Source organism: Bombina bombina, chromosome 5 (assembly GCF_027579735.1).
Source record: "Bombina bombina isolate aBomBom1 chromosome 5, aBomBom1.pri, whole genome shotgun sequence".
Taxonomy (NCBI): Eukaryota; Metazoa; Chordata; class Amphibia; order Anura; family Bombinatoridae; genus Bombina; species Bombina bombina.
In genome coordinates, this window is record NC_069503.1 from 746,558,862 (window position 1) to 747,135,577 (window position 576,716).

The 576,716-nt window shown below is 39.1% G+C and overlaps 2 protein-coding genes across 6 annotated transcripts; one reads left to right on the top strand and one right to left on the bottom strand.

The window, feature by feature from the left end:
• The first annotated feature begins 238 nt into the window (after positions 1 to 238).
• On the top strand, positions 239 to 23,467 carry ALDH5A1 (aldehyde dehydrogenase 5 family member A1). 5 transcript variants are annotated; one of them, XM_053714799.1, is made up of 11 exons: positions 239 to 522; positions 611 to 902; positions 10,056 to 10,139; positions 11,000 to 11,170; positions 13,686 to 13,802; positions 15,028 to 15,171; positions 15,435 to 15,578; positions 16,603 to 16,761; positions 17,665 to 17,834; positions 18,957 to 19,015; positions 19,533 to 23,467. In XM_053714799.1, the coding sequence occupies exons 2-11, from the start codon at positions 633 to 635 to the stop codon at positions 19,736 to 19,738; spliced, it is 1,524 nt and encodes a 507-aa protein (XP_053570774.1). In that variant the 5' UTR covers positions 239 to 522; positions 611 to 632; the 3' UTR covers positions 19,739 to 23,467. The 5 variants fall into 5 exon arrangements, with proteins under 5 accessions (XP_053570774.1, XP_053570775.1, XP_053570773.1 ...); XM_053714800.1 differs by having other exon boundaries at positions 680 to 902; XM_053714801.1 differs by having other exon boundaries at positions 261 to 283; positions 680 to 902.
• Positions 23,468 to 58,241: 34,774 nt separating this feature from the next.
• On the bottom strand, positions 58,242 to 422,767 carry KIAA0319 (KIAA0319 ortholog). Its single transcript, XM_053714803.1, has 19 exons — positions 422,713 to 422,767; positions 405,115 to 405,213; positions 389,982 to 390,079; positions 388,233 to 388,320; positions 370,900 to 370,902; positions 339,362 to 339,451; positions 336,709 to 336,841; positions 333,971 to 334,199; positions 327,955 to 328,078; positions 326,585 to 326,717; positions 317,738 to 317,886; positions 280,097 to 280,248; positions 267,883 to 268,021; positions 266,548 to 266,707; positions 251,556 to 251,698; positions 217,156 to 217,278; positions 134,498 to 134,588; positions 75,193 to 75,284; positions 58,242 to 58,420 (listed from the first exon to the last, which is right to left on the bottom strand). Exons 1-19 carry the CDS (start codon positions 422,717 to 422,719, stop codon positions 58,242 to 58,244), a joined length of 2,232 nt encoding a protein of 743 aa, XP_053570778.1. The 5' UTR covers positions 422,720 to 422,767.
• Between the last annotated feature and the right edge of the window lie 153,949 nt (positions 422,768 to 576,716).

Sequence of the window (576,716 nt, forward strand, 5' to 3'; positions counted from 1 at the left end):
TGGCAAAATAAATAATGAAAATATATTGCAAAGATGTTTCGTTATGCATAACTAAACATTTTCTATAAACATTTCAATTTGTTACTGTCCCTTTTAACACAGGGCTACACTCGCCCACCAGCAGAGGGGGGCAGCAGATTCCCTTTGCCTTGTATGTCAGTGTGCCTATGCCTTTAAACTAGGTAACGCCCAGCTAGCGGGGATTGGATAAGGGCGTACACACCCCCAGCTAGTGGCGGTGCTGCTGTCAGCCACAGGACTTTGAGCTGTCATTACCATTGTTGTACTTTCACCAGGCATTATTATTTTATAAGATTACTAACACATTTCATTGACTTTTGCCTTTATGTACATTCTACATACAGCGCCGTTGTGCATAATCATTATAGTGAATGTCTAAGGCGCTACCACATTTTGTGAGCGTCTCTCTTTCCCCCTTCACTAACGCGCCAGCTCTTTAAAGCATTTATCGCCCTGTATCCCTTGTAGATTCCAGTGGTGATATATTCTTGCGCTCTGCAGGTGAATTCCGTGCTGTATTGCGTTAGTTATTGCTGTTACTGTATAACCATTTTTATTACTGCAATTACATTTCCCCTGGTTCTAGCAGATACACCCCGCATAAAGTAGTTATGATTGCCCGGCTCCATCTGGTCACCATCCTCCGTCTCCCCTGCAGAATGTCCTCATCCGCCAGTGCAGCGGCACTTTCGCAATCGCTTCTGCGTTCTGCAGCCTATGTGGGGGGCTCTTGGCTGCGCCCCTCGACGTCTTTCCCAGTCTTAGACCCGGCCACCGGTGCAGAGCTGACTAAAGTTGCCGACTGCGGGCCCCAGGAGTGTGGGGAGGCACTGAGAGCAGCGTCCGTGGCCTTCCAGACATGGAGAGATGTATCTGCCAAGGTGAGCTGCAGCTGGCGTTTGGCATGGATGGATAGTTTATACATGAGAAGCCGCATATGTCAATGTAATCAGCAAACACCGAGCGATTGTAATATGTCCAGAGTTCACTATTGGTAATATTCATAGGACAAACAGTTATACTACATATGCAGCAAAGGTTAGGGTTATGGCATTCCTCAAGGAACATACTGTAACAGTAACAAAGCAAGCTATACTGTAGGGTAGGAGCTGTAATTTGTTAAACATACATTTTTTTTAATGAAATAATGTTAAAGGGTCAGTAAACATATGGCTTTTGTAATCTACATTTAAATGAACACTAAAGTCAAAATTAAAGGGATACTAAACCCAGCATTTTTCTTTCATTATCCAGCATGCAATTTTAAGTAACTTTCTAATTTACTCCTATTATGAATTTTCTTCATTCTCTTGCTATCTTTATTTGAAAAGCAAGAATGTAAGTTTAGAAGCCGGGCCATTTCAGGTTCAGCACCTGGGTACCGCTTGCTGATTGGTGCTTAAATGTATCCATCAATCATCAAGCGCTATCCAGGACACTAAACCAAAAATGGGCTGGCTTCTAAACTTTCATTCCTGCTTTTTCAAATAAAGATACCAAGAGAACCAAGAAAAATTGATAACCAGAGTAAATTAAAAAGTTGGTTAAAATTGCATGTTCTATCCGAATCATAAAAGAAAAAAATGTGGGTTTAGTATCCCTTTAAGCTTTCATGATTTATATAGCGCATGTAGTTTTAAGAGTCTTTCCAATTTACTTCTGTTATCAAATTTTGCACAGTCTTTTTATATTTACACTTTCTGAGGCACCAGCTCCTACTGAGCATGTGTAAAAGTTCTCAATGTATACGTATACTAGTCTGTGATTGGCTGATTGCTGTAACATGATACAAGGGGCACTTGTTAATTGTGCAGTTCTACTTAAATTCATTAGCAATTTTTATTGTTTGTTTTGTTTTTACTTTTATTTATTTTTTAACTTATATTTTATTCTGGGAACCTTTATGGATCCTTTAGCCAATCACCCCCAAAGCTGCTCCTTTTGTGAAAGTTTTTTTTTTTCTTATACAGCAGAATAAGACTATAAACTGGCCGTCCCCTTTTTTTCCATTGTAAGCTCGTTCATGAGCTTCGCTTGCTTGCTTGCTCGGCTTCTCTAAGTGGGGAATAGCTGAATACATTCTCAAAACTTTCTGGCAACTTGTGTGAGCAGTGAGTTAATGCATATGCACTGCATTTCTACTCAGTGAAGTTGGGCAGACAGGCAAATTTTTGGTCATTGGGCACCAGCATTGAGAAAAATCATGCAAAATACCTTATATTGTAATGTATTAATCTCTGCTTAATGGGACACCAAACCCACATTTTTTCTTTCGTGATTCAGATAGAGCATGCAATTTTAAGCAACTTTCTAATTTACTCCTATTATCAATTTTTCTTCGTTCTCTTGCTATCTTTATTTAAAAGAGAAAGCATCTAAGCTAAGGAGCCAGGTAAGTTTTGGTTCAGTACACTGGACAGCACTTGTTTATTGGTGGGTGCATTTAGCCACCAATCAGCAAGCACAACCCAGGTTGTGAACCAAAAATGGGCAGACTTCTAAACTTACAATCTTGCTTTTCAAATAAAGATAGCAAGAGAATGAAGAAAATATGATAATAGGAGTAAATTAGAAAGTTGCTTAAAATTGCATGCTCTCTCTGAATCATGAAAGAGAAAAAAGGGGTTCACAGTTGTCAGGGTATCTGTGAATAACATTAAGTGGACTACAGATGTACCACATGAATTGATGTTTCATTTTGGTTAATATAAAATTTGACATGAATTGTGTGGGCTATAGCCATAACAGACCAACCCCCCTTTTTCCTGATTAACAGAACATCTGAGAACAAAGGATTGCTTTAAAAGATTTCCTGCCTAAGGTGTGAAGCTAAAGTTCCTATCAGATTGCCATTGACCCCTTCTTCTTGCTCTGAAACATTTGGTCATTAGTTCAGGCAATTTATTCCAAGAGATGGTCATTTATATGGCTGTGTATTGCAAATCTTAGATCAGACACAATGTATTTTTCTCCTGATTAATATGCCAACAGACATGATGTCTGACAATTTCTTTTCAAGCTTAAACAGAATCAGAAAACCAGTGTTTAGTTGAAGAAATGACTTATATCACCTAGGTGTGAATTGTCCCCTGTGGAGTTTCCCATATGCAGCTCCCAGACAAATTGGCATTTCAAGTTTCTGTATGACATGGGAAAAATAAATCTTACAAAGGAATTAAAAAGGTATTTTTGTCTGCTAACTTTTGACTGAAAACTGGACTGCCATTTTTGGGGACACAGTCATTATAAGCAAAACCTGGGACTAATTTCTTGATCTGATTGCAATACCTTTCTTCATATGAGGTGACCTGAATCTACTTGGAAAAGCTGGAACACATTTAATTTGGTTCATGTTGGTGATGTATGACTGTTCTATATTTTTAATATTTTAGACAAAGGTATTCTAAGACTATAGTCAGATTGCAGCTATATAGATATATTTTAGGATTTACCTTATTGTAGATAAATAAAAATTTATTTCATCTCAGTTAAATTGGCATATAAACGGGCTGTTTGCATTAATAATATATATAATTTCTGATGTTTTAAATTAGTTACATAGGATCAATTGTACGCTAATTAGTTTAATTGTGCTGGTATGAAAGTTAGTGGCCCATTCTTTGGTATTTAATTGTGGTGATGTAATGCAATTCAATTGTGAATAAGGTTAATTCTAAAGATACATTTTGTTTGATTTGTAAATAATATTGTAACAACATAAGTGTGTATCATTTGATTCATAATCTGATTTCTATAAATATAATTCACATGTGCTTATAACTTTAACTAATATAAAGAATTTAGGAATTTATATTAATTTTAATTGTTTTGTATATGCATTTTATTGGGGGTTTGTTTTAAAGAATAATTATTAAATATATTGTATTATAACCCAGCCATATACTGACACAGTGTCCCTTTAACACCCAGAACCATGCATAGCGAGATAAAGATATCTCATTCTCAAGTTAAAATTTTCCTTTATAAAATTATATGAGGGACTTTACCGTACTGATGATACTTGGATCCAGGGGTCAAGTCCACCCGGAATGCATGGGAGTTCCTGCACTATTTTTGCAGGTGGAACTAAGTTCCCTCAGGAAAGAGAAAATAAATACTTCAGTAAACAGTGCTGCTGCTGGTGGGAGGAGCTGGAGCACAGTCTGGTTAGAGGTATAGTGAGATCCTCTAGTAATGAGCAGTGACACTTCCTACAATACACTAAATGCAAGCCTGTCAGCAGTCCTGCTGTGTGATCACCCCACACTGTGTGGAACACATGGTGCTTACTCTGGGGTTATTTAGCTCCCCTCAGCAGAAATAGGACTATTGGACCTTAAATGTGTGACACCTTGTGACAGAGGAGGAGTCTCAGGCCCAAAGGCAACTATTCATCCCTTCACTGGTTTTAATTTGCTTTTATTAACCAAAGTGTATAGATTATATACATATAAAATTTAATACAGTGTGTGTGTGTGTATATATATATATATATAAAACAATATTATTTGTGAGGGGGGTAGAAGTCTTGGTGAGTTCCCACAATTTTTTTTTGTAGGACTTGACCGCTACTTAGATCATCTGGCTTGAACTGAGAGCTTTAGATCATCGGACCCTCAGTGATTTATTATTAACAAAATAAATATGTTTACTAACAGGTAGATTACGAGTTGTGTGTTCGTCTTTTAACGCTGAAAAAAATGGTAATTTCAGCGTTAAAACAGTAACGCAGCCATTGCGAGTCTTGTTGGTATAACTGTACTGCAAGCCTTTTAGTCTGTAACGCAACGTCTATCCCGCACTCGTAAAAATTAAGTTTTTTCATAGGACTTCCATAGCACAGCCATTACAAGTTTTGCAGTAAGGCTAAAAAGCTTGCGTTACACCCTATAACAACAAGATCCATAACACCATCTGAGAGCAGTAGTTATGAGTTTTATGCAACAAAACTATTACATAAAACTCATAACTAAAGTGTTACAAAGTACACTAACACCCATAAACTACCTATTAACCCCTAAACCGAGGCCCTCCCACATTGCAAATACTATATTAAAGTTATTAACCCCTATTCCGCTGCTCCCCAACATCGTCACCACTATAATAAAGTTATTAACCCATAAACCATCGCCCTCCCGCATCGCAAACACTATTTAAATATTATTAATCCCTAATCTGCCGTCCACCCACATCGCCCCACTATACTTAAGTTATTAACCCCTATTCTTCCTGTCCCCGACACCGCTGCCACTATAATAAACATATTAACCCCTAAACTGCAAGCCCCCCACAACAAAATATACTAAATTAAACTATTAACCCCTAAACCGAAAGCCCCCCACATTGCAATAAACTAAATTAAACTAACGTCCCCTAATTTAATATATTAATATTACAATTTCCCTATCTTAAATTAAATTAAAACTTACCTGTCAAATTAAAAAAACTAAGTTTAAACTAACAATTAAACAGCCACTGGTTGGCTGAGAAACGCGTTGCTAATATCTTTATAATATTTTAATAAAGTGATTTTTTTATATATACTTACCACTTGCTGCTGGACTACTATTACTACCTATCCTTTGACCTACACCTCCATCTCTGGATTATTGGGAGCTCCAGATAGCCGGACATAAGTCTACTGGGTGACTGTATTGATCCCAGTTTGCTCTGACTGCACCAATGGAGGTGCTCTCCTAAATGTGAGTGCATAAATACCAGTTTTTCTATCTCCTGCCTATACAAACAATACTAGGCCATATAGGCACTTTTGTGTTTCGTATCATCCTTTGCAGACTACTGAATACTTACTGGAGGTCAGTCTTCTGGGTGACTGTTATTGACCCCAGACCGCTCCTTCTGCACCATTAGGGGTGTCATATTACATTTGAGTGTATATACCACACCGAACACCTTCACTTGCATCAAACAATATTGGGCCATGTGGCGCTTCTGTGTTTCTATGTTGTTTGCAGATTGCTGATCCTGGATTGTGGCCTTGATCCTCTACAGATAGCAGCCTTGACCGGCTTCACCATTCACCCAGTGTGGACATTACTACCTCTAAATAAGATTGGATCTTTTTAGACACTGACGATTACTAACTAACCAAAATGTATCCACAGGCAATATTCCTATACCATATAGATCTCCAGATAGGGGCAGACCATCCACCTTATCTGGCCACTATTTTGCATATTCACCATCTAATAGTACAATATAGATATCTAACTGTTATTACGTTATATGTACATACTCTCACTGCCAATTGTAGTTGGTACAACCTCATGAGTTTGATTCAGCTTAATTATTTGTATTCTGCATATAACAATCTACACTTATAGCACAATATACACAGTTTTACAAGGGCGCCCCCTATTTTTATTTTTTCTTGTACTTTAACAATTAAACTAATATAAATATTAAACTAAAATTAAACTACCAATTAAAGAAAACTAAAATACACACTAAAAAATTCCTAACACTACTATAAAAATGACAAAGTATCTAATTGCAAAAAATAAAAAAATACTAAATTACAAAAAATAACAAACACTAAATTATGAAAAATAACAAAACGAAAATATCAAAAATAAAAAAGTATTACACATAGTCTAACAGCCCTATAAAATAAAAAAACTAGCCTACAATAAACTACCAATAGCCCTTAAAAGGGCCTTTTGTAGGGCATTGCCCTAAGTTAAACAGCTCTTTTACCTGTAAAAAAAATACAAAGACCCCACCAACAGTAAAACCCACCACCCAACCAACCCCCCATAGTAAAAAACATGTAGCTCTAACAAAAACCTAAGCTACCCATTGCCCTGAAAAGGGCATTCGTATGGGCATTGCCCTTAAAAGGGCATTTAGCTCTTTTTCCTGCCCTTAAAAGGGCATTTAACACTTTTAAGAAATGCCCAACCCCTAATCTAAAAAATTAAACCACCTAAAAAAACCTTAAAAAAAACATAACACTAACCCCTCTTTAGGTACTCACAGTTGCTGAAGTCCCGCTTGAAGGATCTTCATCCCAGCGGCTCCATCTTCATCCAGGCGGCTCCATCTTCATCCATCGTGGGACCGGCATCTTCTTCATCCCTGCGGAGGCGGAGCGGATGATACGCGGAAGTGGAGGTCCATTGATCAGACATGTAGGTCCTCTTCATGCGACTGAGGATTGAAATGCAAGGTACCCCTTTTATACTGGGGGTACCATTGCATTCCTATTGGCTGAAAAAATTGAATCAGCCAATAGGAATTAGGGCTGCTAAAATCCCTTGGCTGTTTAAATCAGCCAATAGTATGAGAGCTACTGAAATTCAATTGTAGCTAGCTTAGGTTTTATTTCACAGGTAAGTATGTATTTAGTTTTAAATAGGTATTATTTAGTTAATAATTGTAACTTTAATTTAGCTCTATTTTAATTATGTTAAAGTTAGGGGGTGTTAGGTTTAGGGTTACAGTTAGGGTTACGGTTAGGTTTAGGGGTTAATAGGTTTATTTAGTGGTAGTGATGTGGGAGGCCAGAGGTTTAGGGGTTAATAAATTTATTTAGTGGCGATGTCGGAGAGCGGCCGAATAGGGATTAATAGATTTATTATAGTGTGGGCGATGTTTAGTGCAGGGGAATAGGGGTTAATAACTTTAGTATAGTGGCAGCGATATCGGGAGCGACATATTAGGGGGCTTGTATTTTGTGCGGTATGGAGCTCAACGCAACCAAATTGCATGCACACCATCGCCCCCGAGCTCTGCAGCACCATCAACTGCTCGAAACCGGCACCTTCCCGGATGATTGGAAGGATGCAGATTTAAATCCCCTACTGAAAAAACCCACGGCTGACCCCAATGATACGAAGAACTACCGCCCAATCTCTCTGCTCCCCTTTGCGGCCAAAGTCATTGATAAGTCCATCAACGCGCAACTCGTTGACTACATCAAAGCCAACCACACCCTGGACCCCTCCCAATCCGGTTTCAGGAGCAACCACAGCACCGAGACCGCCCTCCTCACCACCACAGACAACATCCTCGCCCTACTCGACCGAGGAAAGACCGCCGCCCTCATTCTCTTAGAGCTCTCAGCAGCATTTGACACTGTCTCCCACCTCACCCTCTGCAACCGACTACACAATGCCAGCCTACGCGACAAAGCCCTGGAATGGATCACCTCCTTCCTCACCGGCAGAACCCAGAAAGTTAGACTCCCACCCTTCACCTCCAAGCCAACAGAAATCAGCTGCGGTGTACCCCAAGGCTCTTCGCTGAGCCCCACCCTATTCAACATCTACATGACCCCTCTCGCCACCATCGCCCGACGACACAACCTCAATATCGTCTCCTATGCCGACGACACCCAGCTAATCATCTCACTCACCAGTGACCCCACCACCGCCAAGAGAAACGTCCACGAAGGGCTGACAGCAGTCGCCACCTGGATGAGCTACAACTGTCTAAAGCTGAACGCAGACAAGACTGAAGTCCTCCTCCTTTGTCCCACCACATCCGTTCGTCAGCAGCCGACTGGACTATGGTAACGCACTCTACGCCGGCACCACCATCATGCTCCAAAAGAGACTACAGCGCATCCAGAACGCCTCGGCCAGACTAATCCTCGACATCCCTCGTCAATGCCACATCACCAAACACCTGCGGGACCTGACTGGCTCCCCATCAACAAAAGAATAACCTTCAAGCTTCTCACCCATGCATTCAAGGCCCTCCACAACATCGGTCCCGAATACGTGAACCACCGCGTTACTTTCTACACCCCTGCCAGACAACTTTGATCGGCCGACCAAGCCCTCGCAGTCATCCCCCGCATCAGGAAAACCACAGCGGGAGGCAGATCCTTCTCTCACCTGGCAGCCAAGACTTGGAACACCCTCCCGCTGTACTTCAGACAAGCTACCGCTCTAACTAAGTTCAGAAAGGACCTCAAGACCTGGCTCTTCGACTAAACTGCAACCCTCAGCTCCTTGAGACTCTTACGGGTGAATAGCCGTGTTTACAAGAACCCAATAGATAGACAAGCCGGCTGTTTCAAAACTTGTAATGGCAGCGCTATAGAGGGTGAAATAACACCAACTTTTGTTGCATTCGTTAAATACCCTCTAGCGCGCATAACTTGTAATCTACCAGTAAGTAAATAATTCTAAAGGGCATCAATATGTTGTATGTTTCTAATCTATAGATTTCAAAGCAATCATTAATAATGAGTATATGTACTAAAACATTTCAGATTAAACTGAGATACATCTTCTTTTCAAAATGCCTTCATTACTTTCTACTGCCCACCAGGTACTCTCTGGAGACAATGGTGTATTGTACACTTGAAAGAAAAAGCATTTTACATAAATACGTATCATTTTATTTTTAAACTTAAAGTGAGAGTAATGTCAGAATTAAACATTAATGATACACATAGAGCATGGAATTTTAAACTTTCAAATTTACTTCTAGTATCAGTTTTGCTTACATTCCTTGGTGTATTTTTTTAAGGTAATCCTTGGTGAGCTCAGGAGCGTGCACATGTCTTTAGCATTCTATGGCAGCAGTGCTTGCAACTATGTATAACATTGCTATAGACATTATTGCAAAAACAGCTTCCAGATGGCTAAAGACATACACGCTCCTGAGATCACTTGGGATTACTCTTTATCAGAGGAGACCAAGAGAACTAAGCAAAATTGATAATAGAAGAAAATTGGAAAGATGTTTAGAATTTCATGATCTATCCAATCCATGTAACGTTTAATTTTGCTTTACTGTCACTTTAAAATGTATAACCTTTACACTTCTGTAAAACTTGATTTTGAAATTCTATGTCCCTTTAAGCTTTCAGTATGTTCTTCGGTACCGCTCTAGGAAGTGAAAAAAGTACAATGTACAGAGGTAGATTACAGAAAACACAAAACAAATAATCAGTGAGTGTGCTTTTTAAGTTAAATATTGTATAAGAAATTTACATCCCTGTGAAAATATTTTTTACGTTAAACAATTATGTAGCATTTAAATAATATTTGTTATTACAGGAACGAAGTGTGTTGTTGCGCAAGTGGTACGACCTGATGATGGAGAACAAAGAGGACCTTGCCAGGATTATTACAGCAGAGAATGTAAGAGTATTTGTTAGTGAAAAATAAACCGTACATAAATCCCCTTATCACGTGATATTTACTATTTTTTACTTTTATCATCTTTATAAAGAGGTGCCTATATAGGTTGATAATTTTTCCCAAGGGAACTTGAGCAAATAAAGAGGAGTAATCTTCTATTTCTAAATATGATGAGTGAAATATTTACATCAAACCTCTCTATATCTGACGTCCTTTCATATATAGTTAATATGGCTCATTTCACAGTGACTTATTCTTTGGCACATTGTACATTTCACTTTGTTACTGTTTATATGGCACTATTTATCATGGCACGCTATATGCAATATTGTACTATGAAACTTGCTCCTCCTATGGCACAATTTGAGTGACATATTTCACTATCTGTGATATACTGATTAGGTAACTTATCTCTGGCCTTGACAAATAAAGGGACCCAGGAAGTCACAGCTCATAAGTTTGCTTCTGGTACCTAATATTTGTTTGTTTCATTTGTTTATAGTAATTCATTTACTGGATACTAAAACAATGTACGCCTGACTCCTACATTTTCTATAAATGTATTCATCTCTGGCGTAACTGATTTCAGGATGTCGGAACATTTTTCATTACAGTTAGTGGGCACTCGTATACACGTAAATTTGCCTATGGCTAAGTACCACCTGCTGAGAAAATAAATTACAAAGCACTGTTTGTAATAATATTGTGACCAATATATGAGAAAGTTTGAGGATGTTAAATGCTATCGATCTTTATAATATAATGCAGCTTTTATTTTAATATGTTGTTTTAAATAGTAATAAAATAGCAGAGAGGTTTATCTTTTTCAGTAGGCATAAATACTTTGTTCACCGATTTAGGGCAAACCTATGAAAGAAGCCCTGGGTGAGATTGTTTATGCAGCTGGTTTTCTGGAGTGGTTTTCTGAAGAGGCCCGTCGCATATATGGGGATGTGATCTCTGTGCCAATGAAAGACAGAAGAGCCTTAGTACTCAAGCAGCCTGTGGGAGTCGCAACAATAATCACCCCAGTAAGTTTTACAAGCATGATACAAAGGTACAGTGATTTAACTAGTAAACTGAGAATTGGGGACAAATCAGTTACCAATATGAAATGCAGGTAAGCCAGTCTGAAGAGGCAGAAGGATGACCTGCCATTCATAGACATAGTCAATTAGAGTATGCCATTTTTGTATTAGACTGCCCCTTTAACTGCTGAATTACACAAGTCTACTTCAAGTACTTTTGGGGGTTTTCTATCTATGTGTGGATTTGTTTGCTAACTTTTCAACCAGATGTGTCCAGTTCCAGTATCAAGGACCAAAGAAATGTTTAAGGGTTTTAATGGTTTGTCATAAGTGGCCAAACAGAGATCTGTGAGCTACTGAGTTACTTGTTCTAGTGAGGAGTATCCTGATACTAGCCTGTGAGAATTAAAGCTGGACAAACATGCTGAAACGTTGGTACTACATTGCCCCATGGTAAAAAATGTATGAATATTAAAAAAATTACTACAATGTCAACCATATATGCTCTTTCACTAAAGATATTCAGCATTAAAGCATATGTAAAAACTGGTCGCAAAACTAGTAAACTTCAGTAACAGTATTTTACATGCTTAAAGGGATACTAAACCCAAATTCATTCTTTCATGATTCAGATAGAGCATGCAATTTTAAGCAACTTTCTAATTTACTCCTATTATCATTTTTTCTTTGTTCTCTTGCTATCTTTATTTATAAAGCAGGAATGTTAAGCTTATTTGCTGGCCCATTTTAGGTTCAGCACCACGGATAGTGCTTGCTTATTGGTGGCTACATTTAGCAAACCAATAAGCAAGCTTAACCCAGGTTCTCAACTAAAAATGGGCCGGCTATTAAGCTTTACATTCCTGGTTTTTAAATAAAGATAGCAAGAGAACAAAGAAAAATTGATAATAGGAGTAAATAAGAATTTTGCGTAAAAGGGCATGCTCTATCTGAATCATGAAAGGAAAAAAAATGGGTTTAGTCAGTGTCCCTTTAATGCAGGCAAACCTGTAGTATATCAATCTGATCCCGCCTATTACGGTCAGTCCAGTGCCAAAATACCAGGCAATTCCTCTCTGAACAAGGAAGACAGCAACCCAAGACGATCATTTCAGCCTTCATTGGGCCTCGTTAGTGACGTGTAGCCATATTCCTCTAAGCACACTGAGCAAGGAGTCCACGTCTTACACCCAGGTGGTAAATCGCCATAAAACAGGATAACAAAGGTATTGAGCTGTTTGTTCATTCCTGTGAGTGTGCTTCTCTCTGTATGTGTTTAGTCTCCCTGTGGGAAAAAGTAGCAACCAGACGTGGACTCCTTGCTCAGTGTGCTTAGAGGAATATGTCTAAACCTCACTGACGAGGCCCAATGAAGGCTGAAATGATCGTCTGGGGTTGCTGTGTTCCTTGTTCAGAGAGAAATTGCCTGGTATTTCGGCGCTGGACTGACCGTAATAGGCGGGATCAGACTGATTTACTACAGGAAAGTTCTACTTTGTGAAAAGCAATATTGGGCTAAAAAGCTGCACCCAGGTGGTAAATTACCATAGAACAGGCTAACAATGGTATTGAGACAGTTGTTTGTCCCTGTGAGTGCACTTCTCTCTGTATGTATTTAGTCTCTCTATGGGAAAAAGGGACAACCAGACGTGGACTCCTTGCTCAGTGTGCTTAGAGGAATATGGCTACACCTCACTGACGAGTCCCAACGACCACCGAAACGATCATCTGGGGTTGCTGTGTTCCTTGTTTAGAGAGGAATTGCCTGGTATTTTGGCGCTGGACTGACCGTAATAGGCAGGATCAGACTGATATACTACAGGAAAGTTCTACTTTGTGAAAAGCATTACTGGGCTAAAAATCTGCACCAAGGTGGTAAATCAGCATAGAACAAGCTAACAATGGTATTGAGCCAGTTGTTCGTTCCTGTGAGTGCACTTCTCTGTCTGTCTGTATGTATATATTAAAAAATAAATAACTATATATATATATATATATATATATATATATATATATATATATATATATATAAATAATAATTATTATTATTATTATTATATGCTATACAATCTATTAATGGGACAACATACTCAGGCAGCAGATAAAAGTTCATTGTATTTAAAGCTGATCCAGGAACACCCTTTTAAATCGATTGGCCTCTCTCTCTGCTCTCTCTGTCTCTTCCACCTCCCTCTGGGAGGCTTATTGCTACTGATGCCTCTTGTTTACATAGCTTTTCTGTAACCAGTACTGACATTTTTAGCATAAGTGGATATAAAAGGAAAAAAGTCATTTCACGTTACTAAAAAAGGTAATAGAGCTATTTCTAAAATAGTAAAAATGCACTCTAGTTGGGAACATATTCAAGGGGAGAACATTTTTTCGGCACACTATCTCTTTAAGCTATTTAATGAATTGCAGGCATAACATTAACTTATAACTGATTTCATCATGATGTTTTCCTAATTCATTCACATGAGCAAACATTTTTTGTTCTTTTTTTTTTTTTCTATCCCAGTGGAATTTCCCCAGTGCCATGATAACAAGGAAAGTCGGAGCTGCATTGGCTGCTGGATGCACAGTAATTGTAAAGCCTGCTGAAGACACTCCGTTATCTGCACTAGCACTTGCTGAGGTATGTTTATTTGGTGACTAAGGGCCCGCTCAGGCAAGAATACCTAAAATGATATGTCAGCACTGCTATATGTGTCTAATGGGTGTTTTCTACATTGCAGGATATGAAGGAGAGACAAGCTTGGTACAATATAGTGCTGCGTGACATGAGTTTTATTTAATTTACACTTTGCACTGTGTGCTTTCTTTTACTTTAGAATTCAGATTTTGCCATTTATACTTTTTTAACTATGAATGATGACGTGTGCTTGCGTGCAGTGTGGATGACAACAAGGTGTCGTCATCCTGGTTAGGGGAGTGGAGAATAATGTTTAAGCAAAATTTATAAAAATAAAATAAAAAATCACCACACTTCCCCGCATTGTTTGCAGGCTGGGGCTCTCTAGTCACTTATAACCGGTCATTAAAAAGGCCTAGAGCCCCCTTTGCTCCTTGTTTTTATAGTCAGATGATCACATGGTGTGTACATTTGAGTAGAAGCTCATGGGAGGACCAATGTGCACATCAGTTATATACATATACCCAAAAGCGTTAAGTTCTATTTCATTTATGAGTTGGACTTGCTATTTTGTTTGTTTAGGATTGTGATGTGAACAAACTTTAATTGTACTTTGAATGTCTCTGTTTACATTTTAAACAAATTGTGATCATACTTTTTATATTCTGTGTATCTTTTACATTTTTCCTATGTGAAATTAATTTGACATTTCAGAGTTTCCAGAATAGAAGAGTTCTCGAGGTGTGGCTAAAGTTCACTCACAGCCCTTATTTTATTCTCTAAGCATTTTACACCTGCAGGTCTGATTTTTCTTGTCAGATGAATGACAGTGAAGTTTGGTAAAAGTTCACAAAACACTTATTTAATTGACAGAAAGCAATGTATACTAAACTAGAACCAAATACAAGTTAAACTGTAATGAAAACATTCCAGTTTCATTTAAATTAGCTTGAGCTGATACAATTTTATCAGTGCTAGATTCTTTCCTGTTCTCTATATCATAGAGCTTTATTACTTTATATGGGAGGCATATCACATAATTCTAAAACTTCCATCCCTTTCTTAAAAAAAAATAAGTGAGTTCTGCCCCAGTGAAGTTTGGACAGTAAATTCACTCCAGGCTGGAACTGTGTTTTTTTCAGGCCTTGTGTGTGCTTACATTTACATTCACAACTCTGTCACATTGAAGGTACAATCTGTATTAAGGCAATACTACTCTTTGTTACAGTTGGCTCACCAGGCTGGGATTCCTGCAGGAGTGTTTAATGTGGTTCCATGTTCCCGACAGAATGCTCCCACTGTAGGCGAACTCTTGTGTACACATCCGTCCGTAGGAAAAATTTCATTTACAGGTTCTACTGCAACAGGAAAGGTAAAAATATATATATATATAAAATAATGAATGTTATTTATACAAATTAATACTAATAGTAAACATTTCCTACTGCTTAGTAATTTACCACAAGGATAATAAAGGTGTCAAATGAAATAATTACATTTAGGAGAATGAGAAACAAAGAGTGTATACAAATATAATGTTTCATCTGTTCAAATTCCTAATTACATGGAAAGAGTGAAAAATACAATTTTGTTAAAGTATAGTTACATCTGTTAGTAAATGTTTCTTCCTTCAAGATCCTGCTACGCTATGCTGCAGACTCTGTAAAGAGGGTGTCCATGGAGCTTGGGGGACATGCCCCATTCATAGTATTTGACAGTGCAAATGTGGATCAAGCAGCAGCTGGGGCCCTTGCTTCAAAATTCCGTAATTCTGGCCAGGTGAGTTTGAGAAAAAAAATTCAACAAGGAAATACTAATTGCATGTTTTTAACTACAATTAGTTTATTTGTAAGGTTGGTCATATAACATTATGTGTGTCATTTTATGTAAATTTTAATCTAAAATGATCTTTCAGATATAGCAGTTTAATTGACTCAAATGTTTCAAAATCATTAGAAATTTGTATATCTCAATATAAATTGTAAAACTTTAAAGGAGCAAAAAAATAATTTTTTCCATAAATTGATTTGTTTTATGTAATGAGAGATTTTATATCTAAAGGTTTTATAAAGGGTTAACCCAAAGCTTGACAAATCATGGTGCCAAGTTGCAACTAAAAATTGGTATATAGTCCCTTGAAACGGTTTCCTGTAGCCTACTTCCTGCTGCCTTTGTTTTATAGCATGTTAAAGAACCTATGTTGTGTGCAAAAGCTGGGGGCTCTTTGCGCATATGGTGTGATCCCCTACATGTGACATCATTGCTAGTACCTTGATTTGGAAGTACAGCAATGGGGGGGGGATTGGCGAGTGGTATCATTAATCTGTCTATCTCCAAAATAATTATACAGAGCAGCCTTTATGTTATTACTATCTCTTGCTACTGAGCTACTTTGGGGGCCCCCCAAAAAATGTTGCACCAGTGCCCTCTATGGAGTAGGTCTGCTACTGACTACCTGCCCACCAAAAGTATAGAACAATAAGGATAAGGGTGCTCCAATGGCATATTATAAAACTAAAGAGTATAAGTGCAAACATTGAAATACATTCACAAATATAGAGTGCTATTACTGAGCTGGGCATATAAGGGACTCCCCAGCTAGCTGTCTCTCAGTTCTCATGCCACTGTAAATCCTGTGGGAAACAGTTTTGCAGTTGATGTTTAAAAACATAGTACAATAACTTGAAATGTCCTGTTGTGGTTTACAACCAGAAGGAAACCAGTACTGAAGACTAAATCCTACATGAATATACTTATTTGTTGTTAAACACTCACCATTGTATTGCTTTGTTTTTGCCCACAGACGTGTGTATGTTCAAACAGATTCCTGGTGCAGAAAGGAATACATGATGCATTTGTGAGGAAGTTATCAGAGCTGATGTCGAGGGAGCTGCGTGTGGGAAATGGATTTGCAGAAGGAGTTACTCAGGGACCACTCATTAATGGAAAGGCAGTACAGAAGGTGATGTTCACAGGCAATGAACTCGCTGAAGCTGGTGCATTTTATACTCTTTATAATATATAAAACAGAATAATCCATAATTGATTGATTGGGGAGACATCTTTTGTGAGGCTCTTTGTATGATAGTCTATGCTGAGCAGATCTTTTTATAAAGGAACATTAAAAAATATTGCTTTTGTGTTTTGTGCCACAATCCCTAGAGGTTCTCAAAACTAAATCTGTCACCTACGTTTTAAAATGCTGCAGATTGTCTAAATCAGCTATTTGATTTGCAGCGTTTGCAGGTTACAGACACAATTTTACACAACCGCAAAAGATGTTTAATGTACTCAAATTAAATTAAATAACTTTTCATTCAAAAATATATCTGAAATGCCTTTCTTGCATCATTTGCAGAAGCATATTTACTGGGTTTACAGTGAGTTTGCTACACAGGCATCAAAGCAAATTCACTGCTTCCAATTGTTTCATGCAAAAATACTGCTACTAGTGCAGCACTGCTCTGTCCTGCGCTAGTTACTGCTGGGTCAGAGGATGCTATGCAGACCTGAAGGAGTTTAAGTAGGGCCACCTTTTTTAAGGCTTGTGATACATTTACAAGGAATCAATTATGTATAATTCATGAAAGGGTCGTTATGATACAAATAAATACTCTTAATTGTTAGAGTTTGTCATTTTATCACTAGCAATGCTGCAAAGCTATGTGTTTAACTCCCACAAAAGGGGTAAAGTACGACTTGGGACCCACAGGGCAATACAGATACTGCCACTGATCCTCTCAGCAGCACTCATACAATAGGGTGGAATGTTGCAATTGTTTGTCAGGGTCACAGCGGTATTATCAGATGATGTTATTTGCTTATCTTTTTATCTATAGCTATTTTTACTTATTTGTCCCTACAGGTGGAGCAACATGTAAGTGAAGCTGTATCTCAGGGAGCTCACATTGAAACTGGAGGCAAACGATCGAGTGTTGGGAAGAATTTCTTTGAGCCAACTTTGCTCAGCAATGTCACCACTAAAATGCTGTGTGCACGTGAGGAAACATTTGGCCCTCTAGCACCTGTCATCAAGTAAGTTTGGTTCACAGCTTCTTTTGCAAGGGTTAAAAACATGGTAAAGCAGTATATGCTCCATGAATTAGGGAATATAAATTTTGTATTAGAATGTCCCTTTAAGTTTCTGGAATTAATTTGTCATCACACTAAACTTTATTCTGTGTAATATAAAATGTGTCTTCAATAACTGCTGACATTACTTGCAGACATTTCTTTTCATTTTCTCCTGTCAGACTATTTATTCATTGTGTGCATTCAGGCTGTATTTGTTTCTTTAATAAAGGATGGTGATAGCCTATTGTAACCCCACTAGAGAATGGTAGACACTTTATTTTAACACATTAATTTAATTGTTCCAGGATGTCATGTAGTATCCTTTTTTTTTTTTTTTTTTTTTTTATGTAGAGGTACTGTCTGTTGGGTCAGTAGACATATTTATGGCCTGATTTGTTGTTTAGTGTTAAAATAAGTTGTCTGATGGCTCTTTAGGTGTAGCCAATATCTGATATACTATGTTTGCAAGTAGTAAAAAAGTGGCAACAGCTGTATTCTATATGCATGAATTTGCACTGCCCTTTTTAAATAAAAAATAAAATACAGCATTTTCTTTGTTTAGAAATATAACTGACGCTTCTCATTGTTACAGTTAATACTGGCATACATTACATTTTTGCTTCTATATTTATTTATTTCAGTGCTGTGTTCTAATAAAGAATACAATATAGTTTCACCTTTTTTTTTTTTTTTAATTTAGAGATCATTAAGCTAATGGTTTGATTATATCACCACTTAACAATATACCAAAAAAAAACCTCTATCACAGTATATAATTTCAGCTTGTTGTACAAAACATACAGAATTCCAGAAAGTGTAAAGTTAGCATTCGACATACCATGAAAACATGATTAGCTTTATTTGTTTACCATTTCCAAATTCATTGTGCTTATACATGCGGTTAAATTGTAATTTAATAATCCTAATGCATTTTGCATCTAAAGCCAGAGGGTAATATTTTTGTAGGTGAGGTTGCTCCAGATGTTTTTTCCCCACAGAACGTATATGTGTACAAACTGCTGCATTCATTAGTTCTAGTGTTATCAAGCTGTTTAATTGTATCTTTTCTTGTTTTCTCACTAGGTTTGACACAGAAGAAGAAGCAATGGCTATTGCAAATTCAGTTAGTGTGGGCCTAGCAGGTAAAACTTTTTACTTCATAGTGTATAATAAGGAGCGTGCACATAGAGATGTAAATATGATGTTGAAATCATCCCTTCATTTGCAATAAGCAAAATGCATCTGTAGAACAAATAAAAGCATTTTACCTTTAATGTTATATATTTTTTGCATAAGAATGCAGATTAACCTGCATTTTAGCTCCTCATTGCTAAATACTGCATTTCGCCATTTTATACAGTTTTGATTTCCACATCCAATCACAGCTTGCGTAGCCCAGGTCTAAGGCTTTGCTACTCTGCAGATGACACTTCTGATTTGCTGCACAAAGCAGAGTTTTGTAGAAATCAAAACACCAAGCGAGGGACAGGATTAGGGGGGAAATGTGTTTTTAAGAAATAATAAAATATTCAGAATGTATTTGTTTTTTGAATGTACTTTTTTAGCATTACATTATGAATGTGACCCTCTGAATATGTGTGTGTAAATTCTAGACTATTTTTTGATTTCCTATTCTGTGTCTCTTGTTATTGGATGCAGGATATTTTTACTCCCAAGACCCATCGCAGATTTGGAGAGTGGCTGAGCGCCTGGAGGTTGGGATGGTCGGAGTTAATGAAGGCTTGCTGTCATCAGTTGAGTGCCCCTTTGGCGGAGTAAAGCAATCTGGAATTGGACGAGAAGGGTCAAAATACGGAATTGATGAATATTTAGAAATTAAATATGTTTGCATTGGGGGCCTTTAACATATGGTAGATAAAAAAGATACATTTCTCTGTCTGCAGTCATCTCATGAGAAGACTTTCATGGTTGTCTCTTCACCATAAAAGTATATGGTACAAACTTTAGAGGTACTCTGAGCTGAAAAAAAGGATTAATTTGATAGTGTTATAAACAGTCTAGCCATTTTTTTTCCTAAACAAATTTCTTATTGGCAGAGTGTTTTAATGTGTAATTATGTGTCATGGAACAGTGTTCTTGATTAGTGTTGGATGCAGCTTTTTGATAACACAAGAAGATATTTATATGTTGCCACTTCAGAAGCAAATCAACTGTGCGACAAATTATACTTTTTCATAGTCTGCTGTTTACTTATATTTGAAGAAAAACAAACTAATATTAAGCACAATTATCTAATAGTTTAGAATACCTAGCATTCATATACTGTATACACTATTTAGTAGTCTAATGTTTCTCATAATTACCACCATTTATAGTGGAAATTGCAATAATACAGCTATGCCGATTAAACATGCTGTGAAAATGTTCAGATGCTGAAGAATGGTCTATAGTCGCTAAAAATAAAGTTTGTAGATGATAGAGAAGTCTAGGTTTCCCACAAGATGTAATAGGGCATGTTCATGTATGTTGATCACTAGTGAATAAGTTCCATATGAACTAGAGAGTTTTTCTTTCTAATGGTAGAGATCTCTTCCTTCTCAGTAAGTATATGATGATTATTCACTGATCTAGCATTGGATTCATCTAGATGAATAGGTGTTATGTAGTGTATATTTTATAGCGACATATTTGTCAATTGCTGTAATACTTTGACTGCACAATATCACATGAACATCTCTGAAAACAGTTAGATAACTTACCTCAAAATTCCCTAATAACTATATCCTATTACAAAGGGACTCAAAGCATCCAGTCTGGATATTTATATATATATATATATATTTTTTTTATTTTTATTTCAACAAGCTTTATTAAAGAGCCAATAATTGTACAATGCAATGAAAATAAGTAATATAAACATTAACATATTGAACAAAGACTTAAACAACCAGTTATACAAAGAGAGTCTCTATGGAAAAATTTAAACAAGCTGGGTGTCCGCACCCAGCAAAACAGGAAACTAGAAACAATCACAGCCTGTGCACAAGTACAGCCTCCAAAGTGCCCAAAATTCCACAGGGGTGAGATCCCATATTGCACTTGCAAATAAATAAATAAATAATATATATATATATATATATATATATATATATATCTGTATATATATATTTTTTTATTTCTGCAATCTCAGTTTAAAAGGTATAAAACCAAATGTTTTCTTTCATGATTCAGAGAGAACACACAATTTTAAATTACTTTCCAGTTTATTTGTATGGTCAAACTTGCTAAATTCTCTTTGGTATTCTTTGTTGAACGAGCATGTACTACTGGGAGATACCTGAGCACATCTGGTAAGCCAATAACAAGAGGCATATATGTGCAGCCACCAATCATCAGGTAACTCCAGTTGCTGCTCCTGAGCCTACATAGTTATGCTTTTCCACAAAGGATACTAAGAAAACAAAGCATATTGTATAATAGAAATAAATTGGTAAATTGTATTTCTGTACCATGAAAGTTTAATTTTTACTCTACTGTCCCTTTAAGATCTATATTTCTAAGCATCTGATTGTCAAAGTATCTGTATCAAATATACAGCTAACGTGTATAGAGGGGGAATTATAAGAGCACAGCGTAAAGTTTTGATACTTGTAGCTACAGCTGTTAGGGCTTTGGAAAGTTTAGATGGTTTTTACGTTATAGTCTGTCTATTAATGGGTTTTATATGTTTAGAATAGATGGTTGCACATATAGAAACCTGGAAATTTATCTATGGAGCATTCCAAAATTCCATATGTCTAGATGTTAGTACTGCATGGCTTTCTTTTCATAAAAAAGCCTGGATAGTAGATACTTTTAGACTTTAACTTCAGAGATTCTTTAATTAGACTAATTGTAAATAAAATAAACTCACAGTAGGGAGAGAAAAAAACCCTTATTTAAAGGGACAGTATACACTCATTTTCATATAACTGCATGTAATAGACACTACTATAAAGAATAAGATGCACAGATACTGATATAAAAATCCAGTATAAAACTGTTTGTTTAAAAACTTAGTTAGAAGCTCTCAGTTTAGCTGGAAAGCCCACTGCAAGTGGGAAATAAGACACTCCCCCCTTCCCCCTTCTTTTGCATATGAAAAGACCCTTTACACAAACAGGAGCAAGCTGGAGAAGGTAGCTGACGGCATTCAAATAAAGATTTGGGGCTTGGTTAGGAGTCTGAAAATCAGAGCAATGTTCTTTAAAAATAAGCAAAATTATACATTTTTTAAAAAAAAGCAAACTTTATGGGATTTATAAATAGATCATCTACAAAACATTTATGCAAAGAAAAAATGAGTGTATAATGTCCCTTTAATAGAAAACTCAGTGTAATGGAATCTGCAAAGAAATTTAAAGGGAGACATAAACAACTATACTGGGCTACTCACAGGCATATTGTATCCAGTGTTCACTCACATAATACAAGTTGTGAATCAAACCAAAGGTGCAAGGATAGCTCATCTATTGTCTGAGCAAAACAAGAAGAGAAAATATTTACCTAGAAGTCCTCTTCATTGCATTAAATATACATTGTTATTAAGAACATTAAAAAAAACAAAAAAAATCCTTCATTAGTGAACAAGAACAGTAAGCTGTGGGGAAGAAAATAACGGACACAAGATGGAAAATGTCTTGGTGGCATGGCACTGAACTGCTAAAAAAAAAGACTGTAGATAGAATGGAAGCAAGAAATCTGCATAGTGTTACTGGTCTCAAACATGGGAAAATGAGGCAGTAACAATGAGAAGCAAAATCAGTTATTATTCTGGCTCTGAATTTCCGATTCTGACCAGAATGTCACTTATCCCCTCATTACAGCATCATGCGCCACCTACAGGCAGCTTACCGAACACCTTTTACAGGACTCAGAAACTTCAAACAAAGAAACAAATTGTGTGGTGTATATTTTTCTAATAATTTCCACAGTCTAATTTCCAGTCAACTTCAAATTGACACCCTCAAAAACTCTGACATAACCAAACATGGATTTAATCTGCCTGTGTCAGAGTACACCCATAGCCCTCACAGATTTCATTATCATCTAGCAATTTGAGGAAGTAGTGGAAAATTAGGATGCTAGTTGTTTGCCATGAATTACATTGCATTACATGTATAGTATTCTCTGGCTAATCTGTGAATACATCACTATCTAACATATATTTAGTGTTTCATGTAGCTTTGAAAGCATAACACTCACTAAGCACATTTTTGTGGAAGCCAGTGATCATATAATGTAGAGTATATCTGCTCCAGAAGATAGTTATTTTGAAAGAATAAATACTCTTTATAATAATCTGCAAAGCAAATACTTTTCTACACATTGTGGAACAAATATGTGCTATTGTTCTGTCAAACTGAATTTTCTATTAATTTATATATAATATATTAGTAAAAGATTGATCATAATTTTGAAGATAAAAAGTAACTTCATATGAATATTGAAATGTATATTAGAAATGACATTGTCTACTAAAATATAAATTGTGAAGTTGTATGAAATAGTTTTGTATGTATATGCGGGTCAGATATTCTGTCCAAAGCTGTTGTTTCTTATAGTGCCAAATAAAGTGACAAATGTTGTCTCAATTAGTGGATTTTATTTGTGTTTTCTATTATGATACCTCATAGGCCTGGTTTGCTTTAATGAGCAAGGCCTTCATTATGTGTATCATCTGTAGGAATAGTTTTAACCTGTATGTATTTTTTTAATCTTACTCTGACATGACAGAACTCAATAAAAAATATGACATATAGTGACGCTGAAGATTTTTGAGGCATGTCCTTATGCAATAATTTTCAGGCACAATGATTTTACAAAAATCTCACTGAGTTGTGTACCATTAACAGACTCGTCCTTAACATACACAAGTTCTGAACCAAGGAAAGAACAAATGCATAATAGCTTGTTATGTCTTGTCACCACCCTGGGAGTAGCCTCATTTTGCCCACAATGTGCCTTTCAAAGTGAACTTTCTTGCAGTATGTCCAACCCAGAACGACCAGGCAATCCATCTCTGACTGAGAAACATAACCCCAGCTGTTCATTTTTTGCTTTGTGTGGGCCTTCGCAGTGAAGTGCAGACATAAACCTCTAGCAGGGCCGGCCTTAGGTGTTCAGGCACCCTGTGGGGGCTACTCCCGTGCCCCCCCCTCACCATTTTTTGAGGGGTTAAAAAAATGCTTGTTAGTCTAGGGGTTGTCTTCCTTTTCCTAAAATGAACTTGCTTGTTAGTCTAGAGGTACTTAACTTTATTAATATACAAGGGCTTTTTCTGTGACATCTCCTTCTACTATGTGTGCTCTCTGTTAATCTTCAGCCCTGTGTTGCACCACTAAGGTCTTCAGAGTAAAGAGAGAAGGAGAGGAAGGAGGGAGGGGAAAGGCTACAGCCTAGGGAGGATCTATCTGAGGAAGTTACTGTCTCCTCTGTGTTCTCTGATGCTACTGAGTGTTTGTGATCCATATCCTATGGGTCCCCCCAAACTCTGACCCTGTTCACACTGTATAAGTTGCTCTGGCTGCATTTCCATCCCTTTTGGAATGCGCCCTATGTCCTTTGCACCCCAGGTGACAGCTTAGATTTGCCTAATGGATGGACTGGCTCTGGGGGCATGAGATTGCAAAAGCACTCCCGATCTTTTAGGTTCCATCCCCATTGTAGTTCCAAGCAACGCCCTACAGCACCTAGTTATGCCCCGAACAGCCAAACCAAACCCAGCCACACCCAGTCCTAACAATAAACTTCAATGACTATGCCCACACCCATGCAATAAGTTTTGTTTGTTCCTGGGCTAAAATACTTTACAAACTCTTGGGTCTGTTTTGTCCATGGTGGCTCAGCCACTAATTGTCAGGCCAGTCCTGTTTCCTGGCTCATAGAATCATGTTATAATGCACCCAACCAAGGACACTCAAAGGTTGTTATCTGTCCCTTTACAGTACAGGGACACAGCCTTAAGATTGTAGCCTCCCGTGGTATGAAGCAGGTCAAGTGCTTGTTACAGGACCTCACTACCCATGGACTCTATAACTAAGAAGCTCAGATTTTACTCTGTAATAGCACAGTTTCCCCACACCCTCTAGTGCATTAGATGATCCCGTCTCAGTCAAGCTATGCCAACTTGAAAATTAAATATCCAGGTGTGTGTGCAGATGTGCTTACAGGGAGAAGTGCTCGAAGTCACATGTATAAGGGAAAGAAACATTGAATTTGTAAATTTAAATCCCCCCCTCAGATCAGGAAGTGTAGTATATGTTTATAGTACATTACTGCTGATATGAAGCAAAAGGAAGAACAAATCTGGTTAGTTATGCATACTGAGGAGTTGAACTTGTATTATCACCAAAGTGACATGGGATTTTATTACAAGACAACAAAAAGTGGACTTAAGTGGTTGGATGTGCACCGATACTTTTTGTTGTCTTGTAATTGTTTTGGTCACTTCGGTAGCACTCCCACAATATGTGTGCTAAGATAAAACAGTCCTTTTTTTGTGGTGTGCTTAACCAAAAAACCCCTTTGTTGTATCATGGGATTTTATTACTCATCAAATTCAAAGTTGCCCCAGGAATGCAGTGTATTAGCAAGTACTAGTAAGTAGACATCAGAACACAAGACTTTTTTAAATCAACCCTGGCTGCCAGTAACAAAACTAGTGTGTTAATCTCTTATTAAATTCAATAATCCCTTGTGTGTCGGTATAAGAACAATACTGTTTACTCTGTTTATTGAAAGTAATGCATACAGTCCTTTAAAAACCCATGTGCTCCAGTAGGAGCAGTTATTTAACCTTTCTGTGCCAGGACTTCACATAGTGTCTCAGTTAATATAGCACTTTACACATATAGGGCACAGTATAGGATTGCCATTCCCAACACTAGATCAATAGAACATACCAGTCTCCAAACGTCTTGAATAAAATATGACTTTTATTATATTGCCAAAGGGTGCAAAGAACACACCGCTCTTAACCCAGCCTCAGCCTCAATACGAGCACTACTGCCTCACCTCTGAGTCTGAACACGGGCTGCGTGGCATCACGTGATATGGACGCTCCAACCCCAGGAAAAAAAAGTGCTGATGCGTGCTACCAAGGAGACCACTCTGAGCTCATCACACCCCAAGCTCTCTGGCACCACTGTACTTGAGTGTCACTCGTGCACCTGCCGCAGCCCCCCCCCCCCCCCCGCCGCCCTCGTAATAAAAAAAGTTTTTTGTTTTTTTTTAAAAACTGCCGTCTGTCTGCAGATTAGGCGCCCTCTGGGGTGTTGCGCCCTGTGCGACCGCACAGGTTGCACACCCCAAAGGCCGGCCCTGACCTCTAGGCACATTGGCAATGGGTCAATGTCTGGTTTCCTTCAATTGCCATTGAGTAGACTCTTATTTAACCCTAAAACATTTGTATTTCTTTCATTAGATGGTGAGAGTCTACGAGTCATCACATATGGGAATATTCCCTTTCTGACCACTAGGAGGAGGCAAAAGACACCCCAACACACCAAAGCTTTAAATCCCTTCCACTTCCATGGTCCTTAGTCATTTTCATTTGTCTCCATGAGGAGGAGCAAGGTGAAAGTGAAGTGCAAGATCTGCTCATTGTTTGAAAAGGGCTCCTATAACCAATCTGAGGCCGAATCCTCCTCACAGTAACCTGTCGTTCAGAGGCTGCACTTTTATAGTACATTACTGCTGATATGAAGCAAAAGGAAGAACAAATCTGGTTAGTTATGCATACTGAGGAGTTGAACTTGTATTATCACCAAAGTGACATGGGATTTTATTACAAGACAACAAAAAGTGGACTTAAGTGGTTGGATGTGCACCGATACTTTTTGTTGTCTTGTAATTGTTTTGGTCACTTCGGTAGCACTCCCACAATATGTGTGCTAAGATAAAACAGTCCTTTTTTTGTGGTGTGCTTAACCAAAAAACCCCTTTGTTGTATCATGGGATTTTATTACTCATCAAATTCAAAGTTGCCCCAGGAATGCAGTGTATTAGCAAGTACTAGTAAGTAGACATCAGAACACAAGACTTTTTTAAATCAACCCTGGCTGCCAGTAACAAAACTAGTGTGTTAATCTCTTATTAAATTCAATAATCCCTTGTGTGTCGGTATAAGAACAATACTGTTTACTCTGTTTATTGAAAGTAATGCATACAGTCCTTTAAAAACCCATGTGCTCCAGTAGGAGCAGTTATTTAACCTTTCTGTGCCAGGACTTCACATAGTGTCTCAGTTAATATAGCACTTTACACATATAGGGCACAGTATAGGATTGCCATTCCCAACACTAGATCAATAGAACATACCAGTCTCCAAACGTCTTGAATAAAATATGACTTTTATTATATTGCCAAAGGGTGCAAAGAACACACCGCTCTTAACCCAGCCTCAGCCTCAATACGAGCACTACTGCCTCACCTCTGAGTCTGAACACGGGCTGCGTGGCATCACGTGATATGGACGCTCCAACCCCAGGAAAAAAAAGTGCTGATGCGTGCTACCAAGGAGACCACTCTGAGCTCATCACACCCCAAGCTCTCTGGCACCACTGTACTTGAGTGTCACTCGTGCACCTGCCGCAGCCCCCCCCCCCCCCCCGCCGCCCTCGTAATAAAAAAAGTTTTTTGTTTTTTTTTAAAAACTGCCGTCTGTCTGCAGATTAGGCGCCCTCTGGGGTGTTGCGCCCTGTGCGACCGCACAGGTTGCACACCCCAAAGGCCGGCCCTGACCTCTAGGCACATTGGCAATGGGTCAATGTCTGGTTTCCTTCAATTGCCATTGAGTAGACTCTTATTTAACCCTAAAACATTTGTATTTCTTTCATTAGATGGTGAGAGTCTACGAGTCATCACATATGGGAATATTCCCTTTCTGACCACTAGGAGGAGGCAAAAGACACCCCAACACACCAAAGCTTTAAATCCCTTCCACTTCCATGGTCCTTAGTCATTTTCATTTGTCTCCATGAGGAGGAGCAAGGTGAAAGTGAAGTGCAAGATCTGCTCATTGTTTGAAAAGGGCTCCTATAACCAATCTGAGGCCGAATCCTCCTCACAGTAACCTGTCGTTCAGAGGCTGCACTTCACTGAAGTCACAAAATCTGGGATTGCTGTGTTCCTTGTTCAGAGTGGAAGTGTCTGGTATTTTGGTGCTGGACTGATTGTAATAGGCAGGATAAGACTGATATACTACAGGAAAGTTCTACTCTGTGTAAAGCATTACCGGGCTAAAAAGAATCTGCATAGAACAGGCTAGCATGTTATTGAGCTGGTTGTTTGTTCCTGAGAGTGCGCTTCTTTCTATGTCTACTTGTCCATCAAGTGCCTGGTCTACAGTGAGCTACTCATTGAGGATCCACAGCCCTTCCCAGATGGAGTGTGTACTTGTCCTGCAATCCCCTGGGTTGAAATGAATTATGCACAGTATGTCTTAGTTTACCTGCACTAAAATTTTGCTTGTTACCTCCAGGTTTTTAGCTATAACACTTTCTGTTAGTGCAGGTACCCAAAGGGTTAACTGTTTAAGCATGCTTTTTATTGCACATTTTCTGTGTTTTAACCTTTAACTCTTCCTTTGTTTCTGTAGCATTCTCAGTGATTAGGAAGGTTATCAGGATGGGTGGAGGTAGTAAGGCATTCTGATCATCAGAGTTGGCTTCAAATTTGGGATACAAATGTTATTTAACCCTTTATGTTCTGTTGTTAGATATGTACGCCTTTATATTTTTTTCATATTTTTTTCTGCACTTATTTGAACAGTATATTTATGTTTATTGTTACCGTTTAATGTTGTTTTCAGAGGGGGACCGTGTCAGTCAGGACTTGGCCTCGGGCACACCGTACCAACTTGGAAATGAATATATTAACTCATCCTATGTCATTTAAAACAAATAAGGCATACTTTTCTGCAGACAAAACTATATGACTTCTTATAACTAATATGATCAACAAAAAATAACACAAATACAAGAGCATACAAAACAAGAAATATAAGTAAACAAGTTAAAAAAATACTCCCCTAATTTAATTGGTTGACCCTGTAACAGCGTAACAGGTCCTCAATATCAACCGGCAATGCACAGTCCAGAGAAGGATAGTCTTTATGTTCTGAAGACACACATCATATGAAATAGTTTATATATTATCAGGGATATTTGTGATACTAATGTAATACCACAAATCCCCTATAGGAGGCGCTAATGACTAGGGGCAGGGTGAAGTACTGGAATGGTAATACAATCAATATGCCCCTGGTAATACCATATATGTGAATAGAATTATAAATCTAAAAATTATAAAAAGCAATAATAATTAAAAAATAATAATAAAAAATATATATTAAAAAATGGTTAAAATATATATATACAGACGTATCAAATGGTCAAATGGAAAAGTTCAAATGAAATCCAAATAAGTCCAGAAATAGATAGATAAGGCAGCTCTCGGTCTTCACCCAAACGATGGTGTATCTTCAAAGAATGGTTAACTGCAAGGAAAACAGAAACAGAGGCGCCACATGTGTAGATCAATCAAAACTGACAAAATCCAAGCAAGATGAGATACAGGATACTCACAGACGTGAAGGCACTCTCTTGTGCCTGTAGGGGCAGGCTGGTATTTAACAGCGAACCAGCTGGCTGTACCAAAGGATCCCCGTCAGGATATCCGATAGTTGTGGTGGATCTCACAACAGCAACCCTTAACTAGGTTTCTTCCAGCAAAAAGGAAAATATGTCCAGAGGGGAGGAAGGCTAAACAGCCTTATGGTTACTGGCAAGGGAAATGCCACACAAACACCAGATTTGTTAAAAAAGTTTCAAGTATTTTATTTTTCAAAAGATAAAAAATACCATCAGTAACAAATTACAGCTGGGTGTGTTATATGGCAAGTCTCCTTGTATATACAGAGATAATAGCGACTCGTTTCTCAGGGAAGACCCTGTTTCATCAGGCTTGTATACTCTAAAGCAGTTTAAATCCCCTTTATATAGGGATCAGTAACCATATGTTTGTGATAAACCCTCCCCTTCCTTAACATCAACCAATAAAACCTTTCCTTTCCAAAAACTCCCACTTGTTGCTTTAATTAGAAGTTTATTATAATTTTTTCTTATGTACTATGTTCACTTGATAAGGAATACATGAGCAATAACCCTAGTGTGGTTGTCTGTGAAATTAGATCTAAATAATGATGTGTTGATTATGAGATCGTTATAAGTGTATAAATGTAAACAAACTCCGTAGGTAATCATTCCTTGACCAATTACAAGCCATCTTAAGGGGGCTTGTATAATTTGAGGCATCTAATTGGTTTATGTGCTCCTAGTCTGATGACTGCAAGTACCATCATGCCTCTGTGCCGGAACTACAAGGAAAATGTGTCTGCATGATTGCATGTTATTCTCTAACCGGCTAATCTAAATGACTACAAGTACCATCATGCTTCTATATTCTAAACCGGAAGTAACCGGGATAATGTGTTAGCGTGACTGTTACTTTGTAGTCTTTTTGTTCCTGGAGGGGGCTTGTACTTATTGATCCATTTAATTGGTTAGTGTCACATTACAATGAACTGTAGTTGCCATCTTGCTCTGATTAACTACAATTACCATCATGCTTCTGTGTGTCATATCAAAAACGCTCTCTGATTGTCTATTGGACATTCACTTAAAGTTTCCCCACGAAAGCGCATTGGGTCAACTTATAATACTTTTGCAGATGAACATATTGCTAGTGGGGGCACCAAAAAAAGATAATAAATTGTATATATAAAAACTAGTTACTGTAAAACTCAATACTCTACTCACCCTATATAATTGTAACTGTAAACTCTCATAGATTTTTGACATGAATATATGATGTCAGTGCGCATTATAAGTGATTGGTAATAGAAGTGACTTTCCTTTTTCACCTTATGGGATATATTAGTCCCCACCATTATATTAGTAGTAGTAATAATGGTGAGAGTGAAGGATGTACTGTGTAAGGTGTTATATATTATACTAAATATGTTATAAAGAATAAAAGTGAATGGTCATGTTTAGGACCCTTGTGGCTAATGCAATATAAGTGTGTGTAAGGACCGTTACAAATAATGTGAAAGTGATTGTGAATTCATAATAATGTTTTAGATTGCCACATCGTCTAAGCTATACCCTACTGTTGTGATGAAGTGTTGATGTGATTATCTCTGTTAGGTGAATGCCTATTGCAATATATAATGATGATAAAGTGGTTGTGTCACCACGTCAAGTGATCTCAATGTATACGGCTATGTGAATGCCATTTTGTATAATAGGTGTAATGATGTGATATGTTATTATCCTAATTGGATGTAACTAAGCAACAAGTGAGCTAGGAAAGTCCAGTATACAAAAACTCCCACTATTTACAACAATAGAAAAAAGGGAATGCATAGAGCATCTCAATAACGATGTATCAAACAATCTGCAAATAAGACCATGTTATACATACTCATCTCCAGAAATGTTAGAAGAGCCCATAATGAATCTAACACTATAACCTTGGCTTACTATACTATAAGCCCATAATAAATCTAACACTATAACCTTGGCATACTATAAGAATAACTTAAGAAAATGCAGCAGAATCTATAACTTCATTGAGGCCAGTGGGAAATAAACTATTGAATTTGAAGATCCAATAGGTTTCTCTTTGTCTAAGCTTACTAAACCTATTGTACAGATTGCTTTTGGGAATACATTCTATTGGAGTGATTTTAAATGGACATTTTCCAGATATATATTTTTCACAGATATGGCGGGATACACTATGTTTAGATGACTTTACTTTGATGTTCCTTAAATGTTCACTCCACCGAGTCCTTTTTTAACAAATCTGGTGTTCGTGTGGCATTTCCCTTGCCAGTAACCATAAGGCTGTTTAGCCTTCCTCCCCTCTGGACATATTTTCCTTTTTGCTGGAAGAAACCTAGTTAAGGGTTGCTGTTGTGAGATCCACCACAACTATCGGATATCCTGACGGGGATCCTTTGGTACAGCCAGCTGGTTCGCTGTTAAATACCAGCCTGCCCCTACAGGCACAAGAGAGTGCCTTAGTATCCTGTATCTCATCTTGCTTGGATTTTGTCAGTTTTGATTGATCTACACATGTGGCGCCTCTGTTTCTGTTTTCCTTGCAGTTAACCATCATATGAAATAGTCATAGATTACCCAGAGTCCAGTTCTGGGGCTTGTACCAGCATGCATGCAAAGCAATGAATGGATCCAAAGATAGTTCAGCAACTTTTACTGCAGTATGGTGGTTAAAACAAGCTTGACAAAAGGTCTTTTATCTTCATTTTTTCTTTCTTTAAAAGGTTTACTTGCATTCAATCTTCAATTTTTTTGGGAGTGCACTATGGAAGTTTATCTGTACAGATTTGACCTAAAAAAACTCAAAAATAATTCAGTTAGTGTCTTTAATCTCTGGATACAGCTTCATGATCTCATCCTGCAAATACAAATATTGTGTTAAGAACAAAATAGAAAAATAAAAACATTTTAGGTTCACTTTCTTACTTAAAATAATAATCACCCAAATCACATAAAGATACTCATCAATACTCATCAATACTTCCCCCTTGTTTGCGTGAAACATCCCATGTGGCACGCAAACACAATATAACACGAAACTAAAAGACAAATCATGCACTCCACTCATGCATGCAGTATACTCTTCTTAATAGCAGGCAAAATCAACTACACCTCAAAATTTAATTCATACAGCACCCTTCCACATGCAATTGCGAAACATAAAAACATAACAATCTCTTAGAAAACAGTTAAAACCAATTGTCCATTCTACAAAACAAAACATTAACAGCCGACCCAAACTTTAACAATCAGAATTAACCTGAAATTCAACAAATCTACTTACATTCACTGAAACACAGCACTCGCAAAACACTACAAATAAATAAAATCCTATAACAACCATCTATACCCTGGTTCTGCAAATTCTACCATGCACAATACTATGAGATCATACTAATGACACAATCAGTGCAGATGATCAATAAACTCCAGTTGCATATTTACAAATAAAATCCCAAACCATAAATTTACAAAGGAACACACAAACATCTAAGTACCCTATTTTTGGAAAGATCAGATAATAATGGTACTGCCACTGTTCTATATAGCCCCTGTCCGCTTGCACAGTGCAAATCCACTGTTAAATAAATCAGGTGTGGCACACATAATTTGTGATAAGCTCTGGAATCCAATCGATACTTTTACATAACCAAGATTTTAATAAATACAATTATTTGATTCAACTTTTTTTTTTATAATTTGATATTCACCATTTTGCAATTCCCTAGCTAAATATAACCATTGTATATAACAAAAAATGAGCTTTCTACAAAAGAATAATAATACTAATAATAATAATAAAAATTTACACAAATAGATTAAAAGGACAGTTTGTCTAAAAAAATTCCCCTTTAACTTTTTCTCAATGATCCACTGTCCTCACTTATAATAAAAATGTAGACTGACATCTATTAAATAGCCTAAGCAAACACAGCCAGCATAAAAAAAGAGCACACTCACAGTGGGGTGCGGGATTATTAAAGGGACATTTTACCCAAATTTAAAAAAAAATATCTTTAACTGAAACTGCTGACATAGTTAAATATACTAGTGTTAAGCTTACAGTAAACCTCATTTCCTCTCTCTGTAAATATTTCTTTAAAATCTCAGATTTTATATCAGTTTGCCTGTATCCCTTTAAATATTTTCTCTTCTTCTTTTCCCTTCTTTTTTTCGCTAGTCTCACAGATCGCAACACCAAGATCGCAGGCAATTTATCAGTTCAGTTTACATTACAGAGATAATTAAGTTACACTGTGTAAATGTCTGCTATCTAAACGGCAGATTTAAAAAGAATATATACAAGGCAAGGTCTCAAAAAATATATTTTGTAAACTGCTAATACAGTGTTATTGCTGCTCATGAACTCCTTTCACATGAGTGAACTGCTCCTTTAAGTAATAAAATGACAATTTTCCATTGCTCTGTCTAAGCCCTAAGCTCCGGTTTTACAGACAAATATAAGATAAGGAACACAATAAAATATACTTATCTGAAATTCAACCCACTGCAATCAACTGTGTTTTGAAAGCACAAAACTAGCTACTTACTATACATAAATAAACTCGCAAATGCAACTTCTCCTACATTTTATACTATTCAGCTTGTATAACAAGCCATTGAAAATACATTAATATCAAAACGATGTTACAGTGTACTGTCCCTTTAAGGACTAACCATTTATCATGTAAATTACATATGTATACCCTAGCCATGATTAGGAGACTTGTATTATTTACCACAAAAATTCTACTGCTTTACTGTATCATGACCTGCATATTTAAATGAGAGCCATCACAGCATAAATAACACCCATTTATATTAAAACTTCTACTGAATTAATTTACTTGCAACAGAAACGGACCCACATACTTTTAGATACATTTAATGATATACAGCCTATAACCTTATTTTATCTTTTCCACTAATTCCTTGCAAAAATCTTGCAAATACAACATACTTGAATCAACCTGTTAATCTTTTTAATTTACCAGAACGTGACCGAAAGTCACTCAATCATCCACACATTCACAAATCTCTTAATTAGTTCACTTGCAAAAACAATATATTGATATGCCGCAACAGGTGGACAGTTTTTTTATTTGCAAACAACAAATATTACTTAAAACTAAAAACTGCTATTAATAACACACATAGTTAAGAACATGCTTATGAGTTAATAAAACTATAACAATCAAACCTCAAAATACCTCCTTACAACGTCTGATTTCTTAGCTAAGAAACTGGCTTAAATAATTACCATACAGAAAGAAAAAAATGCACCAAAGTCATTTTTACAGCGATACACACACACACACAAGCTCATATCATCTCGCATACCAGAAATTCACTCCCTACATTTATTATTACGCCATTGCAATATACATTAAACTTTTAGTGACACAGAAAACACATTAACAGTCCCTTTCCTTCTCAGGAAAACATATATTTCATAACATACCCAAAGACATGTAAAAATACAATAAGATTAACTTTCCACCAAATTTAAAATGTATTTGAAAGTGTACAAATCTGCAAAGAATGGCCATTTTCCCAGCCGATTGAGACAAATCTCAAACAGGATAATACATCCTCTTTTTTTTTTTTTTTACAGTAAATCTTTTACACGTCATACCAGACACAGTGAGAACCGACAGACCAACACACACTACACATCAAATATACAAAATCTCCTTTTCATTACTGCAAACAGGCATACAACGGAGCTTCTGTAACAGTTTTTTGTTTTTTTTTCGCTGACTCTACACAACTGTGCTCACTGAAAGATTTTTATCATCCCCCTCCCTTTCTGGAGTGGATATCTCTCTGCTTCTGTTAACCCCTTTGTAGACATTAAAAATGCAATAACCTACATATTTTCTAAGCACATCACAGCACAGCAATTATATAGCAATAAAAGCAAGCAAGCAAACAAATAACAATTAATTTCCAGTGATAGGTAACAAAAAGTCTACTTATAGGAATATTATAAGGACAACTTCAACCCAGGTGAGACTCAAAATTCACCACAACACAGCGATGCCAACTTGCCTGGGGGACTTAAACCTCCCGTCAAATGCATGCCAACTTTTTTCTCTTTGCACGCTTCACCAGACAGGTCTGCAACACCTGTCTAACTAGCACAGGACTTTAACCTGTCTAGAGGGATTTATCACCAGTGCCGGCAGGTCAAAAACCTCCGCACAACCCTGCACTTAATTGCAGGAACCCCTTTAACCCTTTATCATATATAACCAACACCTATTACAAAAATAAAACCAACTAAATTTAGGTTCAGATTCACAGAGGGAAAATAGAGTAAAAAACACTCATCTACTTACCCAGTGCAAATCCCATGAACTGACACCAGAATTGTTAGATGTTGATTTCAGAGGGGGACCGTGTCAGTCAGGGCTTGGCCTCGGACACACCGTACCAACTTGGAAAGGAATATATTATTTGATAAGGATATCCTTAGAACAGCATTTCAGACCACGCAGCAATGAGTCTAAAACTATTCTCCTTTATTGAAAGACACACAACATGTCTTATAGGCAACAATTACAGCATACAGGGTTAACTTGATGACACATTATGACAGCATCATATCATACCATATTTCATGAACAAAAGAAGCTTATTGAAATAATTGAGTGAAAGAGGAGTATGAAGGAGTATTTCTTATAACAGTAGTGAAGATACATCTGTGCGCATAGCTCAGTCCAAAGCAAGGCCGTTTGGCCATTTTACCTAGATACCGGACTTCCAGGTGAGTTGTCAGGAACATTTGCAAGGTCACCTAGCTCTGACAAACTAATAACAACATGTCTTTCCCACTACAGAATAAACCACTATAATAAATGTTAGGCAGGACAAGATGGATGCCAAAGACAAAATGGCAGCCAAGAACAAGATGGCGCTAGTCATGCTAACAATAATTCCTAACAATCAGTTTTACATTGTGAATTTTCTTCCCTTCAGGCTTAACTGTTTGTGTGCTTTATACTGCTTATTTGCTTCTGAAGACAGGAAAAAGAAGAAAAGAAGGCGCTCCAATGGCGTAGTAACTCAGTATATAAGCCCCTAAGGTATTAAATCCCCCCTCTGTGTGCAGGATCCTCACAAGATGTGGGCACTTATCACAAAGTGCAAAATAGTGCAGTCTGGGTCCTCAAGAGCTCCCCAGCTAGCTCACTACCGGTCACACTTATCAGCCAAATATATACGAAATACCACAGCAACCAATAATCACCATACAGGATTAAAAAGGCTGAAAAGACTTCCCAAGTAGAAGCTTTGAAGTCAATTTATTAAAATATTATTAAAATAATAGCTGGACGCGTTTCACAAGGACACCTTGCTTCCTCAAGCAGCAATAAAAGTGACCAGATACAAAGATATATATATATACACAGTATATATATATATATATACACACACACACACACGCACACACATACTGGAGGCAGAAAGAGCCCCATTTAGAAATGTTCCTGATAAGAAGAGAAAATCCCTCTACTCCGGTAAAAAGATCTTATGCAAACGTGGCTGCAGCGGAAGGGCCAAAGCCAGCATAGAGAGCAAACTGGATAAACTAGGAGAAGGCCTTTTTAATCTATCAGATTGTAAATTAAGCATCAATAAAATGAAGGTCCTTAACAGAGGTTTCAATTTTTGTCCATCAAATTCCCACAATATTTTTTATCTCTTTGTCGACACTAATAAATGTATTAGAAAATGATCTATGCAAAGGTATTTTGCAATCAAAAAGATCAAAAGTATGAATTCTGGGGCGGAGCCTATAGCTGTTGTGGCTGGATGTGTGTGAAGAGCTCCTGGACTTGATCAGCTCATTAAGAATTATTTTCTAACTTTTACTTCTTTTTTTTTGGCAAACTCAAGCTAAACTACCTTATGTTACTCAAGAGGAGTCTAGGAATACCTAACATAATACGGACCTTCCTATGTTCCTCAGTTCACTTCACTGCGACTAGCCACATGTTTAAAAGGCCTTTATTGTCTGAATGTCAGTATTGTTGAAGTTACCGCATATATACCCCCCCAGGACCCTGGGTTACCAAACCAGTTAAGCTATAACTGGACAGCTCTTCGTTCTATCGTGCAATCATTGAAATAAGATAATCTAATGGGACAAGCTTTTTATACTGCGAGATCAAGCAAGTCTCAAAATATGGAGGCCACCACAGTTCTTTTAGCCAAACTTACAAGTATTTTGGAGGCTCACCACAATGCTCTCATGATTACAAAAAGAGAGGCTTTCAACCCTTCCCATGCTGCCTCACAAACCAACACCGCTAAACCAGGTGGAGGTGGCGGAGCTATGGGGCCCGGGCTCTTGTCATCCCAACCGCAGCTCCACAATATACCCCCTGAGGTCGTTGGGGGACCTGCAAGAGACTAGACTCGGAAGGAAAACCTAAAAAAGTATATATGCAAAAAATGGATACAGCAAATATGGGCAAATCACATTCCAGCTTAGACATAACAGACGTAGGTCAGAAGACCCTAACTAATAACTTTGCTCCACGTTCCAGGGTTTTACCACTACATCCAGCTCCCCTATTGAGTCTGGATAAAAACGCAGGCGGCATGGCTTGGTCATGCAGTTAAAGAGATCCGGAACCATTACAGCTCATCAGGGATATTGGCAAGTCTCCTAATCACTTTGGGACATTTAGTCTGCTTAAATTTGAGGCGCCTCATGCTCGGCACATCGTGAACACTGACTTCTTACCTACTTCACATCCATTCGTCACCCCTATATTCCCAGAGTTGGCTGACATGTGTTGGGACTGTGCAGGCCTGCTGCTCTATCTGATGGCGACTTATGGGGGCCGGAGAACCCCATGTGATGCCTCTCCATTTACCTTCAAACTAAAAGCCATTGAACTGGCTTCTGAGGACTCACTGCTTCTATTTGAACAGTCTCTTTCCAAGGTCCGGTATGAGCGCAGTGTAGTGGGTTAAATAATCTAAATATGCTCATTATATTGATATACCTGCATCAGCTTTTTATAGATAGCAGTTGGTTCGTACATGTATTAATGCATGTAGTTAAACTTCTCCTGCCTATCCTTAGAATATGACATAAGCTTGTACATATTTTAATATTGGGCTACCTTTGGTTTTTTGTTGCATTTTTGTTTTAAATTTATTTGCCCATATTTTTCTTTGTGCGAATATATAATACTTTAAGAAGCAGCTGTAAATTGCCATTATCTATATTGATGTTAACCTAAGGCTGGAAGACTTTGATATGTTTTAGACTTAATTAAGTTAAGTTTATACAAATTGCTTTGGTCTCCACTAGACTTGTGCAGCTTTGAAAAATTCGGTTCGGTTTGGATTGATTCGGACCGATTCGAATTTCGGTTCGGATCGATTCCAATTCAGAAGAAATCGAATGAATTTGTTTCGGATTCATTCGGATTCTTTCGGATTCGTGGAAAATTCAGTTCGATTTGGTTCGATTCGGTTCGAATCGATTCGGAATTTTGTTCAGTGTTAAGTGGGATGTGCTGTGTATTACACTAGTATACTGTACAATACTAGTGTAATACACGGCCATCCGAATCTATCGAATAAATTCGAATCAATTCTGATTTATTCGGTAGATTTGGCACTACCGCTATTCGGAAATTCGAATCGATCCGAATCTCCGAATTCTACAAATTCGTCCGAATTTCGATTCGGACCAAATCAAATTGCACATGTCTAGTCTCCACTGAGCACATTCACTACTTTGAATTACAGCTATGCCAACACAACTCGCTTAAGCAGCTGGATATGTACTCATTCATAGTCCTTATAGTAACCTTTAAATACATATGAAGATCCTGTTGAAGCTCCATAGTCATATTTTAATCAAATGTCTAGTTATTGTGTAGACAGTTTGAGGCATATTACACTGGTTATTAGTTTTAATTAACTTATAACATAACATTTTAAGGATTGTATGCCATGCTTATAAGGGCATGACACTAATCGAATTCCACCCAGTTTATTACTACTAGATTTAATATGCAATATATGGTTGGTATGTCCCATATGAACTATAATGTATAAGGCAGAGTTAATAATTACCTCACTGGTTTCCCCTATAGTAGCATTGTATACCTTACTATCCAAATAATAGGTGGTGGCTTGGTTGTTGGCGGTCAAGACAATTAAGCTCATCTAATTTATTTTTTCTCTAATGAAAATAGTAACATGGGGATAACATGACCGCAGGCAGATTCTCACTTAATACTTAGAACTTAATGCCCACAAAATCTTTCCTCTGCCCTTTATTTCTCAGGCTATTTAGCCCTAGGTGTAAATATGATAGGGAAACATAACCTCTTATACTGTCTGTATTCAATATCTACATATCAAGCATATATCTTTTTCATGTTTAATGAACTGGTTTTGTTATACTTCCAATAAGGTTCAGCCAGACTTAACAGCAGGTGCTTCCCTTTTGTATAAGTTTACTATCCACTATTCCATTTTCCTTATTATTTTAAGTTACTTATATAAAAATGAGGTTCATTAGATGAGGTCCAAGAGCGGCCTCCTTTATATCAGAGAACCATCTTTTATTATCATTATTACCTAAGTTTAGAGGGTCCAAGAGAGCCCCTATGTGTATTATAAAAGGTCTACTTCTCAATAGGCATGTTACTCAAATGTTGCTTATTGTACTGAAATTTTTTGTATCTAGTCTTTGACTTTGTATTGTATTCAAAGTTTATTCAAATGCATTGTATGCTATGACTTAAACCTCAAGAATAAACAACAACCAACAAACAAGAAAAAAAAAGAAGTATAAATTCTGTACCCATACTCAGATGATATGCCTGAGAGAGGTAGCGTTGTGAACATTTATTTTGAGTCCACCAAACAAAAAGAAACTAGAGTGCTAGTAGAAATATATAAAACATAACCTTTATTGATTATTTAAAAATAGGACATGCAGTCAATGTTAGAACAAACAGAGATGGGATACCTCTGGCTGGCAGGGAGGGAAGCTAACCGTGGTCTACAGATTCTATAATATTACTTCACTTCTAAGTTATATAAATGTACGAATAATGGTGAACAGATGTGTGTGTATATATATCAAATTGATTGCATTATTTATTGCACTGTATAAAGAGATCACCTTGAATGTTTATCATGTTAGAAGTATTCCGTTTCTCACCCCCAGGATATGGAGGGTTAAATTCACTCTGGGCGTGTTGTTTTTTAACAATGTGTTATTTTTATCCAATGGTGTTGTTCTAATTATGTATATAAAGCACACCTGTGGCTGGCATCAGTATGCTATGACTACGGCTTTGCCGAAACGCGTAAGCCTGCCAGCCAGAGGTATCCCATCTCTGTTTGTTCTAACATTGACTGCATGTTCTATTTTTAAATAACCAATAAAGATTATGTTTTATATATTTCTACTAGCGATCAAGTTTCTTTTTGTTTGGTGGACTCTTCATGCCTAGGAGCACTAGTACCCCTGCTTTTTGCTCCTTGTGTATCCCCGGAGTATCTGGTGAACTAAAACGCCGGGACAGAAAAGACCCCACGGAGCTGCGGTGCTGTTGTTGAGAAGGTGCGGCTTTGGGAAGCAGCTCGTGGATTGGGGGAGACCCGGTGTGACGATGGCCGCAACTGCTTTCTAACCATCCGGTTGGAGGACTGTCTGGTGAAACCTTGGACACGCCCCCTGGTGGGCGTGCATGCACAGTGCCTCTGGAAAAGCTCCGGTTGGATTACGGTAGCAGTGGGTGAAAGTACAACTGTTGCGGATACAGTTTGCTGACGGAATAAAGTAAACGGATGGCTCTCCATTGAGGATATCCTCTGGGCTCCCGAGTAGAGGTGAGACTGTATCGTAGTACACATTATATTCACACTAAGCCGACAATCTCTAAAAGACTGTGCTAATTGCTCTGGGTACACCGTAGCAACTTATCCGTGGTGTCTGATACAGGACTTAAAAGCATTACTGTTTAGGTGATTGGTGCCCTCAATTTCTCTCTTGGTTTTTAACATTTATTTTGAGCCAGACCATTTGGCAGATCATCTATATGATGAGGTTCTCTATACTGATTTCAAGCCTATTTCTTCTTTTACACCGCAAGTTCCTAACAATAGCCAATTGGATATATTTAGAAAATTGGTACTTGCAGACATAGAAAAGATTGATCATTTTAATCTTGAAATGGGAACCTTAATAGATTTGAACGTAAAGCCTTGTCTAATTTAATGTTGATACTAATATTGTCATCAGACAGGCAGGCAAGGGTGGTTGGGTGGTGATCCAGAATAAGATAGATTACATCAAAGAAGCAGATCGTATTCTGAATGATACATCTTATTATAAAATGTTACAGAGTAACCCCACTACACAATATATGAAGGGATTGGTGGATGTTGGGCTCCTACATAGAGTTCTCAATAAGAGTGAAAGGAATTTCCTTCTCCCTGAGAAACCTGGGGTAGCCTACTACTACCACTTACAGAAGATACACAAGAATTTAGTCTCTCCAACAGGGAGACCAAATATCTCTGGGGTGGACAGCCTTACTAGCAATCTATCTCTTTATATAGATTGGTTTCTCAAAAAATATGTGATTAATCTTGACTCTTATTTAAGAGATACTACTAATTTGTTGAATAAACTTGGTAGAGTTCCAGTTGGAAAACATAATATGTGGTGGATCAGTTGTGATGTTACTGCATTATATTCGAATATACAACATGAGCTTGGTATGTTGGCAGTTAATTATTTCCTTGAAACTTATATCTATCTACCTTATAAACAACAAGAATGTATTTTGAACTCTATCAGGTTCATCCTTACACATAATAATTTCATCTATCAAGATAATTTCTTTTTACAATGGCCATGGTAACACGTTTTGCCCCAAGCTTTGCTAACCTGTTCATGTGTTATTTTGAAAAGATCTTTATCTATCAATCCTCATATTGGGCAAACGTTGTTTTTTATGGCAGTTTCATAGACAATCTGTTATTTGTTTGGGAAAGATCTAGTTCCTTAGCCCAATAATTTTTATCAATACTTAAATACTAATACCTGAGGTATTCCTTTTTCTCACCAGATTGAGAAAACGTGTATCGATTTTCTTGATGTATTCTTACAGTGAGGTGAGGATGGTGAAGTGATATCTAAAACATATTTTAAAAAGGTAGATTCTAACAGCTATATTAATAGAAGTAGTAACCACCATCCAAAATGGCTTGATAATGTACCATTCAGCCAATTTTGTAGAATTAAACGTAATTGTTCTAACCTTGAAGATTTCTTAGATGAATTAAATATTTTAGAAAAAAAGATTCCTAGATAAGAAATATAATAAAAATTATATTATAAATATTAAAATAAGAGCCCTCACTATGGATAGAACTCTGCTAAAAAAGAAATCTAAAGTTGATAATAAGGGAATACTACGAAATTCATAACCAAGTTTAAAAGTAATTATAGAAATATAATTGGGATTTGGTTTGTTTTATCCAGTGATCTGGTATTAAAGGATTTGATAGGCAGAGACCTATCTGTATATTTAAGAGAGCTACCACATAAAAAAAATGCTCTAGCTCCCAGGAAGGTTGTTTCTGCCAAAACCAATATATGTAATAGGAAAACTAAAAGTATAAATGGTTTACAGAGTTTCCCAGGGTTAGCCAATGGTGTTTATAGATGTGGTAAATCTAGGTGCGGAATGTGTACCATTGTTGATGATACATGTTTAGAATTTAGATCTAATATAACTGGTGAGTCATTTCCAATCAAATCTAGAATGAGTTGCGGCAGCAGTTATGTAATATATCTTATTAACTGCTTTTGTGGATTGAAGTACTGTGGTCGTACAAGTAGATTAATTAAAACATGATGGGGGAACATTTAAGAAACATCAAAAATAAATTTACTAAACATAGTGTATCTTTACATAGTATGTGTAAACATAAAGGTAAAAAGGGCATCTACAGAATTAAACCGATTTAATTTATCCCGCCCCCATGTAATCTCTATAACTGTTTTACACGTCTAAAACAAAGAGAAACATTCTGGATTTGGAAATTAAGATCACTCTTTCCAGAGGGTTTGGATGAAAACCTTGATTTAGCTGGATTCAATTAAGGATACATCAGTTAATAAAGCATTTGGGAGTATAGATTTTCATTTGTTCACTTATTTACACTGTAACACTTTATATATAATTTATTCATCTTCTTTTATCCATCTATGTCATAAATGGATAGCATTTTTAGGGGATTGTACTTTATATTTAATTTATGTATAATTATTTTTGTATTTTGATTGTAAATGTCATATTTTTTATTAGTTATTATTTATATGTTGTGTAATAATTTATACAATATCTGTTCACAAGACAAAAGTTTCATATCCATTATTATTCTACACATCACTCCACTATAGAATAGAGGTTGTTGTATTGATGATAATAATAATCTTATTGTAAGTATATCATTCATTTTATTTCATCTGATGCAAGTGAGGTATTTTTCACACTTTCTATAGTTCACATTTACCTAGATTAAAAGTTGCGTTATTTCACCCTCCATATCGCTGCCATTACAAGGTTTTGAAAAGCCGTCTTGTGCGTGCAATATGGTGGCGATGAGCTCCATACAGCACAAAATCTAAGGGCTGCTTTGACGTGCTTGTGCACCTGAAGCGCGGAATGGCGATCGCCTTAACGCATCCCCATTGATGTCTATGGGGGAAATAAAGTTACGTTTAAACCTAACACCCTGACATAAACCCCAAGTCTAAACACCCCTAATCTGCTGCCCCCGAAATCGCCGACACCAAAATAAAGTTATTAACCCCTAATCTGCCGCTCCTGACATCACTGCCACTAATAAAAGCTATTAACCCCTATTTTGCCGCTCCCCAACATCGCCGTCACTATAATAAAGTTATTAACCCCTAAACCTCTAGCCTCCCACATCACCGCCACTAAATAAACCTATTAACCCCTAAACAACCAGCCCCCCACATTGCAAAAAATAAATGAAACTATTAACCCCTAAACGTATCACCCCCTAACTTTATATTAAAATTACAATATCCCTATCTTAAAATAAATAAAAACTTACCTGTGAAATAAACAAAAGACTAAGTTTAAACTAACAATTAACCTAACATAACTATTATACTAAAATTAAAATACTAAATTACTAAAAATAAAAATTACTAAATTACAAACACTAAATTACAAAAAAGTAACAAACGCCTAGATTTAGAGTTCTGCGTTAGCCGTCCAAACCAGCGTTAGGGGTCCTAACGCTGGTTTTGGACGCCCGCTGGTATTTAGAGTCAGTCAGGAAAGGGTCTAACGCTCACTTTCCAGCCGCAAATTTTCCATACCGCAGATCCCCTTACGTCAATTGCGTATCCTATCTTTTCAATGGGATCTTTCTAATGCCGGTATTTAGAGTCTTGGCTGAAGTGAGCGTTAGAACTCTAACGACAAGACTCCAGCCGCAGAAAAAAGCCAGGAGTTAAGAGCTTTCTGGGCTAACGCCGGTTCATAAAGCTCTTAACTACTGTGCTCTAAAGTTAAGCTCTAAAGTTAAGCTCTTAACTACTGTGCTCTTAACTACTGTGCTCTAAAGCTCTAAAGTACACTAACACCCATAAACTACCTATGCTGCCCCTAACATCGCCGACCCCTATATTATATTTATTACCCCCTAATCTGCCCCCCCCAATGTCGCCGCTATCTACCTACACTTATTAACCCCTAATCTGCCGACCGAACCTCGCACACCACAATAATAAATGTATTAACCCCTAAACTGCCTCACTCTCGCCTCAAAAACCCTATCATAAATAGTATTAACCCCTAATCTGCCCTCCCTAACATCGCCGACACCTAACTTCAAGTATTAACCCCTAATCTGCCGACCGGACCTCACCGCTACTATAATAAATGTATTAACCCCTAAAGCTAAGTCTAACCCTAACCCTAACACCCCCCTAAGTTAAATATAATTTAAATCTAACGAAATAAAATAAATCTTATTAAATAAATTATTCCTATTTAAAGCTAAATACTTACCTGTAAAATAAACCCTAATATAGCTACAATATAAATAATAATTACATTGTAGCTATTTTAGGATTTATATTTATTTGACAGGCATCTTTGTATTTATTTTAACTAGGTACAATAACTATTAAATAGTTAATAACTATTAATAGCTACCTAGTTAAAATAATTACAAAATTACCTGTAAAATAAATCCTAATCTAAGTTACAATTAAACCTAACACTACACTATCAATAAATAAATTAAATAAACTACCTACAATTACCTACAATTATCTACAAATAAATCAACTAAACTAAATTACCAAAAAAAACAAACACTAAATTACAAAAAAACAAACACTAAATAACAAAAAATAAAAAAAGATTACAAGAATTTTAAACTAATTACACCTACTCTAAGCCCCCTAAAAAATAACAAAGCCCCCCAAAATAAAAAAAATGCCCTACCCTATTCTAAAATAAAAAGTTTACAGCTCTTTTACCTTTTTTCAGCTCAAACGGCCCCATTGTTTCCTATGGGGGAATCGTGCACAAGCACGTTTTTGAAGCTGGCCGTGTCCGTAAGCAACGCTGGTATTGAGGGTTGAAGTGGTGGTAAATATGCCTGTACGCTCCGTTTTTGGAGCCTAACGCAGCCCTTCAGAGAACTCTCAATACCAGCGTTGTTTAAAAGGTGCGGGGGGAAAAACCATGCGTAGCTAACGCACCCCTTCTAACGCAAAACTCTAAATCTAGGTGAAAATTATCCAAAATAAAAACAATTACACCTAATCTAATAGCACCCCCAAAATAAAAAACCTAACTCTAACAAAAATTTAAGCTACCCATTGCCCTGAAAAGGGCATTTGTTTGGGCATTGCACTTAAAAGGGCTTTTAGCTCTTTTGCATTGTCCTTAAATGGAGATTTAGCTCTTTTAATAAAGCCCAAACCCTAATCTAAAAAAAAAAAACCCAACACTAACCCTCGACGATCCGCTTACAGTTTCTGAAGTCCGGACATCCAGAAGGCTAGAAGTCTTCATCCAGGCGGCGAGGTCTTCATCCATCCAGGCGGCGTCTTCTGTCTTCATCCAGACGGCAACTTCTATATTCATCCCGGCGGTGTCTTCTATCTTCATCCCGGTGGCGTGGAGTGTGTCCATCCTTTAAGACATCCGGCGCGGAGAGTCCTCTTCATACGGTCGCCGCCGTACACTGAATCTTCAATGCAAGGGAGCCTTTTCAAAATGGCGTCCCTTGCATTCCTATTGGCTGATTTGATTTTTAATGCTACTAATAGCCCTTAAAAGGGAGTGGCGGAATAGGGGTTAATAACTTTTAATAGTGGCGGCGATGTTGGGAGCGGCAGATTAGGGGCTAGTAAGTTTTAAATAGTGTTTGCGGTGTGGAAGGGCAGCGGAATAGGGGTTAATAGGTAGTTTCTGGGTGTTAGTGTACTTTGTAACATTTTAGTTATGAGTTTTGTGTAACAGTTTTGTTGCGCAAAACTCATAACTACTGTTCTCAGATAGCAGAACGGATCGTGTCAGTATAGGCTGGAATGCAAGCATTTTAGCCTCACCGCACAACCTGTAATACCGACGCTATGGAAATCCCACTCAAAAACATAATTTTTTTGAGTGTGGGATTGACGTTGCGTTACAGGCTAATTTGCTTGCAGTATAGCTATACAAACACGACTCGTAATGGCTGTGTTATGTTTTTTATGCTGAAATGGCAGTTTTTTCATCATTAAAACTTGTAATCTAGGTGATTATGTATTCATTGTTTTTTCAACCTATTGTATTGGGATATATGCTTTCAGTGTAATTTTCACAATAACCACTAGGTGTCACCGCCGTATAACAATTTCAGTATTTTAACTGAACACATTTTGTTATTGGATTCCTTCCCCTTCGTATAGGTTCACGCTAAAGCAGTAGGTTATACATAGGAGCATAAACGCTTGGGAATGCTTAGTGCCTTTACAATTGGCGTATATTTAAAACAAAATAAGAGTGTGAACATGACGTCACCAGTAAGGCACCACAGCGGTAATGGACATTAAGAAGAGGAATGCCAAAACTCTAATGTATGTTATGAGTACCCCCTGTATTTGCAATGACTATATATGTGAAATGGTTAAGCTAATTCTATGTGGTTCGTTTATATTATACAGGTGTGGTTAATTTTGTATTATGCTGTTATATGTGTGTGTGTATGTGTATATATATATATATACACACACACACACACACATATATTTGTATCTGGTCACTTTTATTGCTGCTTGAGGAAGCAGGGTGTCCTTGAGAAATGCGTCCAGCTATTATTTTAATAATATTTTAATAAATTGACTTCCAAGCTTTTACTTGGGAAGTCTTTTCAGCCTTTTTAATCGTGTATGGTGATTATTGGATGCTGTGGGATTTTGTTTGTTTGGCTGATAAGTGTGACCGGTAATGAGCTAGCTTGGGAGCTCTTGAGGACCCAGACTGCACTATTTTGCACTTTGTGATAAGTGCCCACATCTTGTGAGTATCCTGCACACAGAGGGGGGATTTAACACCTTAGGGGCTTACTACGCCATTGGAGCACCTCCTTTTCTTCTTTTTTCCGGTCTTCATATATTATCTATTGTTGAAGAGCTGACCGTAACATCATATCCCTACCTTTTAGAATTATCACCGGCCTAAGGAGTGCCTCTGTAATACTGTGAATCATTGTTGCCAGTGGAACTGAGTATTTTTATTATTTGCTGCTGTTTATGTTTGATACTTAAGCTATTTCCTTACTATTACTATGAAGCTAACTTGTACAGCTCAGGCCTCTGGTCCATCAGCAAATCATCTATATGGGAGATCCTCTGATGCTTTAACCCCTTCTAGTTTGTGTTTGCTTTGTAAGGATTCTCAGATGTGCATTCCTGCTCAGCTTTGTACCTCATGTGCTTAGTTTATTGCCAATCTTAAACAGGGTGCTTCAGAGAATTGCTCCCAGTAAAGTTCATCTGAACTTTCTCCAAAATGTAAGGATTATATTCACTCTATTAGTGAGGTTAGAGCTGTTAAGCACAGACATTTGCAAGGATTTAAGGGTTTGGATTCTTTGGCCTTTAGCTCATTAGGGACTTCCCTTGAGATCTGAAACTCTAAGATACACATTAATGATAGCAGTGTTTCTGATTCTTATTCCGAGGATAGTCTCTGAGTCTCAGGACCCTGCTGCTGTGGCAGAGGATGTGTCCTTTAATGTCAGGCTTGAGCATATTGATGCCTTATTGTGGGAAGTTTTATTTTCTTTAGAAGTAGAGGATTGTCCTGCTACAGTCAAGCAACCTATTAAGACGATCGATGCATTGATACATGAGCAGCCTTCCTCTTTTCCTGTGCCTGACTTATATGAGAAAGACAGTTCAGAAACTCTCATCTTGGATGTCCTCTCACTACATTAAAGGGCCACTAAACCCAAAATCTTTCTTTCATGATTCAGATAGAGAATACAAATTTAAACAACATTACAATTTACTTCTATTATTTATTTTGCTTCATTTTTTAGATATCCTTAGTTGAAGAAAAAGCAATGCACATGGGTGAGCCAATCACGCGAGGCTTCTATGTGCAGCAACCAATCAGCAGCATATCTAGATATGTTTTTCAGCAAAGCATATCAAGAGAATAAAACAAATTAGATAATAGAAGTAAATTAGAAAGATGTTTAAAATTGCATTATCTTTCTAAATCATGAAAGAAAAAATGTGGGTTTCATGTCCCTTTAAGCTAAATCTCTCCAAAACTGAACTCATTATTTTCCCCCCTTCTTCAAAAATCTCCACCCCCCAATTTTCTATAACTGTTGATAATTCCATCATTACCCCTACCCTGCATGACCGATGTCTTAAGGTCACACTTGACTTAGACCTTTCCTTCACTCCTCACATTCAGTCCTTGGCTAAAGCCTGCCTCTTCCACCTTAAAAACATCTCTAAAATTAGACATTTCCTTACACAAGACACAACTAAGATTTTAATCCATTCTCTCATCATTTCCCGTCTCGACTACTGTAACTCCATCCTCTCTGGTCTACCTAGCTGCCGCCTAGCCCCTTTACAATCCATAATGAATGCCTCTGCCAGACTCATCTTTCTTAGATGTCGCTCTTCATCTGCTGCACCTCTCTGCCAATCCCTTCACTGGCTTCCTCTTGCCTCCAGGATTAAACACAAAATCCTTACTCAACCGCTTACTCAAGCCCTCAACTGCACTGCTCCCCCCTGCATTTCAGACCTTATCTCCAGATACTCTCCCTCCCATCCCCTTCGCTCTGCTCACAATCTCCTACTCTCCTCCTCTCTTGTTACTTCCTCACATTCCCGTTTACAGGACTTCTCCAGAATGGCCCCCATCTTGTGGTACTCCCTATCTCCCTCCACAAGACTCTCCCCTAGTTTTAACAGCTTCAAGCGCTCCCTAAAGACTCTACTATTCAGGGATGTACAGTATATAACCAACACTAACCTTTCCAAACTCCATTGCTTTCCCCTTGAACCCCTTAGAATGTAAGCCAATGAGCCCAGCTGTTTGCAGATCGCCTTCATAAGAGCGATTATAACAGTGCAACTTTCAGCAGGGCCCTCTACCCATTTGATCCCTATAAATGTTATCCTGTGTACCGACTATGTTTATAGCGCTGCAGAATCTGTTGGTGCTCTACAAATACCTGTTAATAATAATAATTATAATTAGGAATGGCATAAGTCAGGAAACTGTTTGGGAAACTGTTCCTTAGGTAGGTGTAGTCATTTCCACTTTGGTCTGGCATACCACTATTCCTTTGGAGGATAGTTCCTCTTTCAAGGATCCTTTAGATTGAAAATTGTAAGGTTTTCATTGGCGATCCTTCCATCTTGCAGGTTTTATGTTTAGGCCTCCAGTCAGTGTAGCCTGTGACACCACTGCTACTTCTGTTTGGTGTGATAATCTTTCAGTTCTTTTTTCTAGGGTAACTACTTTAATATGATACTGAATCTCATCCAATCCCCTGAAAACACTAAATGCCTTTATTTGTGATGTAGCAATGGAAATGATTTACATTAATACTAAGGATGCTGTATTAGCTTTATTTGGTTTTGGGGGTTTTTTCTCCAAGTTTTTATTAAGAGATGCACATAACAGATTTCATGAGACGCATTTGTAAACAGACGGAGTCTCCCAGAACTGCAAAAAATAATAAAAATACATGTAATACTTATCTATCAATAAAGTGGTCCTTTAGAGCAAATACAAGTGCGGTAAGTAGTCTTAAATTCAGAAAAAGTGAAATAAAGGCACAAGCACATGCTAGCTTTGGTAGGAGACAGCTAAATAACATAAACCCAGAGACAAAATGTATTTAAAACCAGCAATGTACTTTGTTCAAAACTGTTTTTAACTTAGAACATTACAAAATCAGGAAAAGTCAGTATTCAAGAGTAAGGGACAGAGTAAAGATTAGAGAGTTAGAAGGAAGAAAAGATTAGAAGCAGAGAGTATTTCAGGTTTCTCACCCGTCGACAAATGGTACTAATATATACGTATAATGCTCTAGGTGTAAGAACTTGGTCATTTGGAAGCCCAACCCTCCCATAATAATTCAAATATGTCTGAGTTGTCTAATGTATACAATAAGTGCTTTTCCATATTATATATGTATTCCATAGTGTTTACAACTAAGGCCCAAGAAGGAGGGGAATCCTTTTTCCAGGATTTAACTTTTGTAAGATTAACTGCAATAAAAAGGTAAATACACAAATAAATCATTTTAAATAATCTGAGAGGAACAAAGTACCAATGTGTTAAAAGTTTATAGTTTGTTTCAAAGAGGGTTATTCAGTGTATGGCTTTTTTAGTGAGTTTGATTTTTTTTTTTGGCCAAATATTTTGAGGGATAGATGAAGATAAAAATGTTCTCCCATGCAAACAAGTGGGAGGCTTTATTTGTTGAAATAGTACCTTCCATAAAACTATAATAGATAGTTAGTCTTATACAAGCTAAACCTTGATTACATTTAATTTCCCTAAAAGTTAATGGTTTAGATGGTGTTGGTTTAAATCCCCAGTTATGTAAAAAAAATTTAAGACGTCTGAATTCAAATGGCAAGAATTAAGTTATAGTTAAACGTATATGTGTATCTCTGTTTAAGCCCTCTGCAGTATATATATGTCAGGACAAATGTCTGGGAAAATTCACCATTTTCATAATGCATATTAATCACAAATGTCTGTGCTATATTATATAGGTGTAAAATTGATCAGCTGTATTTACTTACATATTCAGGTACACATAAACATATATATTATTAATCAGTATTAATATGTAGCTATCAGCTAGTGTTGCTTGTCAGTATATAATTGCTTACAGTCAAGTTTTTGTACTTTATCAAAATAATTTATGTTTAGTTACTATGATATTCAAGGTCCCCAACATAACTACATGATTCCTATCATCATATTATTGGTATAAATATCCACAAATATCCCCATGTTTGTCATACATGGTTCCAGTAAGTCTCTTTTTCTACAAACATTAGTGAGGTTCAACCTTGGTTAATGGTCAAATAGATTTACTGACTTGTTTTTCAGAATATATTTACAACATACATATTTGTCTATTATAGCTTAGTGACGAGTGCCATCTTCCGAGGGAAAAAATATTCTGACTGCTAAATCTTGGCTCATTAACAAAAATGTTAATTAATCTGTAATTAGTGTTAGCCAATCATTTACGTGAACCTAACCTTATCAGTTGGGACAAAGTTAAGCGTTTTCCATAAAATACCCACAAAAGGGGGCTGAAGGGGACACAAGCAGATGTCACAAAGGGCCACACTGAGCATGCATGATGACCACACCCAGTCCAGAGGAGATGGGAGGCTAAGCTAACCAGATAGACAAGTCAGGATAATGGCAAGAGAGGGTACAGGGGTAACCTAAGAGGGTCTTTTTACACTGAACCCCAGTGGAGGATCCCACAGTGTGGATAAGTATGAAACAAACCTATATGAAACAGTTTTGTTAATATGATTTATGCGCTTTACATTTATATTCAACATTTTATTATTGAATCAGGTGAGTTAATTCATTCTGGTTTGCCCTTTAAAGTCACACGTTTTATTAGGTAATTCCTGTTAACCTGGTATTATCTGTCGACAATAACACTGGGTCAATAAGGAATCTGGTAATAATATCATTTTCTTATGGTTTGCCGGGATTTTTAGCTTACCTGATTCTTGCCAGTTATGCTGAGAATTTAAATAACAAACGTTTCTGTTTCTCTATTATACACGCAAGCTACAGCAAGTAAAATCATTTAGTCATAATTTTCACTAGTTCTAACCTGATACTCATTAAATCATTGTAATGATGTATGTTTATTAAATTTGCTTTATTCAAATATTGCTTGTTATGTCTAATAATTCTTTTAATAAACTATGTTTGTTTATTGATCTGGTCTCAGTTTAATTAATAGACAAATATGAACTTAAAGGATTCAGGTTTTATATGTATTATCCTTTGCAAATTATATAATTCGGAGTGTTATTTAATTGCACACATTGCCCCTAAAAAGTTGGTAACCACTATTATATATTATATATATATATATATATATATATACAGTATATATATATATATATATATATATATATATATATTGAGTTACAGTAACAGAATGATATAGAGGTTTGATATTATTTATTGTGTCTAAACACATAATACACTTTGCGGGTACAGTACTGAAATGATAATAATAATATTTATAATAATAATAATTAGGATAATATTCACAACATATATATATATATGTATATATATATATATTTATATAGGAGACACACTTTGTCATCCCGCAACTCCAGAGGAAAAGACTGTAGAAATATTTTCTTAAAAACAAATCCAATTTTATTTATCAAAACAGTTTAAAAATCATGTAAAAACATGTATGCTGCATAAGCTAGTAGCAGGCCTGCAACAAGGTGTTTAGAACCAAACGCCAAACATGTTTCGGGCCAAGTCTCAGCCCTTGTTCACTGGCATAGTTTGTGTTCACACCTGCTAGTGCTATTTAACAATGAAATATTAAAGTAATTGCAGGTACCTGTACCTCATTAACTCTTTGAAAAAAGAGCAAATACTTAAACATTGAAATATAACTGTAATAAAGTTAGTAAGAAGAATACTACTGCTTTTATTAATACAATACCTATAACTCTAATGGTCTTTAAGGATGTTATTTACAATAAACAATTAAATTCTAAATGTCATGATTAGTATCTAAGAAAATAATTTCTTAAAATGTATAATTTCAATAGAATAAATCTACATCCATGATTGAATTTAGACCAGAGGGGTGCTTTGTTTGAAGATTGAAAATCCAAAACACTTCCCTCTGGTGTAAACGTCTCTCCCTGTCACCCCCCCCCCTCCCTTATTATATATATATATTATATTATATATATATTATATATATATATACACACAGTATTTGTGTCTGTAAAAAAGGAAACCACAAAATAAAAAAAAAAGCTGATGTAAGACCTAGGTATTTTTGACATATCTTACAGTCACCATGTATATACACATATTAATAACAGAAGCACACCAGGGGTTCTTAAAATTATTTATTGGGTTACCAAAAGAAAGAACTTACGTTGTTCAGTAAACATAAAACAGATGTCCACAGTGAAGTATTTACTACATTAACAGCGCCTTTCGCTCTTCCTTTTTCCATAGCCCATGGAAGTCATAGCCTTAATAGAAAAGGCCACCTTTACTTTATAGTGGCATATGCACAAAAAACACACATAACCATGCACTTCCTGCTGTGTGGCTTGGAGATCACATGAATAGTTTAACATATTTGCTGCTGTCGTGTGTACCTCTTTGAGTGACTTAAATGCTTTTTGTGGACTCACACCACCTTACAAAAGAAAATGTACCTGATAAATTAATTTCTTTCATGGTGGTGAGAGTCCACAAGCCATTACTCTGCGGATTCAACTACTGACCACTAGGAGGAGGTAAAGATTCCCAAAGCTCCAAGAGCACTTAAAGGGACACTGAAAACTAAATACATTTCAAGCACCTCCCTTTAATTAGGGGTGCTGCCATTACTTCAGAAGAAACAAACACATCAAAGTATATTAACACAAATACATTAAGTGAATAAAAAACACTCCTTTAACTGCTAGATTATAACAGTGTATAACGTCTGTACAATACAAAGGTACCTGCTAATAGCCTGTGCGCTATGTGAGTGCAAGTGTGACTTCACTTACCTGAAATGCACCCACTCTACCGTGCTTGCCAGCTGCAGAAATGACTGCTTCCAGAGAAAAGCCTATTCAGTGCTGTAAACGTAACAGCAGAGGATCTGTGTATAACAACAAACCAACAGGAGGAGGCTATGGTACCGGTCTCCGTGACACCTGTGGCTGGCTTGTGACTAACTCATCACTGGGTGTACTTGTGTCACTGCCCAATACCAAAATCTCCTCTCTGTCCAAAGTAGCGGCTCTCTGAGGGAGGAAATGGGCCTCAAATCGATCTGAGAATGTTATCCATTTATAAGAGCACTAGATGGCAGCATTATTTACTGCCATGTAGTGTTCCACCTACCTAGGTATCTCTTCAACAAAGAATATCATGAGAATGAAGCAAATTTGACAACAGAAATTGGAAACTTTTTTTTTCAAACTATGCTCTGTCTGAAACAGAAAAGAAAATGTTTGGGTTTCATATCCCTTTATTGTTGTTAGAAAGTGTTCACACTTGTCTGGTATCTTAATAGCAACACTACACAAAAGTATTGCAGTTACAGGGTATTTCCCTTTAAAACTGAGACACAATTTAAAAAGAACTGTGTTGTCCATTTCCAGTTCTATGATCACAAGCAAACCAGGAATAAGAGATCTCTCTGCATAAGCACAGGTGAGTCAAACCATCATTCTTATTTATCTTTAAAGCTTCTGCATAAGATATTGTGCAACTGGACTGGAAATTGGGCCATCATTTAAAACAATATGGATAGGAATGAACACCTAGTTGTCATAGCAGACCTGCCATTTCTAACTGAAGATCAAACATACAGTATATTTTATTTTGTTTTATAAAACAAACATTTAAATACCTCTGTCTGAGATATCCAAAAGTATCCATTCATACATAAATATATATAAATCTATAGCAATTGTATGTAACAGCTTCTCTATATTTATTTACATTTCAAAAAGAGCACATTTGATTGGTACAATAGCAAATATTACAGGGAAAAGCAATATCTTTTATTTAGTACAAATGGGCAACAAGTAACGTTGCTCTGAATTACTTCTAAAGTGTTTTTCAATTCCCTTTAAAAACTTCAAATGATTTATGAGTATCTTTAAGGACTCAATATAAGGCTATCTGTTTGACATGTTGTCTTCAACATCTTGCTCAACAGACCAAACAGGCAATAAAGATTATGATAGATACTTAGCAAATACATATATTACACTAACATTCAGTCATTGGCTGCTTTAGATGGGGACGGGGTAATATGATAACAAAAGTATGATGGACACATTTAAAGGGGCAGTTAACCCTACATTTCTCCCCTTTAATTTGTTTCCAATAATCCATTTTACCTGCTGAAGTGTATTAAATTGTTTACAAATAGCTCCTTTACCCTTATTTCGGCATTTGAAATAGCTGATTTTGACGATTGTATCCCTACCTATACTGAATAGTATAGGCTATTGACAAGTTATGTAAAAACAGCAAGCATAAATAAACCTAAATAGGAAATTTCCAATTTTATACTCCTCAGCTGATATAACAAGTCATTGGAAATACATTAATACATTTTTTTTTACAGTGCACTGTCCCTTTAATCTCCCATTGTTTTGCCTTTATTATGTCAAAACTATACTTGATGTTCTATATTAAACAATTGTTTTCATCTTTAGAATTTGCATGACAGTTTTATGAAACGAATGATGGTTGGCCCGGAGTTATTTATAGAAATTTGGCAAAGGGATGAATAAAGACTTAAGTCCTGTTTATTGACCATGTATTTTATACAAAGGTTTATTAACCATCTGAGTTTTCTACTTAATGCCCGGGCCTAGATAATTTAGTCATAGTATCTAATGTTTGTGCCCAAATAGCATCAACCAGTACATAAAATCCACTCCAAAATTTAGAATTTTTAAAAAGATAGATAACGCCTTTACTACACATTCCACAGCTTTGCAAAACCAACATTGTAATAATAAAGGGATACTGAACCCAAAACAATTTCTTTCATGATTCAAAGAGAGCATGCAATTTTAAGCAACTAATCATTTTCTAATGTCCTCCTATTATCAAATTTTCATCGTTCTCTTGGTATCTTTATTGGAAAAAACAGGAATGTAAGCATAGGAGCCAGCTCATTTTTGGTTCAGCACCCTGGATAGTGCTTGCTGATTGGTGGCTAGCAAGCGGAAGCCAGGTTCTGAACCAAAGATGGGACGGCTCTTAAAGCTTACATTCCTGCTTTTTCCAATGAAGATACCAAGAAAACGAAGAAAATTTGATAATAGGAGTTAGCTAGAAAATTGATTAAAATTGCATGCTCTCTCTGAATCTATCTTTAATATACTTATAACTTTTAAGTATCTAAATTTTTGCTTGTTCTTAAGCCACTACAGACTGCCTCTTATCTTTGCATTTTTATAGCTTTTCAAAGTAAGACACTGCTAGTTCATGTGTGCCATATAGATAACATTGTGCTTACTTCTGTTGAGTTATTCATGAGTCAACACTAATTCGCTAAAATGTAAGTCTGTAAAAAGCATTGACATAAGGGAGCAGTCTGCAGAAGCTTAGATACAAGGTAATCACAGAGGTAAAAATTATATTAATATAACCGTGTTGGTTGTGCAAAACTGACGATTGGGTAATAAAGGGATTATCTATGTTTTTAAACAATAACAATTTTGGAGTAGACTGTCCCTTTAATATGTAAAAACATGAACATATGTTCATCAACAAGAATAGATAAATGTAGTTGCAGTTAACAATATATACATCCAAATTTTAATAAATACAGACATGGATGATGAGCCAAAACTTTGCTAAATTATGTTGCGCCAAGTTACAATTTATTTCTGCTTTTGATGTAACAGAAACCAAAATGCTCTATTAGATCTTCTTCCATTTATCAGTTTGTTAATAAAGTGCAGCAGCCTTATTTTTTTTAAAACACATGTGAAATTATTTAGCTATGTTGTACGCTCAAAAATATTTCCATGTATTTTAAGATGTGTCTATTACAGAATTATAGTAGCTCTCGTTTAATTGTCAGTGTTGGCCCTAACTTATATTATTATTATTACTGATACCTTATACCTAGCTATATTGTCACTATCATATCTCTTCTGGTATGCTAGAAGTAATTCCATCACAAAGCTCAGTTTATTCCATGTAAAGCAGTTGTTTCACTTTTGCTTCTGAGTAAACCAGTTTTACACAGTAAGAGACCATTTCATGGCTGCTCATACATCTTGGCAATTTTTACATGCCGGGTCCTAATAAAACTCTGCCCAAAATATTGTCACACAAATCATTTCCTATACAGTGATTTTCTGTAAGATAAACTATCTGCATTTTGAGCTGAAATTAAATGGTGCACCATTTTTAAGATCCCCACTGGCAATATTTTTTGGATTCTCTCTATCCATCTTCTCACGGCTGAAAATAGTGTCTTGGTCACTCTCAAACTCAGATTCAGACACCATCAGGCTGGAGTTATGCTCCGTGCTTCTATGTTTTATACCTGAAAAAAAGAAGGGAAAATATGTAAAGCATGTATTAAACTGCTTGACTAGCTTTTGGATTTATTCTGTGCATGTGACTATAAGATATTTTCAGCGAAAATAACTCACTATGACAAGTGTCATCTTCTAACTTGAGCTTGGGTAGGATTGTTAAAGTACACTGTATTAAAATAAGATAAAAAAATACCAATAGACCACACTGCTACCATAAAATATTTTTTGTATTCCACCAAATCCACCATTCCATCAAATCCAAAAGTGAATATGAATAAAAAATGGCAAAAACACAATTTAAGACAATATACTAAAACCATAACATGCAGGTTTTACCACCTGTCATCCTCGATGATGTAGTGGCAATTAATTAGCACACTAGAATTACATATATTCATTTACAGCCTAAAGGTACCATATATCTGTACAATTCCTACCCAACCATAAAATAAAATCTGTTTAAATATATTACTTTTAACACATGCTTATTGGCTGACTTCCTTCTAATGCGCATTGGATGATATGTACAAACGATCACACAACTATATTAGTTTCAACTTAATAAGATTTTACATAGCACTTGCTTTTTTCAAGCAAAATAAAAATTGTTTAAATTCTGCTAATTCCTATAGATGACATAATTTCTTTAAATGTCCCTTTAAAGTTGGAACTATAACTTGGTGACTACAAGTGAAATCTAATGGTATAAAAAGTGTATTTTGAACAATTATTATGGCCTAAATTAGTGGAGCGCTACTAATAGAGCAGGGTGCACTATATATATATATGCACATACAAATATATATATATATATATATATATATATATATATATATATATAGTGTAACAAAAAAATGCACTCACAGGACTTTCTTAGTAAAGTGCAACTAGTTATACATTTTGTAATTTTGTTTAGTAGAAAGCATAGGATGTAGTTATGTATTGAATAGGCTACAGATTTTTGTGTATACGTTGACACGCAAGCATTTCCAGTTGCTATGGTAACCACAACTCACCACGTAGTATACATTGGCCACCCTAGAAAGAAATAGAAATGTCCTTTTTATGTTTTGCCACACAGAGCACATATGGCTAATATTTTTGATGAATAATTGTATATATTTGTGTCACATAGTGAATTTTTCTTTTTTAGTTTAATATCGTAATATGATTGAAGACCGGAAGTGACGAAAATACACTTCCGGCTACACGAGACAGTGGAACGCAAGCATGCGTTTCAGTATTGCAGTTGGCGCCACAACACTGGGCAGGTTTGGAAAATGATTGATTTGTGTATCACTATAAATTGTATGTTTGTTTTCACTATTGTTATGCTGATGAAGGGTAGTTTATACCCGAAAACGTTCTATTAAAATAACCTTGTTATTTCACACAGAAAGCCCTGTGAGTGCATTTTTTTGTTACACTATTGGCTTTTGCACCCAGGCACTTGACAATGGGTGGGTTGACCTGCAGAGTGGATAAATATAAATATATATATATATATATATATATATATATATATATATATACAGTGGATATAAAAAGTCTACACACCCCTGTTAAAATGTCAGGTTTCTGTGATGTAAAAAAATGAGATAAAGATAAATCATTTCAGAACTTTTTCCACCTTTAATGTGAGCTATAAACTGTACAACTCAATTGAAAAACAAACTGAAATATTTTAGGTAAAGGGAAATAAAAATAAAAAGCTAAAATAATATGGTTGCATAAGTGTGAACACCCTTAAACTAATACTTTATTGAAGCACCTTTTGATTTTATTACAGCACTCAGTTTTTTGGGGTATGAGTTTTTCAGCATGGCACATCTTGACTTGGCAAGATTTGCCCACTCTTCTTTGCAAAAACACTCTAAATCTGTCAGAATGCGAGGGCATCTCCTGTGCACAGCCCTCTTCAGATCACCCCACAGATTTTTAATTGGATTCAGGTCTGGGCTCTGGCTGGGCCATCCCAAAACTTTAATCTCCTTCTGGTGAAGCTATTCCTTTGTTGATTTGGATGTATGCTTTGGGTCGTTGTCATGCTGAAAGATGAAGTTACTCTTCACGTTCAGCTTTCTAGCAGAAGCCTGAAGGTTTTGTGCCAATATTGACTGGTATTCGGAACTGTTCATTATTCCCTCTACCTTGACTAAGGCCCCAGTTCTAGCTGAAGAAAAACAGCCCCAAAGCATGATGCTGCCACCACCATGCTTCACTGTGGGTATGGTGTTCTTTTGGTGATATGCAGTGTTGTATTTGCGCCAAACATATCTTTTGGAATTATGGCCAAAAAGTTCAACTTTGGTTTCATCAGACCAGAACACCTTTTGAAACATGCTTTTGGGAAACTTCAGATGTGTTTTTGCAAAATTTAGCCGGGCTTGGATTTTTTTTTTTGTAAGAAAAGGCTTCCGTCTTCCCACTCTACCCCATAGCCCAGACATATGAAGAATACGGGCGATTGTTGTCACATGTACCACACAGCCAGTACTTGCCAGATATTCCTGCAGCTCCTTTAATGTTGCTGTAGGCCTCTTGACAGTCTCCCAGACCAGTTTTCTTCTCGTCTTTTCATCAATTTTGGAGGGACATCCAGTTCTTCGTAATGTCACTGTTGCACCATATTTTCTTCACTTGATGATGACTGTCTTCACTTTGTTCCATGATATATCTAATGCCTTGGAAATTCTTTTGTACCCTTCTCCTGACTGATACCTTTTAACAATGACATCCCTCTGATGCTTTAGAAGCTCTCTGCGGACCATGGCTTTTGCTGTAGGATGCAACTAACAAAATGTCAGGAAAGACCTACTAGAACAGCTGAACTTTATTTGGGGTTAATCAGAGGCACTTTAAATGATGACAGGTGTGTACCGACTCCTATTTAACATGATTTTGAATGTGATCGCTTAATTCTGAACACAGCTACATCCCCAGTTATAAAAGGGTGCTCACACTTATGCAACCATATTATTTTAGTTTTTTATTTCCCTTTACCTAAAAGATTTCAGTTTGTTTTTCAATTGAGTTGTACAGTTTATAGGTCACAATAAATGTGGAAAAAGTTCTGAAATGATTAATTTTTGTCTCCTTTTTTTTACATCACAGAAACCTGACATTTTAACAGGGGTGTGTAGACTTTTTATATCCACTGTATATCTATCTATCTATCTATCTATCTATCTATATATATATATATATATATATATACCCCTATACTCACACACATTTTCAACCTCTCCCTCAGCACCGATATATTTCCCTCATCTTTGAAATATGCACTGGTAACACCAATCCTCAAAAAACCTTCTCTTAATCCAACCTCCCCATCCATCTATCGCCCTATTTCCCTACTCCCTCTTGCCTATTATATGCATGTCTATCCCATTTCCTTACATTAAACTCCCTCCTCGACCCACTGCAATCTGGATTTCATCCCCATCACTTTACAGAGACAGCAATCATTAAGGTTACCAATGACCTACTTACAGCAAAATCAAAAGGCCACTTCTATCTGTTTATCCTCCTTAATCTGTCTGCAGCCTTTGATACTGTTGACCACCCCCTTTTGCTCCAAATCCTCCAATCCTTTGGCATTTGTGACACAGCCCTCTTGCCTTCTCTGGGGCCTCCTCTGCCCCATCACCACTTTCTGTTGGGGTACCGCAAGGCTCTGTCCTCGGTCCCCTTCTCTTCTTAATCTACACATCATCATTAGGTTCCCTAATAAAGTCCCACGGGTTCCAATATCATTTGTATGCAGACGGCACCCAAATCTACTTCTCTGCACCAGACCTATCTCCCTTATTGCTAACCCATGTCACTAACTATTTCTCACATCTCTTCCTGGGTGTCCTCTCACTACCTCAAGCTAAATCTCTCCAAAACTGAGATCCTCATTTCCCCCCTTCTTCCAAAATCTCCACTCCCAATCTCTCTATAACTGTCGATAACGCCATCATTACCCCTACCCCGCATGCCCGATGTCTTGGGGTCACACTTGACTCAGATCTTTCTTTCACTCCTAACATTAAGTCATTGGCTAAATCCTGCCACTTCCACCTTAAAAACATCTCTAAAATTAGACATTTCCTTACACAAGACACAACTAAGATTTGAATTCACTCTCTCATCCTTTCCCACCTCAATTACTGCAACTCTGTCCTCTCTGGTCTCCCCAGCTTCTGCCTAGCTCCTTTACAATCCATAATGAATGCCTGTGCCAGACTCATCTTCCTTACACGTAACTCTTCATCTGCTGCACCTCTCTGCCAATCCCTTCACTGGCTTCCTCTTGCCTTCAGGATTAAACACAAAATTCTCACTCTGACATACAAAGTCCTCTACTACACTGCTCCCCCCTATATCTCAGACCTTGTCTCCAGATACTCTCTCTCCCGTCCCCTTCGCTCTGTCATGACCTCCTACTCTCCTCCTCTCTTGTTACCTCCTCACATTCCCGTTTACAGGACTTCTCCAGACTGGCTCCCATCTTGTGGAACTCTCTGCCTCGCTCCACAAGACTCTCCCCTAGTTTTAAAAACTTCAAGTGCTCCCTAAAGACTCTACTGTTCAGGGATGCATACAACTTACACTAACCTTTCTTTATACAGTTTCCTCTTCTCCATTGCTATCCCCTTGAACCCCCTTAGCATGTAAGCCTAAGAGCTATGCTGTTTGTAGATCACCTTCTTTAGAGCTGACTACAACAGTGCGACTCTTGGCAGGGCCCTCTACCCGTCTTATCCCTATAAATGTTTCCTTGTATTCCGCCTATGTTTATAGCGCTGCTGAATCTCTTGGCGCTCTACAAATAACCAATAATAACAATAATAATAATATATGCATACATACACACACACCTTTGAGACTTTCCCAGTCAAACACCTTGACATATGACATATCCCTTTTAAACAAAGTGAATTTTTTTTTTTAAATAGAAATACCTTTGCGCTTCACTTGGGAGAAAATATAATTTTTACACACACACACACACACACACACACATATATATATATATATATATATATATATACATACACTCACCGGCCACTTTATTAGGTACACCTTGCTAGTACCGGGTTGGACCCCCTTTTGCCTTCAGAACTGCCTTAATTCTTCATGGCATAGATTTAACAAGGTGTTGGCAACATTTCTCAGAGATTTTGGTCCATATTGACATGATAGCATCACTCAGATGCTGCAGATTTGTCCGCTGCACATCCCTGTTGTGAATCTCCCATTCAACTACATCCCAAATGTGCTCTATTGCATTGAGATCTGGTGACTGTTGAGGCCATTGGGGTGCAGTTGTTGACATCTTCAATAAACCAGTTTGAGATGATTTGAGCTTTGTGACATGGTGCATTATACTGCTGGAAGTAGCCATCAGAAGATGGGTACACTGTAGTCATAAAGGGATGGACATGGTCAACAACAATACTCAGGTAGGGTGTGGGGTTTAAAGAATGCTCAATTGGTACTAAGGGGCCCAAAGTGTGCCAAGAAAATATTTCCCACACCATTACACCACCAACCTGAACCATTGGTACAAGGCAGAATGGATCCATGCTTTCATGTTATTTACGCCAAATTCTGACCCTACCATCTGAATGTCGCAGCTGAAATCGAAACTCATCAGATCAGGCAATGCTTTTCCAATCTTCTATTGTTCAATTTTGGTGAGCCTGTGCGAGTTGTAGCCTTAGTTTCCTGTTCTTAGCTGACAGTAGTGGCACCTGGTGTGGTCTTCTGCTGCTGTAGCCCATCTGCTTCAAGGTTCGACGTGTTGTGCGTTCAGAGATGATATTCTGCATACCTTGGCTGTAAATAGTGGTTACTGCCGCTCACTGGATATTTTCTCTTTTTTGGACTATTGTCTGTAAACCATAGAAATGGTTGTGCGTGAAAATCCCAGTAGATCAGCGGTTTTTGAAATACTCAGACCAGCCCGTCTGGCACCAACAACCATGCCACGTTCAAAGTCACTTAAATCCCCTTTCTTCCCCTTTCTGATGCTCGGTTTGAACTTCAGCAAGTCGTCTTCACCACGTCTAGATGCCTAAATGCATTGAGTTGCTGCCATGTGATTGGCTGATTAGCAATTTGCGTTACCAAGCAATTGAACAGGTCTACCTAATAAAGTGGCTGGTGAGTGTGTGTATTAAAAGAGTGGACTGCCTGGTTAAATACTGGATAATCCTCCCAAGTCTAGAATAGATTTGGAGCTACTGCTAAAGCAGCACATCACAGGTCCCTGTCCCAACAAAAGTTTTATTATAATAAGGTAAGGGGCAATACGGCAATTTTATTATACTAATTCTAAATAATCGCAGGTGTTTGTGATAGATGTGAAAGAGGGAAACACCCACATAAACAGTTTATATAGTTGGTGGATTGGATTATATTTTATACTGCCTGAAGCTGAGAAACATGTTGCAGTGTGTTTTACTGTTTTTTATTTTATTATTATTTTAATAAATACTCCCCAATACCAATGGGGTTTCTTTCACCAACCATTTTGTTTACATTTGTGGGCTACTCTGTGTATGAAAGTCCTCCAGTTTGGAGGTTGCATTTGAAAGGAATTGATCCTGTGTTGAATGGGTATATCAGCTAACTGGGTGGCTGGTTGGTTCTAGGGCTGGCTCCCTTTAGACGGGCTGTCTTTGTTAGGGGCATTCCACTTTTAGTTTTTGCCTTAATTTTTAGTCTTTGGTAGTGCCATAACAAAGGACTAGATCTATACAAATCCCTGAAGACAACTGTGGTTTGTGAGAAAAGCTAGTTAAATAAATGTATAGCTAGAAAAGTGAAAAAGATAGTTAAATAAAAGTATTTTTAATCATTTTTCAAACTTTGCACAATGTACTCACTTTTCTTTTGTCAGATGGTGAGTCTACGAGTTATCAAGTGGGACTTTTCCCCTCTTGACCACTAGGAGGAGGCAAGAGACACCCAAACACACCGGAGCTTTAATTTTCTACCACTTCGCATGATTTTCAGTCATTTCGTTTGCCTCCTTGGTGAAAAGTGAAGTGCAAAGCCATATTTACCTTTTGAAAGGAAATCCTCTAACCGATCTGAAGCCCAATTCCTTCTTACAGTAAACTTTCGCTCAGAGGGGCAGACAAGGAGTGGTTTCAGCCAGGCAGTGAAAGGTCTTTTCTCAGTGAAGAAATGTTGCAGGCAGAAATGTGGGCTTGTCCACCAATACCCTGACCTACTGTGAGCTACTTCTTGTAGACCCACAGCCCTCCCCAGGTGAAATGTGGACTTGTCCAACAATTTCCTGGGTTGAGATGCTGTTACTAATTTAGATCCTTGGCATTGTGCTCTCACTGCTTAGAATAGACTTGTCTACTCTAAGCAAGTTGCTATAGCTTAGGAAAGCTTAATGAACAGAGGTGCTGACAGGTAGGTATCTGCATCTTCATAGCCCACCGGTATTAGTATGGACATGTTCACGTTTCACATAGTCGGGTGACATATATTTATACAACAAACACCTTCTACTAGCAATTTAAAGCACTTTTGGGCACTTTTAAAAAACTTTTTTTTAGGTTATTGTTGCTTTAAATTTAGGGGGGGGGGGGGTCAGGTTAGCAAGCTCAGAAGTGGCATCTCAGCTATGCACAGAATGTTTTACTTCATCTGCGCTAAATTTCTGCTTGTTACTTTTTCTGTGTTATTATCCTGTTCCTGTGTCACTGTAACATTCTCAGCATGTAAGAAGGTTCTAAGGACCAGTGGAGGTGATCATTAGAGCTTGACTTCAAATTTGTGGCACAAATTTATATTTTTCTATTAGTGAGGTTTTAGCTTGCTTGCCTCCAGCTGTTAAGTGCAGACATTTGCAAGGATTAGAAGGTGTTTTTTTCTTTGGCCTTTAGCTCATCAGCAACTTCCCTTAGGAACAGCCACTCTAAGTTACTCATTAATGATAGGGGTGTCTGACTCTGGGGAATCTTATTCTGAGGATAGTCTCAAGATCCTGCTGCTGTGGCAGAGGATGTGTCTTTTCATATCAGGCTTGAGCATATTCATGCCTTATTGCGGGAAGTTTTAATTGTTTTAGCGGTAGAAAACTCTCCTACTAAAGCCAAGCAACCTGTTGACATTTTTTTCAAGGAAACTCCTAAGCAGCCTTCCTCTTTTCCTATTCTGAAATTATTTCTAAGGAATTGCAGAATTCATTTTGTACCACATTGAAATCTGTTTCTTATCCTTTCTGTTAAATACAGAGATTTGGGAAATTGTTCCTACGGTAGATGCAGCTATTTCCACTTTGGCCAGGCATACAACTTTTCCTTTGGAGGATAGTTCCTCTTTTAAGGATCCCTTTAGATAGAAAACTTGAATGTTTTCATAGGTGTTTCTTTCATCTTGCAGGTTTTTTGTTTAGGCCAGCAGTGAGTGTAAGGATGCTGCCACAGCTGTTTGGATAAAAATCTCTCAGTACTTATTTCTGGGGAAACCACTCTAGATGAGATACAAGATTTTATTAATCTTCTGAGAACAGCAAATTCCATTATTTGTGGTGCAGCCATGGAAATGATTTGTATTAATGCAATGGAATGGATCAATAGAATGGGGACCACAAAAATCTGTCTCAAAGGATTCTGTTAGATCACAAGACAAGACAATCCTTGACTTGGTGGTAGACTCACCAGTCCTTGGTTCAAGGAGCCACCTTTCTTCAACCAGCGTGGATAGTAATCTCCACATATGTCAGCCTGTGTTGGATGTGGTGCAGTCTGGGGGTCTTGGAAAATGCAGGCAGTATGGTCTTCCCAGGAAGCGAGGTTACCAATAAATATTCTGGAACTCTGTGAAATCTTCAGGGCTCAACAGAGCTGGCCCAACCTCAGGCATAAATATTTTCTGAGATTCCAGTCAGACAATGTCACAGCAGTGGCTTATGTCAATCATCATGCAGTTCCTTAGTTATGAGGGAAGTGTCTTGCATAATCAGTTGGGTACAGTGCCATTATTGCAGGGTTTCTGCCATCCACAATCTGGATGTGAACAATTGGAAGGCAGAATTTCTCAGTTGCCAGTTTCTTCACTCAAGGGAATGGTCTCTGAATCAAGAAGTTTTAGATAAAATTGTGAGACGTTGGGGTCTGCCAGAGCTAGATTTTATGACTTCTTATTTGAATCACAAGCTGCTCAGTATTATGCAGGGCTCTTGACCCTCAGGCGAGTCTGATAGGTGTCCTAGAGGTCCTTTGGTCGTTAAACCCAATTTTCATTTTCCCTCTGTTTGTGTTGCTATCAAAAGTGATAGCCTGAATCAAGTAGGAACAAGCATTATCAATTATGATTGTGCCGGAATTGCCTCACAGGATTTGGTTTGTGGAATAACCTTGTGCCCATCTTGGAGGCTTCCTTTAAGAAGAGCTCTTCTTTCTCAAGGCCCTTTCTTTTATCAAGATCTCAAAACACTGAATTTGATGGCATAGTGATTGAAGGCTTAATTATGTTTCAAGGTAGTTTTTTCTGACAAGATTATTGATATCCTTATTCAGGCTTGGAAACCTGTTACCAGACATATTTATCATAAGGTCCTCGCAAAGGACCTATAATTCCTATAATTCCTAGCGAACTTAAGTTACTGCAGGAAGGCTAAGATATCAGATCAGTTTTTAAGATAGGGTCAGATTCAGCTCTATTTTGTTTCATAAGAAAATTACCGAAATTCTTGACTTTCAGTCCTTTATTCAGACTCATATCAGAATAAAACCAGTTTTTCCTCCTTGGAATCTTAATCTGGTTTTGAAGGTTCTTCAAATTCCTCCTTTTGAGCCAAGGCATGGTTTAGACCTTCAATTTTTATCATGAAAGGTTCTTTTTCTTCTAGGTATTTCTTCAGCTAGAAGGGTCTCTGATCTTTCAGCTTTCTCGTGCAAACCTTTTCAGATTTTTCATCAAGATAATGCTGTTTTTCACACCAGCTATTCTTTTCTTCTTACTAAGGTTGTATCTTCAGATACTAGCAATAAGGAAATTGTTGTTCCTTCTTCTTGTCCAGCTCCTAAGAATTCTAAGGAGCATCTTCTACCCAGCCTGGATGTTATAATAGCTCTCAAATATTATGTAGAAGCTGTCACGCTGCTCTCTGCTCTGCTGTGGCCGTTGCCACGGACAGACACTCCTCCTGTTGCTAGGGATACGGCAGTGTAACTGCAGCACGGTGATTACATCATCACTGCCCGCCCTGTCTTTCCTATGTAAAGGCCTCAGTCTCTCTCACCTTTGCCCAAGTATAGGTGTTACTTATCCTGGGCGCTGTATATCTTTATGCTGAATTGCTGTATTCGATTCTCTGTTGCTTAACTCTGCCTGTTTTGACTACTCTGGTTGCCTTAACCCCTGAATTGCTGGACTGCTTAACTATTTATGAACTCTGTCTGTTTGACTACACTGCTTGACTTAACCCCTGAATTGCAGGATTGCTTTACCGTTGATGAACTTTGTCTGTTTTGACTACTCTGCTTTCCTTAACCCTAAAATATTGGATTGCCATTCTGTTGCCGAACTCTGCCAGACTGACCATTCTATTGATTTACCCTTGAACTGCCTTACCGCTGGATACTCTACCTGTTGCCGCCAGATACTATCCTGTCTGTTTTCCAGTCCTTCAAGTGGTTTACCCTTGAACTGCCTAATCACTGATTCCCTGCCTGTTGCCCATCAAAGACTATATTGTCTGTTTCCAGTCCTTCAAGTGGTTTACCCTTGAACTGCCTAACCACTGATTCCTACCTGCTGCCGCCAAAGACTACCCTGCATATTGTAAATACTGCTTACCTTATTTTGTGAACTTTCTCAGCATTGGGATATTCCCTATCATTCCAGCTCAACGCCGGGATAAGGAGACTACTGGCTGAGTTTGGTCCGATAGTGGAATATCCCACAAGCATTACAGAAGCCATAAAAGATTTTAGACATTTTTCTGCACCTCGCAAAGGTGAGAAAGCTAAGGCTGTTACTTTAGCAGCTTAGCTTAAAGCTTTAATACGCAAAGCTTATTTGGTCACAGGGAAAACTCACCCTGATCACATTACTGCTCATTCCACTAGAGCAGTCTCTACTTCTTGGACCTTTTGCAATGAGGCTTATATTGATCTCATCTGTAAGGCAGCTACAAATTCTTTCTTTTTTTTTAAATTCTGTTTATTAGAAGAGATTAGGAACATGTACAAATTTTCATGCAGTTACAAAATTCAGGTTATAGGTATTACAGTTACATTGTCACCTGTTATGTTGGTTAGAGTCCTTATATGAAGCTTCGAATAGATTGCTAAATCATTACCAGTATGGGTATGCTCAGATAAATTACTTTTTTAAGTTTTTACTGAGGCTTCCATTGGCAGGAAAGTTCTGCAGGCCATAGTGCCTGAATAGTAACATCCTGCCTTCACTGTATGCCCCCCCCCCCGTGTTCACGGTGGTCTTGTGGACTCAACGGCTTGGGTATTGATTCCCACATGTGATGACTTGTAGACTCTCACTGTGATGCTCGTGGGATACCCCTCTATCAAACCGAACTCGGCCAGTAGTCTTGTTATCCTGGCGTCGAGCTGGAATGATAGGGAATATCCCAGAGCAGAGAAAGTCAGCAAGATGAGAAGGCGGCACTCACCACAGGCGGGACAGTCCCCAGCGGCAGCAGCAGAGCAGTCCAAGGAAAAACCCCTAGAATGGTCCGGCAGGCAGGGTTTGACAACAGCAAAGAAGTCCAAGGGTACACAACTAGAATGGTCAGGCAGGCAGGATTTGGCAACAGTAAAGCTGTCCAAGGGCACACCACTAGAATGGTCAGGAAGGCAGGGTTCGGCAACAAAGAGGCAATCCAGAACAACAGGGGTTAATAAGCAGAGTAGTCATACAGGCAGGGTTCAGCAGCAGTATATCAATCCAGCTGTTAAGGGGTATAGCAGGCAGAGTAGTCAGACAGGTAGGGATCATACACAAAATAGGCAGTAAAATACAATGATCTGTCACACCCAGGAGCACACAAAGTAACACCTACACTTGGGCAGTGACAGATTGTTGTAGAAGAACTTACATAGGCGCAGGATTCGCACCACAGAAGTCCGACCATCATCAGGAGAGTGCAGCGATGACGTCAGTGCTGCATGCATCCGGACCCGAAACAACCCCTGGCAACGAGCAGGGAAGGAGACGCTGCGCCCCTAGCTAGAGCAATGCGGCGTGACATAGCACCCTTCTCAAGGGTTCCCTCCGGGAACCAGAGTCGGCCTCAAAGGATGAGCAGCATGGAATCTGGAGACCAGAGATGGAGCATGCACATCACGGGCAGGAACCCATGAACGATCTGCCACAGAGTAACCCTTCCAATGTATCAGGTACTGCAGTTGTCTGTGCCTGTATCTGGAGTCCAGGATCTTAGATACCTCATATTTGGGGTCACCCCGGACCAGGAGTGGAGGAGGAGGAGCTTGGAGCCGGGTATATCTATTGTTTATGTAAGGTTTGAGTAGTGAGATTTGGAAGACTGGGTGTATGCGTAGGGTTTTGGGCAAGGCCACTTTGTAGGCAACAGGAGACAGTCTGTCCAGGACTTTGTAAGGGCCGATAAACCTAGGCAGGGTAGAAGTAGACAAATCTGTTGAGTAGAGATCCAAACACGTTCACCCACTGGGTAGGTTGAGGCCATTCTAGAACTGCGGTGAGTTTAGCAGGATCCATGGCAAAACCCTCCTTCGAGATGACATAACCAAGGAATTGGATCTGAACTTGATCAAACCCACACTTTTCTAGCTTGGCTACTAAAGAATTGTCTCTGAGACGTAGAAGCACCTGTCTCACGTGTCTATGATGCTCCTCTAAAATGGAAGAGAAAACAAGGATATCATCCATAAAGACGATGACAGTGTGGTTGAGGAGGTCATGGAAGACATCATTGGCGAATGCCTGGAAGACTGCAGGGGCATTACACAGCCCAAAGGGCATTACAAGGTATTCGTAATGCCCAGATATTCTTGTGTTGAAGTCCAATTTGGTGAAAAAGCGAGCATCCTGGAGTGAGTCATACAGTTCGGTGATCAATGGTATGGGATAGCGGTTCTTGATGGTTATGTTCTTCAAGGCCCTGTAGTCGATGCAGGGTCTGAGCCCACCATCCTTTTTACTGACAAAAAAAAGCCTGCCCCAGCAGGAGAGGAGAAAGGGCGAATGAAACCTTTAGCTAAGTTATCTTGGATGTACTCCTCCATGGATTTGGTTTCAGCCTTGGAGAGTGGATAAGTCCTCCCTTTAGGAAGTGGGGCTCCGGGAAAGAGGTCAATCTTGCAGTCATAAGGACGGTGGGGTGGCAGCACATCGGCTGCTTTTTTTCTCAAACACATCCGCATAGTCCATGTATACTGAAGGAAGGTTTGAAGGAGTCTGTATACTGGCTATGGGAATGCGGAGCAGAGGTGTAACTTTAGCAATGCAGGAGTGGAAACAGGAGGTACCCCAGGAGGCCAGTTGTCCCTCAGCCCAGTCGAACTGTGGATTGTGTACCTGAAGCGAAGGAAGACCAAGGATGACAGCCTGTGCTGGGGAATGAATGACCTCAAACTGCAGCTGTTTAGTATGAAGGACTCCCACAGTCAGGGTCAGGGGTGCTGACTCAAAATGGATCAACCCTGAACCAAGGGGGGTGCCATCCAGAGTAGATATCTTGAGACAATATCTTTTCTGCAAAAGAGGCAAGCCAGCTTGAATCATGAAACGGTGATCCAGTAAGTTTCCAGCTGCCCCTGAATCAATGAAGGCTTGAGTGTGGGCAGTATTCTGAAGGAAGGTAAGGGTAACAGGTACCAGGATCCGAGAGGAGTGAGGGGATGTAGTTGAGATCATGCTTAGAGGTACCCCTGTGCTATCCCCTAAGCATTGGCTTTTCCCGGCCAAATGTCACAGTCCTTTAGTTGGTGGGTGTTAGATCCACAATAAAAGCATAGTCTCAGTCTCCTCCTTCTCTGTCTTTTAGACTCTGAAGGTTTGAAGGAGGAGAGATCCATGGGTTCCTCCACTTAGGTAACTGGAGCTGCTGAAGGGGTAGAGGATACTGCCAAAACTGGACGAACAGGAAGACGGGAGGTAAGGACCCTCCTTGTTCTGTCTCTCTCGGCTTGTCTCTCCTGAAAGCGAGAGTCCAGACTGATATAAAGCGTTATAAAGTCATCCAAAGAAGAAAGAATATCACAATAATTGAGTTCATCTTTGATGCGTTCATGCAAACCCCTCCTAAAGGCTACCTTGAGAGCACTGCCAAGTGGTTTCAAGTGCCAAGGTGCGAAACTCAATAGCGAATTGTGCCACAGTTCTATTGCCCTGGCGGAGATCCAGGAAAGAATATTCTGCAGCACAGATACGGCCAGATGTCCCAAAGACAGAAGATAAAGAGGAAATGAAATCATCAGCATCATGTGGGAGTGGAGCGTTCTGTTCCAAAAGGGAAGAGACCCAGGCTAGGGCCTTGTCTTTCAGTAAGGAAATGATAAAGGTGACCCTTGACTGGTGAGACTGAAAAGTGTGAGGATCATTGTGGAAGTGCTGCCTGCATTGGTTAAGAAAACCCCTGAAATCAGTAGTACCTTCATACTTGTCAGGCAAAGGTATCTCGGGTATTCTTCCAGAAGCAGAGGAAGATGTAGTAGGGATTGGTGGTGAAACAACAGGAGCGGTATTCCTCGCTGTAACTAGTAAGGAGAGTTGAGCCCTGAAGATAAACCAACATCTGTCCCTGAAGATAAACAGCTCGTGCCACCTCATCTGGCTCCATGGCCCAAGTATAATGTGATGCTCGTGGGATACCCCTCTATCAGACCGAACTCGGCCAGTAGTCTTGTTATCCCGGCGTTGAGCCGGAATGATAGGGAATATCCCAGAGCAGAGAAAGTCAGCAAGATGAGAAGGCGGCACTCACCACAGGCAGGACAGTCCCCTGCAGCAACAGCAGAGCAGTCCAAGGGCCCACCACTAGAATGGTCAGGAAGGATTTGGCAACAGTATAGCAGTCCAAGGTTAATAAGCAGAGTAGTCAGACAGACAGGGTTCAGCAGCAGCATATCAATCCAGTAATTAAGGTGTATAGCAGGTAGAATAGTCAGACAGGCAGGGTTCAGCAGCAGTATATCAATCCCGTAATTAAGGGGTATAGCAGGTAGAATAGTCAGACAGGCAGGGTTCAGCAGCAGTATATCAATCCAACAGTTAAGGGGTATAGCAGGCAGAGTAGTCAGACAGGCAGGGATCATACAAAAAATAGGCAGTAAAATACAATGATCTGTCACACCCAGGAGCACACAAAGTAACACCTATACTTGGGCAGTGACAGATCATTGTAGAAGAACTTACATAGGCGCAGAATTCGCACCACAGAAGTCCGACCAGCATCAGGAGCGTGCAGTGATGACATCAGCGCCGAACGCATATGGACCCAACACAAATCCTGGCAATGAGCAGGGAAGGAGATGCTGCGCCCCTAGCAACGGCTAGAGCGGCGCAGCATGACACTCACCATATGATGAAAGAAAACAAAATGTATGCTTACCTGATAAATTAATTTCTTTCATGATGGTGAGTCCATGACCCCCACCCTTTCTTTTTGTTCAGGTGGTGGCAGTACTTGTTCTTGCACTTCTTTGTCCCGCTTTGTCTTTTCTGCTTTCCTTTTTTTCTCATCTAGTTGGCTATATGTATGACTGAGGATCATGGGAAGCAGGAGGGATTTAAAGCTATGGTGTGTTGGGGTGTCTTTTGCCCCTCCTATTGGTCAGGAGTGGAATATTCCCACCTGTGATGACTTTCACCATCATGAAAGAAATTAATTTATCACGAAAGCATAAAAAAAATTATGCTTTCTTGATATTTTAATTTCTTGCCCAGCAATCCAGCCTCTGCTATCAATAGTACCCTGCCTTTATTACAGTATCAGATTCCTTCACAAGAGTGCATACATTGCGGCCGAAGAAAGCCTGCGCAAATGGCACATTATTGTCTGCCATGGTAAAATGCACGGCAGACAGCCATGCACACTACATATAAAGATACTGTACTCTGCCTCCCCTAGACAAACCTAAACTTTACACTGTGTATATATATATATATATATATATATATATATATATATTAGCCATTGGCGAGTGAAATTTTAACAGTGGCGAGTGAAAGTAAGTGAGCGAATGCCTGCTACCTGCTACAAATATTATATAAATGGATATTATATATACATAAAAGGGCAAGGATATGATATTCCTGTAGGTTTATATGGACCCCATTAGTGCTTAGACTGTTACATCTGAGAGGGTAAACAGGGGCAGAGAAATATTGAAGAGGAAAAGTGAGAGTGGAGAAAAAAGAAAGAAAGAGTGAAGAGATATGAGAGAGAAAAAGTGAAAATAAAAGATTTGGCCTGAGAGAGAAGGGAAGGGGGTAAAAAGAGAGATTGGAGAGAGGAGGCAGTGGAGAAAGATAGATGAGAGATGATAATTATAAAACAAATTTTCCGGGGTCTGCTATGACCTCACATTAATGTCAACACTCTCTGCATTCTCTCAGTTTAACAACATTTTTTTCTGTCCAGCTGTTGTCTTCCCCAGACAGCACAGTTTTTGTTCAATTCAGGACACAAACTAAAACTTCTCTTTATTAAAATGTGTTTTAATTAAAACACAGATGTAAAAAAAATCACAAACAAAAGAATAATAAAGCTTTACTGTAAATAAGCATCAAATGTCTTATTTTTACTCACCATATTTTGGTCTTAACTCCATTCTCTCTTGTTCATCAATATTATCCAGAATTGTATATTTTGTTTTCTTTCTAATTTTTGTCCGTTTCCGACTAAAATGAGAAAGCTTAGTATTATGTTTTGGGTTTTTTTTTGTTTGTTTTTTAAATATTTTTATTGAGGTTTTAAAAAACATACAATTTCTAAAACATGTTCTTTTAACAGTGTAAAATATATAAAGTACATTGACTCCTATATAACAAGTAATGAGCCATCAGGCACTAGTAACTTTGTAAGAAATTGCGTCTAGATCATACTTAAACCAATTACAAACCTTGGTAGTATAAGAGTAATATTCAAGTATATAGATTGTGTAGAGAAACATAAGCTACTCACACCTACTGTTCAAATTGCCATTAAACAATGTAAGTGAAGGAACTGGTATTATTGGAACCTCATTTTAGATATTAGATTAGAAGGGGATTATCGATAGCCACTTTGGTGAAATACATAAATGAAAAATTAGGGAAAAGTCTAAAGGATATATTTTCCTCAGTTTAACAAGTAAACTATGGGAGGGAGGGCAAATGGAGTCAACAGTATTGTAAAAAGTTAGTCTCTCTCTTTTTACAGCTCTCAGATATTTTAAATAAAGGTAAATCATTGCTACATACAGTTTAATAATGAACGTGGGGCATATGAGATAAGAAAATTTTAGGGATAAAATTATAAGTGTTCTATGAATAGGTTGTACTTGTTAGGGTAATATTTTAACTTGCATGGGTATAGTCTGGGCTGGGTGAGGTTTTAATATGTAAAGTAAATTCCCCTTTGTTGTTCATTATGGAGTCAAGGCTGCGCCATCTTGGCTGCTGACAGCCCAGCCCTCATATATCCAACTATCTTAGGTACCCCAAGGCATTTAACAGCCCTTTCAGAGACCACCTAGGAACATATAAGAACGTTGTCTAATACTATGTTTACTAATATTCCAGGAGGTATGCTAAATTGAATGCATATATAGAGAGTTTTCAACAGTCCCGTAGGTCCTATAGCTTAAGCAGAGAGCTATCCCCTTACATATTTAACACTCAAAATTGCATATGCATCAATGACACTATTAACATCATGAGAAGCAAAAAGAGAGATACTATCAATGTGCACAGTATACCATGTGACCATTCACGCTTAAAAGTGGAACCTGAACATACACTTCGAGAAATATATTTATGTAAAAAATATAACGAGGTACCTCGCACATAAAAAGAACAAGTATGATACTTAAATAAAAAACAGGTAGGACTGCCAAGTAAGGTGGGTCAAGAGCACACACATCTATGGACCATGTGATACCAAAAATGGAAAATAATTCATTGAGTGTCCTAAGCAACCTATGTAAAATGTTGAGGGTCTGAACTAAAAAGGATGCTAGGAATAAGGAGTTTTAGGTCTACATAATTTTTGGGCTTGAAGTAAAATTAAACCTGGAGGAAAGTGGAAGACACTATAGGTCTAGTGTTAACTGAAATAGAACTTATAGTACGCCCCAACATCTAGGTTATAGCAGCCCTCCTATTATGACCAAAGATAAGGTTACTGATGGCTTTGGACAATATGAATACTATAACGCTAAGTAATGAAGGTTGTGTAAGTGTATAACGCATAATTTAAACATGTGCAGAGTATAGGTGGTGATCATATACCTCCTGAATAAATTGAATATAAAGAGATAGTGTATAACAGGCTCAGGGAGTACTATATACCTTTTCACAGCAGTCCAGCAAAAGGATAGGGGATTAAAAAACATATACAGAATAAACCTGTCACAGTTAGTACACTTCCTGAACAGCAAATATATGAGCATGTTGTTAAATTTGAAGGAAGGAAACTCTGTAAGTGAGGGCATACTTAAATAAGTACATCGTTATGCACAATAAACAAACTGGGGTGTCAAACTATATAATAATTAGCAGATAACTGAGAAACCTTAAACAAACGTAAGTATCCACTTATCATATACTTAACCATCCAGGAATAGCCAACCAAGCTTCCACAGCAGCCAATATCACTACTAAGTCAGCAGAGAGCATAATGGTCTTGGTGAGATGCAGGATAATCCCTTTAGCCGATGCCTCTAAGAATCATTAACTCTGTCCCTGGTAGTGGCAGCCGCTCTTAATGACCAGGGGTATTTGCGTATGGTTCCACCTGCACCTGTAGGTTAAATCTCTCAACCCCATGGGAGTGTGTCTTTCTGAGATGATCCGCCTTTTTCGCAGAATGTTCCCAAATGGGGAGAAATATTATCATACTGGGTAATTGAGCCTGAACTACCACTGTGGAGACTGTATCGCTCCTTTCTTGAATATGTTAACAGTGATGGACATTCCCATATTGAGGCCCTTGAGATTTATGGGATGATGTTAGTTGTTGTCCCTGGAGAGATGACTCTGTCACTAGCTGAGGGTATCTCTTGGCCATCGGTCATTGAATACTTAGGAATTCTATTTTAGTAGCAATGTTTGTTTGATCCATTACTCTATGCACGGTGAGCTGAGTAGTGGAGCTCTCCTCCTCGTGCTTCTCGGCTTCCTTGTCTGGGCTATCGATGTAATATACCTCGTCAACAGGTTGGGACGCCATTTTGGGCGAATGTTCAAATGCAGCGTGGCACTCATCTAGGAGGTTGCTGATCTCTGCAATGATATATATTGCCACATCGATGCTAAGGTTCTTCTGCGGTTACCATCCCTGAAGTCAACAAAGCAGCAGATAGCTGGTTTCTCTCCTTACTCTGGTCTCCGCATAGAGAAAAACATCTCCCGAGATCACTGACCAGCAGGATAGATATCAGAGCGGTAAAATTTCTATCACGGAGCGTCCCTCCCCTGTAAATGTTAAACGCTTAGATCAACTTAGCTTACAGGTTCACAATAGTAGTGTGTTATAAAGGTCTGAAAGGTTGCTAAGTTTGACTTTTATGTAAAAAATAGCTGAAGCAATGTGCGACTGTTCAGCCTCAGAGTTAGCTTCTCCCCCCTCGCTTAGTATTATGTTTAATTACAAAACTACAAAAATAGTGGATCTAGTATTTTAGGTTCCCCCCACCCAACAAATAAATATTATTATCATTATGTAAAAGCTTTTAGCCTGTTTTTTTTTTTTATTGACAGTACAGAAAAGCACAATTACATTCAGAACAGTTAATAAACAATCGGCTAGATTACGAGTCTTGCGTTAGGTTTAAAAAGCAGCGTTGAGAGGTCTCAACGCTGCTTTTTAACGCCCGCTGGTATTATGAGTCTTGCAGGTACAGGTGTACCGCTCACTTTTTTGGCGCGACTCAAAAATACCGCAAATCCACTTACGTCAATTGCGTATCCTATTTTTTCAATGGGATTTTCCTAACGCTGGTATTACGAGTCTTCCTAAAAGTGAGCAGTACACCCTCTACCTCCAAGATCCCTAACGCATTTGAAAGTCAGTAGTTAAGAGTTTTATGGGCTAACGCGTAGTATAAAACTCTTAACTAAAGTGCTAAAAAGTACACTAACACCCATAAACTACCTATTAACCCCTAAACCGAGGCCCCCCCACATCGCAAACGCTAAAATAAAGATTTTAACCCCTAATCTGCCGAACCGGACATCGCCGCCACTATAATAAATATATTAACCCCTAAACCGCTGCACTCCTGCCTCGCAAACACTAGTTACATTTTATTAACCCCTAATCTGCCGTCCCTAACATCGCTGCCACCTACCTACATTTATTAACCCCTAATCTGCCGCCCCGTCGCCGCCACTATATTAAATGTATTAACCCCTAAACCTAAGTCTAACCCTAACACCCCCTAACTTAAATATAATTTAAATAAATCTAAATAAAATTACTATTATTAACTAAATTAATAGGGTTTATTTTTACTTTACAGGCAACTTTGTATTTATTTTAACTAGGTACAATAGTCATTAAATATTTATTAACTATTTAATAGCTACCTAGTTAAAATAAAGACAAATTTACCTGTAAAATAAAACCTAACCTAAGTTACAATTACACCGAACACTACACTATAATTAAATTAATTCCCTAAATTAACTACAATTAAATACAATTATCTAAAGTACGGAAAAAAACAAACACTAAATTACAGAAAATAATAAAATAATTACAAGTTTTTTAAACTAATTGCACCTAATCTAATCCCCCTAATAAAATAAAAAAGCCCCCTAAAATAAAGTTTTTTTTTTAGATAATTGAATTTAATTTTAATTAATTTTAGTTAATTTAGGGAATTAATTTAATTATAGTGTAGTGTTAGGTGTAATTGTAACTTAGGTTAGGTTTTATTTTACAGGTAAATTTGTCTTTATTTTAACTAGGTAGCTATTAAATAGTTAATAACTATTTAATAACTATTGTACCTAGTTAAAATAAATACAAACTTGCCTGTAAAATAAAAATAAACCCTGAGATAGCTACAATGTAACTGTTAGTTATATTGTAGCTATCTTAGGGTTTATTTTACAGGTAAGTATTTAGTTTTAAATAGGAATAATTTAGTTAATTATAGTAATTTTATTTAGAAGATGCCGTCTGGATGAAGACTTCTGCCCGTCTGATATTCTTCTGCCCGTCCGTTAATTATAGTAATTTTATTTAGATTTATTTAAATTATATTTAAGTTAGGGGGGTGTCAGGGTTAGACTTAGATTTAGGGGTTAATAACTTTAATATAGTGGTGGCGATGTTGGGGGCGGCAGATTAGGAGTTAATAAATGTAGGTAGGTTGCGGCGACATTGGGGGCAGCAGATTAGGGGTTAATAAATATAATGTAGGTGTCGGCGATGTTGGGGGCAGCAGATTAGGGGTTCATAAGTATAATGTAGGTGGTGGCGGTGCCCGGAGCGGCAGATTAGGGGTTAATAATATAATGCAGGTGTCGGCGATGTTGGGGCAGCAGATTAGGGGTTAATAAGTGTAATATTAGGCATTTTTAGACTCGGGGGTCATGTTAGGGTGTTAGGTGTAAAAATAAATTTTCTTTCCCCATAGGAATCAATGGGGCTGCGTTAGGAGCTGAACGCTGCTTTTTTGCAGGTGTTAGTTTTTTTTCAGCCGGCTCTCCCCCATTAATTCCTATAGGGAAATCATGCAAGAGCAAGTTTAGCCAGCTCACCGCTACCGTAAGCAGCACTGATATTACAGTGAGAGAGAGAGTGAGATGTGGAGCTAAATTTTGCTCTCCGCTCACTTTTCTGCGGCTCACGCCGGGTTTGTAAAAACCCGTAATACCAGCGTTGTCTGTAGGTGAGCGGTGAGCATAAACTGCACGTTAGCCCCGCACAGCTTTACCGACAAAACTCGTAATCTACCCAAAAATGTTTACAGATGTATCAGATGATACATACTATTCTGACTTCATATCTCCTTCTCCGTCCCTAATTATGAGGACTATCAATCCTAAAGTCTTGCTCCAGCTTTTTGAGAGGAAGTGTCTTTTAATTAAAGAATAATAATTCCTGTACTACACAAATTTTCCTTTAACACTTAACTAAAACAATACATATTCTAATTAAAATAAAATTCAAACCATAACCTGTCACAGAATTAAGTTGTTCTCATCTTGTTACTTATCCTTTCTCATCTTGTTACTTATCCTTTTAGTTTTTTTCCCCCTTTTTTTTTCTTTAGTTAATCCAAATCCCATTGTTCCTGCAATTGTGCGTTGAGCATATATTCTGTGTTTAAAAGGGTGCAATAATTATATTACGGGTACTTCTGGGTAACGTGTGAATAAAAGGTTCCCATTTAGTCATGAAAGATTTAACTCTTTTTAATACATCTCCCATGCCTTGTGATTGCTCAATAAATAACAGTTTGAGCATAGTTTGTTTTAACTGCGAAACAGTAGGTGGGTTCCGTTTCAGCCAGTTCTGAAATATCAGGTTTCTAGCTATTAATAATATATTGTATGTGCAGAGCTTTATGTGTTTTGGTATTTTTTTTATTTATAGTAGTACAACGTTTTGTAGTGTCAGTTTTATGCTGGTAGTCATCACCTTTGTGCTTATCCAATATTCCAACATTTTCCAAAATTTAACTAAGAAAGGGCAGTTCCATATCATATGTAGGGTGTCTGCATCTACAGTCCCACATTTAGAACAGTTATTTTCCCTGTCTACTCTCCTGTGTTAAAATTTTTTAGGGGTTACATAAATGTCTTGTAACAGTTTGAATGGGATTCCCTGATTTCTGAAGATAGAGTGGCTATTTTGACCTTTTGGATGCTTTTTGTGAAAGCCTTTTCCGGTACCTCTTCTCCTAGCAAAAGTACCCATATATCTACGCTCTTATCTATGCATTTTGTGTGTATATATATATATATATATATATATATATATACAAAGGGACCAATACCTAAATATGTTGTTTCTTTAATCTGTATGTGAACAGTTTGTCTGTTACTGCATGAATGCGTGCACATTAACCATTAGTGTCTTAAATATAAGCAAATAAATAGTGGTGACAACCAACCTTTTATATTGAGGACACCTTGGAGACCGGTATTCATGTTGGGCCAGTGAGCTGGGACACTGCAAGTTACCAGACTGTTTGACACAGCACAATTGGGTGCTGCTCCACTTGTGAGTATTCATTTGTTATCTACATAGTCCATCTTATATCAACTTTACTACACTAGGAGGCGCCTTTGTCTTGTGATTGAATAGGTGATCCCATTAAACCTTATCAAAGGCCTTTTCAGTGTCTATCAATAATAGTGCCGCCTCCTTATATTCTTTCCTTTTTTATTATCTTGGGATATTATCCAATAATGTTGTATGACTGTTTGTACTCTTCTAATGTTAAGAACGAAAAATCTCCCCTTGACAAAAACCCCATTTGATCGCTATGTATTATGCTTGGTAGAATTACCGCTAATCTGTTAGCTAAATTTTTTTTAGAATTTTATAATCCTGATTGTGCAATGATATGGGGCGATATGAGTGGGCCAGGAGAGGGTCTATTCACGCTTTATGAATGATTCTTATGTTAGCTTCTGAAAATCTAGGGAAGGGGTCTACAGTATTTTCTAATATACCATTATACATTTATGTCAGAGGCAAGCATATAACCCATCCGGGCCCGGTGTTTTCTCTAATGTTAGCATTTTAATAGTCTCAAGTATCTCCTCAGGAGCTATTGAGTGAGTAAGACTATCTAGTTGGGATTGTTCTATTTTGGGTAACGTTACCTGATGCCAGAAATTTCGCCTTTTCATTAGGATTTATGAGTTGTAATGATTAGAGGTCTTTATAGAAGTCTATAAATGTTCCTGAATGTCTGCTTCCTTTTTGTCAGGATCTAATTGCTCTGTTTAACTGCTAAAATTGTGCTCTTCTTTTTAGTAAGCTTAGTGATGCTAGCTAAAAGTTTGCCAGTTTTATTCCCAAATCTATAGAATTTGGCTAGTGTTTTGGAGTGTGAGTTATTTGTCTGTTGTAATATATAATTGTCTCTTGCTGTTTTAATGTCTTTATATTTAAGTCTATTTTGTAGAGTGGAGTTTCTAAGATACCTATTCCTGGCATTTAAAATTTGTTTTAGGAGAACGTCTGTTTTTGCTTTACATTTTTTCTTGATGCATGCAGCGTAGGTGGTTATGACTCCCCTTAAGACAGCTTTTGCTGTTTCCCAAAATAAGAGAGGTTTATCGATATGTGTCTCATTGAGTGATTTATATGCCTGCCACTCTCCTAACAGATGCCTGTAGAAATTAGGGTCTCTATACAAATAGGTTGAAAATACCCACTTGTTGCTTTTCCCCCTGCGTTTGACCAATTTGGAGTTTTAAAGCTATAGGGGCATGGTCTGAGATAGTTATAGGGTTGATCATGGTCTCTGTTATTCTAGGGCATAGATTGGTAGATGTAAGGAAATAGTCTAGTCTCGATAGTGTGTCTTATGCTATTGACATGCATGTATAGTCTCTATGTTCTGGATATCTGGCTCTCCAGATATCTTGTAGGTTTAAGGATTTCATGATTGTATGGACTATTAATGATTCTTTTTTAGAATTTTGGAGTGTCTGGGATTTAATGCAAGTTTTTTCGGGATGGTGGAACCTGTCTGCTAGCGTTTGTGGCGCAATGTTATACTCTCCACCAGCTATGAGATGTTGAGAGGTTAACTGTATTATTTTAGATAGTATACTCCACCAGATCATTTGCTTTTGTTTTTGTGGGGCATAAACTATCGGTTTGATCGGTTTTCCAAGTTGTCTATCTTATCCATTAACAACTTGTTTTGAGTCTCAAGCGCATTCACCTTTGTTGAGGTTTCTCTTTGTCTGTCCTTGCCGTCACCCACACTCTGTTCGATATGTTGGAGTCAGATGACAATGAGTCCATCCCCATCTGCAGTTGCTCTATTTTGAGTAAAAATAGAGCTGATATCTGTGAAACAATTGGATGTGTCTCCTGGAGCATAGTGTCTGCAGGCTCTGATGTAATAGTTTATAAAGCATGCACTTCCGCCGTATGCTTTGTCTTTCTTTCCTGGTTCTTCAGTCTGTTAGCCATGTTGCCAGTGGTTTTAACAAAACTGGAATAATATTTCTTCATGCACTTGTCAGGTGAAGTTTTCTGTCGCGCTCAAGGTGACAGTGATGAAGTTGTCTAAAATAACAGTATGGACATCAGAGTTTAGGGATTGTCTTCACTTAGAGAGGAACACAAAGTTCAATAGATCTGAGCTTGGTGAGACATCTGGTAATACTGTGGTCGTCTGGATGTCTGGTACACAACACCTCCGCTATCTCATATTGCTTTCTCACTACATACCCAGGACAGCACGAGTCCCATTGCTATTATTTTCATGTTTGTGTGAGGCCTCCGCCTAGTTTGAACAACAATGTTGTAGTATATGTGCTAGGATATCGCCTTTTCCCTCTGCTCTTCTCTCCTAGATAGAGAATACAATTTTAAAAAGGTTTCCAATTTACTTCTATTATAAAATTTGCTTCATTCTCCTGTTATTCTTTGTTGAAGAGATACCTAGGTGAAGCACTACATGACAGGAAATAGTGCTGCCATCTAGTGCTCCTGCTAATATATAACATTGTTGCTAAACTGCTGCCATTTAGTGTTGCAGACACGTGCACACTGCTAAGCTTACATCCATGCTATTCAACAAAGGATAACAAGAAAACAAAGAAAATGTGATAACAGAAGTAAATAGGAAAGTTGTTTCAAAGTGTATGTTCTATTTGCATCATGAAAGAAAAAAAATTAGTTTAATGTCCCTTTAAACAAAACATTCAATAAAATACACATGCTCTATTTTTCATGATCAACATTGGTGAATTTGTAATTCATTTCCCATCATTTTCCCTGGCTAAACATATTCTTGCTGTTCTTATCTTTATTAAGAAAATAGGGGAGTGCATTGAGTTAGCACTGCTCAAGTTTAATCAAATCTATGAGGAAGTAAGTAAACATATAGATAAAGGGGAATCAGTTGATGTGATATACTTAGATTTTACATAGACATTTTATACAGTGCCACATGAGAGATTAATGTACAAAATTAAGTGACTGGTAATAGCTGAAAATGTTAGCTCATGGCTAAATAACTGGATAAAAGATAGGGAGCAACGAGTAGTAGTAAATGGATCATACTCAGATTAGACAAAGGTAATCAGTGGAGTCCCCCCGGGATCAGTACTGGGCCCTATTCTTTATATTAATACTATTAATATTTTTATAATATTAATAATATTTTTATTAATGACTTGGAGCAAGGATTAAATAGCAACATCTCTATTTTTGCAGATGATACTAAGTTAAAGGGACACTGAATCCAATTTTTCTTTTGTGATTCAGATAGAGCAGGAAATTTTAAGCAACTTTCTAATTAACTCCTATTATCAAATTTTCTTTATTCTCTTGGTATGTTTATTTGAAAAGCAAGAATGTAAGTTTAGATGCCAGCCCATTTTTGGTGAACAACCTGGGTTGTCCTTGCTGATTGGATAGCACCAATAAACAAGTTCTGTCCATGGTTCTGAACCAACAATTTGCTGGCTCCTTAGCTTAGATGCCTTCTTTTTCAAATAAAGATAGCAAGAGAACAAAGAAAAATTGATAATAGAAGTAAATTAGAAAGTTGCTTAAAATTGCAGGCTGTATCTGAATCATGAAAGAAAAAATTGGGTTCAGTGTCCCTTTAAGTAAGATCATTAGGTCAGAGCAGGATGAACTTTCGTTACAAAGGGATCTGCAAAAATTAGAAGTATGGGCAGGTAAATGGAAAATGAGATTTAATACGGGAAAATGCAAGGTTCTACATTTTGGAAGTAAAAATAAGCAGGCAACGTATTATTTAAATGGGAAAAGACTTAGCCAAACAGAGGAGGAAGGGGATTTGGGAGTAGTAATAGAAAACAAGCTGCTTCAAAGGCTAATAAGATACTAGCATGCATTAAAAGAGGCATTGATTCAAGGGAGGAAAGCATCATTCTGTCACTATATAAAGTCCTGGTAAGACCTCACCTTGAGTATGGAGTGCAGATATTGTAGAAATAGAAAAAATTCTGAGAAGGGCCACAAAGCTAATAAGGGGATTGGATAATTTAAGCTATGAGGAGAGGCTAGTCAAACTGGGTCTGTTTTCTTTAGAAAAAAGGTGCTTGAGAGGTGACATGATTACTTTATATAAATATATTCAAGGCCCAGATACAGAGATGGCAGAAGCTCTGTTTATTCCAATAAAATTGTTTGTGACAAGTGGTCACAATTTAAGGTTGGAGGAAAGGAGATTTAATCTCCTGCAACGGAAACGTTTTTTCACTGTAAGAGCAATAAAATGTTGGAACTCATTACCAAAGAAGGTAGTGAATGCTAATACCCTAGATACATTTAAAAATTGTTTGGATTCATTTCTGTCTATAAACAAAATTCATAGATATGATTTCTAGTATTAAATGGGTCACCTTTTAGTGTGATTATTTAAGCTTAACTGGAGCTTTTTGTAAGTATTTTAGATTTGTATAGGTTTCAACCTTATCTACTATGTTACTATGTTAATAATAGCACTAGTATTATATGTCCAGAGTTACTGTATATTATATTGATTGAGCGAAAATATCTGCATATTGAATAGCACTTTGATTTCTATAGGTTTGAGAAGTAAACTGCATGTTAGATATTGCTTGAGTGCTAAACCGATGGTGCGCAAGTAGTGAAGATCTTCATGTAGTTCTGTGCGTTATTATTAATAATGGTTTTCATCAGATCGCTAACTTTCAGCCACATTAAAATGCTCTGGTTAAAATTTTTAACAATCCACTTGTAATACCAAATACTGTGGTATCCTTAGCTTCACACCGAACACAAGATGACACATAACCTTATGCTATGGTTTGCACTCCACTTGTAACACTGCTCTAAATAGTATTGTAGTAAAGAATTGTACTTAACATAGATTATGCTGACAGATTTGTCTAATGGATCCATTATTTTGCCTAATAATGCTGTTTTATTTAAATATAGTTATGCATATACCAGGAATTATTTTACTGTATTTATCCCTGTCACTATTCTGTAAGGTTCTGCTGTTATAAATTTCCCTCTCACTCATATCATCTCTTTTCCTGGCATTTATTCGCATCAATACCGTTTATTTTGCTTAATTATTTTTTAAGTCTTTCTTTGCTATGTTTGTTTTTTAAGACCATGCATAACATCAGTAGCTGTTCTTTTCAATAGTATATGATTTAGAAATATTCAAGACAGTTCCTAGGTCTGTATTGCATGTATAATTTGACTACTGATCTATAAATTATCATTAGTACTTTGTTCTCTGCTGCTCGACATCATTTTATACAACCAAATGTTGTATTGGTATTTCCTATTGCTGAGTTACCTTGCCTAATGGAAAACATAGAATGTATATATACTGTATAGATTACACAAATGCACCCTATACTGTATGTGTAAAGACATATGTATTGCAACCTTAAAATTAATTAAAAAATTTTTTTGAGACGTTATGCCTATCTCACAGTAAGTTTTAAGGAAGACAGAACTCAACTATACCCCACTTTCAACTTAGTTTCAGGACCTCAGAAAACATAAACCTAGAAGAGAAAATACAAACCTAGAGATCCTCTGTAGAATGGATGGATGGTCAGAGAAAAATGATTGCATTCTCATATAGCACAGATCTCAAGGAAAATAATATTAAAGTGGTGCATACATGATACCTAAGACTAACCAGATTACAGTTTTCTAGAGGTACAACTCAGCTAGCCTATTAAAGAGGCTGTGAGGAACAAGGCTCCTATTATAAAATGTTGTGGTCTTGCCCACATCTTAGACATTTGTGGGATCAGACATCAGGCCCGATTAGTGAATTAGTGGGTTGAGAGCTAGTCCTTTCCCTCCAACAGGTGTTATTACATTGCCCTATAATAGGGTTAAAGTTGATATCGATAAGTGCTGCAGTAAGAACATTGGAAGTCAACCATTTACCTCTTCAATAATATTTTACAAAAAAACATAATTTATGTAAGAACTTACCTGATAAATTAATTTCTTTTATATTGGCAAGAGTCCATGAGCTAGTGACGTATGGGATATACATTCCTACCAGGAGGGGGCAAAGTTCCCAAACATCAAATGCCTATAAATACACCCCTCACCACACCCACAACTTTGTTTAACAAATAACTAAGTAGTGGGGTGATAACACAAAGGAGTAAAAAAGCATATAAAAAGAGGAACTGGAAATATAATTGTGCTTTTATACAAAAAAAACCATAACCACCATAAAAAAGGGTGGGCCTCATGGACTCTTGCCAATATGAAAGAAATGAATTTATCAGGTAAGTTCTTACATAAATTATGTTTCCTTTTATGTAATTGGCAAGAGTCCATGAGCTAGTGACGTATGGGATAGAAATACCCAAGATGTGTAAGTCCACAGAAGAGTCACTAGAGAGGGAGGGATAAAAATAACAACAGCTATTTCCACTGAGAAATTAAATCCACACCATAAGTAAGTTTTCCTAAAAAAAACTTAAATCAAAAGCAGTAGAATCAACAGCTGCCTGAATAACTTTTTTTTTTTTTTACCAAAGACTGCTTTAGAAAAACAGAATGTATTCGTACCTGATAAATTGATTTATTTCTTAATACAGTGAGTCCACGGATCATCGTAATTACTGTTGGGAATATCACTCCTGACCAGCAGGAGGAGGCAAAGAGCAAAACAGAAAAAGCTGTTAAATACCACTCCCCCTACCCACAATCCCCAGTCATTCGACTAAAGGGAAAGGAGAAAGGAAGTAATCTAAGGTGCAGAGGTGCCTGAACTTTATAGAAAAGCAAACTGTCTGAAAAACAGGGCAGGCCGTGGACTCACCGTGTCAAGAAATAAATACATTTATCAGGTAAGAATAAATTATGTTTTCTTTCTAATGACACGCTGAGTCCACGGATCATCTTAATTATTGTTGGGAACCAATACCCAAGCTAGAGGACACGGATGATATGGGAGGGACAAGACAGTTAGCCTAAACAGAAGGCACCACTGCTTGAAGAATCTTTCTCCCAAAAGAAGCCTCTGCTGAAGCAAAAGTATCAAATTTGTAAAATTTAGAAAAAGTATGCAAAGATGACCAAGTCGCAGCCTTGCAAAGCTGATCTACAGAAGCTCAATTTTTGAAAGCCCAAGAAGATGAAATAGCCCTCGTGGAATGAGCCTTGATTCTCTCAGGAGGCTGCTGAACAGCAGTCTCATATGCCAAGCGAATAACACTCCTCAACCAACAAGAAAGAGAAATAGCCGTAGCTTTCTTACCCTTACGCTTCCCAGAAAAGACAACAAATAAAGAAGAAGACTGGCGAAAATCATCTGCAAATAATATTTCAATGCACGAACCACATCCAGGTTGTGCAACAAACGCTCCTTATGAGAAGAAGGATTAGGACACAAAGAAGGAACAACAATCTCTTGATTAATATGCTTATCAGAAACAACCTTGGGAAGAAAACCCAAGGCAGTACGCAGAACTACCATATCAGAGTGAAAAATAAGAAAAGGCGATTCATACTGTAAGGCTGAAAATGCCAAAACTCTTTGAGCCGAAGAAATAGCCACCAGAAACAAAACCTTCCAAGATAACATCTTAATATCCAAAGAATGCATAGGTTCAAATGGAGCCTGTTGAAGGACTCTAAGAACCAAATTAAGACTCCAAGGTGGAGTATAGACTTAAACACAAGCCAAAGTCTAACCAAGGCCTGACAAAAAGAATGAACATCTGGCACATCCGCCAGCCGCTTGTGCAATAAAATAGATAAAGCAGAAATTTGACCCTTCAGGGTACTAGCAGATAAACCTTTCTCCAAACCCTCCTGGAGAAAAGACAAAATCCTAGGAATCCTAACTCTACTCCACGAGTAGCCTTTGGATTCACACCACTACAAATATTTACACCAAACATAATAAATCTTCCTAGTCACAGGCTAACGAGCCTGAATCATAGTATCAATGACTGACTCATAAAAACCATGCTTATAAAGAATCAAGCATTCAATCTCCAAGCAGTCAGCTTCCGAGAAATGAGATTTGGATGAAGGAAGGGACCCTACAGAAGCAGGTCCTTCCTTAATGGAAGACGCAAAGGTGGAAGGGAAGACATCTCCATCAGATCTGCCAACCAGATTCTGCAAGGCCATGCCTGAGCAATGAGAATCACTGATGTCCTCTCTTGTTTGACCCAAGCAATGACCCGAAGAGGAGCAAACAGAGGGAACACATATGCCAGACTGAAAGTCCAAGGAACTGCCAGAGCATCTATCAGAACAGTCTGAGGATCCTTTGACCTCAACCCATACCTTGGGAGCTTGGCATTCTGATGAGATGCCATGAGATCCAAATCTGGCTGCCCCAACAGAGAATCAAGCTGGAAAATAACTCTGGATGAAGTTCCCACTCCCCCGGATGAAAAGTCTGTCTGCTTCCCACCCCTGGAATATGGATAGCAGACAGACAACAGTTGTGAATCTCCGCCCACTGAATAATCTTGGCTACCTCTGTCATGGCGAAGGAACTCTGAGTTCCTCCCTAATGATTGATGTAAGCCACTGACGTTATATTGTCCAACTGAAACCTGATAAACTGGGTTGAAGCTAGCTGAGGCCAGGCTAGAACAGCATTGAAAATTGCTCCCAGTTCCAAAACCAACTCCTACCGTGTCCATAGACCATGAGCCCTTAATGAACCCCAGACAGCACCCTAGCCCAGCAAACTGGCATCCGTGGTTACAATCACCCAGGCAGGTCTGCGAAAGCAAGTTCCCTGAGAGAGAAGATCCTGAGACAACCACCATGGAAAAGAATCTCTGGACATCTGATCTAGAACAATCTTTGGAGACTGATCCGCATAATCCCCGTTCCACTGCCTGGGCAAGCATAACTGCATAGGTCTGAGATGGAACCAAGCAAACAGAATGATGTCCATAACTGAAACCATCAGACCAATAACCTCCATGACAATATGTAATAAGTGGCACCGGAGACTGTATGCACTTAAAAACAGCAGCTTTATTTTGGCAAATGGATCCTTATCAAAGCATATACTGGGTGACAATATGTGCCATAGAATTACACTCCATGAACTATTGCTGACGCGTTTCAGCCCTTGTGGCCGTAGTCGTAGCTACAGTTCACAATCACCAATACCTTAATATACACCTGTGGTTGCTCGTGATTGGATAAAAACATTACCCTGGGCGTAATACTATAATTGGCAACAAAACAACTGTGTTTAACTTAACTGTTTAAAATTTGTAATTTACAAATAACATTTTACATTTTACATTTTGGGTGAACATTCGAAAGGTGCTATAACATTTGCAGTTCGCACTATATGGGAGCCTTTTATCTCAAATACGAAAATAGAAATATAGAGAACATAAATATATAATGGTTATTACTAATATGTTACATTTCATTAATATGTTTCACTTTTATATATTTCATAAACCATGGGCTCACTTAGTTTATTTGAACTCCTTTCTATTAGTGATGTCCAGAACTGTTCGCCCGCGAACGGTTCACAGCGAACATAGCTTGTTCATGGCTGCGGGCGAACACATGGCGATGTTCGATCCGCCCCCTATGTGTCATCATTGAGGAAACTTTGACCCTGTATGTAACAGCCGTCTGACACATTAGAGCCAATCAACATCAAAGACTCCCTCACAGACCCTCCCAGCTACTCGGAAGCCGCCATTTTAGACTCATAACGACTTTGCTTTCTTAGTGAGAGGACGTGTTGTGTTTGTGCTCCTGACATTATAGGGAAATACATAGCTAGGCTAGTGTATTTAGTGTCCACTACAGTCCAGAAGGACTCCACTCATCTCTGCTGCAAGGACAGCACCCCAAAAAGCCCTTTTTATGGCTATATTTCGTGCCGTTTTTTTTCTTCTTTTTTTTTTTTAAGGCTCACAGGATATGCTGTGATTACTGCCACCACTGATATCTCCCTAACAACATTAGTTTAAATTTAACTAACCAAAAATTTTAATTATTTTGCTAGTGTAATTTTTTTTCATTTTCTATCAGGCCTGTGTCACACAGCATATACTCTGGTTCATTGCTCTGTGCAAGCCACCAGTGTTAATATCCGTTTATAACATTATTTTAAATTTAAAAAAAAAAAAAATTAAATAATTTTGCTAGTGTAATCTAATTACATTTTCTATCAGGCCTGTGTCTGTCAGGCTCACACAGCATTAATATACCTCATTTTTTTTTCAGTCATTTGGTTAATTGGTCTGTGCCAGGCAGCCACCACTCATATCTTCTTCACCTTAATTTAAATATAAAAAATTGATAGTGTAATCTAATATCATTTTCTATCAGGCCTGTGTGTTTTGCTGACATACAGAGCCTACTGTGTTTACTTGCTGCCCTCCCTAGTCTATGAGCCACGACTCATATGTGTTTAACCTTTTTTTAATCCCCCCCCCCTAAAAAATAATTTAAATCATTTTTCTAGTGTAATCTAATAGTATTTTCTATCAGGCGTGTGTGTATCTGACTTACAGAGCCTACTGTTTTTATTAGCTGCCCTTCCAAGGCTATCAGCCACGACTCATATGTATGTGCTTAACCTTTTTCTTTAAATTCCCCCAAAAAGTATTTAAATCATTATGCTAGTGTAATCTAATTTTATTTTCTATCAGGCCTGTGCCTAACTGTCTATCTGACTTACACAGCATACTGTTGTTAATTGCTGCCCTATGTAGCAGCCAGCCAGTGCGACCACTCATATGTGCATTGCACTTCTTAACATAATTTTAATATTAAAATCTAAAATTTTAAAATATTTTGCTAGTGTAATCTAACTTAATTTTCTATCAGGCCTGTGTTTTTCTCACTTACACAGCATACTGTGTTAAATTGCTGCCCTACCTACCATCCACGACTCATATCTGCCAGCCTGTGTGCCAGGCCCAACTAGCCAATTAGTGGCACCAATCATAATTCTTGTAACAGTATCAAAAAAATTAAAAATCATAATTTTTTGGACTGCAAATATTCAGTCTACTAGTGCCATTGAATTGCAGTTTCCTCCTGCCTGGCAGCCTGTGTGCCAGGCACAAACTAGCCAATTAGTGCCACCAATCCTAGTTGTTGTAAAAGTATTGTTAATCTCTAAAATTCCAAATTGATCGCTTGTGATTCATCAGTTTGCTCGTGCCATTGAATTGCACTTTCCTCCTGCCTGCCAGCGTGTTTTCCAGGCCCAACTAGCCAATTAGTGGCACCAATCATAATTCTTGTAACAGTATATAAAAAAATAAAAATCATAATTTTTTGGACTGCAAATATTCAGTCTCCTAGTGCCATTGAATTGCATTTTTCTCCTGCCTGCCAGCCTGTGTGCCAGGACAACTTTCAAAATATTTACACCAATCATATTTGTTGTCACAGTATTCTTAATAATTAAAAATTAAAATTTTTGGTAATTGTTGTTCTGAATCCTCAGTTTGCTCGTGCCATTGAATTGCACTTTCCTCCTGCCTTGCAGCCTGTGTGCGAGGCCCACCTAGCCAATTATTCCCAGCAATCATATTTCTTTTAACAGTATTGCAAAAATTGTCAATCATCACTGTTTTGACTGTCAGTATTCAGTCTCCTAGTGTCCTTGAATTGCATTTACCTCCTGCCTGCCAGCCTGTGTGCCAGGCCGTCTTGCCAACTATTTACACCAATCATAATTGTTGTCACAGTATTGTTACTAATTAAAATTAAAAAAATTTTGATTGTTGTTCTTAATCCTCAGTTTGCTCGTGCCATTGAATTGCACTTTTCTCCTGCCTGCCAGCCTGTGTGCCAGGCCGACTTTCAAAATATTTACACCAATCATATTTGTTGTCACAGTATTCTTAATAATTAAAAATTAAAATTTTTGGTAATTGTTGTTCTGAATCCTCAGTTTGCTCGTGCCATTGAATTGCACTTTCCTCCTGCCTTGCAGCCTGTGTGCCAGGCCCACCTAGCCAATTATTCCCAGCAATCATATTTCTTTTAACAGTATTGCAAAAATTGTCAATCATCACTGTTTGGACTGTAAGTATTCAGTCTCCTATTGTCCTTGAATTGCATTTACCTCCTGCCTGCCAGCCTACGTGCCAGGCCGTCTTGCCAACTATTTACACCAATCATAATTGTTGTCATAGTATTGTTACTAATTAAAATTAAAACATTTTTGATTGTTGTTCTTAATCCTGTTTGCTTGTGCTATTGAATTGCACTTTTCTCCTGCCTGCCAGCCTGTCTGCCAGGCCGACTTTCAAAATATTTACACCAATCATATATGTTGTCACAGTATTCTTAATAATTAAAAATTAAAATTTTTGGTAATTGTTGTTCTGAATCCTCAGTTTGCTCGTGCCATTGAATTGCACTTTCCTCCTGCCTTGCAGCCTGTGTGCGAGGCCCACCTAGCCAATTATTCCCAGCAATCATATTTCTTTTAGCAGTATTGCAAAAATTGTCAATCATCACTGTTTTGACTGTCAGTATTCAGTCTCCTAGTGTCCTTGAATTGCATTTACCTCCTGCCTGCCAGCCTGTGTGCCAGGCCATCTTGCCAACTATTTACACCAATCATAATTGTTGTCACAGTATTGTTACTAATTAAAATTAAAAACATTTTGATTGTTGTTCTTAATCCTCAGTTTGCTCGTGCCATTGAATTGCACTTTTCTCCTGCCTGCCAGCCTGTGTGCCAGGCCGACTTTCAAAATATTTACACCAATCATATTTGTTGTCACAGTATTCTTAATAATTAAAAATTAAAATTTTTGGTAATTGTTGTTCTGAATCCTCAGTTTGCTCGTGCCATTGAATTGCACTTTCCTCCTGCCTTGCAGCCTGTGTGCCAGGCCCACCTAGCCAATTATTCCCAGCAATCATATTTCTTTTAACAGTATTGCAAACATTGTCAATCATCACTGTTTTGACTGTCAGTATTCAGTCTCCTATTGTCCTTGAATTGCATTTACCTCCTGCCTGCCAGCCTGTGTGCCAGGCCGTCTTGCCAACTATTTACACCAATCATAATTGTTGTCACAGTATTGTTACTAATTAAAATTAAAACATTTTTGATTGTTATTCTTAATCCTCAGTTTGCTCGTGCCATTGAATTGCACTTTTCTCCTGCCTGCCAGCCTGTGTGCCAGGCCTACTTTCAAAATATTTACACCAATCCTATTTGTTGTCACAGTATTCTTAATAATTAACAATTAAAATTTTTGGTAATTGTTGTTCTGAATCCTCAGTTTGCTCGTGCCATTGAATTGCACTTTCCTCCTGCCTTGCAGCCTGTGTGCCAGGACCACCTAGCCAATTATTCCCAGCAATCATATTTCTTTTAACAGTATTGCAAAAATTGTCAATCATCACTGTTTGGACTGTCAGTATTCAGTCTCCTATTGTCCTTGAATTGCATTTACCTCTTGCCTGCCAGCCTGTGTGCCAGGCCGTCTTGCCAACTATTTACACCAATCATAATTGTTGTCACAGTATTGTTACTAATTAAAATTAAAAAAAATTTGATTGTTGTTCTTAATCCTCAGTTTGCTCGTGCCATTGAATTGCACTTTTCTCCTGCCTGCCAGCCTGTGTGCCAGGCCGACATTCAAAATATTTACACCAATCATATTTGTTGTCACAGTATTCTTAATAATTAAAAATTAAAATTCTTGGTAATTGTTGTTCTGAATCCTCAGTTTGCTCATGCCATTGAATTGCACTTTCCTCCTGCCTTGCAGCCTGTGTGCCAGGCCCACCTAGCCAATTATTCCCAGCAATCATATTTCTTTTAACAGTACTGCAAAAATTGTCAATCATCACTGTTTTGACTGTCAGTATTCAGTCTCCTAGTGTCCTTGAATTGCATTTACCTCCTGCCTGCCAGCCTGTGTGCCATGCCGTCTTGCCAACTATTTACACCAATCATAATTGTTGTCACAGTATTGTTACTAATTAAAATTAAAAAAAAATTGATTGTTGTTCTTAATCCTCAGTTTGCTCATGCCATTGAATTGCACTTTTCTCCTGCCTGCCAGCCTGTGTGCCAGGCCGACTTTCAAAATATTTACACCAATCATATATGTTGTCACAGTATTCTTAATAATTAAAAATTAAAATTTTTGGTAATTGTTTTTCTGAATCCTCAGTTTGCTCGGGCCATTGAATTGCACTTTCCTCCTGCCTTGCAGCCTGTGTGCCAGGCCCACCTAGCCAATTATTCCCAGCAATCATATTTCTTTTAATAGTATTGCAAAAATTGTCAATCATCACTGTTTTGACTGTCAGTATTCAGTCTCCTAGTGTCCTTGAATTGCATTTACCTCCTGCCTGCCAGCCTGTGTGCCAGGCCGTCTTGCCAACTATTTACACCAATCATAATTGTTGTCACAGTATTTTTACTAATTAAAATTAAAAAATGTTTTGATTGTTGTTCTTAATCCTCAGTTTGCTTGTGCCATTGAATTGCACTTTTCTCCTGCCTGCCAGCCTGTGTGCCAGGCCGACTTTCAAAATATTTACACCAATCATATTTGTTGTCACAGTATTCTTAATAATTAAAAATTTAAATTTTTGGTAATTGTTGTTCTGAATCCTCAGTTTGCTCATGCCATTGAATTGCACTTTCCTCCTGCCTGCCAGCCTGTGTACCAGGCCCAACTAGCCAATTAGTGCCAGCAATCATATTTGTTGTCACAGTATTGTTATTAATTAAAAATAATTTTTTTTTTATTATTCTGAATCCTCAGTTTGCTCTTGCCATTGAATTGCACTTTCCTCCTGCCTGCCAGCCTGTGTTCCAGGCCGTCTTGCCAACTATTTACACCAATCATAATTGTTGTCACAGTATTGTTACTAATTAAAATTAAAAAAAATTTGATTGTTGTTCTGAATCCTCAGTTTGCTCGTGCCATTGAATTGCACTTTCCTCCTGCCTGCCAGCCTGTGTGCCAGGTCCAACTATCCAATTAGTGCCAGCAATCATATTTCTTTTAACAGTATTGCAAAAATTGTCAATCATCACTGTTTTGACTGTCAATCTGCAGTCTACTAGTACCCTTGAATTGCATTTTTCTCCTGCCTGCCTGTGTGCCAGTCCCAACTAGCCAATTAGTGCCACCAATTATATTTATTGTAACAGGATTGGAATTTTTGTTAATCATAACTGTTTTGACTGTGATTCTTCAGTCTCCTAGTGCCATTGAATTGCAGTTTCCTTTCTCCCAGCGTGTGTGCCAGACAGGCCCATTTGCCAACTAGGGCCAACAATCATATTTGTTGTTACAGTACTTTTAATATTTTAAAAAATTAACAATTTGTGATTTTTAAAACATCTGTCTTTTTTGTTGTTGTCAGTCTCGCAGCGTATACTGTGCCCACTTGCACAGTGCCACCACTCATATAATTGGTGTAATAGTATTGTTAGTGTCCATTTAAAAAAAATGACAGGCAGAGGCAGGCCACCCCACAGGTTCTGTGGTCGTGGTCGTGGTGCTGTGATTCCTTTAGACCCTACAAATATGCACATTGTTCAGACGACGGGTGCCAGGGGGGACACGAAAAGTTCTGAGGAGGACCTAGTTGAATGGCTAACACAGGACACCCAATCTTCTTCAGCTTCCGCTGCTAGTCCTCCTAACCTTGACGCACCATCTACGTCCAGCTGTGCTTTGGGCAGGTCTCAAGTGACCAGTGCCACTCGCCCGCCTGTCGCCACCACCAACACTAGCACCACAGCCGCTTCACTTGATCTGTCACAGGAGTTATTGACACATCAGTTGGAAGAAATGAGTGATGCGCAACCATCATTGACAGAGGATGTAGATAATAGTGATCTGTCTCAGTCAGGCAGCATTACCGACATGGAGGTACGGTGTGATGATGATGATGTTGTACCCACTGCTGCTTCCTTTCTTGATGTGTCAGATACAAGTGAAGCGGTTGATGATGATGTGTCGGTGGATGTCACGTGGGTGCCTGCTAGAAGAGAAGAAGAAGAAGGGGAAAGTTCAGATGGGGAGACAGAGAGGAGGAGGAGGAGGAGGAGACGATTTGGAAGCATGTGGAGGTCGTCTCAAGGAGCTAGTGGCACAGTCAGACAGCTGCCACCACCAGAATGCCGTCATCGCAGAGCTCAGCAGTGTGGCATTTTTTTGTGTGTGTCTGCCTCTGACAACAGCGATGCCATTTGCAACCTGTGCCAAAAGAAACTGAGTCGTGGGAAGTCCAACACCCACCTAGGTACAACTGCTTTGCGAAGGCACATGGTCTCCCATCACAAAGGCCGATGGGAAGAACACATGAGTAGAAGCAGCACACAAAGTGAAAGCCGCCCTCCTCCTCCTGCTCCAGCATCTTCAGCCACGTCAACCAGTGCTGTCCTCCTTGCCCCCTCTCAACCATCCTCCACTCAGTCTCTCTTACGTAGCAATTCCTGGTCATCTGCCCACAGTCAGCTGTCTGTCAAGGACATGTTTGAGCGTAAGAAGCCAATTTCTCAAAGTCACCCCCTTGCCTGGCGTCTGACAGCTGGCTTGTCTGAACTCTTAGCCCGCCAGCTTTTACCATACAAGCTGGTGGAGTCTGATGCTTTCAAAAAATTTGTATCTATAGGGACACCGCAGTGGAAGGTACCTGGCAGAAATTTCTTTTCACAAAAGGCAATCCCAAACCTGTACTCTGTTGTGAGAAAGGAAGTTATGGCATGTCTGGCACACAGCGTTTGGTAAACCTGCTGACTTCTGACAAGCATGGAATGCGTGGCTCTGCAGAAGAGTTGGTGACACTGCCCCGACTTGCAGGCAGGCCTGCTGCTACCTCCTCTACTCCTCCTACTCCATCCACTTCCATAACCTCTTCCTCGGCTGAGTCCTATTCAACTTCTGCGTCTTGCTCCACATCTATGGCACCCCAGGTACTATGCTACATCCCGGGTACGGTAGTGTCACGCCGTCTTGGGGTTGACTTGCCTGAAAGCGGAGAGTCACACCGCACCAGCACTCCTGACTGCCCTGAACGCACAGGTGGATCAGTGGCTGACTCCGCACCAACTGGAGATTGGCAAGGTTGTTTCTGACAATGGAAGTAATTTGGTGGCGGCATTGAAATTGGGCAAGTTGACACATGTGCCGTGCATGGCACATGTGTGTAATCTAATTGTACAATGATTTGTCCATAAGTACCCAGGCTTACAGGACGTCCTGAAGCAGGCCAGGAAGGTGTGTGGCCATTTCAGGCGTTCCTACACGGCCATGGCGCACTTGTCCGATATCCAGCGTCGAAACAACCTGCCAGGGAGGCGCTTGATTTGCGACAGCCCGACACGGTGGAATTCAACACTCCTAATGTTTGACCGCCTGCTCCAACAAGAAAAAGCTGTTAATGAGTATTTGTATGACCGGGGTGCTAGGACAGCCTCTGGGGAGCTGGGGATATTTTTGCCAAATTACTGGACGCTCATGCGCAATGCCTGTAGGCTCATGCATCCTTTTGAGGAGGTGACAAACCTTGTCAGTCGCACCGAAGGCACCATCAGCGACATCATACCATTTGTTTTCTTCCTGGAGCGTGCCCTGCGAAGAGTGCTGGATCAGGCAGTAGATGAGCGTGAAGAGGAAGAGGAAGAGTTGTGCTGTCCATCACCCCCACAAACAGCCTTATCAGCATCACTTGCTGGACCTGCGGCAACGCAGGAAGAGGATTGTGAGGAAGAGGAGTCAGAGGAGGAATGTGGCTTTGAGGAGGAGGAGGAGGAGGAAGACAGAGCACAACAGGCATCCCAGGGTGCTCGTTGTTGTCACCTCTCTGGTACCCGTGGTGTTGTACGTGGCTGGGGGGAAGAAGATACCCTCAGTGAGATCAGTGAGGACGAGGAACGGGACATGATTAGCTCAGCATCCAACCTTGTTCAAATGGGTTCTTTCATGCTGTCGTGCCTGTTGAGGGACCCTCGTATAAAAAAGCTGAAGGAGAACGACCTGTACTGGGTGTCCACGCTCCTCGACCCCCGGTATAAGCATAAAGTGCCTGAAATGTTACAAAATTCCCGCAAGTCGGAAAGGATGGAGCATTTTAAGAATAAATTAAAAACTATGCTTTACACAGCGTATAAGGGTGATGTCATAGCACCACGGGAATGTAACAGGGGAAGAGATGAAATGAATCCTCCTCCCACGAACATGGCGGCAAGGACAGGACGCTTTCCTAACGTCTTGTTGATGGAGGACATGCGTACCTTTTTAACTCCCATGCATCATCAGAGCCTTTCGGGATCCAGCCTTAGAGAAAGACTCAACCGACAGGTAGCAGACTACCTAGCTTTAACTGCGGATCTCGACACTCTCAGGAGCGATGGACCCCTTGACTACTGGGTGTGCAGGCTTGACTTGTGGCCTGAGCTATCCCATTTTGCAATGGAACTTCTGGCCTGCCCCGCTTCAAGTGTCCTGTCCGAAAGGACTTTCAGTGCAGCAGGAGGTTTTGTCACTGAGAAGAGAAGTCGCCTAGGTCAAAAAAGCCTTGACTATCTCACTTTTATAAAAATGAATTAGGGATGGATCCCGAAGGGACTGACATTGGGCGATACATTTGATTAAAAAAGGCCTGATGATGAGATGAGTAGGCTTGGGCTACAACTGGTACACATGCTGGCCTTTTTTTTGTTATAAAGCCAGAGGACTTGCTTGACTTATCCGCCAACAGCTAGTGTTCAAGCCACAAGCTTTTAGGGCACTTTATAAATGTTTTACAAACATCAATTTTTCTGGCCGCTGCTACAGCAGTTGCTACAACAATACCCAAATTGTTCAGTCATTTGTACATTCCTAATTTTTCTGGCCTCTGCTTCTGCTCTGTGGGTACAAAACTCAAATAAAAAAAATAAGGCACATAACATTGATTAAACTGTTACGAATAGTACAACTTAGAACACCACTCATATCTGGTGGACCATTAAATTGAACGCGCAGTGCCACAAATTTGAAGGAGGAGGACCGACCAAGCATCTTTATCCATCTCTTGGTTGCTCTAAATTATCTCCGTGTTCCATCTATGCCATACCTGTACTCTATTGTGCAAAAGGGTGGCATATGTGGTGTTTCATGCTGTTGTGCCTGTTGCGGGTCGTGGCCCATGGTCTAAAAAGGCTGAAGGAGAACGACCTGTAATGGGTGCCCCAGCAAATTTTTAGAAAAATTTTCCCGGTTCCTCTCAATTATCTCAGGGTTTCTAAAATGGATGCCATACCTGTACTCGCTGTGCAAAAGGATGGCATATGTGGTGGTGTTTCCTGCAGTTGTTTCTGTTGAGGGTGCTGGACCCTCTTATAAAAAGGCTGAAGGGGAACGACCTGGAGTGGGTGTACAAGCATGTTTTTTTGGGCAATTTCATGTTTCCAAACAATTATCTCTGGGTTTCTAAAATCAATGCTGTACCAGTACTCTATTGTTCAAAAGGATGCCATATGTTCTCTTTCCTGCTGGTGTTTTGTTTGAGGGTCCTGGAACCTCTTATAAAAAGGCCTAAGGAGAAGAAGTGTACTGGGTGTCCACTCAATGTTTTTTTCTATTTCCCATTTGCCCAAAATTATCTCTGGGTTTGTAAAATCAATGCTGTACCTGTACTCTGTTGTTCAAAAGGATGCCATATGTCCTCTTTCCTGCTGGTGTTTTGTTTGAGGGTCCTGGACCCTCTTATAAAAAGGCCTAAGGAGAAAGAAGTGTACTGAGTGTCCACTCAATGTATTTTTCTATTTCCCTTTTGCCCAAAATTATCTCTGGGTTTGTAAAATCAATGCTGTACCTGTACTCTATTGTTCAAAAGGATGCCATATGTCCTCTTTCCTGCTGGTGTTTTGTTTGAGGGTCCTGGACCCTCTTATGAAAAGGCCTAAGGAGAAAGAAGTGTACTGGGTGTCCACTCAATGTTTTTTTCTATTTCCCATTTGCCCAAAATTATCTCTGGGTTTGTAAAATCAATGCTGTACCTGTACTCTATTGTTCAAAAGGATGCCATATGTCCTCTTTCCTGCTGGTGTTTTGTTTGAGGGTCCTGGACCCTCTTATAAAAAGGCCTAAGGAGAAAGAAGTGTACTGAATGTCCACTCAATGTTTTTTTCTATTTCTCATTTGCCCAAAATTATCTCTGGGTTTGTAAAATCAATGCTGTACCTGTACTCTATTGTTCAAAAGGATGCCATATGTTCTCTTTCCTGCTGGTGTTTTTTTTTGAGGGTCCTGGACCCTCTTATAAAAAGGCCTAAGGAGAAAGAAGTGTACTGGGTGTCCACTCAATGTATTTTTCTATTTCCCATTTGCCCAAAATTATCTCTGGGTTTGTAAAATCAATGCTGTACCTGTACTCTATTGTTCAAAAGGATGCCATATGTCCTCTTTCCTGCTGCTGGTTTTGTTAAGGGTCCTGGAGCCTCTGCTAAAAAGGCCTAAGGATAAATAAGTGTACTGGGTGTCTAATCAATGTTTTTTTAGATTTCCCGGTTGCAACAAATTATCTCTGGGTTTCTAAAATCAATGCCTTTCCTGTAATCTATTATTCAAAAGGATGCCATATGTCCTCTTTCCTGCTGCTGTTTTTGTTGAGGCTCTGGGACCCTCTAATAAAAAGGCCTAAGGATAAATATGTGTACTGGGTGTCTAATCAATGTTTTTTTAGCTTTCCCGGTTGCAACAAATTATCTTTGGGTTTCTAAAATCAATGCCTTTCCTGTAATCTAATTTTCAAAAGGTTGCCATATGTCCTCTTTCCTGCTGCTGGTTTTGTTGAGGGTCCTGGAGCCTCTGCTAAAAAAGCCTAAGGATAAATAAGTGTACTGGGTGTCTAATCAATGTTTTTTTAGATTTCCCGGTTGCAACAAATTATCTCTGGGTTTCTAAAAACATAATTTATGCTTACCTGATAAATTTATTTCTCTTGTAGTGTATCCAGTCCACGGATCATCCATTACTTATGGGATATATTCTCCTTCCCAACAGGAAGTTGCAAGAGTCCACCCACAGCAAAGCTGCTATATAGCTCCTCCCCTAACTGCCATTACCAGTCATTCGACCGAAAACATGCAGAGAAAGGAAAAACATAGGGTGCAGTGGTGACTGTAGTTTAATGGAAAAATACCTGCCTTAAAGTGACAGGGCGGGCCGTGGACTGGATACACTACAAGAGAAATAAATTTATCAGGTAAGCATAAATTATGTTTTCTCTTGTTAAGTGTATCCAGTCCACGGATCATCCATTACTTATGGGATACCAATACCAAAGCTAAAGTACACGGATGATGGGAGGGACAAGGCAGGTACTTAAACGGAAGTTACCACTGCCTGTAAAAAACCCTTTCTCCCAAAAATAGCCTCCGAAGAAGCAAGGTATCAAATTTGTTAAATTTGAAAAAGTATGAAACGCAGACCAAGACTCCGTCTTGTAATCTGTTCAACAGAAGCCACATTTAAAAAAGGCCCAAGTGAAAACCACAGCTCTAGTAGAATGAGCTGTAATCCCTTCAGGAGGCTGCTGTCCAGCAGTCTCATAAGCTAAATGAATTATGCTTTTTAACCAAAAAGACAGAGAGGTTGCTGAAGTCCTTTGACCTCTCCTCTGTCCAGAATAGACAACAAACAAGGTGAATGTTTGATGAAAATCTGTAGTAGCTTGTAAGTAAAACTTTAAAACACGAACCACGTCCAAATTGTGTAATAGACGTTGCTTCTTTGAAGAAGGATTAGGATACAAGAATGGAACAACAATCTCTTGAGTGATATTCTTGTTAGATACCACCTTAGGTAAAAACCCAGGTTGGTACACAGGACTACCTTATCCGTACGGAGAACCAGATAAGGAGAATCACATTGCAACGCAGATAACTCGGAGACTCTATGAGCCGAGGAAATAGCTACCAAAAAGGAACTTTCCAAGATAGAAGTTTGATATCTATGGAATGAAAAGGTTCAAATGGAACTCCTTGAAGAACCTTAAGAACCAGCTTTAAGCTCCATGGCAGAGCAACATTTTTAACCACAGGCTTGGTTCTAACCAAAGCCTGACCAAATGCCTGAACGTCTAGAATACCTGCCAGACGCTTGTGCAAAAGAATAGACAGAGTAGAAATCTGTCCTTTTAAAGAACTAGCTGACAACCCTTTTCTCAAAATCATCTTGGAGAAAAGATAATATCCTGGGAATCCAGACTTTACTCCATGAGTAACCCTTGGATTCATAACAATAAGATATTTACACCATATCTTATGTTAAATTTTCCTAGAGACAGGCTTTTATGCCTGTATTAAGGTATCAATTACTGACTCGGAGAAGCCATGCTTTGATAACATCAAGCGTTCTGTCTCCAGGCAGTCCATCTCAGATTAGTTATATTTAGATGGTTGAAAAGACCCTGAGGTAGAGGGTCCTGTCTCAGAAGCAGAGACCGTGGTGGAAAGGATGACATGTCCACCAGATCTGCATACCAGGTCCTGCGTGGCCACGCAGGCGCTGTCAAAAGCACCAAAGCACTCTCCTGCTTGATCTTGTGCAAACCCCTCCGGAGGGAATTCCCACTCCCCCGGATGAAAAGTCTGACGACTTAGAAAATCTGCCTCCCAGTTCTCAACACCTGGGATAGGGATAGCTTTTAGACAAGAGTGAGTCTCTGTCCAGTGAATTATTTTAAGACTTCTAACATTGCTAGGGAACTTCTGTTCCCCCTTGATGGTTGATGTAAGCCACAGTCGTGATATTGTCCGACTGAAATATGATGTACCTCAGAGTTGCTAACTGAGGCCAAGTCTGAAGAGCATGGAATATCGCTCCCAGTTCCAGAATATTTATTAGAAGGAGGGTCTCCTCCTGAGTCCACTATCCCTGAGCCTTCAGGGAGTTCCAGACTGTATCCCAACCTAAAAGGCTGGCATCTGTTGTAACAATTGTCCCATCTGACCTGCGGAAGGTCATACCCTTGGACAGATGGACCCGAGATAGTCACCAGAGAAGAGAATCTCTGGTTTCTTGGTCCGGATTTAACAGGAGAGCAAATCTGTGTAATCCCCGTTCCTCTGGCTGAGCATGCATAGTTGCAGTGGTCTGAAATGTAGGCGTGCAAACGGTACTATGTCCCTTGCCGCTACCATTAAGCCGATTACATTCATGTACTGAGCCACCAAAGGGCGCGGATGGAATGAAGAACACGGCAGAAATTTAGAAACTTTGACAACCTGGACTCCGTCAGGTAAATTTTAATTTCTACAAAATCTATCAGAATCCCTAGGAGGGAAACCCTTGATATTGGGGATAGAGAACTCTTTCCTTGTTCACTTTCCACCCATGCGATCTCAGAAATGCCAGTACTACGTCCGTATGAGACTTGGCAACTTGGATGTTTGACGCCTGTATCAGGATGTCGTCTAAATAAGGGGCCACTTCTATGCCCCGCGGCCTAAGGACCGCCAAAGTGACCCCAGAACCTCCATAAAGATTCTAGGGGCTGTAGTTAACCCAAAGGAAAGAGCTACAAACTGGTAATGCCTGTCTAGAAAGGCAAACCTGAAAAACCGATGGTGATCTTTATGCATCGTAATGTGAGGATAAGCATCCTTCAAATCCATTGTAGTCCTCTATTGACTCTCCTGGATCATAGTTAAGATGGTACGAATAGTTTCCATCTTAAATGATAGAATTCTAAAGAATTTGTTTAAGATCTTTTAGATCCAAAATAGGTCTGAAGGTTTCCTTTCCTTGGGAACCACAAACCAATTTGAGGAAAACTGTGTCCCTGTTCCTCTATTGGAACTGAATGGGTCACGTACACAATGCAAGAATGTCTCTTTCTTTATCTGGTTTGCAGATAAATGTGAAAGGCAAAAACTCCCCTTTTTTGGGGGGGGAAAGCTTTGAAATCCAGAAGATATCTCTGGGGTATAATTTCCAATGCCCAGGGATCCTGGGCATCTCTTGCCCACGCCTGGGCGAAGAATGAAGTCTGCCCCCTATAGGATCCGTTACCAGATAGGGGTCCGTTCCTCATGCTGTTTTAGAGGCAGCAGCAGGCTCCTTGACCTGCTTATCTTTGTTCCAGGTCCGGTTGTCTCCAGACCGCCTTGGACTGAGAAAAAGTTCCCTCTTATTTTGCCTTAGAGGAAGTTGATGCCACACCTGCCTTGAATTTTCGAAAGGCACGAAAATTAGGCCTTTTTTGTCCCTTGATTTGGACCTGTCCTGAGGAAGGGCATGATCTTTTCCTCCAGTGATATAAGTAATAATCTCCTTCAAACTAGGCCTGAATAGGGTCTGCCCCTTGAAGGGAAGTTAAGTAGCTTATTTATTAAAGTCACAACAGCTGACCATGATATAAGCCATAGCGCTCTGCGCGCCAGTATAGTAAAAAAACAGAATTCTTAGCCGTTAGTCTAGTCAAAGGAACAAAGGCATCAGAAAACAAAGGAATTGGCTAGCTTAAGTGCTCTAAGCTTGTCAAATATATTCATCCAATGGAGCCTGTAAAGCCTCATCAAGAGACTCAAACCAGAACGCCGCAGCAGCAGTGACAGGAGCAATGCGTGCAAGGGGCTGCAGGATAAAACCTTGTTGAATAAACATTTTTTATCCATTGGATCTAAAAAAGCACAACAGTCCTCGCCAAAGGTAGTGGTACGCTTAGCTAGAGTAGAAACTCTTCTCTCCACCTTAGGAACTGTCTGCCATAAGTCCCGTGTGGTGGCAACTATTAGAAAACATTCTTCTAAAAAATAGGAGGGGAAGAGAACGGCACACCTGGTCTATCCCATTCCTTATGAAAAATTTTAGTAAACCTCTTTAGGTATTGGAAAAACATAAGTACACACCGGCACTGCATATTATTTATCCAGTCTACACAATTTCTCTGGCACTGCGATTGTACACATTCATTCAGAGCAGCTAAAGCCTCCCTGAGCAACAAGTGGAGGTTCTCAAGCATAAAATTTAAATGTAGAAATATCCGAATCAGGTTAAATCATCTTCCCTGAGTCACAAATATCACCCACAGACTAAGCATATTGTGAGGTAGTATCAGACATGGTTCTTAAAGCGTCTGTATGCTCTGTATCTACCCCCAGAGCTGTTTTGCTTTCCTTTAATTTCAGGTAGTCTGACTAATACTGCTGCCAGTGTATTATACACAACCTTTGCCATGTCTTGTAAAATAAACGCTATGGGCGCCATTGATATACTTGGCGCCATTTGAGCGTGAGTCCCTGGAGCGGGAGTCAAAGGGTCTGACACGTGGGGAGAGTTAGTCGGCATAACTTCCCCCTCGACAGAATCCTCTGGTAAAATAAACGCTATGGGTGCCCTTGATGTACTTGGCGCCATTTGAGCGTGAGTCCCTAAAGCGGGAGTCAAAGGGTCTGACACGTGGGGAGAGTTAGTCGGCATAACTTCCCCCTCGACAGAATCCTCTGGTGATAATGTTTTTAAATACAAAAAATGATCTTTATTGTTTAACATGAAATCAGTACATCTGGTACACATTCTAAAATGGGGTTCCACCATGGCTTTAAACATAATAAACACAGAGCCTCCTCTATGTTAGACATGTTAGAACTAATAAAGAGACTAGTAAGCTTGGAAAACACTTTAAATCAAGTTAACAAGCAAATATAACAAACGTTACTGTGCCTTTAAGAGAAACAAATTTTGTCAAAATTTGAAAAACAGTGAAAAAAGGCAGTAAATCAAACGAAATTTTTACAGTACATGTAATAAGTTAACAGAGCATTGCACCCACTTGCAAATGGATGATTAACCCCTTAATGCAAAAAACAGATAAAAAAAAAAAAAAACGACATTTTTTTAAACAGACACAACAAAACTGCCACAGCTGAGCTGTGGATTACCTTCCCTATAACTGTTTCTATGCAAAATTTAAGCCAGCCATGTGGAAAAATTAGGCCCCAATAAGTTTTATCACCAAACATATGTTAAAAAACGATTAAACATGCCAGCAAACGTTTTAAAACACATACCTTAGCATATATCTCTATCAATCAGCCTGGTACCAGTCGCTTTCACTGCATTTAAAGGCTGTACTTACATTACTTCGGTATCAGCAGTATTTTCTTAGTCAATTCCATTCCTTAGAAAAATATTTTACTGCACATACCTTATTTGCAGGAAAACCTGCACGCCATTCCCCCTCTGAAGTACCTTACTCCTCAGAATGTGTGAGAACAGCAACTGGATCTTAGTTACGTCTGCTAAGATCATAGAAAAAACGCAGGCAGATTCTTCTTCCAAATACTGCATGAGATAAACAGCACACTCCGGTGCCATTTAAAAATAACAAACTTTTGATTGAAGAAATAAACTAAGTATAAAAAACCACAGACTCTCACGACCTCCTATCTATGTTGAGACTTGCAAGAGAATGACTGGTAATGGCAGTTAGGGGAGGAGCTATATAGCAGCTTTGCTGTGGGTGGACTCTTGCAACTTCCTGTTGGGAAGGAGAATATATCCCATAAGTAATGGATGATCCGTGGACTGGATACACTTAACAAGAGAAATCAATGCCTTTCCTGTAATCTATTTTTCAAAAGGATGCCATATGTCTTCTTTCCTGCTGCTGGTTTTGTTGAGGGTCCTGGAGCCTCTGCTAAAAAGGCCTAAGGATAAAGAAGTGTACTGGGTGTCCAATCAATGTTTTTTTTTATTTCACAATTGCAAAAAAATGATCTATGGGTTTCTAAAATCAATGCCTTACCTTTCATCTATTGTTCAAAAGGATGCCATATGTCCTCTTTACTGCTGTCGTTTCTGTTGAGGGTCCGGGACCCTCTTATAAAAAGGCATAAGGATAAAGAAGTGTACTGGGTGTCCAATGAATGTTTTTTTTATTTCCCATTTGCCAAAAATTATCTCTGGGTTTCTAAAATCAATGATGTACCTGTACTCTATTGTTCAAAAGGATGCCATATGTCCTCTTTCCTGCTGTTGTTTTTGTTGAGGGTCCGGAACACTCTTCTAAAAAGGCCGAAGGAGAGCGACCTGTACTGTACTGGGTGTCCAATCCTGTTTTTGTTTTCAATTTCACGGTTCATAATAAATATCGCCGTGTAACTAAAATCAATGCCATACCTGTACTCTATTGTTCAAAAGGATGGCATATGTGATGTTTCATTCTATTGTGGCTGTTGAGGGTCGTGGCCATGGGACAGCGTATAAAACGGCTGAAGGAGAACGACCTGTACTGCCTTGCTGCTCCTTTTAGGCAGGCCAGCTCTTTGCATACATGCCCACAGACTCTGTAACGCATGCCTCTTTTAGGGAGAGGTGCAGCCATAATGCAGGGTCATAACCTCTGCCTGCAACTGTTATACTCGATTTTGCGAAAGGAAGTAACCTTACCATGGTTCCCTGCACGCACGTATTGTTGTTATATTTTGGTGAGGGTAACCATGATGGACATGTAGACCACCCCCGAGAGGCATGGAAGTAAGGGATGAGATGAAAGTGCTAAGAATAGTACAACTTGAAAACAAAGAGTTAGCCATGGGTGTTAGTGCAAGACCGCTTGGCTTTTTTTGGACTTTGGGTGCGGCTAATCATGCAGGCCATATAGAGCTGTCACCATTCGGTGTTGTATCATCTATTAAACTAAGAAGAACAGAACTACCAAAATACAGCCAATGAAGGGCCTTATGAAGACTGAGCCAAGGTTGTATTGTAGTATTTGGTTTGGCTAATCATGATGGCCATGTAGACCACCACCGAGAGTCCTGGAAGTAACAGGGATGACATGAAAGTGCTAAGAATAGTACTACTTGAAACAACCGAGTTAGCCATGGGTGTTAATCCAAGACCGCTTGGCTTTATTTTTGTTTTGGGTGCGGCTAATCATGCAGGCCATATAGAGCTGCCACCATTCGGTATTGTATCAGCTATTAAACTAATAAGAACAGTACTACCAAAATACAGCCAATGAAGGGCCTTACGAAGACTGAGCCAAGGTTGGATTGTAGTATTTGGTTAGGCTAATCATGATGGCCATGTAGACCACCACCGAGAGTCCTGGAAGTAACAGGGATGATGAGATGAAAGTGCTAAGAATAGTACTACTTGAAACAACCGAGTTAGCCATGGGTGTTAATCCAAGACCGCTTGGCTTTATTTTTGTTTTGGGTGCGGCTAATCATGCAGGCCATATAGACCTGCCACCATTCGGTGTTGTATCAGGTATTAAAATAATAAGAACAGTACTACCAAAATACAGCCAATGAAGGGCCTATGAAGACTGAGCAAAGGTTGGATTGTAGTATTTTTTTAGGCTAATCATGATGGCCATGTAGACCACCCCCAAGAGGCCTGAAAGTAACAGGGATGAAAGTGCTAAGAATAGTACTAATTGAAACAACCGAGTTAGCCATGGGTGTTAGTCTAAGACCGCTTGGCTTTTTTTTGGGTTTGGGTGCGGCTAATCATGAAGGCCAGATAGACCTGCCACCATTCGGTGTTGTAACAGGTATTAAACTGCTAAGAACAGTACTACTTAATACAACATAGTTAGTTACCATGGGTCCCAGAGCATATGTTTTGTTATTATATTTTGTAAGGGTAATCATGCAGGCCATATAGAACTCCACCAATAGGGTGAGTAACAGGTATTGAAATGCTAAGAACAGTACTACTTAACACAAAGTTACCATGGGTCCCAGAGCATATGTCTTATTATTATACTTTGTTAGGGTAATCATGCAGGCCATATAGACCTCCCCCGATAGGGTGAGTAACAGGTATTAAAATGCTAAGAAGAGTACTACTTTACACAACCTAGTTACCATGGGTGCCAGACTGCATGTCTTGTTATTCTATTTTGTAAGGGTAATCATGCAGGCCATATAGACCTCCCCAGATAGGGTGAGTAACAGGTATTAAAATGCAAAGAACAGTACTAATTAACACAAGCTAGTTACCATGGGTCCCACACCGCGTGTCTTGTTGTTATACTTTGTCAGGGTAATCATGCAGGCCATATAGACCTTCCCCAAAAGGGTGTAACAGGTATTAAAATGCTAAGAACAGTACTAATTAACACAACCTAGTTACCATGGGTCACAGACCCAGAGCAGATGTCTTATTATATTTTGTATGGGTAATCATGCAGGCCGTATAGACCTCCCACGATAGGGTGAGTAACAGGTATTAAAATGCTAAGAAGAGTAATACTTAACACAACCTAGTTACCATGGGTCCCAGACCGCATATTTTGTTATTATATTTTGTAAGGGTAATCATGCAGGCCATATAGACCTCCCCTAACAGGTATTAAAATGCAATGGAAATTACTACTTAACACAAACTAGTTACCATGGGTCCCAGACCGCATGTTTTGTTATTATATTTTGTAAGGGTAATCATGCAGGCCATATAGACCGCCACCAATAGGGTGAGTAACAGCTATTAAAATTCTAAGGACATTACTACTTAACACAACATAGTTACCATGGGTCCAAGACCCAGAGCAGATGTCTTATTATTATATTTTGAATGGGTAATTATCCAGGCCGTATAGACCTCCCCAAACAGGGGGAGTTACAGAGATTAAAGTGCTAAGAATGGTACTACTTAAAACACAACCTAGTTAACATGGGTCCCAAACCGCATGTCTTATTATTATATTTTTTCAGGGTAATCAGGCAGGCCATATAGACCTCCCCCGATAGGGGGGGTAACAGGGATTAAAGTGCTAAGAAAAGTACTAATTAACACAAGCTAGTTACCAGGGGTCCAACATCATGTGTCTTGTTGTTATACTTTGTCAGGGTAATCATGCAGGCCATATAGACCGCCCTTGATAGGGGGAGTAACAGGGATTACAGTTCTAAGAATAGTACTACTTAAACACAACCTAGTTACCATGGGTCCCAGACCAGATGTTTTCTTATTATACTTTGTCAGGCTAATCATGCAGGCCATATAGAACTCCAACAAAAGGGTGGGTAAGAGGGATTCAAGTGATAAGAAAAGTTTTACTTAACACAACAAAATTACCATGGGTCCCAGACCGCGTGTCTTGTTGTTATACTTTGTCAGGGTAATCATAACCGCCATATAGACCTCCACCAATAGGGGGAGTTACAGGGCTGAAAGTGCGAAGAATAGTACTACTTAACACAACCTAGTTGGGTCCAAGACCGCATGTTTAATTATTAGACTTTATCAGGGTAATTATATATCTAAAAAATCTATCTATTTTTCTTCTATCGATTCTATCTAACTATCAATCTATGTATATCTATCTATCCTATCAATCGATCTATCTTCTGTCAGGACTGTTTTGAGACAGCCACTTGTGTTTCTGACAAATTTGAAGTAGGAGGACAGAACAATCATCTTCTTCCATCTCCCGGTTCCAAAAATGAAGGCCATATAGACCTCAACCGATAGGGGGAGTAACAGGTTGTAGTAAAATGTTAAGAATAGTACTACTTTACACACAACGGGTCACAGACCACATGTCTTATTGTTATACTCTGTCAGGGAAATTATATATATTTCAAATCGATTTATTTATATATCAAATCGATCGAACTATCAAACGTATCGATCAAATGTAGATTGCATCTATTGATCGATGTAATTCATATCTATAAAATGTATATTACATATTTTGGTTGATGTCATTCGTATCTATAAAATGTATATTGCATCTTTGATTCGATAACATTCATATCTATCAAATGTATATTGCATCTATTGATCAATGTAATTCGTATCTATCAAATGTATATTGCATCTATTGAGCTATGTACAGTGTATCGATCATATGTATATTGCATTGATTGAGCTATGTAATCTATGTATCTATCTATCAAATCTACCTATCTCGTGGTTCTGCAAGTGGACTGTTTGCGGTTGATTGCAGTGCGTTACACTTGGAGTTTACTTTGTCACTGTGATGCGGCCGTAACCCTTACACTACCTGATAGATACGACATCATTACTGATGTTTTAAAGCACGTTATTGCAAATAATTTGGGAATGTTAGGTGATTTAGGCCTTTTATGGGTTAAAAGCAGACTCTGCATAAACTATGTAATTTTACATGGGAGTTTTGCCAGGGATCCCCCTCCAGCATGCCACAGTCCAGGTGTTAGTAACCTTGAAACAACTTTTCCATCACTATTGTGGCCAGAAAGAGTCCTTGTAGGTTTTAAAGTTCGCCTGCTTATTGAATTCAATGGAGGGTTCGCAAACAATACCGGAAGTTCGAGTCCGCCATTCGCGAACCGAAAATTTTAAGTTTGCAACATCACTACTTTATATATGTTCTCTCGCTATGGATAAATATATGCATATACATACATGAATTAATGCATATATATATATACATAAATGTAAAAACCTTTTCACCAGATCCTTGGGGACTGTAAAGAGTATATACCAAAAGCTACAAAAAAGCTACAAAAGCTTCAAAAGCTACTAAAGTAGTGGAGAGAGGGATTCTCTGGACACATCGACTATTCCCAAAAATTAATTATGTCATATTCAGAATTTAACCCTGTGGGAATTCTAGTTTTTAATCGATGTATCCAGAAAACCTCCCTCTTAGCTAAAAGGCTATCCCTATCACCTCCTCTCTTCTTGCTCTTTACTTGCTCAATAATAGTCCATTCCAAAGAGGTTACACTTTTATTGTGAAGATTTTTAAAATGTTGTACTAAAGGAGTCGTGATTTTGCCTGCTTTTATGTTTGTAATGTGTTCCCTAATCCTGTCACGAGCCTCCCTGGTGGTAAGACCAGTGTATTGCACCCCACATAGTTTACATGTCAAAAGATAGACAACGTACGTACTTCTGCAATTCAAGCATGAATAATGCCTAAAATTTTCCCCTGTTACTGTGCTTGAGAAACCCTCATTGTTGAGTTGTATATGACCACAAGCTATGCATGATATATAACTGCATCTATATACTCCATTAAATCTAAGCCATGATGAGCTAGATGCTTGTTTTAAAGGTAACTGAGTTGGAGCTACCATGTTGCCTATTGTCAAACCCTTTTTAAAAGCGTCTCTACAACCTTTCGTTACTATGTTCATTAAATCATCATCCGCTTTCAACATATGAAAGTGTTTGCGTATAATATTGCAAACCTCATGATACTGTGAACTGTAGCAGGTAACAAAGGTAACGCCTTCAAAAACTTTATTTTTGTGGTTATCTCTAGTAACAGTCAGAAATTTCCTTCTATCTGTTAAAGAAACTAGATTTTTAATTTTCACTACTTCTTTCCTATTGTAGCCCCTTTTGCACAGTCGTTCCTCCAAATCCTGGGCCTGTTTATCATACTCTGTCCGAGTAGAACAATTTCTTTTAAGTCGTACAAATTGACCCTTTATTACTGAATAGAATACTCGTTTGGGGTGACTGCTCTTCGCATGTAATAGCGTATTTCCGGAAATAGGTTTCCTATACACTTTTGTTTGTACTTTGTCCTGTGTCCCCATCAATGTTACATCCAGAAAATTGATTTGTGCATGACCAAATTCATAAGTGAACTTTATACCTGCTGTATTGTTATTCAAGTCAGTCACAAACCCCTGAGCCTCCGATTCTTCTCCTTCCCAGATGATCAGAAGATCATCTATGTATCTTCGATAGTATTTAATCTTCGTCCTCCAAGGGCCATCACATCCATAGATGTGGGACAGCTCAAACCAACCCATAAATAGGTTGGCATATGAGGGCGCATATTTCGCCCCCATAGCTGTCCCACATCTCTGGAGGTAATGAATCCCCTTGAAGACTAAGAAATTATGAGTTAGTAAAAACTTGGTGACTCTGAGGATGTACTGACAGAATAACAGGGTATAATTAGTTAATCTCCTTAAGAAAAAGGAAATTGCTTCCAAACCTTTATCGTGGGGTATACTGGAGTAGAGCAAGGTGACATCAATAGTCAGCCAGCTGTACCCCTCTTGCCAATTAAGGGCTTCCATTTCTAGCAGAAGTTGCTTTGTATCCCTTAGATTGCTCTGTAAATTTTGAACTAATGGCTGCAAAATCACATCCAACCACTGTGGCATTGGCTCCAAAATTGAGCCAATGCCACTAATGATTGAACGACCCTTCACATCAGAAAGGGATTTGTGAACTTTCGGAAGAAAATTGAATATAGGCATGACTGGAGATTCCACAGATAGAAAACTGCAGGTCTTTTCATCTAAAATACCTGCTTCTTTTCCGTCATCTATCAAATGTGAAAGTTCATGCTTAAATCTGATTGTGGGATCACTAGTAAGACTGGTATATTGGGAAGGGTCTGATAGCTGCCGTGTTGCTTCTCTTAAAAAGAAGGCCCGATCCATGACAACCACAGACCCTCCCTTGTCTGATGCTCTTATGACAAGATTATGGTTCTCTTTCAATCCTCTAAGGGCTAGAGATTCTTGTTTGCTGAGGTTGTGATACTTGTTCAAGTTTGCTGAATAAGCCAATCTAGTGAGATCATTTTCTACCCTTTGTTGAAATTGTTCCAAAACCACACCTCTGCTGTGAATTGGATAAAACTTTGAGCCACTTGAGAGAGAAGGACCCTCCTGTATGTTTGATGTGTCAAGAGTATAAACATTTTCACTGTCCAATCTCTCTAGTGCCTCCAAGTCACAAACCTCCTGAAATGTCAACGGTGTGGTCGTGTGTGATATGGCCCTATCTGAAAAAACTTGTGCAAGATCCCTATCAGCTTCTTTGTTCTTAGCAAAGTGTTTCTTAATGGTAAGGTTTCTAATCAACCTGTTTACGTCCACTATGGTTTGGAATAGATTAAAGAAAACCTTAACTTCCAAATCATTCAAAGTGTGCGCCGACAGGTTGATTACAGAATTTACACGTATTTCGTGCCTGATCTGCCCCTCCTCGGGGGCCGTGGAGGTTCTTCCTTCAAAATCCCCCTTCCTTTTGTATCTCCCCCCCCCCCCCCCCTTCTGGTGCGCCTGGAACCCTGGAAAAAACCTGTGCTAACTCCAAATGGTCCTGTTCTTTTACAGGCTCCGGTCTAATTTGATTTTCTATTATGCTCGTAGTGGATGCTAAATCCCCCCTATCTGTGACTGTCTCTTCCTCCCCCGAGGTGGAACAATCCCCTGAGGACTCAGCCTCACTTTCATTAAATGAGACTCTCTTGGTTTTATTTTTATTTCCTTTTTTGCCTGTTCTCTTCCCTTTGGGAAACTGTTGCTGATCATTGTCCCTTCTATAATTTGTTCTTTGTTTCCTATTCCAAATATATATTTTATTACACTCATAATCAGATAAGTCCCTTAAATATTTGTCATGTTTTACCTCCATGATTAACTTTTTGGACTCAGCTAAGGAAATCTTAAGGATGGAATCAAATTTAGCAAAAGAAATATCCTTACTTCTTACGTTCAATTCAATTTGTAACACATCAATCTCTTTTGAGACAGTAGCTAACATTTTGGTCTTATATTCTATAAGCATGCCCATAAGTTTCAAGGAACAGTCTGATAACACTCCATTCCAAACTCTTACAAAATCCTCATCTTCCACTATAAAGGTTGGAAACTTATTGACCCTTAGGCCCCTAGGAATCATGCCATTAGTGATATACTTTTGTAATGTCCAAATGTCCCACTTAAGTCTGATTTCTTTATCCAGAAAGGTTTCCATTTGTTCAAACAATTTGCTAAGTGTAAACGTAGAGTATTCTGAAGAAAATACATTTTCAATCTCCCTGGTGTGTTGTGTGCGTTCAACAGCTGTTTGCAATGAATAAAACGTTTCAATATTGCTGGTATTGTCACTTGCTATGTTATCCATATTGAATTAGCCGTTTAACTGATAGTGCCTAATATACCTTGTATCCGCTAGACAAAAGTTCATGTGCTCAACACAAATCTGCAGGAAACCAACTGCGAAAACTTAAAGAGTCACTTGCTGTGTGAGCACCAAACAAACTAAAGTCCACGTTGTAGGGTATAGATATATTAATATCTTGATGTAATTACTGTTCAATGTTAAATACGTGAACAAGAATATTCCTACTCACTCACCCAGCTGTCCGTTAGCTCCCGGTATTGCTGCCAAGGTGATCCAGCGTCGGAGTCGGCCCGTCCACAGGGGGTACTCTTTAGTGGAAGCAATCACTTCGCCGGTCAAACCGGAACCTTTTGCGTGCCTCCTACCCGGTACCTTTTCCCCTCCTGGGTCTTCTCCTCGTTCCGCTGTTTGGCGTCTGACGTACCCGGTGAGCGCCTGACAGCTGGCCACACCTCTCCTTTCGGCTCTTCTTGCTTTCACAGGTGGGTGATGGTGAGTGCGTTCACAAGGTATAGGCTGTGCTGTATGGTCCTCCGTGCCTGCTCAATCTCCTTGCAATCAATGAAAATATGTAATAAGCGGCACCGGAGACTGTATGCACTTAAAAATAGCAGCTTTATTTTGGCAAATGGATCCTTAACAAAGCATATACTGGGTGACAATATGTGCCATAGAATTACACTCGATGAACTATTGCTGACGTGTTTCAGCCCTTGTGGCCGTAGTCGTAGCTACAGTTCACAATCACCAATACCTTAATATACACCTGTGCTTGCTTGTGATTGGATAAAAACATTACCCTGGGCGTAATACTATAATTGGCAACAAAACAACTGTGTTTAACTTAGCAATTATTCTTAGTTTATACACAAAGCATTTAGCTGTGAAAACACTGTTTAAAATTTGTAATTTACAAATAACATTTTACATTTTACATTTTGGGTGAACATTCGAAAGGTGCTATAACATTTGCAGTTCGCACTATATGGGAGCCTTTTATCTCAAATACGAAAATAGAAATATAGAGAACATAAATATATAATGGTTATTACCAATATGTTACATTTCCTTAATATGTTTCACTTTTATATATTTCATAAACCATGGGCTCACTTAGTTTATTTGAACTCCTTTCTATATGTTCTCTCGCTATGGATAAATATATGCATATACATACATGAATTAATGCATATATATACATAAATGTAAAAACCTTTTCACCATATCCTTGGGGACTGTAAAGAGTATATACCAAAAGCTACAAAAAAGCTACAAAAGCTTCAAAAGCTACTAAAGTAGTGGAGAGAGGGATTCTCTGGACACATCGACTATTCCCAAAAAATAATTATGTCATATTCATAATTTAACCCTGTGGGAATTCTAGTTTTTAATCGATGTATCCAGAAAACCTCCCTCTTAGCTAAAAGGCTATTCCTATCACCTCCTCTCTTCTTGCTCTTTACTTGCTCAATAATAGTCCATTCCAAAGAGGCTACACTTTTATTGTGAAGATTTTTAAAATGTTGTACTAAAGGAGTCGTGATTTTGCCTGCTTTTATGTTTGTAATGTGTTCCCTAATCCTGTCACGAGCCTCCCTAGTGGTAAGACCAGTGTATTGCACCCCACATAGTTTACATGTCAAAAGATAGACAACGTACGCACTTCTGCAATTCAAGCATGAATAATGCCTAAAATTTTCCCCTGTTACTGTGCTTGAGAAACCCTCATTGTTGAGTTGTAGATGACCACAAGCTATGCATGATATATAACTGCATCTATATACTCCATTACATCTAAGCCATAATGAGCTAGATGCTTGTTTTAAAGGTAACTGAGTTGGAGCTACCATGTTGCCTATTGTCAAACCCTTTTTAAAAGCGTCTCTACAACCTTTTGTAACTATGTTCATTAAATCAGCATCCGCTTTCAACATATGAAAGTGTTTGCGTATAATATTGCAAACCTCATGATACTGTGAACTGTAGCGGGTAACAAAGGTAACGCCTTCAAAAACTTTATTTTTGTGGTTATCTCTAGTAACAGTCAGAAATTCCTTTCTATCTGTTAAAGAAACTAGATTTTTAATTCTCACTACTTCTTTCCTATTGTAGCCCCTTTTGCACAGTCGTTCCTCCAAATCCTGGGCCTGTTTATCATACTCTGTCTGAGTAGAACAATTTCTTTTAAGTCGTACAAATTGACCCTTCATTACTGAATAGAATACTCTTTTGGGGTGACTGCTCTTCGCATGTTTACAGTCCCCAAGGATCTGGTGAAAAGGTTTTTACATTTATGTATATATATGCATTAATTCATGTATGTATATGCATATATTTATCCATAGCGAGAGAACATATAGAAAGGAGTTCAAATAAACTAAGTGAGCCCATGGTTTATGAAATATATAAAAGTGAAACATATTAAGGAAATTTAACATATTGGTAATAACCATTATATATTTATGTTCTCTATATTTCTATTTTCGTATTTGAGATAAAAGGCTCCCATATAGTGCGAACTGCAAATGTTATAGCACCTTTCAAATGTTCACCTAAAATGTAAAATGTTATTTGTAAATTACAAATTTTAAACACAGCTAAATGCTTTGTGTATAAACTAAGAATAATTGCTAAGTTAAACACAGTTGTTTTGTTGCCAATTATAGTATTATGCCCAGGGTAATGTTTTTATCCAATCACGAGCAAGCACAGGTGTATATTAAGGTATTGGTGATTGTGAACTGTAGCTACGACTACGGCCACAAGGGCTGAAACGCGTCAGCAATAGTTCATGGAGTGTAATTCTATGGCACATATTGTCACCCAGTATATGCTTTGTTAAGGATCCATTTGCCAAAATAAAGCTGCTGTTTTTAAGTGCATACAGTCTCCGGTGCCGCTTATTACATATTGTCATTGATTACAAGGAGATCGAGCAGGCATGGAGGACCATACAGCACAGCCTATACCTTGTGAACGCACTCACCATCACCGACCTGTGAAAGCAAGAAGAGCCGAAAGGAGAGATGTGGCCAGCTGTCAGGCGCTCACCGGGTACATCAGACACCGAACAGCGGAACAAGGAGAGGACCCAGGAGGGGAAAAATTACCGGGTAGGAGGCACGCAAAAGGTTCCGGTTTGACCGGCGAAGTGATTGCTTCCACTAAAGAGTACCCCCTGTGGACGGGCCGACTCTAACGCTGGATCACCTTGGCAGCAATACCGGGAGCTAACGGACAGCTGGGTGAGTGAGTAGGAATATTCTTGTTCACGTATTTAACATTGAACAGTGATTACATCAAGATATTAATATATCTATACCCTACAACGTGGACTTTAGTTTGTTTGGTGCTCACACAGCAAGTGACTCTTTCAATAACCTCCATGCACTGAGCCACTGATGGCCGAGGAAGGGATTGAAGAGCAAGACATGTATTGAAAATCTTTGACTTTCTTGCTTCTGTCAGAAAAAAAAATAATCTCTAGAGAATCTATAATGGTCCCCAAAAATACCACTCTTGTAGCCGGAATTAAGGAACTTTTCCCTAAATTCAGCTTCCAACCATGGGAGCACAGAAAAGACAACAACTCTGTGTGGGAGTTTTCTAGTTGAAAAGATGGAGCCTGAATTAGAATGTCGTCCAGATAAGGAGCCACTGCAACACCCCTCAATCGAAGCACCGCCAACAATGCTCCCAGAACCTTTGAAAAAATTCTGGGAGCTGTTGCAAGACCAAAAGGAAGAGCTACAAAACTGAAAATGTTTGTGTAGAAATGCAAATCTTGGGAACCTGTGATGATCCCTGTGAATGGGAATATGCAGATACGCATCCTTTAGATCCACTGTGGTCATGAACTGACCTTCCTGAACCAAAGGAAGAATGGAACAAATAGTTTCCATCTTGAAAGACGGAACCCAGAGAAACTTGTTTACACTCTTGAGATCTAAAATAGGTCTGAAACATCCCTCCTTCTTGGGAACGACGAAGAGATTGGAATAAAAACCCAGACCCTGTTCCTGAACCGGAACAGGAACTATCACTCCCATGTCAGAAAGTTTCTGAACACAACGTAAGAACACCTTTCCTTTTATCTGGTTTACAGATAACCTATAGAGAAGAAACCTGCCTCTGGGAGGAAAATTCTTGAACTCCAGTTTGTAACCCTGGGACACGATATCTACCACTTAGGGATCCTAAACATCTCGAACCCAAGCTTGAGTGAAGAAAGAGCCTGCAGAAAGAGTCTGCACCCCACAAGATCCATTCCCATATTGGGACAGACCCTTCATGCTGATTTTGAGTCAGCAACAGGCTTTCTGGTCTGCTTCCCATTATTCCAAGACTGATTTGACTTCCAAGATGGCTTGCACTGTTCCTGCTTGGAGAAAGAAGAGGAAGATTTACCAGAGAAGTTACGAAAGGAACGAAAATTACTTTGCTGACCCTTTTGTTTATTTCTTTTATCCTGAGGAAGAGAATGCTCCTTCCCTCCCGTAATATCAGAAATAATCTCAGCTAAACCTGGCCCAAACAAGATCTTACCCTTGTAATGAATAGACAAAAGCTTAGATTTAGAGGACATTAACCATAAAGCTCTGCGAGCTAAAATGGCAAAAAAGTAAATTTATGCTTACCTGATAAATTAATTTCTTTTACGATATGACGAGTCCACGGATTTCATCCTTACTTGTGGGATATTAACCTCCTGCTAACAGGAAGTGGCAAAGAGCACCACAGCAGAGCTGTATATATATATCCTCCCTTCCCCTCCACCCTCAGTCATTCGGTCGAAGGTATAGAAAGAGAAAAGGAAAGGCTAAAAGGTGCAGAGGTGACTGAAGTTTACAAAAAATATAAAGAAAAACTGTCTTAAAAAGAACAGAGTGGGCCGTGGACTCGTCATATCATAAAATAAATTAATCAGGTAAGCATAAATTTACTTTTCTTTTACAAAGATATGACGAGTCCACGGATTTCATTCTTACTTGTGGGAAACCAATACCAAAGCAATAGGACACGGATGAAAGGGAGGGACAAGACAGGAACCTAAACAGAAGGCACCACTGCTTGAAGAACCTTTCTCCCAAAAATAGCCTCAGAAGAAGCAAAAGTATCCAATTTGTAAAATTTGGAAAAAGTGTTAAGGGATGACCAAGTCGCAGCCTTACAAATCTGTTCAACAGATGCATCGTTTTTAAAGGCCCATGTGGAAGCCACAGCCCTAGTAGAATGAGCCATAATTCTTTCAGGACGCTGCTGTCCAGCAGTCTCATATGCCAGACGGATGATATTTCTCAGCCAAAAAGAAAGAGAGGTAGCCGTAGCTTTCTGACTCCTAAACTTTCCAGAATAAACAATGAATAATGAAGACGATTGACGGAAATCCTTAGTTGCCTGTAAGTAAAACTTTAAGGCACGGACCACATCCAAATTATGCAACATACGCATAGGACACAAGGAAGGAACAACAATTTCCTGATTAATATTCTTATTTGAAACAACCTTAGGAAGGAATCCAGGTTTCGTACGTAACCTGAATGAAAAATAAGATAAGGGGAATCACACTGTAGTGCTGAAAGCTCAGAAACTCTTCGAGCAGAAGAAATAGCAACTAAAAACAGAACTTTCTAAGATAACAATTTGATATCCATGGAATGCATAGGTTCAAACGGAAACCCTTGAAGAACTCGAAGAACTAAATTCAAACTCCAGGGAGGAGTAATGGGTCTATATACAGGCTTAATTCTAGATAGAGCCTGACAAAAAGACTGAACATCTGGCACGTTTGCCAAACGTTTGTGAAACAGAATTGACAAAGCTGAAATTTGTCCCTTTAAGGAACTCGCTGATAACCCTTTCTCCAATCCTTCTTGGAGAAAAGACAGAATCCTAGGAATCCTAACTTTACTCCATGAGTAACCCTTGGATTCACACCAATAAAGATATTTACGCCATATCTTATGATAGATTATTCTAGTGACAGGCTTTCTGGCCTGTATCAAAGTATTGATGACAGAATCAGAGAATCCTTGCTTCGATAAAATCAAGCGTTTAATCTTCACGCAGTCAGCTGCAGAGAAATTAGATTTGGATGTTGGAAAGGACCTTGAATGAGAAGGTCCTGTCTCAATGGAAGTTTCCACGGTGGCAGAGAGGACATGTCCACTAGATCTGCATACCAAATCCTGCTTGGCCACGCAGGCGCTATCAGGATCACTGATGCTCTTTCCTGTTTGATTCGAGCAATCGGTGGAAACACATAAGCTAGGCTGAACAACCAAGGCACTGCCAAGGCATCTATCAGTTCGGCCTGAGGATCCCTTGACCGGGATCCATATCTTGGAAGCTTGGCATTTTGTCGAGATGCCATCAAATCCAATTCTGGTCTGCCCCATCTGAGAATCAATGAGGCAAATAGCTCCGGGTGAAGTTCCCAATCCCCCGGATGAAAAGTCTGTTGACTTAGAAAATCCTCTTCCCAGTTCTCTACTCCTGGGATGTAGATCGCTGACAGATGACAAGAGTGGGCCTCCGCCCAACGAATTATCTTGGATACTTCTATCATCGCTAAGGAACTCCTTGTTCCCCCCTGATGATTGATATATGCCACATTTGTGATGTTGTCCGACTGGAATCTGATTAATTTGGCCGAAACCAATTGAGGCCACGCCTGAAGCGCATTGAATATTACTCTCAGTTCCAGAATATTGATTAGAAGAAGAGACTCCACTTGAGTCCAAACACCCTGAGCCTTCAGGGAGTTCCAAACTGCACCCCAGTCCAGAAGGCTGGCATCCGTTGTCACTATCACCCACGAGGGTCTGCGGAAACAAGTCCCTTGGGACAGATGATCCGGCGACAACCACCAAAGAAGAGAGATTCTGGTCTCTTGATCCAGATTTATAAATCCGCATAATCCCCATTCCACTGTTCGAGCATGCACAGCTGCAGTGGTCTGAGATTAAAGCGAGCAAACGGAACTATGTCCATTGCCGCTACCATTAATCCAATTACCTCCATACACTGAGCCACTGATGGCCGAGGAATGGACTGAAGTGCTCGGCAAGTATTTAGAATCTTTGATTTTCTGACCTCCGTCAAAAATATTTTCATGGCTACTGAGTCTATCAGAGTTCCCAAAAAAGGAACCCTTGTCTGAGGGACAAGTGAACTCTTCTCTATGTTCCCCTTCCAGCCGTGACTTCTCAGAAAATACAACACAGTGTCCAAAAGAGACCCTAGAACCTTTGTGAAGATTCTGGGTGCTGTGGCCAACCCGAAAGGAAGAGCCACGAACTGATAATGTTTGTCCAAGAAGGCAAACCTTAGAAACCAATGATGATCCTTGTGGATTGGAATATGAAGGTAAGCATCCTTCAAGTCCACGGTAGTCATATATTGACCCTGCTGGATCATTGATAAAATTGTTCGTATTGTCTCCATCTTGAATGATGGAACTCTTAGAAATTTGTTTAGACACTTGAGGTCTAAGATGGGTCTGAACGTTCCCTCTTTTTTGGGAAACACAAATAGATTTGAGTAAAACCCCTGTCCCTGTTCCAATTTTGGAACTGGACAAATTACTTCCATTGTAGAAAGGTCTTTTACACAGCGTAAGAACGCCTCTCTTTTTATCTGGTTTGCAGATAACTTTGAAAGATGAAATCTCCCTCTTGGGAGAAAGTCCTTGGATTCCAATTGATAACCTTGGGTCACTATTTCTAGTGTCCAGGGATCCTGAACATCTCTTGCCCAAACCTGAGCAAAGAAAGAGAGTCTGCACCCTACTAGATCCAGTCCCGGATCGGGGGCCGCCCCTTCATGCTGTCTTAGGAGCAGCAGCGGGCTTTTTGGATTGTTTACCCTTATTCCAGTTCTGATTAGGTCTCCAGACTGACTTAGATTGGGTAAAATTCCCTTCCTGCTTTGAGGAAGAAGAAGAAGCATTGGGTCCTCCTTTAAAGTTCCAAAAGGAACGAAAATTATTCTGTTTACCCCTCATTTTAACCGACTCCTGAGGTAGGGCATGTCCTTTACCTCCTGTAATATCAGAAATGATTTCCATCAATTCGGGCCCGAAAAGGGTCTTACCTTTAAAGGGAATAGCTAAAAGCTTATGTTTTGATGACACATCAGCAGACCAAGATTTGAGCCACAATGCTCTACGTGCTAAAATAGCAAATCCTGCATTTTTTGCCGCTAATTTAGCAATTTTAAAAGCGGCATCAGTAATAAAAGAATTAGCTAGCTTGAGAGCCTTAATTCTATCTAAGATGTCATCTAATAAAGTCTCAACCTTAAGAGACTCTTCTAGAGCCTCAAACCAAAAAGCTGCTGCAGTAGTTACTGGAACAATGCAAGCCGTAGGTTGTAAAAGAAACCCCTGATTAACAAATAATTTCTTTAGTAGTCCCTCTAATTTCTTATCCATAGGGTCTTTGAAAGCACAACTATCCTCAATGGGTATAGTAGTACGCTTAGCTAGGGTAGATATAGCTCCCTCTACCTTAGGGACCGTGAGTCCCGAATGGTATCTGATATGGGAAACATTTTCTTAAAATTGATGAAAAACATCAGTGTAAGAAGGTACTTCCAAATATTTATCCATTTTACACAATTTCTCTGGAGGAATCAAAATAGGGTCACAATCATCCAGAGTCGCTAAAACCTCCCTAAGTAACAGGCGGAGGTGATCAAGCTTAAATTTAAATGACATAGCATCTGAATCTGTCTGAGGTAAAACATTCCCTGAATCAGAAATTTCACCCTCATACAGTAATTCCCTGATCCCCAACTCAGAGCACTGTGAGGGAACATCGGAAATAGCTAATAAAGCATCAGAGGATTCAGCATTTACATTAATACCTGACCTACTGTGTTTACCCTGCAACACTGGTAATTTAGACAATACCTCTGTAAGGGTAGTTGACATAACTGCAGCTATCTCCTGCAGAGTAAAAGAATTAGACGCACTAGAAGTACTTGGCGTCGCTTGTGTGGGCGTTAAAGGTTGTGACACTTGGGGAGAATTGGATGGCATATCCTGATTCTCTTCAGACTGAGAATCATCCTTAGGCACACTTTCTTGACCTAATATATGGTCTTTACAATGTAAGGCTCTTTCAGTACAAGAGTTACACAATGTTAGAGGGGGTTGCACAATAGCTTCTAAAGACATAGAACAATGAGAATCCTCAATGTCAGACATGTTGAACAGACTAGTAATACCACAAAAGTCGTTTAAACACTTATTGCATAAAATAAACTTCAGAAAAAACGTGTACTGCGCCTTTAAGAAAAGAAAAAGTGAACAATTTTTCCAAAAATGATCAAATAACGTTAAATTATCTCAAAATTTAACCTAAGATCGTTGGATTATCCAAAAATTACTGCACCCTGAAGCAAGGGCAGAAATAAGGCTCTAAAGTACTAATATCAACATTTAGTCATTTTATAGACAAAAATACCCTCTGCACCTCGCCACAGCTCTGCTGTGGCGCCTACCTGCCCCCAGGGTACTTTGCACAGTCCAGGAGCCACCGGAGTTACTGCTTGCTGCTGCCTAGCCTGAAGGAAGTGCGCATCTGAGCGCACAAAAATAGGCCACGCCCCTTAAGGTCGATGCCGAAGTAGGCCCAAACACAACCTCATGGAAAGCGGTTTCACACCTAAGTTTAAACAGCTAATGCCCTACAACCCCTCAAATGCACCAGTAAGCAAACATATGAATGTCAGAAATAAAAACGTTATGTATCGTTTTTCTTTGAATGCCCATAGTGTCACACAATGCCCATAAGTCAACTATTAAATAAAATCAGGGACTCCAGTAATATCCTTTATATAACACAGGAATACTGCTTACCCCATCCCATACAGGGAAATAAATGCCAGCCAGTTCTGATATAACAAGTCTCCTCAGAATAAAAAAGGCTGCACATACCTTAATGCTGCTTGTAGCATGAAACCGTTCTCCACATTGAAGATGTCTCATGGTTACCTTCAGAAGTCTTGTGGGAACCAGCGTGGATCTTAGTTACAACTGCTAAGATCATCAACTTCAGGGCAGAAATCTTCTTTCATATCCCCCTGAGGAAAATAATACTCACCGGTACCATTTAAAATAAAAAACTTCTTGATTGAAGAAACTAAAACTAACACCTCACTTTACCATGTCTTCCTAGTATAACACAGGCAAAGAGAATGGCTGAGGGTGGAGGGGAAGGGAGGGGCTATATATACAGCTCTGCTGTGGTGCTCTTTGCCACTTCCTGTTAGCAGGAGGTTAATATCCCACAAGTAAGGATGAAATCCATGTACTCGTCATATCTTTGTAAAAAAAAACAGACATTTTAGCTCCCAACTTGATAAACTGTAGAGAAGCATCTGCAATAAAGGAATTAGTCAACTTTAAAGCCTTGATTCTATCTTGAGTTTCTTCAAGAGGAGTATCTTGCTGAATAGAATCAGACAATGCATCAAACCAATATGCCGCCGCACTAGTAACCGGAGCAATACATGCAGCCGGTTGCCATTGATACCCCTGGTGAACATAAATCTTTTTAAGCAAAGCTTCCAACTTCTTATCCATAGGATCTTTAAAGGAATAGCTGTCCTCAAAAGGAATAGTGGTCCTCTTGGTTAGAGTGGAAACTGCTCCCTCCACCTTAGGAATCTGCCAAGATTCCTTAATAGATTTAGCAATAGGAAACATCTTCCTAAAAATTGGAAAAGGGGAAAAAGGAATCCCAGGCTTCTCCCATTCTCGTGCAATAATATCTGAAACACGATCTTGTATAGGAAAAACTTCCACCGAGGAAGGGACATCAAAAAACTTATTAAGTTTACTAGATTTCTTAGGAATAATCATGACTGACACCTCAGAGTCATCCAAGATAGCCAATACCTCCTTGAGTAACAAACGGAGCTGCTCCAGCTTAAACCTAAAGGAAACAACCTCAGGTTCAGAAGAAGGATTTACACTACCAGAATCCGAGATCTCAGCCTCGGATGCTACTGAAGTATCTTCCTCCTCAGACTCATGAGAAGAAACAAAATTGCAACCGAATCAGAAACCTTATACTTCCTTCTTACACTTCCCCTGTAACATAGGAAAAGCAGATAAAGCATCAGATACTGCTGAGGATATATGGGTAGCCATATCCTGCAAGGAAAAAACAACCTCAGACGAAACACAGGGCACTGCAGAAGATTGGGATGCATGAGGAGAAAGCTGCGGATTAGCCAGAACAGGAGACTCCTGAACAACATCCGCCCTAGACAATGAAGACTCAGAATCAAAAAGTCTATCCTTGTAATGTAATGTTCTCTCAATACAAGAGGAACAAAAAGGGATAGGAGGCTCAATATTAGTATTTAAACATTGAGAACAAGCAACAGCTTGCAGGGTCTCTTGGTCCATCTTATTCCAAAGGAAAAAACCTTAATCAATAAAAAAGTTCAAATCAGAATTTTAATGAAACAAAAAAGTTACTGTCCCTTTAAATTTTAAACAGACTTTTTTTTTTTTTTAAAACTAGAAAATCCTTAAATAAACTGCACAATAAATCTTGCAGCAACAATTTTTCACAAAATGAATGCAAAAAAAGACACAAACGTTATAGTCCCTGAAATTCAGACAGAAACTTAAATATAAACAGAGCAACAGTCCCACACAAAAAAACAACAGGCAACCTCCACACCTCAGCAAGCTCTGCTGAGATGCCTACTTGACCTCCTTGCTGCCGGAAACAAAGTCAGAAAATGATCCGGACCCTCATAAAGCCGCACCGGAGAGAAGAGCTGAACCACCTCTAAGGAGCTATGCAACAGAGCTGCAACATCCTGGAACAACAGGAAACAGCTAAAAGGGCACCAAAAACACCCTTGCTATCTCAGATAAGCCCGCCTATTGTGGGTGTGACCTAACAAACCTCCCGGTAGCCATTAATACACAAACAAAAAACATGTACACCAAAGTCAAAACATAATAAACTGAGCCAAACATTCCCAGTGCCTGCAAAACTGCCATACAATAAACTGGAAACCTAGAAGGCTGATTGTATATTTAGACAGAATTAACTGTCAAAGTGCCAAATTCTCCTATATCAAAACAGGGAAAGAAATAGGCATTAACCTCCAAAATCTGTTTGACAGCAGGACAGCTCACTTGGTATGAGAGGGGCTTCCTTGCTCCCATGGACCTGTGGAAAAAAGAAAAGGCTGAGTAAACTTACTCATACTTTCAACCAAGGGCAGCATGAAATTACTTGGGAGGCTCAGTGGGGATTATACCCCACAAGTTCCCAAATGCTTAAAAGCCACCACTTTCTCTACTTAAGAGACTGACATGGACTACGGCTAAACCCCAAAGAAAACCTGCTTAAAAAATAACAAATTCTTGATTGAGACACCTAAGTTTACCCCTCCTTGCAACTGATACAAGCAAAGACAATGACTGGGGATTGTGGGTAGGGGGAGTGGTATTTAACAGCTTTTGCTGTGGTGCTCTTTGCCTCCTCCTGCTGGTCAGGAGTGATATTCCCAACAGTAATTAAGATGATCCGTGGACTCACTGTGTCATTAGAAAGAAAAGCAAAATACATTAAAATGGTAAAAACAACAAAAGTATGCAAAGAAGAACAAAATACTGCTTTGCAAATTGATCATCTTAAGCTTCACTCTGAAAAAGCCCAAAAAATGGCGACTGAATTTAGCAGAAAGAGCTGTAAATCTCTGAGGCGGAACCTACCCAGCCTCCAAATAAGCCTTGAAAAACAAAAGCTTTAACGAGGATGCCAAAGAAATGGCAGAGGCTTTCTAACCTTTTCTGAAACCGGAAAACAACAAATAGACTAGAAGTCTTCTGAAATCCTAATAACCTTGATAAAGAATTACAAGCTCTTACCACATCCAACGGATGTAAAGAACACTCAAAGAATTCTTTAGGATTAGAAAACAAGGAAGGAACAACAAATTCACCACAAATATTGTTCATATGCACAACCTTAGGAAAAAAAGAAGTTGACAAAACAACTTATCTAGATGAAAAAATCAGATAAGGAGACAAAGAATAGAGAGCTGATAAATCAGAAACTCTTCTAGCAGAAGAGATAGCCAAAAGAAACAATACTTTCCAAGAAAGTTGATAATCTTAAAAGAAAATATAAGCTCTAAAGAAAGAGCCTACAAAATCCTTGAACCAAATTAAGACTCCAAAAAGAAGAATTAATAAATGAACAGGCTTGATACAAATCAAAAAAGCCTGAACAAAACAGTGAATATCAGGAAGTTTAAACAATCTATCTAGGAAATAAAACAAAAAGATCAGATTTTTGTCCCTTCAAAAATTTTTGAAGGCAAACATACCTAAAGAAACTGAAAAATCCTAGGAATTCTAAAAGAATGCCAAGATAATTTAAGAGAAGAACACTATAAAATATAGCTTTTCCAAACCTGATAATACATGTTTCTTGGAACAGACTTATCAGCCTGCAACATAGCGATAAAAACTGAGTCAGAGAAACTTCTATGACTAAACACTAATCAATTTCCATACCCCCAAATTAGAAATTTGAGATCCTGATGGAAAAATAGCCCCTAAAATAAGAGGTCTGGCCAAAGAGAAAGCAGCCAAGGATGGCAACTGGACATCCAAACAAGATCCATATACCAAACCTGTGAGGCCATGCTGATGCTATCAGAAACACATGGCACTGTTCCAATATGATCTTGGAAATCACCTTTGGAAGAAAAAAACAGAGGTGGAAAGATGTAGTCAGGTTGCAAAACCAAGACACTGCTAATGCATCCACCATCTCCACCTGAGGAACCCTGGACCAGAAAAGGTACCTGAGAAATTGAGAAGACACATCTGTATAGAGACACCACTCTCCCGGATGTAAAGACTGACGGCTGAGATAATCCACCTCCCAAATAAATGTCTAAAATCGTAGAAAATAAAAAGGAGATGAAAACCATCTAAGAACGTATTCAAAATACTTCTTAATTGCTAAGTAACTATGAGTACCTATTGTTGATTGACATATGCCACAGTTGTGATATTGTCTGTCTGAAAGCAAAAAATGAAAAAGTTCTCTCCTCAAAGAGGCCAAGCCTGAAAGAGCTCTGAAAAATAGTAAGGAGTTCTAAAATATTGATTGGAAACCTCGCCTCTTCCAAACCCCTTGTGCTGTCAAAAGACCCTTAGACAGCTCCACAACCTGTAAGATTTGCATCTATTAAGAATACAGTCCAGGAAGGATGAACAAAAGTAGGATCCCTGAATAAAAAGATGATAGACTAATCACCAAAACAGAGAGAGTAGAGTGTTAGGATTTAAAAATATCAACTGTGATATCTAAAAACAAACCCTGTATTATTGATTCAGTATGCAAAGCAAAAAGAGATCTCAGAGAAAAACTAGCAAAGGGAACCACGCCCGATGCTTCTGTTATGAGACCTAAAACTTTCATGCACATAGCCACTGAAAAAAATGTGCTAGACTGTAAGTTAGACAGGCTAACGTCACTTACAATTGACTTATGTCCGATCAAGACAAAGACATGAACACAGAATCCATCTAGAAACCCAAAAGTAAGTGACCCTTGTCTGAGGAATCACAAAACTCTTAGGTAAATTAAATCATCTAACCATGTCTTGAAGAAACAAAACTTAGATTATTCATGAAGGATTCCACAAAAAGAAAAGCCCATATATTTGAATACTGCTCTTTCATATGTATGTATTGGGTACTTGTAAAGCGTAACTAATCACCCGTAAGGGACTGAAGATGCTGCTCATTTAATCAACCTCGTAAGGATGAAAGGCTGAATGAACCTCGCCAGAAATCTAACCTGCAACCCTAAGGTTGCTACAGAGCTTAGCCACAGTGCATTAGCATGCTGAGCTATTTGTCCAGCTTTAATAAAAGAAAAGATTTAAGCTAAAAAGACAGAAAGAAGGGCACCAAGAACCTTTGAAAAGATTCATAACCTGTCACTAAACCAAATGGAAAATATTAAATTTCCAAAATGTAACAGTTTTAGTAGAGAAAAACAAAAGCAGGCATAATAGCTTTCAAAGATTATGAAAACAGCAAGCAATAGAGGAGAGGGGTAAAATAACTAAAATGTTGGCGCCAAGAATGACACATTACGCAAAAAGAAGTTAAAAATTTTTTGAGCAAAACTAACACCAGGAAATGACACAATTTGCGTCATAACAAACGCAATTTCGTGCCAAAACAACTAGCGTCAACTAGCGTCAACAAAGACGCAGGAAATGCCGAAATTTGCACCATCAAAGGCGCAACTTCAGGCCAGAAAATTTAGCGTCAAGAATGACGCAATAAAAAACAGCATTTTGCGCCCTCGCGAGCCTAGATCTGCCCGCGAAATTAGAAAAAGGATCCCAACATGATTCCTATACTGAAACTGTTTACACTGCAAAAGGGAAATATACATAGACCTGACTCATGGCAAATATAAGTAAAATACATATATTTAAAACTTTATATTTATACATAAAGCACCAAACCATAGCTGAGAGTGTCTTAAATAAAGATACATACTTACCGAAAGACACCCATCCACGCAAAGCAGATAGCCAAACCAGTACTGAAAACTATCAGCAGAGGTAATGGTATATAAGAGTATATCATCGATCTGAAAAGGGAGGTAGGAGATGAATCCTTACGACCGATAACAGAGAACCCTTGAAAAGATTTCCTGTGAGGGAAACCATAAAATCAATAGACGATTTCTCTTTACATCCCTCTGACAAACACTGTACTCTAAGAGGAATTGGGCTTCAGAATGCTTAGAAGCGCTTCTCATAGAAGAAATCATAAAAATCAAGCATAAACTTACTTCACCACTTCCATAGGAGGCAAAGTTTGTAAAACTGAATTGTGGGTGTGGTAAGGGGTGTATTTATAGGCATTTGAGGTTTGGGAAACTTTGCCCACTCCTGGTAGGAATGTATATCCCATACGTCACTAGCACATGGACTCTTGCCAATTACATGAAAGAAATTAGGTTGTATTACCAAATGTCAGATCTTACTTTGAACTTTCTTGATAACACAGAGGATTGATTGGATTATATGGGAGGATAAACGGCACTAGAAAATAGGAGCCATAGAAGGTGTTGAGAGTAAGCAATAATAGACATAATATAGAGAGACACAAAGAAAAAATGAATATTGGACTGAGGACCTCACCACTGACTAAGAATTTAAAGATAATTGGCCTCAGAATGCACACCCACTGGTAATTGACAATTCTCTACTTTTTGATTGTGGTTCCTTATAACTATTTTTAATATTCCTGTTCTTTCTTCTTTTTCCATTTCATATTTTTCCAAATTTATATCTTATTTCACTGGTTATTCAATATTTATTTCCCTTCAGCTGATGATACAGAGATGTTGTCTTAAGGGTGTACCACCTCCTGAAGTGTCTATATATGACCCTTTTGCCTTACCCTTTATTGCATATGGTAATAGTTTTGTATGTTAACATAGATTTATATTTTCAGGGACTCTAATTTCAGGAACTACCCTATGTTAAAGTTACTCTTAGATCGGATTTAAGGTTCTGGACACTTCCTCTACTGAATCTGCACAAGATCTTTAAGTTGTATAATGTATGTAAAGAAGAGGAGGTTTGAGAAGCCTGCTAGTTAATGATGGAATTAGAACATATTACACTTTTATATATAAACAGTTTGATTGTTCATTGTTCTTTATATCTATTTTGAATTTTATATCTATGTGTAAAACCAATAACTATTTTTTAACAAACAAAAAAATATTTTTTAAGTTATGGATAGTAATAATAATAAACACAAGTAATTTGTAATTTTAGGTGTTTTCAACTGAGTTGATATATATTTGTTTACATTTTACTGGATTCAATGTTAAAGGGATTTTCTTTATCACACTCAAAATAGTGTCTTACATTTTTGAATGATAATATGTGCTTTAATGTTTATAAATATTTTATTCATTTTGCAGCAAGGGTAATTCACAATATTTTATTCATTTTGCAGCAAGGGTAATTCACTTTTAGGTTATAATAGTTTCATGTTGTACAAGAAGTGGGATACACTAGATGATTTTCAGTAAAAGCCCATTTCTGACTCTCTAGCTTAAACAGGTCTGTGCAGTTGATTCATCCAAAAACAGAGATATGAGTGAACGATAGACAATCAGACATATAGGAAATAAATATTGTTAATGCTGGAGACTGGAGGGGGCTCTGAAAGCTGTTTAGCTACCAAGCCAACACTCTGATATATGGATAGAGCAAAACTTTTAAGGAAACATTACATTTTTATTGCAACATCACATGAGAAAAGTGCACCATAAATGTTTGTAATGTTTAAAAACTACCATTTTTAAATGCAAGACAGAAAACAGTGAACACAATTACTAGTCCTCTCCATCAGTATTGGAATTACTCAACACAAGGTCCTGGAGCAAATGTTTTTTGGGTCCCCCGAAGGTAACTAAGTAATAAGCAATAGTAATAATATACATGCTGATCTGTATAATAATTTAAGGATAGGTCGATAGATTTACCTGCATTCTGCACTTATAAAAGTCTCCCCTGCATTAGTATTGTACACATTCTGCACAAGACTATGGATAGACCAGCTGCCATGGGTCCCCAACACTTGGGACCTGGTGCAACTGCACCTGCTACACCAATGGTGGTTCCCCCCTTGTGATTGATGTTAAATACAGTAATAGAGGGAAACATTCATATCCATACTTAACTACTTAAATTTCTTAATTGTTCCCAACCAGAAGGTCAGTGGTAATCTCTGAACCCTGCCAAAATTAACTGAGTTTCATTTAAAAGTTGTTTTATTTTAGTAGTTTTACCTTTTGCAGCAACAGATGCAGACCCAAGTGATTCCCATTATGAAGGCCACCAAAGTAAAAGTTAATACAGTGACATAAAGCATACTCCATTCTGCAAAACAAACAAACAAAACAGTTTGTGCAGGAAATGCAACAGACATTAATAATGGCATCAATACTATTCAGATGTGCAAGTGGTTTGAATGGTTTTACTTGTCCAGCTTCTAGACTATTTGTTATCACTAGCATAACTTACAACCAGCATCCACCCAACACTACCACATAAACTATATTGATTTGATGGCTATTTATCAGAATATCTTGTCTACCAGCTCTGCTTACCTAGTGAGTCTCATTCCACTTAGTGACGTGTGGTGACGTCAGAGGCTGGTGAGGCAGTGGCTAGGATACACCTTCATTCTTTAGATATCCTTTGTTGAAGAAATAGCAATGCACATGGGTGAGCCAATCGCATGAGGTATCTATGTGCAGCCACCAATAAGCAGCTACTGAGCATATTTAGATATGATTTTCAACAAAGGATATCAAAAGAATGAAGAAAATTAGATATTAGATGTAAATTGGAAAGTTATTTCAAATTGCATGCTCTTTCTAAATCATGAAAGAAAACATGGGTTTCATGTCCCTTTAAATGGTGTCTTGGAAAACTGGTCAACTTAGTAAACATCTGATTTTAGTCTAAAAGATTGTAACAGAAACTCTTGCCAGATAACAAAATGCTTGCTCTGATTATGAGATCTAGAAATCCAGGCCCATTAAAATATGTTTAAAACATACTTTTTACTTGAATGCTGCAAATTATGCTTAACCCCTTAATGACCACAATATACCCTGTATGTCACTGGTCATTAAGGGTTTTTTCAGGACATAATAGCACAAGTCTAGCAAGAAGACGCTATTAATACTCTCCCTCCAGCAGGCTTTGTGGAATAGAGCAGTCTCAACGCTGATGGCAAGACCGCGCTATAAAACAATCAAGTCCCAAAAAAAGGCCAGTGACATACAGGGTACGTCGCTGGTCCTTAAGGGGTTAAAGATTCCTTCATTATTCTGTAAATATAAAAATGTCTTGATCCAGTGGCAGCTGGTGAAATTTAAAGATGGTGGGGCGCTTGACCCCACCCCTTTAAATAAAGCCACCTCCTCAGATGGCACCACCAATTCATTAATTAAATAAATAAAAGGTAGACCAAAACACAGAAAAGCACTCGGGGGGGGGGGGGAGAGGGAGAGAGGGATGAGGGAGAGGGGGGGGGGGGAGAGGGAGAGGGGGGGAGAGAGACACACAGAGGGTTAGAGAGAAAGACACAATCACACAGACGGTTAGAGAGACACATAAGTGATGAGAGAGTCAGAGGGGGAGGAAGAGAGACAGAGAGAGAAAGAGACCATGGGGGAGAACAACACATAAGGAGAGACAGAGGGAGTGGGAGAGAGAGAGAGAGACAGACGGATAGAGAAAGAGAGATGGATAGAGAGAGACACACACTGAGGGGAGAGACAGAGAGAAAGAGGGGAGAGACAAAGACACAGAGGGGAGAGACAGAGGGGAGACAGAGGGGAGAGAGAGAGACACAGAGGGGAGAGAGAGACACACAGAGAGGAGAGAGAGAGAGACACAGAGGGGAGAGAGAGAGACACAAAGGGGGGAGAGAGAAACAGAGGGGAGAGAGAGAGAGAGACAGAGGGGAGAGAGAGAGAGATATAGAGGGGAGAGAGAGACAGAGGGGAGAGAGAGAGAGACAGATTGGAGAGAGAGAGAGACAGAGGGGGAGAGAGAGAGACAGAGGGGAGAGAGAGAGAGACAGAGACAGAGGGGAGAGAGAGAGAGACAGAGGGGAGAGAGAGAGAGACAGAGGGGAGAGAGAGAGAAAGAGGGGAGAGAGAGAGAGAGAGACAGAGGGGGAGAGAGAGAGACAGAGGGGAGAGAGAGACAGAGGGGAGAGAGAGACAGAGGGGAGAGAGAGAGACAGAGGGGAGAGAGAGACAGAGGGGAGAGAGAGACAGAGGGGGCGAGAGAGACAGAGGGGAGAGAGAGACAGAGGGGAGAGAGAGAGATAGATAGAGGGGGGCAAAAGAGAGATAGAGGGGGGCAAGAGAGAGAGACAGAGGGGAGAGAGAGACATAGGGGAGAGAGACAGAGGGGAGAGCGAGACACAGAGGGGAGAGAGAGAGACACAGAGGGGAGAGAGAGAGAGAGAGAGACAGAGGGGAGAGAGAGAGACAGAGGGGGATAGGGAACACTGAAATGGGAGAGGGAACACTGAAATGGGGGAGGCACCACTGAATGCTTAAGTAATATTTTAAGTAACTATCAAATGCTAATAGTCTACAATCTATTTTAAATATATGAAACAGAACAGCACATATAAATGGGAGCATTAATAAATTATTATTTGTTGTCTACATCAGGGTTGTCCAACATACACATAAGGAATCCCTGGTTTAAATGAAATACTATAGCTACAGGAGCCATGGAGAATATTTGCTATAACTCATTCTAAACTGCTTGGTTTCATTTTACATTACCATGCTTTTGGTCTAGCTTACTCTTGTGAAATAACAACTCATCCATACAAACAGCATAATAGTAAGATAATGGAGTGAGAATACACAGTTGCAGAGCTACAGAGAGTTCTGAAAGAGAATGAGGTTATAAACTAGTGTGCAGTACAGAGGCAAGCTGCTTAGGTAGTGGGTGTAAAGTTTGAGTAAACATAATACAAAAACGATCCTTAAACTGCTGTAAAAGAGTAAAAAAACAAAAAAACACTAAACCACATTCATTAAATTATCATTTTCACTAACAGCATCCCTTTCAGCAAAATCTAAGGTTGCAGAACTTAAATCAATAAAATGTGGCTAAAACACTGCTCTCTGCAAGTCTGCATCTCTTTCTGCTCTGTAAGGAAGTGACAGTGGAACATTCCACTGCACTTGGAGGGGGGAGTACAGAACTCTCTTTTTTATCGAATCAAAGCTTACAGCTGAACAAGGCAGCAACAACATAAACTAAAGTAGTTTTTTTCCGTTTTTGTTTTGTTTTATATGATTTAACATCCAGCCCCAACCCTAAGTTCCCCTGACTGATGCCTCTCACTGGATTGGTTCAGTCCCAAAGAGGCCTGCCTCAAATAAGCACTTATGGGCCATGCAATGATCTTAACCACTTTCATCCAGTAGGTGGCGCAGCATGTTGTGTAATGGAGGGCAGACCTGCTTGTGCCTCTCCATTGCACAACATGTAGCTGTGGAAAAAAAATGCTGTAAAGAAAAATTGCAATTTTTTTTTAAAAGCCAATAAAAAAATATATATTTTTGCCCATATGAGAGGTGAAGCCCTGTCTCACCTGCCTCTAGTGACTGCACATCACTATGTCAATATTAAAGGGACATTAAACACTAAGAACCAGATTACAAGTGGAGCGCGTGCGAGCGGCAAGGGGTTTATCACGGGTGTTTGCACTGGTTGGGGTTTATCGTTCTTATTACAAGTTGAAAGTAAAACGCAATTGCTTGAGCGTAATTCAAGTTACACTCCTCGAGTTAACGCTTCCTAAGAGTTCTGGTTAACTGTTTTTTGAAACAAAAAAGGGTCTCATAACACATCTAAAATACATTACAAAGTACAGTTACAGTTAAACCATCTACAAAAAATGATTAAAAAAATATTGTACAAAAAATTTATAAGTGCTTTGGACATATACATCTGAAGATGTATATGTATATGTATATATATATATATATATATATATATATATATATATATACAGTATATATATATGTGTGTGTATATATATATATATATATATAAATAAATTGAAAAATTGGCAGCACTCACCATTCAAAGAAGGGCTTATGCTATAGATACAAAAAGCCAAAGAGTGACACAGGCTGCACAAAAACTATTTAAAGGGACATGAAATCCAAAAAATTTCCTTTATGATTCAGATAGAGAATATAATTTTAAACAACTTTCCAATTTACTTCTATTATCTAATTTGCTTCCTTCTCTTGTTATCCTTTGCTGGAAGGTTTATCTAGACACGCTCATGAGCAGCAGAGAACCTAGGTTCTAATGGTTGATTGGTGGCTGCATATATAATTTTAAACAACTTTCCAATTTACTTCTATTATCTAATTTGCTTCCTTCTCTTGTTATCCTTTGCTGGAAGGTTTATCTAGAATATAATTTTAAACAACTTTCCAATTTACTTCTATTATCTAATTTGCTTCCTTCTCTTGTTATCCTTTGCTGGAAGGTTTATCTAGACACGCTCATGAGCAGCAGAGAACCTAGGTTCTAATGGTTGATTGGTGGCTGCATATATATTTTGATTGTGATTGGCTCACCCATGTGTTCAGTTAGAAACCAGTAGTGCATTGCTGCTCCTTCAACAAATGATACCAAGAGAATGAAACAAATTAGATAATAGAAGTAAAATAGAAAGTTGTTTAAAATTGTATTCCCTATCTGAATCATGAATTAAAAAATGTGGGTTTCATGTCCCTTTAAGGTTTAAAACAGTGGAAGACAAGTACAGTGGAGACATCCACCAAGAGATTACTCACAGTGTATAGTGTTTAAATAAAGCAGGGTATACCACAATCAAACTTATCAACATTATCAGGTTCAATATCAAAGACCAGAACTAGTATTGCCTAGGTGTACACCTCATAGGATATTCAGAAATATACAACACAAAGTCTCTGCAGATAAGAGGGAACTTAGTGATTTTGCACGCCCTGTTGATTATTATTTATTATTTTATTATTATCGGTTATTTGTAGAGGGCCAACAGATTCCGCAGCGCTATAAACAAAGGCGGAGTACAACAAAACAATTATAGGGATCAAATGGGTAGAGGGCCCTGCCAAGAGTTGCACTGTTGTAGTCAGCTCTTAAGAAGGTGATCTACAAACAGCTGGACCCTTAGGCGTACATGCTAAGGGGGTTCAGGGGATAGCAATGGAGGAGAGGAACTGGTATAAAGAAAGGTTAGCGTAGGTTGTATGCATCCCTGAACAGTAGAGTCTTTAGGGAGCACTTGAAGCTTTTAAAACTAGAAGAGAGTCTTGTGGAGCAAGGCAGAGAGTTCCACAAGATGGAAGCCAATCTGGAGAAGTCCTGTAAACGGGAGTGTGATGAGGTGACAAGAGAGGAGGAGAGTAGGAGGTCGTGAGCAGAGCGAGGGGGACGGGAGGGAGAGTATCTGGAGACAAGGTCTGAGATATAGGGAGGAGCAGTGCAGTTGAGGACTTTGTATGTCAGAATGAGAATTTTGTGTTTGATCCTAGAGGCAAGAGGAAGCCAGTGAAGAGATTGGCAGAGAGGTGCAGCAGATGAAGAGTGACGTGTAAGGAAGATGAGTCTAGCAGAGGCATTCATTATGGATTGTAAAGGAGCTAGGCGGCAGGTGGGGAGACCAGAGAGGACAGAGTTGCAGTAATTGAGGCGGGAAAGAATGAGAGAGTGGATTAAAATCTTAGTTGTGTCTTGTGTAAGGAAGTGTCTAATTTTAGAGATGTTTTTAAGGTGGAAGCAGCAAGCTTTAGCCAATGACTGAATGTGAGGAGTGAAAGAAAGATCTGAGTCAAATGTGACCCACGAGACATCGGGCATGCGGGGTAGGGGTAATGATGGAGTTGTCGACAGTTATAGAGAGATTGGGGGTGGAGAGTTTAGAAGAAGGGGGGAAAATAAGGAGCTCAGTTTTGGAGAGATTTAGCTTGAGGTAGTGAGAGGACATCCAGTTAGAAATGTGAGAAAGACAGTAAGTGACACGGGTTAGCAAGGAAGGAGATAGGTCTGGTGCAGAGAAGTAGATTTGGGTGTCGTCGGCATACAAATGATATTGTAAACCGTGGGACTTTATTAGGGAACCTGATGATAATCCTTTCCAAAGATTCACGTTAATGCAATAAAAGGTTCTTACAGCTGTTTGAGCTCAAAGTGCAAACGCACACTCAAACCTAAAAGCCGAAGAGAGGTGGAGCCTGACAGTCCCACACTAGTAATTACAGAAATGATTCATTTACGGATCCAGAGAAATGCTATGAGCATGAAGCCAGTCCACAAATGTGTAAAGCCTTAATTACCAGATGTTACTGCCAAACGCCAGCTTCTGATCCAAACTGTGATCCAAATGTGCTAGATAATACTGGCCGTACTATGCTGATAGGTCCCAAAGATAGCGGCAATCCCTGAGCTGTGTTTGAGCTCACTTCCAACCTCACATGTAGGCAGATCCAGGCTGTCGACAACTTTCCAAAGGTAATGGGGAGCACGGTACACAGGAAACCAGGTAACACTCAAACAGGAGAACTCTCCACTGCGGACTGATGACACATTTCACCCTTCCCCTTGTGGGCTGGCACGGGGCTTCGTCAGATACCTCTTGCGTTGACACACAGTGCTTAAATAGAACATCACAGGGTCTATTGCAACAAAATTACTTAAAAGCAAAGTTACATTGTTACAACTTGGGTATAGTATAACAAGTTAAACGTTACAGTTGCCTATTCTGAACATGGCATTTAAAACCTGTTATTTTCATCATAGGTATACCTCAACTATGAGAGACAAAATGTGGAAACAAATCCAGACAATCACATTGTCTGATTTGCAAAGAATTTATTTGCATAATATGGTGGAAAATAAGTATTTGGTCACCTACAAACAAGCAAGATTTCTGGCTCTCACAGACCTGTATCTTCTTCTTTAAGAGGCTCCTCTGTCCTCCACTCATTACCTGTATTAATGGCACCTGTTTGAACTTGTTATCAGTATAAAAGACACCTGTCCACAAGCTCAAACAGTCACACTCCAAACTCCACTATGGTGAAGACCAAAGAGCTGTCGAAGGACACCAGAAACAAAATTGTAGACATGCACCAGGCTGGGAAGACTGTATCTGCAATAGGCAAGCAGCTTGGTGTGAAGAAATCAACTGTGGGAGCAATAATTAGAAAATGGAAGACATACAAGACCACTGATAATCTCCCTCAATCTGGGACTCCACACAAGATCTCACCCCGTGGGGTCAAAAAGATCACAAGAATGGTGAGCAAACATCCCAGAACCACACAGGGGGACCTAGTGAATGACCTGCAGAGAGCTGGGACCAATGCAACAAAGGCTACCATCAGTAACACATTACGCTGCCAGGGACTCAGATCCTGCAGTGCCAGACGTGTCCCACTGCTTAAGCCAGTACATGTCCGGGCCCGTCTGAAGTATGCTAGAGAGCATTTGGATGATCCAGAAGCGGATTGGGAGAATGTCATATGGTCAGATGAAACCAAAGTAGAACTGTTTGGAAGAAACACAACTAGTCGTGTTTGGAGGAGAGAGAATGCTGAGTTGCAACCAAAGAACACCATACCTACTGTGAAGCATGGGGGTGGCAACATCATGCTTGAGGCTGTTTCTCTGCAAAGGGAACAGGTCGACTGATCCATGTACATGAAAGAATGAATGGGGCCATGTATCGTGAGATTTTGAGTGCAAACCTCCTTCCATCAGCAAGGGCATTGAAGATGAAATGTGGCTGGGTCTTTCAGCATGACAATGATCCCAAACACACCGCCCGGGCAACGAAGGAATGGCTTCGTAAGAAGCATTTCAAGGTCCTGGAGTGGCCTAGCCAGTCTCCAGATCTCAACCCCATAGAAAACCTTTGGAGAGAGTTGAAAGTCTGTGTTGCCCAGCGACAGTTCCAAAACATCACTGCTCTAGAGGAGATCTGCATGCAGGAATGGACCAACATACCAGCAACAGTGTGTGACAACCTTGTGAAGACTTACAGAAAACGTTTGACCTTTTAAATTGCCAACAAAGGATATATAACAAAGTATTGAGATGAACTTTTGATATTGACCAAATACTTATTTTCCACCATAATTTGCAAATACATTCTTTCCAAATCAGACAATGTGATTGTCTGGATTTGTTTCCACATTTTGTCTCTCATAGTTGAGGTATACCTATGATGAAAATTATAGGCCTCTCTCATCTTCTTAAGTGGGAGAACTTGCACAATTGGTGGCTGACTAAATACTTTTTTGCCCCACTGTATATCCACTTTGCTTCTTTCTGAAACAGCAACCTGTCAGCATTGCCTCCTCTCCTCCTATTTTTAACATTTTTTTTTTATCCAGAAAATGTCTCCCAATGGGGCTATCAATGTTTGTATTTTTAATGCTGTTTTTGTGTTCCGAAATTCTTTCTTTCTTTTTACAAACGGGGACACGAGCAGTAAAGAAGGTAAATCACCCCTGTGTTATTGCAGGTAATCCATTGTTTGATTTTAAACAAGTGATTCACATCCATGAAAAATGTTTTAGTTTTCACCAGGCTACTGCAATACACACATTTACCACAGGGTTACAACCTACTCTAGGCTGGGCAGCTGTTAACCAGTTTTTTTGCAGGAGTTCCTTTCTCATACTCACTGTGAACCAGGCTATCTCTGAGGGTTAGTGCCCTTTTTGCTGTAATTCGTGGGTAGTCTGTGATAATCTCATCTTGGGAGCTATCCACCTGTAAAATATGTCAGTTTTTTTTGGAGGATTGATCTAATCTTACCCCAATGGCTGTTAAATGTTGTGATAATCCTGACTGGGTTCTCTTCTGCCTTTTGTTTTTCTTTAAACAATAGGTCCTGCCTAGAGCTTTTCCTAGCTCTAATCCAAGCTCACTTAATCTGCCTGGTCGAGTATCCCCTCGCCTTGAATCTGGATGCCATCTCCTCAGCTTGCCTTTCAAAGGATGCCTCTGTGGAGCAGTTTCTTTTGAGCCTCAGAAACTGCCCCGTAGGAATACCATCCTTTAAAGCTTGTGGATGATGGCTTTTAGTGTGCAACTATTTGTTGCTGTGGCTTTTCTATACACCTCCGTGGTTAAGCCATTGTTGTGCTTCCTAATCAAAAGATCCAAGAAAGAGGTTTCCACCTTGTTAACCTCAAAAGTTAGAAAAATGATCAGAGAATTTTGGTTAAGAAAGTCAACAAACAAGTTAACCTCTTCAACACTGCCTTTACATAGTATGAAGGCATTGTCCACATATCTTAGTGCCACATGTGCCTTCACCCATTCACTCAGCCTGCAGAATACCTCTTGTTTTTACCAAAGGCCTAAGTGTAGGCAAGCATAGGTGGGGGCACATGTGACACCTGTGGCTGTACCTCTCTGCTGGCAAAACGATTTCCCATCAAAAATAAAAATATTATTTTTTAATACAAATTCCAGTAGCCTGATAACAAATTCAGTGTGTTTCTTATAGCTCTCTCCTCTAGTATCCAAAAAATACCTAGCGGCTTTATATCCAGCCCAGTGGGGAATAGAAGAATATAAGGACTCATAGGCTAAACGGATTATACTCCGAAGCCAAAAAGAAAGAGAGGTTACCGAGGCCTTCTGACCTCTCCTCTGTCCAGAGTAAACAACAAACAGGTTAGATGTTTGGCAAAAATCTTTAGTAGCCTGTAAGTAAAACTTCTTTGAAGAAGGATTATGACATAATGATGGAACAACAAACTCTTGATTGATATTCTTGTTAGAAACCACCTTAGGTAAAAACCCAGGTTTTGTACGCAGAACAACTTTATCTGAATGAAAGATCAGATAAGGAGAATCACAATGTAAGGCAGATAACTCCGAGACTCTTCGAGCCGAGGAAATAGCCATCAGAAAAAGAACTTTCCATGAAAGAAGTTTGATATCAATAGAATGAAGGGGTTCAAACGGAACCCCTTGAAGAACTTTAAGAACCAAGTTTAAGCTCCATGGAGGAGCAACAGGTTTAAACACAGGCTTAATTCTAACTAAAGCCTGACAAAATGCCTGAACGTCTGGAACTTCTGCCAGACGCTTGTGTAAAAGAATAGACAGAGCAGAAATCTGTCCCTTTAAAGAACTAGCTGATAATCCTTTGTCCAAACCCTCTTGGAGGAAGGACAATATCCTAGGAATCCTAACCATACTCCATGAGTAATTCTTGGATTCACACCAATGAAGATATTTACGCCATATCTTGTGGTAAATTTTCCTGGTGACAAGCTTTCATGCCTGTATTAAGGTATCAATTACTGACTCGGAGAAGCCACGCTTTGATAGGATCAAGTGTTCAATCTCCATGCAGTCAGTCTCAGAGAAAGTAGATTCGGATGATTGAAAGTACCTTGTATTAGAAAGTCTTGTCTCAGAGGCAGAGACCATGGTGGAAATGATGACATGTCCACTAGGTCTGCATACCAGGTCCTGCATGGCCACGCAGGCGCTATCAATATCACAGATGCTCTTTCCTGTTTGATTTTGGCAATCAGACGAGGGAGCAGAGGAAATGGCGGAAACACATAAGCCAGGTTGAAGAACCAAGGCGCTGCTAGAGCATCTATCAGTGCCGCTTCTGGGTCCCTGGACCTGGATCCGTAACAAGGAAGCTTGGCGTTCTGGCGAGACGCCATGAGATCCAATTCTGGTTTGCCCCAACGGAGAACCAATTGAGCAAACACCTCCGGATGGAGTTCCCATTCCCCCGGATGAAAAGTCTGACGACTTAGAAAATCCGCCTCCCAGTTCTCTACACCTGGGATATGGATTGCTGACAGGTGGCAAGAGTGAGTCTCTGCCCAGCGAATTATCTTGGAGACTTCTGACATTGCTAGGGAACTCCTGGTTCCCCCTTGATGGTTGATGTAAGCCACAGTCGTGATGTTGTCCGACTGAAATCTGATGAACCTCAGTGTTGCTAGCTGAGGCCAAGCCAGAAGAGCATTGAATATTGCTCTTAACTCCAGAATATTTATTGGGAAGAGTTTCTCCTCCTGAGTCCATGAACCCTGAGCCTTCAGGGAGTTCCAGACTGCACCCCAACCTAGAAGGCTGGCATCTGTTGTTACAATTGTGCAATCTGGTCTGTGAAAGGTCATACCCTTGGACAGATGGGCCCGAGATAACCACCAAAGAAGAGAATCTCTGGTTTCCTGATCCAGATTTAGTAGAGGGGACAAATCTGTGTAATGCCCATTCCACTGACTGAGCATGCATAATTGCAGCGGTCTGAGATGCAGGCGCGCGAATGGCACTATGTCCATCGCCGCTACCATTAAGCCGATTACTTCCATGCACTGAGCCACCCTGGGGCGCGGAATGGAGTGAAGAACACGGCAAGCATTTAGAAGTTTTGATAACCTGGACTCCGTCAGGTAAATTTTCATTTCTACAGAATCTATTAGAGTCCCTAGGAAGGAAACCCTCGTGAGAGGAGATAGAGAACTCTTTTCTTCGTTCACTTTCCACCCATGCGACCTCAGGAATTCCAGAACTATCTCTGTATGAGATTTTGCAATTTGAAAGCTTGACGCCTGTATCAGGATATTGTCCAGGTAAGGAGCCACCGCTATGCCTCGCGGTCTTAGGACCGCCAGAAGTGAGCCCAGAACCTCTGTAAAAATTCTTGGGGCTGTAGCCAACCCGAATGGAAGAGCTACAAATTGGTAATGCCTGTCTAGAAAGGCAAACCTCAGGAACTGATGATGATTCTTGTGAATCGGAATGTGAAGGTAGGCATCCTTTAAGTCCACTGTGGTAATATACTGACCCTCTTGGATCATGGGTAAAATGGTTCGAATAGTTTCCATTTTGAATGACGGAACTCTGAAGAATTTGTTTAGGATCTTTAAATCCAAAATTCGTCTGAAGGTTCCCTCTTTTTTGGGAACCACAAACAGATTTGAATAAAACCCCTGTCCTTGTTCCGTCCGCGGAACTGGATGGATCACTCCCATTACAAGGAGATCTTGTACGCAGCTTAGGAATGCCTCTTTCTTTATCTGGTTTGCAGATAATCTTGAAAGGTGAAATCTCCCTTGTGGAGGAGAAGCTTTGAAGTCCAGAAGATATCCCTGAGATATGATCTCCAACGCCCAGGGATCCTGAACATCTCTTGCCCACGCCTGGGCGAAGAAAGAGAGTCTGCCCCCTACTAGATCCGTTGTCGGATAGGGGGCCGCTCCTTCATGCTGTCTTAGAGGCAGCAGCAGGCTTTCTGGCCTGCTTGCCCTTGTTCCAGGACTGGTTAGGTTTCCAGGCCTGCTTGGATTGAGCAAAAGTTCCCTCTTGTTTTGAAGCAGAGGAAGTTGATGCTGCACCTGCCTTGAAATTTCGAAAGGCACGAAAATTAGACTGTTTGGCCTTTGATTTGGCCCTGTCCTGAGGAAGGGTATGACCCTTACCACCAGTAATGTCAGCAATAATGTCTTTCAAACCAGGCCCGAATAAGGTCTGCCCCTTGAAAGGAATGTTGAGTAATTTAGACTTTGAAGTCACATCAGCTGACCAGGATTTGAGCCATAGCGCCCTACGCGTCTGGATGGCGAATCCGGAATTCTTAGCCGTTAGTTTAGTCAAATGAACAATGGCATCAGAAACAAATGAGTTAGCTAGCTTAAGAGTTCTAAGCTTGTCAACAATTTCAGTCAATGGAGCTGTATGGATGGCCTCTTCCAGGGCCTCAAACCAGAATGCCGCCACAGCAGTGACAGGCGCAATGCATGCAAGGGGCTGTAAAATAAAACCTTGTTGAATAAACATTTTCTTAAGGTAACCCTCTAATTTGTTATCCATTGGATCTGAAAAAGCACAACTGTCCTCAACCGGGATAGTGGTACGCTTTGCTAAAGTAGAAACTGCTCCCTCCACCTTAGGGACAGGTCCGGCTATAAGTCAGGTGTAGTGGCATCTATTGGAAACATTTTTCTAAATATAGGAGGTGGGGAAAAGGGCACACCGGGCCTATCCCACTCCTTACTAATAATTTCTGTAAGCCTTTTAGGTATTGGAAAAACATCAGTACTCACCGGCACTGCATAGTATTTATCCAGCCTACACAATTTCTCTGGCACTGCAATTGTGTCACAGTCATTCAGAGCAGCTAATACCTCACCAAGCAATACACGGAGGTTCTTAAGCTTAAATTTAAAATTAGAAATCTCTGAATCAGTTCTCCCCGATTCAGAGACTTCACCCACAGACTGAAGCTCTCCGTCCTCAGGTTCTGCATATTGTGACGCAGTATCAGACATGGCTCTTACAGCATCTACGCGCTCTGTATCTCGTCTAACCCCAGAGCTATCGCGCTTGCCTCTCAATTCAAGCAATCTGGATAATACCTCTGACAGGGTATTATTCATGATTGCAGCCATGTCCTGCAAAGTAATCGCTATGGGCGTCCCTGATGTACTTGGCGCCATATTAGCGTGCGTCCCTTGAGTGGGAGGCGAAGGGTCCGACACGTGGGGAGAGTTAGTCGGCATAACTTCCCCCTCGACAGACCCCTCTGGTGACAATTCTTTTATAGATAAAGACTGATCTTTACTGTTTAAGGTGAAATCAATACATTTAGTACAGATTCTCCTATGGGGCTCCACCATGGCTTTTAAACATAATGAACAAGTATCCTCTGTTTCAGACATGTTTGTACAGACTAGCAATGAGACTAGCAAGCTTGGAAAACACTTTAAAGCAAGTTAACAAGCAATATAAAAAACGTTACTGTGCCTTTAAGAGAAACAAATTTTGACAAAATTTGAAATAACAGTGAAAAAAGGCAGTTACACTAACAACATTTTTACAGTGTATGTAACAAGTCAGCAGAGCATTGCACCCACTTGAATGGATGATTAACCCCTTAATAACAAAAACAGAATAATAAATGACAAAAACGTTTTTTAAACACAGTCACAACAACTGCCACAGTCTACTGTGATTGCTACCCTCCTCAAACATGACTTTGAAGCCTTTTGAGCCCTTCAGAGATGTCCTGTATCATGCAGAGGGAAGCTGAATGTCTCTGTCAGTATTTTTAGCTGCACAGAAAAGCACTAAAATAGGCCCTTCCCACTCATATTGCAACAGTGGAAAGCTTCAGGAAACTGTTTCTAGGCAAAAATCAAGCCAGTCATGTGGAAAAAAACTAGGCCCCAATAAGTTTTGTCACCAAACATATATAAAAACAATTAACATGCCAGCAAACGTTTTATATTACACTTTTATAAGAGTATGTATCTCTGTTAATAAGCCTGATACCAGTCGCTATCACTGCATTTAAGGCTTAACTTACATTAATCCGTTATCAGCAGCATTTTTCTAGCAAATTCCATCCCTACAAATATATTAACTGCACATACCTTATTGCAGGAAAACCTGCACGCCATTCCCCCTCTGAAGTTACCTCACTCCTCAGAATATGTGAGAACGGCAGTGGATCTTAGTTACTTCTGCTAAGATCATAGAAATCACAGGCAGATTCTTCTTCTAATGCTGCCTGAGATGAAACAGTACACTCCGGTACCATTTAAAAATAACAAACTTTTGATTGAAGTTAAAAAACTAACTATAATACACCACTCTCCTCTTACTACGTCCATCTTTGTTGAGAGTTGCAAGAGAATGACTGGATATGGCAGTGAGGGGAGGAGCTATATAGCAGCTCTGCTGTGGGTGATCCTCTTGCAACTTCCTGTTGGGAAGGAGAATATCCCACAAGTAATGGAAGATCCGTGGACTGGATACACTTAAGAGAAAATAAAAAAGAAATTATCAAAGATTTAAACTAATTACACCTAATCTAATGGCCCTATGAAAATAAAAAAAGCCCCCCCCAAAATAAAAAAACCCCTAACCTACAATAAACTACAAATAGCCCTTAAAAGGGCTTTTGCGGGGCATTGCCCCAAAGAAATCAGCTCTTTTACCTGTAAATAAAAAATACAAATACACCCCCAACAGTAAAACCCACCACCCACACAACTAACCCCCCAAATAAAAAACCTAAGTTCCTGAAAAGGGCATTTGGATGGGCATTGCCCTTAAAAGGGCATTTAGCTATATTGCTGCCCAAACCCTAATCTAAGACTAAAACCCACCCAATATACCCTTAAAAGATCCGACATCCATCCTCTAAGAAGCCGTCAGAAGTCTTCATCCAAGCGGCCGAAGTCCTCATCCAAGCCCGCAGAAGTCTTACCCAGACGGCATCTTCTATCTTCATCCATCCGACGCGGAGCAGCTCCATCTTCCAGACATCCGACGCGGAGCATCCTCTTCGTACAACGTCTTCTTCGGAATAAAGGTTCCTTTAAATGACGTCATCCAAGATGGCGTCCCTTAGATTCCAATTGGCTGATAGAATTCAGCCAATCGGAATTAAGGTTGAAAAAATCCTATTGGCTGTTGCAATCAGCCAATAGGATTGAGCTTTCATCCTATTGGCTGATCCAATCAGCCAATAGGATTGAGCTTGCATTCTATTGGCGGATTGGATTAGCCAATAGGATGAAAGCTCAATCCTATTGGCTGATTGCAACAGCCAATAGGATTGTTTCAACCTTAATTTCGATTGGCTGATAGACTTCTATCAGCCAATCGAAATCTCAGGGACGCCATCTTGGATGACGTCATTTAAAGGAACCTTCATTCGGGAAGAAGACATTGTAAGAAGAGGATGCTCCGCGTCGGATGTCTTGAAGATGGAGCCGCTCCGTGCCGGATGGATGAAGATAGAAGATGCCGTCTGGGTGAAGAATTCTGCGGGCTTCGATGAGGACTTCGGTCGCTTGGATGAAGTGTTTGGATGTAGGAGTCTTGTCGGTAGAGGGTCTACCGCTCACTTCTCCCAAGACTCCAAATACCAGCATTAGGCAGATCCCATTGAAAAGATAGGATACGCAATTGGCGTAAGGGGATCTGCGGTAGCCTGGAATTGCGGTAGGGAAGTGAGCGTTAGACCCTTTCCTGTCTGACTCTAAATACCAGCGGGTGGTAAAAAGCAGCATTAGGACCCCTTAACGCTGCTTTTGACGGCTAACGCCAAACTCTAAATCTAGTCGTTAGTGTTTATTTTTTTTTTGTAACTTAGTGTTTGTTATTTTTTGTAACTTAGTAATTTTTTAGTGTAGATTTAAATTATTTGAGTAGGGTTAGGTGTTTAAATATATAATATATTTAATTTGTAGTTTAATGTAATTTTAGTATAAAAGTTAGTAGAAATTAGTTATTAGTTTAATATAGTTTAATGTAATTTTAGTATAATAATTAGGGTAGATTAATTTTTATTTTAATATAGTTTAATGTAATTTTATTATAATAGTTAGGTTAGATTAATTAGTAATTTAATATAGTTTAATGTAATTTTATTATAATAGTTAGGGTAGGTTAATTAATAGTTTAATTTAATTTTAAAGGTAAGTTTAAATTTATTATAAGATAGGGATGAGTTAATATTTAATATAAAGTTAGCGGGTTGTTAGGTTTAGGGGTTAATAGTTTAATTTAGTTTATGGTGATGTGGGGGGCTGGCAGTTTAGGGGTTAATAACTTTATTTAGTTGCGGTGGGCTCCGGGAGCAGCGGGATAGGGGTTAATAACTTTATTAGAGTGGCAGTGTTTAGTGACAGGGTACAAATAAAGCTGGAAAAAAGCCGAAGAGCAGCGAGATTGATGACTGTTAGTTAACAACAGTCCGCTGTTCATCCCCCCGTACTTGGTGCACGGCTTTCTGACAGATTTTTTGTTAAATATGGAGAACGTATTCAGGTCCACGGCAGCGATGTTAGGCAATGTCAGATGAATGTATTGGTGCCGGCAAATGCAGCAGAGTTGACGGATTGAAAAATAGGCCCCATAGCCTCTTCTAAGTATAGAGTCTTATTCATGATAGCATTTCCTCCTTTATCAGAAAGTTTAATGATTATATCATCACAACTTTTTAGCTCATTAAGGGCTATTTTCTCTGATTTACTTAAATTATCTGAGACTATATTGGTGTTACCAATCCTGCGTATATCTTTTTCCACACATTTTACAAAGCTTTGGATGCTGGCATTTGACTGGATTTGTTATACAAATTAGATTTCACTGGAAATTTGTCACCTCCCTCTTCCAATGTTTCTTCTTGTTCAGACAGATGGGAAACTAGTGTTGCAAGAGTTTCCTGGTCTGCTTTACTTTCTAATGCAGATCCTTTATTCTTCTGTTTATCGTCAATAGTTTTTTATGGACTAATTTTCGGGCGAATAAATTTATGTCCAACCCTGAAGCAGGGCAAATGATTAGTCCCTTTGATAGTACTTTATTATGGGCATCATTGAGAGAGAAGGATGACAAATTTACCACAGTGAATTGATTTCCTACTTGGTTTTCACCTAGAATTGATCTAACCTCTCCTTGTTCCTCGTCATCATGCATGTATAATTCCTATTGCCTCTGAACCTCCTGTTTCTCCCTCTTCTCCCCCTTTCATAACAAGTATCGTCTCTTGTACCTCCTCCGTCCTCCTCTCCTTGTCTTACACATAAAGGGGCCCCTGATCTCATAATAGCCCTTATATTCTGTGTATTTCAATCCAGTTCACAATCTGACTTGTCTGTTCCGGAATCGTATGTACCCCTAACTGATGGTGGGTTATGATATATATAAATGTTTCCCTTTTTGAAATCATCTTGATCTCTCATCAGTTTCCACCTCTTTCTGAACTTAATTTTGCTATGTAACATCAATACTTTTTTGAATTTCTTTAATACGTTTTTCAAAATCTGGATCACCTGCAAAAAGATTTACCTGCTCATAGGCCTAAGTGGTTTCTGCCTTACTTAAGTCTAATCTTTTTTTATCCTCTTCGATAAATGTATATATTTTATATATTATATTTATTTAAACACTATACACTGTGAGTTAACTCTTGGTGGATGTCTCCACTGTACTTGTCTTCCGCTGTTTTAAACCTTAAACAGTTTTTGTGCAGCCTGTGTCACTCTTTGGCTTTTTTGTATCTATAGCATAAGCCCTTCTTTGTATGGTATATTTATATAAACTGTATAGGTATATATATATATATATATATATATGTCAAAAATTCACAGGAGGAGAACTCGTGGGGGCGCACTTGATTAGTAGTAAAACAACAAGAGAAATGTTACCAGAGTTCACTCCTTATGGAAAACAAAGGCAATTATCCAACAGTGTGGATCTGTGATGTAAATGATAGATTGAACAAAGGCCGCTCCACTTGAACCCGGGGTAAAAGTGATCTACAGGAATAATAGAAAAAGAGGGCGCCTCATTGTCTAATATATCCCCAATGGGGTTGTAAGCATAAATGGCAGAAGGCTTACCAGAAAAAGTTGCACCGTGCTATGACTGGTGCCAGCGAACAGGCTAGCACTCAGCAGTGGCTAGTACACTGTTCTCGAAATACCCAAACAATGCTGTCAGACAAAATCTAATGTAGGATGTGTTTCAGATGGGAGTGCAATGTCCCTCTGTGTTCCCCAATGAAGTTGGTGTTAGAACAAACAATGAAGACAACTTCCGATATTTCATATGATAAAAACAACGCTTTAATCTTTACAGCAACGCATTTCTCGGCCAAGAATACAGGTTGTTTCCTCAGGCAATAAAACGGATACAAAGCATCTCAATTAGCAACATTAAATACTTTTTTAGTGATAAAAATGGAAGTTGTCACATTTCAAAAGAACCAATGGTAACGATAATTAAATCTGTGAGTTTAAACAAGCAACATTCATGTATCAACTGTGCTCAGGTGTTAGATGTTAGTTGCAAGTTTTAAAGGTGGTATATACCATATAAAATTCCTCATAAAAAGATATTTATATGATAAAGAGGAAATCTATGCTTAATAAAATCTTACTAGTAATTAATACACATGAGAGACCACCAATCTCACAATATCAGAAACAAAAATCTGCACATTAATAAAACATTATTAGTAATCAGTCCACACAGAGACGTAAGTATAAACCACAGGGCTTCCGGATCCATGTTCATCCCGCCGACGCAGAACATCCATCTTCACCGACGACTTCCCGACGAATGACGGTTCCTTTAAGGGACGTCATCCAAGATGGCGTCCCTCGAATTCCGATTGGCTGATAGGATTCTATCAGCCAATCGGAATTAAGGGAGGAAAATTCTGATTGGCTGATGGAATCAGCCAATCATATTCAAGTTCGGTTCCGATTGGCTGATCCGATCAGCCAATCAGATTGAGCTCGCATTCTATTGGCTGATCGGAACAGCCAATAGAATGCAAGCTCAATCTGATTGGCTGATTGGATCAGCCAATCGGATTGAACTTGAATCTGATTGGCTGATTCCATCAGCCAATCAGAATTTTCCTACCTTAATTCCGATTGGCTGATAGAATCCTATCAGCCAATCGGAATTCGAGGGACGCCATCTTGGATGACGTCCCTTAAAGGAACCGTCATTCGTTGGGAAGTCGTCGGTGAAGATGGATTTTCCGCGTCGGCGGGATGAACATGGATCCGGAAGAAAGAAGATTGAAGATGCCGCTTGATAGAAGACTTCAGTCGGATCATGGACCTCTTCAGCTCCCGCTTGGATGAAGACTTCAGGCGGATCATGGACATCTTCAGCCCCCCGCTTGGGCTTGAATCAAGACATCGGAGGCTCTTCTGGATCGATCGGTGAACCTGGCGTGGTGAAGACAAGGTAGGAAGATCTTCAGGGGCTTAGTGTTAGGTTTATTTAAGGGGGGGGGTTTGGGTTAGATTAGGGGTATGTGGGTGGTGGGTTGTAATGTTGTGTGGGGGGGTATTGTATGTTTTTTTTTTACAGGCAAAAGAGCTGAATTCTTTGGGGCATGCCCCGCAAAGGGCCCTGTTCAGGGCTGGTAAGGTAAAAGAGCTTTTCTATTTTAATTTTAGAATAGGGTAGCGCATTTTTTGATTTTGGGGGTCTTTGTTATTTTATTAGGGGGCTTAGAGTAGGTGTAATTAGTTTAAAATTGTTGTAATATTTTTCTAATGTTTGTAAATATTTTTTTATTTTTTGTAACTTAGTTCTTTTTTATTTTTTGTACTTTAGTTAGTTTATTTAATTGTATTTATTTGTAGGTATTGTATTTAATTAATTTATTGATAGTGTAGTGTTAGGTTTAATTGCAGATAATTGTAGGTATTTTATTTAATTAATTTATTGATAGTGTAGTGTTAGGTTTAATTGTAACTTAGGTTAGGATGTATTTTACAGGTAATTTTGTACTTATTTTAACTAGGTAGCTATTAAATAGTTATTAACTATTTAATAGCTATTGTACCTGGTTAAAATAAATACAAAGTTGCCTGTAAAATAAATATTAATCCTAAAATAGCTACAATATAATTTTAATTTATATTGTAGCTATATTAGGGTTTATTTTACAGGTAAGTATTTAGCTTTAAATAGGAATAATTTATTTAATAAGAGTTAATTTATTTCGTTAGATTTAAATTATATTTAATTTAGGGGGGGTGTTAGGGTTAGAGTTAGAATTAACTTTAGGGGTTAAAAAATTTATTAGAGTAGCGGTGAGGTCCGGTCGGCAGATTAGGGGTTAATGCTTGAAGTTAGGTGGCGGCGATGTTAGGGAGGGAAGATTAGGGGTTAATACTATTTATTATAGGGTTATTGAGGCGGGAGTGAGGCGGATTAGGGGTTAATACATTTATTATAGTAGCGGTGAGGTCCGGTCGGCAGATTAGGGGTTAATAAGTGTAGGCAGGTGGAGGCGACATTGGGTGCGGCAGATTATGGGTTAATAAATATTATGTAGGTGTCGGCGGTATTAGGGGCAGCAGATTAGGGGTACATAGGGATAACGTAGGTGGCGGCGGTGTACGGTCGGCAGATTAGGGGTTAAAAAGTTTTAATAGAGTGGCGGAGATGTGGGGGGACCACGGTTTAGGGGTACATAGGTAGTTTATGGGTGTTAGTGTACTTTAGAGCACAGTAGTTAAGAGCTTTATGAACCGGCGTTAGCCCAGAAAGCTCTTAACTACTGACTTTTTGCTGCGGCTGGAGTTTTGTCGTTAGATTTCTAACGCTCACTTCAGCCACGACCAGGGCCGGACTGGAAAATCAGACCAGCCCTGGAAATTTATATGGCCCAGCCCAGCCCCTCCCCCTCTGACTCAGTCCCGCCCCTTTTTGGTCAGCCCCGCCCCCTCCGGCTCCGCCTCACCCCCTCTGATTCAGTCCTGCCCCCTCAGCCTTGCACCACACACAGCACAACAAAAAATGGTTGTAGAGTATATACATATTAACACATATACACAAACTCACACATAGGCACTTACGCACACGCTCACACAGTCTCATGCTACAGTCTCTCAAACATGCTCACACACACACACACATAGGCTCACTCACAGTCTCTCTCACACTCACACACACACAGGCCCACTCACACAGTCTGTCTCTCTCTCTCTCTCTCTCTCTCTCTCTCTCTCTCTCACACACATAGGCCCACACTCACACAGTCTCTCTCACACACACACACATAGGCTCACACAGATGATAACATTTACTGTTACAGATCTGAAAATCCATTTTTTTTCTTTTAGTTTTTAAAAAAAAATCAAATCACACGTGACATGACTCAGGCCTTAGCTCAGCTCTGACTCTGACAGACAGTAATGTGTCAAAACCCATAATAAATAATAATTGTTTGAGGTTGGCGACTCAAGCTGGCAGTGGCTGGTGGTGGTAGAGGTGTGGTCAGGTCAGTAGTTCAGTACAGTAAGTACTCTAACTGGACTTGTTGCTCATCATCATATACAGTTCACATAATCATTCATTCAAATCACATATTCACATTGACATTAATAATTATTAAAACTGTGTTGACTCACTGTTCATGTTCACATCATTCATTCTTCAATGCATTCACTTTCACATTTAATTATTAAAAAAATATACTACATCAATTTGTGGCTTCTGTGTTGTATGTTGCACTTTTAAGTTGGGTCTGTGTAAATGTGAATAATGCAATGTCATTTTTTTTTTATTCACTCAGATGTATAGTTGAATAGAGTGGTTGTCAGAAAAGTAAGAGTTTGCTCATTTAAATATCAACAAATGCAGCAGTATTATTTACAGTAATGCAACTCTGTGCTTGATAGTCACAGAAAAAGACGTTTTATTCTTCCTTGCTTTCTGCACAATCTGTTTCCAACAGAAAGTTGGTTTCTACGTTTTGAAAATCTATATGTATTTGATAAACATATATTTAATTACTTTGCTTCTGCATAGTAAGAGTTAAATAGAACAGTTGATTGTTATGGCGGCAAATACAACCTATCCCTACTAACTATATAACTTTAAACCTACTTTGAATGTGCCTATTACATTGATTCACTTTGCTATTTGCTCCTTAGTAGTACTAGTACATACCGGTGATGATGATGATCGATTCAATTGTCTTGAATCCAGTGACTGCAGTGCCAACTGGCTGCCCCCAAGTTGCCAACTTCACATGCCGCCGTTCTTTTTTGTGCAGACAGTCCACTCAGTCACACACTCACTCAGTCTCCACTGTCTGTGTCTGGCACTGTCCCGCCCGCGGCCGCCGTCAAAGTCAACGTCGTCCCTGCTCCCACACGTGACCACGTGGCCTGCTGCCGCCTGCCTGCTGCAACTTTCCTTTCTTGGCTTTCTCCTCTCAAACGGCTCTATCGCTGACGCATGCGCAGTTGCGCACTTGCGCTCAGGCGCGTCACCTCACCTGTGAGAACTTAAGAGTCAGACATAGATTCTTCAGTAATCTCTCACTACTCGCTCAGTCAGTGTGCCCGTTGTTACGTCACTCACTGACTCACATAAGCCGTAGCCACCGCCGCCGGCCCGCCCCACCTGACCCCCGGCCCGCCGCTGCGCCCCAGCCCCACATAACTAAGACAGAGACTAATACTATTAATAATAAATATGTATGTATATGATATGAGTGCTGGAGTCACTGGAGTGTGTGTGGGACTTAGACTACTCATTACCGCAATAACGCAAGCAAAAATTAGCAGCAGCACTGCAGCAGCCAGCCAACAGCTGGCTCTGAGCCCAGGCAGCCCAGCTGAGCTGCAGGCAGGCGGCCCACCGGGATTTTTCCCGGTATCCCGGCTGCCCAATCCGGCCCTGGCCACGACTCTAAATACCAGCGTTAGAAAGATCCCATTGAAAAGATAGGATATGCAATTGACGTAAGGGGATCTGCGGTATGGAAAAGTCGCGGCTGGAAAGTGAGCGTTAGACCCTTACCTACACAACTCTAAATACCAGCGGTAGCCCAAAACCAGCGTTAGGAGCCTCTAACGCTGGTTTTGACGGCTAACGCCAAACTCTAAATCTAGGCCTATGTTTCTGTAAAATGCACAAGAAATTTATGTTTTGATCAATGGATGCTTTTTATTTTATTTTGTTGTATGTTTATGTCTGTGTTATGGAAATTCAATAAAAAAAAATAATGAAATAAAAAAAAAAAAAAAAAAAATCTGCCCCTCAAATGCAGAAAATATGTGACCTTTGTAGATTATAGTGTGTAGTTGGCGCTCCTAAAAGACAAAATGTCCCTTTGGAGCTGGGACACAGGATCAAATATAATTTATATATGTGTATATGTTAGTTGATTTTGTAATCAGCTAACATATACACATATATAAATTATATTTGATCCTGTGTCCCAGCTCCAAAGGGACATTTTGTCTTTTAGGAGCGCCAACTACACACTTTAATCTGCATAATAATTCAGATCTTGTCAAACATTTTGTATAAATGTTAACAGCTAGTAACAACAAAAAAAAAAATATGCATACCTGATAAATGTATTTATTTCATGATGGTGAGAGTCCACAAGATCATCACATGTAGGATTACACTCCTTGTCCACTAGGAGGAGGCAAAATGCTCTTACATAACAGAACTTTGAACCTTCCCAACCATGCATAATCTCTCATTCATACATCTGGCCAAGTAAATAGAAGGAAACTAGAAAGCAGGAAAGTCAAGCAGAAAAAATAAAATGCAAAACAAGTTTTGCCGTCAACTGTATATAAAGAACGGCAGACTCACCATCATGAAACATTTTTTTTTATCATCAGGTAAACATAAATTTTGTTTTATTTCATAAACTGGTGAATGTCCTCAAGATCATCAGATGTGGGATCTTATAGTCAAGCAGTGAAGTCCACGAGACCACCATGTTTAGGGGGGGAGAATTCAGTTAAGGTAGGAATGTTACTCATCAGGTACTGGGGCTGCAGTACATTTCTGCCAAAAGCCTCCTCAAAATGGTAACATTTGGTAAAAGTGTGAAGAGAGAGCCAAGTAAAAGCCTTGCAAATTTGGACTATAGTAGCTTCATGACAAAAACACAAAGAAGTAGCTACTACCAAATGGAACAACCAAATAATGCTTTCAGTGGGGAGTCTTCCCTGTGACCAAATATGCCTTGCGAATAAAAGCTTTGAGCCAAGAGACTAAAGTAACAGCTGTAGCTTTATGTCCCTTGTGAAGTTCAGATAAATGGGCAAAGAAGAAGGTCTAAACGTTTGTGTATCCTAAACACACTTTTAGTGCCCTCACAACATCCAGTTTGTGAAGACGCTCCTTAGAATTTTTAAGAGCTGGAAATAACAAGGGAACCACAATTTCTTAGTTGACAGTATCTGTAGATACTATCTTGGGAAGAAAGGAATAGTGGGCTAGTAGGATGATCTTGTCCTAATAAAAAAACATAATTTATGTAAGAACTTACCTGATAAATTCATTTCTTTCATATTAGCAAGAGTCCATGAGCTAGTGACGTATGGGATATACATTCCTACCAGGAGGGGCAAAGTTTCCCAAACCTCAAAATGCCTATAAATACACCCCTCACCACACCCACAATTCAGTTTAACGAATAGCCAAGAAGTGGGGTGATAAAAAAGTGCGAAAGCATATAAAATAAGGAATTGGAATAATTGTGCTTTATACAAAATCATAACCACCACAAAAAAAGGGCGGGCCTCATGGACTCTTGCTAATATGAAAGAAATGAATTTATCAGGTAAGTTCTTACATAAATTATGTTTTCTTTCATGTAATTAGCAAGAGTCCATGAGCTAGTGACGTATGGGATAATGACTACCCAAGATGTGGATCTTTCCACACAAGAGTCACTAGAGAGGGAGGGACAAAATAAAGACAGCCAATTCCTGCTGAAAATAATCCACACCCAAAATAAAGTTTAATGAAAAACATAAGCAGAAGATTGAAACTGAAACCGCTGCCTGAAGTACTTTTCTACCAAAAACTGCTTCAGAAGAAGAAAATACATCAAAATGGTAGAATTTAGTAAAAGTATGCAAAGAGGACCAAGTTGCTGCTTTGCAAATCTGATCAACCGAAGCATCATTCCTAAACGCCCAGGAAGTAGAAACTGACCTAGTAGAATGAGCTGTAATTTTCTGAGGCGGAGTTTTACCCGACTCAACATAGGCAAGATGAATTAAAGATTTCAACCAAGATGCCAAAGAAATGGCAGAAGCTTTCTGGCCTTTTCTAGAACCGGAAAAGATAACAAATAGACTAGAAGTCTTTCGGAAAGATTTAGTAGCTTCAACATAATATTTCAAAGCTCTAACAACATCCAAAGAATGCAACGATTTCTCCTTAGAATTCTTAGGATTAGGACATAATGAAGGAACCACAATTTCTCTACTAATGTTGTTGGAATTCACAACTTTAGGTAAAAATTCAAAAGAAGTTCGCAACACCGCCTTATCCTGATGAAAAATCAGAAAAGGAGACTCACAAGAAAGAGCAGATAATTCAGAAAATCTTCTGGCAGAAGAGATGGCCAAAAGGAACAAAACTTTCCAAGAAAGTAATTTAATGTCCAATGAATGCATAGGTTCAAATGGAGGAGCTTGAAGCGCCCCCAGAACCAAATTCAAACTCCAAGGAGGAGAAATTGACTTAATGACAGGCTTTATACAAACCAAAGCTTGTACAAAACAATGAATATCAGGAAGAATAGCAATCTTTCTGTGAAAAAGAACAGAAAGAGCAGAGATTTGTCCTTTCAAGGAACTTGCAGACAAACCCTTATCTAAACCATCCTGAAGAAACTGTAATACTCTCGGTATTCTAAAAGAATGCCAAGAAAAATGATGAGAAAGACACCAAGAAATATAAGTCTTCCAGACTCTATAATATATCTCTCTAGATACAGATTTACGAGCCTGTAACATAGTATTAATCACAGAGTCAGAGAAACCTCTTTGACCAAGAATCAAGCGTTCAATCTCCATACCTTTAAATTTAAGGATTTCAGATCCTGATGGAAAAAAGGACCTTGTGACAGAAGGTCTGGTCTTAACGGAAGAGTCCACGGTTGGCAAGAGGCCATCCGGACAAGATCCGCATACCAAAACCTGTGAGGCCATGCCGGAGCTACCAGCAGAACAAACGAGCATTCCTTCAGAATCTTGGAGATTACTCTTGGAAGAAGAACTAGAGGCGGAAAGATATAGGCAGGATGATACTTCCAAGGAAGTGATAATGCATCCACTGCCTCCGCCTGAGGATCCCGGGATCTGGACAGATACCTGGGAAGTTTCTTGTTTAGATGGGACGCCATCAGATCTATTTCTGGAAGTTCCCACATTTGAACAATCTGAAGAAATACCTCTGGGTGAAGAGACCATTCGCCCGGATGCAACGTTTGGCGACTGAGATAATCCGCTTCCCAATTGTCTATACCTGGGATATGAACCGCAGAGATTAGACAGGAGCTGGATTCCGCCCAAATCAAAATTCGAGATACTTCTTTCATAGCCAGAGGACTGTGAGTCCCTCCTTGATGATTGATGTATGCCACAGTTGTGACATTGTCTGTCTGAAAACAAATGAACGATTCTCTCTTCAGAAGAGGCCAAAACTGAAGAGCTCTGAAAATTGCACGGAGTTCCAAAATATTGATCGGTAATCTCACCTCCTGAGATTCCCAAACTCCTTGTGCCGTCAGAGATCCCCACACAGCTCCCCAACCTGTGAGACTTGCATCTGTTGAAATTACAGTCCAGGTCGGAAGCACAAAAGAAGCCCCCTGAATTAAACGATGGTGATCTGTCCACCATGTTAGAGAGTGTCGAACAATCGGTTTTAAAGATATTAATTGAGATATCTTTGTGTAATCCTTGCACCATTGATTCAGCATACAGAGCTGAAGAGGTCGCATGTGAAAACGAGCAAAGGGGATCGCGTCCGATGCAGCAGTCATAAGACCTAGAATTTCCATGCATAAGGCTACCGAAGGGAATGATTGTGACTGAAGGTTTCGACAAGCTGCAATCAATTTTAGACGTCTCTTGTCTGTTAAAGACAGAGTCATGGGGCGGAGCCAACTACGAGACTGACTGGTCGCACAGGACCGGAGCTCCCGCTTCAATACCACTATTTTGCTTAGAAAACCCCTTAAAAACCTTAGCTCACATCTTCCCTCCAAACCTCCGTGTTTGCCTCATTATTTTTCTCCCTGTAATCGCCACATAGGGATCGCCTGAGGACCGCAACTTCCCTACCTTGCTCCCTTGCTGAACACTAACAAGCAGGCGATACTGCGCTACACAGCGATATACAAATAGACTGCCTCTCACCCGCTTGCTTCTCTCACCCCCCCGATATCTCCGCTAGCAAGCCAGATTCCGGGAACCACCCGGCATAACTATACCTGGGACTCTGAAGATCTGCGGTGCCTTAGCAATAAAGCCCGCGAACGGCGGCCATTTTGGGATCAGCAGCCGCACTCTCCTGAGAGCTCAGAGTGAGAACTAACAGCACTTCTGCACCCGGAGCTCTCTTCACAAACAATCGGACAGCAGGGAAGCTTCTAACACGCTGCAGGGACCTGGGAGCTCTCACCCTTCTCAGGTAATCTCGTCTCACACACATACTTCTACATCTTTCTAACCGCTGCTCTCATTGTGCTCTCATTGTGTGTGCCTGACCGGGTCCCATATCAGGAGCCAGCCTTCTCTCATGAACGCTTGAGGTAACACATAGGCTCCTTAGCTCATAACACAGTCATATAATCTCCTGCATATTTTGCATCAACCTGCCCAAATTTTCAACAGACGTGACATAGAGACTCTGTACCCAGAATAGCATTTTGGCTCATAGGCTGACCTTGCAACATTCCTGCTCTCAGCTCACATAAGCACAAGTGCTACTAAAAAAAAAAAAGTGAGGAGACTTTCCTACAATCTAACGCAGAATAAGCTTGTTTACAGCGGTCCTAGTATTCTAATTCTCAAGCCCTTCTTAGCTTAACATTAAGCTCCAATTTGCAGCCACCACAAATTTTACTTCTTTGCTGAATACAAGACTGAAATCTTCTTGCTAATATTTAACTTCAGGAGGGGCATTTAGAAAGGCAAGACTTTATTTCCCACCTCAATCTATCATATCCATCATACCCTCCTGTGCAGAGAGGCTTTTCAGAAAATAGACCACCCCTGCTGGTTTTGCCTGACAGTTGGCCCCCTCTCCCCCCTTTCCCGCAGGTTTCTTGCTCTGCGGGTCATACCCACTTTCCCTTTCCCGATCTCGCCCAGAGGTGGCATTGCCCCTGGAGAGGGGCCACTTCCAGTACATTACTAAAAGGCTACACGAAAACTCACCCTCATCACTGCAGCCTATCATCTAGGCCCATTCTTTCATCAAGGAGTTAGAACCGTGATGGAGGGCTGAGGCGCCATGAACTAGGAGTGTTTGCCTACCACGCCCCCAGCTATCAACAATATCAGGAACAGATCCACTAAGGAACCGGATGATTTCTCTCTTTCACAATGGCACACTCAGCTAAAAGGAAGCCTAAGCATCAAGATAACCCTAAGAGAACTCTTACGGACCATTTCCACAGTAAACAACTATCGGATCCGGATCTCTCAGATGAAGATTCTAGAGACTCTATAGCTCTAACCTCTGAAAGTGCCAAACTAGATTCCTCCCGCAGAGATAAAACAGCTCTTTCACAAGCTACATTTCTTGAAACTATCAAAATCCTAACAGATAAAATGGACACTCACTACTCATCTCTCAGACAGGAACTCCGCCAATCTGTAAGCGAATTGAAACGTGAGGTTTCCTCATTAGGGGAGAGGACAGAAATCTTAGAAAAAAGGCATGAAGATCTAGCAACGGACCACTCCAATCTCCTGGCTTATTCACAGAGCCTTGCGGAGCAAATCTCTGATTTGGAGACCAAAATGGCAGACATTGAGGATAGGTCTCGCCGCAATAATCTAAGGATTAGAGGTATCCACGAAGATATCTCCTCAACTGAATTACAGAACTATCTAATTACATTCTTCAAGGTCATCTTGAACACAACCTCTGAACAGGATCTACTGATTGATAGAGCACACAGAGCCACACGTCCCCGCAATTCCACCGCTGACACCCCCAGGGATGTAATCCTGCGCCTACACTACTATACTACCAAAGAAAGAATCATGCGGGCCTCCTTTACTAACAAACCCCTTAAGGAGCCCTATCAAAAGATACAAATTTTCCCAGACCTTTCTCTGCACACACTTGCCAAAAGGAGAACCTTCCATCAGTTCACTTTAGCCTTGAGGCAACGTAAAATCAAGTACAGATGGGGTTTCCCTGTTAAGCTGTTTGTTCAACATCAAGACCGCACACACATCATCTTGTCCATAGAACAGGGCATGAAACTGCTTAATACCTTAGAACTATCGGGAACTCCAGATCCTCCTCCCAATACTAAGGGAAACACAAACGACCTTGATGCTTCGGCCCCAGCCTGGCGCCCCCAGAACTCAACTTCTTCAAGCACGGAACCAGAAAGGGCCTAATAATACCGCAGACTTTTTCTGACTTTTTCTGGTTACATCACAGCATAGGAGTCCTTGTTTATGGAACTGTTGCTTCTCTTGCACCTTATGAGGTGTCTTCCTGAAAACTTGAGGAGGTTCGGAGTGTACTCACGGGTACATATCTTACTCTTTTTTCACTCCTGAACTCTCCCTCTTCCTTTGCAAAACTGCCTCCTTTGATGTCCTTCAATCAGGTAAGCCGGGAGCTCACGTACGGGTACATATCTTACTCTTTTTTTTTAGCTCCCGGCCTAGTCTCTTTATGTTTCAAAGTTAGATTTTTATTTTACGTATATAATGTTCTATATCGTTGTGGTTTGTTTGTTCTTGTGTCTCTCTATCTTTTTTTTTTTTTTTTTTTTTCCATAATCTATTGTTTCCTCCACAGGTCTTATTCAGTTGAAAATATGTAGCACTTCTCATACATATGAATAAGTAACCAACAGGATGGACTCTAACTAGAATGAGTTGATGCTTAGTTATTAGAATTTTACGATATGTTCTATTTTATAAGCTCATACTAAATTAATTTTATAAGAAATGTCTGTACTATTGTTCACATTGACTCTTCCTTCCTTACCTGTATAGGAACAGCCTATTATATTTTTCTTTTTTCTCTCCCCTTTGTCACACGTTACTTCATACACAAACTTATTTCACATTACTCTACCAACTAGCCTCCTTAGCTGATACACCTCTCATTAGCAGCTATCTCATTATTCATCCTTCCTATATACTCCAACCAGGATCTCTCTCTTATTATCACACTCATTAGACTTGTATAATTGTCCCACCTTCTGTTCCTGTTCTATTACCTATCACTCATGACTGGGGGTATGTGACGCATTTCACTCCTCTGCTCCTTGACACCTATTACCTTGCTATTTTTCATGCTCACACATCCCTCCCCATCACACGCTCCTACCGGAAACCTCCACCTATATTTTTCCTTCCCCCTGACTAATCTCTCCACTCATTATTTGGGTGGTATATTCTTGGCTCCGCCCCCCCCCCCTCCCCCCTACTCATACCATACGCATACATATACTTATTATTGTTCCAAATACCCTCTCACGAACCGACATTCTCTCTTACTGTATCAATCTCCCCTCCCTCTCCGTTCTCTTTTTTTAACCAAAGCGGCTCTGGACCGCTGCCTCCCCCCCTTCCCCTAATATCTTTATAATCACCTGTCTGCGCAAGTAACCCAAATCTTTGCATATTCTTCTTTATCTCAATACTCCTCAGTTATTGATAACGGAAACGGATCTAGTACCCCTCCTACTCCTCCTCTCTACCCAGCTATCCCTCCTCTCCCTCTGTTGTGTTTTTTTTTTTTTTTTTCCCCCCATGGAGGGACTACACTTCCTCACCCTGAACGTTCAGGGATTGAACTCCCCAACGAAGCGCAGCCTGCTCTTCACCCTCCTACATAAAAAGCATGTAGGCATAGCATTTATACAGGAGACCCACTGGACTCATGCTCCGGAGATCTCCCGTACGTCCAGACAGTTTCCTACACTCCTAGAAGCCACATACCCCTCCAAGTCACGGGGCGTCGCCATATACATGGGTAAAAATGTTACTTATGTCCCAATCTACACTGAATCTGACCCCCAAGCGAGGTTTATCATTGCCATTTGTAAACTGAATTCCCACTTAGTCACCTTGCTTAATATCTACGCTCCAAATACCAAGCAAATTAAATTTCTTAGGAAACTCCTCCAGGAAGTAACAGTGATTAGACAGGGAGACCTTATCATAGGAGGAGATTATAATCTGCTATGGGACATTAAAATAGATAGAACAGGACCCCCACTCTCTAGTAACGATAGAGCCATCCACTCCCTGTCTTCTGCATTCCGACTCCTTATGGCACAATATGATCTATATGACGCATGGCGTACAATACACCCTCGAGGAAGAGAGTACACATTCTACTCCCATCCGCACAAATCACACACACGTATTGACTACTTCTTCACTCATGCACACCTCATTGAAAATATCCACTCCATATTCATCACCACGGTCTCTTGGTCTGATCATGACTCTTTGCAACTGCATATAGGTCCGCCCGTAAGCCCCCCCCCCCGGACTATGGCGCATGCGAGACTGGACTGTCACAGACCCACTACTCAAGACCGCCCTTCAATCTCATATAACAGACTTCCTTACCCTTAATGATGATAACCAGACCTCTGCACAGATCCTTTGGGCCACACTGAAGGCAGTAATGAGAGGTCATCTCATTCGATTTGAAACTGAGGCCCGTTTACATTCCACAGCCACTCTATCTACCCTAACCATTCAACTCCGTAAGCTTAAAACTGCGCTTTCCCAAGCCTATTCCCCTGATATCAATGATGAAATTACAAAAATATCGAAACAAATCCAAACTCTGGAACTTAAAAAGACACAAAATTTGATGGAAAAATTTAAAAAAATATATTATTATCAGGGCAATAAGGCCTCTTCCCTCCTGGCCTCCAAACTTAGGAACCAAACTGCTCAAGCAAGAATAATGTCTATTCGGTCCCCTTTGGGAGTGCAGGTGTCGGCGCCGTCAGACATAGGGGACGCATTCAACCATTACTATTCATCTCTATATAATATAGAGACTAATCTAGAGACTTCAGCACGCACCCCTTCGGAAATCTCTGAATTTCTTATCGCCCTCTCTCTTCCTTCTCTCTCTGATGATGCTATTTCCTCTCTCACCAACCCGATAACGACAGAAGAAATCACAAACATAATTAGAGGTTTGAAGTTGGGGAAGGCCCCGGGTCCTGATGGCTTTACTGCCAGATTTTACAAAACATTCCTCCCCCTCCTAGCCCCCATTCTCAACAGATTCTTTCAGGAAATATTCACTGGAGCCCCTTTTAAAGCGGAGTTCCTGGAAGCGGTTATCGTTACAATCTTGAAACCAGGTAAACCACCAGATCTCTGCAGCAGTTACCGCCCCATCTCGCTGATTAACATCGATACTAAGATATATGCTAAGCTTTTGGCCACTAGAATTACGAAAATAATTATCCCTCTCATAGCCAATGACCAAGTTGGATTCGTTCCAAATAGGGAGGGCTCAGATGCAACTAGACGAATTCAAGATGTCCTGTATGTAGCAGGGAGAGAACCCGTCCCCTTCCTGGCCCTGTCTCTAGACGCTGAGAAAGCCTTTGACAGGGTCAGGTGGGATTATCTGTGGGAAGTTTTGAGTGCCTTTCGATTTCCTTCGACATTTATCTCTGCAATTAAAGCCCTCTACAACAATCCCTCGGCTGTTGTCCGGGGGGTTGGATTTCAATCCCCCGGACTCACGATTTCGAACGGTACTAGACAGGGTTGCCCCCTGTCCCCCCTCTTATTCGCTTTGGCCATAGAACCCCTAGCCCAATCCATTCGACTAAACCCCACAGTTAAAGGCCTTCCCATTGGTATTTACACTCACAAAATTTCCCTCTACGCGGATGATATTACCCTATTTCTGACTTCTCCTAAAGATTCCCTCCCAGCGGTTTTCACCATCCTACAACAATTTGGAGACTTGAGCTTCTACAAGCTAAATGTTACCAAAACGGAGGCCTTACCCATAAATCTCTCCTCAGAGGACCTAAATTCCCTTCAGTCAGCGTATAATTTTCAATGGAAAACTACTTCCCTTAAGATTTTAGGGATTCATCTCGGTCCAGATCCCTCTGTGGTCATAACCCTAAACTATTCCGACAGGCTTTCTGAATTTAGAAGACTCCTTGAGTCATGGGAGTATAGGGAGATTTCTTGGACGGGGCGTATCGCTGCAGTAAAGATGTCCTTCCTCCCCAAGATCACTTATCTTTTTAGATCTATCCCATATAATATACCTAGATCACTCCTTAATAGGTTTCAAAGTCTGATCACTGCTTATGTATGGAGAGACAAAAGACCTAGAACTTCTGGGCGCACATTAGAAAAACCAATCTCACAGGGTGGCCTAGCTCTACCAAACATGATCTCCTACTATAATGCTGCCAGATTATCCCACATTTTACTCTGGAATGACCCTGACAGACAACCTGGCTGGTTCACTCTTGAGACCGCCCTATTGCCCTTAGGCTTATCCCTCTCTGATCTTCCTTGGATCCCTCCCCACCATAGACATGACATAATCATCATACACACCGTCTTCAAACATGCATTGCAGTTCTGGGACCAGATGAGACTTAACCCTGCTATCGCCCCATATCCCTCCCCCATACTAACAATCTCGGCTGCACTCTATTGCTTACCTGACTCTCACCATGACCTCTGGCCACAACTACACTCACTCTTAGTAACAGACTTCTATGACAATGACAACTGGCTCCCTCACTCTGAAGTCTGTATAAAATTTCACCTCCCCTCTAAGCTTAGATTCGAGGGATTTCGCCTGAGCACGCGCTTACGTACCTGGGGTTACCCAAAACAGTCATTACGGCCCAAAACGGTCTGGGAAAAAGCCTGGCAGGGGGCCCATAGTCTTAAACATCTCCTTTCTTTCCACTATAACCTCCTTACTAATTCACTCCCCCCTCACAAAATTCCACAACAATTAGCTTGGGAGAAGGAAATTGGGTTCTCTGTATCTATAGATATTTGGCATAACAGAATTGAGATGACTAGGAAACTCCTTCACTGTGCAACGCTTTGGGAGCTTCATTATAAAATACTAGTCCGATGGCATTTAGTCCCAGTTACCCTACATAGAATATACCAGTCACAATCTCCTAGCTGCTGGAGAAACTGTAGAGGTAATGGAACAGCATTACACATATGGTGGACTTGTCCAGTCATCCAAACCTTTTGGAGAGACATCTATTCACTCTTCCAGTCGCTCTGTCTCACCCCCCCGTACCCCAGAAGTAGCCTTACTTCACATGCAGATGCCGAACCTCTCCCCCTCCGGAGAGGCCCTCTCGATTTACATATTGATGGCTTCGAAACTTGCACTGGCCAGAGCCTGGAGGGAGGAGAGACCTCCCTCTTTCTCCCAGGTGATATCCACGATACATTACATTGGACAAATGGAACAGTATTCGTACAGAGCTCAAGATAAATTAGACTCCTTTCATGCCATTTGGCTTCCTTGGAGTATTAAGTTTCCGAATTGGAACATAAGCCCCCAGCCGCTACATTGAGTTACCTCCCTCCCCCTCCTGAAATAGATTGTGTTTTTTTTTTTTTTTTTTCCCCTCCCTACTCTTCTCTTAACCCGTACTAAACACCATATCCGCTCCGTCCAACCTACCCTCTTAAAACCAAAGATATCATTAACGTCACCTCACTTATTGCAGACATGGCCACCTATCTTATTATTCCTAAAAAACCCCTATTGAAAAGAGACAAGATGTAATGTAAATTTTGCCTATTCTTGTTTGTTGTTTGACCGATATATTGTATCTCTGTTGTATGTTCACTAGCCTAGGTCACTGTAGACCTCACTATACTGTTGCCAAAGGCATTATTATGTTAATTGAAAATATGTCTCAATAAAAAATTTTTGAAACAAAAAAAAAGACAGAGTCATGGACACTGAATCCATCTGGAAACCCAGAAAGGTTACCCTTGTCTGAGGAATCAATGAACTTTTTGGTAAATTGATCCTCCAACCATGATCTTGAAGAAACAACACAAGTCGATTCGTATGAGATTCTGCTAAATGTAAAGACTGAGCAAGTACCAAGATATTGTCCAAATAAGGAAATACCACAATACCCTGTTCTCTGATTACAGACAGAAGGGCACCGAGAACCTTTGTAAAAATTCTTGGAGCTGTAGCTAGGCCAAACGGCAGAGCCACAAACTGGTAATGCTTGTCCAGAAAAGAGAATCTCAGAAACTGATAATTATCTGGATGAATCGGAATATGCAGATATGCATCCTGTAAATCTATTGTGGACATATAATTCCCTTGCTGAACAAAAGGCAAGATAGTCCTTACAGTTACCATCTTGAACGTTGGTATCCTTACATAACGATTCAATATTTTTAGATCCAGAACTGGTCTGAAGGAATTCTCCTTCTTTGGTACAATGAAGAGATTTGAATAAAACCCCATCCCCTGTTCCGGAACTGGAACTGGCATAATTACTCCAGCCAACTCTAGATCTGAAACACAATTCAGAAATGCTTGAGCTTTTACTGGATTTACTGGGACACGGGAAAGAAAAAATCTCTTTGCAGGAGGTCTCATCTTGAAACCAATTCTGTACCCTTCTGAAACAATGTTCTGAATCCAAAGATTGTGAACAGAATTGATCCAAATTTCCTTGAAAAAACGTAACCTGCCCCCTACCAGCTGAGCTGGAATGAGGGCCGCACCTTCATGTGGACTTAGAAGCAGGTTTTGCCTTTCTAGCTGGCTTGGATTTATTCCAGACTGGAGATGGTTTCCAAACTGAAACTGCTCCTCAGGATGAAGGATCAGGCTTTTGTTCTTTGTTGAAACGAAAGGAACGAAAACGATTATTAGCCCTGTTTTTACCTTTAGATTTTTTATCCTGTGGTAAAAAAGTTCCTTTCCCACCAGTAACAGTTGAAATAATAGAATCCAACTGAGAACCAAATAATTTGTTACCCTGGAAAGAAATAGAAAGTAGAGTTGATTTAGAAGCCATATCAGCATTCCAAGTTTTAAGCCATAAAGCTCTTCTAGCTAAAATAGCTAGAGCCATAAACCTGACATCAACTCTGATAATATCAAAAATGGCATCACAGATAAAATTATTAGCATGCTGAAGAAGAATAATAATATCATGAGAATCATGATGTGATACTTGTTGCGCTAAAGTTTCCAACCAAAAAGTTGAAGCTGCAGCAACATCAGCCAAAGATATAGCAGGTCTAAGAAGATTACCTGAACACAGATAAGCTTTTCTTAGAAAGGATTCAATTTTCCTATCTAAAGGATCCTTAAACGAAGTACCATCTGACGTAGGAATAGTAGTACGTTTAGCAAGGGTAGAAATAGCCCCATCAACTTTAGGGATTTTGTCCCAAAATTCTAATCTGTCAGACGGCACAGGATATAATTGCTTAAAACATTTAGAAGGAGTAAATGAATTACCCAATTTATCCCATTCTTTGGAAATTACTGCAGAAATAGCATTAGGAACAGGAAAAACTTCTGGAATAACCACAGGAGCTTTAAATACCTTATCCAAACGTTTAGAATTAGTATCAAGAGGACCAGAATCCTCTATTTCTAAAGCAATTAGTACTTCTTTAAGTAAAGAACGAATAAATTCCATTTTAAATAAATATGAAGATTTATCAGCATCAACCTCTGAGACAGAATCCTCTGAACCAGAAGAGTCATCAGAATCAGAATGATGATGTTCATTTAAAAATTCATCTGTAGGGAGAGAAGTTTTATAAGATTTTTTACGTTTACTAGAAGGAGAAATAACAGACATAGCCTTCTTTATGGATTCAGAAACAAAATCTCTTATGTTATCAGGAACATTCTGCACCTTAGATGTTGAAGGAACTGCAACAGGCAATGGTACTTTACTAAAGGAAATATTATCTGCATTAACAAGTTTGTCATGACAATCAATACAAACAACAGCCGGAGGAATAGCTACCAAAAATTTACAGCAGATACACTTAGCTTTGGTAGATCCAGCACTAGACAGCGATTTTCCTGTAGTATCTTCTGACTCAGATGCAACGTGAGACATCTTGCAATATGTAAGAGAAAAAACAACATATAAAGCAAAATTGAACAAATTCCTTAAATGACAGTTTCAGGAATGGGAAAAAATGCCAAGAACAAGCTTCTAGCAACCAGAAGCAATAAAAAATGAGACTTAAATAATGTGGAGATAAAAGCGACGCCCATATTTTTTAGCGCCAAATCAGACGCCCACATCATTTGGCGCCTAAATGCTTTTGGCGCCAAAATGACGCCACATCCGGAACGCCGACATCTTTGGCGCAAAATAACATCAAAAAAATGACGCAACTTCCGGCGACACGTATGACGCCGGAAACGGAAAATAATTTTTTGCGCCAAAAAGTCCGCGCCAAGAATGACGCAATAAAATGAAGCATTTTCAGCCCCCGCGAGCCTAACAGCCCACAGGGAAAAAGTGTCAAATTTTTGAAGGTAAGAAAAAAATGATTAATTCAAATGCATTATAACAAATATGAAACTGACTGTCTGAAAAATAAGGAAAGTTGAACATTCTGAGTCAAGGCAAATAAATGTTTGAATACATATATTTAGAACTTTATAAACAAAGTGCCCAACCATAGCTTAGAGTGTCACAGAAAATAAGATTTACTTACCCCAGGACACTCATCTACATGTTTGTAGAAAGCCAAACCAGTACTGAAACGAGAATCAGCAGAGGTAATGGTATATATAAGAGTATATCGTCGATCTGAAAAGGGAGGTAAGAGATGAATCTCTACGACCGATAACAGAGAACCTATGAAATAGACCCCGTAGAAGGAGATCACTGCATTCAAATAGGCAATACTCTCTTCACATCCCTCTGACATTCACTGCACGCTGAGAGGAAAACCGGGCTCCAACTTGCTGCGGAGCACATATCAACGTAGAATCTAGCACAAACTTACTTCACCACCTCCATCGGAGGCAAAGTTTGTAAAACTGAATTGTGGGTGTGGTGAGGGGTGTATTTATAGGCATTTTGAGGTTTGGGAAACTTTGCCCCTCCTGGTAGGAATGTATATCCCATACGTCACTAGCTCATGGACTCTTGCTAATTACATGAAAGAAATCAGAAAAGGGGGCGGAGCCTGGCCACACTGGAATATGGCTGCTTAAGTGTAGAGCTCTGAAGCCCTAAGTCACAAAAACCGCTTATAATGTGCTAATAATTGACCAAATCAACCACCTAACAACCGATGGCAGTTAGAATGACAATCCTGCACACTCCAATTTAAAAAAAAAAATTTTTTTTGATACCCAGGGAGGCGATCTCGCCAACGCATAATACTTTTCACTACTGAGGACACCGGGGCCTACCTAACCATCGGCCGCTCCCAGGTATCCTGTGCAGCCACCGGAGCTTCCAAGCCACAGATCAGGCACCAAGAATCGGCGACTCAATCAGCGTTATCCGCCACCGGCTCTGTGCTGTCCCGGACAGATCCGTCCATCATCCACAGAGGAGCCCCTGTAAGTACTGGCGCACCTCGCGTACCCCATGCGCGACACAGAGATAAACAGACACAGGGCAAACAATCACCCGCACACTTACCGCGGCCAGTCTGGAGCTGCAAGGGCTAAAGCATAGAGAGATACCCTAGCTGTGGTCACCTCACATAATCGACTAGCGCCCATCACAGGATACCAATACCCAGCGCCCACGTGGCCTGAAAACTTCACTATACCTACACGGACATTAGAAAAAAAAAAGCTGACAACCCTCACTGACTTAACCTAATACCCAGTGAGGAGTTACTGATAAACTGCATAATTCTGATAACATAAGCAGATCAGGATACTGGGGGAAAGTTCAAAGAAAGAGAAATAATTCCAAAACAAAAAAATATATAATATACAAGAAGAACAATAACCATTACAACAAAAAAGAATAAGACAAAACCAGGGAAAAACAGCAAAGCCCTGAGAATATATAGCTGAGAACCCTCAGACCTTTCACTAGAAACTTACAAACTGACAGCTAGTACTGGATTGCACGTCAGAGCTGCAAACTAATAAAATTGGGGATGCCAAACAAGAGACCCCCCAAACCCACTAATGATTGCAAATTGTCAACCATGAATAACTATCTGAGACCAGTTGACCCCTTCACTCCTTCCACAAAAGACACTCACGTAAAAGATCAACAAACCACAGAATCACAGAATCTACCTACTGCCTCAAATCCGTCTAATTATGTTACTAAAGAGGACCAGAACTCCAACTCCAGGGGGAAAACACTCAGTTACATGCGGACATGATACAAAACTTAATGGACCGCATGGAAGACTTAGAAAATAGGAGCCGGCGTAATAACGTCAGAATACGCAGGATTCCTGAGTAAGTTTCCCCAACCGCCCTCATGGGATATCTTCAAAGCCTCTTTCTCACCATAAAGAATACACCATCAGCTCCTGAAATACCAATTGAAAGGGCTCATCGGGCACTTCGCCCCAGACCCCCCAACAAAGCCCCCCCGAGGGACGTGATTGTAAAATTACTCTCGTTCAGGGACAAAGAGGAAATCCTGAAAGGTTCTAGGACCAACGCTCCACTCACTCATGCAGGCACGGACATACAGATATACTCGGATCTCTGCCCTACTACCCTTCAAAAACGCAGGGACTTAAAGTTCATCACATCAGTGCTTAGGGAGAATGAAATCCAATACCGTTGGGGGTTCCCTACCTGTATCATCGCCACCAAGGACAATACTACTTCCATCTTCCGTACTATACCGGACCTAGCTTCATTCAACAACAACCTCGGCCTGAATATTCAACTACCCCCATCAATTGCACACCTACAAGAGAACAACTCCTCGGACCCATCAGCTACAAGAGAGGGCCCACCCTGAGCCCCCTCCCAACACAAATCTGCTTAGAACAGGACTCCGCTCTCTGACTAAAGCTGACAGCTTCACTAAGTTGTGAGCTGAACTATCTATGTACAAGAACTGCCTCCACGTCAGAAGGGTAACTTAGGATGTAGAATGTTTGCTGGTTATTTATTGTTTGTTCACTTAAGGCTAATTTGTTATCTAATTTCTTGACATATGTCACACGACACCCTCACACCCCACTAGACCCCGTACACCTTATATCCGTTTTGGGGTTGTTACCATAAATACTACAAATATACATCTGTGCATACACATGACAATACATCACTCACACATCCTCTTTATCGCATTTGCCTCCCTGGGCGTAAAAACAAAACAAAACAAAAAAAAAACACGACTAAGAATCACTACTGCCATTGATTATACTTTACCTCTCAGCACTCATAGATACCGCACTTCACAAACAACCACGCTAGTCACAGGTTTTAGACTAGGGCTACTACCCCTAGTGTTTTCCTTCTTTTGTTGAATTACTGAATTGTTTACTAGTAATTATTCACCACAAGTGTTATTGTATATTATTGTTTTGTTATTGACATTCTATCCGCATTGCTGTGCATATTAAGGTTACAACTTTATCATTTGATACCCTTTTACCATCCCCTACCCTACCCCAATACCCCCATTCCCTGTGACTTCCCAACTCCCCCCTCACCACCCCCCTGACATAACAAAAAATGCATTCACACTTAAACAAGAATGTCCCACGAGGGATCAAATTATTCACTATAAACGTGAAAGGGTTAAATAACTCAGGAAAAAGATCCATAGTCTTAAGAGACCTCCAAAAACTGAAAGGTGACATCATACTCCTCCAGGAGACTCATTTTAAGAGGGGCCATGAACCCAAGTGGTTTCAGAAACACTACACACAGGCATTCTTTGCATCAAATTCAAATAAACACAACGGTGTGGGTATTTTACTCCACTCCAGGATCTCGTTTCAACACACTCAGACAATAAAAGATTCAGAAGGCCGCTATATCATTGTCACGGGCCTGTTATACAATAATCCGGTGACAATAGTGAACCTCTATTCCCCTAACACACTTCAAGCTCCCTTCTTTAAAAAATTAAAACAAACGATTCTAGAAGTACAGACAGGCATTCTCATCATGGGGGGGGACTTCAACGTAGCCCTAAACCCAACACTAGACACCTCAGACAGCTCCTCCAGCACCACCTCTAAAACCCTCAAAACAATTGGCTCCCTCTTGAGAGACCTAAAGATCCATGACATTTGGCGTATAACCCATCCCAATTCAAAAGACTACACCTTCTTTTCCCACCCCCACAACAAATATTCAAGAATTGATTATGTTTTTACAGATACCCTAGGTCTAACACTCATATCAGACAGTAAAATCCACCCAATAACTTGGTCAGATCATGCCCCCGTCTCATGCACAATCCAATGGCCAGACCTGCCAGTCTCCTCCTTTGTGTGGAGATTAGATGACACTCTATTAGACAACATAACTACGCAAAATGAAATTAATAAAACGCTTCAGGAATACTTCCAACTGAATCTAACCGACAACCTGCCCCTCACAACCATATGGGAAGCACACAAATGTGTCCTAAGAGGGGAACTCATTAAGTTAAAGGCCAAACAACAGAGACTGAAAAGGGAGAGACTTAATGCTCTTCTAACCCAACTCTCACACCACGAAACCTCCCATAAGCGAGACCCCCTTAACACATCCCTCTTGGCTAGACTAAAACAGACCAAAACAGACCTCTTAAACCACTTACAAGAGGAGCAACAAAGAAAAGCCCTCTTTCTGAAACAAATGTTTTATAACCAGAACAATAAAGCCGGGAAGTCACTAGCACGCGCCATAGCTCAGCGTAAACGTAACACCCATATCCATGAGATCACCGACAAGCTGAACAGAACACAACATGACGCCAAAAACATTGCCAAAACCTTCCGTGAATACTACAGTATTTTGTACAACCTACACCCCAATACATCAGACCCCACTGAATCCCCAAACAGCACTCCCAGCGACCAAGCCACGCAACAATACCTAGCTAGAGCAGAAACTCCATCCCTTTCAGAGGAGGAAAAATCCTCCTTGGAAACACCATTTACCCTAACAGAAATTTTAAACACCATCAAAGAACTGCCCACAGGGAAAAGCCCTGGCCCCGATGGACTGGGATCTAAATACTATAAAATCTTTGCCCAAACCCTGGCCCCTCACCTCCTGGCCATATTTAACAATACAGCCGAGATAGCTTCCCTTCCCGAGTCCATGCTAGAAGCACATGTAATTGTACTCCCAAAACCCGGTAAACCCCCTAATAAACCCGAAAACTTCCGCCCAATTTCCCTACTTAATTCGGACATAAAGCTACTAGCCAAATTGCTTGCGAACAGACTTAATAGATTTCTACTCATTGCCACAGATCAAGTTGGCTTTATCCCGAACAGAGAAGCGAGGGACAACACACTTAAAGTAATACAACTTCTTACCCATGCCCGTAACACCAACACTCCCAAGTCCCTTCTCTCTACTGATGCCGAAAAGGCGTTCGACCGCGTCAACTGGTCCTTCATGCTCGCTACTCTAACCAAAATGAATATTGGCCCAAAATTTCTAAATATGATGTGGCAAACCTAGCCACTTCTGGACTATAACGTGAGAAAGGTTGTCTATAGGCTGTATATTGTGCTATGTAGATGTGACAGACCCTTCTGTCAGCACTGAAAGAGTTAACTGTGTTCAGCTTTAGCCTCAGCTATGGTGCACTGTCATTAATGTTATTGATACACAGTCCATTGTTTAATCAACCTCAGAGAGCAGACCCTAGATGATAAGGAAAGCCAAGTGTGTGTCTGTGTTTAAATTGTTATCAGCTTGAGCAAGGTATTCTATTGTATCATGTAAAAGGGCGTGTTCCCTCCATCTAATGTACAACATTCTTTCAACCCCCCTTCTGGGGGGGGTCAGACCTGCATAAATACTGGGCATATGAGCCTTAATAAAAGTCATTCTGTTTAAACCTGACAACTGGCTGGGTTGTGAACTGCTGATTCCCTATGTAGGACATTGTTCCCTGGTGTTAACCCTTGGTATCCGGTTGGTACCGTTACAATTGGTGGCAAGCGACGGAATGAACCTTATCGCCCAGAAGAGCAACTACACAAGCCAGTAACCTCAGGAAGAGGGGGATTACTACAATACTGACTAAGATGGAAGGAGTACCAGGGACCGAAGTGAATGGAGATGGATTATTCTAAGCTAAAGAGACAAACGTAAAAGGAACTGCTAGAAGCCAGGGGAAAGATAGGCAGCAGCAAACCCAAGGCTATATTAATTGCTGAGCTGATGGAGGGAGACAGAGCTCGCAGCGCTACGCCTCCAGCAGCCATGGAGGAGACCCTATACCAGAGGGAAATGAGGACCAGGCTGGAATTTTTACCCCAACCTGTACCACGGGATATGCTATCCGTGGTAATGGCAGATGTGCAGGAGTACGTGATGGCACACAGTCCGCGGAATGCATCCTCCCGAGCAGAATCCATTTTGGACGCACTCAGCAACCCAGTAAGACCCAAAATCCCATACCATGCATTTAAAATGTTTTGTGAGGAGAAGGATGAGATTGATGGGTATTTACAGGATTTTGAGAGACTGTGCGAGTTACATGATTTGGAGCAGTCCGTATGGGTGCCGGTGCTAGCAGGCAAGCTAGCCGGTAGGGCAGCGGAAGCGTATCGCGCTGTACCCAGGGAGGACAGCAAGGATTACGCTAAAGTGAAGAGAGCGATCTTGGAAAGATATGCCATTACCTCAGAGGCATACCGGCGCAAGTTTAGAGGCCTGCGCAAGCCAGAAAGAGATTCCCATGCAGAGTGGGCCCACAAGCTGGATCAAGCATCTCAGGGGTGGATACAGGCCAGCCAAGCTACCACCATGGAAGAATTGCGACAACTGATGCTGTTGGAGCAATTCTTTAACGGCTTGTCCCCAGAAGCCCAAGAATGGGTGAGAGATCGAAAACCCCTCACCTTAACCGAAGCAGCCAGATTAGCAGACCAGCATTTTGATGCCAGGAGGCGCCATGGACTACAGCCTAACAACGGACGGGCTAATATACAATGCCACACCTGCAAGCAGTGGGGACATATGGCACGTGAGTGCACCCAAAATCGGAGCAGACAAGCTTGGAACCAGGTCAGACAGAACCTGGCCCCAAGGGCGGCTGCTCACCATTACCAAACGGAGCCAGCCGCTCATGAGGTGTTGAGCACCCAAGCCGAGGAACCCCTGGGAATTCTGCATGAGGTGATGTCGGTCCAGGGACTTCGGGATTCGGGAGCTACTTTAACCCTGATAGCTCCCCATTTGGTGCCGGATACAGCACCCACTGGCGGATCCGTGGCAGTACGAGGGGCAGGGGGAGCAGTATACCGATTGCCCACTGCTAGAGTGGAGTACAGACCCCCAGTCACCCCAGCAGCTGCCAGTTACCAACCCCCGGCGCACCGCTATACCACACGGCCTCCGGCCACGAACTACCCTCAGAGAGCCCGGTTCAATTCGCGGGGCTACTCACAACCTATTCGGTGCTTTGGATGTAAGCAACTAGGGCACAAAAGACCAGAGTGTCCCCTAAACGCAGCGAATCAAGCACAGTCCTGGAGAAGACCCGCTGGCGGAATCCCACATAATCCTCAGCCTGTGGCCCGCTACGTAGAGGCGCCAGAATGCTGGGGCAGCCTACATGAAGCAGACCCCGTGCAAGCTGCCCACCGGAATAACCGGCAACGGGTTAAAGTGAATGGGAAGGAGGTCAGTTGTCTACGGGATACTGGTGCTACCATGACCTTGCTTCAAGAGAACTTGGTGCCTGAGAAACAGCACACTGGAGACACTGTGGCTGTGAGGGTAGCAGGGGGCACTGTGTTCCGCCTACCTGTTGCCAGGGTACATCTGGATTGGGGAGTGGGCGCTAGACTTGTGAATGTGGGGGTCAAGAAGGACTTACCTGCTGATGTTCTCCTTGGAAATGACTTGGCCCCCCTTGTTTCTGCCTATGCTCCCATGGATCCCGCTGATGTTAACCCTGTGACTACCCAAGCCCAGTCCCTCCGGGAAGAGACGCTTCCATGTTTGGGGTGGGGGCAGTACTGAGCCAAGTTGGAGCAGATGGCGGAGAACACCCCGTAGCTTACTTGAGCCGAAAGTTGTTGCCCCGGACATCCCCAAGCCGATCCGTTGGGATCAGACTGTGTATGCCGGCTTGGTTCTGGGGGAGCATTGTGGCAAACCTAGCCACTTCTGGACTATAACGTGAGAAAGGTTGTCTATAGGCTGTATATTGTGCTATGTAGATGTGACAGACCCTTCTGTCAGCACTGAAAGAGTTAACTGTGTTCAGCTTTAGCCTCAGCTATGGTGCACTGTCATTAATGTTATTGATACACAGTCCATTGTTTAATCAACCTCAGAGAGCAGACCCTAGATGATAAGGAAAGCCAAGTGTGTGTCTGTGTTTAAATTGTTATCAGCTTGAGCAAGGTATTCTATTGTATCATGTAAAAGGGCGTGTTCCCTCCATCTAATGTACAACATTCTTTCAACCCCCCTTCTGGGGGGGGTCAGACCTGCATAAATACTGGGCATATGAGCCTTAATAAAAGTCATTCTGTTTAAACCTGACAACTGGCTGGGTTGTGAACTGCTGATTCCCTATGTAGGACATTGTTCCCTGGTGTTAACCCTTGGTATCCGGTTGGTACCGTTACATATGATAATGTCCCTGTACTCGTCGCCTAATGCCAGAGTGCACGTTAACGGTGTCCTATCGGACCCATTCAAAATAACTAACGGTACCAGACAGGGCTGTCCGTTATCACCGATCCTATTTGCAATCACGATGGAACCCTTAGCTTGTAGAATAAGAGATAACCCCAAAATTAAAGGCCTTCAAATTCAATCCACAATCTACAAATTGGCCATGTATGCGGACGATGTCTTAATTATCCTAACTGACACGGCCCATTCGTTACCCGAGGTCTTAAAAGAATTTGAACAATTTGGCCTAGTATCCAACTTCCATCTAAATCTCAACAAATCGGAACTCCTTAACATTAGTGAGCCCCATGAGACTTTTTCCACTATCAGGAGCCATTGCCCCATAAAAATTGTAAGGAGCAAGATCCGTTACCTTGGCATCACTATCACTCCCTCACCGACGGAGCTAGTAGAAGTCAATTATAAAAAATTGAAAGAAAAAATCATAACGAATCTATCCAGCTGGAAAAAAAAACACATCTCCTGGCTAGGTCGTATTAACATAATCAAAATGAATGTGCTACCTAGAGTGCTATACTTGCTGCAAACTATCCCAATCCCCCCATCCACCCCATACATCCAGCACATACAACAAGCCATTGAAAAATACACTTGGCAGGATATCAAACCAAGAATCAATAGGAACACGATATACAAGTCAAGGTCAATGGGTGGGGTGAACCTACCTAACTTACACCTCTACAGACAAGCTATCACATTACAACGTGCCGCTGAATGGTGCCAAAATTTGGCACACAAGGCATGGATAAAATTGGACTCTGACATACTCAAATGTCACAACATGGGTTCCTTGTTATGGTCTCCACATAGACTTCGCCCACCCCAAATATCACAATACCCACTACTGAAAGAGACACTTGCCACATGGGACGGTATTGCTGCTACACAGAGTACCATCACCACCCCTACCTCACCCTTGGTGTCGGTCCATGACAACCCATCCATGGGTTTCCAAGCCACAGTGGGGAGCATGGGTGATAACCCCCCCTCAGCAAACTAGCAATATCTAACGCCATGAGCCAACACAACCTCAAAACCCAAAAAGAGCTTGCAGACTGGATCCCAGACACCTTTTCATCTTGGTTTCGTTGTGCTCAACTGTACCATTACATCACTACACACAGACATAGACCTTCACTCCTCAGACCACTTACACCATTTGAAACCCTATGTACACAAAGCAACCTACCAAAACACCTAATTTCTATACTCTATAACATGCTGCAAAAAAGTGACACTAGAAATCTCCCTCCGTATGTAAGGAGCTGGCATAATGAACTCGGGTTCGAACTAGATCCCGAAGACTGGGCCAAAATATTTGAGGCTACCAAAAAATGCTTGGTTTCTGCCAGATCCCAAGAAACACAGTACAAATTCTTGAGTAGATGGTACTTAACCCCCCAAAGAATCAAAAGAATATACCCCAACTCAACTGACAGGTGCTGGAGGGGCTGTGGCCAAATAGGCTCGATGTTGCACATCTGGTGGGATTGCCCCAAGCTAGGAGATTTCTGGAAAGAGATCTTTCACGAGATCAACCGAAAACTAGACATAACGATTCACTTAACCCCTATGACGCTACTCTACCATGACTTACCAAAACTCTCCAATGCACATGACAAAGCTCTCCTCACGGTCATGTTGAATGGAGCTAAAACACTTATTCCTCAAAAATGGAAGACCAATTCTATCCCCACTCTCTCAGAGTGGAAATCAATAGTTTCATCTCACCTCCAACTGGAAAGGTTCCACTACCTTAAAGTGGGCCAACCTGACGTGCACGAACTAATGCTTATGACATGGGAAGGTAATCCACTCAAGTGAATGGATCTAGCGAAAATTAAAACATAAGCCTGTGATGCCCACCAGAATACCCTTCCCCCCCTCTGACTAACACACACATACACTACTGACCCTACTCCCTCTCCCCCCCCCTCCTTCCCCTACCCCCATCTTTTTCCCCTACCCCTCTTTCCCTAACTTTTATTTATTTGATTTTGTTCTTATTGTTATTGTTTTTACTACCATCATCATTATTATTTATTTCTTTTATTGTTTTGAGAAAGAAAGTCCATTAATAGATTGTTCAACATTTATTGTTCAGTTTTAAAACTTGTAAAAAAGAAAAAAAAATAAGGCAAAACTCACACACAGATCTGGCAATGGCTAGAACTGGCCCTTTGGACATACCACCTACCAACTCTGAAAGACTCTGGACTGAGCTTTAATCATATGCTTCTTACGAACTTATTAAGCCCATCCGGCCAAACCCCTATAATATATCTTTCACATTGCCGTTTGTGATTTCTATATGTATGTTTGAATCTAAATAAAGTTTTGCTTTTTTAATAAAAAAAAAATAAAAAAAATCAGAAAAGGAGATTCACAGGATAAAGACAAAAATTTGGAAGCTCTTCCAGCTGAAGAAATGAACAAGAGAAAAAGAACTTTCCAAGATAAAAGGTGGAGGTCCAAACTTTGCATAGGTTCAAATGGATGAGATTGAAGGACCCTCAGGATCAGATTAATATTCAAATGAAGAGTAAATGGATGAATAACTGATTTGATTCTGATTAAGGCCTGTGCAATGGTCTGTATATCAGGAATCTTGGTTATTTTCTTTTGGCATAAAACAGATAAGGACAAAATCGAACCTTTAAGCGAAATGGATTATAAACATATCTAGGCTGTTCTAAAGAAATTCAAGAATCCTGAGAATTCTAAAACAATTCCACTGGTATCTCCTGGTTGTACACCAGGAAGAAAAGGTTTTCCAACCCTTATGATAGAAATGCCTGATGACAGGTTTTCTAGCCTATATTAGGTAATCTTTCACCCTATAAGAAAGGCCTCTTTGTGACTGGACTAGGTGTTCAATTGCCAGGCCATCAAAATCAGAGTTTTGAGATCTTGATGAAAGAAAGGTTCTTAGGATAGAAGATCATTCCTGAGAGAAAGACGCCAGGTGGGCAAGGTAAAATTTGAATCAGGTGTGCATACCAATCCTTTAGTGTACAAAGAGATAACACACCAGCGCCAAAGAATGGCTATAATACCCTAAAGAACACAGAGTCAATGTAGAGATGAATAAAGGTATAAATTTATTACTAAACTTTAAACATAACAATACTGAATAATAAATAAATAAAATAGTCTCAAATATTTTTTTAAAAAACAATAATACATTTTTCTCACTGTGTGTGACGAATAAATGAATTTATAGGTTGGCCAACCTTAAAATCAATAATAAAATATATATTTGCTTGTGAGAGAGTAGTAAATAAACTATCTAAGCATCTAATTTAAAACAGATACAGCCCTAGATAGAGACACACAGCGCTAAATAGTAGCATCACATTGCAAAAGGACAGTTTTAGTTAAAACTGAAATTGATATAAAGACAAAAAACAATATAAAATGCAATATCAAAATATAGCAGCAAATTGGAGAGTATAAGAACAGTGCACAAGACACTGGAGGTGTAATACACTGATATTCGTGGTTTTACACAGTCTTTAAGATGTATAAGAGGCCTCTTAGAATATAGAATAAGAGTTCCTGTAGCAGATTGTATCAATATATGACAAGCGGTTAAATAGTACTAAAACTTCTTGTTTTAGCCGTATGCAGCTGAGAGGTACCTTTATGAATGATCCAGTATTGTCCCTTCTATGCAAGAAACACTGTGATGCTTCTAGTAGAAGCTAGGCATAGGGATCCTTAAGTTCCGAAAATAGCCGATCGTGAAGCCGGTTCAGCGTTCTCCCGCTGTGCACCTTCAGAGTGCGCGCCTTCTCCAGAAGGGTCTCTGATTGGCCCTCAAGTCTTTGGTGGGAGTGGCCGCTTGCGATGTGGGTACCGGCTCTACGACTTCAGTTGAAAATCTCTCCTAAGGCGTTCTTAACGTCCTCTATGGTCTCCTTGGGTGATAGAAATGTAGCAGCAACGCGTTTCAACTGAGAGTACTCAGTCTTTGTCAAGCTGCGTGTCAAATGTCTCTATGGGGTTTAAATAGCCCCTTGCAATTAGCTAATTTGTGTAAAAAAATTGTTCAATAGAAATATTCATTTAAAGTTTGCAACTTAGTGTAGATTCTTAATCGAAAAAGCTTACGGTTTTATGCACAAATAATAAACATAGTGACCTGCTTAAAAAAAAAAATATTTAGAGGACAACATCTTAACTAAGGATCAAAAGGTCAATTTAGATATATGAAAGAATAAACAATATATTCCTGGAATATGTAGCTATCGCTATTAAGAATAAAATAGTGATAGAAAATATAGAACAAATTAGAGCAGTGAGCGTATCGAAAAAAACCCTATTCTAAAGATATATATGTACGGAACTATTATATGTTTATAAAGGCAACATAAATAGATATACTATATTTAAATATTCGAGGTCCTATGATATGGGTTGGGAATGTAAACTGAGGTATGTTTAATTAGTTAATTAAACACGTATAGCACTCAAGAGTTTAAAAAACAATTGAGATTAAAATCTAAATTTAACCCCTCAGGTTTAAGTGTACGGAGTTCGAATATCCATTTTGACTCATTTTGCAATAATAAGTGAGATAGGTTCCCTCCTCTTTTCTTTTCATTTATTTTGACTCATTTTGCAATAATAAGTGAGATAAGTTCCCTCCTCTTTTCTTTTCATTTATTTTGACTATTGCTGTGAAATTAAAAAAATTTAAATTATTATTACAGCATGTCCTAAAATGTTTGGCCACCGGAAGATCTTTATTTCTGTCTTTTTCGGAGTTTTCAATAGAATTTATGTGCTCCCTAATTCTTTCTCTTATTGTTCTCTCCGTTTCACCTACATACTGTATTCCACATTTTTTACAAGTTATAAGATAGATGGCATTAATATCAATACATCTTATTGTTTCTTTTATTGTGTATTTTTTATTTGTATTTGTGGAAATGAAACTTTTTGTTTTATTCGCATACTTACATGCCTTACATGTTAGGCAAGGGTAAAAGCCTTGTAATTTTTCTCCAAATAGGTCTCTGGTGGTTTTGCAAGGATTTAGTTTATAGGTAGGGGCTAGTTTACTTTTTAAGTTTTTGTTTTTTTTGTATACAAATTTGGGATTGAGTGGAAGCTTGGTCCCTAAGTGAGGGTCAGACTTCAGAATTTTTCAATGAGCTCTAAATATTTTTTCTAATTTATGCCTATCTTCACTAAACTCAGTGATAAAAGGTAGAAAAATGTCAGCATTTGTAGAGATGTCAGATGTGGTTTCTTTTGTTTTGTATTGTAGAATATCTTGTCTTTCTATTTCTTTTATCTTAATTCTTTCTGTTTCTACTTTGTCTTCCGGATATCCTCTTTCGATAAATTTATTCTTTAATGTTAGGGACTGTCTCTCAAAATCACTCTCTTCTTTACAATTTCTTTTTAATCTCAAGAACTGTCCTTTTGGAATGTTGTTTTTCCATTTGGCTAAGTGACAGCTCGTTTCATGGATGAAATTATTAGCATCCACTTCCTTAAAATAGGTTTTAGTTGTCACAGCATTGTCTTTTATGCTAATTTCCAGATCTAGATAGTGGATATTATCTTTACTGATATTAGCTGTAAATTTTAGATTTAAGTTGTTATCGTTCATACTATTTAAGCACTCCAGTAGCAGATCATTACTTCCCTTCCAGATAATAAATAAATCATCAATATATCTTTTGTATACAATTATATTATTTTTATATGGGCTATGGTTGAAGAATGTCATTTCCCAATTTCCCATGAACAGATTTGCGTAGCTAGGGGCAAACTTGGTGCCCATAGCTGTGCCGCAAATCTGCTCATAGAAGGTATTTTCATACAAAAAGAAATTGTGTGTAAGAATAAATTTGATACTTTCAAGAAGGAACTCTCTTTGTTCTTTTTTGAAGAGCGGGTCATTTTTTAGAAAAAAATCAATTGCTTTGATGCCATCTTCATGTTTTATGGATGTATATAATGCTTGTACATCACAAGTGACTAAAATATATTCAGTGGACCATAGAAAATTTTCCAAAAGTAATAGTAGGCTAGTGGAATCTTTAAGATATGATTCCAAAGTTACAACATATTTCTGTCAAAATTTATCAATATAGGCCGACAGGTTCGCAGTGAGAGAGTTTATACCTGCAATAATCGGTCTACCTGGTGGTTTGGTAACCGATTTATGGATTTTTGGTAGAGCATACATAGCTGGTATTATAGGGTGTTTAGGAAGTAGAAAGTCAAATTCTTTATCGTTTAGTATACCTATATCATGTGCTTTTTCCAGATGATGTTTGAGAAATAATTTATAAATACCAGTGGGGTTGACTTTTAATTTTTTGTAGGTGTTAGTATCTCCAATTAATTCTTCTACCATTTTATTATATGTATCTTTATCCAAAATGACAATCCCCCCACCCTTGTCCCCTGGCTTTATAGTAATCTCTTTGTTGTCTTCTAATTCTTTGATCAGTGTTTTTTGTTTCAGTGTTATATTATGTTTTAATTTCTTAGTTTGATTAATGTTTCTAATATCTTCTAGTACCATTTTTTCAAAGGTTTTGATATATATACCTTTGTCTTGTTTGGAATAGAAGTTTGATTTGTTTTTCAAATCTGAATGAATGTATTCATTAGTTTTGGAAGTGCTAGGTTCATTGGTTATCGAGGCTAGATTAAGATTTCTTTCATGTGGCGTTTTTAGAAAATATTTTTTCAGGGTCAGATTTCTTATGAACTTATTAGCATCTATGAAAGAGTTGAATTTATTTAACTTTCTCGTGGGAGCAAAAGATAGACCTTTATTAAGTATTTCAATGTGTTCTTTATCTAGCTCAATTTTACTAAGATTGAAGATGCCATTAGGTTTTATCTCATTCTCTTTATTTTTTGTATGTGTTTGTGTGTACCTTCTGTTTTTTCTCTGTAGGCCTCTCCCTCGTTTGCCTCTTCTTCAGAGTGATTTCTTTTTCTTCGATTGTTTTGGTGATAGCCCACCCCTAAAAAATGAGGTTCATCACATTTGGCCGGTTTTTCTACATTGGATAATGGAGTTTCATTGTCTACAAGGTTTTCTAGAGGTCTAAAACTATTATATGTGGGTGTTCTCCAATCATCTCTCCTACCTCTCTCTGCTCTCCACTGGTTTGTTCTATGATTATAATGTGTGTCATTATGATATGTATAGTTTTCATAGTGTTGGTCATTGGACTGCTCATAGTGTTGAGACCTTCTTCTGTAATCTTTAGTTTTGTTTCTATTATAATTAACTGTCTGCCATTCTGGTCTCAAAACTGGTCTATGTTCTCTATTTCTACTGTAAACATCTGGAGTATTTGTGTGCTGATAGTATCTGTTCTCAGAATCATAAGCATCTTGTTTATTATAATTTTGATTTTGTAGGGTTCGAACATTATTATTCCCCTTTGTGTCTTTATGATGTTGGGTTTTGGGATTCTCTATATATCTTGGTTTATAATAGTGATTATCAACTGCCCCTTCCTTCCCTATATTAATAGTATGACTATTAGTCTCTGATTTATTATAATTATTTACTCGTCTCCATTTATGACTGATATAAGACTCACTCGTAGGATTTTTTTCATGACTTTCGTAATCTTCTCTATCTCTCTCAAATTTATTTAATTTAATTTTTATTAGTTCATCCTTAGTATCTTTCATTAATTTTTTTCAGGGATTCTTCCCTTCTTTTGTATTCCTCTAAATCTTTATAGTTTTCTAGTTTTGCTTCCAGCTCATTTATTTCATTGCCAATTTTAATAAGGAGTTCTTCCCTGTATTCTTTAATCGAATTCATTAATTTAGCAGAAGCTTCTTCTAAAATCTCATTCCACTTTTTCTTTATATCTTCTGAGTCAATTTTAAAAGCGCATTCCTTTTTGATGCGTAGTCCTCGGGGTACTCTTTTGGCTCTTAAATATTCATTTAAGAATATACACTCAGTTTTATGTCTAATTTCTAAAATAAGTTTTCTTTCTAATGTATCCATGTATTCCTGTATCATTTGTTTATCATTAGTATTTACTGTTATTATATTTTTAGATACATTGTATTTTTAGATACTTGTTTACCTTTTTCAAAAATATTATGGATATTATCATAGATAGAGGATCTTAATTTGAATACATCTGTTCTATTCAATTTTTTATTAACTTTGCATGTATGTTCATCTATTGCATTAATAATAGCTTCTATATTGCTATTAGTATTAGGGCTTTCCATTCCTGCAGCAAGACTATACAAAGAGGAAAGGTAGTGTAATTAAGAGAAAAGGTGGTGATAGACTGCGCTGGAAAAAGAGGGTATGGCTAGTGAGTTAGGATAGGACTTCCTCTAAAGGTCCCAAAGGAAGAGTTTAGTGTACAAAGAGATAACACACCAGCGCCAAAGAATGGCTATAATACCCTAAAGAACACAGAGTCAATGTAGAGATGAATAAAGGTATAAATTTATTACTAAACTTTAAACATAACAATACTGAATAATAAATAAATAAAATAGTCTCAAATATTTTTTTAAAAAACAATAATACATTTTTCTCACTGTGTGTGACGAATAAATGAATGTATAGGTTGGCCAACCTTAAAATCAATAATAAAATATATATTTGCTTGTGAGAGAGTAGTAAATAAACTATCTAAGCATCTAATTTAAAACAGATACAGCCCTAGATAGAGACACACAGCGCTAAATGGTAGCAGCACATTGCAAAAGGACAGTTTTAGTTAAAACTGAAATTGATATAAAGACAAAAAACAATATAAAATGCAATATCAAAATATAGCAGCAAATTGGAGAGTATAAGAACAGTGAACAAGACACTGGAGGTGTAATCCACTGATATTCGTGGTTTTACACAGTCTTTAAGATGTATAAGAGGCCTCTTAGAATATAGAATAAGAGTTCCTGTAGCAGATTGTATCAATATATGACAAGCGGTTAAATAGTACTAAAACTTCTTGTTTTAGCCGTATGCAGCTGAGAGGTACCTTTATGAATGATCCAGTATTGTCCCTTCTATGCAAGAAACACTGTGATGCTTCTAGTAGAAGCTAGGCATAGGGATCCTTAAGTTCCGAAAATAGCCGATCGTGAAGCCGGTTCAGCGTTCTCCCGCTGTGCACCTTCAGAGTGCGCGCCTTCTCCAGAAGGGTCTCTGATTGGCCCTCAAGTCTTTGGTGGGAGTGGCCGCTTGCGATGTGGGTACCGGCTCTACGGCTTCAGTTGAAAATCTCTCCTAAGGCGTTCTTAACGTCCTCTATGGTCTCCTTGGGTGATAGAAATGTAGCAGCAACGCGTTTCAACTGAGAGTACTCAGTCTTTGTCAAGCTGCTTGTCAAATGTCTCTATGGGGTTTAAATAGCCCCTTGCAATTAGCTAATTTGTGTAACAAAATTGTTCAATAGAAATATTCATTTAAAGTTTGCAACTTAGTGTAGATTCTTAATCGAAAAAGCCTACGGTTTTATGCAGAAATAATAAACATAGTGACCTGCTTAAAAAAAAATATTTAGAGGACAACATCTTAACTAAGGATCAAAAGGTCAATTTAGATATATGAAAGAATAAACAATATATTCCTGGAATATGTAGCTATCGCTATTAAGAATAAAATAGTGATAGAAAATATAGAACAAATTAGAGCAGTGAGCGTATCGAAAAAACCCCTATTCTAAAGATATATATGTACGGAACTATTATATGTTTATAAAGGCAACATAAATAGATATACTATATTTAAATATTCGAGATCCTATGATATGGGTTGGGAATGTAAACTGAGGTATGTTTAATTAGTTAATTAAACACGTATAGCACTCAAGAGTTTAAAAAACAATTGAGGTTAAAATCTAAATTTAACCCCTCAGGTTTAAGTGTACGGAGTTCGAATATCCATTTTGCCTCATTTTGCAATAATAAGTGAGATAGGTTCCCTCCTCTTTTCTTTTAATTTATTTTGACTATTGCTGTGAAATTAAAAAATTTTAAATTATTATTGCAGCATGTCCAAAAATGTTTGGCCACTGGAAGATCTTTATTTCTGTCTTTTTCTGAGTTTTCAATAGAATTTATATGCTCCCTAATTCTTTCTCTTATTGTTCTCTCTGTTTCACCTACATACTGTATTCCGCATTTTTTACAAGTTATAAGATAGATGGCATTAATATCAATACATCTTATTGTTTCTTTTATTGTGTATTTTTTATTTGTATTTGTGGAAATGAAACTTTTTGTTTTATTCACATACTTACATGCCTTACATGTTAGACAAGGGTAAAAGCCTTGTAATTTTTCTCCAAATAGGTCTCTGGTGGTTTTGCAAGGATTTAGTTTATAGGTAGGGGCTAGTTTACTTTTTAAGTTTTTGGTTTTTTTGTATACAAATTTGGGATTGAGTGGAAGCTTGGTCCCTAAGTGAGGGTCAGACTTCAGAATTTTCCAATGAGCTCTAAATATTTTTTCTAATTTATGCCTATCTTCACTAAACTCAGTGATAAAAGGTAGAAAAATTTCAGCATTTGTAGAGATGTCAGATGTAGTTTCTTTTGTTTTGTATTGTAGAATATCTTGTCTTTCTATTTCTTTTATCTTAATTCTTTCTGTTTCTACTTTGTCTTCCGGATATCCTCTTTCGATAAATTTATTCTTTAATGTTAGGGACTGTCTCTCAAAATCACTCTCTTCTTTACAATTTCTTTTTAATCTCAAGAACTGTCCTTTTGGAATGTTGTTTTTCCATTTGGCTAAGTGACAGCTCGTTTCATGGATGAAATTATTAGCATCCACTTCCTTAAAATAGGTTTTAGTTGTCACATCATTGTCTTTTATGCTAATTTCCAGATCTAGATAGTGGATACTATCTTTACTGATATCAGCTGTAAATTTTAGATTTAAGTTGTTATCGTTCATACTATTTAAGCACTCCAGTAGCAGATCATTACTTCCCTTCCAGATAATAAATAAATCATCAATATATCTTTTGTATACAATTATATTATTTTTATAGGGGCTATGGTTGAAGAATGTCATTTCCCAATTTCCCATGAACAAATTTGCGTAGCTAGGGGCAAACTTGGTGCCCATAGCTGTGCCGCAAATCTGCTCATAGAAGGTATTTTCATACAAAAAGGAATTGTGTGTAAGAATAAATTTGATACTTTCAAGAAGGAACTCTCTTTGTTCTTTTTTGAAGAGCGGGTCATTTTTTAGAAAAAAATCAATTGCTTTGATGCCATCTTCATGTTTTATGGATGTATATAATGCTTGTACATCACAAGTGACTAAAATATATTCAGTGGACCATAGAAAATTTTCCAAAAGTAATAGTAGGCTAGTGGAATCTTTAAGATATGATTCCAAAGTTACAACATATTTCTGTCAAAATTTATCAATATAGGCCGACAGGTTCGCAGTGAGAGAGTTTATACCTGCAATAATCGGTCTACCTGGTGGTTTGGTAACCGATTTATGGATTTTTGGTAGAGCATACATAGCTGGTATTATAGGGTGTTTAGGAAGTAGAAAGTCAAATTCTTTATCGTTTAGTATACCTATATCATGTGCTTTTTCCAGACGATGTTTGAGAAATAATTTATAAATACCAGTGGGGTTGACTTTTAATTTTTTGTAGGTGTTAGTATCTCCAATTAATTCTTCTACCATTTTATTATATGTATCTTTATCCAAAATGACAATCCCCCCACCCTTGTCCGCTGGCTTTATAGTAATCTCTTTGTTGTCTTCTAATTCTTTGATCAGTGTTTTTTGTTTCAGTGTTATATTATGTTTTAATTTCTTAGTTTGATTAATGTTTCTAATATCTTCTAGTACCATTTTTTCAAAGGTTTCGATATATATACCTTTGTCTTGTTTGGGATAGAAGTTTGATTTGTTTTTCAAATCTGAATGAATGTATTCATTAGTTTTGGAAGTGCTAGGTTCATTGGTTATCGAGGCTAGATTAAGATTTCTTTCATGTGGCGTTTTTAGAAAATATTTTTTCAGGGTCAGATTTCTTATGAACTTATTAGCATCTATGAAAGAGTTGAATTTATTTAACTTTCTCGTGGGAGCAAAAGATAGACCTTTATTAAGTATTTCAATGTGTTCTTTATCTAGCTCAATTTTACTAAGATTGAAGATGCCATTAGGTTTTATCTCATTCTCTTTATTTTTTGTATGTGTTTGTGTGTACCTTCTGTTTTTTCTTTTTCTTTTTCTTTTTTGTTTTTGAAAAACAAATCAAACTTCTATCCCAAACAAGACAAAGGTATATATATCGAAACCTTTGAAAAAATGGTACTAGAAGATATTAGAAACATTAATCAAACTAAGAAATTAAAACATAATATAACACTGAAACAAAAAACACTGATCAAAGAATTAGAAGACAACAAAGAGATTACTATAAAGCCAGCGGACAAGGGTGGGGGGATTGTCATTTTGGATAAAGATACATATAATAAAATGGTAGAAGAATTAATTGGAGATACTAACACCTACAAAAAATTAAAAGTTAACCCCACTGGTATTTATAAATTATTTTTCAAACATCATCTGGAAAAAGAACATGATATAGGTATACTAAACGATAAAGAATTTGACTTTCTACTTCCTAAACACCCTATAATACCAGCTATGTATGCTCTACCAAAAATCCATAAATCGGTTACCAAACCACCAGGTAGACCGATTATTACAGGTATAAACTCTCCCACTGCGAACCTGTCGGCCTATATTGATAAATGTTTACAGAAATATGTTGTAACTTTGGAATCATCTCTTAAAGATTCCACTAGCCTACTATTACTTTTGGAAAATTTTCTATGGTCCACTGAATATATTTTAGTCACTTGTGATGTACAAGCATTATATACATCCATAAAACATGAAGATGGCATCAAAGCAATTGATTTTTTTCTAAAAAATGACCCGCTCTTCAAAAAAGAACAAAGAGAGTTCCTTCTTGAAAGTATCAAATTTATTCTTACACACAATTTCTTTTTGTATGAAAATACCTTCTATGAGCAGATTTGCGGCACAGCTATGGGCACCAAGTTTGCCCCTAGCTACGCAAATCTGTTCATGGGAAATTGGGAAATGACATTCTTCAACCATAGCCCCTATAAAAATAATATAATTGTATACAAAAGATATATTGATGATTTATTTATTATCTGGAAGGGAAGTAATGATCTGCTACTGGAGTGCTTAAATAGTATGAACGATAACAACTTAAATCTAAAATTTACAGCTGATATCAGTAAAGATAATATCCACTATCTAGATCTGGAAATTAGCATAAAAGACAATGCTGTGACAACTAAAACCTATTTTAAGGAAGTGGATGCTAATAATTTCATCCATGAAACGAGCTGTCACTTACCCAAATGGAAAAACAACATTCCAAAAGGACAGTTCTTGAGATTAAAAAGAAACTGTAAAGAAGAGAGTGATTTTGAGAGACAGTCCCTAACATTAAAGAATAAATTTATCAAAAGAGGATATCCGGAAGACAAAGTAGAAACAGAAAGAATTAAGATAAAAGAAATAGAAAGACAAGATATTCTACAATACAAAACAAAAGAAACCACATCTGACATCTCTACAAATGCTGACATTTTTCTACCTTTTATCACTGAGTTTAGTGAAGATAGGCATAAATTAGAAAAAATATTTAGAGCTCATTGGAAAATTCTGAAGTCTGACCCTCACTTAGGGACCAAGCTTCCACTCAATCCCAAATTTGTATACAAAAAAAACAAAAACTTAAAAAGTAAACTAGCCCCTACCTATAAACTAAATCCTTGCAAAACCACCAGAGACCTATTTGGAGAAAAATTACAAGGCTTTTATCCTTGCCTAACATGTAAGGCATGTAAGTATGCGAATAAAACAAAAAGTTTCATTTCCACAAATACAAATAAAAAATACACAATAAAAGAAACAATAAGATGTATTGATATTAATGCCATCTATCTTATAACTTGTAAAAAATGCGGAATACAGTATGTAGGTGAAACGGAGAGAACAATAAGAGAAAGAATTAGGGAGCATATAAATTCTATTGAAAACTCCGAAAAAGACAGAAATAAAGATATTCCGGTGGCCAAACATTTTAGGACATGCTGTAATAATAATTTAAATTTTTTTAATTTCACAGCAATAGTCAAAATAAATGAAAAGAAAAGAGGAGGGAACCTATCTCACTTATTATTGCAAAATGAGGCAAAATGGATATTCGAACTCCGTACACTTAAACCTGAGGGGTTAAATTTAGATTTTAATCTCAATTGTTTTTTAAACTCTTGAGTGCTATACGTGTTTAATTAACTAATTAAACATACCTCAGTTTACATTCCCAACCCATATCATAGGATCTCGAATATTTAAATATAGTATATCTATTTATGTTGCCTTTATAAACATATAATAGTTCCGTACATATATATCTTTTGAATAGGGTTTTTTTCGATACGCTCACTGCTCTAATTTGTTTTATATTTTCTATCACTATTTTATTCTTAATAGCGATAGCTACATATTCCAGGAATATATTGTTTATTCTTTCATATATCTAAATTGACCTTTTGATCCTTAGTTAAGATGTTGTCCTCTAAATATTTTTTTTTTAAGCAGGTCACTATGTTTATTATTTCTGCATAAAACCGTAGGCTTTTTCGATTAAGAATCTACACTAAGTTGCAAACTTTAAATGAATATTTTTATTGATCAATTTTTTTACACAAATTAGCTAATTGCAAGGGGCTATTTAAACCCCATAGAGACATTTGACAAGCAGCTTGACAAAGACTGAGTACTCTCAGTTGAAACGCGTTGCTGCTACATTTCTATCACCCAAGGAGACCATAGAGGACGTTAAGAACGCCTTAGGAGAGATTTTCAACTGAAGCCGTAGAGCCGGTACCCACATCGCAAGCGGCCACTCCCACCAAAGACTTGAGGGCCAATCAGAGACCCTTCTGGAGAAGGCGCGCACTCTGAAGGTGCACAGCGGGAGAACGCTGAACCGGCTTCACGATCAGCTATTTTCGGAACTTAAGGATCCCTATGCCTAGCTTCTACTAGAAGCATCACAGTGTTTCTTGCATAGAAGGGACAATACTGGATCATTCATAAAGGTACCTCTCAGCTGCATACGGCTAAAACAAGAAGTTTTAGTACTATTTAACCGCTTGTCATATATTGATACAATCTGCTACAGGAACTCTTATTCTATATTCTAAGAGGCCTCTTATACATCTTAAAGACTGTGTAAAACCACGAATATCAGTGGATTACACCTCCAGTGTCTTGTGCACTGTTCTTATACTCTCCAATTTGCTGCTATATTTTGATATTGCATTTTATATTGTTTTTTGTCTTTATATCAATTTCAGTTTTAACTAAAACTGTCCTTTTGCAATGTGCTGCTACTATTTAGCACTGTGTGTCTCTATCTAGGGCTGTATCTGTTTTAAATTAGATGCTTAGATAGTTTATTTACTACTCTCTCACAAGCAAATATATATTTTATTATTGATTTTAAGGTTGGCCAACCTATACATTCATTTATTCGTCACACACAGTGAGAAAAATGTATTATTGTTTTTTAAAAAAATATTTGAGACTATTTTATTTATTTATTATTCAGTATTGTTATGTTTAAAGTTTAGTAATAAATGTATACCTTTATTCATCTCTACATTGACTCTGTGTTCTTTAGGGTATTATAGCCATTCTTTGGCGCTGGTGTGTTATCTCTTTGTACACTAAACTCTTCCTTTGGGACCTTTAGAGGAAGTCCTATCCTAACTCACTAGCCATACCCTCTTTTTCCAGCGCAGTCTATCACCACCTTTTCTCTTAATTACACTACCTTTCCTCTTTGTATAGTCTTGCTGCAGGAATGGAAAGCCCTAATACTAATAGCAATATAGAAGCTATTATTAATGCAATAGATGAACATACATGCAAAGTTAATAAAAAATTGAATAGAACAGATGTATTCAAATTAAGATCCTCTATCTATGATAATATCCATAATATTTTTGAAAAAGGTAAACAAGTATCTAAAAATACAATGTATCTAAAAATATAATAACAGTAAATACTAATGATAAACAAATGATACAGGAATACATGGATAAATTAGAAAGAAAACTTATTTTAGAAATTAGACATAAAACTGAGTGTATATTCTTAAATGAATATTTAAGAGCCAAAAGAGTACCCCGAGGACTACGCATCAAAAAGGAATGCGCTTTTAAAATTGACTCAGAAGATATAAAGAAAAAGTGGAATGAGATTTTAGAAGAAGCTTCTGCTAAATTAATGAATTCGATTAAAGAATACAGGGAAGAACTCCTTATTAAAATTGGCAATGAAATAAATGAGCTGGAAGCAAAACTAGAAAACTATAAAGATTTAGAGGAATACAAAAGAAGGGAAGAATCCCTGAAAAAATTAATGAAAGATACTAAGGATGAACTAATAAAAATTAAATTAAATAAATTTGAGAGAGATAGAGAAGATTACGAAAGTCATGAAAAAAATCCTACGAGTGAGTCTTATATCAGTCATAAATGGAGACGAGTAAATAATTATAATAAATCAGAGACTAATAGTCATACTATTAATATAGGGAAGGAAGGGGCAGTTGATAATCACTATTATAAACCAAGATATATAGAGAATCCCAAAACCCAACATCATAAAGACACAAAGGGGAATAATAATGTTCGAACCCTACAAAATCAAAATTATAATAAACAAGATGCTTATGATTCTGAGAACAGATACTATCAGCACACAAATACTCCAGATGTTTACAGTAGAAATAGAGAACATAGACCAGTTCTGAGACCAGAATGGCAGACAGTTAATTTTAATAGAAACAAAACTAACGATTACAGAAGAAGGTCTGAACACTATGAGCAGTCCAATGACCAACACTATGAAAACTATACATATCATAATGACACACATTATAATCATAGAACAAACCAGTGGAGAGCAGAGAGAGGTAGGAGAGATGATTGGAGAACACCCACATATAATAGTTTTAGACCTCTAGAAAACCTTGTAGACAATGAAACTCCATTATCCAATGTAGAAAAACCGGCCAAATGCGATGAACCTCATTTTTTAGGGGTGGGCTATCACCAAAACAATCGAAGAAAAAGAAATCACTCAGAAGAAGAGGCAAACGAGGGAGAGGCCTACAGAGAAAAAACAGAAGGTACACACAAACACATACAAAAAATAAAGAGAATGAGATAAAACCTAATGGCATCTTCAATCTTAGTAAAATTGAGCTAGATAAAGAACACATTGAAATACTTAATAAAGGTCTATCTTTTGCTCCCACGAGAAAGTTAAATAAATTCAACTCTTTCATAGATGCTAATAAGTTCATAAGAAATCTGACCCTGAAAAAATATTTTCTAAAAACGCCACATGAAAGAAATCTTAATCTAGCCTCGATAACCAATGAACCTAGCACTTCCAAAATTAATGAATACATTCATTCAGATTTGAAAAACAAATCAAACGTCTATCCCAAACAAGACAAAGGTATATATATCAAAACCTTTGAAAAAATGGTACTAGAAGATATTAGAAACATTAATCAAACTAAGGCCTAGATTTGGAGTTCGGCGGTAGCCGTCAAAACCAGCGTTAGAGGCTCCTACCGCTGGTTTTGGCCGCCCGCTGGTATTTGGAGTCAGTGATTAAAGGGTCTAACGCTCACTTTTCAGCCGCGACTTTTCCATACCGCAGATCCCCCTACGCCATTTGCGTAGCCTATCTTTTCAATGGGATCTTTCTAACGCCGGTATTTAGAGTCGTTTCCGAAGTGAGCGTTAGAGCTCTAACGACAAGATTCCAGCCGCCTGAAAATAGCAGGAGTTAAGAGCTTTCTGGCTAACGCCGGTTCATAAAGCTCTTAACTACTGTACCCTAAAGTACACTAACACCCATAAACTACCTATGTACCCCTAAACCGAGGTCCCCCCACACCGCCGCCACTCAATTAAAATTTTTAACCCCTAATCTGCCGACCGCCACCTACGTTATATTTATGTACCCCTAATCTGCTGCCCCTAACCCCGCCGACCCCTGTATTACATTTATTAACCCCTAACTTGCCCCCCACAACGTCGCCGCCAGCTACTTAAAATAATTAACCCCTAATCTTCCGACCGCAAATCGCCGCCACCTACGTTATCCCTATGTACCCCTAATCTGCTGCCCCTAACATCGCCGACCCCTATATTATATTTATTAACCCCTAATCTGCCCCCCTCAACGTCGCCGACACCTGCCTACACTTATTAACCCCTAATCTGCCGAGCGGACCTGAGCGCTACTATAATAAATGTATTAACCCCTAATCCACCTCACTAACCCTATCATAAATAGTATTAACCCCTAATCTGCCCTCCCTAACATCGCAGACACCTAACTTCAATTATTAACCCCTAATCTGCCGACCGGAGCTCACCGCTATTCTAATAAATGTATTAACCCCTAAAGCTAAGTCTAACCCTAACACTAACACCCCCCTAAGTTAAATATAATTTAAATCTAACAAAATAAATTAACTCTTATTAAATAAATTATTCCTATTTAAAGCTAAATACTTACCTGTAAAATAAATCCTAATATAGCTACAATATAAATTATAATTATATTATAGCTATTTTAGGATTAATATTTATTTTACAGGCAACTTTGTAATTATTTTAACCAGGTACAATAGCTATTAAATAGTTAAGAACTATTTAATAGTTACCTAGTTAAAATAATAACAAATTTACCTGTAAAATAAATCCTAACCTAAGATATAATTAAACCTAACACTACCCTATCAATAAAATAATTAAATAAACTACCTACAATTACCTACAATTAACCTAACACTACACTATCAATAAATTAATTAAACACAATTCCTATAAATAAATACAATTAAATAAACTAGCTAAAGTACAAAAAATAAAAAAGAACTAAGTTACAGAAAATAAAAAAATATTTACAAACATAAGAAAAATATTACAACAATTTTAAACTAATTACACCTACTCTAAGCCCCCTAATAAAATAACAAAGCCCCCCAAAATAAAAAATTCCCTACCCTATTCTAAATTAAAAAAGTTACAAGCTCTTTTACCTTACCAGCCCTGAACAGGGCCCTTTGCGGGGCATGCCCCAAGAATTTCAGCTCTTTTGCCTGTAAAAAAAAACATACAATACCCCCCCCCCCCAACATTACAACCCACCACCCACATACCCCTAATCTAACCCAAACCCCCTTAAAGAAACCTAACACTAAGCCCCTGAAGATCTTCCTACCTTGTCTTCACCATCCAGGTTCACCGATCCGTCCTGGCTCCAACATCTTCATCCAACCCAAGCGGGGGTTGGCGATCCATAATCCGGTCCAGAAGAGGCTCCAAAGTCTTCCTCCTATCCGGCAAGAAGAGGACATCCGGACCGGCAAACATCTTCTCCAAGCGGCATCTTCGATCTTCTTCCATCCGGAGCGAAGCGGCAGGATCCTGAAGACATCCAGCGCGGAACATCCATCCGGACCGACGACTGAACGACGAATGACTGTTCCTTTAAGGGACGTCATCCAAGATGGCGTCCCTCGAATTCCGATTGGCTGATAGGATTCTATCAGCCAATCGGAATTAAGGTAGGAATTTTCTGATTGGCTGATGGAATCAGCCAATCAGAATCTAGTTCAATCCGATTGGCCGATCCAATCAGCCAATCAGATTGAGCTCGCATTCTATTGGCTGATCGGAACAGCCAATAGAATGCGAGCTCAATCTGATTGGCTGATTGGATTGAACTTGATTCTGATTGGCTGATCAGCCAATCGGAATTCGAGGGACGCCATCTTGGATGACGTCCCTTAAAGGAACAGTCATTCGTCGTTCAGTCGTCGGTCCGGATGGATGTTCCGCTCTGGATGTCTTCAGGATCCTGCCGCTTCGCTCCGGATGGAAGAAGATCGAAGATGCCGCTTGGAGAAGATGTTTGCCGGTCCGGATGTCCTCTTCTTGCCGGATAGGAGGAAGACTTTGGAGCCTCTTCTGGACCGGATTATGGATCGCCAACCCCCGCTTGGGTTGGATGAAGATGTTGGAGCCAGGACGGATCGGTGATACCTGGATGGTGAAGACAAGGTAGGAAGATCTTCAGGGGCTTAGTGTTAGGTTTATTTAAGGGGGGTTTGGGTTAGATTAGGGGTATGTGGGTGGTGGGTTGTAATGTTGGGGGGGGGGGTATTGTATGTTTTTTTTTACAGGCAAAAGAGCTGAACTTCTTGGGGCATGCCCCGCAAAGGGCCCTGTTCAGGGCTGGTAAGGTAAAAGAGCTTGTAACTTTTTTAATTTAGAATAGGGTAGGGAATTTTTTATTTTGGGGGGCTTTGTTATTTTATTAGGGGGCTTAGAGTAGGTGTAATTAGTTTAAAATTGTAATATTTTTCTTATGTTTGTAAATATTTTTTTATTTTCTGTAACTTAGTTCTTTTTTATTTTTTGTACTTTAGCTAGTTTATTTAATTGTATTTATTTGTAGGAATTGTGTTTAATTAATTTATTGATAATGTAGTGTTAGGTTAATTGTAGGTAATTGTAGGTAGCTTATTTAATTATTTTATTGATAGGGTAGTGTTAGGTTTAATTATAACTTAGGTTAGGATTTATTTTACAGGTAAATTTGTTATTATTTTAACTAGGTAACTATTAAATAGTTCTTAACTATTTAATAGCTATTGTACCTGGTTAAAATAATTACAAAGTTGCCTGTAAAATAAATATTAATCCTAAAATAGCTATAATATAATTATAATTTATATTGTAGCTATATTAGGGTTTATTTTACAGGTAAGTATTTAGCTTTAAATAGAAATAAGTTATTTAATAAGAGTTAATTTATTTCGTTAGATAAATATTATATTTAACTTAGGGGGGTGTTAGTGTTAGGGTTAGACTTAGCTTTAGGGGTTAATCCATTTATTAGAATAGCGGTGAGCTCCGATCGGAAGATTAGGGGTTAATAATTGAAGTTAGGTGTCGGCGATGTTAGGGAGGGCAGATTAGGGGTTAATACTATTTATGATAGGGTTAGTGAGGCGGATTAGGGGTTAATAACTTTATTATAGTAGCGCTCAGGTCCGCTCGGCAGATTAGGGGTTAATAAGTGTAGGCAGGTGTCGGCGACGTTGTGGGGGGCAGGTTAGGGGTTAATAAATATAATATAGGGGTCGGCGGTGTTAGGGGTAGCAGATTAGGGGTACATAGGGATAACGTAGGTGGCGGCGGTTTACGGAGCGGCAGATTAGGGGTTAAAAAAAATATGCAGGGGTCAGCGATAGCGGGGGCGGCAGATTAGAGGTTAATAAGTGTAAGGTTAGGGGTGTTTAGACTTGGGGTACATGTTAGAGTGTTAGGTGCAGACGTAGGAAGTGTTTCCCCATAGGAAACAATGGGGCTGCGTTAGGAGCTGAACGCTGCTTTTTTGCAGGTGTTAGGTTTTTTTTCAGCTCAAACAGCCCCATTGTTTCCTATGGGGGAATCGTGCACGAGCACGTTTTTGAGGCCGGCCGCGTCCGTAAGCAACTCTGGTATCGAGAGTTGCATTTGCGGTAAAAATGCTCTACGCTCCTTTTTTGGAGCCTAACGCAGCATTTGTTTGAACTCTCGATACCAGAGTTAATTTTATGGTGCGGCCAGAAAAAAGCCTGCGGAGCGTTAACAGCCCTTTTACCGCCGAACTCCAAATCTAGGCCTAAGAAATTAAAACATAATATAACACTGAAACAAAAAACACTGATCAAAGAATTTGAAGACAACAAAGAGATTACTATAAAGCCAGCGGACAAGGGTGGGGGGATTGTCATTTTGGATAAAGATACATATAATAAAATGGTAGAAGAATTAATTGGAGATACTAACACCTACAAAAAATTAAAAGTCAACCCCACTGGTATTTATAAATTATTTCTCAAACATCATCTGGAAAAAGCACATGATATAGGTATACTAAACGATAAAGAATTTGACTTTCTACTTCCTAAACACCCTATAATACCAGCTATGTATGCTCTACCAAAAATCCATAAATCGGTTACCAAACCACCAGGTAGACCGATTATTGCAGGTATAAACTCTCTCACTGCGAACCTATCGGCCTATATTGATAAATTTTTACAGAAATATGTTGTAACTTTGGAATCATATCTTAAAGATTCCACTAGCCTACTATTACTTTTGGAAAAATTTCTATGGTCCACTGAATATATTTTAGTCATTTGTGATGTACAAGCATTATATACATCCATAAAACATGAATATGGCATCAAAGCAATTGATTTTTTTCTAAAAAATGACCCGCTCTTCAAAAAAGAACAAAGAGAGTTCCTTCTTGAAAGTATCAAATTTATTCTTACACACAATTTCTTTTTGTATGAAAATACCTTCTATGAGCAGATTTGCGGCACAGCTATGGGCACCAAGTTTGCCCCTAGCTACGCAAATCTGTTCATGGGAAATTGGGAAAGGACATTCTTCAACCATAGCCCCTATAAAAATAATATAATTGTATACAAAAGATATATTGATGATTTATTTATTATCTGGAAGGGAAGTAATGATCTGCTACTGGAGTGCTTAAATAGTATGAACGATAACAACTTAAATCTAAAATTTACAGCTGATATCAGTAAAGATAATATCCACTATCTAGATCTGGAAATTAGCATAAAAGACAATGCTGTGACAACTAAAACCTATTTTAAGGAAGTGGATGCTAATAATTTCATCCATGAAACGAGCTGTCACTTAGCCAAATGGAAAAACAACATTCCAAAAGGACAGTTCTTGAGATTAAAAAGAAATTGTAAAGAAGAGAGTGATTTTGAGAGACAGTCCCTAACATTAAAGAATAAATTTATCGAAAGAGGATATCCGGAAGACAAAGTAGAAACAGAAAGAATTAAGATAAAAGAAATAGAAAGACAAGATATTCTACAATACAAAACAAAAGAAACCACATCTGACATCTCTACAAATGCTGACATTTTTCTACCTTTTATCACTGAGTTTAGTGAAGATAGGCATAAATTAGGGACCAAGCTTCCACTCAATCCCAAATTTGTATACAAAAAAACCAAAAACTTAAAAAGTAAACTAGCCCCTATCTATAAACTAAATCCTTGCAAAACCACCAGAGACCTATTTGGAGAAAAATTACAAGGCTTTAACCCTTGCCTAACATGTAAGGCATGTAAGTATGCGAATAAAACAAAAAGTTTCATTTCCACAAATACAAATAAAAAAAACACAATAAAAGAAACAATAAGATGTATTGATATTAATGCCATCTATCTTATAACTTGTAAAAAATGCGGAATACAGTATGTAGGTGAAACGGAGAGAACAATAAGAGAAAGAATTAGGGAGCATATAAATTCTATTGAAAACTCAGAAAAAGACAGAAATAAAGATCTTCCGGTGGCCAAACATTTTAGGACATGCTGTAATAATAATTTAAATATTTTTAATTTCACAGCAATAGTCAAAATAAATGAAAAGAAAAGAGGAGGGAACCTATCTCACTTATTATTGCAAAATGAGGCAAAATGGATATTCGAACTCCGTACACTTAAACCTGAGGGGTTAAATTTAGATTTTAACCTCAATTGTTTTTTAAACTCTTGAATGCTATACATGTTTAATTAACTAATTAAACATACCTCAGTTTACATTCCCAACCCATATCATAGGATCTCGAATATTTAAATATAGTATATCTATTTATGTTGCCTTTATAAACATATAATAGTTCCGTACATATATATCTTTAGAATAGGGTTTTTTTCGATACGCTTACTGCTCTAATTTGTTCTATATTTTCTATCACTATTTTATTCTTAATAGCGATAGCTACATATTCCAGGAATATATTGTTTATTCTTTCATATATCTAAATTGACCTTTTGATCCTTAGTTAAGATGTTGTCCTCTAAATATTTTTTTTTAAGCAGGTCACTATGTTTATTATTTCTGCATAAAACCGTAGGCTTTTTCGATTAAGAATCTACACTAAGTTGCAAACTTTAAATGAATATTTCTATTGAACAATTTTGTTACACAAATTGGCTAATTGCAAGGGGCTATTTAAACCCCATAGAGACATTTGACAAGCAGCTTGACAAAGACTGAGTACTCTCAGTTGAAACGCGTTGCTGCTACATTTATATCACCCAAGGAGACCATAGAGGACGTTAAGAACGCCTTAGGAGAGATTTTCAACTGAAGCCGTAGAGCCGGTACCCACATCGCAAGCGGCCACTCCCACCAAAGACTTGAGGGCCAATCAGAGACCCTTCTGGAGAAGGCGTGCACTCTGAAGGTGCACAGCGGGAGAACGCTGAACCGGCTTCACGATCGGCTATTTTTGGAACTTAAAGGGACAGTTCACCCAAAAACTTTCTCCCCTTTAAATTATTCCCAATGATCCTTTTTACCTGCTAGAGTGTATTAAATTGGTTGCAAGTAGCTCCTTTACTCATATTTCAGCATTTGAAATAGCTGATTTAGCTTGTGGTTTCCCAACCTATACTGAAAGTTTTGATACTGGTGTATACGCTATTGAATAGCCTAAGTAAACACAGCCAGCAGAATAGATTACACCCTCAGTGGGGGGCATGATAGTTAAGTAATAAAATTATAATTTTCCATTGTTCTCTCTATGTATTGAGCTTTGGTGTCCCAGACAAATATAAGATAAGGAAGCAAGTCAGTGTACATAAAAGTGATAACATAATGAGATCTGATATTACCTGAAGCTCAACCCATTGTAATAGGCTGTGGTTTCAAAGCACAAAACCAGCTACTTCAGATACACAAATAAACCCGAAAATGCAATTTCTCAAATATTTTATACTCTGCAGTTGGTATAACAAGTCATTTAAAATACATTTATGGAAAAACAATTTTACAGTGTACTGTCCCTTTAAGGATCCCTATGCCTAGCTTCTACTAGAAGCATCACAGTGTTTCTTGCATAGAAGGGACAATACTGGATCATTCATAAAGGTACCTCTCAGCTGCATACGGCTAAAACATGAAGTTTTAGTACTATTTAACCGCTTGTCATATATTGATACAATCTGCTACAGGAACTCTTATTCTATATTCTAAGAGGCCTCTTATACATCTTAAAGACTGTGTAAAACCACGAATATCAGTGGATTACACCTCCAGTGTCTTGTGCACTGTTCTTATACTCTCCAATTTGCTGCTATATTTTGATATTGCATTTTATATTGTTTTTTGTCTTTATATCAATTTCAGTTTTAACTAAAACTGTCCTTTTGCAATGTGCTGCTACTATTTAGCGCTGTGTGTCTCTATCTAGGGCTGTATCTGTTTTAAATTAGATACTTAGATAGTTTATTTACTACTCTCTCACAAGCAAATATATATTTTATTATTGATTTTAAGGTTGGCCAACTTATACATCCAATACATTTTTTTTTTTATTTATTTTTTTTTCTTGGATATATATTAGGCACAAATCGGCTGTGTCTTGGTGGACAGCACCTGTGTCATACATTACAAGTTTTTTCATACTTGTGCTCCTTATTTAACATGGAGGAACAGAATCAAATCTACTATTCCCTCATTCCAGTGACTGAGAGGGATTGTCTCCAGCAAGACATTGATAAGGTTTTTTCTACAGACAGGACTATCATGACATTAAATACTTTGTTTATGGATATGGAAACAAATTTAATCAAAGAACATAAACTACAATGGGATATCTGGACTTTAGAAAGATATTATTCTCAACAGATGGTACCCAGAGGCATGAGAATACAAAAGTTCCCATCCTTTGAGACTAATGATAAATCTTTCATTGATGATTGGAATCAGACTTTAACTGACTGTTCCCTGAAACTGATGATGTTATTGATTGGGTATAAGATTCATTTGCTCAAAATGCTTAGAACAGATATTGCAGAGATACAAAATGAGCTAAACAAAAGAAGTCAGGATAGTCAGTTTAAGGGATTTGATGAACAGCTTTCAAAGGTTGTAGCAGACACGAAACAGCAGATAATGGAACATAAACATTCCAAATTCATCAGGGATAATAGTGATTATCAAGCTAACACTGTTTATATTTGGAATAAACAGCAGAGATTTATTGCCAGAAAACAACAGAACAGACAGAGGAGTAGCAGTCGCAATAGACGCAATAGACGCTGGAGAAATAGTAGACAGGTTACATTCAGTGATAGTGAGGGAGATTCAGGAGGCGATGACTCTCAGACATACAATAGAGACACTGCTCAACACACTGCTCCTATAGTTCCCCAAGGTATTCTGAAACAACCAAATAATACGCAAGTATCTTCATACAGAAGTATCAATGACATACCTAATGACAATCAAACTAGACTTAGACCTTATGATGATCGTGCACACATGACAATGCCCTCAGGTACTACATCTTTTCAACAGCCAGGACCATCACAATATGATTACATACAACAAAATACAGCATCAAACACTTATCACAGTGGACAGTCATATCAAAACTACCATATTCCTCCACCTATTGTTAATACACATATGGGTATGGGCTCCATGAGTTCAGACAATAGGACAGTACAGGATTCCAGAGCTATTGAACAGGTTTTTTCAATCCCTCCACAAGTCCTAGGGAGGGGAAGAGGGGCAACAGGTACCTCAGAACCCAGGTACCCTCAGAGAGCAAACAGATCCCAACGGAGACGTTAAATTTTCAAGTTATTAATCTATCAGATGTTGCATTAACCCCTATACAAATTAAAGTCTTGAGCCACGGTTTAGGTTTTGCACCAACTAATGACTTCAACCTTTTTAATACCATCTTAGATCTCAATAAACTAATAAGGAATTTAACTCTGCGCAAGCACTTCCAGGACTCTGATAATTCTACTCCATCATTAGATGGGAGAGTGGATGATCAGAGTCAGCCCCTATCTTTCTCAGAACAATGTGATGTTATCAATCTCAATAGTCTTTTGAATGAGGGCTCTCTGTCCCCCAGTCAAATAGTGGATAAACAAGTCAGATTTAGAAACAAGTCTAAATTTTATCCAATTCATTCACGTGGCAATGTCTTAGAAACCTTTTATAAAAGGGTAGAGCAGGATCTTGTTAGCTTGAAAAATACGCATATATGTACTACTAACAATTTGACTGAACAGGAGAAAACAGCCCTAAAATCTATTCAGAACAACAAAGCGTTGGTGGTGAAAGGAGCTGACAAAGGTGGCTCTGTGGTTGTCATGAATAGGTCTGATTATATACTGGAAGCCAACAGGCAACTGTTAGACACAGAGAGTTATATAAAACTTGACCACAACCCCATATGGTTTTTCCAAAAGGAACTCAAAGATCTTTTGGATGATGGCCTGGAGAGTGGCTTCCTAGATAGAAACACCTATGACTATCTTTTGGTCGACCACCCTGTCACTCCTATCTTTCATCACCTTCCGAAGGTTCATAAATCTTTGGAGGGTGTGAAAGGTAGACCCATTGTCAGCGGGATTGGGTCATACACGGAAAATGTATCCCAATGGTTGGATGCGATATTACAGCCATTGGTGACCCAGTTACCCAGTCATTTGAAAGACACCACACATGTGTTACAATTACTTGAGTCTGAGAAATGGAGTACTGACAGCATGTGGGTCACAGTGGATGTAACATCGTTATATTCCATGATCCCACATGATAAGGGGATACAAGCTTTGAGATATTTTTTGGCAGAACAAACCAATTTTTCCATACCATATCAGGATTTTATATTGAGGGTCACTCTATTTTTGTTGACCCACAATTATTTCGAATTTGAGGGTGAGTTTTTCTTGCAGAGATGTGGGACAGCTATGGGTGCCAAATTTGCACCTTCATACGCCAACCTATACTTAGGTTGGTGGGAGCTGTCCCACGTCTATACACAAATCAACCCATACATCAATGAAATTGCTTTTTATAAGCGTTTCATTGATGACCTTCTATTTATTTGGAAGGGGGACAGGTGCAGCATCACTGAGTTTATGACTTGGATCAATGATAATGACCTCAATCTTGGGTTCACTTTTGAGATAGAACCCTATGAAATAAACTTCCTTGATATCACGATGAGGGGCATGTCTGATGGCAGGATTGTAACTAGTAGTTACAGGAAACCGATCTCGGGCAATACTTTGTTACATGGCCGGAGCTGCCATCCTAAGCATGTCCCTTATGCGATAGCAAAGGGACAGCTGATTAGACTTAAACGAAACTGTTCTGATCCACAAACATATGAAAAACAGTCGGAAGATCTAGTGAGTCGCCTCAAAGAGAGGGGCTACAAAAATTCAGACATAACCAAGGCTATAAATGAGGTTAAACACATAGATAGAAGATCTTTGCTCACCCCTAAAAGTGGTGATATCGCCTCATCCGAACATAAGGGAGTCACATTTGTTACCACATTTAGTGCTCAATACCAACAAATTTGTGGTATAGTTCGGAAACATTATGGCATGTTAAGGGCGGATGACAAATTAATTGACACTGTTGATAATGGTCTGAGATGCTCATACAGAAGGGCCTGTACACTTGGCAACATACTTTCCCCTTCCAAACTAAAACCTACTAAACAACCAACTAGTTCATGGCTACAACATAGGGGCATGTTTAGATGTGGACACACCAGGTGTAAACCATGTGATTATATGGATATAACAACTACCTTTTCCTCTACAGTCACAGGCAAAACATATGACATTGAAAGATGTCTTAACTGTTCATCTAGCAATGTCATTTATATGTTGGAGTGTACACAATGTCAGGTCCAATATATAGGACTTACGACTAGAGACGTAAGATCCCGTATGCGGGAACATTTTAGTACCATCAAAGTGGGTAAAGCAACCACTCCAATTGTGCAGCACTTTGTCACAAAACATCGCAATAGTATTGCTTCACTAAGATGGAAGGCCATTGAACAAGTGATTACCCCCCAGAGGGGGGGTGACAAAGAAAAACTGTTAGAAAAACGAGAAATGTTCTGGATTTTCCAGCTGGAAACCAGATACCCCAAAGGCTTAAATTCCCAATATGATCTAATTAATTATTGGGAATAATTCAGACAGATATCCCTTAGCTCTTTTGGATTCAAAGGAGTATATTAAAATTAAATTAAAATTTCATTCTGATTTATTTATTTGTTCCATCCTTAGGCATTAAGTTATACTCATTGACATATGTATTTTGATACACCTAACAACATTTAATCCATAGATTTATAGATTGGGTTTGCTGTACACTTATTGACATTTTTTCACTTACAGCTTTAGGATAGTCATTTATATATACATAGAGTATTACATATTTGAGACTGGTATAACTTTTATTAGTAACAGGTCAGTTTCAATTTATAAACACTGCAATATGATACATTAGGATAACTCTAAAGGTTAGGTTTTACATTAGAGAAAGCCGATATACAGTGTTTGCAGTTCTATTCTTTTATATATATTTGTCTGTGAAATGCCTTATAATCATTGCTTTATTATGCTGGTTTGACTTGTAGTTGACACTTGTTAAGTTTCACAGGAAACTAATCAAAGTTCAAACACGCCTATTGTTTTTGAACCAATCACAGCCCAGGGGGGCCTTTTTTAAACTGAATTGATTAGCAATGTGATATTGGCTATGAGTAAGGCTACGGCCGAAACGCGTAAGCCACAGTTCTAGGTGTTTTGGACTTTCTGTGTTCTGTCCCCATGTTTGGATTTTAAATCGTTACAATAAAGTTTTTGATTGTTTTAAATCTGACCCCGGACCTGTTCTATCATCTTTGGCCAACTTATACATTCATTTATTCGTCACACACAGTGAGAAAAATGTATTATTGTTTTTTAAAAAAAATATTTGAGACTATTTTATTTATTTATTATTCAGTATTGTTATGTTTAAAGTTTAGTAATAAATTTATACCTTTATTCATCTCTACATTGACTCTGTGTTCTTTAGGGTATTATAGCCATTCTTTGGCGCTGGTGTGTTATCTCTTTGTACACTAAACTCTTCCTTTGGGACCTTTAGAGGAAGTCCTATCCTAACTCACTAGCCATACCCTCTTTTTCCAGCGCAGTCTATCAACACCTTTTCTCTTAAGTGCATACCAATCCTGCAAGGCCATGACGGAGCAATCAGAATTGCTAACATTTGTTTCTGTTTGATTTTTGCTATAGCCCTGGATAGCAACACAAATGGAGGAAAAAGATAAATGAGATTGAAAGACAAAGGCACTACTAGAGCATCTTTCGGCTTCCCCTGGCAGTCTTAAAACCTCCCAAAATAGCGAGGAAGTTTGTGGTCTGTTTGCCTTTTGTACTGACCTATTGTTTTTACAAACTGTGGATTTATGGACCTTTAATACTGTTTTCACAACTGAAAAAATGTTACATTTTATTTATACTTGGATGTTGCTCTGCTCTCCTGTTTTTCATTGTTCTTTGAACAGCATAGAGCCTTCATCCATCCTTGCCCTGTTTGAGAGTCTTGAGCCCAGCAACCCTTTTTCGGAGCTGGATTTAACCCAGGATGTTTAACACCATGCTTTTGTGATGAGGGATTTTCCTCGAGGGATTCTGTTGATACACACGGGGGCTATTTGTGTCACTGATAGTCGGTCCTAACGGCCAATGTTGCCTTACCGCAATACCGGAGGAGGTTGGAGCGGATTGGCCGACGGAACACACGCCCACTACAGACGCATGGAAAGGAATCGGCCCGTTAAGTAGCTAGGTGAGAGGTTGATCCAGAGGCGCGCTGAGGGATATTTTGAGTCAGCAGTAAGTTGAATGCCAATGTTGGTAATGTGTTGACCTGTTGCATTTGTATGTGCACCATATTCTTTGTCCCCCGCCTATGGTTTCAACCTGCCTTATGATCTCTATATCTGATAAACTGTTACAAATTTAAGTCTGGACTGATAGCTTTTGTTTATTGGTTTTCTGAGCTCCTCTCATATTACTATTAGTACAGAGACTCTTTCCTTCAATTAAGTGAAGTTATATATTTTGAAGGATATCCCAGACTCTAAATTTCTCCAGTACTGCAACTCTGTATAACCCTCACTAGAATTAGCCATGGATCCTGCACAAGAAGTTCAAATGTGACAACCCCATTAGAAGGGGAAAAAGGTTGATTGTCAGTTTAAGAGAATGTTTTGCCCTCAAACTTGTTCATGCAATCAGAGAATTAGATAACTTACCCTACCTCCTCCCTAAGTCTGGCTTGATCCAAATGGATCATCATGAAGGTTATACACTCAATAGTCTTTTGTCAGTGTTAGGATTTCGGTTTCATGTGTTTTCACTTTAGTTTTATTAGACTAAGCTAGCTTGGGGTTACCCTTTCACTTTTAATAGTAAACCCTAGCTTCATATGAGAAACCATCAGATACTGTACTCCACTAATCAGTATTATTGTTAACTATATTAGCCTCCCATGGCCTACTATACTTCTCCCCTAAGCGATGGTGTATAATGCACAACTGTACCTATTTGACTTTATCCATCCGGCAGGGACCGGGACATACTCATAACAGCCCCCTGCTACCTAACTACTGCTTCCATGAAGAGACTTTCCCCCCGCCAACATGCAACCAACCCAAAGTTTATAATGCTCCGTTGCAGAGAGATGACAACCCTACTAGAAGGGGAAAAGGTTGATTGCCAGTTTAAGAGAATGTTTTCCCCTCAAACTTGTTCATGCAATCAGAGAATTAGATAACTTACCCTACCTCCTCCCTAAGTCTAGCTTGATCCAAATGGATCATCATGAAGGTTATACACTCAATAGTCTTTTGTCAGTGTTAGGATTTCTGTTTCATGTGTTTTCACTTTAGTTTTATTAGCCTAAGCTAGCTTGGGGTTACCATTTGACTGTTAATAGTAAGCCCTAGCTTCATATGAGAAACCATTAGATACTGGACTCCACTAATCAGTATTATTGTTAACTATATTAGCCTCCCATGGCCTACTATACTTCTCTCCTAAGCGATGGTGTATAATGCACAACTGTACCTATTTGACTATATTATCCATCCCCTTATGCTACATGTCTTATCAGCTCTAACTGCCACATAGCTACATGTCAATCAGCTGTTCAAACTTTTATAATATTATATTAGAAGGGTTACCCTTAGAACACTCCACTAGTTGCTTACTCCATAGTATACTATTACTAATCTCAAGCAATGCTATATTAGATTTCTAAAGTGGCCCCAAACATTATACTAACCTATATACAAAGACCCAAGAGTGGCCGGTTACTCAGCAAAAATAAGGTATAACCATAAGAAAGCTAAGTTTCTTGATCCATCTTATTAATTTGAGCATATGCATTCGAGTTACTGAGTTCTATTACTTTACTATAGCTTGTTAATGCATTTACTAGTAGACATGTGCATGGCGAAAAAATTCGGTTCGGTTCGGATCGATTCAGAATTTTTCAAAGGTCCCTTCGGATCAATTCGAATTCGGAAAATTCTGAATCGATTTGTTTCGGATTCGTTTCGGATTCATTCGGATTCGAAGAAATTCGGCTGGATTCGGTTTGATTCGGTTCGGAAATTCGGCATTTCGGTAAGTGTTAGGTGGGACTAGACTAGTATTATACTGTATATTAGGTGTTAACCTAACATACTGTACAATACTAGTGTGATCCAATGGCCATCCCGAATTTACGAATCGATTCAAACTAATTCGGTTTGATTTGGAAAATTCGGCAGAATTTTTATTCGGAAATTCGGTTCGATCCGAATCGCCGAATTTGCCGAATTTCCAAATCGAACCGAACCAAATCGCACATATCTATTTACTAGCATTCCTATGCTATATTGTGCAAATCCTATCAGAGCCCTAAGGGCTAAAACTTTGTATTTTTCTTTTTTCCTTGCTACAGCAAATGTTTGCTCTAATAATCTTCCTAGTGACACTAAGAAATATTAGTGCCCCTTTATTAGTCTTTGTGTTTATTTTCTATGTCCCTTTGTTCCTTATTTAATCAGAGATCCAAGGGAGTCTGTATATATCAGTATAGTCCCTCCCCTATGTTATATGTCTTCATAAGGGTCCAAGAGCAGCCCAATACAGTATGGGAGGTACGTTTATACAAATTAAAATGAAATTTAATTACAATTTGCTCATTGGCATCACAGATGTAAGGTACTCTAGTTTGTTACTTATTTTCCAGTTGTGTACTTAAAAAACATTTTTAAAAAATGTTTGTAATTACTACTTTGTCAGTGAAACTTAGGGTAAAGCTCCAAGAATTACCTCAGTTTCCTTACAGTTCAATAATGTACCTACCAAAACTTTTACCACAATGAGGTTCCTGACGTATTCTCACAGCTCATATTGGTACACATTTCTTCACTTGTATCTATTAGATGGTTGGTAACAACTTCCTATTGTATATCTTTACACCATTGGATTGCACATATAATGTTAATTTATTATTGTCACTGATGGACAACTGTTATATTTTGTTAATACTCAAAATCTCAATAAAAGATTATTTAATTTTAAAAAAAGTTATGTGGTGTGTAAATATATGTCCCCCAGGCTTTGGAACCATGTGTACATGTTCATATGAATAGCTGGTGGGCTATGAGGTGCATTTGAACTTACCTATCAGCACCTGCGTCTACTGTGCTTAACTCAGTTCCAGAAGAATAATTTCCAGTGCACAAGCCCATCCAAGGCAGTGCAAGCACAAAGCCAATGATCTGTTAAAGCGTGGCCACTCTAAGTCAAGAGAGAGAGAGGCAGCATACAAGGAGCAGCACACTGTAGACCAGGGGAATGGTGGATAAATCCACATTTTACCTAGGTCTGTGACAGCTTTGCACTGGAAGAAGACTCATGTGGACTCTCTCCTGTGGCACCAGAATTATACACAGGGTTCTTTAACCCCTTCAGGAGCAAGAACATACAGGATACGTCCTACAAAAAATGTCACTTAAGGACCAAGGATGCACCCTGTACGTTCTCAGGGTTTACAAGCTCTGGAAGCGATCGTGATCGCTTCCAGCTGCTTTCATGTTATTGCAGTGATGCCTCTATATTGAGGCATCCTGCAATAAAAAAATTTAAGCATCCAATGCAGAGAGAGCCACCCTGTGACCCTCTCTGCGTTGGCCAGCGATGGTGCAGATTGTTGGTGGGTGGGAGCCATAGCAGGGAGGTGGGTGGGCAGCCCATCGCTGTTTCATTATCCGGATCCGGTTCCTGAGTGTCCTGTATCACGCGGGAGGCGTGGCTCAGGAGCACAGGCACGCATGCACGCGCACGCATTTAGTGTATAAGGAGGGAGAGGGAGGGTGAATAAAACATTTGTAAAGGAATCAGGGAGGGGGGTAGTGTATTGGGGGGGGGGCGCTACACTACAGAAAATGGGGTGTTTTAGGGGAAAAAGGCACATTTTTTAGTAAACTGTGTACTAGCAGACAGCTGCCAGTACCTAAGATAGTGTCCATTAAGTCGAGGGTAGAGGCTAAGAGAGCTGTTGGGGGGATCAGGGAGGTTGGGAGGGTAATGGGGAATCCTACACTTATAATATATATTAAAAAAAGCACCTTAATTTTGTACTGGCAGACTTTCTGCCAGTACTTAAGATTGTGGTGACAATTGTGGGGTGGGGGATTGAAGGGAGCTGTTTGAGGGGTTCAGGGGGGTGGGCTCTACACTAAAGCTAAAATTAACCCTACAAGCTACCTAATTAACCCCTTAACTGCTGGGCATAATACACATGTGGTGCACAGCAAAATTTTGCAGCCTTCAAATTACCAAAAAGCAATGCCAAAGCCATATATATATGCTATTTCTGAACAAAGGGGATCCTAGAGAAGAATTTACAATCACTTGTGCCATGATTGCACTAACTTTTTTTGCAAATAATTTCAGTGAGAAACCTAAAATTGTGAAAAAGTTTGTGAAAAAGCTAATGATTTTATTTCTTTAAACGCATTTGGTGGTGAAATGGTGGCATGAAATATACGAAAATGGGCCTAGATCAATACTTTGGATTGTCTACTAAAAAAAGGTATATATACATGTCAAGGGATATTCAGGGATTCCTGACAGATATCAGTGTTCCAATGTAACTATTGATAATTTTGAAAAAATTTTTTTGAAAAAAGCAAAGTGCTACTTGTACTTATTGCCCTATAACTTGCTAAAAAAGCAAAGAACATGCAAACATTGGCTATTTCTAAACTCAAGACAAAATTTATAAACTATTTAGCATGGGTGTTTTTTGGTGGTTGTAGATGTGCAACAGATTTTGGGGGTCAAAGTTAGAAAAAGTGTGTTTTTTTTCCATTTTTTCCTCATATTTTATATTTTTTTTTATAGTTAATTATAAGATATGATGAAAATAATGGTATCTTAAGGGAAAGCCCATTTAATGGCGAGAAAAACGGTATAGAATATGTGTGGGTACAGTAAATGAGTAAGAGGAAAATTACAGCTAAACACAAACACCACAGAAAAATAGCCCTGGTCCCAAACGGTCAACAAATTAAACTAAAGGGTTAAAGGCATGCTAGTATGCTTAATACAGTAATTTGAACCAAAATGTTCATTAAGTAGAATTTTTAAAAAAAAGTATATTTTCTGAAGAAAATGTGTTGAAATGTTGCTGTTTTTAAATTAACAAAAAGTCTGGGGAATGAAAAATAGAAATGATAGAAATAATACAAACAATCTAATTCTAAGAAAGAACTGCAATTTAGTGAAGGGGAATTTCAATATATGGAAAAGAAAACTTATGTTTCTGCTTAAAGGGTAGAACTTGTTAGCAAGGTGACCAGGAAGTGACTGAATATAGCTAGAATTAAATATACATGGGGTTCTTGTATGCTGTGTTCCTTAGGTAATATACTGACATTGTCATACAAAGATATACATGAAATAAACACTATCACAAAATACATTCTCTTAAAACATTATGGCTACATGCTTTATTTCAGTGGTTTGCTTTAACACATGGCCCATTTACAAAAATACCATATTAAAACCATGATATTTTTCTATAGCCATAGATGTCTGTAATAATATTTTTACTAGTTTTATAAGCATCAAACATATATGCACTTTGCTGCTACATTATAAAAATATCCTTTATTTATAAAGCACCTGCATTCCATAATGACTGATTAATACATGATAGAGACGAAAACACACTAGCACAGAAATATTAGACTTACATAATTAATATTCTCTGATTCTGGAAAAATTTGAGAGGCACTTGTACTATTCTACACTGGCCATCTGCAACTTTTTATAGCTATGAAAATGTAAAAGAAAAAAGACACTCACCACAGTTACTCTCTCCATCACTGATATACCTCTGAATCAAGTTCTCCATCCAAAATGGATAACAAAGGCAAGATTTGGTGATAGGATCACAATGCCCATGGCCAGAACATTTCAAGAGACAAACTAAGCAGAGGAAAACAAGAAAAGCAAAGGTTAACATCAAATCTGATCTCTGGTATAATATCTGTTGTGTAGTATGCCCTCTGCTGGAAGGGCAGTGTATACCATAAGCAGGGTAGATAACATGAGTCTTGTAACAGGTGTCCCAATGCCTATTGAGACCCATTTCTTTCTGTCTTAGTTTTCTGGAAAGAGGATCACAGATTTATTATGCAGGATAGGTGATCTTTTGGTCCTGTTCTATAGGCTTTAATGAATAAGTACTCTTGATTATTCTTTTTTATTTGTGCTGACATGGTATATTCTAAGAGTAATCTTTGTGGGTTTTAAAAAGTTACCTAGCATATGGGAGCAAACTGTAAATATATTTATATTAGATGTACTGTGTGTGTTACTTAATAAATATTTTACTTAACTAAGGGCCATAGAGAGGTATTTAACGCTCCAGCCCTAACTCTACTAGAAGTAAGATTTTTGCGGGAGTTGGGTAGCGCTTGTATTACAAGTTGAAAGAAAAAAATGTTTTGCTCACGTACTAACCAGATGCAGGTGAAAAGCAGAACTTAACATATCCCCCCATATAAGTCAATGGAGCAAAAGAAAAGTGGAAAAAAACGCACGGAAACACAATTGCATATTCTCAAATGTACTAACCGGACATGAAAATATGAATAGTTCACATTCCAATATTCTTCACATAGCAGAATATGTTCTATTTATTCATAAATACATATTTCTACATATATCTGATGTTTTGCTAAATTTGATATCTATACTTTTTTTATATATAAATATGTATGCAACAAAAAAGTGTGACACTGGTGCTGAGATGTCCCAGAAGACTAGTGAGCAGGTTCCTGCCTAAATCTACCTATCGGAAGAAATAGGTTCCCTACAAACCCATATCCCAATAGGAAAACAAATACGAAAAAAACTGCTAGATACATCCAAAAAAACCCCAATATTTCTAATATTTCTGATATATATATATATATATATATATATATATATACACACAAGTGGCTGTAAGGAACAGATGTCCAGTTGTTACTAGTCGATGTCTATTCAAATAATAATGCAGATAATAAACAGTACATCAATATTAAAAAACAGTATCAGTGCAAATGAGCATGTATAGAAGAATACACATGAATACAGAGACAATAGTCATATATATATATTGTAACGGTGTAATTAAATACAAAGGTGAATCAAATTCCAGTCCCCATAGGGTATTTACTTACACTTCTTACCCCCAATCAACATGAGGTAAGAGCTGTGCAGTGTAGGGAGAGTCTCTCCGGAGCACCGGGGATTAACCGCACCAATTGATAGAAGTAAGTCCAACTTCGAGATCCATTTATGGACGTGTTTCATGAAAAAGAGAAAAGAGCTACACTAGTGCAACACTGTATGTATATATAAACAGGTGCTTTATTTAACAATCAGATGCTCACATAATTAAACCTCAATGACATATGAGGTAATCAATAAACACATAAAATAGGCTGTCAATAAAATGTCCTAATGTATCCCGCTCCAAAGGGTCTCAAAGTTCAAGAAGATGTTAACAAACGTGTTAGATCTTTACACATTTCTATTGTGGATTATCACCTTCTTCCTCAGAGGATATTACTGTTTGTGTAAAAAAGACTCACTATAAAGTGGAGCGGCGGCACGCCCCTTTCCCACTGCTTAATGCTGATTGGTCCTTGAGTAGTCAAGTGACTTAATCCAATTGGCTCGTCATGTCACAAGATAGTTCATTCAATTGATTGGATTCGATTCTACTACTATGATAATGTAATCCGGAGTGGAATATCCGAAAGTCTATAGTTATAGTCCCAATACGATCACATAAGACATAACAGTCAGTTGCTTTTTCAGAATGACTGTTACGATTTATAAGCTCATCTTATTGAAATAACATAATTTATGTAAGAATTTACCTGATAGATTCATTTCTTTCATAGTGGCAAGAAGTCTGCAAGTCCGCAAAACAGCTTTATCTTGATGTTAAATCAGATAATGAGACTCACAAGAGAGAGCAGACAATTCGGAAACTCTTCTAGCAGAAGAGATAGCCAAAAGAAATAACACTTTCCAAGAAAGTAGTTTAATTTCCAAAGAATGCATAGGCTCAAAAGGAGGAGCCCGCAAAATCTTTAAAACCAAATTGAGACTCCAAGGAGGAGAAATAGATTTAAAAACAGGTTTGATACGAATCAAAGCCTGAACAAAACAGTTAATGTCAGGAAGTTTGGCAAACTTTCTACAAAATAAGACAGAAAGAGCAGAAATGTGTCCTTTCAAAGTATTTGCAGACAAACCCATATCCAAACCATCCTGAAGAAACTGTAAAAACCTAGGAATTCTGAAAGAATGCCAGGAATAATTATGAGTGGAACACCATGAAATGTAGGTTTTCCAAACCCGATGAGTCAGAGAAACCTCTATGACTAAGCACTAAGCGTTCAATTTCCATGCCTTCAAATTTAGAGATTTGAGATCCTGATGGAAAAACGGCCCTTGAGACAAAATGTCTTGCCTTAAAGGAAGTAGCCAAGGCTGGCATCTGGACATCCGGACAAGATCCGCATACCAAAACCTGTGAGGCCATGCTGGTGCTATCAGAAACACATGAGATCATTCCATTATGATCTTGGAGATCACCCTTGGAAGAAGAACGAGAGGAGGAACAATATAAACAGATTGGTAAAACCAAGGAACTGCTAAGGCATCCACCATCTCCGCCTGAGGATCCCTTGACCTGGAAAGGTATCTGGGAAGCTTCTTGTTTATACGAGAGGCCATCAGATCTATTTCTGGAAGACCCCACATCTGTACAAGATGAAAAAACACATCTGGATGGAGAGACCACTACCCCGGATGTAAAGTCTGAAGGCTGATATAATCCGCTTCCCAACTGTCTACACCTGGGATATGAATCGCAGATATTTGACAAGAGTTGGACTCCGCCCAAGAAAGTATCCAAGATACTTCTTTCATTGCTGAAGGACTGTGAGTCCCTCCTTGATGATTGACATATGCCACTGTTGTGATATTGTCTGTTTGAAAATGAATGTAAAGTTCTCTCTTCAATAGAGGCCACGTCTGAAGCGCTCTGAGAATAGCATGGAGTTCTAAAATATTGATTGGTAACCTCGCCTCTTGAGTTTTCCAAACCCCTTGTGCTGTCAGAGACCCCCAGACAGTTCCCCAACCTTTAAGACTTGCATCTGTTGTGATCCCAGTCCAGGCAGGATGAACAAATGAGGCCCTTGGAATAATAAGGTGATGGTCCAACCACCAAGTCAGAGAGAGTTGAGTGCTGGGATTTAAGTATATCAGTTGTGATATCTGAGTATAATCCCTGCACCATTGGTGCAACATGCAAAGCTGTAGAGGCCTCATATGAAAACAAGCAAAGGGAATCGCGTCCGATGCTGCAGTCATGAGACCTAAACCTTCCATGCACATAACCACTGAAAGGAATGAGAGACTGAAGGTTTAGACAAGCTAAAACTAACTTCATTTGTCTCTTGTCTGTCAGAGAAAGAGTCATGGACACCGAATCTATCTGGAGCCCTAAAAATGACCCGTGTCTGAGGAATCAAGAAACTTTTCTGTAAATTGATCCTCCAACCATGTCTTTGAAGAAACCACACTAGTTGTTTCATGTGAGATTCTGCTAAATGAAAAGATTGAGCTAGTACCAAGATATCGTCCAAATAAGGAAGCACCGCAATACCCTGCTCTCTGATTACAGATAGAAGGGTACCGAGAACTTTTGAAAAGATTATCTGAGCTGTCGCTAGGCCAAATGGAAGAGCAACAAATTGGCAATGCTTGTCTAGAAAACAGAATCTCAGAAAACTATAGTGGTCTGGATGAATCGGAATATGTAGATAAGCATCCTGTAAGTCTATTGTGGACATGAAATGACCTTGCTGAACAAAAATTTCAAGAAACTCCAGCCACCAGCTTTTAGCTTTCTTAAAAGACCTTTATTCTTTCATCTTGGGTCCCATTAACAAATACAACGTTTCAAGCCTGGCAGGCTTGAAACGTTGTATTTGTTAATGGGACCCAAGATGAAAGAATAAAGGTCTTTTAAGAAAGCTGGTGGCTGGAGTTTCTTGAAATTTATGGATGTTGGTGAGACTTGGCAAGTCTGTTGCTCCATGCCCCACTAAAGAAAAATACGGGTGTGCTCTTTCCACTATTTTGAACTTGCAGAACAAAAGGCAGAATAGGCCTTATAGTCACCATCTTGAAAGTTGGGATTCTTACAAAACGATTTAGAAATTTCAGATCCAGAATTGGTCTGAACGAACCTTCTTTCTTTGGGACAATGAATAGATTTGAATAAAAACCTAAACCCTGTTCCTGCAGAGGAACTGGAACATTCACCCCTGAAAGCTCCAGGGCTGAAAAGCATTTGCAAAAAAGCCTGAGCCTTCACAGGGTTTGTTGGAATATGAGAAATAAATAATCTTCCCATGGGAGGTCTTATTCTGAATCCTATTTGATACCCCTGAGAAACAATATTTTGAATCCACTAGTTTTGAACAGAGACTGTCCAAATGTGTTGAAATAATTTCAATCTGCCCCCACCAGTTGAACTGGATTGAGGGCCACACCTTCATGCAGTCTTAGGGGCTGGATTAGGTTTTTTGAAAGGCTTGGATTTATTCCAATTCGGAAATGGTCTCCAATTAGAGCCACAGGCCTTAGGGGAAGGAGAGTTTTTTTTGTTCTCTATGCTGACAAAAGGAACAAAAATGATTGGGAGATTTAAATTTACCCTTATATTTCTTATTTTGGGGCAGAAAAACTCCCTTTTACCCCGGTGATAGTGGAGATAATAGAATCCAATTGAGAACCAAATAAAGTATTACCCTGAAATGATAAAGATAGTAATCTAGATTTAGACACCATATCAGCATTTCAAGAATTAAGCCATAAAGCTCTTCTAGTAAGAATAGCTAAAGACATAGATTTAATATCAATCTTAATGACATTAAATATAGCATTACAAATAAAATGTTTATTTAAGCCATCATAGCCCAATAAAATGACAACGTTTCGGTTAAACAACCTTAATCATGTCTATTTTACAAACAATTAAAAGTTGCCTTATAAAGGCCTTTAACCACACCTACATTACTACCCCCAATTAACTCCTTCAGTTCAGCATAGATACAAACAATTTCTTTTAGCTCCACCTAGTGGTTGCCTTGTATTTAGATTCAATCTTATTTCAATACTCAACCTAGACTCCTAAGTATTACCACATATAAAAAGCTCCATCTAGTGGTTACTTGAAAGAATATACACATATTTTTTGTTGGATAATTGTTGTTAAAGGCGAGCATTCCAATCCATCTCTCTATTTAATCCCCCAGGGGACATAGTTCCCAGTTCATGGATCCAATAGAGTTCCCTATATAATAGGGTTTTAATCCAATTACCTCCTCTTCTTGGGATTTTTATCTGTTCCAATACCTGAAATCTAAGTTGGTTAATTTGGTGACCTGCTTTAATAAAATGGTATGAAACAGGAGCCTCTAGATCCCCTGTCCGTATGTTGCTTTTATGCTGGTTTATACGTTTGCGGACCCTACGTGTGGTCTCGCCAACGTACCCCAACCCACATGGGCACTTAGGTATATAGCAAAATTGGTGTTACATGTATAATATCCCTTTAATTCATACTGTTTGCCCGTACGTGGGTGGGTACAGGTGGGACCTTTAATGATACTATTGCAGTTTTGACACCCAAGACAGGGAAAACAACCTAAGTTCCTTTCTCCAATGAAACTCTGTGTTATAGTTATAATTAGCCATGAGAAAAGGATATACATTTTTAAACCTATAAGAAGGGTGAAAAGAAGCACCAAGTTTAGACCATTCCTTAGTAATCAAATGAGAGAGAGTGACGAAGTGAACACAGGTTCAGAAACACGTAAGGGCACGCCCACTTGTGACTTCAATTCCGGTCCAGTGAAACCACAACGCTCCAGAGCGCATCACAGCAAACCTGTCAGATACAGGTCCGTGAATCCAGCGCCATCCTACTAAGAAGAATACCTGAGAAGAACAAAAACCACATAGTTATTCACAGAACAATATCAGGTAATTTCCACCAACAGTATTTACAGACTTTGTGCAAATGGAACTTCACAGCATAAATCAGTGGCACACTTTGCGACTTCCCATCGTTTGTGTAAATAGGCATTCATCCAAATCCCCTTCTTTGTTGAAAGACGTTGTTTGCAGTCTCTGCATGAGAACAAACCAACACCATCTTGAGACTTTTTAAATATAAGCACAGACATATGTTGTTGTGCTTCAATAAAGGATATCTGTTTTTATTACATACTCACATCTGAGTCTTTTCTAAAGGAATCTACCATACTCCAGAGAGGGGAAGCATATTATTGGTTCCCCAAAAAGACCACAAAAGACCACAGTATACTCCTGAAAAAGAAAGGATTCGACTCACACCATACAGATGAAATTCATCCTAGAAACTAAAGATACCATACTCCACAGAGGAGAAGAATACCCCAAAGGCACCAGAAAAAAACATAATTTATGTAAGAACTTACCTGATAAATTCATTTGTTTCATATTGGCAAGAGTCCATGAGCTAGTGACGTATGGGATATACAATCCCACCAGGAGGGGCAAAGTTTCCCAAACCTCAAAATGCCTATAAATACACCCCTCACCACTCCCACAATTCAGTTTAACGAATAGTCAAGCAGTGGGGTGATAACGAAAGGAGTAGAAAGCATCAACAAAAGAAATTTGGAAATAATTGTGCTTTATACAAAAAATCATAACCACCATAAAAAGGGTGGGCCTCATGGACTCTTGCCAATATGAAAGAAATGAATTTATCAGGTAAGTTCTTATATAAATTATGTTTTCTTTCATGTAATTGGCAAGAGTCCATGAGCTAGTGACGTATGGGATAGCAATACCCAAGATGTGGAGCTCCACGTAAGAGTCACTAGAGAGGGAGGGATAAAAATAAAAACAGCCAATTTCCGCTGAAAAAATTAATCCACAACCCAAAAAAATAAGTTATTCTCATAAATGAAGAAAAAACTTAAATCAAAAGCAGAAGAATCAAACTGAAACAGCTGCCTGAAGAACTTTTCTACCAAAAACTGCTTCTGAAGAAGCAAATACATCAAAACGGTAGAATTTAGTAAATGTATGCAAAGAGGACCAAGTTGCCACTTTGCAAATCTGATCAACTGAAGCTTCATTCTTAAAGGCCCATGAAGTGGAGACTGATCTAGTAGAATGAGCTGTAATTCTCTGAGGCGGGGCCTGACCCGACTCCAAATAAGCTTGATGAATCAAAAGTTTCAACCAAGAAGCCAAGGAAATAGCAGAAGCCTTCTGACCTTTACTAGGACCAGAAAATAAAACATATAGACTGGAAGTCTTCCTGAAATCTTTAGTAGCTTCCACATAATATTTCAAAAATCTTACCACATCCAAAGAATGTAAGGATCTTTCCAAAGAATTATTAGGATTAGGACACAAGGAAGGGACAACAATTTCTCTACTAATGTTGTTAGAATTCACAACCTTAGGTAAAAATTAAAAAGAAGTCCGCAAAACTGCCTTATCCTGATGAAAAATCAGAACAGGAGACTCACAAGAAAGAGCAGATAGCTCAGAAACTCTTCTAGCAGAAGAGATAGCCAAAAGGAACAACACTTTCCAAGAAAGTAGTTTAATGTCCAAAGAATGCAAAGGCTCAAATGGAGGAGCCTGTAAAGCCTTCAAAACCAAATTAAGACTCCAAGGAGAAGAAATTGATTTAATGACAGGCTCAATACGAACTAAAGCCGAACTAAAGTATAGCAATCGTTCTGTGAAATAAAATAGAAAGGGCAGAGATTTGTCCCTTCAAGGAACTTGCAGACAAACCCTTATCCAAACCATCCTGAAGAAACTGTAAAATTATAGGAATTCTAAAAGAATGCCAAGAGAATTTATGAGAAGAACACCATGAAATGTAAGTCTTCCAAACTCTATAATAAATCTTTCTAGAGACAGATTACGAGCTTGTAACATAGTAATAATCACTGAGTCAGAGGAAACCTCTATGACTTAGTACTAAGCGTTCAATTTCCATACCTTCATATTTAATGATTTGAGATCCTGATGGAAAAACGGACCTTGAGACAGTAGGTCCGGCCTTAACGGAAGTGGCCAAGGCTGGCAACTGGACATCCAAACCAGATCCGCATACCAAAATCTGTGTCGCCATGCTGGAGCCACCAGCAACACAAATGATTGTTCCATGATGATTTTGGAGATCACTCTTGGAAGGAGAACTAGAGGCGGGAAAATGTAAGCACGATGATAACACCAAGGAAGTGTCAGCGCATCACTGCTTCCGCCTGAACATCCCTGAACCTGGACAGGTATCTAGGAAGTTTCTTGTTTAGATGAGAGGCCATGAGATCTATGTCTGGAAGACCCCACATCTGAACAATCTGAGAAAGCACATCTGGATGGAGAGACCACTCCCCTGGATGTAAAGTCTGACGGCTGAGATAATCCGCCTCCCAATTGTCTACACCTGGGCTATGCACCACAGAGATTAGACAGGAGCTGGATTCCGCCCAAGCAAGTATCTGAGATACTTCTTTCATAGCTTGGGGACTGTGAGTCCCACCCTGATGATTGACATATGCCACTGTTGTGATATTGTCTGTCTGAAAACAAATGAACGGTTCTCTCTTTAACAGAGGCCAAAACTGAAGAGCTCTGAGAATTGCACAGAGTTCTAAAATATTTATTGGTAATCTTGCCTCTTGAGATTTCCAAACCCCTTGTGCTGTCAGAGATCCCCAAACAGCTCCCAACCTGAAAGACTCGCATCTGTTGTGATCACAGTCCAGGTTGGCCAAACAAAAGAAGCCCCTTGAACTAAATGATGGTGATCTATCCACCACGTCAGATTAGTGTTGTACATTGGGATTTAAGGATATTAATTGTGATATCTTTGTATAATCCCTGCACCATTGGTTCAGCATCGAAGCTCTAGAGGTCTCATGTGAAAACGAGCAAAAGGGATTGCGTCCCATGCTGCAGTCATGAGACCTAAAACCTCCATGCACATAGCCACTGAAGGGAATGACTGAGACTGAAGGTGCCAGCAGGCTGCAACTAATTTTAAAAGTCTCTTGTCTGTTAGAGACAGAGTCATGGACACTGAATCTATCTGGAAGCCTAAAAAGGTGACCCTTGTCTGAGGAGTCAAGAAACTTTTTGGTAAATTGATCCTCCAACTATGTTTCCGAAGAAACAACACTAGTTGATTCATGTGAGATTCTGCAGAACGTAAAGACTGAGCTAGTACCAAGATATTGTCCAAATAAGGAAACACCGTAATACCCTGTTCTCTGATTACAGAGAGTAGGGCACCTAGAACCTTTGAAAAGATTCTTGGAGCTGTTGCTAGGCCAAATGGAAGAGGCAACAAATTGGTAATGCTTGTCTAGAAAAGAGAATCTCAGGAACTGATAATGTTCTGGATGAATCAGAATATGAAGGTATGCATCCTGCAAGTCTATTGTGGAAATATAATGTCCTTGCTGAACAAAAGGCAGAATAGTCCTTATAGTCACCATCTTGAAAGTTGGTACTCTTACATAACGATTCAAAATTTTCAGATCCAGAACTGGTCTGAATACATTTTCCTTCTTTGGGACAATGAATAGATTTGAATAAAACCCCAAACCTTGTTCCTGAAAAGGAACTGGCATGATTACACCCTGAAGACTCCAGGTCTGAAACACACTTCAGGAAAGCCTGAGCTTTTACTGGATTCGCTGGGATATGTGAGAGAAATTTTTTTCTCACAGGAGATCTTACTCTGAATCCTATTCGATACCCTTGAGAGACAATGCTCTGAATCCATTGATTTTTGGAAAGAATTTATCCAAATATCCTTGAAAAACCTTAATCTGCCCTACCAGCTAAACTGGAAGGAGGGCTGCACCTTCATGCAGACTTAGGGGCTGACTTTGGTTTCTTAAATGGCTTGGATTTATTCCAATTTGAGGAAGGCTTCCAATTTGGAAACAGATTCCTTGCGGGAAGGATTGAGTTTTGTTCCTTATTTTGACGAAAGGAATGATAACGGTTAGAAGCCTTAGATTTACCCTTAGGTTTTTTTATCCTGAGGCAGAAAAAACTCCCTTTCCCCCCAGTGACAGTTGAAATAATAGAATCCAACTGAGAACCAAATAAATTATTACCTTGGAAAGAAAGAGATAGTAATCTAGATTTAGATGTCAATATCAGCATTCCAAGATTTGCCACAAAGCTCTTCTAGCTAATATAGCTAAAGACATGGATCTAACATCAATTTTGATAATATAAAAAATGCATCACAAATAAAATGATTAGCATATTGCATTAAGCGAATAATGCTAGATATTCAGAATCCAATTCTTGTTGCGCTATAATTCTCCAACCAGAAAGTTGATGCAGCGCAACATCAGCCAAAGAAATTGCAGGGGTCTGAGAAGATGGCCTGTATATAAATAGGCTTTCCTTAGATAAGATTCAAGCTTCCTATCTAAAGGATCCTTAAAGGAATTACTAATCTTCCATAGGAATAGTGGTACGTTTAGCTAGAGTAGAAATAGCCCCATCAACTTTGGGGGATTATTTCCCAAAACTCTATAGAATTTGCTGGAAAAGGATACAATTTTTTAAACCTTGAAGAAGGAATAAAATAAGTACCTGGCTTATTCCATTCCTTAGAATCATATCAGAAATAGCCTCAGGAATAGGGAAAACCTATAGAAACCACAGGAGGTTTTAAAAACAGCATTTAAACGTTTATTAGACTTAACGTCAAGAGGGACTGGTTACCTCAATATCCAAAGTAATTAACACTTCTTTTATAAAAGAATGCACATACTCTATTTTAAATAAATAAGTAGATTTTGTCAGGTGTCAATGTCTGAGGAAGGATCTTCTCTATCAGATAGATCCTCATCAGAGGAGGATAAATGATTATGTTGGTTGGTCATTTGAAATTTCATCACTGTATGAGAAGTTTATAAAGACCTTTTACTTTTATTATGAAGGTGAAATGCAGACAAAGCCTTCTGGATAGAATCAGAAACAAATTCCTTTAAAATTCAAAGATATATCATGTACATTAGAAGGTTGAAGGAACTGCAACTGGCAATGTACTATTACTGATGGACACACTATCTGCATGTAAAAGTTTATCATGACAACTATTACAAATGACATTCAGCGAAATAATTTCCACTATCTTACAACAAATGCACTTAGCTTTGGTAGAACCAATATCAGGCAGCAATGTTCCAAGTGAGAAACTTCTGAGGCAGGATCAGATTGAGACATCTTGCAAAATGTAAAAGAAAAAACAACATATAAAGCAAAATTATCAATTTCCTTATATGACAGTTTCAGGAATGGGAAAAAAACGGTATAATATAAATAGTATAGCCCTCTGATAGAGAAAAAGGCAAGAGGCAAACATCAATGGGGTATTAAAATAATGAAAAAGTTTGGCGCCAAGTATGACGCACAACGTAACTGAAAACTTTTTTTTTTTTTGGTGCCAAATAATAACCGGAAATGACACAGTCGTGTAACTAATGACGCAACCGCGTGTAAGGCTTCGGCGTCAACTATGACGCCGGTAATGACGAAGTTGCGTCATACACGTATTTTTCACACCAAAAAAATTCTTGTGCCAAGAATGACGCAATAAAGTCTAGCATTTGGCGCACCCACGGGCCTAATACCACCCGCAATTTGCAAGAAAGTAGTTAATGAAAAAAAAGACTAAACCCCAGGTAAGAAAAAAATTTCTTCAAAATTTTTTATTATCCCCAAATATGAAACTGGACAGTCCTGCAGAAGGAAATACATGAATCCTGACTCATGGCAAATATAGTACAATACATATATTTAGGAACTTTATATAAATGCATTAAAGTGCCAAAACCATAGCTGAGGTGTCTTAAGTATTAAAAAACATAGCTACCAAAAGACACCCATCCACTATATAGCAGATAGCCAAACCAGTACGGAAACAGTTATCAGTAGAGGTAATGTGTAAATTTGAGAGTATATCGTCAATCTGAAAAGGGAGGTAGAGAGGAGAATCTCTACGACCGATAACAGAGAACCTATGAAATAGACCCCCGTTAGGGGAAATCATCGTATTCAATAAGTGATACTCCCTTCACGTCCCTCTGACATTCGCTGTACTCTAAGAGGAATCGGGCTTCAACAATGCTGAGAAGCGCATATCAACGTAGAAATCTTAGCACAAAATTACTTCACCACCTCCATAGGAGGCAAAGGTTTGTAAAACTGAATTATGGGTGTGGTGAGGGGTGTATTTATATGCATTTTGAGGTTTGGGAATATTTGCCCCTCCTAGTAGGATTGTATACCCATACGTCACTAGCTCATGGACTCTTGCCAATTACATGAAAGAAAAAGAAGTATCAAACCCCAAAAGTACCATACTCCAACTGGTCACTAAGAGACAAAGAGGGTTCACTTAAGGGAAACTAATATCTGTAGAACTAGGCCAATAAAAGTATATGTCCAAAATATAACAATTAAAGAGATAGTGTGATTGCCTAGTAACCATATGTGTTTCAGAACTACCCCTTTATTGTTCATTATCCTTCTTTGTGATTATTATGGGTTTAGACTATTCTTGATGTATAGGAGGAATCAAATATTCAGAATTAGCAGCATTATATGTTAAAAAGTCAATCTAGTGAAGAAAGGGACTTATGAAGACTAGGAAGAAGTAAAAAATCTCTAACTTTAAAAACTAGGTGGCTTCAGACTAAAAATGTAAAAGGTCTATTTCCTTATTATAGGCCTTGTGGAACAAGGGTTTGGGAGTGTATATATCCAAAAAGTCTACCTTTGCGAAGTTGTAGTTCCCTACTCCCTCCCCTTTTGTTATTGGGTATACACCCATATAGTTCCTTTTAAACACATACGCCTAGATTTAGAGTTTTGCTGCCGAAGGGGTGCGTTAGCTACGCGTGGTTTTTTTTCTAGCGCTGCTTCTAAACAAAGCTGGTATTTAGAGTTCTGTGAAGGGCTGCGTTAGGCTCCAAAAAGGGAGCGTAAAGGCATATATACCGCCACTTCAACCCTCAATACCAGTGTTTGCTTATGGTGAAGCGGCTTAGCTTGAAAAAACGTGCTCGTGCACGATTCCCTCATAGGAAACAATGGGGGCAGTTTTGGGATGAAAAAAACCTAACACCTGCAAAAAAGCAAGCGTTAAGCTCCCAACGCAGCCCCATTGTTTTCCTATGGGGGAAACAGTTTCTAAGTCTGCACCTAACACCCTAACATGTACCCCGAGTCTAAACACCCCAAACACCCCTTTATTAAACTCTAATCTGCCGCCCCCCCCCCGCTATCGCAGACACCTGCATTACACAATTAACCCCTAATCTGCCGCTCTGGACAACGCCGCAACTACATTATACCTATGTACCCATAATCTGCAGCCCTAACATCGCCGACACCTACATATTATATTTATTAACCCCTAATCTGCCCCCCCCCCAACGTCGCCGCTACCTACCTACACTTATTAACCCCTAATCTGCCGACCGGACCTCGCCGCTACTCTAATAAAGTTATTAACCCCTATGCCGCCGCACTCACCGCCGCACAAACCCTATAATAAATAGTATTAACCCTAATCTGCCCTCCCTAACATCGCCGCCACCTAACTTTAAGTATTAACCCCTAATCTTTCCCGACCGGACCTCGCCGCTACTCTAATAAATGAAGAGGACAACCAGACCGTCAGACATCTTCATCCAAGCGGCATCTTCTATCTTCTCCATCCGACGAGGAGTGGCCTCCATCTTCAAGACATCCGGCGTGGAACATCCTCTTCCTACCGACAAATGAAGGTTTCCTTTAAGTGACGTCATCCAAGAATGGCGTCCCTTGAATTCCGATTGGCTGATAGGATTCTATCAGCCAATCGGAATTAAGGTAGGAAAAATCTGATTGGCTGATTGAATCAGCCAATCAGATTCAAGTTCAATCCGATTGGCTGATCCAATCAGCCAATCAGATTGAGCTTGCATTCTATTGGCTGTTCCGATCATTCGTCGGTAGTCGTCAGAAGGAAGAGGATGTTTACGCGCCGTGGTCTTGAAGATGGAGACGCTCCTCGTCGATGGATTCTTGCAATCTTTTTTTATTTTTTGTAATTTAGTATAGTTTATTTAATTATAGGTATTGTAGGTAATTTATTTAATTTATTGATAGTGTAGTGTTAGGTTTAATTGCAACTTAGTTAGGATTTATTTAACAGGTAATTTTGTAATTATTTTAACTAGGTAGCTATTAAATAGTAAATAACTATTTAATAGCTATTGTACCTAGTTAAAATAAATACAAAGTTGCCTGTAAAATAAATATATAATCCTAAAATAGCTACAATATAATTATTTGTTATATTGTAGCTATATTAGGGTTTATTTTACAGGTAAGTATTTAGTTTTAAATAGGAAATACTTTAGTTAATAAGATTTAATTTATTTTGTTAGATTAAAATTATATTTAATTTAGGGGGGGTGTTAGGATTAGGTTAGACTTAGCTTTAGGGGTTAATACATTTGTTATAGTAGCGGCGAGGTCTCTGGTCCGGCGAGTTTAGGGGTTAATACTTGAAGTTACGTGGCAGCGATGTTAGGGAGGGCAGATTAGGGGTTAATACTATTTATTATAGGGGTTTGTGAGGCGGGAGTGCGGCGGTTTAGGGGTTAATACTTTATTATGAGTAGCGGCGAGGTCACGGCCGGGCAGATAGGGGTTAATAAGTGTTGTTTAGGTAGCGGCGACCTTGGGGGGGCAGATTAGGGGGTTATTATATATTATGTAAGGTGTCGCGATGTTGAGGGGCAGCAGATAGGGGTTCATAGGGATAATGTAGATGGCGGCGGTGTGCGGTCTGGCAGATTAGGGGTTAAAAAAATGTATTATAGTGGCGGCGATGTGGGGGGGGACCTCGGTTTAAGGGTACATAGGTAGTATATGGGTGTTTGTGTACTTTATAGCACAGTAGTTAAGAGCTTTATAAAACCGGCGTTAGCCCAGGAAAAGCTCTTAACTACTGACTTTTTCTGCGGATGGAGTCTTGGTCGGTAGAGAGTGTACCGCTCACTTCAGCCAAGTCTCTAAATTACCGGCGTTAGGAAGATCCCATTGAAAAGATAGGATACGCAATTGGGCGTAAGGGGATCTGCGGTATGGAAAAGTTGCGGCTTGAAAGTGAGCGTTAGACCCTTTCCTGGCTGACTCTAAATACCAGCGGGCAGTCCATAAGCAGCGTTAGGAGCCCTTAACGCTGCTTTTGACGGTTAACGCAGAACTCTAAATCTAGGGCGATAGGGTTCTTGTTATGTTTTGCTCTATAGTGAACTGAGAGTTATGGGTTTTTTTCTCCTATCTCTATGTTATTGATATGCTCCAGTAATCTTTTCTTGTAATATAAAAAAAACACATATGGTTTCTCTAGGCAATCACCTATCTCTTTAATTGTTATATATTTTGGACATATGCTTTTATTGGCCTAATTACAAGCTAAAGTATTAGTTTCTATAAGTGAACCCTCTATGCCTTTCTTCTTTTTTCTAATATAGATATTATATAGACACGCAATAAGATTTTTGGTCATTTTATGTTTCATCATCCCTACTGCATTAAAGGTGTTTTTAGAATATTCAAAATATACATTGCTTATCATGAATACCGCAATTCTTTTCAGATTATGTCAATTGTTTTTAAACACAATAACTTAATATAGATTTTATTTTCCAAAATATTTTTTACTAATATTAATTGTAACCAATTTTCTATGGTTTTTATCTATTCTAATCTTATTTATTTGTGTATGGGTTTCATATTAATATACGATGATACCCAAATTATGTCTCTAAATCCTTGCTATTATAATATTTCAATAAAAGGAGCTCATAAATCATAACAGCCATATTGAAAAAGCAGCTGGCTGTTATGTCTTATGTGATCGCATTGGGACTATAACTATAGACTTCCGGATATTTTGCTCAGGATTACATCATCATAGTAGTAGAATCTAATACAATCGATTGAATGAACTCTCGTGACATGACGAGCCAATGGGATTAATTCACATGACTACTCAAGGACCAATCAGCATTAAGCAATGGGAAAGGGACATGCCGCCGCTCCGGTTTATAGTGAGTCTTTTTTCCACAAACCGTAATTACCTCTGAGGAAGAAGGTGATAATCCACAATACCTTCGAAATGCGTCAGAATCTAACACTTTTGCTAACATCTTCTTGAACTTTGAGACCCTTTGGGGGCGGGATACCATAGGATGTCTTATTGACAGCCTATTTTATGTGTTTATCGATGACCTCATATGTCATTGAGGTTTTATTATGTGAGCATCTGATTGTTAAATAAAGTACCTGTTTATATATATATATATATATATAATATATATATATATATATATATATATATATAGTGTTGCTCTTTTCTCTTTTTCATGATACAAGCCCTTAAACGGATCTCAAAGTCGGACTTCTATCAATTGGTGCGGTTAACACCCGGTGCTCTGGAGAGACTCTCCCTACACTGCGCGGCTCTTATCTCATATTGATTGGGGGTAAGAAGTGTAATCAGAAATATTAGTAATATTGTTTTTCTCTTGGATATATCTAGCAGAATGTACCTGTATATGTATGTATCTCTACATTAGCTGTAGTTTATAGATGATATCTCTTCTAGTTATACAATTGAAAGGAGATGAAACCCAAAATATTTATTTTCATAATTCAGATAGAGCATACAATTTTAAACAACTTTCCAATTTACTTCTATTATCTAATATTCTTCGTTCTCTTGTATCCTTTGTCAAAAAGGATACATAGTAGGAAGGCTCAGGAGCTGGAAGCTAGCTGCTGGTTGGTGGCTGCACATATTTGCCTCTTGTCTTTGGTTTACTAATGTTTTCAGCTAGTTCCCGGTAGTGCATTGCTGCACTTTCAATAAAGGATACCAAGAGAATGAAGCAAAATTGCAAATAGAAGTAAATTAGAAAATTGTTTAAAATCACATGCTCTTTCTAAATCAGGAAATATTTTTTGGGGGGGTTTCATGTCGTTGTAATTGTGCTAATTATTATGGGAACAATAAAGGAGTACATTTTAGGGTATGGGGTTTTGTTTGTTTTTAAATGATGCCCAGATTTAACTCTGAATAGATACATAGTACTACAAAATTAATATAATAAAGTTTCTCTATAGTTGACATATTCATGGGGAAAGATTTAGTTCAGATTTTTTGTCAGTTCGTTTTGCTGAATTTCGGTCATGACAGCATTCAGCTTCTCAGAATATTTGGTAAAGAATTTCATTCAAGCTATTACCCAAGGGAAGCCCAGAGAAAACAAATTTTTACAATAAAATTACATTATAGAATGATAATAATTAAGGGACATGAAACCCAGAAATTTTCTTCATGATAGAGAATACAATTTTAAACAACATTACAATTTATTTATATAATCTAATTTGCTTCATTATTTAGGTATCCTTTGTTAAAAGAAATAGCAATGCACATGGGTGGGCCAGTAACGCAAGACATCTGTGTGCAGCCATCACTCAGCACCTACTGAGGCATACAGGGAGTGCAGAATTATTAGGCAAGTCGTATTTTTGAGGATTAATTTTATTATTGAACAACAACCATGCTCTCAATGAACCCAAAAAACTCATTTAATATCAAAGGCTGAATATTTTTGGAAGTAGTTTTTAGTTTTGTTTTTAGTTATAGCTATTTTAGGGGGATATCTGTGTGTGCAGGTGACTATTACTGTGCATAATTATTAGGCAACTTAACAAAAAACAAATATATACCCATTTCAATTATTTATTTTTACCAGTGAAACCAATATAACATCTCAACATTCACAAATATACATTTCTGACATTCAAAAACAAAACAAAAACAAATCAGTGACCAATATAGCCACCTTCTTTGCAAGGGACACTCAAAAGCCTGCCATCCATGGATTCTGTCAGTGTTTTGATCTGTTCACTCATCACATTGCGTGCAGGCAGCAACCACAGCCTCCAGACACTGTCAGAAAGGTGTACTGTTTTCCCTCCTTGTAAATCCACATTGATGATGGATCACAGGTTCTCAATGGGGTTCAGATCAGGTGAACAAGGAGGCCATGTCATTAGATTTTCTTCTTTTATACCCTTTCTTGCCAGCCACGCAGTGGAGTACTTTGGACCGTGTGATGGAGCATTGTCCTGCTTGAAAATCATGTTTTTCTTGAAGATGCAGACTTCTTCCTGTACCACTGCTTGAAGAAGGTGTCTTCCAGAAAACTGGCAGTAGGGACTGGGAGTTGAGCTTGACTCCATCTCAACCCGAAAAGGCCCCACAAGCTCATCTTTGATGATACCAGCCCAAACCAGTACTCCACCTCCACCTTGCTGGCATCTGAGTCGGACTGTGAGCTCTCTGCCCTTTAACCAATCCAGCCCACGGGCCCATCCATCTGGCCCATCAAGACTCACTCTCATTTCATCAGTCCATAAAACCTTAGAAAAATCAGTCCTTGAGATATTTCTTGGCCCAGTCTTGACGTTTCAGCTTGTGTGTCTTGTTCAGTGGTGGTCGTCTTTCAGCCTTTCTTACCTTGGCCATGTCTCTGAGTATTGCACACCCTTGTGCTTTAGGGCACTCCAGTGATGTTGCAGCTCTGAAATATGGCCAAACTGGTGGCAAGTGGCATCTTGGCAGCTGCACACGCTTGACTTTTCTCAGTTCATGGCAGTTATTTTGCGCCTTGGTTTTTCACACACGCTTCTTGCGACCCTGTTGACTATTTTGAATGAAACACTTGATTGTTCGATGATCACCGCTTCAGAAGCTTTGCAATTTAAGAGTGCTGCATCCCTCTGCAAGATATCTCACTATTTTGACTTTTCTGAGCCTGTCAAGTCCTTCTTTTGACCCATTTTGCAAAGGAAAGGAAGTTGCCTAATAATTATGCACACCTGATATAGGGTGTTTGATGTCATTAGACCACACCCCTTCTCATTACAGAGATGCACATCACCTAATATGCTTAATTGGTAGTAGGCTTTCGAGCCTATACAGCTTGGAGTAAGAACACATGCATAAAGAGATGATGTGGTCAAAATACTCATTTGCCTAATAATTCTGCACTCCCTGTATTTAATTATGTTTTTCAACAAATGATATTAAGAGAATGAAGCAATTTAAAGTAGTAAATTGGAAAGTTGTTTAAAATAGCATGCTCTTTCAGAATCACAAAAGAAAAAATTGGGGTTCTTGTCCCTTTAAATGAAACTATCAATGTTGCGGCAGGAGAACAAACAAGAACTACAACAATTTTTAGAAAGCAATTCAAAGAATACATTGAAAATAGAAGCATGTGAAAATTAAATAAATATCAATTAATCATGACATCCACTACCTTTTCCCACCACACTGCTGTTTTCATCCCTTCTAGCTTTTTACTTCCCAACCATTCCATGCCATCTTATTTTCTGCACTTTATTATTCCTCTCACCACCCTGTGATGTCATATTCTTTCATTGCACTTTATATCTTAGCAGTTGAGAAGCTAGCGTGGCACTAAAAGAAGAATGTTGTGTACAGCAATGCAAGGTGCACACATGCAGTGAAAGTAATAGGATAAAAGAAACCCAAGTACCCACATCTGTTACCTTCACACACACCTGCTCCATAACATGTTTGTAGTTATCCCTGAAGACAACAGCATGCAGCAGAGTTACTAAGTAGGCCTCTGATTATAGTGCACAAACCCCATAAATTAAATACACCTAAAAGAAGGTGAACAAACACGTGCCTTGCTAATTGCTAGCAGTTTCCCTGAGGATTTGGCTTGACTGATGATGACCACCACAGAGCAGGGAGAACAGTAGTGGCAGCAGCAGGCAGCAGAGTAACTAAAGTAGGCATCTGGAAATAGTACCACAAACCCCCAAAATACACCTCCAAATATGTGCCTAGAGTCCATTGGACACAGCAGCAAGTAGTTCCTTAAGGATTTGGCATTGACCGATTATGACAACCATAGAGCAGGAATGTCAGGAGTAGCAGCTGCAGGCAGCAGAGTTACTGAAGTAGGCCTCTGATTATAGTACACAAACCCTATAAAATTACATACACCAAAGAGGATAAACAAATACATGCCTAGAGCCCCTTGGACAAAGCTGCCAGCAGTTGCTTAAGGATTTGGCATTCATTTATGACCACCACAGAGCAGGAAAAGCCAGGAGGACTGACAGAAGCAAGCAGTCGAGTTACTGAAGTAGGGCTCTGGTAATAGTACACAAACCCCCAAAAACACACCTCCAAGGAAGGTGAACAAACAGGTGCCTAGAGTCCCTTGGACACAGCGGCTAGCAGTTACTTAAAGATTTGCCATTGACTGATGATGACCACCACAGAGCAGGAATGTCAGGAGCAGGAGTGGCAGCTGCAGGCAGCAGAGTTATTGAAGTAGGCCTAAGACAATAGTACACAAACCCTATAAATGATATATACCAATGAAGGTGAACTAATACATGCCTAGAGTCCCTTGGATACAGGGACGAGCAGTTCCTTAAGGATTTGGCATTGACTGATGACCACCATAGAACAGGAAGTGCAGGAGCAGCAGCAGGCAGCATATTTATTGAAGTAGGCCTCTGATTATAGTACACAAACCCTATAAATGACATATACCAATGAAGGTGAACTTGTACATGCCTAGAGGTCCCTTGGATACAGTGGAGAGCAGTTCCTAAAGGATTTGGCATTGGCTGAAGACCACCATAGAACAGGAAAGACTGTAGCAGCAGCAGCAGTAGATTTATTGAAGTAGGTCTCTGATCATAGTACAAAACCACCAAAAATAACCCTCAAAGGAAGGTGAGCAAACAGAATCCTAGAGTTCATTGGACACAGTGGCTAGCAGTTCCCTAACAATTTGGCATTGATTGAGAATAAAGCAGAAACTTCAGAAGTAAGAGTGGCAGCAGCAGTTATTGTTTTATTGAAGTAGGCATTCTTATTTTAGAATACAAACCCCACAAATTAAATACATCTCAAAGAAGGTGAACAAACTTGTGCCTTGCTAACCCCAGGCAATGCTAAGCCCTAGACCACCATGAATTAGGTAAGAGTGCAAGGGGGGGGGGGTGGAGTGCAATGAGCTCCAAGCAGTAATCTTTTTACAGAGGATGAGGTTTTATTGGTATTATCAAAAATAAATGTAAAAAAAAAGGTCAGTGGGCCCTGATACTATTCATCCAAGGGTTTTAAATGAACTGATCTGTTTAATCAGTCACTATTGAAGGAGTTGTCCAGATGATTACCCCAAGGCCAGAACATGCTGTGATCGGAGATGTCATGGCAGAAAATATAAAATGACTGCAGAAAGAACACTTTGCAGCCCTGCTCCACATCAGGCTGTTCTTTTCAAACAACCCTGCTCTCTATCCTTTCCCGGTCTGCAAAGCTGTGACTGAGTAATGCACCTTTTTATTACTGCATTCTTACCTTTTAAATATGTAATGTTAGACCAAAGGGCAGAGGAAACACATTTTTTCACGAAACATTTTAACAAATCTTTTCAGATCTTTTCCAGATAAGCCCCGCCAAAAAGTTAACCCCCGCCACCCAAAAAGATGTAACATTAACTCTGCTGAGACACTATATCTAGATGTGGATTCCGTCTGTTCCATGACCACTGGTATATTATGAATGTACCACTGTTTATTACTTTGTGTAAATGTTTTTTAAATGTTTTGTATTTGTTTTTGTATACTGTTGCCAAGATGGCAGAGAAGCTATTGTGCATATATAGGGATACCAATGTGAGTGTGTAGTTGTGTCAGAAACAAGGGGAACATATTGGAAAACCATGCAAATATGGTATATAGGGTAACTACCGATACCTTGATTGTGGTCTACGTAAGCAATCATTTCTCGATAGGGGCTTGTCTCATTCTGCACTGATCCACAACGGGAACGACCGTCGTCATGAAACATACCAGTCTGTCATGGGGCTTGCCCTCTTTAACCTATAGGCACACACATACACACTCTCTCTCCAAGTGAATAGGGGGCGGGTTTACCATGCGCATTTCATTTGCCCCATATACTATCGGGGAATCTCCTTTTGATCACTATTAGCTCTTTAGTGATAGTTATTGTGAAACATGCACCCATCGTTTTAATTGAGGGGTACTCTAGACTCTGTACGATCCACCCTGGGGCCCTTTTGAGAGTCACATTGAGGTAATCTGTACGATCCACCCTGGGGCCCTTTTGAGAGTCACATTGAGGTAATCTGTACGATCCACCCTGGGGGCCCTTTTGAGAGTCACATTGAGGTTAATCTGTTGCCTAGATGCGGATATAACGAGTTGTTTTATGGCGCGCATTTAAATATTCAAATTGGAGCAGTCAAAAGTGGCGGGCTTAACTTTTCGCGCGTACACTTTTTGCATTAGTGGCGGGGCTTATCTGGAAAAGATCCAAATATGTTTTTTTTTTTCTCTCTGCAGCATAATTGCAGTGCAATTTTAACTGCTTGCAATATCTTATAAAACTTAATCGATAATCAACACATTGAAAATGAGCTGGTGCTTTAGTGTAACTGCCTAATTTTAAAAATTTCAAATGACCTGCATGTGTGATATTGAGATGATCAGTTGGTATGAGCCATATCAGCCTGTTGTTATGTGCACAAGGGTATAGTCAGGAAGTGCCTCTTGCATTGTGTGTATAGCGTAGCATTCTTAATAAAGTTTACAGTTATGAAGACTGTGCTTGATCTCCTTATATAAATTAAGATAAAACATGGTGTCAGAATAAGGAGTTCCCTGCTTCCATCTGAACTGACAAGCAAGGACTCTGAGGAATCCATAAGAAATATGTGCAGCAAATTGAAAAGAGTGAGAGTCAAGCTCTGGCAGAATGACTACAGCTTCTTCTCATGAACTGAGTAAGTGCATCATAACTTGTTCAATTGACTGTGATTCCAACAGCACTACAGACTTTTATATTAATTACTGCATAATTCAGAACAAAATAAATCTAGAGTCAGTAACATTAAGATGGAAAAGTTAAATACTCCACCAGAATTGAAAATGACTGGTAATGTGGAAGATGCATGGCAGAGGTTTAAGTAAAGATTCCAGCTATATGTTAGAGCTATAGGAGCTCATGAGCAAGATGATGAACAAAATATTTCACTTTCTGACTGTAGCAGGATCAGCAGCAATAGATGTATACAACACCTTCACATTCTATCAGCCAATTGGAATTGAAGTGACGCCATCTTGGATGGCGTCACTTAAAGGTACCGTCATTTAGTGTTAGTCGTCGGATGGAAGAGGATGCTCCGCATCGGATGGCTTAAGATGGAACCGCTCCGCTCTGGATGGATGAAGATAGAAGATGCCGCCTGGATGAAGACTTCTACCCGTCTGGAGGTCCTCTTCTGCCCGGATCGGATGAAGACTTCTACCGTCTGGAGGACCACTTTCTGCCCGTTGGGTGAAGACGTCTCAAGGTAGGGTGATCTTCAAGGGGGTAGTGTTAGGTTTTATTAAAGGGTCATTAAACACTAAAAACATGCTAGATAGAATGATGCATTCAAAGAAAAGATTAGTTCATGACTAACATGTAGATGTATTTTTTAAAGTTTCATTAGTTGTTTAAAAAGTGACAAAATAAGTGTAAAGTTTTATTGTCTATAAAACACTGGGAGCTGCCATGTTGTAACTTGTGTTACCTTCTCTGCTGTGGCCAATTAGGGTCAGTTATAAATAGGTCACTAGAGTGTGTAGCCAATGGTTGTGCTGGATTTAACAGTGTTCTGCACTTCCATTTCTAACAGGAACTGAAAAGATGACAATTTCAGATGGAATTACAGGCAAAGAGGACAAAATAAATAATGAAAGTATATTGCAGAGTTGTTTATTATATACAATTTATCATTTTATATTCCATCTCAAAGTGATTTAATGTCCCTTTAAGGGGGGATTGGGTGGGTTTTATGTTGGGGGGGGTGGTATTGTCTTTTTATTACAGGTAAAAGAGCTGATTACCTTTGGGGGCAATACCCCGCAAAAGGCCCTTTTAAAGGGCTATTTGTAATTTAGTATAGGGTAGGGATTTTTATTATTTTGGGGGGCTTTTTATTTTATTAGGGGGATTAGATTAGGTGTAATTAGTTTAAAATTATTGTAATTATTTTATTATTTTCTGTAATTTAGTGTTTGTTTTTTTCTTACTTTAGTTTATTTTATTTTATTGTAATTAATTGTAGTTAATTTAGGTAATTTATTAATTATAGTGTAGTGTTAGGTGTAATTGTAACTTAGGTTAGGATTTATTTTACAGGTAACTTTGTACTTATTTTAACTAGGAACTTATTAAATAGCTAATAACTAATTAATAACTATTGTACTAGTTAAAATAAAAAACAAAGTTGCCTGTAAAATAAAAAATAAACCCTGAGATAGCTACAATGTAATTATTAGTTATATTGTAGCTAGCTTAGGGTTTATTTTATAGGTAGTATTTAGTTTTAAATAGGGAATAAATTTAGGTAATGATAGTAATATTTATTTAGATTTTTTAAAATTAAATTTAAGTTAAGGGGGGGTTCGGGTTAGGGTTAGACTTAGGTTAGGGGTTAATAAATGTAATATAGTTGCGGCGATGTTGGGGGGCGGAAGATTAGGGGATAATAAATGTAGGTAGGTGTCGGCGATGTTAGGGACGGCAGATAAGGGGTTAATAAAATGTAGCAAATGTTTGTGAGGCGGGAAGTGTGGCGGTTTAGGGGTTAATATATTTATTGAAGTGGCGGCGATGTCCGGTCGGCAGATTAGGGGTTAAAAAATGTATTTAAGTGTTTGCAATGTGGGGGGAGGCCTCAGTTTAGGGGTTAATAGGTAGTTTATGGGTGTTAGTGTACTTTTTAGCACTTTAGTTAAGAGTTTTATGTTACAGCGTTAGCCCATAAAACTCTTAACTACTGACTTTTAAATGCGGAATCAGTCTTGACAGGAGAGGGTCTACCGCTCACTTTTTTCAAGACTCGTAATACCGGCGTTAGGCAAATCCATTAAAAAGATAGGATACGCAATTGACGCAAGTGGATTTGCGGTGTGCTCGAGTCGCGGAAAAAAAGTGAGCGGTACACCTGTACCTGCCAGACTCGTAATACCAGTGGGCGTTAAAAAGCAGCGCTGCTTTTTAAGGCTAACGCAAGACTCGTAATCTAGGCGAGAGTGTCTTAGTAAAAGGAGTATATTCAAGAGAAGGGGCAGTTACTAGTGGTGTTTCTCGGGGGGTCTGTTTTGTTTACATATTTATTAGTGATATCAGCAAAGGGCTACAGGGGAAAGTATGTCTGTTTGCAGATGATACAGACATTAGTAATAGAGTAGAAGTCCAGGAGTGAATGGGCCTAATGAGAAGTGAATTTAAAAAAGGGAGGATTGGACAAAATTATGCATTTAGGAATGCAAAATCCAAGTGTTAATTACAGACTCAATTATACTTTACTGAATGGTACAAATGAGGAACGGGACTTGGGAATTATTATTTCACATGATTTAAAATTTAGTAAACAATGTAGTATAGCAGCGAGTAAGGCCAGTAGAATGCTTGGTTGTATTGGTAGAGGTATTTCCAGCAGAAATAGTAAGGTTCTTATGCCACTTTATAGATCATTAGTTAGGCCTCATCTTAAATATTGTGTGCAGTTATGAAGGTTAAATCTAGAGGGGAATATAAGCAAACTTGAATCTGTACTAAGGAGAGCTACTAGAATGGTATATGGTCTAAAAATAAAACTCAACAGGAGAGGCTTAATTATCTATATATGTATAGCTTAGAGGAGAGAAAGGAAAGAGGTGATATGATAGTAACTTTCAAGTATATTAATGGACTTAGTAAAGCTGAGGCTGTATTTTTTAAAAAAAAGAAAAATTCAAGAACAAAGGTTCATGATCTCAGGCTGAAGGTTAGTAGATTCAGGAGTACTTTACGGAAGCACTTCTTTACAGAAAGGATAATTGATTCATGGAATAAACTTTCACAAGAGGTGGTAATGACAAACACTGTGAAAGACTTCAAGAATGCCTGGGATAAGTATAAGACTATCCTACAAACTAGATACATTTATACATTTAGGAAATATTTGGAAGACTTGTTGGGCCTATGGTTCATATGGGCCCACAGAATTTATGTTTCTGTGTAACTACCAAACTTGCAAAATGTTGTTACTCTTTCATTTAATTCCCAAGTTCATTTGGATAATCAGGATTTTGACAAATGGGAAACTTATTCTATAGTATTTGGTTATGTTTATTAAAACACAAACAGGTAGATTAGAAGTTGTGCGTTCGTGTTTTAACGCTGAAAAAAATGGTCATTTCAGAGTTAAAACAGCAACACAGCCACTACGAGCCTTGTCTGTATAGCTGTACCGCAAGACTTTTAGCCTGTAACGCAACGTCAGTCCCGCACTCAAAAAAAATAAGTTTTTTCATGGGATTCCCATAGCCCTGCCATTACAAGTTTTGCGGTGAGGCTAAAAAGCTTGCGTTACACCCTATAACGACACGATCCATACCGACATCTGAGAGCAGTAGTTATGAGTTTTACGCAACAAAACTGTTACATAAAACTCATAACTAAACTGTTACAAATTACACTAACACCCATAAACTACCTATTAACCCCTAAACCGAGGTCCTTCCGCATTGCAAAACACTATATTAAAGTTATTAACCCCCAATCTGCCACTCCCGACATCGCAGCCATTAATAAAATGTATTAACCCCTATTCCGCCGCTCCCCGAAATCGTCACCACTATACTAAAGTTATTAACCCCTATTCCCCTGCACCCCAACATTGCCCACACTAGATTAAGATATTAACCCCTATTCCACTGCTCCCTGACATCGCCGCCACTAAATAAAGATATTAACCCCTAAACCTCAGGCCTCCAACATCACTACCGCTAAATAAACCTATTAAACCCTAAACTGCCAGCCCCCCACATCGCCAAAAACTAAATTAAAGTATTAACCTCTAAACCTAACCCTAAACCTAACACCCCCTAACTTTAACATAATTAAAATAGAGCTAAATTAAAGTTACAATTATTAACTAAATAATACCTATTTAAAACTAAATACATACTTACCTGTGAAATAAAATCTAAGCTAGCTACAATACAACTAATAGTTATATTGTAGCTAGCTTAGTTTTTATATTTATTTCACAGGTAAGTTTGTATTTATTATTATTATTTTTTTTTTTATTTTTTTTAGTATTCATTTTGTAAGAAATCTGCAAAATACGATACATGACACCAGACCCGAGCAGAGTCATTTTTCAACGGATTACAAAAACTATATAAACATGATATTCAGTAATAGTAACAGAGTAAATTTCCTAACAGAACGAGTTGGGGGAAGGAGGGTGGGGGAGCAGAAACAAATGACCCAAATGGGCCAACCCTGGACTTACATAAAGCTATCATAGGTGGGGGAAGATATGGTCGGTATACAACCTGAAAAGGTTATCCCTGAGAACCGTAAGTCTGAAGGGGTAAGAGTCAGGGGAGCCCATGCTTTGGTGGGGGCGGGGGGTAGTCATAGGAGGATGTCAATGAAAGGGTTATCCAAAAGGGTAGGGGGAGCTAGTAGAGAAGAAGTTACGGTTCTTTGACTGATCGAGAGAATCACTATCCATCCAGATCATTTCAGGTCAGGGAGAGAATTAGTCATTTAGGGTGTTACGGGCTTTAGGGGTCATTTTGTATTTATTTTATCTAGGTAGACTAGTTAGCAGTGGCGTATTTAGGTTTTGTGCTGCCCTAGGCACACAAAATTCTGCTGCCCCCCCCCATTAAGTTTTAATGCTATATTAATTGTAAATGTTACCTACCATTAAATACACTCTATTACATTGTACTCATAATCACTGTTTATTGTATAAGGTTCCTGTGTAAATCCTTGTAGATGCTATCATGTTGAATAGAGATATGATGTTAGTTTGACAAACACAATGGAACCTTTAAATGGCTTGTTATATAAAATTAAGTAGCACACACACTATAACGTATGTGTTTGTTTGTCCCTTTATGCAGTATATGTAAGTCTGCATACAAACAGCACTGTCACCCTATGTAAGCAAGAATTATAGTGCATCTCACTACATAACGGTACCAGTCTCCCTCTAGCATTCATAGCCCATGTATTCTTCCCATCGTACCTCCTTAGTGCTTAGATTGCCCTGCACATACTTGGCAGCACCGATCCACAGGAAGCCAAGAATCAGTAGGAGAATCCCGGGGCCCGATGGGGTCCCCATCACTGGTAGTAGAGTTGAGCAGTATAGGTGTGGGGAACGCGGGGGGGGTGAGTGCAGGAAGCAATACCGGAGGCACAGCCGAAGCCTGAATCAGCTTCTGCAGCACGTGACACCGAGAGGCTGCACCGGGGAAAACGGGCAGAGCGCGGGCACAGCGCACAGGGGCGAGCACTGCGGAGACATGGGGTGTGAAGCGGCTAAATACAGCAAGAGGGGTTGTTGTATATTATATACAAAGATTATTTCTATTTTATATATATAGGGGTCGTGGCTTTTACTTATACTGACTTAGGTACTGGTTGCCTGTTAGCAGAGGTGTAAGAGGGCGGTGCGTCTGACCTCAGGGAGGCGACGGTGGGTGTCAGATGAGGGCCCGGTAGCCATATTTGGTTTTGGCAAAGCTTGAAATGGTTGTAGCATGCACTTTCAAGTTAATTGTTGTTGTTTTTTTAAATGACGGCATATTCAGTGCAGCCACGGCAAGTGCCTTCCCCCAAAATCTGTCGCTTAGGCACCGGCCTTGTTGGCCTATGCCTTAACATGCCCCAGCTAGTTAGTAAATAGTTATTAACTATTTACTAACTACCTAGTTAAAATAAATACAAACTTACCTGTGATATAAAACTTAAACTGCCTTACACTAAAACCTAACATTACAAAAATAAAAAAACCTACCATTACAAAAAATAATAAACAAAATTATCCAAAATAATAAAAATTATTCCTATTCTAATACCCTATTTAAAAAGAAAAAAAAAACCTAATCTATAATAAACTACGTAAAAGGGCCTTTTGTAGCATATTTCCCTAAAGAAATCAGCTTTTTTTCTACAAAAGAAAAACATACACCCCTAACAGTATACAAAACCCCACCCCCCAAACTCACAAAATAAAAAGAAAGTAAAACCTAATCTACCCATTGCCCTGAAAAGGGCATTTGTATGGGCATTACCCTTAAAATGGCTTTAAGCTCTTTTTCCTGCCCTTAAAAGGGCATTCATCTCTTTTAAGAGTGCCCATTACCCTAATTTTAAAAAAAAACACCCAAAAAAGAAAAAAAAACTTTACACAAAATAACAAACGAATTATTAAAAATAATACCAATTATTCCTATTCTAAAACTCATCTAAAAAAACACACCCCAAAATAAAAGAGACCTTATGTATAATAAACTACCAATAGCCCTTAAAAGGGCCTTTTGTTGGGCATTGCCCTAAAGAAATCAGCTCTTTTTAAAAAAAAAAAATACAAAGACCCACTAACATTACAAACCCTCACCCCCCCCCCAAAATAAAAAAAACTATCTAAAAAAAAAACTAATCTACCCATTGCCCTGAAAAGGGCATTTGTATGGGCATTGTCCTTAAAAGGGCATTCAGCTCTTTTAAGAACTGCCCAAACCCTAATCTAAACAAAAACTCACCCCAAAAAAACTTTAAAAAAAAAAATAACACTAACCCCTCTTTAGGTACTCACAGTTGCTGAAGTCCCGCTTGAACAATCTTCATCCAGGCGGCTCCATCTTCATCTCTGTGGAGGCTGAGCGGTCGATGCGCGGAGGTCCAGGTGGAAGTCCATCAATCCAACATGGAGGTCCTCTTCATGCGATCGTCCGCCACACACTGAAGATTGAAATGCAAGGTACCCCTTTTATACTGGGGTACCATTGCATTCCTATTGGCTGAAAAAATTAAATCAATTAGGGCTGCTAAAATCCTATTGGCTGTTCAAATCAGCCAATAGGATTTAAGCAGCTCTCATTCTAAGAAAAAGAGCTGAATGCCCTTTTAAGGGCAATGCCCATACAAATGCCCTTTTCAGGCAATGGGTAAATTAGATTTTACTTTATTTTTATTTTGTGGGTTTGGGGGGTGGGGTTTGTATACTGTTAGGTGGGTTTATGTTTTTCTTTTGTAGAAAAAGAGCTGATTTCTTTAGGGCAATGCCCTACAAAAGGCCCTTTTAAGGGCCCTTGGTAGTTTATTATAGATTAGGGTTTTTTATTTTGGGGTGTTTTTTTTATTTTTATTTTTAAACATGGTATTAGAATAGGAATACTTTTTATTATTTTGGATCATTTCGTTTGTTATTTTTTGTAATGGTAGTTTTTTTTGTAATGGTAGGTTTTAGTGTAAGGCAGCTTAGGTTTTATTTCACAGGTAAGTTTGTATTTATTTTAACTAGGTAGTTATTAAATAGCTAATAACTAATTAATAACTATTGTACCTAGTTAAAATAAAAACAAAGTTGCCTGTAAAATAAAAATAAAACCTAAGCTAGCTACAATATAAATATTAGTTATATTGTAGCTAGCTTAGGTTTTATTTCACAGGTAAGTATGTATTTAGTTTTAAATAGGTATTATTTAGATAATAATTGTAACTTTAATTTAGCTCTATTCTAATTATGTTAAAGTTAGGGGGTGTTAGGGTTAGGTTTAGGGGTTAATAGTTTAATTTAGTTTTTGGTGATGTGGGGGGCTGGCGGTTTAGGGGTTATTAGGTTTATTTAGTGGCGGCGATGTCAGGGAGCGGCAGAATAGGGGTTAATATCTTTATTATAGTGTGGGCAATGTTGGGGTGCAGGGGAATAGGGGTTAATACATTTTATTAGTGGCAGCAATGTCAGGAGTGGCAGATTAGGGGTTAATAACTTTAATATAGTGTTTTGCGATGCGGGAGGGCCTCGGTTTAGGGGTTAATATGTAGGTTATGGGTGTTAGTGTACTTTGTAACAGCTTAGTTATGAGTTTTATGTAACAGTTTTAGGGGTTAATATCTTAATTATAGTACGGACGATGTTGGGGTGCGGGGAAATAGGGGTTAATAACTTAAACATTGTGGCGGCAATATCATAAGCTGCAGATTAAGGGTTAATAGATTTATTGCGGTTGCGGCGATATCGGGAGTGGCAGATTAGGGGTTCATAACTTTATGTAGGTGTCGGCGATGTCGGGGGCAGCAGATTAGGGGTGTTTAGATGTGGGGTTTATGTCAGGGGGTTAATAGTTTAATTTAGTTTTTGGCGATGTGGGGGGCTGGCGGTTTAGGGGTTAATAAGTTTATTTAGAGGTAGTGATGTTGGAGGCCAGAGGTTAAGGGGTTAATAACTTTATTTAGTGGCGGCGATGTCGGGGAGAGGCGGAATAGGGGTTAATATCTTTATTATAGTGTGGGCAATGTTGGGGTACAGGGGAATAGGGGTTAATAACTTTAGTATAGTGGCGACAATGTCGGGGAGTGGCGGAATAGGGGTTAATAAATTTTATTAGTGGCGGCAATGTCAGGAGCGGCAGATTAGGGGTTAATAACTTTAATATAGTGTTTTGTGATGCAGGAGGGCCTCGGTTTAGGGGTTAATATGTAGTATATAGGTGTTAGTGTACTTTGTAACAGGTTAGTTATGAGTTTTATGTAACAGTTTTAGGGGTTAATATCTTAATTATAGTATGGGCGATGTTGGGGTGCGGGGAAATAGGGGTTAATAACTTTAACATAGTGACTGCGATATCAGAAGCAACAGATTAGGGGTTAATAGATTTATTGCGGTGGCGGCGATATCGGGAGCGGCAGATTAGGGGTTCATAACTTTATGTAGGTGTCGGCGATGTCGGGGCAGCAAATTAGGGGTGTTTAGATGTGGGGTTTATGTCAGGGTGTTAGGTTTAAACGTAATATTTTTTTCCCTATAGACATCAATGGGGCTGCGTAACGGAGCTTTTCATTCCGCGATCGCAGGTGTTAGGTTTTTTTTCTAACATGCTCTCCCCATTGATGTCAATGGGGAAAGTGTGCACGAGCCTCTATAGAGCAAAACTTGCAATCTAGGCAATGGAATCACTAGGGGGTGCGGACCGCACCCGGGTGACACTTCAGGGAGGGTGACAACAATTTCCAACCATATTTGTGTATGTAAAAAAACATAATTTTGTGGTTTTGTGATTTTATTTTAAATTAAAGTTTTTTTGTCTTCGCGCACGCGGGTTAAGTGAGAGGTGGGCGTGAATGGTAGTGAGCAGGATGTAGATCACCAAACACAAATGTATGTGGCTCGGGGGAGCAGGTGCATTGCGGAGCTGTTCAGTACGCTGAGTGAAGCTGCCTGTGTCTGTCTATGTGCATGGCAGGGCTGCCTGGACTGTGTGAAGGAGAAGGAAACTAACTTTGAATGAGGGGATCTGCTTGAGGCACGGCAGCTGCTCCGGAGTTAACCCGGCAAAACAGGCGAGTCACCCCGCCCATAGAAGCTTGGAAGATATACGCACAACAACCGTAACAGGTATGAGCACCGCCACTCTTAGATCCTCTTCTGCTGCTCACAGTGCAGCATTACACCAGACCGCACACCATGAACGGGCAAGCAAGCTGCATAAAAAATAATCAGATTCCAAAAAAGGCAGCACACCAAAGTCACAATAATAGTTAATTTTTATTTATTGGTGCCTTTGGTGTCCTGCCGTGTTTGGAATCTGATTTTGTGAAACAAATCTCCTGCCAAAATAACTCACTAGGAGCTGTGGAATCATGTTACCAGACCAATTATTCAGGTCAAACAGGGTCTTTACACACATTCAAGGTGCATGCTAGTTAGATGTTCCCTGAAATTCAAAATGACATCCATCTTGTCTTGATATCACCACTGACTTGCAGCCAAACGCCTTTTAAGACCAGCTTACATATTTATCAGTATATTTTCTGTACATTAGCAACCAATATTGCAGAAACATACAGAACCATTAAGGAAGTATATTACATTATTGATAATACAGGAAAGTTCCATTGTAAATAATTTTCTTCTATGCAGTTGCTTATTTTGCCTACTAGAAATATTTGCTCTGACTACACATTCAATTAATTTATCTTCTATTATATTTAGTTTATTAAAGTTAAATATATGCTCAAGTGAAATGTTACCAAGCAGCAGTCTCCTTATTTGGCAAACACAATTGCAGAACATTGATGAGACATTCCTCAATAGTAGCCAATCAGCATAATGCTGTAACATTGCTGGCCTGGAAAATGTATCTTCATACAGGGCCAGGGCCACACAGGGCTAATAATACTTAAGGTGCAAGAGCAGCACCGCAGTCAGGCCTGCCCTTTGGTAATGGCGAGAGAGGCACCTGCCCTGGGCCCCATGCTTTGGAGAGCCCAGCACTGTGAGTGGTGAAGGTATTAGAATGTAGAATGTACAGCCTGTATTTTGTTGGTAAAGAAGTGTTTATGGTATCAGCATGAGTAATATATATGTTTTGTTATTAAAGAACACCCTGAATGTTGGGACACTGGTGCAAGGAATACAAAGGGAAGAGAATTTGAAGCAAATTTGATGATGGAGTGGTGAATGTGTGAGTATGGAATGGTGAGTGTGTATAGGGGTGCATCTAAATAAGCTGTTTTTAGGCAGAATACTACATTTATATTATTAATAAGTTTATAACTATATACAGAGTGTTATTCTTAATACAATTGTGTAAGAAAAGCGTATAACTGCATATTACAAATTTATGTATGACACCGTGAAAATTTGGAGCTGAAAAACGGGACTACCTAGAAATTTCATGAGACCACTAACTCTTGGACAACTTCGGGGGGGGGGGGGGGGGAGTGACACCGTGAATTACAGTACAGTGTTACACCAACCCTAGTGACGCCACTGAATCTAGGTGAATAATAATAACACAATATCTCTAAAATATAAATTCATTTTAACAATAATTTTAAATTTATATAGTTTAGAACTTACCAGCTGTGTCCACCCTGAGGACTTTGTAGAGTAGGAAGTCTGCCTTCTGCTTGAAAAGTTGTTCTTGCAGAGTATGAACTACATTGGCTGCTTTTAGAACTTTAGGAGGATGGCCAGTTTGGACATAGAATAAAATGATGGTACTAATAATGTAGAAATTAGAAATACAGAAAAAAATAATGTGGTTATAAAGCATTAAAAACTGCAACTGCATAAATTGTAAAATTGATTGTTCACACAAAATAGAATCTAACAAAGGACTTTAACCCCTTGATTGCTAACATCGCAGAGTTTTCCACTCTGGTGCTAACGACGGCTCAGAGCCGTCGCTAGCACTCTCCCACCTTGAGGGAGATCTGGGGGCTCCCACCCACTCCTACCTCAGCAATCGGGCCTGCATAAAGACAGGCATCGCTGGGGCTTCAAGATTTGTGCAGTGATGTCACGCGCAATGACGTGATGACATCACCTCGCAACTTTATTAAAACTTTACAATACAAAGTATAGGGAAAGGGGGCATGCTGCTTAGATGCCTGTATCTCAGGCATCTAAGCAGCTACAGACCCCCAAGACCAACCGTTAGAAAGATAATCGCCTAACCTTTCCAACAGTATAAGTATTGGGGAGCTGGGGGAAAAAATACAACAGTTAAAAAAATAAACATTTCAAAAAACCCTTAAATCACCTTAGCACCCAGGTGGGAAAGTGCGTAGCACTCAAAGTGTTAAAGGGACACTGAACCCAAATTTTTTCTTTTGTGATTCAGATAGAGCATACAATTTTAAGCAACTTTCTAATGTACTCCTATTATCAAATGTTCTTCATTCTCTTGGTATCTTTATTTGAAAAGCAAGAATGTAATGATAGATGCCGGACGATTTTTGATGAACAACATGGGTTGTTCTTGCTGATTGGTGGATAAATTCACCCACCAATAAACAAGTGCTGTCCAGGGTCAGAACAAAAAAATTGGCTGGCTCCTTTTCTTAGAAGCAAGAGAACGGAGAAAAATTGATAATAGGAGTAAATTAGAAAGTTGCTTAAAATTGCATGCTCTAACTGCCACCCAATCACCCTAAGATCATAGTTGAAAGAGTACACAGGCTAGGTAAGCCCTGGACTGACAACAAAGGTAACCATAGGCCTAGACCTGTAATAGCGAAACTCCTAAATTTCCAAGACAAAGTCACATTGCTACAGTTCTTTCGCAAGAATCAACCTATAATGGCTGGGGGATTCAGGATTCTCCTCTTTCAGGACTTCTCCCTTGAGACGTCCTCCAGGAGAAGAGTCCTGGCCCCAATCTGTTCCAAACTGATTCAGCAAGGCTACCAGGCCACCATTATCTACCAAGCAAAATTAAAAATTATAGAAGGAGCAAACACCCATGTTTTTAACTCTATTACAGAGGTTGAACAATTCCTGAAGGAATCAAACCTGTTAGATAGACAACCGCCGGGTCAAGACAGGCCTTTAGCTCTCTCCTAAATTAATTTATGTGTTTTGACTCTTGTTTTCTTCTTTTTTTTTCCCTCTTCTTCATCAATAATAACTGGAATATGTCAGTTAGGGGTCATTCTCTTTACAGTTTTTCTTTCTTTTTTTTTTTTTTTTTCTCCCTCTTCCTTTTTCTTTCTTTCTTCCTTCCTCCTCTCTTCCTCTCCACGCCTTCCTCATGAGATATTACTTTCTTCCTTTTCTCCCTCTGGATGGCGAATCTTAAGCTAGTGTCATGGAATGTGGGCGGGATCTCCTCTCCCATTAAAAGAAAATCTATCCTCACGCATCTAAGAAAATTAGATACTAACATAGCATTTATACAGGAGACCCATTTGACTCCAGAAGAGTCCCTAAAACTTAAGACGACTTGGGTGAAGGAAATTTTTTTCTCCCCAGGTGTCAGTAGAAAGAGAGGGGTGGCCATTTTAATCGGGAAAAAAACTGACTTAGAGGTTATTTATAGCGAGGCAGATACACAAGGCAGATTTGTCCTGATAAAGATAAAAACTGGTAAAGAGATTTTCACTCTCTGTAATATCTATGCCCCCAATAAGTTGGTCCCAGCTTTCTGGTCTAAAATACAGGCTAAGATTCTTTCTGTGCAAGAGGGTCATCTGGTTCTTGGTGGAGACTTCAACATGGCTCCAAACTGCCCGCTGGATAGACTGAGACATTCAGCAAAACTGCCTAAACAAAAAAGATATAACCTAGAAGCAAAGTTACTGAAATCAATCAGGCAGAATCTGGCAGTTAAGGACATATGGAGATGTCAAAATCCAGATGTTAGAAACTTCACCTGCCTTTCTAGAGCCCACAAAACAATGTCTAGAATCGACTTACTTCTGATCAGTGATACTCTATGTAAATTCGAAGTAAAGACTGGTATTCTCCCCATCTTTCTTTCAGACCATGGTCCAACCTATCTGGAGCTTCAATTGAACCAGTTTAAAAACAGACCTATACGTTTTATTTTTCCCTCATTCCTTGCGACAGACTTAAAATTCAAAAACTGGCTCAAACTTAAATTTGCTGACTATGTTCAACATAATCATCACCACATAGATTCTCCTCTGGTTTTCTGGGAGGCCGCGAAGGCTGTTCTCAGGGGTGAAATAATATCCTACAGTGCTATGAGACTGAGGAAAATAAGATCGAGGGAAAAAGAAATTACTAATTCAGTAATTCATTCCTACAACTCTTATCTCCTGGAAAATTCTCCCAGGAATTGGGCGAAATATATCAGAGCCAAGAATGCTAGGGACGCCTTTGCGGTATTCCAGGAGACACAGAGGGATTTAAAGCTGCAAGCCAGGCTATATAGATTCGGGAATAAATCTGGCAAATTGCTTGCCAACCTGGTTAAAAAAGAGAAAAAAATCACCCTGTATTGAAACTATACAACAAGATGGCATCTCTTTAAAAAAACCTGAAGAGATTGCACAAGCATTCGTCAGTTATTACCAGGACCTATATTCCCATAGGAGCTCGAACCAGTTATATGAGAGGCAATTTTGGGATGAAATTTCCTATCCTAAAATTACAGCCGACTTACTCGAAATCCTTAATGCCCCAATATTGGAGTCTGAGATTACAAAGATCATTTCAGACCTTCCCCCTAATAAAACACCAGGTCCAGACGGTATGCCAAATGAGTTTTATAAAATTATGAACACTGAGCTAGTGCCCCACCTCAACAACCTTTATAATAGTATCTATGTCAAGGGAGAACCAGTAGCTACTTCCTTTTTTGCCTCTAACACAATCTTAATCTTGAAGGTTGGGAAGGATCCTTCACTCAAAGAATCATACAGACCAATAGCCCTTCTAAATGTGGATTATAAAATTCTATCCTCTATCCTTGCCAGCCGTCTACAGCAATCACTTACTAATATCATACATTCAGATCAGGCTGGATTTCTATTCAAAAGAAATTCCTCAGCGAAAATAAGAGAGGCTCTCATTATAACTGAATATTTCAAGTCAGGTGGGACGTCGGGGGGAGGGAGATGCCCCTGATTTAGCTATTGTATCCATAGACGCAGAGAAAGCCTTTGACTCAATTAATTTTGATCATCTTTTTACCTCTTTAAACAAATTTGGATTCAAGGGCGAATTTCTGAGATTTATCAAAAATTTATATAAAGAACCATACACAAGACTGATTGTGAACAACAGCATTTCCTCACAGATAACTCTTGGAAGAGGAACCCGACAGGGGTGCCCTCTCTCTCTCCTGCTCTTCGACGTCTCAATAGAGCCCCTGGCGATTATGGTCAGACAGCAACTGCCGGGAATTAAAATAGGCGAACAAGTAATAAAAATAGCCCTCTATGCGGACGATGTTCTACTCTATCTTTCGGATACTCATTCTAGCATACCAAAATTTTTGGATATTGCTATAAGGTTCGGATCCTTCTCAGGCTACAAGATTAACCAAGCAAAATCAGAACTATTATGGCTGAGGAAGAACAAAAACTCCCTTTCCAACATTCCTTTTAGCTTGGCATCAGACTCTTTCCGATACTTAGGAATCCTCATTGCCTCTAATCCGGCGGACCTTTATGACCTTAATATTACTCCAATCCTAAAAAGTATAAGGGAGAGATTGAAAATTTGGCAGGGCCTTCCATTGTCGATTTCTGGCCGGATAGCTCTATTTAAAATGATTTTATTACCAAAACTTCTCTATGTATTACAGAACACTCCAGTATTGTTACTAGAAAGGGATGTGCGCTTAATTAATAGCGCACTCAGCAAGTTTATTTGGCAAGGGAAAAGACCAAGGATATCTCTAAAGAAATTATCCCTCTCAAAAGAATATGGAGGCCTTGCCTTGCCTTGCCTAATATTCGCCTCTACAATTATGCCTTTCTTGGGCGAATTGTGGCTGATTGGATCTCTAATAGTAACTATGTAACAAACAATTCATTAGAGTGAACCATATGCTATCCGTACATCCCTTCAGCATTAATTCACTGTCCACCCAAAGAATTACCTAAAGAAATTAAATGGTTTAAATCTCTCTTTAATCCACTGAAGGCGTGGTGGAAAGTGGGGGATCTTCTATCTTTAAATTGTAAAGTCTCCCAACATCTGCCATTCTTGGGCAACCCGAAATTTCCGGCAGGGCTGAGCTCGACTCTATTTAAAACTTGGCATAATCAAGGATTAGACAAGGTGACATGCTTGATAGACATAGACAGGAAATGTGTCAAATCCTTTGAAGAATTAAAAAGAGAATTCAAAATTAACAAGGATTTTTTCGCTTATTTACAAAGTAGACATTTCGCCATAGAGCTCATGACAGAATCAGCTTGGACCTGGTCCCTGGGTAAATTGGATAGCTGGTTATTACTTTATAAAAATGGGCAGAGGTCCATCTCCTTATGTTATCAATTAATCAACTCCAGCAAAGCTGATTTGGAGATGCAGAAACTTGCTCTACTATGGAACCAGATGATCCCTCACTCTAGTATTGATACTAAACTTATTCAATTGTCAATTCAGAAAATATCTCAGGTCACCCTGTCAGCCACCTGGCGAGAGTCGCATATTAGACTAATACACAACTCTTATTTTACCCCCCAAAAAGGTAGCAGAATTTGTAACAGTGGGTTCAACATTTGTCCAAAATGCTCACAGACAGCAGCAGATTTAATTCACATGATCTTGGAATGCCCCAAAATAAGACATCTGTGGTGGAAGCTAGAGTATTGGCTTACCAAAACCCTTAAAATCCCTATAACAGGCTTAACACAGTCACAAATTATTTTCGGGCTTCCGAACCACACCAAACACCAAATAAATGATAACATTACTTTCCTTTCCATATTGGCCACCAGATATCTCATCTTTAAAAACTGGAAGTTAAGAGCAACGCCATCCATCCCAGAAATTAAAAATTGTTTAAAAAAACAATGCCTGTTAGAGCAAAGAGATACCAATTTGGATAATGAAGAGGATGTTAGACAATTTTTTAACAAATGGTCAGTATTTATTAGATCCTTGCCGGATATGGAGATAAATGATTTAATCTTCCCATTTAGGAACTCTGAACTGGTACTCCTTGGGGTCTGGTAAAAACTTCTGAAGAGAAAGCCAACCCATTGCACCGTGCTAGATGTATCCCTTACAACCTTTGTTAAGTATAATCCCTTGAGGGGCGAGGGGAGCGATTTGAGTGGGAGGGGGGACCTTTTTTTTTTTTTTTTTTGTTCTCCCTCTCTTCTTCTTTCTCTCTCTTTTCTTTCTTTCCTTTCTCTATTGTTATAAAGACAGGTTAAATAAGTTTAAACCAATAAGATATTCAAGGTCAACTACAAACTAATTTTATTAAATGCTTAAACTGCGTCCTGCATGGAGCAAACAGATTGTTGAGGTCGAATTGCAGACCATTTTTTGTTAAATATTCAAAGTACATCTTGCAAGGCGTAAACTGTCGGAAGCTATTTTTTTTTGTTGTTGTTCTGAAAAAATAGAAAATAATAAAAAAAAATAAAAAAAAAAAAATTGCATGCTCTATCTTAATCACGCCATTCTATTTGTTACCAAATTGTAAACACGATTTAATAAAAGTTGAAATAAAATCATGTAAATATGTTCATCTGTTACGTTACTTTATAAATCAGAGGTGGCCTACGAGTCACATTTGGCCCCATGCACTAGTTTTTACAGCCCCTAGGAAACAGCAAGCTAAGAATATGTGGTATAATTTTGGTGAACTAGAAATGTGTGCTTTTAAAAATGGCTGGCATTCTTTAATCTATATGGGAATAATACACTGTGACAGTTTTTGGCCCCTTCTAAAATTTAGAAATGTATTAGTATTTCTTTCATCCTTCCCTCACACAGATAATGCTCTCAGATGTTTATTGTTTTTTTTGTGGTATATATAGGTTTTAGGTTTTTATTTATAAGAGATAATGATAATTAATTATTTCATTAAATGATGCTAATTTCTATTTAGTATAGCAGGAACTCTAAGTGGCGCTTAAGTTGGGAGTTTTTTTAGAATAGGAGGTATTGGGACCTAACTACTTTGTTTATTTACTGAAGAATGTTCCTGCTATCATTTCTGTTATTAACGCATCTTTACTCTCATTATCTGTATCTTTATAGAAAATTCCAACAGTGTGTCTCAGGGTATACGCAAGGGAAACCTTTTTTGTATTTTGTTTTATGATAAATATGTCCAGGTATGATGTTTTATGATTTACCTGAATACCCTGCGTGGTGATGGCATTATGTCTATCCACTATTGGTCATAAATAAAAATAAAGAATTGTGTGCTTTGGGGACTGGTAAGAACAGCAGCAGACAGAGGGTATCCTGCAACCTAAATCTTGTGCTTCAACGCTGGATATTTTTAAGAAATAACATAATTTATGTAAGAACTTACCTGATAAATTCATTTCTTTCATATTAACAAGAGTCCATGAGCTAGTGACGTATGGGATATACATTCCTACCAGGAGGGGCAAAGTTTCCCAAACCTTAAAATGCCTATAAATACACCCCTCACCACACCCACAAATCAGTTTAACGAATAGCCAAGAAGTGGGGTGATAAGAAAAAAAGTGCGAAGCATATAAAATAAGGAATTGGAATAATTGTGCTTTATACAAAAAAATCATAACCACCACAAAAAAGGGTGGGCCTCATGGACTCTTGTTAATATGAAAGAAATGAATTTATCAGGTAAGTTCTTACATAAATTATGTTTTCTTTCATGTAATTAACAAGAGTCCATGAGCTAGTGACGTATGGGATAATGACTACCCAAGATGTGGATCTTTCCACACAAGAGTCACTAGAGAGGGAGGGATAAAATAAAGACAGCCAATTCCTGCTGAAAATAATCCACACCCAAAATAAAGTTTAACAAAAAACATAAGCAGAAGATTCAAACTGAAACCGCTGCCTGAAGAACTTTTCTACCAAAAACTGCTTCAGAAGAAGAAAATACATCAAAATGGTAGAATTTAGTAAAAGTATGCAAAGAGGACCAAGTTGCTGCTTTGCAGATCTGGTCAACCGAAGCTTCATTCCTAAACGCCCAGGAAGTAGATACTGACCTAGTAGAATGAGCTGTAATTCTTTGAGGTGGAATTTTACCCGACTCAACATAGGCAAGATGAATTAAAGATTTCAACCAAGATGCCAAAGAAATGGCAGAAGCTTTCTGGCCTTTCCTAGAACCGGAAAAGATAACAAATAGACTAGAAGTCTTACGGAAAGATTTCGTAGCTTCAACATAATATTTCAAAGCTCTAACAACATCCAAAGAATGCAATGATTTCTCCTTAGAATTCTTAGGATTAGGACATAATGAAGGAACCACAATTTCTCTACTAATGTTGTTGGAATTCACAACTTTAGGTAAAAATTCAAAAGAAGTTCGCAACACCGCCTTATCCTGATGAAAAATCAGAAAAGGAGACTCACACGAAAGAGCAGATAATTCAGAAACTCTTCTAGCAGAAGAGATGGCCAAAAGGAACAAAACTTTCCAAGAAAGTAATTTAATGTCCAATGAATGCATAGGTTCAAACGGAGGAGCTTGAAGAGCTCCCAGAACCAAATTCAAACTCCAAGGAGGAGAAATTGACTTAATGACAGGTTTTATACGAACCAAAGCTTGTACAAAACAATGAATATCAGGAAGAATAGCAATCTTTCTGTGAAAAAGAACAGAAAGAGCGGAGATTTGTCCTTTCAAAGAACTTGCGGACAAACCCTTATCTAAACCATCCTGAAGAAACTGTAAAATTCTCTGTATTCTAAAAGAATGCCAAGAAAAATGATGAGAAAGACACCAAGAAATATAAGTCTTCCAGACTCTATAATATATCTCTCGAGATACAGATTTACGAGCCTGTAACATAGTATTAATCACGGAGTCAGAGAAACCTCTATGACCAAGAATCAAGCGTTCAATCTCCATACCTTTAAATTTAAGGATTTCAGATCCGGATGGAAAAAAGGACCTTGTGACAGAAGGTCTGGTCTTAACGGAAGAGTCCATGGCTGGCAAGATGCCATCCGGACAAGATCCGCATACCAAAACCTGTGAGGCCATGCCGGAGCTATTAGCAGAACAAACGAGCATTCCCTCAGAATCTTGGAGATTACTCTTGGAAGAAGAACTAGAGGCGGAAAGATATAGGCAGGATGATACTTCCAAGGAAGTGATAATGCATCCACTGCCTCCGCCTGAGGATCCCGGGATCTGGACAGATACCTGGGAAGTTTCTTGTTTAGATGAGAGGCCATCAGATCTATCTCTGGAAGCCCCCACAATTGAACAATCTGAAGAAATACCTCTGGGTGAAGAGACCATTCGCCCGGATGCAACGTTTGGCGACTGAGATAATCCGCTTCCCAATTGTCTACACCTGGGATATGAACCGCAGAGATTAGACAGGAGCTGGATTCCGCCCAAACCAAAATTCGAGATACTTCTTTCATAGCCAGAGGACTGTGAGTCCCTCCTTGATGATTGATGTATGCCACAGTTGTGACATTGTCTGTCTGAAAACAAATGAACGATTCTCTCTTCAGAAGAGGCCAAAACTGAAGAGCTCTGAAAACTGCACGGAGTTCCAAGATATTGATCGGTAATCTCACCTCCTGAGATTCCCAAACTCCTTGTGCCGTCAGAGATCCCCACACAGCTCCCCAACCTGTGAGACTTGCATCTGTTGAAATTACAGTCCAGGTCGGAAGAACAAAAGAAGCCCCCTGAATTAAACGATGGTGATCTGTCCACCACGTTAGAGAGTGCCGAACAATCGGTTTTAAAGATATTAATTGATATATCTTCGTGTAATCCCTGCACCATTGGTTCAGCATACAGAGCTGAAGAGGTCGCATGTGAAAACGAGCAAAGGGGATCGCGTCCGATGCAGCAGTCATAAGACCTAGAATTTCCATGCATAAGGCTACCGAAGGGAATGATTGAGACTGAAGGTTTCGACAGGCTGTAATCAATTTTAGACGTCTCTTGTCTGTTAAAGACAAAGTCATGGACACTGAATCTATCTGGAAACCCAGAAAGGTTACCCTTGTTTGAGGAATCAAAGAACTTTTTGGTAAATTGATCCTCCAACCATGATCTTGAAGAAACAACACAAGTCGATTCGTATGAGACTCTGCTAAATGTAAAGACTGAGCAAGTACCAAGATATCGTCCAAATAAGGAAATACCACAATACCCTGTTCTCTGATTACAGACAGAAGGGCACCGAGAATCTTTGTGAAAATTCTTGGAGCTGTAGCAAGGCCAAACGGTAGAGCCACAAATTGGTAATGCTTGTCTAGAAAAGAGAATCTCAGGAACTGATAATGATCTGGATGAATTGGAATATGCAGATATGCATCCTGTAAATCTATTGTGGACATATAATTCCCTTGCTGAACAAAAGGCAATATAGTCCTTACAGTTACCATCTTGAACGTTGGTATCCTTACATAACGATTCAATAATTTTAGATCCAGAACTGGTCTGAAGGAATTCTCCTTCTTTGGTACAATGAAGAGATTTGAATAAAACCCCATCCCCTGTTCCGGAACTGGAACTGGCATAATTACTCCAGCCAACTCTAGATCTGAAACACAATTCAGAAATGCTTGAGCTTTCACTGGATTTACTGGGACATGGGAAAGAAAAAATCTCTTTGCAGGAGGTCTCATCTTGAAACCAATTCTGTACCCTTCTGAAACAATGTTCTGAATCCAAAGATTGTGAACAGAATTGATCCAAATTTCTTTGAAAAAACGTAACCTGCCCCCTACCAGCTGAACTGGAATGAGGGCCGTACCTTCATGTGAACTTAGAAGCAGGCTTTGCCTTTCTAGCAGGCTTGGATTTATTCCAGACTGGAGATGGTTTCCAAACTGAAACTGCTCCTGAGGACGAAGGATCAGGCTTTTGTTCTTTGTTGAAACGAAAGGAACGAAAACGATTGTTAGCCCTGTTTTTACCTTTAGACTTTTTATCCTGTGGTAAAAAAGTTCCTTTCCCACCAGTAACAGTTGAAATAATAGAATCCAACTGAGAACCAAATAATTTGTTTCCCTGGAAAGAAATGGAAAGTAGAGTTGATTTAGAAGCCATATCAGCATTCCAAGTCTTAAGCCATAAAGCTCTTCTGGCTAAGATAGCCAGAGACATAAATCTAACATCAACTCTAATAATATCAAAAATGGCATCACAGATGAAATTATTAGCATGCTGGAGAAGAATAATAATATCATGAGAATCACGATTTGTTACTTGTTGCGCTAGAGTTTCCAACCAAAAAGTTGAAGCTGCAGCAACATCAGCCAATGATATAGCAGGTCTAAGAAGATTACCTGAACATAGATAAGCTTTTCTTAGAAAAGATTCAATTTTTCTATCTAAAGGATCTTTAAACGAGGTACCATCTGACGTAGGAATGGTAGTACGTTTAGCAAGGGTAGAAATAGCCCCATCAACTTTAGGGATTTTGTCCCAAAATTCTAACCTGTCAGGCGGAACAGGATATAATTGCTTAAAACGTTTAGAAGGAGTAAATGAATTACCCAATTTATCCCATTCCTTAGCAATTACTGCAGAAATAGCATTAGGAACAGGAAAGACTTCTGGAATAACCGCAGGAGCTTTAAAAACCTTATCCAAACGTATAGAATTAGTATCAAGAGGACTAGAATCCTCTATTTCTAAAGCAATTAGTACTTCTTTAAGTAAAGAGCGAATAAATTCCAACTTAAATAAATATGAAGATTTATCAGCATCAATCTCTGAGATAGAATCCTCTGAACCAGAAGAGTCCAAAGAATCAGAATGATGGTGTTCATTTAAAAATTCATCTGTAGAGAGAGAAGATTTAAAAGACTTTTTACGTTTACTAGAAGGAGAAATAACAGACAAAGCCTTCTTTATGGATTCAGAAACAAAATCTCTTATGTTATCAGGAACATTCTGCACCTTAGATGTTGAGGGAACTGCAACAGGCAATGGTACATCACTAAAGGAAATATTATCTGCTTTAACAAGTTTGTCATGACAATTATTACAAACAACAGCTGGAGGAATAGCTACCAAAAGTTTACAGCAGATACACTTAGCTTTGGTAGATCCAGCAGGCAGTGGTTTTCCTGTAGTATCTTCTGGCTCAGATGCAACGTGAGACATCTTGCAATATGTAAGAGAAAAAACAACATATAAAGCAAAATAGATCAAATTCCTTATAAGACAGTTTCAGGAATGGGAAAAAAATGCCAAACATCAAGCTTCTAGCAACCAGAAGCAAATGAAAAATGAGACTGAAATAATGTGGAGACAAAAGCGACGCCCATATTTTTTGGCGCCAAATAAGACGCCCACATTATTTGGCGCCTAAATGCTTTTGGCGCCAAAAATGACGCCACATCCGGAACGCCGACATTTTTGGCGCAAAATAACGTCAAAAATGACGCAACTTCCGGCGACACGTATGACGCCGGAAACGGAAAAGAATTTTTGCGCCAAAAAAGTCCGCGCCAAGAATGACACAATAAAATGAAGCATTTTCAGCCCCCGCGAGCCTAACAGCCCACAGGGAAAAAAGTCAAATTTTTGAGGTAAGAAAAAATATGATAATTTAAAGCATAATCCCAAATATGAAACTGACTGTCTGGAAATAAGGAAAGTTGAACATTCTGAGTCAAGGCAAATAAATGTTTGAATACATATATTTAGAACTTTATAAATAAAGTGCCCAACCATAGCTTAGAGTGTCACAGAAAATAAGACTTACTTACCCCAGGACACTCATCTACATGTTTGTAGAAAGCCAAACCAGTACTGAAACGAGAATCAGTAGAGGAAATGGTAAATATAAGAGTATATCGTCGATCTGAAAAGGGAGGTAAGAGATGAATCTCTACGACCGATAACAGAGAACCTTATGAAATAGACCCCGTAGAAGGAGATCACTGCATTCAATAGGCAATACTCTCCTCACATCCCTCTGACATTCACTGCACGCTGAGAGGAAAACCGGGCTCCAACTTGCTGCGGAGCGCATATCAACGTAGAATCTAGCACAAACTTACTTCACCACCTCCCTTGGAGGCAAAGTTTGTAAAACTGATTTGTGGGTGTGGTGAGGGGTGTATTTATAGGCATTTTAAGGTTTGGGAAACTTTGCCCCTCCTGGTAGGAATGTATATCCCATACGTCACTAGCTCATGGACTCTTGTTAATTACATGAAAGAAATTATTATTTATATATTTAACAGCCATACATTTATATGCAGCCCAGAATGATTCTAACATATTGATGTGTGGCTCCAATGTGTTAGAAAATTGACCATCACTGATAAATAAAAGAATATGTTATTATACTGAATAAACTGTTTGGTTTTAATTTTGCCCTAGATTATAACCACTGCACATATTGGAATCTACTTATCAAGCCGTCAACCGCAAATACACTGGAATTCCGCAGCGTATTTGTGGCGAGCCTGATTCCCCTTAGTTATCAAACCCTACAGACCGTCAAAAGTAGAATTTTGTGACGTAACATACGATCCGCCGGACTCAGTCCGACACAGATCGATCCTTACGTCATTACAGATGTTCCGAATGCAAATTCGGCACAATCTGACTACTTTTGCTAGTTATCAAATTTCGACAAGGTACACTCGGCACTATTCCGGCCCAGCATACCTGGTTTTCAATCCGCTGCCCTGGAGGCGGTGGATGCCATAGGAATCAATGGGAGTCTGAAAGCAGAGAACGCTTATGTTCGCTTGTAATTTGTAATTATTATTTTCTGTAATTTAGTGTTTGTTTTTTTTGTACTTTAGATAATTTTATTTAATTGTATTTAATTTAGTGAATTAATTTAATTATAGTGTAGTGTTAGGTGTAATTGTAACTTAGGTTAGGTTTTATTTTACAGGTAAATTTGTATTTATTTTAACTAGGTAGTTAGTAAATAGTTAATAACTATTTACTAACTATCCTACCTAGTTAAAATAAATACAAACTTGCCTGTAAAATAAAAATAAAGCGTAAGCTAGATACAATTAGTTATATTGTAGCTAGCTTAGGGTTTATTTTATAGGTAAGTATTTAGTTTTAAATAGGAATAATTTAGTTAATGATAGGAATATTTATTTAGATTTATTTAAATTATATTTAAGTTAGGAGGTGCTAGGGTTAGGGTTAGACTTAGGTTTAGGGGTTAATAAATTTAATAAAGTGTCGGCGACGATGGGGCAGCAGGTTAATAAATGTAGGTAGGTGGCTGGGGTGTAGGGGGTGGCAGATTAGGGGTTAATAAGTATAATATAGGTGGAAGCGGTGTAGGGGGGCAGATTAGGGGTTAATAAGTATAATGTAGGTGGCGGCAGTGTAGGGGACGGCAGATTAGGGGTTAATAAGTATAATGTAGTTGGCGGTGGGCTCCAGGAGCGGCGGTTTAGGGGTTAACACTTTATTTTGTTGCGGCGGGGTCCGTGAGCACCGGTTTAGGGGTTAATACATTTATTAGAGTTGCGGTGGACTTCGGGAGCGGCGGGATAGGGGTAAAACAGTATAGTATAGAGTGGGTGTTTAGTGACAGGGTACCAATAAAGCTGGGAAAAAGCCAAAGAGCAGCGAGATCGATGACTGTTAGTTAACAACAGTCCGCTGCTCATCGCCCCGTGCTTGGTGCGCGGCTTTTTGACAGCTTTTTTGGTAACTTTGGAGAACGTATTCAGGTCTGTGGCAGCGATGTTAGGTGATCTTAGACGAACCTATTGGTGCCGTTGAATGCAAGTAAGTTGACGGCTTGATAAGTAGATGCCATTGTATGAACAATGAGCCCCAGAAATGTTAATGCCAATGAGTAACCATTTTTAAAGAGGCTTGCAGTATATGCACAACACTCTCAGCTGGACATGTTGCCCCACATAATATTCTAGTCAAAAAGTTTGGTCTCCCCACCAAAGAAAAAATGTAGCAGGCACTGATGGTATGAACTATTTACACTGCATGATGTAGATAATGTCTACAACAGTTTAGTTTTTTTTTGTATAACAGTTTTCTGTAAATATTCAATTTTATATACTCTTTATTTCCTTAATTGTGTCTTTATTATCCATCTCCATCTAAATATAAATTGTATAGAATGCAAGTTACTATTTAGGAGCAGTGAAATGATGAGGAAATGGAGATTGTCCCAGTCTATCTTCTCCTTGTCTAATCTCTTCTTATAGTACCCCCTGTATAACAATGAGATAGCTATTGGCACATTACAAATAAAGATAAAAATAATAATTTATTGAATGGTATTTATGTGTGACGTATTTGAATTAATAGAAAAGTTAGATCCAAAACACACAGTTTACCAAAATGAAAAGAGGGGTGCGGTATTAGCAAAGGAGTATGGAATTCCACATGTTTATAATCTTGAATTGAGAAACATTGCCATCACCATTTACCATTATAATGTACAATCCAGTACATGTAATATACCTTAAATCAGAATGTGCTTGTATCTTTTGTACTTTGATATCCGAGTCTAAGACATTCAGAAGCACTGCCAGTTGCCTCACTAGAGTGTCTTTCTGTTGTTCAGTCAACTGGCCAACTCCAACCTGTAAAATCAGTTCTACCAGGTTTTGTTTTCGTGGATCTTGAAAACACAAAAAAAAAAAAAAAAACAAGGAAAAATAAGTTATTATCAATGAGCAACTTTGTCCTTCACTTTTAACATTGACGATGTTGCCAGACTATAGTAATTTAATGGCCCTTCTTTCAAAATTTATACTATACTACATGTAAACAAAAAGGAGAGAGTGCAACCCAGACTCAGGGTAGTATTTATCAGTTACAAATTAACCCTGCTATAAAAAGGCATATGTGTACAAAAGATAAAAAGAATTCAAGCACATCACCACACTGGAGTCCATCCGATCCTACTCTGTGGATATCAGCCGCACAGATTCACCTTCCCGCATTTTTGTGTTGCTTTGTGTATAGCCGGCTATGTTGTTTACGAGAAACTATGGAGTCGCTGCTAGTCCACATTAGTGGGTTTATCCTAACCCCTAAACCTCCACAACTCCTATCACAATAAACCCCCTACACTACTTAACCCCTAAACCACCACAACTACCATCGCAATAAACCCCCTATGCTATTAACCCCCTAAAACACCACAGGCCCTATTGCAATTAAACCCTACTCTATTAACCATTAAACCACCACATCCCCATCATAATAAACCCCCTACACTACTTAACCCCTAAACCACCACAGCGACCATGGCAATAAACCACCATGGCTATTATCCCCTAAACTGCAAAAACACATCGCAATAAACCCCCTACACTATTAATTAACCCCTAAACTGCAACTACCCCCATCACAATAAAACCATCATCCAAAGTCTTCTTTTCTTGATCTGACTTAATCCAAAAAGTAAAATGCTTTCTTTATACAATGTCATTGGCAACGGCTCCTCCTCTTCTTCTCCCGTCCTCTTCATGCTGTCCCCACAGCTGTCCTTGGCTGCCAGTTTCCCCTTTTATATATTCACTTTATATCATGCAATAGTGCAATTGCTGTTGATGGGCAGTTATAATGCTGCAGCTGACTCACCAGGCACACACTTTGCTGGGGTTTAACATATATTTAGCTGCAAACTTTTATGCAATAACAGAGCATGTTATTATTACACTAAGATGTCCCTTTAAAACATTAACTTCAATAAATACATTTAAAATATATATCAATTTGTTGGTGAATCTCTAAATGTTTCTGATATAATTTGACTCATCTGCTTGCTCAGTATTTGCACTTTCTTACCAGGACGCACTTCCACTGTTGCTGTGTCTGTATCAGATTCTCCTCTAGTATCTGTGACCTTCAGATGAAAAAGATAAATTCCTTCTACCAGATTGGTGAGTTGAAGGACTGGCTTGTGGTCAGATGAATGCATCACATCCTAAAAATAACAAGATGCAAAAATATATTTTTTAAGCTGCACAGATTAAAAAGAATTTGTAGCAACTGAAAATGAAATTATTATTATTATTTATTTATAAAGAGGTAATAGATTCCGCAGCGCTGTCCATGGGTACAAAGATAAAAGTACAGTATAATACAATATAAAAGACACCAAAGTTTAACAAAAAATACAGGTGGAATTGAGGGCCCTATTCCCGTGGGAATTTACAATCTAGATGGGTAGGAGGGTGAGAAACAGGAGGTGAGAGCGTTTAAAGGAGGAAAGGTTAGGGGAAAATCTGACAGCTCGAGGAAGTGCGTTCAAGATGGTTGGTGTCGCACAAAAAAAGTCCTGTAGTCTAGCATGGGTGGAGGTGATGGTAGAAGATGCAAGGAGCAGTTCATTATATTTGTTGATGAGTGAGGACAGGTAGGGGGGCTGCATTGGTCAGGGTGAGAATTTTTCATTTAATTCTGCAGTGAATGGGGAGCCAGTGAAGGGACTTGCAGAGAGGTGCAGCAGATACAGAGCGTTGGGAGAGGTGGATTAGTCTAGCAGTGGAATTTAGGATGGATTGAAGAGGGGAGAGTCGGGAGAAAGGAAGGCCAGTTAGTAGGTTATTACAGTAGTCAAGTCGGGAAATTACCAGGGAGTGGATTATCTGTTTAGTAGTTTCAGCACTCAGAAACGGACGAGTTTTGGAGATATTGCGTAGGTGGTTGCGACAAGATGAAGAGAACAATTGGATGTGGGGTATGAAGGACAGATTGGAAGTGTAACTCCTGGGCAGCGGACTTGGGGTGATGGGGAGATAGTGGTGTCACCAACAGTGATTAAAAAGTTAAACTGAGGTAGAATTAGAGGGGGGATTAGAAGTAGCTCAGTCTTGGACATGTTGATTTTTAGGTGGTGAGAGGCCATCCAAGAAGAAATGCCAGATAAGCAGAAACTGATGTGAGAAAGGACAGAATGAGAGAGTGCAGGGGTGGATAGCTAGATCAGAGTATCATCGGCATAGAGGTGATAGTTGAAGCCAAAGCTACTGATAAGTTTACCCAGTGAGGAAGTATAAATAGAGAGGAGTAGAGGACCCAGAACAGAGCCTTAAGGTACTTCAACAGACAGAGGCAATGGAGAGGAGGAGTCACCAGCAAAGGAGACAGAAAAGGACCTATTATAGAGATAAGAGTGGATCCAGGAGAGGGCAGTGTCAGAGAGCCAAAGGGAGCTGAGATTCCGTAGGAGAAGAGGATGCTCAACGATGTCAAAGGCAGCAGACAGGTCAAGTAAGATAAGTATAGATTAGTGGCCATTGTTTTTAGCAGAAAGAAGATCGCTAGTATCCTTGGTGAGGGCAGTCTCAGTTGAGTGTTGGGGACTGAAGCCAGATTGCAGGGGGTCAAGCAATGAATTGGAGGATAAGAAGTGGGTTAGGCGATCGAAAACTAGTTTTTCCAGGACTTTTGAAGCTAGTGGAAGCAGTGATATGGAGCGGTAGTTTGCAGGAGAATTGGGGTAGAGGGCGGGATAATCACTGAATTTTGTCAATTGGTTGCCCTATAGCTGTGTGTTATGTGACATTTACTTTGTGCCCGATAGCTACAGCTAAATGTGGGTTATGTGACATATACTTTGTGCCCTATCCTATACTATAGCTACAGCTGAAGGTGTTATGCAACATATACGTTGTACAGTACAGCTACTCCTAAATTTGTGTTCTGTAATGTACACTTTTCGACCCTTTAAGTTAGATCAATGATCATCCAAGGCATCAATAAGCAATTCAGTCACTGTCAGTAAACATACTATACTAATTACTGATGGCAGACTCAGAATCTATAAAACTGGTTGTAGCTAGCCTAATTCAACAAAATAAACTTTATTTTGTTGAATTAGGCTAGCTAAAACCAGCTGTTATGTCACATAAAACACAGCTATACTGCACAAAGTATATGTCACATAGCACACATTTAGGGGAAACTATAGTGCACAAAGTATATGTCACATAACACAGCTATAGGGCACAAAGTATATGTCACATAACACACATTTAGTTGTAACTATAGGATGATCTCTTCAAGAGATTAAATGATTCTCATGAGTCACTCACATACTAATATATTCTGAATCAGAATATATCAGTATGTGAGTAACTCCTAAGAATTCTTAAGAATTATGTTATATATAATTATGTTATAAAATATAGCAAAATAAAAAATGAATTCCTCATTCATCTTTTGGCATTTTTCCACTGACAGAGTGGAAGATGTTTGGAAATTTCAGTTTTAATGATGTGAAATATCATTGATAAGGTTATGTCATATCATCAGTGATGTCATTGAGTATTTCATTTATGATATCATGTGCTATGTTGTCAGTAAAAAAATATATGGGGGCTGCTCAGTATAGTACTTTTGGTTTTTGTCATTTAAAAGTGTAAAAAGGCTGCATTTCTTAGCGATGGTACAACTGAGATGCCATGAAATATTTTATTTTTCCTAGAAGTATTATCAAAGCAGCATGAGATTTGGAAACAAACTGCTGGCAATATTCAAAGAACTTTGTCTACATATATCATTTTAAAAGAAATAAAAATATCAGCCATATTACAAATATCAAATAAACTCATTTTCTTGTTCATCTGATAGTGTCCATATAAAGTAACCCATTGAACTATTCTATATTATTTTCAACAGAGGTTAATTTAATTGTTTTAGACATGAAAATACTTTCTGAGGGTAGAGGCAGCATACAAGAACATATGAGTGTGCTGTGATGACTGCTGATTCAAACATTTTGTTTGAGAGTGAGAAAAAAAGAGCACAATAAAATTACCTTATTTAAACAGCGTGATTAATAGATGTTGAAACGAATATGTTTTTTAGACCCCTGACTTAAACTCACATACATTTGATATATTCATTTTGATAATCTGATTAGGGGTTACATACTGAGCTTGAGCCCCCAGCAATACATTTTAATTAAACAACACACAACCTCACCTGCTGCTCTGTGCCTCTATAGACTTCACTTTATAAGTTATAACGTTAGGGCACAAAGACTCTGGACTTATTCACACTGTCACTGAGTGCTGCCTGCATCACCGTGCCCATCTGGGTCTCGGCTCTCTCTACTGCAGCCTAGCCCTAAACCAGTGGTTCACTTGTTTCCTGGCCAACCAAGAGGATATTTAGCAGCACCGGGTGTGACACATGTCACATGGACATGACACGCGGCATCAGTGTAGTACGGCCGCGTGCCATGTGTACTCAGAGTCAGTCTGACGTCACCATTAGATTGTAGTGTTCGGCTGCTGGCTGGCCGGCCCAGTATGGCAAGGGAAAATGGAATAAATCAATGAATGTGCATGTTGCTGCATATAAATTAAACATAATACATATACATAATAATAAACAATGTTAATTACAATGAAAGATTTATAATTTCTCACAAAATTTTTGGAGCATGGATACTTAAATAATGCTGTTGTGGTGGGCAGGGCTAAATTACCGCAGGATCTAACGTGCATTTACCCGGTATGCTCGCCGTTCAGTCCGGGGCAGTGGAGGCTCCTCTATAGGAGCACTTGAGCACGTGAACCCCCTGACCCCTGGACCCCCTGACCTCTGATGAAAAAAAAAAAGAGTGAGAAATAAAAATAAATAAATACATTTTTAAAACTTTTTTGCTGATAAAATAAAAAAAATCTTGCAGGCTCCTTTGCAGTTTTGAGTAAAAAATATTAAAACTGCAGTTTTTAATTCCTAAGGCTGAAAGTGGAAAGGGCTGTTTTGCCTATACTTCTATCTATCGCACATGCTGTGCAGTGCGATAGATAGAAATATAGGCAAAAGCTCTTTCTACTTTAAAACTGCATTGACTGCAGCGCCACCTACAGGCCAGTCCATAGCCTTCCTAATCACACAGCTCTTAGTGTGCGAGTGAGACCCAACCAGCTGTCACGTGACACTTGCAGACTAAGAACTGTGTGTGTGGGAGGAGCATCTCAGGAAGCAGCGGCAGCAGGAAGAAGATAGTAGCGTGTGCAGGAGTGGACTTACTGCCAGTGCAAGGGGGCCCTGAATCAGAGCAGCTAAGTGGAAACTCTAAAATCTAAATGTGCTGTTTATTTTTATTGTTTTTTGTTTTATTGCTTTTTTAAAAAACATTTTATTTTTTAGGGGGGCAGCGGCATGCAGAATCTGACTGAGTTAGGGAGTAAGTAAGATTGCAATGCCTGTAGTCATTTAGGGCAGGAAATAGGGCTACTGCCTGAACCATGCTGCTTAGGTAGTCACTGAGGGGACGTTCTGCAGGAGACTAAGCTCCGTTACAGCACTGAAGCTGTATATCTGTCAGAATCTCTCACTCACTGTGCGTTTTCAAATCAGATCTTTTCTGCTAGTGCTGTGCTGTGTATTGCAGGCTGTTTATTTGCAAGATAATCTTGCAAATAAACAGCCTGCAATACACAGCACAGCACTAGCAGAAGAGATCTGATTTGAAAACGCACAGTGAGTGAGAGATTCTGACAGATATACAGCTTCAGTGCTGTAACAGAGCTCATTGCAGACACATCTCATTAGCATATTTTGTCTGCCGGGGGTGGGAGTGTGTGCAGTCAACATGTTTTATTGCACTGTCCATCCATTGTCATGCCTCATTTCTCTCGGGACTCGCAACTGCTGCTGCTGGGAACAAGGCACAAACACAAGCTTTTAAAATGCTCGGCATAGCTTTTACATGAGCAGTCAGCAGTGATGTCATCAGGAGATCCCAGCCATGCCACATGTGCATTTATTACTTATTTATTAACAGAAACAGCCTACTATGAACTTCCAGCCACTCTACCTTTTTCCGAGCAACCCCCATAGCCTAGTTTTGAGCTGCCCCTTTACACTGCTGCCACCCCACCTATCTCTCTTAGGCCTAGATTTGGAGTTTTGTCGGTAACGACCCGAAAAACTAACGCCGGCTTTTTTCTGGCCGCACCATAAAAATAACTCTGGTATTGAGAGTCCACATAAAGGCTGTGTTAGGCTCCAAAAAAGGAGCGTAGAGCATTTTTAACGCAGCTTCAACTCTCGATACCATAGTTGCTTACAGACGCGGCCAGTCTCAAAAACGTGCTCGTGCACGATTCCCCCATAGGAAACAATGGGGCTGTTTGAGCTGAAAAAAAACCAAACACCTGCAAAAAAGCCGCGTTCAGCTCCTAATGCAGCCCCATTGTTTGCTATGCGGTAACCCTTCCTACGTCTGCACTTAACACTCTAACATGTACCCCGAGTCTAAACACCCCTAACCTTACACTTATTAACCCCTAATCTTCCGCCCCCGCTATCGCTGACCCCTGCATATTATTATTAACCCCTAATCTGCCGCTCCGTAAACCGCCGCTACTTACATTATCCCTATGTACCCCTAATCTGCTGCCCTAACATCGCCGACCCCTATATTATATTTATTAACCCCTAATCTGCCCCCCACAACGTCGCCTCCACCTGCCTACACTTATTAACCCCTAATCTGCCGACCGGACCTGAGCGCTACTATAATAAAGTTATTAACCCCTAATCCGCCTCACTAACCCTATAATAAATAGTATTAACCCCTAATCTGCCCTCCCTAACATCGCCAACACCTAACTTCAATTATTAACCCCTAATCTGCCGACCGAATCTCGCCGCTATTCTAATAAATGTATTAACCCCTAAAGCTAAGTCTAACCCTAATACTAACACCCCCCTAAATTAAATATAATTTAAATCTAACGAAATTAATTAACTCTTATTAAATAAATTATTCCTATTTAAAGCTAAATACTTACCTGTAAAATAAATCCTAATATAGCTACAATATAAATTATAATTATATTATAGCTATTTTAGGATTTATATTTATTTTACAGGTAACTTTGTATTTATTTTAACCATGTACAATAGCTATTAAATAGTTAAGAACTATTTAATAGCTAAAATAGTTAAAATAATTACAAATTTACCTGTAAAAGAAATCCTAACCTAAGTTACAATTAAACCTAACACTAGACTATCAATAAATTAATTAAATAAACTACCTACAATTATCTACAATTAACCTAACACTACACTATCAATAAATTAATTAAATACAATTGCTACAAATAAATACAATTAAATAAACTAGCTAAAGTACAAAAAATAAAAAAGAACTAAGTTACAAAAAAATAATTTTTTTTTACAAACATAAGAAAAATATTACAACAATTTTAAACTAATTACACCTACTCTAAGCCCCCTAATAAAATAACAAAGCCCCCCAAAATAAAAAAATGCCCTACCCTATTCTAAATTACTAAAGTTCAAAGCTCTTTTACCTTACCAGCCCTGAACAGGGCCCTTTGCGGGGCATGCCCCAAGAAATACAGCTCTTTTGCCTGTAAAAAAAAACATACAATACCCAAGCCCCCCAACATTACAACCCACCACCCACATACCCCTAATCTAACCCAAACCCCCCTTAAATAAACCTAACACTAAGCACCTGAAGATCATCCTACCTTGTCTTCACCTCACCGGGTATCACACCGATCCGTCCAGAAGAGCTCCTCCGATGTCCTGATCCAAGCCCAAGCGGGGGGCTGAAGAGGTCCATGATCCAGCTGAAGTCTTCATCCAAGCGGGGCAGAAGAGGTCTTCCATCCAATTGAAGTCTTCATCCAAGCGGCATCCATCCGGAGCGAAGCGGCAGCATCCTGAAGACCTCCACCGCGGAACATCCATCCTGGCCGACGACTGAACGACGAATGACGGTTCCTTTAAATGACGTCATCCAAGATGGCGTCCCTCGAATTCCGATTGGCTGATAGGATTCTATCAGCCAATCGGAATTAAGGTAGGAATATTCTGATTGGCTGATGGAATCAGCCAATCAGAATCAAGTTCAATCCGATTGGTTGATCCGATCAGCCAATCAGATTGAGCTCGCATTTTATTGGCTGTTCCGATCAGCCAATAGAATGCGAGCTCAATCTGATTGGCTGATCGGATCAGCCAATCGGATTGAACTTGATTCTGATTGGCTGATTCCATCAGCCAATCAGAATATTCCTACCTTAATTCCGATTGGCTGATAGAATCCTATCAGCCAATCGGAATTCGAGGGACGCCATCTTGGATGACGTCATTTAAAGGAACCGTCATTCGTCGTTCAGTCGTCGGCCAGGATGGATGTTCCGCAGTGGAGGTCTTCAGGATGCTGCCGCTTCGCTCCGGATGGATGCCACTTGGATGAAGACTTCAATCGGATGGAAGACCTCTTCTGCCCCGCTTGGATGAAGACTTCAGCCGGATCATGGACCTCTTCAGCCCCCCGCTTGGGCTTGGATCAGGACATCGGAGGAGCTCTTCTGGACGGATCGGTGTGATACCCGGTGAGGTGAAGACAAGGTAGGATGATCTTCAGGGGCTTAGTGTTAGGTTTATTTAAGGGGGGTTTGGGTTAGATTAGGGGTATGTGGGTGGTGGGTTGTAATGTTGGGGGGCTTGGGTATTGTATGTTTTTTTTTACAGGCAAAAGAGCTGTATTTCTTGGGGCATGCCCCGCAAAGGGCCCTATTCAGGGCTGGTAAGGTAAAAGAGCTTTGAACTTTAGTAATTTAGAATAGGGTAGGGCATTTTTTTATTTTGGGGGGCTTTGTTATTTTATTAGGGGGCTTAGAGTAGGTGTAATTAGTTTAAAATTGTTGTAATATTTTTCTTATGTTTGTAAATATTTTTTTATTTTTTGTAACTTAGTTCTTTATTTTTTGTACTTTAGCTAGTTTATTTAATTGTATTTATTTGTAGCAATTGTATTTAATTAATTTATTGATAGTGTAGTGTTAGGTTAATTGTAGATAATTGTAGGTAGTTTATTTAATTAATTTATTGATAGTCTAGTGTTAGGTTTAATTGTAACTTAGGTTAGGATTTCTTTTACAGGTAAATTTGTAATTATTTTAACTATTTTAGCTATTAAATAGTTCTTAACTATTTAATAGCTATTGTACATGGTTAAAATAAATACAAAGTTACCTGTAAAATAAATATAAATCCTAAAATAGCTATAATATAATTATAATTTATATTGTAGCTATATTAGGATTTATTTTACAGGTAAGTATTTAGCTTTAAATAGGAATAATTTATTTAATAAGAGTTAATTAATTTCGTTAGATTTAAATTATATTTAATTTAGGGGGGTGTTAGTATTAGGGTTAGACTTAGCTTTAGGGGTTAATACATTTATTAGAATAGCGGCGAGATTCGGTCGGCAGATTAGGGGTTAATAATTGAAGTTAGGTGTCGGCGATGTTAGGGAGGGCAGATTAGGGGTTAATACTATTTATTATAGGGTTAGTGAGGCGGATTAGGGGTTAATAACTTTATTATAGTAGCGCTCAGGTCCGGTCGGCAGATTAGGGGTTAATAAGTGGAGGCAGGTGGAGGCGACGTTGAGGGGGGCAGATTAGGGGTTAATAAATATAATATAGGGGTCGGCGGTGTTAGGGGCAGCAGATTAGGGGTACATAAGGATAACGTAGGTGGCGGCGCTTTGCGGTCGGCAGATTAGGGGTTAATAAGTGTAGGTAGCTGGCGGCGACGTTGTGGGGGGCAGGTTAGGGGTTAATAAATATAATACAGGGGTTGGCGGTGTTAGGGGCAGCAGATTAGGGGTACATAAGTATAACGTAGGTGGCGGTCGGCAGATTAGGGGTTAAAAAAATTTTTTCGAGTGTCGGCGATGTGGGGGGACCTCGGTTTAGGGGTACATAGGTAGTTTATGGGTGTTAGTGTACTTTAGAGCACAGTAGTTAAGAGCTTTATAAACCGGCGTTAGCCCAGAAAGCTCTTAACTACTGACTTTTTTCCTGCGGCTGGAGTTTTGTCGTTAGATGTCCAACGCTCACTTCAGAAACGACTCTAAATACCGGAGTTATAAAAATCCCATTGAAAAGATAGGATACGCAATTTACGTAAGGGGATCTGCGGTATGGAAAAGTCGCGGCTGGAAAGTGAGCGTTAGACCCTATTTTGAGTGACTCCAAATACCGGCGGTAGCCTAAAACGAGCGTTAGGAGCCTCTAACGCTGGTTTTCACGGCTACCGCCAAACTCCAAATTTAGGCCTTAGTGAATATAGCCTCTTATTGGAATGTTTGTTTTTTTGCTTGCATTTGCCTTTAAAGGGACATTAAACCCAATTTTTCTCTTTCATGATTCAGATAGAGAATACCATTTTAAACAACTTTCTAATTTACTTCTATTATCTAATTAGCTTCATTCTCTTGATATTCTTTCCTAAAAAGCATATCTAGATAGGCTCAGTAGCTTCTGATTGGTGGCTGCACATAGATGCCTCCTGTGATTGGCTCGCCCATGTGCATTGCTATTTCTTTAACAAAGGACATCTAAAGATTGAAGCAAATTAGATAATAGAAGTAAATTGGAATGTTGTTTAAAATTGTATTATCTGTCTGAATTATAAAATAAAACTTTTGGGTTTAATGTCCCTTTCAGGTAACTGGCAGAGTGTGTGTGTGTGTGTGTGTATGTATGTATATATACACACACACTAAAATGGGCGGAGCCATCTGAGGGGCGGGGCTAGTGCTCCCCCATCTTCAAAAGTCACCAGCCGCCACTGGTCCAGGCCTGGAAAGGGGCGTTGAACAATTTTGTGGAGACAGTGGATGATGTCCTTTTGTTCCCTTAACTGCATGGTAACTGGCTTAACATATTTTATTAGCTTACAACTCTTGTTCCAATAGTACAGAGGTTGTGTTTAACGGTACAGCTCACAATCGTGGAGCATTGAGCCATGTACCGGTAGCAGCAAACCAAGCCAGATTTGGTTGTTATTTTGTTGGAGTATGGATCTGTAGTAACTCCCAGGATCTGAGGCAGATGCAGGCAACACCATGAAGTCAAGTGTAACAGGTACTCCTGATATATTTTGGAGTGAGCAGTGGAACTTTTCTACTAGGATCCCTTGTTTATGTTTTGCCGTGCAGCCATTTCTGTGTAACCCAGGAAGTGCTGTATGCACTAAGTAGAGCAAGTGGCTGTTATTTAGATCTATGTAACATCATTGGAAATTTTTAGTCTTCTTTTTTGAGCAGTGCAGCCTTGGTTACACTTTAGGCAGGTAGTAATGTATACATTGGGCTTAAAAAATGTTAAGTCAAAGCTGTTTACATAGGCTTACCATAATTTTTAAAGGTGAAACTGGGACCACCTGATGCGGTGCCGGTGGGGTGTGGTCAGGGGCATGGTCAAGGGACGCGGCGATTACCGGTCCTTTTAAAGTAGTAGATTATATGTGCGTAATGTTTTGTGGATACTCTACCCTTCCTCAGTCAAAAAACAAGTGAATCACACAGTTTAAATAGACCATAACACTACCCCCTAGTGAAAAAGGCACCATTAAATTGTCATGACAACCCATACACAACATTACCAAATAAATCATTCATCTAAATCTCAGATTCTAAATAATGCCAAACTTCAGGCATAATTACCAATTTCATAAAATAGTGACAAGCATATACATCACACAATTTAATTTCTGCAGGGTAATATGTGTTTTATGTGTCTAATTAAGGAACAGAACTGAATACTGATTAGGCATAAATACAATATTGAAAGTAATAAGTCAAAAAGAAACACATAGCTGCTAAAGCTGTTTAAGAGGCTACTCTATACCATAATGCAGGAAGATTACAGCCAAAATGCTATTCTGCATAAAGTAAAGCAAGATCCACGCAAAAATCCTGCCTGTCTGCACTTCCTGGTCATATCCACATGATTCCCCTAAACGTGTATCACCGGTGATGTCATCAGGGGTCAGGGGGGTGTTAAATTCTTAGAGAAATAAACCAAGTAGTACTACAAAATTAAAAAAACCCTATGCTGCTCTCTCAGCCTGTATTACTAAATGTAAACTTTGATGGACACAAACGTTAAGCTAAGCAGCGCTTTATGTAACAAAGTACCAGCATCAAACTATGCTGGAGAGTCACAGTCTAGTCATTTTGAATAATGTGTCCGGGTTTCAGGCGGTATGAAACCCGGACACATGATTTGAAACCCAGAGGTGGCAACCCTACTGGGACAGAATGAACAACCGGGTGGGACACTGGGACAGCACCTCCAAACAGGGACAATCCCAGTAAAAGTGGGACTTCTGGTAAGCCTATGTTTACATTAAAGTGAAAATAACAGGAAGTGCATTATTGTATGCTGGGACTATACTGCTCACTAGCTGATAGGGACAACTCCCACATATATCATACATACAACACTGGTTTCTTTAGCACTAGAAGACACATTAAAAAAAAAATATATATATATATATATATATATATTCTCTTTTAGATGGAAGAGGGGAAATGTTGTGTCACTTTAATTTAAAGGGACAGTTTACTGTAAAAAAAATAATTCCTTAATATGTTTCCAATTACTTGTTATACCAGCTACAGAGTATAAAATGAGAAATTGCTCCTTTAGGTTTATTTCTTTATTTCAAATAGCTGGTTTTGTTCTTTGAAACTAAAGCCCATCAAAATGGATTGAACTTGCAGGGAAATCGCATATCCTTATTTTATCACTTTCTGTACACACACATGCTTATTTATATTATCTAAAATCTCAATACTTATAGAGAACAACTGAAAATTAACTTTATATTTCTTATCTCTTCTACCTCCTACTAGGAGTGTAATTTCATTTGATAGCTATGTTTAGACAGCTTTTCTTTAGCCTAACTTTCAGTATAGGTAGGGATACCTCAGGCAAAATCAGATATTTCAAAATAAAGTAAAAGGAGCTATTTGTAAAAATGTTCATACATTTCAGCAGGTAAAGTGGATCATTGGGAACACATTAAAGGGGTAAATAATTTTGGGTAAACTGTCCCTTTAAGGGAAAACACGTTCAACTGTTATTACAACTCCTAAAAATACATGATATGGCAACATGCTATATATTTCTTGTATTAAACCTAATATTATAAATCCAGTGAGTAATAAGAAAACACTATAATTATTTACCCCAGCTGCAGGACTCTGCCCATCTCTTGTCCAGATGTATGAAGCTATTCCTTGGTCATCAGAAGACTTTGAACCATCCAACGATATGGAGTTGTTAGGGAGCACAAGAACATGAATCCCACTACCATGGGCTTTTGGGGGGCTGTTGTTTTCTAATGCCAAAATAACACAGAATAGAGTGAATATGAAATTAGCAGTTGCTACATTTGTTTTAATATCAAAGCAACTGCCCTTACTGATGGTAACAACATATGATGAAAAAAAAGATCTATCAGTGGATCTATTATGTAGCATGCTACATCACAAATGAATCTCAGAGATACAGGAAAGGGGCTATTTAAAGGTCAGTTATTTTAGAACTGAGACTGAGGCATCTCTTAGAGAAAATGGAACAAGATGGAAGATTGTTTTACCTCTCTTTTGTCTACATTCTTAAGGAATCTAGGGAAGGTAAGATTTACAGCTCCGCAGCAATATTTTTTTTCCTATTCATTTTGATCTGAACAAAGCTTGCAGACTTAATAATTAAAGGGACACTGAACCCAAAATTTTTCTTTCATGATTCAGATAGAGCATGCAATTTTAAGCAACTTTCGAATTTACTCCTATTATCAATTTTTATTTGTTCTCTTGCAATCTTTATATGAAAAAGAAGGCATATAAGCTTTTTTCTTGGTTCAGAACTCTGGACAGCAGTTTTTGATTGGTGGATGAATTTATCCACCAATCAAAAAGGACAACCTAGGTTGTTCACCAAAAATGGGCCGGCATCTAAGCTTACATTCTTGCATTTCAAATAAAGATACCAAGAGAATAAAGAACATTTGATAATAGGCGTAAATTAGAAAGTTGCTTAAAATTTCACGCTCTATCTGAATCACAAAAGAAAAAATTTGGGTACAGTGTCCCTTTAATCATTAACAAAGCATGCCATTTGTAGTTTATACTATTTTATTTACTTATCTGTCGTAATAAGATCACTCATTAAAATAATTACTTGTTTAAACAATGTTAGAAGAAATGATGTCATAAAATATTAGATATTACTTAAATTAATTTCATCTGATCATTCATTTGATTGGAGAATGCTCGCCCGGTTGATAATATAAAATGGGCTAGCAGAATGTAAGGAGTTATATAATGCCTGAGGAAATGGTGTCAGAAGAGCTGTGAAACACGTTGTATGTTTCTAAACTTTTTACTCAGTTTTAATAAAATATAGCTGTAGAAGGTATTTGGGTTTTAAGATTAATTTAAAAAGCGTGTTATTTGAGGAGTTTGATTAGGGGTGACACAGAGAGAACAGAGTGCCCAATATATGATTTGCCCATTGGAAAAGACACTGAAGGGAGAATAACAGGTCAATATGGAGGTGTCTGAAGACTAGCTAGCTTGGAAGCTTTTTTAGATTTATATATATATTGATCAAAAAGTAAACCTAATTCAGCAACCCCCTATTAAGCAAGTCAAATACAAAACCCGGGCACCTCTCCTTTAAGAACAAACCAGTGTATACATCACACTCATAGTAGAGTAAAGCAAAGTAATATTGATTAGGGCAATAAAAACAAATTCAACTGAGCCTATATCAGGGATCCCTAAATAATTGATACCGGTATAAATGTTGCAACTAATAACATATCATAGCCATATAATATGACACAAAGTAACCAGCAATCTGCATGGAATATCACTCAATGTATCCACAAAGAGTTGCAGTTCGTTATAACGATACAGGACTAAGTAAGCCTCTCCTCTTAATGAAAGGGAATTCTCAGTTAAATCACCAGAATACATACACAGACTATCAGTCCCCCTAGAGACCAAGCTCACCGGACCACCAGATCTTTCACAGGGACTCACCAGCTCTGACTTGGTATATTGTATGCAGACCTCTGTTTCTAACCCCTTACGCCAGGACCGGCGTCTTCCAAAGCACACTAGCTCTGTGTGTCCGCCTCCAACCTCTGACATCACTGACAGGGTATTGCTGCTGCTTATTACCAAGACTGGTGTTCCTTAGTCAGCTGAAAATACGTAAAGCAAGTTCTTGCAGTATAAAAAATGCAGTTCAAGTGAAAGTGTCCCTTAAATCAGAGAGAGGAATTGGCTCAGTGAACAAGATGCACACACTATTAGTTACTCATAGAGTGTCTTTCCAGCTTACAGGTACACGTGTTTCACCCCACAGCTGATCGCTCTCAGGGCTTCATCAGACATTACAAGTTGATTTCTGTCTCATCCATTTGCTTTCATTTATACATGCCACGGTGTATTAACTCTTAGTTGCCCTAAATATAGCACCAATTTATTGGCTGTTTAAATGCAACCAAAGTGATTGAGAATGGCAACCCCCAGATCAGGTTATAACTAGAAAATCTTAAACATTATTATCAGTGGAATTCAGCTTATTTACAACACCAAAAATAGGGAAATAAAAATCTTGCAAGTCAAAAACTCTTATCAATATATTAGGGCATACATTATTTATCTATGCACTTATAACCTGCATTAAGTATAAAGCTACTAATTTTTAAATTAGCAGGTGTATTACCCAGTATCGTTATAACGAACTGCAACTCTTTGAGGATACATTGAGTGATATTCCATGCGGAACTTTAGCAGATTGCTGGTTACTTTGTGTCATATTATATGGCTATGATATGTTATTAGTTGCAACATTTATACCGGTATCAATTATTCAGGGATCCCTGATATAGGCTCAGTTGAAATTGTTTTTTATTGCCCTAATAAATATTACTTTGCTTTACTCTACTATGAGTGTGATGTATACACTGGTTTGTTCTTAAAGGAGAGGTGCCCGGGTTTTGTATTTGACTTGCTTAATAGGGGGTTCCTGGATTAGGTTAACTTTTTGTTTTCTTTTTGATCAATTTCATTATTTAAACTTCCTGCTCCAGGAACACCAAAGTTAATTATACATGTGGTGCCCTGTCCCTGCTGCTTATATCCCCATTAGCTGGTTATAGATTAAATACTTGCTAGGTTTACCTTTTCATTGGACCATGGTTAGGGTGGGAGATCAATTTTGGGATACCTCTCCTTAACAGATACAAACAGTGTTAGTGCTTTGAGAATGGCAACCATTAAATAAAAGGAGTGGGAATATGATCTTGCTGAAACTTTTGCTTTGGAAGTATCTAGTAATGCTTTGATTGAGAAAGGGAAAAATAATATTTCAAGACTACAAAACACATAAGCAAAATCTTATCAAACAACTTAAACTTATATGTGGAATAAGTAGTTTGAAGAGATACTTAGACAATAAAATGGTACCAAGAGGACTGAGACTAAGGAAAAAAAACTTATTAATTTGAATAATCCTATGGCCTCTAGTTATCAACGTGTCTACTTACCTGCCTTCGCCAGCCCAACACGCCCGCCTAAGCTCACCTACCATCGCCGCCGCGGACCTGAATAAGCTCGCCAAAGTTATCAAAAAAGCTGTCAAAAAGCCGCGCACCAAGTACGGGACGATGAGCAGCGGACTGTGATAGTTATCACTCATCCGATCTCGCTGCTCTTCGGCTTTTTCCCAGCTTTATTGATACCCCTGTCACTAAGCACCCACACTAAACTACACTGTTCTACCCCCTAAACCGCCGCTCCCGGAGCCCACCGGCACTCTATTAACCCTTCTCCTGCCGATCCCGTACCCCGCCGCAACTAAATAAATTGTTTAACCCCTAAACCGCCGCTCCCGGACCCCGCCGCAACCTATATTAAACTTATTAACCCCTAATCTGCCCCCCTTACACCGTCGCCACCTATAATAAATCTATTAACCCCTATCCTGCCCCCCTATACCGCCGCAACCTATAATAAAATTATTAACCCCTAAACCTAAGTCTAACCCTAACACCCCCCTAACTTAAATATTAATTAAATAAATCTAAATAAATATTACTCTTATTAACTAAATGAATCCTATTTAAAACTAAATACTTACCTATAAAATAAACCCTAATATAGCTACAATATAACTAATAATTATATTGTAGCTATTTTAGGATTTATTTTTATTTTACAGGCAAATTTCAATTTATTTTAACTAGGCACAATAGCTATTAAATAGTTATTAACTATTTAATATCTACCTAGTTAAAATAAAGATAAATTTACCTGTAAAATAAAAACTAACCTAAGTTACAATTACACCTAACACTACACTATAATTAAATAAATTATTCCTATTTAAAACTAAATACTTACCTGTAAAATAAACCCTAAGGCCTAGATTTGGAGTTTGGCGGTAGCCGTGAAAACCAGGGCTCATAACGCTGGTTTTAGGCTACCTCCGGTATTTGGAGTCAGTCAAAAAAGGGTCTAACGCTCACTTTTCAGCCGCAACTTTTCCATACCGCAGATCCCTTACGTAAATTGCGTATCCTATCTTTTCAATTTGATCTTTCTAACTCCGGTATTTAGAGTCGTGTCTGAAGTGAGCGTTAGAATTCTAACGACAAAACTCCAGTAGCAGAAAAAAGTTAGTAGTTAAGAGCTTTTTGGGCTAACGCCGGTTCATAAAGCTCTTAACTACTGTACTCTAAAGTACACTAACACCCATAAACTACCTATGTACCCCTAAACCGAGGTCCCCCCACATCGCCGCCACTCGATTAAATTTTTTTAACCCCTAATCTGCCGACTGCCACCTACGTTATACTTATGTACCCCTAATCTGCTGCCCCTAACACCGCCGACCCCTATATTATATTTATTAACCCCTAACCTGCCCCCCACAACGTCGCAGCCAGCTACCTACAATAATTAACCCCTAATCTGCCGACCGCAAAGCGCCGCCACCTACATTATAGCTATGTACCCCTAATCTGCTGCCCCTAACACCGCCGACCCCTATATTATATTTATTAACCCCTAATCTGCCCCCCTCAACGTCGCCTCCACCTGCCTACACTTATTAACCCCTAATCTGCCGAGCGGACTGCACCGCTACTATAATAAAGTTATTAACCCCTAATCCGCCTCACTAACCCTATAATAAATAGTATTAACCCCTAATCTGCCCTCCCTAACATCGCCGAAACCTAACTTCAATTATTAACCCCTAATCTGCCGACCGGACCTCACCGCTATTCTAATAAATGGATTAACCCCTAAAGCTAAGTCTAACCCTAACACTAACACCCCCCTAAATTAAATATAATTTTAATCTAATGAAATAAAACATAATTTATGTAAGAACTTACCTGATAAATTCATTTCTTTCATATTAGCAAGAGTCCATGAGCTAGTGACGTATGGGATATACATTCCTACCAGGAGGGGCAAAGTTTCCCAAACCTCAAAATGCCTATAAATACACCCCTCACCACACCCACAATTCAGTTTAACGAATAGCCAAGAAGTGGGGTGATAAAAAAGTGCGAAAGCATATAAAATAAGGAATTGAATAATTGTGCTTTATACAAAATCATAACCACCACAAAAAAAGGGCGGGCCTCATGGACTCTTGCTAATATGAAAGAAATGAATTTATCAGGTAAGTTCTTACATAAATTATGTTTTCTTTCATGTAATTAGCAAGAGTCCATGAGCTAGTGACGTATGGGATAATGATTACCCAAGATGTGGATCTTTCCACACAAGAGTCACTAGAGAGGGAGGGATAAAATAAAGACAGCCAATTCCTGCTGAAAATAATCCACACCCAAAATAAAGTTTAATGAAAAACATAAGCAGAAAATTCAAACTGAAACCGCTGCCTGAAGTACTTTTCTACCAAAAACTGCTTCAGAAGAAGAAAATACATCAAAATGGTAGAATTTGGTAAAAGTATGCAAAGAGGACCAAGTTGCCGCTTTGCAAATCTGATCAACCGAAGCTTCATTCCTAAACGCCCAGGAAGTAGAAACTGACCTAGTAGAATGAGCTGTAATCCTCTGAGGCGGAGTTTTACCCGACTCAACATAGGCAAGATGAATTAAAGATTTCAACCAAGATGCCAAAGAAACGGCAGAAGCTTTCTGGCCTTTTCTAGAACCGGAAAAGATAACAAATAGACTAGAAGTCTTTCGGAAAGACTTAGTAGCTTCAACATAATATTTCAAAGCTCTAACAACATCCAAAGAATGCAACGATTTCTCCTTAGAATTCTTAGGATTAGGACATAATGAAGGAACCACAATTTCTCTACTAATGTTGTTGGAATTCACAACTTTAGGTAAAAATTCAAAAGAAGTTCGCAACACCGCCTTATCCTGATGAAAAATCAGAAAAGGAGACTCACAAGAAAGAGCAGATAATTCAGCAACTCTTCTGGCAGAAGAGATGGCCAAAAGGAACAAAACTTTCCAAGAAAGCAATTTAATGTCCAATGAATGCATAGGCTCAAACGGAGGAGCTTGAAGAGCTCCCAGAACCAAATTCAAACTCCAAGGAGGAGAAATTGACTTAATGACAGGTTTTATACGAACCAAAGCTTGTACAAAACAACGAATATCAGGAAGAATAGCAATCTTTCTGTGAAAAAGAACAGAAAGAGCAGAGATTTGTCCTTTCAAGGAACTTGCTGACAAACCGTTATCTAAACCATCCTGAAGAAACTGTAAAATTCTCGGTATTCTAAAAGAATGCCAAGAAAAATGATGAGAAAGACACCAAGAAATATAAGTCTTCCAGACTCTATAATATATCTCCCTAGATACAGATTTACGAGCCTGTAACATAGTATTAATCACAGAGTCAGAGAAACCTCTTTGACCAAGAATCAAGCGTTCAATCTCCATACCTTTAAATTTAAGGATTTCAGATCCTGATGGAAAAAAGGACCTTGTGACAGAAGGTCTGGTCTTAACGGAAGAGTCCACGGTTGGCAAGAGGCCATCCGGACAAGATCCGCATACCAAAACCTGTGAGGCCATGCCGGAGCTACCAGCAGAACAAACGAGCATTCCTTCAGAATCTTGGAGATTACTCTTGGAAGAAGAACTAGAGGCGGAAAGATATAGGCAGGATGATACTTCCAAGGAAGTGATAATGCATCCACTGCCTCCGCATGAGGATCCCGGGATCTGGACAGATATCTGGGAAGTTTCTTGTTTAGATGAGACGCCATCAGATCTATTTCTGGAAGTTCCCACATTTGAACAATCTGAAGAAATACCTCTGGGTGAAGAGACCATTCGCCCGGATGCAACGTTTGGCGACTGAGATAATCCGCTTCCCAATTGTCTATACCTGGGATATGAACCGCAGAGATTAGACAGGAGCTGGATTCCGCCCAAACCAAAATTCGAGATACTTCTTTCATAGCCAGAGGACTGTGAGTCCCTCCTTGATGATTGATGTATGCCACAGTTGTGACATTGTCTGTCTGAAAACAAATGAACGATTCTCTCTTCAGAAGAGGCCAAAACTGAAGAGCTCTGAAAATTGCACGGAGTTCCAAAATATTGATCGGTAATCTCACCTCCTGAGATTCCCAAACTCCTTGTGCCGTCAGAGATCCCCACACAGCTCCCCAACCTGTGAGACTTGCATCTGTTGAAATTACAGTCCAGGTCGGAAGCACAAAAGAAGCCCCCTGAATTAAAGGATGGTGATCTGTCCACCACGTTAGAGAGTGTCGAACAATCGGTTTTAAAGATATTAATTGAGATATATTTGTGTAATCCTTGCACCATTGATTCAGCATACAGAGCTGAAGAGGTCGCATGTGAAAACGAGCAAAGGGGATCGCGTCCGATGCAGCAGTCATAAGACCTAGAATTTCCATGCATAAGGCTACCGAAGGGAATGATTGTGACTGAAGGTTTCGACAAGCTGAAATCAAGTTTAGACGCCTCTTGTCTGTTAAAGACAGAGTCATGGACACTGAATCTATCTGGAAACCCAGAAAGGTTACCCTTGTCTGAGGAATCAATGAACTTTTTGGTAAATTGATCCTCCAACCATGATCTTGAAGAAACAACACAAGTCGATTCGTATGAAATTCTGCTAAATGTAAAGACTGAGCAAGTACCAAGATATCGTCCAAATAAGGAAATACCACAATACCCTGTTCTCTGATTACAGACAGAAGGGCACCGAGAACCTTTGTAAAAATTCTTGGAGCTGTAGCTAGGCCAAACGGCGGAGCCACAAACTGGTAATGCTTGTCCAGAAAAGAGAATCTCAGGAACTGATAATGATCTGGATGAATCGGAATATGCAGATATGCATCCTGTAAATCTATTGTGGACATATAATGCCCTTGCTGAACAAAAGGCAAGATAGTCCTTACAGTTACCATCTTGAACGTTGGTATCCTTACATAACGATTCAATATTTTTAGATCCAGAACTGGTCTGAAGGAATTCTCCTTCTTTGGTACAATGAAGAGATTTGAATAAAACCCCATCCCCTGTTCCGGAACTGGAACTGGCATAATTACTCCAGCCAACTCTAGATCTGAAACACAATTCAGAAATGCTTGAGCTTTCACTGGATTTACTGGGACGCGGGAAAGAAAAAATCTCTTTGCAGGAGGTCTCATCTTGAAACCAATTCTGTACCCTTCTGAAACAATGTTCTGAATCCAAAGATTGTGAACAGAATTGATCCAAATTTCTTTGAAAAAACGTAACCTGCCCCCTACCAGCTGAGCTGGAATGAGGGCCGCACCTTCATGTGGACTTAGAAGCAGGCTTTGCCTTTCTAGCAGGCTTGGATTTATTCCAGACTGGAGAAGGTTTCCAAACTGAAACTGCTCCTGAGGATGAAGGATCAGGCTTTTGTTCTAAATAATTTGTTACCCTGGAAAGAAATGGAAAGTAGAGTTGATTTAGAAGCCATATCAGCATTCCAAGTCTTAAGCCATAAAGCTCTTCTAGCTAAAATAGCTAGAGACATAAACCTGACATCAACTCTGATAATATCAAAAATGGCATCACAGATAAAATTATTAGCATGCTGAAGAAGAATAATAATATCATGAGAATCATAATCTGTTACTTGTTGCGCTAAAGTTTCCAACCAAAAAGTTGAAGCTGCAGCAACATCAGCCAATGATATAGCAGGTCTAAGAAGATTACCTGAACACAGATAAGCTTTTCTTAGAAAGGATTCAATTTTCCTATCTAAAGGATCCTTAAACGAAGTACCATCTGACGTAGGAATAGTAGTACGTTTAGCAAGGGTAGAAATAGCCCCATCAACTTTAGGGATTTTGTCCCAAAATTCTAATCTGTCAGACGGCACAGGATATAATTGCTTAAAACGTTTAGAAGGAGTAAATGAATTACCCAATTTATCCCATTCTTTGGAAATTACTGCAGAAATAGCATTAGGAACAGGAAAAACTTCTGGAATAACCACAGGAGATTTAAATACCTTATCTAAACGTTTAGAATTAGTATCAAGAGGACCAGAATCCTCTATTTCTAAAGCAATTAGTACTTCTTTAAGTAAAGAACTAATAAATTCCATTTTAAATAAATATGAAGATTTATCAGCATCAATCTCTGAGACAGAATCCTCTGAACCAGAAGAGTCATCAGAATCAGAATGATGATGTTCATTTAAAAATTCATCTGTAGGGAGAGAAGTTTTAAAAGATTGTTTACGTTTACTAGAAGGAGAAATAACAGACATAGCCTTCTTGATGGATTCAGAAACAAAATCTCTTATGTTATCAGGAACATTCTGCACCTTAGATGTTGAAGGAACTGCAACAGGCAATGGTACTTTACTAAAGGAAATATTATCTGCATTAACAAGTTTGTCATGACAATTAATACAAACAACAGCCGGAGGAATAGTTACCAAAAGTTTACAGCAGATACACTTAGCTTTGGTAGATCCAGCACTAGACAGCGATTTTCCTGTAGTATCTTCTGACTCAGATGCAACGTGAGACATCTTGCAATATGTAAGAGAAAAAACAACATATAAAGCAAAATTGATCAAATTCCTTAAATGACAGTTTCAGGAATGGGAAAAATGCCAAAGAACAAGCTTCTAGCAACCAGAAGCAATGAAAAATGAGACTTAAATAATGTGGAGACAAAAGCGACGCCCAAATTTTTTAGCGCCAAATAAGACGCCCACATTATTTGGCGCCTAAATGCTTTTGGCGCCAAAAATGACGCCACATCCGGAACGCCGGCATTTTTGTCGCAAAATAACGTCAAAAAATGACGCAACTTCCGGCGACACGTATGACGCCGGAAACGGAAAAGATTTTTTTGCGCCAAGAATGACGCAATAAAATGAAGCATTTTCAGCCCCCGCGAGCCTAACAGCCCACAGGAAAAAAAAGAGTCACATTTTTGAAGGTAAGAAAAAATGAATAATTCAAATGCATTATCCCAAATATGAAACTGACTGTCTGAAAAATAAGGAATGTTGAACATTCTGAGTCAAGGCAAATAAATGTTTGAATACATATATTTAGAACTTTATAAACAAAGTGCCCAACCATAGCTTAGAGTGTCACAGAAAATAAGATTTACTTACCCCAGGACACTCATCTACATGTTTGTAGAAAGCCAAACCAGTACTGAAACGAGAATCAGCAGAGGTAATGGTATATATAAGAGTATATCGTCGATCTGAAAAGGGAGGTAAGAGATGAATCTCTACGACCGATAACAGAGAACCTATGAAATAGACCCCGTAGAAGGAGATCACTGCATTCAAATAGGCAATACTCTCCTCACATCCCTCTGACATTCACTGTACGCTGAGAGAAAAACCGGGCTCCAACTTGCTGCGGAGCGCATATCAACGTAGAATCTAGCACAAACTTACTTCACCACCTCCATCGGAGGCAAAGTTTGTAAAAAACTGAATTGTGGGTGTGGTGAGGGGTGTATTTATAGGCATTTTGAGGTTTGGGAAACTTTGCCCCTCCTGGTAGGAATGTATATCCCATACGTCACTAGCTCATGGACTCTTGCTAATTACATCAAAGAAATTAACTCTTATTAAATAAATTATTCCTATTTAAAGCTAAATACTTACCTGTAAAATAAATCCTAATATAGCTACAATATAAATTATAATTACATTGTAGCTATTTTAGGATTAATATTTATTTTACAGGCAACTTTGTAATTATTTTAACCAGGTACAATAGCTATTAAATAGTTAAGAACTATTTAATAGTTACCTAGTTAAAATAATAACAAAATTACCTGTAAAATAAATCCTAACCTAAGTTACAATTAAACCTAACACTAGACTATCATTAAATTAATTAAATAAAATATCTACAATTACCTACAATTAAACCTAACACTACACTATCAATACATTAATTAAATACAATATCTACAAATAACTACAATTAAATAAACTAACTAAAGTACAAAAAATAAAAAAGAACTAAGTTACAAAAAATAAAAAAATATTTACAAACATAAGAAAAATATTACAACAATTTTAAACTAATTACACCTACTCTAAGCCCCCTAATAAAATAACAAAGCCCCCCAAAATAAAAAAATGCCCTACCCTATTCTAAATTACTAAAGTTCAAAGCTCTTTTACCTTACCAGCCCTGAACAGGGCCCTTTGCGGGGCATGCCCCAAGAAGTTCAGCTCTTTTGCCTGTAAAAAAAAACATACAATACCCCCCCCCCCCAACATTACAACCCACCACCCACATAACCCTAATCTAACCCAAACCCCCCTTAAATAAACCTAACACTAAGCGCCTGAAGATCTTCCTACCTTGTCTTCACCATACCAGGTTCACCGATCGGTCCAGAAGAGCTCCTCCGATGTCCTGATCCAAGCCCAAGCGGGGGGCTGAAGATGTCCATGATCCGGTAGAAGTCTTCATCCAAGCGGGGCAGAAGAGGTCTTCCATCCGATTGAAGTCTTCATCCAAGCGGGGCAGAAGAGGTCTTCCATCCGATTGAAGTCTTCATCCAGGCGGCATCTTCTATCGACATCCATCTGGAGCGGAGCGGCAGCATCCTGAAGACCTCCGATGCAGAACATCCATCCTGGCCGACGACTGACGGTTCCTTTAAATGAAGATGGCGTCCCTCGAATTCCGATTGGCTGATTGGATTCTATCAGCCAATCGGAATTAAGGTAGGAATATTCTGATTGGCTGATGGAATCAGCCAATCAGAATCAAGTTCAATCCGATTGGCTGATTTGATCAGTCAATCAGATTGAGCTTGCATTCTATTGGCTGTTCTGATCAGCCAATAGAATGCGAGCTCAATCTGATTGGCTGATCGGATCACGTCATTTAAAGGAACCGTCATTCGTCGTTCAGTCGTCGGCCAGGATGGATGTTCTGCATCGGAGGTCTTCAGGATGCTGCCGCTCCGCTCCAGATGGATGTCGATAGAAGATGCCGTCTGGAGGAAGACTTCAATCGGATGGAAGACCTCTTCTGCCCCGCTTGGATGAAGACTTCAATCGGATGGAAGACCTCTTCTGCCCCGCTTGGATGAAGACATCTACCGGATAATGGACATCTTCAGCCCCCCGCTTGGGCTTGGATCAGGACATCGGAGGAGCTCTTCTGGACCGATCGGTGAACCTGGTATGGTGAAGACAAGGTAGGAAGATCTTCAGGGGCTTAGTGTTAGGTTTATTTAAGGGGGGGTTGGGTTAGATTAGGGGTATGTGGGTGGTGGGTTGTAATGTTGGGAGGGGGGTATTGTATGGGTTTTTTTTACAGGCAAAAGAGCTGAACTTCTTGGGGCATGCCCCGCAAAGGGCCCTGTTCAGGGCTGGTAAGGTAAAAGAGCTTTGGACTTTAGTAATTTAGAATAGGGTAGGGCATTTTTTTATTTTGGGGGGCTTTGTTATTTTATTAGGGGGCTTAGATTAGGTGTAATTAGTTTAAAATTGTTGTAATATTTTTCTTATGTTTGTAAATATTTTTTTATTTTTTGTAACTTAGTTCTTTTTTATTTTTTGTACTTTAGTTAGTTTATTTAATTGTAGTTATTTGTAGATATTGTATTTAATTAATGTATTGATAGTGTAGTGTTAGGTTTAATTGTAGGTAATTGTAGATATTTTATTTAATTAATTTAATGATAGTGTAGTGTTAGGTTTAATTGTAACTTAGGTTAGGATTTATTTTACAGGTAATTTTGTTATTATTTTAACTAGGTAACTATTAAATAGTTCTTAACTATTTAATAGCTATTGTACCTGGTTAAAATAATTACAAAGTTGCCTGTAAAATAAATATTAATCCTAAAATAGCTACAATGTAATTATAATTTATATTGTAGCTATATTAGGATTTATTTTACAGGTAAGTATTTAGCTTTAAATAGGAATAATTTATTTAATAAGAGTTAATTTATTTCATTAGATTTAAATTATATTTAACTTAGGGGGGTGTTAGTGTTAGGGTTAGACTTAGCTTTAGGGGTTAATCCATTTATTAGAATAGCGTTGAGGTCCGGTCGGCAGATTAGGGGTTAATAAGTGTAGGCAGGTGGAGGTGACATTGAGCGGGGCAGATTAGGGGTTAATAAATATAATATAGGGGTCGGCGGTGATAGGGGCAGCAGATTAGGGGTTAATAATAATATGCAGGGGTCAGCGATAGCGGGGGCGGCAGATTAGGGGTTAATAAGTGTAAGGCTAGGGGTGTTTAGACTCGGGGTACATGTTAGGGTGTTAGGTGCAGACGTAGGAAGTGTTTCCCCATAGCAAACAATGGGGCTGTGTTAGGAGCTGAACGCGGCTTTTTTGCAGGTGTTAGGTTTTTTTTCAGCTCAAACAGCCCCATTGTTTTCTATGGGGGAATCGTGCACGAGCACTTTTTGAGGCTGTCCGCGTCCGTAAGCAACTCTGGTATCGAGAGTTGGAGTGGCGTTAAAAATGCTCTATGCTCCTTTTTTGGAGCCTAACGCAGCGAATCTGTGGACTCTCAATACCAGAGTTATTTTAAAGGTGCGGCCAGAAAAAAGCCGGCGTTAGCTACGCGGGTCCTTACCGACAAAACTCTAAATCTAGCCGCTAGATAGCTACAATGTAATTAATAATTACATTGTAGCTATTTTAGGATTTATATTTATTTTACAGGTAACTTTGTATTTATTTTAACTAGGTAGAATAGTTATTAAATAGTTATTAACTATTTAATAACTACCTAGCTAAAAGAAATACAAAATTACCTGTAAAATAAATCCTAACCTAAGTTACAATTAAACCTAACACTACACTATCATTAAATAACTTAAATTTATTATCTACAAATACCTACAATTAAATACAATTAAATAAACTAACTAAAGTACAAAAAATAAAAAAAACTAAGTTACAAAAAATAAAAAAATATTACATGATTTTTAAGCTAATTACACCTACTCTAAGCCCCCTAATAAAATAACAAAGCCCCCAAAATAAAACAAATGCCCTACCCTATTCTAAATTATAAAAGTTAACAGCTCTATTACCTTACCAGCCCTTAAAAGGGCCTTTTGCAGGGCATGCCCCAAAGAAATCAGCTCTTTTGCCTATAAAAAACCCCCACAATACCACCCCCCAACATTACAACCCACCACCCACATACCCCTACTCTAACCCAAACCCCCCTTAAATAAACCTAACACTACCCCCCTGAAGAGCATCCTACCTTTAGCCGTCTTCAGCCAGCCGATCACCGATGGAACAGAAGAGGACATCCGCAGCGGTCGAAGTCTTCATCCATGGGGTGCTGAAGAGGTATTGTAGCTATTTTAGGATTTATATTTATTTTACAGGTAACTTTGTATTTATTTTAACTAGGTAGAATAGTTATTAAATAGTTATTAACTATTTAATAACTACCTAGTTAAAAGAAATACAAAATTACCTGTAAAATAAATCCTAACCTAAGTTACAATTAAACCTAACACTACACTATCATTAAATAACTTAAATTTATTATCTACAAATACCTACAATTAAATACAATTAAATAAACTAACTAAAGTACAAAAAATAAAAAAAACTAAGTTACAAAAAATAAAAAAATATTACATGATTTTTAAGCTAATTACACCTAATCTAAGCCCCCTAATAAAATAACAAAGCCCCCCAAAATAAAAAAAATGCCCTACCCTATTCTAAATTACGAAAGTTAACAGCTCTATTACCTTACCAGCCCTTAAAAGGGCCTTTTGCAGGGCATGCCCCAAAGAAATCAGCTCTTTTGCCTATAAAAAAAACCCCCACAATACCACCCCCCAACATTACAACCCACCACCCACATACCCCTACTCTAACCCAAACCCCCCTTAAATAAACCTAACACTACCCCCCTGAAGAGCATCCTACCTTTAGCCGTCTTCAGCCAGCCGATCACCGATGGAACAGAAGAGGACATCCGCAGCGGTCGAAGTCTTCATCCATGGGGTGCTGAAGAGGTCTTCCATCCGATAGAAGTCTTCATCCAGGCGGCGTCTTCAATCTTCATCGATCCGGAGCGGAACCATCTTCAAAGCAGCCGACGCGGAGCCATCTTCATCCACCGACACCTACTCGCCAAATGAATATTCCTTTAAGTGACATCATCCAAGATGGTGTCCCTCGAATTCCGATTGGCTGAAAGGATTCTATCAGCCAATCGGAATTAAGGTAGGAAAAATCTGATTGGCTGATCCAATCAGCCAATCAGATTGAGTTTGCATTCTATTGGCTGATCAGAACAGCCAATTGAATGCGAGCTCAATCTGATTGGCTGATTGGATCAGCCAATCGGATTGAACTTGAATTTCATTGGCTGATTGGATCAGCCAATCAGATTTTTCCTACCTTAATTGCGATTGGCTTATAGAATCCTATCAGCCAATCGGAATTCGAGGGACTCCATCTTGGATGACGTCACTTAAAGGAATATTCATTCGGCGAGTAGGCGTCGGTGGATGAAGATGGCTCCACATCGGCTGCTTTGAAGATGGCTCCACTCAGCTCCGGATGGATGAAGATTGAAGACGCCGCCTGGATGAAGACTTCTGTCGGATGGAAGACCTCTTCAGCGCCCCTTGGATAAAGACTTCGACTGCTGCGGATGTCCTCTTCTGTTCCATCGGTGGTCGGCTGGCTGAAGACGGCTAAAGGTAGGATGATCTCCAGGGGGTAGTGTTAGGTTTATTTAAGGGGGGTTTGGGTTAGAGTAGGGGTATGTGGGTGGTGGGTTGTAATGTTGGGGGTTGGTATTGTGTGTTTTTTACAGGCAAAAGAGCTGATTTCTTTGGGGCATGCCCCGCAAAAGGCCCTTTTAAGGGCTGGTAAGGTAATAGAGCTGTTAACTTTCGTAATTTAGAATAGGGTAGGGCATTTCTTTATTTTGGGGGGCTTTTTATTTTATTAGGGGGCTTAGATTAGGTGTAATTATCTTAAAAATCTTGTAATATTTTTTTATTTTTTGTAACTTAGTTTTTTTATTTTTTGTACTTTAGTTAGTTTATTTAATTGTATTTAATTGTAGGTATTTGTAGATAATTAATTTAATTTATTTAATGATAGTGTAGTGTTAGGTTTAATTGTAACTTAGGTTAGGGTTTATTTTACAGGTAATTTTGTATTTCTTTTAGCTAGGTAGTTATTAAATAGTTAATAACTATTTAATAACTATTCTACCTAGTTAAAATAAATACAAAGTTACCTGTAAAATAAATATAAATCCTAAAATAGATACAATGTAATTATTAATTACATTTTAGCTATCTTACGCCTAGATTTAGAGTTCTGCGGCCAAAGGGGTGCATTAGCTACGCGTGCTTTTTTCTGGCTGCACCTTTTAAATACCGCTGGTATTGAGAGTTCACAGAATGGCTGCGTTAGGCTCCAAAAAAGTAGTGTAGAGCATATTCACCGCAACTTCAACTCTCGATACCAGCAGTGCTTACGGACGCGGCCAGCTTAAAAAACGTGCTCGTGCACGATTCCCCCATAGAAAACAATGGGGCTGTTTGAGCTGAAAAAAAACCTAACACCTGCAAAAAAGCCGCGTTCAGCTCCTAACGCAGCCCCATTGTTTGCTATGGGGAAACACTTCCTACGTCTGCACCTAACACTCTAACATGTACCCCGAGTCTAAAAAACCCTAATCTTACACTTATTAACCTCTATTCTGCCGCCCCCGCTATCGCTGACACCTGCATATTTTTTTTAACCCCTAATCTGCAGCTCCGTAAACCGCCGCTACTTACATTATCCCTATGTACCCCTAATCTGCTGCCCCTAACACCGCCGACCCCTATATTATATTTATTAACCCCTAATCTGCCCCCCACAACGTTGCCTCCACCTGCCTACACTTATTAACCCCTAATCTGCCGAGCGGACCGCACCGCTATTATAATAAAGTTATTAACCCCTAATCCGCCTCACTCCCGCCTCAATAACCCTATAATAATTGTATTTATTTGTAGGTATTGTATTTAATTAATTTATTGATAGTGTAGTGTTAGGTTTAATTGTAGATAATTGTAGGTATTTTATTTAATTAATTTATTGATAATGTAGTGTTAGGTAATTGTAACTTAGGTTAGGATTTATTTTACAGGTAATTTTGTAATTATTTTAACTATTTTAGCTATTAAATAGTTCTTAACTATTTAATAGCTATTGTACCTGGTTAAAATAAATACAAAGTTACCTGTAAAATAAATATAAATCCTAAAATAGCTATAATATAATTATTATTTATATTGTAGCTATATTAGGGTTTATTTTACAGGTAAGTATTTAGCTTTAAATAGGAATAATTTATTTAATAAGAGTTAATTTATTTTGTTAGATAAAAATTATATTTAACTTAGGGGGGTGTTAGGGTTGGGGTTAGAATCAGCTTTAGGGGTTAAAAAATTTATTATAGTAGTGGTGAGCTCCGCTTGGCAGATTAGGGGTTAATTGTTGTAGGTAGCTGTCGGTGACGTTGTGGGGGGCAGATTAGGGGTTAATAAATATAATATAGGGGTCGGCGGTGTTAGGGGCAGCAGATTAGGGGTACATAGGGATAATGTAAGTAGCGGCGGTTTACGGAGCGGCAGATTAGGGGTTAATAATAATATGCAGGGGTCAGCGATAGCGGGGGCGGCAGATTAGGGGTTAATAAGTATAATATAGGGGTCGGCGGTGTTAGGGGCAGCAGATTAGGGGTACATAGGGATAACGTAGTTGGCGGCAGTGTACGGAGCGGAAGATTAGGGGTTAAAAAATTTAAATATAGTGGCGGCGATGTGGGGGGGCCTCGGTTTAGGGGTACATAGGTAGTTTATGGGTGTTAGTGTACTTTAGAGCACAGTAGTTAAGAGCTTTATGAACCGGCGTTAGCCCAGAAAGCTCTTAACTACTGACTTTTTTCTGCGGCTGGAGTTTTGTCGTTAGATTTCTAACGCTCACTTCAGCCACGACTCTAAATACCGGAGTTAGAAAGATCCCATTGAAAAGATAGGATACGCAAATGACGTAAGGGGATCTGCGGTATGAAAAAGTCGCGGCTGGAAAGTGAGCGTTAGACCCTTTCCTGACTGACTCCAAATACCGGCGGTAGCCTAAAACCAGCGTTAGGAGCCTCTAACGCTGGTTTTGACGGCTACCGCCAAACTCTAAATCTAGGCCTTAGGGTTTATTTTACAGGTAAGTATTTAGTTTTAAATAGGAATAATTTAGTTAATGATAGTGTAGTGTTAGGTGTAATTGTAACTTAGGTAAGTTTTTAGTTTACAGGTAAATTTGTCTTTATTTTAACTAGGTAGCTATTAAATAGTTAATAACTATTTAATAGCTATTGTGCCTAGTTAAAATAAATTGAAATTTGCCTGTAAAATAAAAATAAATCATAAAATAGCTACAATTTAATTATTAGTTATATTGTAGCTATATTAGGGTTTATTTTATAGGTAAGTATTTAGTTTTAAATAGGATTAATTTAGTTAATAATAGTAATTTTATTTAGATTTATTAAAATAATATTTAAGTTAGGGGGGTGTTAGGGTTAGGGTTAGACTTAGGTTTTAGGGTTAATTAGTTTAATATAGATGGCGGCGGTATGGGGGGGCAGGATAGGGGTTAATAAATTTATTATAGGTGGCCGCGTTATAGGGGGGGCAGGATAGGGGTTAATAGGTATTATGTAGGTGGCGGCGGGGTCCGGGAGCGGTGGTTTAGGGGGTTAATAAGTTTATAAGAGTGGTGGTGGGCTCCGGGAGCGGCGGTTTAGGGAGTAATACAGTTATTTAGTTGCAGCGGTGTGGGGGGGGCAGATTAGGGGTGTTTAGACTCGGGGTAAATGTTAGGGTGTTAGGTGCAGATGTTTCCCATAGGAATCAATGGCAGCAGAAACATGAACTTTCGCTATGGTCAGACTCCCATTGATTCCTATGGGATCCGCCGCCTCCAGGGCGGCGGATTGAAAACCAGGTACGCTGGGCCGGAAAAGTGCAGAGCGTACCTGCTAGTCATTTGATAACTAGCAAAAGTAGTCAGATTGTGCCGAACTTGCTTTCGGAACATCTGGAGTGACGTAAGAATTGATCTGTGTCGGACTGAGCCCGGCGGATCGAAGTTTACGTCACAAAATTCTACTTTTGCCGGTGTGTAGGGCTTGATAACTAAGGCGAATCAGCCTCGCCACAAATACGCTGCGGAATTCCAGCGTATTTGTGGTTGACGGCTTGATAACTAGGGGCCTATGACTGAGGACTTCAAGTGAGAATTGGAAAAATGTTTGTCTGAGTGTTTCTTCAAACTTATGCGATTAATCATAAAGGAAGATGTATTGAAATTGGATAAAATAGACAACGATATAGGTGAATCTGGTATAATTTTTTTTATAATTGGCAAGGTAGTGAGCCATAAAATGCAGCCGTAGCAGGCCTTGCACTGAGTATGGGAGCACCATAACTCCCTAAAATGCCTTCCAAAAAAAAACTAACACCTAACGCATGCGCAATGTCTATCTACCTGTCAACCGCAATCCCCCACTGCAATAACTAATAAAGTATATTAACCCCTAAACCGCTGCTCCCGGAGCCCACCGCCACCTACATTATATGTATAAACCCCTAAACCGCCGCTCCCTGAGCCCACCGCCACCTACATTATATGTATTAACCCCTAAACCGCCGCTCCCAGACCCCACCACATCTACATACAGTGTTTAACCCCTAAACCGCCGCTCCCAGACCCCGCCGCCACCTACATTATTAACCCCTAATCTGACCCCCCTATACCGCCGCCACCTACATTAAATTTATTAACCCCTAATCTCCCGCCCCCAACGTCGCCTCCACTATATTAAATTTATTACCCCCCAAAGTCTACCCCTAACACCCCCCTAACTTAATTATTATTTAAATAAATCTAAATAATATAACTATTATTAACTAAATTATTCATATTTAAAACTAAATACTTACCTATAAAATAAACCCTAATGCCTAGATTTAGAGTTCTGCGTTAGCCGTCAAAACCAGCGTTAGGGAGCCCTAACGCTGGTTTTGGCCGCCCGCTGGTATTTAGAGTCAGTCAGGAAAGGGTCTAATGCTCACTTTCCAGCCGTGACTTTTCCATACCGCAGATCCCTCTACGCCATTTGCATATCTTTTCAATGGGATCTTTCTAACGCCGGTATTTAGAGTCTTGGCTGAAGTGAGCGTTAGAAATCTAATGACAAGACTCCAGCCGCAGAGAAAAGCCAGGAGTTAAGAGCTTTCTGGGCTAACGCCGGTTCATAAAGCTCTTAACTATTGTGCTCTAAAGTACACTAACACCCATAAACTACCTATGTACCCCTATACCGAGGCCCCCCCACATCGCCGCCACTCTATTAAATTTTTTTAACCCCTAATCTGCCAACCACACACCGCTGCAACCTACATTATCCCTATGTACCCCATATCTGCTGCCCCTAACATTGCCGACCCCTACATAATATTTATTAACCCCTAATCTGCCCCCCCCAACGTCGCCGCTACCTACCTACACTTATTAACCCCTAATCTGCCGACCGGACCTCACCGCTATTATAATAAAGTTATGAACCCCTAATCTGCTGCCCCTAACACCGCCGACACCTACATAATATTTATTAACCCCTAATCTGCTCCCCCAACGCCGCCGCTACCTTACCTACACTTATTAACCCCTAATCTGCCGACCGGATCTCACCGCTACTCTAATAAATGTATTAACCCCTTACGCTAAGTTTAACCCTAACCCTAACACCCTAACCCTAATATAATTTTTATCTAACAAAATAAATTAAATCTTATTAAAAAAATGATTTCTATTTAAAATTAAATACTTACCTGTAAAATAAACCCTAATATAGCTACAATATAACGAATAATTATATTGTAGCTATTTTAGGATTAATATTTATTTTACAGGCAACTTTGTATTTATTTTAACCAGGTACAATAGCTATTAAATAGTTAATAACTATTTAATAGCTACCTAGTTAAAATAATTACAAAATTACCTGTAAAATAAATCCTAACCTAAGTTACAATTAAACCTAACACTACACTATCAATAAATAAGTTAACTAAACTATCTACAATTATCTACAATTAAAACATAATTTATGTAAGAACTTACCTGATAAATTCATTTCTTTCATATTAGCAAGAGTCCATGAGCTAGTGACGTATGGGATATACATTCCTACCAGGAGGGGCAAAGTTTCCCAAACCTTAAAATGCCTATAAATACACCCCTCACCACACCCACAATTCAGTTTAACGAATAGCCAAGAAGTGGGGTGATAAAAAAGGAGCGAAAGCATCAAAAAAATAAGGAATTGGAATAATTGTGATTTATACAAAAAATCATTACCACCACAAAAAAGGGTGGGCCTCATGGACTCTTGCTAATATGAAAGAAATGAATTTATCAGGTAAGTTCTTACATAAATTATGTTTTCTTTCATGTAATTAGCAAGAGTCCATGAGCTAGTGACGTATGGGATAATAAATACCCAAGATGTGGAACTTCCACGCAAGAGTCACTAGAGAGGGAGGGATAAAATAAAAAAAAGCCAATTCCGCTGAAAAATTAATCCACTACCCAAATCAAAAAAGTTTCAATTTTTATAATGAAAAAAACTGAAAATATAAGCAGAAGAATCAAACTGAAACAGCTGCCTGAAGTACCATTCTACCAAAACTGCTTCTAAAGAAGAGAAAACATCAAAATGGTAGAACATAGTAAAAGTATGCAAAGAAGACCAAGTCATTGCTTTGCAAATCTGATCAACAGAAGCTTCATTCTTAAAAAGCACAGGAAGTAGAAACTTACCTAGTAGAATGAGCCATAATCCTCCGAGGCGGGAATCCACCCGAATCCAAATAAGCATGATGAATCAAAAGTTTAAGCAAGATGCCAAATAAATGGCAGAAGCCTTTTGACCTTCCTAACACCAGAAAAAATAACAAATAGACTAGAAGACTATCTGAAATCTGAATAGCTTCAACATAAGATTTCAAAACTCTTACCATATCCAAAGAATGTAAGAATCTTACCAAAGAAGTCTTAGTAAAAGACAATAATTCCTCCCTAATGTTGATAGAAATCACAACTTTAGGTAAAAATTGAAATGAGGATAGCAAAAACCACCTTATCCTGATTAAAACATCAGAAAAAGGAGACTCATAAGAAAGAACAGATAATTAAAAATTGTTCTAGCTGAAGAGATGTCTAAAAAGAACAATACTTTCCATGAAAGTAAATAATGTCTAGAGAAAACATATGCTCAAATAGAAGAGCCTGTAAAGCTTTTAGAACCAAAATAAAAATCCAAGGAGGAGAAATTGGCTTAATGACAGGTTTGATAAGAACCAAAACCTGAACAAAATAATGAATAACAGGAAGGAACACTGCCTTACCCTGATGAAAAATCAGAAAAGGAGACCCACAAGAAAGAGCAGAAAACTTAGAAACTCTTCTAGCAGAAGAGATAACCAAAAGGAACAATACTTTCCAAGAAATTAATTTAAATGTCCAGAGAACGCAAAGGTTCAAACGGAGGAGCCTGTAAAGCCCTCAGTACCAAATAGAGACTCCAAGGAGGAGATATTGACTTAATGACAGGCTTGATACAAACCAAAGCCTGCACAAAACAATGAATATCAGAATGAACAGCAATCTTTCTGTGAAAAAGAACAGAAAGAGTAGAGATTTGTCCTTTCAAATAACTTGCAGACAAAACCAACCTGAAAAATTGTAAAATTCTAGGAATTCTAAAAGAATGCCAAAAGAATTTATGAGAAGAACACCAAGAAATGAAAGTCTTCCAAACTCGATAATAAATCTTTCTAGAGACAGATTTACAAACCTGTAACATAGTATTAATCACTGAGTCAGAGAAACCTCTATGACTAAGAATCAAACGTTCAATCTCCATATCTTCAAATTAAATGATTTGAGATCCTGATGGAAAAATAGATCTTGAGATAAAAGGTCTGGTCTTAACGGAAATGTCCAAGGTTGGAAACTGGCCATCCGAATGAGATCCGCATACCAAAACCTTTGAGGCCATGCTGGAACCACCAGCAATACAAACGAACGCTCCATTAGAATTTTTGAAAAACTAGAGGCGGAAGATATAGACAGAATGATAATTCCAAGGAAGTGTCAAAGCATACGCTACTTCCGCCTGAGGATCCCCGGACCTTAAATAGGCCCCTGGGAAATTCCTTGTTAAGACGAGAGGCCAACAGATCTATTTCTGGAAGCCCTCACATCTGAAAAATTGAAAAACATATCTGGGTAAAGACCATTCTCCCGGATGTAAAGCTTGATTAACAGAGATAATCCGCTTCCCAAACGTCTATACCTGGGAAAAGGACCCCAGAATTTAGATAGGAGCTGGATTTAGCCCAAGCAAATATCTGAGATACTTTGTCACAGTCTAAAGACTGATAGAGAATCTAGCACAAACTTACTTCACCACCTCCACGGGAGGCAAAGTTTGTAAAACTGAATTGTGGGTGTGGTGAGGGGTGTATTTATAGGCATTTTAAGGTTTGGGAAACTTTGCCCCTCCTGGTAGGAATGTATATCCCATACGTCACTAGCTCATGGACTCTTGCTAATTACATGAAAGAAATACAAATAAATAGACTAACTAAAGTACAAAAAATAAAAAAAGAACTAAGTTACAAAAAATAAAAAAATAATTTACAAACATTACAAAAATATTACAACAATTTTAAGCTAATTACACCTACTCTAAGCCCCCTAATAAAATAACAAAGCCCTCCAAAATAAAAAAAATGCCCTACCCTATTCTAAAATAAAAATTGAAAAGCTCTTTTACCTTACCAGCCCTTAAAAGGGCCTTTTGCGGGGCATGCCCCAAAGAATTCTGTTCTTTTGCCTGTAAAAAAAACATACAATACACCCCCCCCCTAAAATTACAACCCACATACCCCTAATCTAACCCAAACCCCCCTTAAATAAACCTAACACTAAGCCCCTGAAGATCTTCCTACCTTATCTTCACCACGCCGGGTATCACTGATCCATCCAGAAGAGGCTCCGAGGCGGGGGCTGAAGAGGTCCATCATCCGACTGAAGTCTTTATCCAAGCGGGGGCTGAAGAGGTCCATCATCGGGCTGAAGAGGTCCATCATCCGGCTGAAGTCTTTATCCAAGCGGGGGCTGAAGAGGTCCATCATCCGGCTGCAGTGGCGGTAAATTATGCTCTACGCTCCCTTTTTGGAGCCTAACACAGCCATTCTGTAAACTCTAAATACCAGCGGTATTTAAAAGGTGTGGGGGGGAAAAATCACGCGTAGCTAATGCACCCCTTTGGCCGCAGAACTCTAAATCTAGCCTTAAGATAGCTACAATATAATTAATAATTACATTGTAGCTATTTTAGGATTTATTTTTATTTTACAGGCAACTTTGTATTTATTTTAACTAGGTACAATAGCTATTAAATAGTTAATAACTATTTAATAGCTACCTAGTTAAAATAATTACAAAATTACCTGTAAAATAAATCCTAACCTAAGTTACCATTACACCTAACACTACACTATCAATAAATTAATTAAATAAATTAACTACAATTATCTAAAATTAAATACAATTAAATAAACTAAACTATAGTACAAAAAAACCACTAAATTACAGAAAATAAAAAAAAGAAGTTTAAACTAATTACACCTAATCTAAGCCCCCTAATAAAATAAAAAAGCCCCCCAAAATAATAAAATGCCCTACCCTATACTAAATTACAAATAGCCCTTAAAAGGGCCTTTTGCGGTGCATTGCCCCAAAGTAATCAGCTCTTTTACCTGTAAAAAAAAAGAACAATCCCCCCCAACATTACAACCCACCACCCACACACCCCTACTCTAAAACTCACCCTATCCCCCCTTAAAAAAAACTAACACTACCCCATTGAAGATCACCCTACCTTGAGCCATCTTCACCCAGCCGGGCCGAAGTCTTTATTATTATTATTATTATTCTTTATTTATAATGCGCCAACAGATTCCGCAGCGCTGCCCATGGGTACAAGGATAACAGTACAATGGAGAGACAATACGACAACATTTTACAGACAAAAAACAGGGGGAATTTTCAATTGAGGGCCCTATTCCGTGGGAACTTACAATCTAGATGGGTAGGATGGGAACAGGAGGTGGGGACTGCAAAGGTGAGAATGATATTAGTGAGGAGATAGAGGGCAGCTGTTAGTTAAGTGAAGTCTTCATCCGATCCGGGCACAAGTGGTCCTCCAGCCGGGCAGAAGTCTTCATCCGATCGGGGCAGAAGAGGTCCTCCATCCGGCAGAAGTCTTTATCCAAGCAGCATCTTCTATCTTCATCATTCCGGCGAGGAGCGGCTCCATCTTCAAGACATCCAACGCGGAGCATCCTTCCTGCACGACGATTACTAGACGAATGGCTGGTCCTTTAAATGACGTCAAACTTCTTGTTATTTTTTTTTGTAATTTAGTGTTTTTGTACTATAGTTTAGTTTATTTAATTGTGTTTAATTTTAGATAATTGTAGTTAATTTATTTAATTAATTTAATGATAGTGTAGTGTTAGGTGTATTTGTAACTTAGGTTAGGATTTATTTTACAGGTAATTTTGTAATTATTTTAACTAGGTAGCTATTAAATAGTTATTAACTATTTAATAGCTATTGTACCTAGTTAAAATAAATACAAAGTTGACTGTAAAATAAAAATAAATCCTAAAATAGCTACAATGTAATTATTAATTATATTGTAGCTATCTTAGGGTTCATTTTATAGGTAAGTATTTAGTTTTAAATAGGAATACTTTAGTTAATAATAGTAATATTATTTAGATTTATTTAAATAATAATTAAGTTAGGAGGGTGTTAGGGTTAGACTTACGTTTAGGGGTTAATAAATTTAATATAGTGGCGGCAAAGTTGGGGGCGGGATATTAGGGGTTAATAAATGTAATGTAGGTGGCGGCGATGTAGGGGGGTCAGATTAGGGGTTAATAAATTTAATGTAGGTGGCGGCGGGGTCCGGGAGTGGCAGTTTAGGGGTTAATACATATAATGTATTAGTTATTGCGGTGTGGGCTATGGCGGTTAAGGGGTTAATACTAGGATAGGTTTATTGCGGTGTGGGCTATGGCAGTTTAGGGGTTAATAATTAGGTTTATTGCGTTGTGGGGGGTTGTCGGTCTAGGGGTTAATACATTTATTATTAGGAGTGAGAGGGGGGATTGCGGATATAGGGGTATACATGTCAGGCTTATTTTTGGGAGGCAGGTTAGACAGTTATGGGAGATTTAACATTTTAGTTAGTTTTCTTAGACGCAGGCAGTTTCTAATGTGCCGTAAGTCACTGGCGACTCCAGAAATTTGTAGTTACACTCATTTCTGGACATCGCTAGTTTATCCGACTTACGGCACTTTAGGAACTGCCGGCGGGGTATATGTAATACCCCAATGTGCGAGGTGAAACTACGGGTGGCACGGGTTCCCTCGCTTGCGCCAAAAACTATGCCGTATATCGGATCGCGCCCTTGAACTCTAATGATTGGAACCTCAAGTTCACCTATGAATGGAGTTATGACTCCATGTCTTTTCTTGATTTAAAAATGACTTGACAAAGTGATAGTCTATGTACTAAAACATATTGCAAGGAAACATCAGCAGACAAACACGTTATTAGAGGCTAACAGCTATCACCCAAGACACCAAATTAATGCTATACTGATAGGGCAATTCCTAAGGCAAAAAAGGAATTGCTCATCTGAAACAAGCTTTAAGATTTTTTTCAGATGATCTGAAAACCAGATTTAAATCAAGAGGGTGTTCACAGAAGGTCATAAATCATGGCTATAAAAGTGTGAGAGATACACCTAGGGAAATGAGAAAATGGTCAACTTAGACGTCAGGTTTATAATCACCTATAATAATAGGTGGGAAGAAGTGAGGTCACTACTTACAACACATTGGAATATTCTCACTGCAGATCATGAACTTCAGAAAATTGTGGAAACATACCTACTAATGACTGCCAGACGAGCCCCCTCCCTGAAGTACAAATTGGTTCACAGCCATTACAAAGGTACAAGTGGATGGCTGGGTTACGGTAAACAATAAAAAAGGAGTGGATGTTATGCATGTGGTAGATGCAAAATGTGTAAACATCTCCTTAGAGGTAGATATGCTACAGATTCAGCAGGTAAACAACATAGAGTGTAATGACATATTACCTGTAGGAGTGAGGGGGTGATCTATATGGCAGCTTGCTCGTGTCCCCGTCTCTATGTAGGAAAAACCTACCACGAGTTCATGGAACGTATGAAAGAACACAGAAGGGACATTGTTCATGAAAAGAATAAAGGATTGTGGTGTGGAATGTCATTTCTATGAATGCCATGACAGCAGTGATGATGGACTTAGATTCATGGGGGCATATGTATCAAGCTCCATAACCTGTCCGCCTGCTCTGAGCAGGCGGACACACATTACCGGAAATCAACCCGATAGAGTACGATCAGGTTGATTGACTGCCCCCTGCTGGCGGCCTATTGGCTGCGAGTCTGCAGGGGGCGGCGTTGCACCAGTAGCTCTTGTGAGCTGCTGGTGCAATGCTGAATACGGCGAGCGTATTGCTCGCCGTATTCAGCGAAGTCTGGCGGACCTGATCCACACTGTCGGATCAGGTCCGCCAGACTTTGATAACTTGGGGCCATGGGCTTAGAATTGATTGACATCTCTGAGAGAGGGGGGGCTGGGACAACCTACTCCTTAGATCAGAGTGCAAATGGATCTATAATATGAATTCATTACAACCGGAAGGGTTAAATGAAGAGCTTAATTATGCTCCCTTTTTGGTTTAGTGATACTAAGATTCCCACAATACACCTGCTAATTTAAAAATTAGTAGCTTTATATTTAATGCAGGTTATAAGTGCATAGATAAATAATGTATGCCTTAATATATTGATAAGAGTTTTTGACTTGCAAGATTTTTATTTCCCTATTTTTGGTGTTGTAAATAAGCTGAATTCCACTGATAATAATTGTAAGATTTTCTAATTATAACTTAATTTGGGGGTTGCCATTCTCAATCACTTTGGTTGCATTTAAACAGGTAATAAATTGGTGCTACATTTAGGGCAACTAAGAGTTAATACACCGTGGCATGTATAAATGACGGCAAATGGATGAGACAGAAATCAACTTGTAATGTCTGATGAAGCCCTGAGAGCGATCAGCTGTGGGGTGAAACACGTGTACCTGTAAGCTGGAAAGACACTCTATGAGTAACTAATAGTGTGTGCATCTTGTTCACTGAGCCAATTCCTCTCTCTGATTTAAGGGACACTTTCACTTGAACTGCATTTTTTATACTGCAAGAACTTGCTTTACGTATTTTCAGCTGACTAAGGAACACCAGTCTTGGTAATAAGCAGCAGCAATACCCTGTCAGTGATGTCAGAGGTTGGAGGCGGACACACAGAGCTAGTGTGCTTTGGAAGACGCCGGTCCTGGCGTAAGGGGTTAGAAACAGAGGTCTGCATACAATATACCAAGTCAGAGCTGGTGAGTCCCTGTGAAAGATCTGGTGGTCCGGTGAGCTTGGTCTCTAGGGGGACTGATAGTCTGTGTATGTATTCTGGTGATTTAACTGAGAATTCCCTTTCATTAAGAGGAGAAGCTTACTTAGCCCTGTATCGTTAGAACGAACTGCAACTCTTTGAGGATACATTGAGTGATATTCTATGTGGAACTTAAGCAGATTGCTGGTTACTTTGTGTCATATTATATGGCTATGATATGTTATTAGTTGCAACATTTATACCGGTATCAATTATTTAGGGATCCCTGATATAGGCTCAGTTGAATTTGTTTTTTATTGCCCTAATAAATATTACTTTATTTTACTCTACTATAAGTGTGATGTATACACTGGTTTGTTCTTCTCCTTATTATCATCGGTTATTTGTAGAGTGCCAACAGATTCCGCAGTGCTAAAAACAAATGCGGCATACAACAAAACAATTATAGGGATCAAATGGGTAGAGGGCCCTGCCAAGAGTTGCACTGTTGTAGTCAGCTCCTAATAAGGTGGTCTACAAACAGCTGGACTCTTAGGCTTACATGTTAAGGGGGTTCAGGGGATAGCAATGGAGGAGAGGAACTGGTATAAAGTAAAGTAAGGTTAGCGTAGGTTGTATGCATCCCTGAACAGTAGAGTTTTTAGGAAGCGCTTGAAGCTTTCAAAACTAGGGGAGAGTCTTGTGGAGTGAGGCAGAGAGTTCCACAAGATGGGAGCCAGTCTGGAGAAGTCCTGTAAATGGGATTGTGATGAGTTAACAAGATAGGAGGAGAGTAGGCGGTCATGAGCAGAGCGAAGGGGAGGGGAGGGAGAGTATCTGGAGACAAGGTCTGAGATATAGGGGGGAGCAGTGCAGTTGAGGGCTTTGTATGTCAGAGTGAGAATTTTGTGTTTGATCCTAGAGGCAAGAGGAAGCCAGTGAAGGGATTGGCAGAGAGGTGCAGCAGCATAGAGGCATTCATTATGGATTGTAAAGGAGCTAGGCGGCAGATGGGGAGACCAGAGAGGACAGAGTTGCAGTAATCGAGGTGGGAAAGAATGAGAGAGTGGATTAAAATCTTAGCTGTGTCTTGTGTAAGGAAGTGTCTAATTTTAGAGATGTTTTTAAGGTGGAAGCGGCAGGCTTTAGCCAAGGACTGAATGTGAGGAGAGAAAGAAAGATCTGAGTCAAATGTGACCCCAAGACATCAGGCATGCAGGGTAGGTGTAATGATGGAGTTGTCGATAGTTATAGAGAGATTGGGGGTGGAGATTTTGGAAGAAGGGTGGAAAATGAGGAGCTCAGTTTTGGAGAGATTTAGCTTGAGGTAGTGAGAGGACATCCAGGAAGAGATGTGAGAAAGACAGTTAGTGACACGGGTTAGCAAGGAAGGAGATAGGTTTGGTGCAGAGAGGTAGATTTGGGTGTTGTCGGCATATAAATGATATTGGAAACCGTGGGACTTTATTAGGGAACCTAGTGATGACCTGTAGATTGAGAAGAGAAGGGAACCGAGGACAGAGCCTTGCGGTACTCCAACAGAAAGTGGTGACGAGGCAGAGGAGGCCCCAGAGAAGGCTACACTAAAGCTACGGTTTGACAGGTAGGAAGAGAGCCACGAGAGGGCTGTGTCACAGATGCCGAAGGATTGGAGGGTTTGGAGCAAAAGAGGGTGGTCAACAGTGTCAAAGGCTTCAGACAGATCAAGGAGGATAAGCAGAGAGAAGTGGCCTTTTGATTATGCTGTAAGTAGGTCGTTGGTAACCTTAACAATTGCTGTCTCTGTGGAGTGATGGGGGACAAAATCCAGATTGCAGTGGGTCAAGAAGGGAGTTTAACATAAGGAAATGGGATAGGCGTGCATATACTAGTTTTTTGAGAAGCTTTGAGGCAAGAGGGAGGAGGGAAATAGGGCGGTAGTTAGATGGGGAGGTAAAATCAAGGGAAGGTTTTTTGAGGATAGGTGTTACCAGTGCATGTTTCAGCGATGAGGGAAATATACCGGTGCTGAGGGAGAGGTTGAAAATGTGTGTTAGTATAGGAGTAAGGGTAGCAGAGAGGGAGGGGAGTAGCTGTGAGGGGATAGTGTCAATGGGACAGGTAGTGAGGTGAGAGCGCAGTATAAGTGCCAAAACTTCTTCCTCAGTAACAGGGGAGAATGAGCTAAGTATAAGGTTGTGTGGGTTGTGGTTGATTGAGAGCATTTGAGGGAGTGAAATAATGGAATTATGTTGAGAGCTGATTTCATTTCTGATGGAGTCGATTTTGTTATTAAAGTGGCTGGCAAAGTCTTGAGCTGACAGAGAAGTTGTATTAGGACGTGGGGGAGGGCGGGGGAGAGTATTGAAAGAGAACAGATGTTTTGGGTTTTGAAGAAAGATTAAAGATAAGAGTAGAGATTAAGGGCAGAATAGTAGGAGTTCAAGAAGAAGTTGTAATGAAGAAAATCAGCTGAAAATCAGCTGAACTCTTAAAGAAGAGGTGTCCAGGTTTTGTATTTGACTTGCTTAATAGGGGGTTGCTGGATTAGGTTTACTTTTTGTTTTCTTTTTGATCAATTTAATATTTAAACTTCCTGCACCAGTAACACCACAATTAATTATACATGTGGTGCCCTGTCCCTAGCTACTTATATCCCCACTAGCTGGTTATAGGTTATATATATATATATATATATATATATATATATATATATATATATATATATATATATATATATATATATATATATAGTCATGGCCAAAAATACTGGCACCCCTTAATTTCTGTCAGATAATGCACCACTTCGTCCAGAAAATTGTTGCAATTACAAATGTTTAAGCATTCTCCTGTTTATTTATTTTCTTTGTATTGGTATGACACAAAAAAGTGGAGAAGAAAAAAAAAGCCAAATCTGACAGATTCCACGCAAAACTCAAAAAATGGACTGGACAAAATTATTTGCACCTTCTCAAAATTGTAAGAAATTGCACCTTCTCAAAATTGTAAGAAATGTTACAGTATAGGGTGGATTCTATTAAACAAATTCATGTACAGCATCATTTGGCCCCACAAAACGGTTGTCTAGTGTCTACATACAGTGATCACAGCAAAGGTTTATGGAATAAACCATTTACAGATTAATAGAATCCGCCCTATACTGTAACATTGAAAATTTTGGCTTCACATATTTTATTATATTTTTAAAAATTGGATGTTTGTTTTTCGCATTTTACGACAGCACACGCATGCACACTGAAGGCAACTCACCTGTAGAAATCAGGGTACCTCTGATGCAGTTTATTAGGCTGATCGTGTGGAGTCGGGCCGTGTGTGCATGCGCTCATGGGCAATGAAGTCTAATGTCCATAGAATTCCTTGACCCTTTGCTTAAACTTAAACAGCTGATTTTGCAAGGTTGGGCCTCTTTCCAAGCATAGGGAGTGCCACACGCCTCCAACAGCTGATTTTGCAACAAAGGATTGTTTGAATGGTGGATAAAGAACCTTGGTCAACTTCCAGACAAATTCAAGCTGACCTTCAGGCACAGGGTACAAAATGCGTCAGATCTCACTATACCTCACCACCAGAATGAAAATAGATGCTATGGTAGGAGACCCAGGAGGACCCCACTGCTGACACAGAAACATAAAAAAGCCAGATTGGAGTTTGCCAAAACTTACCTGAGGAAGCCAATATCCTTTTGGTAGAATGTGCTTTGGACAGACGAAACAAAATTACAGCTTTTTGGTAAAGCCCATCATTCTACTGTTTTCGGAAAAAGAAATGAGGCTTTTAAAGAAAAGAGTACAGTTCCTAAAGTCAAACATGGTGGAGGTTCACTGATGTTTTGAGGTTACTTTGCTGCTTCAGGCCCTAGATGTCTTGACTGTGTGCATGGTATTATGAAATCTGAAGAATACCAAAGAATTCTGTGGTGCAATGTAGGGCCCAGTGTCAGAAAGTTGGGTCTCCGTCAGAGGTCATGGGTCTTACAACACGACAATGATCCAAAGTACACATAAAAAAGCACCCAGAAATGGTTTAAGACAAAGCGCGGGAGAGTACTGAACTGGCCAGAAATGAGTCCAGATCTCAATCCCATAGAGCACCTGTGGAAAGATCTCAAAACAGCAGTTGGGAAAAGGAACCTTCCAATCTGAGAACTTGAGCAGTTGGTGAAAGAAGAGTGGTCCAAAATTCCAGTAGAGAGGTATAAGAAACTCATTGATGGTAACAGGAAGCAATTGATTTCAGTTATTTTGTCCAAGGGGTGTGCTACCAAATATTAAATTGAGGGTGCCAATCATTTTGTCCAGTCCATTTTGGGAATTTTGCGTGGAATGTGTCAGATTTGCCTTTTTTTCCCCTTCACTTTTTTGTGTCATACCAATACAAACAAAAGAAATAAACATGAGAATGCCGAAACATTTGTAATTGCAACAATTTTCTGGGCGAAGTGGTGCATTATCTGACAGAAATGCAGGGGTGCCAATATTTTTGGCCATGACTGTATATATAGCCATATAGCTATTGGTTGGTGCCTTTGTTCTACAGGGAGTACAGAATTATTAGGCAAATGAGTATTTTGACCACATCATCCTCTTTATGCATGTTGTCTTACTCCAAGCTGTATAGGCTCGAAAGCCTACTACCAATTAAGCATATTAGGTGATGTGCATCTCTGTAATGAGAAGGGGTGTGGTCTAATGACATCAACACCCTATATCAGGTGTGCATAATTATTAGGCAACTTCCTTTCCTTTGGCAAAATGGGTCAAAAGAAGATCTTGACAGGCTCAGAAAAGTCAAAAATAGTGAGATATCTTGCAGAGGGATGCAGCACTCTTAAAATTGCAAAGCTTCTGAAGCGTGATCATCAAACAATCAAGCGTTTCATTCAAAATAGTCAACAGGGTCGCAAGAAGCGTGTGGAAAAACCAAGGCGCAAAATAACTGCCCATGAACTGAGAAAAGTCAAGCGTGCAGCTGCCAAGATGCCACTTGCCACCAGTTTGGCCATATTTCAGAGCTGCAACATCACTGGAGTGCCCAAAAGCACAAGGTGTGCAATACTCAGAGACATGGCCAAGGTAAGAAAGGCTGAAAGACGACCACCACTGAACAAGACACACAAGCTGAAACGTCAAGACTGGGCCAAGAAATATCTCAAGACTGATTTTTCTAAGGTTTTATGGACTGATGAAATGAGAGTGAGTCTTGATGGGCCAGATGGATGGGCCCGTGGCTGGATTGGTAAAGGGCAGAGAGCTCCAGTCCGACTCAGACGCCAGCAAGGTGGAGGTGAAGTACTGGTTTGGGCTGGTATCATCAAAGATGAGCTTGTGGGGCCTTTTCGGGTTGAGGATGGAGTCAAGCTCAATTCCCAGTCCTACTGCCAGTTTCTGGAAGACACCTTCTTCAAGCAGTGGTACAGGAAGAAGTCTGCATCCTTCAAGAAAAACATGATTTTCATGCAGGACAATGCTCCATCACACGCGTCCAAGTACTCCACAGCGTGGCTGGCAAGAAAGGGCATAAAAGAAGAAAATCTAATGACATGGCCTCCTTGTTCACCTGATCTGAACCCCATTGAGAACCTGTGGTCCATCATCAAATGTGAGATTTACAAGGAGGGAAAACAGTACACCTCTCTGAACAGTGTCTGGGAGGCTGTGGTTGCTGCTGCACGCAATGTTGATGGTGAACAGATCAAAACACTGACAGAATCCATGGATGGCAGGCTTTTGAGTGTCCTTGCAAAGAAAGGTGGCTATATTGGTCACTGATTTGTTTTTGTTTTGTTTTTGAATGTCAGAAATGTATATTTGTGAATGTTGAGATGTTATATTGGTTTCACTGGTAAAAATAAATAATTGAAATGGGTATATATTTGTTTTTTGTTAAGTTGCCTAATAATTATGCACAGTAATAGTCACCTGCACACACAGATATCCCCCTAAAATAGCTATAACTAAAAACAAACTAAAAACTACTTCCAAAACTATTCAGCTTTGAGTTTTTTGGATTCATTGAGAACATGGTTATTGTTCAATAATAAAATTAATCCTCAAAAATACAACTTGCCTAATTATTCTGCACTCCCTATAGACTATCTGTGAATTGAGACTTTTTTTTTATATTTGGATGAATCAGGGAAGACACAAGAGTGAAAGTACTACTTTATAGAAAGATTAATACAAAAGAGTGGTATTTAGCATTTTCCCAAGGACCTACTGGATTATTTTACTGACCACACAGCAACAATTTAAACCAATATTAAAGGGATACTAAACCCAAATTTGTTCTTTCATAGTTCAGATAGAGCAAGCAATTGTAACCAACTTTCTAATTTACTCCTATTATAATTTTTTCTTCATTCTCTTACTATTTTTATTTGAAAAAGCAGGAATCTAAGCTAAGGAGCCGGCCCATTTTTAGTGAAGCACCTGGGTTGCGCTTGCTGATTGGTGGCTAAATGTACCCACCAATAAGAAAGCACTATCCAGGGTGCTGAACCAAAAATGGGCCAGCTCCTTAGCAAAGATTCCAGCTTTTTCTAATAAAGATAGCAAGAGAACGAAGAAAAATTAAAAATAGGAATACATAAGAACATTGCTTAAAATTGCATGCTCGATCTGAATCATGAAAGAACAAGATTGGGTTTAGTATCCCTTTAAGATACATTTAGCTAAATGTTTTCAATATTTGTTTCACAAGTTATTGTTCAATCAATGTATGTTAATTTATGCAATTAATCTGTGCTTTGGATAGCTTAAGTAACACATATTAATAACTAACAATGGTATAATATTGCAAAGTATTACACTGCCCCAACCCTACTACTTTATAATGCCACCTGGTTGGCTACATTTTCTGCAGAGAACACTTCAAGCTTTTGTGATTCTCAGAGGTCCCATGATTTATTACATTAGTTCAATCCTGGTACAATACTAACAGCTTACATTACAAAGATGTGGTGAAGATCACATGGAAAGGAAAAAAAAGATTTGTTTTAATAATTGCTGCTCCCTCAGTTAATGCCCTCTTGTTATATGTTGGTTAAAGGGACACTGAACCCAAATTTTTTCTTTCGTGATTCAGAGAGAGCATGCAATTTTAAGCAGCTTTCTAATTTTCTCCTATTATCATTTTTTCTTCGTTTCTCTTGCTATCTTTATTTGAAAAAGAAGGCATCTAAGCTTCTTTTTTTGTTCAGGACTCTGGACAGCACTTTTTTATTGGTGGATGAATTTATCCACCAATCTGCAAGAATAACCCAGGTTATTCACCAAAATTGGGCCGGCATCTAAACTTAAATTCTTGCATTTCAAATAAAGATACCAAGAGAATGAAGAAAAATTGATAATAAGAGTAAATTAGAAAGTTGTTTAAAATTGCATGCTCTATCTGAATCACGAAAGAAAAAATTTGGGTTTAGTGTCCCTTTAAGTGGGACTCAGTATTAAAACTTGGAGCCAGTGAGATAAAGACACATGTTCTTGTAATCTATGTCCAATGGTATGTCAGTATGCAAGTTACAACATGCTCTGTTTCATGGGGATCTTTAGTGTCTGGATTCTTAACAGTAGGCTTGGGGACATCCCATTCTACAAATGCAAAATGTCCCATTGTTGTTTTATGGTTGTCTTTTATTTAATTCCACTTTATAGCAAAGCCTCAGGCAAATTCATAAGACTGCCTTGTAGGGAACTTGATGTCCTCTCATCTTGGTTTTTACCATGTGACTTTTCTTTACATATTTACAGTTTACTAAATGCCTACAAAGTGACCTAGTCATTGTATAGTTTGTTTGTTTTTTCATTTCAAATATTAAATGATAATCTGAAAATAATGGGTTCAAAAGTTCATCTAGGGATGTGTGAATGTCAGAGTTTTGACCTTCAAATAGTAAACATATGGGTCCTTGACATCTGTTCTTCTATTCCAATACTGTATACGCATAGAAGAACTGTTAAAGGGACAATGTACTCAGACAAGTAGCTACTAAGCATTCACTGTATTCAACTAAACACCCTTTCAAATAGGCTGAGCTCTCGCCCAACCCATCACTGGAAGGTTGATTTGTGCTGCTACATTTTCTTTACTTATATACTGCACTATTGGAATTAGAATGCAAAAACCCCAAGAAATCAATGGAATTAAGTTTGTAAGGTAATTTTTACTTTAGTGAGTGTGTATTTTTTAACTCCACAAAGGGGTTTAAAGGGATTGCAAAGGCACATTTATTCTAAGGAGCATGGTCATATTTTTTTTAAATGGGTGTACCTACACTACAACTAGCTCCTGCAGGGGCTAAACACACAGTTCTTATATACAAGCAATAGTGCAATAATAAGATGCTCTAACATATTAGAGCATTTTCTTTTTATATCCCTTTAAACAGATAGTCAGAGCCTCATATGGGAGCTCCAACGTATCGCAGCTTCTGAGCAGGAGCCCAGCGGAACACACATGCAGCTGCCAATCATCACCAGCGTCCTACTCAGAAGCTGCAATAGGTTGTGGCTTCCCAATGGGACTTTTTTACTTTTCTATCCCTTTAAGAATAATAGTGCTTGGATGCTAAAGCAACACATTTCATACCATGAATTCAGAATACTTTAAATAACATGATTATAATCTATATTTTAGAACTTACCTTCTTTAACCATCACTGACAACGTAGATGAGCTGCTTAACCCTTGATTGTCTTTTACAGTCAAACGAAAGCGGTATGTGCCAACCTGCAGGCCAGAAACCGCTGCCACTGCTTTATCACTGTCTTTGATTGCTGCCTTGCTTGGGCCACTGCAACATTATCAGACAATAAATTATTTTGTTGATGAACAGTATAATCATGCAGTTAATATATATACTGTATGTGTGTGTATATATACTGTATATACTGTATATATATATATACGCACTGTATATTTAAATATCTCTTTAAGAATAAATAAAACATATTCTGCTGTATATGCAGTTATCTTCCTATGTTGTGATTTTAAATAACCGCATTCATGTTTGCGCGACCTGCAGGTGTTTTTTTGTTCCCTCCCCCCCCCCCCCACATTTTTGGGCTCTATTTACGTCTATGTGGGAATGTGATGTTGCGTTTGCGACTTCTCAAAGTCTCTTTCTTATTCCAACTTTGCAAACGCGAGAGAGTAGACTTTTTACTTTCAATTTGTAATACGAGCGATAAACCGGAGGCACGCAAACAACCGCAATAAACCCCTTTTTGTGTACGCATAACAGTTAGCACTTCACTCATAATCTGGCCTAAAATGTTTAGATATGCATAGTAAAATAACTTTACAGTATACTTATATTATTTAATTTGCTTCCTTCTCTTGTTATCCTTTGCTGAAAGGTTTATCTAGGCAAGCTCAGGAGCAGAAGAGAACCTAGGTTCTAGCAGTTGATTGGTGGCTGCAAATATATATATATATATATATATATATATATATATATATCAATTGTGATTGGCTCATCCATGTATTCAGTTAGAAACCATTAGTGCATTGCTGCTCCTTCAATAAATGATACCAAGAGAATGAAGCAAATTTGAAACTAGAAGTAAACTGGAGAGGTATCTAAAATTGTATTCTCTATCTGAATCATGAAAGACAAAATTTGGGTTTCATGTCCCTTTAAGGCTGTAATACTTTTAAAAATATATTTAGAATTAATTTGATGTATTTTTGTAAAAAAAAAATAAAAAATAAAAAATTACAATTTAATGGAACAATATTTTAAGGGTCATTAAACACCTCTTTTTTGTGTAAAAATTGTGCTTTGTTCCACTTCCCCTAGAGAGGGCAAAACCAGCATTTGCAGGTTGCAGAATTCACCTTTTGGCCTCACTAGGGAGTGTGAACCAAGCACAAATTCTACACAAAAGCAATAAGCGTTTAAAGGGCCAGTAAACCTAGGAAATAATGTTATATAATTCTGCACATAGTGCAGAATTATATAACATTAGCTTAGCTCCAGATTTCAAAAGTAAATAGTTAAAAATATATCACGCAAAGAAAACAGAACGCCGCTCCTGGCTCTACTGAGCGGGTCTGTTTTCTTCTGCGAAGCGCATCACAGGCACGCTGTCTATTCACAGCGCGCCCGATCGCACTATTAAAATCAATGTAGCTCACTCCCGCTCTGGTCTGGTAGCGGGAGCGAACTACATTGATTTTAATAGCGCGATCCGGCCGGCTGTGATTAGACAGCGTGCCCAGATGCACTTAGCAGAAGAAAACAGACCCGCTCAGTAGAGCCAAGAGCGGTGTTCTGTTTTCTTTGCATGATATCTTTTTAACTATTTACTTTTGAAATCTGGTGCTAAGCTAATGTTATATAATTCTGCACTATGTGCAGAATTATATAACATTATTTCCTATGTTTACTGGCACTTTAAAGTCTTTTTTCTGTGCACTTTACTCTGTGAAAAAAAAAATATATCTTCTTTTATTTATTTTATAATATTTATTATTATTTATTATTTATTTATTATTATTTTCTAATTATATATATATATGCTGATGAAGGGGAAGATATCCCTGAAAACGTTTCATCAATAAACAAGATTTTGTTTCACCTTGCAAAAAGAGTGCATCTTATTTGGAGGATTATATATATACCATATGCCATATGGACCAGATGGCTGAGAAATTCCAACAAAGGGGATATAAGGATAACCTGATTAAGAAGGTGAGAGAGGAAATTGAAACAAACATGGCACAAGACACTCCAGCAATCACTAGGAAAGAGACCCCAAGGATGGTCTTTACAACCACCTTTGACAGAGGAAAGAAACCATTGGCAGATTCAATTCGTAACAGGTGGGAGATTCTGGGCACAGACCGGACACTACCCTTTGGGCATATGGATCCACCAATCATGGGCTATAGACGGGGTAGAAGTCTAAGGGACATACTTATGCAAACAGATCCTCAACATAGTTACACCAAGAAATGGCTTAGAACTAACAAAATGGGTTGTTACAGATGCAAGGGCTGCACAACTTGCAGCGGTATGATCCCATGCAAAGTATTCAGACACCCCCATACTACCCAGAAATTCACTATAAAGCACTTCATCACCTGTACGACAAGCCATGTCGTATACCTACTGAGCTGTTGCTGTGGACGTTTTTATGTTGGCAAAACAACAGACAACGCACGCTTAAGAATGGCAAACCATCGCTCGGCGATAAGAACTGCTATCGACAAAGGGACCTCGGATCAACCGGTGGCAAGACATTTCTTGCAAGCAGGCCACAAGGTAACAGATTTACGCTTCATTTTAATTGACCACGTCCCCCCCCTCAGGCGTGGGGGTGACCGGGGCAGGACACTCTTGCAGATGGAGGCTAGATGGATCCATAGACTAGATACCATCTACCCCAGAGGATTAAACATGTCGAATGATTGGCACTGTTTCCTCTGATGCCTTGACTCACCACAGTTGTATATGTCCTTGTGCACAACAATGTATTCGTATTGACAGCACTTAGTGTATTATATATGCTGGTTAGGGTGCACTTGTACTATACATTTTTGATATGGTGACCCGTAGGCGCTGTGCATTTAGCATCTTGATATTGCCTTGATATATATTTTTAGATTTTTTGATATTTTCTGTCTTTTTGCTATTCTCTGCAAATTTTGGCTCAACTGAAATGTCTACCTGTAGCGTGCCCTCTTTTGATTGTGTCTCTCTAACTCAACTTGATTGCCATATGTATACAGGGGGTCAATGATATCTGTATTGAGATCCTACTGTACGAGTGACCTTCTCGGGCACAAGTATGTTTTATACATGTTACATTTGGGAGGACCTGTAGGGGTATTAGACCATTGAACTATGGTATACCATTCGTCAAACTGTTACTATGGTGCCTATTCTAAATAGAATTACCCCGTAATAATATCTGTGGTGCATGATCTAACATTCATATAAATTACACCCTAGTGGCTCTTATGAGCATGTAAGACCCATGATGGCAGTACCCAACTACCCCCCTTTTTTTTCTCTACTTGGCCTGTGATGCAGGCTGGCTATTGATTTAATTTAATTTATTCACTAACGGTTTAATATTAATTTGGTTATTTTTAATTTTTTATATTTTTTATCTTTTAATTTCTAATGATTCACGTTTTAAGCAGTAAATCCGTGTTGCTCTAGGTTCGTCTTATCCTGAATCTGCCTGCCTCCCATTATCACGCACACAGCGGTTTTTGATAGCTCCCACCAAATGCTCTGATGTTTAGGCACACATATGATTATACATACTTATTCACAATAGACCATATTTAAGACCTATGTGACCATTTAATATAAGCCTAATATACTAGCTTTGATTTTCTTGGGGCTCACAAAGAAGCTCAGTTGAGATAGGTATAGTAGCAGCCCGGCATAACTCTAATCACAGGCTCCGCTGTCACTCCGTGACCTAGCTACGCCCATTGACTGACTGACAGGCTATGCTAATTAGCCATGCGGTCGTGCTCCAAGCTCACTCACGCTATACCGGGTTGAGCCGCGCCTGTTTCACTGATGCACTACAGACTCGGTACACAGACTTGCTACATAGGTAAATACACGCACCCATGTTTACATCTATCTTAGCTCCCAACACTAGGGTATAATACACCGGCTAAGACATCCTGCATAGAACCCTGACACTGGGAACTACGGGCCTTTTTGTTATATTCAACTCGCATGGGACACAACACATTGCTCTGCGCGCCCAGGGGGCTTGACAATTTTGTATTTTTGTATATTTGTATCTGCCAGAATGTCAGATTAGTACTTATAGCTCACATACTTTTACATAGGATTGGTCATAGCAAGCCTTGGGATAAATATGGGGGACATTGAATTAGCAGTAACAGACCTCATATATATCTATATATATCTGATTGACTTTTATTATTTGTTTATTTTTCATCTAGTTCAAATGCTAGAAGTTTAAATGCCTAATCTATGTTGCAATGTTTATATGATATGGCTTATGTGTATATTTCCTTAAGATTGAGTCCTGTAACTGGATACAGGGAGGTGGACATGTTTTTAAACAGTGCAACTGATAGATAGATTCCTCTTCTTGCATGATGTTTACTTTGATTATTTGATTATTTGATTAGTGTGTTTTCCATCATTGCTTGTCTAAATATACTTTAAGCTACTTAAACTGGATCAGTAACTAATTACAGTGATTCTATTGTAACTACTGAATATCTACTACTACTGATGATTGTACATATTAGTGTTCAACTATGAGGTTATGCAAAATACTTGCATATGCAGTTTGTTTTATTTTGTACTTTGATTGTGTTTTCTGGTGGTATGGTCATGGGGCCTTGTTTGTGTGTTACCATGGTGATGGATTTTTGGCGCAATTTTGATGTTTGTGATGGGTGAGGCTAGTGCTATATATTGCACACTTTGTTCACTTGCACTGTTGTCTGGTCTGAGGAAGGGGTCTGCGAACCCCGAAACGTTACCACAATAAAGAGTTGAAGGTTTCTGAAACTAAATCCAGTGAGTGCAGTCCTTTATTGGATATAGACTGTATACTTGTTTGACTTTGCACCCTGGTTGATGACTACACAGCATTGGGAGTGCAGGCACACACGGAGGATATATATATATATATATATATATATATATATATATATATAAATATATATATATATATATATTTTTTTTTTTTTAATTGGACTTAGCATTATTTAGTCACATATAATAGGTTGTCATGGTGACACTGCCATCTGCTATTTATTTGTATTAATAATAGTGGCTCTGATAGTTAATGCCTTAGCCCTATAGTAATATCTTGGGACCCTCTTTTAAAAAATGGGAGCCAGCAGGGGAGAAACTACGGGGGTGCAGAGGTCCCCCCAATAAAAAACGTTGACTTGCCTATCACCAACAACATGACCACACCTCTCCTTCCTCTCCACATTCCCAACCACTTTAGATCGAGTGAAACATTTCAACTCTTCTACAGATGATATTTTTACGTCTTCCTGCGAAGATAACATTGCATTCTGTTTAACTTATGTTGTTTCCGTTATTTTATGGTTATATACTGAATTTTCGCAGACAAGTTTGTAATGGGACCCTCTTTTGGGTGGTCTCAATCACGCTGAACTTTTCATTTGTATGATCACAGTAACATGTTTATACTGTCTGCTATAGCTTTAATAAAGCTTTTTCAAAATAAAAAAAAAAAAATACTACAGGACCATACATTTGAGAGCTAATGACTGCGCTTTCAGTTGTATTTGCTCAATATTAACCCACTCCTCTGTCAGGTTAGATAACAGGAGACCGCAGGATCCAGGTAAATATTTATTTAAAACATATATAAAAACATCAGCTATAGGACATTGCATAAGCACACTGGTATTAATGGACAAGCAACAGTACAGGTGTATGATCTACAGCTGAATAAATGCTGTGGCAACTCAGCGTTCACCGCTGATCTTGGATCAGAATTAGTTCAGTTGCATTCAGAGGGTCCCACCTTACGTTATGTGTCCTAATCGATTATCAGCTCTAACACACGCTCCCCGACAAGGACTTTTTCTAGATATGCTGCATCATTATCAAGTGCTTCAACATTTGGGTATCATGTCCCTTTAACTAAAATGCAGCCTTTTTAATTCACAGAATTACCTAATATTTGCTGGGTAGCATTATGTAAACCAATAATACAAAACTTGATGTAGTTGAAAGAATAAAACGGAACATTGCAACATAGGGCGCGATCACATATACGGCGCAGGTTTCGGCGTAAACGTGGGAACCTGCGCCGCCCGTAATTTCACCTCGCCCATCGGGGTATTACATATACCCCGCCGGCAGTTCATAAAGTGCCGTAAGTCTGATAAACTAGCGATGTCCAGAAATAAGCGTAAATACAAATTTCTGGAGTCGCTAGTGACTTACAGCACTTTAGAAACTGCCGGCGCCTAAGAAAAGTAAAGAAAATAACAAATCTCCCGTAAAAGTCTAACCTGCCTCCCAAAAATAAGCCCGACACGTAAAAACCCCTATTTCCACAATCCCCCCTCTCACTACTAATAATAAATGTATTAACCCCTAGACCGACAACCCCCACAACGCAATAAGCCAAATTATTAACCCCTAAACCGCCATAGCCCACACCGCAAGTAATAACTAAATTAACCCCTAAACCGCCATAGCCCACATAGGCTAATCTGCCGCCGCCAACGTCGCCGCCACTATAATAAAGTTATTAACCCCTAAACCTAAGTCTAACCCTAACCCTAACACCCCCTAACTTAAATATTATTTAAATAAATCTAAATAATATTACTATTATTAACTAAATTATTCCTATTTAAAACTAAATACTTACCTATAAAATAAACCCTAAGATAGCTACAATATAATTAATAATTACATTGTAGCTATTTTAGGATTTATTTTTATTTTACAGGCAACTTTGTATTTATTTTAACTAGGTACAATAGCTATTAAATAGTTAATAACTATTTAATAGCTACCTAGTTAAAATAATTACAAATTTACCGGCAAAATAAAACCTAACCTAAGTTACAATTACACCTAACACTACACTATCATTAAATTAATTAAATTAATTAACTACAATTACCTAAAATGAAATACAATTAAATAAAATAAACTATAGTACAAAAAACAAACAAACACTAAATTACAGAAAATAAAAAAAATTACAAGAAGTTTAAACTAATTACACCTAATCTAATCCCCCTCATAAAAGAAAAAAGCCCCCCAAAATAATAAAATTCCCTACCCTATACTAAATTACAAATAGCCCTTAAAAGGGCTTTTTGCGGGGCATTGCCCCAAAGTAATCAGCTCTCTTACCTGTAAAAAAAGAAATACAACACCCCCAACATTAAAACCCACCACCCACACACCCAACCTTACTCTAAAACCCACCCAATCCCCCCTTAAAAAAAAACTAACACTACCCCCTTGAAGATCACCCAGCCGGGCAGAAGTCTTCATCCGATCCGGGCACAAGTGGTCCTCCAGCCGGACAGAAGTCTTCATCTGATCCGGGCAGAAGAGCTCCTCCAGCCGGGCAGAAGTCTTCATCCAAGCAGCATCTTCTATCTTCTTCCATCCGACGAGGAGCGGCTCCATCTTGAAGACATCTGACGCGGAGCATCCTTCCTGGCCGACGGACTAACGACGAATGAAGGTTCCTTTAAATGACGTCATCCAAGATGGTGTCCCTTGAATTCCGATTGAATGATAGAATTCTATCAGCCAATCGGAATTAAGATAGGAAAAATCCTATTGGCTGATCCAATCAGCCAATAGGATTGAGCTCACATTCTATTGGCTGTTCCAATCAGCCAATAGAATGCAAGCTCAATCCTATTGGCTGACTGGATCAGCCAATCGGATTGAACTTTAATCCGATTGGCTGATCATGTATGTGTGTGTATATGTTTGTGGAACTAGCAAATTACAGACCTTGTTACTACAGCATGGGGGTGTGGGGGGTAAACAGTGTCACTATACAGTACCACTATATACAGTACAGGGGGACTGGACCATGTCACTGACTACTGTGGTCACTTTATAAAGTACTGGGGTGGGTAGGGTCAGGCCAGCCATCTCACCTGCAGATTACAGACTGTGTCACTAACTCACTATATACAGTACTGGTGGGTTAAACAGGGGTCAGACCATCTCACAGACTGTGGACACAGGGTACCTCCTTTTGCAGCCATGTAATCTGATTCACATTTTTTTTTCTGTGTTAAATGTAAAAAAAAAAAGAAAAAGAAAAAAGATATGTATCAAATTCACCTTTTTTTTTTGGTGGGGAGGGCCCTTCTTAGATTCTTGCACCTGGGCCCTGTGGTTTCTAGTTACGCCTCTGGGAGCCAGGGAATTAATAACACCTGTGTGAGTCCCTCAATCATGGCCACAGTCACTTCCAGTTTTGAAATGCACATTGTCACCTAGCCTGCTCCACTTCATCTAAGTTGGATACATCTTGTGTGATTATTTGTATCGTTGGCAATTGACAATTTGTGGCCTCAGTGTATATTCCATGTACCCATATCACGCCATTGTGCTGCTATTTATGGTGGTGGTGCAGCACTCCAATGATGAATTGGTGTCTTTCTGTGTAACGTATGTGCACTTGTCTACGCTCTGCCCTGCACTTATCTCTCGATCCTGTCTTGTTTTGTCTAACCGTTGTAGAACATTTGGTTGTCTGACCTGCAACTTGGGACTAATCTACTGCTGCCAGACCTCTGCTTGAACTGATCCTGCCTATACTGTACTCTTATGCTTCATCTTTTTTGGAGTGGTTAGCTGTGTATGAATATCAATAGTAACTGTCCACATGAAAGTATAGAGGATTATATAGATAATTTGGTTATCCTGTGGTTTTACAATTGATTGGATTATTATTCAGCAGGAAGCTAATATACCATAACAAGCAGTCACTTTGTGCTTGTACCTGATGTTTTCCCATTCATAGGAAGCAATGCCTTGATCATCTTTGCTTTTACTTCCATCTAATATTGTAGATTCCACAGGAAAAGTCAGTTCTTTATCAGGCCCCGTCTCTGCAATGGGTGGGCTGTCACTTTCTGTTGTATAAAAATAAACAACAGCTATTTTCCACTAGACATAACAATGGGTTATTAGAATAAAAATCCATATAACTTTTATTTAATTTGAGGTTTAAATAACCTATGACCTATATCTCACAGAGTATAATAAGTGGTTTAACAGATCAGGAAGTCTTTCTAGTTGTCACGATCACCATCAGTTTATTCTTCATAGACTGCCCATGGGCTCTGCCAGTTGATCTGGATTTCTGCATAGATTACTCATAACGTGGTCTGATCTTCATCTAAGTCACAATAATAATTAATTCCAGATTCCTTACTGGTGCTCTGCATGGGCAGCAACTCCCTGTTTTATCATATGGCCTTTCTGCTGCACTCATGCACTACAGTTATAGAAGCCCAATTTATTGTGCAACTTGGCAGTCGTTTGCAGCCTAAATCCCCCCAGAAGAATAAACAAACAATGCCCTCCAGCTTCTTATATTAAACATTACCTTTATTATGCAAACACAGGTCATTTTTAATATAAGAAGCTGGAGGACAATGTTTGTTTATACATTGGATTTGGGGTTGGTTAGCCTCTTCCTGTATCTTTACTAATACCTGTGCTGTGTCCACACCTGCATGTATGTATATCCCCCCAAGCCCTGGATTTCTATAGCTGTAGGCTGCACTGCATGAGTGCTGCAAAAGGGGCCACATGATTAAAAAAAACAAGGAGCTGCCAGTAAGAAATCTGTCATTCCTTTAAGGGACAGTAAAGTCAAAATTAAACTTTCATTATTTAGATAGCGCATGCAATTTTAATTAACTTTCCAATTTACTTAATTTACCTAATTTGCTTTGTTTTCTTTGTATCCTTTGTTAAAATCATATCTAGTTAGGCTCAGGAGCAGGCTGCAGCAATGCACTCCTGGGAGCTAGCTGCTGATTTGTGGTGGCATATATATGCCTCTTATCATAGGCTCACTCAATGTGTTCAGCTAGGCCCTAGTCATGCATTAGTGATCCTTCAACAAAGGATACCATGATAATAAACATTTAATAATAGAATTAAATTGAAATAGTATGCTGTATCTGAATCATAAAAGAAAACTGTTGGGATTTATGTCCCTTTACAAGTAAACAACCTCACTTTTTATTTCTTATGTGATTCCCTTCAACCTTTTTAAAAATGGTGGATTGCTGATCTGTACTTGTCCCCTGGGTCGCAAATTGCCAGTCCACCCCTGATACATTTAATTAATTTACTTACCAGGCTGCACAATGACAGTGACCAGGGCTGTAGACTGCTGCCTGGAAGAATCTGTCACTGTTAGCTGAAAAGTGTAATCTCCAACTTGCATTGCAGATGCTTGAAGAAATGGGGAGCGCACACCCTGTGCATCACAAGAGGTTAGTTATTTGCAAGGCACATATCATTACATTGAGATAACTTAAATAACCCTAAATGTCTATACCTAGGTAATAAAACAAGCATTAGTGTGTGTGTATGTATATATATATATCAGTGACGTGCAGAGAGGTCAGTGGCTGGTCAGGCACTGGCTTGTAATAAATTCAAATGATGGAAACAGCACACCTTTGTCTTCTTTAGTGGGGCACGGAGTAACAGACTTGCCAAGTCTCTGTAGCATCCACAAATTTAAAAAAACTCCAGCCACCAACTTCATTAAAAGACCTTTATTGTCTTATTCTGGGTCCCAATATACAACGTTTCAAGCCTGCATGACTAAGAGCCTAATGCAGGCTTGAAACATTGTATATTGGGACCCAGAATAAGAAAATAAAGGTCTTTTAATGAAGTTGGTGGCTGGAGTTTTTTTAAATTTGTAGGCACTGGCTTATATCAGAGCCAGATAAACACACATATAAACCTGATAGAGGTAGCTTAAATTCACCACCCCCTCGGTACATCATACGGTCTCAGTCCTGAATGTCAAAAAGCTCTTCCTCTTGCAAGCTGCAACTGTATGCCCTCTTCCCTGATTGGTCTTACTGTGCTGTCTACCTATTGGCTCACAACAGCAGCACATGATACCAGGTAGCTAGTGGGAGACAGAAGTTATGCAAGTTGTGTGACACTATCACTGACACTTACAGGGAAGTGCTGGCTCGAGGGGATTTTCATGGGGATGTTTTTTATTTTTTTTTATTGTGCGTTTGGCACTAATGTGCACTATTTATGTAACACATGAACTTTTTTAGGATAAAGTTCATGTGCTAAATAAGTAGTGGGCATCAGTGCAGACTGCTGTTGTAAAAAAAGAATTCCCATAAAAAATTGCTACACCACCTATGTATAAATTATGGGAGAGCGAGTGGGAAGACTGATGATAAGAAGACCCCCTCTGGGAGTAGGGACAGTAAGTCACCATCTGCAAAAAAGGGATGCAGGGAAACTCTCACTCCCATTCTCTACCTCAGGATTAGAAAGGCCAGCAGTGCCACGTTATTCTGCCTTGGCCTGTAGTAGAGTGAAAGATGGGGAGATGGTCTTGAGAGTGGGGCAGAGAGGGACAAGTCCCCCTTACCTGCAGTGCATAATAGACTGGGTGAAGGCTGAAGCTTGCCCCTGGGGCCTGAGAGACCAGAAGTAGGCAGGCTAGACAGCACTGTGACTGGCAGTAGCAGGCTAAATCAGCTATTAGCTCCTTCAATGCTCCCTTGTGAGTCTGCACTCATAGTTTCCCACATCTAAGCAGTTCCCACCCACAGATTGTGTGTGTGAGAGAGAGAGAGAGAGAGAGAGAGAGAGTGCTTCTCTTACACTAACACTGGCTCAAGACATGAACCCCCCACCCCTCATGAGGCAGATATGATAGCTGGGGCTTTTTCATTTTTTCATGATTGTCCTAATTATGTCATATGATACTTGACCTGTCAGACAGTGGGTGGGTTAGTTTAAGATAAGCGCCAAGTTGTTATCCTTTAGCTCCCTCACAGGTAATCTTCCCTATGATTACCACTTTATAGTACAAACAAAAAAAAACAATTATTAAAGTTTGGGAGCGCTAAAAAAGCTTAAAGGATGATAAGGAGATGATACTTTTTATACGTATATTTATTGCTAGTTGAAAATCTAAAAACATATAATAAATCAAAAATACATAAAAACAATAATATGAGCAAGATAATTATTCTTGAGTAAGATGACAGAATATTTAAAATAGAAATTATTGTGTGACAATATACTTCAGTTTGGGACGTCTCCCTTATGTTAAAAATACTTTGTAATGGTTAATACCTAGCCTCTCATATATCTTAAACTTTATGTCTTATATTTTACAAAATAATAACTTCTTATTTGGATAAATTATCAAATGCTTTGTATACCACCTTAATCCACCTTATATAAACATCTTAAAATATAGTATCTTTAAAATGATATTTTCAAGACTGATCGTCAAAATAAAATGTTCATAAAAATGCTTGAATGTTTTAAAAGTTCTTTTTTACTTTTGTAGCAATATGCAGAGTTCCAGTATAAAAGTTTATGTAATCCGATATTTTGTTCTTAGAGGGATATGTAGAAATGTTAATTTGTAACCTTGTAACACTTCAGTCTTTTTTATGCAATTTGTAACAAGTGTTTCTAATGAGCTTACCGGGTCTTCTGACACCTGCTGTGTCTGGCGATTTTTTTTGTTTATCTTACCAGGAAGATATTTATGCCTTTTCTCTCTCCAATCTTGTACGATACAAGATTTGCCTGTAAGCTTGATTCTTTGGAGCCTGTTTTGGTCTGTGTGGCTCCGGTGGTGCAATACCTTCTGTTCAGGTTATCCTTGGCTGTCAGTTCTGGCAGCAAGCTTTAGAATCAGGTATAAACTTGCGCTACACGCTCCGGCGTGTTTGACGGCTCCTCCGATATCCGTCTTGATAAAGCAAACCGGCGAAACGCGTAGACGTAACCTACCACAGCTCATATATCCCCTGCAAGATCTCAATCATCATTTGAGTACAGGGGAAGAAGAAAAGAAGCTAAAAACAAACGGCCGTTTGTACACTGATTATCGGAGGAGCCTTCAAACACGCAGGAGCGTGTAGCGCAAGTTTATACCTGATTAACATTTCTACATATCCCTCTAAGAACAAAATATCGGATTACATAAACTTTTATACTGGAACTCTGCATATTGCTACAAAAGTAAAAAATAACTTTTAAAACATTCAAGCATTTTTATGAACATTTTATTTTGACGATCAGTCTTGAAAATATCATTTTAAAGATACTATATTTTAAGATGTTTATATAAGGTGGATTAAGGTGGTATACAAAGCATTTGATAATTTATCCAAATAAGAAGTTATTATGTTGTAAAATATAAGACATAAAGTTTAAGATATATGAGAGGCTAGGTATTAACCATTACAAAGTATTTTTAACATAAGGGAGACGTCCCAAACTGAAGTATATTGTCACACAATAATTTCTATTTTAAATATTCTGTCATCTTACTCAAGAATAATTATCTTGCTCATATTATTGTTTTTATGTATTTTTGATTTATTATATGTTTTTAGATTTTCAACTAGCAATAAATATACGTATAAAAAGTATCATCTCCTTATCATCCTTTAAGCTTTTTTAACGCTCCCAAACTTTAATAATTGATTTTTCTGTCAGACAGTGGGTCCATGCTCCATCTAAGCAGTTGATCAATCAAGGAAAGCTGAGCTTGTTGCCGCCTCTCTCCCTGTATTTGCAGCGAAGCTCAGAAAATGTGGTGAGCTTTTTTATTATTTTCATTTTACTTTCACATTATTTTCTTATTTATCTTCATGACAGGTGAAGCTCTGCCTCCCCTGACTGCACATTCCTGCTATATATATATATATACACACACACACACATATATATATATATATATATATATATATACACACACACGCACACACACACACACACATATATATATATATATATATACACACACACATATATATATATATATATATACACACACACACACATATACAGTATATATATTTAAAAATAACAAGAGTATTGCATTGAGCAGTGATACATTTATAAGATGCTTTCAGAAGAGTTCCTTCCTTTTTCAAGTCTAAAGCAATACTGACCAATTTGAGGGAATTTACAGATTATGAGGCCCATTTATCAAGCTCTGTATGGAGCTTGTGGGCCGTGTTTCTGGGAGTCTTCAGACTCAAACAGCACAAAAGAAAAGGTGCACTCGTAGTCACAGGTGTCAATGAAGGAAAACTTTATAGTAGAATTCTTAAAAACCTCCTTAACAAAGGTAGTGAAACAAACAATGTTCAAGTGGCAATGTGAGTGGTGAGACCTCCACTCCGAGGACTGTCTGCTGAACACTGTTTGTTTCAATTCCTTTGTTATGGAGGTTTTTAAGAATACTACAATAAAGTTTTCCTTCATTGACACCTGTGACTACGAGTGCACCTTTTCTTTTGTGCTGTTTGGATCCTTTGAAACGGAGGTCTGTACAGTTGCTCATGGATGTCGTTCCCTGCACCTAATATTCCCACCCACCTCACAAAGCAATAAACAGCATTGACCGAATAGGAGGTCAGAAGTCGGAGACGAATGATGACGTTAGACGCCATTGGTGAATGAGCCACGGAGGGGAGCGAAGTCGACCTGATCAGTCACCTACCGGTTGTGCATTACCAGACTGGTCAAAAGTGCTTTGAAAGTGTAGTGGAAGGTCGTTATCACACCCTGTGGACAGGCTATTCACAAGTATTAATCATAGAAAATAGCACAGCACTTACTGCCAATATCCAGGTGCGCGCTGTCAGGACCCTGCACAGATCCCAATGCAATATGTGAAAGAGAGCAGCACCACAAGGTGTGTATCAATATCCTTTATTAGTGAGAACTCACACATGTGAGTTCCGTGTGATGTCTCACTAATAAAGGATGTTAATACACACCCTGTGGTGATGCTGTCTTTCACATATTCACAGGTATTGGCAGTTAACACCGTTCAGACCGGTATATTGGAGGTGAGGTGAGTGGAGGAGGGATATCATCTGGCTTGTGATAGCCTTTTTTGAACATTTATTCCTGTGTTTACCTAGTGGAGTGATATCGCCACAAGTGTTTAACGCAATATTGGTCATTGACTTTATTGGTACAATAGGTGCCGACACACACATGGTTGTATAGAGTCTTCAGACTCGCCAGAAACAGCAATTATGAAGCAGCGTTCTAAAGACCGCTGCTCCATAACCCTGTCTGCCTGCTCTGGTGAGGCAGACAGAGAACGCCACAATTCAACCCGATCGAATTATAAAAACACAGAAATACCTGGCATTAAATATCCCTTAATGCAAATGTATAATTTTACTGTTTATCCTCTACCACATAACCAGTTTATAAAAACATATTGTTGTTTAATGAACATGGCCTGAGGTAGGCGCTATTGTCTTTTTCCCAGTAGCCCATGTGTGCACAGATGGTAGGAGGGTAACATTCTGAATGAGCTAGGATTTTTTATTGAGAATGTAAACCCATCTACGTAACTTTCTTTCTCTTTTTTTATCACATTTCTAGTATTATACCCCATATTAATTGCCTGGTATATATATAATATAATACAAAAATTCTGCCCATTATTCTAGAATGTGATTAATCTATTTCTACATTGTCAAAAATCTAATTTGCAACTCAATTTTTTTTTTAATTTTGATTGAATAACTATATTTCAACAAGGTATTGAGAATCTCTGGTGAGTGTATTTAATCTGTGTGTGTATTTGCAAATCACAAGTGAAGTTCATCTGCACTATGTCCTGTATATTTACTTTCTATAGGCACAAGAAACTACACAGATTCAATTATTCAATGGCCTTTCACGTATTTCACAGTACTGGTCTTAGTTGACTTTCGTGTGGTGTACATTATTTAAGATTTGTGTGTGTGTTTGTGTGTGTGTGTTTGTGTGTGTGTGCGTGTGTGTTTGTGTGTGTGTTTGTGTGTGTGTGCGTGTGTTTTGTGTATGTGTGTTTGACTCAAGAACACATTTTTTTTCAAAAAGGTGTACATTTTAAATAACCTGTTTTAGATGCAGTAGATTAAGCTTAATGCCCCTTTAAGCGCTAGCCATGCTACTGGTATGCACTTACATAAGTTAAGAAAGGGGTTGGCTAGATTTATATTTGCTTCTGATCACAGTGGTCAATGTAAGAATAAGAACTCACAGCATAATATGAAGAAGAGACTCTAACTAGTGTGTAACACTATCTAACATGCTACTTGAGATTTCTGAATATGCAAATTACCTGCATTGCCACCACTTTGCCCTTACTGCTGGGGCTTAGTGACCACTCATAGCTGACAATCTGGTGATCATCGCTGCTCTCATTTCCATTCAAAGTGATGTGATTTTGGGGTAGCGTTATTACTTGGTTTGGCCCAGCATTGGCAACAGGTGGATAATCCACAGGTTTGTTGACTGTAACATAAGCAGAAGTAGAATTTGCTGCACCATCTGAGTCAGTCACAGTTAACCTGCAAGAAACAAGCACCTTTAAAATAACGTATCTAATAAATGGATAACAACAGTATAATTGATTTGTTTAACCCTTACGGGAATATTTTAAACACATGGGTGTTAGTGTTAAATTTAATTCCCCATAGAGGCCTAGATAAAAAATTGAAAGCAAAAATATTAGCATTCGTGTGCGTTAACATCACCAAAGTTCTATTTTAAGTTATTTTTTATTGCTAGTGCAATAGTTTAGAATGTTGATAGGACGAGTGCGCCACATCCCTCTTCTATGGGGATCAAGCGCTAAGCTGAGGATGCACTAAGCCGAGCAAGTTGTTCTACTTCTGTGTTATACTAATAATACTAATAATGGTTTACTTCATGTCTTAAAAGTCACTACATTTCACAGTGGTATTTTGGATATTTTGATCTCAACACTTAACTTGTAATACAAGCACAATGAATGTGCTAATATCGCTCTGTGCCCCATTTCTTTTATCTATAGGCCTTGGCACAATAAAATGTTTTGTGGTAAAAATGTAACATCCACTTGTAGTACCAGATGATGCTTTATTCTTTGCGCCAGGTCTTGCAAAAGAATGCACCCTGCGCTATTGATTGCTCCCTACTTGTAATCTACCCTGGAATGTTTATTTATACATAATGAAACACTTTGCAATGCTCTTTCATTACTTATTTTGCCTGCCTGATAGAAAGGTCAGAATTAATATGTGCATGGGTGTATATTATTTTTAAACAGAAGCAATTTTGCAATATACTTCCATTAAGAAAAATGCTGCTACTAAAAGTTATAACTGTTTTTCAGCGGCATACACACATATGCTGCAAGGGCCTGTGCACCAGAATTCAAAGTATGCAGTGAACAAGTGCGCATGGGCACGAAACGCGTCTGCGTGGAGACCGGCCCTTACACCTGACCGTTGTTACTGCTGGCTCTGTTACCTGTTTGCCACTGTTAGTGGCATCCGCTTTTTAAACTTCAATAAATTTTCGTTACTTTTTTATCTTACCCTGCCTGGAGTTTGCCTGAATCTCTTTGACTTACCCTTCAGAGGAATATCTGTGCTATCGGCGATAGTGCGCTTATCTTCACTCCTTGTGATTTCCAGAATTCAAACACGTACCTTCCCAGAGAGTCAGTAGTGGCTTGTATCACACATATTCTTGTATACTTTTATTCACAGATGTAATACACACCACCGGCAGCTATCTGTGCAGGCATGGTGTTTGAATTAATGGTGCACAGGGCCTCACAGCATATGTGTATATGATGCAGAAAAACTGTAATGACTTTTGCTTAAAGCTATATTGCTAATGGAAGTTTATTACAAAAATACTTCTGTTTAAAACTAAATTGCATTCATGGGCGGGATTGGGCATGCAGCATGCAGGGCCTACTGGAGCTATTGCAGTGCCTTCGAAGTTGGTGGCGGGAGGCCTCTGTTGGAGGTCACATGGGAGAGCCAGCCATCATGCTGGAGTGACTAGTGCCCCTATGGCGACACCACTGACTGGGGCTCTGTAAGTTCCCACCAGTATAAGCAATGTGAGGCAAAGTACAGAAGTAGGACTGCCACAGTGCCACTAAATGAATAATACATATACACAGTCATTATTCACTGCTTATGCCCTCCTTAGCAGGGGTGCAACTACACCTCACTGGGCCCCAGGGCAACAGCAGAGATAGGGCTGCCTATTTCAACAATGCTCTTTCTGGCTGCTTGAAATCAGTAGAAGCTGAGCCAGAGCAGCCACATAGAAGAAACAGAAGCTGCTTCTCTGTGATTAGGAGTTCTCCGTCCAGCTTGGTTTGTCTGCACCATAAGATATTATCTTGTACGGCCTTACTGGAGAAATATGGTGAAAGGGTTTTCTGTACGGCCACTCTGTGACTGCCATCATATCTGTAAAGGCAAATCCATACACTTTCCTTACACTGCGGGCCCTGTTTTTGTGCGGGTGCACACAGAGGGGCCAGGCATAATGCAGGTGGAGCCCAGGCTCTACCAACCTGTAGAAAAACCAATACTGATTACAGGACCAGATGAGTTCCCTATAGGTGGGGGCCCAGTCTTGTTTGAGACCTCTGAGACCCCAGTAGTTCCGCCCCTACTTATAAACATATCTGTAAATATATTTTTAAAAAGTCCATAAAATAGTATTTAAAACCTTTACCATCACTGTTTAACAAATATGTAACTACTCCATACATCAATAAAAATGTATATATACACACATATGCATTAGCGTGCTTGTGTCATCTTAATATGTTATGCTAGACTATGGTTAGTGAGAGGCTTCAAGACCAGATGCAAATATGCATTGACTCTTGTGAAGGCATAAATTAATAATGTAACGTTTATTAACAAGCTTACATGGAAATAATGTCATAGCACCAACATAGGGATGGAACAGATTACCGTTATAGTTTTCCATGTATTGTATTATAAATCATTAAAATGTAGTAGCCTCCTTCAGTAAACATTAGAATGCTGCCTTATCTCTCACCTGAATGTGTAATTCCCTGTCACAAGATCTGACAAGTGCAGAACTGGAGAATTGCCAGACGCCTTCTGTTCTCTTAAGGGACCTTTAATCTCTTCCCAGTGATAAGTGACAATTTTATCATCATCTGTACTTTCTGCGTTTAAAGGAAAATCAGTCTTAGAATTCAGCTACTGTAGTGAGATTTAAAGGGACAGTATACTATAAAATTGTTGTTCCCTTAATGTGTTTCTAATTACTTTTTTTACCAGCTGTAATAGTATAAAATGTATGAGAATTGCCTCATAAGGCTTATTTGTGTATATGAATTAGCTGATTTTGTGTTTTGAAGCCACAACCTAATAAAATGGGTTGAGCTTGCAGATCTCATTACTTTATCACATTGTGTACAAATCCATGCTTCTTTATCTTATATCTCTCCGTACACCAATCACCAATACTTGGAGAGAACAATGGAAAATTAACATTTTATTACCTTCTCTCTTCTATACCCCACTGGGAGTGTAATTTATTCTACTGGCTGTGTTAGCACAGCTTGGCTTTAAGGCCAAAAACTTTGTGGATAGGTGGGGATACCACAGGCTAAATCAACTATTTTAAATGCCATATAAGGGTAATGGAAATACTTGTAAACAATTTATTGCACTCCAGCAGGTAAAATGGATCATTGGGAACAAATTAAAGTGGAGACAGTTTTTGAGTAAACTGTCCCTTTAAGTAGCAGAACTATAAGAGAAAACATTATTTTACCTATATCAAACACATCTTTAAATTACTTCTGTAGATACATTTATACTATTTTCTACTTATATAGCATAATTTTCACTAAATATTTATTAACGTTGCCTGTATTTTATGTAATTAAGTTCTTTATATTGTGTTTTTTATACAGCCCCAGAGAAGGTGAATTTGGTCATGCAGGATTTTTAACCTATACCTGCAACATTCTACACAGTGATTGATTGACTGATCTGCCACAGCAAATGAAAAAAATATGCAAGGGTTTTTAGTAGGTAGGTCCCTAGATTGCAAAACAAAATGCAAATGTTGGTAACAAAATATAAAAAAATACTTTAATGTTCAGTTTATTAAACCTCAAATTAAAGTAGAATGAATCAATAAATCAAGTAAACCAAAGACAATAGCATCTACTTATCAAGCCGTCAACTTACTTGCATTTGACGGCACCAATACGCTCGCCTAAGATCGCCTAACATTGTGGCCGCGGACCTGAATACGTTCTCCAAAGTTACCAAAAAAGCTGTCAAAAAGCCGCGCACTAATAGGATTGAGCTCGCATTCTATTGGCTGATTGGAACAGCCAATAGCATGCATGCTCAATCCTATTGGATGATTGGATCAGCCAATAGGATTGAACTTAAATCCTATTGGCTGATTGCATCAGCCAATAGGATTTTTTCTACCTTAATTCTGATTGGCTGATAGAATTCTATCAGCCAATCGGAATTGAAGGGACGCCATCTTGGATGACGTCACTTAAAGGTACCTTCATTCAACAAGAAGACGTCGTCAGAAGAGGATGCTCCACGTCGGATGTCTTGAAGATGGACCCGCTCCGCGCCGGATGGATGAAGATAGAAGATGCCGTCTGGATGAAGACTTCTGGATGAAGTGTTAGGTGTAATTCTAACTTAGGTTAGGTTTTATTTTACAGGTAAATTTGTCTTTATTTTAACTAGGTAGCTATTAAATAGTTAATAACTATTTAATAACTATTGTACCTAGTTAAAATAAATACAAACTTGCTTGTAAAATAAAAATAAACCCTATGATAGCTACAATGTAACTATTAGTTATATTGTAGCTTGCTTAGGGTTTATTTTACAGGTAAGTATTTAGTTTTAATTTATTTAATGCTAGGAATATTTCTTTAGATTTATTTAAATTATATTTAAGTTAGTGGGTGTTAGGGTTAGGGTTAGACTTAGGTTTAGGGGTTAATAAATTTAATATAGTGGCGGCGGTGTAGGGGGTGGCAGATTAGGGGTTAATTAGTATAATGTAGGTGGCGGTGGTGTAGGGGGGCAGATTAGGGGTTAATACATATAATGTAGGTGGCGGCGGTGTGGGGGGGTCAGATTAGGGGTTAATAAGTATAATGTAGGTGGCGGCAGTGTAGGGGGCGACAGATTAGGGGTGTTTAGACTCGGGGTACATGTTAGGGTGTTAGGTGTAAACGTTACCATAGGAATTAATGGGATATCGGGCAGCAGCGAACATGAGCTTTGCCGCTTTCAGACTCCCATTGATTCCTATGGCATCCGCCGCCTCCAGGGCAGTGGATTAAAAACCAGGTACGCTGGGCCGGAACAGTGCCGAGCGTACCTGTTAGAAATTTGATAACTAGCAAAAGTAGTCAGATTGTGCCGAATTTGCATTCGGAACATCTGTAATGACGTAAGCATCGATCTGTGTCGGACTGAGTCCGGCGGATCGTATGTTACGTCACAAAATTCTACTTTACTGTAGGCTTTGATAACTAAGGGAAATCAGGCTCGCCACAAATACGCTGCGGAATTCCAGCGTATTTGCGGTTGACGGCTTGATAAGTAGATGCCAATCATCAAAATCTTACTAAACCACATAAAGAGCAAATATGGAAATCAGTTGTCAGTAAATGCTGTGGTATACGTACGACTTCCATCAATGAAGGTAAATGATGTGGGCAGTGACACCTCTTGTTCCTTCGGGGACACAACTGCCACAGGAAGCTGATTGATTCTGGCTGCCATAATAAAAAATATGTGATTTTAGAAAGTTCTTTCAAAATCAAACGATCTACACATTTTCATTCAGTTATATGTTTCTTGTAATGCCTATTGGAAAATATATTTGTCACATTGTTTACTATTCTTCCAGAAAATATCTAATAAAGGAGTACAGAAGCAAAACAAATTGTTCTTTTAAATCTACCAATTTTCTCTGCATTTTGTAGACAATCCGATGTTTTTTATTTTTGACTAATGTTTTAGAAGTATTGTATACAAACAGATTTGATATATTCTAGCCAAATTAGTAACTAATTTTCAATTTTTTTTTAAAAGGACAAGTAGCACAGTTGATTAATGTTTAATATTTCTGGATACAAAAATACATTCCAATAATCAGTTATAGCAATAAAAGAATACTAATAAATTCATATTCATCAAAATATTTATACATAATTATTTGATATAAACAGAGGATATCACAGTGATTGTGAGAGACTCCTTGGAAATTTCTCTAAGCTCTTAGTATTTTACTTATAATAAAGGGATGGGTAAAAACATACTTTTCCTCAATTGCATCCATCTTGTCATGGATGCGATTAAGGAAAAATATGTTAATACCCATCCCTCATTTAGACAATTTTGCCCGAGCTGATATCGCTTCATAGATGATCTTTTCTTTGTGTGGCGGTGCCTCCCTGACAAACTATTGGAATTTAAAAAAGACTTAGAGACAGAGGTCCCTTTCCTAAAGTTTAGTTGTAAAAGTGATTACCAACAAGTGAAGTTCTTTGATACTATTGTGCCTAAACAGAATGACTCATTATTGATTTATTTGTGAAACCCACTGATCGTAATACACTGATGGGCAGGAGACGCGTTGGATGAGTGCTGCATGAATTGATGGTGATGTAAAATACTTTTTACGGCAACTTTGAATAAATGTTGAACTTTTAATACATTTTACTTCAATAAGCTTGGACTGTCTCTGTCATTTCTTTATGGCGTGTGTAATACACTCTTACACAGAAAGAGCTTTCATTCCCCTAGAGTATTCAATAGTTTACCGAAATCCCAAACTATGCGTGTCAATATAGGATTGTTTCTGACCCTGAGAAAAGGCAGTTAAGGTCTCATTAAATGTAGGAGAAATTTATAAAAAAGAGGCTATGACAGACGGGATCTCCTCGACATTGAGGATTCCCTACAGGTGATCATTAATAAAAAGAAGGGGCCTGACATAACTAGAATTAACTATGTAGGTTCCTATAATACAATGAGTAAAAAGACTTTTAATATCATTAAAAGAAATTGGTACCTTTTGGAGGAATATTTCCCTCCTAGACTACACCCATTTACATGCAGATGTGTAAATGCCCAGGGATTGAAGCATAGGCATATTTGTCTGCCTCTCATTTGCACACCAGCAGTATACTCACCTGGAGCGGAGCACACCTTTCACTATTAATTAAACAGCTTTAAAAGATTTAAACCCATAGTAAAATAAAGTAATTTTTTAAACAAATAAACCAGAGGATTTTATTTGTACACCAAAGGGTCTCTATAAATTGGCTCAGCACTGTTCTTAGCTTGCTGTACTGCTGCCCCAAATACACATAGAGCTACATATTTCACTGGTGATATTGCAAAGCTCTATGCAGTCTAAATTCTAGCAGAGCCTACACCCAGTGGTTGGGGATCTAGCAATTTACGTAACGATCGTCTGGGGTTGCTGTTTTCCTTGTTCAGAGAGGAATTGCCTGGTATTTCGGCGCTGGACTGACCGTAATAGGCAGGATCAGACTGATATACTACAGGAAAGTTCTACTCTGTGAAAAGCATTACTGGGCTAAAAGAAGCTACACCCAGGTGGTAAATCGCCACAGAACAGGCTAACAATGTTATTGAGCTAGTTGTTCGTTCCTGTGAGTGCATTTCCCTCTGTGTCTATTTAGTCTCCCTATGGGAAAAAGGGGCAACCAGACGTGGACTCCTTGCTCAGTGTGCTTAGAGAAACACAGCTACACCTCACTGACGAGGCCCAATGAAGGCCAAAATGATCGTCTGGGGTTGCTGTTTTCCTTGTTCAGAGAGGAATTGTCTGGTATTTTGGCGCTGGACTGACCGTAATAGGCGGGATCAGACTGATATACTACAGGAAAATTCTACTCTGTGAAAAGCATTACTGGGCTAAAAGAAGTTGCACCCAGGTGGTAAATCGCCACAAAACAGGCTAACAATGTTATTGAGCTAGTTGTTCATTTCTGTGACTGCACTTCTCTCTGTGTGAATTTAAATTAAGAGCAGAGTGCTCCAATTATTATTTGTTACTTTGACATGGTTTAAACTCATCACCAGTTTGTGATGTAAAAGGTTAGCAACCCATTTCACTTTAAATAAGATAGTCACAGCCAAGCCACTTCAGGCAAGTCTGTGACCTAGTTCAGTAGGTACAAGGGTTAACAAAACTGCAATTAACTCCCCTTTAATGCCACCCACATTAAACCTTCTCTGTGTCAGGGTTTTTCCCTGTTGTGTTTGCCATGTGCTGCTGGCAGCCATTTTACTCACCTCTCTTCCTGACTTGGTGCATTGTGGGGGATGCTGCTCATTTCCTGCACTTCCTTTTATAGCCAGACTGTTGTGCATCATCCATGTGAGACAGGATGCAGTCTCAGAATTGTGATGTCATCATTTATTGTTTAAAGGGCCTCTGTTCAGTATGCTTTGCCTTTGCGTTGTCTGAGACCTGTTTGTGAGAGTTCCTGTGTATTACCTGGCTGCCTGACGTCCTTCCTGGTTCCTGATCCCTGGCTTGTTCCTGACTCTGCTGTTCTCCTTGTTCCTGATTCCGGCTCGTCTGACTATTCGCTTTGGCTCCTGACTCGGCTCGTCTGACTACCAGCTCTGGTTTTGACTCCTGGCTTGTTATTTGACTTGTGGACATTTTATAATTTTTTGCTATTATTAAAGGTGTGATTATTTTTGCACTTCTCATCTCAGTCTGATTCCTGGTACCCTGACATTACGCAAAGGCCATGAATCCTGATGCTGCTAATTATCCACCTTTGAAAAAAACTGAAGTTACTGAAGTAGTTGAGTATCCCAATGTCCAATGTTGTGTTTTTTTACAAATGATTATGTTTTTACTCTGCTCACCTGTTGCACACAACCAAAGTCAAATCAGAAAATGCGAATAAGCCAATTAACCTGAGTAGTTAATATGACGGTTTTCCTTGAGGTATTGCAATTGGTTCTAACTACTGTGCATGTTTCTGATTGGACAGAAAGTGTGTATAACAGCTGAGCAGTTAACCCCTTACTATCCCTGAAGAAGTGCTGTTGCAGCATGAAACATGTTGGAGTGCGTGATGTTGGGCTACTAGGCTGACTCTACTTACTGCTGTGATATAGGCTGATTCTCTGTGAAAACTCACAGCACTTTTAATGCATATCTAATAAAGCATATATTTTACTTTCTACTACTCTCGGTTCATTTCATGCTGGATCCTTTCGACCGTTGTGGAAGTTTTCTACTTGTAATTATCCACCTTTACCTGCCATCATTTCCAGGATGGATGTACAGGATCACCGCTTGGATCAATTTGCACTAGCCCTGCAAACCCTGCTGACTCGCACTACACATTTGGACCAAAGTGTCCCGCATGTTATGGTTGCTCCTGTTTCCGCTGCTGCACCTTTGCCTACCAGGAACATGTCTGGTTCTGCACCTCTACCTCAGCGATATGGAGGCGATCCTATTCAGTGCAGAGGGTTTTTGAACCAGGTGGGCATTTACTTTGAGATGTTACCTCAGGCGTTTCCCTCTGACAGAGTTAAGGTGGGATTTCTCATCTCGTTACTCTCTGACACAGCTCTTGCCTGGGCTAATCCCTTGTGGGAGACTAATAAACCTGTGATTTCAAATTACCCTGAATTTGTGGCCTCCTTTCGAAGGGTATTTGATGTTCCGGCTCGCTCCTCCTCTGCTGCTAAACGACTCATGTCCATTCAGCAAGGTACAAGATCTGTTGCTCAGTATGCTATTGAGTTCCGTACGCTTGCCGCAGAAGTAGGTTGGAACAATGAAGCCCTTGTTGCCGCCTTCTTTCATGGGCTCTCTGATGCGATTAAAGACGAAGTTGCTGCCAGAGATTTACCAGAGGATCTCGAGGCATAGGTGTCTTTTTTGATCCTAATTGACATCAGACTCGGAGAGAGGCCCTCTTTCAAGGAGTGCTTGCGGAAGCCTCCTGTTCCCTTAACTCCTACATGTTCGTTCCTACCCATGCCTCCCTCTCCTCCCATGCCTCCTGGTCCCGAGTCACCAGGTACTGCTGAGCTGATGCAGTTGGGATTCACCCGCCTCTCCGCGACAGAGAGGGCCTTTAGGAGAAGGGAGGGGCTCTGCCTCTATTGTGGGTTACAGGGCCACCTTTTGAAGTCTTGTCCTACACGGCTGGGAAACGCTCACACCTAAGGTCCTGTCGGGGGCAGACCTTGGGTGGTTTATCCTTGTCCCCGGAACCGCTTTAGGAGAAACCTTTGGTCACAGTTATCCTTTCCTGGGTGAACTCCTCCATAGTCACTCAGGCTCTTGTTGACTCCGGTGCTGCTGGCTATTTCATTGACAGTGCTTTTGTATCAAAGCACTCCATTCCTGTTTTGCCTCGGTCCGTTCCGCTTGCTATTGAGGCCATTGATGGCATGCCCCTTCAGCCCGCACTCGTTACTCACGAAACTGCTCCGTTGTCCATGGCTGTTGGGGCTCTCCATTTTGAAACCCTCCAGTTCCAAGTGATAAACTCTCCGCATTTTCCAGTTGTTCTGGGTTATCCCTGGCTCCAAGAGCACAGTCCCAGTCTCGACTGGCGCAGTTCCGAAATTTTGTTGTGGTCCCCGCAATGTATTTACACTTGTCTTCGAAACCAGTTAAAGTCTTGTGCACTTCTTCGGTATCTCAATTGCCAGAGGAGTACCGAGAGTTCCGAGACGTGTTTGACAAGGTGCGTGCCGGTACATTGCCTCCTCACCGGTCTTACGATTGTGCCATAGACCTGCAACCCAGAGCCATTCATCCTCGGGGCCGGGTGTACCCTCTGTCTGTTGCAGAGAATTGTGCTATGGAGGAGTATGTTGCTTATGTTCTGTCATGGGGGATCATCCACAAATCCTGCTCTCCTGCAGGGGCTGGCTTCTTCTTTATGAAGAAAAAGGGTGGCGAGTTAAGACCATGTATCGATTATAAGGGTCTTAATCGTCTTACCATTAAGAATGCTTACCCTATTCCGCTCATTACGGAACTCTTTGACCGCCTCAAGGGAGCCACGGTCTTTACTAAACTTGATTTGAGAGGAGCGTACAATCTCATTAGGATTAAGGAGGGTCACGAATGGAAAACAGCATTTAACACCAGGAGCGGGCATTATGAGTATCTTGTAATGCCCTTTGTCCTATGTAATGCTCCTGCTGTTTTTCAGGAATTTATTAATGATGTCCTACGAGAAATGTTGCAACAGTGTGTTGTGGTGTACTTAGATGACATCCTCATACACTCACCCACACTTGAGGCTCATCGTTCTGATGTTACACGGGTTCTTCAGAGACTACGTGAGAATGGCCTGTTTTGTAAACTTGAGAAATGTGAGTTCCATCAGACTCAAGTAACCTTCCTAGGTTATGTTATCTCCGTTGCAGGGTTCTCCATGGATCCTGACAAGTTGGTCTTCGGTCTATTCAACGTTTTTTGGGGTTCGTCAATTACTATAGAAAGTTTATTAAAAACTTTTCTTCCTTGGTCAAACCTATCACAGACATGACCCGTAAAGAGAATGATCCACTCCATTGGTCACCTACTGCCATTGAGGCCTTTGATAGTCTTAAGACTGCCTTTGTTGCTGCTCCAGTTCTGGCTCATCCTAACCCTGTCCTGCCTTTCGTTCTTGAGGTTGATGCGTCTGAGACTGGAGTAGGTGCCCTCTTGTCTCAACGTCCTACGTCTGACGGTTCCTTGCATCCATGTGGTTTCTTCTCTAAGAAATTGTCTCTAGCAGAGTGCAATTATGAAATTGGTGACAGGGAATTACTGGCCATAATTTTGTCACTCAAGGAATGGAGGCATCTTCTAGAGGGTACTAGCGTGCCAGTGCTCATTCTTACTGACCACAAGAATTTAACTTATCTTTCTGAAGCAAAACGTTTGTCGCCCGACAGGCCAGATGGGCGCTATTTTTGTCTTGATTTAATTATATGGTCTCCTACCTGCCTGGTAGTAAGAATGTTAGGGTTGATGCCCTCTCTCGACAATTTTCGCCTCTGTCCAAGGAGGAGTCTGTGCCTACTCCTGTTATACCTCCTGACCATATTTTGGCCACCATACGTACTAATTTGATTTCTCCCTTGGGGGAGGAGATCCTGGCTGCACTAACCAATGCACCGCCTGAGAAACCTAGTGGTAAGTGTTTTGTTCCTGAGAATCTTCGAACTAAACTTTTGCACAATTACCATCCTAAAGCCGCAGGTTACCCAGGCAAGAACCAAATGATTTGGTCTGTCACTCGACAATTCTGGTGACCAGGTCTTCATTCTGATGTTGCTGCGTATGTTGCCTCCTGCTCAGTTTGTGCACAGAATAAGACTCCTCAACGTCTTCCTGTGGGTCTTCTTCAACCTATTGCTAATGGTGAGCGTCCTTGGACACATCTTTCCATCGACTTCATTGTTGAGCTCCCTGTTTCCAATGGCAATACTGTTATCCTTATGGTGGTTGACCGTTTTTCTAAAATGTCACATTGCATTCCCTTGATGAAGCTGCCTACCGCTCAGGAGCTTGCTTCAATTTTTGCCTGGGAGGTCTTCCGTTTACATGGGTTACCCAAGGAGATAGTGTCGGTCCGGGGTAGCCAGTTTGTCTCCAGATTTTGGCGTTCCTTTTGTGCTCAAATGGGGATCCAACTTTCCTTCTCCTCAGCATATCACCCTCAATCCAATGGGGCTGCGGAACGGTCTAATCAAGCTCTGGAACAGTTCCTCCATTGCTATGTCTCAGATCACCACAATAATTGGTCTGAACTGTTACCTTGGGCAGAGTTTGCTCGTAATAGTGCTATTAATGCTTCCTCCAAGTTATCCCCGTTCATGGTGAATTCTGGGTTTCAACCATCCTTGTTGCCCGATTCATTCATGTCTCAGGGTATTCCGGCTTTGGAGGAGCATCTCTGACAACTCCGTTCCACGTGGGTGCAGATTCAGGATTGCCTTCATCGCTCTATGCAGGCTGATCGTTGGCGTCTGCCGCACCTTCCTACCAGGTTGGTGAGAGAGTTTGGCTGTCCTCCCGCAACTTGAACCTTTGTGTGCCTTCCAATAAATTGGCTCCCCTTTATGTTGGTCCTTTTTGAATACTCTGACAGGTTAATCCTGTGGCCTATGCTCTTGACCTTCCTCCTGCTATGCGCATCTCCAATGTTTTTCATGTCTCCCTCTTGAAACCATTGGTTTGTAATCGGTTTACCACTGTGTTGCCTCCTCCCTGTCCTATCTTTGTTGACAACCATGAGGAGTATGAGGTCAGCAGCATTATTGACTCTCGTATGTCCAGGGGCCGTGTACAGTATTTGGTTCACTGAAGAGGCTACGGTCCGGAGGAGCGTTCTTGGGTTCCCTCCTCTGATGTTCATGCTCCCGCCCTCCTCCGTGCCATCCATGCCCGTTTCCCCAATAATCCTTTTGTCCTCCTGCAGGGGAGGGGTCGTTGAGGGGAGGGTACTGTCAGGGTTTTCCCTGTTGTGTTTGCCATGTGCTGCTGGCAGCCATTTTACTCACCTCTCTTCCTGACTTGGTGCATTGTGGGGGATGCTGCTCGCTTGCTGCACTTCCTTTTATGGCCAGACTGTTGTGCATCATCCATGTGAGACAGGATGCAGTCTCAGAATTGTGATGTCATCATTTATTATTTAAAGGGCCTCTGTTCAGTATGCTTTGCCTTTGCGTTGTCTGAGACCTGTTTGTGAGAGTTCCTGTGTATTACCTGGCTGCCTGACGTCCTTCCTGGTTCCTGATCCCTGGCTTGTTCCTGACTCTGCTGTTCTCCTTGTTCCTGATTCCGGCTCGTCTGACTATTTGCTTTGGCTCCTGACTCGGCTCATCTAACTACCAGCTCTGGTTTTGACTCCTGGCTTGTTATTTGACTTGTGGACATTTTATAATATTTTGCTATTAATAAAGGTGTGATTATTTTTGCACTTCTCGTCTCAGTCTGATTCTTGGCACCCTGACACTCTGCTGCCACCATTTAGGATTATAATATTGGAAATGCTAAGGAAGAACCAGACTAACAGATTAAAAACCCCAATCACAATTTGGCAAAAATCAATCTAAAGACACAATACTGTAATTAATAGTCTCTTCATTAATGTGGTTCTAATATTAGACACCAGCATTGATTTCTCTCCCAAGGGAAATTGGAAGGAATGGCCACACAAGCTATTATAGATTCCCATGTGAATAAATATTATTTTGTGGAATAAAACATTAAATACATTTAGGCTGAGGTCAATATTCTGGCAAGGCCTTTTCCAGAGAGGTGACAAGGAATATAACCACCCCATTTATGTCAGTCCCCATTTATGACAGTCCTAAGCCCTGGCTAAAATTATGGGATACCTTATAATTTTATTAGTAATATCCAGTACCCAATCACATTGTGAAACCATGAGGATTACATTGATACCAAACATGCCATGTCTGTCTTATTTGGTCACCCAGTAACATGAAATGATTTAAAAATATCCAGAGATATTCTAGACTGTCTGGAATTCTGTGAGGGGTGCTATTTTGTCATACCCGTGCCCATCAACCACCTGACAGGTTTATAACAGGGGTCTGAAAGATTGTCAATAAACTCAGTCCAGCAAAGCAAATACATTGTCTCTGATCAGTAAATATTACTGATGCTAGATTTTAGTTATTCACCAGACTTTGACTTTGGACACACATTCCTTCAGCAAAATAATTATCTTTTTAACCAAAAGCAAGAAAATATCTTAACCCACAAAATCCCAGATATAAATTAGAACTGTGTCTTGGTTAGAAAGATGAAAGGGGCCTTCTTCTTTGTATGCTGTCCACATGCTTTATTTAATTGTTTGTTTTGTTTATTTTATTACAAATCACTAGTTGTATAGTGAATTTACATATCTTTCCCATGATTCCTTGACCTCTAGTTGTGAGAAATATATGAGGTAGGTAAAATCTACATTTTTGGGGGGTCATGGAGAAACAAAATTCACAGTGCCTGTGAAGGCCCAAAATGAATACACAACTGTTATCACACCACCTGCCGGAAAGGCTAAAACATATATTATACCTATATTCTTATATTAGTCGTTCCTTAGAGTTTTTAGGAGCTTATCTTGATGAAAAATTGTGAAAGTAGGCTTGCAAGACAGAGCTGAAAGCTCAGAAAAACTTCTTGCCAAAAACTGAAGGTCCAACCTATGTATGTGTTCAAATTTAGGGGTTTGAAGAACCTTGAAATCTGATTAAGACTCCAAGAAGGAGTAATTGGTTGAATTAGCATCTTACTTCTAATCAAGGCCTGTACAAATATCCAAAAATTAGGAATAATTTGGTGATTTTCTTGTGATACATTACAGAAATCTGACCCTGAACAGAACTAGCCAATAAGCCCTTCTCCAAGACATCCTGTAGCAATTAGGGTCTGAAATACATTCCACTGGTATAATATTTGCTACACCAAGCCAAAAAAGATTTACATATTTTTTTAGATATGGCCTGAATTAAGGTATCAATGGCCTTATTGGACAAATCTCTGTTAAGAAAAACTAGGAATTCTCCCCCCTCAAAGCCAGACTTGAGGACATTTGAATCAGATCCTCATACCAAGTCCTGTTAGGCTATGTCAGAGAAATAAGAATCACTGAAGCTCGCTCTAATTTGGTTCTGGCATAATATTCTGAAGAATAACACAAACAGAGTAAAAATGCTCATCAGTCTCAAAGTCCAGGGAACCACTAGGGCAATTATTAGATCTGCACAAACAACGGGTTGCAGTAGCACTATACAGATAATGTGGGGATGCCATATATAGTTTATATTATAATGTACATTCAGGCTAGAGTGCTCGTGCATATACAAAATTTACAGAGTTAAGTCAAAGAAGTTTGACCAAAAAGTATGCACATATGTAACACTTCTGTCTCCCCTTATATTAAACACATTGTTTTGCAAGGGGTAGAGAACCTAGTCTATAGTTAAAACATAACTTTTATTGCTTAAAGTAAAACAGATGTGTGAAATTAAAAACACAAATGAGATTCTAAGATGCGTTATCAAGATGCTATTTCTGCATCACTGGTGATCAAATGATACCTATAGCGGGATAACAGTTGCTATATTAGATGGTGTGTGTAAACCTAATATACTTAGGGTGTAGTAACAAACGACACTGGATCAATCGAGGTTAAAATATCAGGGTTTTAAAAGGTGCTAGCAACCACTAAATAACTGATATGTAAAATGCTAAAGTTATCTTTATTACCAGTCGTATAATATCAACCTGTAGGGTGTATAGTTTCAGGTAGAAATAAGTTTAGGTGAGGGATGAATATTGGATTCCTATATTGTGCCAGTAAGATAAGTCTGACTTGATAAACCGTTACTGAGTAAATAAGGTTATTTAACAATAGTGTGCAATTGCTACAAAATTAATTGTGATAGGTAGCTTTGTATTATTCACATAAAAGTATATGATATTAGAAAAACCTGCAGAACTTGGAGGCTGGTGAATACATGAATCAACCTTTTATTCGCCATTACCTATGTGAACCTGTTGGTATACTGTGTTATAAAAAGCTTCCAGTAGCATTAGAAGCTAATGAGTACATAAATCAACTTTTTATTAATCTGGTGTTAGTCCTATACATCTCTAACAGTGTTAATAATACTGTAAATGCCTACAGCCGAGTAATCACTGTTTTTGTGGTAATTCCAGTTTGGTTTGTATTAGAATTGTGTTTGAAGTTGTGCAACTAAAACCTCTGTCACTTAAATATCTAAATCTCAGTGTGTCCTAGACATTATTGTAAGATTGGTGCAGAATAAATTACAACAAACAGAGTGTATATCACAGATGGTTAGTGTGCAACGCTGTACGAACCCACACAGTAATAAAAGCTAATGAATAAGTGAATAAAGCCTTAAAGCCAAAATAAGAGCCAAAATAACTCAAAGATCAGAACTGCTGAAAATCAAAAATAAAACCCCTGACAAGACCCGACTGGTATTATCCTAAAACCAACAAACCAAACAAAGTGTAAATATAATAAAACAAACTGGAAAGCTGATCCCCTAGTGAGAGAGTTAATTGGGGAGAGAGTGGAAATCAGCTACAGGAGAGTCAGAAATTTAAAAAAGATCCTAAGCCCAAGTACTTTCGCCAATAAACCAAAAAAAACAACATCAGTTGAACAAGGGTCTTTTGCTCTACATGCAACCACATGATCAAGAAAAAATTATCACGGACAGGTTTGGAAAACACCACAAAATCAAGAAATCACAGGGGTTATTTATGCTCTTCAATGTAAATGTCCATGTACCTATATTGGTATGACTACAAGGAAACTACATATCAGAGTCATGGAACATCTCCGAAATATTCGTAATGCTCCCAAAGATATTTCCAAAGGTGCACATGGCGAATAAAAAGTTGATTCATGTATTCACCAGCCTCTAAGTTTTGCAGGCTTTTCTAATATCATATCCTTATTTGATGTGAATAATACCAAGCTACCTATTGCAATTCATTTTGTAGCAATTGCACACTACTGTTAAATAACTTTATTTACTCAGTAACGGTTTATCAAGTCAGACTTATCTTACATGCACACTATAGGAATCCAATATCCATCCCTCACCTAAACCTATTTCTACCTGAAACTATACACCCTACAGGTTGATATTATACAACTGGTAATAAAGATAACTTTAGCATTTTACATATCAGTTATTTAGTGGTTGCTATCACCTTTTAAAACCCTGATATCTTAACCTTGATTGATCCAGTGTTGTTTGTTACACCACCCTAAGTATATTAGGTTTACACAAACCATCTAATATAGCAACTGTTATCCCGCTATAGGTATTATTTGATCACCAGTGATGCAGAAATAGCATCTTGATAACGCATCTCAAAATCTCATTTGTGTTTTTAATTTCACACATCTGTTTTACTTTAAGCAATACAAGTTATGTTTTAACTATAGACTAGGTTCTCTACCCCTTGCAAAACAATGTATTTAATATAAGGGGTGACAGAAGTGCTACATATGTGCATACTTTTTGTTCAAACTTCTTTGACTTAACTCTGTCAATTATTAGATCTACTTGAGGATGCTGAGACCTGACACAATAACAAGGTAGCTTGTGATTCAGGTAAACTCCAATGTCTCACTATTTGCTTGAACACCTCCTGGATCCTAGACCACTCTCCTGGGTGAAGACACTGAAGCATGATTAAGTCTGCCTCCCAATTGTTCACTTTCAGAATGTGAATGGCTGAAATCAGGCAATGATTGCATTTCATCCACCTGATTATAAAGGACACTTTATTGCCAGGGAACTCCGAGTTCCCCCTCACTGATTTATTTAAGTCACTGCAGATTCCTGCCTGAGGCTGGGCCAACTCTGTACAGCCCTAAATATTGAGTAGAATTCCAAGATGTTTATTGGTAACCTTGACTCCAACTGAGAACACACTCCTTGCCCTCTCAGAGACACCCAGACTGCCCCCTACATTGCAGACTGTCATTTGTTTTCATCTCTACCACTGCATCTGGTCTTAAGGCTCTTAAAGGAACATTGTAGACTAGATTTTTCTTGGCATAAATGTTTTGTAGATGATCCGTTTATATAGCCCATCTGGGAGTGTTTTTGTAACAATGTATAGTTTTGCTTATTTTTTTAATAACATTGAGCTGATTTGTAGACTCCTAACCAAGCCTCAACGTATCAGATGTAGACTGAAGTCTACAGTTTCCTGATTTCTCTTGTTTGTGTAATGGGTCTTCTCATGTAGGGGAGATGGGAGTAAAATGCAACCAAATGTAGAGAGACAAACAAAACTGCTTGCCTGACCAGGTAAAACAATCAACATGATGTGTTTCAGGGCTCTTTCACCTTTGTGTTTAAGGGCTCCTCCCCCATGCAATCCAAGCACACCTGAGGTAAGGGGAGGAGCCCTGAAATGTTTCATGTTTTTTTATCTCTACTTTGGGTACATTTTCATTTTATTGATTTAACTGATGATACTGTTTTAACCCCATTTATATTTTAAATCATACTTGTAAATTGTTCATTGTTTTTAATCAATAATATATTTTATATATAATAATATCCTTTATTTGGCACCATCAGTACACAATTACTCTATGTTGTAGATAGCAGCTTAATCATAGAGATTTATATCTTTATTTAACCTTTTTTTCTATAAATTGTTTTCTATGGGTACTCTCACTATTTCCCTATATTAACATGTAGTTATATTTAACAGTTCAAGTTATATTTAACTATTCATTAAGGATATATAAAATAATAATTGCATATTTATTTGAATATCTTTATTTTGTCAAGAATTGTAAACATTTTTAGTTGATATACTTATTTGTTTTTATTATTTTGATGTAAAGGCTAAACAATTTGTGTTTAAAAAAAAAAGGGAAAGTCTCAGAATAAAAAGCAAAAAATAGGTGTAGGGGGGGCTGTGAAGGTGTAATGTATGGTCAGCACTTCATCTACTGCTTACTTCCACTGCAGATGACTGCTGTCAATAGACAAACCTATTCAAAGCAGTTCAAGCACAGTGCCAATAATCTCACAAGGCGCAGCACACTGTTGACTAGGGGATTGGCAGATAAATCCACCTGGGAGGCATATGGCATCTCCATACAGGCAGAAGAGTCTCACTGCCTGACTGAACTCCTGTCTTCCCCTTTGTTCAGGAGGAAACTGGGTCTCATGTCAGCTAGAAAACCCCTTTCAACAACATGTAGATCAGCAAACATGTGACTGAGGGATTTTGGGAGAGTAGGTGGGATTAAAGTTCTGGTATGTAGGGATGTTTTTGCCTTCTCTAAGTGGACTGGAGTGTAATCCCACATGTGATTATCTCAAGGACTCTTAGCATCTTATGAAATAAAAATCCAGACCATCATCAGAAATAAAGCCTAATAGTGCCCTCCAACTGCAAAAAACACCAACATCTTTATCTCACACCACAATTAACCTTAATGAGTTCCGCCACTACCAAAAACTCCCTACCTCACTACCTTATCTGGCACCCCACCACAATAAAACTTAAATGCACTGACCCTACACTGTAATTTACACTAAATTTAATTTATCTCAACCACAATTAAACTTAAAGGGACACTGAACCCAATTTTTTTCTTTCGTGATTCAGATAGAGCATGCAATTTTAAGCAACTTTCTAATTTACTCCTATTATTCAATTTTCTTTGTTCTCTTGCTAGCTTTATTTGAAAAAGAAGGTATCTAAGTTTATTTTTGGTTCAGACATGTGGACAGCATTTTTTTATTGGTGGATGAATTTATCCTACAAAAAGGTTATACAGACTGCGCAAAAATATGGATATATAGGCTTTAAGATTTTAGGGGATATTTCTCCTAAATCCCCAGGGCAAAGGACACACAGAGAACGTTATAAAAATCTAAAGCGCCAATACAGGCAAAAATACCCAAGAAAAAGAGAGCATACAAGTATAATACTAAAAAGAATTTTATTCTTCAACAAATGTTAAAATGAGATCCTAAAAATAATTATATATATATGTAAAAAATGGAATGATGATCTCCTAGATAAAAAGTTACACCTTATACAAGAATTCAGAGTGTAAAATATGTGATTGGCCAATCTCTAATATGTAATGTGAGTAATCTAAAAAGGCATTTTTACAGAGTATATTCTCACATATAATGTAGGCAACTAATGTTAGCAACTATAACAATTTGTATTGCAATTACTGTCATAAAAGGTATCTACTAAAAATCTAATACACTGTAAACTTAATCCATATATAAAAATTGCTACCGTTAAATAGAGCTATATCAACATAATAGTAAAATGTCCACAAGGGTTTCTGATGAATATAAAAGATTTTGTAGTGTCCGTGATTTCTTTAGTGCAGCACAGTACTTTTAGGTGGTAGTGCTCTTACGGATACACTAGATACTACAGGTACCTGTTTGATGATACTTATAAGTTCAGCTCTTTAAGTAGAGTAAGCTGTCTTCCTTGTTTGGACTGATGTCTCCGTGTAGAAGTAAATGCCTCCAAATAAGAAGACCGATGTATCTGCTTCAGCTGATCTTGAAGCCGTGCTGTAATCTCCAGCTTCAAACACTTCTGTCTCCTTCTGAATTCGCGCCTATACCGGTTAGGGCGCTGATTGGCTTAGTAGTGTGGGAGTGTCTGGTTTGAGCTGTGGGGTGCCGGCTCTACAGCTGATCCTTTCCTTTTTTCTTTCAATGCACAGTAGGAGATCCGCAACGCGTTTCCGCTGAAATTACTTCAGCCTTTGTCAAGCTTTTTCTTCTTATTTGGAGGCATTTACTTCTACACGGAGACATCAGTCCAAACAAGGAAGACAGCTTACGCTACTTAAAGAGCTGAACTTATAAGGATCATCAAACAGGTACCTGTAGTATCTAGTGTATCCGTAAGAGCACTACCACCTAAAAGTACTGTGCTGCACTAAAGAAATCACGGACACTACAAAATCTTTTATATTCATCAGAAACCCTTGTGGACATTTTACTATTATGTTGATATAGCTCTATTTAACAGTAGCGATTTTTATATATGGATTAAGCTTACAGTGTATTAGATTTTTAGTAAATACCTTTTATCACAGTAATTGCGATACAAATTGTTATAGTTGCTAACATTAGTTGCCTACATTATATGTGAGAATATACTCTGTAAAAATGCCTTTTTAGATTACTCACATTACATATTAGAGATTGGCCAATCACATATTTTACACTCTGAATTCTTGTATAAGGTGTAACTTTTTATCTAGGAGATCATCATTCCATTTTTTACATATATATATAATTATTTTTAGGATCTCATTTTAACATTTGTTGAAGAATAAAATTCTTTTTAGTATTATACTTGTATGCTCTCTTTTTCTTGGGTATTTTTGCCTGTATTGGCGCTTTAGATTTTATAACGTTCTCTGGATGAATTTATCCACCAATCAGCAAGAACAACCCAAGTTGTTCACCAATAATGGGCCGACATCTAAACTTAAATTCTTGCATCTCAAATAAAGATACCAAGAGAATGAAGTAAATTTGATAATAGGAGTAAATTAGAAAGTTGCTTAAAACTGCCTGCTCTATCTGAATCACGGATGAAAATTTTTGGGTTCAGTGTCCCTTTAACTGTTCCTCATAACAACAACCCCATTCTGGCCCTAAACACCATACTTAACCATAACCACTAATATATAATTATAAATTACATCCCTCCATTGTGTATTTGTCTAGATTGAGCTTCACAATCAGGTCATGGTGAGCATTATGAGGAAGGGTTTAACCCTTTGAGTGCTAAGCACTTTCCCACCTGGGTGCTAAGATTTTTTATGTTTTTTATGTTTTGAACTATTCTTTATTAAACTTTTTTTTATTTTTTTCAGACCCCCAAGACTTACACTGTTGGAAAGGTTAGGTGGTTACCTTTCCAATGGTGGGTCTGTAGCTGCTTAGATGCCTGATATACAGGCTTCTAAGCAGCATGCCCCCTGCTCCTATACTTAACATTGTATAAATAAAGTTGCGCAGTGACGTCATCACGTTATTCCACGCAAAACGGGAAGCCCCGGCGATGCCTGTCACTCTACAGGCACAATCGCCGGGTAGGAGCGGGTGGGAGCCCCCAGATCTCCCTCAAGGTGGGAGAGTGCTAGCGACGGCTCTGAGCCGTTGTTAGCACCAGAGTGGGAAACTCTGTGACGGCTCAGAGCCGTCGTTAGCACTCAAGGTGTTAAAGTGGACATACTGGCAACTAGCAAAAGTTTAAGACAATGTGGGTACATTAAATTGACATATTACCAAAATGCTAAATCATTTGAAAATGATGCAGTGTATCTGTAAAAAAAAAACTTACTAGAACATATCACATAAATATCTCTATGTAAAAACATAATTTATGCTTACCTGATACATTCATTTCTTTCATGTTGGTGAGACGAGAATTTAAAAAATCATTTTTTTCTATGAGAAATTAAATCTGCAACTCCACAAAAACCCAACAAGGGCACATTTTTTTATGCACTTAAAAACTAAATAAATCAGGCAAGAAAAAACTAAGTTGAGACAACAGCCTGAAGGACCTTCCTACCAAAGGCTGCCTCAGATGAAGCAAAAAAACATAATTTATGTAAGAACTTACCTGATAAATTCATTTCTTTCATATTAGCAAGAGTCCATGAGCTAGTGACGTATGGGATATACATTCCTACCAGGAGGGGCAAAGTTTCCCAAACCTCAAAATGCCTATAAATACACCCCTCACCACACCCACAAATCAGTTTAACGAATAGCCAAGAAGTGGGGTGATAAGAAAAAAGTGCGAAAGCATAAAAAATAAAGGAATTGGAATAATTGTGCTTTATACAAAAAAATCATAACCACCACAAAAAACAGTGGGCCTCATGGACTCTTGCTAATATGAAAGAAATGAATTTATCAGGTAAGTTCTTTCATAAATTATGTTTTCTTTCATGTAATTAGTAAGAGTCCATGAGCTAGTGACGTATGGGATAATAAATACCCAAGATGTGGAACTTCCACGCAAGAGTCACTAGAGAGGGAGGGATAAAATAAAGACAGCCAATTCTGCTGAAAAATAATCCACACCCCAAAATAAAGTTTAAATCTTATAATGAAAAAAACTGAAATTATAAGCAGAAAAATCAAACTGAAACAGCTGCCTGAAGTACTTTTCTACCAAAAACTGCTTCAGAAGAAGAAAACACATCAAAATGGTAGAATTTAGTAAAAGAAGACCAAGTTGCTGCTTTGCAAATCTGATCAACCAAAGCTTCATTCCTAAACGCCCAGGAAGTAGAAACTGACCTAGTAGAATGAGCTGTAATCCTTTGAGGCGGAGTTTTACCCGACTCGACATAAGCATGATGAATCAAAGACTTTAACCAAGACGCCAAAGAAATGGCAGAGGCCTTCTGACCTTTCCTGGAACCGGAAAAGATAACAAATAGACTAGAAGTCTTTCGGAAATCTTTAGTAGCTTCAACATAATATTTCAAAGCTCTAACTACATCCAAAGAATGTAACGATCTTTCCTTAGAATTCTTAGGATTAGGACACAATGAAGGAACCACAATTTCTCTACTAATGTTGTTAGAATTCACAACTTTAGGTAAAAATTTAAATGAAGTCTGCAACACCGCCTTATCCTGATAAAAAATCAGAAAAGGAGATTCACAAGAAAGAGCAGATAACTCAGAAACTCTTCTAGCAGAAGAGATGGCCAAAAGGAACAACACTTTCCAAGAAAGTAATTTAATATCCAGAGAATGCATAGGTTCAAACGGAGTAGCTTGTAAAGCCCCCAGAACCAAATTCAAACTCCAAGGAGGAGAGATTGACTTAATGACAGGTTTTATACGAACCAAAGCCTGTACAAAACAATGAATATCAGGAAAATTAGCAATCTTTCTGTGAAACAGCACAGAAAGAGCAGAAATTTGTCCTTTCAAGGAACTTGCAGACAAACCTTTATCCAGACCATCCTGAAGAAACTGTAAAATTCTAGGAATTCTAAAAGAATGCCAGGAAAATTGATGAGAAGAACACCAAGAAATGTAAGTCTTCCAGACTCGATAATATATCTTCCTAGACACAGATTTACGAGCCTGTAACATAGTATTAATTACAGAGTCAGAGAAACCTCTATGACTGAGAATCAAGCGTTCAATCTCCATACCTTCAAATTTAATGATTTGAGATCCTGATGGAAAAAAGGACCTTGAGAAAGAAGGTCTGGTCTTAACGGAAGAGTCCAAGGTTGGCAAGTAGCCATCCGAACAAGATCCGCATACCAAAACCTGTGAGGCCATGCTGGAGCCACCAGCAGAACAAACAAATGCTTTTTTAGAATCTTGGAGATCACTCTTGGAAGAAGAACTAGAGGCGGAAAGATATAGGCAGGATGATACTTCCAAGGAAGTGACAATGCATCCACTGCCTCCGCCTGAGGATCCCTGGATCTGGACAGATACCTGGGAAGTTTCTTGTTTAGATGAGAGGCCATCAGATCTATTTCTGGAAGTCCCCAGATTTGAACAATCTGAAGAAATACCTCTGGGTGAAGAGACCATTCGCCCGGATGTAACGTCTGGCGACTGAGATAATCCGCTTCCCAATTGTCTATACCTGGGATATGAACCACAGAAATTAGACAGGAGCTGGATTCCGCCCATACAAGTATCCGAGATACTTCTTTCATAGCCAGAGGACTGTGAGTCCCCCCTTGATGATTGACATATGCCACGGTTGTGACATTGTCCGTCTGAAAACAATTGAACGATTCTTTCTTCAGAAGAGGCCACGACTGAAGAGCTCTGAAAATCGCACGGAGTTCCAAAATGTTGATTGGTAATCTCGCCTCCTGAGATTCCCAAACCCCCTGCGCTGTCAGAGACCCCCATACAGCTCCCCAAACTGAGAGTGTCGTACAATCGGATTTAAAGATATTAACTGTGATATCTTTGTATAATCCCTGCCCCACTGGTTCAGCATACAAAGCTGAAGAGGTCGCATGTGAAAACGAGCAAAGGGGATCGCGTCCGATGCAGCAGTCATAAGACCTAGAATTTCCATGCATAAGGCTACCGAAGGGAATGATTGAGACTGAAGGTTTCAACAAGCTGAAACCAATTTCAGAGTTCTCTTGTCCGTCAGAGACAAAGTCATGGACACTGAATCTATTTGGAAACCTAAAAAGGTTACCCTTGTCTGAGGAATCAATGAACTCTTTGGTAAATTGATCCTCCAACCATGTTCTTGAAGAAACGACACAAGTCGATTCGTATGAAATTCTGCTAAATGTGAAGACTGAGCAAGTACCAAGATATCGTCCAAATAAGGAAATACCACAATACCCTGTTCTCTGATTACAGATAGAAGGGCATCGAGAACCTTTGAAAAAATCCTTGGAGCTGTTGCTAGGCCGAACGGCAGAGCCACAAACTGGTAATGCTTGTCTAGAATAGAGAATCTCAGAAACTGAAAGTGATCTGGATGAATCGGAATATGCAGATATGCATCCTGTAAATCTATTGTGGACATATAATGCCCTTGCTGCACAAAAGGCAGAATAGTCCTTATAGTTACCATTTTGAATGTTGGTATCCTTACATAATGATTCAATATTTTTAAATCCAGAACTGGTCTGAAGGAATTCTCCTTCTTTGGTACAATGAATAGATTTGAGTAAAACCCCAGACCCTGTTCCAGAACTGGAACTGGCACAATTACTCCAGCCAACTCTAGATCTGAAACACATTTCAGAAATGCTTGAGCCTTCACTGGGTTATTGGAATGCGAGAAAGAAAAAATCTTCTTGCAGGAGGCCTTACCTTGAAACCTATTCTGTACCCTTGTGAAACAATGTTCTGAATGAAAAGACTGTGAATCGAATTGATCCAAATTTCTTTGAAAAATCGTAATCTGCCCCCTACCAGCTGAGCTGGAATGAGGGCTGCACCTTCATGTGGACTTGGGAGCTGGCTTTGGCTTTCTGAAAGGCTTGGATTTATTCCAAACTGGAGATGGTTTCCAAACAGAAACCGTTCCTTTAGGGGAAGGATCAGGCTTCTGTTCCTTATTCTGACGAAAGGAACGAAAACGATTAGCAGCCCTATATTTACCTTTAGATTTTTTATCCTGAGGTAAAAAAGTTCCTTTCCCCCCAGTAACAGTTGAAATAATAGAATCCAACTGGGAACCAAACAATGTATTACCTTGGAAAGAAAGGGAAAGCAAAGTTGACTTAGAAGACATATCTGCATTCCAAGTTTTAAGCCATAAAGCTCTTCTAGCTAAAATAGCTAAAGACATATACCTGACATCAACTCTAATGATATCAAAGATGGCATCACAAATAAAGTTATTAGCATGTTGAAGAAGTTTAACAATGCTATGAGTATTATGATCTGACACTTGTTGTGCCAAAGCCTCCAACCAAAAAGTGGAAGCTGCCGCAACATCAGCCAAAGAAATAGCAGGCCTAAGAAGATTACCTGAACATAAATAAGCTTTCCTTAGAAAGGATTCAATCTTCCTATCTAAAGGATCCTTAAAGGAAGTACTATCTGCCGTAGGAATAGTAGTACGTTTAGCGAGAGTAGAGATAGCCCCATCAACTTTAGGGATTTTGTCCCAAAACTCTAATCTTTCAGATGGCACAGGATACAATTTGTTAAACCTTTTAGAAGGAGTAAATGAATTACCCAGATTATTCCATTCCCTAGAAATTACTTCAGAAATAGCATCAGGGACAGGAAAAACTTCCGGAATAACTGTAGGAGGTTTAAAAAACGAATTTAAACGCTTAGTAGATTTAGTATCAAGAGGACTAGATTCCTCCATCTCTAATGCGATTAAAACTTCTTTAAGTAAAGAACGAATAAATTCCATTTTAAATAAATATGAAGATTTATCAGTGTCAATATCTGAGACAGAATCCTCTGAACCAGAAAAATCATCATCAGAAACAGACAAATCAGAATGATGATGTTCATTTAAAAATTCATCTGAAAAATGTGAAGTTTTAAAAGACCTTTTACGTTTACTGGAAGGAGGAATAACAGACATAGCCTTCCTAATAGATTTAGAAACAAAATCTCTTATATTAACAGGAACATCCTGAGTATTAGATGTTGATGGAACAGCAACAGGTAATGGAATATTACTAATGGAAATACTATCTGCATTAGCAAGCTTATCATGACATTCATCACAAACTACAGCCGGAGGAACAGTTACCACAAATTTACAGCAAATACACTTAACTTTGGTAGAACCAGCATCATGCAGCGTTTTTCCAGAAATAGCTTCTGATCCAGGGTCAATCTGAGACATCTTGCAATATGTAAGAGAAAAAACAACATATAAAGCAAAATCTATCAAATTCCTTAAAAGACAGTTTCAGGAATGGGAAAAAATGCCAATGAACAAGCCTCTAGCAACCAGAAGCAAATGAAAAATGAGACTTAAATAATGTGAAAAAAAGGTGGAGACAAAAATGACGCCCACATTTTTTAGCGCCAAAAAAGACGCCCACATTATTGGCGCCTAAATGCTTTTGGCGCCAAGAATGACGCCACATCCGGTGACACCGACATTTTTGGCGCAAAACGTCAAAAAAATTACGCAAACACGAACAACTTCCGGCGACAAGTATGACGCCGGAAATGACAAGAAATGTTTTTGCGCCAAAAAAGTCAGCGCCAAGAATGACGCAATAAAATTAAGCATTTTCAGCCCCCGCGAGCCTAACAGCCCACAGGGAAAAAAAAGTCAATTTTAAGGTAAGAAAAAATTATTTATTCATATGCATTATCCCAAATAATGAAACTGACTGTCTGAAATAAGGAATATTGATCATCCTGAATCAAGGCAAATAAATGTTTAAACACATATATTTAGAACTTTATATAAAAGTGCCCAACCATAGCTTAGAGTGTCACAAAAAATAAGACTTACTTACCCCAGGACACTCATCTACATATAGTAGAAAGCCAAACCAGTACTGAAACGAGAATCAGTAGAGGTAATGGTATATACAGGGAGTGCAGAATTATTAGGCAAATGAGTATTTTGACCACATCATCCTCTTTATGCATGTTGTCTTACTCCAAGCTGTATAGGCTCGAAAGCCTACTACCAATTAAGCATATTAGGTGATGTGCATCTCTGTAATGAGAAGGGGTGTGGTCTAATGACATCAACACCCTATATCAGGTGTGCATAATTATTAGGCAACTTCCTTTCCTTTGGCAAAATGGGTCAAAAGAAGGACTTGACAGGCTCAGAAAAGTAAAAAATAGTGAGATATCTTGCAGAGGGATGCAGCACTCTTAAAATTGCAAAGCTTCTGAAGCGTGATCATCGAACAATCAAGCGTTTCATTCAAAATAGTCAACAGGGTCGCAAGAAGCGTGTGGAAAAACCAAGGCGCAAAATAACTGCCCATGAACTGAGAAAAGTCAAGCCTGCAGCTGCCAAGATGCCACTTGCCACCAGTTTGGTCATATTTCAGAGCTGCAACATCACTGGAGTGCCCAAAAGCACAAGGTGTGCAATACTCAGAGACATGGCCAAGGTAAGAAAGGCTGAAAGACGACCACCACTGAACAAGACACACAAGCTGAAACGTCAAGACTGGGCCAAGAAATATCTCAAGACTGATTTTTCTAAGGTTTTATGGACTGATGAAATGAGAGTGAGTCTTGATGGGCCATATGGATGGGCCCGTGGCTGGATTGGTAAAGGGCAGAGAGCTCCAGTCCGACTCAGACGCCAGCAAGGTGGAGGTGGAGTACTGGTTTGGGCTGGTATCATCAAAGATGAGCTTGTGGGGCCTTTTCGGGTTGAGGATGGAGTCAAGCTCAACTCCCAGTCCTACTGCCAGTTTCTGGAAGACACCTTCTTCAAGCAGTGGTACAGGAAGAAGTCTGCATCCTTCAAGAAAAACATGATTTTCATGCAGGACAATGCTCCATCACACGCGTCCAAGTACTCCACAGCGTGGCTGGCAAGAAAGGGAATAAAAGAAGAAAATCTAATGACATGGCCTCCTTGTTCACCTGATCTGAACCCCATTGAGAACCTGTGGTCCATCATCAAATGTGAGATTTACAAGGAGGGAAAACAGTACACCTCTCTGAACAGTGTCTGGGAGGCTGTGGTTGCTGCTGCACGCAATGTTGATGGTGAACAGATCAAAACACTGACAGAATCCATGGATGGCAGGCTTTTGAGTGTCCTTGCAAAGAAAGGTGGCTATATTGGTCACTGATTTGTTTTTGTTTTGTTTTTGAATGTCAGAAATGTATATTTGTGAATGTTGAGATGTTATATTGGTTTCACTGGTAAAAATAAATAATTGAAATGGGTATATATTTGTTTTTTGTTAAGTTGCCTAATAATTATGCACAGTAATAGTCACCTGCACACACAGATATCCCCCTAAAATAGCTAAAACTAAAAACAAACTAAAAACTACTTCCAAAAATATTCAGCTTTGATATTAATGAGTTTTTTGGGTTCATTGAGAACATGGTTGTTGTTCAATAATAAAATTAATCCTCAAAAATACAACTTGCCTAATAATTCTGCACTCCCTGTAAGAGTATATCGTCGATCTGAAAAGGGAGGTAAGAGATGAATCTCTATGACCGATAACAGAGAACCTATGAAATAGATCCCGTAGAAGGAGACCATTGAATTCAAATAGGCAATACTCTCTTCACATCCCTCTGACATTCACTGCACACTGAGAGGAAAACCGGGCTCCAGCCTGCTGCGAAGCGCATATCAACGTAGAATCTAGCACAAACTTACTTCACCACCTCCACGGGAGGCAAAGTTTGTAAAACTGATTTGTGGGTGTGGTGAGAGGTGTATTTATAGGCATTTTGAGGTTTGGGAAACTTTGCCCCTCCTGGTAGGAATGTATATCCCATACGTCACTAGCTCATGGACTCTTGCTAATTACATGAAAGAAATAACAAAATGGAAGAATTTAGTAAAAGAGGACCAAAAGATGACCAAATCGCTGCCTTGAAAATTTGGTCAACTGAACCCTCATTTTTGAAAGCTCAAGAAGCGGCCACTGACCTAGTATAATAAGCAATAATCCATTGCTGTGGAGGTAAACCTGCTTCCAAGTAAGCCTTGTGAATTAAAAGTTTCAACCAAGGGGCCAAAGAAACAGCAGTGAATGAACAAACTAGAAGGCTGTTTAAAGTCCTTAGAATCAATATAGTATTTCAATTCTCTAACAACATACAAATTATGCAAAGATCTCTCTTAGGATCCGGACACAAGAAAGGGAAAACAATTTCTCTATTAAAGTTCTCTAAAGAAACAACTTTAAGAAAAAAAATCAAAAGTAGTCTGTAAAACTGCCTATTCCTAAAAAAAAGAACAGTAAGATCACAAGAAAGAGCAGATAACTCTGAAACTCTTCTAGCAGAAGAGATAGCCAAACAGAATAAAACCTTCAAATAAAGCAGTTTATATCCACCTTATGCAAATGTTCAAAAGGAGGAGCCTGCAAAACCCTTAACAGCAGGTTAAGATTCCATGGAGGAGAAATTGGCTTGATCACAGGCTTCATATGGGCCAAAGCCTGAATAAAACCCTGGATATCAGTAAGATTAGCAATCTTCCTATGAAACAAAACTTAAAGGGCCACTGTAAGTAAATATTTTCTATGCCTGTTACTAACTAACTACCCCAAATACTCTTTTTATCAATAGCATTTAATTAACATATCTCTACCGTATATCAGAAATCTTGTCTGCAAATTTAATTGTTTTCCAAACCCACTCCGTGGGTATCCTTTGCTCTGTACCAATCCGTTTACAATACCTAGGTTTCAAAATGGCGCTTTAAACACAAAGTTATTGGTTTAAGTATTTTGAACACTCAGTGCTGAAAATAGTGGGCAGGATAACGTGACATCATCGGCAAATAAAAGATATAACTTTTAGAACGTTATGAAACTTCGTTTTGGAGAAAATATAGGTCAGTAGGTTTTAATTAATGTTTATTAACTTTAATATGTTAGTTGTTTAGCTTAAAAATAATAACAGAAAGTAATCCTTTAAAGAGCAGTTATCTGCCCCTTCAGAGAACTGCCAGATAAGCCCTTATCTAGACCATCCTAAAAGAACTGCAAAATCCAAGGAATTCTAAAAGAATGCCAGAAAAAACATGATCAATAAACCAAAAAATAAAGGACTTCCAGACTTTATGGTAAATCATCCTAGTTGCAGGCTTACAAGCCTGATGTCATGAGCGCTTCCGTTCATCGCCGTGTCGCCGCGGCTCCCGGAACTCCTCTGTGTCTCTGACGTCATGTTGCTTAGCAACATGACGCTTTCTCTCACACCCCTCTGATGACGGTTACGCTCCTGCCCTTTAAATCTCGGCGGGAGATCTGAATCTGGGCCCGTTTGTTTGTTTCCCTGGATTGTGAGTACCATATCAGTTTTATTCTTCTGTGTACCGACTTCTGCCTGCCTGACCAAGCCTCTTGCCTAATCCCTACTTGCTGATATTTGGACATTGACTTCTGCCTGCCTGACCTTGCCTGTAGCTATTACCCTTTTGCTGACACTTGGATGCCGACTTCTGCTTGCCTGACCCTGTCTTTTGCCTATACCTTTTGCTGATATTTGGATGCCGACTTCTGCCTGCCTGACCTTGCTTTGGCCTTTACCTTTAAACCTATTCTTTGTTAAACAAGACCTGCTTAAAGGGACATTTTACTTTTACAAGCTGCAAAAGAGAACTTTGCCTTTCTGTTTGTTATACACCTGCTTAAAAGGGACATTTACTTTTACAAGCTGCAAAAGAGAACTTTGCCTTTCTGTTTGTTATACACCTGCTTAAAAGGGACATTTACTTTTACAAGCTGCAAAAGAGAACTTTGCCTTTCTGTTTGTTATAAACCTGCTTAAAGGGACATTATACTTTTACAAGCTGCAAAAGAGAACTTTGCCTTTCTGTTTGTTATACACCTGCTTAAAAGGGACATTTACTTTTACAAGCTGCAAAAGAGAACTTTGCCTTTCTGTTTGTTATAAACCTGCTTAAAGGGACATTATACTTTTACAAGCTGCAAAAGAGAACTTTTCCTTTGTTTTACAAGCCTGCTAAAGAGGACCTTTTTCAGAAGCTTCAAAGTAAGAGCATTTCCTTTTTGTTCTTTGTACTACTTAAAGGGACGTTTTATCCTTTGTGGCTTTCCTGCATTCTGGAACAATATTCATTTTTGTTATCTTCTAATCTGCTTCCTGAGTGGGTCACGTCCTGGATATTTCTCAGTGTGCTAGCGTGTGCTTTCAATTCACGCTAGCAGTTGGGTTACATCCCGGATTGATTCCAGAGCGGCTGACATTACAAACGGGCCATAAAAATGGACCCCACTGAATTATCTATGGCCGTGGCTCACCAGGGACAGCTCTTGGGTTCTCATGCCACTCACTTGCAGTCTCTGGACACTAAACTTGATCAAATTACTGCTCTATTACAAAATTTGGTTGCTACCACACCTCCCAATCCTAATCCCAATCCAAATCCGATTGAGGCATTACCTCCTCCGATTCCTAACAATCAGTCTCAGGTACAACTAAGTCCCAGGATTCCTCTTCCGGATAAATATGATGGGAATCCTGAAGAATGTAGAGGCTTTTTGAATCAATGCCGTCTTCATTTCCGAAATAGCCCTACTCTCTTTGCTACTGCCTCTTCTAGAATCACGTTTCTTATTTCCTTAATGAAAGGAAAAGCCTTGGCTTGGGTGTCACCTTTGCTAGAAAAGAATGATCCTATACTGTTGGATGTTGATACATTTCTATCTACATTCTCAAACGTATTCGATAAACCTGGAAGGTCATCCGCTGCTGAAGCAACTCTCCTGGATTTACGTCAAGGAAATCAACCAGTCTCTCAATATGCAATTGAGTTCCGCACCCTTGCCTCTGAAACCACTTGGAATCAGGGAGCACTCAGAGCCGCTTTCCGTAAAGGACTTTCTGAGCGTCTCAAGGATGAATTGGTGTATCGTGAACTTCCAGAGTCCTTAGAAGCCTTAATAAATCTCTGTATCTGTCTCGACGCCAGGTTTCGTGAACGCCAACAAGAAAAGGATAGAACACAGAGGACTGCCACTCGAACTCCTTTTCGTTTAGCTCCTCGTTTTTCTAGTCCAGTCACTCCAGCCTCTCCTACTACTGATCAGGCTGAACCCATGGAAGTAGGAAGTATAAAATTAACTGAGACTGAACGCTTAAGAAGACGGACTCTTGGCTTATGTCTGTACTGTGGCCTTAAAGGACATTTATTAAGGGATTGTCCTACTAGGCCAGTAAAAGCCAGGGCTTAACTCTAGTCCAGGGAACTGAGTTAAGCCAAAATAGTGGTCATTCCCTATACAAGAAACTCTTTGTTCCAGTAACTCTTCTAATTGGACAAAAGAAGATCTATACCCAAGCCCTAATTGATTCTGGTGCTGGAGGTGTGTTCATTGACTCTACATTTGTTTCTACTCATTCTATACCCTTACTAAAGAAGGAGTATTCCATTTCAGTCTCTACGGTCAGTGGAGATCCTTTGGGTTCTGGATACATTCAGTTTTCTACTCAACCCTTAATCCTCACCGTAGGAATACTTCATTCTGAGACAATTTGTTTCGATGTCATTCCCACTCCGCAATTTCCCATTATCTTGGGATTACCCTGGCTCCAGATTCACAATCCCATTTTTTCTTGGACTTTCGGTGAACTCACTTCCTGGGGATCTACATGCCAGACTAAATGTCTTCAAGAGATTACTAAGTTACCACTCACTATTGCTCTCACAGTTGAAACTCCGGAATCCTTACCTATGCATTACCATGACTTTGTGGATGTCTTCTCCAAAAAAGAAGCGGAACGTCTTCCTCCTCATCGCCCTTTTGATTGTCCCATTGACCTCCTTCCTGGGGCTGCCTATCCTCGAGGCAAAACATATCCACTTTCTAAACCAGAAAACATGGCTCTGGAAGAATATATAAAAGACAATCTGGCTAGAGGATTTATTCGACCCTCCTCTTCCCCTGTAGGGGCTGGTTTCTTTTTTGTGGGAAAAAAGGATGGCGGATTAAGACCCTGTATTGATTATCGTGGATTGAATCAGATTACCATCAAGAACAGTTATCCTCTGCCCCTTATTCCTGAACTTTTTACTTATCTTCAGGGAGCCACCATTTTCACCAAACTCGACCTACGTGGTGCATACAACTTGATCCGTATACGCAAAGGAGATGAGTGGAAGACTGCCTTTAACACTCGATTTGGGCATTATGAATATTTGGTCATGCCCTTTGGGCTATGCAATGCTCCGGCGGTTTTCCAGCATTTTGTAAATGAGATCTTTCGTGATTTTTTGAATATTTTTGTTATCATATACCTGGACGACATCTTAATTTTTTCTCAGAACCACCAAGATCATGTGCACCACGTCAAGAAAGTACTTCAACGTCTAAGAGAATTCCATCTGTTTGCTAAACTGGAGAAATGTTCTTTCCATCAAAAAATCATACCCTTTCTGGGTTATGTAATATCGGCATCTGGATTCGAAATGGACCCTACTAAACTTTCTGCCATTTTGGATTGGCCTAGACCTGATTCTTTGAAGGCTTTACAACGTTTCCTAGGCTTCGCCAATTATTACAGAAAGTTCATCAAGAATTTTGCTACTATTACTTCTCCTCTTACTTCTCTCACAAGAAAAGGACAAAACTGTAAAGTATGGCCGTCTGAGGCTATAGAAGCTTTTGAATCTCTCAAAGAAGCTTTTTCCTCAGCTCCTATCCTTCGTCATCCAAATCCTGAGTTTCAATTTATTCTGGAGGTGGATGCTTCCTCTGTTGCTGCTGGAGCGGTTCTGTCTCAACGAATACCAGAGACTGGAAGGATTCATCCTGTTGCTTTTTTCTCTAAAAAATTCACTCCTTCCGAATTTAACTATGACGTAGGGAATAAAGAGTTGCTTGCCATCAAGATGGCATTGGATGAATGGAGACATTGGCTGGAAGGTACTTCTTTGCCATTTACTATACTTACTGATCATAAGAACCTTCTGTATCTCCAAACAGCCAAACGACTAAATTCCAGGCAAGCACGCTGGTCCTTATTCTTCTCTCGGTTTCACTATAATTTGTCTTACATACCTGGTTCAAAAAATATTAAAGCAGACGCACTTTCCAGACAATTTCAAGATACCCCAGTTCCTGAGTCTGGTACCATTCTCCAACCTCATGAAGTCATTGCCCAGTTAACAACTTCTTGGTTACAAGAATTACAGTCCGCTCAAGAGCGTCTTCCTTTGTCCTGTAAACCTCCCAATGGTTTACTCTTTGTTCCTGAACGCCTTCGTTCCAAGATTTTATTTTGGGCTCATGATAGTCCCCTTTCTGGACATCCTGGCATCAGTATTACCACTCGAAACCTCAAACAACATGTCTGGTGGCCTACACTCTCTCAAGATGTGAAGGATTACGTCTCAGTATGCACACAATGTGCCATGAACAAAACTCCACGCCAACTTCCTTCAGGATTACTCCAACCATTGCCTATACCTCACCAGCCTTGGACTCATGTATCCATGGACTTTATTACCGATCTTCCTTTGTCCACTGGGAACAATACTATCTGGGTGGTGGTCGACAGGTTCACTAAGACGGCTCATTTTGTACCCTTGCCAGGATTACCATCTGCCAAAAGACTCTCTGAACTTTTTATTCTACATATTGTAAGAATCCATGGATTTCCTCTTGATATTGTTTCAGATAGAGGGGTACAATTCGTTTCTCGATTTTGGAGGTCACTTTGTAAACATTTTGGTACTACTATATCTCTCTCTACTTCTCACCACCCACAATCGAATGGTCAGACTGAAAGAGTAAACCAGTGTCTTGAAACATATCTTAGACATTATGTGGATCATTATCATTCTAACTGGACTTCTTACCTTCCTTTGGCTGAATTGGCCCATAATGCCCGGTACAATTCCTCCCTTCAGACTTCTCCTTTTCATGCAGCTTACGGATATCAGCCTAGGACGTTCCCTTTGCATACTTCCTCCACAGTGAATCCTGCTTCTGATCTTACAGCCCGAAGATTAACTCGACATTGGCAGAAGATACATCGTATTCTTTCTGTAACTTCTAGACGTTACAAGTTCTTTTCGGATCTTCGACGGAAAAAGGCTCCCAAATATCGCCCTGGTGATAAAGTTTGGATTTCCTCTCGATTTCTTCGCCTGAAACAACCTTCTAACAAATTGGGACCACGATATGTGGGTCCTTTCCGAATACTGGGTCAGGTATGTTCCACTGCTTATCGGGTAGCTTTACCCAAGTCTCTCAAAGTCCATCCGGTATTCCATGTTTCTCTTTTAAAACCTGTGATGATTAACAGGTATTCTAAGCCTTTTTCTAAACCTCCACCGTTATTGGTGCATGGACATCCTGAGTTTGAGATCAGCCATATTCTAGATTCCAAATTGCGGGGCAAGAAATTGTATTATCTCATTCATTGGAAGGGTTATCCAGTCACGGAACGTTCTTGGGAACCTGCTCATCAAGTAAATGCTCCAATATTGGTCAAGACCTTCCACAAGACTCATCCTGATAGACCTGGTCCTGTCCCCCGGAGGGGCCCTTGAGGAGGGGGTGCTGTCATGAGCGCTTCCGTTCATCGCCGTGTCGCCGCGGCTCCCGGAACTCCTCTGTGTCTCTGACGTCATGTTGCTTAGCAACATGACGCTTTCTCTCACACCCCTCTGATGACGGTTACGCTCCTGCCCTTTAAATCTCGGCGGGAGATCTGAATCTGGGCCCGTTTGTTTGTTTCCCTGGATTGTGAGTACCATATCAGTTTTATTCTTCTGTGTACCGACTTCTGCCTGCCTGACCAAGCCTCTTGCCTAATCCCTACTTGCTGATATTTGGACATTGACTTCTGCCTGCCTGACCTTGCCTGTAGCTATTACCCTTTTGCTGACACTTGGATGCCGACTTCTGCTTGCCTGACCCTGTCTTTTGCCTATACCTTTTGCTGATATTTGGATGCCGACTTCTGCCTGCCTGACCTTGCTTTGGCCTTTACCTTTAAACCTATTCTTTGTTAAACAAGACCTGCTTAAAGGGACATTTTACTTTTACAAGCTGCAAAAGAGAACTTTGCCTTTCTGTTTGTTATACACCTGCTTAAAAGGGACATTTACTTTTACAAGCTGCAAAAGAGAACTTTGCCTTTCTGTTTGTTATACACCTGCTTAAAAGGGACATTTACTTTTACAAGCTGCAAAAGAGAACTTTGCCTTTCTGTTTGTTATAAACCTGCTTAAAGGGACATTATACTTTTACAAGCTGCAAAAGAGAACTTTGCCTTTCTGTTTGTTATACACCTGCTTAAAAGGGACATTTACTTTTACAAGCTGCAAAAGAGAACTTTGCCTTTCTGTTTGTTATAAACCTGCTTAAAGGGACATTATACTTTTACAAGCTGCAAAAGAGAACTTTTCCTTTGTTTTACAAGCCTGCTAAAGAGGACCTTTTTCAGAAGCTTCAAAGTAAGAGCATTTCCTTTTTGTTCTTTGTACTACTTAAAGGGACGTTTTATCCTTTGTGGCTTTCCTGCATTCTGGAACAATATTCATTTTTGTTATCTTCTAATCTGCTTCCTGAGTGGGTCACGTCCTGGATATTTCTCAGTGTGCTAGCGTGTGCTTTCAATTCACGCTAGCAGTTGGGTTACATCCCGGATTGATTCCAGAGCGGCTGACACCTGAATTAAGGTTTCAATCACTAAATCAGAGAAACCTCTATATCTACAAACTAACCTTTCAATTTCCATGCCATCAAGTTCAGAAATCTGAGATTCAGATGGAAAAATAGACCTTTAGACACAAAGGGGCATATGTATCAAGCTCCGTAAAGAGCTAGATGCCCCGTGTTTCTGGCAAGCCTGCAGGCTCGCCAGAAACTGCAGTTAGGAAGCAACGGTCACAAAGACCGCTGCTCCATAACCTGTCCGCCTGCTCTGAGCAGGCGGACACACATCGTCGGAAATCAACCCGATCGAGTATGATCGGGTTGATTGACACCTCCCTGCTGGCGGCCCATTGGCCGCGAGTCTGCAGGGGGCGGCGTTGCACCAGCAGCTCTTGTGAGCTGCTGGTGCAATGCTGAATACGGCGAGCATATTGCTCGCCGTATTCAGCGAGGTCTGGCGGACCTGATCCGCAGTGATAACTAGAGGCCATTGTCTGACCACAGAGGTAGAAGCCAAGGAGGGCACCTCGACATCTGTACTAGATCTGCATACTAAATCCTATGAGGCCAAGCTGGGGCAATCAGGATTACTGAAGAATAAGATTTCTCTAGACTTATATCAAACACAGCATCACAAATAAAGGAATTGGCATTTTTGAGTAAACCAAAAAGATTCTCACAAGCATAGTCATCAGAACACTGTTCTGAAAGACTAGATAACTAGTAAAATGAAGTAGCAGCCACACCAACAATAGAAATTGCTGGCCTAAGCAAAATAACCTGCTTGTAAAAAAAAAGGTTCTTCTATGAAAAAACTCTAATTTTCTGTGTCTTTAAAAGAAGTACTATCTTCCAAAAGGATAGCAGTATGCCAGAGTGGAAATGTCATACCGCCACCCCGCTCCTCCCAGCTGTTGCAATGGCAGCATCTGGTTGTTGTGCGGTGCACAGCGGTGACATTGTCACTGCACGCCGTGATTGCTGCTCTGCTCATTTCCTGTACACTTGTGCCTCCACCTGGGCGTGAGCTTGCATCTATTTAAGGTAATCTAATTCAGTCTGTAAGTGCCCTAGTATAGGTTTACCTCTGTGTACTGCTGGTTGCTAATTTTGCTGTTTACTATTGTGCTTTACTGGACTGCCTACTTGTTACTGAAACCTGCATTGCTATTGAACATTCTACCGTTTAACCCTTTTGATACTCAAAAAGATGGGACAGCCTGCTTGTTACTGAAACCTGCATTGCTTATCGACCATTCTACTGCTTAACCCTTTTGATACTCAGATTGGATTGCCTGCTTGTTACTGAACCCTGCATTGCCTGTTGACCATTCTACTGCTTAACCCTTTTGATACTCAGATTGGATTGCCTGCCTGTTACTGAACCCTGCATTGTCTGTTGACCATTCTACTGCTTAACCCTTTTGATACTCAGAAAAATTGGACTGGCTGCTTGTTACTGAAACCTGCATTGCCTATTGACCATTCTACTGTTAACCCTTTTGATACTCAGAAAGATTGGACTGCCTGCTTGTTGTAACTGAATCCTGTATTGTCTTTTGATCATTCTACTGTTTAACTCTTTTCTCACTGAACCCTGCACTGCCTGGTGAGCATTTCTTTTATGTTTGTGTTTCTCAGGGGCATAGTACTGTTTGCTTACTTCTGAACTCTACTCAGGCCTGTGATATGCTCCTCGCTAACCCTTACAGCTTGTGATGTCAACTATTCCTGTACTTCATCATTCCTTCAAACTGTTATACTTAGCTCTGGGATTTTTTCCTTATCTTTCCACTTGATGCTGGGATAAGAAGACTACTGGCCAGGATTGGTCTGATAAGGAAATATCCCACGACATTAAAGAAAATAGTACCATCAAATTTAGGAAAAGTTCCCCACAATTCAGTATTAGCAGCAGGTAAAGGATATAACTTTTTAAACCTAGCAGAAGGATTACATTAATTACCTGGTTTAGACCATTCCCTAGAAATAATGTCAGGGACAGCATCAGGGATAGAAAAAACCTCTGAACACTTAACAACAGTATTAAAAAACTGAATTTAAATGATTACAAGGCTTACAAGGTAAAATCTAAAATTACTTTTTACATTTACTTGAAGGCGGGAGAGCAGCCAGTGCCTCAAACAGCAGCTTTGATGAGGTTTTTCACACTGGGTGTTATGTCAGTAGTCTTCTCCTGTAATGAACAGGCAGAAAGAGCAGAAAGACCCATAGAAGCAGTATTAGGTTGTGGTCTGAATGCAATAACATATCTAAATAAACGTGCGCTGTCCCAATGAGCGTATAACCAACGCGTAGACCCGAAGGTCGACTTGCACAATTTACTAATCTACGTGTGCCTAAAAAAAACTGAAGCATGCAAGGAAGGATATCAGCAGAGGTTTTAGAATAGTAGTATATTGTAAATCTATAGAAGGAGGCAAAAGACAAGTCCCTGCGACCAACTATGGAGGGTCTGTGACAGATTTCCAATGAGGTGAAAAAGGAACCACAAACTATACCCCATATACGTCCCTCTGACAAGCACTGTACTCTGAGGCGAAACCGGACCTCAATATATACTGAGAATCCCTATCTCAGAAAAAATCAAATACACATCTTGATTCTTCTACCACCTCCTCTGAGTTACATGTGAGGTGGGAGTGTATGAAATAAAAGAAGATATTTTTAGGAAACAATGGGGCAGTTTGGGATGAAAAAACACCTGCAAAAAAGCAGTGTTAAGCTCCCAACGCAGCCCCATTGTTTCCTATGGTGAAACACTTTCTAAGTCTGCACCAAACACCCTAACATGAACCCCGAGTCTAAACACCCCTAACCTTACACTTATTAACCCCTAATCTGACGCCCCCGCTATCGCTGACACCTGCATTATATTATTAACCCCTAATATGACGACCGCACACCGCCGCAACCTACATTATCCCTATGAACCCCTAATCTGCTGCCCCTAACATCACCGACACCTACATAATATTTATTAACCCCTAATCTAACCCCCCCAATGTTGCCGCTACCTACCTAAACTTATTAACCCCTAATCTGCCGACCGGACCTCGCCGCCACTTTAATAAATGTATTAACCCCTAAACCGCCGCACTCCCGCCTTGCAAACCCTATAATAAATAGTATTAACCCCTAATCTGCCCTCCCTAACATCACCGCCACCTAACTTCAAGTATTAACCCCTAATCTCCCGACCAGACCTCGCCGCTACTCTAATAAATGTATTAACCCCTAAAGCTAAGTCTAACCCTAAGACCCCCCTAAATTAAATATAATTTTAATCTAACGAAATAAATGAACTCTTATTAACTAAAGTATTCCTATTTAAAACTAAATACCTACCAGTAAAATAAACCCTAATATAGCTACAATATAACAAATAATTATATTGTAGCTATTTTAGCATTCATATTTATTTTACAGGCAACTTTGTATTTATTTTAACTAGGTACAATAGCTATTAAATAGTTATTTACTATTTAATAGCTACCTAGTTAAAATAATTACAAAATTACCTGAAAAATAAATCCTAACCTAAAGTTACAATTAAACCTAACACTACACTATCAATAAATTAATTAAATAAATTACCTACAATTAAATAAACTAAACTAAATTACAAAAAAAAACCACTAAATTACAAAAAATTAAAAAAGAGTACAAGAATTTTAAGCTAATTACACCTACTCTAAGCCCCCTAATAAAATAAAAAAGCCCCCCAAAATGATAAAGGTCCCTACCCTATTCTAAATTAAAAAGTAACCAGCTCTTTTACCAGCCCTTAAAAGGGCTTTTTGCGGGGCATACCCCAAAGTAATCAGCTCTTTTGCCTGTAAAAAAAAATACAACCCCACCTCCAACATTAAAACCCACCACCCACATACCCCTACTCTAACCCAAACCCCCCTTAAATAAACCTAACACTACCCCCCTGAAGATATCCCTACATTGAGTCGTGTTCACCCAGCCGGGCCGAAGTCTTCATCCGATGGGGCAGAAGAGGACATCCAGACCAGCAGAAGTCTTCATCCTATCCGGGCAGAAGAGGACATCCGGACCGGCAGACATCTTCATCCAAGCGGCATCTTCTATCTTCATCCATCCGGAGTGAAGCAGAGCCATCTTCTTTCCAGCCGACGCAGATCCATCCTTCTTCACCGATGCCTACTCGCCGAATGAAGGTTCCTTTAAATGACGTCATCCAAGATGGCGTCCCTCGAACTCCGATTGGCTGATAGGATTCTATCAGCCAATCGGAATTAAGGTAGGAAAAATCTGATTGGCTGATTGAATCAGCCAATCAGATTGAGCTCGCATTCTATTGGCTGTTCCGATCAGTAGGGTTAGAGTAGGGGTATGTGGGTGGTGGGTTTTAATGTTGGGGGGGGTTGTATTGTTTTTTTACAGGCAAAAGAGCTGATTACTTTGGGGCATGCCCCGCAAAAAGCCCTTTTAAAGGCTGGTAAAAGAGCTGGTTACTTTTTAATTTAGAATAGGGACCTTTATAATTTTGGGAGGCTTTTTTATTTTATTAAGGGGCTTAGAGTAGGTGTAATTAGATTAAAATTCTTGTAATCTTTTTTATTTTTTGTAATTTAGTTTACTTTATTTAATTGTAGGTAATTTATTTTATTAATTTATTGATAGTGTAGTGTTAGGTTTAATTGTAACTTAGGTTAGGATTTATTTTACAGGTAATTTTGTAATTATTTTAACTAGGTAGCTATTAAATAGCAAATAACTATTTAATATCTATTGTACTTAGGTAAAATAAATACAAAGTTGCCTGTAAAATAAATATAAATTCTAAAATAGCTACAATATAATTATTCGTTATATTGTAGCTATATTAGGGTTTATTTTACAGGTAAGTATTTAGTTTTAAATAGGAATACTTTAGTTAATAAGAGTTAATTTATTTTGTTAGATTAAAATTATATTTAATTTAGGGGGGTGTTAGGGTTAGGGTTAGACTTAGCTTTAGGGGTTAATACATTTATTAGAGTAGCGGCGAGGTCCGGTCGGCAGATTAGGGGTTAATACTTGAAGTTAGGTGGCGGCGATGTTAGGGAGGGCAGATTAGGGGTTAATACAATTTATTATAGGGTTTGTGAGGCGGAAGTGCAGCGGTTTAGGGGTTAATACATTTATTATAGTGGCGGCGAGGTCCGGTCGGCAGATTAGGGGTTAATAAGTGTAGGTAGCGGAGACATTGGGGGGGCAGATTAGGGGTTAATAAATATTATGTAGGTGTCGGCGATGTTAGGGGCAGCAGATTAGGGGTTCATGGAATAATGTAGGTTGCGGCGGTGTGCGGTCGGCAGATTAGGGGTTAATACAATTTATTATAGGGTTTGTGAGGCGGAAGTGCAGCGGTTTAGGGGTTAATACATTTATTATAGTGGCGGCGAGGTCCGGTCGGCAGATTAGGGGTTAATAAGTGTAGGTAGGTAGCGGCAACATTGGGGGGGGGCAGATTAGGGGTTAATAAATATTATGTAGGTGTCGGCGATGTTAGGGGCAGCAGATTAGGGGTTCATAGGGATAATGTAGGTTGCGGCGGTGTGCAGTCGGCAGATTAGGGGTTAAAAATATTTTTTATAGTGGCGGCGATGTGGGGGGACCTCGGTTTAGGGGTACATAGGTAGTTTATGGGTGTTAGTGTACTTTAGAGCACAGTAGTTAAGAGCTTTATAAACCGGGGTTAGCCCAGAAAGCTCTTAACTACTGACTTTTTTTGGCGTTAGGAGTCTTGTCGGTAGAGGTTCTACCACTCACTTCAGCCAAGACTCTCTAAATACCAGTGTTAGGAAGATCCCATTGAAAAGATAGGATACGCAATTGGCGTAAGGGGATCTGCGGTATGGAAAAGTTGCGGCTTGAAAGTGAGTTTTAGACCCTTTCCTGGCTGACTCTATATACCAGCAGGCAGTAAAATGCAGCGTTAGGACCCCTTAACGCTGCTTTTGAGGCTAACGCAGAACTCAAAATCTAGGTTTTAGTATCAGGATTTTTTTTTTTTAGATTTTTTATTTGAGGTTAATTTTAAGGCATACAACAAAATAATGGTACTTCTTGTATTACATTAAGCATAATGTCAAAGTAACAAAACATAAATGCCACAAAATAAAATATTGAAAGGATGAATAAGGTTATACATATAAGTAGCAAGTATATAGGTTGCTTGCTGATGTGTCTAAGGCCTCTAGAAACAAAATGCATTTAAATTAACAGAGGGTAATTACAGACTAGGGAGACCTGTTTTGGGCCTCAGGTATAAACCTCTTTTTTATTTATTTTCTTTTTTTTGATGATAAGGTCAGATATTTAAATCTATAAAACCTTCGGATCTAGCTATAGGCCACTTTTGGACCTTCTTAATCCTATGAGTTAATCAGCAGAAGGTAAATTGAATAAAATAAAGAAAAAACATAATTTATGTAAGAACTTACCTGATAAATTCATTTCTTTCATATTAGCAAGAGTCCATGAGCTAGTGACGTATGGGATATACATTCCTACCAGGAGGGGCAAAGTTTCCCAAACCTCAAAATGCCTACAAATACACCCCTCACCACACCCACAAATCAGTTTAACGAATAGCCAAGAAGTGGGGTGATAAGAAAAAAGTGCGAAAGCATATAAAATAAGGAATTGGAATAATTGTGCTTTATACAAAAAAATCATAACCACCACAAAAAAGGGCGGGCCTCATGGACTCTTGCTAATATGAAAGAAATGAATTCATCAGGTAAGTTCTTACATAAATTATGTTTTCTTTCATGTAATTAGCAAGAGTCCATGAGCTAGTGACGTATGGGATAATGACTACCCAAGATGTGGATCTTTCCACGCAAGAGTCACTAGAGAGGGAGGGATAAAATAAAGACAGCCAATTCCTGCTGAAAATAATCCACACCCAAAATAAAGTTTAATGAAAAACATAAACAGAAGATTCAAACTGAAACCGCTGCCTGAAGTACTTTTCTACCAAAAACTGCTTCAGAAGAAGAAAATACATCAAAATGGTAGAATTTAGTAAAAGTATGCAAAGAGGACCAAGTTGCTGCTTTGCAAATCTGATCAACGGAAGCTTCATTCCTAAACGCCCAGGAAGTAGAAACTGACCTAGTAGAATGAGCTGTAATCCTTTGAGGCAGAGTTTTACCCGACTCGACATAGGCATGATGAATTAAAGATTTCAACCAAGATGCCAAAGAAATGGCAGAAGCTTTCTGGCCTTTTCTAGAACCGGAAAAGATAACAAATAGACTAGAAGTCTTTCGGAAAGACTTAGTAGCTTCAACATAATATTTCAAAGCTCTAACAACATCCAAAGAATGCAACGATCTCTCCTTAGAATTCTTAGGATTAGGACATAATGAGGGAACCACAATTTCTCTACTAATGTTGTTGGAATTCACAACCTTAGGTAAAAATTCAAAAGAAGTTCGCAACACCGCCTTATCCTGATAAAAAATCAGAAAAGGAGACTCGCAAGAAAGAGCAGATAATTCAGAGACTCTTCTGGCAGAAGAGATCGCCAAAAGGAACAAAACTTTCCAAGAAAGTAATTTAACGTCCAATGAATGCATGGGTTCAAAAGGAGGAGCTTGAAGAGCCCCCAGAACCAAATTCAAACTCCAAGGAGGAGAAATTGACTTAATGACAGGTTTTATACGAACCAAAGCTTGTACAAAACAATGAATATCAGGAAGATTAGCAATCTTTCTGTGAAAAAGAACAGAAAGAGCAGAGATTTGTCCTTTCAAAGAACTTGCGGATAAACCTTTATCTAAACCATCCTGAAGAAACTGTAAAATTCTCGGAATTCTAAAAGAATGCCAAGAAAAATGATGAGAAAGACACCAAGAAATATAAGTCTTCCAGACTCTATAATATATCTCTCTAGATACAGATTTATGAGCCTGTAACATAGTATTAATCACAGAGTCAGAGAAACCTCTTTGACCAAGAATCAAGCGTTCAATCTCCATACCTTTAAATTTAAGGATTTGAGATCCTGATGGAAAAAAGGACCTTGCGACAGAAGGTCTGGTCTTAGCGGAAGAGTCCACGGATGGCAAGAGGCCATCCGGACAAGATCCGCATACCAAAACCTGTGAGGCCATGCCGGAGCTACCAGCAGAACAAACGAGCATTCCTTCAGAATCTTGGAGATTACTCTTGGAAGAAGAACTAGAGGCGGAAAGATATAGGCAGGATGATACTTCCAAGGAAGTGATAATGCATCCACTGCTTCCGCCTGAGGATCCCGGGATCTGGACAGATACCTGGGAAGTTTCTTGTTTAGATTAGATGCCATCAGATCTATTTCTGGAAGCTCCCACATTTGAACAATCTGAAGAAATACCTCTGGGTGAAGAGACCATTCGCCCGGATGCAACGTTTGGCGACTGAGATAATCCGCTTCCCAATTGTCTATACCTGGGATATGAACCGCAGAGATAAGACAGGAGCTGGATTCCGCCCAAACCAGAATTCGAGATACTTCTTTCATAGCCAGAGGACTGTGAGTCCCTCCTTGATGATTGATGTATGCCACAGTTGTGACATTGTCTGTCTGAAAACAAATGAACGATTCTCTCTTCAGAAGAGGCCAAGACTGAAGAGCTCTGAAAATTGCACGGAGTTCCAAAATATTGATCGGTAATCTCACCTACTGAGATTCCCAAACTCTTTGTGCCGTCAGAGATCCCCACACAGCTCCCCAACCTGTAAGACTTGCATCTGTTGAAATTACAGTCCAGGTCGGAAGAACAAAAGAAGCCCCCTGAATTAAACGATGGTGATCTGTCCACCACGTTAGAGAGTGTCGTACAATCGGTTTTAAAGATATTAATTGAGATATCTTTGTGTAATCCCTGCACCATTGATTCAGCATACAGAGCTGAAGAGGTCGCATGTGAAAACGAGCAAAGGGGATCGCGTCCGATGCAGCAGTCATAAGACCTAGAATTTCCATGCATAAGGCTACCAAAGGGAATGATTGTGACTGAAGGTTTCGACAAGCTGAAATCAATTTTAGACGTCTCTTGTCTGTCAAAGACAGAGTCATGGACACTGAATCTATCTGGAAACCCAGAAAGGTTACCCTTGTCTGAGGAATCAATGAACTTTTTAGTGAATTGATCCTCCAACCATGATCTTGAAGAAACAACACAAGTCGATTCGTATGAGATGCTGCTAAATGTAAAGACTGAGCAAGTACCAAGATATCGTCCAAATAAGGAAATACCACAATACCCTGTTCTCTGATTACAGACAGAAGGGCACCGAGAACCTTTGTAAAAATTCTTGGAGCTATAGCTAGGCCAAACGGCAGAACCAAAAACTGGTAATGCTTGTCCAGAAAAGAGAATCTCAGGAACTGATAATGATCTGGATGAATCAGAATATGCAGATATGCATCCTGTAAATCTATTGTGGACATATAATGCCCTTGCTGAACAAAAGGCAAGATAGTCCTTACAGTTACCATTTTGAACGTTGGTATCCTTACATAACGATTCAATATTTTTAGATCCAGAACTGGTCTGAAGGAATTCTCCTTCTTTGGTACAATGAAGAGATTTGAATAAAACCCCAGCCCCTGTTCCAGAACTGGAACTGGCATAATTACTCCAGCCAACTCTAGATCTGAAACCCATTTCAGAAATGCTTGAGCTTTCACTGGATTTACTGGGACACGGGAAAGAAAAAATCTCTTTGCAGGAGGTCTTATCTTGAAAACAATTCTGTACCCTTCTGAAACAATGTTCTGAATCCAAAGATTGTGAACAGAATTGATCCAAATTTCTTTGAAAAAACGTAACCTGCCCCCTACCAGCTGAGCTGGAATGAGGGCCGCACCTTCATGTGGACTTAGAAGCTGGCTTTGCTTTTCTAGAAGGCTTGGATTTATTCCAGACTGGAGATGGTTTCCAAACTGAAACTGCTCCTGAGGATGAAGGATCAGGTTTTTGTTCTTTGTTGAAACGAAAGGAACGAAAACGATTATTAGCCCTGTTTTTACCTTTAGATTTTTTATCCTGTGGTAAAAAAGTTCCTTTCCCACCAGTAACAGTTGAGATAATAGAATCCAACTGAGAACCAAATAATTTATTACCCTGGAAAGAAAGGGAAAGTAGAGTCGATTTAGAAGACATATCAGCATTCCAAGTTTTAAGCCATAAAGCTCTTCTAGCTAAAATAGCTAGAGACATAAACCTGACATCAACTCTGATAATATCAAAAATGGCATCACAGATAAAATTATTAGCATGTTGAAGAAGAATAATAATATTATGAGAATAATGATCTGTTACTTGTTGCGCTAAAGTTTCCAACCAAAAAGTTGAAGCTGCAGCAACATCAGCCAATGATATAGCAGGTCTAAGAAGATTACCTGAACACAGATAAGCTTTTCTTAGAAAGGATTCAATTTTCCTATCTAAAGGATCCTTAAACGAAGTACCATCTGACGTAGGAATAGTAGTACGTTTAGCAAGGGTAGAAATAGCCCCATCAACTTTAGGGATTTTGTCCCAAAATTCTAATCTATCAGACGGCACAGGATATAATTGCTTAAAACGTTTAGAAGGGGTAAATAAATTACCCAAATTATTCCATTCTCTGGAAATTACTTCAGAAATAGCACCAGGAACAGGAAAAACTTCTGGAATAACCACAGGAGATTTAAAGACCTTATCTAAACGTTTAGATTTAGTATCAAGAGGACCAGAATCCTCAATTTCTAATGCAATTAGGACTTCTTTAAGTAAAGAACGAATAAATTCCATTTTAAATAAATATGAAGATTTATCAGCATCAACCTCTGAGACAGAATCCTCTGAACCAGAAGAGTCATTAGAATCAGAATGATGATGTTCATTTAAAAATTCATCTGTATAAAGAGAAGTTTTAAAAGATTTTTTATGTTTACTAGAAGGAGGAATAACAGACATAGCCTTCTTGATGGATTCAGAAACAAAATCTCTTATACTATCAGGAACATTCTGAACATTAGATGTTGATGGAACTGCAACAGGTAATGGTACATTACTAAAGGAAATATTATCTGCATTAACAAGTTTGTCATGACAATTAATACAAACAACAGCTGGAGGAACAGCTACCAAAAGTTTACAGCAGATACACTTAGCTTTGGTAGTTCCAGCACCAGACAGCGATTTTCCTGAAGTATCTTCTGACTCAGATGCAACGTGAGACATCTTGCAATATGTAAGAGAAAAAACAACATATAAAGCAAAATTGATCAAATTCCTTAAATGACAGTTTCAGGAATGGGAAAAAATGCCAAAGAATAAGCTTCTAGCAACCAGAAGCAAAGAAAAACGAGACTTAAATAATGTGGAGACAAAAGCGACGCCCATATTTTTTTAGCGCCAAATAAGACGCCCACATTATTTGGCGCCTAAATGCTTTTGGCGCCAAAAATGACGCCACGTCCGGAACGCCGACATTTTTGGCGCAAAAGAACGTCAAAAAATGACGCAACTTCCGGCGACACGTTTGACGCCGGAAACAGAAAAGATTTTTTGCGCCAAAAAAGTCAGCACCAAGAATGACGCAATAAAATGAAGCATTTTCAGCCCCCGCGAGCCTAACAGCCAACAGGAAAAAAGTCAAATTTTTAAGGTAAGAAAAATAATTGATTCAAGTGCATTATCCCAAATATGAAACTGACTGTCTGAAAATAAGGAATGTTGAACATCCTGAGTCAAGGCAAATAAATGTTTGAATACATATATTTAGAACTTTATTAAAAAAGTGCCCAACCATAGCTTAGAGTGTCACAGAAAATAAGACTTACTTACCCCAGGACACTCATCTACATGTTTGTAGAAAGCCAAACCAGTACTGAAACAAAAATCAGCAGAGGTAATGGTATATATATAAGAGTATATCGTCGATCTGAAAAGGGAGGTAAGAGATGAATCTCTACGACCGATAACAGAGAACCTATGAAATAGACCCCGTAGAAGGAGATCATTGAATTCAAACAGGCAATACTCTCCTCACATCCCTCTGACATTCACTGCACGCTGAGAGGAAAACCGGGCTCCAACCTGCTGCGGAGCGCATATCAACGTAGAATCTAGCACAAACTTACTTCACCACCTCCATAGGAGGCAAAGTTTGTAAAACTGATTTGTGGGTGTGGTGAGGGGTGTATTTGTAGGAATTTTGAGGTTTGGGAAACTTTGCCCCTCCTGGTAGGAATGTATATCCCATACGTCACTAGCTCATGGACTCTTGCTAATTACATGAAAGAAACATAAGTTTTATTGCCACATATAAATTTCAAATAATAACATTAGGAATATAATTGTAACTATGGGTATATATGAATTACAATATATACTGAAAATATGGAATATTAAAACTTAATCAAGAGCAACTTTATATTAATGAAATGGGTTACCTCCAAAGAATGGCTGTTCGCTATAATCTGATCTATGTAACGCATTAGAAAGTGATAAGACCTCAATATAAACGTTTAACTGACAGAAGAGAATACCTGTGGGGATAAATTTTTTAAGCTTTTCTGTATAAGCACTATCAAAAAGGGATTGAGATATTTTCACTTAGATGTTATACAACTCAGGGTTACAGTGAAAAGGGAGTATTATTATCTATAATAATAAATTGCTGTCATAGTAGGAAAAATGTTATTATGAAAGAGGTCAGACTGTCTCGGCCGCTGACAACCCAACTCCTATCTAGGCAGTAGGCTAGTTACTAGTACTAGGTACTTAAAGGGACAGTCTACACCAGAATTTTTATTGTTTTAAAAGATAGATAATCCCTTTATTACTCATTCCCCTGTTTTGCATACCCAACACTGTTATAGAAATATACCTTTTCCCCTCTGTGATTATCTTGTTTCTAAGCCTTTGCAGACTGCCCCCTTATTTCAGTTCTTTTTTCAGACTTGCATTTAGCCAATCAGTGACCTCACATTTCTAACTCCACAGGTGTGGTCACAATGTTAACTGCATGGCACACATGAACTAACGCCATCTAGCTTTGAAACTACCAAATGCATTGAATGCATTGGGGGGGGGGGTGGAGGGGTGGGGGGGCCTTCTTAGATTCTTGCACCTGGGCCCTGTGAATTCTAATTACGCCTCTGGTTAACAGCAACTAAGCTTAAAGGAACATTAAGCAGTTTGAGAGGGTAATATAAATTGATTAACTAGTATTTATAAAAAACCTCTCCGATATACGTTTATTATTTATTTTGTCCCCCTTTCCTGTAATTCCATTCTGAAATTGTGAGCTTTTCAGTGCCTGTTAGAAATGGAAGTGCAGAACACTGTTATATGCCACACAGCTATTGGCTGCATACTCTAGTTACCTATTTATAACTGTCTCTAAATGGCCACAGCAGAAAAGGTAACCTAAGTTACAACATGGCAACTCCCATTGTTGTATAGACACTAAAACATTTTTTGTCAATATTTAAAGTGTCAGTAAACCTTAAAAATAATGTTATATAATTCTGCAAATAGTGCAGAATTATATAACATTATATTAGCGCAAACTTTGTAAAACCTAATATACCCTTTTAATTTTTTTTAAGAAACGGCTGTTTTACAGACCCGCTCTCTGTGCTCTTCTGAGCGGGTCTGTTTGTTTCACACAGCGCATCGGGCCAGCTGTATAGTCACAGCCCGGCCCGATCGTGCCATTATGCACAGTGCAGCTCGCTCCTGCTGTCAGCCAGGGCAGGAGCGAGCTGCACCCCAAATGGTATCCCATTTCCATTGCAAGGTGATGCAAAAAAAAAAAAAGCAATATGTATAAAGCAAGAATACAGGGTAAATCACACTCTCCATTTTGTGTCTCGTCGTATATAAGTTATATAATAATATGTTCGTCATAGTATTTAGTATATGTTAGGGAAAAAGGTGAAACACAAGCACTAAAATGCAAAAACCTTAAAGTATATGCCAACATTTAAAATAGCATTATAAATGGTATAGCAAAGAAATACCTTGACTTCAAATTTAAAAGGCATCATAAGAGGTTTCAATGGGCAACAAGTCTGTATGTTTAGTATATCTGAGTCTTTGAAAAATCTAAGCTAACAAAATCCTAAGCAAACTCCATAAATGGAGACATATATACGTGGGAGTTCAACATGTAAACAGGACCTCTATAGTTGATCCGCTACCTATTTTAGCACCACAAAATGTTAAGGAACAGTCTTTTTCTTGTATCGAGTGATCGATTAGGTAAATGGACAGGGGCATCCACTTTTTGTCCAGAGAGCACATTGTTGAGAGAGTCTCATGTGGAAGACCCAAGCTTGCTGTAGTCTAGAGATCGGGGGCTGCAACACTATGTAGGATCCCTGAGCTAGTGGCACGTGGGAACAATTCTCTTTGTAAAACCGCTGCATGTTTTACTTGTCGAGTCCAGTAAAGCTGGGTATGGACCGGTCGTAGAGCACAATTCCCGGGGTGAACCTTTAAGTTCTGTGGAACTGCAGCGGAACTTTCCACAACCTGCATACAGAGCCCTTCTCTTATTTATTTGGGGAGCGACTATCTCAAGACCGCTGTTTTCAGCCAACTCGTGAACGCCAGAGTGCTCAGGGGTCTTGTGTATTCCAGTTCCGTTCTCAGTAGTGTGAAAGGTACGGTAGGCTTCAGTAGATGAGGGTTCTTCACTGGTATGTGGCTTGTTGCATGGGGGTATAACTGTAAAGTCTAGGCACAACTGCTGTTCAAGTCCCTCAAAATGCTCAGCGATCACCTGTGTTAACCTCTGATCCCATAGAGTAAGTCGTTCACTGGCTTGCACAGTTTCCACCATGTAAGTCTTTTCCCCGCAGCATGGTTTCCATTTGTGTGATAGCGGGCCCAGTCCTCTTGGAGCATGTAAAAAGACAGGTTTTCTGACTTATATCAGTGCACAAATGGTACAACTAAGGCATTATATAACTCTATAGCTAAAGCAACAAATGCAGAATTTAAGCTGCTCTTACCTCCTTCTAGTTTTATGGGTGGTGTTGATGGCCTCTGCTTGCTAGGATTGCCGTAGGCCTCAACGCCCCAGTTGAGTGAACCTGTGTGGAACTTCAGCACATCAGGTATTTGGAAATTCATAGGTTTCAAATATCTTAGCGGAAAAGGTAGATGGCCTCATATACTGGAGATAATCTGTGCAGTCCGCACAGAGCAACCAATATTGCTACCATTCAAGGTGCTGCCCAGAGACACGCTCCTTAGTATCAGGGTTTTAATTGCATGAGTACAGTGACGTAACTAGAGGGGTCTCAGAGATCCCTCAACGCTCCGGATAGGTAAACCTCTGTGGAACTTCAGCACATCTGGTATTTCCATAGGTTTTAAATATCTTAGCGGAAAAGGTAGATGACCTCATATACTGGAGATTATTGGCAAATTATCGACAGTCCACACAGATATATTGATACCATTCAAGGTGCTGCCCAGAGACACGCCCCTTAGTATCAGGATTTTAATTGCACGAGTACAGGGATGTAACTAGAGGGGTCTCAGAGATCTCAGCTGAGACTGGGACCACAACTTTAGTGGGCCCATATTGGCCCTGCAAACAATAGTGACATCACTCCACCTGTATCATATCTGGCCCCATGTAAGAAGAATGTATGTATTGCATAACAATATGGTGGCAGCGTTTCCAAAATGGGCCCCAGGGTGTGGTACAGAAAAACCTGCCATTATATTTGTAAAGAAAGGCTACTCAAATCCACTGGAAAACAGACTAACCAAGGGGAAGGATGAATCACATTCATAGAGAAGGGTGTTGTTGAAATGGGGGGACTGCCACAGCCTTTGACCTGGGGCAAGGTTTAATTACGTGCAAGGAGTAATATTAATTACTGACAATGCCATTACAATTAACGTACTCAGTCAATCTGGTATATTAAATAGAAGTAAATATGCAATACCTATTTAAATTCAATCACTAAGAGCACATACATTGACTCATAAGCAATGTGAAGTGTAGGAGTATTTATAAATAACTAAATTAAAAATTAAAATGTACTTTTCAGAACAACTGCATGCAATTACCTGATTTGACAGTAACATTAACAAATCCTTCTCCAAATGTATTTCCACTTGATACAGCAACCTTCAGTAAGTAAACACCTGTTGAGAGCTGAAATGAAAAAAAAATCATGCAAAAGGAGGGTTAAATAAAATTAAATATCAATTGCTATGGATTGTATATAAAAATATTTAGATAAATTCACTGTCTTCATAACGCCTTTTTAAAATGTATCAATTAATCTGAGCCCTACAGTGGTGTTTATTGCATAATGTAAATCCTCTATTTTGCATATTTTGTTAAAGGGACAGTCTAATCAAAAATAAACTTTCATGATTCAGATAGGGCATGTCATTTTAAACAACTTTCCCATTTACTTTTATCATTATTTTTTCTATCTTCTCTTGGTATTCTTAGTTGAAAGCTAAACCTAGGTAGGCTCCTATACTAATTTCTTAGCCCTTGAAGACCACCTCTTATCTGAATGCATTTTGGCATTTTTTTTACAACTAGAGGGCGTTAGTTCATGTGTGCCATATAGATAACATTGTGCTCATGCCCGTGAAGTTACCTAGGAATTATCACTGATTGGCTTAAATGCAAGTCTGTTAAAAGAACTGAAATAAGGGGGCAGTCTGCAGAGGCTTACATACAAGGTGATCACAGAGGTAAAAAGTGTGTTAATATAACTTTGTTGGGTATTCAAACCTGGGGAATGGGTAATAAAGGTATTATCTATTTTTTTAAACAATAAAAATTCTGGTGTAGACTGTCCCTTTACGCAAGACAAGTTAGTATGTTTATTGCATGGGAATGTTTTTGCACTTAAAGGGACAGTATACACCAATTGTTATATAACTGCATGTAGAGACACTACTATATAGAAGAATATGCAAAGATACTGATATAAAAATCCAATATGAAACCTTTTAAAAACGTACTTATAAGCTCCCAGTTTAGAACTGTTGATGAGGTTAGGCTGGGACACCCACTGAAAGGAGCTGGAAAAGCAAGAAGGGCAGACACCTCCCCCTTCCCTGCATATGAAAAGACAATTATACAACCAGGAGTCTGTAGACATCAGTTTTTATCTAAAACTTTGGGGCTTGGTTAGGAGTCTGAAAATCAGTGCAATGTTATTTAAAAATAAGCAAAGCTATACATTTTTACAAAAGCATTCTCAGATGGGCTATATAAACGGATCATCTAAAAAACATTTATGCAAAGAAAACTCTAGTGTACAATGTCCCTTTAAAGACACATGAAACCACACATTTTACATTTTTATGATGATGTTTTTAAGCAACTTTCCAATTTACTTCTGTTATCAATTTTGTTTCATTCTCTTGGTATCCTTAATTGAATGAGCAACAATGTACTACTGGGAGCTAGATGAACACAATTAGTAAGCCAATGACAAGAGAAATATGTGTGCAGCCACCAATCAGCAGTTAGCTCCCAGCTACTGAGAATACCTAGGTATGCTTATCAACAAAGGATAACAGGAGAACAACACAAATCAGATAATATATGTAAACTGGAAAGCTGATAAAATTGTATGCTCTATCTGAATCATGAAAGTTGGTGTTGAGGGTGGAACACGAATCGTTGTGCCTTAATATGCTGCTGTTTCCAAATATTCAGTAGGGTTTTCTGTTTATTTCTCTTCAGAGTTTACAGTAGATTTATTTCTGATTGATTGGTCAAGTCAATATGTTACTAAAATTATCATCTACCATTATGACAACCTTGAAACAAGCAACCACACTTACTTTTGTTAATGTTGGTGTTCTTGTGTGTTTCATTTCTATTTCCCCCATGTAATCCAAAGGCTGACTTGTTAGACTCCATTCATAGGTGTAAGGCATATCTATCAGACAGACATCAGTGATTGCCCTGTATCTCAATTGCAAATAGTCTGTAATTTCTTACAAAGCTTTACTACAAAAGGGGAACTACAGAAGACTAACAGTTATTGCAATCAACACTAAAATACAATCATCAACAAGGGAGACAAAATAATATAAAAAAAAACATAATTTATGTAAGAATTTACCTGATAAATTAATTTCTTTCATATTGGCAAGAGTCCATGAGCTAGTGACGTATGGGATATACAATCCTACCAGGAGGGGCAAAGTTTCCCAAACCTCAAAATGCCTATAAATACACCCCTCACCACACCCACAATTCAGTTTAACGAATAGCCAAGCAGTGGGGTGATAAAGAAAGGAGTAAAAAGCATCAACAAAGGGAGAGAGTGGACGCACAAAGAAGAGCTCAGCTCCATAGAGTAAAAGAGTGGTATCAAAAAGTACCATAAACCGCCCTTGAAGCCGCTGGTCTTGGCAGGGGACATCGGGACCTGCCCGACATTCATAGGCAAGGAGTCCTGACATCTACTCCCCCACCGGCGGACCGCTAAAAAGAAGGAGTTGCAGCGACGGAGCCAGCCGAAAACGGAAACGGGTGAGCGGTCACATCTCCATTTTTCCGGCTGTGGTCTTAACCCCTAACCCGAGGGACAAGAGGTGCCTGTGAACTATTGGGAGGGTCAAACCTAAGGTGAACACAGCAGGACCTCAGAGGCCTCTCCGCGGTGCACAGCGCGGCCGCCATCTTACCCCACACGCAGGTACTATTAGAGACTGTTTCCTCCCGACTCATAAGGGACACAAGAAAAAAAAGAAAAACAAAAAAAGACAATAGCAGTACCGCAGCAGGAGCTTTCAAAGGCCCAAGTAGCATGTGCAACTGACTGCCTGTTCTGTTCTCATACCCTGGCAAACAGTATTACAGGCCTTGGAGGGTACACGTGGCTTTTTCTTTTCCTTTTACCAGTGCGCCACAGAGGCCTGTCAGGTCACCCATAAATAGGTCTGGTAGCTAAAGACTCTGCATGTTGCACAAGAGACTTGCTGGGGCCAGGTCATTGCATGGGGATCAGATTTAGAGAGAGACACTGCACATTCTGGATGCCATTACATGACAGCACACCCCATAACTTTGTCACTGCCAACTTCCCCAAGGTTTCTGCACAAGATTTCCACTGACTGGTGAGACTAAAGGCACAGCACATTTGAAAGTTCAGTAATTGCCCTCCCTAGAAAAGATGTATATATCCAGCCCTCAGCTCACTATGGGTGCTCCTAATATATGCATACAGTCAAGCAGCCTGCAGGGGTGCACACACTACGCCTCACTACATCCACTGCAGATTAGAGGTGACGCAAGATACACTCCGCAAGGGGACAATATTCTCTCAGGAGACCTCATCGCAGCAGGGCACCTTTTATTATCATCTACAGGAAAAACACACAAAATACAGCCCTATGAAAGTTGACAAATACTTTAAGGTATCAGCGTCACAGGCTATACCCATCATGGCAAACAAAAGACCTCGGAAAGGGGCAAGAAACAGGCAGTAGAAATACACCCCGATCCTGCCTCTCCTAGCCAAAGTATCGCTAGATTAGAACCTCCCCAGGATCTTCTGCAGGATCTAAAGGCTTTCTTTTTACCCAAAATGGAGACGCTGCAGGCGGGTATGGACACTCTCACTACTGAGATCAGACAATACTCCACCAGACTTCAACATGCGGAGCAAAGGATATCTGATGTAGAAGACTCCCAACACACATCGAATATAACCATACAGCGACTGGAGCGTCATAATTCATCACTACAGGACAAACTGGACGACCTTGAAAATCGGTCCCGCCTCAACAATCTAAGGATTGTGGGGGTCCCAGAGTCAATTAAAAATAAAGATCTCCTAGAGTTCACAGCCTATACCCTGCCCAAACTGCTAAAGATGAACCAAGAAACAATGCCGCTCGACATAGAAAGGGCACATAGGATAGGCCCAGAGCAGACACCAGCCAATCCTAATCAGAGACCGAGACAAGTCATCTTTAAATTTCTCAGATATCAAGAGAAGCTGGCGGTTCTAAAGGCATATAGATCCCAACCTGATCTATGCTATGAGGGCCATAAGCTTCTAATTTTCCAGAACTTCTCGGCAGGGGTGGCCAGGAGACGGAAGGAGTTTGCACCACTCTGCTCTAAACTGCATTCCACGGGCCGCCAAGCTTCCCTCCTTTATCCTGCCAAATTGAGGCTTGTGAGACCGGGTGGCCCCAGGTTCTTCCTAACTCCACAACAGCTGCAAGAGTTCCTCAATGCTGAATCTAACAATGGTGAAGGTTGAGGGGACCGCTCAGATCACATTCAGCCTTACGCCCGGCCCACCTGCTGGTATGGACGTTACGACTCAAAGACCACCAGTACTACCCAACCTAAGGACTAAGTATCTGTTCACTTGTGTTTTTGTTCTTGTTTCAATTACCGTTGTGACTGGCAAGTGTTTACATTTGAACCCCCCGGTGGTTTGTTGTTACCATGCTCCCTTTGGCCATGTATGACCTGCCCCGCCTTCTCACCCTTGAGTTCGTCTTATGTGTACTTCATCTCCCTTCCTTCCCCTCTCACCCTGCCACACACCTGCTGTACAAGCTTCGGCCCCAGCACTTATTAATACTTGTTGTCCTTTTCGCCTACATCACTGCTGTAGCCTTGTTCTGGCTCACACTTGAGCCACAGTCCCTCCCAGAATCCGTAGACCTCAACTATGGGGTCCCACCTCATGGGCCCGCCCAGGATTTGTGGTATACCCTCTATCTTGGGGCTTTAGCCAGGCCCCAGGCACCGCATAAAGCCACTTCATACTTGGGGCTACAGCAGTTTACTCAGTATATACAGTTTAGCTTGTTTCCCCTTTTGATATTGGCCTTTTTAATGAGGAGTCTCAAAGCCCTAACATCTCCACCTGCTAGCATCCAGGGGCCTGCAGGCGGAGGTCCCTGCGACCAACTTGGCTACGCACCCCCAATAATACGCACTCCCAGTTCTGTCAACATCACCAACGTTATTTATTTATATGTCTATCTATGCCCGATGTTTTTTCAGGTGTGTTTGTTTCATTTTGTTTTGCCTCCCTTCCTAGGTTCGAGGGGGGGTCCGTGGAGACACCTGCAGCCAGCACCCAACTCTCCAGAGTCTGAAGCTGCCTTCCCAGACTGCAACAACCGTAAGTCCCCCCTTACTAACACACACAAACTGACGCCTCATCCGGACGCACATGTGGGGGGGCGTGGGCCCCCTGGTCTTATCCATGACTGTGATGGTATATTTCTCCCCGCATTATATACACCATGCCCCAAAACTTAAAGATTGTGTCCTGGAATGTCGGGGGTATAACATCCCCGGCCAAAAGGAGCATCATACTGCAGCATCTCAAACACCTATACACAGACGTGGCTCTCTTACAAGAGACGCACGCTGAACATGAGAAGCTGAGGGTTAGATGGGTGGGCCAGGTCTACTATACGCCAACAGAGGGCCGCAAGTGGGGGGTGGCAATTCTAGTTAAAAAGGGTTTATCAATTCAGATCTCCACACTTAGCACAGACCCCAAAAGCAGATTCATAATAGTAGCCCTCCACTTTGCGGGGAAATCCTATACTTTATGCAATGTTTATGGTCCGAACCGCCCCCTCCCCCAATTTTGGCAAGTGCTTCAAGCGGCCTTATTACCACACGCAGACAAGCCACTCCTGGTAGGTGGTGACTACAACCTAATCCAGGCCACCCCCCTAGATCGGAAGGTTGAGGGTTGTGATTCAGAGCATATCAGAAAACATACCAGACGCCACATGGCAGAAACAGTCACTATAGCGGCATTTAAAACTGTACTAGACCTAGTAGACCTGTGGAGACTCCGCCACCTGACCCAACGGGACTTCACTTGCCTCTCTAAAACCCATAGCTCTTTGTCCCGGATAGATTATTTCCTGTGTTCTCCACAACTAAACAAACTGATTTATCGCGGACATAATGATTTCAGACCATGCCCCTGTCTGGCTGGAGTTGCAGCACAACCCAGCCACTCCCTCCCGAGGAACCTGGCGCTTTCCTACATACCTATACAACAATTTAGACTTCCGAAAACACCTGAAAGAGGGGTGGGCAGAGTACGTCAGGTTCAATGCTCAACACCATGACACTCCGGCGCTTTTCTGGAACGCGTCAAAGGCAGTAATGAGGGGACACATAACTAGCTACACGGCTCACTATAACTCTAGGCGTAAATGTGCGGAGGCGGACATACATACGGCGGTTACCCTCGCCTACAACGAGCACCTCGCGCGCCCGTCCACTCAGACTAGATTAAAGTACTATGAATGCAAGAAAATTAGGGAAGACGCGCTATATCGACAAGACTTAAATTTCCAACACCACAGACAGGGGTGGTTTTACAGATTCGGGAACAGAACAGGGAAGTTACTGGCTAACACTGTGAAACTAATTGCACCTAAATCAGTAATTACCGCTATACGCACGAACGGGACCACTCAGACTGACAGCGAAAGTATAATGGACGAATTTGTTCGTTTCTACACGGACCTATACACCAAACGTACCGCAGCGCCTAGTGACAGGGAAGCATTCTGGAAACAGATACAGACCCCCACTCTTGACCGGGAGCAACTGGCCCACCTAAATGCGCACATAACCACATTGGAAGTTAGGAAAGCCATTAAAAAAGCCAAACTAGGAAAAACCCCAGGCCCGGACAGAATACCCATAGAATATTACAAAATACTGCAAGATGACATATGCCTTCCCCTGGCCCAGTCATTTAGCACATACTTAACTGGCGCAGCGCAACCGGTGACAGACTTTGCGGACGCTCACATATGCCTGATCCCAAAACCAGACAGAGACCCCACTCTGGCCACCTCATATAGGCCAATTTATTTACTAAATAATGACTACAAGCTTTTCACGGCCATTTTGGCGGATAGACTGGCCGGAGTGGTAGTGTCATCCACAAAGACCAAACAGGATTTATGAAACATCGCTCGTCGGTCACAAATATTTGCAAGACCTTGGCAATCATCTCTCACTACTGGCAAGCCAGAAGGGAGTTTCACCTGAATTCACTACCGGACGCCTGTCTCCTTGCGCTAGACGCAGAGAAGGCGTTCGACAGGGTGGAGTGGGACCACCTGTTGACAGCCCTAGACAAATTTGGATTTACAGGGGATTTTCACAATCTCATTCAAACACTTTACCAGAGCCCGCGCACATCAGTTATAGTTAACAGGGAGGTCTCCCAACCCTTCCGTCTGGAGAGGGGTGCCCGCTCTCGCCCCTCCTTTTTAATCTGGCCATAGAGTCATTGGCCATTCATATCAGAGAGGCCCTGAGAGGGCCCACACACCTGTCCCTTTATGCAGATGACCTGCTGCTCTACATACAGAAACCGAACATTGAAATCCCCAAACATTGACATTCTATACCAATTTGGAAAAGTATCAGGCTACAAGGTCAACCTAGATAAATCAGAGCTAATCTACTTGAAAAACACTGTGGGCCCAGGTACACCTCAACTGACACTCAAAGTCACAACAGGCGCTTTTAAATACCTAGGCATACACTTACACGCCAATCCCAATCTAATTTATAAGCTCAACATTCCCCCAGTACTCAAGCAGACCCAGGCCCTTCTGGCTGGGTGGTCAAAGCTTCCGCTCCCCCTATCAGGGAGAACTAATCTAATAAAGATGATAGTGATACCCAAACTACTGTACCCCCTCCAACTGCTGCCCCTTCTCCTTACGCGTAAAGACACACAGGCGGTGAACACAATGTTTTCCGGATTCGTGTGGAATGGCAAAAAACAAAGGATCAGTCGCCTCAAGCTGGCTATGCCGGTAACCCAGGGTGGACTTAAGCTTCCTAGTGTGGAGTGGTATAACTGGTCCACACTGGCCAAGCTGATCTTGGAATGGCTGGAGGGAACGTCTGTGTTCGGTGATAAACAACTAGAAGCAAATCTCATACACCCCCTAGCCCAAGCTTTCCTGCCGCACGCAGAACTTCGCTCATTACTGCCCCACATTAAAGATAATATTCTGTTTAGGGACCCTCTGAGGGCATGGAAGAGACTATGTAAATGGTGGAGTCTCTCTCACACTGTCACCAAATACCTCCCGCTACAGGGAAACCCAACCTTTCTTCCAGGTATGACCACACATATGTTCAGGGCTTGGGAGGAGAGAGGCTTAACCTCAGTGTCACAACTTATAGATCCACTCCTTAACAAATTATACCTTCTAGCAACACTTCAAGAAAAATATAACCTCCCTCCCCATAGCACCTTTGCATACCTCCAATGCACCCACTACATACGCAAGCTTCAAACCGATGGACTGGACACCAAGACTCACACACATCTGAAGATGTCGTAAGACAACTGATCGATAAATGGACGGCCATCATGCACACGGACATAGACGCAGACACTGTCAGATAGTTTTGAGAGACTGATACGAGCTACCCTGGCTTCGGAAGTAAGAGAATCACACCTCAAACATGCATCACAGCTACATCACACCTGCCCTGCGCGCCAAATGGGTACCCAATGCAATCAACGCCTGTCCAAAATGCTCGCTCCCTAACCCGGACATATCACATCTGTTTTGGGAATGCCCTAAGATCCTACAATTTTGGGCAAAGGTTCAATTCTGGCTATCAAAAATTAGCGGCAGACACACCACGCTAACACAACATGAGGTCTTCTTCCTGCAAGGCCAGGCCCACTCCTCCCCGACAGATCGCTTCACGAATGCCATAATACTGTTGTCCAAGAGGTTACTACTCAAGCACTGGATTCTTCCCAAGCCCCCACACATAACCCACCTCACAAGATTGGTACACACCCAGTTCCTTGTTGAACAGGCAGATGTCAAGGGAGATGTGGAGAAGAGGGTAAAACACTTTATGACTAAATGGGAAGCTTACCTACTGTACCTCGCTCCTAGTATTAGGTGACACCTCCTGACTCCCTTTCTCAACAGCACCTATCTCATGACCGAGCAACTGAGGGACCGATGGCTCCTGAACGAGAGGAACCCCTGACCTCTAACATAACTCCACAACTGATACTGTCATACTCTGCAAGGGAGCAGGTTCAGGAGTAAGGAGCTGTTGTGCAGAGGTGTCAGGTTTTGGGGTTAATGTTGTGATTTGTCTGTGTGAGTCTTTCCTTTTAGGCATAATTAAACAGGTACAAGGTTTTAGGAAATAAAGGAGATGGTTTTATTTTATAGGATAAAGCAAAGTAGAGATATGCACTTAGATAAGACAAAGTCTGTAGGTTGTAGTATAAAGCAGGAATACAGTTCTTAGTACCAACAGGCAGGAATGCAGAGCTTTGTAATAACAAACAGGATATTTGCGTATGCTGTAGATTGGAAACTGTGAAGTATCAGGCAGGAAAACAGTTCTTTGTAATAACAGACATGGATGCAAAGCTTTGTAATAACAAACAGGATATTTGCATATGCTGTAGGCTGGAAACTGTGAAGTATCAGGCAGGAAAACAGTTCTTTGTAATAACAGACATGGATGCAAAGCTTTGTAATAACAAACAGGATATTTGCATATGCTGTAGGCTGGAAACTGAAGTATCAGGCAGGAAAACAGTTCTTTGTAATAACAGACATGGATGCAAAGCTTTGTAATAACAAACAGGATATTTGCATATGCTGTAGACTGGAACTGTATTGTATCAGGCAGGAAAACAGTTCTTTGTAATAACAGGCAGGGATGCAAAGCTTTGTAATAACAAACAGGATATCTGCATATGCTGTTGACTGGAACTGTATTGTATCAGGCAGGAAAACAGTTCTTTGTAATAACAGGCAGGGATGCAAAGCTTTGTAATAACAAACAGGATATCTGCATATATGCTGTAGACTGGTACTTTAAGGAAACTTGCATAAACTGCAAACTGGTACTTTGTAGAAACAAACAGGATGTTTGCATAGACTGCAATTGGAACTTTGTAGTATCAGGAAACAAGCAAGCAAAAGTACCTGAATCAGTCCTTAGGAAATAAAGTTTTAGGCAAGTTCAATTACCAGGAATTCAGTCCAAAGATGAAACACAGTGCCAAGGATTTATCCAGAAGATTAGTCTGTAGTTGTAGCAGAAGTCAGGAACTAGGAAATCCAACAATTCTGTATATCTCACAGGAAATAGGAGCAGAGAGACTTTCAGAGTATAACTCTTAACGTGAAAGCCCAGAATTACAAACAAACCACCAAGATAAAGCAGGCTGCTGATTAATTGATTTCTTTCAGCTGGCAAGCAGGTGGAGCCAGAGAGCCAAAGTTGCAGCAAACAGAAAAACACAATATTCCTTTCCTGTGATCAAGCCATCTGGTGGCTTAGTGGTAAAACAGGCTGGGAAATAACAGCTGCAGAAATAGAGACAGGTCCCAGGTTCAATTCCAGGCTGAACCCTGACAGATACCCACCTCTCCCTACATTCTTAAAAGCCCACAAAGTGGAGACTGATCTAGTAGAATGAGCTGTAATTCTCTGAGGCGGGGCTTGACCCGACTCCAAATAAGCTTGATGAATCAAAAGCATTAACCAAGAGGCCAAGGAAATAGCAGAGGCCTTCTGACCTTTCCTAGGACCAGAAAATATAACAAATAGACTAGAAGTCTTCCTGAAATCTTTAGTAGCTTCAACATAATATTTCCAAGCTCTCACCACATCCAAAGAATGTAAGGATCTTTCCAAAGAATTCTTAGGATTAGGACACAAGGAAGGGACAACAATTTCTCTACTAATGTTGTTTTACCTTAGGTAAAAATTCAAATGAAGTCCGCAAAACCGCCTTATCCTGATGAAAAATCAGAAAAGGAGATTCACAAGAAAGAGCAGATAGCTCAGAAACTCTTCTAGCAGAAGAGATGGCAAAAAGGAACAACACTTTCCAAGAAAGTAATTAATGTCCAAAGAATGCATAGGCTCAAATGGAGGAGCCTGTAAAGCCCTCAAAACCAAATTAAGACTCCATGGATGAGAGATTGATTTAATGGCAGGCTTAAATACGAACTAAAGCCTGTACAAAACAGTGAACATCAGGAAGTTTAGCAATCTTTCTGTGAATAAAACAGAAGAGCAGAGATTTGTCCCTTCAAGGAACTTGCGGACAAAACCTTATCCAAACCATCCTGAAGAAACTGTAAAATTCTTGCAACTCTTAAAGAATGCCAAGAGAATTTATGAGAAGAATACCATGAAATGTAAGTCTTCCAAACTCGATAATAAATCTTTCAAGAGACAGATTTACGAGCTTGTAACATAGTATTAATCACTGAATCAGAGAAACCTCTATGACTTAGCACTAAGCGATCAATTTCCATACCTTCAAATTTAATGATTTGAAAATCTGATGGAAAAACAGACCTTGAGACAGTAGGCCCGGCCTTAACAGAAGTGGCCAAGGTTGGCAGCTGGACATCCGAACAAGACCCGCATACCAAAACCTGTGAGGCCATGCTGGAGCCACCAGCAACACAAACAATTGTTCCATGATGATTCTGGAGATCACTCTTGGAAGAAGAACTAGAGGCGGGAAGTGTCAGCGCACCCACTGCTTCCGCCTGAAAATCCCTGAACCTGGACAGGCATCTGGGAAGTCTCATGTTTAGATGAGAGGCCATCAGATCTATCTGTAGAAGACCCCATATCTGAACAATCTGAGAAAACACATCTGGATGGAGAAACCACTCCCCAAGATGTAAGTCTGACGGCTGAGATAATCCGCCTCCCAATGTCTATACCTGGGATATGCACTGCAGAAATTAGACAGGAGCTGGATTCCACCCAAGCAAGTATCTGAGATACTTCTTTCATAGCTTGTGAACTGTGAGTCCCACCCTGCTGATTGACAAATGCCATTGTATGTGATATTGTCTGTTTGAAAATAAATGAACAGTTCTCTCTTCAACAGAGGCCAAAACTGAAGAGCTCTGAGAATTGCACAGAGTTCTAAAATATTGATTGGTAATCTCGCCTCTTGAGATTTCCAAACCCCTTGCGCTGTCAGAGATCCCCAAACAGCTCCCCAACCTGAAAGACTTGCATCTGTAGAGATCATAGTCCAGGTTAGCCGAACAAAGAAGCCCCTTGAACTAAACGCTGGTGATTTACCACCACGTCAGAGAGTGTCAAACATTGGGATTTAAGGATATTAATTGTGATATCTTTGTATAATCCCTGCACCATGGATTCAGCAAACAAAGCTGGAGAGGTCTCATGTGAGAACGAGCAAAGGGAATCGCATCCAATGTTGCAGTCATGAGACCTAAATTTTCCATGCACATAACCACTGAAGGGAATGACTGAGACTGAAGGTGCTGACAGGCTTCAACCACTTTCAAACGTCTCTTGTCTGTTAGAGACAGAGTCATGGACACTGAATCTATCTGGAAACCTAAAAAGGGGACCCTTGTCTGAGGAATCAAGAAACTTTTTGGAAAATTGATCCTCCAACCATATTTCCGAAGAAACAACACTAGTTGATTAGTGTGAGATTCTGCAGAACGGAAAGCCTGAGCTAATACCAAGATATCGTCCAAATAAGGAAACACTGCAATACCCTGCTCTCTGGTTTCCATAAAGCAGGGCACCAAGAACCTTTAAAAAAGATTCTTTGAATGGTTGCTAGGCCAAATGGAAAAGCAATGAATTGGTAACGCTTGTCTAGAAAAGAGAACCTCAGGAACTGATAATGATCTGAATGAATCGGAATATGAAGGCATACATCCTGCAATCCATTGTGGACCTAAAATGTCCTTGCTGAATAAAAGGCAGAACAGTCCTTAAAGTCACCATTTGAAAATTGGTACTCTCACATAACGATTCAAAATTTTCAGATCCAGAATTGATCTGAATGAAATTTCCTTCTTTGGGACAATGAATAGGTTTTAATAAAAACCCCAGACCTTGTCCCTGAAAAGGAACTGGCATGACTACCCCTGAAACTCCAGGTCTGAAACACACTTCAGGAAAGCCTGAGCTTTAACTGGATTTGCTGGGATGCGAGAGAGAAAAAAATCTTCTCACAGGAGGATTTACTCAGAATCCTATTTGAAACCCCTGAAAGACAATACTCTGAAACCATTGATTTTGGACCGAATTTATCCAAAATATTCTTGAAAAAAACCTTAATCTGCCCCCTACCAGCTGAGCTGGAATGAGAGTCGCACCTTCATGCGGACTTAGGGGCTGGCTTTTGGTTTCTTAAATGGGTTGGATTTATTCCAATTAATGAAGGTTTCCAATTGGAAACATATTCCATAGGGTAGGATTAGGTTTTTGTTCCTTATTTGACAAAAAGAACGAAAATGATTTAGAAGCTTTATATTTACCCTTAGGTCCCTTATTACCTAGAGAGAGATATATCAATCTAGACTTAAAAAGTCATATCAGCATTCCAAGATTTAAGCCTCAAAACTTTTGTAGCTAAAAATAGCTAAAGACATAGATCTAACATCAAAAAATGGCATCCGAACTGATTAGTATGTTGCAGTAAGCGAACAATACTAGATAAATCAGAATCCAATTCTTGTTGCGCTAAATCTCCAACAAAAAAGTTGATGCAGCTGCAACATCAGCCAAAGAAATTGCAGGCCTTAGACGACCTGAATATAAATAAGGTTTCCTTAGATAAGATTCAAGTTTCCTATCTAAAGGAACTTAAGTACTATCTTCCATAGGAAAAGAGGTACGTTCAGCAAGAGTAGAAATAGCCCCATCAACATTGAGGATCTTTTCCCAAAACTCTATAGAAATTGCTGGTAAAAGGATACAATTTTTTAAACCTTGAAGAAGGAATAAAAGAAGTACCCGGCTAATTCCATTCCTTAGAAATCATAACAGAAATAGCATCAGGAACAGGAAAAAACCTCTGGAGTAACCACAGGAGGATTAAAAACAGAATTTACTAGTTCTAATATTAAGAGGACTAGTTTCCACGATATCCAAAATAATTAACACTTCTTTAACAAAGAACGAAAATACTTTATTTTAAATAAATAAGTAGATTTGTTAGTGTCAATATCTGAGGAAAGATCTTCTGTTGTCGGTCATTTGAAATTTTATCAACCTTTTGAGAAGTTTTAAAAGACCTTTATATTAATTAGAAGGCAGAATAGCAGACAAAACCTTCTGAATAGAATGAGTAACAAATTCTTTAAATTTCATAGGTATAACATGTACATTAAAAGTTGAAGAAACAACAACAGGAAATGTACTATTTACTGATGGACACAATATCTGCATGTAAAAGTTTATCATGATAACCAATACAATGACATTCGGAAATATAATGCACTTAGGGCTAGATTTATCAAAGCTGAGGCGTACAGGGGCACGTATACGCGCCCCTGTACGCCTCAGCTCGCCTGTGGAGGAGTCGAAATTACCCGTAGGTAATCAACATTGCACACAAGCGAAATTTTGCGCTCGCGTGCAATCCAGCCCCCTGCCCGCGCACAGCCAATCACGCGCGGGCAGGAGCTGTCAATCTCCTCGGTCGGACTCGACCGCGGAGATTGAATTTCGCCACCTTAGAGGTGGCGAAGAGCTTAGGGAAGCAGCGGTCTGGTGACCGCTGCTTGATAAATTATGGCGAGCGAGTTCTTATGAGAACTTGCAGCCGTAGGGGCTCGATAAATCGAGCCCTTAGCATTAGTAGAACCGACATCAGGAAGCAAAGTTCCAACAGATACTTCTGAGGCAGGATCAGATTGAGACATCTTGCAAAATGTAAAAATTACAAACAACATATAAAGCAAAATTTGTTAATTTCCTTATATGACAGTTTCAGGAATGGGAAAAAATGCAAATAGCAAAGCCCTCTGACATAGAAAAAGGCAAGAGGTAAAAGCAATGGGGTAATAAATAATGAAAAAAATTTGGCGCCAAGTATGACGCACAATGTAACTGAAATTTTTTTTGGCTCCAACCAAGTCCGGAAATGACACACTCGCGTCACTAACGACGCAACCCTGTGTGAAACCTGTGCGTCAATTACGGCGCTGTAAATTACGAACTTGCGTCAACGGACGTGCCTTTCGCGACAAAAAAATTCTCACGCCAAGAATGACGCAATAAAGTGTAGCATTTGGCGCACCCGCGAGCCTAAGTCAGCCCGTAATTTGAAACAAAGTAGTCAATTGAAAAAAAGACTAAACCCCAGGTAAGAAAAATATTTCTTAATATTAACTTTCCCCAAATATGAAACTGACAATCTGCAAAAGGAAATACATGAACCTGACTCATGGCAAATATAAGTGCAATACATATATTTAGAACTTTATATAAATGCATAAAGTGCCAAACCATAGCTGAGGTGTCTTTAAGAAATAAAAACATACTTACCAAAAGACACCCATCCACATATAGCAGATAGCCAAACCAGTACTGAAACAGTTATCAGTAGAGGTAATGGTATATGAGAGTATATCATCGATCTGAAAAGGGAGGTAGGAGATGAATCTCTATGACCGATAACAGAAAACCTATGAAAAAGACCCCTGTTAAGAAAATCATTGCATTCAATAGGTGATACTCTCCACATCCCTCTGACATTCGCTGTACTCTGAGAGGAATCGGGCTTCAAAATGCTGAGAAGCGCATGTCAACGTAGAAATCTTAGCACAAACTTACTTCATCACCTCCATAGGACGCAAAGTTTGTAAAACTGAATTGTGCGGGTGGTGAGAAGTGTATTTATAGGCATTTTGAGGTTTGGGAAACTTTGTCCCTCCTGGTAGGATTGTATATCCCATACGTCAATAGCTCATGGACTCTTGCCAATTACATGAAAGAAAAAAAGTTTACACATATTGAAATGCTACATCCAAAAAATGTATGCTCAAGAATGAATTTTTAAAGAGAAGGTTTAATCTTGGCCATGTCTAGTACACCTTTTTTCTAGCCCACTTATGAAACATTTAGCAATAAGAAGTTTTTATCTGATTTGTTTTCAAAGCTGAAGTGCTATTTTCTTCTGATGAACAGTTGATTTAAAGGGACATGAAACCCAAATTTTTTCTTTCATGATTCAGATAGTGAATACAATTTTAAACAACTTTCCAATTTACCTATATTATTTAAATTGCTTCCTTCTCTTGTTATCCTTTGCTGAAAGGTTTATCTAGGCAAGCTCAGGAGCAGCAGAGAACCTACTGTAGGTTCTAGCTGTTGATTGGTAGCTGCATATATATATCGATTGTGATTGGCTCACCTATGAGTTCAGTTAGAAACCATTAGTCCATTGTTGCTCTATCTGAATCATGAAAGAAAAAAATTGGATTTCATGTCCCTTGAAGGCCTGATATTGAAAACCTTGCTAGCATGTAGAGAAATCATGCAAAATCTTTGGGATTTTTTTTCGACCTTGTATTGTAATGTAGAAGTCTCTGTTTCATATAAAGAACATAAAATAGCAACATAAACATGTCTCAAGATAAAATTTTTGTTTCTAAAAAAAAATTAAGGGTTTTGCTGTGCTGATGAGACTTCTTAGAAGACCTCTATTTAATCAGTCCTGATTAAATAAAGTTTTTTCTACCCAGTACAGTAATGGAAGTTTTTTCTACCCAGTTCACAGCACCGTCACCCCAAAATGTATAAAACTCGTACAATAATCTAATAGAACAATAAGAAATCTAGGTTACTAGAGAATTCCTGACTACACCACTAGTAGTGCCATTAGTGCTTTTCCTTCTCTTAGAAGACCTCACCTAAGCTCGAGGTTTTGAATATCAGGCCTTAAATCACATGATCAGTATTGCCTCATATGAAGATTTATATGGCTTTGTTTACATGATTTGTGGCACTAGCGAGTGTTTGAACAACCACATATAACTCTATGTAATGCAGATAGTATATATTAATCATAGAATACTACTTAATAAACAGCTCAAAAGCTGTATGCAGTTGTTACAGTAATTAAAGAGACCGTGTTACCTGCTGGTGCTTCAGGGGCCACAATGGCATTAAGCTGTACTTCATCCTTTGGCAGGACCACTTGTATGTTTCCTCCAGCATTTACTGTAAGTTCTTTCACTATATTGTAAAAAAAACAAAGGGTATTTCCTGTCCTGGCCAATACTGAGTTTCATATGAGAAAAAAAAAATGACTATAAAGAATAATTGAACAGCATTAGCAAATAATGTTGAGTAGGCTGAAATTAGAAAAACCTTGATTTACATTCTAGATAGGTTGTGAGGATTTTACTTTAAAGGGACATAAAGCATACAATTTTAAAAAACTTTACACTTTATTTTCTTCATCAAATTTGCTTCATTTTCTTGGTATCCTTTGCTGAAGCATGCACTATTGTTAGATAGCTATTGAGAGATAGCTGAACACATAAGGTGAGCCAATGAAAAAATACATATATGTGCGGCCACCAATCAACAGCTAGCTCCCAGTAGTACATCCCAACTCTCCCTGAAGTTCAGGGAGTCTCCCTTATTGTAATAGCGGCTCCCTGACACCCACAAATGAAATGCAATCTCCCTGAAAAGTACCATGATCCAACGTGGCCCAAATCTGGAAACAGTTTTTTTTAAGGAATGCCTTTAGTTGTGGTGACGTCATCGAGCAGGAAGGCATTGACACAGCAAGTCTGTCTTTACTTTCAGCGTATTGTGTGTCTGCCATCCTCCCTCCTGCTGTTTGTAGGTGGCGATAAGGCTCTTGGGGGAGGATGAGAATCAGCAGCAGGCAACATCGACTGCAGCAGAGGCTAAGTGAGAACTGAGAAAGAGGGCAAAGAGAGTGCACACGCTCCCAGACACAAAAAGACATACAGGGACAACTATACTGAGTACTTCACAAGCTGGGATGGTTTAGAACCTTCAAAGCATGCCTCAGAAACTAAAAATCCCCCACTGATTTTAATAAAATAAAACACAAATACTACCTTATTTACTGCACATAATTAAACTTTGTTTTCTAAAATATTTGAGCATTCAGCAAGCATACAATCACTGAAAAATAGGTTTGTTGTATGTGGATGTGCAATAAAGCTACTTTTATTAATGTGAGTTTAGTGGGAAACTACTTTAATGATAAGTCTTTATCTTATTCAGGGTTTCCAGGTGTCCAGTATATAACCGGGGGGGGGGGGGGGTGCAGCATGCAGGGCAGTAACCGGTGAAGCCACCTCCCTGAAATACGTTTTTGCAGGTTGGGATGTTTGGCATTGCAACTCCTGAGCCTACATAGCTATTCTTTCAGCAAAGGATACTAAGAAGACAAAGCAAATTAGACAATATAATTAAAATTGTATGCTCTATCTGAATCATGAAAGAAAAAAATTGTGTTTTCATGTCCCTTTAAGAACAGAAGTCACTGCAATTTGGCTGCCTAGTTCCCACCACTCTACAATCAACTTCCGATCAACATGACCCTCCAAAGGAATATTTCCACATAAATTTGGATATCATTATGTAATTTACAGATTACAGTCCTTCACGTTTCCTTCATACCAAAAACTACTGCTAACACTATTCAGACATCCATAGAAATCACTCACTTCCTTTACTATTTAAAACCAATTAATTCACAAATGCTTGACCAGTTGAGCTTCAACTCAAATCATAAGCAACTAATCCTTCCAAGAATGAATTATCCATCTAAATTTCACTGATCTTCCTAGATGCCCTACATCAGAATTCTTCATTTCCAGTCCTCAAAACCCACTAACAGGACAGAGTTTTGGGATTATTTAGCTGAACAGTGTGGTAACCATGGTTATTGAGAAGCAATGGCAGTACTTCCATAAGGCAGACCTAAAGTGTCACCTTAAAGAACTCCTGCAGGAGGTTGCACTGTTGCACTACATCAGTCCAAAAAAAAAGCAACTGTGTTTTGTTAGATATTTCAAGGTTTTTGTATAATAATAGCCATTTATATTTTTTATAATTAAAACATAATTTATGTAAGAACTTACCTGATAAATTAATTTCTTTCATATTGGCATAAGTCCATGAGCTAGTGATGTATGGGATATAAATTCCTACCAGGAGGGGGCAAAGTTTCCCAAACCTCAGAATGCCTATAAATACACCTCTCACCACCCCCACAATTCAGTTTAATGAATAGCCAAGTAGTGGGGTGATAAAATAAGGAGTAAAAAAGCAACAGCAAAAAAGAGGAACTGGAAAAATAATTGTGCTTTTATACAAAAATCATAACCACCATAAAAAGGGTTGACCTCATGGACTCTTGCCAATATGAAATAAATTAATTTATCAGGTAAGTTCTTACATACATTATGTTTTCTTTCATGTAATTGGCAAGAGTCCATGAGCTAGTGACGTATGGGATAGAAATACCCAAGATGTGGAAGTCCACAGAAGAGTCACTAGAGAGGGGGGGATAAAATAACAATAGCTATTTCCACTGAGAAATTAAATCCACACAATAATTAAGTTTTTTTTAAAACCTTAAATTAAAAGCAGTAGAATCAACCTGAAACAGCTGCCTGAAGAACTTTTCTACCAAAGACTGCTTCAGAAGAAGCAAATACATCAAAATGGTAAAAACAATAAAAGTATGCAAAGAAGACCAAATTACTGATTTGCAAATTTGATCAACCTAAGCTTCATTCTGAAAAAGCCCAAAAAGTGGCGACTGAACTTAGTAGAATGAACTGCAAATCTTTGAGGCGGAGCCTGCCCTGCCTCGAAAAAAGCTTTGAAAAACAAAAGCTTTAATCAGGATGCCAAAGAAATGGCATAGGCTTCCTAATCTTTTCTGGAACCAGAAAAATAGCAAATAGACTAGAAGTCTTCTGAAATCCTAGCAACCTTGATATAGAAGTATAAAGCTCTTACCACATCCAAAGGATGTAAAGAACTCTCAAAGAATTCTTTAGGATTAGGATACAAAGAAGGAACACCAATTTCTCTACTAATGTTGTTCTAATTCACAACCTTAGGAAAAAAAGAAGTCAACAAAACAACTTATCTAGATGAAAATAATCAGATAAGGAGACTTAAAAGAGAGAGCTGATCAATCAGAAACTCTTGTAGCAGACGAGATAGTCAAAAGAAACAACACTTTCCAAAAAAGTAGATCATCTTCAAAGAAAATATAGGCTCAAAAGAAAAGAGCCTGTAAAATCTTTAAACCAAATAAGACTCCAAAAAGGTGAAATTAATAAATGAACAGGCTTGAAACTAACCAAAGCCTGAACAAAACAGTGAATATCAGGAAGGTTAAACAAGCTTTCTTTAAAATAAAACAGAAAGAACAGAGATTTGTCCCTGCTAGAAATTTGCAGACAAACTTATCCAAACCATCCTGAAAAACCGTAAAATCCTAGGAATTCTAAAAGAATGCCAAGAGAATTTATGAGAATAACTACAAAATATAGGTTTTCCAAACCTGATAATACATGTTCCTTGAAACAGACTTATAAGCCTGCAACATAGCGATAAAACTGAGTCAGAGAAATTTCTATGACTTAACACTAATCAATTTCCATACCCCCAAATTAGTAATTTGAGATCCCGATGGAAAAATAGCCCCTAAAACAAGAGGGCTGGTCAAAGAAAAAGCGGCCAAGGATGGCAACTGGACATCCAAACAAGATCCACATACCAAACTTGTGAGGCCACGCTGATGCTATCAGAAACACATGACACTGTTCCAATATGACCTTGGACATCACCTTTGGAAGAAAAAAATAGAGGTGGAAAGATGTAGACAGGTTGCAAAACCAAGACACTGATAATGCATCCACCATCTCCACCTGAGGAATCCTGAACCTGAAAAGGTACCTGGGAAATTGAGATAATCCACCTCACAAATGTCTAAAATAGTAGAAAATAGATAATAGATTAATTCCATCTAAGAATGTATTCAAGATACTTCTTAATTGCTAAGGAACTACGAGTCCCTATTGTTGATTGACATATGCCACATTTGTGATATTGTCTGTCGGAAATCAAAAAATGAAAAAGTTCTCTCCTAAAAGAGGCCAGGCCTGAAAGAGCTCTGAAAAAATAGCACAGAGTTCTAAATATCGATTGGAAACCTCGCCTCCTTGAAGTTTCCAAACCCCTTGTGCTGTCAAAAGACCTTCAGACAGCTCCCCAACCTGTAAGACTTGCATCCATTAGGAATACAGTCCAGGAAGGACAAACAAAAGGAGGCCCCCTGAATAAAATGATGATAGACTAATCACCAAAACAGAGAGAGTAGAGTGTTAGGATTTAAAAATATCAACTGTGATATTTAAAAACAATCCCTGTATCATTGATTCATTATGCAAAGCCAAAAGAGATTTCAGATGAAAAACGAGCAAAGGGAACCACGCCGATGCTGCAGTTATGAGACCTAAAACTTTCATGCACATAGCCACTGAAAGAAATATGAACACATAATCCATCTAGAAATGCAAAAAGAAGTGACCCTTATCTGAGGAATCACAAAACTATTTGGTAAATTAAATCATCTAGTTAAATCCTCTAACCATGTCTTGAAGAAACACAACTTAGTTGATTCATGAGGGATTCCACAAAAAGAAAAGTCCATATATTAGAATACTGCTCTTTCATATGTATGTATTGGGTACTTGTAAAGCGTGTCTAATCACCCATAAGGGACTCAAGATGCTTCTCATTTAATTGACCTCGGAAAGGATGAAAGGCTAAATGAACCTCGCTGTGAATCGAACTTGCAACCCTCAAGTTGCTACAGAGCTCAGTCACAGTGCATTAGCATGCTGAGCTATCTGTCTGGCTTTAATAAAAGAAAAGTTTAAGCTAATACCAAGACAGAAAGAAGGGCACCAAGAACCTTTGAAAAGATTCATAAAGTTGTCACTAAACCAAATGGAAAAGCAACAAATTGGTAAAGCTTAAAAGAAAAACTCAGAATCCACAAGTGGTCTGAATGAAATAAAATATGAGGATAAACATCCTGAAAAAAATGTAATGGACATGAAATAACCTTAACATAAAGGCATAATAGTCCTTATAATCACCAACTTAAAAGTTGAGACTCTAAGAAAACAATATAAAAGTTTTCAGATCCAAGAATGGACTGAATAAACCTTTCTTCTTAGGGACAAAAAATAGAATTGAATAGAAACCACAATCCTGTTCCTTCAAAAATAACAAGCATAATCACTCCTGAAAAAAAATTCACACAGTGTACTGGGAAAGAAAGATTCTTCCGATGGGAGGCCTTATTCTAAAAATCTATTCAAATCCAAAGAATAATATAGAACTTGGACTGAGTTCATCCAAAAACAATTTAATCTGCCCCCCACCAGAAGGACTGGTTTGAAAACCGAACCTTCATGCAGTCTAATAACTAGTATTTTATAAAGTGTTTTTCTCCCAGAAGGATACAAAAAAACGCTTCTTCAGTGCTTACACTCAGAGTTAACCAAATTAGCAGCTGATAAAAACAGTAGTTATTATTATGCAAATAAATGGTACATAATAAATGGACCTCAAAGGTCAAAGGGCTTTATTTATCCTGCTGGGAAATTAATCTGTAATCCTTGGATCTAGAACAAGCGTTTGAAGTCAGGACATTCACCAACTGATCTACATAGCCGGAATGAAAGTAGGGCAGAAAAAAACTCTAAACCTCAAGAAATAGTAGAGATAATAAAAATCAAACAAATTGTTATCCTAACAAGAGAGAGATAATAAAATATATTTGAAATCATAATAATAGATATAGTAAACATAATTAAATGTATATATCTAGAGTAAATAAACAGAGTTATATACTTAAAGGGACAGTCTACACCAGAATTGTTATTGTTTAAAAATATAGATAATCCCTTTATTACCCATCCCTCAGTTTTGCATAACCAGCACTGTTATATTAATATATGTTTTACCTCTTTGATTAGCTTGTATCTAAGCCTCTGCAGACTGCCTCCTTATCTCAATGCTTTTGACAGACATACAGTTTAGCCAATCAGTGCAGACTCATAAATAACTCTACGGGAGTGAGCACAATGTTATCGATATGACACACATGAACTAGTACTGTCAAACTGTGAAAAACTTTCAAAATGCTCTGAGCTAGGAGGCAATTTTCAACGGTTTAGAAATCATTTTAAGCCTACCTAGGTTTAGCTTTTAAAAAATACCCACTAGGGAACAAAGCAAATTGAATGATAAAAGTCATTCCTATCCTCTCTCTCTCTCTTTGGCGGAGGTGGTCTTTTTTATAGAGTCCTCCTTATCGCCTGAGCTTAAAAAACCACTGAACATGACAATCTTGGCAGCCAGGAATTTAATCTTTAATAAATGGCGAGACACTTCGGTACCTAGCATTCTAGAAGTTAAAAATTATATGAAAAAGCAATGCATCATTGAACAGATGGATACAAATGCAACGTCCGAAAAAGAAATAACTCTCTTTTTTAAAAAATGGGCCACATTTATCAGGATTTTTCCCTCAGAGGAGATAAATTACTTAATCTACCCTTTTAGACATTCCGAGATATGTTTATTGAATCGCTGGTAACAAGGCCATGAGGGCTTTTTTTTTTTTGTTTGTTTTTTGTTTTGTTTTTTTTCCCCCCCCTCCCCTTCTTCCCTTTTCCTCCCTCCTCCCCCCCGCCCTTCCTTCCCTCCGTTTTACCTGTAACAGGTTGATAACGCTCATATAATAAGTAGCTGGGAAAGAAAAGCTTTATGAGGAACGATAGATATAATTAGAATATGAGGTTGATCTCTTTTCTTGTTTGTTTTTCTTTCATTTTCCTTTTCATGTTAATAATATGTGAATCATGTAATAATAAGTAATCATGTAGTAATAAGCTAATCAAGATTGAATATTCTGTATGGCGAATTTTTGCTTGTTTTTTATTAACGTGTAAACTTTGTATTGTATATCGTAAAAATAAAGGATTTAAAAAAAAGTCAATTGGAAAGTTGTTTAAAATCTCATGCCCTATCTGAATCATGAAAGTTTAATTTTGACTAGACTGTCCCTTTAAGAATCTGAAACTGCTTATGCTAACTGTTCAACAAAGGATGAGAGAACAATAATGTCAGCCACAGATAAAACTGAGCTAAAAATATAAACAGTACATGAATATGCTCTACTAAGGTTATATTCAAATTCTAAAGAATCCTGAAAACAAGTACCAATTTCCATAGAAATAGTAGTACAGTCCCAAAAGGGAATCAGAATAACCATTCTCTAGAATATAATACAGATAGTATATTTGAATAGGAAAAAACCTCAAAAGCAAAAAGGACAAAATCCAGATTTGAAAAGGATTATTAACATACAGCCAGATTACGAGTTTTGAGCGCTACAGGGAAATTAATGACCGCAGCATTTTCAACAGTATTTCACTCTCTATAGCGCTGGTATTCCGAGTTTAATTAAAGCCAGCGTTTGCCGGCGATATGGCTACGTTGAGCTCCATACCGCACACAAATACCAGCACTGCTTTGAGCTGCTGTTATGTGCTCGTGCACGATTTCCCCATAGACAACAATGGGGAGAGACAGCTAAAAAAAAGCCTAACACCTGCAATCACGGAGCGTAAAGCTCCATAACGCAGCCCCATTGATGTCTATGGGGAATATTTTTTTTATGTTTAAATCTAACACCCTAACATAAACCCCAAGTCTAAACACCCCTAATCTGCTGCCCCCAACATCGCCGCCACCTACATTACAGTTATTAAACCCTAATCTGCTGCCCCCAATGTCGCCGCCACTATACTAAAGTTATTAACCTCTAAACTTAACCCTAAGTCTAACCCTAACGTAACCCTAACACCCACTAACTTTAACATAATTAAAAAAAATTACAAATAAAAATTACAAATAAAAATTACAATTAATACCTAAATTATTCCTATTTAATACTAAATACTTACCTGTAAAATAAAACCTAAGCTAGCTACAATATAACTAATAGTTATATTGCATCTAGCTTATGTTTTATTTTTATTTCACAGGTAAGTTTGTATTTATTTTAACTAGGTAGACTAGCTAGTAAATAGTTATTAGCTATTTACTAACTACCTAGTTAAAATAAATAAACATTTACCTGTAAAATAAAACCTAACCTGGCTTACAGTAAAACCTAACATTACACTAAAATTACATAAATTACATTAATCAAATACAATTAACTAAATTACAAAAAAAACCAAAACACTAAATTACACAAAATTATCAAAAAAAGAAAGAAAATTATCAAATATTTAAACTAATTGCGCCTAATAATAAAACCCCTAGCCTAAACTAAACTGCCAATAGCCAATAGCTCTTTCACCTGTCAAATAAAAATACAAACATCCCCCCCAACAGTAAAACCCACCACCCACACAACCAGCCCCCCCAAATAAAATTCTATCTAAAAAACCTAAGCTACCCATTGCCCTGAAAAGGGCATTTGGATGGGCATTGCCCTTTAAAATGGCATTCAGCTCTTTTACATGCCCAAACCCTAAGCTAAAAATAAAACCCACCCAATAAACCCTTAATAAAACCTAACACTAACCCCCGAAGATCCACTTACAGTTTTGGAAGACCGGACATCCATCCTCATCCAGCCAACGAAGTCCTCATCCACACGGCAAGAAGTCCTCAACGAAGCCGGGAGAAGTCTTCATCCAAGCGGCAAGAAGTCCTCAACGAAGCCGGGAGAAGTCTTCATCCAAGCGGCAAGAAGTCATCATCCAGGTGGGCAGAAGTCTTCATCCAGACGGCATCTTCTATCTTCATCCTTCCGGCGCGGAGCGGGTCCATCTTCAAGACATCCAGCGTGGAGCATCCTCTTCATACGGTCCCAGCCTACACTGAAGGTTCCCTTTAAGGGACATCATCAAAGATGGCAACCCTTGAATTCAATGCAATCAGCCAATAGGATTGAGCTTCAATAATATTGGCTGACCCAATCAGCCAATGGTATTGAGCTCACATTCTATTGGCTGTTCCAATAAGCCAATAGAATGCAAGCTGAATCAGCCAATAGGATTAAAGCTCAATCCTATTGGCTGATTGATTGATTAGGGGTTAATAGGTAGTTTATGGGTGTTAGTGTACTTTGTAACACTTTAGTTGTGAGTTTTATGATACAGCTTAGTAACATAAAACTCATAACTACTGACTTTAGATGGCGATACAGATCTTGTAGTTATAGGCTGAACCGCTCACTTTTTGGCCTCCCAGGCAAAACTCGTAATACCGGCGCTGTGGAAGTCCCATTGAAAAATGACTTATTAAAAAGTGCAGTACTAACTTTGCGGTACACCTATACCTACAACACCTGTAATACCAGTGGTAGTGAAAAAGAGCCATAATGATGCTTTTTTACTCATAACGCACAACTCGTAATCTATCTGATAGTTAATAGGAGGACTAGACTCCTAAAAGCTATAAACAGAAACATTTCCTTAACAAAGAACAAAAAATGTTCAAATAAAAAATAAGGAGAATTTTTAACAAACTGTCTGATACAGGAACCTTTGAGCCAAAGAAACCTTCATCAGTAGAATAAACTTAAATATGCTGTCGGTCAGAACAAAACTAATTAAATCTTAACAATTTTGAAAAGACCTCGGAAGTTTACTTAAAGGCATAATAGCAGTCATAACCTTTATGATATAAGCAACAACATGTGATGTTTGCATATGAAATCAAGTACATGAACTGAATATGTAAAAAACAGTAAATGTTATTGTACATGTAGAAACATTGCTAGCATAAAACATGATAAATAAATGCCACATAATTGAGCTGAAGAAATAACAACAGCTTAAAAAATGAAAAGAACACACTTAGCTTTGTAGAATTGTGTTCCAGGGCATCATAGTTTCTACAGTAACATCAGAGTCAGGATCAGAATGAGACATCTCGCAAAATGTAACGGAAAAAGAAAAATAACATTAGGCAAAATATTCAATTTTCACAATGTAACAGTTTTAGTAGAGACAAACAATAGCAGGCATAATAGCTTTCAATGTTCAGGAAAACAGCAAGCAATAGAGGGAGAGGGGTAAAACAACTAAAATTTGCCGCCAAGATTGCTGCATTACGCAAAAAGAAAACATTTTTTTTGCGCAAAACTAACACCAGGAAATGACACAACTCACGTCATAACAAACGCGATTTCGTGCCAAAACAACTAGCGTCAACAAAGACACAGGAAATAACGAAATTTGTGCCATCAAAGGTGCAACTTCGCGCCAAGAATTACGCAATAAAAAACAGCATTTTGCGCCCTTGCCAGCCTAGATTTGCCCGAGAAAAAATGAAAGTCAAATTAGAAAAAAACTGAACCCCAGGTAAGAAAAAAGTTTAAATAAACTTCCAAAACATGATTCCTATACTGAAACTGTTTAGACTGCAAAGGGAAATACACATAGACCTGACTCATGGCAAATATAAGAAAAATACATATATTTAAAACTTTATATTAATACATAAAGCGCCAAACCATAGCTGAGAGTGTCTTAAATAATGATACATACCCACCCATCCACATATAGCAGATAGCCAAACCAGTACTGAAAACTATCAGCAGAGGTAATGGTATATAAGAGTATATCGTAGGTCTGAAAAGGGAGGTAGGAGATTAATCCCTACAACCGATAACAGAGAACCCTTGAAAAGATTTCCTGCGAGGAAAACCATAAAATCAATAGGCGATACTCTCTTCACATCCCTCTGACAAACACTGTACTCTGAGAGGAATTGGGCTTCAGAATGCTTAGAAATCATAAAAAAACAAGCACAAACTTGCTTTACCACCTCCATTGGAGGCAAAGTTTGTAAAACTGAATTGTGGGTGTCGTGAGGGGTGTATTTATAGGCATTCTGAGGTTTGGGAAACTTTGCCCCCTCCTGGTAGGAATGTATATCCCATACGACACTAGCTCATGGACTCTTGCCAATTACATGAAATAAATATAAATTTAAAATGATACAGTTAAAGGGACAGTCTAGGCCAAAATAAACATTCATGATTCAGATAGAGCATGTAATTTTAAACAATTTTCCAATTTACTTTTATCACCAATTTTGCTTTGTTCTCTTGGTATTCTTAGTTGAAAGCTTAACCTAGGAGGTTCATATGCTAATTTCTTAGACCTTGAAGCCCACCTCTTTCAGATTGCATTTTAACAGTTTTTCACCACTAGAGGGTGTTAGTTCACGTATTTCATATAGATAACACTGTGCTCGTGCACGAGAAGTTATCTGGGAGCAGGCACTGATTGGCTACACTGCAAGTCTGTCAAAAGAACTGAAAAAAGGGGCAGTTTGCAGAGGCTTAGATACAAGATAATCACAGAGGTTAAAAGTATATTATTATAAATGTGTTAGTTATGCAAAACTAGGAAATGGGTAATAAAGGGATTATCTATCTTTTAAAACAATACAAATTCTGGTGTAGACTGTCCCTTTAACTAATTCAACACACTCTAAACATGTTATCAAGAAACCTTAAGGGTAATGCATGTGATTTGTCTAGGAAACAGCAAGATGTATTTTTGCAAGGGTGAGCATTAATCCTCGCAGTGGCCCTGCAATGAAGCTGATTATATCACCAGTACGGTCTTTCAAATACCCTTATCTGTCCTGTTACTGAGCAGTGAGCACTAGAATTAAAGAACTCTGTTCTAGATCACAACTGGATTACTGATTCACCTAGAACTCATCTCTTTAATGTTTCCTATACACCTCATAATCTAACCCACATACTTAAATGGACAGTAAAGCCAAAATTAAACTTTTATGGTTCAGACAGAGAATGTAATTAAACATTTTTTTCCCAATTTACTTTTATTATCAAATGTACTTTGTTCTCTTGGTATCCTTTGTTGAATAGTAAACATAGGTAGGCTCAGAGGCGTGCTTTACACCTTTACCCCTCTATAGCAGTAGCCCCTGAGCCTATAGACTTCAACAAAGGATACCAAGAGAACAAAGCTGAAGTAAAATGGAGTTTCTTACAATTGCATACTTTATCTAAACTATGAATATTTAATTTTGACATTACTGTCTCTTTAATGTACCTTCCTCTATAATAAGGCATGTCTGTAACAGCTATTCCAATAACATATATGGCTGTCTGTAACTCTAGTTACTATAAATATCAGTCCTTCTGTTTCTGCCAGGTTTACTGTGTGTAGTTACAGACAGAGGGATTAAGAAATACTGATCTACACTATTTGAAAGAAATCTTATAGCCATATAAAAGTGGAAGCCATACGACATCAGTAACTGTTGCTATTGTTGAGGTTGAAATATGGCCCTCAACAAAATCACCAATGATTCAAAGAAAACTCTTGTCACATGGATCTCCAAGAATATTAGTGAATTGGTTCCCTAAGTAACCTTTTTCTTCTGGGAACCTTTTTTCCTACTAAACACTTAGGCCTAGATTTGGAGTTTGGCGGTAGCCGTGAAAACCAGCGTTAGAGGCTCCTAACGCTGGTTTTAGGCTACCGCCGGTATTTGGAGTCATTCAAAAAAGGGTCTAACGCTCACTTTTCAGCCGCGACTTTTCCATACCGCAGATCCCCTTACGTCAATTGCGTATCCTATCTTTTCAATGGGATCTTTCTAACTCCGGTATTTAGAGTCGTGTCTGAAGTGAGCGTTAGAAATCTAACGACAAAACTCCAGCCGCAGAAAAAAGTCAGTAGTTAAGAGCTTTCTGGGCTAACGCCGGTTCATAAAGCTCTTAACTACTGTACTCTAAAGTACACTAACACCCATAAACTACCTATGTACCCCTAAACCGAGGTCCCCCCACATTGCCGCCACTCGATTAAATTTTTTTAACCCCTAATCTGCCGACCGCCACCTACGTTATACTTATGTACTCCTAATCTGCTGCCCCTAACACCGCCGACCCCTGTATTATATTTATTAACCCCTAACCTACCCCCCACAACGTCACCGCCAGCTACCTACAATAATTAACCCCTAATCTGCCGACCGCAAAGCGCCGCCACTTACATTATAGCTATGTACCCCTAATCTGCTGCCCCTAACACCGCCGACCCCTATATTATATTTATTAACCCCTAATCTGCCCCCCTCAACGTCGCCTCCACCTGCCTACACTTATTAACCCCTAATCTGCCGAGCGGACCGCACCGCTACTATAATAAAGTTATTAACCCCTAATCCACCTCACTAACCCTATAATAAATAGTATTAACCCCTAATCTGCCCTCCCTAACATCGCCGACACCTAACTTCAATTATTAACCCCTAATCTGCCGACTGGAGCTCACCGCTATTCTAATAAATGTATTAACCCCTAAAGCTAAGTCTAACCCTAACACTAACACCCCCCCTAAGTTAAATATAATTTTAATCTAACAAAATTAATTAACTCTTCTTAAATAAATTATTCCTATTTAAAGCTAAATACTTACCTGTAAAATAAATCCTAATATAGCTACAATATAAATTATATTTATATTATAGCTATTTTAGGATTAATATTTATTTTACAGGTAACTTTGTATTTATTTTAACCAGGTACAATAGCTATTAAATAGTTAAGAACTATTTAATAGCTAAAATAGTTAAAATAATTACAAATTTACCTTTAAAATAAATCCTAACCTAAGTTACAATTAAACCTAACACTACACTATCAATAAATTAATTAAATAAAATACCTACAATTACCTACAATTAAACCTAACACTACACTATCAATAAATAAATTAAATACAATTCCTACAAATAAATACAATTAAATAAACTAACTAAAGTACAAAAAATAAAAAAGAACTAAGTTACAAAAAATAAAAAAATATTTACAAACATTAGAAATATATTACAACAATTTTAAACTAATTATACCTACTCTAAGCCCCCTAATAAAATAACAAAGACCCCCAAAATAAAAAAATGCCCTACCCTATTCTAAATTACTAAAGTTCAAAGCTCTTTTACCTTACCAGCCCTGAACAGGGCACTTTGCGGGGCATGCCCCAAGAAGTTCAGCTCTTTTGCCTGTAAAAAAAAACATACAATACCCCCACCCCAACATTACAACCCACCACCCACATACCCCTAATCTAACCCAAACCCCCCTTAAATTAACCTAACACTAAGCCCCTGAAGATCTCCCTACCTTGAGTCGTCTTCACCCAGCCGAGCCAAATTCTTCATCCAAGCGGAGCAAGAAGAGGTCCTCCATCCGGTAGAAGTCTTCATCCAAGCGGGGCAGAAGAGGTCTTCCATCCGATTGAAGTCTTCATCCAAGCGGCATCTTCTATCATCATCCATCCGGAGAGGAGCGGCAGCATCCTGAAGACCTCCGACGCGGAACATCCATCCTGGCCGACGACTGAACGACGAATGACGATAGAAGATGCCGCTTGGATGAAGACTTCAATCGGATGGAAGACCTCTTCTGCCCCGCTTGGATGAAGACTTCTACCGGATGGAGGACCTCTTCTTGCTCCGCTTGGATGAAGAATTTGGCTCGGCTGGGTGAAGACGACTCAAGGTAGGGAGATCTTCAGGGGCTTAGTGTTAGGTTTATTTAAGGGGGGTTTGGGTTAGATTAGGGGTATGTGGGTGGTGGGTTGTAATGTTGGGGGGGGGTATTGTATGTTTTTTTTTACAGGCAAAAGAGCTGAACTTCTTGGGGCATGCCCCGCAAAGGGCCCTGTTCAGGGCTGGTAAGGTAAAAGAGCTTTGAACTTTAGTAATTTAGAATAGGGTAGGGCATTATTTTATTATGGGGCTTAGAGTAGGTGTAATTAGTTTAAAATTGTTGTAATATATTTCTAATGTTTGTAAATATTTTTTTATTTTTTGTAACTTAGTTCTTTTTTATTTTTTGTACTTTAGTTAGTTTATTTAATTGTATTTATTTGTAGGAATTGTATTTAATTTATTTATTGATAGTGTAGTGTTAGGTTTAATTGTAGGTAATTGTAGGTATTTTATTTAATTAATTTATTGATAGTGTAGTGTTAGGTTTAATTGTAACTTAGGTTAGGATTTATTTTACAGGTAAATTTGTAATTATTTTAACTATTTTAGCTATTAAATAGTTCTTAACTATTTAATAGATATTGTACCTGGTTAAAATAAATACAAAGTTACCTGTAAAATAAATATTAATCCTAAAATAGCTATAATATCATTATAATTTATATTGCAGCTATATTAGGATTTATTTTACAGGTAAGTATTTAGCTTTAAATAGGAATAATTTATTTAATAAGAGTTAATTAATTTAGTTAAATTAAAATTATATTTAACTTAGGGGGGTGTTAGTGTTAGGGTTAGACTTTGCTTTAGGGGTTAATACATTTATTAGAATAGCGGTGAGCTCCAGTCGGCAGATTAGGGGTTAATAATTGAAGTTAGGTGTCAGCGATGTTAGGGAGGGCAGATTAGGGGTTAATACTATTTATTATAGGGTTAGTGAGGCGGATTAGGGGTTAATAACTTTATTATAATAGCGGTGCGGTCCGGTCGGCAGATTAGGGGTTAATAAGTGTAGGCAGGTGGAGGCGACGTTGTGGGGGGCAGATTAGGGGTTAATAAATATAATATAGGGGTCGGCGGTGTTAGGGGCAGCAGATTAGGGGTACATAGAGATAATGTAAGTAGCGGCGGTTTACGGAGCGGCAGATTAGGGGTTAAAAATAATATACCGGGGTCAGCGATAGCGGGGGCGGCAGAATAGGGGTTAATAAGTGTAAGGTTAGGGGTGTTTAGACTCGGGGTACATGTTAGAGTGTTAGGTGCAGACGTAGGAAGTGTTTCCCCATAGGAAACAATGGGGCTGCGTTAGGAGCTGAACGCGGCTTTTTTGCAGGTGTTAGGTTTTTTTTCAGCCCCATTGTTTCCTATGGGTGAATCGTGCACAAGCACGTTTTTGAGGCTGGCCGCGTCCGTAAGCAACTCTGGTATCGAGAGTTGAAGTTGAGTTAAATATGCTCTACGCTCCTTTTTTGGAGCCTAACGCAGCCATTCTGTGGACTCTCAATACCAGAGTTATTTTAAAGGTGCGGCCAGAAAAAAGCCAGCGTTAGATACGCGGGTCGTTACCGACAAAACTCTAAATCTAGCCATATATGAATCCAGGCCAGTGATCTTCTTTTTATACATTCTATCTCGTTTTCCCTAATTCTAGTGCCAAGAACCATATACATGTCTATAAATCAATGGGTTTATCATATCTAGTTTATATGGGCATACACTGTAAAGTGTCTTGCTACGGCTAAGTACAGTATAGAAAACATTTAAAACTAGTGTTAAACAGAAGATTTGATTACCTAAAAATTAGTGAACAGAAGGCTACTGATATGTATTATACTGCTGTACAAGCATTATTTTCCTTTATTACTTTATTACATATTGGTGGCTTAAAAAAAAGAGGAAGCGTAATGTGAAACGCGACCAGGTCAGGGGCTCATTTTTAGTCTATCACTTTAACTAAACTACAATATTCTAGCTAATTTAATATGGGATTAGAAGGGAATAATGGGAGGGGAATAATCTTGGAGGGGAGTGGCTAACTGTATATCAAGTGCAAACGTTAGCACAATTTAATAGCATTTAACTACCTTTGGTATTTAGCCTTTAGTTTTTTCCCAAGCTACCGTAACCCCACGGATTCAATCTGTACATTTACTTAATTATCAACACGTTATCTCAGGAAGAGATGAGTTTTTAAAGCTAAGGTAGGGCAGCAGATCACTGTGCAGTTTTAGGCTTGCCGTCTACATTTTAATATTTTAGTATTAAAGGTTAAAGGGACACTGAACCCAATTTTTTTCTTTAATGAGTCAGATAGAGCATGACATTTTAATAAATTTTCTAATTTACTTCTATTATCAATTTTTCTTTGTTCTCTTTCTATCTTTATTTTAAAAGCAAGAATGTAAATCTTAGCCGCCAGCCTATTTTAGGTTCAGCACCATGGATAGCACTTGCTTATTGGAGGCTTACATTTACCCACCAATAAGCAAGCATAACCCACGTTCTCTACCAAAAATGGGCCGGCTCCTATGCATCACATTCCTGCTTTTTAAATAAAGATAGCAAGAGAATGAATAAAAAATGATAATAGGAGTAAATTAGAAAGTTGCTTAAAATTGCATGCTCTATCTGAATCATTAAAGAAAAAAATGAGTTTAGTGTCCCTTTAAGTTTTATGTCAATATTTTTTTCTGTGCTAAATAAGCATTCTATATTTCACATATACGCTATATTTTTTAAATTTTTTTGTATATTGGTGGCTTCGTTTTTTTTTATTGTAATACACACAATAATGGCTGCAAACCTGGGCAAAATAAAACAATTTAATGATTATATTTTATGGATGCGCTAAGACATACATTTACAATAAAAACAAAATTTGCCTTATTTTTGTCACACATAAAACCCATTGTGTAATGTTTAAATCCTACTCATTTAAATGCAGGATAAAGCAAAATGATTTACGCATATTTTTTAAAAAAAATATTTTTACTATTACAGTGTTTTAGATTAATAATAAGCATATCTCTTTGTGAAAATGAGTGATGATATTTCCAGTAGAAATATTGTAGGCATGCTTACATTGCATCTTTACTGAAGTGGTCAGCACAGCTTTGTTTGTAGGGGAAGGGTGAACTGTCACAGCACTAGTTGGCTGATCTGGCAAGGTATGATGCTCTAAAGTCCTCTGGGTGGTTGAAACAACTTTAATCTCATCAGGAAGTGCAGGTACCTCTTGTTTGTCAATGGAAGAATTATCTGGTTGAGCTGGAGGCTATGAAAGAGATGTGAAAAGTCTGTATTATTTATTTGACTAGTCTACTTCATCTTACATTAAAAAAATGTGCTCTATTGACAAACAAAATATTCCTGAGTAATACTGAGTACAAAATTAAAATATCACAATATGAGCACAAACATGCGTTTACTATTCTTTTCACTTGATATTTAAGCAGATTCTACTTAAACTTTTTTAAGGAAAAAACAGACTTTCTATTTCGGTTTGTCACAATAGACTGACTCTCCCACTCACAAAGATGGTCACTCCCTTGACCTAATCTTTAGCTATCGATGCACTTTTTCAAACTTTACAAACTCTCCTTTTCCTCTTTCTGACAACCATCTCCTCACTTGCAACATCTCATCCCTCCCTACAACTCTAACTCCTTCTACTCCTCACACCAAACTTCACAGAAGCATTATGTTATTAGATCAGCAACAGCTTTCTAATTCCCTCAAACCTCTCCTCTCATCCATCTCCTCCTGCCCTGACCAATCTATCTGCCACTATAATTCCACCCTTACATCGGTCCTAGACAATCTGGCCCCTCTTACCATTGCTCAGAAATCACATACTCATCCTCAGCCCTGCCATACTCCTCTGACACGGTACCTATGCAGATGTTCCTGTATTGCTGAGCGGCACTGGAGAAAATTTCGGAGTTCAGCTGATTTCCTTCATTACAAATTCATTTTGAATTCTTACTATTCTGCCCTTAATCTCTATAAGCAACATTACTTCTCTACTCTTATCTCTAATCTTTCTTCAAACCCAAAACATCTGTTCTCCACTTTCAATACTCTTCTCCGCCCACCCCCACCCTCTAATACAACTTCTCTGTCAGCTCAAGACTTTGCCAGCCACTTCAATAACAAAATCGACTCCATCAGAAACTAAATCTGCTCTCAGCATACTTCCATTCTCTCACCCCCTCAAACGCTCACAATCAACCACAACCCACATAGCCATACATTTAGCTCTTTATCCCCTGTTACTGAGGAAGAAGTTTTGGCACTTCTACTGAGCTCTCACCTCACTACCTGTCCTCTTGACCCTATCCACCTCATCTGCTCCTCTCCCTCTCTTCTACCCTTACCCCTATACTCACACACATTTTAAACCTCTCCCTCAGCACTGATATATTTCCCTCATCTCTGAAACATGTACTGGTCACACCTATCTTCAAAAAACCTTCTCTTAATCCAACCTCCTCATCCAACTACCGCCCTATTTCCCGACTCCCTCTTGCCTCAAAGCTTCTCGAAAAGCTAGTATATGCACACCTATCCCATTTCCTTACATTAAACTCCCTCCTCGACCCACTGCAATCTGGATTTCATCTCCATCACTCCACAGAGACAGCAATCGTTAAGGTTACAAACTACTTACTTACAGCAAAATCAAAAGGGCACTTCTCTCTGCTTATCCTCCTTGATCTGTCCGCAGCCTTTGATACTGTTGACCACCCCCTTTTGCTCCAAACCATTCAATCCTTCGGCATTTGTTACACAGCCCTCTCATGGTTCTCTTCCTACCTATCAAACCGTACCTTTAGTGTAGCCTTCTCTGGGGCCTCCTCTGCCCCGTCACCACTTTCTGTTGGGGTACCGCAAGGCTCTGTCCTCGGTCCCCTTCTCTTCTCAATCTACACGTCATCATTAGGTTCCCTAATAAAGTCCCACGGGTTCCAATATCATTTGTATGCTGACGACACCCACATCTACTTCTCTGCACCAGACCTATCTCCTTCCTTGCTAACCAGTGTCACTAACTGTCTTTCTCACATCTCTTCCTGGATGTCCTTTTACTACCTCAAGCTAAATCTCTCCAAAACTGAGCTCCTTATTTTCCCATCTTCTTCCAAAATCTCCACCCCCAATCTCTCTATAACTGTCGACATCTCCATCATTACCCCTACCCCACATGCCCGATGTCTTGGGGTCACACTTGACTCAGATCTTTCTTTCACTCCTCACATTCAGTCCTTGGCTAAATCCTGCCACTTCCACCTTAAAAACATCTCTAAAATTAGACATTTCCTTACACAAGACAACTAATATTTTAATCTTATCCTTTCTCGCCTCGATTACTGCAACTCTGTCCTCTCTGGTCTCCCCAGCTGCCGCCTAGCTCCTTTACAATCCATAATGAATGCCTCTGCCAGGCTCATCTTCCTTACACATCGCTCTTCATTTGCTGCATCTCTCTGACAATCCCTTCACTGGCTTCCTCTTGCCTCCAGGATTAAACACAAAATTCTCACTCTGACATACAAAGCCCTCATCTGCACTGCTCCCCCCTATATCTCAGACCTTGTCTCCAGATACTCTCCCTCCCATCCCCTTTGCTCTGCTCATGACCTCCTACTCTCCTCCTCTCTTGTTACCTCCTCACACTCCCGTTTACAAGACTCTCCCCTAGTTTTGTAAACTTCAAGCACTCCCTAAAGACTCTACTGTTCAGGGATGCATACAACCTACGCTAACCTTTCTTTATACCGTTTCCTCTCCTCCATTGCTATCCCCTTGAACCCCCTTAGCATGTAAGCCTAAGAGCCATGCTGTTTGTAGATCACCTTCTTTAAAGCTGACTACAACAGTGCGACTTTTGGCAGGGCCCTCTACCCGTCTGATCCCTATAAATGTTTCCTTGTATTCCGCCTATGTTTATAGCGCTGCAGAATCTGTTGGCGCTCTACAAATAACCAATAACAATAATAATATTTTAAACGTTTAACTGCTACTTTTTCATATACATGATAAAAAATGAAGCACAATGTCCATTTCATCTGTGTTAAAAAAATAAATAGTATCCTAAACTATTGTCATTTGAAATCCTGGCTAAATGGCATTGGCTGTTTTGAAAAACAACCCTGAAAATTCTATTTAAGATAGATGTTTGAATGGCCCAGAATAGGGCCTCATTAATGACAGGGTTCTAAATATTTGGCTGTATTTATAAGAATATTAAAGGGACATGAAACCCAAAAAAATTCTTTCATGATTCAGATACAGAATACCACTTTAAACAGCTTTCTAATTTACTTCTATTATCTAATTGGCTTCATTCTCTTGGTATTATTTGTTGAAGGAGCAGCAATGCACTACTGGTTTCTAACTGAACACATGGATGAGCCAATGACAATCGGTATATATATATATATATATATATATATATATATATATATATATATATATATATATATATACAGCCACCAATCAGCACAGAGAACCTAGGTTCTTTGCTGCTCCTGAGCTTACTTAGATAAACCGTTCAGCAAAGGATAAAAAGAGCAGGAAGCAAATTAAAAAATAGAAGTAAATTGGAAAGTTGTTTAAAATTGTATTCTCTATCTGAATCATGAAAGCAATTTTTTGGGTTTCATGTCCCTTTAAAGTGATTAATCTATGAGTCACTATGTGACGTTATACTGTTATAGTTTAAGGAACAAAAAATTTAATTATGCTTACCTGATAATTTTCTTTTCTTCAGATGGAAAGAGTCCACAGCTGCATTCATTACTTTTGGGAGTTCAGAACCTGGCCACCAGGAGGAGGCAAAGACACCCCAGCCAAAGGCTAAAATACCCCTCCCACTTCCCTCATCCCCCAGTCATTTTGCTGAGGAACAAGGAACAGTAAAAGAAACATCAGGGTTAAAAGGTGCCAGAAAAATAGAAATAACGGACGCCCCACAGAAAAATCTGTGCGGGGAGCTATGGACTCTTTCCATCTGAAGAAAAGAAAATTATCAGGTAAGCATAATTTAAGTTTTTCTTCATAAATGGAAAGATTTCACAGCTGCATTCATTACTTTTGAGAAAACAATACCCAATCTATAGAGGACACTGAATGCTAAAACGGGAGGGTACAAAAGGTGGCCCATCCTGAGGGCACCAGGCCTACAATCCCTACCCACAAAAAAACCCTGCTTCGTCCAAAGCCGAGGAAACTTTTGACAAAAAGGAAAAGGCTCCAAGGACACTGACCTTCTGATAGTCCATAAGCCTTTGCTAAAGACCAGAGAAAGGACATGACTGACCCTCCAGGAGACACCGTCGACCAGCAGTCAGTCCCCAGCAACACACCCTTTACCAGAGAAAGGGATCAACTACCATAAACTCCCAAAAGGGAGAAAACATGGAAGAAAAAATCAAGGATTCCCGAAGGGACCCCAAATAGGGAGCAACAAGTTCTAAATAAAATTAAGGAATCCCTAGAACCAAGCCAAGCTAACAAAGACCTTAACCAGCCTTGAGAAACAAGGACGGCAACACCCAGACCCCAGATTGTACAGAAACTACAAGGCTAAGACCGGAAATCTGAAACAGAGAAGAAAACTTCTTCAAAATACAGTGCAACCGCACCCTAAAGACAACCGAAGACGGAGTCCTCAAGTGGCAAGATAACTCAGAATATCGAAATATTCAGAATCCAAACACGTGCAGCAACCCAGAGAGGCGAACACCTTAGTCAACACCACATGTCTCAGTCATACTAGGATGAAAAATGGAATACTTGCAAACAAGTAAAGAGCAACTGAAGATAGATATCAAACACTAAACTGTCAGATTGCTATACATCCACTAAGCAGCGGGCACAGCACAGGCTATCCAAAAGCCCCCAGTTCTTCTAACATAGCTTGAACACAGAGAAAGCACAGAACCTCAAGGAGGCTCCGAAAGGCATGGTCTCCCGTAGTCAACTGAGAGCACCAAAGAGTAACAGTTCCTGGCTTACTCACAATGGTACATATATATGCGGAAAAAAACTGCAAAGCATGCGAACACATTAAAGTGGGTCCAAACTTCATGTCATATTCAACAGATCAGAATTTTGATACCAAGGGCTGCATTAAGTGCTTTTCTACATTTGTGATATATCTAATTGAATGCTCGGTTCATTCCAAACAGTATATAGGAATGACGACTCGAGATGTCCATACTAGGATACGCAAGCATTTGGGATATATCACAAACAACACGCGGTGTTCAGAATTGGCACGACATTTTATAGATGATCATCAAGGGAATGTGGCCACCTTCAAATGGAATGCTATAGAACTCATTAAGAGTCCTCCTAGAGGTGGTGACAAATGGTCCATCCTAGCTAGACAGGAAGTCTATTGGATTAATAAGCTAGATACTCTGATTCCAGCTGGTTTCAACTCCGCAAATGATATCATTAATTTCAGGGAATGATTGGGTCGAGTTCAATTTGTTATTAGTTTAATCCATATACATGTAGGAATTTGCTTAGGATGAGTCATCTTAGATAGCTCCTCCCCCTGTATTGTGTATATATATATATATATATCTATGTACGTATCTGTGAAAATCGAATATATTTACTATATATAAAATGACACAAAATATATTAAGTAATAATGCCATGTTTTTGAGCAAATAATAAATAGAGCCATCTAAATGTGAATTTCGAATGTAGTGCAGATAGGATGATTAATACATTAATGCATTGTTGAATACACTTTTTTGTTTTTGAACTAACTATAGGTACACTGATTAATTTATTGAAATTTGATAGTATACATAGTAAGTGTATCATAGTCCTTAAGTCCGGCTGATACAGTCTGTTAAGAGTAGGATAAGACTATTAACTATTTACTATATATTGGGTTAATATCTCTATTGAGTAAGAGTCCTTGAGAATAATGAAGCACAAGAGGAGAGAGAGAGGGTCTTTAAGACCCTGCATCTTATTACAATTAGAGTAGTAGGTGTGTGTTTTTAGAGCACCAATGAGGTGAGTGTCACGATCGCTCAGCTGCTCAGCTGCTGATCGCTTCCTTCCTTCTGCTTGTGCCGGCGCGGTTGCGCTTCCCTGGTTGCCTGGCAACCCTGTGTCGCACCGGCCCCTTCTGCTGACGTCAGAAGGTCTTCTTATTCCGGCGTCTCCTCTCCTCGGTGCCTGTTTGTTCTACTTGACCGGCTTGTGAGTACTTTTTGAACTTCTTGGCTTGTTTATCTTCAACTTGCTTAACCCTTATCTGCCTGATACCTGTTAACTGGACTTTGCTTGTTTGATAATCCTTCTGATTAACCCCAAACTGCCTGATTACTCGTTGCTGGACACTGCTTGCTTGATTACTCTACTGGTTAACCCCTACCTGCCTGATTACACGTTGCTGGACATTGCTTGCTTGATTACTCTACTGGTTAACCCCTACCTGCCTGATTACACGTTGCTGGACATTGCTTGCTTGATTACTCAACTGGTTAACCCCTACCTGCCTGATTACACGTTGCTGGACATTGCTTGCTTGATTACTCTATTGGTTAACTCTTACCTGCCTGATTACACGTTGCTGGACATTGCTTACTTGATTACTCTACTGGTTAACCCCTACCTGCCTGATTACATGTTGCTGGACATTGCTTGCTTGATTACTCTACTGGTTAACCCCTACCTGCCTGATTACACGTTGCTGGATATTGCTTGTTTGATTACTCTTTTCGGTTAACCCTATCTACACTAAGTTTCTCCTCCTGACCCTGCTTTACCAACTTCAAGTTTATTTCAGTGAGTATTTTACTATAGCTGTCGCAGGGTCAGGTCCTGGTATATACTCACTGTGCTAGGGTGTTTACAAACCTCATTCTAGCATTTGCGTCTAACTCTGGACTTAACCTACCCTGACATTACAAACAGGCCATATAATGGACCCCGGTGAGTTATCCAGAGCTGTGGCTCTACAGGGACAGCTTCTTGGAACCCACTCTGCACACCTGCAATCCCTGGATTCTAAATTGGATCAAATTACTGCTCTTTTGCATAATCTCTCTCCACCTTCACAAGTCTCTGCAACACCTGTTGTTCCTGCGGCCAGTTCTAACCCTGCATTTAATCCGCCACAACCTGCAGAACAGTTTATTCCCAGAATTCCGCTACCGGATAAATATGACGGCAATCCTGAAGACTGTCGTGGATTTCTTAATCAGTGCCGTCTTCACTTCAGAAATAATCCTCAAATGTTTGTTTCCTCTTCCTCCAAGATCACCTTTTTAATTTCTCTTATGAAGGGTAAAGCCTTGGCTTGGGTTTCTCCACTGTTGGAAAAGGATGATCCTTTGCTTCATGATATTGACACTTTTGTATCCATATTTTCTTCTGTGTTTGATAAACCTGGTAGATCAGCGGCTGCAGAAGCAGGACTTTTAGATTTAAGACAGGGATCTCTTTCTGTAGCACAATACGCTTTAGCTGCTGAAACTATGTGGAATCATGGGGCTCTGCGTGCAGTGTTTAGTAAAGGTCTTTGTGATCGTTTGAAAGACGAACTGGTTTATAGGGATCTTCCTGATTCTCTAGAAGAACTTATCAACTTATGTATCAAGCTAGATGCTCGTTACTCTGAGCGTCTCCATGAACGTGACCGTAACAGAAGATCCTTTATCAGATCTGCTTTCCGTCCTATGCCTCGTTCACCAAATCTTCCTACTCCTAATACGTCTATCTCTGAGTCTAGTGAACCCATGGAGGTTGGTGCAATCAAATTATCCGAAGCTGAACGTCTCAGAAGACGTAATCTGGGACTTTGTCTTTACTGTGGTATTAAGGGGCATATGTTAAAAGATTGTCCAACTCGTCCAGTAAAAGCCAGGGCTTAACTCCAGAAAGAGGGACTGAGTTAAGCCAAAGATCTTTTTCTACCCTCAATCCCAAGCTGTTTGTTCCAGTCACTGTCCGCTTTGGCAACACCAAATTTCGGGCTCAAGCACTCATCGATTCTGGAGCTGCAGGAATGTTTATGGATTCGGACTTTGTCAATGCCTTTCGTATTCCTTTGCTTTCGAAGAGCCAAGTTATTAAGGTCACTACTGTCAGTGGTCAACCCTTAGGTTCTGGTTTCATTCAATATTCTACAATACCACTTCTCATGTCTGTAGGAGTACTTCATTCCGAAACCATTTGTTTTGACATCATTTCTTCTCCACAGTTTCCTCTCATTTTGGGACTCCCTTGGCTTCAACTACATGATCCAGTTTTTTCCTGGTCTAAAGGAGAACTTGTTGCTTGGGGACCTTCTTGTTTCAAACAGTGTCTTCAGAATACTCCCAAAACTTCTAGTACAGTTGTGGCAGTTTTGGACATTCCTGATTCCTTGCCTGAACATTATCATTCTTTTTGTGATGTCTTTTCTAAAAAGGATGCTGAAGTATTACCTCCACACCGGACCTTTGATTGTCCCATTGATCTATTACCTGGAGCACCTCTACCTAAGGGTAAAACTTATCCACTTTCTCGTCAAGAAAATGTTTCACTTGAGGAATATATCAAGGATAATTTGGCCCAAGGTTTTATCCGCCCTTCTTCTTCTCCAGTAGGGGCAGGTTTTTTCTTTGTGGATAAAAAAGATGGAGGTCTTCGTCCTTGCATTGACTATTGTGCTCTTAATCAAATTACAATCAAGAATTGTTATCCACTTCCTCTCATTCCCGAATTATTTGATCGTCTCCAGGGTGCTTCCATCTTTACCAAATTGGATCTTCGTGGGGCATATAATTTGGTCAGAATTCGTAAAGGGGACAAGTGGAAAACTGCCTTCAACACTAGATTTGGGCACTATGAATATTTAGTTATGCCTTTTGGGTTATGCAATGCCCCTGCAGTTTTTCAACATTTTGTTAATGAAATATTCAGAGACTATCTTAATCAATTCGTTATTATCTATCTTGATGATATTTTGATTTACTCCCGGACTTTACAGGATCACGTTCATCATGTTACACTAGTACTCCAGAGATTACGTGAAAATTCTCTCTTTGCCAAGCTTGAAAAGTGCTCTTTTCATCAAGAATCTATTCATTTCCTGGGTTACATTATTTCACCGTCTGGATTCAAGATGGATTCTGACAAACTGTCGGCTATTATAGATTGGCCTAGACCAACCTCCTTAAAATCTCTTCAAAGGTTCCTGGGGTTTGCCAATTACTATCGTAAATTCATAAAAGACTTTGCTAACATCTCGGCACCCCTTACAGCTCTTACTAAGAAGGGTCAGGATTGCAAGCATTGGTCTGATAAAGCCTTACAGGCATTTGAATCTCTGAAGTCTGCATTTACCTCAGCTCCCATTATTTGCCATCCTGTTCCGACTCTCCAATTCATCCTTGAAGTGGATGCTTCTCTGATCGCTGCTGGGGCTGTTCTATCTCAGCGAAATCCTGTTACTAGCAAGATCCTTCCTGTGGGATTTTTCTCCAAGAAGTTCAATACTTCTGAACTGAATTATGACGTCGGTAACAAGGAACTGTTAGCTATTAAGATGGCTTTGGAAGAATGGAGACATCTGCTTGAAGGCACGATTCAACCATTTCTTATTCTCACGGATCATAAAAATCTTCTGTATCTTCATACTGCCAAACGCCTCAACTCACGTCAAGCACGATGGGCTCTGTTCTTTTCCAGATTTAATTTTGTCCTCTCTTATATTCCTGGTTCTAAGAATACGAAAGCAGACGCTTTATCTAGACAATTTCTGGCCTCTGATTCTACAGTTTTGGATTCTGAACCCATTCTCCGCCCTGCTAAAGTTCTAGCTCAGTTATCTACTTTTCCTTTCCAAGCATTACAGTCTGCTCAAACCTCTGTTCCTTCATCCTTTAACATACCTCCTGGGATCTTGTTTGTACCTACAGAATTCCGCCTCAAACTTCTTCGTTGGGCTCATGATAATGTTCTGTCTGGACATCCAGGAGTGCGTAATACTTTGTGGAGACTCAAGCAACATGTCTGGTGGCCTTCCATGGGCAAAGATGTCAAGGATTATGTTGCAGCTTGTCATTCCTGTACCTCTAATAAACAGTCTTCATCTTTACCTCTTGGACTCTTACAACCTCTGCCTGTTCCGTATTATCCCTGGTCTCATGTTTCCATGGACTTTATTACAGATCTTCCTAATTCTGCCGGAAACAAGACCATATGGGTTGTGGTAGACAGATTTTCCAAAGCTGCTCATTTCGTTCCATTACCTGGATTACCATCGGCCCAGAAACTCGCTGAATTGTTTATACTCCATATCACCAGATTACATGGTTTTCCTTTGGACATAGTTTCTGATCGAGGAGTTCAATTTGTCTCCAGATTTTGGAAATCTCTGTGCAAACATTTTGGAGTTACCGTATCTCTTTCTACTGCCCATCACCCTCAGTCCAACGGTCAAACGGAGCGGGTAAATCAATCTCTTGAATCCTATCTCAGACACTATGTTAATCATCAGCACTCCAATTGGTCTCAACTTCTTCCCTTAGCTGAACTTGCTTACAATTCCCGTTTCAATTCTTCCTTACAGACTTCTCCTTTTAAGGCAGCCTATGGATTTGTACCTAGAACTTTTCCTATGTCTTCGGGAGGTTCTGGAGTTCCTGGAGCAGATCGTACAGTGAGAAATCTTTGTAAACACTGGAAGAAGATTCGGGAAATTCTTCTTCTCTCTTCTCAAAAGTATAAACGATTTGCTGATCGCAAACGTTGTAAGGCACCCTCATTTCGGACTGGAGACAAGGTTTGGATTTCCACCAGATTCATTCGACTCAAGCAACCTTGTGCTAAATTGGGTCCTAAATACATTGGACCATTCAGGATTGTTTCCAAGGTATGTTCTACTGCCTACAGGGTGGCTTTACCAGACAACTTGAAGATTCACCCTGTCTTTCATGTATCTCTTCTTAAACCAGCAGTCACCAACCGGTTTTCCACCAAATGTAAAGTTCCCTCTCCGTTCCTTGTAGATGGTACTTCAGAATTTGAGATCAGTCAAATTCTTGATTCCAGATTACGGGGTAACCGTCTATATTATTTGGTCCATTGGAAGGGATATCCCATCACTGAACGTTCCTGGGAACCTGCTTCTCATGTCCATGCCTCTGCTTTGATCAAACAGTTTCATGCCCAGAATCCTTCAAAGCCTGTTCGTGTCCCCCGGAGGGGTCCTTGAGGAGGGGGCACTATCACGATCGCTCAGCTGCTCAGCTGCTGATCGCTTCCTTCCTTCTGCTTGTGCCGGCGCGGTTGCGCTTCCCTGGTTGCATGGCAACCCTGTGTCGCACCGGCCCCTTCTGCTGACGTCAGAAGGTCTTCTTATTCCGGCGTCTCCTCGGTGCCTGTTTGTTCTACTTGACCGGCTTGTGAGTACTTTTTGAACTTCTTGGCTTGTTTATCTTCAACTTGCTTAACCCTTATCTGCCTGATACCTGTTAACTGGACTTTGCTTGTTTGATAATCCTTCTGATTAACCCCAAACTGCCTGATTACTCGTTGCTGGACACTGCTTGCTTGATTACTCTACTGGTTAACCCCTACCTGCCTGATTACATGTTGCTGGACATTGCTTGCTTGATTACTCTACTGGTTAACCCCTACCTGCCTGATTACACGTTGCTGGACATTGCTTGCTTGATTACTCTACTGGTTAACCCCTACCTGCCTGATTACATGTTGCTGGACATTGCTTGCTTGATTACTCTACTGGTTAACCCCTACCTGCCTGATTACACGTTGCTGGATATTGCTTGTTTGATTACTCTTTTCGGTTAACCCTATCTACACGAAGTTTCTCCTCCTGACCCTGCTTTACCAACTTCCAGTTTATTTCAGTGAGTATTTTACTATAGCTGTCGCAGGGTCAGGTCCTGGTATATACTCACTGTGCTAGGGTGTTTACAAACCTCATTCTAGCATTTGGGTCTAACTCTGGACTTAACCTACCCTGACAGTGAGAGTTGGTCCTTTAAATGAATGTAGCATTTAACTTTACATTGAGTCTATGATTACGGCAAATTAATGCTGAAACGTGTAAGACTGTGATCTTACCTACTACTTGAACATATGTTGGATGTTGCTCTGCTGTATCATCTATTTTTTTACCTTTTTTGTACTATTTGTTAATCTTTTTAAATGTTTGAGGGTCGAAATCTTTTTGAAACTTGTTTATTGTTTAACAGAAAATACCCCAATCACCAAGGATGGAATGGGGTGAACTCAGCCACTCCAGCAGAGCTTGGGAGCAAACCCAAAAAGCTCCTTCAAACAGGTACTCTCAAGGAGAACCTCATAGGAGATGAACATAGAAAAAAAGCACACTCTATGACAGTCTCAACATGGAGACTTCAAGCTCCACAGATGGAACAGAACAACCCCAGAAGAGCAGGCTGCTCTCCTTTACAGGATAAAAACACCTGTTCCAACCTCCTGCACACAGGACAGGACAATGACCCTCTAGAGAGAAGAAAACTCCTCCTCCATAGGGGGACAAACTACCCACCCCCAAAGGGAAGAGCATATATAAGGACAGCGCACATGCTAAGATATAAGCCATAGTCCTATGAAAACAAAAGCCGAATAAAATCATCCAGACGTCTTGAGAAACACAGAAGAACTCCCCTTAAAGGGGAGCATACATCATTCAAAGGATAATTCAAGCCATAAGAAGCGTATCCAAAAGCGCACAAAAAAAACCTGGCCAAACTGCTAACAGGCTCAACAAGCCAGTCCTTAGGCCCTAGCCTATGTCCCCCGGAAAAACTGCATGGCTCCGAACCAGCCACAAGATCTAAGGCTCTGGATATCCAGAACGATCCCAAGCAAAAACTCGGCCCAGGCCCCAGAATTGTTTAAAACAAAACAAGACCTCACAGGGGAATAACCAGACTAACCCGGAGAACGGGAACAAGACTCATTCATAAGTCTCAACACAAACGGAAGAGAACACCCATTGCAGGAGTCCAACATTCCAAAAAGGAGCTAGTGCACAACAGAATGCGCCAAGACTCTAGAAACCAAGGGAGAACATCAAGGACAAAGTCACCCGAAGGTCGAGTAGAACAAAGACTAGTCTCCATATCTTCCTCAGGGTACGCAACCAGAGGACCACACCCAAGAAAAAGGAATGCAGAGCATCCCAAAACCCGGTAGAAAAAAACCCTAAGCAAAGCTCAGAGAAGGAGACAACACAGCCTAATGTCCCTAATAAGGAAACAACCAACTCCCGAAGTAGGAAAAAGCCACACGGCCCTCCCCATAAGGCGGTCAAAACCGCTAAGGAGAAACAGACAAAGTCCAGAAATCTCGACCCGAAGGAAGAGAACTTCAAAAGAAACTAGACCAAAAAGGACAATTCCAAAGATCCTCTGAAGGGCAAAACTTCCAGGAACCGGCGGCAAGGAGGCCCTAAGACCTCCAAACCTCCAACCCATGTGGAGAAGGAAACACTTTATTTCCGACGAAATATTGGAAAACAACTGAGTGGGTCACAGCGGAACCTCAGAAAGTCCCAGTCGAACAGTCTGAAAAGCAAATAAGGACTGAAACAATCCCCCATGCCTCAGTGACCCTCAGGTACTCTCAGAATGCTTAGCTAAAACTTGTAAAATAAAAACAAGAAATAACACAAATAATAATGTGAAGCACTATGCGTCCTAAACGGACCAGCCGGCAGATCAGATGCCACTTGTCTGGAAAAGGCCACAAGGATCTGAACCCAATCAGGACCAGCCTGAAACCAGGGTCATCACTGTCAAGGACGCATATAGTCACCCCCCAAGATGAAGAGATAAACGACAGACAAACATAGGACTAAACATGTCCCCACACCAGAACAAACTTCTGTAGAAGTAAACAGTGTGATCAAAATCGTGAGTATCTATTCCAGACAAAAAATTCCCGAAGGAAATGTATAATAAACCTGAGCTCAAACCAAATAAAAAATCATCCTAACCGGGGGGGCGGAGCCAACTGCTGAAGCGGCTAGAAGCACTATATAGGAGCTCCTGTCTATAATTTTTATTATTGGGGTTTTTATAGCTGAAATTTTAGTATATTTTTTATTTTACCACCCAGACCCCTGACTAAGGACACATACTGTGGACTTGGAAGCACCAAAGATAAACTTTAGAGTTTTCTAATTGGGCATTTAAAGTGTATTGATTGAGAGGCAGCTGTAACCAGCATGGAGGATACTAATTTTATTGAAAATAACTTTTCCTGGCTTTCTCTCCTACAAACAGTGAGTGTGGGGACAATCGAAGATAGACTTTGCGACATAGTGAGAGATCACTTGTTTGGTCTACGGACCTTACTCATACAGTGGTATGAAGAATACAATATGCGTCATGCTTCTCAAGATGGCGTAGGGTCACGGATGGAAAATATTGCCCTTATGGAACAAGGCATTGAGATTGCTGGCAATGAGATCTGGATGGAAGGCACCAAGAATGCTAACAGCGGTAACGTACTGGATATACATGTACCTAGAGAGCACTGGCAGCCCAGACAGACTTACTATCCGAACTTACACCACCAGATGTTCCCAGCATCATATTCCATAAAGACAAAGTGAAGCTAGATGGTGTTACCAAGACCGCTTCTAAGGGAGCCACTATTCCTATCTACCTACCCGGTGCAGCAGCGGTGAGAGAGAAGGGTGATTGTGACAGTGTAAATGTGGTTGTGGAAAGGCTGAGCACAGCAATGGAATGGAGAGACCGTTCCCGAGTCAGGGGGTGGTTCTACTTTCAAGATGTGAAGCCATCCCATCTCAGTATCTTTTTAGACCCACGCGACAATAGCAAGCTTCCTCCATCTGTTCATACCTACGAACTACTGCTGGAAGCCGAGGTTCCTCTGCACTGGAGTGTGCAGCGACAAGCGGTGATTAACGAAGGAAGGGTTATTCATGTGCAGCCAGACCCTATATTGTTGGTTTGTCATAAATCTCAGAATTGCAGTAAGCTGAAGTCGGGAATGGGGTAACCTGTTAATTAGCCCTTATAAAAACGAACAAGCCTTGGTACAGGACGGTATTAGTAGACGGTATTAACGTTACCAATGTGCTGCTTTTGCTGGACATTGAACCTTTTGTTGTATGCCTATTCCACTAGTTTAGTCGTGTGTGTGAGTTATTGTTTTCTGTTCTTATTTTTCAGATATACCATAAGTTCACCAGATAGTATGTGCAGCTATTTGTTTACGTATATGTCACTTATATTTGTACCCTTACTGGGAAGCCATTGTAGTATTATTATATGGGTGTGTAAATTAATGTTTGAGCTACTGCTGGGTCTGAGACATTTCAATATTTGCTTATCTGTTTTGCTGGGTTGCCTGCGGCCGGGATGACCTAGTAAAGATAACACACATGTACTGCCATAGTTGTACTTTAGGGCATACTGTATACACAACTCCACTAAAGTCTCCTAGACCACTTACATGAAGGCAAATAATAGTAGTATAGAGAGAGTTTTTTTCTATCTAAGTATTAACATAGTTATGGCTTTCCCAGCTGGGAAAGTATATATAATTTATTCTATGCTACCATGTAAGGGTACTCTAATGTCATATATATTTATGTAATAAGATATATTTCACTTTCTGTTTCCTATGTTCATGTACAGGCCATATATAATTTAAATGCAGGTAGAGGTATGAGCTGTGCACCCCACACTTCTTACTACTGATAGTGCTTGTCCCATATGATTTTCTGTGCTCCCCATATCCCTTTCCACTTAGTACATGTACAGATCTCTCAAAGCTGATTGTATGAGTATATATATCTGTAAAATATCAAGGATAGTCCTTAACTGCTTATACCCGGGTATTCATTAGCTATGTTGCATTGGTTAGTTGTGAACTTCCTGCCCTCATAGTCCTATTTGACTAGTCTTATACTATTAGCTGGTTGGCTCCGATTCCCCCCCTAAGGGTCTTCCCTTAGTATATGTTTAACAATTAAACTCAGGAACACAGATTCCATTTAATTTACCTGATACTTTACTTATGGCTGACACAATTTAGCGGCTAGTAATATTCTCACTCCTATAATATATAATGTTAGTCTTACTCTCCTCCTTTTTTTTTTTATATGCTTTTTCTAATGGTTAGGAACCTGTGTGTGGTCTCTTTAGTTTAAGGAGTATGCTATATATCAGGGCTCCAATATGGCCCTATATGCTATATACTTGAAAGCTTTACAGTAGGACATGAAAGCGCGCCAGTCTATAACGAAAGGGCACAGCATACCATCGCCAGAGCAAAAGACGACCCCAGCCCCGAAGGTTGACCCCCTGAATCCTCAGGGCTTCCCCCGGAGAGCTGAACAGGACCAGGCTATCCCACGCATGAGGAGCCCCGGTTAACAGAACACATACAATATCATAAGCACACTTCTGGGAGTTGCAGATGCGCCAGCGCCATAATTATGGACGTGCGGAACCATGCCATAACCTCAAGAGGGAACAAGCCACCTTCCAGAGAAGGATAAGCAAAATCTGGGTTACCTGCATGCATAGTAAAAGATGGTGGTAGGGAACTCGCCACTCGAGGGACAGAACCCCCAGAGGCGGACGGCTCAGCGGCCCCTTGATTCTATGATCCCGAGGAATTGAGCACTCTAAAATGGCATTTGGAACATAATTGATAGGCCTGTATCATTAGGGCCAATTTGTTACAAGAAGCAGAATCTCAACTAGAGACTTCCGTGTCCACAATATCAGAATCCTCCATTACCGGGTATTGGATACAAAAAACGGACCAAATTAGAAAATGTAAACGGCACCTGACACCTCCAATGGCTGGGGCATTTACCACCTCCTATGAACCAGACATCAACGGACCAGAATTTTTCCATCGCCACATGGTCAGGAATGCGGAAATTGAGAGCCAAAATGTAACCACGCCCGGTCACCAGGTGAACTGTACAGTCCAGAAAAAGCGTGACCGATTGTAAAGGCTGCGTCATTTGGCAGTTATGTTCCACAAGTCATGAGCCTAAGTAACACTACACATAAGCAGGTCGAATCACATAACAAACATGATAAAAAAAAAACCCTGTTCAATAATCCCCCTCAGGAGATATTAACCCTTGATTCTAAGACACAAAGGAGCCTCACTGAGACCCTGAGTTATAGTTAGTCCCAAAAGGTGGTAGCCTCTCGGGAAAAAATTCGTATTAAAATACAATCATGACGAAAGTAAAATAAAATGATCTTACCGGAATCTACGCCATTGAACAGGAACACGGCCCTTCAAGTGTGACAGATAGTAGCTTTGCCTCTGCCATGGACTTGAGAGACGAAGCAGGCAGCAAAACTCGTCAACTCTGATTGCTTGTGGAGCTGTTAATATTAGTCGGGATGATTTTGCAGAAAGACTCTCCCAGCATCTCCTGACTCTAACTTTTACCCATGCTCTCACTGAGAGACTGACAGGACCACTTAAAACTCCAGTCCCATGCTGAAAAGTACTACACTCCATAAGAGACTATCAAAATTTCTGACACTTCTCTGCCAATCTCCTGGGATGAAAGGCAAAGAATGACTGGGGGATGAGGGAGGTGGGAGGGGTATCTAAGCCTTTGGCTGAAGTTTCTTTGCCTCCTCCTGGTGGCCAGGTTCTGAATTCCCAAAAGTAATCAATGCAGCTGTGGACTCTTTCCATTTATGATGAAAATAAGGCACATCATTATTATGAAAACACTACAATACCTTGCTTATAATGATGTTAATCATTTTCTCTTGCTGAAGACTAATTTCTTCCATCTGTGCTACTGTGGGTGAAAGCTGGATCTTTACAGATGTCTCAGATACATTGGTGGCAATCACTGTACTCATGATGGTCTCTTCTTTTGCTGAATTATCATTCCGTCTGTCAACTTCCAAGGCTGAGATATTTAAACTATTTTCTCTCCCTGGCAAAATCCAACTCAAATAGTCCACATTAGAGTTCTCTTTGTGATCTGGCTTTGATCGTAGGTGAAGAAAATCAAGTTGAGGGTCACTATAGTCTTCTGTGTAGTCTGCTAGCTCAGCAAGGCTGGAATCCTTATTTAGGAATGAAAGATCCTGAAGATGTGCCAGATCTTCACCAGAGTCATCATGCTTTCCCAATGAATACCCCCTGTTAGGCACAAGGTTTCCAAAGAATGGCAAGGGAATGAATCTTGGAGAAGGCCTTAAAACAAATGTCAGGTAGGATTTCATATGCTCTATTTTTTGGGGTTCACAGTCCTCTTTATGTTGGCAGTTAACAATATAGCATTGTCTCCCCAGCATCCAGGACAAGTCACAGCCTGACTGGTTACAGCAAGCGATCATGCAGTCAGATGCGGTCCTGGCATTAGGCACTCTCATAATATGTGTCCTTTGTAAATTGGGGGATATGCCAGCATCAGCAAAGGTGGCTCCCTCCCTGCACTGCTCACAGAGATAGCCTGCAAATAAAAGAAAACCTAGTAGTCCAGGATATATTGATTGTGAAAGATGTGTATAGTGATTGTCCTGAGCATTCTTAATTTTACTTGTATTTCATGTTTAAATATAACAAATTATACACCCAACACTTCATTTTTCTTACTTTGAAATTACACTATTTATTTTATTTTACCAGTATAATTGTTCTGGTTGGCAAATTTAACGGTTTACAGGTCCTTAAGTATCCAACATATAAATGTTTCCTAGATCTTAGGTCTTCTTCACCCATCCGTTAACAGATTTGCTTTGATACCTCCATGATACCCCAGGGGCTTTTGAAATCACAACTTAAGTACTACAGATTTATCAGCATAATGCTGTTATGCAGAGCAAATAAATGTAATACAGTTAATGTTGTTCAGGGTAAGTAGAACATATGTGTAAATACGTTGTATAATTTTATTAGTTTATACATAAACATTTAGAGGTCTACCTCCATGGGCCTCCACAGAAATTAGTCCTGGCTCTGTTGCTAAGAAATAAAAACTCATAGACAAACAAATATAATATATAGTTATAATTTTGCCACAACCACATTATATAAATCTAAAACAAGTATGCAGCAGGATAAATAGCTTTCATTATAACATGAATCTAGAATGTCTTGTGAGGTCTCAACTATGTGTTGGTTTATTTTTTTAGTAGAGAGAATAGTAAAAATCCTTTATCAATCACTTTCTGTTTCTTTTGAACTTAATGTTTAAGGTATTAAAAATTCACCATAAATGATGATATGTTAACTGTCATCATCTTAAGAGAAGTAATGTGGGGACCTCACGGATGTGTGGCTTCACATTTTTCTGAGGTAAGAGTAATCACCATATATGAAAGATGAGATTTTTCCTCTCATAGGAACCAATGATCAAAAACTCGCCAGCATGGAAAAAAAATCTAAATATTTTGGATTTTTTTTTTAAACCTTATATTGTAATGTAGTTATCTCTCATATAAAACCCTACATAGTGAGATAAACATCTCTCAAGCTAAAATTTTCATTTCTATAGTCTGAGGGACCTCACAGTTCTGACAAGACTTCAAAGATCATTGCGCCTGAGTATAGAGCTTTAGATTACCGGCCCTTTGTCAGATTCTATCCTTTTAACTAGATATGTGCGATTAGTTTCGGATCGATTCGAAAATTCGTCCGAATTCGGTAAATTCGGAGATTCGGATTGATTCGAATTTCCGAATTAAAATAGTGCCGAATCTACGAATAAATCCGAATTAGTTCCGATTTATTCTGTAAATTGGGATGGCAATGGATTACACTAGTATTGTACAGTATATTAGGTTATATCACTCTGCTATGGGTTACACCTAATATACTGTACATAATACTAGTCTTATACACAGCATATCCCACCTAACACATACCGAAATTCCGAATTTCTGAACCGAATCGAACCGAATCCAGACGAATTTATTTGAATTCGAATTAATCCGAAACAAATTAATTCAAATTTTTCCGAATTCAAATCGATCCGAACCGAAATTCGAAAAAATCTGAATCGTTCCGAACCAAAACAAATTTTTCGATCATGCACAAGTCTACTTTTAACTAAGTTGTCTCATGGCTATATGGAGTTATTTTTGGGCAACCACAGGTTTAAGGTTTTTCCACATTTATTATTTGAAACCTGATATTTTACAGGTAAGAAAACTATTATACATAAAAGCCACCACTAATTATAACTATCATAATAAACAGGTTCAGGGGTGGTTTAATACACAACAATAAACTGGGCTTGTTATACAAATCATTTCTTATATAATATTCCTTTTGTCTCATTAAATGTTACCTTGAACAATTCTAACACCATGTCCTAAGCAATTACAATTATATTTTAAATATATAGTACCTTAACAATCTTAATACTTTGAAAATGCGATACTTTAGAGATAGAAAGGTCAATATTAAAATGTGCATTTAAGGCTAATAATTAAATATAGCGGGCATTAATAGTTTAACAGATTGGTTGTCAGAGTATATTGACTTCTTTTTACAGAAATATGTTGTCAACCTTTCTTCCTATATACAAGATACTACAGATCTGCTAAACAAACTATCTGGTCTAAGGAAAAAGAAAGACTACATTTGGTTATCTTGTGATGTGGGCTCATTATATTCTAACAATGACTATTCATTATGTATAGAGGCTGTTAATGCATTTTTGGAGAATGATCTATATCTACATTCTGCGCAACAAGATTTAATTTTGGAATTGATATTCATTTTGTTCGATAATTATTATTTTAAATTTTTAGATTTTTTTTTTTTTTTTTTTACAGATCAAAGGAACGGCCATGGGAACCAGGTTTGCCCCCAGTTTTGCCAATTTATGGGCATATACGAAGAGAAATATATCTATAATTAGAACTGAAGGGCAAACCTGGTATTCTATGGCTGTTACATAGATGATCTTATTGTTATATAGGAGGGTTCCCTTGAACCAGTCGCCCTATTTGCTAATAGCCTTATTTGCAACGAGATGGGCCTGACCTTCACACACAACATTCAAATGGCCAAAATCGAATTTCTCGATGTGGTCCTAGAATGGAACATAGATGGTAGTGTGTTGTCTTCCACGTATTTCAGAGTGTGGATAGCAACAACTTCCTACATTTCGGAAGCCACCACCTAAATAGCGGGAAGACAAACATACCATATAGCCAGTTTAGGTGTATCAAAAGAAACTGTGGCACTATGGAACTATATGACACTCAATCAACAAGTTTAATAGATAGATTCAGGGAAAAAGGTTACCCTAGTAAACTCATTCAGGATAGCTATACAAAAGTGAGAAACATAGATGGAACTTTAATTCTACAACAGGCTCCCAAATCTGAGAGAAGTAATGAGAACAATAATACACAATATCTAGCGTTCATTACGCAGTTTAATTCGGAACACAATAGCATTATGGAAATACATAACATTGGCCACTTGTACTTAAGGATCCTTATCTCAGGGGCAATTTAAAATACAATTCAAGATTGTTTTTTAGACGGGCACCCACTTTGAAGCAAAATCTTGCCCCCAGCAAGTAGTTTCCAAAAATAATATACATACCATATCCTTGACTATTGTGGCAAAAAAACTAAGGGAAAACAGGATCATTTAGGTGCAATAAAAAAGATGTTATATGTGCAAATTTGTCACCCATGGCAACAATTCAATCAAAAGTTACACCACGGGTGAGACTTTTGAAATTAAAACACATCTAGATTGTAGTACAGAATATGTCATTTATGTACTCACATGTGAATGTGGAGTACAGTATTTAGGTCGCACATCTAGGAAAGTACGTACAAGATGGAGCGAACATCTCAGAAATTTGAAAATAGGTTCATTAAAACACAGTGCATCAAGACATAGTGCATTACAGCATGATAAATACAACACATTTCTGATCACTCCATTAGAGAGCATCCCATGTTCTAATAGGTATAATCGTTTACGCAAGAGGGAGACATACTGGATATATCGTTTCCAATCCCTGTTGCCCTTTGGACTAAACAAGGTACTGGATTTGGCTGCCTTCTGATTAGAACTATGGGGCCCCAAACACTTTCTTACCCACATTTCTTAGACACCATTGATTGATTTTCACAAACTCCTGACAATATTTGCGTACAATATTGCGATATGTAAATATGTGTTTATATTAAATTTAGTTATAGGGACACCTCTCTGAGTTTGTTTGACGGTGACTTGTAGGATAAAGGGTAATAGTTTGTGTCCCATTTGGTATATATATGCAATTTGTTTGCTTTATGATTTGGTATTGCCTCCAATGACACGGCAATTTGGTCATATACTTTCCACCATTTATTACATTGGACATATACTATATAAGTTTATATTTTATATTTATCACATCTTACTTAATTTTTTAATTACACTGTACTATTCTCTTTCACACTATACTAGTATACATCAGTAAACATATCACACTAACAAACTCATATTGACTAGCTATCACATGTTCATATTAGCATTTATAAAGCTTACATACATCTATCTGGATTATTATTCAGCCCTGATAGTGTTACACTATAGATGATAATTTATTATTGTTTCATAGGAACATTCCCCATATGTATATTAGTATTTAATATTTTATATATGTTGTTTTTTACCTCACTCATCACAGCATGGTCACTGTAGCAATATCACCCATACCAAAAATACCTTAACACACACTCACGGTAGATCACACTGATCCTAACAGGCACATACGCCACCTATGTCAGATTGCTTGTATTAGCTGTAGACATTAACATATTAGTATGTCAATTAAGATAAATCACAGGTTTTTACACATTCACTGAATAATATGTCATTAATTATAGATTATATTGATTCAATGTCATCAGATTGTATTTATCTGCTGCAGGCATGACTATGTTAGCACGTATATTTAGAATTTAAGCAGGCCATTGGTTTTACGTATTTAAATTACTATGGAGGCATCGTAAAACTGTTTACTTCACTTTGAATGATAGGTAGGGTGATACTGCATATAATTTGGAGCTGTATTTTCATTGGTCTTCCTTGAGTTACGTGCTGACGTTGTCAGTGCGTCATCAGCATCTAATCACGCACTTAGTGCAACGGTTGTAAACATGGTTATAATAGTGTCACATTCTGTGAGTTTAAGAACAGCACATATTCGAGAGTAAGAGACCAACGAAAGGTCCTGTCATCATTGATATCACTAAGTCAGGAGTGTCCTTTATATATAAATCCATTCATTAAATTTTCTTCGATTCGGACCTGACACAAGAGATCACTATTAAAAGGTTTAATCTTAAAACATATATTATAAACAAAATAAATCAACTCACTATTTGTATATATATATGTCATAGAGCGGAACATAAATGAATTGGGGTTATAAGACTTAATTTTATCAAGTGGAACAAAGCAGTTCCAAAATGAGCATGTATCTGATACCAAATGGAACAGAAGTATCAAGTTTGTTTGTATGCTTCATCTCAATTGGGTTTAAAGTTTTATTTGTATTCTATTTGCATTATTGCATAGCCATGTTTCTGATGGGAATAATAATTGTATGCATTATTAAGCTGTGTACATAGACTTTTATTCTTGTTGCTATGCTTTTTCTATGTGCTATTTACACAGTTTGTTGTTGCTTATGGTTACTAATTGATAAATTAGGGACTCTAGTGGGTTCATACGCCCATTGTGGGTGGTTCCAATTTGATTATTGGTTACAATTTGTTTTAAATATTGTGTTTTTATTAAGGTGCTTAATGCTTGAGGAAACGGCTGATGTTAAGGCCAAGAAACGCGTTGCATAGATAGGGGGTATATTGCATATGCCCTCTATATCCACTGCTTGTATATGTTTTTAAAGTGTTTTTTTTTAATAAATAAGCTTTTTAACAAGCATAGTAGAAGCACCTTTTTGAGTGATTAATTTATCACTACACCGAACCTGAACACCTGGAGTCACCCACTTGTATAGTGAGTTGGACCATACTTGTACCACCTGCTGTACACCTGGAGCCGAGAGAGGGGTAGCTAGCACACCCTGAGTCACCACCCTGCTTCTACCAGTACATAAGTGTACTTGTACCAAATGTGAGTACTAATTTGGCTTGAACATCTATATACTCATCTGTGAATATGCTGATACACACGAGGCGCCCCTCTGTTTTATGCTTTCTTCATAGTTTTACCCGGATACGTCTGTGAGGAGGAGAGCAGCCGCCTACATTTGTGTTCCAGTTGAATTTCATGAACAGTGCTTAATATTGCATTCCAATTGGGACTGTACATCTATTGCCATCACTTGTTTATCATTTACGGTTTGACATTCCTTTATATGCATATTAATATTCTCTTATATGCTATACTTTCTATAGTGTGCACCCCCTCATATCTGTTTCATTGAGGTCTTGCATTGATTGTTTTCACTTGCATAGAGGGGTGGAGCAAGTTCATTTGTATATTCTTTCTCCATGCGCTCTGCTTTGGAAAGATCCCCAAGGAGGCTATCACATAATTTCACTGACCAGGCCACTATGGGCCCAATAGTGGAGAAATCAATTGCCTTCCCTCTACTTTAGGGAATAATAATATTCATTTTTTTAGGGGACAGACCTCTGGCCCCCATTTGGAACAGGAACAGACCCCCCTCCCCCACAACAACAAAATGATCCTTTCAAAACGAGAGAGAAGAGGGAGAGGGAAAACCCTAAAAAAACTGAATTATTGAAACTGAAAGAGGGAATCTTTAATCTCACAACACATGAACTTACAAACGATGAACTCAGAATCATTGGTAAAGGACTAGCTTATTGTCAACCTAATAAACCTGATTTGTTTAATTTGTATGTGGATTTAACACTTGCAAAGATATCTTGCAGCTAAACTCCTAAAAAAGCAGAAGTTGAAAAGTACACCTATACTAACTGATACTATGAATCCAAGAAATTCACAATATAAATTATACACTGAAACAAGTGATATTTACAATGAATTATTTGAACAGGTTTAACACACGCCTTTGGTACCACCTTCTTCTTTCAATCCCCCAAAAGAGGAGTGCTCTTATGTGGATTTATTCCAGTAATTAGTAATAGATGATTTAAAGAGAATTATGAGTAAAAATCAAAGAAAAAGAGAAAGTTATGGCTCAATGAAAAAAAAAGCCCTTAACAATTTAATGAATAATACCAGTCTGGTAATTCACCAGGCTGATAAGGGGGGTGGAAATGTCTTACAAAATTACAATGATTATATATTGGAGGCCAAACAGATCCTTTTTAGATCATGAATATTATTAAAAAACTCACAAACGATCCCACTTTAGTATTCAGTATGACCCTTAAAGAGATCATTTTAAGGCTTTAACAAAGGGATACTGAACAAAAAAGAAAAAGCATATTTGCTTCCTGTCCATCCTAGTGTCCCCTTTTATTACCACTTGCCCAAGATCCACAAGGATCGCAAAAAAAAACCACCTGGGCATTCCCTCATAGCGGGCATTAATAGTTTAACAGATCTGTTGTCAGAGTATATTGACTTCTTTTTACAGAAATAGGTTGTCAACCTGTCTTCCTATATATGAGATACTACGGATCTGCTAAACAAACTATCTGGTCTAAGAAAAAACTACATTTGGTTATCTTGTGATGTGGGCTCATTATATTCTAACATTGACTATTCATTATGTATAGAGGCTGTTAATGCATTTTTTGAGAATGATCTCTATTAACTTCTGTGCAATAAGATTTCATTTTGGAATTGATATAATTAATTTTGTCCAGAGGTGTATTAAGGTTTTGTGCTGCCCTAGGCACTCAAAATTCTGATCCCCCCCCCCCCCCCCCCAAAAAAAAAAGTTTTAGGCCTGTTTTCCCGTTATTATTTTTTTGGTAATTGCATGCATCTCATACCATTTTCTCCATGAGAGAAGGGAGAGAAAAGAAGGGGAGAAAAGGGAGGGAAAGGAAAGAAGGAAGGAAGGGAGAGGGGGAGAGAGAGAGAAGAAAAGGGGGGAGAGAAAGAAAGGAGTGAAAGAAGGGTGCAAGGGAGGGAGTTGAGGGAGGAAGGGAGTTGAGGGAGTAAGGGAGGGAGAAAGGGAAAGAAGGGAGAGAGGAAGGGATGGAAAGAAGAATACACTTTGAAACAATCACTGCCCTTCACATGCAACAACATATAGTGATTACCATCATTCAAGTAATAAAACTTTTTAAGTAGCCGTTTACTATTTACTCCGTGGGTTCATGAATGCAGAGAAAGCTATTAGTAGCTAACATACATTAGCGCTGACAGTTTATGATTAGACGTCACAAGCTGATCTAAGCAGTGCACAGATGCATCCAGTCTGTTAGTTACTAAAACCTGCAATAAGCACTGAGCTTGCAGAACCACCACAGCTGACAAAGGGAGGTAGCATATCGGCACAAGATCTTCTCCTCCAGCCTCACCTTGTAAGCATATCCCCCGGCAAGTTTCTGACCAAGAACGCTTCCACTGCAAAAATGCCGGCGGCTCTAAATGAAGCAATGGTTTAAAGGAGCGTTGCCTGTGAAGAGCAACCTTAATCAGCGCATGTGCCTTGTTTTCTCTGTAAAAGTCTGCACTTTATCGCTCACTATACTGTGTGCTGGCTTTTAGAGAGAGGATAGGGCAGATGTGCTGCCCCTCCCAAATCTGCTGACCTAGGCACCGGCCTTGTTGACCTAGGCAATAATACGCCCCTGATTTTGTCCCATAATTATTTTCAATTTTTAGATGAATTTTTTTTACAGATCAAAGGAACTGCCATGGGAACCAGGTTCGCCCCTCAGTTTTGCCAATTTATTTATGGGCATATACGAAGAGAAATACATCTATAATTACAACTGGAGGGCAAACCTGGTATTCTATGGCCGTTACATAGATTATCTTAATTTTACATGGGAAGGTTCCCTTGAATCAGTCACCCTATTCACTAATAGCCTTAATTACAATGAGATGGGCCTGACCTTCACACACAACATTCAAATGGACAAAATCGAATTTCTCGATGTGGTCCTAGAATGGAACATAGATGGTAGTGTGTTGTCTTCCACCTATTTCAAGAGTGTGGATAGCAACAACTTCCTACACTTCTAAAGCAACCACATAAATAGATGGAAGACAAACATACCATATAGCCAGTTTAGGTGTATCAGAAGAAACTGTGGCACTATGGAACTATATGACACTCAAACAACAATTTTAATAGATAGATTCTGGGAAAAAGGTTACCCTAGTAAACTCATTCAGGATAGCTATACAAAAGCAAGACACATAGATAGAACTTTAATTCTACAACAGGCTCCTAAATCTGAGAGAAGTAATGAGAATAATAATACACAATGTCTAACGTTCATCACGCAGTTTAATTCGGAACACAATAGCATTAGGGAAACACTTAATAGACATTGGCCAATTGTACTTATCTCAAGGGCAAGTTTTTAGACAGGCACCCACTTTGAAACAAAAACTTGCCCCCAGCAAAGTGGTAGTATCCACTAAGAATATACATACCATACCCTTGACTAATGTGGCAAAAAACAAATGAAAAACATTATCACTTAGGTGCAATAAAAAAGATGTTATATGTGCAAATTTGTCACCCATGGCAACAATTCGATCTAAAGTCACACCACGGGTGAGACTTTTGAAATTAAAACACATCTAGATTGTAGTACAGAATATGTCATTTATGTACTCACATGTAAATGTGGAGTACAGTATATAGTCGCACCTCTAGAAAAGTATGTATGGAGCGAACATCTCAGAAATTTTAAAATAAGTTCATTAAAACACAGTGTATCAAGACATAGTGCATTACAGCATGATAAACACAACACATTTCTGATCACTCCATTGGAGAGCATCTCACATTCTAATAGGTATACTCGTTTACGCCAGAGGGATACATAGTGGATATATTGTTTCCAGTCCCTATTTCCCTCTGGACTAAACAAGGTCCTGGATTTGGCTGCCTTCTGATTAGAACTATGGGGTCCCACACACTTTCTTACCCACATTTCTTAGACACCATTAATTGATTTTCACATACTCCTGACAATATTTGCGTACAATATTGCGATATGTGAATATGTGTTTATATTAACTTTATTTATAGGGAAACCTCTCTGAGTTTGTTTGACGGTGACTTGTAGGATAAGGGGTAGTAGTTTGTGTCCCATTTGGTATATACTGTATATGCAATTTGTTGGCTTTATGATTTGGTATTGACTCCAATGACACGACAATTTGGTCATATACTTTCCACCATTTATTACATTGGACATATACTATTGTGTAGATATCAGGCTAGTTTATATTTATCACATCTCACTTAATCTTTTAATCACACTGTACTATTCTCTTTCACACTATACTAGTATACATCAGAATACATATCACACTAAAAAACTCATATTGAGTATCTATCACATGTTCATATTAGCTTTTATAAAGCTTACATATATCTATCCGGACTATTATTCAGCCCTGATAGTGTTACACTATAGATGATTATGTATTATTGTTTCATAGGAACATTCCCCATATGCATATTAGTATTTAATATTTTTATATACATTGTTTTTTTTTTTACCTCACTCATCACAGCATGGTCACTGTAGCAATATCACACATACCAAAAATACCTTAACACACGGTATATCACACTGATCCTAACAGGCACATACGCCACCTATGTCGGATCGTTTGTATTAGCTGTAGACATTAACATATTAGTATGTCAATTAAGATAAATCACAGGTTTTTACATATTTACTGAATAATATGTAATTAATTATAGACTATATTGATTCAATGTCATCGGATTGTATTTATCTGATGCAGGCGTTACTATGTTAGCACGTCGTTTAGAATTAAAGCGGGCCATTGGTTTTACGTATTTACATTACTATGGGGGCATTGTAAAACTGTTTACTTCACTTTGAATGATAGGTAGGGTGATACTGCATATAATTTGGAGCTGCGTTTTCATTGGTCTTCCTTGAGTTACGTGCTGATGTTGTCAGTGCGTCATCAGCATCGAATCACGCACTTAGTGCAACCGTTGTAAACATGGTCATAATATGGTCACATTCCGTGAGCTTGCGGTAGTAATAACCAGCCACTTGTGATGGCTGGTTAAAAATTTGCCTGTTTGCGGGTGCACAATAATTTAGTGCTCCACTTGTAATCTAGCCCAAAATCTACCCATGTATAATATAAATTAATTCTTTCCATTCCTTTAATAAAGAGGAAGCCATGCATGTGATCTTTATTTGTATATCACTTTACCATTTACATACTAAATATGTTTTAATATATAAATGTTAACATAATGAATAAAAACTTACCTTTGATACTGAACAGCCAAATGGAAAAAACACAAAGACACAAACTCATGGTGATCAGAATTTTTACTGTATGTGCTCTGCAAATTCAGATGACTCATTCATATTCTTGCGCCCTAGAAATAAAAAACATAATTTATGTAAGAACTTACCTGATAAATTCATTTCTTTCATATTAGCAAGAGTCCATGAGCTAGTGACGTATGGGATATACATTCCTACCAGGAGGGGCAAAGTTTCCCAAACCTCAAAATGCCTATAAATACACCCCTCACCACACCCACAATTCAGTTTAACGAATTGCCAAGAAGTGTGGTGATAAAAAAGTGCGAAAGCATATAAAATAAGGAATTGGAATAATTGTGCTTTATACAAAATCATAACCACCACAAAAAAAGGGCGGGCCTCATGGACTCTTGCTAATATGAAAGAAATGAATTTATCAGGTAAGTTCTTACATAAATTATGTTTTCTTTCATGTAATTAGCAAGAGTCCATGAGCTAGTGACGTATGGGATAATGATTACCCAAGATGTGGATCTTTCCACACAAGAGTCACTAGAGAGGGAGGGATAAAATAAAGACAGCCAATTCCTGCTGAAAATAATCCACACCCAAAATAAAGTTTAATGAAAAACATAAGCAGAAGATTCAAACTGAAACCGCTGCCTGAAGTACTTTTCTACCAAAAACTGCTTCAAAAAAAGAAAATACATCAAAATGGTAGAATTTAGTAAAAGTATGCAAGGAGGACCAAGTTGCTGCTTTGCAAATCTGATCAACCGAAGCTTCATTCCAAAACGCCCAGGAAGTAGAAACTGACCTAGTAGAATGAGCTGTAATCCTCTGAGGTGGAGTTTTACCCGACTCAACATAGGCAAGATGAATTAAAGATTTCAACCAAGATGCCAAAGAAATGGCAGAAGCTTTCTGGGCTTTTCTAGCACCGGAAAAAATAACAAATAGACTAGAAGTCTTTCGGAAAGACTTAGTAGCTTCAACATAATATTTCAAAGCTCTAACAACATCCAAATAATGCAACGATTTCTCCTTAGAATTCTTAGGATTAGGACATAATGAAGGAACCACAATTTCTCTACTAATGTTGTTGGAATTCACAACTTTAGGTAAAAATTCAAAAGAAGTTCGCAACACCGCCTTATCCTGATGAAAAATCAGAAAAGGAGACTCACAAGAAAGAGCAGATAATTCAGAAACTCTTCTGGCAGAAGAGATGGCCAAAAGGAACAAAACTTTCCAAGAAAGTAATTTAATGTCCAATGAATGCATAGGTTCAAACGGAGGAGCTTGAAGAGCTCCCAGAACCAAATTCAAACTCCAAGGAGGAGAAATTGACTTAATGACAGGTTTTATACGAACCAAAGCTTGTACAAAACAATGAATATCAGGAAGAATAGCAATCTTTCTGTGAAAAAGAACAGAAAGAGCAGAGATTTGACCTTTCAAGGAACTTGCGGACAAACCCTTATCTAAACCATCCTGAAGAAACTGTAAAATTCTCGGTATTCTAAAAGAATGCCAAGAAAAATGATGAGAAAGACACCAAGACATATAAGTCTTCCAGACTCTATAATATATCTCTCTAGATACAGATTTACGAGCCTGTAACATAGTATTAATCACAGAGTCAGAGAAACCTCTTTGACCAAGAATCAAGCGTTCAATCTCCATACCTTTAAATTTAAGGATTTCAGATCCTGATGGAAAAAAGGACCTTGAGACAGAAGGTCTGGTCTTAACGGAAGAGTCCACGGTTGGCAAGAGGCCATCCGGACAAGATCCGCATACCAAAACCTGTGAGGCCATGCCGGAGCTACCAGCAGAACAAACGAGCATTCCTTCAGAATCTTGGAGATTACTCTTGGAAGAAGAACTAGAGGCGGAAAGATATAAGCAGGATGATACTTCCAAGGAAGTGATAATGCATCCACTGCCTCCGCCTGAGGATCCCGGCATCTGGACAGATACCTGGGAAGTTTCTTGTTTAGATGAGACGCCATCAGATCTATTTCTGGAAGTTCCCACATTTGAACAATCTGAAGAAATACCTCTGGGTGAAGAGACCATTCGCCCGGATGCAACGTTTGGCGACTGAGATAATCCGCTTCCCAATTGTCTATACCTGGGATATGAACCGCAGAGATTAGACAGGAGCTGGATTCCGCCCAAACCAAAATTCGAGATACTTCTTTCATAGCCAGAGGACTGTGAGTCCCTCCTTGATGATTGATGTATGCCACAGTTGTGACATTGTCTGTCTGAAAACAAATGAACGATTCTCTCTTCAGAAGAGGCCAAAACTGAAGAGCTCTGAAAATTGCACGGAGTTCCAAAATATTGATCGGTAATCTCACCTCCTGAGATTCCCAAACTCCTTGTGCCGTCAGAGATCCCCACATAGCTCCCCAACCTGTGAGACTTGCATCTGTTGAAATTACAGTCCAGGTCGGAAGCACAAAAGAAGCCCCCTGAATTAAACGATGGTGATCTGTCCACCACGTTAGAGAGTGTCGAACAATCGGTTTTAAAGATATTAATTGAGATATCTTTGTGTAATCCTTGCACCATTGATTCAGCATACAGAGCTGAAGAGGTCGCATGTGAAAACGAGCAAAGGGGATCGCGTCCGATGCAGCAGTCATAAGACCTAGAATTTCCATGCATAAGGCTACCGAAGGGAATGATTGTGACTCTAGGTTTCGACAAGCTGAAATCAATTTTAGACGTCTCTTGTCTGTTAAAGACAGAGTCATGGACACTGAATCTATCTGGAAACCCAGAAAAGTTACCCTTGTCTGAGGAATCAATGAACTTTTTGGTAAATTGATCCTCCAACCATGATCTTGAAGAAACAACACAAGTCGATTCGTATGAGATTCTGCTAAATGTAAAGACTGAGCAAGTACCAAGATATCGTCCAAATAAGGAAATACCACAATACCCTGTTCTCTGATTACAGACAGAAGGGCACCGAGAACCTTTGTAAAAATTCTTGGAGCTGTAGCTAGGCCAAACGGCAGAGCCACAAACTGGTAATGCTTGTCCAGAAAAGAGAATCTCAGGAACTGATAATGATCTGGATGAATCGGAATATGCAGATATGCATCCTGTAAATCTATTGTGGACATATAATGCCCTTGCTGAACAAAAGGCAAGATAGTCCTTACAGTTACCATCTTGAACGTTGGTATCCTTACATAACGATTCAATATTTTTAGATCCAGAACTGGTCTGAAGGAATTCTCCTTCTTTGGTACAATGAAGAGATTTGAATAAAACCCCATCCCCTGTTCCGGGACTGGAACTGGCATAATTACTCCAGCCAACCCTAGATCTGAAACACAATTCAAAAATGCTTGAGCTTTCACTGGATTTACTGGGACACGGGAAAGAAAAAATCTCTTTGCAGGAGGTCTCATCTTGAAACCAATTCTGTACCCTTCTGAAACAATGTTCTGAATCCAAAGATTGTGAACAGAATTGATCCAAATTTCTTTGAAAAAACGTAACCTGCCCCCTACCAGCTGAGCTGGAATGAGGGCCGCACCTTCATGTGGACTTAGAAGCAGGCTTTGCCTTTCTAGCAGGCTTGGATTTATTCCAGACCGGAGATGGTTTCCAAACTGAAACTGCTCCTGAGGATGAAGGATTAGGCTTTTGTTCTTTGTTGAAACGAAAGGAACGAAAACGATTATTAGCCCTGTTTTTACCCTTAGATTTTTTATCCTGTGGTAAAAAAGTTCCTTTCCCACCAGTAACAGTTGAGATAATAGAATCCAACTGAGAACCAAATAATTTGTTACCCTGGAAAGAAATGGAAAGTAGAGTTGATTTAGAAGCCATATCAGCATTCCAAGTCTTAAGCCATAAAGCTCTTCTAGCTAAAATAGCTAGAGACATAAACCTGACATCAACTCTGATAATATCAAAAATGGCATCACAGATAAAATTATTAGCATGCTGAAGAAGAATAATAATATCATGAGAATCATGATCTGTTACTTGTTGCGCTAAAGTTTCCAACCAAAAAGTTGAAGCTGCAGCAACATCAGCCAATGATATAGCAGGTCTAAGAAGATTACCTGAACACAGATAAGCTTTTCTTAGAAAGGATTCAATTTTCCTATCTAAAGGATCCTTAAACGAAGTACCATCTGACGTAGGAATAGTAGTACGTTTAGCAAGGGTAGAAATAGCCCCATTAACTTTAGGGATTTTGTCCCAAAATTCTAATCTGTCAGACAGCACAGGATATAATTGCTTAAAACGTTTAGAAGGAGTAAATTAATTACCCAATTTATCCCATTCTTAGGAAATTACTGCAGAAATAGCATTAGGAACAGGAAAAACTTCTGGAATAACCACAGGAGATTTAAATACCTTATCTAAACGTTTAGAATTAGTATCAAGAGGACCAGAATCCTCTATTTCTAAAGCAATTAGTACTTCTTTAAGTAAAGAACGAATAAATTCCATTTTAAATAAATATGAAGATTTATCAGCATCAATCTCTGAGACAGAATCCTCTGAACCAGAAGAGTCATCAGAATCAGAATGATGATGTTCATTTAAAAATTCATCTGTAGGGAGAGAAGTTTTAAAAGATTTTTTACGTTTACTAGAAGGAGAAATAACAGACATAGCCTTCTTTATGGATTCAGAAACAAAATCTCTTATGTTATCAGGAACATTCTGCACCTTAGATGTTGAAGGAACTGCAACAGGCAATGGTACTTTACTAAAGGAAATATTATCTGCATTAACAAGTTTGTCATGACAATTAATACAAACAACAGCCGGAGGAATAGCTACCAAAAGTTTACAGCAGATACACTTAGCTTTGGTAGATCCAGCACTAGACAGCGATTTTCCTGTAGTATCTTCTGACTCAGATGCAACATGAGACATCTTGCAATATGTAAGAGAAAAAACAACATATAAAGCAAAATTGATCAAATTCCTTAAATGACAGTTTCAGGAATGGGAAAAAATGCCAAAGAACAAGCTTCTAGCAACCAGAAGCAATGAAAGAAATGAGACTGAAATAATGTGGAGACAAAAGCGACGCCCATAATTTTTAGCCCCAAATCAGACGCCCACATTATTTGGCGCCTAAATGCTTTTGGCACCAAAAATGACACCACATCCGGAACGCCGACATTTTTGGCGCAAAATAACGTCAAAAAATGACGCAACTTCCGGCGACACGTATGACGCCGGAAACGGAAAATAATTTTTTGCGCCAAAAAAGTCCGCGCCAAGAATGACGCAATAAAATGAAGCATTTTCAGCCCCCGCGAGCCTAACAGCCCACAGGGAAAAAAGAGTCAAATTTTTGAAGGTAAGAAAAAAATGAATAATTCAAGTGCATTATCCCAAATATGAAACTGACTGTCTGAAAAATAAGGAATGTTGAACATTCTGAGTCAAGGCAAATAAATGTTTGAATACATATATTTAGAACTTTATAAACAAAGTGCCCAACCATAGCTTAGAGTGTCACAGAAAATAAGATTTACTTACCCCAGGACACTCATCTACATGTTTGTAGAAAGCCAAACCAGTACTGAAACGAGAATCAGCAGAGGTAATGGTATATATAAGAGTATATCGTCGATCTGAAAAGGGAGGTAAGAGATGAATCTCTACGACCGATAACAGAGAACCTATGAAATAGACCCCGTAGAAGGAGATCACTGCATTCAAATAGGCAATACTCTCCTCACATCCCTCTGACATTCACTGCACGCTGAGAGGAAAACCGGGCTCCAACTTGCTGCGGAGCGCATATCAACGTAGAATCTAGCACAAACTTACTTCACCACCTCCATCGGAGGCAAAGTTTGTAAAACTGAATTGTGGGTGTGGCGAGGGGTGTATTTATAGGCATTTTGAGGTTTGGGAAACTTTGCCCCTCCTGGTAGGAATGTATATCCCATACGTCACTAGCTCATGGACTCTTGCTAATTACATGAAAGAAATGAGTGACATACAGTCAAAAGTTAAACAATGTTGTTCAAAGTGTTTTAACTGTTGAATAATACTTTATGAATGTCATGTATCAAACTGTATAACTGGGAACTGGCATATATCAAATAAGCTATATCTATCAGTATGCTGAAAAAGTCACAAGATTACCCATGCCAGAATGAAACCAAAGATTCTGTAAGCACTAACTAATATCTGACTCCTTTTTGCTGGCTGACAAAACTGCTCAAATAGTAAAAGTATAGAAAAAAAATGCAATATGCTTTTATTATTCATTATTTATTTAGCTTGTTTATATTAAAGCTGTCATTATCACATAAAGATTGCATACACCACATATATACAGACTTCATATGAAAGACAGTCTTCCCCTCTTTCAAAGTAGGATGCTCATGTCCCTCTAGTAAGCAGGTTACTGCTATAAGAATGGTATCACCTTTTATGCATCAAACATGGGGAGATGTCCCTCTTTCAAATTAGCCGTCACATGTCACTGTGATCCCCATGACAACGAACACCAAATTGAACCATTTGTATATGGAAAAACCTATTGGGGTTAGCCCCCTCAGCCTCTGCAATACATAAATAAGGTGAGGCCTCTTATATGAAAGAACCAGTCCTCCTTCTTCAAAGTAGGTCTATCATGTCCCTCTAGTAAGCAGGTTATTGCCATAGGCATAGCATCCCCTCCTATGCATTAATGTGACTCTTTAAAAGGGAGATGTCCCTCTTTCAAAATTAGCAGCCCCTTCAGCCACTGCAATACATAAATAAGATGAGACCTCTTATATGAAAGAACTAGTCCTTTTTCTAATGAATTATCCATTCTGCTCTCTGTAAACACCACCAAATACTTCAAAGCATTGTTGAAAATGGTGAATCAAGAATCCCTTGGCACTCCCCTCCCCACTAATATAAATAAGGCCTGTCTTTTAAAAGAGCGGTGGTTCCACCATTCAATCAAGGGAGTTAATGGCATTTACCACTAGCCCATTTTGTTTCATTGTTGGTGTCAGGGCTCTGAGAAAATACAGATTTGCAGATATTCAGATAAATGAGACAATTAATTGAAAAACAGGTGCCATTTTATGAAACTCTATGAAAGTTTTTAATAGAAGCTTGTATTTTGCTGGTGAGTTCGGATAGGGACTGGGGCATCATACATGATCAGGAGTTATTTAAATCACACCCCAGTGTGCATAGTTTTCACAATCAGATATTTGTACAGTGATATATTTTATTCCTACTTGTTGGCTTTTTATAATTCAATTTCTTTAAAATAGAGGTATTTTCTAAAGGTTTTATCTGATAAAAAAAAACTACCTATGATTTGTGTATGTAATTCACAGGAAAAAAAACACTGAAATGTCAGCTTCAGCCCAGCAATTTGAAATGATTCAGCAGTGAAGGGGTTAAATTATGGTTGTATACTGCAATGTTTTCCCACCAGAAGAGTTTTAGACATGAATTTTGCAAACTTTTTTTTTGTAATTAACTTTTTATACTGCAGTGTTTTTCATAGTTTGTATTAATCTACTCTAACCCTATTATTAGGGCTTCAAGAAGTGCAGAATATGTTGCATGCTAGTGTAGGTTGAAGGTTTCAACCATTATACCATCCCAGAGTGATGTGCTGTGCTAAAAACATTTTAAAATGTTGCATAAATTAAAGTGTGATCTGTTTATAAAAATCTTAGGAATCAATGTAAAGATCCAGTAGTGCTAGTACAATACACACATGTCTTGGGCAGATACCGTTTAAATAAAAGACACATGCATCTTCACACCATTAGACACAAAGTGTTCTCTCTGATCTAGACATTTATATAAAATAAAAAATAGGCATTAAAATGGTTTGTGCACTGAACTATAATATCAACCAGCTAGCTAATGGCCTTACCATGGGAAATATTATCTACATACCAGTACATTGTGTACTCCAAGATATAAGGATATTTAATAGCAATTGATAATGTTGGAGTTTAACATATGTTTATACAGAAACTCTCTCCTCTCTATAAAATATTTAAGTAATACTTCTGGTGAAGAAAACCTTTACATGTACAAATACAATAATTAAACAGAGAATATAATATAGGCTTATTGCTGAAAATCAATCAAACACAATTATGTTACTGCTTCTGACAGCTAAGGTACCATATGCAACATCAATATATAATTACACTGCAGACAACATGGTATTGCATTTCCACGTTTGTTACCAGTCGGGAGAGCAGTGATTTGTGTAAGCCCGGGCAGTGATGCGTGCAGTAAACTGATACATATTAGCAATCATGTCTCCTACCTGAGCAGCTGATGCTGGAGATGGTGAGCTGGCTGGATGCTTAATGCCTAAGGCCTGGATCTTTTCTATGATGTCTCTTTTTTGCTTACAGATGGGATGGAGGTGAGGGGAGTGGAGGAGCTGCCGCTGTTAATAGTGGGAGGTGGAGTCGGTCCAGGCAATGCTGTGTGGCTAATGCACAGATGGGCTGCTTGTGTCTAGGAGGGAAGGAGGGGGTGGGTATCTGTTGTGTGCTCAGCATCATACTCACAGCATCTCTAAAAAAATTTTATATACACAAACAGTATTAAATTACTATTTTTATAATTGAAATTAACCTTAATAAATAAACAGCATATATCCCTATGGCTGCATCTATTTTAGTTTGCTGTAACATAAAACAAACCCTTTTAAACTGAAAATAAATAACACCTATTTATTTTTTTGCAATGAGATTAATTAACTTTTTTTATTAGACCAAAAATGCTATCTGAAAAGAAGTTTTTAATTCTGGAATTCCTTTGCTTTCTAAAAGTATTTCTGTTAAATGAAAGAATATATTTTTTTCTGTAAAAACAAAAACAAAATGTTTAAAATGTTGAATAAACCTGCTTTTCATTCAGGCTTGTGCATCATGCAGTTGTCCCTGCCAGGCAATAACACTATATGTACTAACCACTTGAAAAGCAAAATTCTGATTATCCTAGCCTTGGTCTAGATGAAATCTACATTTTATTAAAGACACAGAGATATATATATATATTTTATTCATTTCTATTTAAAAAAAAATATATGGAAATTTACAGTACATATGACATACAATGATGAACAAAACTTTGAATAATTTTAACAATCAAATTGAACAATAAAAAAGGTTAATAACCTGCTAGAATACAAATAGATTAAAGCACCATATTTACAAACTGTACATAAAAAAGGTATATAAGAGACATCTAAAGATAACCATGTGTTACAGAAAGTAAAACTAAAGCAACTATGCACCTTATCCACATCTTTTAATCAAACGACAAAATATCTGAATATCAATTTCTGTTCAATCCCCCCCAAATAAGATTCCCATAGAATTTAGTTGTCAAACATCATACTCTTCCAAATCTAAAATCTCTGAATGCTTATGTTTCCATATCAATATAATGGGGGCCTCTTTACTTTTCCAATTTTTGCACTATTCACCATGATTTGGAATAACTTCTTATGAGGATGTGAGGACACTTTGGGCATTTTGTTTAATAACCAAACTAGAGGGTCTAAAAGGAACAGTCTACAAGCACGTTTTTCATTTCCTCTATAACTTTTCTCCAATACTCATTGATAGCTGAGCCCCACCACCACATATGTCCCCTGATTAATGTGCACACACCTCTGTCATTTGTTACTCTTATGGGGGAATAGTCTATGTAGTTTTTGTGGTGTGTAGTACCACCTATGCAATATTTTGTAATTCATTTCAACAAGATCAAGTGATTACCTGGTTGTGGTAGAATTAAAACCCACAAATCCCTTCCTTCTATGCTAGAGCAAAGAACTTGGGGAGCTTTGGGTCAAGATTTTGTAAACTATGGAGAAAGTGTGTGACAGTGGGGGACCAGTTGTACATAGTTTTTTTTTTTCCAAACTTAGTGAGTGGTCTTATTATATTGTGAACTGGTTTATCTTATTATTAAAGGGACATAATACTCATATGCTAAATCGCTTGAAACTGATGCAGTATAACTGTAAAAAGCTGACAGGAAAATATCACCTGAGCATCTCTATGTAAAAAAGGAAGATATTTTACCTCACAATCTCCTCAGCTCAACAGAGTAAGTTCTGTGTAAAAAGTTATACTCAGCTGCTGCTCATCTGCAGGTAAAAACAAATAAAATTGAAGAAATGAACTGCAGTCAATCAGCATCAACAGTGCTGAGGTCATGGACTCTTTTACTGTGATCTCATGAGATTTGACTTAACTCTCATGAGATTTCATAGTAAACTTCCTTTAAACTGAATAGGGAAATAACATGAGAGTGCACAAGGCTCAACTCCTTAGCTGTCCCGGGACAGACATACTGATTTGCTGCTTAGAAGTCCTTTACAATGGGATGTGGCTACTGAGGAACTTTTGAGGTAAAATATCTTTCTTTTTTACATAGAGATGTTCAGGTGATATTTTCTATATGCTATATGCTATGCTGTATCACTTTCAAGTGTTTCAACATTTGGGTATTATGGCCCTTTAAGATAGCTTATGCACTTTTCTATAATTAAACCAATTATTGGGCCAAATAATCCTTTATCGGAAAGCTCTGCTTGGGTAAGTAAAGCATCACTATTAGTTGGTGAATATATAGCTACAGAGATAAATATGTTGCTTTACTTTCTTTACTGCTCAAACTGCATCCTTTACAGCACAGAAAAAAGGTACAAGCAATAAAGTTAATACAAAAGAAAATTCTGCAAAACTACAAACAAAAAAAAACCCACCCAATAAGGAAGGAGAGGATAATTCACCAGATGAGTGTGACCAATGAGCTGTCCCTGAGGTATACGGGTTACATACATAGCGATTTCTTCCTGAGAAAAAGAGGGGCAAAACTACCCCTTTTTTAGGAATAAAGAAATTGTAGGATTCTAAGCAAAAATGAGCTCTTGAAGATAAAGGGCCAAGGAGTACAGTTGAAAGGGTGATGAGAAAAGTGTAGAAAAGGTTGTCTGAAGAAAGGGATTCAAAGATTCTGAGCTGAAAAGGAACAAACAATTAAATATGGAAGGCAAACACTGTAGCTAGTATAAGTAGGAGAGAAAAGGAAAAGAAAAGGGTAGGAAGAAAATAGATCATGAAGGGTTAGTAATAGAAAAGTCTCTTTAATACACATAGCTACACACAACTTAGGTTGGGAAGAAAGGTAAGGGTAGAAAATGTTAGAGGACATTTTTTGTTTTACAAGATAAGTGATAAAAAAAAACCTTCAGGGGTAAACATAATTGCATCAAAATCAATCACCTTGACATCTGCAATTCTTCTACAAGTAGGCAGGCACAGAAGAGTAGCTACTTTGAAAAAATAGAAATTTTAGAGAAAGATTAGGGTTGTATGGCCAATTAGAAATGAAGGATAAGATGATAGAAGCATCCCACAAATAGGAGAAATGAGGGGCAGGTGGTCTGTTCAGCTTAATGGCTTTCATAATATGACGTACCAGTGAATGGTGACCAACCAATGCATTAAGGAAAATTCATGACCCACAGAAATGGCATATCTAAATACATTAATGGAGTGATAGTAGGCTTGACTGGAGTAGAAAAGAAAAGTTTACTATTTGAGTTACAGGTGTAACTTGCCATCTGGCCCATTCATAAGCAGAGTCTTTTTTGGTTCCGGAGGTCCAAGAATACTTGATGAGATTTAAAACTTCTTTCAAAAGTCAGTTGAAGGCCCCGTCACCACTTCAAAGTTGGCCAAGTTTGGAGAAAAGCATTCGTGGCCAGGGACAAATGATCTAGTCTCTGACTGTAAAAACAATGTAAATCACAGTTTAGTCTGGAAGCAACAAGATCTATGGAAAAAAGACCAGGAAGAGAAAACAAAATCTGAAAAACATGTTTGTCTAACATTTAGTCGTTGGAATCTGATAGATGTTCCTTGTACCCAAATCCGCAGCTACATTTGAGGCCTGGAATATATTCCACTGAGATAAAAATATGTAATAGAATGGAAATAGGATGGTTCGATTTCGCAAAACTTTTTACAACAAAAGATCCAGTGGAGACAACTTCTCCACAGCGGGCACCTCAATCTAGAGTGCTGACATCCAATTAAATTGTCATCTGGGGCATTCCCGATAATAGCTCTCCCGTTCCATTCTTCTATGTGAGCCAACCACCACAGAATATTTTCCTCTGCTTCTGGGGATAGAGTAATTATATAAAAGTAAGAGAGACCCTGTATAAGGTTGGAGATTTTTAATCTTTGAAGCATGGTAATGTAAGACGGCAGTGAAAATGGCTTGAAATTAACCTGAAAGTAAACCCAGAACTTGAGCCATTTTCCTCCCATGGGAAGCTTTCTTTCCTCAAGAGAAAATAAATGTATGTCTACAGGGAGTGCAGAATTATTAGGCAAGTTGTATTTTTGAGGATTAATTTTATTATTGAACAACAACCATGTTCTCAATGAGCCCAAAAAACTCATTAATATCAAAGCTGAATAGTTTTGGAAGTAGTTTTTAGTTTGTTTTTAGTTATAACTATTTTAGGGGGATATCTGTGTGTGCAGGTGACTATTACTGTGCATAATTATTAGGCAACTTAACAAAAAACAAATATATACCCATTTCAATTATTTATTTTTACCAGTGAAACCAATATAACATCTCAACATTCACAAATATACATTTCTGACATTCAAAAACAAAACAAAAACAAATCAGTGACCAATATAGCCACCTTTCTTTGCAAGGACACTCAAAAGCCTGCCATCCATGGATTCTGTCAGTGTTTTGATCTGTTCACCATCAACATTGCGTGCAGCAGCAACCACAGCCTCCCAGACACTGTTCAGAGAGGTGTACTGTTTTCCATCCTTGTAAATCTCACATTTGATGATGGACCACAGGTTCTCAATGGGGTTCAGATCAGGTGAACAAGGAGGCCATGTCATTAGATTTTCTTCTTTTATACCCTTTCTTGCCAGCCACGCTGTGGAGTACTTGGACGCGTGTGATGGAGCATTGTCCTGCATGAAAATCATGTTTTTCTTGAAGGATGCAGACTTCTTCCTGTACCACTGCTTGAAGAAGGTGTCTTCCAGAAACTGGCAGTAGTTGAGCCATCCTCAACCCGAAAAGGCCCCACAAGCTCATCTTTGATGATACCAGCCCAAACCAGTACTCCACCTCCACCTTGCTGGCGTCTGAGTCGGACTGGAGCTCTCTGCCCTTTACCAATCCAGCCACGGGCCCATCCATCTGGCCCATCAAGACTCACTCTCATTTCATCAGTCCATAAAACTTTAGAAAAATCAGTCTTGAGATATTTCTTGGCCCAGTCTTGACGTTTCAGCTTGTGTGTATTGTTCAGTGGTGGTCGTCTTTCAGCCTTTCTTACCTTGGCCATGTCTCTGAGTATTGCACACCTTGTGCTTTTGGGCACTCCAGTGATGTTGCAGCTCTGAAATATGGCCAAACTGGTGGCAAGTGGCATCTTGGCAGCTGCACGCTTGACTTTTCTCAGTTCATGGGCAGTTATTTTGCGCCTTGGTTTTTCCACACGCTTCTTGCGACCCTGTTGACTATTTTGAATGAAACGCTTGATTGTTCGATGATCACGCTTCAGAAGCTTTGCAATTTTAAGAGTGCTGCATCCCTCTGCAAGATATCTCACTATTTTTGACTTTTCTGAGCCTGTCAAGTCCTTCTTTTGACCCATTTTGCCAAAGGAAAGGAAGTTGCCTAATAATTATGCACACCTGATATAGGGTGTTGATGTCATTAGACCACACCCCTTCTCATTACAGAGATGCACATCACCTAATATGCTTAATTGGTAGTAGGCTTTCGAGCCTATACAGCTTGGAGTAAGACAACGTGCATAAAGAGGATGATGTGGTCAAAATACTCATTTGCCTAATAATTCTGCACTCCCTGTATATGAATTTAATTAACTCAAGGCAAACTTAATGTGGCCTGAATTTTATGAATTTAAAACCTAAAAAGATAAGATTCTTTGTAGGGGAGAAGGTAGACTTTTGGTTGGTTAAAATGAAACCCAGGCTTTCTAAAAGGGTAATCTTGTTTATTTTTTTCTTTAGAGAGATATAGCTTTATGACATTAAGAGGATGTCGTCTAAGTAAATGCTTAGCTGAATACCCCTTTGGCGTAACCAAATACTGGCTTAAAAATGTTTGTGAAAACACAAGGAGATGAGGAAAGCCCGAAAGGGGGTCACGAGAATTGAATTTTTTTTTTTCCTTAATGAGGACTGTAAGATTGGTTCATTTAGTCTTAAAAACATAATTTATGTAAGAACTTACCTGATAAATTAATTTCTTTCATAGTGGCAAGAGTCCATGAGCTAGTGACGTATGGGATATACATTCCTACCAGGAGGGGGCAAAGTTTCCCAAACCTCAAAATGCCTATAAATACACCTCCCACATTTAGCCAAGAAGTCAGGTGTAAAAAGGAGTAAAACGCATACAAAAAGAGGAACTGGAAAAAATGATTTGCTTTATACAAAAAAATCATAACCACAAAAAAAGGATGGGTCTCATGGACTCTTGCCACTATGAAAGAAATTAATTTATCAGGTAAGTTCTTATATACATTATGTTTTCTTTCATGTAAGTGGCAAGAGTCCATGAGCTAGTGATGTATGGGATATAATACCCAAGATGTGGAAGTCCATGAGTCACTAGAGAGGGAGGGATAAAATAAAAACGGCTATTTCCGCTGAGAAATTAAATAATTGTTTTCTTAAAAAATTCAAAAAAACTCAAAACAAAGGCATTAGAATCAAACAGACAACTGCCTAAAAACCTTACTACCAAAGGCTGCTTCCGAAGAAGCAAACACATCAAAATGGTAAAATTTAGTCAAAGTAGACAAATAGACTAGAAGTCTTTCTGAAATCTTTAGTAGCCTCAACATAATATTTCAAAGCTCTTACCACATCCAAAGAATGTAAAGACCTTTCAAGAGTATTCTTAGGAATAGGACACAAGGAAGGAACAACAATTTCCCTATTGATGTTGTCAGAATTCACAACTTTAAGCAAAAATTTAAATGAAGTCTGCAAAACAGCTTTATCTTGATTCTAAATCAGATAAGGAGACTCACAAGAGAGAGCAGACAATTCAGAAACTCTTCTAGCAGAAGAGATAGCCAAAAGAAATAATACTTTCCAAGAAAGCAGTTTAATGTCCAGAGAAAACATAGGCTCAAAAGGAGGAGCCTGTAAAGTCTTCAAAACCAAATTGAGACTCCAAGGAGGAGAAATAGATTTAATAACAGGTTTGATACGAATCAAAGCCTGAACAAAAACATAATTTATGTAAGAACTTACCTGATAAATTCATTTCTTTCATATTAGCAAGAGTCCATGAGCTAGTGACGTATGGGATATACATTTCTACCAGGAGGGGCAAAGTTTCCCAAACCTCAAAATGCCTACAAATACACCCCTCACCACACCCACAAATCAGTTTAACGAATAGTGAGTGGGGTGATAAGAAAAAAGTGCGAAAGCATATAAAATAAGGAATTGGAATAATTGTGCTTTATACAAAAAAATCATAACCACCACAAAAAAGGGCGGGCCTCATGGACTCTTGCTAATATGAAAGAAATGAATTTATCAGGTAAGTTCTTACATAAATTAAGTTTTCTTTCATGTAATTAGCAAGAGTCCATGAGCTAGTGACGTATGGGATAATGACTACCCAAGATGTGGATCTTTCCACGCAAGAGTCACTAGAGAGGGAGGGATAAAAATAAAGACAGCCAATTCCTGCTGAAAATAATCCACACCCAAAATAAAGTTTAATAAAAAACCTAAACAGAAGATTCAAACTGAAACCGCTGCCTGAAGTACTTTTCTACCAAAAACTGCTTCAGAAGAAGAAAATACATCAAAATGGTAGAATTTAGTAAAAGTATGCAAAGAGGACCAAGTTGCTGCTTTGCAAATCTGATCAACCGAAGCTTCATTCCTAAACGCCCAGGAAGTAGAAACTGACCTAGTAGAATGAGCTGTAATCCTTTGAGGCGGAGATTTACCCGACTCGACATAGGCATGATGAATTAAAGATTTCAACCAAGATGCCAAAGAAATGGCAGAAGCTTTCTGGCCTTTTCTAGAACCGGAAAAGATAACAAATAGACTAGAAGTCTTTCGGAAAGACTTAGTAGCTTCAACATAATATTTCAAAGCTCTAACAACATCCAAAGAATGCAACGATTTCTCCTTAGAATTCTTAGGATTAGGACATAATGAGGGAACCACAATTTCTCTACTAATGTTGTTGGAATTCACAACCTTAGGTAAAAATTCAAAAGAAGTTCGCAACACCGCCTTATCCTGATGAAAAATCCGAAAAGGAGACTCACAAGAAAGAGCAGATAATTCAGAGACTCTTCTGGCAGAAGAGATCGCCAAAAGGAACAAAACTTTCCAAGAAAGTAATTTAATGTCCAATGAATGCATGGGTTTAAAAGGAGGAGCTTGAAGAGCCCCCAGAACCAAATTCAAACTCCAAGGAGGAGAAATTGACTTAATGACAGGTTTTATACGAACCAAAGCTTGTACAAAACAATGAATATCAGGAAGATTAGCAATCTTTCTGTGAAAAAGAACAGAAAGAGCAGAGATTTGTCCTTTCAAAGAACTTGCGGATAAACCTTTATCTAAACCATCCTGAAGAAACTGTAAAATTCTCGGAATTCTAAAAGAATGCCAAGAAAAATGATGAGAAAGACACCAAGAAATATAAGTCTTCCAGACTCTATAATATATCTCTCTAGATACAGATTTACGAGCTTGTAACATAGTATTAATCACAGAGTCAGAGAAACCTCTTTGACCAAGAATCAAGCGTTCAATCTCCATACCTTTAAATTTAAGGATTTGAGATCCTGATGGAAAAAAGGACCTTGCGACAGAAGGTCTGTCTTAGCGGAAGAGTCCACGGACGGCAAGAGGCCATCCGGACAAGATCCGCATACCAAAACCTGTGAGGCCATGCCGGAGCTACCAGCAGAACAAACGAGCATTCCTTCAGAATCTTGGAGATTACTCTTGGAAGAAGAACTAGAGGCGGAAAGATATAGGCAGGATGATACTTCCAAGGAAGTGATAATGCATCCACTGCTTCCGCCTGAGGATCCCGGGATCTGGACAGATACCTGGGAAGTTTCTTGTTTAGATGATACGCCATCAGATCTATTTCTGGAAGCTCCCACATTTGAACAATCTGAAGAAATACCTCTGGGTGAAGAGACCATTCGCCCGGATGCAACGTTTGGCGACTGAGATAATCCGCTTCCCAATTGTCTATACCTGGGATATGAACCGCAGAGATTAGACAGGAGCTGGATTCCGCCCAAACCAGAATTCGAGATACTTCTTTCATAGCCAGAGGACTGTGAGTCCCTCCTTGATGATTGATGTATGCCACAGTTGTGACATTGTCTGTCTGAAAACAAATGAACGATTCTCTCTTCAGAAGAGGCCAAGACTGAAGAGCTCTGAAAATTGCACGGAGTTCCAAAATATTGATCGGTAATCTCACCTCCTGAGATTCCCAAACTCCTTGTGCCGTCAGAGAACCCCACACAGCTGTAAGACTTGCATCTGTTGAAATTACAGTCCAGGTCAGAAGAACAAAAGAAGCCCCCTGAATTAAACGATGGTGATCTGTCCACCACGTTAGAGAGTGTCGTACAATCGGTTTTAAAGATATTAATTGAGATATCTTTGTGTAATCCCTGCACCATTGGTTCAGCATACAGAGCTGAAGAGGTCGCATGTGAAAACGAGCAAAGGGGATCGCGTCCGATGCAGCAGTCATAAGACCTAGAATTTCCATGCATAAGGCTACCGAAGGGAATGATTGTGACTGAAGGTTTCGACAAGCTGAAATCAATTTTAGACGTCTCTTGTCTGTCAAAGACAGAGTCATGGACACTGAATCTATCTGGAAACCCAGAAAGGTTACCCTTGTCTGAGGAATCAATGAACTTTTTAGTGAATTGATCCTCCAACCATGATCTTGAAGAAACAACACAAGTCGATTCGTATGAGATTCTGCTAAATGTAAAGACTGAGCAAGTACCAAGATATCGTCCAAATAAGGAAATACCACAATACCCTGTTCTCTGATTACAGACAGAAGGGCACCGAGAACCTTTGTAAAAATTCTTGGAGCTGTAGCTAGGCCAAATGGCAGAGCCACAAACGGGTAATGCTTGTCCAGAAAAGAGAATCTCAGGAACTGATAATGATCTGGATGAATCGGAATATGCAGATATGCATCCTGTAAATCTATTGTGGACATATAATGCCCTTGCTGAACAAAAGGCAAGATAGTACATACAGTTACCATTTTGAACGTTGGTATCCTTACATAACGATTCAATATTTTTAGATCCAGAACTGGTCTGAAGAAATTCTCCTTCTTTGGTACAATGAAGAGATTCGAATAAAACCCCAGCCCCTGTTCCAGAACTGGAACTGGCATAATTACTCCAGCTAACTCTAGATCTGAAACACATTTCAGAAATGCTTGAGCTTTCACTGGATTTACTGGGACACAGGAAAGAAAAAATCTCTTTGCAGGAGGTTTTATCTTGAAACCAATTCTGTACCCTTCTGAAACAATGTTCTGAATCCAAAGATTGTGAACAGAATTGAACCAAATTTCTTTGAAAAAAACGTAACCTGCCCCCTACCAGCTGAGCTGGAATGAGGGCCGCACCTTCATGTGGACTTAGAGGCTGGCTTTGCTTTTCTAGAAGGCTTGGATTTATTCCAGACTGGAGAAGGTTTCCAAACTGAAACTGCTCCTGAGGATGAAGGATCAGGTTTTTGTTCTTTGTTGAAACGAAAGGAACGAAAACGATTATTAGCCCTGTTTTTACCCTTAGATTTTTTATCCTGTGGTAAAAAAGTTCCTTTCCCACCAGTAACAGTTGAGATAATAGAATCCAACTGAGAACCAAATAATTTGTTACCCTGGAAAGAAATGGAAAGTAGAGTCGATTTAGAAGACATATCAGCATTCCAAGTTTTAAGCCATAAAGCTCTTCTAGCTAAAATAGCTAGAGACATAAACCTGACATCAACTCTGATAATATCAAAAATGGCATCACAGATAAAATTATTAGCATGTTGAAGAAGAATAATAATATTATGAGAATCATGATCTGTTACTTGTTGCGCTAAAGTTTCCAACCAAAAAGTTGAAGCTGCAGCAACATCAGCCAATGATATAGCAGGTCTAAGAAGATTACCTGAACACAGATAAGCTTTTCTTAGAAAGGATTCAATTTTCCTATCTAAAGGATCTTTAAACGAAGTACCATCTGACGTAGGAATAGTAGTACGTTTAGCAAGGGTAGAAATAGCCCCATCACCTTTAGGGATTTTGTCCCAAAATTCTAATCTGTCAGACGGCACAGGATATAATTGCTTAAAACGTTTAGAAGGAGTAAATGAATTACCCAAATTATTCCATTCTCTGGAAATTACTTCAGAAATAGCACCAGGAACAGGAAAAACTTCTGGAATAACCACAGGAGATTTAAAGACCTTATCTAAATGTTTAGATTTAGTATCAAGAGGACCAGAATCCTCAATTTCTAAAGCAATTAGTACTTCTTTAAGTAAAGAACGAATAAATTCCATTTTAAACAAATATGAAGATTTATCAGCATCAACCTCTGAGACAGAATCCTCTGAACCAGAAGAGTCATTAGAATCAGAATGATGTTCATTTAAAAATTCATCTGTATAAAGAGAAGTTTTAAAAGATTTTTTATGTTTACTAGAAGGAGGAATAACAGACATAGCCTTCTTGATGGATTCAGAAACAAAATCTCTTATGTTATCAGGAACATTCTGAACATTAGATGTTGATGGAACTGCAACAGGTAATGGTACATTACTAAAGGAAATATTATCTGCATTAACAAGTTTGTCATGACAAGTAATACAAACAACAGCTGGAGGAACAGCTACCAAAAGTTTACAGCAGATACACTTAGCTTTGGTAGTTCCAGCACCAGACAACGATTTTCCTGAAGTATCTTCTGACTCAGATGCAACGTGAGACATCTTGCAATATGTAAGAGAAAAAACAACATGTAAAGCAAAATTGATCAAATTCCTTAAATGACAGTTTCAGGAATGGGAAAAAATGCCAAGGAACAAGCTTCTAGCAACCAGAAGCACAGAAAAAAAGAGACTTAAATAATGTGGAGACAAAAGCGACGCCCATATTTTTTTAGCGCCAAATAAGATGCCCACATTATTTGGCGCCTAAATGCTTTTTGGCGCCAAAATGACGCCACGTCCGGAACGCCGACATTTTTGGCGCAAAAGAACGTCAAAAAATGACGTAACTTCCGGCGACACATATGACGCCGGAAACAGAAAGATTTTTTGCGCCAAAAAAATCTGCGCCAAAAATGACGCAATAAAATGAAGCATTTTCAGCCCCCGCGAGCCTAACAGCCCACAGGGAAAAAAGTCAAATTTTTAAGGTAAGAAAAATAATTGATTCAAGTGCATTATCCCAAATATGAAACTGACTGTCTGAAAATAAGGAATGTTGAACATCCTGAGTCAAGGCAAATAAATGTTTGAATACATATATTTAGAACTTTATTAAAAAAGTGCCCAACCATAGCTTAGAGTGTCACAGAAAATAAGACTTACTTACCCCAGGACACTCATCTACATGTTTGTAGAAAGCCAAACCAGTACTGAAACGAAAATCAGCAGAGGTAATGGTATATATATAAGAGTATATCGTCGATCTGAAAAGGGAGGTAAGAGATGAATCTCTATGACCGATAACAGAGAACCTATGAAATAGACCCCGTAGAAGGAGATCACTGCATTCAAATAGGCAATACTCTCCTCACATCCCTCTGACATTCACTGCACGCTGAGAGGAAAACCGGGCTCCAACCTGTTGCGGAGTGCATATCAACGTAGAATCTAGCACAAACTTACTTCACCACCTCCATAGGAGGCAAAGTTTGTAAAACTGATTTGTGGGTGTGGTGAGGGGTGTATTTGTAGGCATTTTGAGGTTTGGGAAACTTTGCCCCTCCTGGTAGGAATGTATATCCCATACGTCACTAGCTCATGGACTCTTGCTAATTACATGAAAGAAACAGTGAATATCTGGAAGTTTAGCAATCTTTCTATGAAATAAAGCAGAAAGAGCAGAAATTTGTTCTTTCAAATTATTTGCAGACAAGCCCTTATCTAAACCATCCGGAAGAAACTGTAAAATCCTAGGAATTCTAAAAGAATGCCAAGAATAATCATGAGTTGAACACCATGAAATATAGGTTTTCCAAACCCGATAATACATTTTCCTTGAAACAGACTTACGAGCCTGTATCATAGTGCTAATCACTGAGTCAGAGAAACCTCTATGACTAAGCACTAAGCATTCAATTTCAGACAGAAGGTCTGGCTTTAAAGGAAGTGGCCAAGGCTGGCAACTGGACATCCTGACAAGGTCTGCATACCAAAACCTGAGAGGTCAAGCTGGTGCAATCAGAAACACATAAGATTGTTCCATTATGATCTTGGAGCTCACCCTTGGAAGAAGAACCAGAGGCAGAAAAATGTAAGCAGGTTGGTAAAGCCAAGATACTAGACATGTGCATGGCGAAAAAATTTGGTTCGGTTCGGATCGATTCAAATTCGGAAAATTCTGAATCGATTCGTTTCGGATTCGTTTTGGATTCATTCGGATTCGAAGAAATTCGGCTGGATTCGGTTCGGAAATTCGGCATTTCGGTAAGTGTTAGGTGGGATTAGACTAGTATTATACTGTATATTAGGTGTTAACCTAACATACTGTACAATACTAGTGTAATCCAATGGCCATCCCGAATTTACAAATCGATTCAAACTAATTCGGCAGAATTTTAATTCGGAAATTCGGTTTGATCCGAATCGCCGAATTTTCGAATCGAACCGAATCGCACATATCTACAAGGAACTGCTAGAGCATCCACCATCTCCGCCTGGACCTGGAAAGGTATCTTGGAAGCTTCTTGTTCAGACACAAGGCCATCAGATCTATTTCTGGAGGACCCCACATCTGTACCAATTGAAAAAACACATCTGGATAGAGAAACCACTCTCCCAGATGTAAAGTCTGACGACTGAGATAATCTGCTTCCCAATTGTCTACTCCTGGGATATGTATTGCAGAGATTTGACAAGAGTTGAATTGCACCCAAGAAAGTATCAGAGATACTTCTTTCATTGCTGAAGGACTGCAAGTCCCCCCTTGATGATTGACATATGCCACTGTAGTGACATTGTCTGTTTGAAATCGAATATAAAGTTCTCTCTTCAATAGAGGCCAAGCCTCGTGAGGTTCCCAAACCCCTTGTGCTGTCAGAGACCCCCAGACAGCTCCAAAAACCCTAAAGACTTGCATATGTTGTGATCACAGTCCAGGAAGGACAAACAAAGGAGGCCCCTTGAACAATAAGGTGATGGTTTAACCACCAGGTCAGAGAGTGTTGAATGTTGGGATTTATGTATATCAACTGTGATATCCGAGTATATTCCCTGCACCATTGGTGCAACATGTAAAGCTGTAAAGGTCTCATATGAAAACGAGCAAAGGGGATCGCATCCGATGCTGCAGTCATGAGACCTAAAACTTCCATGCACATAGCCACTGAAGGGAATGATAGAGACTGAAGGTTTAGACAAGCTAAAACTAACTTCATTCGTCTCTTGTCTCTCAAAGAAAGAGTCATGGACACTGAATCTATCTGGAAACCTAATGACCTTTGTCTGAGGAATCAATAAACTCTTTTGTAAATTTATCCTCCAACCATGTTTTTGAATTAAACACACAAGTTGTTTCCTGTGAGATTCTGCTAAATGAAAAGATTGAGCTAGTAACAAGATATCATCCAAATAAAGAAACACCACAATACCCTGCTCTCTGATTGCAGATAGAAAGGCACCAAGAACCTTTGAAACTGTCACTAGGCCAAATGAAAAAGCGACAAATTTGTAATACTTATCTAGAAAGGAGAATCTCAGAAACCGTTGAATCGGAATGTGAAGATAAGTGTCCTGTAAATCTATTGTGGACATAAAATGACCTTGCTGAACAAAAGGCAGAATAGTCCTTATAGTCACAATCTTGAAAGTTGGGACTCGTACAAAACAATTTAGAGTTTTCAGATCCAGAATTGGTCTGAATGAATCTTCCTTCTTTGGGACAATGAACAGATTTGAATAAAAACCCAAACCCTGTGTCTGTTGAGGAACTGGAACAATCACCCCTGAAAACACACTTCAGAAAAGCCTCAGCCTTAAAAGGGTTTGTTGGAACATGGGAAAGATAGAATATTCCCCTGGGAGGTCTTATTCTGAAACCTATTTGATACCCCTGAGAAACAATATCCTGAATCCACTAATTTTGGACAGAAGTTGCCCCAAAAAAAGTGTTTCTTAGTTAAGAAATCTGACGATGTAATGAAGTATTTTAAAGTGTTATTGTTGCAACTTGATTTTAAAGTCATATGTTTCTTATTAATTCTGTGTGCTATTAATAGCATTTTTAGTTTTAAGTGATATTTGTTTCATACAAATAAAGACAGAGAGATTTAATGTGTTTCCACCTGTTGAGGCATAAAATATATTGTTTTTGCAAGTGAAGTAACTAAGGAAATTGCAATGATGGGAATGATTTTAAGTCTGGTAAATACAAAAGATTTTTTTCTGCCAAGTGATTAATAGATTGATTTAAGTATGTTATGTGTGTAATGTAAGATTCATGCAAGGAGTTAAAAAAAGGAGAAAAGAAAAGACTATACGCTGTATGTTATTAAATGTATCTAAAGTATTTGGGTCTATTTCTGTTGCAAGTAGAGTAATTCAGTAGAGTTTTAATATAAATTGGTAACATATTACTGTGTAATATTATGCATGCTGTGATGGCTCTTATTTAAATATGCAGGTTATGATACAGTAAAGAAGTAGAATTTTAATGGTGAATAATACAAGTTTCCTAATCATGGCTAGGTTATATATATGTAATATACATGCTATAAATGGTCAATCCTTAAAGGGACGGTACACTGTAAAATTGTTTTTATGTTGATGTGTTTTCAATGATTTGTTATTCCAGCTGTGTAGTATGAAGTAGGAGAAATTGTATTTTCAGGTTTATTTGTTGCTTTTGTGCTTTTAAATCACAGCCTATTACAATGGGTTAAGTTTCAGGTAATAGCATATCTCATTGTCCTTATCTGATATTTGTCTGGAAAACCGGAGCTCAGTGCTTAGACTTTACTTAGTATTACTTTACTATCCTGTGTCCCACGGAGAGTGTGATTTTCTTCTTCTGACCGTGTTAGGCTATTCAATAGATGAGACTCCAGTATATAAAAAAAATACTATAAGTGGGTATACCACAGGGTGAATCAGTTATTTCAAATGCCAAAATAGGGGTAAAGGAGCTATCTGTAAACAATTAAATGCACTCCATCAGGCGAGGTGGATCATTGGGAACAATTTAAAGGGGACATTTTTGGGGTAAACTGTCCTTTTAATCTATTAGTGTAAATTATTATTCTTTTTAGAAATCTCATTTTGTTGTATACAAGTGTTATATTTAGTCAGAGAGCTACAAAATGTTGAATATTAAATTATATATAAAAATTAAATCAAATAATTGTGTATTTATTACAATCCTGGTTAGAGTATAGCAAATTATTTGTGCCAAACATGATTTATTTAACAGTGGGTTTGCACTGTGCATGCAAGCAGGGGCTATATAGAACAGTGGCTGTGCCATTATTATCTGACCTTTCCCAGTATATAGTACTATAGGTGTTTGTGTGTTCCTTTGTAAAGTATGGTTAGGGATTTTATTTGAGTTTATTGATCTTCTGAAATGAATGCATCATTAGCGTGATCTCATAGTATTGTGCATGGTAGAATTTGCAAAACCAGGGCATAGAAGGTTGTTATAGGATTTTAATTATTTGTAGTGTTTTGCTATAATGTAGTATTTTTCAGTGCTATGTTTCAGTGAATGTAAGTATATGTGTTGAATTTCAGGTTGATTGTGGTTGTTAAAAGTTTGTGCCGATTGTTAATGTTTTGTTTTGTGTAATGGACAGTTTGTTTTAAGTGGTTTCTAAGATAATGTTATGTTTTTATTTTTAGTGAATGTGTGTGGAAGGGTGCTGTATGAATGGAATATAGAATATTGAGGTGTATTTGATGTTGCCCGATTTTAAGAATAGTATATTACTTCTTTTAGGAGTGCATGGATTGTCTTTTAGTTTGCTGTCATATTGTGTTTGTGTGACACATGGGGTGTTTCACGCAAACAAAGGGGGGAGTATTGATGAGTATCTTTATGTGATTTAGGTGATTGTTTTTAAGTAAGAAAATGAACCTACAATGTTTTTTTTCTTATTAACACAATATTTGTATTTGCAGGATGAGATCATGAAGCTGTATCCAGAAAAAAAACCCACTAACTAAATTATTTTTGAGTTTTTCATATTTAGGTAAATCTGTACAGATAAAGTGCCATAGTGTACTCTCCAAAAGATTGAGGATTGAATGCAAGTAAACCTTTTAAATAAAGAGATGCCTGGGTGAAGGAAAGAAAAAGAAGATAAAATACCTTTTGTCAAGTTTGTTTTAACCACCATACTGCAGTAAAAGTTGCTGAATTATCTTTGGATCCATTCTTTGCTTTGCATGCTGGTACCAGCCCCAGAACTGGACTCTGGGTAATGTATGACTGTTTCCTATGATGTGTGTCTTTAGAACATAAAGTCTATCCTTCTCTTGACTGTGCCTTGCCTTTTGGAATTGAGGACCTGTTACGCTGTTACAGAGTCATCCACAGCTAAATTAGGAGAGTATTGTTTTAACTTGTTTACTTATACTGCTTGTTTTGTATTCTCTTGTAATTGTGTTATTTTTATTGATCATATTAGTTATAAGAATATATATTTTTGTCTGCAGAAAAGTATGTCTTATTTGTATTAGTAAACATTGTAGCTTATGTACTTAAACAAAGTAACCCTCCAGATAAGTGTAACTCTAAACCTTGCAGTATTTTAACCTATTGAATCGCCCACTGAGTATAGAGAATATGTTTGCACCTTTATAGTTTAAAGAAAATGCTGCAATATCTCAGAATATTCTAGACCCTTCACCATTGTAAAAACACAGAAAGAAGGGATATGTGTCTTGCAGTGAAGAAAGGTATGAGAATAGGAGGTTTTTCTAGGAATTTCCCATTGTAATCATTCCTTAATATATTATCAAACTACTCGAAATAAAGAAAGTGAGGACATGTCTCAGCTAGAAATTTATATTAATTATACAGAGAATTATGAGTTTTGGGAATAGTATAATTATAGTTATATTGATGGTATATTTTCTACCTACAATGGCTCTTATTGGATCTGTTATGAAAGCAAATCTATTTTTCCCTTTATTAACTGGTATGGTATCTGCAATTTGAGTTTTGTAATTCCAGGTGTTTGTCAGTGAATGGCATTATCTTACCATAAAGATGTGCTTACCTTTAAAAGATTTTGTAGTTTTAATAATGTTATGATTGTATTCTTTCCTCATACAGGAGTGCGAGAGAATTTAGGTTGCATAAAATAATTAGTAAATTAGTAGTGTCTATATCGGACGAGACAGCTGATTCTATTAAGATCATATTTGGAGAATTATAAACATTACATATAGTACCTTTGCAGAATAAAACACTAGGTTATTTTTTTTAATAGTTCAAAGAGAAAGTGTGAATAAATTAATTTTAAAGAAAATGTTTTTATTGAATGTTTTACTTTTCATTTTTGTTGTAGGGCAGGCCTTAGCACAAGTTACTTAGCATAGCCATACAGCCTCTTGATGAAGTCTAGCAGTTTTTACTCGCCAGGTATTTATGTTTAAAGTATAATTTAAATTGTATAGAGAAGCTGTGCATTATTCTCTGTAAATGAATAATCAATGGATTTAGTTTGTATTATATATCCAAAATGTTTTCCTGGTTTTAAATGACATAGGATAAGTTAAGCTATTAAAGGAAATAGTTATGCTTATAAAAAGGTGAAAGAAGTGTTTGTTGGACATAATTGGGATTGTACCAGGGTGTGTGCTTATATTGTGCTGTTTTGTTTCCTTCTTAGACTCCTTCTGACTCGAGTGTCTGCTTGCTATGAGGATCCACCTGCTTTCCTTGTCTACCCCATGAACAAACCATCGGACTTCCAGCATGTACTGTACCTGCAGATGGACACTGGCAAAGCACCCCTACTGCAAATGGACTATGGTATTGAAGCAGAGTATCTGAGGGAGGTGGAGTTCTAAGATGACAAAGACTGTTCTTAAAGTGATCAGAGGCCACCCAGAGATACTTGTGCTGTTCCCATGTTATGCTTCACTGTGGAGAGTGTACAGAGCAAGAAACTGTTGATGCTATTTGAGGATGCTAGCTATGCAGGCTGAGAAATAAAGATGCAGCGTTGTTTGGGGGTAGATAGTGGGCTGGTTGGGTCTTTGTGCAGATAGACCAATAGTTTGGGGATGCTGGGAGGTAGACAGAGCGTACAGGGAGTGCAGAATTATTAGGCAAGTTGTATTTTTGAGGATTAATTTTATTATTGAACAACAACCATGTTCTCAATGAACCCAAAAAACTCATTAATATCAAAACTGAATAGTTTTGGAAGTAGTTTTTAGTTTGTTTTTAGTTATAGCTATTTTAGGGGGATATCTGTGTGTGCAGGTGACTATTACTGTGCATAATTATTAGGCAACTTAACAAAAAACAAATATATACCCATTTCAATTATTTATTTTTACCAGTGAAACCAATATAACATCTCAACATTCACAAATATACATTTCTGACATTCAAAAACAAAACAAAAACAAATCAGTGACCAATATAGCCACCTTTCTTTGCAAGGACACTCAAAAGCCTGCCATCCATGGATTCTGTCAGTGTTTTGATCTGTTCACCATCAACATTGCGTGCAGCAGCAACCACAGCCTCCCAGACACTGTTCAGAGAGGTGTACTGTTTTCCCTCCTTGTAAATCTCACATTTGATGATGGACCACAGGTTCTCAATGGGGTTCAGATCAGGTGAACAAGGAGGCCATGTCATTAGATTTTCTTCTTTTATACCCTTTCTTGCCAGCTATGCTGTGGAGTACTTGGACGCGTGTGATGGAGCTTTGTCCTGCAAGAAAATCATGTTTTTCTTGAAGGATGCAGACTTCTTCCTGTACCACTGCTTGAAGAAGGTGTCTTCCAGAAACTGGCAGTAGCACTGGGAGTTGAGCTTGACTCCATCCTCAACCCGAAAAGGCCCCACAAGCTCATCTTTGATGATACCAGCCCAAACCAGTACTCCACCTCCACCTTGCTGGCGTCTGAGTCGGACTGGAGCTCTCTGCCCTTTACCAATCCAGCCACGGGCCCATCCATCTGGCCCATCAAGACTCACTCTCATTTCATCAGTCCATAAAACCTTAGAAAAATCAGTCTTGAGATATTTCTTGGCCCAGTCTTGACATTTCAGCTTGTGTGTCTTGTTCAGTGGTGGTCGTCTTTCAGCCTTTCTTACCTTGGCCATGTCTCTGAGTATTGCACACCTTGTGCTTTTGGGCACTCCAGTGATGTTGCAGCTCTGAAATATGGCCAAACTGGTGGCAAGTGGCATCTTGGCAGCTGCACGCTTGACTTTTCTCAGTTCATGGGCTGTTATTTTGCGCCTTGGTTTTTCCACACGCTTCTTGCGACCCTGTTGACTATTTTGAATGAAACGCTTGATTGTTCGATGATCACGCTTCAGAAGCTTTGCAATTTTAAGAGTGCTGCTTCCCTCTGCAAGATATCTCACTATTTTTGACTTTTCTGAGCCTGTCAAGTCCTTCTTTTGACCCATTTTGCCAAAGGAAAGGAAGTTGCCTAATAATTATGCACACCTGATATAGGGTGTTGATGTCATTAGACCACACCCCTTCTCATTACAGAGATGCACATCACTTAATATGCTTAATTGGTAGTAGGCTTTCAAGCCTATACAGCTTGGAGTAAGACAACATGCATAAAGAGGATGATGTGGTCAAAATACTCATTTGCCTAATAATTCTGCACTCCCTGTATTGGAGAGACTGTACCTATGTGCAGTGACAAATTGTGCCCTATTGGCCTATTCAGTTTTTAAATTTTGTCTATATATTATAGCAGTAAATGTGAATATATTTATCTACAGTATTATCACATAGATTCATGTTATACTGAAGAATTAGGTTTATATTGTTGTTAATAGATTTACTAATTTTCTGTGCATTTTATATAGTCATTCAATTTTCATAGTATGTTTTTCTGGTAGAATAAAAGGGTGGAATGTTAGAATTTACTTAGCATGACTGACGCCATTTTGTGTAACCACAATTTTAAGATGCGTTTATTCTATTTCATTATAATGTAGTTTATTATGCTGTGAAGAAAATATTCTGATGTTAGGAATACATGTATCTCAAGAATGGCCTTGTAATGTTCTGGGCGATGCGCCCAGATATACTTTTTATCTGACAATCCCCGCTTATTAAAAATATTCCTTAATACTCATTTTTACTCAATTATATTTTAATAAGGTTCCTTTGTTCTAAGCAATACTGTGTAAGATGATGTAACTATGAGTACGTCATTGTTTAACCCTATATGCTGTAACCATTGTCTATAAAAGTATTGTGCGCTTTATAATAAACAGAACAGTGATTACATTTTACTTGCTGCGTGGCTGATTTCTGTTCCCGAGATATCTTGTCAGGTAACCCATTCAGTTCCAGGTGAAGGTGTAGAATACTGCTAAGTGCTAACTGACACCCCCCCCCCCTTTAAGATAACGCCTAACAGGCTCCCTTACCCCCAGTGATAGTGGAGATAATAGAATCCAATTGAGAACCAAATAAATTATTACCTTGAAAAGATAGAGATAGTAATCTAGATTTAGACACCATATCAGCATTCCATGATTTAAGCCATAAAGCTCTTCTACATAGAATAGCTAACAACATAGATTTGATATTAATCTTAATAATATCAAATATAGCATCTCAAATGAAATGATTAGCATGTTGAAGTAAAAGAACAATGCTAGACAAATCAGGATCTGATAACTACTGTGCTAGACTGTCCAACCAAAAAGTTGAAGCAGCAGCAACATCAGCTATAGAAATAGCAGGTCTAAGAATAAAGTAAGTATGTAAATATGCCTTCCTAAGATAAGATTCAATCTTCCTATCTAAGGGATCCTTAAAAGAATTACTATCTTCCATAGGAATAGTAGTACGTTTGGCAAGTGTAGAAAACATAAATTATGCTTACCTGATAATTTTATTTCCACTGTAGGGAGGAGAATCCACGGCTTTATTCATTAATTTTAGGAAATAAGAACCTGGCCACCAGGAGGAGGCAAATACACCCCAGCCAAAGGCTTAAATACCTCCCCCCACTCCCCTCATCCCCCAGTCATTCTGCCGAGGGAACAAGGAACAGTAGGAGAAATATCAGGGTATAAATAGTGCCAGAAGATAATTAAATTTAAGTCCGAACACCGGATACGGGTGGTTGCCGTAGACTCTCCTCCCCACGATGGAAATAAAATGATCAGGTAAGTATAATTTATGTTTTCCATCTAAAGGGGAGGAGAGTCCACGGCTTCATTCATTACGTTTGGGAAACATATACCCAAGCTTTACAAGACACTGAATAAAACTGGGAGGGAAAAAAGGCGGACCCTTATCTGAGGGCACCACAGCCTGTAAAACCTTTCTCCCAAAAACAGCTTCCGCAGAAGCAAGAACGTCAAATTTGTAAAACCTTGTAAAAGTGTGTACAGAGGACCAGGTAGCCGCCTTACAAATCTGCTCCATAGAGGCCTCATTCTTGAAGGCCCACGACAAAGCCACAGCTCTAGTTGAATGAGCAGTGATCCTCTGAGGAGGCTTATGTCCCGCTGTCTCATAGGCCAAGTGAATCGAGCTCCTCAACCAAAAGGACAAAGAAGTAGAAGAGGCCCACTGCCCCTTGCGCTTCCCAGAATACACTACAAAAAGAGATGAAGACTGTCTGAAATCCTTCGTAGCCTGAAGATAGAACTTTAAGGCCTGAACCACATCTAGATTATGAAGTAACCTCTCCTTAGAAGAAGGGTTAGGACACAAAGAAGGAACAATTATTTCCTGATTGATGTTACAGTTAGACACCACCTTGGGAAGAAACCCCAAACCAGTGCGAAGAACAGCCTTATTCGCATGAAAGACCAGATAAGGAGACTCGATTTGCAAGGCAGCCAGCTAAGATACTCTGCGTGCCGATGCAATGGCCAACAGAAAGATAACCTTCTAGGACAGAATCTTAATGTCAATAAAATGCATAGGCTCAAAAGGAAACCTCTGCAATACATTAAGGACCAAGTTTAAGCTCCATGGGGGAGCAGACTGCCTAAAGACAGGTTAGAATTCTAGACAGAGCCTGAACAAAAGATTGAATGTCAGGAAGCTCAGCTAGTCTCCTGTGCAATATTGAAGATTAATTATTAATTTTGGAATACAATATTTATATTAATAATAATAATAATAATTATTATTATTATTATTTATGAAAGAATTTGCTTGTGAGAAAGACAGCTTAATATAACAACTTTTATTTAGTCACAGCACCCAAAATCTTAGATCACACAATACACAAATCTATGCTTCTTGATATGATACCATTAATATGAGTTATATTAAATACATTACATAAAACGCATTGACATAACTGCATACAATTTCTTAAATCAAATGCAAACAGACATGAAAACAACCTTATAGCTATAAAGTAAGTTAATCAGACAATCTAATTACCTCAGGGGCCCCAGTAAGAAGTCTGTCTTTACTTCTCCTCTTTTCCTCTACCTTCCCTTTTTCCTAACCTTTTCTACTATCCCTACATCTTATATACCTTTAAATGATAGGCCTCTTCAGCTAATACTTCCCAAAATGGATAATAATGGATATTTGATATCCATTTTGGGTTGGTTTAGAATGTGATTGGTTATTATAATTGCTGAGAAGTCTGAGATATATTTTTTGTATTTCTGCACTTCTAGCTATTTCTGACTTTTTGGCTAGCTGTTTGTTAGGGCACCAGTTGGGCTATTAATTATCTCCTGACATGGATTCTGACCTGGACTTGATTGCGCCTAAAGGAATTTATTGCTTTATTCCTGTACATGAACAGGTGTGTCCTTGAGAAACTTTCAGCAAGTTGAACATTAAGTAGTTACATATCACACACACATATATATATATATATATATATACATACATACACACACAAATACATATATATAATTTGATAATATTAAGCAAGTTACTCATATTGTAACAGTCGTACCCTTGTGGCCATGATACATTTTTGGATTGGCCACACCTTATGCTTGTATCTTATCTGTAAACATCCTAAATTATTATTTATTTATTAGTTTCGCTATCTAAATTATTAAAAGAAAATTACAAAACTAACAATGATCTATTTTTTATATATATATAAAAAACCAATGGTAATGTGTTCATGTGAGGTGAAGCATAATTTAGCATAGAAACTGGACACAACAGACCCATATAGGCCTCTTTCTCATGTTTGGCAAAAACATTTTAGCTTCTGTAATACTTCTTCTCATAAGTCATTGACCATGTCACCTGGAAAATGGTAATGTTCTTTTCTTCCTTTTCTTTTTGCAAGGCTTTCCTTCTTTATGATGTCTGTAATCACCCATGTCACAGAGCCTCTCTCTCACTGTTGGGGTTGGCAGCAACAAATAAACTTCTATAACCCTTATTTTCCCCAAGTCATGACACCTGGAAAGTGGGAATGTCCTTTTACTTTTCAGAAAGCTTTTCTCCTTGATGACTTCTGTAGTTTCACATAGGCTCTTGTTGATGCCGCAATTATATTGGATGCTTCTCTCACCTACAGTTGTTCTGTGTTTTCTTCTAAGTCTTTTCCCAGCTAATGTACTTCCCTCTTGTGCAGATGGTGAGGACTTTGATTTGCAGGCAGCATCCTTTTGAAACACTATCTTACTTTTGGCATTGCAGTCATCTTTTTGGAGTAGCTTATTACTTGTTGCTGGCATTAGAATTAACTCTGGTCTGTGGTTTCTTTTTGTCACTGCTGGCAGTATACTCTTTGATCTGAGACTGGTCTGTGGGTTTCTTGTTATCACTGCTGGCAGTAGACTTCTCTCTGGTCTGGAGCTGGTCTGTGGGTTTCTTGTTGTCACCATTTTGAAGGCTGATGGATGAACATCTACTGTCATAATAGTGGAAAACTTGTAAGAAATATTTTTCTTTATCAGCAAAAGACTGAGCATTATATTTGAATGTGGTGTCACAGTGTCTATGTGGCCAATGTTAGGGTAGAAAACACCATTTGGTACTCTACAGAAACTGCATAACTCAAACACATACATTCATGCATGCATATATCCTGTACCAAAACAGACACCAGTTAATATTTACAATAGAGGATATTTAATATCCCTACATCTACATATATATTATTTTTCTAAAGTGGTAATTGTTGCAATTATAACACTGACTGATTTTCATTACATATTATTGTCATATATATTCAGCAGTTACTGAGAAATACCAGGTAAATAGCTTAACATAATATTTAACAGGACTGTAGCATTGATGATTTAAAAGGATACCCCTCTTGAATTAAATAAGCAAGAAATAACTACCAATTTTAAAACTATGTCACTATTTTATCTTAAAGGGACACTCAGGTTAAATTAAATTTTCAGGATTCAGATACAGCATGTAATTTTAAACAACTTTCCAATTTACTTCCATTAAAAAAAATGTGCACAGTCTTTTATATTTACAATTTTTGAATCACCAGATCCTACTGAGCATGTGCAAGAATTCACAGACTATACGTATATGCATTTGTGATTGGCTGATTGCTATCACATGGTACAAGGGGAGTGGAAATATACATAACTTTGAAATTTCTTATAAAAAATCTACTACTCATTTGAAGTTCAGACTAAGTGCTATTGCATTGTCTTGTTATCTTGCATTTGTTAATTATGCAAATCTAATGTGTTGACTGGTCCTTTAAGACCTAGAAATTCTAAAGATAAAATAATAATCTGCAAATTTAGACTATTAAACTATGGGGTATATCATTCTGCTTAGTAGTACCTTGTGGTTTTACATGGAATAGTATGATGAACAATGTAAACCAATATAGGAGTATACTATGGTACCATTTACATATTGTAAAAATATACATTTACATATAGGAACAGTAGTTTAATAATCATAGGTGTGAGTTTTCAGTAAATGCTGGAACAAGGATTAATTGATTCATTGTAAAAATACTTGTTAGTAACCTTTATATGGTTATGTCACAAACTAAACTATAGTAATCAACATTAGTTATGCTTAATATGGAGATTCTCCGGATGCCATTGTGCCTCTGGTATTTGATGTCAGTCATGGCTCTGCTTTTGATATCAGTCATTCTTTTTTGTGATACCTGTTAAAAAAATATATATAAAATGTAAATCTACATATAATATATACATTAAAACTAACTTGGGATTTGGTCTGTCCTGAATCTGTCTTACGAAATAAAATGGTGTTTGAATGGTCTACGTTTTACAATACTCAATTCAGGTACAGACTATTTTGTTCTTAACATTTAGAAAATAAGAGTGCACATATGGGAACACTGTTTCAAGTAAGTGACCCTCTCCCCTCCTTGGGCACGATTGTTGCTTAAAACAATATATTATCATCAGGAATGACACCAATATCATTGCACTCACCATAGTAGAAAGCATACTTCAGATTTTCTTTATGTCCATAGATGAGTGTTTGTGGTGCCTCTGCTGCTGTTTCATTCCATTTCCTGAGTGTTTTTCCTGTGGAGCCTGAAACACACTTTCTAAGGAAGACAGCTTAGTGAGAATGATCTTATATTCTGCATTTAAGTCTGGGTGACCGTGTGATACAGCCAAGCTCCAAGTGTAATTTTGTTTATCCAAATAATAAGGAAAAACACCTTCACAGTGTGGATAGTGTGAACACAGCATCAGTGTAAAACCATTAACTGTATCCATTATGTTTACCCATTTGTTGCTCTGTAAATCATTTTTTAAAAGCATTAAGCTCTAGAGGATTTGACATTTCTAGGCCTTTTTCTGGTGGAACATTTGCATTTTTTAAATTTGCAGAATTTTTGGTTGGGAATTTGGATCCCAGAACAGTGGCTGTTTTTGAGATGTTAGCACTAGAAATATTTATAGATTACACTTAAATACCCACAACCATGAGTGTTTTAGGAGATTGTGTGTCACAGGTTTGAAAATTAGTCAGGCATGCTGTTAGTTGTCTCACACATATATTTTCTAATTGTGTATTCTGACCACCAGTAGGAGGACACACAGATATTACAACAGGGGATTTATTTATGTTATTAAATTCTCCATTGCCACTATATACTGTATCCATAATAATGGAACAGTCCCCTGTGAGTTTGATCTTAGCTTTACTTGTGGCAAGAGGTAAATCATAGCTGAATTGGCTAGATGAAATGCATTCCCCACTACTCCTTACTGTAGCATTATTGTCTGTTAAACATGCAAATGTGAGGGTGGAGGAATCCTCATTATTTTTAGCACAAATAACTGAAGTGCCTTGCTGCAGCATATTAAAGCATTTGGAATTTTCAGCAGAATTACCCAATTTAATATTTTCCAATTAATTTTGGACCACAGAATATGCATTACATATGCAATCCTTTTCTTTTTCTGTTTTAAATCATTTTCCTTTGCAAATCTCTATTTCTTTTTCTGCATTTAAGCAGTTTGTATCACACTTATATTTTGATTTGTTAATTTCACAATTGAGCGATGTTAGAGATTGCACTTGAGTTTCTAAATTGTCAATTTCGTTTTCTTTTTTATTATATTTTTGGAACATTTTTCAATGTTTCTATTTTGGCACTCATTGCCAAGCATGCTGCAAAGATACTTCCAACTGCTTTTCCTTTTGTCTTTTTGGACTTTTGTGAGATAATTTCTTTTTCAAATAAATCCTGGACATATTTCCAGGGATTTTCTTTTTCATAAACATCACAAGCATAATCATTACTTTTATGGCTTGTGATGTAAGTAGCTACAAAGCTTTCCAAAGCAGATAATGTAGCCATCTTGAGAAAACAAAAACAAAATTAAATTAATTGATTCCCTTTTTCTTTATGATTGTATATCCTCCCCAGTAAGTTGGCCGGCACTTACAGGTTCTTCTAATATACTTATATGCTTTACAATATTATTTAGGAAATTTTGCTTTTCAGTGTAGATCCTCTCCCTTATGTTCACTAGTCATAAGGGTTAATACAACATACACTTTTTAAACAAAGAACTATATTGTGATTTTGTTAGCGTGGGGTAGGTTTTAAATCCTTTCCATCACTTAATATCCTATCTCTGTTAGGTTTTTTTCCTTGCCAAAGTTAGGCGTTGTTCAAAATTATACTGAATTTCTCACAGACAATTATTTATTAGAACAATTTCAAAAACAGCAAATCACACAATATACTTTAGGTGTATAAAATGTGTTGTCTCTGTTGGGTGGCTGAAACAACATAAAACCTTCTAATAATCTTCTATGGTAAAAACCATAGCTAGAAATTGTGGTCAACGAATTCATATTTCTTTTGGTTTTAACTTAAAGTGATAATTCTTATCTAGTTACATAATATATAGATTTAGATAACTATATACATATATTAATGCAATAGTAATTTGTTTACTTCAAGGTGGTAATTTAGCTATGTCCACAAGATTTTAACTATTTATTTACCTAGCGTCTTGTGGCTCATTGGAAAAATTAACAATTCAATACGAATTAATCCAGAAGTATATACAGTACATGACCATGCATGATATAACTATATAAATTCTGGCTTATTGTTTTAATTAGAGGGCCACAATACAAAATGCCTATAGAATGGGACTAGATATTTCTATATCAAATCAACATGTGCAGCTTAGAAGTAAAATGACTAGAATTTTATTCCACACAAATGTGTGACTATTGCATAAACATATATAAATGTATATTTAAACCCAAATAAATATTAAAATAAATATTATACCCAAATTTAATCTATGAGGATTCTTTGAATAGAAGTAATCGTTCCAAAAAGATATATCTTACTCTTAGAACAATAAGCAGAATATGCTATGGTTCTGTTACTGGTGATGACTAAAACAGCCTAACACATCTAAAAGCCTCATATGTATAAAACATGGTGTACTAGATGGAGGCGATGGTTCACACTATCAGGCCCATTTATCAAGCTCCGTATGGAGCTTGAAGGGCCGTGTTTCTGGCGAGTCTTCAGACTCGCCAGAAACACAAGTTATGAAGCAGCGGTCTGAAGACCGCTGCTCCATAACCCGGTCCGCCAGCTCTGAACAGGCGGACAGGAATCGCCGGACATCAACCTGATCGAATACGATCTTGTGAGCTGCTGGTGCAATGTTAAATGCGGAGAGCGTATTGCTCTCCGCATTTAGCGAGGTCTTGCGGACCTGATCCGCAGTGTCGGATCAGGTCCGCAAGCCCTTTGATAAATGGGCCTGTATAAATCGATTTGATAACTGTATACTTCTTATTCTTCAACAGTCTTCATCTGTAGAGGTGCAAAGGTGTACTCCTATTTCAGAGTAAAAGGATTGTGCTGTGATATCAGATAAGGACACCAAATAAGGCGTGTAAATACTCACAGCATATATTTCGGATAACCGGCTCTTTATTAGTGCAAAAAGGATTTCTTTCTTGGTGCAAAAAGGATTTCACAGGTTTTCTGATAAACTATTTTATTTTTCCCAATGCGTTTCAACGGATCCAGCCGTATTTGTCAAGAGCTATTAAAAGTGCTTTACAAACCAAACATGCTTGGCATTTTTAATATACTATTTTTATTGAGAGCAACAGAAAGGATACAGAAGAGTGTGTGTATACATATTCCATGGTTTCAGATACAGTGACATAGAAAAACAATAACAATTATCAATTACATGGATAGGAAAAGCAGGTGGTACTGAAACACTCGTAGGCTCAAGATAGATCCGTCCTTTCCTGTCCTCTCTTTTTCCTCCCTTAGAGGGGAGCGTTTAACAGTTTTATTGTGACAAAAAGGAAAAGAAACAAAAAACAACATGTTTAACCGGTAAAAACTGTACAGCTAAGTATAGGCTGGGACTTCGCAAAGGTTTGTGGAAATTCATTTCTCTTTTCCCTACTAAATGTTCTGTGTTATGAGAGAGCACTAGTCAGACAAGCAAGCAGACAACAGTTATGAGAGAGCACTAGTCAGACAAACATGCAGACAAAAAAAAAAAAAAAAGGGGGGAGAAGAAAAGGAAGAGTCAAGGGATCATGAGGAGCCGTAACCCGGAGCCGTTTGCTAGCATTTAAATGCTGATGTTATCCCTCCCATTTTCCCCACCGTTCTGTGTTTGGTACAAGAAACCCCATTCTCCCCTCAGGGATGCTGTCAACATGTACTCAGTGTGTGCAAATGGGAGTAGGATTTGTCTCTGGAGGTCAAGGCTCAGAGATATAATGTATCTTCTCCATTTGTTTATGAAATGCTTGAGTCTCCTATTAGTGTCCAGTTTAGTGTCTAGTTGCTCAATGAGCAGTTGTTTGTGTAAACGGTGTTTAAAAGAGCTAAAGCTAGGAGCCGAGGCCTCTGTCCAGACTCCCAGAATGACCTTCCTAGCAGCTAAGATGATAGTATCAAGTAAGGGGGTATCTGTGAGATGGTGGTCACGCCATTCCAGGAAGCAAATCTGTTCCACATCTATCCGGACTCTCAATTTAATGACTCTCGTAATCCAGAAGGCAATTTTACCCCAAAACTGGTTGACTTTAGGGCATGTGTGGAAAAAATGGAGAAAGTCTGGATCGCACAATTTACATTTGCTGCATTCATTCCTTGTTTCAGTTCTCCACTTCGCTAACCGACGAGGGATGATATAGTCCCTGTGTAGCATTCTGATCTGGGATTCTCTGAGGGACATGGACATAGTCGCTCTTCGAGCGCTCATCACGCTCTGCTGAATGAGCTCCGCAAGATCGTCCCTCACCACACTTCTGGACCACTTAACCACCAACCGGGTTAAGTTTTCAGATTCAATGTGGAATAGAAGTGATCTATATATTCCCGAGATGGTAAAGTTGCCCATTTTAAATGAGGCTACTGTCAAGGCAAATGCATGTGGTTCCCAGAATTGTGGGTCGTCTCTCATCAGTTGGTCAATATAATGCCTCAATTGCAGATAGGCATAGAAGTGAGTTCGTGGTAGCCCAAATTGGGCCTGCAAATCAGTGAATGATTTGACGCATTTCCTGGGAAGGTCCAGGGCATCCCCCACACAACATAGTCCCCTAGCTTCCCACAGAACAAAGGGGGAGGAGTCCGTACCTGGGGGGAAGTCAGGATTATTGCGCAACGGGATCATTCTGGGCGCCACACAACGGCGGCCGACGTGACTGAGGGCTAGTTGCCAAGCCCTTAGCGTGTCTTTGTAGAGGAGGTTATCCTTTAGTGCCGCCTGGGGGTTGGTGGAGTGGGCAAAGGGTAGGACCGTTAGACAAGGCCCCCCCAGGGCCTGTCTCTCTAGTTCAGGGGAGTAGAAATGCCTTGTTTGTAGTTGCCAATCAATCATGAGGCGGCCAAGAGATGCCCAGTTATATAACCTGAGGTTGGGTAATCCCAACCCTCCGCTTGAAGGGTGTGCATATAATTTTGCCATAGCTATTCTCGACTTGCCTCCCTTCCACAAGAATCGTGAGAGGGCCCGATTGTATACCGCCATATCCCTTCTAGAGATCAGAAATGGGAGCATAAGTAGTGGGTATAGCAGCCGTGGCAGAATCACCATTTTGACCAGATTTATGCGCCCAGAGAGGGAGAGTGGTAGGTTTCTCCAGCCCTCCATCGTATTTGCAGCTTCACGACACGCCTGGGTTATATTATCATAATATAGGGCCTGCATGGAAGATGACAAGTGAATACCCAGGTAGGTTAAGGTGGGTTTAGCCTCCTGGAATGGGTAGGAGGTCAGTCGGTTTTCATGCCTTCGGAGCCACAGAATTTCTGACTTGGTTTCGTTTACTCTGTAGCCTGAGAACGACCCGAAAGCATCTATTGTCGCTAGTATCTTTGGGATGTATTTTGCCGGGTGCTCAACAAATAAGAGCATATCATCCGCATACAAGGCAAGGTGTAGGCTCTCCCTACCAAGTTGGATGCCTGGGTATGACGAACGTAGTTTGATGGCCAGCGGTTCTAGGGCCATGTTAAAGAGGAGTGGGGACAGAGGACACCCCTGTCGTGTGCCTCTTTGTAAAGATATACGGGGGGAGAATAAGCCGTTAGCCATGACATGGATCCACGGAGCTGTGTAAATGTTCCCTATATAAGTAAGGAACGATCCCGCAAAACCAAAACGTTGCAATGTATCCATAAGATGACTCCATTCCACTCTATCGAAGGCCTTCTCTGCATCCAAGGATAGCAGGAAGGCCTCCGAGTTCCCTCTCATCTCTGGGGCTTCAGGGGTATTTGCGAAATGTGCGATGGTGTGTAACACCCTCCGCACATTCGTCACTGATGTTCTATGACACATAAATCCGGTTTGATCCGGGTGAATAATGTCTGATAGGATTACTTTCAATCTGTTGGCCAGGATTTTCATGAGTATCTTGTAATCCGAGTTGAGAAGGGAGATGGGGCGGTACGACTCGGGGAGACTGGGGTCCTTCCCTGGTTTTAAAATTAGAGATACATGTGCCATGGTGAATGTTTTGGTAGGAGCAATCATCTCTGTATAATACCGGTTATATAGCCTAGTTAGAGTAGGGGTGATCAGGGGTTTCAATAGTTTGAAAAATTCTATGGGTAGGCCATCAGGTCCCGCTGCCTTTCCATTGGAGATAGAGGAGATTGTTTTATCTATCTCTTCTAGAGAGATTGGGGCGTTTATGGCCTCAAGTTGTTCTTCCCTAAGTTGAGGGAGCTTAAGGTCCTTCCAGAAGTCTGCTATGCTTTCCTGGGGCGGTTTCTTTTGGCTAGTGTATAGGTTGGAATAATAGCTCGCCAGGGCCTCCACAATCGACTCAGGCGTTCTGTGTGTCTTGTTGGAGTATTTGATGGCTGCTATAGGCTTGCGGGCCGCCTGTTTGTTGATCAGCAAGGCCAATAGCCTGCCGGCTCTATCTCCTTCTCTATAGTATCTGGCACTGGAGCGAAGGAGTTGTCCTATCGCTTGATGATGTAAGAATACATCTAGTTCGCCTTTGCAGGCGATATATCTGTCCCTGGAGGCTTGGCATGGACTGTCACAGTAGGCTTGGTAAGAGTCCGATAGGGCTTGTTGTAGTGACTGTAACCTAACTTGAGCCTTTTTCCGCAGTGTGGCCACGTAAGAGATGATATCACCCGTTAGGACCGCCTTCGCTGTGTTCCAGAATAGCTCTGGATTATCCTGATGGGCTTGGTTATCCGTATAAAAGTCATTCCAGGCATGTGTTAGATGCTTCAGGAAGGCATCTGAGGTATATAAGAAACCTGGGAATCGAAGTGTCTGCTTGTTAGCAGTCACTGTTCCCAGTGTGATCGCAAGTTCCACTGGTGCATGATCAGAGATCGCCACCGAGTGTATCTTAGCCCTGGTAACTCTTGACACTATATTAGAGGAGATCATAAAAAGATCTATGCGCGACATTGTAGGTGTCGCCCTGGAGATACACGTGAAGTCTTTGCCTTCCGCATTTCTTAATCTCCATACATCCACCAGCTGTAAAGAGTTTGATAGCCTAGAAAAAAATCTTTTTTTCGAAGGTGCCGTCGTAGGTAGGCTGTTTGCTCCCTACCGCACGCTCTAGATCCCGCAGTCTATCACAGACCGGGTTTGGCGCTAAATTAAAGTCTCCACCGAGTATGATGTCGTGGCCTAGGTACGGAGTCAATGTTTGAATGAGTCTAGTCCAGAAAGATGTGGATTTACAGTTCGGGGCGTAGAGGTTACAAATTACCAATATCTTGTAATTGATTCTGACCTTAACTATAAGAAAACGGCCCTCTTTGTCTTTGTGTGTGTGTAAAATCTCTGTATTTCCCCTCTTACCAAACAATATAGCTATCCCCCTGCTGGAATTTGTGTATGAGACATGTTCAATCGCTCCCACCCAGTCTCGTTTAAGTTTTTCATGCTCCACCTCCGAGAGGTGAGTCTCTTGTACAAGAGCAATATCAGTCCCCAGGCGGCGTAAATGTGAGAGAATGGAACTTCTCTTAGCTGGAGAGTTAATCCCACCCACGTTCCATGTTACTAGTTTCACCGCCATTTAAGTGGGCATTTGCGGTATCCTCCTAAGCCGGCTCTCCGCAGGGAAGAAAGAAAAAAAAAAAAAAAAAAAGAAAAGGGGGGGAGAGGGTAAAAAGAGTCACATGCAGGGATGCGAGGGGAGAGAGGGCAAGCAGGGCAAGGAAAAATAGAGCGAAACAGCACAAACACACAGAAAAACATGCAGAAACAAAAAGTTTTTTCTATCTGTGTATGAGTAGCTAACAAGATATAACTTATACTGTATTGGTAAATTAGATACTCTAGAATGGGGATATCCTTTTTTACATCAGGATTGTCACGAGTATTTAAACTAATGGTGTCCGGGGACGCCACTCCCGGGCAGAGCGTCTGAGTCCCATTTTTTGAAAAGACCAGTATAAGTACGAGAACAGAATGTGTAAGATTTAAACAGAGCTGAAGAGGCATATAAATGTATTTAACCGAGTGTAGTGCTGTGTCAGGGGAGATGACTTGGTTTCTATCGATCCCCCCAGTTACTAATACCCTCTGCCTAAAGTGTTGCAACATGACTAACATAACAAGGAAAAAGTTAGAATACTTTACTATCTGATGTGTCTTTTCCACTGTAACCTTGCACATAGAGTAGAGGGTAAAGTAGCCCCCTTGTTCCGGTTTTGGTGTCCAGATATCTGTCCCAGACCTATGAAAACTCAAACTCAGAAACAACAGTAATATCAACATAAAAAATAGAAGTAAAACATACATTAACATGATATCGTAACGTTTTATGCACATAGCGAACATCTTAACCCAATATAGGAATTGAGTGACATCTTCTCTTAATGAGAGATCCTAAACTTATTCAGAACTGTGGGAGAGACTAAGTGCAAAACCTATCAGCCCGGATCTGAGTGTGGTGAGCCAGAATGGTCACCCCCTCTTCTATTTTGTTCTCTACCTAGGTACTCTGTAACCTCCCGTGGGGTGTCAAAGAATCTTGGGCCTGTAGGGGTTAGTAACTTAAGTCTGGCCGGGTACAAGAGATACACCTGTCTGCCCTCAGCGTTGAGCCTTGAGCAGAGTGGGGAAAATTCTTTACGCTTCCTCATTAATTCTGATGAATAGTCTTGGAAAATAAGCAATTTGGAACCCTCAAACATTATGGGGGACATTTTCCTAAATGCGCGTAACAATTCTACCTTCAATTGAAAATGTAGCAGTTTGATCATTACTTGTCTGGGTTGTACATTATCCCTCTCCTGTTGTCTTTCAGGCCCCACCCTATGTGCCCTTTCCACACTACCTTTGAAAATATTGGGGATAAGTTTAAGTATTAGAGGCAGAGTGTTCTCAACAAAGTGAATTAGGTCTCTAGGTTTTACGCTTTCAGGGATCCCTAAAATGCGCAAATTGTTGCGGCGGGATCTGTTTTCCAGATCCTCAAGCCTTTGGTGTAGAACAATATTTTCTTTCACTAATACATCTATCTGGGTACCATGGGTAACTGCTGTGTCTTCAAGCCCTGACACCCTGTTCTCCACTTCTGTAAAGCGGACTGAAAATTGCTTCATTTCCCCTGTTAGGTGGTCTAATCCTTTCTGTAAGCTATCGATTCTGGGGAGAAAGATGGAGGAGAGCTGCTGTACCACTAGGTGTGATTCAGAAGGAGCCCCAAGAAGATCCTGCCCAGCAGGGGGTGTATCCTGTGAGTGGTCAGCAGGCCCCCTATTCTTTCCTGAGGATTTATTTTTCCCTGACATTTTGCCCCCAGTCAGAAATCTATCCATACACAAGTACAGGTCCCACTAGAGGAAGTATCACACCACCCCCCAGTGCACAAAAACACAAACAGAAATGAGCAAAAAGTCTTTGCAGGACAGCAGTTCTGTACTCTGATGTAGCTGGGAGCACCAGTGCAGCGTCAAATGTGTAAAGTTTTACTTATGTGCTTTTTCTTCCTTTGGGCCCACGGGGCGTGATGCTGCCAGAGGCTGATATCAGAGAGAGTGTCTTTCCTTATAGCACAGGAGCTTAGTATCGGTGATTAGGTGTAAATGTTAGTTTTCAAAAGTTTTACTGCACACGGTGCGTTGTTGTGGCCACCATTAAAGATTGTCTCTGTTACTGTGACTTGTGAGAACTGTGCTATAGTCCCACCGTATGTGTCTGCAGGGCTACAGAGCCCACACCATTGAGGTGGAGTAGGCCGGATGATAGAAAGCAGGAGGAGAGTAAGGGAAAAGTTCTCTGCTGTATAAGCCTATTATGACCTTAGCTGCGACTCTCCTCTGTTAGTGTGTCCCCTGGGCCGTTTTGAAACACAGTCCAGGCCCAAATAATATCGCCACTGTTTGATCTAGGGGCTCTTGTGTGAGCAGTGTTCTCGTGTCTTATGGCTTAGCTCATGCAGCGCACGTTCCCCCAAAGTCAATGTGTAAGCAACAAAGATTACCTTGTCAGGCGGTTGGCGGCAGCTTGTTATGGGGGCCGCGGAGCACAGTGTGGAGGCGTGGGATGCTTTCACAGGCAGAGTCGCTCGGATGGTGTTCTGTACTCCTGGCCTCCAGACCGCGTGGTCTTAGCGTTTGCCCTGCTGTGCGGTCTGCGGCAGGCAGTATGGCGCTTTTTCGCGCTTGTTATTGGGCAGCTCTTCTCCGTTCGGTAGTAGCCCAATGCACCACCGTGGTACCTGTGGCTGGCTCTGGGTTAGATCTCCATGTCGGTCGGTGCCCTCTGCCAGTCGGTCATGTGTGTTCCCACCGGTAGCTGTGTGTGGCCTCACCTCGTGGCCGGTGTCGTGCTCTGCTGTATGTCAGGTGGGGGGTACAGACCTTAAGGACCACTCGGGTTGGGAATGGCAGCAGACCTCACTCCGGGTTTCGCCGTTAACGATCAGGTCGTGCAGGTCAAACGAATAGCTTGCGTCCTCCTGCAAATGGCGCACCTGCATGTGCTGCTTGTTCACGGTGGGGGCGAGATGGATATCGCCAGTGCTTTAGATGCCGAACACCTTCTGTGTTAAGGCCAGGTCACTCTTGGATGTTGTCAGGAATAGTTGAAGGCACCCTGGATGGTACAAAACCCCAAATAAAATCGGCAGAGTTTGTAAAAGTTTATGGGAGCTCCGGAGCACCTCACTCCAGCTGCCTATTCCTTGGCCTGCCCACCGGAAGTCATGCTTGGCATTTTTAATAGCTCTTGACAAAGACGGCTGGGTCAGTTGAAACGCGTTCGGCAAAATAAAATACAGGGTTTTTTTTTATTATTTAGGACAACTAAAAATAAATATTAGATGTAAAACATTAAAGCTTAAAGTAATTACATTTTCCCTTTTATGGAGATACACAAATACATACACCAATTGCAATATTTGTTGTAATGGAAGCTACACCAAAAATCAATATTCACTTAACTCAAATGGCCATACAATTAAAACTGACCGTTATCAAAAATGGATGGAACATACACCTATGAAATGTCTTGCAGATCTCTCTGGTAATTTTGTGTATTTATTGACAGAGGCTCCACAGGACTTCTTCAGCCTCTTGGGGTTAAATTTTGTACCCCTCAGTCACCCCCCTTTATGGCCCCTTGGACAAATAATTCTGCATCAGATAGATTAATTTGCAAATAAAAGGCACTGACTTACTTACAGTTAAAGTGAATGTCAATTTTGATGCTAAAATGCCCGGTTTTTAAAAATTCGATTAAAAACAGGGGCACTTTAATTCATCAAAATTTACATTTCACTCCTGTTGAGAAAAAAAAACTTACCTTTTAATCTTCACAGCAGCTCCAGCTTCCTCTGGTCGTTGCAAGCCATTTCTGACGTCAGAAATGATGGATAGGTCATCCTCCAATCATGGCTTCCCCCCCGGGGGAATCAGTGTCTGATTCAATGCCGTGATTGGAGGAAGCCGGATTCCTCATTTTAGTCCCAGGAAGAGGCTTTGCGACGGGCGGAGGAAGCTGGAGCTGCTGTGAAGATTAAAAGGTAAGTTTTTTTTCTCAACAGGAGTGAAATGTAAATTTTGATGAATTAAAGTGCCACTGTTTTTAATCAAATTTTTAAAAATCAGGCACTTTATCATCAAAATTGACATTCACTTTAAGTTTACTGTTACTCACTCCTATGAGATTTTCCAGTCACAGTGTATGCAAACACAACAGCTTGTCTGACCCCTCAAACACAGCCTCACTAATTGTGTTTTATTCCTTGTATGTGTCACAGGGAGTCAATGATATTCCTTGTTTAGAACTATATTACAATTCAAAGACAGAAAATATGCAGCAAAGTGCAAAATTCATAGCTGGATCTGTTCATCTATTTTTCACGCTCTAATATATTTGTATATGTGTTAGAGTAGGAATTTGATTAAAGTGTGCATGTGTGTGTGTATATATATATATATATATATATATATATATGTGTGTGTGTGTGTGTGTGTATATTATTCACTTCCTTCATTATATTTTTCCGGTAATACATTTATCATTAAAACAAATATTTAACTTGTATTTTTAAATGTGCTTGTGTATGATGTTGTATCTGAATTTAAAAAATCTAAAGAAAAAACAATTTAAAGGGATATAAAATGTAACAATTTGCTAGGGCATTTTATTTTTACACTAGTGCTTGCACAGAAGTGTGTTAGCCTCTTGCAAAAAGAGTTAAACACATAGTCAATGTCAGTTCTGAGACAGCAATACACATCTGTGCAGACCCAGATGGGCTCATAGGACATGTTTACTGACAAGCCATTAGTGTATTGCTTTTCTGGAGATGACTATGTGTTTAACATTTTGTTGGAGTTAAACACAGTTTTGGTTAAACAATAGCAATATTAAAACTAGCAGCATGCCAGCTCATCAACAACCTTTGCAGCCAGTGGAAGAAAATATAAAATGTAGTGTTTTTTTCCACTGCATGAAAAAAATCTTGTGATTTCAATTTTTTTTTCTCCCAATTCTTTATTTAAGCAAAGAACAAACATCACTTCTCATCTCAATGCACATAATACCGAAAGGACAAAAAAAAAACCAATATATTTTTCAATACAAAACAAAGTTGACCATTGAGCTATAGCAATGAATGTCTTCTTTTTCTATTAATAACCTCATATTCTCCAGTCTTACTCCTCTCCTATCTACCCCGAGGTGTCACTAATCCCCCTGCCGCGACCTGTGAGTTCCCCTACAGCGAGACTGTACATAGCTATCAAAGTCAAGTTTCCATTCCCCTCTCAATTGTGCCTCTAAGATGTAGGTGGTATTTCGTATTGGGTACAAAATTTGCAATTGCTGTTCCTGATCCAGTGAGTGTAAGTAAATGTCCCATTTAGTCATAAAGCGACTTGTGCGTTTCTGAGGGTCCCCCAGAGTATCTGCTTGTTTGTAAAGTAATTGCTGGTGTACCTCCCTTTTTAACTGTTGCAGGGTTGGGGCCTCCGAGGTTAGCCAGTTCTTGAAAATGACCTTTCTGGCCTGTAAGATCACATTATGTGTGAATGCTGTGTTTGTCTTATTTGTATTTTCACATTCCAGAAAGACCAGTGTCTGGGACGTGAATGGTTTCAAGTGGATACCTATCGACCTAAGCCAGTGTTGAATCATACCCCAGTATCTTACCAACTTGGGGCAGTTCCATATCATATGAATTAAGCTTGCATCACCCTGAGCGCACCTTGGACAAGTGCCTAAGGAGTCAGTCTCCCATACTTTGTATAACTTTGGTGTAATGTATGCCATTTCAAGAAGCTTAATGTGGGACTCTCTGAGGTCCATAGATAGGGTAGCGTGTTGAACCTTTTGTATGCTCTTTTTAACTTGCACTGGGGAAATCTCTACATCCAAAGCTCTTGTCCATTTCTCACTGATGTGTTTCAGCGTGTTCTCATTGTTCGGCACCTTCAGGGCCTTGTAAATGGGGGTGATGGAAGTGTGCCCCTGCATGTATGAATTACCTAGTTGGTATATTATATGATTACCGTCTGAGAAGGTGTCCTGTCTAATCAGTGTCATTGCATAGTGTCCAACCTGCAAGTAAGCGAAATGGTGTGATCTCGATAATGCATATGTGGTCCGCAGGTGTTCAAAAGTGTGTACTGATTTTCCATCCCCCTCCAACAACTTGTACATCGTATTTAGTCCCTGTGCCTCCCAGTCACTAAAGGTTTTTGTTGTCATCCCTGGGATGAAATTAGGATTCCCCTGTAGTGGGATGTATTTAGATACCTCATGTTTAAAGCCTAACGGCTAGATTTGGAGTTTTGTCGGTAACGACCCGAAAAACTAACGCGGGCTTTTTTCTGGCCGCACCATAAAAATAACTCTGGTATTGAGAGTCCACAGAATCGCTGCGTTAGGCTCCAAAAAAGGAGCGTAGAGCATTTTTAACGCAGCTTCAACTCTCGATACCAGAGTTGCTTACACAAGCGGCCAGCCTCAAAAACGTGCTCGTGAACGATTCTCCCATAGGAAACAATGGGGCTGTTTGAGCTGAAAAAAAACCTAACACCTGCAAAAAAGCCGCGTTAAGCTCCTAACGCAGCCCCATTGTTTGCTATGGGGAAACACTTCCTACGTCTGCACCTAACACTTTAACATGTACCCCAAGTCTAAACACCCCTAACCTTACACTTATTAACCCCTAATCTGCCGCCCCCGCTATCGCTGACCCCTGCATATTATTATTAACCCCTAATCTGCCGCTCCGTAAACCGCCGCTACTTACATTATCCTTATGTACCCCTAATCTGCTGCCCTAACATCGCCGACCCCTATATTATATTTATTAACCCCTAATCTGCCCCCCACAACGTTGCCTCCACCTGCCTACACTTATTAACCCCTAATCTGCCGACCGGACCTGAGCGCTACTATAATAAAGTTATTAACCCCTAATCCGCCTCACTAACCCTATAATAAATAGTATTAACCCCTAATCTGCCCTCCCTAACATCGCCGACACCTAACTTCAATTATTAACCCCTAAATCTCACCGCTATTCTAATAAATGTATTAACCCCTAAAGCTAAGTCTAACCCTAACACTAACACCCCCCTAAATTAAATATAATTTTAATCTAACGAAATGAATTAACTCTTATTAAATAAATTATTCCTAATTAAAGCTAAATACTTACCTGTAAAATAAATCCTAATATAGCTACAATATAAATTATAATTATTTTATAGCTATTTTAGGATTAATATTTATTTTACAGGTAACTTTGTATTTATTTTAACCAGGTACAATAGCTAAAATAGTTAAAATAATTACAAATTTACCTGTAAAAGAAATCCTAACCTAAGTTACAATTAAACCTAACACTATACTATCAATAAATTAATTAAATAAACTACCTACAATTACCTATAATTAACCTAACACTACACTATCAATAAATTAAATACAATTCCTACAAATAAATACAATTAAATAAACTTGCTAAAGTACAAAAAATAAAAAAGAACTAAGTTACAAAAAATAAAAAAATATTTACAAACATAAGAAAAATATTACAACAATTTTAAACTAATTACACCTACTCTAAGCCCCCTAATAAAATAACAAAGCCCCCCAAAATAAAAAAAATGCCCTACCCTATTCTAAATAACTAAAGTTCAAAGCTCTTTTACCTTACCAGCCCTGAATAGGGCCCTTTGCGGGGCATGCCCCAAAGAATTCAGCTCTTTTGCCTGTAAAAAAAAAATACAATACCCAAGCCCCCCAACATTACAACCCACCACCCACATACCCCTAATCTAACCCAAACCCCCCTTAAATAAACCTAACACTAAGCCCCTGAAGATCTTCCTACCTTGTCTTCACCTCACCGGGTTCAACGATCTGTCCAGAAGAGCTCCTCCGATGTCCTGATCCAAGCCCAAGCGGGGGGCTGAAGAGGTCCATGATCAGGCTGAAGTCTTCATCCAAGCGGGAGCTGAAGAGGTCCATGATCCGGATGAAGTCTTCTATCAACGGCATCTTCAATCTTCTTTCTTCCGGATCCATCTTGCAGACCTCCGACGCGGAACATCCTGCTGGCCCGACGGACTAAAGACGAATGACGGTTCCTTTAAGGGACGTCATCCAAGATGGCGTCCCTCGAATTCCGATTGGCTGATAGGATTCTATCAGCCAATCGGAATTAAGGTAGGAAAATTCTGATTGGCTGATGGAATCAGCCAATCAGATTCAAGTTCAATCCGCATCCTCAGAAAATAATCTGAATGAAAACAGAAAAATGAAAATATGCATTTATTGTATCTAATGAAAACAAATAATGCTATCAAAGACCATAAAAAGGCAAAATAGTTTAAATAAAAATCCAAAACCCGGTTCCTCAAAAGAAACTGGAAGAAATACCCCAGAAGATTCCAGGTCTGAGCAGCGCTTGAACCCCATGGGTGCCCAGCCATGCTTCAACAGTACCCAAAATATATAGGACAGAAACACAGTTAAAGGAAGTGTTAGCCTTGCTGGAATAAAATCAAAGAAATTTGGACAAAATAAATTTCAAAGAAGCCTTAACCTGCCCCTTACCAGCCAAGCTGGAATACGGCACGTACATCGCAAAATTAGGGAGCTGATTTCGAACTCCAATTATAGACATGTTACTTGGGAAAGAACTCAGGAATTCGTTCCTTAATAAGAACAACCAAACTAGTATAAGCTTAAAGTTTTAGTCTTAGAACTCAACCTTGAAGCCCAGAGTAACAGTTAAGAATTGAATCCAATTATAAAACAAATAATTGATTATCTTAGAACAAAGGAAATATGGATTTTTTTTTTTTTTAAAAATCACAAAATTCTTCTAGCTAAAAAAGCTAAAGACATAGATTAACCCTCATTTGCAAAAATATTCAATAAAATGAAGACACAAATGAAATTATTAGCATGATAGTCCAGTTTAAAGGACCAGCCAATACAGTGGACCTGCATAATCAATAAATGCAAAACAACAAGAAAAATGCAACAGCACCTAGTCTAGTAAATGTTGTCCCTTTAACAATGCTAAAATAAATCATAATCTGATACTTGATCTTAAAGTAAACAGAGAAAATGAAGCAATTGCAATATCCAAATAAATCACAGGACCAAGAAAAGTACCTGAAACTAAATAATTTTCCATAAATAAGATACAACTATCTAAAGGAAAATAAATACTATTTTGCTATAGAAACAATAGCATAATTAGTAGAATTAGAGATAGCCCCCAATAAATTGGAGAACCCTCCAAATTGAGTTTAACTGATGGCAAAGAATATAGTTTAAAACCTTTGAAGAAGGAATAAAAGAAAATTCTCAGCCTATTCCATTCCCTAGTATAGGGAATTGGAAAGAAAACCTCTAAAGAAATAAATAGGCAGAAATAATGTCAGCTAGTCTTAAAGAACTAGTTACCTTAATATCTAAAATAACACCTTTTCAACAAAGAACAAATGTACTTTAATAATTGAAAAATAATAAAAAAGTAGATTTGTTAGTGTCAATATCTGATGAAGAAAATTTCTGAAAGAGAAAAAAACATCATCAGAGAAGGATAAATCAGTATGTTGTTGGTCATTTGAAACTTCAATAATTAAAAAAGAAGTGAAAAAGACCTAAAAATTGTATTAGAAGGCACGCAGTCAGACAAAGCCTTTAACATAGAATCATAAAAATATTTCTTATAAGTCTTCTAAATATTTCTTGTAAGAAAAGAAAATATATAAAGCATAAATACTAATGGATTCCGCATGGAAAAGTATAACATAATAACTTATTACAAACCATAGCTAAAGATAAACATTTATAACATTTAAAATAAATGAACTTAGCTTTGGTAGAACTGAAACACAGTTAAGCGTTTTTCCAGAAGTGGCTTCTGATTCAGAGTCCATTTGAGACATCTTGCAATATGTAATAGAAAAAACAACATATAAAGCAAAATTGATCAAATTCCTTAAATGACAGTTTCAGGAATGGGAAAAAAATGCCAATGAACAAGCTTCTAGCAACCAGAAGCAATAAATAATGAGACTTAAATATTGTGGAGACAACAATGACGCTCAAATTTTTTTAGAGCCCAAAAAACCGCCCACATTATTTGGCGCCTAAATGCTTTTGGCGCCACATCCGGTAACGCCGACATTTTTTGGCGCAAAAACGTCAAAAAAATGACGCAACTTCCGGCGACACGTATGACGCCGGAAATGACAAGAAAATGTTTGCGCCAAGAAAGTCTGCGCCAAGAATGACGCAATAAAATTAAGCATTTTCAGCCCCCGCGAGCCTAACAGCCCACAGGAAAAAAAGTCAAATTTTTAATGTAAGAAAAAATTGAATTATTCATATGCATTAGCCCAAATATGAAACTGACTGTCTGAAAATAAGGAACGTTGAACATCCTGAATCAAGGCAAATAAATGTTTAAACACATATATTTAGAACTTTATATAAAAGTGCCCAACCATAGCTTAGAGTGTCACAGAAAATAAGACTTACTTACCCCAGGACACTCATCTACATGTAGTAGAAAGCTAAACCAGTACTGAAACGAGAATCAGTAGAGGTAATGGTATATATAAGAGTATATCGTCGATCTGAAAAGGGAGGTAAGAAATGAAACTCTACGACCGATAACAGAGAACCTATGAAATAGACCCCGTAGAAGGAGATCATTGAATTCAAATAGGCAATACTCTCTTCACATCCCTCTGACATTCACTGCATGCTGAGAGGAAAACCGGGCTCCAACCTGCTGCGGAGCGCATATCAACGTAGAATCTAGCACAAACTTACTTCACCACCTCCACAGCAGGTAAAGTTTGTAAAAACCGATTTGTGGGTGTGGTGAGGGGTGTATTTATAGGCATTTTGAGGTTTGGGAAACTTTGCCCCTCCTGGTAGGAATGTATATCCCATACGTCACTAGCTCATGGGCTCTTGCTAATTACATGAAAGAAATGTATATAGTATATGTCTAGTAATACAGAATGGTTTAAAGTGGACTTCACTATTGCAAGAATTTTTTTAAAATTTGATGTAACTCGTAATATATGAAAATTATCATATGTCTATATAGAATCACTAGCCTTATATAGCGGTATCTGGAGGAAGAAGAAAAAGAGGATCAGGTTTGATATTACGGACATGTGATATTAGTTCTTTGTAGAAAGATAATTTTTATGCTCGTAGGTTAGAATACTTATTTTCCCTATTCCTTCCTATGTGATTTTGTTTGTGGATATAAATTAATTAGCCCATACCGCCATTACTAGGCGAGCAAGTTTAGCATTGTGGACATATGATTAAATCCTTTGTTAAAGGATAATCTTATGTTCGTTAAACTACTGATATTCCCATTCCTTGCTATATTTAATCGAAGTTAATAGGTCTAGAGGCTATCTATTCTGACATCAAGAACTGGTTTTAAAGTGTATTATAATCTGAGTAGTAATCGATTTACTCTAATTACATGGAAGTCACATTAGTAAGATTTAGATACTTTAAATTCTTAATTAATTTCATCCAATGGAAAATGTAGAAAATGTGGAATAGTTCATCTGACTTTCAATATATGTTTCATAACTCACTATCAATTGTCTATCATACTTTATTTAGAGGTGAAATTAATAGAGCTAAATGCGACTTCTATGGACTATTCTTTCTCTCTCATTTATCAAGGTCATGGATGTAAGACTGTATTATAGTAGTAATGATTATTCTAATGATAGTGGACATTATTTTAAAATTTTTCATTTTTATTTTTATATTTATGAAGTTAGGAAAGGGGAAAGATCTAATTCAGAATTTAATCCTGAAGGGTATAGGGTCTGCATGTTGTAAATTAGCTCAGCTTCTTTTCTTAGAAGTTTTTCTTCAAAATTTCCCCCTCTCCATTCAGGTTTTAATTTCTTTATACCCCAGAAGGTGAAATCTTTTAAATTGTTTTTATGTACTTCCCTAAAGTGAGTATATAGGTGTGTTTCTAGGTTCCCCCTGTCTATACATGAGAGATGCTCACGTATGCGCTCACTCAGGGTCCTGGTGGTCTCTCCTATGTATTGCAGCTGACATGTGCATTGTATAATATAGATTACACCTTTATCTTGGCATCTGATTGTTTCTTTTTTTTTTTCCATCAAATAATTTTTATTATTTTCAAAAAGAAGAACAAAAAAATCAAATACTAACAAACAATAGACAAATCAGTTCAGGTGCATCAAAGAAACATAAGCAGTAGATTACAAATATTTGACAGATAGTGATCACATGTGTAGCTAAGGTTAAGAGCTAGGTAAAGGCTTAATATCAGTTTTAAACTCGTGAATACAGTTGAGACAGTTTAACCTAGATCGGAAATGGTCTCGTAAGGAGATATATTAGTCAAGCAAGTCACATTGAGCCAGATTACATGGTGGGTTCCCCCCTAAATGTATTGTCATTGTTTTGCTGTTCCCAGATGAAAATTATGTCTGAGATAACATCTTGCTTCCCTTTGTACATATAGTACAACTTTTCTAGATCTAACATGTGGCTCACTTCTTTTATCCACATATGGTAGTAGGAGGGGCGGTTTTTTTCCAGAACCTAGGGACCAAACGTCTGGCGCAGCTAAGCATACAATGCAACAGTTTCTTTCGATATAAGCAGGATATTTTAGGGATGTCACTCAGTAGCACCAGGCTAGGGGTAAATGTGATTGGTATCCCCAGTACTCTGTCTACGTGTCTATTTATGTTGTCCCAGTAAGAGCTAAGAAGTGGGCAAGACCACCAAATATGTGAGAGTGTACCCACCCCCCCCCCCCCACAGTGTCTCCAGCATAGGGAAGAGGAGTTAGGGAATATGCTTCGAAGGCGATGTGGGGTAAGATACCACCTTGAAAGTAGTTTGTAATTAATTTCGACCATCGTTAGAGACAGAGAGGATTTTTTAGTTTCAGAGAAGATATGAAGCCATTGGGCCATCGGTGAATTCTATGTTTAGCTGCCTTTCCCATTTCACAAAAAATGTTGGTTTCTTATTAGGGAAGGAACCTCTAAGCAGCTTGTATATAGTAGAAACATGGGATTTGGCGATTGTAGGAGATGTACATAGAGTTTCAAAGGGGGTCAGGGGTCTTACGAGGTCTGGCTTATAAGTGCTAGTGGAAATAGCATGCCTAATTTGCAAATACGGGTACCATAAGTGAAAACATAATTTATGCTTACCTGATAAATTCCTTTCTCCTGTAGTGTAGTCAGTCCACGGGTCATCATTACTTATGGGATATTAACTCCTCCCCAACAGGAAGTGCAAGAGGATCACCCAAGCAGAGCTGCTATATAGCTCCTCCCCTCTACGTCACACCCAGTCATTCGACCAAGAACCAAACGAGAAAGGAGAAACTATAGGGTGCAGTGGTGACTGGAGTATAATTTAAAAATTTAGACCTGCCTTAAAAAACAGGGCGGGCCGTGGACTGACTACACTACAGGAGAAAGGAATTTATCAGGTAAGCATAAATTATGTTTTCTCCTGTTAAGTGTAGTCAGTCCACGGGTCATCATTACTTATGGGATACCAATACCAAAGCTAAGTACACGGATGACGGGAGGGACAGGCAGGATCTCTATACGGAAGGAACCACTGCCTGAAGAACCTTTCTCCCAAAAACAGCCTCCGAAGAAGCAAAAGTGTCAAATTTGTAAAATTTGGAAAAAGTATGAAGAGAAGACCAAGTTGCAGCCTTGCAAATCTGTTCAACAGAGGCCTCGTTCTTAAATGCCCAAGTGGAAGCCACAGCTCTAGTAGAATGAGCTGTAATCCTTTCAGGAGGTTGCTGTCCAGCAGTCTCATAAGCTAAACGTATTATGCTACGAAGCCAAAAGGATAGAGAGGTAGCAGATGCTTTTTGACCTCTCCTCTGTCCAGAATAAACGACAAACAGGGAAGAAGTTTGTCGAAAATCTTTAGTTGCCTGTAAATAAAATTTCAGGACACGGACTACATCTAGATTGTGCAGAAGTCGTTCCTTCTTTGAAGAAGGGTTAGGACACAATGATGGAACAACAATCTCTTGATTGATATTCTTGTTAGTGACTACCTTAGGTAAGAACCCAGGTTTAGTACGCAGAACTACCTTATCTGAATGAAAAATCAGATACGGAGAATCACAATGTAAGGCTAATAATTCAGAGACTCTACGAGCCGACGAAATAGCCATTAAAAACAGAACTTTCCAAGATAACAGCTTCATATCAATGGAGTGAAGGGGTTCAAACGGAACACCCTGTAAAACGTTAAGAACTAAGTTTAAGCTCCACGGCGGAGCAACAGATTTAAACACAGGATTAATCCTGGCCAAAGCCTGACAAAAAGCCTGAACGTCTGGAACTTCTGACAGACGCTTGTGTAAAAGGATGGACAGAGCTGAGATCTGTCCCTTTAACGAACTAGCAGATAAACCCTTTTCTAAACCTTCTTGTAGAAAAGACAATATCCTAGGAATCCTAAACTTACTCCATGAGTAACCCTTGGATTCGCACCAGTGTAAGTATTTACGCCATATCTTATGGTAAATTTTCCTGGTAACAGGTTTCCTAGCCTGTATTAAGGTATCAATTACTGGCTCTGAAAATCCACGCTTTGATAAAATTAAGCGTTCAATTTCCATGCAGTCAGCTTCAGAGAAATTAGATTTTGATGTTTGAAAGGACCCTGAATTAGAAGGTCCTGTCTCAGAGGCAGAGACCAAGGTGGACAGGATGACATGTCCACTAGATCTGCATACCAGGTCCTGCGTGGCCACGCAGGCGCTATTAGAATCACTGATGCTTTCTCCTGTTTGATCCTTGCAATCAAACGAGGAAGCATCGGGAAGGGTGGAAACACATAAGCCATCCTGAAGGTCCAAGGTGCTGTCAAGGCATCTATCAGGACTGCTCCCGGGTCCCTGGACCTGGACCCGTAACGAGGAAGCTTGGCGTTCCGGCGAGACGCCATGAGATCCATATCTGGTTTGCCCCAACGTCGAAGTATTTGGGCAAAGACCTCCGGATGAAGTTCCCACTCCCCCGGATGAAAAGTCTGGCGACTTAGGAAATCCGCCTCCCAGTTGTCCACTCCTGGGATGTGGATCGCTGACAGGTGGCAAGAGTGAGACTCTGCCCAGCGAATTATCTTTGATACTTCCATCATCACTAGGGAACTTCTTGTCCCTCCCTGATGGTTGATGTAAGCCACAGTCGTGATGTTGTCCGACTGAAACCTGATAAACCTCAGAGTTGCTAACTGAGGCCAAGCCAGTAGGGCATTGAGAACTGCTCTCAATTCCAGAATGTTTATTGGAAGGAGACTCTCCTCTTGAGTCCATGATCCCTGAGCCTTCAGGGAATTCCAGACAGCGCCCCAACCTAGAAGGCTGGCGTCTGTAGTTACAATTGTCCAGTCTGGCCTGCTGAAGGGCATCCCCCTGGAAAGATGTGGCCGAGAAAGCCACCATAGAAGAGAATCTCTGGTCTTCTGATCCAGATTCAGCGTAGGGGACAAATCTGAGTAATCCCCATTCCACTGACTTAGCATGCACAATTGCAGCAGTCTGAGGTGCAGGCGTGCAAAAGGAACTATGTACATTGCCGCTACCATTAAGCCGATTACCTCCATGCATTGAGCCACTGATGGGTGTTGAATGGAATGGAGGGCACGGCAAGCATTTAGAAGCTTTGTTAACCTGTCCTCTGTCAGGTAAATTTTCATTTCTACAGAATCTATAAGAGTCCCCAAGAAGGGAACTCTTGTGAGTGGTAAGAGATAACTCTTCTCCTCGTTTACTTTCCACCCATGTGATCTCAGAAATGCCAGTACTAACTCTGTATGAGACTTGGCAGTTTGAAAGCTTGACGCTTGTATCAGAATGTCATCTAGGTACGGAGCTACCGAAATTCCTTGCGGTCTTAGTACCGCCAGAAGAGAGCCCAGAACCTTTGTAAAGATTCTTGGAGCTGTAGCCAACCCGAAGGGAAGAGCTACAAACTGGTAATGTTTGTCTAGGAAGGCAAACCTTAGATACCGGTAATGTTCTCTGTGAATCGGTATGTGAAGGTAAGCATCCCTTAAATCCACTGTGGTCATGTACTGACCTCTTTGGATCATGGGTAAGATTGTCCGAATAGTTTCCATCTTGAATGATGGAACTCTTAGGAATTTGTTTAGGATCTTTAAATCCAATATTGGTCTGAAGGTTCCCTCTTTTTTGGGAACCACAAACAGGTTTGAGTAAAACCCTTGTCCGTGTTCCGACCGCGGAACTGGATGGATCACTCCCATTAGTAAAAGGTCTTGTACACAGCGTAGAAACGCCTCTTTCTTTATCTGGTTTGTTGACAACCTTGAAAGGTGAAATCTCCCTTGTGGAGGAGAAGCTTTGAAGTCCAGAAGATATCCCTGAGATATGATCTCCAACGCCCAGGAATCCTGGACATCTCTTGCCCAAGCCTGGGCGAAGAGAGAGAGTCTGCCCCCCACTAGATCCGTTACCGGATCGGGGGCCCTCACTTCATGCTGTCTTAGGGGCAGCAGCAGGCTTTCTGGCCTGCTTGCCCTTGTTCCAGGCCTGGTTAGGTTTCCAGCCTTGTCTGTAGCGAGCAACAGCTCCTTCCTGTTTTGGAGCAGAGGAAGTTGAAGCTGCTCCTGCCTTGAAATTACGAAAGGCACGAAAATTAGACTGTCTAGCCCTGGGTTTGGCTCTGTCTTGAGGCAGGGCATGGCCTTTACCTCCCGTAATATCAGCGATAATTTCTTTCAAACCGGGCCCGAATAAAGTCTGCCCCTTGAAAGGTATGTTAAGTAGTTTCGATTTAGAAGTTACATCAGCTGACCAGGATTTTAGCCACAGCGCTCTGCGTGCCTGAATGGCGAATCCGGAATTCTTAGCCGTAAGTTTAGTTAAATGTACTACGGCATCAGAAATAAATGAATTAGCTAGCTTAAGGGTTTTAAGCTTAAGTGAAATCTCATCTAATGTCGCTGAGTCAAGGGTGTCTTCCAGAGACTCAAACCAAAATGCTGCCGCAGCCGTGACAGGCGCAATGCATGCAAGGGGTTGTAATATAAAACCTTGTTGAACAAACATTTTCTTAAGGTAACCCTCTAACTTTTTATCCATTGGATCTGAAAAAGCACAGCTATCCTCCACCGGGATAGTGGTACGCTTAGCTAAAGTAGAAACTGCTCCCTCCACCTTAGGGACCGTTTGCCATAAGTCCCGTGTGGTGGCGTCTATTGGAAACATTTTTCTGAATATAGGAGGGGGTGAGAAAGGCACACCGGGTCTGTCCCACTCCTTAGTAATAATTTCAGTAAGTCTCTTAGGTATAGGAAAAACGTCAGTACTCGTCGGTACCGCAAAATATTTATCCAACCTACACATTTTCTCTGGGATTGCAACTGTGTTACAATCATTCAGAGCCACTAACACCTCCCCTAGCAATACACAGAGGTTTTCCAGCTTAAACTTAAAATTTGAAATGTCTGAATCCAATTTATTTGGATCAGATCCATCACCCGCAGAATGAAGCTCTCCGTCCTCATGCTCTGCATATTGTGACGCAGTATCAGACATGGCCCTAGCATTATCAGTATACTCTGTTCTCATCCCAGAGTGATCTCGTTTACCTCTAAGTTCTGGCAATTTAGACAAAACCTCAGTCATAACATTAGCCATGTCTTGTAAAGTGATTTGTAATGGCCGCCCTGATGTACTTGGCGTTACAATATCACGCACCTCCTGAGCGGGAGATGCAGGTACTGACACGTGAGGCAAGTTAGTCGGCATAACTTCCCCCTCGTTGTCTGGTGAATGTTGCTTAACATGTACAGATTGACTTTTATTTAAAGTAGCATCAATGCAATTAGTACATAAATTTCTATTGGGCTCCACCTTGGCTTTTGAACATATTGCACAAAGAGTTTCCTCTGTGTCAGACATGTTTAAACAAACTAGCAATTAGACTAGCAAGCTTGGAAATACTTTTCAACTAAATTTACAAGCAATATGTAAAAACGTTACTGTGCCTTTAAGAAGCACACAAAAACTGTCACAGTTGAATAACAATGAACCGGATTAGTTATATAAACCAAATTTAGCAAAGGATTGCACACATTAGCAATGGATGATTAACCCTTAATGTCAGAAAAAAACGTATAACAATTGACAATATAAGCGTTTTTATCACAGTCAAGCACAGTCTCACAGGTCTGCTGTGAGTGATTACCTCCCTCAAAACTATTTTTGAAGACCCCTGAGCTCTGTGGAGACGTCCTGGATCATGCAGGGAGAAAAAGACAGACTGTGACTGAATTTCTGATGCGTAGTAAAAGCGCCAAAATAGGCCCCTCCCACTCACACTACAACAGTGAGGGAAGCTCAGTAAACTGTTTTAATTCAAAACAACGACAGCCATGTGGAAAATAAAGCCCAAAACAATTTTCACCAAGTACCTCAGATAATTAAACGATTTAACATGCCAGTAAACGTTTAAAATCTAATATATGAAATGTCATTAAAAAGCCTGCTGCTAGTCGCTCACACTGCAAGTTAGGCTAAAAGTTATATGCATACAGTATTTTCCCAGTGAAGTGCCATTCCCCAGAAATACTTAAGTGTTAACATATATACATGTCAGCCTGATACCAGTTGCTACTACTGCATTTAAGGCTGTACTTACATTATATCGGTATTAGCAGTATTTTCAAAGTCAATTCCATTCCTTAGAAAATAATATACTGCAACATACCTCTTTGCAGGTGAACCTGCCCGCTGTCCCCTGATCTGAAGTTACCTTACTCCTCAGAATGGCCGAGAACAGCAAACGGATCTTAGTTACGTCCGCTAAGATCATATACAAAAAACTCAGGTAGATTCTTCTTCAAATTCTGCCTGAGAAGGAAACAACACACTCCGGTGTCGTTTAAAATAACAAACTTTTGATTGAAGATATAAAAAACTAAGTTTAATCACCACAGTCCTCTCACACATCCTATCTATTAGTTGGGTGCAAGAGAATGACTGGGTGTGACGTAGAGGGGAGGAGCTATATAGCAGCTCTGCTTGGGTGATCCTCTTGCACTTCCTGTTGGGGAGGAGTTAATATCCCATAAGTAATGATGACCCGTGGACTGACTACACTTAACAGGAGAAAGGGGGCTCCCAGTTGGTGGTGTAGGTCCGCTTGAGTCTTAATAATTCCGTTGTGTAACACTATGTGCGTCGGGATGTTAGTAGGGATGCCTGAAATAAGTGGCGAAGGAAAGGTATGTGGTTGCAACATCAAGGGGTTATTAAGTAAAGGGGTTAAGGGGGAGATCCATGACGAGAACTGCTTATCCTCAGATAGAAGTCTATCCCATGTTCTAAGGGTGGCAGCAATGTAGTGATTCCCCCAAACGTCTGTTGGTCTTTGTTTACTTGGTATCCAACATTGGTCACCCAAATTCAGGCCACCTGCTAAGCAGGATTCTATTTGGATCCAGGGTTTCCCAGCCGGGGAGTGCTTCCAAGCAACTATACGGGCCATATGGGCCGACTTGTAATAATTCAGGAGGTTCGGAGAACCCAATCCCCCATCCTCTGTGTAAAAATAAGGTGTTTTTAGCTACTCTGGATCTCTTATTATCCCATATAAATGTGTCTAGCATTTTTTGTTGTTTTCTTAAATACTGTAAGGGGAGGTCTATGGGGAGTACTTGAAATAAATATAGGTACTTACGGAGAAGGTTCATTTTTATAGCGTTAATACGCCCCATCCACGAAAGATGTCCCCGTTTGCTCCAGAGTTCTAATGACTTACTAGTTTCCTGTTGAAGTGGCATGTAATTAAGGCTGAACAGCTCTGTATACGTAGGTGATATGTCAATCCCCAGGTAATGTATTTTATTCGTCATTTGAAATGAGGTGTGAGTCGAAATAAACTGTAGTTCTTCCTCCCTAAGGTGTATCGGCATTAACATTGACTTTCCCATATTAATAGAAAAATTTGAGACTGATTTATAATCCTCCAGTTCATGTAGGAGGGTGGGGATAGATATTAGCGGGGAATGTATTGTAAATATAATGTCGTCCGCGTACAGAAGACATTTTTGGTGGATCTCCCCAAAGGAGACTCCACTAACAAGAGGGTTATTTCTGACTCGTACAGCCAGTACCTCCACCACTAAGAGGCAAATAGTAGTGGAGAAAGAGGGCACCCTTGTCGAGTGCCGTTATTTATATAAATTACTTGTGAGAGTGTGCTGTTTGCGTTAACTCGCGCCGATGGGCTCGCATACAGAGACTTAATGCGGGATATTGAAGTATGTGAGAATCCAAATTTTGACAGGGTGGACCAGAGGAAGTCCCAGTCCACCCTGTCAAAAGCTTTTTCCGCATCCGTGGACAGTATGACTAGGGGCTTTTCAGTAGATGATGCAGAAAGTAAAGTGTGCAACACCCGGATGGTGTTGTCCTTAGCCTCTCTGCCTGGTATAAATCCGGTTTGGTCCGGGTTCACCAGGAAGGGTAAGTATTTATTTATTCTGGTAGCGATCAGTTTGGCGTATAGTTTAATATCTATATTTATTAGGGAAATGGGGCGGTAGTTAGTTACTTTATCACAAGGTTTATTTGGTTTGGGGATAACTGAAATAGTAGCTTCCAAAAGGGATGGGGTCAATTGTCCTTCCTGGTCTAAGGAGTGATACATATTTAATAAAGGGGGACAGAGCAGGGACTTAAACTGATGATAAAATTTAGGTGTAAACCCATCGGGGCCTGGGGCTTTGCCTTGGGGGAGGTTTTTTATAGCTATCATAAGTTCTTGGGCCGAGAATTTCTCGTCTAATGCCTCGCAGTCCGACGCAAGTAGTGTAGGGAGTTGAATCTCGGATAAATAATTGTTAATTTTAGCAAGTTTGGTCTCTGTGTCTAGAGTTGGAAGGTTATACAGTGTAGAGTAATATTGCGCAAATTGGTTAACAATGTCAGCATTTGTGGTATAAGTTACGCCCTCCGTATCTGTTATTTTATCTATAAATGTTTTGCAACGCTTCTTCTTCAGGGACCTAGCAAGGAGGCGCCCCGCTTTATTGCTCTCAATAAAGAATTTTGATTTGGATGTTAAAGCCCGCATGTGGGCGTTCTTAATTAAGTATTGGTGTAACTCCTCTCTAGCCTGTTGAGATTTCTGCAACAATATTTGGGACTGCGGGTTTTGCTTAAGTTCTCTTTCACAGTTATTGTAGTTAGAGGTCAGTAAGTTATATTGGGCTCTTCGTTGCTTGCGCTGTTTATGTGTGTGCCTTATTATTACCCCCCTAATAAAACACTTATACGCTTCCCAGTTGTTGGTTGCTGAGGTAGCTAAAGGATCATTAAAGGAAAAGAACTCGGCTGTCTTTTCAGCTAAGTCCTTCGTGATCAGAGGGTCTAAGAAAATTTGGTCGCTCAGTCTCCAATTTTGTTGGTATTGTGGCTTAGTTGACCATTGGAAGCTAGAGCACACCATACTATGGTCAGACCAAGCGGTGTGGTAGAGCCTGGATTCACATAGGGAGGAAAGCGTCTGTTGTTCGCAAAAGATATAATCTAAGCGGGTGTATGAGCGTTGTGGGTTTGAGAAGAATGTGAAATCACTGGTGGTTGGATTAGCCACTCTCCAGGAGTCAAATAAGGGCATGGCTCTTATAGCCTGCCAGTTAGCTTTTATTTGCGAGCTCTGCATGTAAGAACGGCCTGAGGAAGTGTCTAGCATGGGGCTCATTGGGAAGTTAAAGTCGCCGCCTAAGAATACCGGGCCTTTCGAGATGTCTAGGATTTGATTGATTACTTTGCGAATAAATGGGGGTCTAGGGCGAATAGGGGCATATATATTTACTAGGGTAATGGGCCTGCCATAAAAGAGTCCTACTAGAATTAGTATTCGCCCTTCTGTGTCTGAGTATTTATCGAGTAATACAAATGAGGTGCCCTTTCTAAAGGAAATACACACGCCATTGTGCCTTGTCGGCCCTGAGCCTAAAAAGTGTTGGTCATAGTGGAGCTGTGAAAGCTTGGGCTCATTAGTTTTTTTTAAAGTGAGTCTCTTGCGTCATAATGATGTCGACTGTCTTTTTATAAAAATCATGGAATGCTATTGATCTTTTCTGTGGGGAGAGAAAGCCCTTTACATTTTGTGTGGCTATGCGAAACTGGTTAGGTCGGTCTCGGTCTGTCATGTAGTTCTAGCTGCGAGTGTCACTATCAGTACAACAAGTGATGTAAATAGTTATGTGTGGTCGTAATCTTCCTGCCACTGCCTGAACACAGAAATACTGATTCTTCAAGTACACTTCAAACAAACAATCAATTAAACAAACAGTTCTCTAATACCTCCTACTCCTTGGACTACAATTTGAAAAGAGATTGAGGAAAGAGAAAGAAGGTCCAGAAATAGGGAGTAAAGAGTAGAGGGATGGGAGAAAAGGGTAGTAGGGTAGGAAAGCAACTAGGGAAGAGAAGGAAGAAGCAAGTTGGGTTAGAAAAGAGGTAAAGATTAAGTAGAGGTTGTAAGAGGGGAAAGAGCAGCACAACGGAGCTTCCCCGTCAGGCCACGATCAGACACACACAAAAACAAGAACCCATACTCAGAACTAGAGCAGAGATGTGCAACAATATAAACGTTTGAAACATGGTTAACTGTAGATTGAATAGACTGTGGAACATACAGTTACATAAAACGTATAAATTTCAATGCAGAAGTCTTCTCATATAACAATGTCCGTTAGTTTAAGTTCAAGTTCAAGTTCTTCATTGCAAGAGCTAGGCTAACAAACAGATAAAAACAATTGCCTAGAATAAACAAACTTAACTGCTGAAAGTTTTTTCGCATGTTAATGTCTCGTAGTTTAATTTCTACATTACATACTCACAACCTCCAGGAATGAAGAAAGTAGTAGATTACTCTGAAAGTAACCCCGAAGGAAAGGGCACCTTCAAGTCCTGTTCTTCTGTAGTGTGTGGGCATATAGCAAATACACCAGCTGTTTATGACTGGTGCTGAGGAGTACCGCCATGTTCTTCGCAAAACGTAGAATCGTGGTAGAAAAAATGCTCGTTTAAGCGGTAGCCACTGGAGTGTCAGGATCTGCATCTGTGCACAGCTTTTTCCCGTTCGTTCTGTCCACTACCTTGGACCAGAGTCGCCTCTGTGGCCGCGGTAGGGGTGCAACATGGTCTTTTGGCTGTGGGACCGCTGCGTCCGGTGTAGGAATGTCAAGTAGTTTACAAAAGTCATTCACTTTTTCTGGGGAGCTGCACTCATAGCGTTTACCATTTTTAATGAGTTGTAATGAGACAGGGAATCCCCACCTATAAGGGATCTTCAGTGACCTTAGATGAGAGGTGAAGTTGGAAAATCCCTTTCTAAGTTGTAATGTCCTGGCCGACAGGTCTTGGTAGATTTGGATCTTGGCACCCAAATAGGAAAAATGTGGTTGCGTTCTTGCCATCTATAGGATTTTTCCCTATCTTTGTAGCTCAGGAAGCACACTATAATGTCCCTTGGAGGTTGGTTGTCATTCGGCTTCGGCTGTAGGGATCTGTGAGCCCTTTCCAGTGGTATGGGTTCAATCACCCGCTGGTTAGAAATAGCTAAGGATTGGAACATATTCTGTAAATATTCTGATATATCTTCGCCCTTGATTGATTCGGGGATACCACGGATTCGAAGATTATTTCTTCGCGCTCTATTCTCAACGTCGTCAAGCTTATTTTCCAAGTCAAGGATCTGTAACTGTTGTGTTTCTATGGAGTGTGACATGGCTGCCATATCATTAATAATTTCCTCCCTGCCATCTTCCAGCGTTTCCACTCTATTTCCTAATTCATTTAAATCTTTTTTAAGTTCAGCGCATTCAGCTTTGATGCAGGATTTTACCTGGTTAATCAGAGCCTCCATAGCTTTTAGTGTCACTGGTGCATCTGTGGGGTGCGAGTGTAATTTTGAAGGGGATCTCAAGGGCTGTAATGTAGTAGGACTGTCAGACAGCTCCTCATCTTCACTGGAGGCTTGGGGAATTTCACATTTCTTTTTTGTGCTGTCAGTCTTTTTAAAGAAAGAATTTACAGCCCCTGAAGACAGGGTTGGTTTTGGAGGCTTGGTAGCTCTGCGTTGTGCCATGGTAAGGGATTAGAAAGAGATCTAGTTGTCCTCTGCTGTATAAGTATTTGGCTGTCCAGAGTATATCAGATTCGTAAATTGTGCATTTACCTGGGTTAGGCAGCGTAAGGCTAGACAGAGTGAGCTTGCACTGTTATGATAGGGATGTATACTTTATGCAGTATCAGCCCTGTATTGTGCCATTTGTCTAAATATACAACCCCATGTTGATTAAAGATAGGTGCTGGTATATGGGAGTGCTATTTACTTTGTATCTGCCATGCTCCCTTGTTTAAAATGGCGACTGCCACGTGGATACTGAAGTGCTTAATTCATGCTCCTTACCGGACACTTGTGGGAGAGAGTTAGGCAAGGTGCTGCATCTTTTCCTCCTCCGGTACACTTGTAGAGGAAGTGCAGGGTCCCCTGCTCCCGTTCTGATCTTTCAGCTCAGGCCCGGATTGTACTTTAGGAGGGCTCCGTTTGCGGCCTTTACCGCCGTCTAATTGCCGGGTCCGGAACGTCGGCAGCGGTTTAAAAGTGAAGAGGACCGAGCCCCTCTCACCTTCCGATCGCTTAACGCATCAAGTCTGGGCACTTGTATGGGCTTAAATCGGCCCTAGAGAAAGCTCCGTCTCCACTGCTGTCGGAGCTCTAGTTTAGTGCGGCCATTCGGTACGCCCGCAAGCTCCGCCCCTTCCTGATTGTTTCTTTTATGTGATGTACTAGACCATGTTTGCTGGATATAATTTTCTTGCATTTACTACTATATCTGCAAGATCTACAACCAAAGCAGGGAAAGAAACCTGTTAGTTTATTTGCAGATAGGTCTTTCTCTAATGTAGCTTTCATCTGTTTGAATTCACTTGGAGCTAATTTTTTTTAAATTTTTCGCTTTTTTATAGATGATTGTTGGATGTTTGTCATTTTTTCCCCTATTATCGGGTCTGTTTGGACCAAATGCCAGTGTTTCTTAATTATTTTATGTAGGAGATTGTGGTCACAATTATAATTGGTTATCAGTGCAACTTTAATTTTGTCTTGGTTCTCTATGCTATCGTTGGTTTTGTGGTCTTTGTTTTTATATGATAGCAGACTACTTCTCTCTTTTTGATCTACCTGTGTTCTTGCTTTCTTAATTATCTGGGGATCGTATCCTCTCTCAGCAAACTTCTTCTCAAGCACCTCTATTTGCTCCATGTAGTCTGAATTCCTAGAGCAATTGCGTCTTATCCTAAGACACTGGCCTTTAGGAATGTTTTCCTTCCATTTATTCAAGTGACAGCTATTGAAATGTATTAAGTTATTAGCATCCACCTTTTTGAAATGTGTTTTAGTAATTACCTCTTTTTCAATAATTTCTATGTCCAGATCTAAGAATGTAATTCTGTCTTTACTGATGGTATGCGTGAAGCTAATTCCTATGTCTTTGTGGTTCATATCTGTTATGAACTTGTCTAGTTCATTAGATGTCCCCTTCCATATAAATATGTCATCAATATATCTTCTATAGAGCACGACATTTGCGCCGAGCTCATGCTTGGGAATACATTCTTCCTCCCATTTCCCTAGAAAAAGGTTTGCATAGCTTGGCGCAAATCTCGTGCCCATAACAGTTCCCCTTGTTTGAAGAAAAAAATTACTATTGAAAGAGAAGTAATTTTGATTTAAAATAAACTCAATGCCCTGGATTATAAATTCTTTCTGTTTCTGGTTTAGTGTGTTATCGCTAGTCATATACATTTCTGCTGCTTTGATACCTAGATGATGTTGTATACTCGTATAAAGCGAGGATACGTTGCATGTGCCAATAAGATAATTTTCTTCCCACTTAAGACCATTTAGATTTTGTAGTATATCTGTTGTATCTTTTAGGTAAGAAGGTAGGGTTTTAACGTATTTTTGCAGAAAGTTATTGATGTATTGTGACAAATTTGAAGTGATGGACCCTATTCCTGATATAGGCCTGCCAGGTGGATTGATAAAGTTTTTATGAATTTTTTGCAGGTAATAGAACACCGGTATTGTGGGGAATTTAGGGCAAAGAAAGTCATACTCTTTTTTTATGGATTATTTCCTGAGTTAGGGCATCATCAAGTAAATTGGTTAGTCTATTTAGAAATTTTTTGGTTGGATCTAATTTCATTTCTTTATAGGTTTCTGTGTCTCCTAGAAGTCTATTGGCCTCTTTGATATAACTTGTTGTGTCTAAGAGGACTATTCCTCCTCCCTTGTCCGCCGCTTTAACTGTTAGTTCTTTATTATTCTGTATAGTTTTTATCACTTCATTCTCCTTCTTAGTTAAATTTCTTGGCTTGTATTTATTCTCTTTTATTTTAGAAATGTCTTTTTTGTATTGTACAAGTTTGAACAGTGAAGCAGGGTACTAGAGAAGCCTATTACTATACCTGTCCAACTCCGGTAAGGCATAAAAAGAGAAAAACTTTACATTGGACACTAAATGTGTCAGAAGATCCGGTAAGCCTATGTCCTATACAACATTTGCAAATCGAAAAAACTAAGGGCATCTTACAATCTGCAGACAAAAGACACTTTATAACATAAGACTGCATCTGTCTATTGTGTCAAAAATTAGCCTCTGTGATAAGATACATTTTACCTATTGTGTTAAACTAGCCTCAGTGCTAAGGAACATTTTGTCGATTTGACACATATCCGAGAGAAATTTAAACAGACTGTGTTCTTTTATAATCTGAATATATAAGGTGGAATTAGCGCTTAGCTGTACGTAGTCAATTTAACGTGTTTTATAAATCTTTAGTTCTATTTTAATGAGAACTTAGTCATCTGGTATTTTTCTATGAAATCTCTATAGAGTTATTATTGTTTTAAAGGGAGACGTCCCCCGCAATTTGTTTTAAACAAATTGTCTACTAAATTATATTATTGTTTATAATCTGCTTATTCTTATTAAATTATTTTAATTTAACTATAAGTGTATTACCGTTTATATTGTGCAAATCTATATTTATATATTGATCTCCAGACACCCCTTTGGCTTTTAAGCGCTCCTAAACTATCCAAGTTGTCTTTGTTCTGTGTATATTTGGTTAACTTTAGGGAAGGTAACCTGTAAGGGCGCTTAGGGGTATTATACTGGGCGCTGGAACTTATTACTTCTTTGTTGCAATTTTCCTCTTCCCTAGCTCTCCTTTGAGCATAAGTAGCTAGCTGCCTAGTAATGGAGAATTATATATTCACATGGAGAGAACAAGTCTTAAAAGAGATTACTGACAATGAGTCCTATACAATTGATGTTGAACCAATAGATATTAGTACAAAGATGTTAAAATTAGAGAAAAAACATAATTTATGTAAGAACTTACCTGATAAATTCATTTCTTTCATATTAGCAAGAGTCCATGAGCTAGTGATGTATGGGATATACATTCCTACCAGGAGGGGCAAAGTTTCCCAAACCTCAAAATGCCTATAAATACACCCCTCACCACACCCACAAATCAGTTTAACGAATAGCCAAGAAGTGGGGTGATAAGAAAAAAGTGCGAAAGCATAAAAAATAAGGAATTGGAATAATTGTGCTTTATACAAAAAAATCATAACCACCACAAAAAAGGGTGGGCCTCATGGACTCTTGCTAATATGAAAGAAATGAATTTATCAGGTAAGTTCTTACATAAATTATGTTTTCTTTCATGTAATTAGCAAGAGTCCATGAGCTAGTGACGTATGGGATAATGACTACCCAAGATGTGGATCTTTCCACGCAAGAGTCACTAGAGAGGGAGGGAAAAAATAAAGACAGCCAATTCCTGCTGAAAATAATCCACACCCAAAATAAAGTTTAAATGAAAACATAAGCAGAAGATTCAAACTGAAACAGGTGCCTGAAGTACTTCTCTACCAAAAACTGCTTCAGAAGAAGAAAACACATCAAAATGGTAGAATTTAGTAAAAGTATGCAAAGAAGACCAAGTTGCTGCTTTGCAAATCTGATCAACCGAAGCTTCATTCCTAAACGCCCAGGAAGTAGAAACTGACCTAGTAGAATGAGCTGTAATCCTCTGAGGCGGAGTTTTACCCGACTCAACATAGGCATGATGAATTAAAGATTTCAACCAAGATGCCAAAGAAATGGCAGAAGCTTTCTGGCCTTTTCTAGAACCGGAAAAGATGACAAATAGACTAGAAGTCTTTCGGAAAGTCTTAGTAGCTTCAACATAATATTTCAAAGCTCTAACAACATCCAAAGAATGCAATGATTTCTCCTTAGAATTCTTAGGATTAGGGCATAATGAAGGAACTACAATTTCTCTACTAATGTTGTTGGAATTCACAACCTTAGGTAAAAATTCAAAAGAAGTTCGCAACACTGCCTTATCCTGATGAAAAATCAGAAAAGGAGACTCAGAAGAAAGAACAGACAATTCAGAGACTCTTCTGGCAGAAGAGATGGCAAAAAGGAACAAAACTTTCCAAGAAAGTAATTTAATGTCCAATGAATGCATAGGTTCAAATGGAGGAGCTTGAAGAGCCCCCAGAACCAAATTCAAACTCCAAGGAGGAGAAATTGACTTAATGACAGGTTTTATACGAACCAAGGCTTGTACAAAACAATGAATATCAGGAAGATTAGCAATCTTTCTGTGAAAAAGAACAGAAAGAGCAGAGATTTGACCTTTCAAGGAACTTGCGGACAAACCTTTATCTAAACCATCCTGAAGAAACTGTAAAATTCTCGGAATTCTAAAAGAATGCCAGGAAAAATGATGAGAAAGACACCAAGAAATACAAGTCTTCCAGACTCTATAATATATCTCTCTAGATACAGATTTACGAGCCTGTAACATAGTATTAATCACAGAGTCAGAGAAACCTCTTTGACCAAGAATCAAGCGTTCAATCTCCATACCTTTAAATTTAAGGATTTGAGATCCTGATGGAAAAAAGGACCTTGCGACAGAAGGTCTGGTCTTAACGGAAGAGTCCACGGTTGGCAAGAGGCCATCCGGACAAGATCCGCATACCAAAACCTGTGAGGCCATGCTGGAGCTACCAGCAGAACAATCGAGCATTCCTTCAGAATCTTGGAGATTACTCTTGGAAGAAGAACTAGAGGCGGAAAGATATAGGCAGGATGATACTTCCAAGGAAGTGATAATGCATCCACTGCCTCCGCCTGAGGATCCCGGGATCTGGACAGATACCTGGGAAGTTTCTTGTTTAGATGAGAAGCCATCAGATCTATTTCTGGAAGTTCCCACATTTGAACAATCTGAAGAAATACCTCTGGGTGAAGAGACCATTCGCCCGGATGCAACGTTTGGCGACTGAGATAATCCGCTTCCCAATTGTCTATTCCTGGAATATGAACCGCAGAGATTAGACAGGAGCTGGATTCCGCCCAAACCAGAATTCGAGATACTTCTTTCATAGCCAGAGGACTGTGAGTCCCTCCTTGATGATTGATGTATGCCACAGTTGTGACATTGTCTGTCTCTAAACCAATGAACGATTCTCTCTTCAGAAGAGGCCAAGACTGAAGAGCTCTGAAAATTGCACGGAGTTCCAAAATATTGATCGGTAATCTCACCTCCTGAGATTTCCAAACCCCTTGTGCTGTCAGAGACCCCCACACAGCTCCCCAACCTGTAAGACTTGCATCTGTTGAAATTACAGTCCAGGTCGGAAGAACAAAAGAAGCCCCCTGAACTAAACGATGGTGATCTGTCCACCACGTCAGAGAGTGTCGTACAATCGGTTTTAAAGATATTAATTGAGATATCTTTGTGTAATCCCTGCACCATTGGTTCAGCATACAGAGCTGAAGAGGTCGCATGTGAAAACGAGCAAAGGGGATCGCGTCCGATGCAGCAGTCATAAGACCTAGAATTTCCATGCATAAGGCTACCGAAGGGAATGATTGTGACTGAAGGTTTCGACAAGCTGAAATCAATTTTAGACGTCTCTTGTCTGTCAAAGACGGAGTCATGGACACTGAATCTATCTGGGAACCCAAAAAGGTTACCCTTGTCTGAGGAATCAATGAACTTTTTAGTGAATTGATCCTCCAACCATGATTTTGAAGAAACAACAAAAGTCGATTCGTATGAGATTCTGCTAAATGTGAAAACTGAGCAAGTACCAAGATATCGTCCAAATAAGGAAATACCACAATACCCTGTTCTCTGATTACAGATAGAAGGGCACCGAGAACTTTTGTAAAAATTCTTGGAGGTGTTGCTAGGCCAAACGGCAGAGCCACAAACTGGTAATGCTTGTCTAGGAAAGAGAATCTCAGAAACTGATAGTGCGCTGGATGAATCGGAATATGCAGATATGCATCCTGTAAATCTATTGTAGACATATAATGCCCTTGTTGAACAAAAGGCAGGATAGTCCTTACAGTTACCATTTTGAATGCCGGTATCCTTACATAACGATTCAATATTTTTAGATCCAGAACTGGTCTGAAGGAATTCTCCTTCTTTGGTACAATGAAGAGATTCGAATAAAACCCCAGCCCCTGTTCCAGAACTGGAACTGGCATAATTACTCCAGCCAACTCTAGATCTGAAACACATTTCAGAAATGCTTGAGCTTTCACTGGACTTACTGGGACACGGGAAAGGAAGAATCTCTTTGCAGGAGGTCTTATCTTGAAACCAATTCTGTACCCTTCTGAAATAATGTTCTGAATCCAAAGATTGTGAACAGAATTGATCCAAATTTCTTTGAAAAAACGTAATCTGCCCCCTACCAGCTGAGCTGGAATGAGGGCCGCACCTTCATGTGGACTTAGAAGCTGGCTTTGCTTTTCTAGAAGGCTTGGATTTATTCCAGACTGGAGATGGTTTCCAAACTGAAACTGCTCCTGAGGATGAAGGGTCAGGCTTTTGTTCTTTGTTGAAACGAAAGGAACGAAAACGATTATTAGCCCTGTTTTTACCCTTAGATTTTTTATCCTGTGGTAAAAAAGTTCCTTTCCCACCAGTAACAGTTGAGATAATAGAATCCAACTGAGAACCAAATAATTTATTACCCTGGAAAGAAAGGGAAAGTAGAGTCGATTTAGAAGACATCTCAGCATTCCAAGTTTTAAGCCATAAAGCTCTTCTAGCTAAAATAGCTAGAGACATAAACCTGACATCAACTCTGATAATATCAAAAATGGCATCACAGATAAAATTATTAGCATGTTGAAGAAGAATAATAATGTTATGAGAATCATGATCTGTTACTTGTTGCGCTAAAGTTTCCAACCAAAAAGTTGATGCTGCAGCAACATCCGCCAAAGATATAGCAGGTCTAAGAAGATTACCTGAACACAAATAAACTTTTCTTAGAAAGGATTCAATTTTCCTATCTAAAGGATCCTTAAAGGAAGTACCATCTGCCGTAGGAATAGTAGTACGTTTAGCAAGGGTAGAGATAGCCCCATCAACTTTAGGGATTTTGTCCCAAAATTCTAATCTGTCAGACGGCACAGGATATAATTGCTTAAAACGTTTAGAAGGAGTAAATGAATTACCCAATTTATTCCATTCTCTGGAAATTACTTCAGAAATAGCACCAGGAACAGGAAAAACTTCTGGAATAACTACATGAGATTTAAAGACCTTATCTAAACGTTTAGATTTAGTATCAAGAGGACCAGAATCCTCAATTTCTAATGCAATTAGGACTTCTTTAAGTAAAGAACGAATAAATTACATTTTAAATAAATATGAAGATTTATCAGCATCAACCTCTGAAACAGAATCCTCTGAACCAGAAGAATCATTAGAATCAGAATGATGATGTTCATTTAAAAATTCATCTGGATAAAGAGAATTTTTAAAAGACTTTTTATGTTTACTAGAAGGAGGAATAACAGACATAGCCTTCTTAATAGATTCAGAAACAAAATCTCTTATGTTATCAGGAACACTCTGAACATTAGATGTTGATGGAACTGCAACAGGTAATGGTATTTTACTAAAGGAAATATTTTCTGCATTAACAAGTTTGTCATGACATTTAATACAAACAACAGCTGGAGGAACAGCTACCAAAAGTTTACAGCAGATAAACTTAGCTTTGGTAGTTCCAGCACCAGGCAGCGATTTTCCTGAAGTATCTTCTGGCTCAGATGCAACATGAGACATCTTGCAATATGTAAGAGAAAAAACAACATATAAAGCAAAATTGATCAAATTCCTTAAATGACAGTTTCAGGAATGGGAAAAAATGCCAAAGAACAAGCTTCTAGCAACCAGAAGCAATGAAAAATGAGACTTAAATAATGTGGAGACAAAAGCGACGCCCATATTTTTTTAGCGCCAAATAAGACGCCCACATTATTTGGCGCCTAAATGCTTTTGGCGCCAAAAATGACGCCACATCCGGAACGCCGACATTTTTGGCGCAAAAGAGCGTAAAAAATGACGCTACTTCCGGCGACACGTATGACGCCGGAAAAAGAAAAGATTTTTTGCGCCAAAAAAGTCTGCGCCAAGAATGACGCAATAAAATGAAGCATTTTCAGCCCCCGCGAGCCTAACAGCCCACAGGGAAAAAGTCAAATTTTAAGGTAAGAAAAAATTATTGATTCAAATGCATCATCCCAAATATGAAACTGACTGTCTGAAAATAAGGAATGTTGAACATCCTGAGTCAAGGCAAATAAATGTTTGAATACATATATTTAGAACTTTATAAAAAAAGCGCCCAACCATAGCTTAGAGTGTCACAGAAAATAAGACTTACCCCAGGACACTCGTCTACATGTTGTAGAAAGCCAAACCAGTACTGAAACGAAAATCAGCAGAGGTAATGGTATATATATAAGAGTATATCGTCAATCTGAAAAGGGAGGTAAGAGATGAATCTCTATGACCGATAACAGAGAACCTATGAAATAGACCCCATAGAAGGAGATCATTGCATTCAAATAGGCAATACTCTCCTCACATCCCTCTGACATTCACTGCACGCTGAGAGGAAAACCGGGCTCCAACCTGTTGCGGAGCGCATATCAACGTAGAATCTAGCACAAACTTACTTCACCACCTCCACAGGAGGCAAAGTTTGTAAAAACTGATTTGTGGGTGTGGTGAGGGGTGTATTTATAGGCATTTTGAGGTTTGGGAAACTTTGCCCCTCCTGGTAGGAATGTATATCCCATACGTCACTAGCTCATGGACTCTTGCTAATTACATGAAAGAAATATGACTAGTGAACTAAAACAAAAAATAGAACTAAATTTTCTCAATAAGTATATAGCAAAGAAGTGGGCTCCTAGAGGCCTCAGACTTAAGAAAAAATGTACATTTGAACTAAAAAATGAATTTCAAATAGAATGGGATACAGCATTGAAAGAAACCTCCCAGACTTTAATGGATATTTTAAAATGTTCTAGGAGAAGAATCTTTAGAACAACTAAGTGAAAATATCAGACTAATCAAAAATGAATTAGCAGATATGAAAGAAGACAGTGAATTTAAATATAGACAAAAAGAAATCATTTCTAATCTCAATAAATTAAATAAAGATCTACTAGAAACGAAATGGAGGAAGTATAGGAGAGACGAAGAAGATTACCAAGAGACAGATAGAGAGGTGGAAATAATAACAGACATAGCTACACCAACACAAAACACTGCCCCTTTAAACCTAGATTCACAAGACACTGCCACCATTCCTAGTAAACAACAAATACACTATAGACAAAACCATAATTATAAACCAATACACTATGAAGATAGAGAAAATAGAAACTATAGCAATGATCCAATATATGAGAATAGAAACTATAGCAATGATTCAAGATATGAGAATAGGACAAATAACAGATATGGCCCTTATTTAGAAAGGAAAGCCAATTATAATGATTGGAACAAACCACGTAACAATTATCAGTCAAGAGAATACAGAAATTATTCTAACTATAACAGGAGACATAATGTACAACCTAGAGATTTCACGTATTATGAAGATGATTTCAGAAATAATGGAAGGGGCACACAAAGATGGGGGTATACACAAAGAGGTGAAAAACAGCAAAACTATTATAGAAATGATTATAATCACTTTCACAGAAATGACAACTATTTTAGAGAAAATACACATAAAGATAATCACAATACAAATTATAGAAATCAAACACATGGAAGAACACCAAGAGTAGCTACTAACCAGAATTGGGAACTGGAGACAAAAAATTAATTTGAAGAGTTAAGATTAGACCCAAGTTCACCAATGAATGAGGAGCATTTTTTAGGGGTAAACTCACAAAGACCAGTAACACCACAAAACAAGGTAGCACTAAAAGCACCGCCGTTAAGAAAAAGAAACAGAGAGGAACAAGAGGAGGGAGAACAGTCAAAAAATGTCAAGAAAATAAAGTAGAGTCATCAACAGAATCTTCAATCTGAGTAGTAAAATACTGACTAAAGAAGGAGAAAAAGTATTGAAATTAGGTCTTAGCTTTGCCCCTAAGGCAGAACTAAATAAATGTAATACTCATATACACATAAGCCAATTTGTCCGTAAACTAACTCTGAAAAGATTTTTTGCAAAAAACCCCATAGAAAGAACTGTTGTTCAAAAAACATAATTTATGTAAGAACTTACCTGATAAATTCATTTCTTTCATATTAGCAAGAGTCCATGAGCTAGTGACGTATGGGATATACATTCCTACCAGGAGGGGCAAAGTTTCCCAAACCTCAAAATGCCTATAAATACACCCCTCACCACACCCACAATTCAGTTTAACGAATAGCCAAGAAGTGGGGTGATAAGAAAAAAGTGCGAAAGCATATAAAATAAGGAATTGGAATAATTGTGCTTTATACAAAAAAAACATAATTTATGCTTACCTGATAAATTTATTTCTCTTGTAGTGTATCCAGTCCACGGATCATCCATTACTTATGGGATATTAACTCCTCCCCAACAGGAAGTGCAAGAGGATTCACCCAGCAGAGCTGCTATATAGCTCCTCCCCTAACTGCCATTATCAGTCATTCGACCGAAAACATGCAGAGAAAGGAAAACCATAGGGTGCAGTGGTGACTGTAGTTTAATGGAAAAATTACCTGCCTTAAAGTGACAGGGTGGGCCGTGGACTGGATACACTACAAGAGAAATAAATTTATCAGGTAAGCATAAATTATGTTTTCTCTTGTTAAGTGTATCCAGTCCACGGATCATCCATTACTTATGGGATACCAATACCAAAGCTAAAGTACACGGATGACGGGAGGGACAGGCAGGCTCTTTATACGGAAGGAACCACTGCCTGAAGAACCTTTCTCCCAAAAACAGCCTCCGAAGAAGCAAAAGTGTCAAATTTGTAAAATTTGGAAAAAGTATGAAGAGAAGACCAAGTTGCAGCCTTGCAAATCTGTTCAACAGAAGCCTCATTCTTAAAGGCCCAAGTGGAAGCCACAGCTCTAGTAGAATGTGCTGTAATTCTTTCAGGAGGCTGCTGTCCAGCAGTCTCATAGGCTAACCGTATTATGCTACGAAGCCAAAAGGAGAGAGAGGTAGCCGAAGCTTTTTGACCTCTCCTCTGACCAGAATAAACGACAAACAGGGAGACGTTTGTCGAAAATCCTTAGTTGCCTGTAGATAAAATTTCAGGGCACGGACTACATCTAGATTGTGTAGCAGACGTTCCTTTTTCGAAGAAGGATTGGGACACAAAGATGGAACCACAATCTCTTGATTGATATTCCTGTTAGTGACCAGCTTAGGTAGGAACCCAGGTTTAGTACGCAGAACTACCTTGTCTGAATGAAAAATCAGATAAGGAGAATCACAATGTAAGGCAGATAACTCAGAGACTCTTCGAGCCGAGGAAATCGCCATTAAAAACAGAACTTTCCAAGATAACAACTTGATATCAATGGAATGAAGGGGTTCAAACGGAACCCCCTGTAAAACATTAAGAACTAAGTTCAAACTCCATGGTGGAGCAACAGTTTTAAACACAGGCTTGATCCTAGCTAAAGCCTGACAAAAAGCTTGAACGTCCGGAACTTCTGACAGACGTTTGTGTAAAAGAATGGACAGAGCTGAAATCTGTCCCTTTAAGGAACTAGCGGATAAACCCTTTTCTAAACCTTCTTGTAGAAAAGACAATATCCTCGGAATCCTAACCTTACTCCATGAGTAACTCTTGGATTCGCACCAATATAAGTATTTGCGCCATATCTTATGGTAAATCTTTCTGGTAACAGGCTTCCTAGCCTGTATTAAGGTATCAATAACTGACTCAGAAAAACCACGTTTTGATAAAATCAAGCGTTCAATTTCCAAGCAGTCAGCTTCAGAGAAATTAGATTTTGATGTTTGAAGGGACCCTGGATCAGAAGGTCCTGTTTCAGAGGTAGCGACCAAGGTGGACAGGATGACATGTCCACTAGATCTGCATACTAAGTCCTGCGTGGCCATGCAGGCGCTATTAGAATCACTGATGCTCTCTCCTGTTTGATTCTGGCAATCAATCGAGGAAGCATCGGGAAGGGTGGAAACACATAAGCCATCCCGAAGGTCCAAGGTGCTGTCAAAGCATCTATCAGAACCGCTCCCGGATCCCTGGATCTGGACCCGTAACGAGGAAGCTTGGCGTTCTGTCGAGACGCCATGAGATCTATCTCTGGTTTGCCCCAACGTCGAAGTATTTGGGCAAAGACCTCCGGATGAAGTTCTCACTCCCCCGGATGAAAAGTCTGACGACTTAAGAAATCCGCCTCCCAGTTCTCCACTCCCGGGATGTGGATTGCTGACAGGTGGCAAGAGTGAGACTCTGCCCAGCGAATTATCTTTGATACTTCCATCATTGCTAGGGAGCTTATTGTCCCTCCCTGATGGTTGATGTAAGCTACAGTCGTGATGTTGTCCGACTGAAACCTGATGAACCCCCGAGTTGTTAACTGGGGCCAAGCCAGAAGGGCATTGAGAACTGCTCTCAATTCCAGAATGTTTATTGGTAGGAGACTCTCCTCCTGATTCCATTGTCCCTGAGCCTTCAGAGAATTCCAGACAGCGCCCCAACCTAGTAGGCTGGCGTCTGTTGTTACAATTGTCCAGTCCGGCCTGCTGAATGGCATCCCCCTGGACAGATGTGGCCGAGAAAGCCACCATAGAAGAGAATTTCTGGTCTCTTGATCCAGATTCAGAGTAGGGGACAAGTCTGAGTAATCCCCATTCCACTGACTTAGCATGCACAATTGCAGCGGTCTGAGATGTAGGCGTGCAAAGGGTACTATGTCCATTGCTGCTACCATTAAGCCGATCACCTCCATGCATTGAGCTACTGACGGGTGTTGAATGGAATGAAGGACACGGCATGCATTTTGAAGCTTTGTTAACCTGTCTTCTGTCAGGTAAGTCTTCATTTCTACAGAATCTATAAGAGTCCCCAAGAAGGGAACTCTTGTGAGTGGAAAGAGAGAACTCTTCTTTTCGTTCACCTTCCATCCATGCGACCTTAGAAATGCCAGTACTAACTCTGTATGAGACTTGGCAGTTTGAAAGCTTGAAGCTTGTATCAGAATGTCATCTAGGTACGGAGCTACCGCAATTCCTCGCGGTCTTAGTACCGCCAGAAGAGCACCCAGAACCTTTGTGAAGATTCTCGGAGCCGTAGCCAATCCGAATGGAAGAGCTACAAACTGGTAATGCCTGTCTAGAAAGGCAAACCTTAGATACCGGTAATGATCTTTGTGAATCGGTATGTGAAGGTAAGCATCCTTTAAATCCACTGTGGTCATGTACTGACCCTTTTGGATCATGGGTAAAATTGTCCGAATAGTTTCCATTTTGAACGATGGAACTCTTAGGAATTTGTTTAGGATCTTTAAATCCAAGATTGGCCTGAAAGTTCCCTCTTTTTTGGGAACCACAAACAGATTTGAGTAAAACCCTTGTCCTTGTTCCGAACGCGGAACCGGATGGATCACTCCCATTAATAAAAGATCTTGTACGCAGCGTAGAAACGCCTCTTTCTTTATTTGGTTTGTTGACAACCTTGACAGATGAAATCTCCCTCTTGGGGGAGAGAATTTGAAGTCTAGAAGGTATCCCTGAGATATGATCTCTAACGCCCAGGGATCCTGGACATCTCTTGCCCAAGCCTGGGCGAAGAGAGAAAGTCTGCCCCCCACTAGATCCGTTCCCGGATCGGGGGCCCTCGATTCATGCTGTCTTAGGGGCAGCAGCAGGTTTCCTGGCCTGCTTGCCCTTGTTCCAGGACTGGTTAGGTCTCCAGCCTTGTCTGTAGCGAGCAACAGCTCCTTCCTGTTTTGGTGCAGAGGAAGTTGATGCTGCTCCTGCTTTGAAATTACGAAAGGAACGAAAATTAGACTGTCTAGCCTTAGGTTTGGCTCTGTCTTGAGGCAGGGCATGGCCTTTACCTCCTGTAATGTCAGCGATAATTTCTTTCAACCCGGGCCCGAATAAGGTCTGCCCTTTGAAAGGTATATTAAGCAATTTAGATTTAGAAGTAACGTCAGCTGACCAGGATTTTAGCCACAGTGCTCTGCGTGCCTGAATGGCGAATCCGGAATTCTTAGCCGTAAGTTTAGTTAAATGTACTACGGCATCTGAAATAAATGAGTTAGCTAACTTAAGGGCTTTAAGCTTGTGTGTAATCTCATCTAATGGAGCTGATTCAAGTGTCTCTTCCAGAGACTCAAACCAAAATGCTGCTGCAGCCGTGACAGGCGCAATGCATGCAAGAGGTTGCAATATAAAACCTTGTTGAACAAACATTTTCTTAAGGTAACCCTCTAACTTTTTATCCATTGGATCTGAAAAGGCACAGCTATCCTCCACCGGGATAGTGGTACGCTTAGCTAAAGTAGAAACTGCTCCCTCCACCTTAGGGACCGTTTGCCATAAGTCCCGTGTGGTGGCGTCTATTGGAAACATCTTTCTAAATATCGGAGGGGGTGAGAACGGCACACCGGGTCTATCCCACTCCTTAGTAACAATTTCAGTAAGTCTCTTAGGTATAGGAAAAACGTCAGTACTCGCCGGTACCGCAAAATATTTATCCAACCTACACATTTTCTCTGGTATTGCAACTGTGTTACAATCATTCAGAGCTGCTAACACCTCCCCTAGTAATACACGGAGGTTTTCCAGCTTAAATTTAAAATTTGAAATATCTGAATCCAGTTTGTTTGGATCAGAACCGTCACCCGCAGAATGAAGCTCTCCGTCCTCATGTTCTGCAAATTGTGACGCAGTGTCTGACATGGCCCTAATATTATCAGCGCACTCTGTTCTCACCCCAGAGTGATCACGCTTACCTCTTAGTTCTGGTAATTTAGCCAAAACTTCAGTCATAACAGTAGCCATATCCTGTAATGTGATTTGTAATGGCCGCCCAGATGTACTCGGCGCTACAATATCACGCACCTCCCGAGTGGGAGATGCAGGTACTGACACGTGAGGCGAGTTAGTCGGCATAACTCTCCCCTCGTTGTTTGGTGAAATATGCTCAATTTGTACAGATTGACTTTTATTTAAAGTAGCATCAATACAGTTAGTACATAAATTTCTATTGGGCTCCACTTTGGCTTTAGCACATATAGCACAGATATCTTCCTCTGAATCAGACATGTTTAACACACTAGCAAATAAACTAGCAACTTGGAAATACTTTTCAAGTAATTTACTATAATATGAAAACGTACTGTGCCTATAAGAAGCACAGAAAAAGTTATGACAGTTGAAAATTAATAAACTGAAAAGTTATAGCATCAAATCTTTGTAAAAAACACAATTTTAGCAAAGGATTGCTCCCATTAGCAAAGGATAACTAACCCTGATAGCAGAAAAAAAAAAAAAAAAAAAAAATACAGAAATAAACGTTTTTTTTTTTTATCACAGTCAACTACAATCTCACAGCTCTGCTGTGAGTGATTACCTCCCTCAAAACAAGTTTTGAAGACCCCTGAGTTCTGTAGAGATGAACCGGATCATGCAGGGAAGACAAACTTCTGACTGAATTTTTTGATGCGTAGCAAAAGCACCAAAAAAGGCCCCTCCCCCTCACACATAACAGTGAGAGAGATCAGTAAACTGTCATAAATTAAATAAAACGACTGCCAAGTGGAAAAAAATAGTGCCCAAAACATTTTTTCACCCAGTACCTCAGAAAATTAAACGATTTTACATGCCAGCAAAAAACGTTTAACATTAATAAATTGAGTGTTACTAAAAAGCCTGTTGCTAGTCCCTGCAAATTAGGCTAAAGTTTTATGCATACAGTATAATTCCAGTGAAGTGCCATTCCCCAGAATACTGAAGTGTAAAATATACATACATGACAGCCTGATACCAGTTGCTGCTACTGCATTTAAGGCTGAGTTTACATTATATCGGTATGGCAGAATTTTCTCATCAATTCCATTGTCAGAAAATAATAAGCTGCTACATACCTCTTTGCAGTTTAATCTGCCCGCTGTCCCCTGATCTGAAGTTTACCTCTCCTCAGATGGCCGAGAAACAGCAATATGATCTTAACTACTCCGGCTAAAATCATAGAAAAACTCAGGTAGATTCTTCTTCAAATTCTACCAGAGAAGGAATAACACACTCCGGTGCTATTATAAAATAACAAACTTTTGATTGAAGGTATGAAACTAAGTATAATCACCACAGTCCTCTCACACATCCTATCTATTCGTTGGGTGCAAGAGAATGACTGGTAATGGCAGTTAGGGGAGGAGCTATATAGCAGCTCTGCTGGGTGAATCCTCTTGCACTTCCTGTTGGGGAGGAGTTAATATCCCATAAGTAATGGATGATCCGTGGACTGGATACACTTAACAAGAGAAATCATAACCACCACAAAAAAGGGTGGGCCTCATGGACTCTTGCTAATATGAAAGAAATGAATTTATCAGGTAAGTTCTTACATAAATTATGTTTTCTTTCATGTAATTAGCAAGAGTCCATGAGCTAGTGACGTATGGGATAATGATTACCCAAGATGTGGATCTTTCCACGCAAGAGTCACTAGAGAGGGAGGGATAAAATAAAGACAGCCAATTCCTGCTGAAAATAATCCACACCCAAAATAAAGTTTAATGAAAAACATAAACAGAAGATTCAAACTGAAACCGCTGCCTGAAGTACTTTTCTAATAAAAACTGCTTCAGAAGAAGAAAATACATCAAAATGGTAGAATTTAGTAAAAGTATGCAAAGAGGACCAAGTTGCTGCTTTGCAAATCTGATCAATCGAAGCTTCATTCCTAAACGCCCAGGAAGTAGAAACTGACCTAGTAGAATGAGCTGTAATCCTTTGAGGCGGAGTTTTACCCGACTCGACATAGGCATGATGAATTAAAGATTTCAACCAAGATGCCAAAGAAATGGCAGAAGCTTTCTGGCCTTTTCTAGAACCGGAAAAGATAACAAATAGACTAGAAGTCTTTCGGAAAGACTTAGTAGCTTCAACATAATATTTCAAAGCTCTAACAACATCCAAAGAATGCAACGATTTCTCCTTAGAATTCTTAGGATTAGGACATAATGAAGGAACCACAATTTCTCTACTAATGTTGTTGGAATTCACAACTTTAGGTAAAAATTCAAAAGAAGTTCGCAACACCGCCTTATCCTGATGAAAAATCAGAAAAGGAGACTCACAAGAAAGAGCAGATAATTCAGAGACTCTTCTGGCAGAAGAGATCGCCAAAAGGAACAAAACTTTCCAAGAAAGTAATTTAATGTCCAATGAATGCATAGGTTCAAACGGAGGAGCTTGAAGAGCCCCCAGAACCAAATTCAAACTCCAAGGAGGAGAAATTGACTTAATGACAGGTTTTATACGAACCAAAGCTTGTACAAAACAATGAATATCAGGAAGATTAGCAATCTTTCTGTGAAAAAGAACAGAAAGAGCAGAGATTTGTCCTTTCAAAGAACTTGCAGATAAACCTTTATCTAAACCATCCTGAAGAAACTGTAAAATTCTCGGAATTCTAAAAGAATGCCAAGAAAAATGATGAGAAAGACACCAAGAAATATAAGTCTTCCAGACTCTATAATATATCTCTCTGGATACAGATTTACGAGCCTGTAACATAGTATTAATCACAGAGTCAGAGAAACCTCTTTGACCAAGAATCAAGCGTTCAATCTCCATACCTTTAAATTTAAGGATTTCAGATCCTGATGGAAAAAAGGACCGTGCGACAGAAGGTCTGGTCTTAGCGGAAGAGTCCACGGATGGCAAGAGGCCATCCGGACAAGATCCGCATACCAAAACCTGTGAGGCCATGCCGGAGCTACCAGCAGAACAAACGAGCATTCCTTCAGAATCTTGGAGATTACTCTTGGAAGAAGAACTAGAGGCGGAAAGATATAGGCAGGATGATACTTCCAAGGAAGTGATAATGCATCCACTGCTTCCGCCTGAGGATCCCGGGATCTGGACAGATACCTGGGAAGTTTCTTGTTTAGATGAGACGCCATCAGATCTATTTCTGGAAGCTCCCACATTTGAACAATCTGAAGAAATACCTCTGGGTGAAGAGACCATTCGCCCGGATGCAACGTTTGGCGACTGAGATAATCCGCTTCCCAATTGTCTATACCTGGGATATGAACCGCAGAGATTAGACAGGAGCTGGATTCCGCCCAAACCAAAATTCGAGATACTTCTTTCATAGCCAGAGGACTGTGAGTCCCTCCTTGATGATTGATGTATGCCACAGTTGTGACATTGTCTGTCTGAAAACAAATGAACGATTCTCTCTTCAGAAGAGGCCAAGACTGAAGAGCTCTGAAAATTGCACGGAGTTCCAAAATATTGATCGGTAATCTCACCTCCTGAGATTCCCAAACTCCTTGTGCCGTCAGAGATCCCCACACAGCTCCCCAACCTGTGAGACTTGCATCTGTTGAAATTACAGTCCAGGTCGGAAGCACAAAAGAAGCCCCCTGAATTAAACGATGGTGATCTGTCCACCACGTTAGAGAGTGTTGTACAATCGGTTTTAAAGATATTAATTGAGACATCTTTGTGTAATCCCTGCACCATTGATTCAGCATACAGAGCTGAAGAGGTCGCATTTGAAAACGAGCAAAGGGGATCGCGTCCAATGCAGCAGTCATAAGACCTAGAATTTCCATGCATAAGGCTACCGAAGGGAATGATTGTGACTGAAGGTTTCGACAAGCTGAAATCAATTTTAGACGTCTCTTGTCTGTCAAAGACAGAGTCATGGACACTGAATCTATCTGGAAACCCAGAAAGGTTACCCTTGTCTGAGGAATCAATGAACTTTTTGGTGAATTGATCCTCCAACCATGATCTTGAAGAAACAACACAAGTCGATTCGTATGAGATTCTGCTAAATGTAAAGACTGAGCAAGTACCAAGATATCGTCCAAATAAGGAAATACCACAATACCCTGTTCTCTGATTACAGACAGAAGGGCACCGAGAACCTTTGTAAAAATTCTTGGAACTGTAGCTAGGCCAAACGGCAGAGCCACAAACTGGTAATGCTTGTCCAGAAAAAGAGAATCTCAGGAACTGATAATGATCTGGATGAATCGGAATATGCAGATATGCATCCTGTAAATCTATTGTGGACATATAATGCCCTTGCTGAACAAAAGGCAAGATAGTCCTTACAGTTACTATTTTGAACGTTGGTATCCTTACATAACGATTCAATATTTTTAGATCCAGAACTGGTCTGAAGGAATTCTCCTTCTTTGGTACAATGAAGAGATTTGAATAAAACCCCATCCCCTGTTCCAGAACTGGAACTGGCATAATTACTCCAGCCAACTCTAGATCTGAAACACAATTCAGAAATGCTTGAGCTTTCACTGGATTTACTGGGACACGGGAAAGAAAAAATCTCTTTGCAGGAGGTCTCATCTTGAAACCAATTCTGTACCCTTCTGAAACAATGTTCTGAATCCAAAGATTGTGAACAGAATTGATCCAAATTTCTTTGAAAAAACGTAACCTGCCCCCTACCAGCTGAGCTGGAATGAGGGCCGCACCTTCATGTGGACTTAGAAGCTGGCTTTGCTTTTCTAGAAGGCTTGGATTTATTCCAGACTGGAGATGGTTTCCAAACTGAAACTGCTCCTGAGGATGAAGGATTAGGCTTTTGTTCTTTGTTGAAACGAAAGGAACGAAAACGATTATTAGCCCTGTTTTTACCCTTAGATTTTTTATCCTGTGGTAAAAAAGTTCCTTTCCCACCAGTAACAGTTGAGATAATAGAATCCAACTGAGAACCAAATAATTTGTTACCCTGGAATGAAATGGAAAGTAGAGTTGATTTAGAAGCCATATCAGCATTCCAAGTTTTAAGCCATAAAGCTCTTCTAGCTAAAATAGCTAGAGACATAAACCTGACATCAACTCTGATAATATCAAAAATGGCATCACAGATAAAATTATTAGCATGTTGAAGAAGAATAATAATATTATGAGAATCATGATCTGTTACTTGTTGCGCTAAAGTTTCCAACCAAAAAGTTGAAGCTGCAGCAACATCAGCTAATGATATAGCAGGTCTAAGAAGATTACCTGAACACAGATAAGCTTTTCTTAGAAAGGATTCAATTTTCCTATCTAAAGGATCCTTAAACGAAGTACCATCTGACATAGGAATGGTAGTACGTTTAGCAAGGGTAGAAATAGCCCCATCCACTCTAGGGATTTTGTCCCAAAATTCTAATCTGTCAGACGGCACAGGATATAATTGCTTAAAACGTTTAGAAGGAGTAAATGAATTACCCAATTTATCCCATTCTCTGGAAATTACTTCAGAAATAGCACTAGGAACAGGAAAAACTTCTGGAATAACCACAGGAGATTTAAACACCTTATCTAAACGTTTAGAATTAGTATCAAGAGGACCAGAACCCTCAATTTCTAAAGCAATTAGTACTTCTTTAAGTAAAGAACGAATAAATTCCATTTTAAATAAATATGAAGATTTATCAGCATCAATCTCTGAGACAGAATCCTCTGAACCAGAAGAGTCATCAGAATCAGAATGATGATGTTCATTTAAAAATTCATCTGTATAAAGAGAAGTTTTAAAAGATTTTTTATGTTTACTAGAAGGAGGAATAACAGACATAGCCTTCTTGATGGATTCAGAAACAAAATCTCTTATGTTATCAGGAACATTCTGAACCTTAGATGTTGATGGAACTGCAACAGGTAGTGGTACATTACTAAAGGAAATATTATCTGCATTAACAAGTTTGTCAAGACAATTAATACAAACAACAGCTGGAAGAAAAGCTACCAAAAGTTTACAGCAGATACACTTAGCTTTGGTAGTTCCAGCACCAGACAGCGATTTTCCTGAAGTATCTTCTGACTCAGATGCAACGTGAGACATCTTGCAATATGTAAGAGAAAAAACAACATATAAAGCAAAATTGATCAAATTCCTTAAATGACAGTTTCAGGAATGGGAAAAAATGCCAATGAACAAGCTTCTAGCAACCAGAAGCAAAGAAAAAATGAGACTTAAATAATGTGGAGACAAAAGCGACGCCCATATTTTTTAGCGCCAAATAAGACGCCCACATTATTTGGCGCCTAAATGCTTTTTGGCGCCAAAAATGACGCCACATCCGGAACGCCGACATCTTTGGCGCAAAAGAACGTCAAAAATGACGCAACTTCCGGCGACACGTATGACGCCGGAAACAGAAAAGATTTTTTGCGCCAAAAAAGTCTGCACCAAGAATGACGCAATAAAATGAAGCATTTTCAGCCCCCGCGAGCCTAACAGCCCACAGGGAAAAAAAGTCAAATTTTTAAGGTAAGAAAAAATAATTGATTCAAGTGCATTATCCCAAATATGAAACTGACTGTCTGAAAATAAGGAATGTTGAACATCCTGAGTCAAGGCAAATAAATGTTTGAATACATATATTTAGAACTTTATAAACAAAGTGCCCAACCATAGCTTAGAGTGTCACAGAAAATAAGACTTACTTACCCCAGGACACTCATCTACATGTTTGTAGAAAGCCAAACCAGTACTGAAACGAAAATCAGCAGAGGTAATGGTATATAAATAAGAGTATATCGTCGATCTGAAAAGGGAGGTAAGAGATGAATCTCTACGACCGATAACAGAGAACCTATGAAATAGACCCCGTAGAAGGAGATCACTGCATTCAAATAGGCAATACTATCCTCACATCCCTCTGACATTCACTGCACGCTGAGAGGAAAACCGGGCTCCAACCTGCTGCGGAGCGCATATCAACGTAGAATCTAGCACAAACTTACTTCACCACCTCCATAGGAGGCAAAGTTTGTAAAACTGAATTGTGGGTGTGGTGAGGGGTGTATTTATAGGCATTTTGAGGTTTGGGAAACTTTGCCCCTCCTGGTAGGAATGTATATCCCATACGTCACTAGCTCATGGACTCTTGCTAATTACATGAAAGAAAAGGGTAACTAGTAATCTAGATACAAAAACTCCAGAGATTAAACACACAAACTTTAAATTAAAATCTAAATTCTACCCTACCAACGAAAAAGGCAGATATCTAAAACTTTTCGAAAAACTAGTACAAAAAGACATTTCTAAAATAAAGGAGAATAAATACAAGCCAAGAAAACAGAATTTATGTTTACCTGATAAATTTCTTTCTCCAACGGTGTGTCCGGTCCACGGCGTCATCCTTACTTGTGGGATATTCTCTTCCCCAACAGGAAATGGCAAAGAGCCCAGCAAAGCTGGTCACATGATCCCTCCTAGGCTCCGCCTACCCCAGTCATTCGACCGACGTTAAGGAGGAATATTTGCATAGGAGAAACCATATGGTACCGTGGTGACTGTAGATAAAGAAAATAAATTATCAGACCTGATTAAAAAACCAGGGCGGGCCGTGGACCGGACACACCGTTGGAGAAAGAAATTTATCAGGTAAACATAAATTCTGTTTTCTCCAACATAGGTGTGTCCGGTCCACGGCGTCATCCTTACTTGTGGGAACCAATACCAAAGCTTTAGGACACGGATGAAGGGAGGGAGCAAATCAGGTCACCTAAATGGAAGGCACCACGGCTTGCAAAACCTTTCTCCCAAAAATAGCCTCAGAAGAAGCAAAAGTATCAAACTTGTAAAATTTGGTAAAAGTGTGCAGTGAAGACCAAGTCGCTGCCCTACATATCTGATCAACAGAAGCCTCGTTCTTGAAGGCCCATGTGGAAGCCACAGCCCTAGTGGAATGAGCTGTGATTCTTTCGGGAGGCTGCCGTCCGGCAGTCTCGTAAGCCAATCTGATGATGCTTTTAATCCAAAAAGAGAGAGAGGTAGAAGTTGCTTTTTGACCTCTCCTTTTACCTGAATAAACAACAAACAAGGAAGATGTTTGTCTAAAATCCTTTGTAGCATCTAAATAGAATTTTAGAGCGCGAACAACATCCAAATTGTGCAACAAACGTTCCTTCTTTGAAACTGGTTTCGGACACAGAGAAGGTACGATAATCTCCTGGTTAATGTTTTTGTTAGAAACAACTTTTGGAAGAAAACCAGGTTTAGTACGTAAAACCACCTTATCTGCATGGAACACCAGATAAGGAGGAGAACACTGCAGAGCAGATAATTCTGAGACTCTTCTAGCAGAAGAAATTGCAACTAAAAACAAAACTTTCCAAGATAATAACTTAATATCAACGGAATGTAAGGGTTCAAACGGAACCCCCTGAAGAACTGAAAGAACTAAATTGAGACTCCAAGGAGGAGTCAAAGGTTTGTAAACAGGCTTGATTCTAACCAGAGCCTGAACAAAGGCTTGAACATCTGGCACAGCTGCCAGCTTTTTGTGAAGTAACACCGACAAGGCAGAAATCTGTCCCTTCAGGGAACTTGCAGATAATCCTTTTTCCAATCCTTCTTGAAGGAAGGATAGAATCCTAGGAATCTTAACCTTGTCCCAAGGGAATCCTTTAGATTCACACCAACAGATATATTTTTTCCAAATTTTGTGGTAAATCTTTCTAGTTACAGGCTTTCTGGCCTGAACAAGAGTATCGATAACAGAATCTGAGAATCCTCGCTTCGATAAAATCAAGCGTTCAATCTCCAAGCAGTCAGCTGGAGTGAAACCAGATTCGGATGTTCGAACGGACCCTGAACAAGAAGGTCTCGTCTCAAAGGTAGCTTCCAAGGTGGAGCCGATGACATATTCACCAGATCTGCATACCAAGTCCTGCGTGGCCACGCAGGAGCTATCAAGATCACCGACGCCCTCTCCTGATTGATCCTGGCTACCAGCCTGGGGATGAGAGGAAATGGCGGGAACACATAAGCTAGTTTGAAGGTCCAAGGTGCTACTAGTGCATCCACTAGAGCCGCCTTGGGATCCCTGGATCTGGCCCCGTAGCAAGGAACTTTGAAGTTCTGACGAGAGGCCATCAGATCCATGTCTGGAATGCCCCACAGGTGAGTGACTTGGGCAAAGATTTCCGGATGGAGTTCCCACTCCCCCGGATGCAATGTCTGACGACTCAGAAAATCCGCTTCCCAATTTTCCACTCCTGGGATGTGGATAGCAGACAGGTGGCAGGAGTGAGACTCCGCCCATAGAATGATTTTGGTCACTTCTTCCATCGCTAGGGAACTCCTTGTTCCCCCCTGATGGTTGATGTACGCAACAGTTGTCATGTTGTCTGATTGAAACCGTATGAACTTGGTCCTCGCTAGCTGAGGCCAGGCCTTGAGAGCATTGAATATCGCTCTCAGTTCCAGAATATTTATCGGTAGAAGAGATTCTTCCCGAGACCAAAGACCCTGAGCTTTCAGGGATCCCCAGACCGCGCCCCAGCCCATCAGACTGGCGTCGGTCGTGACAATGACCCACTCTGGTCTGCGGAATGTCATCCCTTGTGACAGGTTGTCCAGGGACAGCCACCAACGGAGTGAGTCTCTGGTCCTCTGATTTACTTGTATCTTCGGAGACAAGTCTGTATAGTCCCCATTCCACTGACTGAGCATGCACAGTTGTAATGGTCTTAGATGAATGCGCGCAAAAGGAACTATGTCCATTGCCGCTACCATCAACCCGATCACTTCCATGCACTGAGCTATGGAAGGAAGAGGAACGGAATGAAGTATCCGACAAGAGTCTAGAAGTTTTGTTTTTCTGACCTCTGTCAGAAAAATCCTCATTTCTAAGGAGTCTATAATTGTTCCCAAGAAGGGAACCCTTGTTGACGGGGATAGAGAACTCTTTTCCTCGTTCACTTTCCATCCGTGAGATCTGAGAAAGGCCAGGACGATGTCCGTGTGAGCCTTTGCTTGAGGAAAGGACGACGCTTGAATCAGAATGTCGTCCAAGTAAGGTACTACCGCAACGCCCCTTGGTCGTAGCACAGCTAGAAGGGACCCTAGTACCTTTGTGAAAATCCTTGGAGCAGTGGCTAATCCGAAAGGAAGCGCCACGAACTGGTAATGTTTGTCCAGGAATGCGAACCTTAGGAACCGATGATGTTCCTTGTGGATAGGAATATGTAGATACGCATCCTTTAAATCCACCGTGGTCATGAATTGACCTTCCTGGATGGAAGGAAGAATAGTTCGAATGGTTTCCATCTTGAACGATGGAACCTTGAGAAACTTGTTTAAGATCTTGAGATCTAAGATTGGTCTGAACGTTCCCTCTTTTTTGGGAACTATAAACAGATTGGAGTAGAACCCCATCCCTTGTTCTCTTAATGGAACTGGATGAATCACTCCCATTTTTAACAGGTCTTCTACACAATGTAAGAACGCCTGTCTTTTTATGTGGTCTGAAGACAACTGAGACCTGTGGAACCTCCCCCTTGGGGGAAGTCCCTTGAATTCCAGAAGATAACCTTGGGAGACTATTTCTAGCGCCCAAGGATCCAGAACATCTCTTGCCCAAGCCTGAGCGAAGAGAGAGAGTCTGCCCCCCACCAGATCCGGTCCCGGATCGGGGGCCAACATTTCATGCTGTCTTGGTAGCAGTGGCAGGTTTCTTGGCCTGCTTTCCCTTGTTCCAGCCTTGCATTGGTCTCCAAGCTGGCTTGGCTTGAGAAGTATTACCCTCTTGCTTAGAGGACGTAGCACTTTGGGCTGGTCCGTTTTTACGAAAGGGACGAAAATTAGGTCTATTTTTTGCCTTGAAAGGCCGATCCTGAGGAAGGGCGTGGCCCTTACCCCCAGTGATATCAGAGATAATCTCTTTCAAGTCAGGGCCAAACAGCGTTTTCCCCTTGAAAGGAATGTTAAGTAGCTTGTTCTTGGAAGACGCATCAGCCGACCAAGATTTCAACCAAAGCGCTCTGCGCGCCACAATAGCAAACCCAGAATTCTTAGCCGCTAACCTAGCCAATTGCAAAGTGGCGTCTAGGGTGAAAGAATTAGCCAATTTGAGAGCATTAATTCTGTCCATAATCTCCTCATAAGGAGGAGAATCACTATCGAGCGTCTTTATCAGCTCATCGAACCAGAAACATGCGGCTGTAGCGACAGGGACAATGCATGAAATTGGTTGTAGAAGGTAACCCTGCTGAACAAACATCTTTTTAAGCAAACCTTCTAATTTTTTATCCATAGGATCTTTGAAAGCACAACTATCCTCTATGGGTATAGTGGTGCGTTTGTTTAAAGTGGAAACCGCTCCCTCGACCTTGGGGACTGTCTGCCATAAGTCCTTTCTGGGGTCGACCATAGGAAACAATTTTTTAAATATGGGGGGAGGGACGAAAGGAATACCGGGCCTTTCCCATTCTTTATTAACAATGTCCGCCACCCGCTTGGGTATAGGAAAAGCTTCTGGGAGCCCCGGCACCTCTAGGAACTTGTCCATTTTACATAGTTTCTCTGGGATGACCAACTTTTCACAATCATCCAGAGTGGATAATACCTCCTTAAGCAGAATGCGGAGATGTTCCAACTTAAATTTAAATGCAATCACATCAGGTTCAGCCTGTTGAGAAATGTTCCCTGAATCAGTAATTTCTCCCTCAGACAAAACCTCCCTGGCCCCATCAGACTGGGTTAGGGGCCCTTCAGAGATATTAATATCAGCGTCGTCATGCTCTTCAGTATCTAAAACAGAGCAGCCACGCTTACGCTGACAAGGGTTCATTTTGGCTAAAATGTTTTTGACAGAATTATCCATTACAGCCGTTAATTGTTGCATAGTAAGGAGTATTGGCGCGCTAGATGTACTAGGGGCCTCCTGAGTGGGCAAGACTCGTGTAGACGAAGGAGGGAATGATGCAGTACCATGCTTACTCCCCTCACTTGAGGAATCATCTTGGGCATCATTGTCATTATCACATAAATCACATTTATTTAAATGAATAGGAATTCTGGCTTCCCCACATTCAGAACACAGTCTATCTGGTAGTTCAGACATGTTAAACAGGCATAAACTTGATAACAAAGTACAAAAACGTTTTAAAATAAAACCGTTACTGTCACTTTAAATTTTAAACTGAACACACTTTATTACTGCAATTGCGAAAAAACATGAAGGAATTGTTCAAAATTCACCAAATTTTCACCACAGTGTCTTAAAGCCTTAAAAGTATTGCACACCAAATTTGGAAGCTTTAACCCTTAAAATAACGGAACCGGAGCCGTTTTAAACTTTAACCCCTTTACAGTCCCTGGTATCTGCTTTGCTGAGACCCAACCAAGCCCAAAGGGGAATACGATACCAAATGACGCCTTCAGAAAGTCTTTTCTAAGTATCAGAGCTCCTCTCACATGCGACTGCATGCCATGCCTCTCAAAAACGCGCCACACCGGCGCGAAAATGAGGCTCTGCTTAAGCTTTGGGAAAGCCCCTAAGGAATAAGGTGTCTAATACAGTGCCTGCCGATATTATTATATCAAAAATACCCAGATAAAATGATTCCTCAAGGCTAAATATGTGTTAATAATGAATCGATTTAGCCCAGAAACAGTCTACAGTCTTAATAAGCCCTTGTGAAGCCCTTATTTACGATCGTAATAAACATGGCTTACCGGATCCCATAGGGAAAATGACAGCTTCCAGCATTACATCGTCTTGTTAGAATGTGTCATACCTCCAGCAGCAAGAGACTGCACACTGTTCCCCCAACTGAAGTTAATTGCTCTCAACAGTCCTGTGTGGAACAGCCATGGATTTTAGTTACGGTTGCTAAAATCATTTTCCTCATACAAACAGAAATCTTCATCTCTTTTCTGTTTCTGAGTAAATAGTACATACCAGCACTATTTCAAAATAACAAACTCTTGATTGAATAATAAAAACTACAGTTAAACACTAAAAAACTCTAAGCCATCTCCGTGGAGATGTTGCCTGTACAACGGCAAAGAGAATGACTGGGGTAGGCGGAGCCTAGGAGGGATCATGTGACCAGCTTTGCTGGGCTCTTTGCCATTTCCTGTTGGGGAAGAGAATATCCCACAAGTAAGGATGACGCCGTGGACCGGACACACCTATGTTGGAGAAATTTAACTAAGAAGGAGAACGAAGTGATAAAAGCTATACAGAATAATAAAGAACTAACAGTTAAAGCGGCGGACAAGGGAGGAGGAATAGTCCTCTTAGACACAACAAGTTATATCAAAGAGGCCAATAGACTTCTAGGAGACACAGAAACCTATAAAGAAATGAAATTAGATCCAACCAAAAAATTTCTAAATAGACTAACCAATTTACTTGATGATGCCCTAACTCAGGAAATAATCCATAAAAAAAGAGTATGACTTTCTTTGCCCTAAATTCCCCACAATACCGGTGTTCTATTACCTGCAAAAAATTCATAAAAACTTTATCAATCCACCTGGCAGGCCTATATCAGGAATAGGGTCCATCACTTCAAATTTGTCACAATACATCAATAACTTTCTGCAAAAATAAGTTAAAACCCTACCTTCTTACCTAAAAGATACAACAGATATACTACAAAATCTAAATGGTCTTAAGTGGGAAGAAAATTATCTTATTGGCACATGCGACGTATCCTCGCTTTATACGAGTATACAACATCATCTAGGTATCAAAGCAGCAGAAATGTATATGACTAGAGATAACACACTAAACCAGAAAGAATTTATAATCCAGGGCATTGAGTTTATTTTAAATCAAAATTACTTCTCTTTCAATAGTACGTTTTTTCTTCAAACAAGGGGAACTGCTATGGGCACGAGATTTGCACCGAGCTATGCGAACCTTTTTCTAGGGAAATGGGAGGAAGAATTTATTCCCAAGCATGAGATCGGCGCAAATCTCGTGCTCTATAGAAGATATATTGACGACGTCATATTTATATGGAAGGGGACATCTAATGAACTAGACAAGTTCATAACAGATATGAACCATAATGACATAGGAATTAGCTTCACTCATACCATAAGTAAAGACAGAATTACATTCTTAGATCTGGACATAGAAATTATTGAAAAAACAAAAATTTATGCTTACCTGATAAATGTCTTTCTTTTGTGATGTACCGAGTCCATGGATTCATCCTTACTTGTGGGATATTATCCTTCCTAACAGGAAGTGGCAAAGAGAGCACCACAGCAGAGCGGTCTATATAGCTCCCCCCTTAACTCCACCCCCCAGTCATTCGACCAAGGGCCAAGGAAGAAAAAGGAGAAACTATAAGGTGCAGAGTTGAATAGACAGGGCGGGCCGTGGACTCGGTACATCGCAAAAGAAAGAAATTTATCAGGTAAGCATAAATTTTGTTTTCTTTTGCATGATGTACCGAGTCCACGGATTCATCCTTACTTGTGGGATACCAATACCAAAGCTTTAGGACACGGATGAAGGGAGGGACAAGACAGGAACCTAAACGGAAGGCACCACTGCTTGAAAACCTTTCTCCCAAAAATAGCCTCCGAAGAAGCAAAAGTATCAAATTTGTAAAGTTTTGAAAAGTAGACATGTGCGGTTCGTTTCGGATTTATTCGGAAATTCGGAAAATTCGGTAAATTCGGAGATTCGGATTTCTGAATTAAAATACTTCCGAATCTACCGAATGAATCCGAAATAGCTGCCGTATCTCCGAATAAATCCGAATTAGCTCGGTAAAATTCGGCATTTCCCCATAGGAAACAATGGGAGTTTCGGCTGAAAAAAAACTAACACCGCAGCCCCATTGTTTCCTATGGGGAAACACTAAGTCTGCACCTAACACCCTATAACATGTACCCCGAGTCTCTAAACACCCCTAATCTAACACTTATTAACCCCTAATCTGCCGCCCCCGCTATCGCTGACACCTGCATTATTTTATTAACCCCTAATCTGCCGACCGAATATCGCCGCCACCTACATTATAGCTATTAACCCCTAATCTGCTGTCCCTAACACCGCCGACCCCTACATTATAGTTATTAACCCCTAATCTGCCCCCCCCAACGTCGCCACAATCTAACTACAAGTATTAACCCCTAATCTGCCGACCCGATATCGCCGCCTACATTATAGCTATTAACCCCTAATCTGCTGTACCTAACATCGCCGACCCCTACATTATAGTTATTAACCCCTAATCTGCCCCCCCCACGTCGCCGCAATCTAACTACAAGTATTAACCCCTAATCTGCCGACCCGATATCGCCGACCCCTACATTATATAGTTATTAACCCCTAATCTGCCCCCCCCACGTCGCCGCAATCTAACTACAAGTATTAACCCCTAATCTGCCGACCGCAAATCGCCGCCACTATAATAAATGTATTAACCCCTAAACCGCCGCACTCCCGCCTCGCAAACACTATAATACATTTTATTAACCCCTAATCTGCCCTCCCTAACATCGCCGCCACCTACCTACAATTATTAACCCCTAATCTCCCGCCCCCAACGTCGCCGCTACTATAATAAGGTTATTAACCCCTAAACCTAAGTCTAACCCTAACACTAACACCCCCTAACTTAAATATAATTTAAATAAAACGAAATAAGTTTACTATAGTTAAATAAATGAATCCTATTTAAAACTAAAGACTTACCTGTAAAATAAACCCTAAGATAGCTGCAATATAACTAATAGTTACATTGTAGCTATTTTAGGATTTATTTTTATTTTACAGGAAACTTTGTATTTATTTTAACTAGGTACAATAGTTATTAAATAGTTATTAACTATTTAATAACTACCTAGCTAAAATAAGTACAAATTTACCTGTAAAATAAATCCTAACCTAATCTAAGCCCCCTAATAAAATAACAAAGCCCCCCAAAATAAAAAAAAATGCCCTACCCTATACTAAATTACAAAAGTTAACAGCTCTATTACCTTACCAGCCCTGAACAGGGCCCTTTGCGGGGCATGCCCCAAAGAAAACAGCTCTTTTGCCTGTAAAAAAAAAACACAATCCCCCCCCCACATTGCAACCCACCACCCACATACCCCTACTCTAACCCAAACCCCCCTTAAATAAACCTAACACTACCCCCCTGAAGATCTCCCTACCTTGAGTCGTGTTCACCCAGCCGGGCCGATTTCTTCATCCGATGGGGCAGAAGAGGACATCCAGACCGGCAGAAGTCTTCATCCAAGCGGGGCAAGAAGAGGTCTTCCATCCATCATACAAGTACCAAAATACAAACAAACACTAAATTACCAAAAATAATAAAATATTACAATAATTTTAAACTAATTACACCTAATCTAAGCCCCCTACTAGCTATTAATATAGCTACAATATAACTAATAGTTACATTGTAGCTATTTTAGGATTTATATTTATTTTACAGGCAACTTTGTATTTATTTTAACTAGGTACAATAGTTATTAAATAGTTAATAACTATTTAATAACTACCTAGCTTCATCCGATCGGGCAGAAAAGGACATCCAGACCGGCAGAAGTCTTCATCCAAGCGGGGCAAGAAGAGGTCTTCCATCCATCAGAAGTCTTGATCCAGGCGGCATCTTCTCTGTTCATCCATCCGGAGCGGAGTGGCAGCATCCTGAAGACATCCCACGCAGAGCATCCTCTTCTTTCTTGATCCGACGACTAAGTGACTGTACCTTTAAGTGACGTCATCCAAGATGGCGTCCCAATCTGATTGTTTGATTCAATCAGCCAATCAGATTCAAGTTCAATCCGATTGGCTGATCCAATCAGCCAATCAGATTGACCTCACATTCTATTGGCTGTTCCGATCAGCCAATAGAATGCGAGGTCAATCTGATTGGCTGATTGAATCAGCCAATCAGATTTTTCCTACCTTAATTCCGATTGGCTGATAGAATCCTATCAGCCAATCGGAATTCAAAAGACGCCATCTTGGATGACGTCACTTAAAGGTACAGTCACTTAGTCGTCGGATCAAGAAAGAAGAGGATGCTCTGTGTGGGATGTCTTCAGGATGCTGCCGCTCCGCTCCGGATGGATGAACAGAGAAGATGCCGCCTGGATCAAGACTTCTGATGGATGGAAGACCTCTTCTTGCCCCACTTGGATGAAGACTTCTGCCGGTCTGGATGTCCTCTTCTGCCCGATCGGATGAAGACTTCGGCCCGCTGGGTGAAGACACGGTAGGGAGATCTTCAGGGGGGTAGTGTTAGGTTTATTTAAGGGGGGTTTGGGTTAGAGTAGGGGTATGTGGGTGGTGGGTTGTAATGTGGGGGGGGGGTATTGTGTTTTTTTTACAGGCAAAAGAGCTGTTTTCTATGGGGCATGCCCCCGCAAAAGGCCCTTTTAAGGGCTGGTAAGGTAATAGAGCTGATTACTTTTGTAATTTAGTATAGGGTAGGGCATTTTTTTATTTTGGGGGGCTTTGTTATTTTATTAGGGGGCTTAGATTAGGTGTAATTAGTTTAAAATTCTTGTAATTTTTTTTATTTTTTGTAATTTAGTGTTTGTTTTTTGTACTTTAGTTTAGTTTATTTCATTGTATTTAATTGTAGGTACTTGTAGTTAATTTATTTAATGATAGTGTAGTGTTAGGTTTAATTGTAACTAAGGTTAGGATTTATTTTACAGGTAATTTTGTAATTATTTTAACTAGGTAGCTATTAAATAGTAAATAACTATTTAATAGCTATTGTACCTAGTTAAAATAAATACAAAGTTGCCTGTAAAATAAATATAAATGCTAAAATAGCTACAATGTAACTATTAGTTATATTGTAGCTATATTAGGGTTTATTTTACAGGTAAATCTTTAGTTTTATATAGGATTCATTTATTTAGTTAATTTAATGACAGTGTAGTGTTAGGTGTAATTGTAACTTAGGTTAGGATTTATTTTACAGGTAAATTTGTATTTATTTTAGCTAGGTAGTTATTAAATAGTTCTTAACTATTTAAATCAACCTTATTTAACACATCTTTCCGTATAGAATTTTTCTGCATCGGATGCGTTATCAAAAAAATATATATGACCCTGGAATTCCACCTTAAGTTTAGCTGGGTAAACAACTGTAGCTGAGAATCCCTCCTTAATCAGTCTACCACAGATTGGGGAGAGCTCCCTTCTCCTCAGGGAGGTTTCATAAGCAAAATCCTGAAAAAGTAGAATTCTATTTCCTTCCAAGAGGATAGGTGCATTTTTGCGGGATAGCTGTAAAAGCTTAGACTTATCCTGATAATTTAAGTACCTCGCTATTATGGGCCTCGATCTTATTCCATCTTTACTTGACAGGGGGGGTCTCCCCAATCTGTGAGCCCTTTCTACAGCTAGGGGTAACAATTCCTGCGGAATACCAAGAAGTTTGGGAAGAATCTCAGCCATAAGTTTTATCAATTCTGTATGTTGAACCGTCTCAGGAACCCCAATTATTCTAACATTGTTTCTCCTGGAGCGGTTCTCTAAATCTTCAATTTTATTTTGTAATTCTGTTAATGAAAGTGAATTAGCCTTCAAATTCGTGTCATGTGTTACTGTCAGATCTTCTAGATCGGACACTCTCTGTTCGACTTCCTGAATCCGTGCCGAAAATTGTTTAATTTCTGCTGATAATACATGTATATCTTGCTTTATTTCTAATCTAAGAAATTAAAATTTTGGATTCAGGGCTTCCATAATGCTATTTACTAATAACTGTGAGTTAGTAGCCTCAGTATGTTTTATGGAGGAAACTGGTTCAGAGTGTAACTCGACCAAGGTTTCAGTAGCTGTCTTATTCCTCCTATCTCTGGGTCTAGAAGCCATGGTTGGTGAAGTGTTTTTATTTTGAGATGGTGAATTTAGATATTTGTCCATAAGTGTTTTAACTGAAAAAAAAGAAAAAAAAAGAGTGCACCTTCTTGTCCTGTTCCCTTTAAAGTGAACGTGATAAAAGAGTGTTTAGTGTTGGGGAAGAAAAAAAAGAAGAAAAGAGAGAGAGGGGAAAGAGAAAGAGGAGGAGAGGGGGGGAAGTAAAAAAAAAAAAAAAAAAAAAAGGAAAAAAACCCACAGCAAATCAAGTGAAAACAAGTGAATGTGTACAAAAGTGTAGTTTGTTAAAGTGAATGTGTAAGACTACCCAAGATCTTAGATCTTTGGGTAGGTTAGTTTAAAAATTACTTGTAAATTAGAGAGGGAAAAAAATAGAAGTCAGTGTGAAAGAAAGACGTGAAAAATCAAGTGAGATCAAGTGAATGTGTGACAAGTGAAATTTATTAAGTGAGTGTGTAAGACCACCAAGGATCCTAGGTCCTAAGGCTAGTGTGGTTAAGAGACTATTTGTAAGAAAATTATTCTGATAGTCCTTAATTTATTCTTCCTGTACAACCTTTAGTCCAAAGTTTAATATTCTATTAATTGTATCTGAGCAGAAGAAATTGTTCCAGTTTTCAATTCTCAACCTATGCCTAGCTCCAAACAATTATGCGTGCCTTACTGTGCACTAGAGCTAGTTCTTCTACTAAGTTTATCTTGTCCTTTTATCCCTGATCGGAATTCCTTGTCTTTTTCCCCCCTATGTACTTTAGACCCATGTCAATTGAACTGAGGAACAGGGAAAAAAAATAAAAAAAAAAATAACTGGGTTTCAGTATCTAGCCTTATGCCAGATAATTAGTAATTTAAACCTTATTTGAATTACCCGTTTAGGGAAAAAGAAGAGCTTTAATCCATTATATAACTAACCTCGATGATGTGGGGGTAGAATGAGCCCTTTGATTAATTTATGTATGGGCTATTTCTGGGCCTATAGCTGCCTGTTCATCCCTCTGGTATTCCCTCCCTATAAGTTTCTATACTGATACTTGATACTATATATATATTACACATACATATATATATATATATATATATATATATATATATATATATATATATTTACACATAATATATCATATTCCAACAGGTGCGCTATAGAACTAGAACATGGTGAATATATGGTATATATATATAAAAATACCAATATATGACTGTTAAGGGTACTGTGACTGCCGTCAATACTAATATAGATGTTAGGAGCACACAAGATTATGTATTGGGAATACCAAGTATACCAAAGATATGTTATAGGTAACTCCTGTATTGATGGTATTGTGAGGAGAAGAAAAAAAAGCAAAAAACAAAACTGTAAATCTATTGATATACAGATATTTTAGATTAACAGACCTTGAAGAAGATAAAAAAGAAAAAAAAAGAAAAATCAGTTACTTATTTGCTAAAAAAGGTAGTATGCTATAATAACCACTTAGATGTTAGGCAGTAAGAGACATATTAAGACATAAGATGCAGGAGTTTGCCAGTTCATAGTTAAAGCAGAATTTGAGCAAAACAAAAGTCCCAAGCCGCAGGAGCTTATTTGCAAAACTTTCAAATAGTGTCACCGTCTCTTTGTAGCTTTAAGATAATTCTATTTCAGTCAGGAATATATCGTTCAGCTAATAAGCCAAAGAGCAGATCCAGCTACAGTCATAAGATAAAAATGGATTTTTTTCTCTTTTCCCTCTCTTTTAAGAATAGATCAAATGACTGAGCGCTTATAGTCAGAGAGAAAGTGCAGGTATGAAGAAAGAGACTAAGTTAGCAGTGTCTCGTTTGTAGTATAACCCTGGTGAAAACAGCGTCAGGTTTTAAAGAAGCAAGAGCTAATAGTACAAGAACAGTATATTTCTTCTTACCCCCATCTGTGTCTGCACTGTAATTCGCTGATGAGGATCACACAAGGAGATTCACGGCTCCGCTTCCTGACCTCAGATTCTCTTGCCTCCAGGTGCCGTTCACGGTCCCTCTGCGATGGACCTTCCGACTGGCTCACCTGTCTCTGGCAATCTCCCAGTCAACGGATTCATCCGCATAGATCCGGCTGAAAGTGGGGAGCCGGTTCCGTTGTCCGACAGGCTGCTAGCTGCAAACACGGCTCTGCCGTCTCTCCACACGCAGCATCGGTGGGTGGGGGCGGCCACAACTATGTCAGCCTTCAGACTGGTGAGTTTACTGGGGGTGGACGTCAATCTTCAACACAGTGGGGGACTCGAGCTGTTCAGCTGAATTTCAATAGCTCTTGCTGTCTTGTATGCCTCCCCGCTCCAGCCAGGTGGAGGAGGGAGGAAGGGTTTTAACTGCTTTGATGTTTTTAGGCGTCAGCCTGATTTCCAAGAGATTGAGAGAAATGCTGCTTGGGGAACAAATTTCAATTTCTTCAAAAAAAACTCTGTGTCAGCGTATGATCGATTTTTACGCTGTGGAGGATAACTGGACTGATGGTTTTAGCCAGCCGCAATGTTTCCCTCTGCGATAGAGGTTCCAGGCGCGATAACCCGCCAAGGTGTAGTTGCAGGGGAGCAGTACCTGCACAGGTTCCTCCTCTTCCCCTCCTCTTACAGCATGTAATTTTAAACAACTTTCCAATATACTCAGTTCTTAACTATTTAATAGCTATTGTACCTAGTTAAAATAAATACAAAGTTGCCTGTAAAATAAATATAAATCCTAAAATAGCTACAATGTAACTATTAGTTATATTGTAGCTATATTAATAGCTAGTAGGGGGCTTAGATTAGGTGTAATTAGTTTAAAATTATTGTAATATTTTATTATTTTTGGTAATTTAGTGTTTGTTTGTTTTTTTGTACTTTTCTGATGGATGGAAGACCTCTTCTTGCCCCGCTTGGATGAAGACTTCTGCCGGTCTGGATGTCCTCTTCTGCCCCATCGGATGAAGACTTCGGCCCGGCTTGGTGAACACGACTCAAGGTAGGGAGATCTTCAGGGGGGTAGTGTTAGGTTTATTTAAGGGGGGTTTAGGTTAGAGTAGGGGTATGTGGGTGTTGGGTTGTAATGTGGGGGGGGTATTGTGTATTTTTTTTACAGGCAAAAGAGCTGTTTTCTTTGGGGCATGCCCCCGCAAAAGGCCCTTTTAAGGGCTGGTAAGGTAATAGAGCTATTAACTTTTGTAATTTAGTATAGGGTAGGGCATTTTTTTATTTTGGGGGGCTTTGTTATTTTATTAGGGGGCTTAGATTAGGTGTAATTAGTTTAAAATTCTTGTAATATTTTTTTATTTTTTGTAATTTAGTGGGGGTTTTTTGTACTTTAGTTTATTTAATTGTAGATAATTGTAGGTACTTGTAGTTAATTTATTTAATGATAGTGTAGTGTTAGGTTTAATTGTAACTTAGGTTAGGATTTATTTTACAGGTAATTTTGTAATTATTTTAACTAGGTAGCTATTAATTAGTCAATAACTATTTAATAGCTATTGTACCTAGTTAAAATAAATACAAAGTTGCCTGTAAAATAAATATAAATGCTAAAATAGCTACAATGTAACTATTAGTTATATTGCAGCTATATTAGGGTTTATTTTACAGGTAAGTATTTAGTTTTAAATATGATTCATTTATTTAATTAATTTAATGATAGTGTAGTGTTAGGTGTAATTGTAACTTAGGTTAGGATTTATTTTACAGTTTAAATTTGTATTTATTTTAGCTAGGTAGCTATTAAATAGTTATTAACTATTTAATAACTATTGTACCTAGTTAAAATAAATACAAAGTTGCCTGTAAAATAAAAATAAATCCTAAAATAGCTACAATGTAACTATTAGTTATATTGCAGCTATCTTAGGGTTTATTTTACAGGTAAGTCTTTAGTTTGAAATAGGATTCATTTATTTAACTATAGTAAACTTATTTCGTTTTATTTAAATTATATTTAAGTTAGGGGGTGTTAGTGTTAGGGTTAGACTTAGGTTTAGTGGTTAATAACCTTATTATAGTAGCGGCGACGTTGGGGGCGGGAGATTAGGGGTTAATAATTGTAGGTAGGTGGCGGCGATGTTAGGGAGGGCAGAGTAGGGGTTAATAAAATGTATTATAGTGTTTGCGAGGCGGGAGTGCGGCGGTTTAGGGGTTAATACATTTATTATAGTGGCGGCGATTTGCGGTCGGCAGATTAGGGGTTAATACTTGTAGTTAGATTGCAGCGACGTTGTGGGGGGGGGGCAGATTAGGGGTTAATAACTATAATGTAGGGGTCGGCGGTGTAAGGGACACCAGATTAGGGGTTAATAGCTATAATGTAGGCAGCGATATCGGGTCGGCAGATTAGGGGTTAATACTTGTAGTTAGATTGCGGCGACGTTGGGGGGCAGATTAGGGGTTAATAACTATAATGTAGGGGTCGGCGGTGTTAGGGACAGCAGATTAGGGGTTAATAGCTATAATGTAGGTTGCGGCGATATCCGATCGGCAGATTAGGGGTTAAATAATGTTATTATAGGGTTTGCGATGTGGGGGGGGCCTCGGTTTAGTGGTTCATAGGTAGTTTATGGGTGTTAGTGACTTAGTGTACTAAAACATACCGAATTTCGGAACCGAATAGAACCGAATTCAGCCGAATCCGAATAAATCCGAAACGAATTTATTCGGATCCGAATAAATCCGAAACGAATTTATTCAAATTTTGCCGAATCCGATTCGATCCGAAACGAAATTCGAAAAGTCCGAATCGATCCGAAACGAATTTTTTAGCCGTGCACATGTCTATTGAAAAGGTATGGAGCGAAGACCAAGTCGCAGCCTTACAAATCTGTTCAACAGAAGCATTTTTAAAAGCCCATGTGGAAGCTACCGCTCTAGTAGAATGAGCTGTAATCCTTTCAGGAGGCTGCTGTCCAGCAGTCTCATAAGCCAAACGGATGATGCTTTTCAGCCAAAAGGAAAGAGAAGTCGCTGTAGCCTTTTGACCCCTACGCTTTCCAGAATAGACAATAAACAAAGAAGATGTTTGACGAAAATCTTTGGTTGCCTGTAAATAGAATTTCAAAGCACGAACCACGTCCAAGTTGTGCAACAGACGTTCCTTCTTACAAGAAGGATTAGGACACAGAGAAGGAACAACAATTTCCTGATTGATATTCCTGTTAGTAACAACCTTAGGTAGGAACCCAGGCTTGGTACGCAAAACCACCTTATCAGCATGGAACACAAGATAAGGTGAGTCACATTGTAATGCAGATAGTTCAGAAACTCTTTGAGCTGAAGAGATAGCAACTAGGAACAAAACTTTCCAAGATAAAAGCTTAATATCTATGGAATGCATGGGTTCAAACGGAACCTCATGAAGAACTTTCAGAACTAAATTTAGACTCCATGGCGGAGCAACAGGTTTAAACACAGGCTTAATTCTAGCTAAAGCCTGACAAAAAGCCTGAATGTCTGGAACATCTGCCAGACGCTTATGCAACAGAATAGACAGAGCAGATATCTGTCCTTTTAGGGAACTAGCTGACAATCCTTTCTCCAATCCCTCTTGGAGAAAAGACAAAATCCTAGGAATCCTGATTTTACTCCAGGAGTAGCCTTTGGATTTGCACCAAAAAAGATATTTACGCCCTATCTTATAATAGATTTTCCTGGTAACAGGCTTTCGAGCCTGAATCAAGGTATCTATGACCGACTCAGAGAAACCCCGCTTTGATAGAATCAAGCGTTCAATCTCCAAGCAGTCAGTTGCAGAGAAATTAGATTTGGATGCTTGAATGGACCTTGAATGAGAAGGTCCCGTCTCAGTGGCAGAGTCCATGGTGGAAGAGATGACATGTTCACCAGGCCTGCATACCAAGTCCTGCGTGGCCACGCAGGAGCTATCAAGATCACCGAAGCTCTCTCCTGTTTGATTCTGGCAATCAAACGAGGAAGGAGAGTAAATGGGGGAAACACATAAGCCAGGTTGAACGACCAGGGTAGTGCTAGAGCATCTATCAATACTGCCTGAGGATCCCTTGACCTGGATCCGTAACGAGGAAGTTTGGCGTTCTGACGAGACGCCATCAGATCCAATTCTGGTGTGCCCCATAGCTGAACCAGTTGAGCAAACACCTCCGGATGGAGTTCCCACTCCCCCGGATGAAAAGTCTTACGACTTAGAAAATCTGCCTCCCAGTTCTCTACACCTGGGATATAGATCGCTGACAGATAGCAAGAGTGAGCCTCTGCCCAACGGATTATCCTTGAGACTTCTATCATCGCTAAGGAACTCTTTGTTCCGCCCTGATGATTGATATAAGCCACAGTCGTGATGTTGTCCGACAAACCTGATGAATCTGGCCGAAGCCAGCTGAGGCCATGCCTGGAGAGCATTGAATATCGCTCTTAATTCCAGAATATTTATCGGTAGGAGAGCCTCCTCCCGAGTCCACAAACCCTGTGCTTTCAGGGAATTCCAGACTGCACCCCAGCCCAGAAGGCTGGCGTCTGTCGTCACTATAACCCATTCTGGCCTGCGCAAACACATTCCCTGAGACAGATGATCCTGTGACAACCACCAAAGAAGAGAGCCTCTGGTCTCTTGATCCAGATTTATCTGAGGAGATAAATCTGCATGATCAATCAGTGGAATGGGGATTATGCGAAGTTGCAGTGGTCTGAGATGTAAGCGAGGAAACGTAACTATGTCCATTGCCGCTACCATTAGACCGATTACCTCCATACACTGAGCCACTGACGGCCGAGGAATGGAGTGAAGAGCTCGGTAGGTAGACAAAATCTTTGATTTCCTGATCTCCGTCAGAAATATTTTTCATGTCCACCGAGTCTATTAGAGTCCCTAGAAATGAAACTCTTGTGAGGGGGGAAAGAGAACTCTTTTTTACGTTCACCTTCCAGCCGTGAGATCTTAGAAAGGCCAACACTAAGTCCGTGTGTGATTTGGCTAGTTGGAAAGTTGGCGCTTGACTTAGAATGTCGTCTAGATAAGGCGTCACTACTATGCCCCGCGGCCTTAGGACCGCCAGAAGGGAACCTACTAGCACCTTTGTGAAGGTTCTTGGTGCCGTGGCCAACCCGAAGGGAAGAGGCACAAATGGGTAATGCCTGTCCAGAAAGGCAAACCTGAGCAACTGGTGATGATCTTTGTGGATAGGAATGTGTAGATACGCATCCTTTAAGTCCACGGTGGTCATATATTGACCCTCCTGGATCAATGGTAAGATAGTCCGAATGATATCCATTTTGAAAGATGGGACTCTTAGGAATTGGTTTAGGATCTTGAGATCGAGAATTGGTCTGAAGGTTCCCTCTTTTTTGGGAACTATAAACAGATTGGAGTAGAACCCCTGCCCCTGCTCTGCTTTTGGAACTGGGCAGATCACTCCCATGGAAAAAAGGTCTTCTACACAGCGTAAGAATGCCTCTCTTTTTGTCTTGTTTACAGACAATTGAGAAAGATGGAACCTCCCCCTTGGAGGGGAATCCTTGAAATCTAGAAGGTATCCCTGGGTTACAATTTCTACTGCCCAGGAATCCTAAACGTCTCTTGCCCAGGCCTGAGCAAAGAGAGAGAGTCTGCCCCCTTCTAGATCCGGTCGCGGATCGGGGGCTACCCCTTCATGCTGACTTAGTGGCAGCAGCAGGCATTTTGGCCTGTTTACGCTTGTTCCAAGCCTGATTAGGTCTCCAGGTTGGCTTGGATTGAGCAAAGTTCCCCTCTTGCTTTGCAGCAGAGGAAGAGGAATTGGGACCACCCTTGAAGTTTCGAAAGGAACGAAAATTATTTTGTTTGGTCCTTGTCTTATTTGACTTATCCTGAGGGAGGGTATGACCCTTCGCTCCAGTAATGTCTGAAATGATCTCTTTCAGTGCAGGCCCGAATAGGGTCTTACCTTTGAAAGGGATGGACAAAAGCATAGATTAAGATGACACATCAGCTGACCAGGACTTAAGCCATAATGCTCTACGCGCTAAAATGGCAAAACCTGAATTCTTTGCCGCTAACTTCGCAAGATGAAAAGCGGCGTCTGTAATAAAAGAATTAGCCAACTTAAGAGCCTTAATTCTGTCCAAAATATCATCTAGTGGGGTCTCCATCTGAAGAGCCTCTTCTAGAGCCTCAAACCAAAAGGCAGCTGCAGTGGTTACCAGAACAATGCACGCTATAGGTTGAAGAAGAAAACCTTGATGAACAAAAATTTTCTTTAGGAGACCCTCTAACTTTTTATCCATAGGATCAATGAAAGCACAACTGTCTTCAATAGGTATAGTTGTATGCTTAGCCAGAGTAGAAATAGCTCCCTTCACCATAGGGACCGTCTGCCATGAGTCCTTTATGGTGTCAGAAATGGGGAACATTTTCTTAAAAACAGGAGGGGGAGCGAACGGAATACCTGGTCTATCCCACTCCTTAGTAACAATGTACGAAATCCTCTTAGGGACCAGAAAAACATAATTTATGTAAGAACTTACCTGATAAATTCATTTCTTTCATATTAACAAGAGTCCATGAGCTAGTGACGTATGGGATATACATTCCTACCAGGAGGGGCAAAGTTTCCCAAACCTTAAAATGCCTATAAATACACCCCTCACCACACCCACAAATCAGTTTAACGAATAGCCAAGAAGTGGGGTGATAAGAAAAAAGTGCGAAGCATATAAAATAAGGAATTGGAATAATTGTGCTTTATACAAAAAAATCATAACCACCACAAAAAAGGGTGGGCCTCATGGACTCTTGTTAATATGAAAGAAATGAATTTATCAGGTAAGTTCTTACATAAATTATGTTTTCTTTCATGTAATTAACAAGAGTCCATGAGCTAGTGACGTATGGGATAATGACTACCCAAGATGTGGATCTTTCCACACAAGAGTCACTAGAGAGGGAGGGATAAAATAAAGACAGCCAATTCCTGCTGAAAATAATCCACACCCAAAATAAAGTTTAACAAAAAACATAAGCAGAAGATTCAAACTGAAACCGCTGCCTGAAGAACTTTTCTACCAAAAACTGCTTCAGAAGAAGAAAATACATCAAAATGGTAGAATTTAGTAAAAGTATGCAAAGAGGACCAAGTTGCTGCTTTGCAGATCTGGTCAACCGAAGCTTCATTCCTAAACGCCCAGGAAGTAGATACTGACCTAGTAGAATGAGCTGTAATTCTCTGAGGCGGAATTTTACCCGACTCAACATAGGCAAGATGAATTAAAGATTTCAACCAAGATGCCAAAGAAATGGCAGAAGCTTTCTGGCCTTTCCTAGAACCGGAAAAGATAACAAATAGACTAGAAGTCTTACGGAAAGATTTCGTAGCTTCAACATAATATTTCAAAGCTCTAACAACATCCAAAGAATGCAACGATTTCTCCTTAGAATTCTTAGGATTAGGACATAATGAAGGAACCACAATTTCTCTACTAATGTTGTTGGAATTCACAACTTTAGGTAAAAATTCAAAAGAAGTTCGCAACACCGCCTTATCCTGATGAAAAATCAGAAAAGGAGACTCACAAGAAAGAGCAGATAATTCAGAAACTCTTCTAGCAGAAGAGATGGCCAAAAGGAACAAAACTTTCCAAGAAAGTAATTTAATGTCCAATGAATGCATAGGTTCAAACGGAGGAGCTTGAAGAGCTCCCAGAACCAAATTCAAACTCCAAGGAGGAGAAATTGACTTAATGACAGGTTTTATACGAACCAAAGCTTGTACAAAACAATGAATATCAGGAAGAATAGCAATCTTTCTGTGAAAAAGAACAGAAAGAGCGGAGATTTGTCCTTTCAAAGAACTTGCGGACAAACCCTTATCTAAACCATCCTGAAGAAACTGTAAAATTCTCGGTATTCTAAAAGAATGCCAAGAAAAATTATGAGAAAGACACCAAGAAATATAAGTCTTCCAGACTCTATAATATATCTCTCGAGATACAGATTTACGAGCCTGTAACATAGTATTAATCACGGAGTCAGAGAAACCTCTTTGACCAAGAATCAAGCGTTCAATCTCCATACCTTTAAATTTAAGGATTTCAGATCCGGATGGAAAAAAGGACCTTGCGACAGAAGGTCTGGTCTTAACGGAAGAGTCCATGGTTGGCAAGATGCCATCTGGACAAGATCCGCATACCAAAACCTGTGAGGCCATGCCGGAGCTATTAGCAGAACAAACGAGCATTCCCTCAGAATCTTGGAGATTACTCTTGGAAGAAGAACTAGAGGCGGAAAGATATAGGCAGGATGATACTTCCAAGGAAGTGATAATGCATCCACTGCCTCCGCCTGAGGATCCCGGGATCTGGACAGATACCTGGGAAGTTTCTTGTTTAGATGAGAGGCCATCAGATCTATCTCTGGGAGCCCCCACATTTGAACAATCTGAAGAAATACCTCTGGGTGAAGAGACCATTCGCCCGGATGCAACGTTTGGCGACTGAGATAATCCGCTTCCCAATTGTCTACACCTGGGATATGAACCGCAGAGATTAGACAGGAGCTGGATTCCGCCCAAACCAAAATTCGAGATACTTCTTTCATAGCCAGAGGACTGTGAGTCCCTCCTTGATGATTGATGTATGCCACAGTTGTGACATTGTCTGTCTGAAAACAAATGAACGATTCTCTCTTCAGAAGAGGCCAAAACTGAAGAGCTCTGAAAACTGCACGGAGTTCCAAGATATTGATCGGTAATCTCACCTCCTGAGATTCCCAAACTCCTTGTGCCGTCAGAGATCCCCACACAGCTCCCCAACCTGTGAGACTTGCATCTGTTGAAATTACAGTCCAGGTCGGAAGAACAAAAGAAGCCCCCTGAATTAAACGAAGGTGATCTGTCCACCACGTTAGAGAGTGTCGAACAATCGGTTTTAAAGATATTAATTGATATATCTTCGTGTAATCCCTGCACCATTGGTTCAGCATACAGAGCTGAAGAGGTCGCATGTGAAAACGAGCAAAGGGGATCGTGTCCGATGCAGCAGTCATAAGACCTAGAATTTCCATGCATAAGGCTACCGAAGGGAATGATTGAGACTGAAGGTTTCGACAAGCTGTAATCAATTTTAGACGTCTCTTGTCTGTTAAAGACAGAGTCATGGACACTGAATCTATCTGGAAACCCAGAAATGTTACCCTTGTTTGAGGAATCAAAGAACTTTTTGGTAAATTGATCCTCCAACCATGATCTTGAAGAAACAACACAAGTCGATTCGTATGAGACTCTGCTAAATGTAAAGACTGAGCAAGTACCAAGATATCGTCCAAATAAGGAAATACCACAATACCCTGTTCTCTGATTACAGACAGAAGGGCACCGAGAATCTTTGTGAAAATTCTTGGAGCTGTAGCAAGGCCAAACGGTAGAGCCACAAATTGGTAATGCTTGTCTAGAAAAGAGAATCTCAGGAACTGATAATGATCTGGATGAATCGGAATATGCAGATATGCATCCTGTAAATCTATTGTGGACATATAATTCCCTTGCTGAACAAAAGGCAATATAGTCCTTACAGTTACCATCTTTAACGTTGGTATCCTTACATAACGATTCAATAATTTTAGATCCAGAACTGGTCTGAAGGAATTCTCCTTCTTTGGTACAATGAAGAGATTTGAATAAAACCCCATCCCCTGTTCCGGAACTGGAACTGGCATAATTACTCCAGCCAACTCTAGATCTGAAACACAATTCAGAAATGCTTGAGCTTTCACTGGATTTACTGGGACACGGGAAAGAAAAAATCTCTTTGCAGGAGGTCTCATCTTGAAACCAATTCTGTACCCTTCTGAAACAATGTTCTGAATCCAAAGATTGTGAACAGAATTGATCCAAATTTCTTTGAAAAAACGTAACCTGCCCCCTACCAGCTGAACTGGAATGAGGGCCGTACCTTCATGTGAACTTAGAAGCAGGCTTTGCCTTTCTAGCAGGCTTGGATTTATTCCAGACTGGAGATGGTTTCCAAACTGAAACTGCTCCTGAGGACGAAGGATCAGGCTTTTGTTCTTTGTTGAAACGAAAGGAACGAAAACGATTGTTAGCCCTGTTTTTACCTTTAGACTTTTTATCCTGTGGTAAAAAAGTTCCTTTCCCACCAGTAACAGTTGAAATAATAGAATCCAACTGAGAACCAAATAATTTGTTTCCCTGGAAAGAAATGGAAAGTAGAGTTGATTTAGAAGCCATATCAGCATTCCAGGTCTTAAGCCATAAAGCTCTTCTGGCTAAGATAGCCAGAGACATAAACCTAACATCAACTCTAATAATATCAAAAATGGCATCACAGATGAAATTATTAGCATGCTGGAGAAGAATAATAATATCATGAGAATCACGATTTGTTACTTGTTGCGCTAGAGTTTCCAACCAAAAAGTTGAAGCTGCAGCAACATCAGCCAATGATATAGCAGGTCTAAGAAGATTACCTGAACATAGATAAGCTTTTCTTAGAAAAGATTCAATTTTTCTATCTAAAGGATCCTTAAACGAGGTACCATCTGACGTAGGAATGGTAGTACGTTTAGCAAGGGTAGAAATAGCCCCATCAACTTTAGGGATTTTGTCCCAAAATTCTAACCTGTCAGGCGGAACAGGATATAATTGCTTAAAACGTTTAGAAGGAGTAAATGAATTACCCAATTTATCCCATTCCTTGGAAATTACTGCAGAAATAGCATTAGGAACAGGAAAGACTTCTGGAATAACCGCAGGAGCTTTAAAAACCTTATCCAAACATATAGAATTAGTATCAAGAGGACTAGAACCCTCTATTTCTAAAGCAATTAGTACTTCTTTAAGTAAAGAGCGAATAAATTCCATCTTAAATAAATATGAAGATTTATCAGCATCAATCTCTGAGATAGAATCCTCTGAACCAGAAGAGTCCAAAGAATCAGAATGATGGTGTTCATTTAAAAATTCATCTGTAGAGAGAGAAGATTTAAAAGACTTTTTACGTTTACTAGAAGGAGAAATAACAGATAAAGCCTTCTTTATGGATTCAGAAACAAAATCTCTTATGTTATCAGGAACATTCTGCACCTTAGATGTTGAGGGAACTGCAACAGGCAATGGTACATCACTAAAGGAAATATTATCTGCTTTAACAAGTTTGTCATGACAATTATTACAAACAACAGCTGGAGGAATAGCTACCAAAAGTTTACAGCAGATACACTTAGCTTTGGTAGATCCAGCAGGCAGTGGTTTTCCTGTAGTATCTTCTGGCTCAGATGCAACGTGAGACATCTTGCAATATGTAAGAGAAAAAACAACATATAAAGCAAAATAGATCAAATTCCTTATAAGACAGTTTCAGGAATGGGAAAAAATGCCAAATATCAAGCTTCTAGCAACCAGAAGCAAATGAAAAATGAGACTGAAATAATGTGGAGACAAAAGCGACGCCCATATTTTTTAGCGCCAAATAAGACGCCCACATTATTTGGCGCCTAAATGCTTTTGGCGCCAAAAATGACGCCACATCCGGAACGCCGACATTTTTGGCGCAAAATAACGTCAAAAAAATGACGCAACTTCCGGCGACACGTATGACGCCGGAAACGGAAAATAATTTTTGCGCCAAAAAAGTCCGCGCCAAGAATGACGCAATAAAATGAAGCATTTTCAGCCCCCGCGAGCCTAACAGCCCACAGGGAAAAAAGTCAAATTTTTGAGGTAAGAAAAATATGATAATTCAATGCATAATCCCAAATATGAAACTGACTGTCTGGAAATAAGGAAAGTTGAACATTCTGAGTCAAGGCAAATAAATGTTTGAATACATATATTTAGAACTTTATAAATAAAGTGCCCAACCATAGCTTAGAGTGTCACAGAAAATAAGACTTACTTACCCCAGGACACTCATCTACATGTTTGTAGAAAGCCAAACCAGTACTGAAACGAGAATCAGTAGAGGAAATGGTAAATATAAGAGTATATCGTCGATCTGAAAAGGGAGGTAAGAGATGAATCTCTACGACCGATAACAGAGAACCTTATGAAATAGACCCCGTAGAAGGAGATCACTGCATTCAATAGGCAATACTCTCTTCACATCCCTCTGACATTCACTGCACGCTGAGAGGAAAACCGGGCTCCAACTTGCTGCGGAGCGCATATCAACGTAGAATCTAGCACAAACTTACTTCACCACCTCCCTTGGAGGCAAAGTTTGTAAAACTGATTTGTGGGTGTGATGAGGGGTGTATTTATAGGCATTTTAAGGTTTGGGAAACTTTGCCCCTCCTGGTAGGAATGTATATCCCATACGTCACTAGCTCATGGACTCTTGTTAATTACATGAAAGAAAACCATCAGTGTAAACAGGAACCTCTAAATATTTGTCCATTTTAGACAATTTCTCTGGAATTACAATAGGGTCACAATCATCCAGAGTAGCTAAAACCTCCCTGATCAATAAGCGGAGGTGCTCTAGCTTAAATTTAAATGCCTTCATATCTGAATCTGTCTGAGGGAACATCTTTCCTGAATCAGAAATCTCTCCCTCAGACAGCAAATCCCTCATCCCTACCTCAGAACATTGTGAGGGAATATCGGATACGGCTACTAAAGCGTCAGAAGGCTCAGCATTTGTTCTTAACCCAGAGCTACTGCGCTTCCCTTGCAACCCTGGCAGTTTAGATAAAACCTCTGTGAGGGTAGTATTCATAACTGAAGCCATATCTTGCAAGGTGAAAGAATTAGACGCACTAGAAGTACTTGGCGTTGCTTGTGCAGGCGTTACTGGTTGTGACACTTGTGGAGAATTAGATGGCGAAACCTGATTTCCTTCTGTTTGAGAATCATTTAATGCCAAATTTTTATAAGTCAAAATATGCTGTTTGCAATTTATAGACATATCAGTACAATTGGGACACATTCTAAGAGGGGGTTCCACAATGGCAAATTGAGCAATGAGTTTCCTCAGTGTCAGACACGTTTAACAGGCTAGTAATGAGACAAGCAAGCTTGGAAAACACTTTATTTAATGAAAAAAACGGTACTGTGCCTTTAAGAGAAAAAAAGGCATACACAAACTGCAAAACAGGTTAAAATTGCTTCAAATTTTCTGAAAAACGTTACTCCCAGAACACAAAAACGTTTGTCCCAATTTCTCATAACAAATTGAGTGCCCAAAAAAAATTAACCCTTTATGTAAGCTAGTAAAACCTCTGATAACACTAGGATTACTGCTTACCCTTCTCCCCTAATGGGGATACTGTCAGCCTTTCTGAGTTAACACAGTCTCTGCAGAAAATATGACTGAACATACCTCATTGCTGTATAGCAAGAAACCGTTCCACAAACTGAAGTTTTCCTGTACTCCTCAGCTTCTGTGGGAACAGCAGTGGACCTTAGTTACAAATGCTAAGATCATAATCCTCCAGGCAGAAATCTTCATCTAAGTCCTGCCTGATAGTAAATAGTACAACACCGGTACCATTTAAAAATAACAAACTCTTGATTGTAGATAAAATAAAACTAACAGCTTAACACCTCTTTCACTTTACCCTTCCTGCTTAGAGCCGGCAAAGAGAATGACTGGGGGGTGGAGTTAAGGGGGGAGCTATATAGACCGCTCTGCTGTGGTGCTCTCTTTGCCACTTCCTGTTAGGAAGGATAATATCAGGAACAAACAAAGTTCAAGCCAGCACTACAGCAGTCAGCAAACTGCAAAGTCACTCAGGAGCCTCACTCAAAGCTCCAGCCAAGTATTCAAAAATCCACAGGAGAGTGACAGCAGAATAAAACTTTTATTTAGGTTTCACACAGAAACAGATAGCGACGTTTCGGAATTAGAACTTCCTTAATCATCCACAAGTAAGGATGAATCCGTGGACTCGGTACATCATGCAAAAGAAAGAGGTAATTACTAAAACACATTTCAAAAAGGTGGATGCTAATAACTTAACATTTCAATAGCTGTCACTTGAATAAATGGAAGGAAAACATTTCTAAAGGCCAGTGTCTTAGGATAAGACGCAATTGCTCTAGGAATTCAGACTTCATGGAGCAAAAGAGGTGCTTGAGAAGAAGTTTGCTGAGAGAGGATACGATCCCCAGATAATTAAGAAAGCAAGAACACAGGTAGATCAAAAAGAGAGAAGTAGTCTGCTATCATATAAAAACAAAGACCACAAAACCAACGATAACAGAGAACCAAGACAAAATTAAAGTTGCACTGATAACCGATTATAATTGTGACCACAATCTCCTACATAAAATAATTAAGAAACACTGGCATTTGGTTCAAACAGACCCGATAATAGGGGAAAAAAATGACAGAACATCCAACAATCATCTATAAAAAAGCGAATAATTTCAAAAAAATATTAGCTCCTAGTGAATTCAAACAAATACAGATGAAAGCTACATTAGAGAAAGACCTATCTGGAAATAAACTAACAGGTTTCTTTCCCTGCTTTGGTTGTAGATCTTGCAGATATAGTAGTAAATGCAAGAAAATTATATCCAGCAAAAATGGTCTAGTACATCACATAAAAGAAAATCACATTGCAAGATAAAGGTGTAATCTATATTATACAATGCACATGTCAGCTGCAATACATAGGAGAGACCACCAGGACCCTGAGGGAGCGCATACGTGAGCATCTCTCATGTATAGACAGGGGGAACCTAGAAACACACCTATATACTCACTTTAGGGAAGTACATAAAAACAATTTAAAAGATTTCACCTTCTGGGGTATAAAGAAACTAAAACCTGAATGGAGAGGGGGAAATTTTGAAGAAAAACTTCTAAGAAAAGAAGCTGAGCTAATTTACAACATGCAGACCCTATACCCTTCAGGATTAAATTCTGAATTAGATCTTTCCCCTTTCCTTACTTCATAAATATAAAAATAAAAATGAAAAATTTTAAAATAATGTCCACTATCATTAGAATAATCATTACTACTATAATACAGTCTTTTACATCCATGACCTTGATAAATGAGAGAGAAAGAATAGTCCATAGAAGTCGCATTTAGCTCTATTAATTTCACCTCTAAATAAAGTATGATAGACAATTGATAGTGAGTTATGAAACATATATTGAAAGTCAGATGAACTATTCCACATTTTCTACATTTTCCATTGGATGAAATTAATTGAGAATTTAAAGTATCTAAATCTTACTAATGTGACTTCCATGTAATTATAAACATGAGATTTAAAATATATAATTGTGCCCACAATTAAGATACATCTTGAAAATGGAGTAAATCGATTACTACTCAGATTATAATACACTTTAAAACCAGTTCTTGATGTCAGAATAGATAGCCTCTAGACCTATTAACGTCGATTAAATATAGCAAGGAATGGGAATATCAGTAGTTTAACGAACATAAGATTATTCTTTAACAAAGGATTTAATATCATATGTCCACAATGCTAAACTTGCTCGCCTAGTAATGGCGGTATGGGCTAATGAATTTATATCCACAAACAAAATCACATAGTAAGGAATAGGGAAAATAAGTATTCTAACCTACGAGCATAAAAATTATCTTTCAACAAAGAACTAATATCACATGTCCGTAATATCAAACCTGATCCTCTTTTTCTTCTTCCTCCAGATACCGCTATATAAGGCTAGTGATTCTATATAGACATATGATAATTTTCATATATTACGAGTTACATCAAATTTTAAAAAAATTCTTGCAATAGTGAAGTCCACTTTAAACCATTCTGTATTACTAGACATATACTATATACATTTTAACGTAATCCGTAAAGAAATCTTGTATATAATCCTTAAGTGTCTATCTGCATGTACAGCGATTCCACCTTAGTAGACTGTGTAAGAATGTCATGTAATCTACCTTAATTTCCAGCCAATTAAAGGGAAGAAGTCACAGACCAATAGGAAGGACAGGAGGGCTTTTTAAACACCGGAATAACAAACCTAGATATACGTCTTGAAAAAGCCTGCTGGCGAAACGCGTTGACGTTTTAACAAGGAACCACATATTCTAAGGGACTGGATTACCCGTTCTGCTACCCCCTGCTTAATCGCAGATGCATACGAGTCCAAGGGAGCAGATCGTTAACGAACGGCCGTTTGTTTTACCTAATCCCAGGAACCTGCAGACACGCTGAAGCGTGCACAAGACTCTGAAACTCCGGTAATCTACTTATAACGTATAAGTCTAGAAACCATATACTGGAGCATACTTTCTACAAACAAGAGCCCAGACACCTGCTACCGAAAACAAGTGTTGATATCATAATCACATGCACGCATGAGTGTGCCCTTCATCTCTAACACCCGGTGAATCCTTGTATTGTACAAGTTTGAACAGTGAAGCAGGGTACTAAAGAAGCCTATTACTATACCTGTCCAACTCCAGTAAGGCATAAAAAGAGAAAAACTTTACATTGGACACTAAATGTGTCAGAAGATCCGGTAAGCCTATGTCCTATACAACATTTGCAAATCGAAATAACTAAGGGCATCTTACAATCTGCAGACAAAAGACACTTTATAACATAAGATTGCATCTGTCTATTGTGTCAAAAATTAGCCTCTGTGATAAGATACATTTTACCTATTGTGTTAAACTAGCCTCAGTACTAAGGAACATTTTGTCGATTTGACACATATCTGAGAGAAATTTAAACAGACTGTGTTCTTTTATAATCTGAATATATAAGGTGGAATTAGCGCTTAGCTGTACGTAGTCAATTTAACTTGTTTTATAAATCTTTCGTTCTATTATAATGAGAACTTAGTCATCTGGTATTTTTATATGAAATCTCTATAGAGCTATTATTGTTTTAAAGGGAGACGTCCCCCGCAATTTGTTTTAACCGAATTGTCTACTAAATTATATTAATGTTTATAATCTGCTTATTCTTATTAAATTATTTTAATTTAACTATAAGTGTATTACCGTTTATATTGTGCAAATCTATATTTATATATTGATCTCCAGACACCCCTTTGGCTTTTTTAGCGCTCCTAAACTATCTAAGTTTTCTTTGTTCTGTGTATATTTGGTTAACTTTAGGGAAGGTAACCTGTAAGGGAGCTTAGGGGTATTATACTGGGCGCTGGAACTTATTACTTCTTTATTGCAGCTGCAACATCAGCCAATGAGATTGTAGGCCTGAGAAGATGACCTGAATATAAATAGGCTTTCCTTAAATAAGATTCAAGTTTCCTATCTAAAGGATCTTTAAAAGAAGTACTATCTTCCATAGGAATAATAGTACGTTTAGCAAGAGAAGAGATAGCCCCATCACCTTTGGGAATCTTTTCCCAAAACTGCTGGCAAAGGATACCATTTTTTAAACCTTGAAGAAAGAATAAATTAGTACCAGGCCTATTCCATTCCCTAGAAATCATATCAGAAATAGCATCAGGAACTGGAAAAACCTCTAGAATAACTACAGGAGGTTTATAAACAGAATTTAAACGTTTGCTAGTTTTAATATCAAGAGGACTAGTTTCCTCCATATCCAAGGTAATCAACACTTCTTTTAACAAAGAACGCATATACTCTATTTTAAATAAATAGGAAGATTTGTCAGTGTCAATATCTGAGGCAGGATCTTCTGAACCAGATAGATCCTCATCAGAGAAGGATAATTCAGTATGTTGTCGGTCATTTGAAATTTCATCAACTTTATGAGAAGTTTTAAAAGACCTTTTATGTTTATTAGAAGGCAGGAAGCAGACAACGCCTTCTGAATAGAATCAGCAATAAAATATTTTAAATTCACAGGTATATCTTGTACATTAGAAGTTGAAGGACCAGCAACAGGCAATGTACTATTACTGATGGACATATTACCTGCATGTAAAAGTTTATCATGACAACTATTACAAACTACAGCTGGAGATATAACCTCCACAAGTTTACAACAAATGCACTTAGCTTTGGTAGAACTGGCAGCAGGGTTCCAACAGTGATTTCTGAGACAGGATCAGATTGAGACATCTTGCAAATGTAAGAGAAAAAAACAACATATAAAGCAAAATTATCAATTTCCTTATATGGCAGTTTCAGGAATGGGAAAAAAAAAATGCAAACAGAATAGCCCTCTGATGGAAAAAAGGCAAGAGGCATATGGGAATGGGGTTTTAAATAATGAAAATATTTGGCGCCAAGTAAGACGCACAACACAAACAGAAAATATTTTGGCGCTAACATCCAGAAATGACACTCGTGTCATTGAAGACGCAACCTTGTGAAAGGACTCGGCGTCAACCAAGACGCCGGAAGTGACAAATTTGCATCGAACGTAACTTCGGGCCAAAATTACGCAATAAACTTTAGCATTTTGCGCCCTCGCGAGCCTAATTCTGCCTGTGAATTTGAAAATGACAGTCAATTGAAAAAAAAGACTATACCCCAGGTAAGAAATATTTTCCTAAAAAATGCATTTCCCAGATATGAAACCGACAGTCTGCAAAAGGAAATATACGGAAAACCTGAATCATGGCAAATATAAGTACAATACATATATTTAGAACTTTATATAAATACATAAAGTGCCAAACCATAGCTGAGAGTGTCTTAAAAAATGAAAACATACTTACCAAAAGACACCCATCCACATATAGCAGATAGCCAAACCAGTACTGAAACGGTTATCAGTAGAGGTAATTGAATATGAGAGTATATCGTCGATCTGAAAAGGGAGGTAGATGAATCTCTACGACCGATAACAGAGAACCTTTGAAATAGATCTCCAATGAGGAAAACCATTGCATTCAATAGGTGATACTCCCTCCACATCCCTTTGACATTCACTGTACTCTGAGAGGAATCGGGCTTCAAAATGCTGAGGAGCGCATATAAACGTAGAAATCTTAGCACAAACTTACTTCACCACCTCCATAGGAGGCAAAGTTTGTAAAAACTGAATTGTGGGTGTGGTGAGGGGTGTATTTATAGGCATGAAAAAAAATCTAGCACGACTCGCTTCACCATCCTCCAACAAAGTTTGTAAAACTGAGGTATGAGTGAGGTGGGAGCTGTATTTATAGGCATTTTGAGGGTTGGGAAACTTTGCCCCCTCCTGGTAGGAATGTATATCCCATATGTCACTAGCTCATGGACTCTTGCCACTTGCATGAAAGACACCTGTCAGTCTGTTAGACAGTCTCTCAGAAGTTTAAAGTGATGGTATTGGACAAAAGCATTGAGGAATTTTAGGTTTATTACTGCTTAAAGGGATACTAAACCCAATTTTTTTCTTTTAAGATTCAGATAGAGCATGCAATTTTAAGCAACTTTCTAATTTACTCCTATTATCAATTTTTCTTCATTCTCTTGCTATCTTTATTTAAAAAAGGCATCTAAGCTAAGAAGCCAGTAAATTTTTGGTTTAGCACCCTGGATAGCACTTGTTTATTGGTGGGTGTATTTAGCCACCAATTCGCTAGCACAACCCAGGTTGTGAACCAAAAATGGGCCAGCTTCTAAATTTACATTCTTGCTTTTCAAATCAAGCTAGCAAGAGAATGAAGAAAAATTGATAATAGGAATAAATTAGAAAGTTGCTAACAATTGCATGATCTATCTGAATAATGAAACAACAAAAAAATTGGGTTCAGTGTCCCTTTAATTCAGGCGTACGTGCCTAAATGAAGTTAACCACTACTGAATCAGTGAAACCTCTTTGAGAAAGTATCAACTGTTTAATTTCCAAGCAGTTAAATTGAGAGACTGAAGATTTTGTTAAAAGAATGGATCCTGAGATAGAAGATCTGTTCTCAGAGGAAGTTGCCAGGACAATCGCTGGACTTCCTCACTAGATCTACGTACCAAGTCCTGTGACACAATGCTGGAGCTATGAGAATAGCTGGAACACGTTCCTGCTTGAGGCGTGCCACTAACCGTGGAAGAAGCACAATCGGAAGAAACAAGTATATTAGATTGTACCACCAAAGAGTGATCAATGCGTCTCAACTCTGCTTGAGAGTCCCTCGACCAGTACCAAGGTAATTTGTGATTTAGGCGAGACGCCATGAGGTCTCTCTCTGGCATCCCCCATCTGTGTACTATACACTCTAAAACAGTGCTTTCCAAACTGTGTGCCGTGACACACTAGTGTGTTGGTGGCAGTGTGTAAGTGTGTCCCTGCTTCAGCACAAATTTGTTTGAATTTGAAAAAAAAACAAAAAAAAACTTTCTGCCTGCCTGCTACGCATATCACATAGTTGACACGTGATTGATACCTAGTAGGTCACAGATCATCTTAACCTATTGGCGCAGCTCACCGGGAACTGAAACTATTCCCTTTGGCGGCACATTGGCTCCTTACTGCACATGTAGTCTCCTCAATCGGTTTTTGACTGCATGTGTAGTCAGTGAGTGGGATAGCAGTGTGTTTACAGCGCGGGCTAGGGCGGCAGCTTAAATGCTGAGCTGTAGTCAGAAGTCAAAGTGGGTTTTTTGGTGCAGCTAGCTCCCAGTAGTGCATTGCTGCTCCTGCTCTTGATATATGGATAGAAAGTGGAAGCTTAAAAATGCTTGATGATGAAATGCGAGTGTCTTTATCTAATATTCCACCAAATATTCTGAAACTGTGTTCATCCCATCAACCTCATACATCCCATTAAAATAATAAGTAGCTATTGGTGGTATTAAACTTTTTTTTTTAATTCTTGCACATGCATACTGTTACCTGTAAATACATTTCGTTATTATTTCATTTATGTATGTGTAAGTATCTCTTAAAACAAGTTAGCTTAACCTCTTGTTTGCTAGTGTAACTGAATTACTGTGCCGCAAAATGATGTAGGTCTAAAAAGTGTGTCACCAACATGAAGTTTGGAAAGCTCTGCTCTAAAATCTCCTGACTGAGAGACCACTCCCCTGAATGAAGAGTCTGACAATTCAAGTAATCTGCTTCCCAGTTATCCACTACTAGGATTTGAAGGACTGAAATTATACACTGATATGTCTCTGCCCATGACAGAATGCAAGATACTGCCTCCATGGAGAAAGCACTCCTTGTGCACCCTTGGTGGTTGATGTACGCCACCGATGTCATCATTGTCTGATTGGATACTAATAAATGGAACTGAATGAAGAAGCGGCCACAATATTGGGTAATGATCCTTCTTGAGGGGACCAGATACCCTGAGTCCATTGATGATTCCAAACTGTGCCCCAACCTGTGAGGCTGGCATCCATAGTGATTATCATCCATGCCTACAGTAACTGGATGAGGATTTATCCACCAGGTCAGAGACTGTCTGGTAAAGTGATCCAATATTATCCGTTGAGAAAGATCCAAACGATCCTCATTTCATTGACGTAGCATGCACATCTGCAGGAGTCTGAGATGTAGACTTGCAAAAGGAATAGAGTTGGATGCCGCTACCATGAGTCCTATTACCTCCATACACTGAGCTACAGATGAGGAAGGAGTCCCCTGAAAAACTCAGCAAGCTGACTGAAGTTTGACCTTATGCTGATCTGTCAAGAAAATGTTAATTGTCAATAAATCTATAATCACTCCCAAGAAACAAACCCTTGTCTGAGGAGTGAATTTTGATTATCCAACCATGTCTGCAAAGAAACCCAAGTAACTTCTGTGTCAGAAATTGCTAAAGATGGAACGTAAACCAAGATATCGTCCAGGCATGGCGCTACAGCTATACCCTGAAGACTAATTACAGAAGAAAGAGTTCCCAACGCCTCAGTGAAAATTCTGAGAGCCAAATTGAGAGTAGTTAACCCGAAGAAAAGACCCACAAATAGGTACAATTTGTTTAGAATGGCAAACTGGAGAAACTGATGAGTATGAATGTGAATGTACACACTCTTCAGATCTATAGTTGACATGAATTGTCCCTGAAGTACCGGGGTAGAATTGGCCT

What these genes read in the sequence shown, in the direction of transcription:
- ALDH5A1 (XM_053714798.1), top strand. Translation starts at nt 633, where the DNA reads ATGATTGCCCGGCTCCATCTGGTCACCATCCTCCGTCTCCCCTGCAGA. An exon ending in GGATTATTACAGCAGAGAAT is followed by an intron (nt 10,140 to 10,999) that starts GTAAGAGTATTT and finishes TCACCGATTTAG; the next exon opens with GGCAAACCTATGAAAGAAGC. An exon ending in TCGCAACAATAATCACCCCA is followed by an intron (nt 11,171 to 13,685) that starts GTAAGTTTTACA and finishes TTTCTATCCCAG; the next exon opens with TGGAATTTCCCCAGTGCCAT.
- KIAA0319 (XM_053714803.1), bottom strand. An exon ending in TACCTTCATTGATGGAAGTC is followed by an intron (nt 336,842 to 339,361) that starts GTACGTATACCA and finishes CTTTAAACGCAG; the next exon opens with AAAGTACAGATGATGATAAA. An exon ending in TGATGGAGAGAGTAACTGTG is followed by an intron (nt 134,589 to 217,155) that starts GTGAGTGTCTTT and finishes TTTGTTTTGCAG; the next exon opens with AATGGAGTATGCTTTATGTC.